The 576,716-nt window shown below is 36.2% G+C and overlaps 2 protein-coding genes and 1 long non-coding RNA gene across 3 annotated transcripts in view; 2 read left to right on the forward strand and 1 right to left on the reverse strand.

Moving 5' to 3' along the window:
• The first annotated feature begins 73,733 nt into the window (after positions 1-73,733).
• CACNA2D3 (calcium voltage-gated channel auxiliary subunit alpha2delta 3) lies at positions 73,734-469,304 on the forward strand. The gene is made up of 37 exons (XM_090148165.1): positions 73,734-74,664; positions 75,277-75,358; positions 160,111-160,227; positions 199,127-199,186; positions 232,750-232,912; positions 252,543-252,674; positions 253,984-254,044; positions 254,136-254,286; positions 262,570-262,644; positions 271,951-272,040; positions 275,990-276,103; positions 322,500-322,578; positions 329,694-329,827; positions 359,899-359,970; positions 360,756-360,836; positions 364,629-364,703; positions 377,049-377,132; positions 382,358-382,429; positions 382,690-382,751; positions 384,516-384,583; positions 386,315-386,360; positions 386,506-386,603; positions 387,387-387,480; positions 388,891-388,986; positions 390,260-390,381; positions 390,970-391,050; positions 423,653-423,714; positions 424,603-424,647; positions 430,408-430,470; positions 434,055-434,125; positions 443,292-443,367; positions 446,501-446,553; positions 448,121-448,176; positions 451,750-451,861; positions 467,124-467,236; positions 468,011-468,093; positions 468,950-469,304. Exons 1-37 carry the CDS (start codon positions 74,546-74,548, stop codon positions 469,040-469,042), a joined length of 3,255 nt encoding a protein of 1,084 aa, XP_090004291.1. The 5' UTR covers positions 73,734-74,545; the 3' UTR covers positions 469,043-469,304.
• On the reverse strand, positions 400,334-405,592 carry LRTM1 (leucine rich repeat transmembrane protein 1). Its single transcript, XM_090148169.1, has 3 exons — positions 405,048-405,592; positions 403,024-403,620; positions 400,334-400,844 (listed from the first exon to the last, which is right to left on the reverse strand). The coding sequence occupies exons 1-3, from the start codon at positions 405,052-405,054 to the stop codon at positions 400,411-400,413; spliced, it is 1,038 nt and encodes a 345-aa protein (XP_090004295.1). The 5' UTR covers positions 405,055-405,592; the 3' UTR covers positions 400,334-400,410.
• Positions 469,305-572,101: 102,797 nt separating the features above from the next.
• Positions 572,102-576,716, forward strand: part of LOC116239495 (uncharacterized) — an 8,871-nt gene continuing 4,256 nt past the window's right edge. Inside the window, exon 1 of the long non-coding RNA XR_004169133.2 lies at positions 572,102-572,184. This is a non-coding gene — a long non-coding RNA (uncharacterized LOC116239495). The remainder of the gene's footprint in view (positions 572,185-576,716) is intronic.

Raw genomic sequence — 576,716 nt, forward strand, 5'->3', positions numbered from 1 at the left:
CCAATCCTTTTCTTAATTAGGTATGCTTACAACATACATATTTTTTCAAATAATAGCAAATTTTCAGCTTAGAAACTGCAGAACAAAGTAAGAAGGTGTAGAAGAGCAGCAGAAATTCAGCCACTTCAGCATCGTTTTTCTGTCGGAGTGAATCCAGATAAATGGAAACACACAAAGCATGAAAAATGTGTTGGTGCACTTCTAATTTACAGAAGGCACTGCAGATTTGGTACCACGCGTTAGGGGATATTGTTGTGTGAATACTAAGTGTGTGTGGAAAGGGAACGCGTTACTTACAAAAAGATGTTGTCAAACGACCCTTAAATAACAGTTCTAAGGGAAGGTATGCGACAAATGCAGGCTCATTTGTTTACATACTAAAATGTGAAAATTATGTCATCTTCCTTTTCAGTGATTTTGTTTTCTTTTTCAACAGGCTTTGAAACAACTACCGAACTACCTTATGCTTAGAGGGCTGTTGCACAAGCTGTAGATACATTTGCCAAGAACACAAACACAGAGCTGATGGCGATGGGAACATAGAGGCAATATATTGTCATAAAGTAGGTATCGTAAATTTTATGATGTATTGAAAACACACACAAAATGACTCTTACCTCTGTAAAAACAAACGTAAAGTCCAAACTTTTCTCTGTAATTTAGACAAACATGGTAGCAAACATGAATAAGATCAAGTAATTATTCCACACGAATTTATACTCTTTATGTGGTTGATACTGTCCTGCACAAGCTCTTCTAACAACATTTTGAACAGCTTATTCCTACATTTTAAGTATTGAATATCAGAAGGAACATGTTAGTCCTGTGGAAAGGAACAATGTATTTTTTGTTTTTCAAATAACAAGGAAACAAACACAACAACAAAAAAATGGTTACGTACTTCAGTTATGTTTAAAAGATTAAATCACATGTGAGGTGGTCTTGGTTTATTTCATTAACTTTATCATCTCAGTGTCATAGATTTAGATAATTACAATACAAATGTTCTATGTGAAATGTATTTTTTGATGAATACGATATGTATCTATTAAAGAAATTTATTTTTTGAACTCAGATTACTTGTTTCTACAGTATTCCTACTGTAGATAGATTTTGTCAGCATATCCAGGTAATTAAGAGTGGTAAAAATAAATTACCACTACCTAAAATGATATGTGAAAATGTAAGCATTTGTAACAGTTTTTAATTGTTCAAAAATGCATTATTTTTTTAAATTTATGTACATCTTTGAGATTTAGACATGAAAATATGACATTTAAAAGGTAGGGTTAAAAATCAATTGTAGCATAGTGTTATTAAGCACTCTACCTGATGGTCTGATTTGGGTCAAGAATGGTCTAGAAAATAGGAATGTGAGGAATTGCTTGTGCCTTTAAGCTCCATGGTGCTGCCGATGAAGCATATGGGGACAAAAGCTCAGGTTGAAACTGTTGAATGGTGGCTGCCCTGCCCTACCACCTGCTCCCGGCAGCTTCTCCCTCCCAGGGTGGGCTCCGGGGGAATCTTTGTTACAACTGTTGCCATGCCTCTGATATTCTCTGACCCTCCCTTGTGCTTTTAGTCTGGGAGCCTGGTGCTGGGGAGTTCAGAGGACAGCAGCAGCACTCCTGCTCTTGAAACACAGCAGGAGGCATTTTTAAAGTTCTAAACAGAAATACAAAACTGCCGGATTGCCTTCCTGAATGCGAATACCCTGGGAAATGAAAACAGGCAGTTACTGCTCAGTTCTAAAAGTTAATATATGAGCAATGTGGAAACTGGAGAGATGTGATTATTTTTGGTAGTAAATAGCTGTACAGTGCTTTTGTTTCTGCTGGCCCATGGAATTTCTTCTCATCCCATAATTTAAAAGGAAACATGTAGTGTAAATGCTGAGTCACGGCCTCAACGAGTGATTGAGCACCTGGTGGGAAAGTAGGGCCAACCCAGGGGAGCTCAGGTGTATGCAATGCAATGCACCTGTGTAACTGGAAGGGATGGAGCCAGGATCCACCCCTTCTCAGATTTTATTTAAGGGTTGGCAGTGGAGGCAAGGGTATTTTGCTGGAGATTCCTGTATGCCTGAGGCATTCTGAAAGTAAGAGGCTGTTTTCCTTTGTTTTTCTGTCTACCGCTGCTGTATTTGAGTAAGTCCTCACTTGCTGTGCTCTAGGACTTTACAACTCTGCTGTCATTCCTGTCCTTTCAATTGTGTTTCAATGTGCAAAATTTAAGTTTGAATTCTTCACAGAAGAGCTGATTGTTTTGTAGTATTGCCTCGTGCATACACAGTCAATGCTTTATGTATTAAAGGAAGGTCTTCTGAACTCAAAACCAGATTACAAATGTGGAATGTTCCTTGTATCTTTAAAGATGAAATTCAGGTGATATATCATATTACTCTATTTTATTTAGTAGCTTTCATCAGATATATATATATATATTTTGTGGGTGTGTGTGAAAGAGCTAAAATTCTGTTCTCCTTAGAACAAAATAATGTTGATTTAAAGTCAAAATTTTAAATGTAGGTTACCTGTTTAGATAAGCTTCAGTTCTGAATAAATGATTAGAAAACTTTTTTTTTGTTGTCTGTTTGCCTTAGCCAAGTATATTCTTATTTGTACTGTGGGACTTTAGTTAAAGGAGAAGGTAACTCATGCAAATTTCATCTTGAAGATGTGTTTTGCAAAATCAGGAGCTCTAATCTAAGCACAAAACCAGGTCAAGAAAACAATCTCTGGATGCTAAGAACTGCTTTTCCTCCCACCTGGGTCAGAAGCCAGGTGTTCCAGTGAGAGCATGTGTGAGATCTGCTTTCATTATCCTATTTGTTAGTACCTGAGTGGCAAACATCATGAGGCTTTGGTGTAAGATTACTACGGTTACTGGTCTGAAAGCAAATATATTCTGAAGTAATGTCAAAAGATTTATGCTATTATCTAATTAGCAAAATAAACATATCTGTATGTATAGGAACACATAACATTATGTACTTCTCATGGTAACAAAGCCTTGAGCTCTGGGTAGCATGAAATCCTTGGTTTTGAAGTTATTTGAAATTCTAGGAAGAAGCTTCCATATTCCTTCACCCAGAGGGAACCGTGCTACGTGTTTTCTGCAGATGTATTCTGTAAGTGGCCAAACTACATGAGCAGTAGTGAAAAGAACACCCAATTCACTCAGGAGCATTGAGTTGTAGTGATACTTCGAATAGCCGTTAGGTGGCAGCGTGTTAAATAACACGAACTGCTTTCTTAAGTTACAGTGCAAATTTTCTACCAAGTTGGTCATATTATGTTTGCCTTCTGCCTTACATAAAAATTGCTGGTCTGCTAGAAACTTGTCATGTGCAAGTAGAAAGTTCTTACGAGATTAAGAAATAGTGTTGAATACATTGATAAATAACTTTGGGAGTCTGTTAGGAGGCTCACGTTGGTAGGGTCTTGAGTTAAGCTGGGGAACTTCTGTATATATCCTAGGTGACAAAGGGAAAGATACTGTGGAAACAGAGGGTTACATTTCTTTCTGGATGCATAATTAATTTCTAGTATAGCTTTTGATGTAGAAGACTTTTTGCTTATGCAGTATACTTGAATCATGTTTTCGAGTCGTATATTTTTGTGTATTTGTTTTTTTCTTTTTTCTTGTTTTATGTCAATTAGATGAGAGAGACCAAGAACTCTGCTGTGTGCTTGCAAACTCCTATTTTTGTTGTTACCTATGGCAATTTCAAACAAATGAAAAAATGTAACAGCAGTCGGATGGATGTAGATAATTAAAAAAACAAGGTAATGCACAAACATTTACAGAAGTATTTCGGTGTCCAAGAAAAAAAATAAATTAGAAGCATTACATAGATATGTTTAATATTTTTCTCTTGAAATACAGTGGATAGGAAAAATAAACATTGGATAGGTCTACGTAAATAAAACTCAAAGTTATTCAGCAAATGAATGACAAAGCCTGCAACAACTATTTTCATCATTAACAGAAGTTCCCATGTGCTATCTTGGGAGTGTTTGTCTAACTTCTTTCTTAGGAGGAGTAATGTAGGATTCAGTTCTAAGCAGCACTAGGCATCAGTTCAAATCAATCTTATGAATGAAGTCAAGTGCAGATGTGAAAATGTAAGCATTTTGAATTGTACCATGATTATCTTTCTTATTAGTTGGGATCAGCCTGCTTCTTCAATCAATCTATATTGATGCTGTCAGGATAGCCAGGCAACATAACCTATTAGAAATTCTCTAAATGATGTTGGATGTCATTTGTAAAGAGCTTTAGTTGGGTGTGACTCATGAAGAAAATATTCCTGAGCATTTCCCATCTGCAACAAGGCTCTAGGCGAGCCTTCACACAGTACTTTCCCTGACGTGTAAAAAAGGGAAGGTGATCAGTATTTGAATCTCCATACGGCTGCTAGAGTACAAAAACAAAAACCAAGAACCAAGGATGCCAGCCTGAGGTGCAGAAGATCCCTAGATGTGTGGCAGCAAGATAAGCAGGAGGCTGTTAGTTCTGTATTCTCTGGGGTGTTTCCTTAACATGAAAATCCTTACTGATCCCTTCAAACTGTCACAATTTTTGAATCCTTAAGAAGGAGAGAGAAAGGGTAAAGATATGATTCCTTTTTTTTCCTTTTAGTTCCACCTGGAATATTTTGGCTACCTGTTCTGCCTATTTCTCAGTTTTGAAAAGATTCATTCAGTCATCTTCATCCTTAATGTTAGAAGATTTTCTTCTAGGCTGTTAGCCAGGTACATGAATCACTGCTGTCCTGATCAGAGATATGAGAACTAAAATGGTATGAAGGAAGCTTCCAAATCATTGAATTTATAATAGATAACAATGCTTTATTAGGCTAATAGGCTTTAGAAAAATACTTGTTTACAGATTACAGATTCTCCTTTTGAAACATATATATATATATATATATATATATGCAAGTAGTTTTGGCCATCACTCACTGTTCTGCTGCAATGTGAGTGGCCCCATCTGACTTCACTTGTTTAATGCTGAAAGGTGTAATCTAAATTCTGGAACCAGTGAGCTATATTTTGTCAGGTTGCTTTCTTTTGTCAATTATAGCTGTGCCAGAGAGACAGAAACTTCAGTAATAGCTTCTTAATGTTCTTTCTGTTACTTTGGGTTTGTAGCTGTCTGTGCCTAGAAAGTGACACTGTTGCCTTCAACCTGCAGATGCGTTTCTTTGCTTGACAGCACTGTGTTGATTTGACTTCCTTTCTTTTTCTTTGCTTAAAGGCTTATTTCCTATAGATGTTTTTAAGATGACATCTGACAACACTACGCTTATTAAAATGAGATTTTAGTAGTAGCATGTGCAATCTACGATCTACACTTTTGCATGCAAGTTGTATCATTTGATACTAAACTAGCTAATTTATATAGCTAGTACATTCCTGCTATACTAATGAAAATCACACATACTTTGGGGGCACAACTATAAATGTGTCTTCATATACTTTTTTTTAACCAATAATGCAAAATCTGAAGACCTCTTTCATTGGGTAAATTGCTTGTGTTGTTCTGTAACTTTCCTGGGCGGTAGCTTGAGCAGAACCTCAAACACTTGCAAATCCTATATTAATAACGTATCCAGCATTTGGGTACCCACAAGGTAGTATTTCTGCAGAGAATGATCATTCACAGAGATCTATCTGTTCTTTAATAAAACTGACCTACAAGAAAAACTGGAAGGCAGGATTTTACTCTCCAAAACAACTGTTTGAGTCTCTTTATGCTGACCATATCTGCCTTTTTCTATCCACGATTCCCTTTTGATGATCTTGAGGCAGCTCTTCTCTCAATGTTTTCACAGGCAGAAGTGGTGATAGTGTACAGATTATCAGCACTTAAGATCCAGATTCCTGATTACAGCATCCTTCCCTCTCTTTCCATTAATTTTCTAATTAAGTTGGTATTGCACTTTTCATTTTTGTGGTCGTTGAAATGCTTATGGTCAGTTCAAGCTATGTATAAAATGAAGTTAGAATATCTAACCATGCTGTATATTACATTTTAAGGATGAAACTGAATAAACTTGATGCTTCTGGCAAAAACCCGTTTCCTTAATAAGAATAATCAATTACATTTTCCTCTCTGCCACATGGGCAGACATGCAGAGCATATCTTTCCACCTGAGTTTCTCTCATCATTTGAAAAACAAAATTAAAAGGGACAGAAGAGGGATTGCAGTCCTCTCTGTTTCATCATGCAAACTTTCCCTCTGTGCAGCTGGTTCTCTGATAACATAACAGCTTCTGAATAGACTCTATCTTCAGAATAGATGTGAGGGGAAGAAACTTTAATTTTGTACTGTGGTTTTTGTTGTAGAGACTTTGTATTGTTGGAACTGATAGTCATCTCAGCACTTCAGTATAAAACAAGATAAAATGAACTTCCTCACATCTTTCTGGAAACTGTGGGTTTTTTTTCCTGCCCTTCCTTAAATTCTGTCAATTGACTGTACAGTGTGGGTGTTCTTTGCAATGCGTTATCTGTAATAATAAATGCCCTCCAAATTATTCATTCTTTCAGTAACTTATGGCACCTGCATATAGCAACTGGCAAGAACGAAATAGTTGGGGTAAGAAATAAAACAGAAACAAGGCAGAATGAAAGCGCTTATGCAAAAGTGTTTGTTAATGTCTGGTACAGCTACTTATATCCTCTGCTGCTGTGAATGGCACTGAAGTCTCACCTCATGCGAAGTTATTCCTCTGAAGTCTCCTTTGAAGTAAATGTCTGTATGGCTCTTTAAGCCTCCACGAGTAACTGGAATGATTTCTGTGAGACAGTGTTGTGACTTTTACTGGCTAGTACAAGGAAAAGATAGATCTCTCTTGGCTGAAGAAGTTATTACACATTACACACAGTTTTCTCTATATTATGAAGTCAGCCTAATTGTTCTAATTCAGAATTCTTCAGGTAGGGTCTTTACAGAGCTCTTAAGCTTTGATCAATCTCTCATCAGAATGTGTTACTTCTCAAAATCGTGAGGGACTATGAACTCTTGGGCCTGCTGTGACTCTAAAATTCTATAGATTGGTGCCAGTGCTTTTGCAGCACCTTTCCTACTCTTTGCATATTGATGTATTGTGCTCATCTCACTTACAACAAAATGCTGCACTAGTTGTAAAATGTTGTTATAAATCAGCTTTATGTTTTCAAATGTCGTTGCAAGGTGGTGGAATGACTTAGCAGAAAATAGTGCACTTGCTGACAGCAGATTCTTTCCTTTAAGAGATAATGCTTGCAAAAACATAATATGATAGTGTAAGCAGAAAAAAATCTGGAAGATGTGTGGCCTACTTCAAGTCTGTGACCTTGGATACAATCAAAAGACTTCTCAAGCAATCCATAGGTAGTCTATATACAATCTTAACTGCCATTATGAGGAAAGGTAAAATAAAACAGAATCTGGAAACTTGACATGAAAGATAACTATATTGTGTTTTCTTCTCAGGTTTGGTTTTAGTTTTTAGTGTACCTTGAGGTCTAAACAAATACAAATTTCCTTTTTTAAATGTACCAACTCCATCTAATGCAGTGAATATGCTAAAGAGATCAGAAGTTTTTCTTTTCCAAGCAAACCTTTATCTAACTGAAAAGGCTAAAGTTTCCTCTTTATTCTCCAAAACTACCTAATTGTTACGTATGTTATTATTAGTATATGTCTGTCTTATCTTCATTTGAATCTGTTCATTTCGTCAAGGGAAATTTTATTCTAATCTTACCTCTCTTCATCCTGTGAAGGATCTTACTTTGTATACCTAAAGGCTGTGGTAACAGTCAGGTTATGTGAAGTCTCTTTCAGAATTTCCTAGCACATATCCTGATTGAGTAATCTTTATAATTACTAACTAAATGAGTTCTGAGCGCTGTCAGACATGATCTGTTTTTATTTCATGGTATTCTGATATAGCTCAGAACTACCAAGTCTTTTCCATGGTTGCATGGTGTTTAACAGGGCAGCACTATTATCATCTATATTTTTCTCATTAATCTCCTCATTCTTTTGTTTCTGGATCTCTGAAGGAATTATAGGAACTGTCATGTGGTGTTTGAAGTCTCAGGAGAGAGAGCTAGGTGGTCTTGGGGGTGGAGAAGATACAGGACTTTATTGAATTTATTGTTATACTTATTCTGAGACTATTAGAAAATATCAGGCTCTTCAGCTGGCTGTGAGCAGTGTGAGGCTGCAGTGTTAATCGTTAATAAGCTGCTCTAGAACCACAGTGTAACTGACAAAATCATCTTGAAACTTCACACTAAAAAAAGAACATGTGAAACTCCCAGACTGCTTTGACCGTGACAGAGCTGAGGTATGCATGTGGTTCCTTCCTCAGGAACGGCTGCTGGTGCATTCTGTCAAACCTAGCTCTTTTAGGATGACACTTCTGAGAAGAAGTACATGTATTTTAAGCAGAGTGCCAGCTATCCTAGAGCAGTAGCACTGGATGACATTTTCCTCTCCTTACCATCTTATCCCCTGTCAGTAATATTCTTGGGCCAGTACTGCTGTGATTAGGAAAGAGGCAGATTGCTTTTTAAGGATACTTTACTGAGTATTTAAAGACAAAATAGAGAAAGAGGACTATTCAGTTTAATAATTCACAGCTAGCTGATGTAGCAGGGCAAACTAAGTGGTCTTGAAGTTCTGGTTACCTGAAGATCATGAAAGTCACTGCATCTGTAAGATAACAGACAAGATGCTGTGTCAGGACATTCAGGGACAGTGTATTCACTGTTCTTCAGTTGTCCAATGTAGCAATTAACATGATTAAGCTAGTGTCAAATCTGTTTTAAATACTATTGCACTGGATCATTAACTTTAACACTGTCATCATGTTCTCCCTACTGCATTTACCTTATTTAGGGAAGATACTGATGCTTACCATTCACTTGAATCACAGAGTATATTAATGCTTCTTTAATTTTCAAGATATTACTCAGCTGTTTCTTGTACTAGGAACTGAGCCAGTAAGAGGAGGAAAAAAAAAAATCAATCTTATATCCCTTAGTCACTTATAACTCCTACTGAAATAGTAGCAAGAGTCCCTAGGTCTGTAATTTGCAAACCTGATGGTGGTTAGCCAGGTGTATGTGTGTTTGCAGGTGAAATTGATGTTTGTTTACTTTCCTGATGGATGTTCCTTTAGGTGACCTTTTAGTCTGTCTGAAATAAAAGAGAGAGCTGTCTATAGATCCCGTAAAGGATATATTTTAAGGTAATTCAGAAGACATCACCAAATAATTCTCAAAAGTTCTTATTCAAAAGATTACTCAAGGTTGGCTTTTTAGTGGGAACAATTGAGAATGGCTGAAAAAGGATATAAGGGGTACTTGAACATGCTCAGTGAGTCAACAGTAAGAACTAGATTTAGAAATATGCGAAACGTTTTTAAAGAAATAACTTAAATAGTGGCAGAGATTGTAGAGAAAATTAGTCTATTGTTGAAAACTAGATCTTGTTTAGAGATCTTCAGGTGATCCCTGCAAGTGGATTTCATTCTACAGGACCTGGGGAATGTTTCTGATGTCATTTACACAGTAATGAACCTACAGAAGCAGTTATTCAAGTAGCACTTGGTGTAGTGGTTTTTAATCTTATTTCAAGTATATTTGATAAAGGAAGTGGACTTATGTACAAAAATATCCTTATGCTAAGGGCTTGCTGTAAGGAAAGAAATGCATTTCTTCATTAACATAAGCATCAGTCAGGCACCACTCATCTTTCATATGTGAGAAGAAGAGTAAGAAATTGAATTGAAATCTTAGGTGCATATTTGAAACTATTTGCTCTTAGGAGAATAAGTACTTGGACTTCTGTTGAATTTAAGGTGGGGAGGATATGTATTGTATGTTTGAAATAATTCCTAAAAAATTCCACAAACATTGGATACACATTCCTGTTACTTTATTTAAAATCTTCCAACTGAGATCAGATACAAATATCTCAAGGGTTTAAGTCCACCCACCATGACATGTCTAAAAGTCTTTTAGGAACTAGAGTGGAAATTTAGTCTGTAAACCCATTTCTGCTAAGATTAGAATATATTCACTACTCTAAGGTGGGAGCTCTTAAATTAATGATGCACAAAAAAGCACAAGCTCCAAAAAAATTGTACTTCTCTCATCTGAAAGAAATAGAGAAATTAATAATAGGGTCAAAGGAATGGGCAAAAGGTTACTGTGGAGATCATGAGGTTCTCTTGTAATGTGAAGAGGATGAGAGCAGGGGAATTCAACAGGAATATAGGAAAGGACTCTCAAAGCTTTTACCATATGGGAGCACAGACAGTTTGCAGCTAGCAGATTGTGCATAGAGACCTTGAGGAGAGGGGAGCTGAAGGAAGTATGTAAGTAAGCCATAGTTTGTGCAGTTTGCTCTGCAGTACAACAAAATAGTACCTGAGTAATTAGGCCTGCAATGATTTTCAGGGGGGAATAATAGAGAAAACTTCTGGCTGTGAATTTTAGTGTGCTGACTTTCTATTAAAACCTTGTATGTATCTTCATAGAAATCAGAATAGGCTGATTGTTCATAGCAAATAGCAAAAAGAGTGCTCAAACAGAGCTAGAGTGGACTGGTGAATGCTCTATTAAGTCCTTGCCCAGTTTATGCTCCATGTGTAGAAAATCATGTAGATGTCTAATTATGCTGAATTCCACCCCTTCTGCCAACCCCTGTGGGGTCGGAATGAATTGGATACAAAACTGTTGCTGTACTAAGCAGTAGAAATATTGTATTAACTTCTTTCATAGCTGCTTCATTCCCTAGCATATACTTTGGAAAAATTATAGTAGTTTTAGATAGAGATCAGCTTCTTTTTCCACTTTCAACTCTGATGCACAGCATAAACTACGTTACCTTGATAAACTCTCTGCTCTAAACTTGATTTTTTTTTTTTGCTCTTGGAAGCCTTTGATAGCATATGTCTGTAGTAGTTTATATCTAGAAATAAACCAAAGAAAGAACTTTCACAGTTCAGTAGAATTATCTGACTTGATGCGAACTGAGGAAGAATGAGGTTTTTCTCATACGCTAGCCAGATGGGTTCCACAGATTCCATATTGTAAAGTCTAATCTATAGTTCTGGCAATAGTCATTTTCTGATGTGCAGCTTAGCTTCAGTTTTAAATTATGGATAGCCTTTACTTTTTAATTTTGTGATTTTTTTTTTTAAGTGTACTGTTCATCAGCTCTTTGTTTAATCCTGTAGCCATATAGTTCTCAAAATTCCTTCCCAACACATCTTCTTTGTGTTCTACGGTTTTGGAGAGTGGGAAGGAGGAAAATTTCTTATGCCTTGGACACTTAAAATTTTTACTGAATTGGAATCAAGAGTATACAGCGTTTAAAAATGCTTCCCTTTTAATGAATAGTAGTCCATTTCCTTGGCACAAAATTGGACCTGTTCTGGGCAAAATACTCCAGAGAATAGATTTTTGGTATATTTATTCTTCTATCTTTTGCATCTACTTCCAATACTAACCAAATCTGCCAAATTGCATGTTCTGTGGAATATATGCCACGTAGCAAATACTCTTTGGATGTTCCCTTTTCCTTGTAGTTAAATGGAGAAAAATGTACTTTTTATCTGAAATTCTAGGTGGTCATCGCTTCTGCAATATTTAATGAGCTGCAGCTACTTTCAGTTCAGTTCAAAGTATAGTAATCTGGGCAGTGAACACTGGTTACTGATTGCCTCCAGTGCATAGCAATCTAGTTTATTCAGATAATTGGTATTCAGATATTTCTGAAGCTTTATGATGCCTTGAAAGGAAACAGAGGCTTTCCCATGAAGCATCAATAGAAAGAGTTAGAAATGACTCAGCTCCTGCTTTTCCTGCGAAAATTAACTGAATTCTGACTTTCTATTTTTTTATGATGTACCTGTTGTGACTGATAGAGATGGAAGGTGGGCTGAGGCAAGTGGGGAGATACTTATCTACATAAGGGATCCTGTGAAATCTTCCACTGATGCAAGAGGAAAAAAGACTTCTGCAAAAGTACTGTGAGCTTCACTTTTGGGTAAAAGTAGAGGAATGATTTTAAAGCACACCTCTCTAAGATAAGGTGGTATCAACCTGCTTTGTGTTTACTCAAATATCTGTGATGTGTTATACAAATTCAGGGAGGTAAGAAGCATGATGCAGACAGCAGTGATCCCAAGGCCTTTAGATAGTATTTTCTTCAGCTTCAGTGAATAACTATCTGAATTTTGAGTATTATACATTTTCATAAATGAGCTGAAGTTCCTGAAGAAAAATAGAGCTCTCTGAGGATAAGAAACTTTAGGTCTTTGAATAGAAGAAAAATTACTTCTAACATAAAAATTTCAAATATTTCAGATGGAAGTCATGCGAACTGGGGGGGGGAAAATAAATTTGAAGTTTGGAAAAGATTGTTTTAAGGAGATAAGTACCCATATATAATAAATTGTGATTCTTAAACCAAGCTTTTCAAAATGTTGTTCTTAACACTGTTGCATTCATTATTTATAATACAGAATCTAAGAGTGTTTGTTGTCAACTTAGACAGTTTAAAGAGCAGTTAAGGTTATTTGCAGGCAGTCACTGTCATTTAATAACGAAGTCAGTGTGCCATGGCAAAGATTTTGTGGGCATCTATTGACTGATGCTAATTCACTACTGGGGCACTAATTTCCTTCATTGGACAAATATGAAGAACCTATAATCCAATTATAAATATGACACTAAAGGAAAACCTGAGTTTTACAAATTATGCAACAGTACTTTGGTTCTTGCTCCTATACATTGCTTATATTATCTTCTTAAAAAGAACGACTTCAAGCAGCTGCAGTTGAGGTGGAAGTAGGTTATAAGCAGAATAAAACAGTCATAATGTTTCAGAGTAGCAAACAATCACTGTACCTTAAAAATGAACAAAATATAAAATCTTACATAAGAGTACTATTTGCATTCATTTTTCCATCATCATGAAGACCATGTCTTAGGGAATTTGCTTGCTTTGCAGCTATTGTTAGCACTTTAAACTGCATTTTGTCTTAGATTATAAATATACTGGTATGTCTGGAGATTAATGGTTGTCATGCAAAATCTAGATTCAATAAATGGCATGAAAATACAGTATAAATATCATTATATATGTATAGATAACTAACATAATTATCAGTAACTGACATATATGTGAAATTATGGTGACTCTAGGCACTGCAAATAACCAGCTTTTTTGCTTCTCTTTGTGTTTATTCTTATGTGGAAACCATGGGTTCTTTTCCAGTATGTGCTATTACTTTCTGTGAAACACTCAGAGAAAAAAATCTGAGAAATAGACATTTCTCAAGCTTTCACTGATAATCCATATTTGACCTTTAGAGCAAGGAAGGAAAATTTATTATAGATCAGATAGTTTCAGGCAGGAAAAATAAAATAAAGCCAATGCAATGTCTGTTATGGGTTTCCAGCAAATTAGCAGGAGTGGTCTAGCGTGAAAAGAAAATCAAATATACCTTGTGATAGTTAGTTGCTTTTGCAGTTAATAAATTGATTTTTTTTAAAAAAAATTTCATTCATAGTGAAGACTTCTCCCATGGCATGGCTTGCCCAGCATGGATTTCAGTTGCATATTATTACATATAATGGATTTTGATGTGCTTCCTGGGACTTCAGAATTTTACGGAGCAACAGTATTTCATTGTTGCATTTTCCCTTGCATTGTTACAAAATTCATTAAAGAAGCACATGGAAGTCATCAGAAGACCCAAACCAACAAAAACTCACCACAACTGCTAAAATGAAGTATGAATTTATGTCAGTAATACTTATCTGCAAGTGTACGAATACAAAAGACCCTGGTAGTTGTGGGCTATATTTTAAAATTCCCATTACAGTGCAAATTATAGAATAATCAATGAGGTAGGATAAAAATGTCAGCCCTCAGTATTGTTTGAAAAGGCCCATTGTAATGATACTCTTATGAAAGCATTTTAGATGTAATATGAGTTTCTTACAGTATGTTAGATATACGTTTCAAACATGAATTACTTATTTTCACTGAAAAATGACCCTTTATATTATCCTCCTCTGCTAAAACAGATATACAAGCCACAATTTTTTGTTTATTTCAATCTATAGTTAATGTATATGCATTCACTGATTTGGCAGGTGCAGCTGCAGCTTATTTCATAATCTCAAGGATAGTGATTCAGTTATTTACTAAATGTGCAAGTCATCCATGGCATCATTTATCTAACTGTATCCTGGTGACTTTTGTACAACAGGTACACACTGCAGGAATCATTTCCAAATAGCTAATCAATAATTTGTGTGGAGTACATGCTATAATAGTTCTGTTACAGTATGCAGTGAAAAACTGCAGTTAGTGTTATCCCTTTTGCTGTGGAAGAGCTGACAATGGCATTATTATCACTTGTTTCAATTATTGGGTCATACTGATAGTTTATGGTTTCCTGCAGTTTCTCAAGGAGATGCAATGAACAGTTGGATAAAGATCTTTTGATAGCTGAACGTCTTGTGTAAGCTCTAGAGCTCCCAGCTTTAATTTACGTAAATATGCTAAATGTTCAATTCAAAAAGATGTCTAAAGAAATAATTTTTTTTTCCTTGCGTTAATTCCAAAACCTTTACTGCTTTACTACTGCAAGTGAATCTTACCTGCGAGTCTGTTTTTCAACTTTGAAGTGCACAGAGCGTAAATTGTTCACTGCTAAATCCAATCTAGAGCAGTAATGTGTGAGGGCTGGTCCAAAAGTAATGCCTTCTATGTTATTAGGTTGGCTCCCAACATCAGCGGTGGATGTTGGTGGTATGGCAGCAGAGGCTGAATTTTCCCACCAATATTTCATTACATTTTACTGTTGCAGAACAGATAGCAGTAGAGGGGCAGTCTCACAAAATGACATCGGACGTGGAAGTGTGTATGAATCAAATGAATGGAATTGATTTTCCTCCTTGTGGAAAAAAATGCTACCTATTGATATTCATTGATGCATGCTGAATGTTTATGGAGATCAAACAGTGGATGTGAGTACAGTGAGGTGGTAGGTGGTGCATCAATGGCAGCATCAGTGAGTAGCAATGATTTGTATCTACCATGGTGTGGGATGCATGCAAAAAGACACATGCCTGCTTTTTCTGCCATCTTAAGAGAAAAATGTATATTACATATTATTCTGGATTACTTTCTTATGGATTATATTCAATTTTGTCTTGTAACTTACCTTTCTAATTCAGCTTCTCAATTTTTTAAGTGGGAATATGAGGCTTTGCATGCTGATGGGGTAATAGAAAACGCTGTCTCCCACAGAATTTTTGGCAGTTAACAGTGTTCATGTTATAAATGAATTAAATTTTTGATTGGATGTCTCAGCCTCTTTTTCTCTTATCTTCTAGAAAATATCAGAATACTTTAAATATGACTTCTTGAAACTTTGCTAATGACCAGGCGTATTCTGAAAGCTACACAAGCATTTCTTTGGAGCACTTTAGTGTTTGTAATAACTTGAAGGTGGTGTAACCTGTAATCTCTCTACAGAAAATCAATTTGCTTAATTTCTATTGTGATACATTTCACCTTCTTACTGTAAGGGCAATAAGGCCTAATAGGCAAGTTCAGTCTTACTGAACATCTGTTAATGCTTCTTGTTATTGTGTTTTCTATAGGACATCTTTCCTATATCTTTGCAGTACTTCTAATGTTTTGGTTTCTTTAGTCATAAAGTTCTGTGAAGGACCATCACATTCATGACATCTCTTAGAGTCAGTGTATATTTATTTCCATGCTTTGTCTTCTTTCTATACATAATCACCAGCGTCTAGCTGGGCAAATGAACCAGCTGACAAAGTAACAATCTCCTTCTGAAGATACTTGCTGGTTTTGCTTCATTGTCAGCAAAAAATCAATCAGGATATTCACTATGTGAATTAATGGAGTAGCAAGTGACAGGTATACAGATATACAATTCAGTATATTCTTTGACCTGAATGCCATACTGTAAAGGACACAGTTCTAACTATTGCCTTGGGGTTATAGTAGGTAACTCTGTAAAAATACTGGCTTGAAGCTTGACAGTACTGGGGGGGGGGGGGGGGGAATGAAAAAGTTAGGGAAGTAACTGTTGAAGTTATTAGGCCTCTGAATGAAAGTACAATGTGCAGTTCAAGTTGTCCTATCTTCAAAATGATGTAGCATAATGAGACAGAAGATGATTTCAGTGATGTTTACAGGAATGGAAGTGGTTTTGTATAAGGAACAGCTACAGGACTCTTCAGCTTTGATAAGACAACTGAAGAGAGATGAGAGAGTTCAGTAGTGTGGAGAAGTCAACAAGGAACAAAGCTGTTTCTGTACTCCAAGAATTGTAAGCATATAATGAAGTAGCAAGTGACAGGTTTACGAAAAACAGTGTGTGACTTTTACCAAACTATTAGGCTGTGCAGTCCTTTTCCTGCTGTATTGTAGGTTTTCATGTGAATGAACGAAATAAGCTGTAAGTAATGATGATTTTTTTTCTGTGTGAGAAAGCATAAAGGAATCACTTCTGGATCAAGATGTCTGAGCTGCAAACTGGTGGAGTTTGAGAGAGCATTCTTAGGAAAAATCATTCCAAGCTATTATTTAGATCCACTCTTGGTATCTTTTAGAGGCAGGGTACTGAATTGGCTGCCTAGCTTAATGCAGAGATTTCTGTGCTATGGTCTTGACATTACTTAAAGGATTTCCACTAGAAAATTTGAAATAGTTTGCATACAAACTCTTGGGTGCTTCAGTACTTAGCAGACAGGTGATAGCCACTGAAGAGAGGGTAAATCTGTTTATATCTTCTTGATTCCAAGTGTCTTTGTTACTGTCCCTTTGTTGTTGAACAAACTGAAGTTTTTTAATATGGTCAGTGGTAATTCAATTGCAATCTAGTACGGAACGAGAAGTAAAATGAATTATTTCATTTATCAGGTGGAAAAGCCAAATAATTGTAGTACAGATGAAATTCAACTGTTTCATTCCATCTCCTTCCCTGTAGGTGCTTGGACTTGTGACAACATATTGCCTGATTTCATCAGTGTAACATCCAAAAAACTGTCAAGTTTGCATTATCGCTATCTCTTTGGTACATGTGGTAGATTTTCAGTAGATGATTCATGAGAAAGTGTTGTTGGAAAGGATTGCTCTGAAATGTGTGTGGCAGATGTCAAAGGAATATTATATATTTTAAGCTGCTTCCAATTGGGCATCTTTGAAGTGTAAATATCCTATAGCAATGAGAAATAAAGTCCTGTGCTCATCAAGTCGCTTTACAAATGGCTTTCTGGAGTCAGGTTGAGTGTTTGTTATGATACTGACTATAATCAGACCTTTTTCTGATAAGGGACAAACCTAGAATAATGACTGAAGCCATCCTTCTGAATGTGCTGCACATTGCTGCTCTTCTGTGCTACTTTGCAGCTTTTGCACAAAGGTTATGTCTTCACTGCCTTCAGTCATTACTTATTAAATGTGACAGTGTTTGGCTTGCAAAGACGTTTGTGTAAGATGGCCAGTGTTTCATAAGCAATTTATAGGTGACAAGAATAATATCAGATACAGGAGGCATAAAGTGGAGATACTATTGTATCAGCTGAATTTCCTTGTGCATATATATATGTGTATGTACATATATCTGTGTGAGCGTAACAGCTTGGAAAAGTTAATCATATGGAAATGTTGTCACTAATAGCAAGATTTAGTTAAGCCTTCCAAAATATTTGTTCCTTAACATGTCTTGTAGACTAAAGTATCACTGTGATGGAAGCTGTTTATAACAAACCGACAATGAAATCTTATCAAATATTTTAGAGGTTCCAGATGAGCCTCTAAGAGAGCAAGGAGGAAAACTATAGGCAAGTGCAAAGGGTTATGCATGCAAAATCTAGTGTGAGACCTTTTCTCTAGGGAGCATTCTTAAGAGCCATGAAATGGGAAGCAGAAGTGAATGAGTTGGACCAGAGAGAAAGTTGTGAGTGGCTGGAGACCATTATGTGTTGTCAAGAATTTTGCCAGGTAACTGAAAATAGTGACAATAGAAGGGAAAGAGTTATGGATACTCTGCCAAGACTGTGTGAATTAGTAGGTTCTTCATGTACTGAACTTGTGCAGCTTGATTTTGTTGGAAGGTATTCTTGCCAGATAACAGAGCTGAAATTTCTTTATTCTTAACAATATTTAGCAAGTGATGGGTCATTAATAGCACAGAAATGAAATCTTTTTGCTTTTCTGAGCCCAGTAAGCTTGTTATTTTTGCTGCAAAATAGCAAGAGAATCGAGCGGAGTAGAATTGCACTCAAAACCACAGTGATACTGAAAAGCAAATGTGAATAAAGAAGCATTAAAGTAGAAGTACACAAGATATCCAGATATTAGAAAAATGTCTAAAACACATTTTAAAAGAAGTATTTCTCCTGATCGTAATTCCATGCCAGTAGTTTGATAGACTTGCTCCTTCCTTCTACTTCAGATTTGTTTTAGGACAACCAGCAACATTAAATCTCCGTGGATTGGGTGTGAAAGAACTTCTCATAGTATAAAAATCTTTCTAATGTTCAGATATAGACTATCTGCTAATCTAAAAACATTCAATTCAAATATGATAAGAAATAATTAACATAAGCACTCAGTCTTTTTGTTTCAGACATCTTTCTACACTCTGGTAAGAAAAAATAAGTTTGTACAATGCATAAAAGTTAAAATTCTATCCAAGTTTGTGCAGCATGTACTCATGAGAATACAGTAAGTGCCAGAGTTAGAAAAGCTGCTACAATCAAGGCTGGTTCTAGCAGTGGCATAGCTGTTGAGCTGACTAAATATCTGCTTACCATGGATCCAGCTTACATCTGTTGGAGGCAGTCACTAAACTTTGATTCAAATCCCTTGCTGTTGTTTTTAACTAGAAAAATAAATAACACTTCATAAAATGCAAGGAGTCCTCTTCAGTTGATATGTACAGTATGTCAGCTTAGACACGTTTTGTAGTTAGGTTATGTACATTGTTGTAATGGGTGTGAGAGGAAACGCTGCTCCTTAAATAAACAAAATATACTGCTTATTGTAGTTTAATTAAGATGAAAGATTTTACATCTGGATCTTTGACATGGAATATGTGTCTGTGGCTACCATAGCAACAAATCTCTCCTTTTATTAGCCAAGAATTCATTAAGAAGTGAATTCCTTTTTGTATTTTTTTGTAAGTTGTCAAGTTTTGTGAGAATTCTAGTCATCATTGTTTCAGATTCCTCTTATTCATCAGAATGGTTCTAGATGCTGGGCAAAATCAAGTCTGATACATTATAATTCAATGAAGAATTCAGTGGTAAGATGACTGAGTAAAGGCAGTAATTTTAAAATATATTTTCACTCCCAGTCTTGCACTGGGACTTAAATGTATGAATGCGTTCTCAATAGTACCACCTTCAGTGATGGTCTCAGTACTGTTTTCCTCAGCAACAGGCTGTCTTTTAATTTCATCCAAGACTATCTAGTCTGCACTAGACAACTAAGACAAGTGTACTGGTTTGAAGTATACGTAGAGATGTCGTAAAGGTGGCTTTGTTGTCTAACCTTTGTCATCTTTGTACAATTATACAGGATATTAAAAAATATGCTAGGAATGTAATCATATTGAAAGAGAATAAAAATTGTTTACTAGAGAACTGAACTTCATATAATGGTCAGTGCTTTATTTATGAAGTGGTTAATGAAAGATAGGGCTGTTTCTTTAAGGAAAGGAATAAATGAGTGTGAGCATACTGTGCCTGCCTTAGGCTTACTAAGCACTGGTACCAGCTGAGGTATCTTTCAGCAGGCTGGGTGAAACCTGGGGGACAGTTAAATCTGTGAGTTTTTTTTATGTACCTTGTTATTTGCAGTGAAATGTGTCTTATGGAGGTCAGTAGCATGAGTTACTATACTGTGCACATTTTTATACCATACATATATTTCTATTTCTATTTAAGTCTTCTTGCAGTGTCTGACTATATAATGATGCGATTTCTGTGTTTTTATGCTGTGTAGGCTACGCTCCAAGTACTGGTCAGAGAAAGTCTTTCCTCTTGGTTTCTGTCTGCAAGTTCAAATGCGTTCTGTGATGTGACGCTGTCAGCTAGTTTTGTGCTTTCATGTATTTGCTCAAAAAGAAGCGCACTTTTGATGTTGTTCTACTTATGTCTCATCAAAGGTTTTGTGGCAGCTGCATTTCATGGTTCTCTGCAAAACCACCTGGAAAACATCCGTCCTCTGAAAGTGATATTCTTAAGAGGGCCTTGCAGACTCAGATTTGCAGGTTGCTGAATGCTGCTAAATTGAAAACGACCTTATTTGAAAGTAAATGGCTGCCGTCAATCCTTTAAGAATATCAAAAGCTACAGTACAAACAGCTCACAAAATGTAATGGGTGCCTGAAGAACCAGCTGTAAAGCTGCACTGCTAGTGTAATCTGTTGAATTTAGTCATATAGAAGATTTTGCACATCTCTTTCAAAATGATGTTACGCTGAATGCTTATTTTAAAACTTTACTGAATATGTAATTACTTGTGCTAATCGAAAGAGACAAGACCTACATTTAATGGAATTGTGGTTAAATACTCCCAGTACCCTCCTGTTTCCCCCCATGAAGTTGCCAAGGAAAAACCAGATACATTAAGTTTTAATTTGCTTTTCCCAAATGTGGCTAGGTTTAAAAGATAGCTGAAAAGGGTCATTATAATTTTCCAATGATGGTTTAAAAATAATTGATATACTTTTTAAAGAGGGATAATAAATTATGAATGTTCATGATAAAGTCACTCATGAAGTCTCACAGGGATCTGTCCATGGACTTATGTTGTTCTGTGTAATTCTGTACATTTCTGAATTACTCAGAAAAGGAGTAAATAATACACATCAGCAAATTTCACATCCTCAATTACTTTACATGGTTAAAACTTCATTTGTCTGTAGACAGTTACAGAGAGATTTTTAGTACCTTTTATTTTTTCATAAAGTGCTAAGTAGTATGAAGAGGAAAACCAAATACAATTCTGCACAGACTATGGTCCTCCAAAAATGCCAGCTGAATGTTCACACTTGATTAATCCTAGTGGATTTAGAGAACATGCTTTTTGATGAAACAAGTATCCTTTGGTAACAAATCAATTTTTGGAAGCAAAAAGGCAAACAAAAACCCTACCATCCTTCATTAAAACCATCTTCATATCCATCTTATTATTTTCAGCTAAATTACTCAAGGAAAATTAAGATGTAGACATATCAGAAATTAATGGAAAATGTGAAGTGTTCTGTTTCTTTTTGTGTTGTGTTAATTTGCTATGTATTTCCATCCATCATTTCTAGTGACACTTAATGTTGTGATTCATACCATTAATTTATTCAAAGCATTACACATACAGCATGTAATCATTATCCGTTACATCCTGTATTATTGGTTTCTCTAACGGCTGCATGAAAGGACAGATATCTCTGCACTGATCTGACATCTTTTACTCCTCAGGTGATGTAAAGGAGCCAGATGCCATCTGTAATTAATAAGCAGAGATTTTCTCTTGATGAAAAGCTCTCAGCTGGAATAAAGCACACAGAGCTGGCTTCTGCTTCACATGCTTGTGCTACTCTGACATCAGAAGAGGGGCAAAATTTTAATCCCTTAATCCTGCTGATGTGTAATGTCCTCTGAAAGACATGTGTTGCTAGGTCACTAGGGTGGTGTTGACATGCCCACGGAATCATGGAGCTGCAGTTATTTCCTTGTTTTTCATTTGTTCCATTGATGAGATGAAGAACGTAAGGGCGAATACAACAAACAGAAAGACTGCATTGTTTTTCTGAGTAATGCTGATCCAACTGGGGAAAACAGTAGTAAACAGTATAGGGGATATATGAAACTTGGTTTTCTAAAGTATTTTTTTTTACATCTACAAATATGTGTGATGATCTCACTAGTCATGAGATGTATAATAAAAGAGTACCTAATTTAAGAAAACTATTTCTTTAAAAATATTGTTTACATTTCTGCACAGAGAAGTATCTCCTAAGTTGCCCTTCTCTCTGGGTCTCTCAGGCCAGAAGTGTGCATATGTTTTCTGTTAAACTGCTTCCCTCTTTTTGCATTATTCTTGCTTGCTTTAACTTCTACTGTAAATTGGATGAGAAAGTAGAACAAAAATTAGAATCTTTATTCAAAATGTAAAAATAAAACATTCTGGGGAATTTTTTATGACTGTTGAGAATGCAAAAGCATCAGGTTTTCATTTATCTTTAGTTTTGTATAATCTATTCATTTCAAATCACAGAGAAAGGAATGTTTCTTCAAAGAAGTAATTGCTCTCAAGGTTGACATATGTCATTTATTTGAAGTATTGTTGAAGCCTTTTTAAACGAGTTTCTCAATCTCATGACTCATGGCCAAGTGGTAACTAAAATTTTTGGAAATAGCAGTGTAAGAAAAAATTTAAACTGTTATCCTAAAAAGCAGCTTCTTACCCTTTGGTTTCTGTGCTACCTGCTTTTTTTTCCACTGGGTGTCTCCACACTACATAGGAAGAATATGCAGTGTTTCTTTCAAAGGGGATTGCATGAAAAAAGAGAACATGAATGCAGAAAAAGATAGTTTGAAATACAATTCAACGGTAGGTTATAGAAAATGGGCTTATTTAAACTAATCCTATCTTTTCAGATTTGAAAACTTGATGGGCAGCTGACTTTTACCTTCATGTATACTGGTACAGATACTCTGTTGATCTCACTTCGAGAAAATGAGATCTGTCCTTAAGTATGTAAATTTTCTGAAAGTAGTGCCTCCTATTTATTTCCCTGGAAGATATAACAGGTACAAAGAGCACAATAATATTATTTAATATAACAAATTCTCAGCTTTGAAACTATTTTTCAATGAAGTCACCGTCATTAGCAATGCATTTTTTTGTCAACAATGAACGAGAGCCTTCATACCCCTTTCATAAACATGTGCACCACTGGAGGTGCCTTGCTGTTGTGGCTGCTGAAACACGCCACCAACCATCTCACCTTGCCAGCATCCACTGTTTGGTCTCCATAAACAGGCAGCAAGTATTGATGAATGTCAATAGGTGCCATTTTTTCTGCATGGAAGAATTCAAGTACATACTTTTGCTTCATCCATGCACTTTCATGTCAAATGCCTGGGGGTTAAACCATGGCTGCCAGATTGCTGATGTAGGCATTTTCCTCAACCCTGGCAGACCCATATCTCCAGTTTCCTTTCTAATGAAAGTGCGTTCAACTTCCAATTCAGATTCCTCTTCAGATTCTGCCACCTTTCTCCCTCTCTATTGCAAGTACATAGCTAAAGTATAGAGTTTTTCTGCCATTATAGTAGAAGCTGAAATGGAGTTAGTGTTAAGAAATGTGGTACTCTTTTATTTGTGTACTTCCTGTCTCTTTAATTGTTTATCTCTTGCAAGGATACCAAAACGTTTCTGAATAACTTGCTCAGCTTGAAGCTACTTCCCTATTGCTTTGGTTACCTTCTTGTCACTTCTGTTGTGCCAACTGGCAGACAGCATTGTCTTTTTTTTGTTGACTTAACCAATTAGGACACAGAATACAAAAAGTATTTTTGGTTATATAAACAAACATCTATATAAAAATTCTGTCTCAGCAATATTCATATTAAAAAATTTTCATGTATTTCATGCATATTCATGTAAGAAAAAGTAGTTTTCAGCTAAGGACAGTAATCATTTGCCCCCAAAATGTACAAACTGCACTCTTTAGATGACAAGGCACAACAGATGTCTGTTGGGAAGCCTTTAATGGTTGATTCTTTTCACTACGCACTATGAATTGATATGAGTGAGAACATTTATTAGTTTCAGTACAGTCTTTTTAACAGGAAGTTTCAGAGTGCAGTATCTAATTGCTAGATAGATTTATAGTGAGCGTGGTGCACTTGACATACAGCAGATATCTCATGCCTACTTTGACACAGATCTGCAGTTGTGTGCTGCCAGGTTTATTTTTCTAAACGATGGACACTGTCATCTGAGGTCTCTCTGCATGAATTAATAAGGAAACAAAATCTTGCTAATAGTCTTCTAACTCAGTTATAATTTCTGGCCCTTGTGTTCAGCTATACTAGAATAAATTGAGCGATATTTGTTTTTGCAAATTCTTTTTGTCTATATTCAGTTGAATATCCACTGAGATGTGCTTGATGTAAAAGCTGTCGGTTGTAACCATATTCTTATCTTAGCCATACCTAAGAGTACAGCATGTATTAAACTTAGTGTAGAACTTTATTATTTCACCAGCAGTGCACGACAGCATTTCACACACACAGCATTTTCCACTCAAAGCCACTCAAGGTCTTCTACCTATTACTATCTATTACAAAGGAAAATATTTTTAATGGAATGCATTCTGCATTATTTTGTTAGGTATCTTCATTTTTTAATGTTTATTTCTGTGACTGCATCATGGCGCTCATAAATAATTCTGTCAAAATACCCCTTCCCTTGGTTAAGGTTTGAGACATTTATCCTGGGCAGTCCACTCGTGTAAAGAGTCTACATCCACTCAAGAGGAGTACTATTGCAAATGTGGAGGCATGCAGGCTTATCTGGCTTTCTGTGTTTGCTTTCTTCTCAAGGCAAGTAGATGATCTGAGTTTGAATTCCACACTTTTGATTCTATAAAGCTTCTCAATTTAGCCTACTTCTGCTGTTCCCTGTTTCTGTCCTTGCTTCTTCTTGCCACGAGTACCAGATCCAAAATTAAAGTATTTACTCATTAAAACCTCACCTATGTATAGTATTAAATAAATTATTGTAATGTTAATAAACATAGAAAATTCTGTTATAAAATCCAGATCATGATGTGATGCAACGGAAACGTTAAATCAGGTTCAAGGAAAAATTATTCATGTCTGAAATGGGCACAAAACTAATTAATATATTTAAGGGTACAGTTCTAGCATTTCAAAGGAACAGTGGTCTACAAAAATGTGTTAGTATTAATAAGCCTACCACTACAAGAAACATTCCTGTCCAAGGTGTTAAAAATATGCTTCAAAAAAAGTTTTGCTGTTTGACAACCATCTTTATTCTGTGGTGCAGTTTTGCTTTAGTTCAAAAATTCCGTGTAAAATGGACTGTATTTCACTACTGATCCATGTGAAATGTTTGTATTACGATTTTGACAGCTGCTTCCTTCTTCCTATATCTTCCAAATAGTTGCAATGTTTTTATAAGGTCTTTGAGGTTAGAGGTGACTGTGTCATTAGATTTTGCATCTTCAAAGATGTGAAAATCTGTGATGTCAGCTGCTAGACTTCATTCATTGTTTCTATTTGCTCTTTCCTTGATATTTCAGCTTTGTCAGCCTGTAGTTCAAATGTCTGGGGAAGGCTGGATTCCAGCTCTAGCAAGTTCTTCAACAGCTGCTGCTGGTTAGTCAGCATTTTGTAGATGATTGTTATTGCATGATACAGCAGTAAGAACGCTGTGTTGAATAATGCCATATATTTAATAAGCGTAGAACTTCTGCAGGAAACATTTAAATGTTTTGTAAAATTGTAACAGATGAAATTTAGAAATTTTTTTGTACCTACAAAAGATATGCATAATGCTTTCTGAAGCATCCCTTAAAATTTTTTGTAGACTACATCCATAACCATAATGATTTCCAGTCCTGCTTTGCTGGATTATTCTGTGTTGAGGTGGGAATGCTTCATTAACTGCTTTTGTCATGGACAAAGCTTTTATTTCATGAGAAGGCTGTGTGTGTAGTTCTCTCACAACGAGCTGTGAAAGTAACTCTGTAATAGAGCACTTCCCAACCTTAGGATCAGAACTGACAACACCCTGGCTCTAGTCCTCAGCTGCACTGCAGGCTCTTTGCACCATGCCAGCAGCGCAAGGTGACTCTGAAGCCAATTTAATTGGCCATGGAGGGATCCTCTTAGCATAAGGGTTTTCCCTGGAGGCTCTACAGTGTGTGTGGTTGGGCCTTCCTTACAGAATTGCCAAGCTGGCTAGAGCAAAGCCTTTGGGAGCATTGGCAGCCAGTGTAAATCTGATTAGAATTTGGACAGCTATGATTTATGTGAAAAGACCGGGCCAATTAATGCATGGCCAGCCCACTCCTCAGCCAGTGTTTGCAGAGAAGTATTTACAGTGCACTCTGTGGTACACAGATTGTTTTGCATTTTTATTGTATGTGAAGTCCATACTATGTTTAATACATGATTGTTTCCATTAAAATTGTGGAAAAAATAATTTAATCAGCGAATTTCTATTATTTTGCTGTATAATTCTCATTGGAATAGAAATGTTCCAGTTTATGAATTTAACCTCTAAGTTATTCATGGCTCGGGTTAAATATAACCCAGTGTTGAGAGCTCCTTGTTCCACTGGAAGGAGTTAAGAGATGAAGAACAAGGGATGTGCAGTTAAGGTATTTGCATGAAATTGTTAGGAGAGTTGTGGGAAGCATTTTAATTTTATAATCTTTCATAAATTATTCATTTTTTTTAAATAGCATCACAAATTTGAACACAGCTAAAAGGTACCAGGCGTTAGAGTAAATCACAGCTTTTGCAGTCACAATGGGAAGTGTGCCCTTTCAGATTCTTATGTTTTCTCCAGCCATTTGTTCACAGAGAAGGAGTGAAGTAAAGAAAAAAAAAAACTCAAGCTTTTCCCTTTTCATTTCCTCCTCCTACCTAGAAAATTATGGCACTGAGTCAGAAGGATATTTCAGAATAAAAAGAATAGCTTTTGTTTACATTCTTTTACTAGTTTTCAGAGCTCTTTTTTATATTTCAAAATTATTTTTTTTTTCTGGTAGTTCTGAGACTGTATTTTTGCAGGCTACTCACACTGCATTTATTGATGACTCAAAACCATTTGCTTTTTGAGAGGTTAGGGTGTTTTTTTTTTCTTATTCCTTCAGTACATCTTAGATGATACTCGTTAACATGAGGAAACAATAATATAAAATCTTCTTGGGACTCTGTACAAGAAAACAGGGCTGCGTATACATGGGAAAGTCCATACACATGTTTTATGTGTACTGAAATGTAACTAGATGGAGAATCAACTGTTGGTTTCCCCACTACTGTTGAATGCAGTTGTTGGTATAATAATAGGATGCAGGGTTTGTCACTAATTCAATTGTTTTTACTGTGCCCTTAGCTGGACACAGTTGACTGCCACAAGAAAATGATGTTGGTGTTATTGTTCCAAACTGTGGCAATATATATCTTTTGGATTTCTAAACCTTCAGAATAGACGAGTTAAATGCTTATTTTAGCAGAAAGACCGGGGACTAATCAGTAACAGAGACAGTTGCATTCAGGCATTGAGTGAAGCATATCAAATCTAAGGCAGCTATGGCTGCTTCCTTATGTAGGACCTATCATCTTAATCGTGACTGTTAGTTTGCATTTTTCTCCATAAAATTCTTCTTGTGCAATGTAAATCCAGTTAATCTTTTTAAAAACATGTCTATTGTTGAGGAAAAAAAAAGGTATATATTTCTATTTGTGTACATAACCCAGCTGGAATTTTTGCTAATCATGACATAATCAGCATTTTATTTATCTTCTCAAATTAAGATGTGGAAAACTCCTCCTACAAGAGATACAAACAGACAAGGGATGGAGATGCAGGTCATGCTTAGATGTATGCTGATAAAGGAGGCTCTGAGAATAGCCTGTTTTAGTTGCAGAACATGATATCAAAATTTTCTGAGCAAAATGATACAGAACTTTGCCTTGACATTTTTTTTTATCAAAATCATTATTTTGGAACTCTGTTTCAGCAATATGTTTTGTGACTGTATTTTTCAGTTTTACAATTTGACAGAGTGTGAAATGTTATTTCTGTAATTGCACTCGTAGCACTATATTCCTTCGGTATTTCTGTTGTTGTAGTAACTTCTTAAAGCTGTATTTGTTTTGTTTTTTGTGTATGAAAACCTAGGACTGGAAATTTTGATGATGTATGTTAAACCACATATTTTTTTTCCTTTTTTCAATATGAATATACAGCGTAATTTGCCATTTTATTTTAGCTTTGACTTCCGTCCAAAATAGTGATGCAGGGGTTTTTATCATACATTTACCATGTGCCTTTTTTCACATTCCAATTCAGAAAAAAAATTTATCTCTTGGACATAAAATAAATGATGATAGCAATGGTGCAGTTAGCATTATGAGGGAATAAAAAAAGGTCTCTATTTTAACAAACAGCTTGGTTCACGTTTTTCCTCTGTTCTCAAATGCTAATTGTGACTTTCAGTTGGACCAAATAGTCCACAAAAGATGTAATATTACCTGAAAAATATACCTCTGCAACATTTCACGGTGGGGAACACAGTGGTATGTGAAATTAAAGGTATGTCACATACTGGCACATCAGGCTTAGTCACTTCACCCACTCTGTAGCATTGCAGACTTTAGGTGACATGCCACAGTTGAAAAGCCAGCATATGACAAGCTCTTCATTTAACTGAGTATGCCAGATGCTAGGAAATACTGCAGTCTCCACTCATGTTTTGTATAATCAGTTTTCCTGCCATTGTGCTCTTTCAAATCTGGTGTTTTGAAACACCCTTTAGGCAGAACAATGATTTTCTATACTTTAAGTATGCATCTGGAATAAAAAAATGAAAATAATCCTCTCCACAAATCTCTTGCCTCTACATCTGCAATCATTTAAACCTAACCATTTATTTCAGGACCCTACATTTGCCAATGAATGTCAGAAATCCACATGATGTCCCAAGTGCCAGATTTTGTATTTAGATCTCTGATTTAGATGAATAATGTGTAAAAGTTCATGAGGTGTGAAACTGCATATAGATAGTTCCTCACTCATTTATGCACATGAGGACATTAAGGTTTCTTCCAAGGTCAGTTTAATTTATGCTCACCAAATGCTATCAGAAATGTCACTTGCCTCAGAGATAGGAAATGACTAAGCATTTTGTTCATATTAATTTACTGTTCCACCATGCCCACTTTTGAACCCCTTTGGAAATACAAAGGATGTAAAGGCAAAGCTGTCATGATATGTTGTCATCGCAATTAAGAAATAAGACTGCTATCTATTGTGACAATCTTAATTTTCCATATGCTTAACAGTTATGAACTAGAGTTAATATTATAATTTAAACTATTTAAAAAATAGTCACAATTGTGGAAGGTATACCTATACAGCTTTTTACAGTTGTTTTAAACTTATTCAATTTTTAATTGGACTCATCCAGCCTATTATTTGGTTTACCATTTTTTTTTAACAAAATGTATTTTATTCTCTTGTGCAAAGCAATTAGTTAACAATGTAAACTGGCAAGTAAAATTTTCTCCCAAAAAACTTATTGCAATTGATATGATTGTTGGTCTTTGAGTACAGTTTATAACTGCAAGGTATTGGAGGTACTATAATATAGAACTCTTAAAATGCAGCTATACACTGAAGAACTCACTGAATGGATTTGACTAAATTGGTTTTGGTGTAAAAAAAAAAAAAAAAAAAAAAGCCTTTGGCTCACACAAGGTAGAAGCTGACCAAAGGGAGCAAGAAAATTAAGAAAATTAAGTGGTCATGAGCAACACGAGATAAAGGAAAATATTCATTGGTGGAGTACTAAGAGGAAAACTCATACCCTTTTGTTTAGTTTTTATTTATTTATTTACTGTGTTTAATTTTATAAATCACTGATTCTAATGTGTTACAGAAACAGATTATTATTCACATTTGAAAAATTCTAAACCTACTCTCGAGTTACCTGGCCATAATAGTTTCCATATCTAAGTTTTAGATCCCTTGCTCATGACTCATCAGATGTGCAAGGATTAGCAGAAATAATAAAGATTTATGTTTGCCTTCATCCATGAACGTTGTTATCTGGAAAAGGATAAAACATGTTGTGTCTTCCTTTCCAGCAAATCTGCATAGGGAAGCTGTTTCTTTGTAAATGATCAGGTATGTGTGTCACGAAATACAAATACTACCAGAACTTTAAGACTATGCGCTTTGTCTTTAGTCAGCATTCTTCTTTGTGCCTGCTGATAATGTGAGAAAATAAATGTTGCTCTTTGCTGGTCTTCTATTATTTCATAATCTGTGACAAGTTCTTGATGAGAACAAATGATTCTGAAATTCTGATTATAGATCTTTGTGACCAATCCTCTTTTGGAGAATGGGACATAAGGATTAAACCAGTAGCTAATACAATGACAGAAATGACTAAATGTGGCATTCTTTATGTCTCATGTAGTCTATCCTAGAATCACAGATTTTTCAAGTTTGGAATGGGACCTCTGGAGGGCATCTAGTCCAATCCCCCTGCTCAAGCATGGACGCACTGAGCAGGTTGTGCATGCCCATATCCAGGTACATTTTGAAGATCTCCAAGCAGGGAGAATCAACAAGCTATCTGGGCAACTTGTGACAGTATTCCATCATCTGCACATCACAGAACTGCTTCCTGATGTTTCAATGATGCCTCTTGTGTTCCATTTTGTATGTGCTGCCTCATGGCTTAACACCACCAAAAAGCCTGGCTCCATCCTCTCTGCATCCTCCACTTGGGTATTTATACACTTTGATAAGATCTTCCCTGAGTCTTCTCCAGGCTGAACAGTCTGAGCTCTCTCAGCCTCTCCTTTTTGGTGTCTCTTCATTGGACTCCTTCCAGTTGTTCATGTCTCTCTTGTCCATAACTCTGGACATTGCTGCCTTTGTGGCCTTACCAACAGTGAGTTGGCAGGAAGGATCACTTCTTTCCTACTTTTTCTCATGCAGATGAGAATACCATTAGCCTTCTTAGCAGCAGGAACTCTCTGCTGATTCATCCTCCCTGCTGTAAAGTTGTATATGTTTGTTACCTGGTGTTCTAATTACCTGATACTTCTTATACAGAGAAATAGATGAAAACAAGGGCAGAAGTTAGGAGAATTACTTGGGCAGCGCACCTGTCACTGTCACAGAGAAGAACCATGGTTCTCTGAGAAGTGGAGTGTGTTATAAAACAGATAGACATGGTTTAGTGGGGAAATATTGATAGCTGGTGAATGGTTGGACTGGATGACCTTGGAGGTCTTTTGCAACCTTGGTGATCCTATGATTCTGTGAAATATCTTGTGATGTCTACTGCTTAGGGGCATCTCCAGAGTATCCAGAATGCTATATGCTCGCAAACACTCATCTGAGATATGTTCATTTAGGATTATTAATCCAAACTTATTAATACAGATAACAATATATATGTTAACTCAGATGTAGCTTTTGCATGTAGACAACGTGTCGTGTATGCTTTGCCAGAAGTTAGAACATTGCTAACACAGTAGGACTAGTTTTTAAATTGGTCAGAGCCATAGCTGTAGTAAAATCATACATTTTTAATATATTGAGATATAAGCATACAGTCTATCTTATACTAAGCTTTTAGTGTTCATAATTACAGACTTCTGGAAAATAGAACTGTTGGCTTTCTGTGCAAATTTGTTTTTGGATTTATTCAGTTATGAGTATACGCTGAGAGTGCTATGCCACGTTAGCATTCTTATCATTCTGAATTTTGAAAGACTTGTACTTGAGCTACAGTGATGTGAACATGATGTGATGATTCAGTGTAGATGCAAGTTTCTCTAAATATAGGACATGTTTTACATCACTTTTCTTGGTTTCGTTTTGCTTTTGTTAAACACTTTTTTTTTCTTATTGCTATCTTTATTTTCAAAAATACTTGACCTATATATTTCAAACATGGAAGAATAAATAAAATATTGTTTTGATCAACACTAGAAGAGAAACCAAATTTCTATTATCTAGATTGCATTTTTGTTATACTTCTGGCTGAAAATATGTCCTTTAACAGTAAACGTGGACTGAAAGTTCAAGTTTCTCTAGCCATTTTCTTAGTTCCTCAGTATTCTGAGTGGTTTTTGAGTGGATTTCAGTGAGTACGAAGGAAAGAAATTGAATTCTGAAATTTGAAATCTGATTCAAAATCTGATTGGTATCTAAATATAATGCCATATTTTCAGAAGGTTGAATATCAGTATGTCATACTGATACATACATGGAGCGAACTATTCCTATGGTATAGACGTGGGTGTCTGAGCTTGTAAAGTCTACTCTGTTTAAATTCCATGTTTTTTTCCTTCTGGAACATCTACTTTTTTTCTGTTGAACTTTGTCAGATGTTGACAATGACAAGTTGTTAATGACCTTCTGAAGAGGCTTAAATTTGTCCAACTGAAATTAATATATTCAGTTGACAATGACTTTAAATCCAAATGCTTTGTCAGTGCCTCTTTACTAAATATTTATGAACTCAGAGATGTAAACTGACCTAAATGGAAAGACATCAGCTTGAGTTTGCACAGAAGTAGACCTGGGCAGGAATTATCTTATAAAACACCATTCTATTAGAAAAGGGTACATTGTTAAATCAATATTTTATGAAAACTTTTATTGTAGGCCTTTTCCCTCTGACTGTTCAGATTTGTCACAGAGTTGGAGACTGAGCAGATCCAAGACTTGTCCTCATCTATATCTTTCCATGGTTTCCCTTGAATCAGTGCTGATGATCATGTGGCCAAAGGGATAACATTTGCCAAAACAGCAAATTGATCTGACATGTCACGCAGCCACATAATAGCTAATATCTGAGCCAGGTAAAGAGATGGATTCATATGGCTATGAATAGTAATGAAGACTGCGCTTGCTCTTCTGGCTGTTTTCCAGAAGTTTTAATGGTGAAATGTTAGCTTAGGCTCCATAATTCACTACTTCATTAATATTAGTTACTGCACAGTTAAAATGTTAATCATTACAGTGGCTCTGTTTTAGAAAAAAACTTAATGCTACATTTAGTAAATTTTTTTCTAGTTTTGTTAACAAATATTTTGAAATCAGAATAAGACGATACACAGAAAATATTTTCTGAATTTTAGGTTAGAATCACAGAATGGCCCAGGTTCGCTTATAAGCTCTTGAAAGAAAGCTTTGAGAATACAAATAGAATCCTCACAGTGTGATGGCCATTTAAAAAGCTGACAACTAACGTAGTGATTATATATTTTTAAGGAAGTGATTTTTCCCAATAATCACAAAATTTATGATGAGCTTCTGAGCCACATCTAGAGTAGGAGTTCTAGGGACTGAGAACACGTTGCTTAGGATCAGATCATGAATGCTTTGTTCTTGTTGTTGTTTATTCCTATCATAGAATAACCAGGATTGGAAGGGGCCCCAAGGATCATGAATCTCCAACCCCCCCGCCACATGCAGGGCCACCAACCTCCCCATTCAACACTAGACCAGGCTGCCCAGGGCCCCACCCAGGTAGTCAAATTTCTTCTACACAGAGTATCAGCACTTGGCTGCATGTTAAACATTGCAAAAAGAATGATCTGAAAGAAGGCAGTAGCAGTCAGCACAGGACTCAGAAAATGACTCTTCCAATCCATGGTATAACTTTTAGATTGCTGACAGGGAGAAATGGGCAGAAGGGAAGGATCTGGGAAGAGTATAGTTCAGCAAGGCTACAAATCAATTATTACAGTACATGCAGTTTGCTTATTTGCTATTTGATTTGTCATGTTTCTCATTTTTAATTAAAATGTAAGCTGTCATTATTTTAGAGCGATATAAAGAGCAAAAGCATTAACAGTAAGTTCACAAAAAGTTGGTACGTTTTAAACTACAGGGGCATCTGTCATGTTTACATTTTTCCTAGGAATGATTTCATAGCAAGGAATAAATATATGATTTTTGGTTTTCTATAGCTGTTTCTTCAGCAGTATGTGTGAACTGAAAGGGTACTCATTTGATATACGTTTTTGGGTATATGAAGGCAGTTCTGTTTAAATTTGAAGAGAATGGGAGAATAGAAATAAAGAGGTTAAAAATACTGTGAGCACAAGAAGATTTCCTCTATTTTTCTCTAAATAAACATTTTTCTGTACAAGTTTTTTTAATACTTGAATACTTGAATCTTCAGTATTTGGCTTCATTTTTCTACTTGCAGTTGTGAAATTGCCTCATGTACTAAAACCTTGCCAAAAAGGATGTAGACATATCCTTCACATAAGTAACATATGTAGATGAATATAAATTCATTTTAATTGTATGAGAGTTAGTTGCCTTTTGGTGAGGCTTCCTCTGTAAACTTGCAGTGTATATTAATCACATTTCTTTGACTCTTCAGCAGTTAACCTGGTGTAATTCTCTCATATCTTTTGTGGTAAGCTTTTTTTTTTTTTTTTTTGGTCAGAAATAATTGCTCTTAAAATAATTTACTGCTCTAAAATATTCAGATCATCCAAGGTGAATTCTTTTGTGGTGATGCAACCTGATACTCTGATGAAAAACTGTAGATGTGGCATTTTATACATTAAGGAAAAACAGGCTGACTGTGTGAGAAAAGGAGTGGTGAGTCAGGAGAGGGAGAGATGAGTGACCTTTTCCTTTTTTGTTCATGTTCATCTCATACGTGGGAAACATAGTCATCATTTCAAGAGGATATAAAGTCACCTGCTAATTGATTCACTGTAATGAAGAAATGATTTCTGAAGTGAATAAATAGCATTTGAAAAAAATAATTGGGATATTAGAAATTTAACAACAGTGATTTGCACATTATCAACAAATAATATTCATGTGTCATGCCAACATTATTTTAAGAATCTACAGATCAATTATTTCAGAGTTTTCAGCCAAAAAGTTCTGCCTGCTCTTCTTTGATAAGGAGAAAATCAAAATGAATGCCAAGCGTGGGTCTGCATTTTCTTAAATTTTTTTTCAATGGAATAACTCTTTGCCCTCAACAAGATAATTATGATTCCCAGAATGGACTTAGTTGTGTAAAAAGAAAATCCAGTCAAACTAATTGTAAGAAAAGGCTGAAGCGATATTTTTTGTGATAATAGGTTTAAAAGCTGGTTTGTCTGAATGTGAACCAATCTTGAGAGTTTGACTGTGCAATGATCCTGCCCTAATTTGCAAACATCTGGAGTACCTGTGACAACAGAGATGGTTTACACTGGAAAATATTAGAAAGAAGCTATTTGGAACCACCTTTTACTTTCCAGGTTCATACAGAGTGATATCTTAATGCATGATGAATGATCCTAATGATTAGGAACGAGCGTCCTTTTTTCTTGCTGAAACTTCAAAAGAAAGACTGTGCTAGACTTGCATTAGATGTGGCCTCCAAAAATATTCATTAGGATTGTTTTCTCAATTGTTTAACCTTTGAGAGAGGATGTAATCTAAGTTCCTCATTTAATAATAAAATGTTATGGGAGACCTGTGTTAAAGTCTTAGACAAATAAAAATCTATCACGTTTACAATTCTCTCATATCTATCAAGTCACAGCTTTCCTACACAGGAGGAAGCATAATTACCCTGTGATTTTCTTGTGTCAAAGATGCTGTCAGCAAAGTAATTGTCTAATTCTGAGATTAATACATTCATCATGTTTGTTTATGCTAATTTCTATGTTCAGCCAAAAATAAGCCACTTGTCCTTTTTCAATAGATAAGCTCTGATTCCACCCCCATTGCACCTTATCTTTTGAGAACAGGACAGGATACTTCTCATATTTTTGTCAGATTAAAGTTATACAGAAGTATAAGTTATTAACACAAATTGTAGAAATGCCCCTATGACTTGCACTTATATAAATTATGTTCAAATATCAAATTCCTCTCTGTGATTAACATGTTGGGATGATTTAATTAGTTTTAGAGTCTGAGTTCCATGATGTTTTCAGTGGCATTTTCCTGTATAAGTTTTGCAGAGGCAACATCAGGGATGTTTTAAAGAAGGCATTTGGTGTGAGCAAGCCAATATTTAAAAAAAAATTGTGAAATATTTGAGGCATCAGAAACTTCAAGGTAAGTTCACAAAGCCTACTATCTTGGTATGTTTCATCATGATTCCAGAGCATAAGGTAGTATACATTAAATGACTTTTTGCCTTAATACAATTTAGAATCGTTACTCAAATCACTGTCAGTAAAACCTCCATTGTGTAACTGTAAATGTTTTGGCCATGGACTATTTTGCAATATCATCGCAGAATTGATTTAGGTTAGATATAAAGAAAAATTCTTTTATGCAGGGAGTGGTGAGGCACTGGAATAGGTTGCCCAGTGATGTGGTTGATGCCTTGTCTCTGAAGACTTTCAAGGCTGGTTAAGACCCTGGGCAACATCCTGTGGCGTTCCTGTTCATTACAGCAGGGGTGTTGGACTAGATGGCCTTCAGAGGTCCCTTCCAAATCTGCAAATTCTATGATTCTATATGTGAAAATCATTTGATACAAATTACAAAAAGAAATCCATAGACATGCTGATTTCCAAAAAAGTCTTGTAAACATGTATAGTTGAGTATGCTGGAAATTGAATTGGAACGTATGTGAACATGCTGGATTTTGGCTTATGTTCTGTTACTTGGGTTTGTGGTCACTGCTAGGCTTATGTAAAGGTTAGGTTAAATCTTGTTACAGTTCTGAAATCTACCTATGTAAAGTTAGAGTAGAAGTGAAGCATGGCTAAATGGCAGCACACGTGTCACTCTTGAATGATCTTATGAAAAAATGCTTATTCTGTTGGATATACATGCTCTGTTGGTAATGATCCTTTCTCCTCATGTGGATTTCTGATTTTACAGTAATGGAATACACTAAGAAAAGAAATACACCTAACCTGAACCTTTGCAAATAAAGCTTCAAGATATTTCAAATAAGTATTTTTTCCTTAATAGTTGCATCCTTCAAACAGTTGAAAATCTAGCTTAAAAGCAATTTGTAGTGATGCTCTCTGTTAAACAGTTTATACAAATTCCACTGATTCTTTTAAAAGGCTCCAAGAGGAGAAAGAAAATTGCTATCATAACGTTGCCTGTATTCTCTTAGTAGTTATTCTCAAGGTGCCATGAACGTGTATTGTTTGAAGAACTCCTGTGGGATTCAGAATTCTTGGAAAAGCCATTGATACACATAAGTATGTGTTTGTGTACCCATACACCTGCACACAATATGCACTGAGACATCCTAGGCATCTGAAATATGTCTGAGTAAGTTATTAGACCTTTCATACAGTATTAATCTGACTAGCTTGAATGCTTGATTTAGAAACAACTGATGAATTTATCATATTGATAAATGCATTTTCCTTTTATGTGGATGTTTTGTATCCATAGGGAAATACATGAGGTTGCCAGGGTAACCATGAATTTTTCTAAAGTTCTAGAAGGAGTAAATATTTCAATAACTTTATGGCTCTGTATGGAGTGAAAAGTATTCTATTTATGGTCATTTTGACAAATTCCAGGATAGAGGGCATCTAGTATTCCTTATAACTAGGTATATACTGACTGGGTCATAGAATCTCTATCAGACAGGTGATGGTTTTGCTCTGAAAGTTATTTAACAGACATATCTGATAGAGTCGGCCTGACTTCGCTTACCCTGAATGAGGTTAATTTGCTCCTAACTCAATGTATTGCAGCCAGCAGAAATGTGAGCAGAACCCAGAGCTGCTCTGGTGGTTTGCAAGAGTGCAGACTGGCTACAATGAGCAACTAGTGATTTGCCATCTTAAATTACACACAGAGAAACCACATTTATGTATTGAAGTATTTTACTGCTTTTGGAAAAAAGTAAAGAAAACACTGCAGGTGCCTAATGAGAAAGATTGAAAGCCAAAAAAAATGGTCAGCCTTAAATGCATCTTGTGATGGGATTGTCAGTCTCACAGCTCTGCTTGGCTGGGAATTAATGGCATAGCTTTTGCAGTGCAAACGTTCATGAATGTAGAGGCTAGCTGCTACCAATATCCATAATCAGAGCCACTGCTGTAGATCTCACTAATGTACTTAATTCTACAGAGGTAATTAAACTTTCCAGATTTCAAAATATTTTGTTTCCCAAAACCACGTAAGTAATAACCTTACAACATTTACATTTGGAAACATGAAGCAAGACAGAGGACATAACTGCATTTGCACGTTCAGTGTAAAAAGGTGAAATCTAGCAATCTTGAAGATGGAAGTTATGACATATCATCACTAACAGTTTCCATAGTAGTAAAAATTCAGGTTAAGGAAAACCAGACTTAATGTATTATAAATATTTGCCGTAAATTTTTGTGGTCTTTACAAAAAATATTGGTGTACTGCCCAAGTACATATACATTACTTTATACTGGTGAGACTTGCAAATGATTGACTGTGTTTTCGTTACCTTTGGTTGTAATGCAATGGTAGTGCAGTTTGGAGCTGTAGACCTAAAAGGGCTTTTTAAAATAGTAGTATTAGTTACTTTAAAAAAGTGATGCAACTCTAGTAAGAAGGGATTCAAAGCTGTCTGTCATTCTGATCTCTGAGATCTAAGCAAAGTTTAGAATTTTATTTTAGTGCATAATTTAGAAGCCTCTCTCTAGTGGAAGTGAATTCAGCTTTAAGATGTTTAAGATGTTTTAAAAGATTTAAAATGGTGGAGACTTTTGTTTAATTCTCTTTGGACAGCTCAGTTCTGCACAAATTAGAAATTAATTTAAAATATGTTTAAAACCTAAAACTCCATTGTAGATGCATCCTATATTCTTTTGCTTGATTTTATTTCTTTATTCCTCCTTCTGAGGAATGGAATCTTTTTTTAAATGCTGCTAAGCCATGAATGACTGATAAAATTTTGCTATTTTGGTGAAATACAATACGGCCAATTAGAATAAGGAATATTGCATGCAGGTTAAAATGCTCTGGGACAGAGAAGAAGGGGAAAGGAGAAAGGCTGGTTATTGAAGGACTATGGAAATGTTGTTTTCAGCTTTGTTTTAACGAAACCATAGTAAAATGATTTGCTAAGGTCAAATACTTCATTATAATACTACTTGAAATATTTCTAAAATACTTCAGTGAAGCTGTGTGCAAGTCTAAAAAAAACTTCACTCATCTAGTGAAAGTTTTACAGTGAAATAGAGGATGATAAATCCTTGAGAGAAAGCACATTACCAACAAATATCTATAGATCTTAATAATGTTTTTTTTTTTTTACTTATTCTACTAAGAACTAGAAAGACTTGATCAAAAGGGACTTTGTCAATAATTTTTTACAGTTTCCTAGCTGGATCTGTGATTGGTTGGCTATGACTTGTAATGATTTCAGATATTTCAGGATGGGAGCAGTCACTGAATGCTGTGGCAGGTATTCATGCATTTAATAGAGAAATTTACGAAGTACTGGGGGCTGATCTGAAAGTAATGTTATAATTTATGGCATTGGCCCACAACACCAGAGGCAGATATGGTGGTATGGCAGTAGAGGTTGAACCTTCCCACCAATATCCCACAATATGTTTTGTTGCTGTGTGACAGGGCATTCTCACAAAATGGTGTCAGTGGCATGGAAGTGTGTAGGAGCAAAGGTGTGAAACTGAATTCCTCCATGTGGAAAAAACAGCACCCATTCACATTCATTGGTGGCTGCTGAACATTTATGGTGACCAAAAGATAAATATTAGCACAGTGAGGTGGTGGCTGGTGCATTTTAGTAGCGGCTAGAACAACGTGAAAGACGAGCCACATTCTGAATGACCACGTGTGGCTGTCGCACCACGTAATGAAGAGTGTCTAGGACTGTCCTACCACACACATCTCACAGTCCAGACTTAGTACCTTCCAACTTCCATTTGTTTGGGCTGATGAGAGATGGACTGCAAGGGCAAGTTCTTCCTAGCAGTGATGCTGTTGTAGCAACTGTGATACAGTGGATCACCTCTGTCAGTATTTTTTCAAGCGTGGCATTCACATTCTTGTGCATTATCAGCAAAAATGCATAGCCAATGGTGATCATTATGGTGAGAAATCGCATTTTGTAGCTCAGAATTTGCTCTATCAAACTGTGTTATTGTGCTCTTTGTATCAGTTGTAGTTTCTGTTGAGATAAATAGGAGACTTTACTACATAATTACTTCATAACTCCCACCTGTGTCTGCTCCTGAGTCAGACCTTCTCTTTTTCTCTGCTTGCACAAAGTTTAGTGCTTTTCATTGCATGTGTTTTACTGTTGTATAAGCATTCAACGCTAAAGCATGTTGTACTTCTATAGGATCTTGCTCCCAAGAAATCTCATCATAGTGCACTATCATTAGAATTAAGGTACGTCTAAACAGAGCAGTAAGGTATCATGTGATGAGACCTGAGCAGGCTGATAATTCCTGATAAACCAGGAGAGAGTCATGGTTTAGCTTCCATTAATCATCTGATATCTCTTTATCAAGATCAACAAACTTGTGAGATGTCAATATAGCTGTGAGATTTGATAGAGAATGTCTTAGGTGACACTTTGGACTGTGAGTTGTATAAAATATTTTCCTACTGTATATTTAACAATCAATACGTGTTCTGTGCCAGTCATATGGAATACTTTTGACAAGTCTCAGCTGAATTGTCTAGAGTTCATAGAAACTGAAATCACTCATAAGTTCTCTTTGACTCCACTCTTCTTTATGTTATCATTTATTCTTTAGGATTTATGTTTTGTGTATAAATACAAATGCCTTTGCTGCTATGCCTAGACAGATGCAAAAGGCAAAGGAGAATTAAAACTCATTAGAACAGAATGGAGAATTTCCAGCATCTTCCCCAAAAAGAATTTTCTGAAGGGAATATATTAAAACCATTTATTTCTTCACTAATGTCTTTGTCTTCTCCCCTTTGCCATTTCACAGGTGTAGGTAGGCTCCTTGCACCCAGTCTGTGTTATCTTCCGATAAGTACTGAACCTTGTGCAAGAAGCTGACAGTGACACAGTGTAGGGTCTGCATTCCTTTCATCTGGCTCACATCAAACCATCACTTATCACTGAGTCTCTCTCTCTCTGCACTGGTCAAGTATTTTTTCAGTGTTTATATAAAGCATTTGAATATCATCATCATTTTATGAATATTTTCCAAATACATATTTAAAATATGGCTATTGATGCAAGTCTCTTGTGCTTTATGAAGTGGGTGAGAGTAACTGTGATTTAATCGCGTTTTCTTTTCCTAACGTGCATATTTCCCATCTGTGCATCTTTTTTTTTTTTTTTTTTTCACTCTAGGAATTTAGCAGGAGGCATAGTATACATTCAAACACTACTAGAGCCAAGTAGTTTAGTAATTTCTATTCTGGTCACATCATAAATAATCCTCTGAATGCTTGTTCCAACGCATACTAAAGGTGTTTGGGAACAATATGCACAACTGGTGATCTTGGAGATCTTTCTTTTCTAAATTCAGTTAGTGTACACGGTGGTGGTTTGTTGATGGTTGGACTTGATCTTAGAGGTCTTGGCCAGCCTTAATGTTTTTAGGATTCTATGAACTGTGTTGAATGGAATTGATTTGGAGTCACTAAAATACTATTAAGCCAGCATGCTCATAATTACTTCTCAAGCTTAAAATTTTGCTGTTATCTATAACCATATGGGTGAGAGAGATTTCTAAGGCTATCAGATGTACAATAATGAACAATAACACTGCACTGCACTTGAAAAGCCAATTCCTCTTATGGATCCCATAGAGGTAAATTAATCTTGCCTCATATCTCTCTGTGCTGTGTGCACATGCAGAAGTGATGAAATGAGACACCAAGCCAGAATTAAATACTTGAACACATTTAGAAAATATGAACACCTTGTTCATAACAAGAGCCAGAACCAAAGAGCAGAACTGTGTACATCTGAATACCTTTGAAAGCTGAGAGTATCAACAATACCTTTAAATTTCATAGATGTGGCGACTCTACCAGGGTATAACCTGTAAACAATAGTGTGTACCCTTCTTAAAATGGCAATTACTCCTATAAAAGCTGAAATAAATTTGAATTTTATTTGATTGGTTTGTGAAATAAAAGGAAAACAAGGAACATGAAGAATCTCAGACTTGTACAACTCTGAATGTATCTTGGAGATGTCAGTTAAAATATTCAAGTATACAATAAGATACTTTTTGATGTTTCCATTCTTGCTTTAATGATTGCAGCAGATTTGAGAATTTGCGAGAGTAAGCCTTATTTTCTAGGGGTTGTAATAGTGACTTTGGCTAAGGTGCTACCTCTTAGATTTCTTCTGCTTTAAAACTCTGAAAAAAATAGTAAAATATTTATGCTTTAATGAGACCAGCATTCACTGATACAATCAGGAAAGCTTGTTTCAGTGCAGACATCACATTATGAAAGATTTAGGGTAATGCACCCATTTAAGCTTATATCATAGAATCATAAGATGGCTTGGGTTGAAAAGACCTTAAAGCCCACCCAGTTCCAACGCCCTGCCATGGGCTGTGAAGGGCCTTATCCAACCTTGCATTAAAACCCACCTCCACAGATGGGGTATCCACAGCTTCTCTGGGCAACTTATCCCAGTGCTTTACCATGCTATAGGTAAAAAAATATCCTCCTAACATCTGAGTAGTTCTTGTACTTGAGCTACTAGTAAAGTTGCTTAATATGCATGTTGCACACAGAAACTAAAATCAGGAGATCTAAACACTGTTGAAATAATTGAAATATATGTATTAGATGTTAAGTCATAGATGTCAATGCTTGCATGCATGTATGATGTCTTCAGATATTTTAATTAGAATTAACTGAAATATATTTTTGATTTATTCAGTTTACTGAGTGCCAAATTATATATTTTATGCATTTTTGGTGTGCCCTATTTTCAGCAGCACTTTAAGATAACCCACATTCCTGAGTTCAGATTACTCATGTTCATTATAGTAGTGCCTAGGGACCAACATAATAGCAATGAAAATGGTAGAGATAATATATTTCGATATTTTATCACACACAGCAGTTGCCTGTCTCTGCCCTTAAGCTGGCTCTTCCGTTAGAGGGAAAGATTTTTTTCTGCCTTTAAAGACAGAGGACTCCCTTAATTTTTCAGGACATTCAAATTGCACCTTTTTAGAGAAGCAAGATAAATTACAATTAAAAACAAAATCTTCACCTGAAGGAAACAAAAAGGTTGCATCCTTTATTATCCACAGTGTTATGAAGTAGGCTTTTTAGTATATAGTATCTCAGCCCTCAGCATCCTGGCAGTACAAGTGGAACTACATAGCTAGCTCCCTGTGATCACATGTGTTGAACATCCCACCAAGAGCCAAAAATTGTCAGAAGTTTCAAGGGATATTTCTAAAATATTCATTAGTTTAGAACATACAATGCAACATTAACTTAATTATGAGAAACTTAAGTACAAGTTTACAAGATAACTGGCAGGGATAAAATCTGTAGTAAGTAACACTTAGAAAGGTACAAGTTAATAAAGGATCTTGTAATGAATTCTCAGTTCCAACTTAATAAATAAATAATAGGTGGGCATCGTTAAATTGAGTGCCTCATTATCTCTGTCATTTGGAGGCCAGAAGGTGCAGGTGCTCTGCAAGCAGTGCAGGTATCAGGAGATGTTGTGTGTAGAAGGAAAATACACTGGAACAGAAGTTGAAGAACAGAGACTATTGAGTGTAATAGGGCTGGCTGAGGTTTGTCTGCTTTAGTCTTCCTTATTGTAAGAAGGATGCTGTCTTGTGATATGTGAGAGGCCTGCCTTTAGGTTAGTACAGATTTTTATTATCTGCTGTGAGGGTGTATATTCTGTCTTGAATTATTTTGTTTTCATGGTGTCTAAGGGCATGTTTATGAAGCTCAATATGCTTCATGTGTATGTATGTATGTAGTTTTCCATTAGCATTCGTAGTACACACATATGCAGCTAGCCGTATATCTAGCAATACACCTCCTTTTTTTATTTAAATACAAGAAATACCCAGTGGTCATTCTGCAAGACATCTTGATTTTTTTCCCTACATGTCAATAATAAGTGCATAAACTTTGCCTGAAAACTAGTCTTCATATAAGGACTACTGGGAAATAGTGTATCTTCATGCTGGCAGTCTCCAGTTGGTACTTCAGGCAAACTTCATGTATCAAACTGTTGCTTTAGCTTATTGTTGGACAAGGTTAGCTTAAGCTGAATGTAAGAGACTGCATGTACCTTCAACCTTTAAAAATTAATCGTGCTTTTTGATTTTTTTCTTTTTCGCAAAGTGTTCCTTTAAAGCTGAACTCTGTAAAGCACCAATGCTGTCTACCTAGACTTCCTAGACCTTACTAGAAGGTTCTGCTGTAGCTTGAGCAAATTAGAAGTTGAAAATCTTTGCTTAGTGCCCTAGTATTTTGTTTCTGATGCAACAATCTAAGTTAAGCAGACTAGATGTCATTTTGTGATATAAGAAAATTTCAGTAATATATTATTAACTTCTAAGTGCTGTTTATAATGATAATTCTTTGCGTTTATGCAGAACAAAAGTCTAAAATTGCTGACAAGACCAGGCACAGGAAAATATTCTGAGGTAGCTTTGTCACTTAGGTGCAGGTCAGACATTACCCCAATAGCCAGTCTCTCCCTTCCTTGATATGTTTTGTTTTTGGATGAATATTGTGTTCAAGTCAAACCATCAGCCTCCAAAAGTAGGACTGTGCTTTGTGGTTGAAGTACAGTGCTGAGTGTCCCAGCCTGCTGTTACCCAAATCTTTATGGGGGGCACTAATATGCAGTGTATGCATATTAGTGCAGAGCTAAGTCTTGGCTAAGCACTTCCTCCCATAGTTTTTAGGCCTGTTTGGAGATGTTTCTTAGCCCAGTATACATTAACTGCCTATCTAGCTGGGCTGTGTTGGGCATTTCTTCATTGTGTCAATGCCTTATATGATTTAACTGTGGACATATGCTTCATATAAAACTTTTTCCACAGAGAATGAAGGTTGATGGCATGATCCTTCTCACATCTTTTAGTAACCATATCCTATCCACATCCCCTCAGTGCTAGCTCTACATGGAAAACAGACCTAATATCTTAGTTACACTTTGTACCTTATGTCATTATGCACTAGAATTGTGTATAGAACAGTGGTATTGGCAGGCAGTTAATGGGCAATTAAAAAGTAACTGAGGAAAATGTAGCAACTGTTAGTAGGCTTATATTTGCTGTATGGGGAATCTTTTGAATGCATCTGAAAGTCACTGATTTAGACCTGCACTAATGTGCACTCAGGTGCACTGATTTGCACCTGCAACAACTTCTTTCTTGCAGTCTTCTTAGCTGCTCAAAAGCCCTCTGGCTTAGGCCAGAATCCTGTAGGGAATATCTTCTTCCTTCCTCTAATAATGTAGTTATTCCCTTATAGTTTTGATATACAAAGCTTGTCTTGCCATTAGTTATAACCAATTTTAGTGTGCTGGAATGCATAACCCGATTTAAGAAGTAGAGTCAGTGTTCTGCTGTATGAAGGAATCTTATGTATGAATAAGGAGGTAATTTAAGTGTTTTGCTCTCATTCTGATAATGTTTCTTAAATTTGTGGTCTGCCATAGACATATCCAATTTTAAATCTAACGGAATTCAACTTGTACCTTTTAAAATCTTTTATAACAAGCCATCTGATTTAGTCTGAGTAGTAAACCACTTTCTCTTCTTCTCCTACCCCTCCCAGTGCTAATTATGTCTCCTAGAAAGATCTGTTTCAGTTTGTGTCCTACCGAGGAGGCAATTGCGGCTGCATTGTTCTGTTGTTATCCTCTAGCTGCTTGTACTGCTGAATCATCCTGTCTCATCTACTAGTGCCTTTGCTTGTGGTCAGGTGTTCCAGTGACCTTGGCACCTACAGGAATTTTGCTTTGGGTTGCTATGGGAAATACAAAGTTAAATAGAAGTTAAAGCTGCTTTGGTACAAAGATGTGATCCACATACTGGACGAAGAAAAGGATTTGAAGCCTAGGAAGCTGTAACAATACCTTGCTTATGCCTGGCATTTAGCTCCATTTCTTCTTACCTTTGGCATCTCATGCCCAGTTCCCCTGGGGACAAAATTACAATCTGCTAGCTGCAGGCTTTGACTCTGTTAGATTGCTGCAGCTGACAGCTGCAGAACTCAGGACTGGCCATTGAGCCAGCAGCAATGAGTTTGCAAACATACTTACACTCTGTATGTCTTAATTTTAACATAAAAAAAAAAAACCCATGGGCAGATAATACTTTTGGCATCAGTGATGGCTGAGTTTATCTGATGTAAGAAAAGTGGATATACTTGCATATGTATGCACATTTTTTCCCCCCATGGTGTTGATTTTATCTTGTGTTTTTGTTGTTGTTGTTTCCTTTTTCTTTCTTTTTTTTTTTTTTTCTTCAGAACCTAAGTTCTTGGACAGTCATCACTTTATTTACAGGTAAATGAAAGAATGACATGTGCAAGAATTGAGGGGAGATGGGGGAAGAGGACAGGCAAACTGGAAAAGCATGATTTCTTAAATTATGGAAGTGACATTAGGAGTGAGTACATGCCAGTATATGTCACTGTCTTAGCATCCACAAAGGAAATTTGAAAAGTACCATACATTACTTTGTATGAATAGAATTAAAAGCATGAATATTTAACTTATGAAAGAAGCTGACTGGTTCAACAATTAGGAAGTTTTGGATTGAAGATAATCTTCTCATATACCTTTACTGGCTACTGTGTACACATCCTAGTAAAATGTTATTTCACAATGTAACTTGTTTTTAATATAAATCATTATTTCATTATATCACTAGCTTTTTAAAATATTACTCTAATATATAGGGTTGGGCTTTTTTTTTTTTTTGCTTTATTACAATTAGTAGTAGTTTGAATTTTGACAAAAATGGGTGGCTAGGGTTCATCTAAAGATAGATACTTGAAAGCCTGTATTGTGTTTGTATAGGAGTTAAGTCATGGCCTGAACCAATGATTGAGCACCTGGTGAAGGGATACAACCAGCCCTGGGAGCACAGGTGAAAGCAATTCAGGTTCCACCCCTCCCTAAGCCTCATTTAAGGGCTGGCTGCCCCAAGGGAAGGATCTCTACTTGGAGATTCATCCCTTTGCAGTATTTGATGAGCCCTGATGCTTGGAATAGGTGAGCAAATCCTTCTTTCTTTAACTGGATTGTGACCATCGCCCTTTTTTTGGAGGGGGGTAATTAGAATTGGTTATCTGCTATCACATTTCCCTACAGTTTTCATCTGTCAGTATGGAAGTACTCATTCTTCTGAATCTGTCAGTATGCTAAGTGTGTTATGCTGAAATTACTCTGCTGTTTGGAATGTCCCAGAGTAGTGATCGCTGGCATTCTGTCTATGCTTGGACTTTTCTCTCCTGACCATGTGTGCACGCACTTACACCTTTAATTAAGATGAAACTAGTGGAATGTTACTATCTATTTAAAATACTTTCTTCCAGTCCTGGCTGAAAGGAAGCTGGTATAAGAACTTAAAGAAGCTAAACTGAGCAAGTTATTTGATCCATACAGCTTGTGGATTTGCTTTGATGCCTTTGAAAGTTCTTGTTGAACTCTTTCTAAAGCTGGTGAGCTTTGTCTCTCCAATATAACAGGGGAAATGAATTCATATTCTTCTGCCTGGAACACATACAGTGTAGTTACAGTCACCTACATGAAGAGTAGTAACAGCAGTAGAATGTGACCTGCAACTGTTGTCCCCTTAACTGGCTTCAACAGCCATTCCATTTAACAGCTGAAACAATGGTAATATTGAGACCAGGGCAATAGCAATAGAATTGCTATTCTCCATAGAGAAAGTACTCAAGGAGCTGAGGGCAGCTTTCTGGAACTTGAGAATATCTATTACTTTACTGAGGAAGGAAAAGCTGACTTCTGCACAACTTATAAAACAACACCTGAAAACCTTGCAATTAATATGATTCTGTATCTGCTTAATTTTCCTTTTAATAAGTACACTTCAAATCTGATTCCTTTCTTTTGTTGTTTTTGTCTTTGCAGTTTTCCTACTTTCCTTTTCAAAAGACCGCTTTAAAAAAAGAACTAGTTTAAAACAACAAAAAACCCTTCCAGTAGTGCCAAAATATGCATAAATTCCATTTAAATATTAAAGTTAAGACTTACATATTCATCATTCTATCTTTGCTGCATTTTTTTCTATCACTGCTGTATTTTGACCTAATATGAGAAATGGATCTGTCTCTCTTGATTTGATAGCTTTGTAGATGTTAGATAAGGAAAAAATCTTTTCAAATGCTTGTTTTTTTTTTAATCCTTGGTCAGTCTGCATGTATATTCTTCAAAGCTTTGTTCATTCTTTTAAATGACTGATACTGAACAGCAATGACATAGACATTTTACTACAAGATAATCAGTACTATTAAACTCTAGCTAGTATCTGATATTTGTCTTTTTATTCTAACTTTGAAAGCTGTATGCCTTTTGAAGGATGCTAGCTCTTCTTTAGTGCACTGACTCTCGTCCTATCTGTGGCTTTGCCATTTCCCTATCAGTTACACTACTTATATCAATGAATACTTTCTATCTTCATAAAAAACAAGTAATTTTCCTGTCTATTGGTTGTGTGTAAGTTTTTCTTGATTCTCTATGTAATATGTTGATATTATGTATTTAGTACTTAAATAATAGAAATAAGAAAGCATATTAACCATAAAAGCATTTCTAATAGAAAGTAAAAATTCTTTGTAGTGATCAGTGGAGTAGAAATGTGATGCTTATGTGTAGGAATACTAGATGCAGTTGTAGCACTTTGTCAACATTCTGGATGATTCTTTTTTTTTTTTTTTAATATCATATTCTCTTTTTGAAGTTCTAATATGCAGAAAAAATAAATATGTTGAAAACTTAGCCAGATGAAAATGATAGATAAAAGCTCATCTAGAGCACAAAAACCTATTCCAGGGAATAGACTTAACAACATGCTTCAAACCTATGGGTTTTCTTATGCCATCTCTAATGAAAAAAATATCAAGTCCCCTCTTTCCAAAAGTGATCTCTGGTACTTGAGATTCTGTAAACGGTTATAAACCACAGGTATCACTGACTTTTCAATTATGAAGCTGTAAGAACATTTTGTTCTCCTTTGAAGCTTGAATAGCTTTCTGTTGCTGAAAATAAAGTGAGTTGTCTTCTTAAACGTGTTTTGTTTTGTTTGGAAATAAAAGAGGAAATATTCAATAATAATTTGACAGGCTGAACCTTGATATTTTAAAAAGGACAGCAAGCCCTGTTGTAGTGGAACATTTAGCTAGCCTTTTATGAAACATCACATGCCATAGGGGATAAGGCTTTCCTAAAAATGGCTTGCTACTTTTATTCCGTTGCTTCCAATTTTTTGCTACCTGGAAAACATTTCAGTCTCTTACTCCTCTTTCTAATAAGCAAAGGTCTATGGGCCAACACTAACTAGAGCTGAAAGAATAAGATCTATTTTTTTTTCTTAAAGTGCAAGAAAGGAGAAATGTATAGCAGGCTGTAGTTTTTTTTGAAAAGTAGGTTAAAAAGGTTACAAAATGTTCTTTTACTGTCACTCAAAGCTAAGCTGTTTCTGTGAGTAATGTGGAAAATCATGGTTTAGTTTGGTAGACAGTATTATCAGTTTTCCTAGATACCACGTGTTTTTTCTGTATGATATTTAGTGTCTTGGAGGCTTCATACATAGCTGGCCTCATTTTTATTATAAATTAAAAAATAAGAACAAAAATGCTCTGTGATGCTAATAGCCTGCATAGCTGTAATTGGCCTGTCTGGGAGATATGGGGGGAAAAGGAGAGGAACACAGAAAACTTCAGTAGATGGATGTTTGTTCTACAGTACTCATGAGAAATATTGATATTGTGGAATTCTGGGTAAAAAAGAAAAAGGGGTGTTATGGTTTTAATTTCTTAGCAACAGATGTGGATTGTTTTGGTTTTTTTGAAAGGCCTACAATTAGTGTGGAGGAGGAAATGGTATGTTTCAAAATACTTTCTGGGGATTACTTTAAAGACTGGTAAGAGAAAATCAAGTACAATAAACAATAGCTTTTATACGCTCTTGGAACTAAAAGTGACTCCATAGGCATGTTTTCTGTTCAGTTAAGCAGTTGTACTTTACTGTAAAGAAGACAGCAATAGCCAATGATTGTAAAATATTATTTCAAAGGTCCTGCAACTGCTGATATTGATAACTTAAAATTTCTGCTTTATCTACAATGTTAAATTATTAACATTGTCTACTTAATACTTCCATTTATAGTTTGCAAGCCATATGGTATGATATGTAATAATAGGCTTGTGTCTCCTTGCAGAAAAACTGTGATTTAAAGTTTCACGTAATTCAAGTAATTAGTTAATGGGAACTATATTCGTATATCAAATTAAGATTTCCTAAGTTTAAAAAAAAAAAAAAAATCCATCAAATCAGACAAGATTAGATTTAAGGAAATGACAGTTGAAGATGAACGTTTTAAATGGCCAGCTGAAAGAAGCAAATGTAGGAGTATGTAATGTTAACTTCCTGGAAGTGATGATGGTGGAAACAACCTGCAGATTATCTTGGAATAGAAGAAAACAAATACTGAGCAATGCAGGTAAACAGAAGTAGCTTTTAAGTTCTTAAGCGTGAAGTGGGAGTCATTCGATGAAAATAAAAGAGCAGAAGCTAAGTATTTTTTGTTATTACAAAGAACTCATGTTTTAATTCTTGGTGAGTGCCACTAACTCACTTCTAAAAATAAATTTTAGTTGCAATTTAAATATTGGTAAGGTACACATAATCCTCAAATTAATGTTGTATCAATGAAACCTGAAGTTCAGATATTAGTGCATTAGTAGTGCTTGAAATCTTATAGTAGAGCAAAAAGTTTTACATTCTGAAAGCAACGCTGTATCCAAGTGCAGTATTGTTTAAAAGATGGCTTAGATCTATGTGTGTGGGAAAGAGACTAAGAAGAATGTCAAATGATCTGTGGCTAATGCACATATATTCCGTTCTTTGGTTCCATATGTTAGTAGGGAGCGTTTTGCACTTCTTTTTGCAGCAAGAAAAAGATGGAAAATCTGCCAGGCAACGTTTTAAAAATGTAGCTAAACCATAAAAAGATCCCTGACCTGTTTAAAGCATTTTCTTGTTTTGTGGTATTTCAGTGAGTCATGTAGGTCTTTTGGTGACTTTCTTTTGTATGAGGAAGTATACCTTTGTAAGGAGCAATCACCTACTCGTGTTTGACTTCTTGAAGCTTATATATCTTCAAGTCCTTCTTCAGATATTGAACATCCTCAATTTGTAGAATGTAACTCCTGTTTGAAAAGCATCTTTACAAAATAGTGCATTCTGACATATCAAATCAACCTCTGGAGTGATTTTGTAGAAGGTAATCACTGAGTGTAGTCGTTGTATTTATTCTTCATCTAGACTATTTTTATTTGTCTAAATATCTAACAACACTTTTTGGCTGCTTCTGCTATAGATCTCAGTAGTAATTCATTGAAGAAAGCTCGTGACTTCTATTAGCTGAGTTAAAAAGGCAAAATATATTTCTTATTATGTGAGTGTGTTTTCCTGCTTAGTTTAAGATTGGAAAGTTGTTTTTAAATTTTTGCAACTTGGTTATCCTAGATTTCTTTTTAGTTTATCTCCAAACAGTATAAGGCCAAGATTATTAAAGTGATGTATTTGGCCCATTACTTGTACCAAGAGAAATGAAGCTAGGGGAATTGGATGTTTGCCTTGCTATTTTCCAATAGCGGTTTCTAGTTCCTCTTATCCTATCCTTTATTTATCTTAATCTCTGTGGAGATTATTCTGAGATTAAATGAGATGGAGTTTAGAATAGAGCTTGTTTTTTTCCTTTCCAAAATGAGTATATTCTACAAACGAATGCACATAGTAAGCTTTATAAAAACTCTCTAACCTTGAAATCAAAGGTAAACGCTGTAATGCTGCACTCAATGTGGATGATTCCCCTGCAAACTTGAGTCTTATTTTTTCACATCTGGAAAAAATGTGAGAGTAACAGTGGGTGTAGGTTTGTTTTTTGGGCAATACTAGCTGTACTTCTTACATTCCGAGGTTTTCATTTTCTTTATGTTAACTGTATTTGTGATTTTTGGCAAATTACTATACCTCAATGTTGAGGTCAAGGAGACGGTTGTAAAGGTTTCTGCCTAATTAATGATAATTTAAATGCCTTTTTCCTAATCACTATATGGATGACTGCAATGGAAATGAATTAACTGTTTGTGATTGAAGTTATTATTTCAAACATCTAGAGATTTAACATCTCCAATTTCCTTTTGAGTGATTACTGAAACTGTATATTTTGATCTGAAATTAGTGGTTCTTAATTCAGGTGGCTCTTCAGTGATACCAGCTGAGGGAAGCAATTCAGGATGATAATCAATTCTCCTGAATTCAGAAAGGGACATCATGCCATCATTTGGATGGAGAAATGTTTAGTTATGTGATTGCTCTTCAATAACTAAATGCATGAGCTTTTTTTTCAAGAGTGAAGGGCTGCAACTTCTGCTTCTGTCTATGCTTTCACCTGCTTGTTCTGGTTCTTGACTGTTATGTGCTAACCAAGGGACATGGCAGTACTTGCTCTTGGTTTAGTACCCATTGGTTTGTTGTTTCTGTCTCTTGTATGCTTATTAAAACAAAGAAATAATCTGACCAAATTTTGAAACAAATGATAAATTATTTTATTTACATCCTTCTGAATCATCTTCGTTAGGGGAATGTTAAAATGTTAAAATCTTTACTGAGAAGCATGTTTTAACACAGTGGTTCACTAAGCTTGTAATAGTTGGTGAGTTTTCTAGCTCCTGCTGCTTTGGATGATTCCTGCTTTCTCTGTTGTTTGTTTTTTTTTTTAATCAAGGATCAGGAAAACGCTGTGTGCTCTTCTCTTGTGTTTCTGAAAAAATTTCCATATTTCTCGACTTCTGAAATTAAACCATTTTGAATTTGTTTTTCATCTTTACTTATTCAACTTCTTGCATATAGTAGCTTGAATTGCCATTAGAGAATAGAATCTCAGTAACAGACTTTCAACATTGCAGGGCTTGTGATGGAAACATTAACGGGGGCATTCTGATATGCTTCTTTCCATGATAGGCATAAGCTGTAGCCATGAATGGCTTTTCTTTTTTTGTTGTTTGTTTTAACTCTTGTCTTGAGTTTTTGTGTTTTTGATGAATGGATGCTGCCTTTGGATCATTTTAATATATACTGGACACATTAAAACATATTCCAGGTCTCTTAAGTGGAAAGAGGATAAAGCGCATAAATAAAGGGTAAAAAAAAGAAAAAATATATTTGTATATACATGTCCTTGCAGGGTAATGTTATGCTGTCTACAAGTATCACTGAAAATGTTTATTGGTTGCATCGCCATATGTACAATGCTGATACTTTTCAGTCAATGGAGGACCACCTTCATTTTTAAAATAAATTTTAATGTTTTGTGATAGAATGTTTAAAAAAAAAAATCTGTAAGAATAGTAAATTATCTAGCCATGTTTGCTAAGTGACTGATAGTTTCAAATCGCCTTTCAGAGCAAGTTTTTTCATCTATGAAACGTGTAATCACAGTAATCTTAGCAGAAATATTTATTCAAATATTGTGGGTCTCTTATGCATAGCTCTAACAACCGTGGTGAAAAATAAACCAGTTTGTGAATTTCAGCAAATATTTTCCTTCACACTTAAGCTTTGTGAATGAACCTTAAAAAACAAACAAACAAAAACACCACAAAGAAACCACAATACAAACAAATGAGAAAACCCAACCAGCCTGAAAACGAGATTGGACTTGGACATCTCAGACTGGTGTTTTAGATCCCCTACCGAACATCCAATATGCATAAAACTGAAGACATTAAAGAAGACAGAATGTGGAAACAACAGCATCTTTTGGTTGGTAGAGGATCCATTTCTGATGAGGCACTAGAAGCTTGCAGCTGGTAGGGGAGAGCAGTTGGTACAGAGCTGTCAGGAAAGAAGAACTGGCATTGAGCAAAGGGACTGCTTCCTCTTGCTGTGTTCAGGGAAACAAGACTTTATGCTGTCTCACTGAAGATGAACAGGATTGCATCAAGAAACATTTGGCTCTAACATCTGTTTTGCTTAAAAACAATCATCTCCAGCATTCTGTAGTTGCTATCTGGCCCAGGAAGTTGTTTCTGTTCTCTGGTGTTGTGATTGTGAGTTGCTTTTGAAGCCAAGCTTTGCAGCTGACCTCTCAAATTTGAAGTGTTGTCTTCTGTAGCAGGATGCAGTACTCCCTCTACTAAGTAATACTCGCACATTCAGGCCCTGCTTTTTCTGTTTTGGGTCTTTTCTAAACTTGTAGTCCACTGTAAAGAAAATAGAAAGAGAACAAAATAGTACAAAATACTTTTAAAGAATCAAACAGTGCTGTAAAATTATTTTTAAATTTTAGTTCCAGTTACAATTGTTTTTTCATTGTAGAATCCTTAGAGTTGGAAGTACCTTTAAATGTCATCTAGTCCAACACCCCTGCAATGAACAGGGGCATCACAGCTAGACCAGGTTGCTCAGAGCCTAATACGTTTCTTCTGAACCTGTAATAGTTAAGTTGGCTGCACTAATTCTGTACAGGTCAGTTGTATTGTGAAAATAGCTTGTCTAGAATTTGAATCTCATCTGACTTATTCCATTTAGTGAAAATGCTGACTAGAGCAGTAATTCTTCTGCTCTGCTACCTACACTTGGTAGTGACCAGTGGTAGATGTTTGAGGGAAAAAAAAAAGCATGACAAAATAAGAAAAACTATAGTAGGAATATTTAAAACAACTCTCTTTCTGGGGAATGTATTCTAGAATACGTGCTGATGTGGAAGGAAAAGAATGAAGACCGTAGGGCATTCAGTAGCCAAGACCTGTTCTTACTTTCTTGGCAAAGATTAAAACCATTGATTTTTTTTTTTGTTTGTTTAAGTTTTTTTTTATTAAAGTGAAATAATAGATCTTGTGAAAGGTGTACTTACTGGATTATTATAAATATGCTAGTTGGTAAGATTTACAAAGAAAACTGAGGTAAAAATTCAGGAGCCAAATCTGTATCACCTTCTCAGAGGTGGATCCTGGTGACGTACAGAGTTGACTTGCTGTAAATGAAGTTACTATTTTTGTTACTACTTGCTCTACAAACAGCTAATGAACTAGCTGAAACGTATTTGTGTAAGAGAAGTGTGAATAAATGTATTTTTCTGGGATATGTGGGTACAGGATGTGTGGAGCGAGCATACGTGTTGATGTTGGCTAGTACAGTATATAATTATTGCTATTCAAACATATTTTGCACATATATGGTATTAATGAAGGTGGCTAGCATTGTTTTTGAATAAGATATTGAGTTTACAGCCTGTTTCTATGTACCATTTAGATGAATAAGAATTACTACTCGGGGGGGGGGGGGAGATGCTGGCTGCTGTTTTATATGTGGAAAGCAATTGTAGTCAATTCTCACCTAGTACAGCATCTGAGCAGATAGATGCTTTTCAAATTCCTAGCAGATGCTTATCTCTATTTATAGGTGCTTGAACAACATTTCAGAATCTAGTCTCAAGTTAAAAAAGAAAAAACAAAAGCCAACTCTAAAAACATTAAAGGAATACTTAAATCCTGATTTGAAAATGGTGATTTGGCAGATACCTTGTCTTTTGTCTCCTTTGGTTTGAACTCCTTTCTAAAATGTGAAGGAAGATTTAGAAACAGAGTGGAAAATTTTTAGGCCTCTGTATGTGGTGACTCTGACCTCTACGATGAAATTGATTGATGTTCTGGGTAACACTGCCCAGAACTCTCTGCCAAGCAAATCTTGGCCATTGTTTTACAGGAAAGAAGGGGGAAAAAAAGGCTTGGGGGTTGTAGCCAAATAAGCTAACTTCTTGATTTTTCTTTTTTTTTCTTTTTCTTTTTTTTCCCCAATATTCTGCTGAGAGAATAACAAAATACACAGAGGTAAATCAGGTATCTTTTGAGGGGTGATGCCTTCAAGTGAGTTGCTGTTAAGTATCTGTTGATAGGTTGTCAGTTCACTATATGTTTCATCCTACCATTTTTGTTTGCCATGCAGACACTCTACTGTTACTTGACCTGCTTGTTCTTAGTAAAAATAAGTGGTTAACTAAATAAGTGAAACTAAATCCCAATGATCATTTTTTTCTTAATAGTTATGAATGGGTGAAGGGTAACAGTAGCTCAACAGTAAAACCGAGTTTTTATAGAAGAGAAAAAGACTAAATTTCCTGTGCAAGTCATAAAAATTAACCAGAGTTGAAGTACTAGTGGCATAATCAAGGTCTGCTTTGCAAGATGAACAACAACTGAGAATACTTGTATCTAATTTTTATGTGGCAACAGATGATAACTGTATGGGTTTTACGCAGTACTTAGCTCATCACTATCAAACCACATTTCATTAATATGACTAACTTCTATTTCCACCAAGTCTCCTGAAAAAAATTATAAGTTTCCTGCCTTGCTCAAAAGGAAGAACTTAGTTATTTGTTACTGTGGAAAAGGCATGAGAGATGAATTAGAGATTGCAGTTGTATATCAGTTCTGTGAAAATGAGTGAGGCTGGGGAGAGGAAGTCACTTAGTCCTGTGGCATATTCAATAAATGTGTACCTTCTTGCACAAAAGCTTACCTCACCTAGTATGAGACTAAAACTTCCATCTTGCTTTACTAGTGATAAAGTGAGGGGACTGTTGAGGCAGCATTCATAAAAATGGATTGAGATATAGTAGAGAAAAGCCCTAAAATTTGGTCAGCGCCATCTAGTAATGTGGAGCACATAGTTTACAGTACTGTTCTGGATATTTTAATAAAGCTTCTGTCATTATACTGCTTAATAAATTTAACTTAGAGTCTACAAAATGATAAGTTTTGGAATGAACACTATGTATAAATTTACATGGTGAATAACCTGGAAAACCAGACAGGCTATATCCTAAAGACCAAAATTTTTTTTATTTTTGAGTCTTTTTGTGTCACTTTGTGTCACTCCTGCCTTTGACTTCCTTGTTACATAGGAAGAATGTGATGACCAAGCTACACTTATTTCTAGCTGACTGGTAGAGGTCTTCGAATGGGATGACTTATGGTTAATGTTCTTAAGCCAAAGTCTATGACGAATCTTAATAGGATATTAAGTGATTAAATGTATGTAATGGATTTTACATTTTAATATTGTTCTTTGGAAAGATTTTTTTCCAATATGACATAAAATTTACAACTTGTTAGTTTAAAACTCTACAGGGAAGTCTGTTTGCTTTGTATGTTTCCTGTAGCTATAGTAAACAAGGAACTGAAACAGATAGAAATAGTAAGAAACATGGAAATTATAGAAGACTGGAACTTTAGCAAAATACTGTTGTTTTTCAGATATTACTTTTGCATATATCATTTGAGCAGAGAGTTTAAAAAAAAAAAAAAATCAGTAATGCCCACAATGTGAATATAGATGTGAAAGTAAACAGAAGATAAGAAGTTTAAGTAGGATGTAGGAAAGGTTATTCCATTAATGATGGGATGGAACAGACAAGATAAGATTCAAGCCCCCAAGCCAAATTGTCCTAGCTTAGTGAAGTGGATAACTGGGAACAATGAAATTTTAAGTCAGAAACAAGACTGCAAGCATGTCTCTTTTTCCCAATATGCTGGATCTGAATAAGGTACTGGCTTAAATTTACAAGGAAAGTTTAGAGATTAATGGTTTTTGCTTAATCTTTGGAACTACTGAAATAACTTCTCCTTGGTATTGACAGTTCTGCTTCTGTGCTTGCTAGGAGTTGTTCCATGGAAGCACTGAACTATGAATCTCTTCCACTGCTAATGGTTGCAATTTTGTTCCTTTAATGGAATCAGCGCTTCTTAATCTGCTCAGAATACACAAATGTTGGAGATTTCCACAAAAATAGACTAGACCAACTAGATTTGCCTTTTAAATAAAATTCCTACTTACAACACACGTAGAATACACTTGGTATGACTGCTGTGCTGCTTAATTGTTTAAAGAGCAAATTAATATCCTTGGGACTTGAATACCTTATCTCAAAGAGTTCATGTAGCATATTGCTTTTTTACTTCTGAAGAGCAGGAGATGACTGGGAACTGCAGCCTCCAGTGATTCCCTGAGACTGCGTGTGGCTTTTTCTCTTGACACATGGTAGGATGGATCCTTTTTTTTGAATGGACCTGTCCTTCTTGCATGTACATTGCATAGCACTTTCTTTTCTTCCTTTCTACCCCAGAAGAACTGTGAAAGCACAAAGCATCCATTTTCTTTCTGTCTTGAGTCTTTAGGCTCAAGAGAATTAGAAATAGCTCACAGGTGTTGTAAGAAAAGATTAAGTTGCCTTCCTAAGCAAGTCCATTGTGGCTGTAGTACTAAGGTTTAATAACCAAAAGTAAAAAAATATGAAATTCTTGAAAAGGACTGTAATTTTGTATTTAATATACTTTTTCACTTGGATTTATACTTTGTAATAGCAAGTTTTTTCAGAAGTAAATATTTTCATTGTTGGTTTCAACATCTTAAAAGTTTTCACTAGCATTTTATTTTTGCTGATACTGCAATTCTTTTTTTTTTCTTTTTTTCCTGTTTAAGCAGTAACATGTTTACCCTGATAGCTATTGATTGGGTTCTGGTACTCCTTCTAGCATCCTGGTTCACATATTTAGTGTGTAATTGGTAGATTATTCTGTATTTTGTATAGTGTCATTCTAGAATAATTTTCTCCTGAAGGAACTTGGCTGTCGAAATGAGAAGGTACTATGAATTTGCTAATAGTAAGTAATAGGCTTTTTTCAGTCTGAAGGTTTACTAGCCTGTTCCTTAGAGACTGACAGCTTTGATTGGTCTCCTGCAGGCACGTAACTATTACTAGCGTTGCTGTTTGCCACTTTACAATTTAATTAACACAAACTTGCCAAGTTTTTGAAGTAGCCTAAGGCTTCGGCTAAGAGGAAACATGCTAAATATGCTCTACTAATGCCACCTGCTGATGCTTAGAGTACATATCTGCTTGCAGTTTCATTTTATGTGAAGTTATATGCAATCCAGTATCCATTCAATGAATAACTTTTTGCATGCTGTCCTGGTGTTATTCTAGTTCCATAGTAATGAATTAGTTCCACTTCTTATTGTAGCTTGCAGTAATTTGGTTTTAGCTAGAGTACAGCTCCTGAATTATAATTCTAGCTGTTAAAAAAAAAAGTCCTTGTTCTTTCTCACTGTGTAGTAGCTGCATGCATTGTTAAACAGAAGAGTTACCTATCTTATGAAACTGTAAGGGATTGTTCATTGTATCTTACTATCTATCAAAGACTTTGTGTGTCTATGAGCGCAAGAACTTGCTTGAGGCTCTTGGGCTTGTATGCAATACTGCAGTAAAATGTTTTTGTGACTCAACATTTTGCTTTCTCTCTCCATAGCAGAGAGCACGTGTCTGATGTATCCCTGATGATTGATATCACAAGCACAGCATAAAATGATGATTTTTTGGGAAAAAAAGTGATAGGCTAAAATATGTTGTGCATGAACTTAAATTACTGCAAGAGAATCCACGCCACGTTAGCAAGAAAAAAAAAAATAATGTGAATAATGAAAGATGGAGCCAAGCAGGTGTTCTTGTTGTCATTGTTTGGATGGTTTTGTGTATCTGAAAAACAGTACTTTTTCTTAAGTATGCATTTTGGAAACTACTGGAAGTTACTCCATGTAAATGTACACTGAATCTAACGCTGTAAGGCTATCGCTTTTGGTACTTAATCTGCTCTCTGTTGGGATGGATACTGCATATTCCTGGATCTTCTAGTGGACTTGTTCCCTGAGGAACATGTAATCAGGTGGCTGCTCTAAGCAAATATTACAACTGATCTGTAAAGACAGAAGTGGATGTAAAAAGTGAAGTTAGAGATAGCTGGTAATGATATCGCAGTGCTGCTTTTTTAAGACATCCAGTTTCCCACAAATTTCACAAATTCTGTTCTTGTGAAATATTCTTGTCTACCATTTTTGATTGTTCTTGTTCTATGTGAAGTTTCTAGTAATCAAGAGACATATATCCAGATTTCTGAATTTTCCTGTGCTTTGTCTTGGAAACACATCTTGTGGCTTAAAGTACAAGAATGGGTCAGGACTTCTTGTGGGTACAGTACTAAATCCCTGTCAAACTGAATGGCTTCTTGTATTGGTCTTACTCTGGGGCAAGGTGAGTGTATTTAACAGGGATGTTGAACTTGTGCTATAATGCTTGCTCTCTGAATTTGAAAAACACTTCTGTTGTCAACAAAAATAATGATATGAGTTACACGTTTTTTTTTGTTACTTTAAAATTATAATTTACCTCTCCTTTTTTTGAGAAGAAAAGTTATTTTTTCTTAATAGAGCTAATTAGGATGAAAAATTAACTTTTACTTGGCAGATAATTGCTTATTTATAAGTTCAGCTGTAAATCCATCTCAATTTCTGAAAGAAAAGGGGCTGAGAGAAGGAGGGGAAACTGAATAGCCTGATTTCCTTGAAGTATCTTGAAGCTGTTTCTGGTTGCAGGTTCTGAATTTGAGAAGATGATTCTGCTGCCTTTTAATTTTGTGAAACCCCAGGCAAAATCAGGAGTAGTGCCTGCTTGTCCCCAGCTGTATTCCTTTCTTCTGCTTGATCACCTCTTTCTGTCTAAGAGTCTACTGCTAATCAATATCAGAATGCAGAAATTTTTTGGGAAGATTAACTATTCATCTGAATTTTAGACTAGATATCAGGAGAAATTATTTGCTGTGAGGATGGTGAGATACTGGCACAGGCTGCCCAGGAGGTTGTGAATGTCCCCTCCCTGGAAGCATTCAAGGACAACCAGGATGGGGCTGTGAGCAACCTGGTCTAGGGGGGAGGTGTCCCTGCGTTATGGTGAAGGGCTTGGAACTAGATGATCTTAAGGACGGTCTCTTCCAACACAAATCATTTTATGATTCTATTAATTCAGGACTGTTGTGGGAAGGGAACATATCACTGACTTGGAACCCTTTCATAGCAGTTCAGGAAAATATGGACTATGTGGTACAGTAAACTGACATTTCTATTAATGTCAGGTGGATATTTGAAGCTAACTTAAGGGCTTGATATAAAATATACCGAAATTCTTGAACTGGGGTAGCTGAAGATATAGGGTAGTAGAAGAAACAGATGGGTACAGTTTACCTGAAAGTGGAGTTTCTACCCTTGCTAATGAGAAGATCAAAGGAACTTGTAGCAGGGGAAAGACCTCCTTGTGATGCTACACTCAGAACCAACCCTGACAGCTGTCAGCTTAGTGAGGAACATGGAAAGGAAAATTAAAAGCAAATGGGAAGGATGGCAGCTGTAGTAGTATTTCTCTAGTTTAGTTTGTGTGTTGGGTAATGTGCATGTGTGGACCTGACAAGCATATGTTTGTGGTTTAGACATCCATGCCTACAGCTGCTCATGCTTCAGTTCACTCTGACCTGGAACATGTGCTTGCCTTCTGTATCTGTCTCTTCTCCCCTTCCCTGTCCCCCAGCATGACTGAGAGTCACTGTGCTGTGAAATGCTGTACTAGCAGTTAAATAATGTCGTTACAAGAAACGTGAGGAGAGGAACTTGCACTGACAAGCTGAGAAAGATTTTATGTGTTTAGAGACCTGCTGCACCCTCACAGGTACAGTGCAAAGATCAGGCTATTTTAAAACACCATCATAAGAGAAAATTGGTCCTGAATGATGAGCTCTGACTCTAAGAAATTCAAAACCAAAACTCTAGACATACACGATTCTTGCTTTGCAGCCTTATGATGGCTTGACTTTTTCCTCTATGTATCTCAGTCTTATTTTTCTTTGCCCTAACAGAACACACAAGTATGGTCTTATTCCAACAAGTAAAACAAAGGGGTATCATGTGAGTTTCTCTGTATTTTTTCAAGAGAAGGAGGAGAGACTCAGTGACGGGGTAAAAGGAAGTCACGTCTGATCTGCATGTGCTTCCTAGAGAATGATAGTTGGATTCTGAAGATACTGTTGGAAGTCCAAGGTAGAGTAAAGATGTGCATATTTAACTCGGAGGGTGCTCAGATGCATACAAAAAATTGAGCACACACCTAATCCAAAAAGATTAAGAGGCAGACTTTAAATATGCTAACAAAACACTTCACCTTACTTTGCCTGTGAACTTTTGAACTGAGTAGGAAGAGCAGACTTTCTACTGACATGTTTTCATTAAATTTTAAAATACATATGCAGGTTTGCGGTGTCAGCAAAGAAAACAATTTCTCCTAGCAGGATTCAGAGTCAGGACCTTGAGTTTTGGATAGGTAGATTGCTGCTCCTGTTGTCATGGTTGTGTTTTTATACAGCATTATACCTACTAGCTAGGAGCTGAGGGCTGCTCCAGTACAGGCATATTTACCACATACATGTAATCTTTGCAGTTCATGATGACTGTTGTCACAGTATTTTTACTGGAAAAGGTTTCCCTCTCCGCAACAAACAACTCACAAGCTCACTGCCCATCTCTTCTTAAACTCTTGCTGAGCCTTGGCAGCCTGGCCCAATGCAGATTCTGCAGCTGTTTTTCCTTAATGACCTGGAAATGGCATTATATGGGTGCAGACTTGGCGTTAACCCATGATTGATGTGTTATTTCACTAGGTAACTTCCTATGTGTGTGTATTAGTGCAGAACAGATATGTTTCACTGCACACAATGGGTTCATTCTTCACTAGATAAATATAATGTGAGTAATTGCAGTCCATTATGTAAATACCCCCATATGAGGTTTTTATGGAGTAAAAATGGATTTTGCAGAATATTTTCTCCTATAAAGGGTATGATTCCATTGATTTTTGTAAAACAATGTAACAGTGCCCATCAGGAGGAAGGTTTCCAAACCTGCTGCTTTCATTATAACTTGGTTTGACTTGATTTGAACTGAGGAGAACTGTTCTGTCTATTCAAACATCTAACCACCTACTATGTAAGGGGGTAAAGGAAAATGAGGCAGTCCTTTCTTCATGTGCTTCTCAGTTTTTCAAGAAACAGATCAGTGGTTCAATGGGGGAAAGAAATTAACAGAATTAGATGCTGCTTTTAAATTTTGGAAATAATACTGATTAAGCAGTGATTATTGGTTAAAAAGACCAAATGAAGGTCTGTTTGGTGTTGTAAAGACTGTTTGTTGTAGTTTTTTTGTTTTTTATTTATTTTTTAAGTACGTAGATCTTGGAAAGAAGAGAAACATTTCCCTAAGCAAAGAAAAACAGAGTTAAGAGAATGTGATAGAGAAGAAATTAAGGTCCAAAAGGTGCAACATCAAAAAGGGGTATTCTTTTTAATCTGAGATATTAAAAAATATATATATATATTTTTATACAGAATAATTTTAATTCCAATCTTCTCACATTTTCATTTCATTTAACTGCAGCTTTCTGGCTAGGTTTTGCTTGCTGACATGAAAAAAGAAGAACCACAACAAAAACCAGCCAAATGAATTGAAAATAAAAAAAAAATAATAAAAAAAAGAGGCCAAACACCCATTAAAACAAACAAACTAAAACAACAGAAAACCCCAAACAACAAAACAATGTGCTCCAAGCTTGCGTGTTCCTCCTTTAAAGTTCTTCTGCTTGTGTAATGTAGTAGCGTGTCCCTGGTTTCTTGGGCAATACAAACTAAATAAGTGAAAACTTACTTTAGCGTTGCTTGTATATTCCTTTGTTTTGTAAGCAGAAAAGTGTCTTTGTCCTTACACTTTCTGGTAATGGAAAGATGCACAAAGAATGCTGAAGTTGGTCAGCTCTGTGAAAGGGAAGGTTGCATGTTTTTTGAAGACAGGTTTTTGTTGTGTCTTGGAGAATCCCGGCCAATACCATCATGTATCTGGAGAGCTCTAACACATCTCTGAAACATCAGCACATACAAAATGGAAGCCTTTGTATGCTTTGCTAAATTCAAGTTACTTACATACTGAGCAAAATCTATAATGAGAAAAATAGTTCAAACTGACTTATAAAAACAGTTCAAGTCTATAATTGAATGAAGGGAGAAGCCAAATAGCACAGCTGCTTTATGTAATGGCTAGCCTGTCTTCAAACAACTCGGCTGTGAAATGATGCAAGCCTTGAGATTATTACTTGTCCCCACTGGCAATTTGTATTCTCAAAGTGTGTGTGCGCGTGCACTTCTGTATTTTGGCCTTGGGTGGGGGAGGCAGGATGCTGAGTCTTGCTTGCTGTGCCAGTTGTGGCAAATAAGGCTGGCTGGAACGCTTGAGATTTTCTAAATAAGTTTCCTAGTCACTTCATCTACTATTTTTAAAAAATGTAAAACTCTGATTCTCTTGGTAATACAGTTAGGGCAAGATGCCCAGGAAGATAACATATGTTGTCTTCAACTACTGCAGCTCTACATATTTCTCGAAGCAGCAACTGCTGCTCTAAGGAATGCTGCTTGAGTTGTGGAGCACTGCTCTGCGATGAGAGAAATGCGTTATCAGATGTTACCTAGGACAGTATGAGAGATGATTAACTTTGCTAAAGCATTGTACTGACCGTATGCATCAGTAGACTTAAGGCTGAACGCATGCTGATTACATCCATAATAACATAACCCATTGTCTCAGGGAACTGATAGCAGCTTTTCCTTTACCTGATTTTGGAGAACTTGTCTCTCCAGAACTTACTGTAGTATGTACAGTTTCTCAGCAGTATGGTGGCTACTTTTCCTTTCTTAAAGTCAGTTTGCTTGGTTAACCAACAGAGGTGAGAATAGATCCACTAGCACTAGATTGTAACAAATGCAATACCATAGGTTCTCCAGTTGTTCCTTTATTGATGTCAATAGCTTGGACTAAAGTAAATATTCAGAAAAAGCATTTTGTTGCAATGTTGGTTTTCCCCCAACATCAGTTGCAACTCAGTGTTTGTTTGCGTGCAATCACGTCTCCTTTGCTAAAACTTTTTGATCACTTAGCAGAGTAAGAGAAAGGATTAGAGAGTTAGTAATGCTAAGCATTGCCCACTCTCACATGAAGGGAGTGTGATTTTGATGGAGGCAAGCTGTCTTAGGAGTGCACTATTTGCATCAGGATTGAGCAGCCTGGAAGCTTGTTATCTGTAAGAGAACAACACAAACCTTGTAGGACGTGGTGTGCAGCATTCAGATAAAATGCACAAGCAAAAATGCAAACTTAGCAATGATTTGTGATGTTCAACTGTTATATAGATTTGTGTGTGCAGGGAGCTGGAAGAAAAACATTCTTGTCTCAAAGTCTGTTCAGTGGCACCCATCTGAGACGCATTCTGTTCAACAAGCCTTTGTGTTTTACTGTTACCAGGATCACAGTAGAAAGAGTAACATGTGGTTGAGTAACCAGAGGCTGTAGCTGCTTCTGGCCCTCCAGGTAATGACTTGTACCTGCAAGAGAGCCTGGAGGAGATAAGGATGAGGCTAGATAAGCTCAAAACTCTGACAGCTCCTCTTCTCTCTCTGATAAAAACTGAGTGTACATATGAAGAAGGTGAAGATTGATACTCTGATGTTAGGATCAAGGAAGTCCCTTCTTTGCCACCAAACTGGCCAAGCTAAAGAAGGATTGTGGTTGCACACCTAGGGAATCAGAGACAGAGAATGTATAGAGAGTCTCTCTTACCAGGGAAGACAAGACCCTGTTGACTGAAAAGGAAGTGGTGTGTTACTGGGGACCCAGGGTGTCTTTACTACTAGTAACCACTGTGCCCTCTAGTCCCTAACTCAGAGAGCTGCTTATTGGGCAGGTGGATTAAATCACCTGCAATGTGGAGACCCCCTCACTATTAATGGGACCATGGACTGACTAGTGGAAAGTGTCCAAAAGGCAGCCTGCCTTCAGATAGGGAACTCTGGACATATCAGGAATCCCCTGTGATTATGCCTGTGGATCCAGAGACCCATTTTATAAGGGGATTCTCAGAGTCATTAAAACCAACAGGCATACAATTACAGGGTAAAATACAAGTGATGTCCCAGGGAGAGAGGATGCCTCCCAGTTCACAGTGCCTAGTCAGGAAGGGATGGACACTGAGAGAGGTAGAGTAGGAATTGATCAATTATGGCTGAAAATACAGTTATTGTTTGAACAAAAAGGAGTAAGGAGAACTGTGACAGGGCACTCAACCAACCCTCCCGGATCACTAGGAAATGGGTCCCAAAATGTCTCATCTGCAGTGAAGCAGAGTGGCAGAAATATTGACCAAGTATGTATGTAATGGCCTTTGGACCTTGGGATGATAAAAGGGCATTCCCAGGGAAGTTTTTTCTTTTGTTTTACAGATGCTAATAGATGCTGTTCTCATCGCTGTGCTTTGCAAGTTCCCTTGTCACCCTACTCCTCTTCTTAGGATGCCTGTGGTGCTGCCAGCACCACTGTTTTGAGCAGGCATCTTCTTCAGGTTGATTTCTGTAGCTGCTCATTCTGACCCTGTTACACACACTGGGTGGCCATGATCCCGTGCTCATGTTAAGCACACTGGAAGTATGCGGCTGATTTCTAACAAAGGCTTTGACCCTCTCAACTGTGGTCATGCATGAAAATGAAATATACTTGGAAAATGAATGGAGCTGGGATAGTATTGACTGACTCTGCCATCTCCTGGGGAGAGCTGACTTCATGAAAATGGAGAGGGTCCTTTCAAGCAATGCATGAGATTTAGAGGGCTTGAGAATTGCACTTTTCTAGTGCATCTTTTTTTTTTTTTTGAGAGCTCCTTGGTGAGTGCCATATCTTATTAGCTAAATATCACCTTTGTGTTAAGGATAGTGTCACTGGCCTTTCATAGCTCTTAATAAAACATAATCACTTTCCTCACATATATCAAGTCTTTTATCTAAGTAGTAGTGCATTAGCCTTCACATTTTAAAAAAAATTGAAGATTAAATGACTTCTAATGACACTCAAAAAAAAAAAAAGGCAACTCAAAGCAGTGAGGTAGACTATCACTTTTAATGTTCAGAAAATTTGGCTCAGGGCTTTTTCTTGTTCTTTGCTATTGCCAGCTTTATACTGGTTGTTTACAATTAGAATCACAGTGGCAAAATGGCATTTGTTTTTTGCAGTCTTATGGAAGAAGGCCATATTATGACCTGAACTTGTTTATCGTATTGTTTAAACAGAGAGGCTAATTTAAAAGTGATGAGCATAGCAGCTTGAGTGTCTTTCTTGCAATGTTAGTGACATTATAATGCATTAACAGCCTGTAAAATAAAAATGTGTGTACTTGCAATTATTTTTTCCTTACACATACTTACGTATTAATTTTGCTTTTACTTTATAGCTTTTAAACAAACACCTGCTTTAATGTATTTTTCAAATCTAATAAACCTACTACTCTTAGGAAGTGAAGCCTGAACTTGACATGATATGCAATATTGAGCACAGAAGTAGAACTGGGCATCTAGACACAAGTCAGAATCTGAAACACCAAAGTGAGAGACTATACTGTAGTTTTTCCATGATAGGGTAGTGTTATTCTTTGTCATAACAGAGGGAATGGCCAAGTTTGGCATTTCTGCTGACTTAGGGTATTGGAGGAGTAGTATCCTACTAGATCTATTTCAATTGCTTAGAGGCAGCAAGGTTTCAGCTAATGTTCACTAGGACGTGTAGCCTCCTATATTGATGGGGAGGGGTGAGCCAACCTAAACTCAGTCTTTGCCCACGGTGACAGTAACTGCTGAAGATAGGAATCTTCAGCATAATAACTGATTCACATAAAGCAGTAAGTCTTAAATAGATTGTATCAGGTTGGTGCTGTGAACTTGAGACAACTAATGAATTGCCTATCCTATTTTATTCAACGATAAATAAATTATCTTAAATGCTTCGGAGTTAAGAAATGTATTTAGCACTTCCTAATATTATTTTAATGCAATTAGAACCTTTGCCTTTCGATAATTCTTTGTTGTCTTACTTTGCAACTGTGATCAGGTATTCAAGGAAATCTAATATTCTCACTTTATGGGGTTGTTTTGTTGACTTTTTTTGTAGTTAAGTCAGTGGGAATTCATTATAATAATGCTTGACTTCTAATGTATGCTATTTCCAATCGTATTTTAAGAGAACTTTAATTTTTCAGGATCAGTGTTAATGGTAAGTAAACAAGACATATCAGAATGACAGAGCAGAATGATATCACAGTTTACCAAGTGCTGCTGTAGAATTATACAAAACTCATTTTCTGTAATATTCATAAGCACTGCACTGAATAAAATACCAGTTCATTGATCTGATATTTAAGACTTCAGAAAAGTTACCTCAAATTCATCCTTGCAATTAATCAGAGTAGCAGAACTATAAGCCACTGAAGTTCTTACGGCTCTCTGCATGGTCACTTGGCATAGTGCTGTCTTATGGATAAAAGGCTGTTATATGTTTCAACTTTGTAGTAAGAAAAGCATTTTGAAAATAATGAAACATTAGCCTGACGTTTGCAGGTTGCATTCAGCTGGGTGGTTGGAAGCATACCCTGAAGATAACGGATCAATAGATGCCATTTCACCCATTGGTGCAAAAGAAGCTGTCTTTGAAAGAGGTTGCTCGGTATTGCTTTCCCCTGTTTCTGAGTAGGTTTCCAACCAATCATAATTTTTGGTACCCAGTGTCTGCGTCACTAATCCTGCAAAGACCTGAAGTAACAGCAATGATTTCCTTTACCTTTGAAGTCTGTGCTTTGGATTCAGAGCCAATCTTGGGGACCCTTTTCAGAGGAATTTGCAAGGTTTAGATGAACATTCACAGACCATTGTAGATGTAACTAAGGGTTTCATTCCAGTGTATAGATAGTAGTGGATTAGCACTGATATACATTTTGACCTTTGATCTCCATTTGTATCTTCGGAGAAAAATGCTGGGTTTGTTTTGTTTCCATAGTATTGTCTCTATTATGTTAGCACTCTCAATTACAGTTTCTCATTTTTAGGTTCTACCATCAGTTTTGAAGTATTTTGAATGCACTGAAAGCACTAACGTTTACAACCTAGCAGTAGCCTTGGGAGATAAAGGGTAATTTATTTGTGTAGAGAAGAGTTCATTTCCTAGACTGATGCTCAAAAGAAACCAAGTGCAGCCTTTGTCTTAATAGTTGCAAATTCAAAATAAAAAAGAAAGCTTGTGAAAAATGGCACAAACAGACTAGAGCTACAGTGGACTGCAGAAATTGGATTTGGTTAGCTATAAACATCATTAGCTTAAAGCATTCTAGCTTACCATGCGGTGTGAGCTCTCATAGGCTGGGATGTGATAATGCTTTGCTCTTTTACGTTTTAACTCCTTGTGGAGATGCTAAAAGCCAGCTGAATATAGGCTTTGTAGAAGCTAAATTAACCATGCATTCCCTGAGGGCTTATGGCAAACTGTGAGGTTTATTTGGTGGTGGAGCGTGCTGAAAATAACACAGCAGCAACCTAAAATGCTACTTATTAATTGTAATAGAATTTTGAGTCTTTTGAGGTTGTATTTATTTGTGTGTAGCAGATTTTGATTACCTGTAAACATGGGTTGCGTATCCTTTGCATTGTGAACTATTATTTTTTATTTGATGTAAATGGTATAAGCAAACTAGATGATGACATTATGAACTTGCTTACAAAACGCTGATGTGATTTAGAATTTTTGTACCATTTTTATTTTCCCAAGGCACTAGCTCATGCACATAATGTGGAATTGTGTTCATTTAATCCAGTGGGTAACGTTACTTGACCTCAATTTTTGTCGTAAGTGGGTTGGAAATAGTCAATAAGCAGGCATCCCCATACCAATGAAATACTTAAACTTATCCACATGGGACCTTCGTAAAATTCAAAGAGGACATGCACATCTGTGTAGTCTCTACAGAATAGGTCTAATAAGCAGGCTCTTGCTCTCTGTGTACAGCTCACTCAAAACCAGTAAACCTGCATTCTCACTGCATGCAAACACTACTTGATGAATGCCTCCACCATGAGGTTGTTTCCCAATCTGGAGCGTTCAGATTTTGCATTTTATCTGACGTTCTTGATGTGCTTTGTAAAGCTGAGATGTCCTTTGTTATTCCACTATGTCTCCTATCTTCATTTTTCTTTGTGTATAAAACATGCTAAGAAATAAGTGAAAAAGTGCATACAGGTTAAAGGCTGGAAGGATTTTCAGTCGAGAACTTATTAAATTGCTTATTGCATAGGTGGCTACTTCCTCCTTTTTTTTTCTCTCTCTCTCTTCTACTTTCTCTATTTAAAGGGTCAATATTTTTGAAAAACATTTCAAAGGTGTAATTTTAGGGCACGTTTTCAACTCTTATCTCAAACAAAAAAATGCACTGCAGTGAATAAGTCGGTAGACTTGAAGCTTGGTGTTTAGAACCACTGTGTAATACACCACAGAGCAACTAATAACACCATCATATGCTGTGTAGTTAGGACTTGTTTGTCTATTTTTTGCAGTAATTGAATTTTATGATAAATGTTGAAGATAGCAAAACTGATGCATTTCCTCCTCCCCACCCCTCCTTTTTATTAATAACTTTCAGTGGAGATCACTTGCATCTTCAATAAGACTTTCAGCACTTCTGCATTTATTTTCCTCTTTGGTTAAAATTCATTGTAGATAAGAAGAATCCAAAAAGAAATACAATAAACATTTGTGTTAATTATATCATTTCCTCCTACTCTTCTCCCCTGCAACATATGTTATCCTCTCTCAATGCCTCTCTATTGATTTTTTTTATTATTTTTATTAGTTCTTGCTACATGTCATATCAAATTATGCTCTGATGCTACAAATATGACCATATTCCTGCAACCTTTTATCAGCTTAAATATATCTAGATGTAGGCAGAGGAAGTTACTCCGTGCATCTAAATACAGGACTTTCATTTAGTCTGCATTCCCTACTTCAGTCCAAGTCAAATCTCATGTTACCCTTTGCACTGGACCTGTTTTGCAATTTTTTATTTAGTCCTCTGGTTATTTTTTGGAATGTGATCCACAGCAAAAGCTCTGGAGGTTCATCAGTGTTCTCTGACCATGCTTGTGACTTTCTATTACAACACTTGATATTTCATGCATCCGTGTTTTTTTTCTGCCTTCATGGAGAAAGCAGATTTCTCCATTTACTGAGATACTAATATAATGATACTTGATCATCAGAGAGAGTGTGAAATAAGGTGACATTTTCCCATTTTAAAAATGGGAGTGGGGGATGAGATTTATACATGGGGACCTCTGCTGCTTCTGAGATCACTGGCAACTAAACTTGCCTACATGCACTGCTAAAATGCCACTTCAATTTTGGTGGAATCATGTGTTTGATCAATTATCTATACATTACACCTTTGAAATGTTTTTGAAAAACATTGACCCTTTAACATTTTTTCTAGAGGGACCAGCACTTAACTGCTGAATCAGACAGAATATTTTCTCTAACCAAAGCATAAGCACATGAGAGAAATGCTATATTACTTCCAAAATGGAAATAAATTACTATACTTCTCCAAAACCCAGTTTTCTTCTGACTTTGTTCCATGATATCACAAGGCTCTACTTAATAACTGTTACAATCCCATTATAAAGAATTAAAAATCTTTCAGCATTAACTTACTATTTTTTCTCCCCTCCTATTTATATGCCTTGGTCCTCATGCGTACTTTAGGGGAAGTTTCTACATCTGACTCATGAGGACAATTCGGTGGAGGGGCAGGGTGTAACATCAGCTGTGAACCTGGTATTCTGGCTGCAGTGATCTGCATACCTGACGTAGTCAGTAGTAGTCAGGCCAGGATGCGATATGAGCCCTCTTCTTTTGTGACAGGAGATGTTGCCACTGCTGGAGGCTTATACATACATGTGTTAAACCACTGCTGTGGCATATGGTGGCTTTTCAGTCACTGAACTATTGAAAGGAACCAAATAACTGCCTGAACTTACTAGTGTGCGTCAATGAAAGATGCAGAAAGTTCTCCATGGTATAATGTGTACAAAAGCCTGTCAGTGCTACGTGTGGGGGCTGCTCTTATGCTGAATCGTATCAATGTATTTTTCAAGTGTTTTTTTTTTTCTCCTGAGATTAGTGATAGTAGAAAGAAGATTTCTAATATAAAGTATAGAAAGGAATGTAATTTACCAGTTATACATGGCAAACGTATAAACTGTGAATCTGATATGATATTGAATGTTCAATAAATGTAAATAGTCAAGGTTGGACAAGTGCCGGTTGTCTTTTGATGACAATAATTAGTGAGGGTTCTAATGCATGTTAAATCTCTCTGGCTATTGAACACAGATACACTGTATGTGCTTTCAGAAAGTTTCTAGGGCTTCCAATAATTCTTTGAAGTATGAAGTTAGCTCTTGCTTGTCATCAGTGAACTATATATTGACCTGAGGCAGATAAAGAGTTCTCCTAATGTAAAAGAGAAGTTGGAGTCTCACAAGTTAGCATTACACATTTCTTTCCTGGCATAGTTTTGAAAATACATTAAGAAAAAAAAAAAGCTGAACAGCACAAGTGGTGAGGCAGCCACTGCTCCTATTCCATCCTCCTTCTGAAAAGATAGTATCGCTTATATAACACGTTCAAAGGAGCACATAATTCATTATGTATGGTTAGTCAGCCATGTGCATTTTTACATTTCTGCCTGTAGGTAGGCTGAACACCTGGTGACATGGCAGCATATTTAAAACGCTGTTTAGAAAATCCACAGCACAGCTCTTAGCACTTTCAAAATGGTTGAAAAATAGACAAATAACCCCAGCATCCCTTCTGATAACTTCCTTCAAGGAAGGCAGTAGTATGGGGAGAAACAAATACTTTTTGTCCCTGAGAGATGGGCAGCGTGTGCTGAAAGCTGCGGCATGCTATCCGACTCTTGTTCTGTACAGCAGTTTACCTAAGATAGTCTTTCTGTCTTTAAACTTCCAGCTTCTTTTGAGAAAGCAGAAAGCTTTCATCAGCCAGATGCTGAACAGAGATTTTGATGTTTTAAAGCAAACTGTTCATTGCTCTTAAAAACGGTAACGTGGGGGAAAAATACAAGTACTACATATCTAAAGACAGAAAATGTTAAACGAGTACAGCACACAGAGGCAGAGTGGATATTTTGAGGAATACTCTAACAGGAGGGGGAAGAAACAAGAATCCTGGAGCGGATGCTGGAGCAACGGGTGATGTAAGGATGACTCAGCCCGCGTTCAGCTCATCTCCAGGTTTTGCCATGCTTATTTACATTAAAGTTCAATTGTGCTATTCTTAAGTCCGTGTGTTTAGTGGAGAGGAAGGTGAGAAAGAAGCAGTAAGAAGAGGGAGAGAAGCAGAAGAGAAAGGAGGGAGGGAAGGCTTTAAAACGCGACAACAACAAAAATACCTGGACCAATCCCTCCTGTTCCCCACGCCGCTCGCTCCGTGGAGGAGCTTGTCATCCTATGCTCGCTCTATCGAGGGGATTCTTCTGCGAGCGCAAATTAATAATTTATTCACAGGCTCGAGTCGGTTAGCCCGCATTGATTCACTTATGCTGCGTTTCTTTTCATTCACGAGCCTTCGCTAGTCCCCATCTCTCGGATAGTGCCTCGCTGCAGCGCTCCGGCGTGGGAGGAAGCAGCGAACGTGCCGCCGTGCACAAGGACGGGCCGTGCGGGACGCGGTTCCATGTGCGAGCCTAGCCTAGAGCCGGGGCCCGCCTCGCTCCGGCATCCCGCTGCCCGGCGGCACTGCCGTCTCGGCGGGGCTCGGCGCTCCGCTCCCGGCGGGGCGGGGGGTTTCAGCCCAGGGCTGGGCGGGGGCCGAGCACGGCCGTGCTGCCCGGCCTGCACCCGCCCGTCATGCGGCGCTGCCCCGCCTGAATTGGCCGCGTCCCCGCCGGGTGGGCACGGCCCCCCCTCCTCCCCTTTCCAGCCGCCCTGGCTCAGCCCCCGGCAACGTGCGGCGTTCTGCTCTCCTCTCCTCCCAGCGAGGGCTCAACTCCACTTTCAGCTCCTTCAGACTTTGGCTGCTCTTGCCATCCGGAGGCTCCCTCCCGCCGGTCCGGCTCCTCCTGTGCCTGCCTCTCTCCGCGCTATCCCGTTAAAAGGCTGCAGCTGCCGCTCGCTGAGCCAGTCGTTGGTTGACTCCGTCTGGGATGAAGGCTGGAGGTTACCGGCGAGGGAAAGGAGACCTCTAGGCAGCTTTCCATTTGCAAAGTGAGCGATAATTGCGAGGAGACAGCCTCCCCAGTTGGAATCAATAGTCTGCTTTCTTGCAGCTAAGGGCACTTTGGAGCAGTAGTAGGTCACTGAAGTAACTCCAGCACGCTGCTGACTGCGGAGTTGTAAAGAACTACGTGCAAGTGGCTGCAGGAGTGCTGGAAAACGCGTCCCTGTTGCCAGGGACAGAATAGTTCTCAAGTCATTAGAGCTTCTGGTCCTCTTCTTCCATTACACAGAGAGGGTCATTCCTGGGAGGGCTGAGGATGGAGCAGTGATTTCTCCAAGTGTCGCTCTCGTGGAGGGGGTGAGGGTGGCTTGAGAAGCCACCCCCTACTGCTACTAAATTCAGATTTACCTGAATTTCCCCAAACCTCTTCAAGCACAATGCTAGAAAATCTGAATCTTCTTCGGGCTTTTGGGGGTTTTTTCTTTATCTTCTGGACAGCTTTTAACACAGCCTTAGTGGATGTGGTTGGATCGGAGCAGCAGATCCCCCTGTCTGTGTAAGTGTTTTCATGGTATTTCTCTCAGGACTGTGCTCAAGGATGAGAGCTTGACTGCTCAAGTTCCTATTTCTTATTGCAGATATTTAGCTGCTCAAGGCACCTTTGCTCCTCTGTCATCTGTTTCTGAAATCCTGGTCTTTAAAACGCTTGGCACCACTTTAAATTTATTCTAGTGCATGTTGATGGAGTATATGGCAGTAGAGCTTTATTTTAAACGCTTCTATTTATTGAAGTTCATATTGTTATGTTAACTCATTGTTGTGTGAGAAGTTACCATTCAGAAACCGTTCTGCTGTTTTGTCTGCTCCTTTCATTTGCGTGTAAACACATTGTGCCTAAGTGTGTTTCTGGGCAAGCTGATTGTTTAAATTTTAAAAAGTGCAGGTTGGGTGGTTTGGAGTCAGAGGCCTCACCTTGGCAGAGCATCTAGCTTGTGCTTGTACTTGAACTGCTTTGCTAATCTTTTGCTGTGCCTAGGTTCCTTTGTGAGCTCCTCAATGCAAAATTGCTTGAATCCTTATGAGTGCAGCTGAAGCTGCTACAGTCTGTGTTGCTTGCTATGACATGTGTATTACATTTCTTCCTGCCTCTTTTTTTTTTCCCTCACAGTGTGAAGCTCTGGGCCTCAGCGTTTGGTGGGGAGATCAAATCTATTGCAGCCAAGTACTCGGGTTCCCAGCTCCTGCAGAAGGTAAGGATCTTTTTGCTTGTAATAAGGAAGGTTTTAAAAGGGAAAATGGAGGCAGATTTAATTTTTTAAATAGGAAAGCAGAGCAGTGCATCCTTTGGTCTAAGATCTATTTTTGTATTGCATACTGGTCCCTGATGACTCTTTGCATTGCACTGCACTGTTTGGAAACTCCCTGATTAAAACGAGTTGGTTTTGAGAGGTGTGGGTTTTTTTGCTTTCATTTGAAAGTAAACTCTGATGTGTTTTTTTTTTTTTGCTTGTAGTCTAGATTGCGGGTATTTTGTCTGGTTGCTGCATTGTGATGATCATGTTTCTGTGTAGAAACAGCTGCTGCTTATGAAAAACATTAACTTCATTCAAAGAGCAGAATTAGGGCATATTTTATTATTTTTGCCCTATGCTGTATGTATGCAATTGACTGTATCGGGAGAAGAAGGCTGCACTGTTGTTTGTCATCTCTGCAGTTTTTACAATCCCATTATTCCCCAATCATCTCAACCCAGTGCTGGGATGTATTACATCATTACAGATAAAAGGAATGAATGTGGTTATCTTCTTGCTCAGCTGCACAGCTGGGTAATAAGCTAGTGAAGTATTGCGAAAACTTGAGAAATTGGCATAAGTCTACATAATTTGGGCAGAGGGGGATGAGAAAGCGGATTTGAGTATTAGACATATATCAAAGACTGCATCTAGACTAATTTAAATATGCAGCCAATAATAAAGTTCTGTATTGTAGACCGCTCATTTTTACAGCAATTGCTGAAAAAGGCATTGTGAAAGACTGAGAGAAATATGCTGAAGTTTATAAGATTGTGATTTTCTGGCATTTATTGTGATCCTTAAAATGTGATGTGGAAATGGAAAAACGCTGAGATGCTCTCTGACTACAGAGTCCAGTCATTCAACCCATATGTTAAATTTCTGCTTGTTTTAGATGTGATTTCTGGTTTTGAGTAACACTTGTTTGTTTGTTTTTGTTTGCTTATGAAGGAAAAGCTTCAGCTTGTAGCACTTATTTTGAAAGGCTTGTATACTTGTAAGATTATGTAATGGACAGTAAAGGTAGCAGTTCAAATAAACAGCTTATACTGTCTGCAGAAAATGAAGCAACTAACTTAATACTTAAAGGCATGGGAGATCCTTAGTACTATGTCTTTTCACTGTTTTGTACCCAGGACTGTGAAACCTGTCCTTAACTATGGTGCAATACAGAACTATTCAGAACATGAATAGTTGAGGTCTTTCAATATGTTTCAAGGCCATTAAATAGCTTCTATTGAGGACATTTAAATCTAAAAATGAGGACATTTAATATTTATTGTATTTTTAGCTCATGTTCTTTAAAATCTTGGTGTAGTCTTTTATCTGCATAAACTCTTTAAGTTCATAATGCAGATGGACCTTTCAGTTTCAATTAGTATCTAATCAAGTATTATTAAAAAGCTTAAATTTTTTATCGGCCCTTAACAAGCAAGTACATTCATTTAACTGTGGAACAGCTCCATGTGCAGCCATTTTTTGAACTAAAATGACTTAAAACATTTTTGTCCATCAGGAAAATATGGAATATGCTGTGTTTGGTAATGGTGCTAAAATCCGCAAACAGTCGGTATAAGATCACGCTTCTCTTCCTCATAGTAGATACATTGTAGATATAGAATATACGGTTAATCATTTCTGTAACGTACTTTTCCCTTTGTAGTATCAACATTCCTACCTATAGGTTATTATAATTGTAGGCAATAGGAAGCTGTTCACGTAAGTTTTTATCAGCATTCTTTCTGTTTCAGTGATAAAACCCTATTCCTGTTTTTAAAGGTAGACAGTATTCATTTATTCCACATTATTTTGTTTTTGTCTCCTACATTTGTTATGGTATGTCATTACAGAATTAAAGGAGAAAGATGGAATGCAGATTTGAAGGTGTTTTGAGTTCATTTGTTCCTCTATTGCATCCTCTACTCTTTTTTTTTTTTTTTTTTTTTTCCTCTTTTCTTGCTTTCTGATTATAATACTTTGAGGAAAACTCTGGTACCTTTCGATTTCATTGAAAAATTCCATTAGTCTGTCCTTGTAAACTTGCCATTTCTTAGTGTTGGCCATGTCAGATGAGTCTGGATGACAGATGATTTTAGCATGAATCTTTTTATACTGTTGTGAAACACATTTATTTTGTAATCTTCTATGAATAAAAGCATATCAAACTTGAAGATTCACAAGCATTTTCATCATGTGAAGTCAATGGCAGAAGTTGTCATAACAATTCACCACAGTGATAGCACATTAGTGCTCTAAATCCAAGCATGGCTGGTTGTTGTTTTTTTTTTTTTTCAGCTGCCACTAGCCAGACATGCAGAATCCATTTGGTGTTTACTGTGTGCTGAGTGATTAGAATCAATGTCTTCTTAAAGGCAAGATTCCACTTGTAGAGGCAGCATGACTTCTAACGTTAAATGGATGAATCGATACTTTTTGATCATGAATTAAGCATTATTAGTAAATGAAGATATAAAAACCTGTATAATTACGTATTGGGCAGTATGGATTTATTAATTACCAACTGCTTTGCAGTGCCATTTAGTTTAATAAAAGCTTGATAAATGAAAAATGAATGTAAAGACTATTTGATTCACTTTGTTAGCATATATGATGAGTGCTACTTTTAAAGGAACGCGTGATAAACCAAGGTCCTATTGACACAATCTTTTATGCAAATGCTTTGCTCACTAAAATTCATGAGACCTGTCTTGAGTTTTCATTGAGAAAATGAAGTTATGTGACATCCTCAGTTAAAAAAAATTCTGTCAGATTGTAGCTCTGAGTATCGATACAGGTATTGCAAATCCTAAGCATCGCTGTGCTGTGAACATAAAGTGAATAACCAGCATTGCAGTCCTACTGAGTTTTGAAATGTATCAGAACGTTTTCATCACTATTCTTTTTTTTAAAAAAAAGCAACATTGTTTATCTCAACTGAGTGTTTTTATAATTTCATTCCGTTGTAATCATCTTATCTAAGTACGCCTTCTAACAGTATGTGGGACATACGACTTTTCCTGCAATTGGCTTTAGATAACATGCGGAGACTGTAAATAGTTCAGAGAATAATAATAATAGCTCAGTAAATATTTTAGAAATGAAGATGAGATTTGAAGCAAATTAAATGTTTCATTTTAATGCTCTCTTACTTTCGGAGTGAAGGAAGGCCGTTCTGTGTTCAAAACACCAAGCATAAGAAAATAGGGCAATATTATTCTTAAATTAGCTGGCTTATGAAGGTTTTACAGTTGTCATGTAGATTTGGCAGCATACACGATGCTGCTTGGTGCATGCTCTTCACCTAGCTAGAAAATACTTCTGGGGCCTAGAATCTATTCAAATTTTAATTGTTTCTTAGGTTACGTGTAGCACAGTATGACAGAATTTTTTCTCCTTGTACTTGGAAAAGGCATCTGCTTTATTTGAATCCTGACACATCTTTAAACTTTTTTTTTTTTTTTTTTTTTTTTTTAACACTGATCATTTTTTAGTTTTAATGTTAGTACAGCCTGGTGGCAAAGCCAGGCTTTTTAAGTGAAGGATGAAAGTGAGGGTTAGGTCTCAGGAATGGATTCATTTCACTCTATGATTATTCCTCCAAAATTCTGTGCTTAGGGAATGCTATTGTTCACGTTACAGTGTTCATGATAATGATGTGTTTTCAGTTCTATATGCTATTGCAAAGTAATAGTAGCAATAAAATGCAAGTGAAAAGTGGAGGTAATTTGCCTTCTGTTAACGTTAAAAATAATTGACATTTGCGCAGTAAATCTCTAATATCAAATAAGTCCAATTATTTCTATATGTGAGGTGGTTTGTGCTTTTAGATTTCTCTTGGAGAAAACTATGCATAATCTAAGAAATTCTTGATTTGGTCTTGAACAGTAAATAGTAATTTATTACTACTATACTATAGGAACACTTAATAACTGAATATGAACTTTTTTTGGAGGGTTCTACCTTTAAGGTTTCTTGCTGAAAACCAGCTTTTTAAAAGCCCTCATAGAATTTCCTTATGTAAGTTGCTTAACGGAGTCTTCAGTGTTATGTAAGCACTTACAGCCCTAATTTCAAGCAGTCTAAGTCTGCACATGCCCACTCATTTCAACATTATCTTCATTGTATGAAGAGTTCTCAAATCCATTGTACTTTCTCCAAGCAACTCTTTCCATCAGTACAGAATTCCTATTTATAAAGGTTCAAAATTACATTTTGTCTTACCACCTAGTGCTGTATCTTGTTTCTTACAACTGTGGAAATGTCAGTACAAAACTAATAGAACAGGGTGATTTAGATCAGTTTGCATTCAGCTGGCATATCTGATTCATGTGGTACAGTTATCTTTAGTTTTAATATGTATAATAGTGACTTTAATTCTCACAGAAGTTTAGTACCATCATCTTGACATTAATTGCTTTTATTCAGCCTGATGTTTTTTCTGGTCTTTCTAAGCTGTTTTTTTTTTTTTTTCTTTTTTTCTTTTGCTCAAGACACTTCAATTACTGCTGCCTTCTTTGAAGGAAGGGTCAGTAGGAGTGGGATGTGCACTTCAAGCTGCAGATATGGACTGTCTTTTTGATTATTAATTTAACTTTTGCCAGCTGAACTATTAATTTTAATCCTGCCAAAAAGTGATAGAAGAAAAATCACCTAATATATATATATGTGTGTGTATGTGTATTTATATAAACAATATAAAAAAAGCCCATCACCAAAACCCACAATAACCTGTAAGACGTCTGTGATTTTAAACAAACCAGAACAACAGAATCTAGCCAGGCAAATCGTAGTAAGCTTAATGAAAACTCTATTTACAGTTAATTCATTACATTCATACTCCTGAACTTTGGATTATGCAAAATGTCTCTTATCACTGAATTAAAATCAAGCATTAACCGATAAAAGAAATTTGCATCTTAAAACACTTAAATTCTGATGGTTAACACAATGCTATTTTGCAGCTTGCAGGACTTAAACCCTTTTCCTCTTCAATTTTTCCAGGCCATGTAAATAATGGAGTTATTTCCCACGTCAAACTAGTTGCTGAGTATGTCAGAGTGTTTTTGCTACACGCTTAGTATTATTATGTGAGGATATAGAGATAAATTATTTTGCATAAATATCTTATTTTTTTCTTCTTTTTCAAGAGGAAAAAATGTGCTACTATGCGGGGAAACCTGCTGGGTCCAATCCCGATTTTCAGTTAGTATATTGATCTGGAGAGAAAAACATCATAGTACAATCTAACTTTCAATAACATGGTTTCCTTTTCTCAATAAGTTAAATGCAGTTTTCCTTCTTTCTTGTGATGAAGTCCTGCCTTTTCTGAAAGCATTGGGTAATTTTGTTTTGCTTTTGAGTTGGAACAGCATCTTGTGTGTACTTACTCTCATCTCTTGTTCGAATGTTTTTTCAGGAGAATGAATTTCTTGGTATGCATTAAAGTACACGAATTATCAATCATCATTTTATTTATTAAGCAAAGCCCGGCTTAATGATGTGTAGAATTTGTGCTCTCCTGTTACCAGTACTCTGTGTTCTGTAGAATTTTTTGTCTTTCCAGGTTTTGCAAGTATAGCGTGATCCTCTTACTTGTATTATTAGAAGTAAATATTTTCTATTGCTGATGTATAACACAAATAGGAGATGACTTCTGTAAGTATAATACGTACCTTCCACTTTCAATCATGTTTTTTTAATATAGAAATTGAGCAGGCAATGCAACTGGAAAACATGAGATCTTGAAAAGAGATGAATGCTAATTTCTGTACTTAATGCTTTTAAGGTTGTTTGTTTTCTCATCCTGCGTTGGAAAGTGCTTGCGTTTCAAGGTTAAAAGTGCTGGTCTCCATGCAGATTGTTTTCACAGAGAAGGTATACTGCCATGAGTTGAAGCTGCATTCTAATGGTGATTCACTTTTGAGCAACTGCTAATCAATACTTTATACTTTCAAATGTCATTACTGTTCTGTAGGGTACAATTTTTTGTTGCTGGTAATAAATGGTTACATGTTGTACAACACAAATTATATATTAGTAGCATAGACAGTATTTTTTTTTTAGGTTGATGTAGGCACTTCAATAAGAGGTCTTCATGAAATACTTTCATATACTATTTTCATGAAATTCCCATTCTGCTTTTTCTATGTATAAACTTTTTTCCCCAACTGTGGGCATTTTTGTGACACTATTTAGCATCTTCCCAAAGATTAAGTACTTATTTTGTGAATGACAAAATCTTTACAATCTTTGCAGTTGAAAAACAAATATGTGCAATAAAGCTTTTTTAGAAATAACAGAGTTTGAGAAGGGTCTTGGATACCTTTCTAGAAATGATAAATTCCAGGGATAGATGCTTTCCTAAAATATCCTGCCTTCAGACTGTAAAGAACCAACAGAATGCACTGTCTGACTTTCTGAGGTGTGCTTGGCATATCTCAAATGCTTGCAGTGCAAGGCTATTGCCATGACAGCCAGCTGAAGGCTGATATCAGGAAGTATGATGAAGTATCATATCCTGCCCTCTCAAAAGAATAGTCCTCCTTCTTGCAAGAAAGTTTTAGCTACAAACTTATCTTTGATAAACTTGTTACTGTGAACTCAGTTGCTCGTGACCTTGGGGTGGTGTACCTGCAAACTTAGCAGGCATAAGGGGATGCCTGAGAGAGACCCTGGGAGATTGTTATCATCTTCATCTTCTTGGTGGCTATCATTACTATCTACTGGTTTGAGACTATGACCTCTGGACAAGTGTGCTTACCCCAAAGCCCTTCGCCAGTGCTGTAGGCCAACAATGGAACTCCTTGAAACAGGCCTTCTAAATAGACCAGTGATCAATCTTTTTCCTGTCCATTTTTCTGACTCTAATTCTTTCTCCATTTTTCTCAGTTTTCTTTTTGCTCTTTTTCTCTCATAAAATTATAAAGTAATTGCAGGACCTATTTTGGTTTCTTAAAACCCTTTTGTCTCATTCAGTTTAGTAGTAAAGTTGCAAGGCTTATTTCAGCTCCTTAGATTTACGTTGTTTAGCCACAAAGTTTAAGTTAGATTCTAAGTATTAGAGTGCCAGTATTTCGGGGATAATTGTGTGCCAGCATCTAGATTCTGTAGTATCTAGATTCTCATTAAAATTGATAATTACGTGTGGACTTCTGTATATGTGTATATGTATATATATTTTTACCTTAATCTAATTTGAGGTATTCGTGAATCTAGTCACCCCTTCACCCCTTTCCACTCCTTACGGACAGGATCTGACATAGAACTCTTAGAACTTTACAAAGGCACTTCTGTGTCTTGTAGCTCATGACTAGCACCTTGTTTCAAAGGATATAATATTATAAGGCATGAAGAGATTAGTCAAGAGTGACAAAGACTTGCTCACACAGGACTTCACAAATATTTCAATCAGTGTACCAAATTTAATCTGGAAATGAGTGGTAGAATCCAAAGCACAATCAGCATAAGACCCTCTTACATGAGGGTTGGCTTATTGCACTCTAACTAGATCTTAGCTGCAGCTACGAATCTCAGGTTTCTCTAACAATCTAGACTTGAATTTACCAAGATTAGCAACTAAAATAGAGAAAAATCTAGATAGGGATCTTAGAGCACCCAAATTAAAAATGAGAAAGATGTATAAACAAACTCTTCTTGAGCCCATTAAAAAACAAAACATGGTGACCTAATCTAGTTCATAAATTGGGGATATAGTATGATAAGTATGTGTATATAATTAAGTGTTTTAAGTGAAGCATGACAGATGCTGACCTGATTGCTTGGGTGTTTTTTTTTTGTGGTTTTGTGTTTTCTTTCTTTCTTTCTTTTTTTACAAAAACCTTTCTTGATTATATGTATGGTAGATAGCAATTTCTTTATCTAGACTTTGTTCCTGGTTTATAGGAGAGAATTGAAATGATCTTTGAGCTTCGAATAGCTCGGAATGTTTTCCTTTGGTGTACTCAAAATCTGGAACTGACAGACTTTCCTGAATTTTGTGCAGGTGACAGTTTGCGTTGATACTTCTAGAATTTGAAAATTGAGTAGATCACTGATTAATATTCCTCTGAATATGTTGATACTGAATTTAGTTCTTGGGCCTTCATGACTCTGCAAAACTGGTTCTGGAAAAAACAAAAACATTCAACAAAACCCCAAACCAAAAAACTCCTTAATCTTCCACTTTTAGGTATGAGAGCTATCTTCCTCTCTTCCACAATGGAACTCTGAATGTTTTTAATAATTTTTGGGGTCATGGAATAATTCTTTCTGGAAGAATGGTTTAGAAGGTCATTTAACACAACTTTCTGCTTAAAGTAGGGCCAGTGCTGGCTTGAGGGCACATTTCTCGGGGCTTTGAGTACAATGTCCAGAATCTTCAAAGATAGAGGTGTTGAAACCTCTTACTCCAAATTTTGACTCTTAGGATGGAAAATTATTTGCTTAAGTTGGAACCTCTCACTTGAATTCCTTACTGCTGCCCATCTCTTCTGTTGTGTTATGAGTTCTCCTCACAGCACCTCCTTACTACCCATCCCCTACCTTGAAGGGCTCTCTAAACTGTTATGCACAATCTTGATGGGTCTTATCCATCTTCATTTATAAAGGTCATTAATAAATATGTTAAAATCAGAATTCCACAGTATACACGCTTGAGGAGCTCTACTTGCAAATAGGCTTTGGGATCACTGTTAATGAGCATTACCTTTTGAGCCTGACTAGTTTTTCCATCCATCTAGCAGTTCTTTCACAGACCATAGTTGCCATAATTTGAATACTGTGATGCTATGGGAGACATCAAAAGACATTCTGAAATAAGGTAAATAACATCCACAGCTCCTTGCTCATTCACATGTACGTTCTTTTTGTTGTAGATGGAAGTCAGGCTGATTATGTGATTCTGTATCCTCCAATATTAATAGAAACATCTATTCAAGCAGTCTTAAGCAACTGTATTAAGATATCACTGTCTTGTTGCAAAAGCAGTTGCCTGTGTTTTATTCAAAGGCCAAATACATTCAATTTGAAATGTACTTGTTATTCTCTCTTATACCTTTTCCTCTTATATTGTCAGCCTGGAAGATCTATATGCTTTACATTATCTATAGTATATTGTACTATTGCCTTCCTTATTGTGAAATACCCATAAATTATAAGACCTAATAAAAATCACAAGAAGTGCTGTGGACTTCAGCTGAAAAATTCTCAACTGCAGTAAACAAATGGAAAACTTAGTGATTGAAATTTTGTTAAAAGTTTTTTTGATTGTTGATTGCCTATGTGTGTTTGGAAATAAATTTGATTTAGCGAAGGGAACTTGTATTGTCACCATTCTCTTCTCTCTATCAGATCTGCATGTATTTCAACAACTCAAAATTTTGACTCTTGAATTAAATCTCTCCACATAGCAAAAAATAAATGTTTGTCTGAAGCTTACTTTTTAGTAGACTTACAAGGGAATTCTCAATAGAATTTCAATTCTATCTCATTTGATATTTGTTTCTTCCAACAGTTGTCGGGGCAGGCCTCTATTAGGCCCCAGTCATAAACCATATTGTAAAATCTTTTAGACGTTTCAAATCTTTTAGATGTTTCAACAGATCTCACAATTTTATTTTCAAACTCATTCTTTCAAAATACTTGCATTAATATTACTAGTTCATTAATTGAACTCTCTTCGGTCTAATATTCAGGTGGACTTTCTTCCACAGATACTCCTCACAGTAAAGTATGTAACTCTTCTCATGGCTATGAAGCTTTGAGACTAGTCTCAAGTGACTTGATTGCAAGAACTGGAAAGCTTTTTTTTTTTTATAATTTGTCATGGTAACACGGGTACTTCCCTTGTAAGGCTAAACCAAATTCTAGCTCCTAGTTACCTCACTCCAGACGTTTTGTTTTACTAAGTTTATCAACCAGAGTACCTTAAATGAACTTAGTGTTGCACAGAAATAATTTGTCATCTGGTAGAACGTTTAATATCTCATATGTTTTTACTTCAGATTATTCTGCTGTAGCTGCAAGGAGCTTCTTCACGCTTATACACAAACAAGAATTTGACTTGCTTTCCTAAAAAGTAGGAACTGAGCTATGCATTCATAGTATTTCTAGCCTGCTAAATATAAGATACTGACAATGTTATTTGGAAGGTATTATAAAAAAAATTGGTCAGAACAACAGCACATACACTTCCTATTGTTCCTCTAGGTTGTATTTGAACACTTGTTTATTCAGTAAACTCCCAAGAGTTTATCAAGCTAAGCTGCTAATTTTCAAGACATAAGAAAAAGGTTTATGTACTATGGATATTAAAGTTTGATGTGTTGGGAACACATCGTTGGTCACAAAACCAGATAATTATCTTCTAAAGTGACAAAGCTTCAAAGATGAAAAGCAGGAATATTCAAACTTCAGCTTTACAGCTTTACCTTGAAGCAAAATGACTATCATTTTATGACAGCTGTGCCAAATCTGACTGCTGAGCTGTTTGTACATGATGCTATCATATTACATTAATAGAAATTTTCACTGATAATGAAAACTGTAGGAGGCTAAGAGTAAAGCTTTATGTTATGACTTGCAGCCATTGACTATCTGCATCCAACAGATTTATTACCCCCTACGCACATTGTGCCTTTTACAATATCTTCTGCAGTTTCTTCAGTGAAGTACAACAGAGAGATGATATTATAGATGGCTCCGTACAAGAAGTCTGAGTACTCACTTCATGTTTCAGATGTCCCCCTATCATTACAAACTGCAACATGATTTCACAGTACAAGTAGAGACGAGATCTGACATTCCTCTGGAACTTATCGTGCAAAATACTAAGCGAAAAAATAAAAAATACATGAGGATTTCTTTTGGCCACCTAAGCTTTAAATTTCCTGTTAAAATCAAAGTAGAAGGCTGAGATTTCATCTGGATGTCTTTTTATCCTAGGTCTATGATAACTTCCTTGATGGTTTGTTCAGGCAGTGAAGTGATCAAGCGTGGCATTAAAATACACCTACAATATCATACGTACGAAGTTCAGAACTTGTAGTAGTGATATAGTTTTTTTTCCAGAATGCTGTAGGCCTTCTATTGAGAGTTAGAACTGAGAGCAAGGTTTTCCACAGATCACTACCCCTGACCCAGTGCAATCTTTGCTGACTTAAATAGACCTGGCAATACTGTCCTTTGCCTCAAATTTGTAAATGTTAAAGATCCTTGGACTGGGAGCGAAGTGCTTTTTGTATGGGGAAATTTAGGTGGTAAAAAGGTAAGGCTGTGTGGAGTTGGTCACCTCTGAGAACTACAAAATGTTAATATGATAAAAGACTTTAAATAAAACTGCTTTCACTACTCAAAATATGCATGTCCTTGTGGCCGTAAATAACTACAAAATGCGCAAATCCACTTTTTTTACTTCTGCTGTTGATATTTAGTATCTGGACTTGAGAAATTACCCTTTGGCATTGAGCTGGCATGTGAAACAGAATGCTTACTTGTCATAAGATCTGTTCTTCCCATGCTTTCAATACCCAGTGATATGCTGTGCTGATATCAGAAACTAATTTTCAGTTCTGCAGTGTTTTCTTCTTTCTTTTATACTGTTCTATTCACTCTGGTATTTACTTTTAGTTGTTCCCATAACTACAGGTTTGTACTTTTTTTCAGTAGAGTCCAGACTGTCCTTTCCTAGTTTTCATATAAATAGGATCAAGAAGTTAAGACTTCAATGAAAGTCAAATTCATAAATGCCAAAACAATTAAGTTGTGAACCAGAAAACCTTATTTATCCATTTATAGATATCTGATTATATGTGTAATACTGACAATAGAAATACATTTTTATATATGATTTCTCACTCTTTCCTTCTCTGCGTTCTCACTTCTTTATAGTCTTTGCTTTTTCCTCTGGAATTTTTTAACCATTAATGTATTTCAGTGACTCGAGTAGGTGTAATTGTAATACTGCAGTGAGGATCTGGCCAGCTGGAGGAAAAGTGCAGAAATAGAATGAATAACACTTACAAACGAAAGGATGGGTGAAGGTTATTTAAATACAGGTATTGTCCTAAAAATGATCTTTTTTATTGGATTTATGTTTTACTTTTAGAAGAGAAGATACATTAGCATCTACCACTGCACATTATGTATTACAAATGCTACTGGAAGGAGGAGGCAGTTGTTTATCCATTAGCGGCCAGTATGCTTAGTTGTACCCTCGCTGGCATGTTGAGGAAGAAGGAAAAGAGACAAGATTCCTTCCATAATTAAATGGAAGTATTTTGTTGTAGCACAAGTAGATGGGTTTACAGCACTTTTCTGGTAGGACAAATTGCAGGGAGTACTCACTGTCAAGAAGTTAAAGCAGTCTGTGTAAAACAACTAAGGGTGACAACAGGAACACATGAACAAAAACAGAACGCATTTGAGGGGCAAAGGAGCAGAAAAGTATTTTCCTCTTCAATGCAACCAGAAAATACATTTGTGTGAAATTCAGTTAATGTCTTTATTCAGGTGGTTAGTGGTTATTTTTGACAAAAATGTTAAATGAACAATTTTCATATTAAGCAATTTTCATATTAAAAACATTTAAACCACAGTCAAAAATTTGTGTTTGTTATTTTTTCAAATAGGTGAATGCCATGCAATTTTAAAACTTTTGCAAGAGCTGGAGGGAAGAGGAGATTATGTGCAAATTTAGAAAAGGCATCTAAAGTTAAACTGAATGCTGAGTAAAGACTTAGATCTACTTTTTTTTTTTTTTTTTTTTAATTTAGCTTCCCAGATGCTTAAAATTTGAATGTTTTCAATTTTTTTTTTTTTTAATGCTTAGAATCTCCTCTGCTGAAGTTATTATCTGTACAGCTCCAGTGTAACAGGAGTTCAAGTGCGTACAAAATTTGGCACTAATCCTGTCCAGTCCACCTTAACACCTTAAGCATGTTATTAATACAAATATGTGTTTGCTGAATAGAATTTTCTCAGTATTACAAGATGTCTGGGGAGTTTCACATGAATGAGAGCTGTAGAAAAATGTCACTATAGGTCCCAGTATATGTGTTGGAATAATTCAGATGTTACTCTGTAGAATTATCTATGGCCATACTTCCATGATCGTGCTCTATTTTGGATTATAAACATGCAGGAGTCATGTAACTGAGAACTGTAATTGTTCTGAACATAATTTCTCAGACAAAAGCAGCTGCAAACTCAACTCTTCACAAAAATCTTCAGTAAAACTGATACTGAGAAGTGCAAAATTCCTGTTCTTCACACAGATCTTCAGTGACTATCAGATATTTTCCTCTCAGTAGTCTAATAAAATCCTGTGGCTTCTTGGTGTGAGCAGGAGAACAAGAAATCTGGGCAGATCGTATCGTGGTTCCTATTGCACGAACTTTACTCTTTTAATAGCACCATTTCCAGTACTGTCAGATAGCTCTTTAATTTGGCAGAGATAATACTTTTACGTTTTAGTTACTAGCATGAACGTTGATACGTTTGATGGCTAGCTGATGCAGTTGTTAAATGGAGTTAAATAATACTAGTTCTGCTTTGGAAATCCCCAAAGTCCTGGTTTTACCTCTGACCCATTGATTGACCATGTGCAAATCAGTTCTGATATATCCATCGCATTTGGGATGCAGAATTTTCTACATTGTTTTCTGTTTTAGTACGTTTTAATGTTTTTCTTTTTTAAAATTTAATATTTGGATGGCAACTTTATGTAAAATTCACTTCTTAAAGAAATTAAAGGACTTTCTAATTTGTATTGATTCCTTGATTGACTGAATAGGTCTATTTTCTGAACCATCCCATATAGTAATAGTCCAGACAAAAGCAGGCTTTAAAACTTGAATGAAAACAAAATGAATGTAAACTTAATGCTGTTATTTCAATTTAATTTAAGAATAAACTAATGATCAGAAAATTTAAATTCACATTAGTTCAGGAGTAATTGAGAAAAAGACAGATATTTGTTACTGTGAGTGGCACTTCTGCAGTAGTTTTGCACCCAAAATAAGGCTGTTCTTGGTAGAAGCATGGTACTGGCATAAAGTATTGAGTAGCACAAATATTGTAAAGGAAAAAAGATGATACTGCATTGACCATTGAGTGCTGTCATGATTGCTGTCATAGACAAGGGAACTGAGGAAAGGAATTTCTGCTGCACTGGCAGCTAGCTATGATACATTCAGGTAGGTCTGTATCTATTACAATTGCCTTTTTTCTAGCAAGCTTTGAAAACAGTTCTTAGAATGCTGACTATTGTGTAAATCCCAAAGTGATTTCTTTTATATTCACAATAGTCATACATAGTAATTAGACAGCTATCTGTAATGAGACTGTATTCTGTTGGAGAAGAGAAGCGTGTTTGAGGGTACGACGTTCTTCAGGCTGGAAAATGTTATAGTTTCAATATGAAGAGTAATTATAAATCTCCTTGATGGTTTCATATTAACTCAAGATGTAATTTTCTTTAACTGCAGAAGTGTACATTCTTCTCCAGCTTTTACTTCTTGGTGGATAGGAGGTTAGAATTCAAAGATTGCTTTTCTTTCCTTGCTTACTTGTCTAAAGAGAAGAATAACTATAATAGAATCGCATTTCTTATAGGTGAAGAGTAAAATAAAATTGTCACCTAGTGATTTCAGTATTAGGGTTCTCTGATTCTACTCCTCATTCCCATCCAAAGGAGCGTGAAATCACTTTGTGGCCTTAGCTCTTCTCCTTCATTATGACATGTATGAAGAATTGTGTTTTTCCTTTTTTTTTAAGAAGTGGCTTGATATATAACACATATTCCAGTTTGCGCTCGTTCTTTTCTTCTTTCTGATATTTTTTCATTTCCTTCTCCATCCACTGTCCCAACTTCAGGTTTCTGATATTGCGATAATTATTTTTTTTATAATGCAACTCTTAATTCCATTTTTACATTTACTCTTATGTTTTAACTTGTGTACATGCATACGTTTATATGTTATGTATTGTAAAGATATATTAATATGTCCTGTTTTACAGGAACAGTCTCAGTTCTTGAACATGTTCCAACAGTTATATTTTAAGAAATACAGTATCTAACCTTGATGTGCTTGGATCTCTGTATCCCTAGGAGTCATCTTTTGCCTCTCCCATGCCTGTTGCTTTGGACTAGAGTTAGTCTGCAACTTCTTTGCTGCAGAATACCATCTCCTTTTGGAAATGTAAATGATTCTCCATTTGTTCATAGTGATCTCTTTCACACTGCCACCCTAAATTAATTGTACAATATTTGATATGCCGCTGATATTTCCAGATAAAGGAAGTAATGAGAGATGTATTTTCATGTTTTACTATTTACTGTTCTGTAAGCTTTCTAAAGCTAGAAGAATTGCTCAGGATTTGGGGTGATGTGGGAGGTGGGATGAGAAGGAGAAACATGAATAAAAAGGAAGATTCTGAAAATATTTTGAAAGATATTCTCAACAGATAAAATATTCCCCAAATTTATCAAGGGCTTTTTTTTTTTTTCCTCCCCTTTCTCTCACTGCCAGCTTCTTAGTAGTAGCCTGTTAAATTTCTCGATTGATTTCTTGATTGCACTTGTCAGATCCAGGTTCTGTTAATGTGTCACTGGAACTGTTGGGTAAGCTTGAGCAAATGGCTTTTGTTCTTTAGACATCCTGTGTAGTAGTAGTAGCATCTGTGAGGCAGTCCAGTTCAGTTTGTGTAAAAATAGCTCTCTGCATCTACTGCACAGTTGTGAAGGTGTTGTGTCATCCAACCTTTGTTCTTTCCTTTGTGCCTACAGCTCTATTATTAGAGAGACTGCAGCCCAGTTCTCCAGCATGATTCATTCACTGTCTCTTGTCACCTGTTGCCAAACTTCTGAACCTTGAAATGATTCCAGCTTTGAATAAGGATTACAGGATACACTTGCTTTTGGAACTAGATAGCCAAGTTAGTACAGAAAAAAAAAAAAAACAGAAAAAAAAACCTGTAGAGCCTTCCCACCCTTCCATTAGAAATGCAAAGATTTCTGTACCTGTGAAGGGATAAAAACACCCAAGAAAGGTGTTGCTGTGTAGGTGAAATTCATATAGGCATGAAAGTATGTCCCTTACTCTGGCCTTCCTGAACTGTAGAGAAAGCATGCAGAAAGAACTGCTCTGTTTTACTAAACTATGAATTAATGGTAGTCTATTATAAAGTGTAGAAGTAACAGGGAAAAAAGGCAGTAGTGAAATTGGATACAGTGGGTCATTGTGCAAGAGGAGCCAAGTCTATTGTAGTCTGACCTTCAAAGAGCAGAATTGACTGATTGATTTGCTTTTATTTTAAGTTCCTTTGATCTTTCAAAAAAATTCCTTTGCATATTAAAAAAAAATTCGCTATTAATTCCCTTACCAAAATGGTGTTATATGCTTTTTAAAATAAAAAAAAATACAGACCATTATTGAGTTAAGCTCTTTTGAAAAATTGCTTTTCATACATCTGGAAAACTTTTCTTTTTGTTTCTTGACATATAAATTTTATAAAATTTTCCAGCAAAACTAGCTGTCATATGGTAAGCATTCAAGGTATTCAAATAGACTGATTTCTTTTGTAGTTTCTTTTAATCGACAGTGCAGGTATTTTGACTTTCTCTTAAAAGAAAGCTTTTGAATCCTTTTTTTAGTACTCTGTCTATTTTTTAGCTCATTCAAGATGATCCATTTGGGAGATAAGGTTAATTTCTTTTAATATGTATTATTTTAAACAGAAAGTAATGTTTAAAATTAATACTAATATTTCTGTTTAATTTTTTGTAAAAAGGTTTCTTAAGCAATTGAAAATAATAACGATTAGATACTTAGACCAGAACATCAAGCATCCTGTACTACAAGAAATGTCTTAGTGCTTAGCTTCTGTTCTAGGGAACTGCCTGGCCTGGAGCTGCACCTGTATGGCATGTTTAGGAGTGAACTGAAAATACTGCCCCTCCTCGGTAGTGCACTTTGGCAGAGTATAGGTAGGCAGTGTTCTCATTTTTTTTGGTACATGGTTCAAGCAAAAAGTCAAACAGGAAAAGAAAAAAGTAAATCAGACTTGGGGAATTACTGTCTTGCTGAGATTTGATGTGTAGCTGACCCCAGAGGGAAAGACTTCTCGGTTTGTAAGAATGGAAATGTAGCCAGGTGCATTTCTCCATAACTCTACTTGTGATGCTTCTGCATTTAGTTTTTGCCCCAAACGCTGTTGAATCTGAATGTACATATATGCTCAAAGGAAGCAATTTTATTTGATTAAAACTTTAATCAATTTAGTCAAAGGCTGATTATTAGTGACTAACTACATGTTCCTGATGTATTCTGTCCTACATGTAGATGGCAAATTTTAAAGACTACCGTTTGGGATTTTTCACTTCTTCATCTTTCCTATGCATCAGTTCTGAGACACTGAGAGTCTGCTGCTGTCACATTTCCATGCAGGCTTGGAGTCTAGCCTAGGAAAAAAAGGCTGTCTCATGCAGTTGCTAGAGTACCTGAAAGCTATAATGTGTTGGATTTTTTTGACCTTTTTTGGATCAAATGAAACCTTTGGACACTTAACATTCTTGACGCTGAGTTCTTTGCTCTTGAAGCTCACCTATTTGCAGGTCGCTTTCTGACCCTTACTTAGTTCACTTTATTCATGCTCAGTAAACTTGTAGCACAATCTCTTCTTTGTGGATTTTTTGTTTGTTTATTTCAGTCTCACCCTCACATTGCTCACTCTTCTGTAAGATGAGGCCTCTTTTAAAATTTGATTTCCTTACCAAAATATCTTGAAGGGACACAACAGCACAAAGAATAGGTTAAAAAAAACACACAATACTTGCAGCTTTCCAAAATTTTTGTTCTGGATAGATGAAAACCAACAAAAAATGTAAGTTTCAGAGAAACCAAATGATTGTAAAATGCTTTACTAACATTTGGTTTAAGAAATTTACAGATCTGTTGCTGCTGAAGGAAAATCACGCTTGTTTTTTCTCCGTAGAACTGCCATCCATCTCAGTGTTACTTGTCAGCAGCAACCTTTATACTGGTACCTGAAAGAAAAGTACTGGATTTTGTTTGAGGCCTTGACAACATAGTGGGAGAAGCAGAGAACTTTCCGTAGCTGTAGGTATCTGCCTTGCCATGGTCCTTTTTTCCTCTTGTAAAGAGTTGTCTGTTAATAAGCTGCTAATACTAGGAGGAAATGTGTGACTGTGCCAGAAAGCATTAAGTCACACTGGGAATCTTAGTTGCACTGACTGGTAAGACTGATAGTCCCCCTCAGTGAGTCCTTGGTGTCTGGCTCAGTCTAGTCCACGCTTGGTGTATGAGCAGATTTTTAAATAAATGCCATTAATTTTAAGTTCATGTACCTGGAATGAAAATGATGGCAAAAAAATTTAACCCCCTCCTGAGCTGCTAGAAAAATTTTTGCTTTCAGATTTTGCTGTTCTACATGTACTGAGCTCTTTCCCACCTCAGTGGAGTAGTAAGCAGTGATAATTATAAACCACACTTGTGAACAGGTTTAGGTATTTAGATATTTATTACAATTGACTTTTTCTTTTCTAATACTTTATTAATCTATTTGTATCATTCAGGCTAACTTACCTGGTTCCTATGAAGGGGCAGCAAATTTGCAAGCATCCTTTTCCATCTTTCAGAATGTTTTTCTTAACCGGTGCCATGTACAAGGCAGACTTTCTAGGTAACTCATCTTGTCCTACTTTCAAAAATAACCCCTTAATGTTTCTGCAGTTTCCTGAGCATCTTACTTCTGTGATTTGTGCTGCTTCTTTTTTTTCTTTTCCCCTCTCCTTTTTAGTCCTTGCTAGTAGCTCTGGAATTTGGCAGTTTCCATCTTCAGTACAAGTCAAAATACCTACAGACTTTTTCAGCCTGCTTTGACTCCACTAGGTTTACAGCCTTGTCTTTCTTCTCGAATAAGGTATAGACTCAATGACAGCCTTATAACAGGAAGCCCAAAGAGCGGCTGTGAGAGCAGCATGGCCTGCGATCTGTTCACTTTTCCATTTGTGTGCCTGCATTGGAAAGCAGCCTGCCTGCACCCTGCCAATTCAAAAATCCTGGGCAGTGCATGAAGGCACTGAGCTGTACTGTACCTGGAGCTGCCAGGTGGGGGATGTCCTCTGTGGTCCAAAGGGATTCTCAGCCATAACTTCAAGCTGGCTGTCCACAAATCTAGTCTGAGAGCTTCTCACCACACAGGATGTGCACAGTTGAATGGATGCATGCTTGCCGTTCTGCTTGTCCTCATGTTCCCTGATAAACCATTGCCTGTGTTTTATCTTATTTTTTTCCCCTCTAAGCTGTGATGTTATTTCAACCACTGAAGAATCTGAGGACTTAGCAGGATACAAACCAAGCCTGATATACAGTTTAATTCTCTTACCCCTTTTGTCCCTGTCATTTGGTCTCAGTATCACAGCTGATATGCTCATATTTGAAGGTAACCTACGTTGCTATCAAATGATGAAAATTCACAAACCCAGTGCTTTTTCAATACGGTGAAAAAATTACAACTCCAACCTTTATCGAACTTATTACTGCTACTTATTTATCTATTTATTTTTCTTTTCTTTCTTTTTTTTTTTTTTTTAAGAATGATCAGACTAATGTTTAGATTTCCCTTACAGCCTAGTTCCAATTTACATCTTTTCATGTCTGATGGGCGCTATTTCAGCATTTTTATTTTCTGACTCCAGGGTAATTTGAGTAAATGTCACCTGTTACATTGCTGCAGCAGACAGAAAGTACACTGGATCTCTAATGAGCTCTTATTAGCTTGACCTGTTTTGTATTATTATTTTTTTTGTTTTAGGGCAATTTCTGTAATGTCGTTTGAACACTGTTAAATGCTCTTTAAAGCATTGTGTTTTGAAGTTTCATGTTTGATGCAAGACTTTCTTCTGAGCTTTACAGCAAAAACCAACCCAACATTTCTTAAGTATCTTGATTCTTTTTTTCTCTCTTATGTGGAACTTTGTTCTTGCATATTGCATTTACTGTTCTTTGTCACAGGATGGCAGCATGAGTAAGATTCTAAGAAGGTATAGTGGTGAGGCCTTGTTTACATGCTATAAAGATTTGTACAGGGTTCACATGTTGCTTTTCAAGGTGAGGTGTCAGATGCATGTGGGTTGCTCTAAAAAGAATGCCTCCTATTTATTTCCATGGAAACTACAACAAAGACAAAGAGCAAAATAACACTCTTTGATAGAGCAAATTCTCAGCTGTAAAGCACTATTTGTCAACATAGCCACCGCCATTAGCTGTGTGGTCTCACCAGCCACAAATGAGCCCGCATGCCATGCTCCTACAGATCTGCACCAGTGGAAGTGTGACCCACTGTTGCCACTACTGAAATGCAGCACCCGCATAAAAACATACCTAACACAAATGCCTAGTTCCCTAAACTTCATAGAGGTTTGCAGGCTGGATCCATTCTGAAATAAGTGATTTGATCACTGCCTTAATCAGCTCCTGGAGAAAAGCTCTTGCAAAATACTATTTTGTGCAGGACAGCTGTTCTACTAGTTATGCCCATGTCAGTTGCAGTGATTGTATCTCAAAAACATACCGCATTTCTGAAAAAAATAATCTGTAAATCTACTCAGGTAGAAAAAAGGTACCTGTTTTTCTAATGAAGTCGCTCTTAAACACGTATTTATATTTTCAGATTCATACAGAATCACAGATCAAATTTTCTTGCCTTTGCCTTAATCCTTGAAACTGCTTGCTTAGAAACATTTGATATGAATAAAAGGAAGCCTTCTTTCACTTTATGACTTAGCACTATTTTTTTATTGTTGTTACTTAAATCTAAACTCTTCAAACTTAATAGCTTTAATTTCCTCTGAATTATATTCCCTGCTGTTTTTGTGTCCTGATTGACTGTTATATTTAGGAGCTTCCTAAGTGAAAATTCAGACTCTCAACACTTGTTCCAACTCAGAGATGTGAAGAAAAACATTTTCCTTATGCTTCCTGGAAGCTGTCTGGACTGCAGACTGAATATTTCTCCCCAATTCCACAGAAGAATTCAATAGAAAATCTTAGGATATGTCATTTTGTCACAGTGCTATGCCTTGCAGAGGACCCAGATGATATAGAGAGCAGTCTGGGTTCACCTGTGCTTTTAGAAAACAATTTGTCTGAAATAAGTGTTTGCTTTCATAGCTATGTGATTTCTAGAATAGCTGTGGCAGTTGTCTATTAACAAATGATAGTTTTCAGTGGTATGTCCACCAGTATGACAAAAGGACTTGTCTTCTTGTGAAATGTCTTTTCCTTTCCTATGATGTTTTCAACCAGAGATGAATGAAGCCATTTGTGTTGGGGAAAAAAAAAAAAGCTGCTCAAAATTTTTAAAGGGAGATAATGCAAGAAAATTTAAGCAAGATTTTGGTATATGATATGCAGTAATGACTCAGTTTATGTAGTTTCTAGTACTTATTTATTTACTCATGCAGAATAGCTGATTTTTGCAGATAAATATTAGCAGTGGAAAGATAATAGTGCAATAGGTGACAGTCTCTATTTTCTTTACTTTTTTCAGAGGAATAATGATTATAATTATAGGATATTTTCAATCAAGAGGGAGGAATTGGTAAGATGTTAGACTTCTCATGAGTTTTGGGTAATACATGTGCTAATACATCATTCAGTGTGATTCTGGCTGTGTGATCTCTCATCCCTTCCAGGCGTCTTTCATATCAGGTCTTCATTTGCCCCTGCAGACAGTTCTGCTGTAAAACACTTAGAGTAATATCTCACATAAAGCTAAATCAACCACAAAGCTAGCAGTGTCTTTGATCAGTTCTGTGATGTTTATTAGTCACTTTCCTTTTGGGAATTTCTGTGTCCCTTTGAAAGCATAAAAGAATTCTATGATAATATCCAATTCTGCATCCAACCGAGACATCACTTCTGCTGAAGAGGGAAAGGGCTGGAAGTTACCCTCCCTGCCCCCAAAGATGCCATCGGTGCTGGTCCTGAGTCTATGGGGGAGTTCAGCAAAAAGCAGTATGGAGTTTTTCTGCTGCTGCCCGGGATCTAAGCAAACTTGCTCTGTAGTGCTCCCAGCTGTCAGTAATTTTTAGACGCTTTAACTATATTGCTCACTATGCAGATTTACAGTTAGAAACTTTGTCCATTTTATTTTGAGAGTGGTTCATGTCCCTCCTATTCATTTTCTGTGTATTGAGTGTTATTTCAGCTCTAATTTGTTTGACGTTCTTGCTAGTAGTATATTTGTATTCACAGAAAAACATGTGAACAATTTCATCTATTGATGCTGTACAATGCTCCTATTAGATATACAAGTAGCATTTGAATATATCCCCCAACCATTGTTAGGCCTCTTCAAATGATAATGTGGCCGTGTTCCTCTATGAGGCTGATGCCGCATAAGAATGAGTCTGCAATCTTCAAGGACCTGTGTGTTGTGCTAGCAGTGACCAGAAATTGAAAGTAATTGCTTCCATTACTTACACAGAGAATAGCGCAGAATCTGTGGTTTCATTATGTTCATTAGTTTCACTTGTAGATCAAAGCTATTAGCAAATCATAGCATTTCAGTCCAACAGGCTGTGTTGGGGAGCTCATCATGTTTCCCATGATGGTATCACAAGCAGAAATAGAGCAAAAAATACTTAGCCATTCCCTAGGCGTTTCTACATGAAGAGATTTGGTATAAATCAGTATGAGTTTTAAATCCTCTAGTTGTTCTACACTAGCTCCACTAAAAATGACTTTGTGCAGTGCAACTTGTTATGCAGTGGTAATATATATATACAACTCTTCTTATTGGCTGCTTTTTTTTTTTTTTCTTTAACAGAGCTATTTCTGTCTGTTTGCGAAGAGGTAAAGGCATAAGGAGATTTATTTTCAATTACCCAGGGAAGAGAAATTATGCTTATTTTGTCCTTTTTGGTTAAAGGATCAAACAGTAATAAATTATCTTACATAAAGGCGATCTCATTGTAGCATAACTAGAGAGCAGCAAAGTTTGTGTATTAAGATCCCCTTGAAGGCAAGAGCTAGGAATGACAAAAAACACATTAACATTTATGTCCTGATCTGAATTTTAGGCATGTCTGCTTCCTTTATGGAAGTAACTGGCAAGTGCTCTGTATGGAACAGCCAGCATGTGGGAGTCTCAGCAGGATCACAGTGTGCTACCAGTAATCTCACTAAAAAAAATAGTAATGAAATAAGAAGGGAAGCAAGTATCTACTGGTAACATATATTCTAGTGAGTGAGTTATTTGATATAAATAGTTCAAAGGCATAACGGTTCCAAAATGGAACAAGATTAACTTAAATAGAATATTAACTAGGCATCTACTTTAGACTTGTGTAGCATCTTGCTTTTGAGGGAGAACTGTAGAATGCAGAGTTCTTGGGATGTTTGCCTTGATTCGATTCTGGCTCGATGAAGTCAAATCAATTACTGCAGAAACTCTTGAAGACGCTTTTAAATTTACCAGGTAAAAAGATACATGTTAAATAGAGAAGATAAACTTGGGGACTGTTGAATATTGAAATTAGTCATGCAATTTTGGCTACAAACAAAAAGTCAAACTGGTATTGCAAAACATCTGAATGTTGCACTTTTACTCAACAGGTGACGACTGTAGAACTCAAATTGCTAAGTTCTTTTGCTTATAGAGGAGTGTTGAGTTATAAAGTGGGCTGTGAGGTCAAGCAATAAAAATAACAGAATTTGCCTTCTCAACAAAAATCAATCATAATTTGTTTCCAGCAGTCTTCTCCAGAACCTTCCTTCCACAAACACTTTGACCAGAATGCCATTTTCAGATGTTCCCTGTGATTCCAAAGAAAATTAATAGCTATGAACTCGGAGCACAAAATTTGCCTTTTAATTAAAGGGGATGGACTCTGTAATATTTCATTTGCTGTGTAATCGGTGGTGCCTAACAAACGCTGCTGTTAGTTGGCAAGTGTGCAGAACAGACTTTATCCTTCTGCAACGAGAGATGGTGGAGTGTCACTTGTCTCCTGTCCAGTAAGGTGAATTAACTGTTCCTGGCTTGAGAACTGATATTTCCTAGTGAATCTGAAAAGTAAGGAAACAACAGACATAGCCTGTCAGACTTGTCAACTTTGTAGGGGGATACAGAAAACACATAGAAAAGGGGATTGGAGGGAAGAAGTAAAAAAAAAAAAAATGTGCAGAGGAAGTACAAGGACAACATACCATAGCAGTGTGCGCTGCATGTTTTGGGTATTGTTTGTTGGGTGGTGAGTGTGTGGGGAAGAAGTGATCTTATCTGGGAGGCCAGTTCTTTGATGTTCTGTCCTGTAAGTCCTCAAAGACCTCCAGCGCTCTCCTTCCTCTGCAAATATCTAGTGCCATTAGCTGCTTGTTTATCAGTGCAGATAAGTGACAAAGTGGAGGAGAGTAGATGTTGCACCTTGCTCACAGGTGATGACAAAACCAGCTGCTAAATGCTCTTCTAGTGTTTGCCCAAAGCTGATGTGAATAAAATATACCTTACCTGTGCTTTAATGTTTAGTTTTTATAAGAAAAGCCTGAAAACAGATTCCCCAGAGTACAGGGGAAAAAATGAAGCTCAATTCCTAGTGCAACTTATGAACAGGTTAACTTTAAAGATTTAAACTTTAAAGTAAATGAAGTAATTTAGAGGCGTCCTTTTCAGAGGCAGTAAGCTGCTATAAAATGAGTGATGCTCTTTTGATATGTATTTGTCTTCAGAGGTTGCATTGATTTCTGCACTACATTTATTAATGCACGTAGTGCACTTAATAACACTTCCTGAAATATATGAAAAATTATTTAATGTTAGAGAATTTATATCTTGTTATAAATTGGAAAATGGGATCATCTGTTCAGATTTCTCTTTTTAATCAGAGAATTCTTGCTGAAAGCTATGTGAAAAATGTATGCAAAACAGATTAAATGTATTACTATATCACTTTTCATATTGAAATGTATTAGAAGTGAAAATTGACACAGTTAAAACTAAATTTCTTTGCTTATTTCTACAAAAACAAGTGTTGAACTATATAGTATACATTAAAATTTTTTGTATAATCTGAAACCTATGAATGTTAATTCTAATAATTTTATTCCAAAAGGTAGTTTTATTTTTAGTAAAATCTATGATTTTACTTATTAGTGATTGGCTTTTTGTTTTCCTAAGAATATTTTCCTTTTAAAATATGTTTTTTTTGCAATCTCATGAGAAAAATAAATCACTTTCATAAATCTTGAAATATAAAATTCTCATATTCTTAATTAAATTTAAAGAATGTTCTGCAAGGGGAAAATTCTATTTCCTCAAGTACTGGAACAGTTGAATGAGAATGAAGAATTTAAACATTAGAATTTATTGCTGAATGTCACTAAAGATTAATATTCCACAGACTTTCATGTAAGCATGCTGTATTTTGTATGTAATTTATGTGTGTATTTAACTACTGAGCAGTAGAATAGACTCTATGACTTGAAGTACTGCACAAGTTTCAATGTTTGCACCTGATGCAGCAATGCCTTTTGTGAATAGTAAATGGAATAACATCCTTTGAAATCGTGCCCTCACCCAAGGGTACTAAAATCAGTAAATATCATGTGACTTTGCTGAACTTTACATCAGAGTCATAAACTGTCAAGCTCAAAATTTGCTTGATCTAAACATTATTTGATTTGAATTACAGAAATAGCATGCTTAGCTAGTAAAATATGCTTAAAAAGAAAAAGCCAGTGATGTGTTAGGAATGGTGAAGGTACTTTCATGTGCTCTTTAGGATACCAGTAGTGACTCTGAACGGTTGAGTCCCATTGTTGCTAACTGGTGGACAGATGATCTAAATTGCAGAAGCAAGTGCATGAATTTATTCTGTCCTGGGCATCTGTTATTCCAAAGGGCAAGCCCAAGGTTGAAAAAGTCACTTTCTCGTGCTGTTTGTGCGTGTTCTAAGGATCATTGGCAGATTTCTTTTATCATGTTCATTCATCCATATATTCTATGAAGGATTGCAGTGCTAAGTTGTTAGACTCTACACTCAATACCATTAATCTTGACTGAGTAATTTAACTTATTGTAGGTTATTAGCTGTTCACCTTGAAATTCTGTGAATAAAGAGAAAATTATCCCAATGTCTAGCATTATATATTAATTGAAAAAGTGGTGACTAAACTCAGTAATTGTCATTAACATCAGAGAGAAGACAATGTCATTCAAAGTATTGTTTTAGATTTCCTGTTACTTAGTAACTGAAGTAAATTATACAGCTCATATTTCGAAGGAGAATTTTCTCTCCTTGCTTGTCTCATCACAGGCACCACAATATTTCAGCGTTTATCTAAGAAGAGTTATCCGCGGCCCCCCCATCGCACCCTGTTCGTTTTGTAACAGTGCTCTGTGTTGCATTCTAGAAACTGAACTGCTTACTGAATTCATCAGACTTCTGGGAAAATAATTGTCAGCTCTTTTCTGTATTGCTTTCCTGTGTTCAAAGGAAGAATTTAGTTTCTACCATCATTCACTACCATCAACCATTCAGAATTTTCGTAAGAAATAATAAGTTATATACACAGGATAATGCCTATCGATTCAAAGTATGAAGGTAAACTTGTGAATTTATTAATATGACTGATAAATTAAAAAGAACTCTTCAGAAGAGAACAGGCATTGAAAAGGGTATTATTTAACTTACATTTTTAATTGTTAGTTAAATCTTTTCAAACTTTTTTCAAATGCCTTTTAAAACAATTCAAATTTGGTGACGTAATTATTCCAAATCTAAATGAAAATCTTGAATTAACTGGTCTTGCTTTTTCTTTGCATTTCAGTTTCTGCTTAAAAATGCAACGTCTTCCAGATACTTAAAATTCATGAGTTCTGATATTCGATCATACATGCTTTTCAGTTATAGAGTATGACACTGTATTATACTGCAGTTATCATATAATGGAATAGTAACTGACTTTACAGTCGTTATTTCAGTTGATAAGAGATAGGTAAGGTTTGCTTTGTTTTTTCCCCTTCTTTCCTCCCTCCTCGTCCTCTCAGGAGGAAAGTTAGGGCGTAGAAAATAACCATGGCCTGCTGCTGCTTCCCACATGGCATTTGCTTTCCTGACCTCTTCTTGTCATGAAGTGTTCTGTCTTGACAGAAAAAAGTTGAAAACCTCTTACATCTCTTGATGCTATAGCAATGATTGTAGTTATTGGATGACAGTTAGAACTAGAAGAATTTGATGTAAGTGATTTATTTCAGGTTACAAATTTTTCTCCTTACCTCTATTGTGATTATGGGCATATGAAAATTTGTAAAGATTTTTTTCCTGAGCGTTTGAAAAGTGTAAAGCATAGCCATTCTCTTGTTCTCTGCCATAGTCTTATATAGGAATTAACTTTAAGAGCAATTTTTAGGATCAGTTCAGAGAAAGCAGGGAAAGGTTTCAGATCACATAATGTTGTTCAAGATTTAGAAGAGGCTTCTCAAATCTATTGTATTTCCAAAGCTAAATCTAGTCATATTTGTTTGCAGTCTGTTGTACTAGGAAATCAAAGTTTTATTTCTGCTATATATAGTAGACATACTGTTCAATATTTTGGAAACTAGATAAGGTTCTGTTATCACTAATATCTAGAACTCAACTTATGTCAAACCATTATTCTCCAAAAATGCTGTTGTCTCTTGACTGACATTGTTCCAATTCTGTAAAGATTTTTAATATTTCTGAATCCATTGTGAGCTTTCCCTACGGAAAAGCCTGACCCAAAGCATGAGGAGGACCTCATGTTTACAAGGAGCAATCTTATTGTTGTTTTATCCTTTTTGGAAGGATGTATTTTGTTATTAGAGATGGGCAGTGAGTTTGCGGTGCTCCTACATGTTGTGAGCTAGAAGTCTTGGAAATCTGGGTTCCTGCAGTTTCTGTGGCATTTGTACAAAGAATCCACTTGTTTGATAACAAGAAAATATTTTCTTTCAGTGATGTTGAGACTGTTTGGGACCTAAGCTTTTTCCCATTGTGGTACACAGTAGGCAGTACTTTGTTTTGAAGATTTCACTACTACTAGGGTTTTGTCTTCCCCCCCAGATTAAATACACTATTCACCAGACTTCTAGGACAGCTCGACCTGTGGGTATCAGGTGTGATTTCAAGCTAAATTATTGATAGTGTGTGGTATCCAGGAAAGTAGCATTCTTGGTATTTTGTTCAGACTTGTTCTTTGTCAACAAGGATGGGAACTATGTTGTGGACAAACTATGCAGGTGCTTTTACTTCCTTGTACAAAGCACCTGTTTCTTTTCTGTAGTGCTCTCTCCATTGTGAATTGATTGCTGGCTAGATTGTCCCAGTGTACACTTGCTCTTTAGGTCAGATTTTCATTTGTCTGTTTTTCTTACATAGCGCAAAAATGGAAGGACAAACAATAAATGATTCTAAATGGGTACATAAAAGCTCTTGAAATTTACAGAAAATTGGAACTACTCATGGATTTGTTACATAATGTCATACTACATGGGAGTTATTTTAAAATTTCTTCTTTGTGTGTACACAAAAACACTGAGCTTTTGAAGGAAAAAAATAATTCCTTACTCAAATGAATTTTAAAATAAAATATCCAATTTACTATTTACAAGAGATTTCAGGAGTCTCTAATTAAAGATAAAAATTCTTGAAGTGAGTTGGCTAAACTGCAATATTAAGGGATAGTATAACGTTGTTGAAATATATATCTGATCATACAGGAAAGCTACTGAGTGAACTTTGATATTCTTTCCTCCTCTAAACTTAATGACTTTTAAAAAACAAAACCAAAACCAAAATCAAATAAAACAAAACAAACAAACAAAAACACACAAAAAATCCCAGCATATTTTCCCTGAAGCTTAAATATTCTGGAAACTCATTAGACAATGAAGCAGTGTTTAGATTTGGTAGTTTGTAACTCAGTATGTATCTGCAAAAAGCATTTGGCCTTCTTGTCTGATCTTATCCTGATTTGCAGAAATCCAATTATCTTACAAAAAGGCAGTAGTCATCAGTGAAATTCTACCTCTAGGAAAGAGTGATTTAAGACAACTTTGTGAATTACAGTTCAATTTCATGATAAATCATCATAATTAAAATCAGTTATTTACCATTTATTTCTAACGTTTTCTATGTTGATGTAATTGTCAGGATGTAGCTTGGATTCTCCTCTAAGATTACAAACCAGTTACTCAGGGATTCTGTCAGTACATCCAGACTCCTTCTTTAGATTTTTTGGAGTTTCAATTTTGATGCTAGCAGAGACATGGAAGAGCTGAAATGCATCAGCATGTTGCATGATCATCTTCTTACGGCAGAGCAGATTACTGTTCATGTATTAGAGAATTATTCTGTTTTATGTAGCAACTGTTTTCTATGGTCTAGCTGATAATGAAATATTTCCCCTTTTCTCCCCACATTTCCCTAATTTATGCCAGTCTAAAAGCTGGTGCTGACCATTTTAACTAAATGTTGTTGGTGTCAACTTCTTGGAAAAAATAAAAGAGCTGGTAGAGAATGAAAATCTACAAACACTTCTGCTTTAGGAAAGTGCTGGAAGTCTGATGTTAAATCAGACATCTTAATGTTTAAGCCATTTCTAATTCATTATTTTCTTAAGCTTTAAGCTCAGGGGCACTAATATGACAGGCAGAAATACAGTAAAAATTGATTATTTTAAAAAAATAATTTCTTAATAGTTGTAATCTTTCACTGTTCCTGGATTCAAAACATGTTTTTGTAGAAATGGAAATGAGACCTAGTGACTTAGTTGTATTGTGGACTGAGGTCCATCTGCTGCATGAATTAGTGAATGAAAAGGTGAACAAATTTTAAATGAGCTTAAAAATATCTCATTGTATTACTTCAGCCCTTCTAATTTTTTAAATGTTATATTTAAAAATTAAATGAAATGAGAACTCTTCCTTGGAATAACATATTTCATAAATCTGAAAAATTTAAAAAGAGGATGGTTTTCTTTCATGAGTTTAAGATTACTACTGAAAGCAATAACTCCTTCAGGGAATATTATATGGGATAATTTGAACGTGACCAAGAGCAATTCAGTGCAGTTCGTTACATAGCTTAGGATTGAAAAGTGATGTAGTATGTACATTTTGCAATTAGTATATCCTAACTTACTGAATGTGACCTAGTTCATGCATCTCCTTGTTCCTTAGATGGTTAGAGCTAAAGTTGGGTCAAAATCCACAGAAGTGAAGTGTTGCGCTACAATACAAATTCTGCGAAATTGCATTGACAGCATTGAGCCGATGCTAGCAGGTTTTGCAAGACTTGTGTCAGTTCAGTAAACAGGGCTGGTCTTGATCTCTGCCTTTTTATAATTCCATGCAGGTAGCTCACGGTGGGGAAAACTTATGTCTTTGAGGGAATACTGAGAAACTGCACGTTTGAAAAGAATGCATTACTATAAATGTAAAACAGAATGCAATATCTTCTCAAACTTCTGTTGTCTTTCTCATCCCCTTATTACCTATGAATTTATGGTGAGAGAGAATGATTGGTGGTCCAACTGAGACCTATAGAATCATGCTTTATGCAAACTAGAAGTCAAAATTAGCAAAGATTATGTTAGAGATCATTTTGACCGGGACAAAGAATGGAACAAATTCTCATGCTGTAATATTGATCTGTGTTGAGCTCAAATCTTGAACAACATGCAGTGCTGAATTTCTCTCTCAATAAGGATTCAGTAAAACGAGAAAAGATACAGAATCAAATCTGTAATCTGCTGGAAAGGGACAACTTTGCAGGAGGAGCTAAGGCTAGCAAGATGAATGTACAACAGAAATGAAAAGGGAGGAGTGGACGGCTTGAGAGCTGTGTACAGTCACTGTCAAGAAAGAAATGATCAAGAAATTACTCACTGTTTCTCTTAATAGAATAACTGAAGAGTGTTTAAACATGTTGTTTCCATTAGACATAGTTAATCTATGCAATGCCTTTTCATGAGATATTGCTAATGCCAAAGTATAAATAAGTTTGAAAAGCAATTATATAGCAGTACAAAGGAAAAGTTTACCAAAGAGTATTGAAAATTAAATAGATATAAAAGCTTGTTTTATCTTAAGCTCATAAATCACAGATTACTGCTGCTTAGGAGAATATATCAGAAGTATATTAATATATACTTGTTTTATCCTTATGGCATGTTTAATCATCTGCTGTGGGATGCGGTATTGGTGAACACTGCTTATCCAGTACAGTTATTTGTACGTTCATAAAGATCATTTCTTAGCTACGCAAAAAATGCCTTGTTTAATGCTAGAGGTGACAACACAAGTTGTGATTGTTTCAAGGCAATAAATCATGTGGCACAACTTCCTGGGCTGAACAGAAACAAATCCACAGTATGGATCTCTGATTTATAATTTGACTGCTTACCCTTTATTATAAGTGCTTGTGTGTTAGCTTATTGAGTGGAGGAAGCATGACTTCAGCATTGTGTTAAGTTTTGGTAACATACCAGTGTGAATAGTTTTTGATTGATGCACTCCTGGATAGAAGAATGATTTATTTGCATTTCTTTTCTCATGACTTGCATGTGGTATTTTTAACATGCATGAACATAAGGAAACTAAAACAGCTGCTTCTTCCAGTGATTTGCCATGTCATTGTGGTTTGTATTTGTGAGTTCAGCTAGATTTAAATTCCTTGATAAAGCTACTGGTTAGTCTGAGTTTTTGAAAAGGTGGATTAAAATCACTTAGCTGTAGAGAAATCAATTGACATCTGAAAAACTGTTTGAAGACACCCTTAAAGAAAAGTTTGAGTCAGTGACAAAGCTGAATATATACTTAGATTTGAAAATCTATCTGCAGGACCCTCCTCCTACCACAACATTGGATGGGAAATGCACTGCTTATCTGCTGGGCATGCTGATGCACTGGGAAGTGCAGCATGAGTGGAGAATTCCATATCTGAATGTTCAAACGTTTCTTCTGTTGTTTCATTGGAGTTCCTTACTATGTATTGCTTACAAGTAGTTTTTGGCTTTAAAAAAAAAAAAAAAAAAAGCTGTCATGGGGAGCCTCTGGTACATCATTAACATAATTTGCACTCTGTTGCTCTAAACAGTTTAAAGTCATGCCATTTTGCTGATTAGAGGTCAGTAGTTTCTTTACATTTCCCTTCCAACTTCTAGCTTAAATAGCAGAGCTGTGTACACATAATATTAATTAAAGAATAAAAAAGAAACAACTCTTCGCACTGTGTACACTTCAGCTCTTTTACAGTTTGTTAGTGGTGAAGAGTAGTAAATGGACTTGAAACTGGGCTGAACAACTGACACTTAAAATACTTACGCTGTGCTTATTGTGTGAGAAACTAACTGTAGCATCATTAATCAAGCTGTCAGGTACAATCCAAAAGTCCTGTATTTATTACATAAAGAGGAACTCCATAAAGAAATGGATTCCCTATGATGAATAGGCACTGGACACCAATTATTGTGGTGCTATTAATCATTATAACTATAGTTAACACAGACTGGAAGCTGTGCACTTAAACTTCTGTGGGGAAGAAATGTGAATGTTCACACACATATATACAATTTTGTGAGCTTTATAACCTTATGGTTCATTTGATGAGATGACAGCTAGAAGCAAATGTTGCCAGGCTAACTTAGAAACACTTTAATGGAAACTATGATGAATGAGAAATTTTCATGCCATATGTCCTCTGTGAACTACATGTATCACACTAACTTTGCCTTTCCCAGTCTTCTTTGTGAGTGCTAATTTTATATTTTAAGGACAGATTTCTAGTATTCATTCTTAAGAATGATTTTTTTTTTTTTTTGGTAGTTGAAAAATTCCTCAATGTATGCTTACAGTATGAAAAGAATATACTCCCAAATGACAGGAATGGGATGTAACGTATAATCATTTTCGTCCAGCTAATAAGTAAATCTGCAGATATTTTTAATGAAACTCTACAACATTAATTTGTAATGAATTTTCTTGTACAATAGCAATCATCATGGCTTGCAGTTTTTCTGGAATTTTCTGTAGATGGTTTGGCAGCAGATACTTTTCATGTCTTATTTCATTCTGTAATTTCTGGAGCTTGCCTGAGTAGTTTAGTAAATTTGAAAATAATTTGGAAAATAAAATAAATTTGAAACAAGTAAAAAACTGTAGAGGACAGTGTGCTTCTACTGCTGTGTAGTATCACTGCAAGGCAGTCACTATTGTCTAAGTGATGTGTAATGAGAAAAGTGTGCTTTCCACTGAAGCTGGGGGAAAAAAAACAGTATTCAAATAAACTGCAGATTTTCCAGAAAAAACCTTTGAAATGTTTATGACAATAAATGAAACAGCCTTTCCTCTTAAGCAGGAACTGTGCAAAATGGTTTCGATCGCTTAACAGAAGATCTGCATGAATTGTTTCAGCTCCAAAATATGTATTTTAGCCATGTATTTTGCTCCAACAATAGCTTTTGAAAGCCTTTTTCATATATTAGTTTTTGAATTATTCTTTCATTTGCGTAATAGTTGAAATATCAGAAATATAGGAATGTTGATGGCCACTGCCATAAACCAAATATTGAAGTTTAAGCTCTCTCCAATTTGACTGCTCATCCTTCTCTAATATTTTCACAAATAATTCTCTGAGCTGTGACAGAAATCTGGAGTTCAATTTTACTCTGATATACGCAGAACTATGCGTCAAGCATCCTCAATTTTTTTTTTTTATTTTTTTTTTAAATCAGGTTTTGAGTAGAAACTCTTTCTGCTGCATTGCCTGTGCTTTTCAAATTATTTCTTGAATCCCAAAGAGTTTTTAGGTTTTCAGGCTGCTGAAAGCAAATGTTGCCATCTGAATGTCTCGCTGCAGAGAGGAAGCCAATCGCACGAGGCCACTTTCTGAACAATCAGCCGCGGTGCATTCAGCCAGAGCTGAGCAAAGCCCCAGTCAGAATTAATTGCTAAAATTATATAATTACAGCTGCACTGAATGAGACTAGACCACAGCATCTGTTCCAGCCTCAACTACATTTATTCTGGCTTTTGGGGGAAAATTGCACATGAGGATATATTCTTCATTGTGCATTTTTTGTGAATTGCTAAATGAAATAGTGTTATATTTGACAGGGTATTCTTAAATAAAATAGGTATTTTTAAAACACTCTGTGGTGATAAGGTTACTGAGGAAAGAGAAAATTTATCATTTAAATCCTGAAGGGATTTTAGAATTTATTTTCTTTTCTTGTTACTCAATTTTCAGATTGCTTTTTGTAATTGGAGATTACTTTTATGTAATCATAAAATAAAATGGTGACTTAAAAATGAAGACTCCCTACATCCTGAGACCAGACGAAGCACTATTACTTATAAGCATGATAAATTGAAAGTTTAAATAGCAAGTGAAATAGAGCAGGATAGGATGCTTTTGAATATACAATGAGAATATGAAGAAACAACTAACCAGGTTGAGCTCATGCTGGACTTTAGCCTTTCTGAGTTTCTCCCTGCATATATGCCTGCAACTTCCTTGTACTCTGCGTGAGTTACCCAGTCCCTCTTCCACAGGAGGTCAACTCTCTTTTTCTCCCAGAGTCTCAGCAAAAGTTCCCTGTTCAGCCACACCGGTCTACTTCCCTGCTGGCTCATTTTCTGGCACAGAGGGACAGCCTGCTCCTGTGCATTTAAGACTTCCTTCTTAGGGAACAGCCAACCTTCCTGGACGCCTCTACCCTTCAGGACAGACTCCCAAGGGATTCTTCCTACCAGTGTTCTGAATAATTCAAAGTCTACCCTCAGGATAACCAAGGTAGCAGTTTTGTTGAACCCCCTCCTGACTTCACCAAGAATACTGAACTCTACCATTTCTTGGTCACTCTGTTTGAGACAGCTTTTGACCACCACATCTCCCACCAGTCCTTCTCCATTTTGAACAGCAGGTCTACTAGGGCACCTTCCGTGATGGTCTTTCTTACCAGCTGCATCAGGAAGTTCATCTTCCACTCACTCCAGGAACCTCCTAGACTGCTTTCTCTGGGATGTATTTTATTTCCAGTGTATCTCAGGGAACTTGAAGTCCTCCATGAGAGCAAGGGATAGTGATAATGCAACTTCTTCCAGCTGACTGCAGAATGCCTCATCCATCTCTTTATCCTGGTTTGACCGATCCCCACCAGTGTGTCCTCCTAGCTGACTTTCCCCTGATCTGTACTCATAGGAACTTGAACTTATCATTCTCAGCCTAGAGTTCTACAATGCTGAAACACTTTCTAACACAGAGCCATCCACCATCCTGCCTTTGCTGTCTATCCCTTCTGAAGAGCTTATAGCCATCCATTGCAACACTTCAGTTGTGGAAATGATCTCATCATGTAATGGTAGCTAAGTCATAGTTTGCCTGTTACACAGTGTCTTCCAGCTCCTCCTGCTACCCATGCTGTGTACATTCGCCTCACTTCCAATCCTGGCATCATTCACCCAGACTCAACTCAAATGGCATCAAACAGCTTGAGATTTGCAACGATGAATAAGAAAGCTTGGTGCACTTGGTTTAGTAGCATGTACTACTGAATCCCTGTTGATTCCCTTGCTATGCTAACACGACTAGTTTTGAGAATATTTTTTCACCTATTGGATTTGTTTATAGCCTGACCTTAATGTCTCAGAAACTAAACCAGGCAGAATGTGCGAGGCTCTCATTTATTGCAAGATATCAAGTAAGAACAGCAGCATTAGTTTTGTAATTTCATTTACTGCTCTTGCTAAGAAGGCAGTTTTTTATGGTTTACATGTATAATAAATGTTGACAGTATTTGTCAAAAACTTGTTATTAAATAGGACAAAGAGATAAAATTAGATTTCATAATAGAAAGAGGAATCAAACAATCTCATTTAGAATGTATAGTCTCTTTTGCACTGCCAATCTGCAGAGCTGTTTGAATGGTGATGAGTTCTGGTTACACGAACAAGGTATTTTACTGACTGAATTGTTAATATGCTTAATTTTCAGCATGCTTTGCAGGTGCAGGAATGCATGTTGTGGAGTTTCAGCTGTCAACTTGCACATTTGTGATACTTGATCTCAAATTCATTTTCTATTCTTATGTTAAGTTCTTTCTACAGAGATCACATTTCTCTATGACCTGCCATTTGTTATACAATGGTGAACATTTTAAACTGAAGTCAGAAAACAGTATTTAAAATGATAAATAAACAATAGCTTTAATGTCATAATAATATTTCTACAGCCTGTCATAATCTGTACACCTGAATATGTGCATATTTGGCATATGAAGATATGGATAGGGCAGGAGGAGAGGAGATCAGTATACTAGGTATAGGTGTTTACCTACATATTTGTTATAGTTTAGTAGTTCTTATGAAAATTCATTGTGTTTGTTATTGGGAAAAGACCACAGCCTTTTCTTCCTATTCCTGTCCAACTCTTGCTTTTTGTATTGCAGGGTTAAAGTCTGAGGTAAGAATTAGTGGGTCAGCTCACAGGAAAATGATAAAAGGTGAAGGAAAATGTGACACTCTTGAGATTAAACGTTTAGGACATTTGCATTTTCTTTGAAGCGTCTATGTCTATCTGTGTGTAACTGATCACATGTTCCACAGAGATCTTCAGTTCATACTTCAATCTGGTTTTTGCATAATGCTTTATATCTCTGGATTAATTGGCTTAAATGTATTCATTGCTTTCCAGCTGTAGTTATTTACAATAGAGTACTCAAAATTATTTTGATAATTAAGTAGATAGAGAACAGTTTTATCTGAATTCCAATTATGACATTAATATTAGTTTTAAATTGTCTGAAGAAAAATTGGCTAATGTGGCTGGACATCCAAGAGGATATCTAAGGCACAATATAGATATATAAGGCACAATAAAGGAGTTGGTTGTGGGCTGTCGTAGACATTGGTTAGAAAAGAAGTTGAGAGATTGGTTAAACATTGACTGGCCTTTGAATGTCAGTGCAGATTTGTAGATGTGTACTTCTTGAAGGAACTTAAACAGCCGAGAACTGCAGTTTGTCTAGGTGTGGCACGAGTATGCACTTCAAAGCAGCAGTGCAGTCAGTGCCTTGGAATGTTCCAAGGATTAAGTGAAAGGTGAAGTCTGAATGTTTTTTTTTTTTCTTTCTCTTTTTTTTCTTTCCTTCCATCTTCAGGATGCATGGCTTTATAACTCACATATTTTAGAATGCTTCCCCCTCTCACCCCTCCCCTCCCCAACACACACGTTTTCTGTTGCTACTGCTTTGTTTGTAACTGTGTTCTCAATTAGTGAGTTAGTGACTTCAGCTGTGTCCCTTAATGTTGTTGTTTTGCATAAATGGATAATGGGCATAATGGACATAATTTTTCTTTGACATATGTGATACTGTGCAAGTTTAAACAAGAGTCTGTAGTAGTTCCAATTACTGTCAAAATTCTTTTTTTCCTAAAAAAAAATAATAGAAACCAGTGCTTTCCCTAAAAAGAAATTTCAGAAGTACAATAAGCAATTTTGAGGCATTAGTCTTGCATTGTATAGGTATAATTGTATATTACAATTAGTATATGATTCAATCCTTAAGTGGAACATATCACTGTATGTGAATTAGGGATTTTTTTTTTTTCTGGCTTTCTTAGTTTTGAGTTGCCTTTTAGAACAAATTTTCACTGTATGACAGTGATGTACAAGGATTGGTGACCACCCTAGCAGGGGCAATTTCAGGAGTATGTTCCAATTAACAAAAAAGACACAAATAGATTTGTACCTGGAATTTGCAAGAAGCAGATGCTGTGTGTGGATTAACAGTTTGATTTATGAAATGTTGAAAAGGAAATCCCAAATTTATTGAAGCCATTTCTAAATTTTCTAGCTTGACTTTCCTGTAGTCATAAGGATTTGAAGGAAGATCAACTGCTCCGCGTCTTTATTTGATCTCTCCCTGCAGGAATATAAGCTCTTGCATTAAATTTTCTCTGTTTCTGTGAGGTAAAAGTATGTAGGATATCTAGAATTAGCAGTGTTACATTAATAGGTACATTCTCTGTGTGCTAAGGGTTAGGTTGGTTGTCACGTAATAAGAAGAGTCTAAAAATAATGTATAATAGAGTCACAAAATGAGCTCCTATCCATCCGCTGTATAAAATTAGCTAAACTACTTAAAGGCAGCTGTAAGGATAATAGTTATCTGTTCTTTAACTTTCACAGTTAACAGTAAAACTTTTTTAAAGATGCTTTTGGCCCTTGTAGATTCCAAGTGTTTCCATGATGGCTACTCTCTTTTTTATGAAAAATATCTCCCACATCCCAAATGACTTTTTGTTTGTAAAGATTCAAAAATCACATTGCAGCTACTTGACTATTATTGCATGGTCTGATGTTAATCTAATACCAGACTAATTAGTCTATACAGAAGTCAGATTTTTGCTGTAGAGCAAACTGTAAGGTATTCAGAAATGGTTCTGTAAGGCTGATTCCAGTCTCTATTGGTCGCTACGCTCTTGAAATTAATATCTAACTGTATAACTATGGTTAGTTCTGTCAAGAATGACAGTATAATATTCAAAATGACATACATTTTGTTTATTTGGCTTAGTTTAATTTTTCTTTTTTGATATTTAACCTTTGTGGAAAGGCAAATATTAGAATTGGCTTCATTCTAGTTTGCCTATAATGCCAAGTCAGTCATTTCCAGGCTTTGGCGATCACTTTATCACATATGACTGTGGAGCTCTGGAGCTCTAAGGCATGAGTAACAACTCGGTAATAGAAAAATCGTTCTGTGTGGAAAGTCTGGATCTGTTGCTGAGTTCTTTCCTCACCCTACCTCTCCCTTTTTGTATACCAGAACAGTGCTATGGAAGATTGATTTCCCTGTTTAGCCTTATGGCCAGAAAAGTCACATATCCATGCTCCTGGTCAATTCCATATCCTACTGTTTTTCACTTTCAGAGGTTTCAATACCCATATTTTAGTAGCTGGGAGTTATTGACAGAACTCCATGGTGGTGGAAAGTCAATTAGTGAAGGACCTTCTAACCACTAATTCTTCTATGTTCTCTTCAGACATCAGACTATTTGGCCTTTGTCTTTCAGTTTGAGAATATGGCAATAGTTCAGAGACAACAGCGGTCTACAGCATGAAGTTTTCACATACACGCTTATTTAGTGCCTGACATTTATCCTGACGGTGTAATTTTCTGTTGTTATGGTCCTGCTTTGTTTTTCCTTTTCTTCATACATTATGAAATTAGGTTTTATCTGAACTTGACAAATTGTCAGTAGGCATTTCTACTGTTAAAGTGATTCTTGTTTTGATCAGGAGTCTGGAGCTGGAGATAGGTCTTTGACATTTTATAATGTCATGATGAACAAATGTAATCTATATTCTATTTTGCATGTAATGATTTTATGTTTGCATTTTTATTTGATTCATACATTAATAGCTTCTGATGAAATATAGATGTTACAGTATTTTCTGCATTATTAATATTTAGAGGTTGAGCTTCACATGATATCTTCCAAATCAACGCTGACAATTAAAGGGAGATTAAATGAGTAAGAAATAGAAAACTGCTTTCAACTAATTGGGAGTTTTTTTGCTGGTTCAGATTCATGACTGAAAAATCTCTCGATGGAAGCCTTGTTATGACGTTATGTATGATTAAATTATATTGTGTCATCCAAACTGTATTGCCCTCATAATATATCTGTAAATTGCCTTTGTGCTTTTTGCTCTTTGAATCTTTGGAGTAAGGGCCCTTCTTTCATAATGAAGGTAGATCTCTACCCACGTAATAGTTAAAGCAGATACGATTCCAATCCAGATGCAGAAAGTTCATCTAATTTGCTCTACTGATTGTACTGATGAAGATGTATAATTCCATATAAAAAAATATAACTCTCTGATTTCTTTAGAGTCCTAAAAATTTTAGTTAGCAAGAGTAATTTTTTTTTTTTTTCTAATTAAAACTGATTTTCTGTAGTAGGAGGCTTCATTCAACATGCATCTCTCCATTGATGGTTATATTCTAGCATTCTGATGGCTTTCATTTAACTTGGTTTGAATCCATTTGTCACTGACTCGTTTCGGCCAAGTGAACATGTACTGGCTTTGGTCCCACACAACTTCCTTGACATCAAAAGGACAACTTTCCATTTGAATATTAGGCAACAGAAAATGGAAGGATAGTTATAAAGTTGCTGTCTTTCCCCACATCCTTTTTGTAATTTGACCAGGCTGAATCAATGAAAGCCTCCTCCATTCTGCCATGCTATTGCTCAGGCTTTTCCTTTTGTTGGGTTACTGGTGTATTTCATTAATGCTCTTGACATTCTCTTCTTTCAGAGGGAGTCATGTTTCCATCTAAGGTTGAAGAAACTGAGACACAGTTGGAAACTGGTCTCGCAGTAAATGTTCTTGTACAAAAATAAAAGGAAGTTATTCTGGCAACTTGTACTATCTTTCAAAATGAATCTCAGTGGTCTAGTCAAGTAAAATGATGTGAAAAAAATAGTTCTTGAAATATTTTTACATTTTCTATCCTCTAGAATGTCTTTAATGTATTCAAGGAGATAATTCATTTTTATAGGAGGTTAGGTGAAGTATGAAAAAGTGCTGTTATTCAGATGATGATGTACAACAAAAGGATGACAGAAGAATATATGTTGTAGCTATATGACTAGAGCCTAAGCCTAGTAGGTGAGTGGATTCCTTACATGTCTATAGTAATCAGACAAGCATGTAGAATAAGGGGAATCTAAGGAAATTAACACAAGTGCCCTTTAAAAACAAAGAAACTTCTGCTGACTGTGCTTCATGGCACGCTTTATGTAGGTTTCTAGGAGTCCTCAAAGATGGTGCTTGTCAAGTTCAGTGAACTTTCATTAGATCACTTAAATAGATGACACCAGGATGATAAACTATGTGACAAGGTATACTTTTGATTTCATTTAAGTTGTTCATATAAAATGTTATGTTTAGGCATATTTTTTTGGAATGTGAAAATTGTTCTAGCCATGGACAATACTAAATCCTATGGAGAAATAAAGTGTATCAAGTTTTTGAAGCTGTAATGTTTTGAATAACTGCCAAACACTTTTCAGAAAGTTGAAAAAAAAAACAAAAAAAAACAGGAGTGAGCTTCTAACAGAAGTCTTGTTTTATGTGCAAATTGAATCATCTGGAGATGTGATAAATTCCTTTTAATTTGAAAAAGTTAAATTGTTACATTCTAATGTAGATTAAATTAACTGCAGATTTATCAGGCAAAATTAAAAAAAAAGAAATAATCTAAGGAGAACATCAAGCATGTTCTGGGTTACATACCTGCTACCGTTTATTAGGAATTAGAACTGGTTAATAGAGATGAAACTAGCTGAGATAATGGTGTTTCAATGAAACAAACCAATCCACCCACAGTGAGTGCACGTTTGTCTTATGCTAGGATAGCTGCGGTGCCTTTCCTGTGATGGTAGGTGATTTCTTGAAAATGCTAGCAAAGACAAGGCTTTTGAGATGTTAATTTGCTCTTATGCAAATTAACCTGTCAGTAGTGCAGTGACTGTGGAAGACCCAACTCTTTTCCTAAAGTGGTTCCTATGGTTTCTGAGGTATGCTTTGTCAGTTTGGAAGATATGAATATTTATGGTATACAGAAAACCTCTCTATGCTGCAGTTTCGATAATATTTATTTAATTTTACATTAAAAGATGTCATTTCTATCCATTGCGTAGGTAAATGGTTTCATCAGCAATCATTTTATGCATGCAAGAGCTGGTCTGATTTACAGAACGCAAAACACAGATGGGTTTGTTCCTAATGCTTTCTAGTAGTTACTGTAGGAAATAGTGCACAGTATATGCCTAATACATTATTTACTGAAGATAAATGCCAGACATGATTATGGTAAATTAGACCTCTTGAATTATTTATGAGAGTCGGTGCTAAATGTTTTTCTCCTCCTTGTGTTACTATAAAAGCTGTTATATAATTGTTGGTAAACAGTTTTTTTTGGTTAATTATTCAAGATACAGGAAATAGAATGTTTGGTTAAGTGAACCTGTTATTCACTTACAGCCATCTGTTTTTGTTTTTGTTTTAAATGTTTCAACGTTTATCTCTGCTTTCTGAAGTAAAACATTAGTGTGTTAATAGATAACATTCCTTGTAGTCCTGTCATCACCTAGATGGAGAAACAGAACTGAAAAATAGCACTGTTTGGAAAATAGAAACAAAACAAAGCAACGCTTTTCTTCAATCATAATACTTTCAAATATTTTCATTACTCATACGTAGAAACATTTTCCATGTATGAGTGGTAATCCTTCACTGGGTGGATGCAGTTTGGTACTTCAGCTGGTGCCTGTCCTGCATGGCATTTGCCCTCCTTTCCACTGAAACATTTGTATGCTGGAGGAAAACAGGTCTGTGCAGTCCCAGCACAGCACTCCGTACACTGCACTCTCTAGCTGCCTCGATGGCTTCCAGTAAATCACCAAAGACAAATTCTGATCCTGAATTAAGTATTCTTTACAAGGTATTCCTCCTCCAGCCGTATTAATGTCTGTGGGTTTTTTTCTAATTATAGTTAGAAATAGAAATTCTAAGATGCCACCATTCCCTCAGGCCAAAAGCACGTAATCTATTTGACAGCAGACTGGCTTTTGGCAGCAAGGAGCACACTGACAATATGGGCATATACATCTTTTGTCAGTTTTTATTTACCATGCAAAATAGATTTCCAGTGCTCTGAGAATACTTCTGCAGCAGTCTTAAAGCTGTGCTACTGAGAATGTGTTCAAGTCTCATTGCACATTTTTCATGGAGAGCACACTCATTTATTTATTCAAGCTGAAGCATTTTTAAAGTTCTTCACAGTCATTCATGCACTTTTTAAATTCATTTTTCTCTATTTTTTCACTTGATTAAGACAGCAAAATTCACTTGTTTGTAGTTGTTTGTGCATCACATCTTAATCTACTATTAAAAGCTGCAATTCTGAGATGTGGCTTTGAGAAAATTAATTGTAGGAGAATTCTGCTTGTAATTAGGAGAACAAGATATTTTGCAAAGCTCACCAAAAGAAGTGTGAATGGAGAAATGCTCTATTTCAGCTATACTGAAGACTGTTTTGCAGCTTTGGTCCCATTTACATTCTCCACATTTTTGGCTGGTGGCTGGAAGGAAACCCATCTGAACTGATAAAAGGGGGGAAAAGTTGGGTTAGAAAATTGGAAGGATAAAACACTTCTGCCAAAGGTATTTATGATTCATCCTTCTTGTCAAATCAAGAACAACACAGCTTTCTTCCCCGCTAGGCTATTCAGGAAGGCTGCTACTCTTTCTTCTTTCTCTGTTTACTTTTCCTCTACTCTTCACTGAATTCAGAAAGGAAGAGTAAATTCCATGACAGCCTGCAGTTTTCTGATAAACAATTGGTGTAATGTTTTATCTTGTGGGAAAGCAAAAAAGCTTAGAAGGTATCTTAGGTGGAAAATTATTTTAAATGAAATTGTGAAGTAATGGACCCAAGGAGCATGTTGATTCAAAACTGCACCAAGCAATAGTTATGATATGGTTTGTAAATTGAAAAGCCATCAAAATTTACAGGTTCAGACAAGTGATAATTTATTGCATGTGTTTTAAGTTTGTTTGAAATAAGACAGATGAGGCTTTGTGGCTGAAAACAGGAATATCTGCAAGACTTGTGATATTTTCCTGTGCTATTTTTTTTTTTAAACATATTTTTCTGTATTAAAAGCAACAATCAGAAACAACAACAAAAACAAACCAGGAACTGCATGCAGGGAGATGCTGAGGATCACTTCTGAGTGGCTGATAACTTTCAACTTGCATTTACCTAAAAAATATGTTGGATGTACACAGCAAGAAGTGCGTTTGGAAAGAAGGTTGGACTGGATGATCTTGTAGGTCTTTTCCAACCTTGGTGTTTCTGTGATTCTGTGCAGTGTGTTAACAGCTAACAAAAAATACAAGAGAAACAAAAACAATCGTTGTAGCTTAGTGGTATAATTACATACTAGTAGTAATGCTTGTGGTTACCACAGGGTTAACTTTTCTCCTGCCCCCAGCAGTGCATTAATAATGCATTTAAAATTCCTTACTGGTAATTTTATCACTGCTGCTGTGTTGTAATGGAAGTGTTGATAAGAGTCTGTGCGGAGAGGATAACAGCCCTTTTCCTGGGTGTCTGAGCATGTGTGTGAGTGTGTTTGTGTGCACACACATCCCTGCACCATTTTGGGACCCATAGGTGGGTCAGACCCTGGTGCTACAGGGAGCAGTGGCAGCCCTCAACTTCAGCACTTCATCTAACTTCTGCAAAAGTTGTCTTCAGTGATGTTCTATGCAGATGACCAAAGTTGAGATAGTGAATGACTTTATAACAGCAGTATCTATTCCTCATGTTGTATGAACGCCAGTATTACACATTAGGTTTTTCCTACCATGTTCAGTAAGAAAATTCTTTTATTTCAGTAACAGTTTCATTATAGAGACAAGTAAGTATCTGTCCTTCAGCATGTTATATAAAGTGAGGAGACTTAAGTTCAGTTCAAAATGTAGGAAATTTAAAATCTTTACTTCTTTTTTTTTAAATTATTTTATTTTGCATCTCCTCAATTCATAAATTTTAATTTGAAATATTATTATAGTTGAGACTAACCATCAAAGTTTTGTCATTTCTTTTGGTAATTATGCATTTGGATAATTTAGTTTTTTTACACTTGAAAATGTAGATTTTCAAAATTTGTGCCTGTTATTTTCCTTTTATATGCTGAAATATTTGGAAGAGCGTGGATAAACAACCGTGGTGAGTAAACTAAAAATATGAGATATTTGCTTTCTCTCCTGGAATGAAGACAGCACTTAGCTATTTCTTCTGACTCTTCATCTCGTTGCATAGAAAATAGAGACATTCTAGAAAAGATGGATAATCTCTTGTAGACATTAGAATATTAGCAGTAAATTGTCAGGTGAAAAACTATTCCTAATGATGACAAGGGTTGACTTCCATGCAGTGCTAGATTAAACTGAGATTCGCTGTATGTGGATTGCCACCCTTGCCCTAAACTTTCCTTAGAAATTGCAGCTCCTGCAAAGAGACATAGAAAAAGTGAAGTAATACATAATTGCCTTTGTATAACTTTATAATTTGCCACCTACGTTAAAAACCTGACTGTGATTTGTGGTTGGGAAGGGTATTTGTGTGTCTCACCCAGCAATCACTATAGAGAACTGGGTGGGCAGCTGGAATCAAGCATCATTTCTCTCTCTACTTTACATTCTTGATTGCGGTACCAGCCTGAGTGTTGCATTTGGATGATGGTATGGAGGTGTTGTGTGTTAAAAGGTTGTTCTCTTTCAGAAACCTGAGAACTCAGCAGAGCTGAGTGTAACCTGGCTTCTACTATGCTAAATTCACGTTTGTAGCAGTCATTTTAGCTGCTTTCAGTCTGTTTCATAGGGTGATAGAAAGCCTGCACTGACTATTTTTAAAGGCTAAAATATTCTTGAGTGTATTAGAGTATAAATTGTATGTAAATGAAGTAATTGCATCTACTTTGATTAATTACATTTAGTGTTTTGAGTTCTAGTGTAAGTCCATCTTTACACTTGTTCTGAATCATTGCTACTTTAAATGAGAGGAAAACTGGGATGAAAACAGTCATAAAAATGCACAATTTTATAAACACAGTCTCATTGGCCCCAACAAAAATGTTTAAAGGCTTAGAGATTGAACAGATAAAGAGTGATGTAGTGTAAGGCTACAGTCACTATGTGATCTATAAAGCTCAGTTTCTGCTCCCAGTAAAGCTAGTAGAAGCATTGGCAGCTCTTACTAAAGCATCCGTATCTTTTAATTCCTAACCACTTGCAATATAAAACAAATCCTGAACTAACCTAAACCCAAAAATCTAAAATCCATGAAAAAAGAATCCTAATATTTGACACAGGACTTGCTCCAGGAACATGTATTAAATACTCAAGTTCAATATAGCTGAAAATCTGATACAGAAAATATGTGGGCAGTGTCAGAAGGAGAAGTAACATTGGTACGAGGAGACAAGATCACTTTGATTAGGTCTTGATTTTAACAAAATAAAACTGCTAAAGGATTGTCTTTAGTTTTTAGTAATTGTGTTTCCTATTTAAATATGGAAATCCAAAAAGTAAAGTGAAAAAAAAAAGAAAAAAAAAAGAAATGTGATAGAAACTGGATCTTGCTAGAAAGATCCATCTCAGACTTGCTAGTTTGCATCAGCATGTTCAACTTATAGAAAGTGTCCAGAGACCCCATAATGCAATCTAATAGAATCATAGCATCATTAAGGTTGCAAAAGACCATTAAGGTCATTTGCAAGTCCAACCATCAACCCATCCCTGCCACGCACACTGAACTGTGTCACTCAGTGCTACATCAGAAATTTTCCTGAAATCCAGCCCGAACCTCCCTGGTGTAACTTAAGGCCATTCCTTTTTGTTCTCTCACTACCTGGGAGAAGGGGCCAACCCACTTCACCACAACCAGGTCGTTATAGAGAATGATAAGGTCTGCACTGAGCCTCCTCTTCTCCAGGCTGAACAATCCCAGTTCCCTCAGGTGCAACTCATAGGATGTGTGCTCCAGGCACAGCTTTGTTGCCCTTCTGAACGTGCTCCAGGGCCTCAATGCCTTTCTTGTACTGAGGGGAAGGGCCCAAAACTGAACACAATACTCGAGCTGTGGCTTCACCTGGGTATTTGTTGTAGCACAGAGCCACAGAGCCAGAGACCTGAGTGCTTTGCATTGCACGTCTGCTATGTGACTGCAGAATGCTGCAACCAGCAGAAGGAAGCTGCTGTTGATTAACTGCCAAAGGCATGTGAGAAATTAGAATGGGCAGGATGCACTGTAATGTCCAATTTAAATACTTGCTCAAAATGAAACCCAACTTTTTAATTTTTTTTTTTTTTTTTTCCCCTCTGAAAAAATATCAATGTAATGAAATGGTAACGGATGATTTTTAAATTATGCTTGGTATTTTTAGTAATGTGTAGTGTTTCCCCTAATCCATTTTAATAGGATTTACAATCCTTTTGATCACAAGCTTCAAGCATTTCTGGGTCTTCACTAAAGCTACAGTTGTAGTAAAGCCAAAAAGGGTTCTATGAATTTGGTTCACAGTCTCTTGATAGAGATTGTGTACATTCTCACGAAGTGAGTTACCCTAGCACAACATTTCTGGTGTGGAACAATAGAACATACTTCTTTTTTTTTAAAAAAAAAAATTAATCGCTTATATTTAAATATGTTTGTGCATCCCTCTTAATTATTAGAAGGTTTTTGTGCTTAATGTAGTATTTCTGAGATTCATCAACATATTAAAATTCATTTCCAGGTCTCAAATGTCAAAACTGAGTCCTGTTCAGAGCATTTTACAATGAGTCTGTCTCAAAATCAGGGAGTGCCTCATGATAGGATGTTTCTTTTGCCATGGTTTTCTTTTTAACAGTTTTCTCCATTTTAACCTCTGTAATTAGATGTGAGCACACAGTCTCCAGGGGACTGGGCCAAATAGAGGCTTCTTCTATCAAGAAAATCAGCAATTGCACCAACATAAAATCTTTGACATGGATACATCTGGCCTAATGATTATGTTTGAACAGCGTGTAAACTCTCAGTAGCAATATGTATGTATGAGCCGAAGTATGTTCTTGATGTGATGTAACAGTCTTCCAGCAACCTGCATGAATGGCACATTCAAAACATTCCTTTTTACTGGGTTTGTTCAGCAGAGAAAATAGCTTTTAAAAACTGGCCTTGAAAAGATCTGTGAACACATAAATCTATTGTGATATGAAATATTTGACCAGACCCAGGTTCAAAACCTGTTACAATTATGAGGAGGAATCAGATAATTAGTCTAAAAGTTATGAAGTTAGTGCCATGTGACTTTTCACACCTTTTGACTGCATAAATTCTTTCTTTTATTTCTGCAGATGTTTTAAAATAGCTTTAAAACTATAAAACTGCCTCTAGCTTCATTCCACATAACAACCCTGAAGCACCATACAAAGCATGAAAGCACTACCATTCCATATTGAGTACAATGGACAGGAAAAATAGCTATTGCTCTTCTTTTCCAAACAGGAAAAGAAAAAAACTCAAATCTGGGTTCATTCTTCTGCAAATATTTGGTAAGAAAATGAGCCTTGCATCCTTCTATGAAACTCAGAGCTTCTAGCTACCGAGTGAGTCATTTCTGGGATGCTGGAAATGCCCTGGAAATGTCCTGTTATCAAATCTCAATGTTTATATCCTCCAAATGGTGTTAGCAACACCTTCCCTCTTTCAAGTTACTATAGTTACAGTGAGTGTAAATTCATGAGCTAAAGTGATGTTCACTTTGTAAGCATGTCAATTGCAACAGGCCTCACTGAGATACCAGCACAAGAGTCTGATTTTATTTAGACTGTGGGAAGAAGTAGTTGGAGTCTAGGCACTGCAGCATGCCAGCTAAGATTTGAGGTAAATCATGGGGTGGAGAGCATCCACACCATGGCTGGTGGTTTTGAGAACATTTGTGCTATTGATGTACACAATCAGAGGAGAGGAGAGATGGCAGCTTCTGAAAGAGAGCTTAGTGTATAGCTGCTGTAGGAAGGATCAAGGAATGGTCAGCCAGGGTAGGGATTTCTGCTGGCTGTCTTGTCCTGCCTTCAAAGGCAGGATTTTGTATCTTCTTCACTCACAAAGAGGATTATATTTAAGATACCTGACTTGACCAGATTTTCTTATTTAGAAAAATAAGCATTCTTTTCCTGAGATGTTGGGTGTGTGCCTTTGGCCCTTCATCTGTCTAGGACACCACTAGGAGAGATGGTGAGTTCCATAGGGTGTTGCAATGGAGTAGAGCCCTGTGTAATATTATATTTGTTTGCTTGTTTTCTGATGCTTAAACATTTTTACCCTGTTCTATCCAGGGTAAATACAAATTCCACTGCAACCGGACTTTCACTGCTGGCTGATTAAAATATTTGATATTTATTACTTACTGTAACAAAATTCCTCATTGGCAACTTCAGAATTGCAATGACAGAGGATTATGACTGTCTGCTTCCTTGGAAATGCTTTAACTAACAGAGACAGAGGCTTTGAAAGAGCAGTGCAAGAAAAAGATATGGTAATTTCAGTGGTGTTTTTTTTTTCTTTTTTAAAACCACCACCCCACTTTCTGTTATTTTAATCTACATGGGCACAAAAAGCACTGAGATGAATGTCATTATAGAACTGTATTCCCAGCTGTGCCAAGCGTTATTCTACAAATTCTTCTGTGCATTTGGAGAAGAATTTAGCCTGATATTGGATCCATTTTATAGAAAGAATGAACCAGAGGAACAAGTGGGAAAGTACTTTGGAAAAAATACTGCAAGCCAAGAAATATCGACAGCTTTTGAGGAATATTGGGATGAATACAAGATTACTACAACACTTGAAATAGAAAAGGTTCTAGTGTCTAATCTAAAATAGGGTTCTAGTCTATCCCCAGCATAATTTTCATTTCTTTTAGAGGAAAACTCTGTAGGTTGCTCTGACAGTAATGCCTCTTATTTATTTCCATGGAAACTACAACAGATACAAAGAGCTCAATAATGCTATTTGATAGAACAAACTCTCAGCTACTAAATGCTATTTTTAAACATATTCACTACTGATCATTTTTTTTGAGTAGCCCTTGCAAATAAGCTGTTGCTGGGAGAAGTTGTTTTGGAATCTATAATCTGCTAGTGAATTCTTTTATGTCAGGTCACCAGAGTAAATTAGAAATTCACTGTATCCTCTGTCATTAATTAATGAGCTTGACTTGCATGAACATTGTGTATATTACCTACTTTCCCATTTTAAGCAGCAAGTTCCATGATTACATATGGATACAAATGACTTCTGTTCCATGTTGAGGTCATTTTAGTCACAGTATATTGTGAAGGCACTTTAAAATCTCATATTTAGCTATGGGAGAGACTACACATCTGTGGTCTCATTAAGCACATATTTGTTCAGAGTATTTTTTTTTTTTCAAAGAAAGCCATTCTAGATTAATAATGTATGGCAGTTTCTAGATTTTACATTTATAACAGTGTGTATCAATTACTTTTAATGTGTAATTTATCCACTCTGTAGAATTCTATAGCTAAATGATTTAACTTGCGATCCTCTTTAAAAGTTATAAATTAAATAACTGCAGAATATATGCAAGTGTTGAACTATGGTCACTTTAAAAGGTTTGTCTCTAGCTGATGCTGTCAATGATTATTAAAAAGCATTTAAGAACATGGGAAGTTAAGTGCTGAGAAATCTGAAATTCTGAAACAAGATTTGAGTCACTGAACTGCTCATGGCTGCCCAGTCACAGAGCCTGAATAATGCTGCAGAAGTTCAGTTGAGAGATTCTATTGGGAAAGCAATTAATCCCTTGAGAAAGATCTATTAATATGCAAATGAGGTTCATGACATGGTCAGCATGTTTAAAAGGGTTGTGTGTCACTAGCAGACACTTCCATCAGACTGAAAAAAATCGAAAAATTTGCAGAAAAAAGGAGTTCTGAGGAAAGAAGTTTGTTGTGTAGAAGATGACACTTCCAGAAGTGCCCATTCTCTGCCTCTTTCTGACAGCCGTGACAACACGCGTATTGAGGCAGTGTGCACTTCTGGCATGAGTGCTGCCAGGTTGATGTAACTTATTCCTGTGGACGCTTTGGCAGCCAAAATATTTCTACTGACCAAGAGTCAGGCCAGACACTGTCGTACCCAGGCAGATTTTCTGGGATAGGATGGGACTTTGATGCATTAGCACACAACCAGAGACTTTAAGGATGGAAGAAAATTGTCTGTACTCATTTGAGAAGTCTTAACATAGAAAATGTGTGTGAAAGGAAGCACAGAGTTTTGGAATAAATCATATTTCATTTCCTTTTTAAACTTATTTTGTAATTATAGCTCTAAAACACTTCCTGGAAAAGAAGGGAAAAAAAACCTGTCTGTCTACAGTGGAGTAGGTATGAAAGACATTGCTTTTGGACAGAGAATCTCAGAGCTTCCAGTAAGCATGGTAGAGTGGGAAGCAATGATCTGAAGGATTGTATGTCAAGTGATTGAAGAAAATACCTATCTTGTGCTGTGATACAGAAATTGTTTTCCCATAACAAAACACTTCTGTTTTCAGTAGCACTGGAAGAAATTCAGTACATCTTACACTGCTCACGTAAAATGTCAAGAGGCTGGGAGAGAGTTGTTCACATTGTGCAACTTACCATGGGAAAATAGTTCCTCAACCTAATTTTATGGATACAGTATTTCAACTATGATTTTATGATAGACTTCAGCCTACATTAAATAAAAATTAAATAAATAAATAAATTAATTAAATAAAAATAAGGTCTTAAGAGAAAAGATACCAACACTTGTGTTTCTGCTTTCTGAAAGCAGCAGAATTTTTGCAGTAAAAATAAGGAAGGTGCTGAGTGGGTGGGAGATGCTGGATTGGGTATCCAAAATTGCTGTCTTTGAATTTGTATAAAATGAAGTGAGTAAATGGCTAATTCTCATTGGCAACAGTGGTTGACAATGTAGTGAATGTACATACTTCATAGGTAAGTCAGGAGGATTTGAAAGTAAATGTTGTAAGATGTTGCTTTTCAAAATGCTTTTTTCAAGTATCAGCATTTAAAATAGTGAACAAGAAGGATTAAGTTTGAGTTTTTTCTCCCTTAGAATACTTCTTTATTTTCTTCTAGTCTTGCTATACAAGTCATATTTTGATATGAAATGATTTTGTAACATAGCATACTTGAATAATATTCAGCCATATGTAGTTGTTGAATATTACTTCTTTAGTACATTATTTGATGAACATTGATGCTATTCCTATGCCTTATAAAAGGAGAAGAGGTATTCTAGTATATCAAACAATGAAAATGTAAGAAGGAAGAAAAAGTCATTTGAATTATAATGAAGTGGTATAGAATTCACAGTACATTAGTTTTCATCTGTGGGATCTTATAATGAGTATTATTCTGCCAGGCTAAAAATTAATGTTGTGAGGAACTCCCCTCAAGTGCTTTGTGGTGTTTCATATATTTTCACTGTGTTAACCATCATAGGGTTTGACCCCAAGTTTCCAAATGTATCTAATTAACACAGAGACTTTTTGCTTTAGTTTGTGTAATAAAATCACTGTAGATGATTGTTTGTGAGTTCAGCAGTAGAATAGAGATCTGGAAGTTTTCAAAATGTTACTTTATTTTATTAATAAAGAGTATCTTGAGAGCATCAATACTTGCTATTGTAACTTTGGTGATTTTGCCAGTAGTGGTGTACAAAATTTTAGGTTGCCTTCCCTGCATTTCTACTAGTACAGAACTGGGAGACAGCATCCTGAACCTGAGTCAGAATCTACTTACAGGTTGAGTATTTTCTTTCAAGAGCACAAAGCCACCTTTCAGTCATCTTTACATTCCCAAATTTCTTGTGTTGTCTTTGAAAGCTGAAGAATCAACCTAGTGATTCTGTGCAGGTTATAGAAGTTCTTTCTGTGAAAGTTATGCTAAATTGTGGAAGTTGATCTCAATGGGTAGAATCAAAACACTAAGCTTCTTTTGTGAACAAATAAGCAAAGGCTCAGCTTTAGCTTTTATTTACAGTAATTTTCAGCTGTTGGAATTAGTGTCTGATTTTCTGTGGTTCTGTTAATGATTCAGATCTATGTCTGGAGCTATGAAATGTTGCTGCTTCCAGAGAAATGCTTCCTTGATGCAAAACATTAGAATGGCATAGACATAAAAGTGTAATTAAATATAATAATTTAGCATAAAAAGCATCATTAGAATTGCAAAACTGTACATTTGAAACCTTAGTTTGTGAGATTCAGTACACAGGGTGGCCTCAAAGTCACTGATCTAAGGAAGAAACAGCACTTACAGCTTGCTTCATAAAGTATTTGCATTAGCAAGTGCAAATGCTTTTGCAGCTATAAATCAATCTTTTAGTTCACAAGTGGTCAGCTGAGTTGTTTTTTAATGTAGCTTGTTTGCTTCTTATTTCCCTGAGGGTTTTCATTCACGCTTTTTAATGGTAAAGCAAGACTCTTGTGTGTCCAGCTATAATTGCCCTTTGTGTGGATCAAAACAGTTGCTTCTGCTTGTGAGCACTCAATTTATAGGACTGATGGTATGGCAGACTTTGACTTGAGAAGGCACTCAGCCTAGGGAAGCAGACGGGCAGGAGCTGCGACCTGTGCACTAAGCTAGTGTGGCCGTGTGCTGGTCCCACCAGCTGACTTACCTTGGCTCTCTGTCCCTCTTGTAGAAGTCCTGGTCACTGCCAAATGTTCTCAAGCCCTCTGTGGTGGTGCTGGTAGTGGTGGGCTCAGCCAAGATCAAGAGTTTTTCATCTGTCAGTGTTGACAGACAGTAGCAGTTACAATGGCAAAGTTAATGAGTTTTATTTAAGGAGTCTGGAAATGTGTTTCTGTCTTTATTCTGCAGAGCTGGATTTAGTTCGTTTCCTTTATGTTCATGAGATTGCTAAGGCAACAGTGATATAGCATCCTTAAAAATGCTAAGTATTTAATTATTGCATTTCCAGGATGTTTTGGAAAAGTCAAAACCTTGTGTTTTAACATATCAGAAACTCAACCTTATAACTATCTTCACATATGCCCCACTTCTGTTTCAGAATTGACGTCTTTGTTTTCTTTTCAAAATAGAAGGAAAAGAAGGTGATAATGCAATTTGACACAAGATGAAGTATTTTATTTAATGACTGAAATGAGAAATATTATTTGTGCAACTTCCGCAAGGTGAATAACAGTACTGCTGACAAATTTGAGTCAATGCAAATGAAAATTTTTCATACAGTGTATATTTTATTAAATTATTCTAACTTGTTTTAGAGCATCTTGGAGTTTAGTTGTGTATAATTACCAGTGGGCAATGAGAAGACAGTTTTATCCCCTGAAGTCTGCAGTTTAAGTGTAATGTGAGAGAACAGCTGGACAGTGCAGCAACATGGGTGTTCTAGGAGAATGGAAGAGTTGAATTAAATGTAATAATCAGTGGTCACATCACACCATCTGTCTCACCAACATGAAGCAACTTTAAAATGGATTAGAAATTCATGAATTTAGCTTCTGTAGTTTACTGTCTTAAAGCTTACAATTGACTTTATTACTTGTCAGATAAGTAAATGAGAAATTATTAGTGGCTGAGATGATATGAGAATATATCTTGGCAGCATGTTAGAAAAGTCTGAAGATAAGAGGATGACAATAAACAAAGCTATTTGTGTCTTTAGAAAAAGAGATTCTCTGAATTAGCTGACTTAATCTGTACTGATGTGCACTTCATGGTAACACATGATATAAACTGGAATTGGAAATACTTTTATAAACATAGACTTAAATGTAATGGGATAGCTTATTTAACATAAGGCTCTATGTAAAGAAGGAGAAAAAAATAATTTGTGCAAAGCTTTGCTCTTCCATTAAGTGCTGCAGTTCACAGAACAATGGTTATAAATGCCTGGGTTGGCCGTGTTTAGCTATTGATGTTGGGGATTAAAAAAATGTCTTCCTTTCCTGGGATTCCTGAGGGCTAGTCTTAACATCACAGATTGAAGCAAAGGAGGCATTCAGAATGTCTGCCTTCTCAGCATCCCGTTACCAAGTCACCCACCTCATTTAGTAGGGGACCCACATTTTCCCTAGTCTTCCTTTCACTGTTGACATATTTAAAATAACCTTTCTTGTTATCCTTTACTTCCTTTGCAAGGTTTAATTCCAAGTGGGCCTTAGCCTTCCTTGTTGCATCCCTACAGGCCTTGACAACCTACCTATACTCTTCCCAGATGGACAGGAACTTTTTCCACATTTCATGGCTCTTCTTCTTTCCTTTCAGTTTATCCACGAGTTCCTTGCTCATCCACAGAGTTGTCTTGCCACCTTTCCCCGATTTTTTAATTACATTCTTAGGGATACACTGATCTTGAGCTTGGGACAAGTGGTGTTTAAATGCCAACTGGCTCTCATGGACCCCCTTACATTCAAACACTGCAACCCATGGGATACCTCCAAGTAGGTCTTCAAAGAAGTCAAAGTTTGCTCTCCTGACGTGAAGGACAGCAATTCTTATTGCTTTGCATCTTCTATACAAGATCTTGAAGTCCACTATCTTGTCATCACTGTATCCCAAGCCTCCCCCAACTGTCACATTCCTGACAGTAAGTGAAAACAAGGTCAAGTAGCATACCAGGAACTGCCTGGACCTTGTGTGCCTGGCCATGTTACTTATCCAATAAACATCAGGATGGTTGAAGTCCCCCATAAGAACCAGTGTTGGGGATCATGAGGCCACTTCCAGCTGTTTGTAGAAGGCCTCATCCACTTCCTCCTCTGTGCTGCATAACAGAATAATAGGATGGGAATGCAAATACAGTTCACAGTACATCCTTTTTTTTTTTTTTATCCTTCCTCAATGGTGCAAGAGACAGAAAAATCTCTGCTCCCTCGTTTTACTCTTTTCTTATGTCCCTCATGTCTTTTATACCACTTATCTTGGTGATCATATATGGAAATGACAGCGTGTGGACACTACCAAATGTGGATATGATGCTCACATAAGTATATGACCAAATATGGATGTGATGACCACATATGGATGTGACTAAATGTATTCTCTTTACTTATTGCAATGTCATATTGAAAAAGTACAAGATATTAAGATGAATATTCAAAGTCTGTATTTTGAAATGAAATTTTGCATGTCTAAATGTAAGTATAAAGTTACAAAGGTTTCATGTTGTTTTTGGGATGCAGAGCAGAGCATTTACATGCTGAAAAGAGTGGACCAAGGACTGTAAATTTTCACTGCAAATAAAAGCAAGAGGGACTGAATACCTCAGTGAAGTCTGAATGCCAGCGACCTACAGGTTCATCATGTCTCTCTCTCTCCTTTTCTCATGAGAAAACTGGAAACTTCATGGTGCAGTGCAGTGTCTTGGTGGATAAAATTTCTTATGTTGTTGTGATTGGCCTTAAGAAGTGGTTATCTTGCTTCAAATTATTTCCAAAAACTTCATTAAAAGGCCATTATCATTAATGCGGGACGTGAGAGTTTGAATGGTCATCTAAGAATACTGCTACCACAATTTCTGACAGTTTTTATGCTGATTGTGGCAAGAAAATGGTTGAAGATGATGAAAGTCTTGCACTGTAAATTTTTGAGGCATCTTCAATCTTAGCTTCACAATGGTTGGTGCTGTGTATGTAAAAAAAATTCAAAATGCTGAGGTTTTTCTGTAAGATATTTCAGAACAATTGGAGGAAGCTTGGGTTTATATTTGCGTTAAAAGGTAGCCCTCTTGAAAAATGCTGTTGCAATGTGACAGCTTTGAGATGTGATAATGCTTGGAAAGAATAAATAGACATAACTTTAAAATTAAAGATACACCAAAGAATTGAAACTTCCAAATGGCCATTGTATTGCCATGTGAAAATGGAGCATTGAGGTTGTATTGTGAGTTGTTTGTAAATAAGTTAACTTAAAGATTGTTTAGAATCTTTCTAAAGAAAAGGCTGTATGATCTCTATTTGTTAACACAAACGGCTGCCTTAGCTGAGAGTAATTAATAGAATAGGCAGGTTTGGCAAAGTGTGATTCATACTTAGTTGTTCCAGTGAGTTTGTATGAGTTGTACCTATCATCTTTGCTGGATGCTGAACTGATGAGAAAAAAAGGCCATCTCAGAAGGCAGATGAAGCAAAGCACGTGCTTTATAGTAGACATTGCATTAAAAAAATAATAAAAGTAATCAGTGCCAAACTTCTTTGGTACAGAAAAGCTGCTTCTCTTGTTTTGTATGTTGGTCTTAAAAGTGAAGGTTTCTGTAAGAATAAAACGTAACAAAAGAATTCAGAAGATAGCGTTTAACAAATTTCAAGGTCTAGTGAAATATCACACAACCTGAATGTGTTCCCACATAACTTTTAATAGCTTTTTGTCTTCTGAAACTCTGAGTGATATCTGAGAAAGTTATTTTCCATTCTTGCTTCTAGGTAATTTCCATACAGGGATGGGAATAAAATTAGCATGTCTTTTTACGTTCAGCAGGTTTTGTCAAGAAAGCTTGCTGCATGTTTGTGAATCACAGGCTGTATACGAAGGAAGAATCCTCAATGATCAAGCATTTCTAAGCATCTCTTGCTTTCCAATTTTTAATATACTTATATGTATTCTAACACATACTCACTTATCTGTGATATGTCTGCTAAAAGTGCTTAAATTTCATTGGAAGACTATGATAAGTCGCTACAGACCTTAACAGTAGTGTCAATATTTGGCTAATCAGGTGCACAACCTCAGCCCTTGGAATAGGCAAGAAAAGTTAACATGGTGGATGCAGCTATAGTAAGTAGGTTACTGTGCTCGTGCCCACTGCCTAAGATACACTAACACACACAGTGCTGCTATGCCTTTGGTCTCATCCTTTCTGATGGAGAGTTAACTGGTGGCAGTAACTGAAGTTATTTAAACTATGTGTCTGTTCTTCATATGCAGTACAGTTTGATGACTTTAATGGTTACTGTACTGCAAAATACTGATGTCTTTGCATCTCAACTTTGCATCTCAATTTAGATATTATTTGAATAACAAGTTATTAATATTCAGTTTTTATCTTTCCCAGTCATTGGAAGTATTGGTCGTTCACAGCATTTTTCTTACCTTCTTGACATTGCCCTGCGTACCTAGAGCTCTGAAGCCAGGACAGGGAAGGTATTTTCCGTTGGATATAGCAGTGTCATATCAGCTGTGCCAAGTGCTTAACGTTTTACCTCAGCCACGTTTTTGTATAAGTGATATTTTGTGCCCATCGTAGAACAGAGTAATCTTGCTCTCGTTTTCATAGAGGACAGTCAGATCTTAGTGTTTGCAGTTGTACTGCTGGCAAGTTTATCAATTTTTAAGGTTATTTATGCTGTGGCTGAGCAGAGACTTGTCAGATTTAACTCCTGCTGGCTTTTTGTAACAACATGATGTGTTCATTCCAAACCAAAAGGTTGTTACACATTTCAAGTCCCAGGGAAGCAAGTGGTTTCTACCAACTTCTTTACCATAGTGATGTGGATTTTATGTACTTAATGATCTATTGTTTAGTCAGCATTAAAATCAACTTGTCAATCAGCACAAGTGTGCACGCCTGTGCTGGAACTGTATTAGACAAAGGTTAAAGGAACAAACTGTTGTGGGAAGATAAAATTTTAGTTATTAAACAGTGTCACTATTCTCCAAAGCAATAGAATGAGACTGAATCTATAATATGAATTCTTGAGAAGCAGGGCAATTAATTGGAATAATAACCTGTCAACTAATTCTAAAGCTCTTAAATATTTCTGCGATTGTCACAATTTCTGCACAGATGTACACAGCCCATAGGTGGGCGCTCCTCAGCACAGACCCTTTCTACACCATGGCTTCAGGGATCTCTGCATCCTATGTTGGCTTGGATTGCTGTCAGCAAAACCTTGCTTTAGGAGAGCATACTTTGGGGGCTTGCAATCCGTTTACAAAGCTGAGTTGCAACTGTCTCCTCTGAAATGCAGTTGAGCGGAAGGTAGTAATGCTATGAAATTATCTTTAGGAATTAATTACCTCGAGAGAATTCTGGCCATTTGGAATGAACAGAAATGAAGGGCTGTGGCACAAAGAGCTGCTTCAGCTCTAGGGAAACTGAATTAATTTGCCATGTTTTAGTGAAGGTGGCTTTGCTCAGTAACAACCTGCGATGGTAGCAAAATACTCAAAGTACATCTCCGTGCTTAATAACGCTATTTGTCTTTATCAACATTAAATGCTGCTGTCAACACTTTTATTATGACTGTTAATGTTCAGTTTTAAATGATAGTGATATAAATTGCTCTTTTCATTTCTAGAGCATAATAAGGAAAAAAAAACATATATTACTCCGGCACACATATATTGTTTCCAAAGCGTGATTTGTTGAAATAGTGAACTAATTCTGCATTAGTGGTGGCACGCAGACACCTCGGGCATCTTTGGTTGTTTTTCTCTGTCAGCTATTTTGAGACGGCAAGGATTGCCTGACATTCATTCACCAGCTGTGCACAGCTTTTGCTTAAGGAAGGTTTTTTAATATTATGATGCATTAAAAGTGTAAATTATAAAGACATAAGGATGCATATCCTGAATGCAGTGCATGCATTTGATTTACAGAAAACCTGTCCCTGCATGAATTATCCTAGATTGTAAGAGTCCTATAATTTATATCCTATAGATTGTAAGTGTCCTATAATTTATAGCTGTCTCACAAGATTCTTTATTGTTGTATTTTGAAAGCTTTTTTTCTTAAGTTCTTACCAGAATTTACAGAATGAATGTTCTTACAGTTGCTTTTATTCCTGTTTGAAGACCCTGGGTTTATGGAAGCTGGTCTTGCACACTGAGGCACACTCTGTGCCCTTAGCACAGGATAAGCGTGTCTGCACGGCGAGCACTGCAGAAAATATTGCTTCTCTACAGTAGAGCTGCCATCTGTTCCATCTGATTCTGTGTTTGTGGTATCTGTAGGGTATGTTTTTCAACTTAGTTTTGTACACTTTAAGCATTCTGTTTAGAAAGGCTTTTCCAAAGCCTTTCTTTTTTGAAGGATGCGAGATGAGTGGAAACAGCACAAATTGCTGATCGTTCACCTTTGTGACTGTAGGTTTAAAAAATGTGATGGTGCTTGTTAGAAGGTCAGCATTTATCAGAACTGGTCTGGTAGTATCTGAATAATTATAGTTCTTTTCTGATTAAAATTTACAAAACTGTAACAGCAGCAATGTCTGGTGGCTTTTGAACAGAGATTTCGAGACGATTTTAGTATTGCACTGGATAGTCTTTCCCAGCTGTTAGATGCAGGAAATGATTAAAGCATCTTAGACAAATGTAGATCAACTTTCTTATGATATCATTAAGGTGGAAATGTAATCTGCTTGAGGAAAAAAAATCTAAGACAGCATTAGTAATATGGAACTAACAGGAGCATAGCGTAGAGGGTATAAATAAAGAAATAAGGAAAAATTGTTTAGCTAGATAACACTTAAAATATTTCCTATTCTTACTGTTCTGGTATTTATGAAGAGCTCTGTTTATAAGGCCTGATCCAAAATGTGTGAGAGAAAAAAAAAAACAACTCCTCCTGAATTCAGTGGGATCTGAAACAAGTCCTATGCAAACTCATTTTTTTCATCGTTACTAATGACAGAATAAGTGGAGGCTATTATTTGAGATAATAATTGCTCCTTACTGTTCTTGCTTTTCAAAATTTCGTTTATTTTAACCTAATCATCCATGCTTCAAAATGTTCCATATTATTAGCTGCAGTTCTAACACTTTTAATGGTTTGCTAAGGATGTCGGAAAGAAAAGAGTCGGAATTCAGCCATGCTGTTTGCAGTCGTTACCTTTTCACATTTCAGTTCACCTTTTCATGCCTGGAGATGCACAAGAATTTATGCTAACCTTGTTGGCAAAGTATTTTTTAAAAAGGTAATCTGGATTGCTGTCATTTCCCATGCTTTTGCTTTACCACTGAGAATATTGGAGTATTGAATTCAACCTCTGTATTTAGCCACTGCAAAACTGGAACATTTAAGGTCGGCTGCTGTTTGAGGTTCTGGGAAATCTATTATAAGGCAGAGCATTTCACGCTTCAGTAAGCTCCAAATTAATTACATTGATGGTACATGAATATCAAAAGAAAGTGAGCATAATTAATGCTACTTCAGCAAACATCAGAGGAAATATTAGTGATTTCCAATTGATGATAATGCTAATGTGTTATATAAAATATTTTATTAGAAATGGTATAATACTGTCTCTTGCTATGCCTGTGTAATGTGCTAGCTTATTAATTTAAAGATGTTTTTATTGGCAATTTAAGATTATATCAGCATGCAAATATATTTTAATATAGTCTTAATTAGCTGCTGTTCACGAGTAGGACAGTTTAGATGTGAGGACAGACAAATCTAAAATGAAACAGAAACATGTTATGAAGATGTCTTCCAGGGCTTATGGGGGCAGCAGTGGAAGCTGATACTACCCCAACACCATCTGTAATTTAGTGAGTGACACACAAAAATATCCCGTTAATGGCATTATGCCCTCTATTGTTTACAATTTGAACGTTAATGCATTCCACCCTACCTATTGTAGAGTGCTGTAAGAGCAGCCACTGTAAAATGAGCTGTCGGCATCCAGAATGCAGTTTCTCACCCAGAAACAATGTAATAAGAAATATAATTAGATTTTCTGATTAGCAGAACACAGTGAACTTATATAAGGTGTTTCTGAATTTTTTTTGCAGACGTTAGCACTTTATGGATTTGCATTGGAATCTTATTTCAGCCACTAAGACTGACTTTCAAGCAACAGTAAGCAGGGTATAGTTAACCACTGAAGCAGAAATCTAGAGTCAATGAGTAATTATTAAGAGCTTTCCAGAATATTAGCTGTTTCAGTTGCTGCAGTGATGGAATAGTCCATTAGATATTTGTTTCTGGCAACTCCTTAGAATTGATTCTGATACGAAACAACCAGCCATTTTGATCAATACTGTAATTACTCTTATTGATGGATTGTTTTACAATGATAGTCATCATTGCAGTATGTCTGCTCAGGAGGCATCAGGACTGTCCGCTACATGCAGTAATGCACCACAAATATCTGATTCAAATCAACACACTATTGAGACTGGGCTGACAAGCGTGAAATTAATTGTTCCACTTCATGTAAGACCTGCATTCTTCTTTTGAGAGAGTAATTTGTTGCTGTATGTAGCTTGGGAACAGTACAGCCTCAGTGCCGTGTTAGGTGTGGCTTTTTTGGTCTTTGTCTTTTTCCCACAAGATTGCTTCTTTCACCCTTTTAAGCATCATAAGTGAAGGAGTTCATGACTCAGGGGCTCTGACACAATTCATATCCTTTCTGGTTTTTGAGGGATGGATTGTGTATCTTGGTAAGAGAAAAGTAGGCTTTGTGATCCACGTTACTGAAAAGGTTTAAAATATAGAATTAACGCTGAGGCAAGAAAATCCCAAACTCTAGTACGTAATCATCTAGCAGAGCAAGGCAGTGTGTGGATGGATACTTTTTGTTTCATCTGAAGTGCTCCATTATTGCTAGGTTTTTTGTTTGCTTGTGTGTTTGTTTTTTGTGGATGTTTATACTGAAAATATTGTCTTCAAATTGCCTCAGTGGAAATACAGGGACTGCATTTAGCGAAATGGAATGCTTAGAAACAAAATAAATTGATGTACTGCATCATGCCATTGGTCTATCGGTTGTTGACTGGCCAAAAGGCTTATTAGGAAATGGAAACTAAGTCATCCAGTGTTTATTGTGATAATGTAGTGATGGTTAATAGCACATTTCACGAAATTATGTTCCCATTACCACCCTGTGTATTTCTGCTTTAAGAGTGTTTATGTTTAATCTTTGGGTTTAGCTAAAGAATATTCATACTCTTAAAATACCTGAATATAAATGTTTTTAACATTATTGTATTTTATTTTCTCATTTTATTCTTTTTTTATATGAGCTTTTGTGCCTCACTGGAATGGTGAGGGTTGTTTATAACAAACTAGCATAGTGTAAATGCATTTGTACAATTACTACATCACTTCTGTTTAATGTTTAACAAAACAAAATAGTCACTGGGCAAGAATGAACTATAGTTTTATTATGAAAAATTTATAAATAGCTATGGAAGTCAATGGCTAGTACTTTGTCTACCATCCTATTATTGCTGGTCTTTGAGGATGATGCTAGTATTGCCATTTTGGACACCTGGGAACAGCTCTCCTGCAGACATAGAAGGTCCAGCATACAGTCCCAGTTTATTTTCACAAAAAAAGTGAATGTCTGTTTCTTCACTCAAAAAAATCCTGTGGAAAGACACTGAATTCTCTCATTAGCTCAACAGAGGTTCGGTCTTTTTAAAATTCTGCTTATCTAGTTGATCTCAGTGTGTTCTATGTGATGATAAATTTGATGCTTAACAAGCTTTTACACATTTTTAAAAATAATTCTAAAATGACTTATTTATCTTGTTTTCATGTTAAAATTTTGTTGCTTTCTTACAGTATTTCCATGGACTCTTCAAGTGATATATCACTATCAACAAAGTTTTTATGTACCCTAAGCAGATGCGCATAGATTGTTTGTTTGCCAAGAATATCAGCTAACAGGTCTCACCCAGCAAAGCTTTTCAGAGACCTGAATGGTACTTAGTAGCTTCTATCATACAGATCTCATGAGGCCTCTTCTGTGCCCTGTGCCACGTGCTTCAACATCTGTCACGCCATATGTGTTGGTGATGGGTAGTGGTGTTGAAATGTAGCACAATCCTGATGCAGCAGCACTAATGCTGTTCAGTGCTGGTGATCTCATAGTATCTGCAATGTGTCCTGGCAGATTCCATAACTTCAACAAAGGATGTCATCTAATCTGGCCTTACTTTTTCCCATCCAACTCCTGTTCCCATTGTCTTTTGTAGGAAGCATTCAGGTCAGTGTACCCCTTGTTTTTGTTTCTTTCTTGTTTTTTTTTTTTTTTTTTTTTTTTTGTGAGACCAAACCTGTGTTCTGAGAGCAGGTGAGGTCCTGTGCTGCCCCAAGAGTGGCACCAAGCTGCTTATGGTTGGAATTATAAATTTGATTTTGTTATGTAATTTTAGTTTGTAGATCTATCAAAATTCATGCTTTCTTCTAAACAGACATGGATAAAAAGTAAGAAAATACTGTTGTGCTTCTGTAAATTAAGAAATTATAAAAACCAATCAAACTAACAAAAACAGCAAAAAAAAACCCCATACCTAATCAGTTTTCCTTTTTGAAGGTCATTGTTTTCAATTATGCTGAATTTCAAGGACTGTTTCCTTGAACCTGCTTTTTGCAAAGAACGCACTGAAATCTTGAACTCATCTGTAGGCTAAGTACACAATAAAGTTCTTTCCTCAAGATAGGTTATGCTGAGCTAACAAAAAATCAGACTGTTCTCTGGGTCAGAAACTGATAGCCCAGCTTCCTGATGACCATCCAAAGTACAGCAGGCATTCTATCGACCTCTCTGCTCCTTAATTACCATGATCCTGTCTTTGTTACTGTTGTGGTATGTGATGTGTGAGATCTCAGGTTTTATTTTATCTACTGTATAATGCACTCTCAGTTTCTTATAGTTCTAAGATTGTTTCTACATGTATTGATCTTTAGCTTGTTTTATTAAATGGTAAGGAGAAGAAATTCAAGAGTGTGTTTGATAAATGTCTTACAACTGCAGTTTCTTGTAAGAAAGAAATATTGGCTACACAAAGTAGGGAAAGGAAATCAAAGGATTGGTTTATCCTTAGTGGCCAGAGCAGAGGTGGTTGCAGGGCAGAATAATAGGCACGTTGAACCAAGCTTACTTCAGTAGATTGTTGCCCTAAAGATACAGATAATAACTATTTATCTTCACTCTGGACAGCTTCACCTGAGACGGAAAAAAAAAAAAAATCTGAGCAGAGATCATTTCCCCTGGTTGAATTTCAAGCAGTGTTTTTCATTTCTGAAAGGCAGAAACAATTTTTTCTGTTTAATGTCTTTGAAACATTTACTTCTGATAGTCATGTGTTTGAGCCATGTCGCATGGCTAGCGCACTGCTTCTAATTTCTCTTGTAGGTGGGGTTTCCTGACTGCTTGTATGTGTCACAGAATACCTCTGTTTTTCAGTTGGATACTCTTTTATAATACAGAATTGTTCACTACTTAATTTTGATATATACTGTTTAAGTGATCATTTGCTATGATACTTTAAGAACTGAAAGTCAAGACAAACTTAGGCATTTTAAAAGAATAATGGTAAGCTTTGTCTGTTATTATTACTTTTGCCATTATTATTACTATTTATTGCTTGAAATCAGTATTAAAACTTCCATTTAGTTAATGGCTATTTGTGTGTTAAAAAAAAAAATCCATTTGTAGCTAGTTTTAACAAAAATACTACCAAGACAACATTTATTTTTCATGTGGTAGAACACTCAGCTTGTCAGTATACATAGTCATTGATTCTTAATTTAATTAACTCTTCAGACCTCTGCTGCAGTGAAAGCTACATACTTATCTTTTAAAAACATGGTTGCAATGACGATAAAATGTGAAAATGAAATTGAGGTGCTGATTATTTTCTGTGATGTCCAGAGCAAACTGACAAATCAAGGAATTGTGTGAGAGCTAAGCAGGTGCGCCTTGGCTTTTTCCCTGCTATGGCAGTGCTGCAGTCCATTCTGCACTTTGATACACAGAGCGGAATGGAAGTGCCCCCTCCTTGCCTGCCTGGCTGCCTACTGCAGCGAGATGCTTTTAAAAAATAAAGGAAGGAAGCTGCTATATAGAAAAACGCAAAGCTGAGTACTGTTGAGTGGGAAACACTTTGACAGAGGGTTGTTTTTTTTTTTTGTGTGGTTATTGACAGTCTGGATCTGGTACTGTTATGAAACTTGAGTGTGTTATTAAAAACAAACCTAATGCTGTCTTTTAAACCAGAAATTTGTCTCCATCTGTATTTGAAATAGCGAGTGCTCTGTGCTTTGATCTGATTAGCAGATTTGAGGATTTTATTTGTCCATTTCTGAGATGGAAAGCACTTATTTTGAAACAAATAAATGAAAACCCTGCATACCTGTGTATATGTTAGTTTCTCAGAAATTTTAGTTTATTTCCTTACTCATGCTTTAATACAGGTGAGGCAGACATGCAGAATGCATAGAGAAAAGCAGGGGAGGGAAGGATTTTTTGAATTTGTCAAGCTGAAATACAGATAAATGTATATGCGTATGATGCATTATACAATTAAAACTTGTTTGAAATACGGCTCTGTATTCTGCTTTCATTGGCTCGATTCAGCTGTCATAACCCTCACAGGGGCACTGGTTACTCATCTGCCTTGGCCACAGGATATCCACTGTCAGCTGAGAATTGCTCGGCTGCATCAGTTCAGTGCATAAAGAAGATTAACGTTTCGTTTCTCTATACCTTTCTTCTTAGCACATTTTGGGAATAAAGCTAAGATGACTTAGGCTTGAAAAGCAGAGAAGCGTGCTGAAGTAGTTGAACATGCTAGTCTGCTATAATCCACTGGACTGCCTACACTAAGAATTTGAGTTGCTCCCCATTCTGTTCCAGAACATTATTTTTTTGGCTGTCTTAGTGAGCAACCAACTTGTTCCTTGCAGGATGAACTGTGGGCACTGGTTTGCTCTAGGATCCCATCAAGGGTTGCAGCGTGCTGTGCTATAATAGGAGGAGGTGCCTCCACTTCGTATGGCCCTTCATGGTATCCCAGCAGGTTACGTGTGCCTGGATGGTCCCATATGCTCAAAGGGAACACCTTCAGCTTGATGCTGGAAAACTGGTTTGTTTTCCTGCACAACAGTTAACAGACGGTTGATGATGTGTCAGGAGCTGAGAGCAGATGTAGGGTGAACAAAGCAATTTACCACTGCCTACTGCTGGATTTAATTGATCTGCATTTACCCCAGTGTTCTGCTCTTAAGTTGAGCAGAAATTTTGAATTCTTCAACATACTTTCTCCGAGCTGGAAATAGTGCAGCAGATTCTAAAATAGTAATGTATTATGTATCTGCAGTATTAAAAATGATCCAAACCCAAGACTTAAGCATTTCTCCTTTTTAGGAGTGGAAAACGTGAAGGCTTAGAGCATGATATGGACAATTTACACTGGAAATTTGAGGAAATGTATAAACAAACTAAATGTGGAAATGAACCTGGTTGTTATGTTTTGAAAAGAAGCCATTGTGCATGTGTGGGAACTTGTTTCCAACACAAATTTTTCAGTGGTAGATTTATTGAGCAGAGCACAGCACCAAACTGTCACAGTAAAATGCAGTCACTTATTTGGGTCTGGATCAATAATCCATATATGAAAATAGGTGATTGCCTATGTGCAGATGATTGAATTTTCAAGCTAGAATTATATGGAAGAATGAATCTGTCTTGTCAAAGGTTTTTCAAGCAAGAGACTGTTCTGATACATTTCATACCTGCAGTACCCAAATAATATTCAGTGAAATGGAGCCACAAGGAGGGAATTACACTATCAAGTTGTGGGGAAAAAAAGTTTCCTTCTTTATGGATTAGCTCTTAAAATAGTGCTAAAACTAATTCTGTTTTTGATTAAATAAAGTACAAGTTGTATATAAAAATGTAATTGGGGAATCCTACTGTGCTTTATTTTCAGATTAATAGAAATTGGTGGTAGTGATCATCAAGACACTATTTAGTACACCTTCAGCCTCAGCAGCAGAAGTACTGAATTCTCCTCTGGTTGTGCAATATGGGAAAATAATTGTAGGTTATTGCAGGCAAACGGAATCTTGAATCCTCTCATCTTTTCCATAGGCTGTAGTAGGTGAAGTCTTTGAATGTGGTAGATAAAATGTAAGTTTTTAGCAAATACGATCAAGATAAATGTTTCTGTTATCCCTCTGTCAAGTGCTGTTCTGCAGGTCTGGGGGTTTCCTTTCTTTAGTTACAGCAGTATTTTGCTCTTTGTATTATATTTGTATTGAATATAAGCCTGATACTCGCTATGTTTGAATTATGGGTTCTTGTATTTCATACTACTTTTACAGCTTTTCAGACTCCTTCTTTCATGCTGCTTATGTGTACTTTTAAACTGAAGCTCTGTGTGGCAGCCCCTGCTCCTGTGAGTGCTGTTAGCACGGGCAGGAGCTGCGCTGCTGCTTTGATCAAGGAGGTGAAGGAGGGTTTGCAGGAGTGTATCAGCTGCTGTATTCAAATCTCTTTGAGCTTAAAGTGATTTACAATTCTTACTTCTAATGCATTCAGCAATAAAATTTTCTTCACCTTAAGAAAAGGAAAGAAAAATACAGCCACAAAAACAGCTTCAATCTGCTCCTTAAATATTTTTTTAATTTCTTCCTCTTTCTCTTCTCATCATATGTTAGTATTATGAAGCTGGTAAAGTTGGGATTTTTTCTATCTATTTTAATAACATTAGCTTTACCTCTGTGCTTCTTTCTCACGGAGGATTTTATCTATGGTTAATAAAGGCACAGTCTCTTTAACACTGTGGATTATTTTTGAAAGAATAGATGAAGCTTTTGCCCTTATTTTTGGTTTACTCTTGTGATCATTTCCAAGAAATTGAGTGGAGCTGGACATTTTGTATTTCTAAGTGGGAAACTGTTGGAAAAGTGAACAGTTTGTGTAGAGCTTTCTATATTATTTTTGGACTGGAAAAATCTGACATACAAGAAAATTGCTTATGCAGTTAGATTTTGTTGTTTCTCTGTTACGATGGATTCCATAGTCCACTGTAGGAAAAAAAAAAAAAAAAAAAAAATGATTTATGCAAGTATATAATGGTCCGGGGTAACGAGTGCACAAGTACTTGTTCTGTGCAAATGAAATCCAGGCAACCATAATGTATAGAATAAATAGTGACAGTGCTGAATTACAGACTCATAATTCCATTGTGGACTTCTGTTGATGACATACCCTACAAATGTGAAGCTCGAGTGGTTTGCATTGCTCCATCACTGGAGCCAAGAAGAGGAATTAATTCCAGTGCAAGGTCAATAATTGCAAATTCAAGCGATTTTCTTTTGTTTCTCAACACGTGAATCTCACCTCCATTCCCACTGTCAATTGTCTCCCTATACATCTTTCTGTCTTACGGCAGTGCCCCACTTCTTCCCTCTCCCCATCTCTTTTTACCTTGTAACCTTATGGATAGGAACAGAAATGCCTCTCATTTTCAGTGTTCAAACTACTGCAAACTAAAATCTAAACTATAGCTGAAATGTTTTAAATGTGTTTTTAAATATCCAAAGTATGATTGCCTGTCAGTCAGCTTAAAGTCTTTTGACACTGTGCTTGATAAAAGCTTTTAGCTTGATATATTCTTGATTTTATAGAGTCTAAATAGAGAATAAGTGTTTTGTGATTCTAATTGCAATTAATTGAGCCTCTATGTCTTCTGCAGTTTTACAATAGTGGTTGGTATTTTCATGCTGTGCAATTGTTTCAAGTTCTTTCTTGGAGGGGAGTGAAAAAAAGATAGAGCATTTTTGTTTAAAATTGCTGTTTTTATTTTTAAGTGATATAAAGACCTTGTGACGCTTCATGATAGTTATTTACCATGTGCTTGAGGAGTGGATAATATTTTTACAAACTGAGTAATAGATTATGTGCATAAACATTTCATGGTAGATAAACACACAGAGCATTTCTCATATTTGTCTGAATGTATTGCCGTACTTCAGAATGACAGGTATTTTGTGCTATTGCTACTTAAGGAGTGTTGCTGTAAATCTTCCTTGCATGTAAATTGTGCAAAGTACATTTTATGCCATTCGTTTCAGCTTTTACCCAAAATTCCATATTTCTTTCACTTTTCAGATATATACACAGAGCTCTGAATATACACTAATGGATTTAAAATAACCACTATTTGTCTTTTGAATTTTTATGTTTGAAGATAACTAGGTAGGTTTTTAAGCAATTGCTTTAATAAACCTTTGCCTTTCGAGCACATACACTGTATACGACATAAACTTTATTGCAGGAATAGTGGTTAAGCTGCAGTGCAGTTGTTGACTGTATCTGTTACTGGAATTCCTAGGGTTTACGATGGTGTTTGAGATTACGCAGTGCAAACGAAGACTGCTGGCAAATCTTCAGAACAGAAACTAATTCCCAATCCTGACGCAAATTGTTCTTGGGACTGAAGTACTGGATTTTGTACAGATCTTGTTTTCTATCTGATCTGCAGGACTGATACCTGTAAAAGCAAGGTGGAAACTAACTATGGAAATATTATCAACCTTCTTTAATATCTTGAGAACATAGGAATTAAATGACCAGTTCAAGGTTATGCAGAACTCTGTGGCAGAGCTGGGATCTGAGCCCAATTCTTTTGAGCCCAAGGTTAATCTCTCAACCACCAGACCATTCTTTCTCTAAGAATATAGCCATTATTATAACTCCAAATTTCACTTATGCTAATTTTACTGCAAAACCCAAGTCCCTTTGACTTGAATTTTCCATCACTGCCCTCAAAAAAGAGGGGATTTGAAACTGCTTTTGGAAAGTCTGCTTGACAGTGAAGCAAAATAAGTGATTTTTGGTAAAATAACTGATTTTTTTTTTTTTTCAAAATGCCTTTAAATTTAACTAGTGAGATTTCTTATACTGTCAGTAAGATTTCCTTTCTTGTGTTCACTTATAGTACAGATCAATTTTTCACTCGTGGTAAACATTGCTTAAAACTATATAGATCTTGTTTTTCCCAGAACTGTTACAAAGTATAGTTTTGAAATAAATAGAATGAAGAAATATGTGTAAAATGAAGGCTGAATTAATAACATGGTAGTTCAGTATTGTAAAATTTAAAGCCTCTGTAGCAGAACAGTGAATGTCAGACTTGATTTGTATTGTAGACCTCATTTTAAAGAATTCAAAGCCCTGAATGAAGCATATGGATTTGCTGCCTGTCTAGAAGATGCTTTATTATAGTGCAAAATACTGACTTCCTTAAATTAAAACTGTGGAAAATAAATGTGGAATAATGTGAGATTTCTTTTTGTGGTTGTTTTTTTGTTTTTTTTTTTTGTTTTTTTGCAATTCAAGGTGACCAGTCAGAACTGATAAACAAAAGACCAGTAAATAATTAGGAGACTAAATATACCTGCTACAAACGATTGGGAGCAAAACAGAAATGTTAAGTCTAAAAGACTGTATACCTAATGATTATGTGTTGTTTAGAAAAAAAAATCTACTCTTTATTACCAAGGTGTTTTTGAAGGAACTTGATTTTCAGATATACCTACAAAGGTTCGGTCTGTCAGTTATACTGTTACAATATCCTACTGAGATAGAAATAAGTTCAACTTTTTGACTATTTATTCATATTCATATTTTCAGTTTATTTTTTTAATATATTCTAGCACTGGGTCATCTTAAACTGTTTCAGAAGGCATTAAGTTTAAATATCATCAGATCTTTGTAAATATTTTACTGAATGAATGAATAATATCTTTTAAATGTTTATACACCCTTTCAATACAAGAATGATAGTAATTTTGGCATCAAGCTATTCCTGTCAGACTGCTTTATTTTATGAATGAGGAAATGAAGATGGAAGTTAAAGTAATTCTGTGAGAAGAATGCTGCAGTGCTGGGAAGACTGCCGCAGTGCTTAGATGAGTTTTCTTCCCAATTGCCACTTAGCAAATGCTTCTTCTTTGTCTCTAAGAGAAATGTGCAAAACAGAGGACTCTTATTGTCCATATACATCCAACTAAAAGAACAACAAAACCACTCAAATGACTCCCAGTTTCTGGAACCAGAACAGCTCTTCACGGACTACCTGCAGAAGTTTGGCTCCAGGAATCGTGGGAAAGGGATTTCTTTTCTAAATTTACTCATCTTTTTGTGTGTAGTTATAGTAAAGTATCATTTGGGAACTGTGTTAGGGAAGAATTCCAGGCAAAGTCAAAGATGACGAGCTGATGGTGATCTTGACTCATTTGTTGTTATTAAATGTGTAAAATGTTTCTGCTTGTTAGTTAAACTATTATCTGGGAACAAAGACTTTTTCTGGGCAGGATTATAGCCACTGCATGCTAATTAATGGAACAAAGAGTCGAGGGTTACAGAAGCAATAACAGTAAAATATCCAGGAACAGTTGCTGGGGACATTATTTTCCTGTCAGCTGTGCTGCTGTGTGCTTTGGCATTTCTCTTGTCGTCCCACAGAAACCAGAGACTTCTGTGAGGGCCTCTCGGAAACATGCTGTGTTCTAGTCCTGTGGCTTTTCTTTTCCAGAGGGTAATCTTAGACACTGGGTCAGCAGAAGCAGATGGGGAGAAAATAATAGTTTAGTGCTGGTATTCTTAGTGGGAAGTTAATGGCTCACCAGAAGAGATAGAGGTTGGGTGATTTTGTAGCCACTAATTGAGGAATAAACAGTCTGTGGTGAAATGCGTCACTCTTCAGAAATATATACCTGGTGACTTTGGTATGCTCAGTCATTTTTTGGCAGAAGATCACAAAGTATAGTGGAGGATATTTTCCCAGCTATCAGAGTCATCAAAGAGTTGTAATTCATGTAACCAATAGTTACCTTTTACAGGAAAGCTTTAACATATGATAAAAAATTAGTTTGCTAAAAACTTGTGTTTTTATGTAATATTAACTACCAGAGTTTGAATGTTCAACATTGTCTTCCATTTCTGGTCCATCATCTTCAGTAACAATGGCTTTTTATTGGGGCTCTGTTGGCTTTTTGCAGATTCCATACTATTTCACATTTTGTGACACCTGAACAATTTCTACTTACTTAATCAAGTGGGTTCATTAAATTGCATACTTCTTGTTGCGAACAAACTTCCATCAACCATTTCTCCTCTAAGTCCATTGCCAAAACTTTTCATTTGAAGTAAAGATGTAAATTGGCTGGACTGAATAGAATATTTTCACGCTTTTTGAAGGATGCAGTATTGACAGAAAGCTGTAGAGCTTACAGGAATCAGCACCTTTAATGTAAGCTATTATTGCAAAATTATCTGATTTACTGCAATAAATGTACCCTCCCTCTTTGTCTCTCCTATAAATGTATAATTTTATTTTCCTGACTTTCAAGAAGCTAGTGATGAAGTGATTGGCAGTATTCTTGTGGTTTGACTCTTAATCTCCAGTTGGAACAGGAAAATTTTGAAGAATGAGCCAAAACCAAATTTCTTATTACAAATAGTGATTTTTATTTTGTCTGTTTTTGTTTGTTTTATTTTAAGACCAGAAAACATTCCAATTTTATCTACAGCATCTTTCAGCATAGCCTGCTCAGTGTGTTCTAGAGGCATCTAGAGACATAAGATGGCATCATTGGTACGTTTATGGTATTGATAACACTCAGGAATCCCTACAGGTTTTGTTGATGATTAACTGATAAAATAGTAGAGTACTGCATGCAGCCTTTGGCTGTTCCTGTAAAAGATCATTTTCCATTTAAAAAATCCCTTTAGATGTTTTCTGGTGTAGATTATAGATGAAAATGTTGTTTGTGTAAGCCTGTTCGGGGAGAAGAAACACACTGCTTGCACATTCCCAGTAACACTGAGACCAAGCACAGCTGTACAAAGTCTTCTCCCTATTCTTGTCTATAGCTCTCAGACATCATTGTCTCCTAATGTGCATCTCAGCAGTACCTGTGCATTTGTGACAGTAATCTAGAAGCTGTGTTAGCCCTGTTACCCTAGAAGGAAATATAGTGGGCAGGCCTTACTGCCTAGCCTATTTCAACTGTCTTTTCCTTCATCAATAACTGGAAGAGAGGAAAAGGCTCCTTTAGCTGATGGATAGAAATACTGCTCCATGTATGTGAAGTTTTGGATCTTACTCCTGGAATTAAGATCCATGAGCTATCGTGGTCTTGAAAACAGAATTGTGTTGCTAAAAAGAAATGTGAAAAATGAGAAATTTATTTTGAACAAATTAAAAGCAGCATTCTTTCAGTGCCTTTTTAAAAGCTGCTGAAGAATGATTCTTATTTTTTAACTCAAATGGAGCTCCTTGTTGATTTGGTTGGTGATGCCCAAAAGCAGTGGTGAGTCCAAGGTTGTCTTTATTGTGACATAAAAGTTGCATTTACAGAACCCTTTCCAACTGTGATACTGTCATAGTAACACAGGCTTTTTCAAAGGTAAGAATTTCAGTGCAAATATTGAAAGTTAATATACGGTACATGAATAGATTTTTAATAATGGAATGTGTTGTGACAGTACAAGATAGAATTTAGTGTAAGAAAAGTAGGTAGTCCAACCAATGGTTAAAATGGTGCTAGTGGATTGCTTTCAGTTTGCCTTGAAAAAAAAAAATAATGCTAGTGATCTTAGAAAGACTTAAAGATATCTTGTATCTTTGGGTATTGGCTATTATGCATTCAGGCACCTCTGGAACAAAGAAATGACAGTGAAATGGATGGCCTGGGTTTAACTAAGTAGGTGATGGTACAGATGAGGCCCGATAAGCTTAACACTTCATCTCTGTGCTGCCACTGCGGTTTGCAAGGAGATTAGAACTGTCTGACTGTGAGGAGGGCAAGCTCCACAAATTCACTCATACATGGCAGTTCTGTAATGAGGTGATACTTCATTCCTTAAACTACTGAACTAGAACTGCACAAACAGATGTATGCCTCTGGCAGTCCTGTGCACGCAGCACATGCTCTGCTCTACCTCCAAATGCAAACAGTGTCCAGTTGCCACAATTATATTTTATTGACGCACACTGTTCTATGTGCATTCATAGCAATAAGGGGAAAGCTGTATTTTTGTGAAAGAAAGAAACCTGCAAATCAGTTCACAATTTTTATATTGCAGCGCAGCATTTGACAGGAATTTAAATATTTTACTTTCTCATTAGTTAATATGATAAAATCTGATGTTGGAAATTAAGAGACGATTTTGCCCTTGGCTATATGCATTATGTTCTTAAACAGAAAAGCTATTTCAGAAAGCTGAAGACCCTCATTTATTAATCTTTTATGCAGTTGCTGGTAAACAACCAAAGGTCAAGCTAAGTCTTAAAGATTTTTTTTTTTTTTTTTTTTTTTTTTTTGAGCTTGATATTCCTTTAATAAAATTGCTGAGAGCCATAAATGACCACTGGCAACCTCAGTGATAAGTAGATGGCTTTAAGTACCTGGCTTGTTCTGCCTGCTTCAGTAGGAGCCCTGTGATTTTAACTTAAGCATATGTTAATTACTGCTGTCTAAGAGATGTGAATGTAGTTCACCAGGGTCAGTGCTTTGCGGTGAGCAGGGAGGAATTTGTCAATAGATTGACTAGCCAGCTCGTGCAGTTCAGGTGGTTTCCAAGTTCTGAGGGCTAGCCAGTTGTGGGAAAGGAATATTTCTATCAAGCAATGAAGTAGTAATGGATTGCTGATGGCAGTTTGCTGAATATTGTCATGGAGACGTATCTTAACAATGGAAATTTTAATTTCTTTGTCTTTATGAACACATTAATGGCAGTTTAAGTTTTAAAGTTTGGTTTGTGCAAAAATAATACTTAATGGAATTTAAACAAAATGGCTGTTAAAACTCTGCTCCTCAGAATATAATAACACTATTTTTAAAGCCAGAGAACAAGGAGTTTTATCTTGTTTGCTCCTGCAGAGGCTTGCCAGCCTAGGGCAAGTCTCTTGAAGTAACAGGACTGCCTCTTTCCTTGCAAGGAGAGATTGCCACTGCTAGATGCTGATCACTTAAACCTGTTCTTTTTAATTGCAAAATAGACATTATTTCATTAACCAGTGGAGCTGAATAGGACAAGCTAAGTCTCTATGTAAGTGAATATAATTTCTCAGTGCTAAGGCTTTCTGCTGCAGTATAATAAACCAAATTATGCTTAAAGTGTATCTATACATCTATTTCCAGTAGGATATTTGTTGCAGAAATGTGACTTTAGACATCATCACTTGTTTGTGATAATGAACATCCTAACTAGAACAAGATATTGTATTTAAGGAAACAAGCACTCAAGTGGTTGTACTGCAAAACATCACTCAGTATGGGCATATGTTCCTAAAACACAAGCTGTTTTCTGTAGATGTGTGCAAACAAAGTAATACTTTAAGTGCTTTAAGCATATGAACAGAAAATATACGGTAGGGAGATACCACTATGTGTTCTCTTTCTAATTAGAAACTTTAATGTGATTAAAACGTTCTTTTATTAGGTTTCTCCTGTGTATGAAGGGAGAAAAAGTAATTTAATTACCATCAGCCTGAAGGAGAGCACACTGTATTCTTTATGACTTCATAGTATTGATTTGGCTATTATTCATGGCTTCTGTTCTCTGCTATGCAAATTGATACATCTTTAATTTTTAGATACATTATCATCAATAGTGATCCAAGCAAAACAGAACTCTTGCTGGATACTTTTTAGTACAAAAACTCAACATCTTTTGATAAATGTTAGTTCATGCGTTCTATTACAGACTCTTGTGTTAAATGTTTTATTTCTGTACATTATGTCAATAACCTACATGTAATACACTTTGTATTTTTGGCAAGATGAACACTATCACTAATGCGTTCCTAAATTACAGGAACATTTTCTAGTTCTACAAGAACCACTCAAAAGCTGGGTAAGCATCTCCATGCTTGTGCTTGTAATATTGAATTAACTGTATGTAGAAACCACTGTAAATAGAAACCACCGTAAATAAAATGAATGTCCCTCACACTTCACGTGAGGTTCAACTTGGTTCAACAAGAACAAGTGCAGCATCCTGCACTTTACTCACAAGGAACCCATCCAGTGTGACAGGTTTGGGGCAGGGTGGTTGCCCAGGGAGGTGGCAGAGGAGTCACTGTCCTTGGAAGTGTTTGAGAAATGTGTAGATTTGACACTGAACAACATGGCTTAGTGGATACTGTGCTGATGGGTTGACAGTTGGACTAGATGATCTTAGAGGTCTTTTCCAGCCTTCATGATCCTACAAATATGTCAGATGCCAATTTAAGAAACAGTGGAATATAGCTGAATGGTCAAAGAGAATAAAGATGTGGGTAAGATCTGTTGTACAGGTTGACTAGTATCACATTACAGTCTTTAAAAGGTATTTATTATATGTTGGATTGGACATTCTTTAACAGTTGAACTCGAACTCCTCATTTTTCTTGCGTATTTATGTTTAGTTGTGGAGCTTTGAAAGAAATCATTGTGAATATGCCCCTCTACACTAAATATACAGAAAAGATACTCATGTTGTGCAGCTTCTTGGGAACTTTTACAAGTGACTGAAAATCACACAGGAAAGTGCAGAGCATCATTGTCATGCAGTGCTTGTGCTTTCACACTTTCAGGCAGTGCCAAATGCAATACTTTTGGTTTCCATATCCTTATTTTCTATGGTTAGCCTGATAAATTCTTTTCAGGACATCAGCAGAGTGGTGTCCTGAATGAGCAGGTGGTCAAATTTTCAGAGAGTCTGAGAACATACTGATATTGCTGGCTTTGATACAACAGAGAGGAGTTTAGATTTTTGCGAAGGAAATCATTTTTCATCTTCAGTAAATATAGTAAAGAATTAGAAGCCTAAATTTGGATACCAGGGTTCAGCTATTCAGAAGTTACTGTCTTTGTTGTAATTACGAGAGTCCACTTTGATGTATAGCGTTCCGGTATCTGTCTAAAAAACCAAAATCAATGTAAATACTTTTCTGTATCCACTTGATAAAAGTGCAATGATGAGATATAGCAGCAGCAATCAATGCCATGTCCTTCATAGGGACAATCAATGAATTAAAACCTGTTTAGAAGTTAATGTTGAAGGTACCACATAATACAAAGAGTAAAGGTTTACAAGTATTATCTGAGCAGATGAATGTTAGCTACAGGAAGCATTGCAAATCACGAGCAGATTTTCAGTTTCCCAAGGAGTTGAAATTGCATGGTTTTTTTTTGTTTTTTTTTTTCCCTTTCAAAGACTGGCACCTTTTCATCTTGCCATGAAGTGTGAGGTTTGTTATACAATATTTGTCTTTAGGGTGCATTTTGTTTTTCTCTTGACTCTACCTTCATGTCTTGCTTTCTTCCTTAGTCATTTTATTTTCTAACTAATTTAGGGGCAACTATGGAAGGTAAGGAGATGACTTTCTAACTTTTTTTTGGAGTGGAAAATAGGCATTGTCTAATAAAAGCATATGGGGATACTAATACCCAAAGCAGTGCCTGGGGATAAGACAGACATAGGTCTGCCAGTATGGAACAAAAAGAAGATGGACAGACACGGTGATAAAAGGAAGCACAATGAGAAAAATGCTATAAAGAAAGGCTGATTGAATGAATTACCTTGTAGATGTATCTTGTGACCTTTCAGCACAAAGCAAGCTATCTCTTTGGTTGTCCTTGTTTCCGGTAGCCATAAAGGTTTTCAGAGAAGGCTGATACAGTTTGGTGTGCAAAAGAAAATGTTGCAGTATGTTGTCCCAGCTGAGAAATGGATGTAAATAGTAGGTTACTAGGTTCCCTGCTTCTCAATCAGCAGTGACTCAGATCAGCTGTCCAGGATGAAAGGGCACATTCTCCCATTTCTTCAGACTTTTGTGAGGAGCAGGTGAGATGTACGTGCTCCTAATATTTGCTTTCACCTGAAAGTATAATGGTGGCTTTCCCTTGGATGACATATCCTCTGGGTCATACTGTGGTCCTTCAGATTTATACCTATGCTTTTTTTATTTTATTGTTTTTAAGTATTTCATGTGAAATGTGTTTTCAAGAACACATCTATGAAGAAAGAAATCTGTAAGACAGTTTCAGAATGTTCCTTTTTTGAGTTAAATGATGACTTGACATTCTCTTCTAAGACAAAAAAAAAAAAAGGTGTATATAATTACAAGAATAAGCTCTACAAGATAAATTTCTAAAGCAGTTTTTAATGATTGTTTTTAACTGGCTCTTAATAAAAAAAAAAACAAGAAAAACAATACCTACACTTGTCAAGTCTTCCGATGATAACAAATCTCCCAGGTAAGCTGATCTTTGGTTACTGTGTAAAAAGTATAACTCTGTGTAGCTGATTGTAGTAAAATAACATACAACAAATGTTTCCATACTTTGCATTTCAAAGTGTATATTATTTTATGAAGTGGCTAAACTGGAGTTTGAGGTAGCAGGAGTTCCTCAGCCACCATGTGACAAAGGTCGAACAAGATGGGCTGGTGTAGAGTTCCTTGGAGTCATTTGATGAAGTGAATAAAAATTTCCCTGTAGAAAAGGAGTGTGCCATCACACTGGTCATTGCTGATGGATTTCATCAACACAAAGAGGTTCAGTAAAGGTTAATAGGAGTGTGTAATGTGGTGTAACACAAACTTCCAATTATCAGGGAGTTCTTTAATGTCAAGGTGAGGAGAAATATGCCATTGTGACTCATATTTCCTTACAGATCAAGCTGGAATTATCAGTGTTGTCTGTGGTCTATCAGGCAGGGCACGGGAAGAGTAACCAAGAGAGCCTGTACTCTTTGTTGCTGTGAAGTGTTGTGGGACATTGGGCATGTCACTGAATTTATCTGTCTCAATATTTTCATATGCAGAATTGAGGTTCTTAGGACCTTTGTTTCTGTGATGACAAATCTTATACTGGCTTTAAACCAAAATGTTTTTGTTCATAATTTCTTACCAGGCATTGGCTGCAAAGTAAGGACAACTCTAATATTGCTGATTTTGTTAAGGCATTATATCTTGCTCCACCAAATTCATTTTAGAGTGAGGAGGAACAGGCAACAACGTAACAGTGATATTCTTATTTAAACAAAACCGGAAAAACAAACCCCCAAACCACCACCCTGAGGTTATTGTGATAATAGAGAAATACAGAAATCTTTTACTAAGGAGAGATTCACAGATGAGTCTATCAAAGAAGTGCACCATCTGTAGTTGATGTCTCTGCTGTGGTAGTGCCATCTGAGTACCCTTCTGCTCAGTGGAAATGCTCAGATTCCCACACTCACGCACATGTAATTCTGGAGACTGCTGTTTCATTGGCTTCAAATTCAGGTTTACTCGAACAGTACGTATTTAATTAGTGACCCCTCACTTGTAATGAAGGATTTAAAGACTGTGCTTTTTTATTATTATTTTTTTTATTTTTTAAATCATCTGCAGGAAATTGCTCTGCCAGTTCTTACATACAGAAGGGTTGTGTGCTAGTATGAAAGGGCACTGCAAGAGCTCAAGTGACAGAAGCTTAGAGCTTTCCTGAGCTCTCCAAGTTTGTGTCTCACCAATTTGAGATTTGCAGATGATCACTGTTTTAAAATTTTATTGTCTTGTAGCTTCTCCACATTGAGGACAAGTTATATTCTTAGTTTTGATTCAAAATCTAGGAAGCATATTTTGCTAATAGTAGAAAGCCTCACTTTGTTCATATCTCCTCTATCTTTCATAGAATTATTAATGGTGGAAGGCAGCACATAGTGCAACTACATTGTCAGTCTACTCCACACCAATGGTGGGGTTGGAGTTTTATGACTAAAAGCAAAATAACTAAAAAATGAGTAGGTGTTTTAAAGCACCCTGAATAAATGCCAAATTTTGTTCAGTAGAGCTAACAGCGTGCATTTCAAAAATTCATATATGAGGAAAACACTGAAAAATCAATGTGAGCTTTATGTGTGTGTTTCCATAATCTCATTTTACATTTGAAGCTTTGAGTCTTGAACATCTGAATGTGTTTTTGGTTTCTGTTTTTTATGAATGACATCGAATAAACATTTTTTTTTCATGGAAGCGATAGATTGAAATGGATAGTTCAACTTTCATTTGCATGTTGGTTCTGCTTTTCCTTTATAAAATAATAATGCACTCCTACACCAAACTGCAGTGTGTGAAAAAAACACTATCTCAAATAGCCACATTTATGATTATGTACAAATATGCGAGATGTAGTTATGAATACATCTCAGAGGCTTATATCCATTCCTAAATATGCAACACAGATTGCTTTTAAAGGCTTAGTATAGAGTTGCTGTTGAGTAAATATACTTCTTTAATCAGGATGGTGGTGATACTTGCTGCCTCTGAAGATCACTGGCAGTGGGAGGACTTTTCATCAGAGATGGTTCTGCCTGTGTTCAAAGCACCCACTTGTACAAAGAGTGATGCTGAGAACTGCTTACACGCTTGTTAGTAACTTGAAATGTTTTGGCATACAACACAATTATCTGGATTTTGATAAAAGTTTATAGGTAGGTACAAACAGGAACACAATTATCACATTTGTCCAAGAAGAAAATAATGCAAACTGTAGCTGATCTGTAGTATCTTTCTGAAGTTGTCTCTCTTCAAGAGAGTATTTCTTTTCCTCCTTATTCACTCAATCTACATGTTTTTTTTTTCCTTCATAATTAATGTTATTATTGTTTATTTGGTGTTTGTTTATACTTCAGTGCCAAATGCCTGGATTGCATTAAGTGATTCAGACTTGAGTTTTGTGTGAACTCCTTTACGATATGCTGATTTTAGATGAATGCTTACCATGCAAGTGGGGGAGGAAAACAAAACAAAAAAGACCCCTAAACTAAATCCATGAACAGCATTAAAAGTTCTGACAGTGAAATGCTGTCTGTCTTTGCCTGGCACTTATGTGAAATGATGTGACAAAACAGATATTGCAGAAATAACCTATTTTTTTGTCTGTTGTCTCAAATGATAAATGTTCATGTCTCTGTGGAGAATTTCTTAGCAAATGTGGATTTTGCTAACAAAAAGAAACAAACCAGAAGTTGCTTAGTTGTGTCTGCTCAGTCTTCTTGAAAAATGGAAGACCACTTATCAAAAGAAATGTCCAACCATGACTTTAACGTTTGATACATTTTTGTGGAAAAATCAGTTATTTACAGTTTACATTTTTGACAAAGGAGAGAAAATGCTGATTTAAAACATTGTTTGGAAGAGTTATTCAGAGTGGCTATATGAAGGTAGTTTGCAACTAAGCAGTATAAAGGATAGCCCAGGCCAAAAGCTCAGTATTTCCCACCAGCATTTTTCCAGTAATTGTTCCTTAGGACTGTGCCAGTAAGATTGCAATTGTTTTTTTTCGGGATTACATTAAAATAAAATAACTGTATTTTAAAATTTGTTCAAATTTATTTTGAGTGAACATCTGCGTTGTTTTAGCTAATTTATTTAAATTAAAAGCAAATGTATACTGTAAATTGTAGTGTCAGGAAAACGATGAAACCCTGGAGATCAGACAGCAGTAGGAGTGGTGGGAGGAAGAGAATCCATTATTAATGACTTTTTTTTTTTTGTCGCAGATTTATTGTGTGGTGGTTTTTTTCATATCTGCTTTGATTCAGATTTCTTGTGTTCGTACTTTTGTTGGTCAGCATTTTTCTAGACTCAAACAAAATTACCATCTTCCAGAACACTCAGTACTGAGAGGAGGTTCATGGATATGCACGGATGAAGCTGGCACCTCTCCCCTCCATGAACAATCGCTACAGCTGGTGTTCTTTATGGCCACATCATTTCTCTTGTCTTTGAACCTTCCACTGATGGCTGAATAAATAACAGAATTGTTTTTATGGCAATGAAATTCTGAATATAAAGTACATATTAAGTAAACACCTCAACTGCCAAAGTCTTGCAGATCAAGTAAATACTCCTGGCTTGCTGCAATTGCTCTTTAAGTTTTCCAACAATTGGCTGGATGAGCACTATGCAAGATGTGTGGTCTTCTGTTGTTATAATTTAAACAGTATCTTTTTCTTTCTTCCCATATATTTTTTCAATGCTGGAACTTTGGCTTTAAGTTAGGGAAAAATGAATCAATGTACTGAGTAGTATCTCACTCACATTTATTTTGAATGCAAACTACTTGTTAATTATCAAATAACAGAAGTTATTCAAAATTGAGAAATTTTGAGTTTTTAATATGTTTCCTCAGTAACCTAAGATACTATATGATGCAATTCTCTGTGGCTAGAAAATGTTGACTTTCATTCTAATATGCAATTTTCCAACAAATGCAGTGAATAATCTGATTTTCTTCACTTAATGGCAAAGCTTAAATCAATACATCTGGAGACCTGAAAACAGCCTCTTGAAGGGATGTATTTTAGAATACTTTCTAAGAATTCAAAGATCAATACTGCAGGGAGCAGTTTTTATCAGACTCTGATATGTTGAACATGACCTGTGCAGCTTGAAATAAATGAGTCAAATTTGTACTTAGTCCGTTGACATAATAAACATGATAGTTGTTCAGAGCAGTGCATTTTGTCACTTGTTTTGTATTCTCCAAAGCTTCTAATCCTGTGGGACATGAGCAGACTTTGAGATCATTAATTAACTGGGAGTGTTTTCAATTTACTGTTAAGCTGGTCCATTTTATCACATTTCATTACAGTAATATTTACCTCCCTGTTGTCTACTGCGTTCTTTTGTTTTCTCCAATAATCGCAAAGAAAGATTTATTTATTTTAGACAAATCACGATGCTGTCTTATCTCTCTCTCTATATTTTTCAGAATGGATAATAGAACTTGAGCCTGAGTTTAGTAGTGGACTTGCAGAGTTGAAATAAAAACGTTTTTGGGCATGTGGGAAAAAAAGGCTAAAAAGGGGGAAAAAAATCATCCTGCTTTCCTCCAAAGAACAAAATGCAGGCAGTCTGCTTGAGGCTTCATAAATATTACAAGATTAATATTAAAGTCTGAAATAAAATAATTTCATAGTAGGAAGCAATGTAAAAGTAAATAAATTAATTACTGGAATAGGAAAATTACAGAATACAAAAATTCAATATCCTAAATATTTTCTGATGACATTGTTAACCTTCTTATGGCATGGTCTGCAAATGATATTTTATCAAATTTTCCTATCAAAACATTAATGCAAGCTTTTACAGATAAATATTCAGATTAAAGCTGGTTCAAAGTGTCATTTGCCTTGAAAATTAGTTGAAAGAAATGAGAACAATATGCTCAGGAATTCTTACAGTAAATTCCTTTCTTCTGTCACCTGCCAGGACATGACTGGTCCTTATTCATTGTTTTGATCACTGTAATGTTCATCCTGGTGCTTTAAGCCATTTTTCTTTTATCTCCTTATTCTTCCTTCTTGCTAGAATTGCTTATGTTTTGGAGATAATCATTATTGCAAAGGCAAATGTTCTTCATGAATTTACTTAATATTTTTGAGTCGGCACTTAGAGTAAAAATACAGTGGAGTGACGTGAGTAGGAGAAGCAGTCCCTATATTAAATACTTTGAAATTTGGCTCCAAAGAATATTTCACTTTTTTTTTTTTTTTTTTTTTGTATATTCTTACAAGGTTCCCTTATAAACACTGATTAAAAAAATGGTTGTTATGCAGAAAATAAAGAGGATAAAAATTGAATGTATTTTCAGTCTAAGAGTTATGTTGTGAATGAGACTGTAAGTTAATGCTCGTCCATAGTGTGCAAATGATGCTTTGCATTCAGATAAGGGCACGTATTTCCATGGTTTCCTGAGGGTTTTCCTTGCAAGGAAAGTTAAGGACATGTAAATATGCTTATAATGTAAGTATTCCTAATCTAAGGATTTATTTTGTAAACCACGTAAAATAGATATTTGCAGGATCTTCATAGGTGAAGGAGGTTTCTAAATGGCTAAGGCATATATGTGTATCATTGGTTTAAAATACTTCTGAATGGAATAGAGATTTTTTTTTCTTCAATATTTTGATGTTTGTTACCCCTGATGCAGGGGTAATTTAACTGTTGTGAAGGAAAATCACTATATTCCTACTATGCATAGCATAAATATTTCTATTGTATTTTCTTAGCAGAGTTCTGGTACTAACCCCATTGTTTCTTCTGTATGTCAGTGTCTTGGTGCATAGCAGCCTTCTGTCAACAAACAAACATCAAATAAGTAGAGAATATCAGCAACAGTGTAAATAAAACCAATCATTAGTTGTCAAAATTTCAACTGCTGCCTTAATTCTTTTTTTTTTCTTTTCATTTCTTCCCTCAGAAATACAAAGAATATGAGAAAGACGTTGCAATAGAAGAAATCGATGGCCTTCAGCTTGTGAAAAAGTTAGCAAAGAATATGGAAGAAATGTTTCATAAAAAGTCTGAAGCTGTGCGGGTAAGCAGCAGAGCTGTCTGCTATTTCATTCTCTAATGTCAAACTAAGCATGGAACTTAGGCTCTGGAAGTTGTACAAGCTCTGGAAGATGTACAAGCAGTTGAAAATGAAATGGAAATACTGAAGTGTTTTTAGAAGTATTTTTAGTACAGAAGTATTTTTAGAATCAGTTCTCCAGAGAACATATATAAATAGCATCAATAGATAAACACAAAAGTGTGTAGCAAGGTTTGGATTACCTGTTTCCCATATGGATTGGTAAGCTATCACTTGTGTTTGGTAAAACATAGCTATTACGAATGGTTATGCATTGTTATATTAGAATTCACATCATCAAACCAAAGCAGACTTCATATTACTGCTTTCTAGTACAAAAATAGTACTGGGAGAAACTTCTGATGTCAATAGCTGTCAGATGATCAGGTCGAGAAAAAGTTGAAAATGCTTCATGTAGGAATGAACCCCAAACTCCTTTATTTGTGGTAAGTACTACATAGCTGTAAAGGCAACTTATCAACAATCTACAGTAGCCACCTACTTTTCATACTTCTGCAGGCCTGAGTGGTTTGTTGTTGTTTTTTAAACTCCATTCTGACACTTAATTTGTGCTCAGTTGTCTTATTAGATTTACCTTAGAAAAAGGTAAATCCTGACACCCGTGTTCTTCTGCATTAAGTAGGATTTTTTTTTGTAACACTCGTCCTAAAGAATATCAGGTATTCCTGTTCTACTTTTCATTTTACATTATTCTTTGAAATTTAGGTGGCTGCCTATAACTGTAGTTCCTGTTGTATCAGCAGTGTCAGTGAGCTGACAGTCTGCTGTGGTGATGCTCTGTGCTGTCATCTGCCTTGCTTTTGGTCATCTGTCTGTTCAGTTGAGATGGAGGTCTCAGCATCTCAAATGTGAAGCTGAAGGCATCACCCAAGGAAGGGAATTCCATTTGTGTAGCTGCAAATACAATTCAGCCTTTCATTTTTATTTTTAGTGCAAAAGGGAGGAAGGAATTTGGTGCTCTTTTAGAGGCTGAATTTTCTGGGTTGGCAGCAAAGTAAAACATATTTCAGCTTGTAAACTGAGCACACTTGGCAGGGAAGCAGAGAAAGACAACAAACATGGAAACTCCACAGTGCCATTTTAATGGTCTGTTTTTCAGAGAGAAAACTGCACTTGTAGGTACATGCAACAGCTTCCAGAAGCCTGCAAGTTGCCTGCAGAGGTACACTGATTCTGTAGGGATGGTTTTCCTTATTCTCTAGAGAAAACTACTGCCCTGATGTTGTAAAAATGTCCAAAAGCGTTCTCAGAGCAGTGATCTGCTAGAGCTAGAAGTGACAGCAAGCTGTGTACAGTGAAAGAGAACACCTTTTCTATAGGCATGGAGCACTGTTGGGGAAGAGCACTTGTAGTCTCAGTTATAGCTTTATAATGAATGTTTTCCAATGGTGATGAAGTGTATAGAGCTGCTTTGGCCTCCTCACATAGATGGAGTTTTTCCACTCCTCAGAGAGGAAAATAAGCAACCAAAGCTTCCTGCACCAGTATAGGCTACTGTGCTCTGTGTAAATCTTAAAGCACTTGTGTAGTGCTATCTGAAAGAACTTCAGTGCCAAAATAACCCGACTGACATCTAGAATGTTCTTTGGGCAGTTTCCATCTTTGGAAAAACAGTTAGAAGCTTGGTTTGAAGAGGGATGCTTCATTTTAAAGTTAATTTCTCTAATGTATCTTCCAGGAAAGTTACTTTTTGCAGAATTACAAGGTATGGCTCATCTGAGGTGGTTCCTTGTGGGAGTCAGAGATGGAATGGGTGACCGCCCATGCTTTGGTAATAAGTTCAAAACCTGCAAGAGTACCATTTGACAGTACAACTTGTGTTTTTTGTCCTGATATGTTTTGACCAGATTCTTTGGCACATTACAGTTCACTTTCTTACGCCTGTAGAAGTGAGAAGGGAATTGCAAAGCTGATATAGGACTAAGACCTATTCTACAACGAGACAAAGCTATGCTGAATCCTTCTGCCTCTAATACAATAGAGTATTGACCTAAACTTTGAATGGAAATGTTCTGAGCACTGAAACCTAGAGAATAGATTAATCTTTTAGATGATCAGGGGTTAATATCCAGTAAGTAGCAAATGAAGATCAACTCCTGCCCAAGGAGGCTGTGGATGCCCCATCTCTGGAGGCATTCGAGGCGAGACTGGATGTGGCTCTGGGCAGCCTGGTCTGCTGGTTGATGACCCTGCACATAACAGGGGGGTTGAAACTCAATGATCATTGTGATCCTTTTCAACCTAGGCCATTCTATGATTCTTAAATATTATCCAGCCTTAGAAATGTGGGGCAACGATTGAGAAGAAATATGTTTGTGCTGCTCCAAACTACTGGTTGAATTAGCTACAGATAGATCATAATCCGTAGTGTAGTGTAAAATACTTTTAAATGAAGCACTTTAATCAATGCACTTTCTCAGTTTTTAGCATATGCAGCAAAATCTGACAATTTTTCAGGAAGCCACAGTCATATAGAATGTTTGATTTACGGAAAGGCCAATAAGAAAGATGAGGAGATATAGAAATAGCATAGCATGGAAAGCTCTTTTTTTCTTCTTCTTCTTCTTCTTTTTGTTTTGTTTTGTTTTGTTTTTTTGTTTTCTGTTTTGTTTTGCTTTCTACTTGCAAACACATTAACTTGTTCTGAGGCTCTAATCACTACTGGACTCTCTTCTCCCTCCTACTCATTTATAGTCTGGTTGAATTTTTATCTTTGTCTCATCGCTTTTCATAGTGATTAGTTGGTTCAGTGTGATTTTTATCATATTCATCCCATTTGAATTACCCTTCACTATGCAATTATCCTATCACAGAATGTCCTATTTTCGTGCTGTCAGATACATAAAATAAATGGAAAACTGAAAGTGCTAAACCAATTATGTAACCTTTTGTCATCTACTTACTGATGGAAACCCTTGCAAGCAACTCCCCCTACTCCCAGTGTTCACTATTTACATAAGATTTATGTCAGATCAGGATATTCCTGTTAACTGTTTCTTCCCTAGCACTGCCCTACTTAACGAAATTTCAGACAGGCAACTTGCAAATCTTATTTTTAAATATTTGTGATGGGGTTTGTGTTAATACCATGGAAGAATGGTTTTAATTCCAGATTGTTAATACTTTGGTTATAACTGTGACAAATTCATAGGTAAAGCTATGGCATTCTGATTGGAAAAAAAGTCTTACTGTCTGTAAGGTGGGACAAGTGGAAATATTTCCTGAGTTGTTTGGCAGTAGGTTTAATTTTACAGCCAAACCCAAGTAATCAGTTGGAGAGCATTGACAGTCCACTGTCACTTGTGATATTACTTCAGCCACCTTTCCTGGACTGTTACTGACTTCAGTCACGGGAAATGGGCTTGCTCAGATTTAATGTAAAGTTAGCTGTGAGTTTTTTTTTTTATTTTAAGATTTTTAGGAGGTATCATGACTGTTTACTGTCTCCACTCATTGGAAAATGAAGAGAAAAGAGCACGATGGCATGGTGCTTACTGACAAAGGTCTATTTCAAGAAACTTAGTGGCAGAAAAGAGGTAGAATTAAAACTATTCATTTTTTCTAGTTAATGCTATCATAGGAAAAAAAAAGCAAAGAAAGGAGGGCAGTGAAAAATACTGGTGTGAAATATAAATTGTTAGGGATTTTTTTTTTTTTTTTAAGCCAAAATTAAAATATTAGCTAGGTAGTTAAGTTTCCATTTTCAATAGTATCAATCTTCAAGAAAACAGAATCATATAAAAATGGTTGTTGATTTACTTCTAAGATGGTGAATCAAATGTTAAGGATTATTTTTCTTTCAGGTAACTACCATTGCTACAGTGGAAAATGAAAATAAAAGAATTTTTTTATTAACTTTTCTACCATAGCTACCTGGTGTTCATTGTGGAGCTGATTCTCATTATAACTGTGCTGTGAAAAGTAATTGCTATTGTACAGTAATTCAATTTCAGTGCATTCATGCATCAGTAAGCCAGTGGGGTTTATCTCGAGAAACCCATGACTTTAAAGCTTTTTATCATGAAATTCCACATGCAGAGAAATGATCTTCCAAGGAGTGGAATATCATCATTAACATTTAACAAACATTTTAAATGAGGAAAAATAGATTTTTATTTTTCCCCACAGGTGTTTTTTACACCAGTCTTCAAACTTTTCATGTACTGTTAGAGCTGTATTGTTCATACATGGATTAAAAAAAAGTGTAAAGTGTGTTTGAAATGTTTATGCTTATTCATATACTGTCTGTTTGCACATTTGATTTTATGGATGTGTATGCAAGTGTGAGTACATACCTTTAAACACATTGAGGTTTACATATGTAATATTAACAGATGCAGTTCACTGATTTGCATGTGTGTGTGCATGAACTAAGTAAGCAATATATTAAACTCCACCAACACGTTGTCTGACAATTACTAATGAACTGGTACCCTGATCAATAAATCAATTTTGTTTTATATGTATATATATACACAAAGGCATTCATGCAAATTATAATTTATGTTGGGAGGGCAAAATGAGCTTGTTTGGATGAACACAGAGCTGTGAATATACATATCTTTAAGAAAACTAAAGTAATCATACTGAATGTAACTTACCTAATGCTTCCAAATGATGTCACTGAAATCATACAAAAACTAATGACTGAAAATTAAATACTAATAGAAAGTTAGAAAGTTACTATTATTTTACATTTGCTCATTAGTTTTGAATAAGAAGTTTTTAATATAAAGTTTTTGGAGCTTTTTTGGTTTTCTTATGGGTAGGTTGTTTTCAGTGTGTTCCTCACTTGAGATTTATTGACTACTTTTCCCACAGTTTGCATTTAAGTCTTCTGTCACTTTAGATAGATGTTAAATCCTTACAGGTGTTACAGAGTGTGGCCTTACTGATGAAAGTCAGAGAAAATTCAATCATAAGAAAGGTTTGGAGATTAGAGGGACCTAAATGTTTTTGTTTCGGGTAGCTAATTTAATTAATGATTAAACAAGAAGTAAAGGGTAAAAAGGGTAAAAACAAGAAGTATTATGATAAGACGCTGTATTGGAAATGGGTGCCTTCCTCAAGACAAAAATCCAAATAAAAATGATAGAAAGCAAAAATAGCAAGACCCAACAACCTTTTAAACCAGGGAAGCAGAAGATGTTCCTGTTATGTCAGTATGCCAATTCAGAGCATTTACTGAGGACAGGACATTCCTGCATGGTGCTGTTTTTCATCTAGATTGTATATTATTAACTTGCGGTTGAAACATATTGGCTTCCAACAATATCTAGAGAAAAAATTGAGGCAACTGTGAGGAATATTCCAGTTTTTGAACAGGTATTATTTTTATGAGACTGTTCCAAATGTGCACTTCCTACAGTGTCCACTGTGGGTTTTATTACTGTTATTTTTATTCTAATTTTCTATCACTTAGATCAAAGCTAGATTGAGAATGGCATTCTTGAGAAGGAAATGGTCGTCAATATTTCATATTCATATAATAGAAGATGAAAAGGTCCTAAGCTTCAAAGCTTATTACTTTACAGGCCTAGCTATATTAAAATGTATAATAAACACATTTCTACTGTCCATACTGTTCCCTCATCAAGCTAACTTGCATCTGTAGAATTACAAAGGAAAATGAATATCAACATACACTACTTAAAGCTGTGCTGCTTGATGGGTGCTATTTTGATCAAGAGATGAAAAAATATGTATATAAAAATTACTGAAGGAAAAAATTTATGAATTATTATGGGTGGAAGGAAATTATGGTGGATCATCCCAGTGTCACTATAGTTTCAAATAACAGAATAAAGACAGTGAATAAAAGGGAGATAGCTACAACCGTGTTAATTATTGGCAACAAATTAAAACTTTTCAGCAGTATTTTTGCACTCACATTTAGTGTTTTAACTTAATTGTTGCTAGTTACTTCTGCTATCATTTGAATTTTGCTCACAGTTTGACTGGTTCTTCATATATAAGTGTTGAATTTCTGTTCTGAAAGCATTAAGAGCTTTACTTAATTTTTAGCAAAGTAGACTACACTGGAAGATAATAAGATGGTTAATAATCCACTGACAGCCAGAGGATTATTTAGAAGCATAATATGTAGTAATCATAGTTTGAAGAATATTTAAAGACACATTGAATATTTTTCTTGTTTGCTACCATTCCATTTAACATTTTTTTTCTTGATGTGCAGAAACTGAGATCTTCAAGAAATACAGTATTAGCAAGCTTATTTTAGTTCAGTTCATCTAGATCACATAATGCTGCTTTGCTTTTGAATTCTCTGACTTTTCCAACAAGTATGTATATTTATAAACAGATATTGCTGTGTCTTCTGAGAGATAATAAAGAAATAAATAATGAAAATCATTGTTTCATTCTCACTGAACAGCCAGTAGGCTTCTCTTAGCCTACATTCCTGTTACGGAACTGCAGCCTGTCCTCCAGCACGTTGCTGGTGAATGAAGGGGAAAGCAGCAATCAGCTGATTGCACACCTGTGCTACCTGTGGGACAGAGCAGGTGGGTGCTGTAGGAGCTCTGTCTGAAGCACTGAATCAGAGCAGGGAGCTACAGGTGTTGATCAAATCTTCATCTAAATCTAAAATTTCTTAAAGCCCGGTTTAGTTGAGACTGCAGAAAACTGTTCTTTGACAGGAGGATGACAGGGAGAGAGAGACAAAACCTGGCTAACTCAGTTGTTTGCCTTTTCTCACACGTACAAAGCTTGAATGTTTAACTTCCGTAGAATGGAAAGAAATCCAACAAGAACTTCACTGAGATCCTTCTCTGCCTGCTTAGTCATTTATTTTTAATAGTTCAGGAATAGCTTCATTACAACAACTGGGAAAGTCAAAATAATTTTGTTTATCAACCTTTCTTCACTGGTCAGAAAGAATTTTCTACTTTCAGCTCTGAGTAGTGATCTGTATTAAAGGGATGAACTATTAATTTGGAAAATCCATTTTTAAGGAAAGGGCAGTAGTTTGTACTGATTATTTTTAGGAGATTTGAGGAATACATATCTCTTTAGATTTTTAGAGTCATGTACATAATCTGGCACATGGGGCCATCCAAGCATTACCTAAATACCAACTTGTTTGGTACTGCAGATCTGAAGCTCTCATTGTTTTGCTGCAGCTTGAAATAAGTACCCAAAGTAACTTAAACTGGGTTTGAGTTTTGTCTGGCTTTAAAACTCTAGGCAATTTGTCTGCTCAGTATAACCAATCTAACTAGTCCTAGAGAATTCAGTGAATTTCTTTTGGAAGTTTAAATTTAGGGGAAAAAAAGCATAAAAAAAGTCTTAAATACGAGGAAAGGGGGAAAATGAAGAGAAAACCTAAAAGCATTTTATGCTGGAAATGATTATGATAGTTTTATCCTTAGTGCTGAGAAAAGAAGTGAAAAGTATTTAAAGATAGTGCTTTCAAATCTAAAACACTTATCTGAAAATACAGGCAGAGAGAAAAATCAAACCAGACACTTCACAGAATAATTCATTTATTAAACTTCATTGCAAAAGTATATAACATTCACTGTTTGCCATCAACAACATAAAATAGCTTTTCTCACAGCAGGAACAAAAAAGTAAAGTAGTTTTGGAAGAATAAACTAGGAGAGATTGGCCTTGTGTGTCCTTCTCTTATCACTGTTTTGGAGAATTACCATATTTTAATATTTAACATTATTTTAACAAAAATAGTTGTATTTTCGACTTGATGTTTGCCATCTGAATTATACATATCACTTCAAATAGCAAAGTTTTATAGAGTGTGTTTAATTTCATTGGCATGTCACCTGTTCAATTATTTATAATTGTTATTTCATTTTTTTTAACGTACATATCATTAAATCTATTTTTTGGAATGATAAACACTATTCTCAGATGTTGTAAGCATGACATGACAATGTAATAAAAAAAAAAAACAAACAGGTTCAGCTCACTTAGGTTGTTTGCTGTTACTTATTATTAATTGACTACTTTAAATACTCTCTTGAGAGAATATCCCATGGCCTGCAATGCTGTTTGTATAGTATTAGCCTGTTTTCTGCAACATGACACACATTCAGTGTAATGCTTACATAATGAACAAAGGTAACTTGTTGGAGAGAACCCTCTGGGGCATGCCCTGTGCTTGTCACGGCACAGCTGCTTATGCTGCTGTTTTCTCTTACAAGATCTGGAAGCAAACTGGTAGCAAATTTTTGGTGATTGCAGTGTACATCCGTGTCCACCCAAAACTGTTGCAGGTGCTCCTCCACATTAGCACATTTCAATAAAACATGCTCTAAGGGGAATCTATTAGTGTTTTTTAAGGAAATTTACTCTTGGGTCTGCTCTTCCTTTATGCTTGTGTATGGGAACTGTTGAATCCTGGCCTGACCCACTGATTGAGCACCTGGGGAATGACCTGGTCAGCACTGGGTGCACAGGTGAAGGCAATTCTGCTGTGTGATGGAAGGGGTGGAGCCTAGCTGCACCTCTCTTAGACCTCATTTAAGGGCTGAGTGCCACTGGGGAAGGGTTTCTTCCTGGAGATCCCTTCCTTGTGGAATATTTCCAGCCTAGACCTTCAGAGATGGGTGAGCACTTTTTTTTTTTTTTTTTTTTTGTAAAACTTTTCCATTATGCTAGTTCTTTTGTTGTTACATCTCCTGTGTTACCATTCCACTGCATTGATCTTTCTGATTGTTCCAGCTTGCCATGCCAGATCAGCCAGGTGCTGTGGCTCAGCCCAGGAGGCTGCAGGAGCACCCCAGGAAGGGAACATCCTAAGAAAAGAGCTGAGGCAAATTGGTTTTGCAACTTCCAGTAGTTAAAACTAATCTTTGGCATATTGATGAATACTAAGAAAAAAAATTTTGTTCTATTTGTTTTGTTAACATTGAACTCTTTAATGATCCTAGCCTATGCTCGGATATGCTTGCAAATTGGTACTGGATTCTATGACTGAAGGATTATTCAGTACAATAACAAACTCCAAACCCTAAGCCAGTAACCTAAAAAAGTCTTTCTTTTCCTTAAATAAATTCAGATTTTGTTCGTTGCATGAGGTGAAAAGCCCATGTGAAAGGAAAGCAGAGGAGGGAGACAGGAGTGAGTCACATCAATTACATTTAACTTGGTTTTTAATTTCTTTATTCATGGTGGCTTGAAACTGCATCAGAATATCTTCTTATCTGGTTAGAGGTGTGTCAGGTACTCTGGCGAATGTTTAGGGAAATTTCTAATCACATGTGTGCAAATCAGTTGCTTCAAGCCTGATATTCCATATTGCATGCTGTACTGGCAGGTTAGCATCTTCTGTTCCAACTCATTTGTAGAGTATCAATTTCTTCTGTGTGGTAGCTTCGGAAAGTTGAACTCTTGATCTCAAGATGTCGATTTCTGATTAAAAGTCTTTTACGTTAAAAAAACAACAACAACAAAAAAAAAACTGAAATATCAGGGAAAAACCTTGAAATTCACTTTCTCTGAGAGCAAGGCAAAAGCTTACTCTCCTGCAGAATGAAACAACTTTCAGTCTTGAGGCTTCTGCTAGACAGATGGGCAATATCACCAGCGCAACATAAACCTGCTCAACCCTGAATCTCATAGCTATCAAATTCTGTTGGTACTTGAGCTTTGGACACTGGAGATAAAGCAGCTTTAGAGGCGATAGAAATGATGTAAAGAATCCTATTAAGAACCCAGAATTACTGTTGATTAATTGACTGATTAATTGAAGTATGCTTTAAAATAATCTGATAAGGATTTTAAATCACTTTCAAAGATGGTTTTTGAATGTGGAGTTTCATAAAAAATGTCCAAGCAATTCTTCTCCTGTAGACGAATGAAGATCTTAAAACATTTATGTTGTAGAATTAAGATCTGCAGAAAGAGCGGCTGAGGACAAGAGCTCTGCAAAGCTGTGCTGCAGCACACTGGTGTAAAAGCAGGTACAGAGAGCGACGTGTTTGGCATTGCTTTTCGGCTTTGAGATGATACCCAGAAAAGCAGAAATGGGATTTTGTTTTTGTGGCATTTGAAGTGTTTGAGGGAGAAAATTTCTGATCTTTTCTCTTTGAAGTATCTCCTTCTCAAGGGTTGTGTCATTTGGTGCTTTTGTCTTCGGTACTGTGGCAAGTCATTTATTTCAGGTAGCATCTCGATTTCAGTATCCCACTATATGATTATGGCTTGTTAGCAAATGTTTTAATATTAGCTACACATGAAAAAAGCCAACAATAAGTTATAGAGAAAACTATAACTTGTTTTACAGTCTGTAAAAATAGATACGGCCTTGTATTCCTGGATCAAATGTGTTTCTTTGTCCTTTAAGCTAGCAGAACATATCGTGGATGATTGCTTCTGGCAATGCTGTGTAAGTACTGCAGGAGGACAAACAGTCTGAGCAAAACATAACAGAGAAAGGTATTTTGTGGAAGAAATGAGCGGTTCCAAAGTGATACTGTAAATTGAAGTTTTATTGATGAAGCTGTTTTTTATTATAAAGGTTAAATTACAGGAATCAGTGGGACACGATGCACTACAGAAATATTGTGTTATAGTAAGTCTTGTGCCCTTCATTTCTGATTCCAGTAGGATGGAAAAATGCAGCCAGAACCAAATGTGCAAGGGAAAAGGAAATAACTGCTCGATACCTGTGGGTGTATTTGTTCTAAGAACAAGCTGGAATTGGAGAAGCAGATTGTACTGCAGCAAAATGCAATTAGACTGCACTTTTAGACCTCGTGCATTGTCACATCCCCTTTCCCAGATGTGTTCTAGAACCTCCCAAAATGATTGCAGCACAGTTTTTTGTACGTCAGAGCTCAGGGGGTCACCTGTGGTCAGTTTTTCATATAATTCTTATGTGTAAGGGTGAGACAGTTTAAAACCATTTTCTTCAGTTCATCTGAAATAGCTGGCAAATCTGTGTCACAGACAGAGGGCACTTTAAGGGAGAGCAGTGAAAGACTACTTCGCGTTTCAGTGTTTCAGCAGTGGATTGGGATTGTTGGGTTCTGATTCCCTTTGGGGGTTTTGTCCTCCTTCACACGCTCAGCAGATGAGAATAATATGTGTAATTAAACAGGGTTGGCTGATGTTGAACTTTTTCCTGACACTGAAAAAGGATTTTTGTTAAGAAAATCATTATTATCATTCATTTCCTGTATCTTGTGTTGAGATGGTAATTTAACACTTTTAAATCTGCCAGTAAATTAGTAATTCTAGAGTTATTAATTCTGAATTTATCTTAATTATCTTACTTTTATGGATATTTATGAAGTGTTATTTTTTTACACATGAAAAATTACTACTGTTATTCTTAAGATGCATCTAAGGGAACTAAATTATCTTATTTTAATGCAAATATTTCTGACATATAAAAATGGAAATACTGCCTTGGTTTTTGAATTAAGCAATTTTCATTTAAATGTCACTGAATCATTACAGAAATGGGAATAGTTATTTTCCTTTTGCTTTTAGATAATTCCATTCTCATGATCTCAAAATTAAATGACTAGCCTCTTGATCTTTATTTTTGACTGAAGTTCAATAAGGAATTAAATTAATGAAAGATAAGTCCACAGGTGGCTAATTAATATGCTGATGGACAATGTGTAGTTCAAGAAGTCCATTAAACACTGATTACGTCCCTTTTTTAAGTACATGTTGCTGACCACTGCTGGGGAGAGGCTTGGAGCTATGTATGAATGAGTCCTGCCTGCTGACATCGTGTGGTGTGGTGGCATACACTTGTTGCTGTGTTTCTATATGCCTCATGAAAAGCTGAAGTTAAAATTCATTAAATCTGAGGTATTTGTTTTTTTTTTCCCCCCCTTTGGCCATTGAAGCTTTATTCGATATGGAACAAAACGATTAATGCTGGATAAAAAGGATTTATACACTTACTGTAATGATCCAGTTTTGCTCACCTGTTTCAAACTGTTCTATATCTGTGAGAATGCAGGCAGTACTGTGCATTTCCATCCTGAATGCAGGTGATGACGGATTTGAACTTTTACCCAATGCACTGCTTGAAAACGCTATAGATTGATAGAAATACATTTCATTGCTCTATTTCTCTCCTGATGCCCATAATGCAGCATAATCACAAAAACGCTCTGCAGACTCCCTTGCTGTCTTTCATGACTAAGTAGGTGGAGTGTGTAGTGAAAGCTGGAGGGATGGAGATTAGTTAATTACTTCCAGCAATTCCATGTGACAGCCTGCACTGCAGGAATTAGCAATGCCTTGGTACACCTTACTTAAGCCAGAAGCTATTGTAATGCTCTGTTTTGGAGATTGACGGAAATTATTTAATTACCTTGGTTCTTCCCTCTTCTGTGTCCAAGTTCTCATTAAAAGATAGAAAAGAAAAAACTTATTGCTCTTTTGTGGCTTTTATACTAAACTTTGAGGCAATTACTGAACTTCTTCTGTGTTATATCAGTACTGTCCGCCACTACTTTCTTCCTAGTTTCCTTGTAGTCTGTCTGCCTCCTACCAGCATTCTTACTATTTTTTGAAGAAATTCTACTGCTTTTATTCTGTATGTGTGTGTGTGTGTGTGTGTGTGTATATATATATATATATATATATATTTTCTCCCTTGTTTTCTTGAGTCTTCTGAAAACTTTTAATCTTTATTAAGTCTACTTTGCGCTACTGGGTTACTCACCATGTGATGCCTCATCTTACCTTCTCATCAGTTTCTATTTGTACCTACTGGTCCTTAAGTGCTGTTAAACTGGGATGCTGTACTTTCTGCTTTCTTCCACAATTAAGGCAGTAATTTCTTTGCTGTTCAAAATGGAACAAAAGCAGATGCTTACCACGTATGGTTTTCATGACAGATACTTCCCCTGTGAGGGGAGAAAAAGATTTTGGATTGTTACAACTTTCCAGCTTTTCTTTTAGTCAATAACAGTGGAAGAGATGGAAAATTCGTGAGATTTTTTTTTTTGTAACAATATACATCTGTTTTTGAAAATATGGGTTTGAAACAAAGCTTCTGCCCTTTCAGGATGATGTAAATGATGATTGTAAAAAGACCATTTAAGCTAAATTATGTTAGTTGCAGTTGCTTTGATTTTTTTTTTTTTATATTTCCAGTGTGAAAAAATGCAAGCCACACTCATTTGATTTTTTTTGAAGAATCAGCTTTTTTAATTAGTGTAATCAGGGGAAGGGGGAGAGGAGGAAGGCACATATTAAAAAAAAAAAAAAAAAAATTGTGAATCTGGAAGAGGTTCCAGCCCCTGGATGATAATTATTTGATTTTGCACTTCTTGATTTTGCACATTTTTCAGTCACGTTGCAGGTCTGCTGCTATGTGCAGCATGCAAACTACTTATGAAAGGAACAATAAGAATTACAGTGGTCTAGGATTCAAAGGGAGATGAGAAGAGTTTGTTAGAATATTTTAGATTAGTTTTTTAATGACAGGATTTGAAAGTTGGTTATTATGCAAGTTTATACAGCCAGGTGATGGCATAGGAAAGAATGTGGGTTTTACTACATCATCAAGGTAGACAAGGATAATATAAAATATTTTATAAGTAAAGCCAAATCATGACTTAAATGTCACATTAAAATTTTTAATGTAACATATTGTTAGATTGGTCTGTAGGCATATACGTTTTTAATATATTTTGAGTGCACGGCTTGTATATGATCAACCTTACCATGCACAGATGCAAAATCATGAACATCCAGCTGGTCTTTCTGAGGATTATATTTATTAAAGGAGATAAGATGTAATCAATGTAAACTCCAGACTTTCTACATGAAATAGATAAAATATTTCATCTAAAATAAGTCAAAATTAGAAGTGTTTCATAACCTATACATGATTTAAAAGCAGTCTTAAATGGCACATTCCATAGCAGAAAAGTTGAGAATCAGGGCACAGAAGAGTGTGTCATGTCACAAAGATGAATTTTCTTACAATATTTTTATATTTTACACCTTATTTTCACACATCTTACAAGGCTCAAATCTTTGTGGGTACCAGTGTAGGAACAGAAAATATTCTTTATTTTTTCTTGCATGGTGTATAAATGTGAAGTGTGAAGACAAAAGTAGATGGGATATTAAAAATCATAAGTGCTAAGCTGTAGATTAATTTTAATTTGCTGGAGTAAAAGTTTTCAAAGGCAGCTGGAGCGTCAGGGATGTTGATGGATGTTTGTGGATTGTGATACTGTAAAAGCTGGTTGAAAGCTCCAGAACCTCTTGTGTCATATGAGATGTAACATTCAGGCTGCACGCAACAATTAGTGCTTATCGTGCTTCCTGGGAGACAAACAAGTGTAGCCTACTGGCATAAAAGCCTATAAAATTTTACAAAAACATAAAATGATTAATGTACCAACCTTGTGAGCTTTCTTTTTTATTGCTTTATTTTATTTCTATTTTCTGTTTAAAAGGACTTGTCAATCTCAGTATTTCAGCCATGCAGTTCTCTTTTGAAAATCCGACTCTCCTGTTCTACTTGTTAATTATTTCATATGGTATTTATTTATTAGGTGCTGCAAATACAAAATTAATGCATGAATTTTACTCCTTTATCTAGGTGTCATTGTGTTAAGTGCTTTAGTTATCTGATGTGATGAGGTAAATTTTATTAACGTTTTTTGTGCAGTAATCACAATAATATTAAAATAAAAAGGAATAATCCTTTTGATTTAGAACAAATAGAAGAAATCTAAGTTAATCATTTCTAGTTTGCTAGATTGTGTATTCACTTGGTTTCTCTCACTTTTGCATAGCTTAGGGTATCTTTTCAAATGTTTAACGTGTTAACATATCTGTGGTTAAAAGCTGCTAAATTGTTCCCCTTTACCTTTCTTTCTTTGGGGAATTCAAGTACTCTGAGCCAAAATTAGCACTCAGGTCATTACAAAGACATTGCTGATATTGTATTTCATACTTAATGAATCTTTATTGGCATCTGGGTCTAACCTTGACTCTGCTTAGTGAATCATAACTTGGCAGTAGGTGTGCCAATGTCCTATCTAATTCCTGGGGAAATAAACTCGTCTTTTCCAAGTATTGGCAATTTCATAATGAAATGCAATTTTGTGCTTCTTTTGAAGAAAAGCATATAGATCTATGCTTTATGAAAGCCTTGTACCAAAAGCAGTTGAACAGTGTTCTGGAGATGCAGTGTTGGCCTAGATGTGCTCCATACCCTGGGTGTTGCTGCCAGCTGTAGAGGGGCAGTATCAAGTTTTGCTCTAGGGTAGTTGCAGCCTAAAAAGCCTAGGCTTGGTTCCTTGCTAGCAAAGATCTAGATTTCTTTTCAGGAGTCTAATTTTAAAAATTCAGATCTCATAGATTTTTATTGCAGGGAAAAAAGGTAGAGCTTTTTCTTTTTTTTTTTTTTTAAGCTTTAAGGTCAGCTCTAAACTCTTTGAATAAGGAGTAAGTAGAAATCTTCACCTGAACACAGTTTCTCAGATATTTGAAAGAGAGCCCTCTCTATCTGCTCAGAGGTCTCTTTCCTTTTACTAGGATTGCTATTCTCTTCTTTGCATAAGGAATCTGCCAAGCTTTTGATCAACTTAAATAGAAGTCACCTTTGTCCTTTTTGTTTTTATTTTAAATCAATACTCTATTTTTAAATCTGGGGATTATTTCCTTTTCTGCAGTTCTGATGCATGTGCAGCTCATGTACTGATAGAAATTGGGGTTCTTAAAGGATGTTTTTGTTTTTTTTCCCCCCCAAGAAATATGCCTTTGTCAACTGCAAGAGAAACCATTGCAAAATGGTCCCCAGACAGTGTTTTGGATCTTTTCTCATTATACCAATTAATCCAACTTTTGCCATAGGGCGTAACTAATATTTGTGGCCTGTGAACGTTCCTGATATTTCAGAACTTGTCATCTGTGCCATGTAATATAGAAAGGAGATGTTGAGAGCAAAGGGTTTTGTGAGACTTATGGGAAATGTGGGATACTGCAATCAAGAGAGAATATTTAAATGTCTCGCTTTAACTGTCAGGCAAACTAGATATGCAGTGATGCATATGTTCTGAGAATATCAAATCTGCCGTATGGGGTATCTTCAAAGAGAGACTTTGAAATAGAAATTACAGCTAAAATGAATTCTGTATAGCACTTCCCTGTCTTCTGGAATTGACATCAAGCTTGCCTCAGAACATGATGACCAAAAAAGAAAAAAAAAATCCCACAAAAGCCACCTGGGAATATAGAGAGCTTCTAGAAATGTTAACATTATTACTGAAGTTGCAGAACAGCCAAACTAGCAATATAATTCACTGTATCCTTTAATTTTAATGCCTCAATCTACTCTATCTGGAAATAACTTAATTAAAAAAGAAAGAAGAGAATGCCTCCAATGCACTGATTACTTCTGGGGTAAGCTGTGTGAAATCTGTCGGAGTTCACAGTATTTCTGAGCTTGATTTTCTTTGGATTTGAAAATAAACCATAAACCTCAAGGATGAAATGCCACCATGGCTCATTTCATTACTCCAGGAAAATATTAAAACAGAATTAGCATTTTCTCCCTGTAGGCATGCTGTTATTCTTAGGTAGCTGTCTTCAATGAGGGCAGGGCTGGGAGCGGTGATCTCTTCCATCACTGCAGCTCTCTTCTCGCTGATATTAGCCCTCATTTATGTGGGATCTGCAGGTCTTTGTGCTGGCCCATGAGCACTGCTGGGTGCTGGAAATTCTGTGAGTGCAACTACAGAAGATGAACTGAGAATATTTCTTTATATTTTAACGAGTGGAGAGTACTATTCCTTACCTCCCACTCCCCTGCTTTGCAGAGTACCTGATCTTCTATGTGAAAGGGCAGCTTGTTTGGTTTGATTTTGCTTTCCTACATCCGCAGTCACAGACAGTAACCATTGTGTTTTCTTCCTTTCTAACTAAAGGACAGGATTAATTGGCTTTGAGGTATCCAAGCCTGTACTTTTCAAAGAGTAACTGTGGAGAGGAGCCTATGTCGGAGACAAATGGCTCTGAGGCAGAGGCTGTTTGTGTGGCCCAGAGGAGCTCTCTGAAGTTCTCCATGAAGTTCTTGCTTTGAAATTGAAAGGTAAATTGGAGCAATTTCTGTGCCTTTGACAGAGCTGGCTCCTCTCTGTGCTGCTACAGCATTCATACTGATAATTATTTTTATTCTAGTAGCTTGTAGGAAGTACTCAGAAATCTTTATGTACTGATTTCTTTCTTTGAGAACCAAAGCACATGAAGCTTTAGAAACAAAACAACTGAGGAAAAATGCAGTTCTCTTGAAAAGACTTAGCAATACACACATTCTGTGCACACTGATATCCACTGCAGGACATCAAAAATTTTTTTTTAATATGGAATGTTTCAGAATTGCCTGTATAGTCAGACAGTTGTGTGCTGACTTGCTCACATCCAGCAGTTGCACATCCCTGAGCTGCCTGCTTGTTGCTCAGGCAGGTTCCTTCATTCCATTCCTTGGAATTCTTCCAAAAATAGAAGATTTGCAGTCTTTTTCAAGAAAGTGACTTTCTTTATGGCTTTCCTTCATCAGGAGGCAATGTGAACAATGAGAAGTTCATTCTGGGATCTGACCCAAAACAAATTGAATTTCCAGAGATGGGGAAAATCACCCTCCTGAACCCAGAGTTCTTGAGGGTGCTGGGTGGTGTTCTGTTTGGTGCTTCCAAACTTTTGAATCTTGATTTGGACAAGAGAGAAGTCAAATTTTTGACTGAAAGTACATTGTAGCTGATCCTGACCCATTCCTTCTGCTGTGTGAACTCCTGGGATGGTCTGGTCCTGTCAGATAGAGTGGCAGTGAGTCCTCGAATGTGCACCTGATGTTAGGACTATGGAAAGACAGTTCTCAAATTAGTGTAGAGTTTGGAAAATGCAAATAAATATGTAATTCTGTTGAGGAAAGCATTATTAATGCTGTCATTTCTGTGATGCAGAGGACCTTTCCACAAAAAAGAAGCTGGTTGGTTTACCTTTCAGGAGGGAAGAATGACCTCGAACAGGAATACACTCAAGTTTTTCTTTAGAGAAAGTCTTAGAACAGCTTGGGGTGGAAGAGACATTGAAGGTCATCTAGTGTCAACCCACTGTCATGGGCAGGGCTTCCAACCACTAAATCAGGCACTAAGTTCTTTTGTCCATTCCAAATACAAAACACATTTGTTTGCCCTGGATTTCTCTACTGTAAGGAAAGTTAATGTGTACGTTAGGAAAAAACATGTGAATGACTGAAAAGTAACAGCTAGGAACCAACACCAACTTGGAGAACTTTCTGAAGTTGAAAAGAACCTGTCACATATGCATCATACTGTAGGAGGAGGAAAAGTGAATATTTGTGGCAAGTGGGAGGCTGGGATATTGCTGACATTTAATGTGCTGGCATCGCTTCTGAGTGGTGTCACTGGTAGCCTAATACCCTGATTAAAGTCTGAAACATGCTATTTGATCCTATTCATATCTTAAATTGTTATCATTCTCTCAATTTGTTTTCTGTCTTCCTTGAAACACAAATTGGTCACAGGTTTGCATGAATATATTAACATTTTTCTTGCAGTCATTCAAAATCTGGTATAATGTATTGCTTGAAAACACAGGGCTTTGCTGCATTAAATTCTTAGATAAAAGGTTCTTAAAACTTTTTCATACAATGATGTGCAAAGGCATGATAGACTGAATAAAATATGCTTTCTCATTGCAAACTATAAAATGCTGCTAAGAATATGTATAAAGGTGACAGTTGCAGGCTGGTGGGAATATTTATAATATTTGTTTTCTCTCTATCATGAAAAAATATGATAAACTGTGAAATTTTAGGCAATTTTAATTGAGGTGGAAAAAATGTGTGTAAAATCTGTTAAATGAACTGAAAAATGAATGAATCCTATGATGACTTCAAAGTACTTGGGGGATGTAAATAGTTAGACATCTCAGCAGAACAAACCACGCAATTTTTCAAGGTTTGATTTTCGTATATAAACAATACTTGAATATAACAATTGCCACTCAAACTCCAGGACTTAATACTGCAATTTGTTAAAGTGACTGAAAAGATACATATAGCATTATTAGTATACCTGCAGAAAATAATTAGCTGCCTTACAGTGCTAAGGTATCTTTCTTTATGAAGTTCCTTGTAGTTGTTGAAGCTGAAAAACAATACTATTCAATTTTCTGGAAGCGACACTTCCAAAAAAAATTTTAGCTCTGGGTCTATTAAGGCAAAGCAGAGCAAACCACCAAAATACGAGTGTTTTTTCACTTCTGTGACTGACTAATGTGATGCAAAAAAGAGTGGCTTTTCATGGTATTAGTGGTTGAGGGAAGCTGAGAGTGCTACCAGGGTTATTAGAGAATTGTTTCACCTGTGAAGTGTTATCTGTCACTGCCACTCTAGCTTATTTTTAGCACATCCTTTGATGCTTTTTCTCCTAATGTCGTGAAAACAAGGCAAAGTAGAAGTGGAAGTCATATAAACAGTATTGTTTATATGTTGGCATGGTGCGCTTTTGTTTTTCTACTGTCTTTTAAATGAGAAAATGATCTTTGAGGCAGTACAAACCTTTATCACAATGCATATGATTGAGCAAACTAGCCCAAGCAAGTATATTCTGCATAAATCCAGATGTTGTTTTTGAAACTGCCTATAGAAATGGAACTGAAAATGTTCAAAATTATTACATTGAAACTTCCTATTCAGCTCTAGCTCAACTATATTCCTCCTAAGTACTGTATTGAGTTGGATTGTTGCAATGATTCACTTTATCAGAACAAGGAAGTGAAATTAAAGATACATTTCTTGCCTGGTAAAATACTATGGACAATCTCTTTTTGACTTAAGAGACTATCAAGCAGATATCTGAATGATGACCTCCCAAAATGGCCTGGAGACAAACAGTTGGGGCTGCAGTTTTCCATGGTGTGTATTTTTGCAGCTGTTAGAATTTAATACATACAACGTTACACACACATGTAAAGTTTAATTAAGATATTATACTACTCTTCCACCTTGCTCGTTTCATCAGACAGTTAAGCATGATGGTGGTAGTGTAAACTTTGTATCCAAACGTGATTTGAATTCACGTATTTGCATTTATACCTGGGAGTGCTGTGCTATTCTGCTTACCAGCTCTGTACCGTTTTATTACTGGGTAAGGGTTTATGCATCGCCACTTTAATGTTTGACTGTGTAAGTGAGGAACTGAAATATATTGCTAGATATATCTGTGGAGATCTCTGGGATTCGGTGTCTCCTTTTGGATATCCCTGCTGAGTATCTGTAGAAGAGAGCAGTATCACAACTTCAAAAACCTGGGGATTTAATTACCGTTTATACGGTCTGTTGCACATTTGTGTAATAAAATTGACCTTGCAAGTTTTATTGGTTTGTGGCTTAGTCCACATTCCTACTTCTTAAAGATTCATGGGAAACACCTTATGTATTTTTATTTAAAAATAGTTTTCTAAATAGTCCAAACGCTGTGGGGGAGAGAAGGTAGGGACATTGTACCTAAGCAGCAGCACATAGAAAAAGTAAAATTAAAGAATGCTCAAACTGCCAATAAACTGATACTGTTCTATACTGCTATGCTTCATCTTTCTATGTTACAGACCTAAAATTTTTTCTCTTAACGTTCTCAGTCAGTTAAAAGCTATCCAGGGAAGGATATTAAAGACATAAAGCCTGACCAACAGGACATGGTTTGGAAAAGATTGTTTTCTTCAGCAAATGGTATAATATGTGCACTGGGAACATGACAGTCCCCATATGGAAGTCCTACTGATAGTAGCATAATACTTTTTAAGCAGTAGGTATCGCCATACTGCTCCAAAGACTGCAAATTTTGTGATGTGGAAAGCCTGTACCATATCCCTCCTCCATCTGTGCCAGAGGGATTTGGTGCCAGACAGGTAGTAGAGTTTGCTATGCTCTGCTACCCTACATCTGCTTTCATAAGTCCCACTAGTAAAAGCAGAATTATGCCATGAAAATTCAGTGAAATCAATGGAATTCCATATGGCATGAGGTTATTTACTTGTTTTCAACACAACTAACCCTTAAAGGAGGTTAACTGTAATTGTGATAATTGTGTAATTATTTAGATTCTTATGATCAGTGGGAAAGCTCTGTTAAAGTTTCTGATTTTAACGAATTATGGAGTTTTTGAATGTTTGTACAAGATACATCAGCATATTAAATTGTGTAACTGATTTCCAATAATAATACTTGAGCTTAAAGTTTTCAAATGCTGTTCTCCAGCATCAGATTGCTTCTGTGTAAATTGAATAGATTTTTGTATTTTTATTATTAAAACTGGCGTATCTCTTTTTTAATGCTTGAAAAATTAACTCAAACTCCAACTAACCAAATAGCCCTATAAAGAATTTGACTTCCTTTCCCTCTTGTTCTTGATAATTTGGTGGCAAGATTACTCACACCTGGTGCTTTTGTTATTCCTCAGTATTCTGATTGCCTCTTGAAGCTCTTCAGAATTTTATTCTTCTCCAAATGGCTCAGCTGTCTGGGTGGTTGTAGTTTGCTTTTGTGAATCTCAGCACTGAGAAGCTCAATAAAATAATCTTTTGATCTTCCCATAGTTGGGTTTGTTTTGAAGATAAGTGTCTGCAATTTTGTGTCCATTCTTTGACATGAATTCAGCATGTTTTGACATCCTCACAATTTAGTCTTGTATTATTAGTACTGTCTAAGTCTAACTTCTTTGCCACCCGGTGTATGCTCTGGCTTTTCATTCTTTCAAAAGTTTCCTCTGGCCCTCCTTGTCACTTGTTTTGGACCTTTTTTTGTTCTCTGTTTTTCTTACATCTTTTGGATCTCTCAGGGTATTTGGTATTACTATTTCCCAAAGACACTATAGGCTCTTCTGAAGATGCAACCTCTTTTCTAATTTTTGTCCTCGGAATTTTATGTCTAAGTTGTCTGTAAAGGAGGAATTCTATTCTAAAACTTTAACTGTGGTTTACATTTTCCAGACAGTATCTGAAGAACAAATAAATATTTGTCAATTTCTTTATTGTCGCAAGCCTTTCACATTGCTTTGTCAAGGTTATAGTCCTGAGTTTGATTTCAGATGTTCTTTTTTTTTTTTCCTGTGGTGATAAAGTAAATGTTTAGCTTTGGAACTAGTGGGATTTCTTGGTACATCTGGACATTCTGGGGCATTTCTTTAAGCCTGATGAAGCAATTCTAATGAGGATGTAGCATAAGTTCTTATTGTTCATCTGTCACAAGCAAATGATTAGGAAATCCACTAACTAGGAATTCCATTTTGTCCTCTTTCATCTTGGCTCAATCTTTTGCTGTTATAGTTACTTTGTTCCAGTGGCAAAATACTGATGTAAAGGTCTTTCTGTTGGACCATCCCAGTGTTAACTGTGCCAAATGATAGACGTTAATAGCTGACATAAAATGGGGTAAAAGCCATATATCCCAAATTCCTAAATTAAAAATTTAGTTTCCAAGGTGAAGCACTGAAAATAAGGGAAATAACAGAATTAGGGTTGGCAATAAATTATTTGCATGATGATACAATTGCTACTTATTTAATCACTTTCCTGACACTGTACATAGAGCAGAACTGCTTGTAGGTTAAATCAGTGCTGTGGGTAAAAGAAAATTTTGTACGTAAGAAAAATTGTTTTCCTTCTTTGTATTTTTAAAGAAATGAGATTTCCCTACACTATTCAGTGCTTTGTGTCAGACTGTCACAGAGGCCATCAAAAAAATATAGCTGTGTTTTGTCATCTTTATGTGAAGGTACATTGCACTGTATATAGCAGTTCTGATGGTACATTTTTCTCAGGTTGCCTTCTGCTGAATCTTATATTTTGTTCTTCAGCTCTTTATTGCTTAATATAAGTTTCTAAAATAATACAGTGTTTACTAAGGCATTAATTTGCGTAAGAAAACAGACTTTGTTACAGACTATTGCCAAAAGGTGGCAGCCTTTGTCCCCAAAATTCTGTGCTGTTTAATTTCTAGGAAACGTTACATATAACAACAGAATTTATTCCTACACTAAATTATAAAAAATATTTGATTAGTAGATAGGAGAAAAAAGCAACATGTTGGAAAGTTTAAGGGTGACATAGGTATAGTTACACTTTGTTTTGACAGAGGAATGTTAAATTATGAGTCTTGGGAGAGAGAACAGTGGTGGGGAAAGAGTACTTCACAAGTAGACTGCTAATGAGCATGAACTACTTATGTTTCAGATTCAGTGATTTAAGTATTTGGTTTTGGAGATATTATTTGAGTCTGGCATATCAGGTTGGTAGGTTGCTATGTTCATCAGTCAGCACAAGGAAGTGCATAGAATGCACCATACTGCAATATTTGATTTTTTCCTCTTCACACGTTCAGGTGGATCCCAGCAAAGCACAGCTTATTTTCTTATGAATTACTGTTAAAAAATGACTGAAGATAAATGATTGCCTTTGCTGAAGAAAACTTTGGATTTATATTTTGTGTTTTAAATAGTAGTTTTCTTTTTCAGATTGGAGAATCAGTAGAAATATTTTTATTTTAGGAAGTCTCCACATTTGCAATCATATTTAACTACCTTTATTCGTATGTATTTAGAAGGCTAAAATACTATATTAAACCACTGACTAGAAAGTAACCAAGAATGAAACTACTATTTACCATAAGAAATAAAACTTGCAGCTTATTTTTAGGGAGAGCCGAGCTGAGGATGGTGCTCTTACAATGCTGGAAACTTTGGTGTGACAATCCCTGCTGTGGACTTGTCTGTCCCCCTCCCTGGCTCCTCAGTGCCCAGGCATCTCATGCTTTGTGCAAGGACTGCACTGAACCCTGCTTCTTCCAGTCCCCCTCAGCAGCCCTGCTGTGAGGCAGTGACCGTGCAGCAAAACTTGGACAAATTTTCCATGCTCAGATGGCATTACACTGGAGCCTCCTAACAGAGAGTCCAGTGCTGAAAAGATGCCAGCCTGCTCTCTGCTCAGGAAGGTTACATGGGAAGGACGTATGTAGGTAAGGTTTTATCAGACCCAAGCAATTGCTTTTAGTTAGATCAGGGGATACCTGAGCAGCCTAGAAAACTTAGGGAAGTTAGCAGTGGAATGTCAGCATTTCCTGATGACTTTGTTACTGAGTTAGAAGTAAAGCAAGAAATTTACATACAAATTTAGCAATGCAATACTTCAATTTCAGCACTGTGGTAGGCAGATTACTCACAAGCAAGTTGAAGGTCATAGAGAATCATGGAAAGAAGAGTGGGAATTATGGTAAACTCACTGGTGAAAACCATATTTTTCTCTTGTAAATTAATGTATTATATATGCTGCCAGTATAGATGTGCAGTATACATGTCTTTATAAATTTTACAGTGTATACGTACAAGTCGTTCTTGAAACTCTTAGTAAATAATATACAAGAAGTGTCTTGAAAATGACGTTTCCTTTTGTTACAACTCATTGTCAGTTTTCCAGAATATAAAAGAACCTGAAAAAAAGATCTTTCATGTTAAAAATGATTTTGGAAAACAAATTTTTAAATGCCATAGCATTTAGAAAAAATATATATATAATATATAAATAAGATATTTGTTAAATTTTTATACAGTTACTGACTTGTTCCATGAAAGCAAGCTGTTAAAGATGCAGAATTATGTTATACAGTGTTGTAAATGTACTATTTGTTCATGTACCACTTGATTGCATCTGGTGGTAGTGCAGATGCAGAGGAAGAACTGTAGGACTGACTGTTACATGATGGTTGGTGTTCAGGTAGGTGGGCTTGTGTAATCAAGTGATTGAATTGTGTTCCTCCTTTTTTTTTTTTTTTTGGTACCTCTGAATTTAGGAAAAAATCCTGATACATGCTCTTAGTTAACAGTACTTTGAAATGAGAGATTGAAGCAAAGATTCCCATTTTATTCTTTTCCATAAATAGGAATCGATTATGTGGGGATGGTAAATTTCTAAAGTTGAAAAACATGCAAGTCTGGAGAAAATTGGGGAAAAAAAGCACAAGATTTTCTGTGTTGAAAACTTCCATGTGAAATGCTGTACAGGGGAAGTAAGCCAGAGGGCTCTTTTTAAAATCTAATCTCTCATTATTTTTATCAGTGATTATGATAAACTCCAAGATGGATGGTTGCGTGATGCAGCTCCTCATTTCAGGAGTTTGAGGCTGCTATAGGTGTTTGAGATGTGGTATAATTCAAGATTGCTACCCATGTGGCACATTGTAATGAGAGAATGAAGCAATTTTACCCAAGTAATGGAAGCAGTGCTTTGCTTATGGTTAGTTACCTGTGCGTATTCAGATTCTGGGAGACAAAGACATCTTACAAACAGAGGCAATTTATCGTATTGCTAGAAGTCAAGGCATCCCTAGAGTACTTAAGAGCAATGTTGAACCTTCATATGTTCTGATGAAGACTTTTAGAGAAGAACATGAACTATAATCTTTTTAAATTGAATTTTTCTAAAATGTGGTCTCGTTTGAGTGGGAGAAAACCTGCATCTCATTTCTGCAGCACTGCTTTCTCTTTCTAAAGGATGAGCTGAAGTTGAACTTTCAGTCACTCTTTCAATGTTTGCAAAGCGGTAAGAAAACGTGCGTGTTTAAATAGAGGTCATTTGTTCATGCTTGAGCAGTCTGGTTCATACCTGAACAGTCAGATGATAAAGACATTGCTAGCATACAACTTACAAACAGCTTTTTGATGAAAGCTTGCATTTCAAAATTCATTCTTGAAATGAACTTCTTGCATACGAGGATAAGACACAATATAAACTATGGCTGTCTTGCATGTGTTGCTCTGAATGTAAAAAGGAAATATCTCTTCTTAGAGACATTCTTTTATTGACAGTGGATATTGGATCATATTGGATAAACTACTAAAATCAATATGAATTATGGTCTTTTAACAACTCAAAAAGCCTCTGCTGGGTGAGTAATTTTACCACAATGGCATTATCATACTCATTTTTTTTTACTCACTGCACTGATATCTGTAAAGAGATTCAGGTACTGCTTGCAGAGTACTTTGAACATGAAAAAATAGCATTATTACACTGAATCATCCTCCCAAGGCTTCTCAATCAATTCTTATTTCATATCTCCTACTGATAGCTGTGGTAGAACACTGAGAAATTTGCTGATGCAAGAAGTCATTGCTCTGTATTTTTCCTTTTTTTTTGTAATTGTAATTACTGTTTATTACTATTGTTTATATGGATGGTCATGTATCAGAAACAGGAAAATTCCATCTGGCGAGAACTTATTCTGAAACATGGGAGTGTTCTTTATCATTTAATTGTTTATTTTTTTTTCTTAGCATCTATGATAAAAACCTAATTACTGAGCCAGACTTGAGTCATCTTTCTATCCGCATGTAGTAAAAACAGTGATTATTGTAGAAAATATTCATTTTAGTCTACATGTCAATGGTGACAGTTATTACAAATCACTTTTAAATTAAATTTATTATTCTTGAATAGATTACTACTGCTAAAAGGTCATGAAAGTCTTCTTAAAAGGCCAGTGTACTGCAGAAGTCTTCAAGAGTGATCGCCCAACAGATTTCATAACCAATGGGTGAGAAATTTCACAATCTGTCTCTGCACGAATATTTATCACAAAATCCCTTCCGATGATATCAGTGGGGTTACATAGAGGTGACATCTAAGGCTGGCCCTATGTGTTTGCCTAAGGCAGTCTTATTCTATCACCATACAAACCATAAACTGGAGGAAATGCAACCTGTTTCCATACCTGGCTCTGACCAAATTATTGCCAGTGTGAGGTATAGATTTATTACAGTGTAAGGATTTAACACATGGGAGATATACCTCTGTGTTGGGGGGAAAAAAGGTTAATTTGGTGTTTCCCCTCCTTTGTGTGTCTCATCTTTGTGGTTTAGACTGGAAAGGCAAAAAAAGAGTATGAGCACCTACAGGCCTTTGGGGCTTCATGTTTTATTGGGAGAAAAGGTGTTTTGTGCAGCTTACTCATGATCAGAAGTCATGGGAGTCTAAGCTACTTGTAGCAGCACTGATGATTTTGATATTTTTGTTCTTGTACAGAGTTTGAAGGTTGGAGCATAGTTGTTGGTTGTAGATGAAAGTGCGGCTGCCAACCTGTGCTGGTGTGAAGCTGTCCTTCAGCCAGTGGGGGGAACTTCCTCAGCAGTGCCAGACTGTGGTGTGCTCATGTAAACCAAATTAAATGGAAAATTAGTGTAATAATTTACTCACTACTTCTGCAAACATGATGTATTTGTCAGTTGGGTTACAGTTTTTGCTTGTCCCTTTTGAATCTGCAGGTGTTAGCTATGTGAACATTCATTCTGCTCCCCAGATGCACTTGAGAATATTTTGAGTATCAAGGAAAAATGGAGGAAAATGGTAACTTTCTATGAGTTTAGTTCCCTAGGTCACCAAGTAATTTAGAGACATGTTAGTGAAAATGACATGCTGTGTTGCATATTTTACTTCATTTTCCAAATAAAACGATGCATTAATTAAATGTTGAATGGCTGATAAAAACTAATTAAGACATGAAAGTATAGCAATCTTTTAGTTTCTAGGAGAATACAAGTTACAAGACGTAATAAAAGCAAGGAACCCGCTGGAATTGAACTCATTCTCTTTGCAAAGTAAAGCAGATAAGGTTCTGACTTTGCAACTCGGCATTTCCTTTGGGTTTGGAAACTTGCAAATGTTCATTTGATTACAAGTACAGTTTAATACAGTAAGAATGTAAGTTTAAATTAACTTTATTACATGAAGAAGTACAGACAGTTGGGGTACAGGTATTTGTGTGCGTGTGTAGAGATTATCTCTATATAAGCTTTATTTGAGGGAAGTTTTACTTTTTTTTTTTGAGACTTCAGCATTATTTTGTAATTTCATATGAGAAAATCTTTCTTAGTCAAAATACCAATGTCTAGTTACCAAGTGTGTGGACGTGAGATCTCAGGATTAATCAGCTAGATAAATTTGTGAATAGTGCTTTAGTGCAGCCTTTTTTCTTTTTCTTATTGAAGCTGAAGGAGCATACAAAATTATGAAAGACTAAATTATCTTCTAGTCTGAAGTAACATTTGTAATTAATACTAGAATCTTCACTTCATCAAGTCTTCGGAGTGATGAATTGTGGTCTTTAATCTCAAAAAAATAACTTGCTTTCAGGAGGTAAAAAAAAAAAAAAAAGCTTGGAATCTTATCTTTGCACTTCAGCTGTTTCCAGGAAAGAAGCTAGGCAAAACTACATCCGTTTACTCTTTTTAGAATAATTTTGATGTTCTTTTCATTAAGACTATAACACTCCTATACTTGAGAACTGACTCTGGAAATTGGCAGGGATATGGCCTTGACGCAAGGTTTTCTCTGAAAATCTGTTCCAGCTGGATCAGGTTATCATTTGGAAAATCTGCACATAGAGGCATATGGCCATTAGAAAACCATAGAACAAAACTATCTGTAAGTAAAATCACTGAAAACTCTTTACACTGTGATTTTTCAGTACGTAAGTGGACTTGAACATAGTTGAGCAATTGCACCATTAGTCCATCTTAGCTTGAATCAGCAGCAGGCACTGGTAATGAAGCCTTCACTGGAAGATTGTCAGTGTGTCCGTATGCCTACTAAGCACAGGAGAGATTAAGAAGGTTTAAGAAGAGAGATTTCTTATCCTGTCTGTCTCTGTGTTTGAGTGAGGGCACTAGAAAATGAGTCAGCAGCAGTAGAAGTTTGTCAGTGGCTCAGGAGAGGCTGAAGGCAAGAAGAACAGAGAATGATGAGATAGTTCCAGCATCTCTTTAAACTGGATTAGAATGCTCTGGGATTTATAAATATGGTATGAGATACTGTAGGTGTGACCAATGGGATTGTATACCCAGGAACAGGAAAAAATGGAAGTATATGTTGGCAGGGCTAGGGAGATATTGTCAATGGCCTGGGAATTACTGGTCATGAAGAGAATGTTTGGTAGCACAAGAGCTTGAGCTGGTATGTGAAGTGCCAGAGAAAGGTAGAGAATAGTATGAAAACGTTAGTCCTGGAGTTTGGGGAGAACATGTGAGCGTATGGAGCTCAGGATTTAGAGGGAGGGATAGAAAAGAAATATGAGTATGTCTAGACTGTAATCAAGTATGAAAGGAACAGAATTAAATCATGATTATGATTGAAGGCAGAAATGAGTACACTTAAGTATTGAAGTCTGCCAAGGAATCTGTGCCTGTATAACCTGAGATGAACACTGAATTTCTAAGTCTGAGATGAATGATTACATGGTCCAATTCTGGTTTGTATAAAATGGATATGTGCTGCCATTGCTCAGTGAGGACTGCAAATGTCTCAGCATTTATCAGTGTTTTAACCAAACAAAATCATATGGACAAAGTCATGCACTATCACATTGATGATGATAGTATATTATTACTGGGGTTGAAGTAGGCAGTTTCATTCTGATGTGTTCTGGTATTTATGAGTTTGGCTTTACATTCATAGCAGTGATTGAAGTTTCTAGCTTGATATTTTTGTTATAAAAGTATAGAATTGTAGCAGTGCTAACATTTCATTTGTTTAACTTCTCAGGTCAGTTAGGAAAGGTGAAATATTTGCTACAGTATCCTCACTGTGTCTGAATTTCAAATGAACTCCATCTGTTGAAGATATCCCCACCATCTTTCTTCATGAAATGCTTTTTTCTTTATCCCTTCCCAGTAATACTCTACTCACCTTAATATCTAGCTTAGAGCATTTTTATCACCTATTCCACTTGCAGCAGGGAGTTGGGTAGATCTTAGTAGAAAACTGTTTAAATTTGATTTCTTCTTTTTTTTTGAATTCTTTTTAAGTTTATTTTTAGTCTATTGGCAGTTGAAATCCTGACCCTGTGGAAAGTCAGTAACAGTGCAATTAACCTTGAGAAAGAGTGATACCTTCTGTTTTCAGAGCTTAGTTTGAGAGTAAAGACAAGTCTTTGTGTCTCATGATTGAATGCTGGGCTAGGGAATTGAAATAGGTCCTGCAGACTCTGAAACTGACCTTTTGTTTTGAGTGATAAATCTTGTGGACTTTTTGTTGTGTCATAGAATCTGGTAGGAAGCTAGAAGGAAGATACATCACTGCTGATTTTGCTGAAGTGGGCCACAGATTGCAAGCTGGACTTGAAATAACTTGAGGGAGGTGAGCTTTAGTGCAGAGATGAGGAGAGAAGCAGGAGAGGGAACAGAGCAAAACATTTGGATTCACTTAATGCTTCTACATAGAGCAGAAACACTTCAGCGTGGTGCCTAATCCCTGAGCTGCTATCAGGACAAAGTGTGACCTCAAGACTTCTTCCTCTGTTCAGTAAGCATGGGAGTATTTCCCCATTTCTTTAGCTCATTTATGTTGTACATATGGTGTGCGACTCACCTACCTTAACTTCAGTCATAAAAGTTAAAAATCTACTATAAAAAAAGAGTGAAGGGAAAAGCTCCCAGTGTCTTACTGTAGAAACTGGAATTTAGAATGGGATGAGCCACCCTTCAGAGTTTTGTCTCAACACATGGAGGATGTTTAGTTCTCTTTTGTATTGAGGCACTTAACTTTGAAAGAGCTGAGGTTAGGTGAGATGAATCCTACCAATAGAGTTTTGCCTTAAATGAACTCGAATAAAAACAATTATTCCAAATCTTCCTTCTTATCAGTGTCTAAAGGGAGACTATAAGAAGGAATGGACAAACTCTTTAGAACGGTCTGCTGTGATTAGACACAAGGATATATGGTTTCAAACTAAAAGAGGGCAGATTTAGATTGGATAGAAGGAAGATTTCTACAATAAGGCACTGACACAGATTGCCTGGAGAGTTGGTAGATACACAGACCCTATAGACACTCAATCCGGTGTCAGATTGGTCAGGCTGGGTGGGCTCTGAGCACCTAATGGAGCTGTAGGTGTCTCTGTTTGTTGCAGTGGACTTGGACTAGGTGGCCTCTAAATGTCCCTTCCAGCTCAAATGATTCTATGATTCTATACCTGTGGAACATCCAGCAGTGGTGCTAAAAGCTGTTGGAGTGGAAGGCAAGCTGTTTTTGCTCAGACATGGTGCAAGTCCTCACAGCACTCACCTACAGAAAGGCTGGCACCAGCCAAGTAGGAGCATGATGCTGAAGTCAGCAGAAGAGTGACCTGTGCTGGTTTAAATGTGTGAACTGGATTAATAAGTTGCACGTTTGAATTTAAGGATGTCAGTATAGGGGACAAGAATAAGAATCCTAATGATACTTGCAGGCAACTTCTTAGTATGTGTACGTGCAGAGATGCATATTTAAAGAGGTGTTTGGCAAAGCAATGTTATAGGTAAAATTTTAAAATTATATGGAAGAAAGCAATGTGACACAGATTTTTAACTGAAAGCAAGGCGTTGCAAATGGGGCTGCCTTATTGCAAGTGGAATTAAAAAAAAAAAATACATGCAAAGGCATTTCCAGAGATTGACCTAACTGTAGATAAATAGATGATGCGAAATGGTGAAGAATGTTTCCCTTGGCCCTGATATAGGAGAGGTGCCTGAAGTAACTGCTGGACTCAGGGCAGGCACATCATTTTGTAAATAGCCCTGAAGCAGCTCCAAGTTGCATCTGCAGTTGAACTGATTCTTAACAACTGGGAGTTATGGAATTAAAATAATAGAAGAAAACTATATTAGCCACACAATTCCTTTCTGCTCTGTTAGATATAATGTGATAGGAACAGATTTTGTAGTCTATATATTTTGTTTGATGTATTGTCTGGTACTGTGTTTTGCTGTGTAAAGCCAAATGTTTTACCTCTTCATCTGTGGTCTTCTTCCATGACAATCTCAGATGGCAGAAGTAAATATAGGGTTGACCTAGTAAAGTTAGAAATGCATCTAATCACTGTCCTAACCACTATTCTGGTACATGTGAGATTTATGTACTTTATCATAACTAATCCACTTACAGTTTTATTGCTGTTTGTCCAGCTCTTTGTCCAGCTGGGCTCTTTGTTGCTTTTGTTGCTTCAAAAAAACCTAGCTAACTCTCTAACATCAATCAACCTGAAAATCCTCCAGCCTTGAATGAATAAACGGTGATAATTTAAGTTATTTGCAGTAATTATATATTCTAAGCTTTTAACTTATTTTTCTTAACTTATAATTTGTATTTTGATTGTGCATTGATGCATCGCTCACTGTGACTGATCATTACCTAGTGAGTTGTTAGAATTGAAGTTGAAAGCCTTAGAGCAGTCTTTTTTTGATATGACATTATTTGCAGGATTGGTATCTGTCTCATGCCACAAGAACTGGAAGTTTGTCTAACATCAAGATAACAGGCTAAATAATTTCCAGGCTCTAAAGCTCAGCAGCAGTGATTTTAGTGATGGAATTTGATAGAAAATACTGTGTAACTGAGAAAAGCAGTGAAATAGCATCTCTTGCTGCACTTTCTGAAAAGAAACTTCTATTTGCTCCAGCTCCCTGCTCTAATTAATACAAGAAAAATCAAATCGTACGGCTGATGTTGTTAGCTTGTCTAAAGACTCATCTGTTTCTGTTGGTAACAAACATTCCTTCAAGGTCAGCATCAGTCTCTGCTTCCTACCCTGTATCACTGGCAATGGCAAGTGTATGCAATAAAGCAGGGAGGCTGAGAAGTCTGTTTGCAGATTGGTGCATTCATCAGCATGATATATGCTGTTGTTTTTGAGCAAAGAAAATAATAGAGTTACTGATGAGCACCACCAAATGTTCTCTGACATCTTCTTTGCCTTCCCCACTAGAAGAAACTAGAAAAGAAGCAAACTTCAGAACTCTGGAGGATGTAAGGAGGGTTTGCAGCAGAATTACCACCCACACCAAAACCACAGAATTGCAGGGTTTGGAAGGGTCCTCTGGAGGACATTGAGTCCAACTCCCACTAAAGTGGATTCCCTACAGCAAGTTGCACAGGAAAGTGAGTTTTAATATCTTCAGAGAAGAAGACTCCACTACCTCTGGACAGCCTGTTCCAGTGTGGTCACGCTCACAAAGAAGAGATTCTTTCTCACATTCTGGTTGAATTTCCTGTGTTCCAGTTCGTCTCCATTGCCCCTTGTTCTGTCACTGTCACTGGAAAAAGTCTGGCCTCATCTTCTTGACACCCACCCTTTAGATATTTATTTAATAAGATCTCATCTTCAGGCTGAACAGTCCCGAGTCTCTCAGCCTTTCCTCATAAGAGATATGCTCTAGGCCCTGGAATTATTACCTACGCTAATAGGTAATAGGTTATCGTGATAATAAATCTTGTTGTTTTCCAAAACCTTTTTCAGAAGTTATCAAAGTACCTGTACCTTCACAGGTTTCCTGGAAAGAAAGTCCATTTCCACTTCTGAAATGAACCCCAAGGTTGGGAATTCACAGGAAGGTAACTGGGTAGTGTTTAACAGTTTGGTAATCTATTTCTGAATGTTCCCACATGAACAACATAATCTTCTAATGAAGGAGCCAGTGAAGAAAATTGCTCTGATGATTGAAATGCGTGTTCTGATTTCTCTCTGAGGACTGTACTCAACTGTTGAACTGTGTTTTAAATAATTATCTAGCTGCACTTTAGGAAGTATTTTTGGCATGTTCACAGCTCAATTACTGTTAATTTTGATTAGAAATTTGATGTTCAAGTCAATAATAAGATTATTAAAGTTACACTCAGTATTCCACCTGAAAAAGGGTAGATATTAGTAGTTATCAGTGTTTTCCATTATAGAGGATTGCTGTTTTGGTGGGCTTTTTGCTTGTTTGTTTGGTAATGTAACAGAAGATTTCCTAGAAAATGTCGGGATTATTTTCTTGAAGAAAATGAGATTACTTCTCATTTTACTGTCTTCTGTCTTTATTTACAAAGCTTGTTTGCATTTGGTTGAGACAGAAACCCTTGTTACAATATTGTACAAAATCTGGGAGACAAGGTTTTGAGCTTAGATAAATTCCTGTTTTTTCCTACACGCAGATGTCTTTAAGCAGCATGAACTTAGTTACCTTCTTAGAATGTTCTTGAGTTTACGCTTTTTGTTGTGTTTTTTCTTCCCTTTTGTTTTCTTAATTAGAAAAGCTTTTAATTACTTTTCACCTCCAAAACATATCTTCAATACACTGTGAAGAATTACACAAGACTTCAGGGGAGGCTCAGGTTGGATGTTAGGAAGAATCTCTTCCTGGAAAAGAGTGGTCAGGCATTGGAACAGGCTGTCCACAGAGGTGTTTGAAAGGGTAGATGTGGTTCTTGGGGACATGGTTAATAAGCAATATTGGTGGTAGGTGGACAGTTGTACTAGATGATCTTAAAGGTCTTTTCCAACCTTAATGATTCTATGATTTGTGTAGATGATGAATATCAAACAGATGAAAAGACAAAAAAATATAATTATATTAGGTTGAGCCTTTTTTTTCTTTATCATGTTGTAATTGATATATTTGGATGCTAAAGTATAAGAACATCCTCCAAATTTATCCACACATTTATTTATTTATTTATTTTACTTTGATGTCTCACTTCTCAGAGCAGGGCCAAAATCAGTGTCCCTGGTTTAAAGTATCCTGCCTGGAATTCTTGCAAACTCTGCATTTTTTTACTGTGCGTCACAATGTGGAGGTAACAGCTCTAATTGACAACATACTGAAGGAGTTAAGAATAGGCTAGTGAATTTGGAAGAATGTCCTGGCAGAAGGTGTTTGACTTGATTTAACAGAAGAAATGATGCTGTGCTCCTTGGGTACTTTTTTAGCTGTGAGGCAAGGACTGAACAAAGGAGCATCTACCATGGAGTGGGTTGATCTTTCATATCCTGTGGCTTTGTGGTATTGTGTTTAAACATCATAATATAGTTTTTTTTTTTTTTTTTACTGTTTTGAAGTGGGTTTTTTATCTTAATGTTGTGGAATATAAACTATGAATGCTATGGACTAAAATAGTATCAGTACCAAAGTGATATTAGGAGTATGGTAGAGCAGTCTTCTGTTCTCCTTTGAAATTTGTGGCAGTTTGATTTGGAAAAGGAAGAAATTTTTAGCTGCATTTCTGGCTCTGTGTGTGGCAATTGGGTTACCTTAGAAAAAGAGAAAGGAATCAATCAAATAGAAATGTTTCTTCCAGTTTTGATAGCTGAAGAGAGAAAGGAATGTAATGTCAGGCAGCTTTTATGGGTAAGTTTAGTGCTCAGGAGTTAAAAACAGATACCCTACACTCTATTTTCTTTATTTTTCGTAAAAACTGTAATTTTCCTCTTTCTTAATGTATTTTCACCTTTTTCCTATCCTCTCCGTTTTACCCCAATTTCTGTTGGCTTCTATTTTTCTCCCTACCCATTCTGTCTCATTCACCTTTGTCAAGCAAACAATCCTGTTTGGAGATAGCCAGGAGAATTTTTTTTTAATGTTATTGAGGAAAAACAATTTTTTTCTGTCTGCTCTATATTATTTGTGATACAAGTACCACTAGAAATATCCAACTTTAACTTTGTAATTTGGTGAACATTTTGGTGTGTTTTAGGGGGTGCGATATTTCTTCCATTCTCTAGTTTGTGCCCCGTTCTTCTTATATGTGATGCATTTTGATATCTTAGGTGAGTTCATCTTTCTAAAATTCATGTACATGGAAATTATAAGAATCAGCTTTTTAACACGCAGTGCTTCAGATAAACTGTGCTATACAGTGTGAAAACTGCTCTTTAAGTATTATATGATAGATACCTTTGACTTTCATGTGCAGGATAACCTCAGCTTGGTGAGCATTTATTTGCACTTGCACTGATTTTAGAGCATGTTTACTTAAATGCCTATATGTTTTCATTAGTATTAAGAGTGTCATTATAAATTGTTAAGTTAAAATCTCTAATCGTGCAAAATGTTGAGCAGTCTTTGCTAAATAACTGTTCAGTCATGAAAATACTTCAAAAGGTTATCATTGGCCCTAGAAAAAGAATGTTTCAGCGTTAATTATATATATAATTTTATCACTCACTCAGATTTCTTAGTCTCCTTCGTGATGGTGCTGTGATATTTAAAGCAACCTTTGCAATTAAAGACTACTACATAGGAAAGGCAGTATATGCTTGTTGTCTACATTCAGTGTACCAAAATATAAGTTTTCTTGTTAGCTTTGTAAGGGTGAAGCTCATACTGTGTATGTATGTTTGTCTGTCTGTCCAAGGAAATGAGTCTGTAGTGTGAACATTTGTTTGCTCTGTTTCCTATGGAGAATGTTGTACTGAAAGAGTGCTGAGAGCTACGTAACTTTTTTTCAAAACAACAAATACAGCAACTAAAATTTAAATGAAAAATCAATAGAGTATCAATTGGTACTTACCATTTCTGTGCTGCCCTCCTTACCAGCTGCTTTTGCTATTACTTATGCTTCTCTAGCTGTTTCTTACATGTGGGTATAAATTCTAGTTTATATTTATTTCACTGTGACAAAAATGTAATTGAAACGCATTGGGATCAATTCAAATTATGTATGAAACCATGAATTATTTTTCTAGCCTACTAGGTAATGATATTTCATGAAATACTACCATAATTTTTCTTTTGTTGAGTGTGTGTTTCAGCACAGAAAAAGAAACATCCCTTTTTCCCCTGTATTCATTTCTGTATCAAGTTTTTTTGGCCTTTATTCCACTTTTTAGGTCTGTTGAGTTTAGAAAATATTCATCAGTGTATTACGTGTGCACAGAGTAGTAATGCAGCTCTTGGTCTTCTATGAAGCAGTGGATACCTGTGGAGTATTTATTTTACATAAAATGCCTTCCTTGTAATTAAGAAATGAAGACTAGATTTGTTAAATATCATCATCAGATCACTACCATGCAAAGATGGGCTTCTGAGGTCAATGAAATGCGTAAGCCTCAGTGCTCTGAGGCTTCCCTATCAAATGGTCAAATGACTGGGGTCTCTTCCAACCCAAGCCATTCTATGATTCCATTAAAAAAATAAAAAATAAATGGGCTACTTTTATTATGGAAAAAAAAAGCCACAACCGTGGGTCAAATTAATGTTTGTCAATTTTCCAAGTTACAGCGTGTGATTTTACTGTTTGTCATATGGCATGGAGCAACTGTGCCATAGGAGCAGTTGGAACACTTCCATAGAACTTGATGTTTTATTTGCAGAACTGTGTCGTGGCTTCCCCTCACGTTCTGTTGTGTTGCGTTGTTGTGTGTTGTGTTCTGCCTGGGGGAGGGTGAGCCAGTACACTTCTCAGTTTGTTTCTGGTTTGAATTTGCTGGCATTGGAACTGCTTCGACTCTGTTCTGGATTAGGCTAAAAGAGTTTAGTAAGAGCAGCTGGGTTTACATGAAATAGGACTTTTTACAGTCAAATGAAAGCTATTCATTGTGGGCTTTGTCTTTTGCTCTTCTATATCAACCTGGGCATCACTAGGGTTCAAATCTTCTATCTTCTCTCGGGACATATAACACTGCACTAAGGTAAAAGGTGTGAAAACCCCTCTGGGCAGAACACAGTTTGCAAGCTGTGAGATGAGACCCAGATGGGGAAGGCAAGGCTGTGACCTGTGCTGCATGCAAAATTAACCAACAAGGCTCTGCTTTAAACATACACTTTTTGTTGTAGAATTATTTATTCTGATTTGGAAACCAGAGCTATTTTTCTTACTTTTCATTATAGTTTAAATTGTATGGTAATTGATATGAATTCTGACTGCTTTTTGATTTATATCCAAAGATTTCGTAGAAGTATGTGCATAAAACTGGAAGCAGAAGGATGCACAGCTGTCCTTGAAGTGCCATGAACAGCAGCATCGAGCTGACTTGCCTTGTGATTAAAAATATGTATATATGAGAATAAATGTTCATGCTGGTACCTGATACATCAAAGAAAATAAAATTGGAGTATTCTTTGACAGATCACACTTTGATTAATATTGGGTTGTACATGGATGAATTTTTAGTTAACTGAAATAAAAAACAGAAAGATATAAAATACTAGAAGTAACCCTGGGTAGAACATCCTGGAAAGGGTATTATCTTTTTTCAGAACAGAATGTCTGCAGTAAACCCCTGTATGAATTAGTTTTCAAGTAGCTATGTTCTAATACAAACCTTATTTTGTCCTTCAAATAAAAGTAGTACGGAACACAGTAAAGAGTTCTGAGTATTGAGAGTAGAAAACAACTAAATTACTGTCATTCTGTAAACATTACATCCATAATAGAAAATTCTTGTTGTGATTATACACCATGTTAAAGTAGTATGTACAACACTTGAAATTTACTAAGTAGATGAGCCTCATCTCTATTTTTCTATTCTTCCATACTTGTGTTATTTTAAAATATTTTTTATTTCAGTTGCTTGTGATCAAGTACAGTATTAAAAAATACCTCCCACTTACTTTATAGATTTGAAAAAGGCTCCTACATGCAAAATTAAGTCCAGAGTGTAAAAGCACCTTTGTGGTTTTTTTTTTTAAAAACCGATACCAGAATGGAAGCTGCAGGATGCTGAGCAGCTGGGGGGTGGGGAGAGGGAAAATGACCAAATTACATTTATTTTTTTCTTTAATACTTAGTGGTTGAGCTCTTTTAAGAACTTTTACCACCAAACATGGATGCTGAAGGTTGAGAAAACCTGGTTTTTTTTTTTTTTAAGATCTGGTTCATCTATTTTTTTTTTTTATTATTCATTTTTCTGATTTTAATGAAGTACTATAGCAGATATCATATGGAGATGGGGAGTTACACAGTTCTCAAGCCCATTTTCTTGTCATACTGGAAGAAATGCTTTAGTTTAAGCATGTTATCAAGTATTCCAAAAATACACCTTTTTTTCCTTTTTTTTTCCCAGCGTCTTGTTGAGGCTGCAGAAGATGCTTACCTGAAACATGAGTTTGATGCTGATTTACAGGTAATTAATATTTGCTTTTTCAATATTTATCATGAGTATGCGATAAAAGTTCATACAATATCTCCTGTTAACTGAATTGCTGTAGAAAGACAAGTGTGTGCGTAATAGAAGGATGCTGATTAGAAGATGGAGCTAATGAAAGCTGGCTCAGTATTTTGATAGGTTACAGATTCAGGTTGTGTGTTGGGAGACCTAGCAGGTAGGTTTTACTCTGAGAGATTTCCTTTCTATTCTTTGTGTGCCTGCCTAGGTCAAGCTATTTCAACGCAGTAATTAGCAGCATGTTTCATCCTTGTAGCATACTGGCAAGGAACTGTTCAATAGGGAGCTGAAGTTGCAGATGAGGTGGGATCCACTGGGATGGGATTAACGTGACCTTGTTTATGCAATTGGTTTGTGGTTTGGATCTGTGTCTAAAACAGGCAACTTTCTTTTTCCTACCTGGAAGCCCTCAGAGCCAGACCACTGTCTCCAAATATTGCCTTTAGGATTAATATGGCAGGGAGAAGTGGTGGCAGCTCACAGTTGAAATTATTAGAAAGAAAAGCTTTTGCTTAAATAAAACAGTTGAAATGAGATTATTTTTAAAAAACCACATAATCTAACCTAGCAATGTGAAGTTTAATAGACAATGTTTCTCAAGAGTTATGAGTAATGGTTTTCCTACCTTTCATGAATTCCTACATCCTCTGTTTCTTGAATATCTTATGTTGGGTGGAGTTCTGTTTACTTTGATATTAGCTATCTCAATTCAATTTTAAAACTTTCTGTGAATATTAGCCACGTGTCTATTGAAATTCTGACCTTAAGCATGATGAGAAGCAGTTAGTTTTTGTAGGCTTTCCCATACGTTTAGCTAATTAATACACAAAGTCTGTAAGTTCTGTTTTCAGAAATTACCATGGTTGCATCCAATAATCACAAAATATTTTAATGAAAATATGATACAAGTAACTGTTTTCTGTGCAGAGAGGAAAAAAAACGAGTGAACTCTTTAGAGCTAGGGATAAAAAGTTGAGTTTAGCAGGCTGTGATGCTGAGACCTGTCACTGCATGTTGGAGTAAGGAGAAAATGAGGGCAATGAAAGTGATTATTCATATTATTGTTGTGTTCAGTGAATGCTGACTTCTGTATTCCAATACTTTAGAGATGTATTACATACCCTTTTAAAGGTGTGCTATTTTCTGGATAAATCAGAAACACACTTTATAGAAGACTCCTTTTTTTGAAGAGATCTCCAGTAAGTACTACTTCACTGCAAGATAGTTCTCACTTTGACAAAGTCCTTCATTTGCTGAGGCGCTGAAGATATTAACACTTTGAGGAAGCCAGTTAAAAGCCATTTGTGTCAGCAGCATTAATGGGACAATCAAATCTTTGTGTAGAGCTCTGTTGTTTATTACTGTCATGGTCCATTAAAGCTAATCAATTGCTAATCTTGGTTTCAGCGACCCCTTTGCAACCTTTGCTGAGTGATTGTTGTTCTTTATCAAGAATCTCATAATACCATCTGCTCAATATAAAACAATGGCCAGAATACTTCACTAGTCTACGTTCAAGTGGATGAGGATAGAGGGCTTAAATAGTACACATTCTGTATAATTCCACTATCAAAGAGGGACTTTTTAGTTTGTATTTAGTTTGTATTGCCTCAGCCAATTTGTGAAAGACAGGATTAAGTGTTTTGAATTAGTGATATGTGATGCAGCACCAGTGATGCAGTTGGTTCTGTGTGCTCAGATATTCTGAAAATTTGGGAAGGCACATAAAGGAAATGCTTTTGTGCCTTTTATTGGCCCAACATCACCTCCTACATCTTGAAGACAGTATAGTTAATATTGTGTCAGTACATAAAAATGATAGAGATGAGAAATAAAATTATATTAATATTTTTATTGACTCTGAAAAAAACACTAAAGAAAATAACAACTGGAAGAGTTCATCTTTAAGATTGCTTGTGTTGTATTCAGCAATGCTGAAGGCTAGACTTAGCCCCTTGTAGTATTGTTCTTAGGAAGAATTGGTTTTGTCCTTAGTTATTCTATAGGTATTGTAATTAATATGCTGTAAAATTGTCTAAACTTAGAACTATCTGCTCCACTCCTGAATCTATTGACACAACAGCAACAACACAAAAACAACCCTGTAGTAAACAAAACAACAAACAACACCCAGTGAATTGAATAATATAAATCAAAGTAGGCGATGTGACTCTAACTCATCAACATTATATATTGAATGTTTGAGAAATGACTGAACTAGATTAGTAAGAGCTGGCTCTAAAGCATCAACCTGCAGTGTTTCACATTCAGAATTTCTTTTCCCCTTTTAGGGAATCAAACTAAGATCTGTACTGGTAACAAGTTGTGAGGAAATGATGCTCTAAGTGTCACTTATTTCAGCCTTTAATGCATACAAGGGTTTTCCTCACTGTTGGCTGTGGTATCGAGCTATTTTGTATCATTAAAGACTGTGCAAATGGCAACTAAGTGAAATAAATGTCTTTTCGTGTTAAATCATGTGTTTGTTGATGTAAAATATATTATCATCTGTATTGCTAAAGTAAGTTGCCTGGTCACAAAGTTTATACAGCTTTTAAGAATCGCTCATCTTGCTTATACAGGGACATTGTCTCTGGCCTTGCCTTGTGTAAAGTGCAGTAAAGTATGCATCATTCATCCTGAGTCTTGTCTTTAACATGATGAAAAAAGAAATACAGGATCTGACTGCCAGGCACTGTAGCACTGGATGTTTTAAGTTTTGAAGGGATTAGTTTTGTTGATGTATTCTATGTCAGAGAAATATTTTGGGGACCAAAACAGAGCATAATATACTTTTTTGACTGAATTGGTCTATTAGAAATAAATTTCTAATAATTTATAATCATTGTTAAGAAAAAATTTGCTTCCTTTACTTGTCCTGAACTTGAGCGTGTGCAACAGAAGATATAATCATTCTTGTTGGGATTCAGTGGAACACCATTGTGAAGTTAATTGCCAGACCAAAGGAGAAGGTTTTGAAGTGCAACGCTTTTCCCTGGTGCTGTCATATACAAAGGAATTTGCTTTATTTGCAGCTGATAAACACATTTTGTATATTGTTGTGTAAAAATACACTAATGTGATGCCAAGCTGACGTAGTTAGGCAGTTACTGATGAGGTGCTAAAGCACACTTGAATTGAAGTCCTGTGGTTTGTGATGGCACCAACATCCTTTACGGTATTCTCCTATTTATATGATAATATCTGAGCTATTTCTCAGGATGTTAGAAGGTGTTTCTGTTTGAACAAAGCAAGGATAAGATCTGCTATGGTCCTGTATTATTTCAGCGTTTTAAAAACTTCGAGAATGCTTAGGAAGAGAGCTGATACTGAATTGTTCAATAGAGCCCTAAAAGTAACTTTTATTTTGTTTCTTATGAACTTGTAAGAATTTTCCTGAGCAAAAAAAAAATTAGAATATTCTTCCAATACATGATTCCTCATCAGTTTTTATACCTCTGATATCAATTACAAGAGAAAGTTATAACATGTTTCATCGTGACTACTGGTTCATTTTTTAATTGGTTTCATTACACATACTTGCAGGGCAATTCTTTTATTTTCCATGTTAATTAACAGCATCAGTTGCAATACATTCCAGTTGAGTTTTCAGTCTGTGTGCGATGTGACAATACAAATGCAAGCTTACTACTTCTTAGTGGAATCAAGGCTATTCTGTGATTGGCATCACCTGAAGTACTAGACATTTTTTTTCAGATTGTTGTAATTTTACTTCCTCGATAATATAGGACAGTTTGGTGCCAGTGCATTAAGATGTTTGACATTCTAATTTTATGTCACAGGGCTAGAAGATGGTTAAGCAATTAGATTTTTTTAATAAAAGGTTACCTTTTAGAATACACTTAAAGTTAATTTAGTGGGATAAAAAGAGGAATAATGGCATGAAGCTGCTTTTTATTATTTCTTTCTTAAATCTGTAATGTATGACAAAGTCCTAAAGACTCAAGTTTTAAGCAGTACACAGACCAGTTAGGTCCTTTCCTGCATGATTTTGACGGACCAATTAGGTCCTTCTGTGTGATTTTTTTTTTGCCTGCTGTTAGCTCCTAACAGGGACCATTAACAGTCATCTAGTCCAACTCCCCTGCAATGAACAGGGACACCCACATCTAGATCAGGTGCTCAGAGCCCTGTCCAGCATGGCCTTGAAAGTTTCTAGAGATGTGGAATCCACCACCAACCTGTTCCAGTGCCTCACCAGTCTAATTGTAAAAGACTTTTCTTCTTACAAAGAAGGTAGATTTAGGCTGGATATGTTTTAAACCATTTCCCCTTGTGCTGTCACTGCAGTCCCTGCTAAAGAGTCTGTCCCCTTCTTTCTTAACAGCCCCTTTTTAGATACTCAAAGGCTGCAATCAGGTCATCTTGGAGCCTTCTCTTCTTCAAGCCCAACTCTTAGCCTGTACTTGTAGGAGTGGTATTCCATCCCTTGGATCATTTTTGTGGCCCTCCTCTGGAGATGCTTCAGTAGGTCCATGTCTTTCACCTCGAGTACTGTGTTCAGTTTTGGGCACCTCAGTACGGAAAGGACATGGAGGTGCTGGAGCAGGTCCAAGGAAGGGCAACAAGGCTTGAAGAATATGCCCTGTGAGGAGCGACTGAAAGATCTTTTAGTTTTAAGAATTACAATGCGGTCTGAGGGCTTAAGATGAAGGAATAAGTGAACAAAAGCACAAGTATCTAGTGTCAGTGAATTACAGTGCATAAGAGGATGCTGTTAAGTGATATAAAACATTCTTTAGTAGTTTTTTATTCACTTGTAGCATTTTCTTTGTTTAATAATCTTTTATCTGGAAAGTGCTTCAGTACTTCTTACTGAAAGGAGGCAAACAGTAAAGAAGAAAAACTCTAATTCCTAGTTCTGGTTCCTGGTTTTGCTTTACTCCTGTTGGTTTCTGTGTGCTCAAAGCAATGTATTCTCAACTGTTATAATACTCGAGATGCAACAAACCGTGTTCCAGACTCATAGCTCTAAGGATAAGTATTTGCAGTGTAGAGCAATTCTAGATGACTAGAATGCAAACCACAGACTGTAGTTCCTTTTACCTAGCTACAATTGTTAGTGCTATTCTCTTTTATTTCTGTTTTGTACCAAAATGAGTATAATTGTGTGTTCATCAGTTCAGTCTTACTCTTCAATTACAAACACAGTACTGTTGCCTGTTCATATCTGTGTTATGTAACAGGCAAAATTTGAACTCTAGTATTGATTTAGAACTGTATGACTGAGCAGTTAGTTTCATCTGCCTGACATTTTTCTATCTGTAATTTTGTCCCTTTACTATGTTTGCTTGCTTGCTACCCAAAATGAGGACAAAATATCTTTCTCATCCCCAGAGCATTTTCAAAATTTGAAGTTCTCCAATTAAACAGTGAGCCATCCCAAAGCTTTTCAGAGCAACAGAAACCTCAACCTGAGAACAACTTATAATCAGATAGGTGGGGCTCTCAGTGAGGAAACGAGACCTGTTCAAGCTCCTTCTCTAGTGAATAGTAAATTATGTATATGACATGAAATAATTGCAAGAGAAGATTGTGAGACACTCAACTTGGAAGACCCTGAAGGATAGGCCAGTCACTTTAGTTCTCAAAGGTCCTCATCTGAATCTCTTTTGCTTGGTCCACATCATGGTTCTGAGTTGCAGCATAAATCTTTTCCCCTCTGGTGCAATTCTGCAAAACCTTCCAGTACTAGGAAGAATCACAGGTCAGACCTAACAGCAATAACAAGATGGAACAGAAAGTATTTACACATGTATAACACATACACACTGATCCTTTCCCATACTCAAATTATTAACTGTTTTCAGGTTGCTTTTTATGCTTTCTGTAAGCATCTCTAAGAATTAGAGTTGTGTTTAAGAGAAATAAATGCTGCAGTTCTTGCATGTTCACATAAATTCACCTATTGAGTTTTTAAGTGAAACAGAAGTTTTCATTAGAATGTTGCTATAACTCACTGTTTGCAGCACTGAATTTTCTCTTTTATTGTTTTTGCAAGGCAAGTCTTTATCATATTCCAATAGAGCAATGACCTAATGTTCTTCAGATGAAAAGATAATACGTGCTAGAAACAGTCAATCAAATTAAGCAGATTGTTTGCTTCCACAAGAGGGGGAAAAAAATCAGCAATAATACTTTATGCTGCGTTCCTAACATGGTGATGTTGTTAGCCCTAAAATCAGGCTGAAATTTGTTGCATCAGGGAAGGAGTTGGGGTAAACTCACAATTCCTGCAGCCTCAGAAAGTTTCCTCTTTCAAAATGCCCAGCATTCTTTCTAAAAGTGTCCAAACAGCTTCTGCCAGTGTGACTGCCAGAGTGGGGATACATGTGCTCTCCCTGCCTTTGGAGGCACCTACACAGCCCTAGCTCTGTGGGTCTGTATGGGGAACGAAGAGCAGAAGGGAAAGGAGAAGAAAACAAGGTTTGTGGGGTAGGGACAAGGGATGCTGCAGGAGAATGCAGCATCCACGGAGTAAAAGAAATAGGTGTCAAAAGATTGTCAAGTGTAGGAAAGAAGGCTGTAGAAGGAGAAAAAAGTAAGTACTGTGTAAAGGCAAAGCAGTTAAGCGTTAATTGCTTTGTGTTTTAAGAGTACTGACAGTAATCTTTTTGTAAGTCTCTCAAAAACCATTACCTTTCCTCGTAGTGGGGCTGAAATGGAGAAATCGTTTTCAGCTCTTTTTTTTGTTTTAACAAAACTTTTTTCCACCCTCTTCAGTGTCAGGCAAGGCAATTATGTAAACAGCGAGGAGCTGTCTGCCACGAGCTTCATTAAAACACAAAAGAAACCCTCAGAGCATAAGTAGGTAAGGTTCAAATACAATTTAAAAACGAGCTTGGGAGAACTTTGGCAGAATAAGTATGTACTGCATGAGGGATGAACGCTGCATCGAAATGAGGGAGCCTACCACAGTGCTCCTGGAGACTGCCACAGACCTCTGGGTAACTTCTTGTCACCACAGACAGAGCTGGCGTGTTTAAATGTCTTTAGCTTATTGATTTCCAATTCTGACACATCAGGAAGACAGGTAAAGAGCCAGAGAAAAGGAGGGATGACTGTGTGAAGTGAAATTAAACGTGCCAAAAGTTGGTGATTGGCGTGTTGGTGACAGGAAGCAGGAATCTGGATTAAAATATCTTTTAGTCGTAATCATTCAGATTAGCTGTCAAGACTTGCATCTTAGCAACTGGATTGAGTTAGTGATACTTTTTTCCTTAGAAAAAAGAGCTGAGCCCTGTGCTGCTGCTGGGCCCTGCAGCCCCTGAGAGCATCGGGCACAGTACTGTGCTCCTATCAGGGTTCACTTCGAGAAATGCAGCTCTGGTTTAGCATTCCTTTATCTGGGGATGTCTAGCTCATATCAGCTGGTGCAAGCAGGAGGTGATGTGCAGTGTTGTTCCCTCGTTTGCTGAGACTTCTGCACAGAAAATGCTCAGCCGTATCTGTAATCAAAGCTGTGTATTTGCTGTCTGGATTTTGCTAGAATGGTGTGCTTTCTGAGCTTTCCTGGTAAATGTAGTTTAAAGAAGTTATTTGAAACATGTTTAATGCTGTATGTCCTTGCATTATTTTGCACGTGCGTTTAGATTCTGCTGTGCTGTGAGGCAAGATGCGAAGGTGCTCAGAGGAGCAGCAGTGCTGGAGTTAATGTTTGTATTTATAAGGCTCATTGGTCAGTGATACTGAGCTCTCCTGCAGGAAAAAGTTCCTCAATTCACTCTCGCAAAATTCAATGCCCTATTGTTCTCACTTTTCTGAAGTCACTGTTTATAACATTTCTCTCCTTTCTCCTCTGAGGAATAATATAATTTATTGGAGCAGTTCATTCATAGACTATGTGATATCTATCTTCTGGGACAGAGATACCTTCTGCATGATGTATGCACTGTTAGCTTCAAACTCTTCCTGTTTGCTCTTTGTGAAAAGGTTTGTAATCAGGAATATTTATGCATCCTGGTACCCAATTGTGCTGTGCTTGCTGTTTTCTGCTCTTCATAGAAAATTAAACTTTTTTTTTTCTTTTTGGCTTACACCTACCTGAAAAGAAAAAGATTTTAGAATATTACCCTATGGATTTATGATTACCAGGCAGATAGCCAATAATAAGCAGTGATATCTGATACTACAGCCCAGACATACTCTGCCTTTTTCCACCTTTTTTCTATTATCTTTAGGTTTAATAAACTATAAATGGAAGAAATAAATGGCAGACCATCTTTTCTTTTTGTCGTTTTTTTTTTTTTCTTCCTTGGAGGTGCTTGGTGATGAGATTAAGCTAAAGGTCATATATTCTTCTAACATGGTATTTAGGAATAGGCAAATTATTGAAAAGGGTGGAAGTAATCTAGGGTTATTCATTTTTGTGGGAGAACATTTTTTTTACTACACAACCATCATTTTCAGTGGAAATAGCAGTATTATAGATAAAGATTTAATGAATATATATGAGAAAAGCAAGTCAATAAGCCGTTCATAGCTGTAGGTGAGGTCACGTTTCTGGCTTGTGTAGTATGAAAGTGAGTAAATCTTAGAAGATCATAGTGGAAATATTTCCAAGATACTGCTTATTGTAGGAAAAGTTATTTTCTTGCCTTTGGCTTATAGGAAGGATATTGTCTAGATTTGTGCCTTAACATTACAACCATATGTATTGTTTCTTTGTTTCTGAATCTCCTATAATTACTGATTGCAAAATTAAAATACCAATCTCATTATTTCAATCATAAGATACAACTTGCTTTAGTCACATGTTTTGTCTGTAATTGGAGTGTCTGTGTGTTGAGCTTCATTAACTTGAAACAGAAGGAACCCCTGCTTTTGTGTTGAAGTTAATTAAAGCTGGTAATGATTATTGTCTGAAAATTTTCTGGATTCGGGGAGGTTATTCTGCCTCTACCTCTGTTTTCACACATCATTTCATTGATCATGCGGTTGGTCGATTCATAATACATAGGATTTGTCTGAATTCAGTGAACAATGTTTTTTTTTTACTATAAAAATACACTTGCATGTTTGTTTAACAGTTAATTGAAAGCTTCTGCTTATAAAATAGTCACTGATGACTTTTAAACTCCTTTTTTGAGAAAATTATTTGCAAAAGAAAAAATGATCATCTTTCCAGGACTAATGAGTAATAGCACAAAACAGAATGGGCAGAGCAATGTCAAAGGCTGTCAAGGCTTTTAATATAAAAATGAAAAATTCAAAATATGATTGTTCTCTGATAATTTGTAAAAACATCGAAGTACAGTCTCCTAATCTGTGCTCCACATACCTAGTGCAGTTTTGACCATGACAGTAGTATAAAATATTTAGATGTATGCATGCACAGTTTAGCATTTGTTTTGATCCATTTCTGTAAAGCTCTGCTTTTCAGCCTTATGTGTATTGTCTGATGAGCAAATCTTTATCCCTAGCATTGTAGGTTGTGTTGTCGGATGAGTTCTGTCTGAAAAAAAAACAATAGCAAAAGTGAGCAGATGAAACAGCAGAATTATACTCACAGGGGAGAAAAGGTTAAAAAAAAAAAAACACAACCTAACTGTATATTCACAATAAAAATCACAGAGGATAAGTTTCAATAAGTGCTTCGCTTTTTTTTTTTTTTTAAATACAATACAATAGTTTGATTTAATGTTACATTTTATATATTTCAGATTGAAACTAACAGCCGATACCTAAAGCTTTCAGGCCATCCAATTTTGTTTGTTGGAAAAAAAATAAAAATAAAAAGGACTTGAGATCGTATTCTGGGATTCTGGGTCCAGTTAGCTGTTGGAAATGAGGAGCATGTGTTCAGAGAAATATTATCGTGGACTGAACGTTCCAATCAAGGATACTAATGGTATTTTTAATGGCTGTTCTGTGACTGTGCGAAGCTCCTGCTGACAAAGTCAGCTCAACAGATTCCAGCATCGTATGCAAAACTGAATTTTGCAGCAAAGTAGGGTCAAGCTTGGGGGAGAAGGTTTGTTGGAAGGCTCAGTAGAGGTTTTGGGTATGTAGCTGGTGAAGGCCAGCTGGTTGGCAGCTGGCAGTGAGGAAGAGATCTGGAAGATTACCTGAGTTTTGTGAAAGGCATTGGAGGATTTGGAGAGTTCGCACGCTTCGAGAACTTTTTCCCCAGCCCACTAGGAGACTTTGCCACCCTGGCAGAGTTCTAAACTGCCCTGTCTCTGCTGGTCTCCTCCATTCCTGCCACACTTCTCATTGCGGTGCTCAACTCAGCTCCCTTTCCCCAGAGGGCTGTGCAGGCAGACTGGGGTCTGCTCTTGGAAAGCTGTGTACTACCTGAACTCATCTTCACCCCTGTGCTATTGGTGATATAGACAGAATGCTGCCCTGGATGACTTATATTTTGCACGGTGGCTGGCTGTTGATCATATCTTGAACAAATATCTCTCATAGCGAGCTCTGTACTATTTCTCACAATGCTGTATACCACTTCAGATCCATTTAAGTTTTATCCCAACATAAACATCGTGTTGTCTTGTGCATTATGTGATAGTCTGGGATCCAGCTGTTTCCTGCAGACTATTTAGTAGTCCCATGGAGTTTAGTGTCACTGGTAGAGGCAGGGGTGTTCAAAGTTGAGCTCACCTCTTATTGAAGAGGTAAATCCTGTATTGCCTCTAGGAAATTGTCATGGATTTTATTAAAGTTCCTGTACAGGTAAATGGCTATTGAGGTAGCTCTATAGAGGTCAAGGAATCATTGTTCTCCTAGACAGACTCAGATTCCTGTTCTTCAATGACCTGTAAAATGTCAATGAGATGAAAAGACGTAGTAAGAATGAGAAATATAAGATGTTCTGAAAAACTTCTTCATTTTCTATACCTGTTCCCCTATATACCTCAAGAAATTTACAGTAGATTGTAGTTTTGGGCTGTATATTCATTGGGATCTACTATAGGTTATTGAATAGAAAACGTCTTGAAGATTATTTTCAATTTTTTAAAAAAACGTATAATATGTTCTATAAAACATGTGAGTCTCAAAACATTTGTCATTTTTGTCCAAACTCTATACTAAATTGCACAAAACATTAAAAAAAAAAGCAGCTCAGTTAGTGTCCACCGTTATCCCTACAGTTACATAACTTTTTAAAATTCCTTGTGGTCTGTTGGTAAGTATCTTGCTATATGTTTTCTCTAAGTAATGTGTCAGTCCTTGACCTTTTTTGCACCAGTGGGCAGTACTAGTGCTCCTCTTGAGCAGGAATTGCGAAGCTTGTAGAGAAATGAAACAGTAATGAGGGAGATTTTGCTGAGAGAAAGCACTGGAGACAGCAAAATCAAACTAAGACCCTTTGCAGCCTGCTGTGAAGGCTGGTGGTAATGCAGGTTTTACATTTTCTCATTCACTTTAATCAGATGGTGATATTCTCAGTAGAAATTGGGAGTGGATGGAGCAAAACCTGTGCAGCCCTCTGTAGTTTTTTTCCCATCGAATGGTGAGAGATTTGTCGCTTTGTTTGATTTTTAGTTTTTTTTTTTTTTCTTTAAACAAATATTTTGAGAACTGCTCCTTTCCTTCATCCTCTTCCAGCACAAGTTTTCTTCTCATCTCCATGTTTCATGTCTGTCTGAGAATACAAAACCGGAAAGGAAGGATGTCATTGAGTCTGGAGGACTTTAGCTGATGTGGCTACATCTTTTATGGGTGAATGACACCTGCAGTGCTTGTGTGCTGTGAGCCACGGGTAACTCCAGTGTAGCAGGGTCAACCTGGACACAGAGACAAGAGAACTGGACAGCGTAAGAGCTTTGTTGTTTGAATGAGACCTTATAGTGCCATAGAACAGTGACATCATTGTATATACATACAAATATATAATGATGAATGCAGCAAATACGCTCTTAAGTGTTGGCTGGAAAATGTGTGCTCTAGGCCCAGATTTAATATGAACTTTCATATTCCATTCTTAGAGCATTAAAAAGAAAAAAAAGCATTTTTGTCTATTTCAACTTCTGCAATAATAAAATGAGGTCAGGAAATCTGCTAAAGTTTATCTTTAAAAATGTTTTCAACTCAATCACATTATTTTAAAAAATCATTTCCGTTTGTTATCTTCACATTTAAGTAGACTGTTTTCTCATGATGGATTCTCTGAAGGAAAGCATTAACAGATTCCTGTAATTGATTATACTTTAATGATACTTAATGGCAAGTTCTGTTTTCCATTATTGTTACCCTACACAGTGAACTGTAACAGCCTTGATACCAGAATGTACATTGATGCACAGTTGATTTAGTAACTTTTTACCAGTTGAACTGCCTTGCATGAACTAAAAACATGTCTGCCTGTCTGCAGCACTATTGGTCATTCCCGTGTTCAGGGCAGACATCCCTCATATCTCTGCAGGCAATCTGATCTGTACCTTCAGCATGCAGGAGTTGGTAAAGGACAACACTTCTGTTACAGCCATTGTTTCTGGGTTTCATAGATGACTACAGATGGGGTTTTTAGTTCTTACAGTGTTAATTACTTCAATTGCACATATTCTTCTTGACTTTGTTTTTTTCAACAAATGATCCTTTGCTGTTTCCACCCCAACCACTCCCAGATCACTGCTGGCAAACAAGGTGGTGGATGGTGTCATAGTGTCAGCATTGCTTATCGTTGTGCCAGACATTATGCAGTTATTTACTGATGTCCCCTGTCCTTTCCTGTAAATTTCTCTCCTTGTATTTGGACTGAAATCCCTACAGCAGGGATAACTTTGCATGCACGCATGTGTTCATGTGTGTGTTTGCAATAGCAATTAGCACATTTGAGTCCTGCCCTGTGTCTCAAGCCCTTATGTTCTCTTTCTGATGAACAAACAGTGCAGTTCAATTGCTGCTTAGCTGTGCTTTAGCTCTTGAACACACTTCTTGTCCTAATGATGAGCTCACAGGGCAGGACCAATGAGTGATGTTGTGTGCATGGTTGGCATGCATGGGGAAACCGTGTAATGCTAATTTAAAGTCTGAGTCTTGTGGATGTGTCAGAAAGGCATACAGCTGTTGTCTTCTGATACTCATAGGAAAAACACAGGAACCTTAATAGCTGGAATGCCATAATGATCTAAAATTAATGGTTATTAGAAGTAGATGTACTGACTAAGGTTTCCACAGCTGTCTATGTTTTAAACCTTATTTACTGGGAGTAGGATAGTGCTTAAAGCATTTGATTCTGGCAAGTTGTGGCAATAAAATTTATTTGTTGTACTGTATTGTAAGTCAGCAGCACTGTTACTGAGATGGAGGAAAATAGAAAGGGATTTCATGGTCCTCATTTTCTGTATTTTCAGAATTATTTCCTTATTTTCCAGAGAGATTTAACTTTAGGCTTTTATGCTATTAGCCAGAATAATGGTGTGAGCTTTCTTAACTAATAATTTAGGGAAAAAATTAATGCTATTTGGACTTAATGAATGTCAGTGGTTGTCAGAATCAAGGTCCTTGCTAAATTTTTTCAGTAATTGTTTATTTCTGTTTTAAAGCTACAAATGAGCAGGCTTCTGAGTCTGAGGTGTCTATGTGCTTTGGTAAACTGAGCTCTAAAACAAGAAATTACCACCAGATACAGATCTTTGTATTTTGTTCCATGTTGCATTCTCTTTTAATATTTTAAATTGTTGTTTATAACTGTATTAGCACTGAACACATTAATTCTGTAACTATAGGTTAATTATAAGTATTATTTTAACAGCTTTTTGTATGACATTGATTGTAATTCAAATCTTCTTGGCATGCTGTTCTTAACTGCTGATCATAATAGTACTTGTAACGTTTGCTTTCTTTGTTATCCTAGTTGTAAACAGTAATATCAATTAATAGGTGCTTACATTTGTGTGATTGTGTTGGCCAGTGGTGGTTAGAACTTAATTTTTGCTGTCAGAGAACAGCTTCAGAAAGGTAGGCACTGCAAATACAAAACAGAAAGTTATTTAGATGGCCTTTTCAGCAGCAATATATGAAAAATCAGGAATGCCTGTAGTATCTCCCATTCATTTTAGAAAATAATACACAATTTCTTTTCTTCATTTGCTGCTCTAGATAAGCAGCTTCTGGACTGTGAAGTAGAATTTCACTTCTAGTATTATGTATTCTTAGCTCAATCCCAAATCCCAAAAGCAACTGCTACATGTTTCTTTAATTTAGAAAATGTAAGTTCCTTCCTAATTAGGTACACAGAGACTTTGTTAGATTTTTTTCCAACTGCAAAATGATTAATAATGTGTAATTAAAAGTGAACCTGGATCAAGAGCTCATCAAGTCTCCCTAATACTCTATTACCATACCCTTTCCTCAGCAAGCAAAGTGATGTTGCCCCAGGGGAAATGAAAGACTCTCACATCTTGGGAGGAATTTCCAAAATTCTCAGTTGGGGAACTTTTCCAATACTGTCACAGTAAAAACAAGCCATTCATGAAAGTGTATAAGTGAATTTTCAAAAATGTAACCAAACATATTTGATGTATGAAAGTACTGTGTTACTATTCTCTATAGTTGAAAGTGCTGACCAGACATCTACGTATGGAAAGAACAGACCACTATTAGTCAACAGCTGTACTAAACTCAGTGCAATTTCTTCTTTCCTGGTTTAAAAAGTATTTTCCCATCAAGTTGCTTCTAGGCTAAGTTACAAACAAAGTGCAGATAAGCAGAGAATAATACCTCTGTATTTATTCCTTTATATGTTAATTTTTTTTTTGTCCAAATTTTGCTAGCAAGATACTCACCAGATACTCGATTACAGTCCAGACGAGTGTAATGAATACTGTAGAAAAGCAGGTCTGGAACATATCCCAGCTGTTCAATGGGAATAAGTATCATAACACTGTGAGCCACTAGATGCCACTCTTGTTTCATCCCAATACAACCCTGAGAGTATTTATGATTGTTTAAAAAACCTAACTATGCTCTTCCACCCCAAAGCCCCCTGTAAAGATGTTCCTTTAGTATTTTAACTACTTTGTACTTTCTAAATTTACAATATTACCCTACTGTTTATAATATTCCTCCCCTCTTTAATGATGCTATAGTTGTTTATAACTATCTCAGTTATCTCTAGACAACCTCTTGTCGTGTCGTGGGCCTCTTGCGTAGCTATGTTGTGCTATGTCTCTCTGGGTGGAATTCACAAACTTGTGGCGTGTGTATCCGTCTGGTTTTCCAATTGATTTCACAGGCACTTATCATGCAAGAAAGCTCCAAGTGGAATTTTTTAAATTCTACTAAGTGTTTAGTCTTTGCATTTTTTTCTCTAGTAGATTCAGGAGGAAGGTCTTGAACTTCTTGTAGGTTCAAACTTTACCACTGGTGACATTTGGCACGTGACTAGCATGAAAGCTGCCCATCCATAGATCCCTATCTTTTAATACACATCTTTCAATTGTTTCCTGGACAGGTAGTTTATGAAGCATAAATGTAGAAATGATGAAGCTGTTTGAGACAATGCAGGAAAAGCTCTTAAAAATAAATAAGTAATTTTTCCAGCAACATTTAGTGTAACAAAACTCGATGTTCTAATTCTCTGCACAAGACATAATACAGACCTGGTCCTCAATATAGTACATCTGAATTTTTGTTCAATCTCATAAAAGAAAGCCTTGAACCTCAGGTGGAGACGCAGTTAAAACAGTAAGTTTTTCTTCTGAGTTCCTCTGTTTTATAAAGAAAATACAGTAGAAATCTGACTATTTGTAAAAGATTTTTTTGTATCTTAAAAAATGTGTGGAATATAATGGTCAGCTGCTTCTACAGACGCATTTTCTAAGTCAATTGTTTTACAACTATGACTCAAAATTTAGTAAGCATATTTATCTTGTAAACTTGCTGTCTCCCAAGGAAAGGAGAACTAAAATGAGTTTGTTATAAAGTGAGTAATGGTGGACAAATGAACCCTCAGGTTGAAAAGCTCAAAGGTAAGGTTAAGTATGTTTTCTTTGGTAGGATATATTTCTCAGGAGAACAAAAATCTGTTCTCTAGTTTGTGTTAAATATTATATAATCTTTAATTATGTAATTTTATACTGTTTTATGTATAACATCAGATATTTTTATTGCTGCTTTAAATATGAGATAGCTCCAAGTACAGCGCACTACATGCGTGCCAGCCGGAGTCAATGCAAGTCATCTACTTGAAAAATACAGTGTGTATTTTGTACATAACCTGCATCAGCCTGTGTATAACCAGACAAAGCAGTGATGAAGGATTATATGTATATAAAGACCTACTGTGCATTAAATTAAGTTAGATTTAGATTTGAGTATTTTCTGGGGTATATGGAAGGATTGATAGCAAAAAGCAGAGGGATGCATCCATTGCAAAAGCCCTTTATCCCACTGTTATGTTCCTAGATGTGAACATTGCCAGTGGGGCGCTGCATAGAGAAATGTGATTGGAATGTCAGCATGGCTAAATATAGGCAAAGGATCTTTGTGCATAAAAATGAGTTTATAAGAAGACTGTGTTATTTAAATTAAAATAGAGCTTTCTACAGAGTTTGAAGACTTTGTGCAGATAAAAAAGTATTATTTTTCTCTTTTTAGTTAAAAAAAAAAAAAAAATTAGTGATTTATAGCAGCCACACTACATGTTGAGAAAAATTCAGAGCTGAGGATGCATGTGGAACCTTAACTTTATTGCTTCCATATCGCTGAATAACAACTGCAACTTGAAAGCTCCTTTTTGCCATTTGTGAAGGAACGATTTAATGTATTTAAGTTTCTGTGATGAACACTTAATGTCTTACACATGTAGGGCAGGGGATAGTTTGTGACTGAGCGCTCAAGCCTTGTAACAGTTTGACTGCAGCGAGGAAGCTGTCTGTGGTCATTAGCCAGTGCTGACCTCTCAGTTTGTATGCATGGTCTTGGCCATGCAGCCGGGGAAGGGCAAGTGAAGGGAATGCACTTTTATTAACTCATGTGGAACCATTGCAGTTATTTATTGAAGGTCACTGTAGCTCTTTTCTCCCCTGCAGTCAGACCTTCCATTTTTAATCTGTTCTGAATGGACTCTCCATTACTTCCCCTTTTCTTTGAATACTGAAGGAAATGTGATGAAAAAGAGTCTTTGTATCAGTCTTTTTAAAATACTTCTTTGCATAGCAAATCCATTGCCTTGATCCAGCAGCTTCCAGTCCTATACCCGCACAGAAGAGGTGGTGGGCATCCACTAGGGCTGGAGTGTTCCTTATGCAACACTTGGGCAGAGTGTTCTGGTTGCTCCAGGCTGTGAGAAGACTTGCTGTGCATGGTTAAAGGGAAGTCTCTTGTCAAAGAGGGGGTTGTGCACATATTTCTGCCCCTAATTAAGTAGCTTTTTTCCCCCTCTCCTCACAATATTAAGTTAGAAAGTTCTCCTCAGATGTAAAAAGGCAGACACTTTGATGGAAATTAATTGTAATCTAATAAAGCCTTAGAATTTGCAGTAAGCATAAACTTTTACAATAGTCAAAAGCAATACAGTGTAATGAGTTTTGTGAAGTGGGAGAATAAATGGACAAATGTTTTTGTGGGTCTTTTTTTTTTTGTTCTTTTGAATAAATGCTGTGACAGGGAGCTTTCTTCCACACCAGTGCAGGTATAGAAGAGGGAGGTGGGTGAGTCCCAGATAGATGTGGGCTACAAAATACAAACAAATATGGCTAAGAGCCAGATTTTATTTTCAGAGTTTTAATACTCTTTAATATGTAGAACCTGGTTAAAAATGCTTATTAGGTAGTTTGTCATTATATTGTTTTCACGTGTATATAACCAATAATCGATGTGCTTTTTAGCGAAAAATTTGGATATTAGAAAATTGGGGATCATTTTTTATATCAAGTTTGAAATAATAATGCTTATTATTTATATTATAATATTTCAGGCTAAGGAATTGTGTTTACAAATCAGGATCATGTTGTAAAATAACATCCAGCATTATTATGTGCCATTGAGTCAACTGTAAGTATTTTTTCCCTCCGAAGATGCCAATGTATGGAATGATGACTTCTTAGGGAGCCAAACAGCAATAGCAATAGAGCCTGCAAGGAAAAATGTCAGCTGAGGGTGGTTGGGTTAAGCATTAGAAACACCTATGTCCAGTTTTTCTCAACCATCATTGTTGCATGCAATGTAAGATGCTGGTCTGTCAACACGACCAAATGCTGTGCAATCAGAGGACTGTCTCCTCTACTCTGGAAAGCAGGAGGCCTGTCTGTATGAAGCTGCTCCCTATATGGGAGGCACTTTTCTAAATAAAGCTAAAGAAGCGGGGTGTAGTGCTGTGGCTCACTTGTCTGAATTGAGAGTTTCTGCCCTGGGCTGTATTGTATGCCATAGTTATCCTTCAGCACAGCAGATTTTCGCACCAAGTCTAAAGCCAAATGCAACATTTGAGAATGAAATTTAAATAGGTAAGTCACTTGGGAATATACTTGTTCCATTTTCAGATGGCATGTGCAATGTGGGGCAGAGTAGGACAAAGGTCTTTGTTTCTATTCTCAAGCATTCCTTGATTTTTGTCTTCCTGTTTTCACTTAATTTTAGTGCAGTGAAATACACACCAAATTCAGTAACAGTGTACATGTGGGAATGTGTTTACCTGAAATAAGGTAACGCTAGTAAAAGTATGTGCTTGTCAAAACTTTGCAAACCTTATGTTAAACTTGCACAACCATGCCAAGCATTGATGGACTTCAGTTATAGTGGAGAACTAAACTTCCATGGGAGTTTTTCTAAGCTTCACAGAACTCTTCAAGCAAACTTGAGCCCTGTTGCTCTAATCTTGGTTTATTGTTCTGTACCCATTTCCAAGATTTGGTCTCATCTGTTCACTGTTACAAGTACATTTCAAAGATTCTGACACACATCTCAGAGCAGAATCCAAGGTGAACCAGAGTAGAAATCCCAAACTTTTTCTTCTCAGACCACTCTGATGGAACCTGTAGCTTTTCCCTAGAAGTCTGTATTGTGTGCCTTTGAAAGGACTAATAATATTTCCTGTTTATTTTACAAAATAGGCAAATAAGACTTGGCAAACAGGCTTATGAGAAAGCAATGAAGAATAGAATGAAGGAAAATACTTACAAGGAACCTGTGAGCCAGCCAGCTCAGAACTGTACTGCGAAATGATATGGCTAAAATATGTGCATGGTAAATAGTGTGACACTGAAAAATGAAACATTACATACCACAGCCAGAGGAGAAAAAAGCCAGTTGCTAAAATTGAGTTCTGGCAATGTGTTCAGAAAGTTGAATAGGCATCTGCTTGATTGCAGTTTGGGTGGAGAAAAAGGATGAGATCTGCAGAGGACTATTTCAGTTTTCTTTTATATTTTCCCATAGTATGAATTAATCACGTTTAATGCTAACTATATACTTGCTATGGTCTAAATTCCTGCATAAACTGTGGAAAAACATGGAGACATTTCCAAGTCTGGAGTAGCTTTGACAATGAGTCTGTAGATGTGCTTTTGCAATTGTTTGCTGTGCGTCACATCCAAACACAGCTATGTTCTGCAGATTTACACTTGTGTACTTTGATGGTGATTTACACTCCTAGGGAAGCAGTTGGGTGAAACCATGTCTCAGAAATGTGGAAGCTTAATATAAATAAATTAAACACAGACGCTTGATTTCAGTGAATTGCTGCCATTTGACATTTACAATTTCAAGACATTATTGTCACCAGCAAATCAAACTCTGTGCCTCATGGTTGTGCTTAAGCTGTTAGCTTGGTAGAAAATGTAAGAAGTGTTTTTTAGCTATTCTAGGATGTCTTCTGGCCTGAATCTGTGCCGTTGAGATTAATTCATAGATGTGAACGACATATTAGGAAACTGCGTTGTAACTTTTCTTTCTGATTTAATAATCAGCTCATCTGTAAGTAAGTATATTACCTTCAGAGTTTCTTCTGTGCTTTGCAAAGCTGATTGGGAAGTATTTTGTTCCTGCTAAAAATACAACCAACAACTGGCTGGAGAAATGATTATTTCAACAGGTAAATCTGTTGCTTTTGCCTGGGATTAGGCAATGTTAACCATGTTACTGTGTGAAGATTTCATTCAAAGAGAAGTTGTTAGAAAATTGAGTTTACATGATCATGAAATTTAGGTTTGAGAACCGTTCAGAATATTATTTTAAGTGCTCAGATGGGGAATGGAATCTGGAGTGTTGCTCTGAATTATGGCAGCATATATTAGAAGATTTGTTAATATAGAAATAACAGTAATGCTATGGAGTATTCTTCATCTGTCAGTTTCAAACTTGCAAAAATCAAATCATGTGTGATTGTTCCCATTTTACAGGTAGGGAAACAAGACTGATCTCTCCCCTAGGAAATGCAAAGTGTTGACTCCTTTCTGCTCGTTTGAGCAAGATGCTTAAAAATCATTATCTACTGAAAAATAAAATAAAATAAAAAAGCAAAACACTTTTGCAAGATTTCATTATGGAAGCATATAGATATGCTTGATTGTTTTCTAAATCAAAGTAAAATAATTTGCTGTCGTGTTGGAGTGGAAAAGAAAACTTAAAGTTTCAGAAATAGTATTTTAGAATTTGATGATTCTTTCTTGAAGTGCGTTGACCTTCTGATTTGTAGTTAGTAGCAAAGCCTCAAGTGCTGAGTAAGCAGTAAGATGGATATAAAGAAAAAGTTTCTAATTTTATCTGACTTGCCCAAGGTTTTACTTCTGGCATTGTGGTAATAGATGTATTTGCTGCTTCAGATAGATCTGTGTTTTATCTAAACTAAATTTGGGAAGAATAGCCACAGGAAAGAAACAAGTGCTTGATACTCTTCACCATTTGTCACCTAATATGCCTTAAGCAGGTCTACTGAAATACTGAGCAACAGCGTAATGAGGAGCATAAGTACTGCTATAGGAAATACCAATGTTTGAGAAATGCAAGTATTGGAGCTAACAAGAAAAAAGTTGGTGAGGTGATCTTTCTTTATTGCTTTCTGTGGAAATCTTCAAAGGGCTGTCTTTTCCCATTAGTCAATATTTGACTCACGAAGGCCTAGCCTTCGGTAATTACTGGGAGGCTCAGAAATCCCAACTTCAAGCTTGAACTTTGACGGCAAGGTGTTGGTGCTGTGTGTTATATTGAGCAGCAAGCACAGAAAAATGTATTGAATATATGACTCTCAAATCATCCTGTTCTCTTTCTAGATGTCCTTAGTGGAGGCCAGGAATGCAGTTTGCTCTTTGGCTACTGCAAACACTCGAAATGCCTGGAAAATGTTAGAACTACTGCAGCACAGAAGCACTGAGCATAAAAATCGTTTCACCTTCCAGGCACCCTCATACAGAGGATTTGGGGGTGGTGTGGGGTTAAAAAATGCAGTTGGAAATCCTCTTAGTTCTTCTGTCCATCAAAATTGCATATCAGATCAACTCCTTAGTCCCATACATGTATTGAGATCATAGAATAGGAGGCTCAGGTTGGTAGGGACATCAGAGATCATCTAGTTTAAGTCCCCAGCTGTGGGCAGGGTTGCCAGCCACTAAATCAGGCATTATATCAGCCTGCTCCAGACCCCATCCAGCTTGATCTTAAACAGTTCTAGGGATGGCAGCGGCTATTGTTTTTAGCTGCTGCAACCACTGTCTCAGTGATTTTGAAGTTTCTGCATGGCTGTAACAGAGACAATATGTGTTCTTGCTGTTTCTTTTTCTTCTTTTTTAATAATGTTTCATTTCCTAAAAGCATTTATGGTTTGTCACTATCTAACTGAAGCCAAGATGCTGACAAATACACATGTCAATTGTAAAGTTAAAATACAGGATGTCTCTACTTACAGATATTTAAGTAGAGACTTTCCTCTGATTAGAAAATAATCCTGTATTAATAATAAGTCTTCCTGTTGTAAAACTCTTTCTAAATACAGTAATATTCAAAATGGGAATTGGTGAGATTGCAGAGATGCTGTTTCATTATTCTCAATCAGCTTTACTGTAAACGATCCCTGCACGTTTTCAGCCTCGGCATAGAGCATGAGCTCAGATAAACCTAAGCTCAGATTTGTGCTCTAAGTACCTGAATGTTTGCTGAAAAGTTATCCATGGTATATTTCTGACTTAAGATATGTGCTATGTTGGGCATCTGAATGGTATCCATTAGTATAAATCCTTCTGCTTTTAAAAATATATTTTGTCACCAAAGTTTATAAGTCTGGTTTAGGTCTCTGTTTGTTTAAACTTCAGATCAGCAAACGGTTGAGATGCGTATTACATTTCAGGGCTTTTTCATGATACGTTGTATGTATTGTTCAAACCCCTGTGTGGTCTAGTCAGTCCATATATTATGTCAGTGAAAAAGCTGACAAGCTGGTTGCTAACCGAAGTGCTTTCATAGCACCTTATGGAGGAGGGAGGATCTTTTTTCTGGCAGTTGGTGGAGAGCATAACAGTATTTAGTCTAATTTCTCCGTTGCAATCTGTATGTAGCATGTCATCTGCGTAGTAAACTGAAGTATGGGAAAACTGAATTAATGATCTCTGAGTCAGCCTTATGAACTTTTCATTATTTAAATACTTTCTCCAATTGGTTGCACCTTTTTTAGATGACACTGAATTGAAATGGCTGTAACCTGTCTTTTTCAGGGAAGGCTATTAATGCTGCACGTCATTATTGACATAGATGTAAAATCAAGAAAGCATGGGAGTAATTACCCATTAGAAGAACCATTTAGAACATTAAGTACAATTATATTTCTAAGAATATCGGTTTAGCTTTGACAACGAGCTCAGAGCCAACACATGCAAAACTGTGGGATCATTTTTATAAGCATATGCATTTACAGTAATCTTTGTTTCTACAGCAAAAGTTGAAAGGAAATACAGGATTGGAACAGGCTGCTCAAGGAAGCGGTGGAGTCACTGCCCCTGGAGCTTTTCAAGAGAAGACTAGATGTTGCTCTGAAAGATGTGGTCTAGAGTGGTCACATGCATAGGTTGATGGTTGGACTAGATCTTAGTGGTCTTTCCAACCTCAGTGATTCCATGATTCTGTGATTTTCTGTAAATCATAATTAAGAAATTGTATGGTCTTTTTACATTCAGTTCTTCTCCATCGATGTAGTCAAACACAGAGGAATTTATGTATCTGTACAATGTAGAAGGGTAGTAACAAGTGAGGGGAAAAAACTGTGTGCGTGTCCTTAAACATTGCTCTTCGTATGATGTCCTGGTAACAAAAGAAATGGAGCCTTAGATAAACATCTGGTAAGAATAAGGGACTCATATTTTTTTGTGTTTCTTTTTTTCTCAAGATGAGCATTTTAGACTCACTTGTGTCTGAGCAACATATTCCCTCTCATATCTTGTTTTCAATTTATTTATTTTTTTTATAAGAGACAGGAAGAGAGCAGTAAAATAGGAAATTGGGATGTTTAGAAAGAGTATCCAAGGATTGCTACAAACTAGTTTTTAATTTGTTTAGATGGCTGAGGGGCTGCTATGCGTGTGATCTATCCTGTCCAGCTGAAGGAAATGCACAGATGCTATACAGCCTTCCAGGGCTGCCCCTGCCCGCTGCTGCTTTGAAAACCTCCGTTGATCACTTCATGTAAGACCCTTCCCACGGATGTTTCCTTCACAGTCTTTGGAAGATGTTATCTCTTATCTTTTAGCTTGCACTTCCTACACCTGTAAACAACCTGGGAAATGTGCTGGACTGTGGGATAGGTGATTTGCAAAACTGCCATTTGCCCTATCATCCAGATGCTTTTGTTTGCTTCGTTCTACCTGACCAACTTTTTTTTAAAAGTGTTAATCCATTTTAATTCAGAACAGATAAAAATGCCTCACAGATTTCAGCTGGATCATGGAAAATGGTAATGGTTCTGAAAATCTGAACAGTCTTTGCAATTGCTTTCACAGAGCCTTGCACTGTGCTGTGGTTTGCCTGTTCCTCTGAAGTTTTGTATAAGAGTACAACAGCAACAATCTGCAGTTCCAGTAGCTTACCCGTAAATTGTTCCATGAATACCTCAGATTTTAATATAGAGGAGAAACAATAGTACAGATTCCAGCTAGCTTTGTGATATTGCTCTGACAAGCTCAATTTATGTAATGCATTTCATTATTTCTGCTGTTATATTTATCATTATTAGCCTGCCTTTGGCTGATGTGAAAAATGGTTAAAAGCTGAAAATACAAAGATCTATATTTCATGATCTTAGGCCTTGGACTGTACCACTCCGTTATCTGCACAAATTAGGGAAATGAGTAGTACGTTGCTGTTTGTTTTACCCTGCAATATTTTGCAATACCCAAATTGTTAGTGTACTCCCACTCTTTTCCACCAGCAGTTCTATCCTAGCTTATTTCACAGGCTAATATAAAATGTCATTTTATGGTTTGTATAGTCCTGTTTCTCTAACTAGAACTCATGCTTGTTGAATGAAGTCAAGAAAAAGCTTTGAGTATGACATGTAAAAGTATTTTGTTCATGTATCTTTGTAAATTTGATTAATGCGGTCAATGTAAACCAGTACTGTAAGGAAGGGGAGAAGTGTTATTTGCACTTCAGTAGTAACCCCATCACTGTTCTTAGTGTGGCCTGCAAGTTTGAGGAGTTCTCATAACACCACCTGAAATTTGTGATACTCTGATGTATTTGCACATAGGAGGAAATTTTGCAAACTGTAACTAGGCTTAGTTTATTCTTTTTTTTTCTGCTTGTGGAACAATTATTTTATTGACTAAGTTTTTCTTCATGACATTTTTTTTAAATGCTTAAAGTTCTCATTATAAACAAAATAGATGCCACTCTTCCCTCCCTCCGCCTCCCCCACCATCTCCTTGAGAACTCTGTGACTCTGGAGACGTGTGTTTCTTTTATTAAATTAACTCATCAACATGGTCTTGTTATTTCAACTGCGGGCTTAGCTGACCAAATTTCTATTTTGCATGAGAGAGTCATTAATCATTTGAAGAGGATTTGTATACATTCATTTGTTCAACATCTCATCTCTCACTTTACTCCCAAATAAATTCAGTAATGTTGCACGTGTTCTTTTGCTTTCCTTTGTGTAGTCAATAATATTAATTTAATCTCCTGCGTGTATGGTAGGTGGTTGGGAGTAGCAAAACAAACCTTAGATTGCAGTGAGCCCCATGAAAATTTGTTCTGTTCTAGTTCTTTGGTATCTAATTATTTGGATTATCCCCTGTTGGTATGAAAAAAAATGTGGTGAGGTACAAGATTTAATTCAGCCTGAGCTGCAGTTCATGTTCAAATGTTGTAGACTGCTGTGTGTAAACTGCCTGTTACTTTCTGTTTTGTTAGGAATAGTCATTAACCTCCTACTTAACACTGTATATAGGCTGTGTACTATCCCTGAGCGTGGCTTCAGGAGACAGTACAGCTCTCACTGAGAGCAGCTTTACATGCATGCCTTAGACTAGGAAGGTTCTGAGTTCAAGTTGATTCTCATGCAAGATAGAGAAGATGCAGAGCTTGAGAAATATTTTTTCTTCCTGCTTGGAAGTTGGAATGAGGCACTTAAAGTGTGTGATTGCAGAAAGGCACACAGAAGTCAGATATGTCCCTGCTGATAATTAGAAGCAGCCTTGAGGTTGTCATCAGCCTGCCCGTGTCAGATGAGCTGAACATGCACAGAACTACACTGATTTCACTTTAAACTTTTCACCTTATATCTTGTGAAATAGTTTGCTTTAAAAAGAAAAAGAGAAAATCTGTGGCATATTCTAAATTGTTTGGAATTTTTTTTTAATGTCACGCATTAACGAGGTATCTTATGATAAGCTGGAAACCATTACTGCAAACATTACTGCACTGATTTTGAAGCAATTCTGCCATTATTCTATTCTTTTTTGGAATATCCTTTTAGTGAATTATTTTATAGAAGTGGTTGATTCTTGCCTGTTCACTAGCTTGATATAATATGATACTACGGGGAGTTCAAGAGAAATGGAGGAGGCCTGTGGTTCTAGGTAGTAAAGAAAACTGTATTAAGTCTGGGAATTGGGTTTGGTCTTGTGGTTTTGTTTTTGTTTTAATCTTCCAAGATGCACAAATAGTGTAACTTGTGTAAAGAGGTTAGTCCCATACAACTGATTTCAGGAATATTTGAGTTAGAAGACTTTAGAGAAGAGAAATCCGTTGACAATTGGTTTGCTCTGTGCAATGCAAGCTTTTTTCAGAATTGGATTCTGAGGGCAAATATAACAAACTCTAAATTGTACTTCATGCACTTTTAAAATGTGCCAACAATCTTCAAAATAATGTTCAAGTCTATAACATGCATAACCTAATACCCTAAGCATGGCCAGAAGAAGCCAGAAGTTAATCCTGTTGTAAGAATTGCTCAGGATTCATTTTTACTTTTTCTTATTCCCTAGTTGCTGACCAAGAATTGAATGCTGCTCCTTACCACCACCTTTTTAAAAATAAGTATAGAAAAGCAGAGATTTTATGGCAACCTCCTCCCTAGGCATCCCAGCAATGTGGCAGGATGCCATGCTTTGAACCTGCATTTTGGTCTCACTCTCATCAAAGGGGTGGTACTTTTAATCTCAAAATGAAATAGGACATAGTGAAGGGGGGTTCTGATGTTCTGAAGTACACTATTAATGTACTCAGGGTTTACTGTGTCATTTGTATCACTGTTTTCCAAAGTTGCAAAGGGGAGATCACCACTACTGTAGGGGTGGAAGTAACGGCAAGCTTGATACAAATGGTTCAGCATCCTCAAGTGAAACATTCTACTGTATTTTTCTTTGCTCTTACACAAGCCTTGTCCTTTGGAAAAGATTGTTCCTTCTTCCAAAGTGTGGCTTAAATTATGCCTGGCATTGCTCGTGTTTATTAGCAATAAAAATGAGCCTCTGCTATCTGTGTATTTCTGAGCTGGAGGCACTGAGAGGAGCTCCCCATGGCCCTCTGCAGTGGGATGTGCTGCGGTTCCTCCCAGCAGTGCAGAGCCAGAGCAGCAGAGTTGGAGGGGGAGCATGTCAGGTGTGCCCCAGCCCCAGAAGGATTCCCGTCATTCTCACTCAGCAATATGTGCCACATGATAAGCCTTATCAAACAGAGCCACGCTGCTGTACTGGAGGATTTTCCAGGTTGGAGAATTTTGCCCTGTTACTGTTTCATGGTATTAAAGTATAAGCTCGTTGGCAGGGAATAAGGCTTTCTGCAATCTGTGGTAATTATGCGGTTCTGAAACACTCAGCCCTCACAAATGCACAGAATTGGCCATTTTAATATTCTGGTTATAAGATGGTTGCAAGTCATGAAATTTTTACTTAAAATTGCTCTAGAAATGTCCAGGTAATTGCTTCCATGGTTCACTCTGACTCTGTCCAAGCATGATAACCAGCCCTGAAATTACTCATCTGTGTAACTGCTGTCTTTTAACACACAGCCATGGATTTGGGAGAGAAGTTGACACAGTGGATATTTGTTGTGCTGTATAGAAGAAAATATTCCCTGGGAGGCTTTTATGCATATGAAAATTAACACTGAATGCTCCTAGAGAGAGTAAAAGCATTGGATCTCCTGTAAGTCTTGTGATGCAAAGGTTGCGAGTTTCAAACTGAAAGTCCAAAGAAGGACGTAAAGCCTTTCATCCTTCTTGTGTTTATTAGCTTCAAGAGTGATCAATGAGTTTTTGCTGTCTTGTGACAAAAAGTCTTGATCTTTGAAGGAAAGGAGACTTACCATCTGAATCATACAGTCACAGTGACTCTCTTGAACTTCAGCAGATCATTTGAAATAGCCATTATAATTACTTGCTATTTGCCATTTTCAGTGAATCAGTTAATTTTTGTAAGACCTCTGAAACCTTGTTGCATTATCAGTTTGCGTGCTGGTATAATTGATTTTTTACTGTAATAAAATGTTAATTATTTATCCCATTTTAATGCAATTTTAATGGCGTAATTGTGCTGGGGAGGAATGGACAGCCTGGGGAAAGGTCATCTTAATCTGATTGTGTAGGAAAGTAAGCCAGTTGTTTTTGTGAGGATCCAAGTAACACTTCTGTATTCCTGCAATTAGAGAGAATGCTCTGGTTGAAGCATTTCAAATCTCAGGTGGTTTCTGAGCTTTGATGTTGGATAAAGACATTAAAAAGAATAAATAGGCATTGGAAGTCCCTGCAGAGAAGCAAGCAAGAGCTTCCAGGGAATAATCAGAAATTACAAAGATTGTAACTTCCAGCAAATGAAGGAGATGCCAGTTCTCTCAATTTTAAAAGCTTTTTAAAATTCAGAGCGGATTTTATCACATGAGGCAGTTTGTTTCTGTGACCTTTTATGCTTTTTTGATAAACATCAGACTGAGAACTTGAATACAGGAGCTTTGATCACATGCTTTAAAACAGAAATTCTCCATACAGGACAACTGTCAAAAGAGACTTTTTGAGCTCTGGAAGTTAATGCGCACTGAGACACACGTTGAGTGGAGACTGCTGTCAGTGTGTTCTGTAGTAGAAAGTCCCCCTCAGAAAGAATGACTCGCTTCATTTTTTATTTTTGTTTTGCATATCTGCCCTTTCAGAAAGTGCTTCTGCTTGTCAGTCTTGAGAAAAGGAATCTTTCATCCTTTAAACTTATGATAGTACCTGTTGTGTTGAAAGTCTCATAGATATTCAAATGTTCATGCAATTTAATGCTAATTTTCTTCTTCAGTTTCCTTAACGTTTGTTCCTTTTTCACTTTCTCTGCTACAATTTGAGGTTCATGTAAATGCCATAACTGTTTCTTGATTTAGTATCTTCCAGAGACCTCCATCTTTGGCTTTACCTGAATGATAAGTTTGCAGAAATGCTGTGAAAAGGATTCTTGCATAGTTAAAAATTATTAGCATAACCCCAGTATTGCTATAGTTTTGAACCATCCGTGCAAATCATTTCTCGTAGCATTCTCACACCTTCCTCACTGCTCTGTGAAGAGGATTTTATGCTGTCTTGCAATAATAATTTCTGTATTATAGGAAAAAAATACATCAATCTAAAATTATAAAATGCGTTGTTTCACACCAATAAAAGCAAATTCATTTTCTTGTTAAGAGGACCACCTGAAAAGTGTTTATTGTTGTGTGCCAGGTATTCTCTGATTCACAAAGGCAATTTGCATCATAATGTGTCTTTTAAATGAAACAGTAAAGATTTAAAGAAATACATCCTCTGTACAATCTTAAGTGTTCAACTAATAACATAAGCATCATGAGGTACTGATTTACAATAAGATAAATATAATTGGAAGTAGGGAATGTCAGTCTTTTAAATGTTTGTAACCGATCTACATTTATGTATGACAATACATTGTTTTTTTGGTTTTATACCTAAATTACTCATGTATTGTCTCAGCAAAATATCCATTACAATCAAGGTGCTTATTTAGTTATTAGGCTGAACTAAGTGGCTAAATTGAAGCAACTGCCAAGTTTGCTTATTGCTTTACTGATCAATTCTCCCCTGCAGCCTAACCCTGAGGTTCTCTTTGCTTGCTGAAACTCTTGCACTTCCACTTCTGATAGCTTTTGCAGGAGTTAATTTTTGTCATCCTTATCCTCAGTCTGTAACAGCTATCCTCAGAAAACAGGCTGCACGTATCTTTGTATTGTGGCTGTCATGTGGTGATTTAAAACAAAGCTTGCCTTTTCCAGTAATTCTGAATGAATCTGTAAAATAATTTTCTGATCAACCTCCTAACAGCCCCCCGGGTGTCTGCCTCCTATTATTATTTCACTATATCAGAGCAGCCAGTGTTCTGCAGTCTGTGTCAGCAGTATGATTCTTTGTGGTGTCTCTCAAATACACCCAGCCCCTTGCTGAGGAAGAGTAATCCAGATGCTTGCTTTGAGCACTGGTGAGCACTATTGATCAGTGTAGATTGGCTTGCATGGGGAGACTTCCTTCGCATGGGTAAAAGAATAGTGGCACATGGGAACTGAGATTCCCATTTCTCCCTAATTTTACAGCCTTTACAGATCTAAGTCTTGTTCATTACACTATCAGGGGATTTTAAAATGTTTGACAAAACATTTAGAGTGATGGTGATGCTGACAAGGACAGTGCTTGTAAAAATAAACAGAACAACGGAACCCAGGTAAATATATGTAAGTGTTCATATTCAGATCTTGAGATGTGTGTGCTATATTATGTGAATGAAATTTTCTTTGAGCGCTTTTTCTTCAGTTCACTGCTCACCACCCAAGTCTGTGCATACAGTTAGTGTAAGCTCATCTGTTGGCCAAGTCACAGTGAAGCCAGGATGTGCTCCTAACCTAGATAATTGTTTTGTTATTTATTAGACTAATATCTTCTTGGCATGTAATACTGTGCACACTCAGAACTCACCGAGTTAAGGTTACATCAAAGATTGACCTCAATTGACAAGATTAAATTGAAGTCATTTTCTTTTAGAGCTTAGCAGGTAGAGTATTTGTGTTGTCAGCAAACAGGACTTTATCCTCTTTCCCTTGGGCATTATCTTAAATGCGGTGTCAGAATGCCGGATGGATTTGCTTCACTACTTTTTCTCCAATTTTTATTTTTAATTTTCCTTCTACTGCCTTTCAGCTGTCACATTCAATAGTTTCCTTGGAAGTAAAATATGCACTATAAGCCACTGTATAACAGCTCTGCCTACGTGCTGAACTTTTTTCAAAAGAGATATTTTTTAGCTGTGTATGTTACCAAGTGTTTCAGAACTTTCAGGACTGTCTGAAATTTGTTATTTTGGGGCAAAAGGGAGGGGATTATAATATTTTCCTGGTTTCTCATCCTTTGTTATAAAATTAGGATGATTTTGTGCCACGATTTACTTTAAAAAAGTATATAGATACTCAGATAATATAATTCTGCATATGTTTAGAGAGTTGAAAAGAGATAATACAGTTTTGGGCCAATAAATTGGTGAATACTGTATCAATTAAAGTAACAATCAATTCTGAATGCCCTTAATTGTGAAATGATTGATTTAATTTATTTAAAATATAACAATTTTTAATACTTGGTTAGCCTTGCCTCTTACAGAAAATGATGAAGGAAAATGTCTACTAATTAATTCCTTTGGAAAAGGAGATAACCAATGGAATGCAAGGAAATAATGTTCTTTTAGAGATTATTGCTATGCTTTGCATGTCAAATATACTCTGACATTCTTATTTGAAATTATCGCTGTACTCCCTGAGCCAGCTTTTCCTCCAGACTTACTGTACCATCTACTATAATATGGAAAAGCTTTGTGGCTTACTTCCTTGCTTAGTATTGGATTGTTGGTTTTGTTTGTTTTTTTTTTTTTTACAGCAGTCATTAGTGCATGGCTTAATGTTGAAACTAATATTCTATTTCTTAGTGAGGTTGGAAATCTGAATTGGGCTTTCAAGTTTTCTGCCAACTGTCTCTGGCTTTTGCAGAAAGGGAAATTGAAACAGCTCCTGTCACATGTGGGCAGCATGCATACAGTGTGATTAATCATCCCTAGTAAACTTGGGTAGGAAACACAGGTGGAGAAGGCTTCTCCCAGACAGAATAAGAACTGTATTTCTTGTACATTATCATATTTCTTCATCCTTTTGCTGTGGGAAGAACTAAATGTATAAATCTGACATCTTCCCAGTGGTGTTAAGTGGGTTTGGGATAATTCTCCTAATGAATGCATTAATTCCCAAGGTTAATGAAAAGACAGCTTTAAGCAAATTATATCTACAGTCTTTTCTTTATCAGTACTTCCAGAATTGCAGGGCAGGGGCAAGAGTAGGACAACAACAACAGTAACAACAAACAAATAAACAAAATACTGAAACTAAATTTTTCTGGTGTTTCCCCCCCCCCTCCCCAGGAATTTAAGTTTCAGTAGTTGTGTATATTTATGGTATATATGCAGCAGGCTGTTATTTGGTTCATCTCAGAATAAAGCACTTAAAGTAAAATAAGTTCAATTGTGACAGATTTTTTTCATTAAGATTGATTTTCAAATATTGATACATTCTGTCCATTTTATATGATTAGAGATGAGGGAATATCAAGCTTGTCTGCATATTTCTCTTTCACAGGCACTTAATATCTAGCTATAGGATTTCTTTTTTTATTCTGCTTACATCTAAAGTACCAACTATGTCCCTGGATGCGTTTGAAAACCATTTGATGTGGTGCTCAGGGACATGATTTACCGGAGGGTTGTCAGAGTTAGGGTAGTTTGGTTAGGTTGCAGTTGGACTTAATGATCTTTAATGTTTTTTCCAACCTGAGCAATCCTATGATTCTATATATTGAACATTGAAAATAAAACTGAAAGAGATACGGAAATTTTGCCATAAAAGCCTCCGTGTATTTAATGGAAACATACTGATTTTAAGATTTTTCGTAATTTTTGTTCAGTAAAATAAATTGCAAATCACACTGAGAAGCAGTGCTCATTAAATGCCTTTGAAGTTTCTGTACTTGCTGATCTGTTCTAGCTCTGTAAATGGTATTGTATATTTATCCTTGTAAAAGTTTTGTAGGTTATATGCAATCTATGATTTTATAGATTCATATTGTTTACATTGATTTCCAGTCAAATGGGTAGTTAAGGCAGACACTGGGATTTAAGTTAATGAGATTCTTCAAAGATGCTATCCTTTGGTCTGTTTCAATTAAGAAATAGATCATGAAAAATGTTGCCTAGGGGTTTAAGGACATTTGGGAGGTTAAAAAGTACTCTTCTCTGTTTGTTGCCTTCAAAGCTTGATAGAATTTTTGTAAATCTAGGTCATAAAAAAAAAATCAATAATTTTATCTAAATTGCTTTTGCTTATCTAGTTACAATTCAGTACAAAATAGGCCAAATACTCTCCAGGAATCTGTAAACAGTCAAACAATAATTTCGTGTTCAAAATAAGACACTGCTAAGTTTATGCACCCATGTTAGAGTACGCATGACTTTACAAAACCTACAGTGATGTGCATATGTAAGGTTCAGCACACAGTGAATGTTTTCCATTAGGAAACGTCAGTCAGTACACATTGGGTAAGCAGCAACAGCTTGAGGAGACAAAGGCCTATGAAAATTTGTTATCACTGGTTTAGTTAATATTCTTGTGAAGTAGAAATGCTTTTAGCCTGTCAAGGCCCAAGTTCTGCTCTGATAGTGGTTCTTGAAATGATGAAAATAAGCTAAACATGGATAGCTATCCAGCAAATAATTTAAGTGTAGAATACTTTGAGTTAAAAATAATGCATACATCATCTATGTTCAAGGTGTTAACTAGGCTGCTTATAACATTTTCAGGACAGGCAGAGATCTGAGGTAATTATGGGGTTTCCATGAGATATATTGATAAATCTCTAATTGGTTTTGGAAATATACCTGTATGAGGAGTATAGAGGGAATCTGAGAGGTAATAAAAATATCTGGGTTTTCAATTCTAAATAGAGATATGCTTAAACATTAATCAATGGATTAATACATACATTAAAGTATTTGAGCTTCCTTATATTTTTATATTGATTGCAAATTCAGAATTCTGAATGTGGGTTTCTGTTGCAGTATGAGTACTTCAATGCTGTGCTTATAAATGAAAGAGATGAAGAAGGGAACTATCTGGAGCTGGGAAAGGAGTTCATTCTAGTGCCAAATGACCACTTCAATAACTTGCCTGTAAATATCAGTCTGAGTGACGTCCAAGTACCAACCAATATGTATAATAAAGGTAAGATGAGAGTTTTTTTTATTTTATTGTTCCTGTGGCCAACCATAAATTAGGAACTTCTTTTGTTTATAAACTGAAACTTTTAATGGGCAGTGTACTCTGTTCATTTTATGGTTTGCAGTTGTTCTGAAATCTTAGCAGAAGAATATTAAAAGCATGCCATGGAACAAAAAAGTTTACAAAACTGTCAAAGTCATTAGCAATTTAATATGGCCAAGAGTTTATATATTAGACTTGCATGAATTCTCCCATACAATATGGCAGAATGTTATTACAAATTACTTTTTGTTTTCTTCATATCATTTGAGTGGCTCTCACATCAGTGCTTACCAGTTGCATTCTCTTTCCTGTGAGCTAGAATATCTTTTTAGCATTTTGCTTTCAAGCAAGTGGGAATAATTCTGTCTGTATTTGACTGTATGCAATAGTTGATGTGAGTTTTCAGTTCGTATTTAGGAATAATAAGCTATGCTGAAATTTCTACTACTCTGGCTACTTGTTATAGGTGCTGTATAGCACATGGTACTAACAAAAAAACTGCATTCAGTGGTTTTAGGAATGATGGACTTTAGGCCTGAAATTGGGAAAAGAAATTAAACTCTGATACGTATGTGCTCATTTTCTTTTTGCCACTTCCTTTAGATCAGGAAACAAAATTTTGTAATTTTATGGCACTTACGCAGCACTTGTCTATTTTCTGCAATGCACACAATAATAAAGAAAAAGTGAAGCACAGATGTTTCTAAATCATGTCTGCAGAGTATTTGTCATTAGTCGTAGAGAGCTGCCTAATCTCATTATCTGGTTCCTCTTCCTTCTTTTAACTATGCTAAAATACATCTAAAAATATATTAAATGCTTTCCTTGTAATTCAGTCCAGGCTAGCAATTGTATTAATTCATGCAAGGACATTGTGTATCACAAATAGAATGGTAGTAGTTAGGTAGGTTGGTCTTGCAGAAGTGATTAAAATGGCAATTTGTCTTCTAAATTATGAATCTCAACAAGCCAAAAATTGTGCAAGTCTTCAAAAGAATGCCTTAAAGTAGAGATTTCCAAATAACAAAGCTTCCTAGTGAGCTTTAGAAAGTCTATGAAATTATTAATATGGAATATTTTTGAAAGATTTAGAAAATTTTTAAAGGTTCTAAAACTACCAAGTTGTTTGTGTTGTGAAAGCACTATTATTAGCTTAATAGACGTTGTCTATAAATTAATCCATTCTAGAATTTTTTATTTATATGTATTAGCATCCTTACTAAACAAAATCAAAAAGGAAAAAAGAAAAAAATGGTTGCAAGAGGGTGTGTGTGTGTGTGTGTATATATGCAGTCATACTCTGGAGAAGCAAACTAGCCTGATGCTATGTATAGAATCCATTTTTATATGCTGATTAATTGCAGATAAGGGCAAAGTCAGAGGGCTTGTTGCATCTTGTTTTGGCCTCTAATGTAGGGACTGCCTTCAGAGATGTGGGAGATAGAGCTCTGTGATGATTCCTTTTTTCACTTCATCTAATTCAAACCAGCCGTAATCGTTACTTCAAGCAGCTGCAGAAACACATTTTTTATCATTTAAACATATTCCAACTGCTGAAATCTGGTCTCTTGCTGACATTTTCCATACATATGGACATGATGGTCCCAGTTTGGAGACTGAAAATGTCTGGAAACGTTGGCCTTATTATGAAGAAGAGGGCTGTATACTTACATTTTTCATTGTCCATTTCTCAAGTTCTGTAATGCAGTGGTATGATAACAATTTAATCAAATCCTAGCCGTAGGGTACAGGAGGTAGATATTGATAGATTTACAGCTATGTATCTGAATATCACTCTAGAAAATGTCTGTTGTTTGTATCCAAGTTATGTTCTATGTTAGGTAATTAATAGGCAAAACCACAGCCAAAGCTTATAGTTTAAAGCAGTGTGACCCTTGAATTTTTAAACATGGTATTCTCAAGTCAGCCTAGGAAAATGAATTTTATATGTCAGCTAATTCTAAACTTTGTTGCTTTTCTTTTGTGTTTTGCTTTGTGTTCAGAGGATAGTCAGAGGACTCACCACAGAGTTGAAGAATATGTCTTACTCCAAAAGACTTCTAGAGCTCAGTTATTTTAACTTAGACAAAAGATAATTAGAGGATTAAGTAGTTGATTTCTAATAAAATGTAAATGTGGTTGCCACCATTTTAAAAAATGAAATTGGACTCAGTTGAACTATGGAGGCATATTTTTTGTTATTGTTTTTATGAAGATAGTTAATCATTTAAGCAATTTGCAGTGGTCTATGAGAAGATTGTTTTTTTTCTTCTGTCTGGAAGATCTTAATCAAGACCAGATTCTTTTTGTTTATTATTTAAATAATACATTGTCTAGAATTAGTTTAGGGAAAAACTTTGGCCTGGTCAGCTTGCGTGATCATGATGATCCTTTCCAGCTGTAGAATCGCTAAACTGAATGTTCACAGTCCCTGACTAAGCTCTAAATGAGATTGGCTTAAAACCATGGGACATAAATACAATTGCTCTTATTTAAATATCTTCTGACTCTTCTAGTATCTGCATAGAATAGATTAAAAATATGAATAGTAACAAAACAAACAATTCCCATTCTAAGGAAGCAATCAACATTAAGCTCTGAAAACATAAAGAAAAAAACAAATTTCATGACATGATGATGAAATCAAGAAAGTTCAAATGCTGTAAATATCACAGCCATGAAATTAAAATTTAACATGGGCTTTTTGAAGGGAAAAATGAGCTGAAACAAAAGACTGCCAACTTGATTTGTCATTGTATTAATAACTTTGGTGCCATCTTTGAGTACAGATTGCATGGGCCTACTATAGGCTGAGAAGAAAAACTAAATCACTCAATTTTGCTTTTCAGTACTTTTGAGTTTGACGTGACTGTAAAATGTGAAGAGTTGATCTGATTATTGATGTGTTTTTGTATGGTCTTATTCTGTTTGATTCTCTCTCCTGTAAAGGCATGAGGCTCAGAAAAAATAACTTTGACATTTCCACAATGATGGTATACTGAAGGAGTTCAGGGGGCAAAAAAAAAAAGTTGTATGATTATGCTTTACAGATGAGTATCCCTTATCCCAACATGGAGAGACCCCTCTTGGCTCAAAGCTGTTTCACAGCACAGCTGAAGGTTCATTCAAATTGAACATTTTAATGAAATTCACCACCTTCTTTTTTCCTGAAAATGACTGCTTCTGATAATATTTTTTCTTTTGAAATACTAAAATACTGGGATTCTAAATCTATCAGTACATTCAGTTTTTCCACTTTAAGCATCAGTGTATTAATTGCCTGTAGGCATAGGATTTGCAAGGCAGTATTCTTTCAAACAATGAATAAGTAACTAAGATTAAGAAGTTCTGTGATAAATCTCTTAGCAAACAGTAAGTCCTACTTCCATCCTGCAATTTGGTAAACATCAATTATCAGCTGTGTATAGATTTCTGACAAAGCAAGGATAAAAGTTCTTCAGTGAATTAATCAGCTATATCGTATAGCGTTCATAGATGGAGGAGGAAGGAAGGAAAATTTAAAAGAAAAATTTTCAGTTTTGGAAATGTACAGTCAATCTGAATCCCATTTGGACAACGCCTTACCAAGTGAAAAAGCCAGGCGTGAGCACAACTGCGTATACTGGGCTGCCTAATTCAGTTGCTGAGTTTTTTAATTACTACTAATATTATTTAATAAAGTTTTTTATGTAGGTTATATATTTGGTATCAAAGCAAGTTTTCATCTCTTACATTCATTGTTTAACACTCAGGTATTAATTTAGAATGTATATGAATATAATTGATTATCTTTGGAAGTATGTATTTTTACATATCAATTGATGTATTTTAAACTGCAATTAGGAAAAAAATTAATAAAAATTATTAGTGATTTTAAGTTTACATATTTTCAACATTGCTTGATTACTTTCTGAGATGCTAGCAGTGTGTTTAGAAGAACATGGGAATGTAATATATATACATATAAAATTAAAAAATAGACAGTTGGAATGTGGGCTAGGCTTTCTGGCATCCATCCATGAAGAACATAGCTTCTGGCAATAGGGTTGCCACTAGCAAAGGAGTGGGATTCTGTAATGGATTTATGTATGCAAGGAGATGATAAAGAAAAGCTTTGGAAACTCAAATCTGATATTACATTGTGAATATATGAATATAGAGGAAAAATATATCAGAATCTTATCTTTTGTTAGTATAAGAATGCAGATAGAAAGTAGAATTTTAAGTGAAGACTTTGTCCAAAGTGTATGCAGTATCTGAGCTGAAGAATATATTCATTTTTTATTTTTCTAAGTCTAGGTCACGACATATTATTTCCTTAAAGTTGTACTCAGTAATTGCATAGTTTCTTCTATTGAGTTTATGCTCAGCATGCTCAGAATTTTTTCCAGCTCTTGGAATAGGTTTATAAGCACCTGGCTAAATAATGTGATACTGTTCCAACTATTTTCCCCAATCTTTTGGATTGCAGAAGAATGCAGATGAAAACCAAAGCCAGAGTGGATGTATCCTGATGACACATGCTTAGAAAATTCTAAAATATGGGACCTGTTGAAAAGTGAAGCATAGCACTCAGGTTACACTCAGCAGGATTTCAGATGCTCATGTATTGCATAAAATCTGCGACATTCAGGAGGATGTTGATAAATATATTATCTCAATATCAGCTGAAATCAGCTCCCTAGGAATGCTAGAGGAGACTAGCTAGACATATCAGAACAGACACGTATTTGCCTGGAAGACTTGTTAATATTTTTCCATTTCTGGGGAATTTCTCCAGTGGTCCTTGAATGTTTCTGAGATTTGAAATTGCAGAACATTATTAGAGTAACTCTATAGTGTAATAATTATTACTGTTTTATAAGGACAGTGGATGCATTATGTTTTCTTAGGTGTGTGTTTGTTTTGTTTTTAAACCATCTTTACTTATTATTATAACTTGGATTTTAGATCTTAAGAACTTCAGTGTTTCCAGCCACTGGTTAGGAATGACAGATGGTATGAGTCTTAGGTGCATACCTCTCTAATTTGATTGCATTGACTAGTTTGTTTTTTTAAATTGGTAAACAGGAGCTGACTCAGATCTCTAGATACAAATGAACACAATGAAATGTGAAGTGATGCACGCAGGCCTTTCACAGTGGAAATAGAATAACAAAACTAAATGTTTTATCACAGTTGGATAGAAAAAATTGTTCTGTCTTTGCTGAATGTCTGTTTAGTGTGTATGTATTCAGTATTATCGTTTCTTCACTGAAATTTAGACCTAGGGAGAGACTTCTGTGCTTGAGGTTTTCCAACTATAAAAATACTTATATAAAAATAAAATATTTATTTCTAAATATGTCACATCATAAAATGTTCACAGTAGGTCTGCCTCTGAATGTAATCTAGACTAAGATATCTCTCTGAAAGGAAAAAAACCTTTGTCTTCTTGGGAAGAGGAAAAACAACATTTTTAGATGAAATCTGTTTCACTTTTCTGGTTGGGTATCTACTACCTCAGTTTCCCATGTTTTTCTCCTCAAGATGACACAGAGATTGAACAACATTCTCCAGGCCTACTATTGTACTAACGAAGTGACGTTGCATAATTGTAGTTTCCTCTTCATATAGATCTTTTCATTTGTTCTCTAAAAGGGAACAATTTTTTTCCTGCCTCCAGGAAAACCTGTTTTCTACCCTGAAATTTCATCTTCATTTTCAATTGGAACTAAGTCTAGCTTGAGCTTCTCTATATTACAGGCTATGTGAAAGCTTTCTTTATTTTTATTTGTATTTTTTGAAGATGAATAACTATAATGAATTATCAAGAGTCTCAAGGTACAGATGGATGTTTGGTGTCAGCTGCAGCTTAATGGGGATAAGAAATTCCTGCCCTCTGCTACTTGTCCTTCCTGGGTATTACTGCCCTGGTTCAGACCAGCTGTCATGAGCTGCTCTGTAAGCTTTTCCCAAAGCTGGTTTAATTAGTCGGATCAGCATTTTTTTCCTAGAAGAGTGAAATTAGAAGCATTTTGACAGAACTAGTGTGGGGGTGATTGTGTGACTTTATTGCCTACCTTTGGACAGTAATTTTTGGGAGATGGGAGAGGAGATGGATGTGCCAATGGAGGTAAGCTAGGGAAAGCAGTGCTCTTCTGGGATCAGATGCATCTTGAGCAGCACGTCTAACTTTGCGCTAAAGAGAAACAAGAGAAGACAAATAATTACTTTTGGCAGTAGAGAGGAAGTAGGCTTACATAAGCTGATTTAAGCTAATGGCAGTTTTTCCTTTGTACTCATTTCTGGTTTACAGTATATAATCTTGTTTAGCTCACTAAATTTTATAATGGAGGAATACTTCCTAGAAGATAAACCTTCACTCTATTAACACAGCTGACAGGGGAATTAAATGCATTCTAGAGCTTTGCAAGAAGGAAGAGTCCAAACTTACTATCTAGATAAGCAACACATTTCCAACTTCTAAGAGCTCCTAATAATTTTTAATATACCTTTGTGTACATCACTACCCACTGTCAGAGGAAATGACATAGGTACATCTGTGCTACATGGTGATAAGTTGTGTAGTCTGTTAGCACAATGGATCTTGGCACATATGCTTAATTCATTGGAGTATTGCATGGAAATATGAACAAATATGGTTATATGAGCATGGTTCTGCAAAAAAGTTACCAAGACTGACCCTCAATAGTTGTAATTTATTAAGGTACAGCACAAGGTTAATGTCTCTATTTTGCTTCACATCCAGAGACAGCTAGATTGCAGCTCTGCACTGTCCTCTTTTTGTACAGTGCATGACATATAGCTTTCAAGAGACATATTTTTGTACGCTAATATTATAGTGCTTGCTTGTTTTCCCATAGTTTGCTTCCAGTGAGATTCCATCACATAGCCTGAGGCACAATTTCTCATGTTAAACTCTGTGACCCTTGCAACAGTTTTAGATGAGACTCGGTAGTCTGGGACTCTTCAGCACAGCACCTCCCCACAAACAGTTATGTTCCATTGATTTCCAGGGTCTTAAAATCTAATGCTTGCTAAACTACTGTGCTATGTGTGGGGAGATGGAAGGCTATGCTTAAAAGTTTTGTGGAACTGCCATCTACATTTTTAGCTTGGGCTTTTCATATTTTACTCCTACCAAACTCCTGGGGTGAATGTTGCATGAATACTTAAATGCTAGTTTATCTCAATGCACACAAGCTGAAATATCTTAGCTGTACAAATGAATAAGTTTGTTCTGAACAGATTCAGTCTTGGAAAATTTTCTTCCTTGTTTGATTTATAATGATATCTGTTCAGATTAATTTGCTCCGTAAAATGTCCGCTCTTAGCTTGAAATAATTAATTCCTAAGACTCTGGGAAGAGAATTGATTGCTGTCTTTGAAGTGCCCCAGGTGAAATGATGATTGGCATGTGGAAAAGCAGGATGTAGGGGGAATGCACAAAAGGGGCATATTAACATGACTGTGTACAGTAAAGTCTACAGTAATTATTTTCTGAATGGCTTTCTGATCCAAGAAGGTACGTAAAAGAACCTTCCTACTTGTTGCTCAAGCTGTAATAAAGTGTCAGTACATGGACATGAGCAGATAGTCATTTAAATTTTTCCTTCTGTAGAGACTTGATATCAATAACTGCCCTAAGTAAGAGGCAAAGGATTCTGCTTGAGGGAGAAAGTGTGCTTTGTGCAGGAAGAAGGAAATGTGTTAGAATCAATTACTGATTTTAGTAATGATACGTCAAATGAAAATATAAAGTATCCTCAGAAGTGTGAGGTCTGGAAAGTTACTCTCTAGCTTTCGTTGCTTTCATTTAGAACAGAGAATGGGATTTACACTATTACACTGTTTCAACTTTTTCCTTATAGAGTGTAATTTAATTTAAGGAGGTTACATGAACTTCTAGCACACTCCTTACCATTGCTTCCTTTTAATGTTGACATTATTTATTTTGAGTAGATTTTTCTTGACATTTTTGTACAACTTGGTCTGATATTTCATTACCATCTTCCAGTGTAAAAAAAAAAAAAAAGATTTTTCTGACATAGTGGGCCAACATCATAAAATAGGAAGGAGCTACTTAAGTGTGACCAAGTCATCTGCACAAATAGCTAACGGTTGTGATTCTGTTGAAAAACAGTATTTTGCAGCTGAGAGTTTTCTCTTTCAAATAGTGTTATTGTGCTTTTTGTATCTGTTGTAGTTTCCAAGTAAATCAGTAGGAGAAGATACTTTTGTAGCTATCCACATACTTCATCACTGTTTCATGGTTAGATGAGGAAATGTATTTTAAGGGATGAACTTTTTAGGGAAACTGGGAAACAGCATGGACATGAACATGTAAAATACTCATTTCTTGAGTCCTGGTTGTTTAAGGTATTTAAAAATCATACAAAAATATAAATAAAATGATGACCTTGGATTGTAGGTGGTTGAATATCTACCCAGCCGTGTTTAGATCTTGCATTAGCCTTAGTGCAAGATGATGCTGTGTCTTCACTCACAGAGTCTAAGAACAACAACAAAATAATAACAAATTGTGAATTTTTGTAAGTTATACACAATCCAAGAGATAATCTACTTTGAAAAATAAAAGCAGTACATTTTAACCTAGAGAAGTCTGTATGTCTGTCTTCTGTCTGTTGGACTTTCCATCCTCATCCTGTGATATAGCTGCTGTTTTTCTCTTTTTCAAATAATAGGAAGGGATTTTATTAGTGCTTTCCATAACTGCAGAGTTCTGATGGATGCTGTAGACTATGAATATTTTTAAGCATTTCTGTCAACATGGGATATGGTTTATGCCAACTAACAAACATGCAGCACGTAAATTGCTGCTGTGAGTTGCAAGCTGTGTTGTCAGCACATAAAAAAAAAATAAAGATTCATGAATATAAATTACAATTAGAAGTTCAACAGTATGTGAACAATGACCAAAAAATAAATAAATAAATAAATCCTTACCTTACTTAATGTAGCCAAAATGTTTTTTTTCCTGTAATTAATATCTGACTGAGAATAATTCTATGCCACTGGAATTGAAATACATTTAATTATTAGTAACCCTTCTGAGTCTAACAGTAATCAGTCCTAACTAGTATGGGTTTATTAAAGAGATTAAAAAATGTCTTACATGACCTGAAATATTTTTGGGCTTCGCTCATTTTAGAGACAAGACTAAATATCCTATATTTTTCTATGTACACCTAGTCAATTTTTATTATTGTTCTCATTATTTTCACAGTTCAGGTGCTTTCCTCCAGGAGAGCCTAGATTTAGCATTCTTCCATGATTAAGTACATTTACTTATTTAATGTATTTTTTTCACACTGGCTCTTGATACACTTCTGCAAAAATAGGCTTTATCTCTTTCTCTCAGAGCTTTGAGCATGACACAATTATTTGTAAGATGTCTTCCTGTCTTTTGTGCCTTTCTTTGCCCCTCTCATCCCCTATGATTTTATGGCTGTTGAAATTAGAGGTTGTATCATGTGACTTAAGCCTTTGTTTAAAAGCTTTGTGCTTGATGATGATTATTATAGAAAACAGAGAAGCAATTATTTGTATGCTCTCATATTATTTTCTGGGTTGTACATGTTTTCTTCTTGCAGTTATTTCTTTATTTCTGTCTTGCAATCTTTATACTTAATTGCATCACAAATACTTAAATGATTTACAGAATGTATGAATGCAATGCAACTTTGAATAATTCTGAACTCAGTATCTGTAGTAACAAAAGCATCACGTGCAGTCTGTGCTTCTCTGCTTTCCATTTTTACTTCTTAATACTAGAAGCACTGCAAAAGTAGATTGCAAACTCAGGCTTCACAAATTTTCTTCAAGTTTTGCTTGATCACTTTAAAGACTGGTAAAGAATATCATCTGTGTCAAATGGCATTTCCATTGCATGATTTTCGCTGCGTGTCAAAGGATGAGTTTAGGCACTACAAGTCAATAAATGCAGGCTGTTACCAAAAGTTTTGATTGCATAGGGAAAAAATCTACTGCATGTAATAGAGCCTTTCCTAGAAGATATTGAAACATGATGAACCACAACCATTTTTGATTAAGAGACTTTTTCAATTTGCTACTTAAAAAGAGCTATGAATATTGCTCAGTCATACTTTCCTATCAGCTCCTTCCAAGAGGCTGTCAAAATCAAAATTACCTATTATCTAGAATATTAGAACCAAAAAAAATTCATTTCTCAACTGATGCAGAAAGGCTATAATCTGCAACTAGCAGATACATAAAACCACTTTCCTGCAAGGTGTGAAATTAAGAAATAAAATCTTGTCTGTCACTGTCGTATATGATTTTATGGACTATGCTTCTGAAAATTCAACATCCTGGAACTGTTATTTAAACAGTGATAGCCACATATTGTCCTGGGCCACTATATTTATGTTTTGAAATCCTTCCCTTAAATTGTTTGTCTTCACGTTTTAAGATCTTTAGGACAATGTTTGCACTGTCTTCCTAACTTTGGTCATTGTTTAATTTAAAAGGAATTTAGTTAGTCTGCTTTAGTCAAGGTTGCAGAGAATTTCCTATCTTCCCATATTTCTTTGTTTTAACTCTTACTGGCTATTGGACAAAGATACACAGACTTCTCTACTTGTTCCGTCTGGTTTTGCTCAAAATCTGCCTCAGATCCAATTCCCAGAGTCTCCTTGGGCTGCTGCTTTGTTCTTGCAAAAGGCTTTTGCTTCACAGATACAGTTTTTTAATTCTCTGTACTGAACAACAAGCCTTTTGGAAATGCTGGCATCACTGTACAAGATCTGTATTGTGCTTTATCTTTCTTGTATCCTAGTCTGTGTCTCTGGCTGTGGATCTAATCTATACATTTCTAGTACATCCACATCACCATGGCAACTAGATGTCAGATACAAGCTACACGGTAACATTAGGTTTTTATATTAAAAGCCCTATTCTCTACCACTCCTTATTCAGCAGCTGTTGCTTAGTTACTTGGGGTTGGGCTTTGTCTTTTGACAAATGTGAGTCTGTGAAGATTTGCTAATGTGCACTATCTTAGATATAGTTTTAAGAGACTTTTTGACCTGAGAAACCTCTATTAATCATGATGTCTTCCATACGTCCTTGTTACTTCCTGAAGCAAGACAGTAATAACAATTTGCCATTGATCTATAATGGTAGAAAATTACTTGGTCTTCTTTCATCTTTCCATTTTCTTTATTACACTTTTTTTCTGATGAGTATTAGCTTGTCTGATGGTTGGATGGAAGCTGTGGAGTCAGCATTTCACCTCCCGTGGTAAAGAGATGAAAGCAGCAGCTACTTAATGCTGCTCCTACCATTCATTTGGGTCTGTGTTAACCCATATATGTGTAACACATATATATAATGGCACATCCACAACATGCATTGGACCTCAACTGAGAGCAAGGCTCCTGCAGATAATGAATTCTGTTACAATGATCCTTGTTTGCTTATGCTCTGCCATGCTAGTTCAGCTCATTGACTTCCAGCACCAGAACGGGTACCCTGATATTGCTGTGCACGGCACATACCTGGATATATTGCATGAATAAGCTAAGTGTGAGCACAGGGATCTCTGTTGCCTCAGTGTCCATGACCATGAACTCACGCTGGGTTCTGCTGATTTACCTCTGCATGAAGTATCTCAGATTTGTATGTTCAAACTGAATTTTTCCCACACTTTTGCAACTAATCTGGTTTACATCGAGATAATGTTGTATTGGAATGACCAATGACAGAAATGGAACATTAACCTTTTGCAGGCCAAGAGTGTTGAATTACAATATAATTTTTTTTTTCCCAAGAATAAAGTAAATGAATCTCAAAAGTAAAAGTAACTGATGATTGGATGAGAATGGATGGATAAGAAGCAAGGTGTTGGCAATATCTCTTTGAATCAATGGTCTAACTGATGTTGCAGAACTAACTGAAGAAAGATGTGATCGGTTGAGACTTTTAAAATAGTTTTTAACTCAAGCAATATTACTCTCCATAGTCTCAACATCTCTGATTTGGAGGCATGACGCGTTTGGGATGCTAATTGCAAGTGAGTTGGATAAGTTACTTCAGCTTCACTTTTGATTATCTTGGAAATTACCCATTTTACCCAAGCATGCCTCAAGTGAGACAAGTTCTCTCCTGGCCTGTTTACAATCAGCATCACTGAATGAAAAGCATCTTAAACATCTCACCACTCATTTTGTGAGACAGAAGTGTTCTGTTTTTTTGTTGCCTTATACATGAGTTTCACGCCCGAAGCAGAAGTTAGTGCTAAAGCCAGGCATTCTTTATTTAATGAATCTGTTTGCAGAAAGACACAGAATTCTTTTTCCATCATTAGCAATAGGAATAAATTCCACCCAAGCAACTTTTGGAAACTTCAGCAAAGGTGCTATTGTCTCGCCCTAGAAGCAGTTACTTTGTCTTTCTATGAAGAATCCCTTGAAGGCTTTCATTCTTCAGTAGCTTTCAGTGTGGAAACTGATTCCCTCTCTTTTCTTGAGCAATATGCTTTAAAAAAAAAAAAATACACTGAAAATGAATTATAACAGATTTGTTCTCCTTCAGAGCTCTAAGTTTTCTTACTTGTAAACACAAGTTTTTTATTATTTTAATGAGAATAAGCAATCAGAATATGTTCTGTTATTGACTTAAAATAACAACCAGAAAATTTACTGAAGATAGCTTTCAGTGTGGAGTATATTAATGAAAAAAATTCTCATGATTCAATACATTCAATGGACACATTCAATACAACTCAGTGGATTGTGTTTACCTGCTATAAATACATTGGGGAGTTTATTTTTCAGTTTGTTTTCTTTACTTAAAGATTTTTCAAGACTTTATTTCACCCATGAACTATGTTGAGAGAACATTTTTATCTTTACACTTAAAAGTAATTGACTAATAGGCCTGGGTTCCTGAAAACCTTTACTACTGAATATTAGAAAACATTTGATTAAACGGTTGTAAAGGAAATGGAAAAATTGTAGCTTTTTTTCAATATGGAGTAGAGAAGATTGACATTTACAGAATCATAGAAGTCTCTCCAAAGATGCATTTTATTCATTTTGTCTAGTATTTTATAATAGAGTAAATATTTCCCCTCTATCCTGCTACATAACACAGATTCACCTTAGATTTTTCTTGGATCTGTTTTGTGTGAAGAGGAGAAAAGGAGGCCTGCTCTTCTGGTCAAGTATTAGTATGCTTGGCTAGAATGTAAACTGTTTCAGAATACCATTTGGCTAAAATCCTACAAAGATATTTTTACACTGTACTTTATTTATCTAGGTGTCTTTCAGGCAGCTGTTATTTGGCACATTCCTAAAGGAGCAAATAATGTTAAGAATCCATAAGTGTTTTTGTAATGTATTTGTCCCGAGATACATTTGTTCATCTGCTCAGTGTTTTCAGTATGTCAGCTTCAGAGGTATTGAACCAAACTTTCTCATATCAGTGAGGCTTTTTCCAACTTTTTGAGTAGAACTTCCATTCTTCTCAAATGGTCCAGATGTTCTTTTGTGCAAGAAGAAAGAATGACAAAAGACTCTTAAAGCAGCATTAGGAGAAGATTGACTTGGGAGTGTGAAATGCAATTATTTGTCATAATAATAGATAAGTGCTCTTGTTGGTGGTAATTAACACGTTCATATTGTGTTGATACTCTCAGGAATGTATCAATAGATGTTTAAATTGTTTAGTATGTGGTTGTAATTTTACAGACTACAGCATTACTCTCTGAAGGTTTTCATGCCTTTGTTGTACACAACAGGCATGTTCTGGTGGAAGGACTTTGACAAGGACTTTAATGTCTCCCATTCAAATTATTATTATGGGACCTCTTTGCATTGTGTGGTGTAACTAAGTTAGCCTGTTTCTGTAGTTCTATGTCTCTCTCTGGTTATCAAAAATAGGAATTTTACATTCATTGTAAATTTACAGTTTGTATGGCTGATTTTTAAACAGTTTTAGTAAAATTTTGTGAGGAGGTCTGTCCTTGGAAAGTTTCTGCAAGGATGACTTCTATTTCAAAGGCTGTACCTTGGCTTTGTCATATATCACTTTGACAACAGCTCTGCTACAGTTGCTTCTTCTGGTATGTTGTGCATTAAACATCTTACAGCACAGTTGGCTTCATTTAGCAGCAGTCATGTTTGCTTTCTTTTCCTGTAATTTGCAATATGTTCCACTGGCTTCCTGTGTTGTTTGTCCTGATGCTTTTTCCTGCCCTGCCACTTGTATGGATTTAGATTTCCTGGTCACTGTTCCATCAGCTTGTTCATAAATTTCTTCTTGCCATCTGTCAGAACTGGCTGTTTTTTCAGTCTTTAATTTTGTTTCTGCAATTAAATTGTTGTATCTAGAGGGTCTCCATTTGATTTAATTCCCATGATCTGAGCAATTGTCTTCTCTTTCCTACCTGGAAAATTTATTTCTAATGGCATTTTTTTGTATGTTTCACTTTTTCTCAGTCATACTATGGCATCCTCCAGCTCTGCCAAGTGTTATTTTCTTAGCTGTCTTTCAGTTTTCATAGTTTTCAATTAGTATCCTGCAATAATGTGGAAAGGGGTACGTTCTTTTAAAAATACAGAAGTACCCTGTTTCCTGTGGTCACATCAATTTATGGTTTGATTCTCTCATCACTATGGGGCTTTGAATTGAATTCTCCTTAGCTTTTATGGCTTTTTATTAAATTAAACTGTATTAGTAATAGCTGTAATTGCCCTATGCACTCAACTTGTGGGACGGCAGCACTTACAGGAAAATCTTGGTAGTTCATCTGGGGATGGATAACATGTGACTTCTGCTCCAAACTCCTCCTTCAATTAAAAATAAATCAGTAATAGTAGTAATTGTTCACTTTAAACATGTACCTTACTACTGATTGCTTTTAGCTGTTATATCTGTTTTAAGTTAAGCAGGGCCAAGCCAGGTCAGTTACTGAATGGGTATCCTCAAAGGATACCAAAGGATACCTCAAAGGTTTTGCTGCAGGAAGTTTCTTATAATTCAGTAGGCAACCATCTATTTTAAGCGAGGACTGAAACTCTCCCCCCAAAATTTAGTTGGTGTTAGGGAGGACTTTACCACTGTACTCCTGTATTGCAAGTGGACTAAAACAGAATCTCAGATCATCTTGTTCACTCAATAAATAAATTTAAAAAACCCCACAACTGAACATCCACCATGAAACTCAGTGTGAGAATAAACACATCTGGCAATATTCCAATTCTTTTACTGCCATTTCAAAATAGGCAGGAAGTGTTATTAGAGAAATGTTGGAAGCTGAAACAATTACATAGCTACCACTGTGTCTCTATGCAATCATGCACTTGAAGTCTTTACCATCCCAGGTATGTATGAAAAGGGAGTGTGATTTTTGACGTCATTGGTTCGTGGATCTTAGCACATGAAAGAAAATAGGCAATCACTTTCTTTTTGTCTATAGATGCTTTGATGTGTGATTTGATGCATCCACAATACCCAGTAGAAAGGGAGGCTGGGGAAGAATGAATAAAGCAAAGGCATTTGCCAAAATTGGCATCCAGCCCCAGCTCTTGAATATTGGACCACCCTGAAAAGCATTCATATTAGCATTGAGTAGTATAATTATTAGATTGTTGGTGTATGTCCCAGTAAAGTATGTGATTTTGTTATTCTTTAAAATATGACCAGACTAAATATGTTGTCAGTGTCATCAAAACTAAGCTAATATTGTCGCAATCTTTGAGCCAAAAGAGTGCTGGATTTTGCATTCTTTTCCAGTGCTTGTTCCTATAGGCTCTGCTTGTACTGCTTCATTGTATGACAGCACTGCTCTGCAATGTTAGGGGCTGTCCTTAAGGTCAGATGCTGCAAAGAAGAACACCATTTTGGATGCCAGAATCTTTGACAGCATTCCCTGAGAAATTAATGATCACATTACAAAGGCAATATGCTAGAGAAAAAAAGCAAAGAACTACTGGTAACAATTTTCCTTGGTAATAAAGCAGACGATGGAAAGGGTAGTATTCTGTGTTTTCTTCATAGTAACTGAATTCCTCAGCAGGTCTTCCTTATTTTTCTATACAGGAAAAACTAAAGAGCAAAAGGCACTGAGTATGTATTATTTTATTTATGTAGCCTTATCTCACTGTAGATATTTTTACAAATTCTGTGTATTAAAATACTTTCTGTTGTAGCGTTAACCTCTGTCATGCTGTTGTACATCTTTCAGTCTGCACACCTTGGTTGCCTTTGTTGAGTCTTCAGTCCTGTTTCTTAGGGTCAGCAGTATCTGTGACAGCAGTTTAATTGTTACACGCAGTAATACTGTTATTTCACCTTTATATTTCACGTTCCTGTCAATGTTCCTATTTTCTTGAGGCTAGTTTTTATTAGATATCTACACAAGGAGCAGTGGAACAAAACACCACATAATTGCAAGCAAGCCCATCTAACAGGCCGGGGGAAAAAAAAAAATACCTGAATTGTATTTACCTGTTATTGCCAGGAAGCACAAACAGAAATTGTGTTTCAAGATGTGTGACAGAAACTGTTTGCACTTATTGTCTTTGAACATCTCTGTCTCTCTAACATCACAGAAATGATTTTGCATTTGTATTAAATTCTTTTTTTTTTTTTTTAATTCCCTCCCCAGATTCCTAAATATTCACAAGCACTTAGTTCCATGCCAATACTGGTAATAATTTTGGGGATACAGATGACATTCACCTGCAATATGAAAACAATGCTTTTTCCAAATGAAGTAGTTGGGGCAATGTCAGTAGAATTACTAAAAACTAAGAATTACTAAAACTAAGAACTGCCCAGAACCACATAATATAATAACGTATCTGTTATTAGAAACAGGTAATATGTTAATGAGGCTATAAATTGAGAGCTCAGATGCATTTTGGATTGTACAAATCCAAAGAGTTGCATTCATCAGACATAACCAAATTTACAACAAGGAATTTGGTTTGGAGATCATTCTACCTACAGATTCAGTATCCAGAGAGAGATGATTTCCACTTCTGGGCTATCTGCCTGCAGTTGGTGCTGTGGATAAATTTTTTTTCCCTGCTCTATTCTTTCTCCAGTATAATAAGGATTAAACTGTGACCTAATTTACTTTAAAAAAAAAAAAAAAAAAAGTTTGATGCATAGAATTGATTTACAGATTGCTCTTGGCATACTGTAGAAATAACAGCCAGTGTAATAGATATGCAGGTTGTAGGAAGGTAGTGAATTGCCACCAGGATTAATTTTAAAGGAATCTGGTCATCACAGATTGCATTTTTAATTGTACTCTCTTGTTTAATATGCTTGCTTAATGCTCCTTTCAGTACCCCCCCCCCCAAAAAAAAAAAAAGAAAATCCTATTAGTTTCAGTGTCATTGAATTAATATTTTAGGTGATCAGCAAGCATTTGGATGATTAGTGCTTAGAGCTGTCAACATAATGCAGAATATAGACTCAAATAATCATGTTCAAGGAAAAATTTGTACAGATGTATTTCACTGGAGTTCTCTAATTCGTAATATATATAAGCACAGTAAGCAGCACCTCATGGATGCGCTAATAAAAGTAATCTACTACCATATGTAGTAGATATGGGTAATTTAATATTAATTCATTTTAAAAATAGCTTTATATATGTATTTATTATATAAATATGTATTTTAAATGCCAGTAGGTGGATATTAGATTTAGTTGAAAGCTTAACAGCATGGACAGCTAAGGCTTGTCTCAAGATCTGATGGAGATGATGTGTACATGGAATCCCAAGGAAATAATCTTTGCATGGGGAGTCAAAGTGAAGGTTCTGCTTAGCTGAGGGCACTGTGGCAGAGATCACCTAGGAAAGGGCATTAATGCTTAGCCTCTGAGGAATGCAGGATAGAAGATACCTGATCTGCTCAATATTGCAAAGAAACACTAGAGATTATTTTAAATATAAGTTAAAGTGTAATTATTCCATTTAGGATCAGTTTGGCTTTTCAGTCACACTGGTAACTGAAGGGTGTACGAAGAACTTAATGCCCTATTGATTCTGAGAACAGCTTCTAGTTCCTACATCTAGTTCCTACAGGAAGACTTTCCTAGAAACACCTCAGTGATTCAATTTCTCCGTCAGAAGATGTGAATAAGATTGCAGTGGACTGAGAAAGGGATTCTCACTTCAGTACATCACTTCTCATTTAATGTTTAAATGCTGAACAGTGGATCTCAGCCCAATCAGTATTTTGAGGTGCTGAAATATTTCTGAAAACTGATGACAGATCACAGGATAGCAGTCTTGACAGTTGATTCCTGATGTCTCAATCACAGCTTGTTATTGGAGACTTGGAAATACCCAGACAATGGTTCTTGCCAGCTAGACAGAATTGAAGAAGTACATTGGACTGGTGACATTTGATGCATTTGATTGGATTTTAAATGTGTATTTCATCTTCTAGAGAAACAAATAACTATACCAGACATGTTTTAAAAACAAAATCTGTTTTCTTGACCTTTTCTTGACCAAAATATTTAGATGAAAGTAATACTTAAAGATATGTAGCTCAGACGTTTCACTTTTTGTACTGTTTTTCTTGACGAGTGTAAGGAAAGATAACAATTTACCTTTACTCCATTCCACTAAAATCACATTCTGATCAGTCTTTTCAAATGAGTAAAGTACCATTATTTCATAAGTTAATGAAAGCTTTATTGCAAATGTTTGAACAAATGTTAGTGTGCGTGTACACTTCTACAAATGAAATAATACATCTGTACTTTTAATTCTGTTTATTGCTTTCTCACTGATTTCATTTACAGATTGAATTGGGAATGCAATATATCCTAATTGCTTCTCATCTGTCAACTACATTTGACATCACAGTTTGAAGTTGAGTAACTTTTTTAGATGTGTTTGTTTACTCCTGAAAACCGACTGCAACATAAAAATGTACGTGAGCAGTCTGGGATTGCAGGAATTGCTGCCTGGGGGAGTTACTAGGATGTAATAAGCAGAGATAACTTATTTTCAACATCAAGGATATGTTTTGTACTTCTCGTTCTCTCTTTCCTTCTCTCTCTGGGGGTCAAAAATAACAGGATGTTGTTGTGAAATCTGGGTCCAGTGCTTTCCGAATACGATTATTGTTATATGCTATAAGATTTTGTGTTTGGTGTATGCCATTAATTCACCCAAGTATGAAATAAGAAGTATTTTATGTTCTCGCAAGTGAACTTCCAAACAGAGCAATACTGACCTTACAAAATTGAAGATTAAAATAAATGTATAAAATGTTGCTATAAGACATTCTAAGTATTTAGGGAAAATAATTAAATAATCAATCATTAGGTTTACTCATTTATGTTCTCCACAAAAAGTGATATAGGAACTCCAAGTAAATGGCCTTCTTAGCAAGTTTAAGTAAGTTATCTACAAAATGTACATGGTTTCTATTTGTAATTTTAACCATACTTCCATTATGTAAGTATTTTGAATCTCTTAATTGACGCAGGAAACTGCAATACTTTGCATTTACTGGATTTTAGAGTAATGAATAAGCTGAAGATGATAACAGTTTTTTTCTCTCCTTAGATCCAGCCATTGTAAATGGAGTTTATTGGTCAGAATCCTTAAATAAGGTGTTTGTTGATAATTTTGATCGTGACCCTTCTCTCATCTGGCAGTACTTTGGAAGTGCAAAAGGATTTTTCAGACAGTATCCAGGTAAGAATAATAGAGGTTACAGAGAAACAATAAAGAATACTATGGCTGCACATTTCTATGGAACACTATCACAAATCTGTACTTTCACAGATACTTGGAGGCTCAATTTTACTTACCTAGTTTTCAGAGAGAGATTCCTAATCAACATTTTAATGTTCTGAGTTTTTGCTAATTTTCATTTGAAAATGTAGCCCCTAAGATAACTCTTGCATTTTCTTTATTCACATATACACAGGTGAATGACTTCTAAACTGACTGTAGAGAACAAAATAGACCCTTCATATAGCACTGGACATATATATAACATTCTCTGTCAAGACATACAATACAATTTAATTGCAATTTATTCTGTTCTTGCATAGATAAATGTTGTCTTGCATTTAAAGATTTCAGAAAGTTTGTTTTAAAGGCACTTTTACACAAGTTGTAATAAAACATGACAAGGCAACTTATATTATTTCTATGCAGTAAATAAAATGAATATTGAATATTGTGTTTATATATAACTGTATCAAACTTGCTACATGCTAAATACAATAAAATGCTAAATAAACTGATCCTCAACTTCTGCAGCTTTAGGTCAGGCTCATAGATGGAACTATTCTTTTAGCTGACAGTTTAGCAACCACTACCGGTTGGTTGGTTGGTTTGGTTTTAGACCTGAAATCTCAAGTTTAATTTGAGCCATACTATACTATAAGCCTGTATGTCTCAAAGTGGCTGAGTTCTCAAGTTGTATGATACTGAAGAATAGTAAATGTCTTTATTTTAGAGGCTGTAACTTCTTTAAAAAAAAAAAAGAAATTGGAGTTGTTTTTACTATATTTTGCTTGACTCACAGCCTGGAGGTAATAGACACAGTGACTGGTCAAAACACAAAATGTGCAGCTTGTGAGTGCAGCTGCAAGCAAGTACAAGCTATTATGAAGTTAGCAAGTATAGCTGTATAGCAATACCTGCTGAGATCAGCCATGAACTGTAAGTACTCATGGCTTGAAAGGAACTTGGCCAGCCTGTATAGAATCTGGACAGCACTGGAGACACCAGGTACAATATTACTTTAGTGACAAATATGATGAGCATGGAAGGATTGAAGAGGTTTTCACCTTGCACTAGGCTAAAAAGGAGTGAGGAAGCCACATCGTTTCTGGCAGTCTTATTTCATTATTGTTTTCCAGTATTTGCTATATTATAATAGCATTGACTGTGAGATTGGTTGAAGTATGAAACTGTTAAATGCTGCTTTGCAACAATATCACAGAGGTGCAAAATGTTGTAATTTAATCTTTTCATCTCTTTGTCTAAACAGGAATTAAATGGGAACCTGATGAGAATGGAGTTATTGCATTTGACTGCAGAAATAGAAAATGGTAGGCAATGGATGTATATTATGCTTAAAAAATGGGGAATTAAAAAAAAATCATTATTTTAAGGAACAAGATGTTTTGTATTTCATATTAGGTACATCCAAGCAGCAACTTCTCCAAAAGATGTGGTAATTTTAGTAGATGTCAGTGGCAGTATGAAAGGACTTCGCTTGACTATCGCTAAACAGACAGTTTCATCTATTTTGGATACCCTTGGGGATGACGACTTCTTCAATATAATTGCTGTGAGTGTCTCAGATTTTTCTTCCATTATTTTCTTCCATTTTTTGTTGCTATCCATTATATTTTACATCACACAGTAAACTTGAAAAATGCTGCAGGCAAGTGATTGTTATAATATGGTATTTGTAGCTACTGGACAAACTGATTTTCTGATGCAAGCCTCTTCAAGTAATGACAGTGTTTTCAAACTCTTGTTTTTTAGGAGTTGCAATCCAAAGCCCCTTAAGCTGTCATAAGATTGGGAGCTGCAAAGAATAGCAATCTGTTTTGTAGTTTGTTTGCACTTTTTACATTACCTTACTTTTTGATTTGGGGATTTCTTCCTCTTTATCTCCACTGTTTCTATCTTGCAGATTCTTCAGTAAAGTGCAATATACAAAATGGTGATTGTGTAAAAATTAATAGAATTAGATGTTGGCTCTTGCTGAGGCTTGCATGGCAAGATAAAATGTCAATTTACCTCCCAATTTTTTTTTTTCTCAGTGTGAATTTAAAATGTGTTGTATGTGTACCGAGTTAATTGAGTTTTAGAAATGTGAGATGCTCATGAACCGCAACTCTAAAGCATGCTAATGAATATAAGAACTCACTGCATGCCACCGTTTTGCTGACCTATTTTAAATCTACCATTTTTATTTCTAATATTCACGTTATTCTTCTAATTACAACACGGCACTTAATATTGATAATTCAGTCAATCCACATGCTACTGTCCAAAAGTGAAGTTTAATCGTCTATAAAATTGTGTGAAAGCGGTGCCTGATGTTTGGCTTTAAAGATTCATTAAGTTCTAAGACATTTTTTCTGTGTTGATGCTATGATATGACATTTTGCAAATAACAGCAAGGGTTTTTTGAAGCTTTATGGGGAGGTATTACTGCTGCTTGCTTACAGTGATAATTTAGATCATAAGTAGTACATAATGTTTTGACGTATCAGATAGTATTCATATTTTTAAATAAATAACAAGGGACTGGTTTTACAGCTATTTAAGCATAATGAGAATAATGTGGGTAAGGATGGTTTGACCATGGCCTAAACTGACATCACAACTGTGATTTGGCAGGGGAGCAATTGATGGTTTAATAATTTTCCCTTTGTGGGTATTGTTTTGCTTATAAGTAATAAGATAAAACAATTTATTAGTACGTGGTTTTCTCATGCATCTAAATCCTAAGAATGTTTTTAAACTATCAAATGCAAGGATTTTGGCTTTCCCTTGATGCAAGGGAAGCATCCTTTACATTCTAAAGTGAATGATACCATTAATATGAATGCAAATCATTGAGACTGTCCTCCAACACAACTGTGATTAGTGTTAATTTAAAAAGCCACCATAATAAGTAGTAAAAACATGTCAACTAAGTTACTAATTACTAAGACATTTGACTTGCCATTTTTAGTGTATAATCTCCGATTTTTTTAGAACTCATATCAGTTATTGTAAGCGATGCAGAAAGACTATGAAATGTCTTTCAGTATGTATTTCAGTACGCTTAAGTATGAAGTAATGTCATATCTTTAAAACTGTAATTAAAAATAAACAGAGCTGTGCTTAAAAATGTACAGAGCAGCTCATGGCCCCCTTCCACATCTCCTAACACTGCAGCTCCTCTTGCTTGGTAGGATAGGAAAATCTTATAATAAGATGTAATTACTATGATAATTATAGCATGTGTACTAGGTGATTTCTTCATCTAATGGTTTTTTTTTTCCTATTCTGTAGCCCCTTTCAGGGTGACTATGGGTTTATTTGTTGAAATAAGCAGGTGTACTGACTGAGAGTGCAATTTTATTCTTATCAGCCCTGAAGTTCAGTTTTGGTAGGACACTTGTGGTATGGTTGCTGTGCAAATATGGCCCTGCAACTATTCACTGAAAGAGGTACTGCAGAGATGCAGGAGGCTCTGACAGGATTGGCAGTGAGTAGGAGAGGTGTTATTTTGCCATATGGAAGAAGGGTTTTAAGGAGTTGTTTTGAACTAAATATCACAAAATAATCCTCGCTGTCTCCTCATAAGGCAAAAGTGATAATTTAAAGAGAGCACACAATTTGTTTGCTTGAAAATGTTAACAGCAATGCCTTGGAGAAGGCAGCCGACCTTTCTGTGAGGAATGGCGTAGGTAGGCTGGCACTGCGTTACAGACTCCTTTTAAAATGTGATGTGTTAGAGGAAGGTAGACTGAGGGTCTGCAGTAAAGCCAGGGGTACTGTGACTAATGCTCAGCAGAAATGACTTCTGAAGCACTGATAACAGCCAATACCTGAAATGCCAGTTCAGATGGCTGCTCTGTGAGACAAAAAATGTAGTATTTCCTTCTCTTCCCAGTTCAAATTGTGAGGCAGAATAGGAGCTATATGTGGGAACTCTGGACAAGCAATATGTGTGTAAGATTAAGTGAAAGTTTTGAACCTGAACAATTGTATGGCTTTACTACGCACAGTGATTAATGGAGGACTCTTATGAGGAAGTGTCAGGAATTAGGAGTCAGATAGATTAAGGAGTTCACTCACCCTAAAGCCTGCGTTTTGAAGGAAAAGAAGGAAATAAAGGGAAAATAGTGTTGAAAGATGTGACAGAGGACTTAAAGATAATCAGGCAAAAACAGGGAAAATGCAGCTAGCAGAAGGTTTACACAAACAGATGAGAAACTTCTGTGTTTGTTACAGGAAAGAAGGAAGAACACTTTTAAGTTTACCAAAAGAGAAGATGAGATTAGAGAAAGGCAAGATGTTTTATAATTTATCTGTTGAAAGAAGGCAGGCCTTGTTTAAAAAGTGTCAGGGTTGATAAGTGAGAAAACAGAGCAGCATTGTGGGAACAGGAGTAAGTTGCTTTGTAAAAGGCAATCAGATGGGAAAGATCACCCATCTTGAATCTTTGTTCTGTGCACAAATTGGACTGCTGTAAGCCAGGGTCAAGTTTGGGAAGAAATTGAGCATTGAAGAAATAGTTATATATATCAGTAGAAGAATGGGGAGCGGAGCTTAGTAGATGAAGTGTGAAAAGCATTTTTGCAAAATTTGTGGTCATCAAATCTGTTAGTTTTTTATTCTCCCTTTACAATATTTCACTGTACAAAAAGTTTCTGAAAAGAATTTCAGTTTGCTTTTTGTGTTGTCATACATTCCCGTATTCTATACACACCAAAAAAATTGGGAATTCTCATTAATGATAATGGGAGTTACGATCAGCACACACTAACATCATTAAAAATTCAGTAACACTTAAAAATATTCAGTAAAATAGAGAAACAAAACAAAACCTGCTGATCCTGAAAGTTACTAGCTATACATTAACTGGGTTGATTCATAACCACCATGTCCATTTGATTTTTTACTAAAATACCTGTCTAACTTTATAAGTAGAAGAAAGCAGAACTCAGTGCAAGTCTTTCCAGAGAGTAAACACAAAAAACATAATGTTAAAAATCATTTCAGTTTTCATGTTCAGTTTGGAAAATCTATCTGAAACTGATGGACTGGATGACTGAATTGCAAAACAACCTGTTGAAACACAAGACAAATTTTGTGCTGCCTTTGTTAAAATTTAAGGTCGGTTTACTGGCACATGAAAGAGATGCTGGCAACAAGAGAAAAGGCATATTTTTCCAATTCACTTTGAAGCTTAACTCCAAGTCATGCATTAAATTAACAATATTATCATAAAAGAAGTACTAATTCTGTTCAGTGTTCAAATTTTTCAAATGCTTTTACAAAAAATGTAAACTCTACATTAAAAGAATAAAATATTAACTGAGCTGAGAATGCCAAATCAATTTTAATGCTGTTGTCACGCCATATTAGGAAAATATATTAGAGGAATATTATTTGTTCATTCAGGGCACAGTAGCGTAGTTCCTGGTTTCAATTTGCTGAATTTTCCATTATAAGTATTTTCTCTGTCGTCCTGTTTTAAGTCCTTGTATTCATTCAGAATGTTTAAACCTATTTTTTAACTGACCTGAGTAATCAGATTCTGTGTAGGTAACATAGCAAGAGACTGAGCAAGGGGAAGGCAGCCAATTGTCAATCTCCATATAACTGCTCCAAGCCATGGGCTGTGCTTGTATGTGTGTGGGAATGCTAGGACAAGCTTGGAAATACCTGAACAAGAATTAAAGGAATTGGTTTGGCTTCATTGTTGGGTCTTAGGGTGGGCTGAAATGGATATCTTGAGTTGTGTGAAATCTTTTATCTGTGTTGTTGCGCAACACAATATGAAAGTTATTTGTTTCTATGGGTCTTGTTCCAGACTGCTGAAATACAGCAAAGAATAAATATGCAAAATGCTGAAGTAAATGTAAACGACTTGCATAGGTTTAGAGCCACATCTCCTCATATTTTCAGAGTATGGGTAGTATCTGATTATACAAGATAAATCAGCAGCTATCTGTGATTCTTCTTAGTTCAGATTTTGGCCCACTTATTTTATGCTGTGCAAAGAAACAACTAGATTGCCAAAATAATGTAAAACAATAAAGCAAATAAATGCAAATAAATAATACTACTAATAAAGTAATAATAAATGTGTCCTCAAGTGTTTAAATTATAAGAATACTTAAAGCAGGCTAGGGTTTTAAGAGGAGATCGTAAACCATGTTAATTCTTTTCTTCTTTCTTCAGTGAAGCACGGGCTATCCACAGATTTAACCCTCTGCTATAGCATTGCAGATATCACATCTGCAGTGTGATAATGATTTCCTATGGTTGCATGTATGGATATGGTACTGTGTAACATTAAGAAATATCAGAAAAGCTGAATGTAGTCTTCTACTCAAGTAGATGAATTTTGTAGTAGGTTATATAAAAATTGAGTACTCACAGCTTTGAACTAAAGGAGAAATCTGTATTTCAAAAATCTCCTTGTCCAGGGAATAACATCTGTATCAGGTATTGCTGGCAAAGCCAGCAGTAAGTAACAAGCCTTTTTATTGAAGATGAAGAAACAATTTCATTTAAATATGAAATTCTACATGTCCTAGAAAAACTGCAGAACTGAGTTCAAATTGCTGTGAAAGTTTGTGAGAAGTATGTGGAGGTTTCCTCCAGATTGAGAAAATTCTGGAATGCCTTTTTTTTCCTTCTACTCTGAAAGAAAGTTTGATAAGTTTTAAAAAAAATATCACTAATAAAACCACAATATAGTCTACAAAAAGGCCAAAAGCATCTAACATATGCTTGAAGCACAAGCTGAGTGTTTTACTGAAGCTGACAGTTGTACTAGAAGTCTTACCAACCAGATGTGCCAGTTTAAGCAGTATATTCTGCTTGAATGGCTTCACATGTTGTGTCAGCCTTTTTTTCAGTTTTCACTGAGTTAGGAAGATGTTTGCTGTTTTGGGAATTCCTTTGGGAACTGAAATGATTTTGTTCAGTAAATTTTTCTATTTAGTAGTATTTTTTTTTTTTATATAAGGGAAAAGAAAGTATATAAGCAGCAGATAGCATTTTTCTTATTGTGCTTTTATTCATGTCTGTACGATTAGGGGAAGAAGCACTGACAAATGGAGCACGTCAGGGTTATTCTTGTTATCCACAGAACATTGCTACATAAAATACTAATTTCTGCATAATCCTTTTTTTTTTTCCCCATAAATAGCAGATTACTTAAAATACTCTACAGTGATATTTGCAAGGTGAATTAGATGCTACGAATGCAAATAGTGTCACAGTTTGGCAGGGTTTCAGAAGGATGAGTATAACGAGGAAAGCTGTGGCCACGTGCTTTCTGTGCAATTGTACTGCTTATGTGAGAATGAACGTTTTTCTTCCTCTTGATTCTGTAGAATGGGACTTCTAAGGGACTTGAAACATGTTTTTGTGGCAGTATGAGCATCCTTTATACTATGCAACATAATAATGATAAAGACTGGGTGAGGATACTGGGCGTCTGTCTGGTTTGTGATGCCAGCTGTATGTCTGTAGAGATAGCCTGATGCTGTAAGTTACCCAAATACTATTTAAAGAAGTCTGGACTATTTAATTATAATATTAAAGTAATTTAATTAAAAATAACATAATTACTATTTAATAGAAATTGGGCAGAATGAAATTGTGCTGCTTAAATGCAAGCTCTGATAGAGTAGGAACTTGTGATTCATCTGTTTGCTGCTGATGATAGATCTGGAAAAAAAGAGCAGCATTAATACAGCATTTAGAAGTACATATTTTGCTGGTATATATGGGATATTTGAAATGATCATGACTGAGAAAAAGACAGCATAATTCTTTATTGCATGTTGGCTGACTACAGACTGTGCTTGATATCATATAAAGAAAAGTATGCCTTTGTTCTAGCTTCTAAAAACAGCCACCGAAATCATTCTAAAAGGCCAGACTTGATCAGGAATTACACTGATTGAAGAAAATCAGTGCTAAAAAAAAAAATGGTGTGAAAGCAAGAGGAAGCTTGGGAGCAGCGATTGGTGTGCCAGTGTCCATTACAGGTTTTCAGCGTGTGGTGTAGTGGGATATTTTTTTGTATTTCAGTAGTATAGGTATGTATTTCAATAGGAAGGCAGTTCTTACTTTGGTCTGTAAGAGTTGCTTTCCAGATTTTGCATTACTATTTTGCCGTGGCTGTCAGGAGATGGACTGGAAAGCAGTCTGAAGAGAAACCGCAGCAAAAAGGACATCATTTAGTAGTCAAATGAATGGCTATGATGCTGGGATGCATGGAGGACATTCCCAGTGACTCTCAGTGTTTCAGTTGTCAGTGCCTTGCGTTAGCTTTAGAGCAATAGATATGTCTGCAGGCTCTCTTATATTGGAATAACACTGATGGGAATAAAATAACTGGAAAAGCCTTCAAGTTTGCTAAAGAAATTTTGCATAAATCCCTTTCTAGAATTTTGGTTTGTTTTTAAACATTTAACCAGCTACTTTGTCTATATTGGTGTAAATGTTCTATATATCCAGCAGTAGGAAATAGAGTTTCTCTGGGTATATACTTCGTTAGCTAGGGACTGAGTCTGACACAGGACCTCAAGAATAACTTGATGAAATTCTAATTAAAAGCTCTTCCCTTTGCAGCAGTAATTATGTAATTAATTAATTAGTGTGGCAAGTAGTGTGTTGTTCACATGAATGGTGATGACAGATGTCCGTTGTGGAACAGGTTGCAGCTATGTGTGTTTATGCATATGTTGTACAGACAAAGGAATGGTGTTAAATTGAAGAGGGAGTTGATCAAATTCAGAGCCACAGCAGAAATGAGGTCTTGCAGTGACCAAGAACCTTGTGTAAACAACAGTCAGAAATGAATTGTTGGGAGACTTTTTTTTAATTCTTATTGAGATGGAGGAGCAAGTGAGTAAATGCATGTGTTAATCATTGGAAATGCTATTCCTGATTGTTTTTAGCTTAACTTTATATGTTGTCTGCTATGGATTTTTGATTCACTTAATGTCTGGGAAAGAGTGAAAACAAGTGGAGCTTAAATGCAAAGGCTCTTTGATCTGTGGTAACCTCCAGATTAGATCAAATTTATAAGAATTAAATGAAGATCACATCTTTACAAGGGATATCATAGAGTTTTTGAAGGCATCTATTAATCTGACCTGCATTGAAAGGTTTAAGATTTAAACAAGTTGATTTTCAATCAAGTCACTCGAGTACCAATAGTTCTGTTAGATCTACTGAATGCAAATGAGACTGTTCACTTAAATTCTTAAGATGTTTCTGAAAATGAATCTGGACCATCTAACTTCAACCTTGAAAGATAAGCATAGAATTCTTTCAGGATCAGTCACAGCTTCACGTATCATTGTGCAATGAGTTATTTTGCTTGACTTAAATTCTGACTCTTAAATCCTGATGTATTCGGGATTGATTCAAGCTCACAGACTTTTTAGCATAGTTATTTTGTTATTAATCTTCCAAAATGTGTTAGCCAATGCTTCAATTATTTGTCAAGTTTTTTATTTAATATGTAACAAAGAATTGGGAGTTGTGACTGAGATGCATTGAATCTGAACTCTTAATCTCTTAACATTATCCAGATTTCAGCTTGAAGGGTATTTATGCCAGCTAGTGTGTATGGTACACATTACTTCACCTGAATTGGCATCTATTCCACTGAACGCTCCTTTTAAAAATTCTAAACCTCTGAGATATTAAGAAGCATGAGAAAGAAAAAATGTCTATGGTCAGTTCTTAAAAATGAACTGAATCCAATTGTTCTTGCTTTATATGCATGCTTCCCTCCAGTTCTAAATCATTAAATTGTATCTTTCAAAGTTTTTAATTAAATTTTCATCATGCTTTTTATTTTTCTGATTAGTATAATGAAGAACTTCACTATGTAGAACCGTGTCTGAATGGAACATTGGTTCAAGCAGACAGAACCAACAAAGAGGTAAGGAATGAAAGGAACAAAACTAGAGAGAAGCTGCATTGCCTAAAATGTGCTGTGATGACCTTTTCCTAGTATAATGGATGATGTTATTGCAATTAATAAATTAATTATTCTACTTTTGACATTTCTAAGGAATTGTATGTAACTCAGTATGAAGAAAAATATCTTTCTAGCTATTTAGATTGATTAATCTTAATTGAAAAATACAGAAATTACTGAAAACACACTTTAAAAAGAAAGACTGAGGAATAGATTGCGTTCTTAAGTCAACTAATACTAAAGTTGAAACATTATTCTATATAAATTGGAAGTGTGACTATTCCAAACAGACATGTCAAAAGAATAATGTATTAATCCAAGAAAATTCAATGTGTGTGCAAACGCGTTATATACTGCTGACATTTTTTTTTGAAATAAAAATACACTGTTCATTGAAAGTGTTCTTTGAAGGGCTATCACAGAATGAATCTACATTTTAAAGCTTGATTTATTGCCTGCCATTGAAGTGCAGTTGCTCTGTAGAAGCAATACTGCATCGCACATCTTAGAAGGTTAAGATAGGATGGTTTATGCCAAATAAAATTATTAAATTCTGGGTTTAATAAGATAGTTGAAAAGTTCTTGTATATTGAAAGGCTGTTAAAGCCATACCTGTACTACAGAACTTATCTGGTAATAGGTCTTGCTTTTGCCTAGATGATACAAAACTGCTGCCGTGTCTTAAAGGTTTGTCTGTGTCTTTTCTACTAAAGACAGACCAGAAGGGTTTCAGCTCAGCACTGAATTGCACTTAGAGTTCAGCATGACAGTTCATTTTTACTAAAACAGTCAATGAGGCACTGCAGGAAGTAGCAAATATAGCTATGAAACACATTTCTAAGTGTGTCTATCTTAGATCTTCTCACGTATGCCAAGATGAAATTAATTTAATTTGGTCCTGCTAAACTTTATTGTATTACTCACATGGGTCCTTCTTATTTCACCTAAATATACACCAACATTCCACAGAATTATTCTTGATGGCTACTTCCTTAATATGTTTGATGTTCTTCACTATTGATTTTTAGGATATCTACGTAGCGTTTGGTTGCTATGTGGAGCAGTGTGAATTGTTTCTAATCATTTTCTGTTGAAGACCCCTATTTGTGAACTGTCATGTAGTTTTCTAAAGCAGCACTTTATTGGATGAATCAAATGAGCCATATGAAAGCTGTGTGAGTTCTAGACTAAAAGCTAAAGATTTAAATATATTCCCAAGATGTACTGTCTGTAATTAATCCAAATACTGATCTTTCCTTCATTCTGCAACTGATCAGAATGCTGATTAATATATGCCCGTATGTTACTTAATGGCAGATTTATTTTAATTTAAGTAAACAAAAAGTTTGTGCCACTTAGATGATGCTCAGATTTTATGAACGCTGCTGTTACTCAAAACAGCTAAGTACAATTTCATGTTCTTCAGAGTAAGCTTCAACATCCTTTCCAGTTAAGTACTATTATTTTTTTTTTAATCTGATGTCAGTTTGTGTTTTGCTTTGCCTTTAAGTTGAATAATATATTCAAGGGTTTGGAGAATAACTAAGTGTCATCTTTTTCCATCTTTTTATATTTGTGAGATGGTTATTGATATCTTTCCCTTGAAAATAAACTTGAGATAGATAGCAGGTCATAGTTGCGTGTATTTTTCCCTTCCCTTCCCTCTTTTCTTTTCCCACAGCCATTTTAATGAGTTAAGGTGACAAGTTGAGTTTACTCACTTACTGATTTATGTAATATAGGAGCCCAGAAGAGTATTTCTGAACCTGAATTGTTTTATTACATGAGCAAAGTAGCAACAAAGCAAAAGCATGAGTAATATACCTTTGTAACATTCAGTGTAACCAAATAAATATTTTGAAAAGACACACAATTTTCATGATAGTTGGGGTAATGAAAGTAGGAGATATTTTTTTTAATGCCTCATCACACTTGTGAGAGTGACTTGATGAAGATCACTCCTTGATTACAGCACTATTATTAATCTGCTGCACTGCAATAGATTTTTAAAGAGCATAAAGTAATTTGGATATATCATTAAATATTACATAATATAAATATATAATAAATAATTTTAAAATTTAAGATATTAATGCTTTTTTACTATGGAAGAGGAAGGAGAGCTGCATAATAAATAGGTTTTCACCTGAATTTCCAACATGTTAATAATGAAATCTTAAAAAAATGTTTTCTTTTAATAAGGAGTGAAGATACATTGATAAAAGTGATGATTCTAAGCACCTAAATCTGTTTCCTGCCAGCTTCAAGAACTGCACATACTGCAGTTTTGAGTTGTAAATCTTTGTGTAACAACTTCACTTTTTTAAGGTTGGCTTTTTTTAATGCTGTCAACAATCAACGTGGAAAACTTACTTTTGTTTAGAAACATCCACTGGTCTTGATCAAGTTTTTTTTGTTGTTTTTTTTTTCCCCAAAAAATCTTTGATTATATGAAAGCTTATGTTACATACAGCTTTCTAAGCAGAGTGGATATAATCGAATTTCTGTCAGCTACAACTTCTGAAAGCATGCTCCTTTTGAGAAGCCTGACTGAATCAAGTCAATTTTTGTATATTTAGAAAAGGCAAACTTATAACTTCATGTATAACTGTGATGTGAGTGGCATTAATATATATACACCACAAGTTCTACCAAGATACAAAGCAGACATCCTAGTCCAAAGCTTCTTTCAACATATAGTGTTTCTGCTTTCATTTTTACAATGAAAGACTATAGTAATTCAATTTTGAATTATAATTTACAGGTGATATGGCAGGCATCTGCTTCTTTCAAAATGTTTTTTTCAAAGCACAGCACTATTTTTTGTGAAAAAAGTATACCTGCCTTGGACATTCTGTCTGGAGGTGTGGAGATGTACTTTCAGAATTTTGTAAACTATTCTTGATTTGCAGAACTTTCTTCAAGTTCTCCTCATCACAAAGATTAAATCTGTAAGTACACTGGGTAGCATAAATGAGGTAGAAATGAATCTGTGACCCTAAAAGTGGCTTAGTAACATAAAGCATGTAATATGAATTTGAATTTTACTGGACTAATTTATAATTTGGCATTAGCATTAAGCAGCTGCTACCTTGAAGTGTATCAATTTGCTATACACATATTTAAAAAAAGAGTGGGAAATAGTTCAGACACTGTTCTGTCACCGTCTGCACTTTCTCCACAAATTACAAACATGTGGAACTGCCTATTTTAATACTGGTTTTCTTGGGCCAAGAGGTTTTCATCTTTGAGAAACTCCATGTTACAATTTACCTACCCCAAAGGAATCGGATGACAATCTGATTTAGTGTAACTCCAGATTTAAAGTAACAATATTACAATATGCATTCCTTTTTTATATGTTTTTTTAATATGCTATATATGGGTTGAGGACATTTCTCTATAAGCGTTTCCATATGAAATATATCATCTTCTAGATGTACACATAGGCACAATAACTCCAAACTAAGTTGAGAACTTACCCAACCATTGGGGTACGCATTTACCATTGCGTAAATTGGAAGACAAAAATAGATAGATGTTGCACATCCACAACACCAAAAATGGAAAGGCTCACTGAAATCTATTTTAATTTTTTTAACAGATGACTAGCCATTCTGGACCCTCATAACTAGCATCAGACCGCTGAAAGTGGCTCTGAAGTTTTCTATTGCAGCTCCAGGCAACTAATTTGTTTAACAGGGAGCTTGTTTGTAATTTGCTATATATTGAATCTTGAGTTCTTTGATCAACAAATCAGCTTCTGGCTTCTCATATCTGGTGTTTGTTTATCTGAAAAAAAAAATTCAGCCTACCAACACAACGTGCTAAGGAAAATGAGTGATTGGATAATCATCAACAACTAACCTGGAATTGCGCTAGCAACTAATGCTAAATAAGATGCTTATATGCATTTTACAGATGTTAATGCAGATTTATCGACTGTTAATGTGTGCGGGTAAACTTTCCTGTGAGGTACCAGTAAAAGTCACTGTCTTACCTGACAGGTTCCTGATTGTTTTTTTTTTTCACTGTTTTATATATTGATGCAGTTCCTCCTCACAAATCTGAGTATATCTCAAATATTAGCATACATGGATGAAGATGGGAAATAATAGTTTTAGTGCAAATCATTGCAACAATTAGTGACACAAAATCTGGAGAAATCTTTAACTCATTAACAATATTTTTTTCTCAGAAGTTCACCTTTGTATTGTAGTTAGCTGACGTACATCTATAAATTTACTGCATGTATCAGATGTGAACCCTTCCTGTGGGAAATCTGTAGAAAATACTTTATTCATGTATGCTTAGACTTTTAGACTAAATATTGTTGCAACATCATCTAATTAGGGCATTCTAACCAATGGTAAATTATTTCTAGTAAACTCAAATCAGATTGATTAAAAGATATCTATATAGTGGACTGCAAATATTGAGTAGCATCTTGTCACAACGATAGGTTTTAATTAAAATGCTGAAAACTTTGTATAATTGGGAATTTAAGCATAACTCAAGTTACTGATGCAGAAGCCCTACAATTGAGAAAAAATAAGACTGCTTTAACAAGGTAAACAGGAAGGTAGAAGGTGGATGGGGAATTAATTTGTTCAGATGCATACAACAGTAAACTTACCAATACTCCTGACTGAACCCTCATAGATACATGGAAGGACCTTATCTGGGCTGATAGATATGAGTGGATTTTTCTTCATTCTCTCTCGGTTATCTTAGAACCCCAGAATAGCTCAGGTTGGAAAGGACCTTAAAGATCGCCGAGACCCAACCCCCTGCCATGGGCTGATTGCCACACACCAGCTCAGACTGCCCAAGTCTTCATCCAGCCTGGCCTTGAACAACTGCACAATTCTGGGCAGCTGTGCCAGTGCCTCATCATCCTATGAGGAAAGAATTTTTTTCTGAAATCTAAGCTAAATTTCTCTTCTTTTAGTTTAAAGCCATTCCCCCTTGTCCTGTCACTATTACACCACGTAAAAAGTCGGTCCCCCTCCAAGTATTGGAAGGCTGCAATGAAGTTTACCCAGAGCCTTTTCTTCTCCAAGATATGTATTTCAACTACTTCTAAAATGATTGTAGATACCTCTACAGCTGAACACATCCATGCTTCTTTACTGTAACAAGACACATCTTCTTCTGTTGAGCTCTGGCCCTATAATTTTGTAATCAGACATCAGAGTCTGATTGTCATAATTGTGTGCCTAATTTGCATTTAGAATTACCAAGATTATGCATGTCAATTAGATATTTGAGTCCACAATTAGATATTGCACATTATGGTAATTGCACATGGAAATTATACATACAGTTGCATGCAAATGCTTGTGCACACTGTTAGTTGAGATAGCAAGTTCAAGCTTTAGGTAATTCAAATATAAAGTCTCCAGTATGACAGTAAAGAGAAACCGAGATGGACTAATATTATTGCTTATGCAGTTTGGTACTAAGTGAGCTTTTTAAAATGAAAAGATTAAATTCAAACATGGTGTAATGTCTTCCTGAGTTTTTATGGGCAAGCAATCCTGCTTTCTGGGATCTGTTTCATTTATGGAACTTACTGAAGGTAAAATTGAGGTGTTTGTTATCTCATTCCAAAGTTATGTATTACTCTTTAAAGTGATGATTCAATGGTTAAGCCCCTGTCCTGGCGTTTTTTGCAGTAGTACATGGTTGAATTATAGCTATTATAGCCATCTTGCAAGGCATTTGTAAGTTACCAAATTACTGGATGGCAGTTGCAGATACCTGTCAGAAAAAAAAAATACCTATCCAGAAATTGTGACAGGCATACCAGGTTGAAAATTTGGTGTTCTCATATTGAAACAGTACAATGCTTTAAAAATGCGTTGGCTTTCTAATAATAAAAGGAGCACTACAGCATGGCTGGTAAGCGTGCAGCAGTCTGCATGTGTGGAAATGCACTAGTCCATTTTCACTGTTTACAGTGAAACAGCCTGAGCTAGATAAAGTGTGGACAGTCTGAGGAAGTTACTCTTAGTGTTGCCAGTAAAATGAAACATGATGTCTTTCGGTGTGGTTTCAATTAATGCCACACACTCAGTGTCTGGTGTGATAAAGAAGGAAACAAATGTTAATTGGAATGTTATGCAATTTTTTAGTGGACATACACAGTGCTGAAACTCTTGGGGGGAAAAAAAAAAAGATTTTTAACACTTCAAAGATAGAGAATGGAGTCAATAAACACACACATTCATTTTAGTCACCAGATCCTTCTGCAGAATCACCTTGTCTAGCATTCGTCTGTTCAGAAGCCTGGGGGCAGCAAACAATTATTTGTTAAAATTCATGCTGCATGAAATGGATTTCTAACATTTTTACAATTTTTTTTAATTAAACAAACATTACTATTACATTTTCAGAATGTGTCTGTGTATATATTTGTAAAGAGAGAGAGCACTGTAGCAAGAGAAAATATTTATTCTTCCGACATATCATGTGAACTGACTGATACACTGGAGAGTTTGGTATTAATGAGTGGTTTTTGGTAATCTGTTTATTCTGTATGTTCATACTTGATAATGTATATGCATTGTCAAAAGTGTTCCACAGTGCGTGCTCCTGAAATACTCAGATTTCACACACAAGTCTAATTTTTAATAGCAAAGAAATTCTCATTTAATTATGAAGCAGTAAAGTATTTCTGGAGAAACGTGATTTGTGATAATTATTTAACATGCTGGATTTACGAAAAGATAAGATTGGAAACTTTTATTTCTATGACAAGATTTGGTGATTTTCAGTTTTCTGAAAGCTCTGTTTTGGGGTGAATCATTGTGTTATTGGAAGCGTCTGTGACAACTGTAAACTGATCTTAGTCTCATGGATCTTTGAGAGACAGGCTGTAAGCATAAGCTGCTCCCACAGCTTGAGAACTTCTGGTCAATGCTTACACTGGGTGTTTTGAAATAGTTTTGGACATCAGTGGAACAGAAGTGAACTGCTTGTTTTCAACATTTAGCAGCAAACTACATTTTCTGGTTTAAAACTATCAACTATATGTGAAATTTGTTTTTGATAGGATGTTTCCTGGAGAATTTTATAAATGTATTTTAGTTTTTGAAGAATTTCTGTGAACAATTTTTAAAATAATGTATTTTTAATTTAAAAAGATATGTGCATTTTCTAAGTTTCTGTAAAGCTTCATCTGCTGGAAGAGTCCTATTTCTGTCTGTATGTGTAGAAGTCAGTGGTCTTTGAGACTTGGTACAGGTCAGTTGTGTTTTGAAGTAGTGATGGAATGTGCACTGTGTTGTTCTGCTGACAGCTGACGTAGCCCTTGTCTGGGAAACTCCTTTCTGCATTGCCTCTCTCAATTTCCAGTCTGTGTTATCTGAAGTCAAGAATATGCCCATATTTTGTGTGAGCTTATACCTAACTTTCAGAGGTATTTTGAAGTAGGATACAGAATAACAAGATGTCAATGCATTTCTCGAACATTCGGATATTTTACAGTCATTTGTGTTGTTATTATTGTTTGTAAAAATATGAAGGGCATGATAGAAGGGACAATAGGATTTTAATTCTTTTTGCAAACATAATTAGTTTTCTTGGATATATATTAATGTTTTGACATGGCTAATGAAGTGACAGAAATTTTCCTCTTATTATCTTATTGAACCGACCTTTTTATCCATCTTTGGGATCTTAAAAAGTGCTTCACATTTCCTCCTTTGTTTTTTTTTTCCCCACTTTATGTATCTTCATTTTCTTATTCCAAATTGTTATATTTATAAATTATTCTTAAAACTGTGATTTTGTATTAATATGCAATAGTGATAGAGTTTACTTAAGTTAGCTGTGTTTAAGTTGGCAAAAAAACTCGTTTTGCAATTTAGGTATGTAGAGATTAATGCTATTGCTGTTTATTTAGACAAACAAGACTGTGCCTTTTGGCTGTTCAAAGCATTGAGCTGCAGTGAACTACATTTACTAGGTCACTGTGGACTAATTGTTTTGAAAAAGCAGCCTGTTTTTGTGGCAGTAGTGTATGCTTCAAAATCGCCTAGAGCTAGGATGTAAATTTTCCTCATTTTGACAGACTGAAATTTATTAATGAAAGGCCTCTGCCTTCCGATATGCAGAATAATATCTTTTTATCCTACAAAGGAAGTAGATATGTATCTATCAGATAAAATCAGAGGTGTTACACTTGCTAGTTGATATTTCATTCAGTGTCCTTCTTTTTATGTCAGCATGGCTCATGACACTGAATTTTATCATGTGTAATTCCTTAAAAACCCAAGAGACTTTATTTCTTCTCTGAACATATTATTTGCAAAAATAAGTGCTACCATACTTCTGAAAATGTGCTTACTTAATCTAAAAATTAAAACTACAATTTAATATTCGTATTATATAGAGTATAGAGTATATCTATATTACATAGAATATAGCTCTTTATTTTTTTGCTGAGTGTAAAATTTGTGAAACTGTTCAAATTTCTGCTATATATGGAGAAATAAAATATGTGACAGAGGGGTTGGAACTGGATGATTTGGAGCCCCTTCCAGCCCAAGACATTCCATGATTATGATTCTCTGTTTAGTATGAGAGGAATAGAGGATGAATGCTGACGTGTGTCAGAATTGCTTGCCAGAAGATTTTACCAATGCTCATGGACAAGCAAGTATAGCAACGCATAATTGATGAAACATTTAGAACTGCAAAAATTAGGCTTATGGCTGTGCAACACAAACATGAAGATAATTGCCAATAGCTAGCAAGACCTGTTCTCTAAATATTATGCTGACACTGATAAACAACTTGACTGGCAATGGGCTGAACAGCTAAACAAAACAATAGGATCTATCAATTTTTGAGGAGAGATAACACAAAATAGGACATGAAAACTAAATTTCAGTGAATAATTATTAAGTAGTATTTCCTGAGAGCTAGAAGTTGAATAACTAGAAATAAAGTAAAAAATATTATATGAAGATATGTATATCTGTATGTAGCAAAACAAACTAAAAGGCAAATAAAAAATAGTTTGACTGAATAACTGGTCAAAAAAAGTCTTGACATTTTTACGTTGTTATTATTCTAATATGCCCATACTTTGGTCTGACTTTGTCAAAAATGTTAAGGAGGAATTACTATGGTTTATGAATTAGTGTATACAGTCGTGTTAACTAAAGAGGTAAGTCTCAAGAAGAAAACTTTAATAATTATAAAAATATACATGTTATAAGAATAATCTGACAAATAAAACATTCTTGTTCATTTCAGCATTTTAGGGAACACCTTGACAAGCTTTTTGCAAAAGGAATTGGAATGCTGGACATTGCTTTAAATGAAGCTTTCAACATGCTCAATGAAGTAAGTTAATGCTTTTCAGGTTTGCAGTGCTGATGTTTTTCCAGCATTTTAGCAATTACTGTCAATTTTAAGGTAATAAATTAGAACTCACTCGAAAACTGTCATGACAGTAAAATATTGTCCACAGAACAAGCAATGTTTATATTCTATGTTGGGAAAGATCTTTATATTTACTAACTTAATAATTACGGTGGGTTTTTTTGTTGTTGTTTTTTGTTTGTTTTGTGTGTGTATACACATCATACACCTCAGTACTGAAATAAGTTTATTTCAGTAGCTGCTGTAGGTGTTAAAATATTAGGCTAATATGCAAATTTCACGGTTTTGATTATTCTTTTTTTTTTTTTTCTTTGGAAGGGTTAACGTTTTAGGTATACAAGACTTTTTGTATAAGCATTTTTCATAAGCATTTTTTCATAAGCATTTTGAGGATACACATTTACTGGAATCACAAAATAGGGACTCACTGGTTTGATTTGAGGCATGTTGATTAACGTGTCTTATAGCTAATATAAAGGAAGATATTTGAATAATTTTGTGTTTGGTTTTATGTAACTTGAAGAGCTTCAGCAGCTTGGAGATGCTAATATTTAGTAAGTGGATAATGAGGTGATTTGATCCTTTTTTGGAATCCTTGTGTAAGGAGGAAGGCTTTCAGATGAAAGAAAGAGGGATTACTAGAAAGACAAAGCAATATGAAATGACTGGTAGGTGAGTGTGGATGTGGACTTCTAATGGTTAAGTAACTATTAAAATAAATTATTTGATATTTGTTAGATATGTTAACTTTTTCAAATGAGATTATTGAAAGTCTTTTAAAAACTTTTCCAAAGGAACAAAAATGGGATATAGCAATACAATACAAATAGAAAACAGTGATTTGATGACAAATTATTAGTTTGAGCTATGTTTTATAGATCATTGTTTTCTCCTACTAAACTTTCAATGTCACTGTGATAATAATGTAGTTCTGTGTGTATTTAGGCATTCTAGTTGGTTTACAGACACAGACTGCAAACTTACAGTTATCCTGGTGACAGTCCAGCTGACAGTACTTAATATTGTGTAACGTTAAGACACTGATGGACATGTCCAAGAAACTGCATTTCTTTTATACATAGCTTGTCCTTGAGTGAGAGTCACACTTTGTATCTAGAAAAGCATGATGGATCATGCTTACAGGTGTGTTCAGCTCTCATAAAGCTGAGAAAATTTGCAAGAGAGACCATAACAGGATCCAGCTTTCTTTCATATGCATACTTTCAGAATTCACACTTCTGCTTTCTGCAGGCACATCAGCAAAGTCTCTGAGAGCTCCTGTTATACATCCTATGCCAGGAAAAACAATCAAAAAACAACTATCCTTAAAAGAATACTGCTAACCATTTTACACTTTGTCTACAGCATGTGACCTTCATATGCCAGAAATCTGTTCACGTGAACTTCATCTTAGTTAAGGATATTGGGGTTACGTTTAAAAAAGAAAGTTGGAGGGGAGGCTTCATCTTACACTGATAGTCTTATTGAGAATCTAGCTGGGTTTTCAGAATGGTTCACGATTTACAGTAATTAAACTCATTTAATTTTGTCTTGCAATTACCTGCATTTCAATTTCTGTATTTGCCTGGGTTATTAAGATCTGAAGATGTTGATAACGAACATCTTTGAAATGCATGTTTAAAATCCACTTTCAAATTCTTTCCAACCACTGATTTAAGCAGTGTTCGTTAGTTGCTGTAAGAATACAGAAGTAGTTGGTAGAGCAGTTAGGCACCTACGTTGTCATGTGACAACTGCAATTATCTCTTTTGGCGACACATGTGGTCTTTGCAGTGATTACCTTTTTAAAAAAATCAAAGCCAATTAAATAAAATTCTGTGACATTTCAAAGACTGCTAATCACAACCAAATGCTCTGAATGTCAGGATGCATTGAAATTTCTGCTGCTTACTGATGAATCACTGAGTTAATTGTAGTTCATCATAAGTCCCTTGTCATTGTTATTATCATGGAAAACACTTTCATCACTCTTGCTATTCAATAAAATTAAAATTCTAGACAAATATGTGAAGATATTACTCATCAAAGCATTTGAATTTCATCTCATTCTTAAAAATATTTAAACAACCATGTAGAATAATGCATATGCACACATATTAATATTTTAAAATGGATATATGAAGGCATTCCCCCTTCATTAATTTCCCTTTTACTATAACTTGTGCATTTCAAAGTGTGTTGTTCATATGAATGGAGAGGGACTATTTTATCATGGGTGTTGTGAACGAAGGATATTGGCTTTAAAGTAGAAGAGAAGAGGGTAGGTAGATTTATAATGATTTAGATACTAGAGGAAATTCTTTACAGTGAAAGTGGTGAGGTATTGGAATATGTTGCTCAGAGAAACTGTAGATGTCCCATTCCAGGAAGTGTTGCAAGGGCAGATTTAATGAGGCCCTGGACAACCTGGTCTAACAGGAAATCTCCCAGCCCATGTCAGGGGGTTTGGAGCTGGGTGATATCTCTTCCAACTCAAGCTTGTGCATTTCAATGAATATCTTTCACCTTCATTTCTTCTTCATTTTTTGATGAAATTCTTTTATCCTCATGAAGAAATATTACATCCAGGATCATATTAATGAAGGAATTCAACTTTAATAGCTCTGTATATGGATAAGACTGGAAAAATGGACAAGATTGGAAAAAATGGTTAAGGATAAGTTAACTTGCAGGTATCACAGATAATAGCTTCTATACAGCAGGGATGAATATTTTCTAATCCACAGTACATTAGTTTCCTTTTAGGTAATGTGTTTCCACAGCCAGTGCATGATAGCTGAGATTCCTATTTGATCAAAGGAAATTGAGTTGGAGGAGAGCTGAAGATGTATAGATCATTATAGAATATTGAATGATATCTGTGGGGGTGACTGCTTGTATATGGAAAATATGGAAGAAAAGAGGACTGTAACTGCTGTAACCCACCACACACCTTTTTATACTGTAAGCATGTTGTCTTGTTTATAAAGATGGGATTTTTGTAAGTTAAGAGAACTTATAGGGTTCTGAGAAGATGGGCAAATAAGTGAGGGTAAGGTGACCGCAGAAATCTCAAAGACAGAGTTGTTGCTAACCCAAATCAAAATAGAGTATTCTGAAAACATATTGAATCCAGACATTTGGGTATTTTGGGGCTGCTACTCTGCACAGATATGCTGATAATGTGAGACATGGTAGACAGGTAAAATTAGTATTTGGCTTTCTCAGTACCAAGAAAAGAATGGTAGGATAAGGAGTTATCTAATTTGATAATGTATCTGAAATTTAGATAGGAATAGAACAAAAAGAGATTGTTTGTTAGCATGTATTTAAAACTTTGCACAACCTATAGAAATAGAATTGTGTGCAATGCTACAAGTTATTGGCCTTTTCAAGTGTTGTGTTTCATACAGAGTAACTGGAAATGAAACAATCTGCCAACTTTGTATTTTGTTTCTAACACCAGATCATCTAAGTTCCTTGAATGCATAAAATAATATACGAACAATAAAGAACTTAAGGAATAAATTAAAGAAAGGTGGATTCAAAATCAAGACACAAGCTACAGAATCAAAAAGATCAAGTCACATTACTTAGCTCAATTGACAGGCTCTTTTAGCAGGAGAAAAATCCTCCTTCTGTGCAGTGGTGAAACTTGCATGCTTCAAGTATATGTTGGTGTCTGTCTACCTGTACTGTAGTACTGCTGTTCAGCAGCATATGTATATTCATTTTGTGAGAATTTGAGAATATGGGAAACTTCGTCCTCCCAGATGAACATTTTTTGAAAAATATCATATGGTATGTAATATGGAGTGGATACAAATGCCATACAAATAGCGTGTCTGTAAATGGTGTATCTTCTGTATCTAACAATGTGTTGTATTTAAATGAACTTTTCCTTTCGCAGTTCAATCACACAGGACAAGGAAGCATTTGCAGCCAAGCCATAATGTTGATTACTGATGGAGCTGTGGACACATATGACACAATATTTGCAAAATATAATTGGCCAGACAGAAAAGTAAGTATTTTCTCACCTGCATTTAACGGAAAAACTAAACTATCTTATCCAGTATGAAGTATATGTCCATTAAAAAGTCAGTAGTAATCCTTCTATTCATCTAAAAATGATTTTGGTTAACTGGATGTTTCATTAGTGACAAAAATAATGCTTGTGTGATATTGCTTGAGGATAGACACAGCCTTTTAATGTAGTAATGAACTTGGATAATAAGATATTATGGAAATATTAACCTTCAAGGTACATTCTTGGCTATTATATAATGCTCAAAATTATGTTCCAGGCTGTTTCCTTGATAGAAGGAACGCTGTCATTCTACTCTATTTTATGAATCTCTGTCTCCATCACAAAAAAAAAAAAAATCAATTCACTGTATTGTGTTAATACTTTCTACTATTTAAAAGGCAAGTTAGTAGATTTGTTTGTATACTTTGTTTGTATGACTAAAGCATGAAGCTTTTGCAGCTCTGTAATATCTCTTTGATGCCCGTTGGAACACTCATGTTTTTACTCCTTAATATTGCTTCTGATAATATGTTCAAATACACTAGAAAGTAAGCAAAGTCCTTCACTTACGTATTTCAATAGATACTTTTAATTTAAAATCATGCTAAGACTTTTTTGTGGTTTCTTTTTTTGTTTGCTTTTGTTTTATTGTTGTAACTGTTTTTGTGGAGGGCAGGGGATCAGGGAGGAAGAAGATACCAACCCTTCAGGTTTGCTCCCAGAAAGTGTCAGAATTATAGAACATCCTGGGTTGGAAGGTGCCTTAAATATCATTCATTTCTATTTCTGCTTGTATTTGGTATAACTCTGAAGGAATCCAATAACATACCAGTCCAATTTGCCATCAGTAAACTTTTCCTGCAGTACTTAAAACCAAAATGTGGGGAGATTTTTTTTTGTGAAGTTAAGGGTCATTGAATCTTATCTTTCAGAGTGTAAGTGGGTTGCCAAAGGAAGGATTATTGCCTCTCATACACACTGTTACATGATTGGCTAGAATCATGTTCTGACTGATGCTTTCTGAATGTTCTAGGAATTTTGGTTGAGATGATCATTTAAACAGAACGTAAATGTATATCCATAGTGCCATTACCCTGGTAACATTTGTCATATAATCAGGGCAAGATACAAAAGCAAATTAACTATACGTCATATAGAATAACTAATAAACAATGCACAATCAAAGTGGAGAATAGTACACAATCTGAAATAGGTTGTCTAAAGTATTTTTCAGGAACTCATGGTACCAATGACACAAAAATCATAGATTCTGATTGTTAAAAAAAAAAAAAAAAAAAAAAAAAAAAAAAAAAAAAAAAAAACAGAGAAAAAAGATTTTTAAAGCTTAAATAGTGCATTTTGGAGACATAAAGAAAGCATTCCAAAATGTAAGATAAAATGTGCGTGCATAAGACATACTTAGATGAGTACAAATAATTGCCATTTGCATCTGACATAAACTGCACATCACTGAAATATGTGGCTGAAAGCCACTATTAACAAGAGAGTCTGAAGTATTAGAAGTAAATCTCATAATAAGAACCTGTTATCTTTGGATTCTGTTTACTAATCCACAAAATGAATATAATAAACCTGACCTGAATCCATCAGAGGTATTTATTTATTTATTCATTTATTTCGGTGTAGTTATGCCAGGAGCATGACTATGAAAAAAGGCATAGTAATTGCACAACTGTATTTCATTTGATGGACTGTGTCTGTTTCTCAGGTAGTGGTTTGTTGTTTTTTTTTTTTGTGAAGGATTATATCATCCAGTTAAGGAAACAGTGAGATCATCTATGTCTTGAAGTTCTTCAACAGAGTGATAAAAACTGCAGTTTAGTTTGTATGATTTAAGTTGAACAATGCTGCAATTATACTGAAAGCCAGTGCTTGTTTTCAGTTACTTCTCTTTATAATATGCATCTTCTTACCTAAATGAGATCAACAGGAAAGAGATGGTTGAGTTGTTCTGTTTTAAACAAGTATCTGCAATCTCTGCAAAATGTAAAGAGTGCACAGTATTAATTCTTCACCAGCAAAAACAGTGATCATAATTGCAAGTGAAGCCCATTTGTTTGCTTTTGATAAAAAAAATAAAAAGATAATACAGTATTCCAATTAATTAATTTGGATTAGTAAATAAAAGTACAGATAGTAAGAAACTGAAGTTGGACTAAATGTCTTCATTATTTGCTCCTGGAACTAGTTGAAATCATCAGAATCTATATTAAAGGTCCTGTTTCAGAGGAAACTGTAGGTGAAAAATGTGATTAAAATGACAAAACTTGAGTTACTCTCAGTCATCTCTGTTTGTCACAATAAGGATATAGCAGAACTACAAACCTGCTTCCTTTAAAGATACTTTTTGTTTGTTGCAGCAAAAGACTAAGTGAAAACTTCTGATTGTGCACTGATTTTACAGACGAGGAAGAGTGAAAACTTAATCTGTGGTTATTCTCAAAGTCTGTCTTAGGCCTCCTTTATAGCCTTTGGAATGTACCGTAATAAAATTTCAAATTTCTATTTTTTTTTTTTTTAGAATGCAAATTAAGCCAGAACCAAACAAAATGTTGTATAGTGGACAAGTATTTATAGGGTTTAAGATTGTTTATGTCTGACAAGAATGTTTACAGTTACATGTGGTAACACAAGCAGAGGAGAGAGTCCAAACATGAGGCTTAAATAAGAAAAAGATTTATTGCATATTTTCCTAACCAATTGGTCAGATACAATGCTGGTCTGATGAGGTATGGCAATTCCAGTAGCCTATGAGTAATTGTTAATTACCCTGGAAAACTAGAGACTAGCACAAAGAAATAATTGTTTTCAGACTTTTGCATCTGGATGCTGAAAGTATTTCTACCTAGTTTGCATGATCCGCTCTTAGTTCATTCCTGGATCACTTTTCTTTTAACGACATCCTCACATAATTCTATTTTATATAATCCTTACCGAATTAAAATAAGCCATCATGTGTTGTTTCGTTACATACTGAGGCTTTAAGTGAAATTCTGCTGGGTATTTACATTGAGTTGAGAAGGTTGGTAAATTGCATGTTTAAATATCGAATCTCAAGAGATGTTTGGAAAGGGAATGTTACAAAGGGAGGAAGTTAAATGTTTGGTATAGTATTCTCTTGCTGGCATCTTATTACATATTGTGAATGGTATTTCTTGCTCATTTTGCTCTGAGAGGCCAAATTCTGCTGGTTTGAAACTATAACAGACATTGTTTATATATGAAATTGTTATTCATACATACCATTTTGCCAGAGAACCTCTGTTAGCCTTCGTGGTGTCTGGCTATATAATAATCCAACAATACATGCACATATATCAAGATGGTGTGGAAGATTCATTACATGCAGGAGATCATAAATGTGTAGTTTAGTATTCATTTCAGCAAAGCGTTTACATATGTGAATTATTACATCTCAGCTAACCAAAGCAAGGGATTCAGGCATACATTAAAGTGCTTTACTGAATTAAGAACTAAACAAGTTATTCCAAACAATCCCCTCTTTAGAACTCTGTTGTGGGTCTACTGAGCCCTTCTGAGTAGTTGAATCTTGAGCTGTTAGTGAATCTGCATTTTATAGAATATCCATTTAGAGCATGCTTTGTTCATCTCTCTCTATCTATCTATTTAAAATGACATAACAACATTACCTAAAATCTGAGACTTCTGAAGAATGTGGTTGTCTCTGTCAGCATAACTTTTGTGTTCTGTTCCCATGTGCAGACATTTGCTGCAATACTGATAAAAACCTATTCTTCTCTGTGAAGTTCCAAATATCATCATCTTGTAATCCTCTCTACTATCCCTATTGTAATTTTCTCAGTGCAAAACTGACAGATTTGTATGTCTGAATGAATATGTTCTGTTTTAATGGGATAACATTTGTGCATTGACTTCTGTTAAGACTTAAGCTCAGTCACAGACATTTGTGCAAAGCAGCTGAAATCTTTTTTAAGGAATTTTAACAGTGGAGTTCAACTTAGTGCATTGATAGATGCCCTAGAAAACTCAAGTTCTTATTCTGCCATCTTACATCACTAGACATTCAAATCTTGAAAAGCCATGTAGGATTTTAAATCTTTTGGGACTAGTTATTGAACTTGTATTGTGACAGTAAAACATATATCCCAATAGTTGCTGGTCAGCAATCCATTATGAAAATAGAAGCAGCTGTATACTGCAGAATAATTTGATTTTTTTTACTGACTTCTCTATGCAAATCAAGACAGTGTCCCTTACACTCTCAAGTACACAAAGTACTTATCATGCAGTGCTGAGTTATATGTAGGGTGTCACTTATTCAAGATTCCAGTGTGCCTTTTCTGAAGTGCATGCCTCCCCCCAATTTTGCATTGTCAAAAAAATCCCAAACCAAAACAAAAAACTTGACCAGCCTGAAAATGACTTAATTGCAATTGCCCTGAAGTAGGCGTGCAGTTGTTTTCAATTATTTTTACAAATAAATGGAAAAATCCCTAGGCAGTTCATCTACTCTATTAACTTAATCTCCAAGAATTAAATTAACCGAGTATACATTTATTAGTTTTGCTCTCACTGTGAAAAATAAATGGCAGAATTTTCCATAAAAGAAGAGTTTTGTCTAAATACTGCTTGCTGAAACATCTGTGATAGAGATAGGTGAGCACTAAACATTTGCCTTGGGTAAGCTTATATCAAACTTAAGGTTTGATTTTCATCATTTACTCATGCTATCAAGTCTTATAGGCACAAATATTCATGGAAGATGAATTTAATCCTGTGTGCAAACATGGCCTTGGTTAAATTATCTTTCTATCCTGCCATTTCTTGTCATTTGCAATTGAAAAAGCATTTCTCATCCCACCGATCTGTGGGAGCACCATCAATGTGGCATTCTTGTGGCTGTACTGCTAGGAATTTCAATTAGGGACCATAGAATCTGACTAGAGAGTATCAACAGTTGTAGATTTCTGCTACTTTCTTGAGTGTAATTTGAACCTGACTTTACGGTTTATATTCCAGTGAAAAAGAAAAATCAAACTACCATCCAGAAATGTATTTAGAATTTTATTGATTGCAAGTTTTATTCCCTATTTCCCCCGCATCTCCTGTTGTGGATGCCCTGTCCCTGGAGGTGTTTAAGGCCAGGTTGGATGGGACCCTGGGCAATCAGATTTAGTTCTAGATCTAGTGACCGGCAACCCTGAGTGTGGCCGGGGCGTTGGAACTTGATGATCCTTGAGATCTCTTGCAACCCAAGCCATTCTATGATTCATACACTGTAGTGTCTGTACTGCTTGCATTTTTTTCCATGCAGAGTTGGTAATACATTGGTAGCATCATGCCATTGTGTGGAAAGTAGAGATCAGTGAGGTCTAAAATCTCTCTTCTTAGGTTTAATAGGGACCACATTTACCTTTAAAAGGGTTCAGACTTATAGTGCACTTCAGAATTTCTGCCTCTGCTGAGTCTATACTGGGGACATCCAGTATCCAGTAGCTGAGTTTATCTTGTTTTAATAGAAAATCTGTGTTCTCGGCAGTGCTGTTCCTGAGTGTCTGGGATGTGGGCAGCACACACAACCCACCAGAGATCTATCCAGTGTAACAATACTTTCTTCATCCTATCTGCCAAAAGAGTTTCTTTAGAAAATCGCTCTATTTCAGAGAGCACTAGGAATTCCCTTTTCTTTGTTTCCTACATGAGCAGAATATTTGCCAAGAATAAAGGGACCCGTTAGCTGCTTTGTGAAATCATTTTTTCCTTTTGTTATATAAAATCTGTTTATACCATCTTGCATGTTTTTCAGTGGAATTCCATCAAAATGAGTGTTATCTGCTCTTCTTGGGCTATGTATCTAAGTTATCATGAATTTCATGCTGAGAAGTACATGGCATCCATAAAGAGATTGAGACTGTTCAGAATAATAAAAATAAAAAATGGGTGACAGAACTCATTCTATAAAAAGCACGATGGAAACTTAGCAGTATTATCATTATTATGATTGCAATAACCATGATAGTATTTTTTCAGTATTTTGATTTGTTTGAGTAACCAGAACCAAATTTGTGCAAAATATTCATATACTTATACTAACAGCATGAGAAATTTGTGACTACAGAGATATTAGCACCGTATCTGATAATACTGAGTTTTCGGCTAAAAACAATTCTGGCTGGCTAAGTACATTTTGACATATGGCACCCCATTTTGAAAGAAACTGTTTTATTTAGGCTGACTTAAATTCTCCTTAAAAGGTTATGTATGGAAGCTAGAGATGAGCCAAACATCTGACGATGCCTTTGTGGTACGTCATGTTTGTGCAATTTCAGCCAGAAAAAAATGCATTTGGCTCTACATTTGCAGCAAGAGTGATATCTAATAAGCCATTAGATCAATGTCCTATGAATATATGTTAAATACAATATACAGTTATTCTGAAACATGAAACTCAGAACTTTCTTTGTGTGTGTTCTACTTGCATAAAAAATAGGAAATACTAATCAATTTTCAAAATTGTTTTGTTCACAACAGAATCCTCACATACTTTCCCCATATTAGCAGACATGACTAATTTGAAGTTACTCCATTTTTGGTCACATAGAAGCAAGCATGTAGAAAATGTTTCTCCTCTCTTCATAGCTTTCACAGAAGTTGCTCAATATTGTGTCCCCTTTCCCTGAAGGGAGCTGGTAGTCGTTAATTAGTGCCAACCAGCCAGGGCAAGCATTTCAGTTGAAAAGTACTGAAACTTTAGGAAAATAGCGAATTTCTTTCCTACAAAAGTGAATCCCTCCATCAGCGTCCTCAGTTCAGCTAAGGAACTCTGGTAAGTACTGTGCCTCTCTACTCCAGAGCAACTCTTAGATGTCCTCTTTGTTGCCAGTTATTCAATTCCATAAATACAGTGTATTAACAGTAGGAACAGCTGTCTAAGAGAGGGGTGTTCAGGAGCCCACTCGGGACTCTTAGGAAAAGGATAGGAGTACACCAGGCAAGTCCTTCACTCCAGTGCTCACATTTCTTGCAAGTAACTACTGTCCAGATTATTACATTAGGAAAATGTAATAAATGTTTCAGTATTCAGTGTTACTATATTGTGAGCAATCTAGATAACTTTACAGTATTTAGTGAGAAATAGATGGGAAAACACTTGGTTTAGTTCACAGTTTTTTTAAATATCAGAACATTTAATAGCCATAAGGGAATAGTAATGTAAAACAAGCCACACAAGTAGGTTAAAAACTCAACCAATGAACTATTTTTTTTTCTTCTAATGAATGGATTTAGACTTCCCAAAAGAAAGTAGCTCAACAAAACATTTGTCTTTTCCTCCTTCCTCCAGAGTGGCTTATTAATGGGTTGTTGAGTGGCAAGAGAACCTGGCCTTCATTCCTACATTTATATTTAATCAAGTGCTAACAGTATCTACAAGACCCAGAACTACTCACAGGAACTGTGTCAGTTCAGAGTGTACTTACCCTCTGAATGAGGCTGGATTATTAAATTAGAACCACAGGCCAAGTTATGATGCCATCATAAGCAGATACTCTTGTATTTTAATTTGCTTAATTAATTTTGCTTCTATTCTAAAAGCAAAATGTCTTATGCTGGTTAGATCTTTTGAGCATGACTGCTTGCATTGTGATATACTTTCCCGTTAGGAAGAATCTTTCAATGCAAGAAAACTTCCTGCAAGAAGTTTTCTGAAACAACATTCTGAGATTAGATTATTAAAAATTCATCTATCCTGTATATCTGAATTTTGGAAAAGGTACATGACAAAATTATTTGATGAGATTGCAGGAAGGAACTTTTGTGTCATTCTTATTTAGATGTGTAGATTTTTAATTACTTGTTTACATTTTTCCTATGATACATTAATTGAGTGTGAAAATTATTTGTTGCTTCCTTCCTGAAAGTGCAGAAGACAGTTGACAGGTTGCAGATTTGGATTCAGTTTCAGTTTTAAAACGTGTAGCTTGAAGGTAGTGCCAGCAAACTGAACCAGTGTGGCCATATATAAGCATCTCCATGGCCACACTAGAAGTCAGTGTAAAATTATTCCTGTATTGCTGGAGTGTTCTTTATCCTTCTTAATATGGATGAAGTAGCTGGTGTATTGTATTCAAGTAATATATAAAATTCATGACAGACACAAAAAAGCTGTTTCAATGCTTCATTAATACTTGTTTTTCATCATAACTGGTTGTAATGTTTTAGGAGCTTTCCACTGCATTAACTGGAAACACAGGCAAGGTCTGTGATGTGAGAAAAAGGCATACGAAAATCTGGGCCAACCAACAAAATGTAGAGCTTAAAAAATAACAACAACAACAACAACAACAAAACTATCTAGACTATTCTGGAATGGAACAGTAAATTTCTCCTTGAAAGATAACTTAAGACTTAATTTTTTGTATCCTGCAATGTAGTAGTCTGGATTGTAATCTCATTATTAATAAGAATTTGAAAGACACTAATATTTTAGTGTATTTAGAAATTCCATTGCATTTCACCTGTCTGCACTGTACAAATTTCAAAAAAGTGAAGGAAGTGGTTTTATGTAAATGTGTCATTGGCTAATCTGCTACATTATCCCCCAGAGCTGCTGCAATCCCTGCTGCTGGTGTGATTTTCTGTGATAGCGCTGTTAATAAATTAGGCCCATTGCCTCTTGATGGCAGTGTATTTCCTTCTCAAGTTCATAGGCCTTACAGAACATTTATGTCTCATTACAGCCAGTGCAGCAGTTTGTGCCCTAATAAATCAGAGGAGCTTTGCAGAGATGATCTTGACAGTAATGAATCTTTCTGTTGGCATTTTCACTTCACAGACACAAATAATGAAGCAAAACTGCCCCATCTGGCCACTCAGTAAGAGTCAAATCACAGCGGGAAGCTGTTTTCTCAAGCATGACAAAGGTCATTGTGTGCAGCAGGAGTGAGCGATGGAGGGTTGTGCTGTGAGTGACAGTGTAGAATGAAGCCATTTATGAGCTTTTATCATTATAATTACAATTATTAGCTGTGCAGCCAAGGTTCTCCCCGCCCTTCTACCAGCTCTGTGTTCTGTTACATCAAGAGGCTACCTTAACTGATTTCTGCAGATTTACTGGGAGAGATGTTGGTTGGTTGTTGCAAAAGAATTGATTCAATCAACTCAGTCAACCATTAAAGTGGTATTATTAAGGTCTCTCTTAGAATTTCTTTTTAAATGAATCTCTGCAAATTTACTTCCTTGAAACTGCAGATGCTGGCAAAAGTTGTTGTATACCATTTATAAGCAAATAGATAAAGCGAGTTCACTCAGTTTTAGGAACATATGGCAGAAATACAGAATATGTCATCTCCGATTGGCCAGTGGGTCCATCAAACCTACTGCTTAGCCTTTGGCAGAATGCAGGTGATCATTCCACCTGCTCTAAAATCCTTAGTTCTTAGGTCTGACTTCGTTGTCATACTATTTATTTATCAGTGGATACACACGAAGTATCATGTTTTTCTGAGTGCCCTTTGCAGAGGTCTGCCCGTGTTGTAGACTAGCTCTAATTCAACAAAATGTCACATAGCATTCTTTAAACTTTATAGTATATTTCTTGTATTCTTACTTTCACCTACTTGATATCACGTTTGTTTCTGATTTCTTGCTTTTCTAAGATGAAGTATTTTCTCCCAGTTTAGTTTACTGAGTGGAGTTTCTCCATTGCATCAGACAGTAGTCCTGGAAAAAGGCTTTCTTCTACTGGAGAGAGGTTCAGGATAGCTTTTTCTTTTTCTTTTTCTTTTTTTTTTTTTTTTTTCCATCTTTTCAGTGCTCTTTTCAGTAGAAATCCAGTCCTGAAAAAATGATATGGTAAGTAAAAGTAATTGCAGCAGAGAGACCTCATCTAGCTGACGTTTCTAACAGCTCTACCAGGTGACGTTAAGCAGATGTCACCCAGATCCCCTCAGTGGCACGCTGCTCTTCTTTTGTTCTTCCATGCAATATTTTGAAATGTTTGTTAGTGTCTATGTTCACTGTTCTGCCTAGGTTGTTTTCCCTCTAATTCTGAAATGCTGTTGTTCCAGTAGTCACAACTCAGCAGGAAATTCAAAAGCTATCAAGAAGAAAGTTAGTTAATGATAATTTCTGATGTGGGGCAAACTTTGTACTAATTCTTCCTTCACCTAGAGTATGCATTTCTATCTTCTATTTACATAATGATTTTCATCCAGGAAAGTTCACTTTTAGTTTACGAATTATATATTTAGGGTACATTTATCATCACAGAAATGTAGATATTCTTTCTATGCCAGCACTACAGAACAGATTTTTTTTTTTAAAGACACAGTCCAAAAATGATTTTTTCAGTTGAAATTTTACAAGGGTAATTTCACACCCTTTCCCCAAGAGAGAATGCAATTGTCTCAGTACAAATCTTTCTACAATATGGACACAGTAACTGCTTGTTGAAAGTACCAAATGATCCAGAATAACCACAGATAAGTAGAGATTCAGTTTTATTTTCCTAACCTTCATAGTTTTACATAATGGTATTATTATTAACAACCCAAAGGCCCAGACCAGTGCTATCAAAACTGAACTCATACCCTGTACTACTTATCCTTAGAAAGAGTTGTTTTTTTTTCTTATTATCTGTGGTATTCCTTTTTTTCTGACTTGCAAGCGTAATGAAAACATATATTTGATCCTAAAATAGGAATGAAGGTCTAGAAGGAGCAGTTTGTGTCAAGTGTTGCTAAGATTAATAAATTCTTCTGGATTTGCTGGACTGACTTGGCAGCCAGAGCCTGTAGAGGAAGGGAGAGGAACAAAGAACATCCAGGTCAATAGAGGCAACGGTAGTAAGAGGAAAGGGGAAGGAGCCTCAAGAAGCAGTTTCAAGTAAGATGAAAGGTTAAGAAAAGTGAAACTTTGAGAATGGTGGAAAGGAGCAGTCAGTGAGTCTGGCTGTAAAAAAAAAAGTGTTCAGAAGAATGTACAAGAACATGCACTTTGAAACTTTCCCTACACAGATTCACAGATCTGTGTAATAACGTGACAAATACATAGGTTTGCTATGAAATATCAGAATGCTTTGAAATGCTCCTGTGTAATAGGAGACAGCTTTATTTTAGAGTTCCAGCTATAGAACAAGGCTGTTTGAAAATGTCTACATGACCCTAGGAATGGGTCTGTGCAGTGTGCTGTGGAGGAGGGCAGCAATTCCCTTTTGGTCCTTTCGGATCTGATGTGAGTAAATCCTCATGTTTGGCTGAAACACCTTAGCTAAACCTTGTGTGTTTGTTTTTTTTTCTGTCCTGTCAGAAGTACCCTGTAGAGTACACTGTACTCTATTCCAGTCTCTCACTGATAGCTATGGGCTGCTACTGAAGCTTGAGTGATAAAGCAGAAGTCATTTTCTTTCCCAGTACGCAGCCAGCAGGATCTGACATTAACATTGCCATATTTTCATATTAAAAGAAACACATCTAATTTTCCATTCAGCTAGTGTTGTGATATCTGCCTTTTCTAAAAGCTAAATTATCGCTCTGCTGGCTGCTAGTGTTAATTATACTGTTAGTGGGTCATAGTTTTATGCCTTACCAAAAAACAAAAAGAAGTTGTAGCAGTGTTGAGGCAATAATGTGCACGCATTAATCTTACCAAATGAGAAGACAAAATAGTCAAAGCACAGGATGGAACAAGGAGGTTCATTATTTCTATAAGTTCTTATGCTGCTGATATCTCTCAGTTTAGTCAATGCTGCAATCAATAGCCAAATAAGCAATCAATTCATAGGCTAGCTCAGCAACAGTCAAACCAGACAGGCTACCTAAAAAAAGTGTTGCTTAGAGAATTGTTCTGAATGAAAGCATGAGAAATAACCACAATAAGTAAATAAATAAAATAAGAAAAAAAAAAACAACATTCATCACACTATCAAAAGATGAGGGAGACAGACTGTGAGAAGGCCCTGAGTACTAGCTAATGTCTTGATATAGAAAGCTTATAAGAAAATAGTGGAAAGAATAAAATTGTAAAATTTTACTTATGAAAATAAAATGCCTTGGAGATCATTTGCATAAAACTGCAATCCTCTTGCTGATCGTTCTTCTTGAACCACCTCCATTCCAGTTGGCTATCTTGATGAAGAAGAAGAGAAATATTAAATGACTGAACTGAAAATGTAGCCCTGGTGGTGTAATTGGTGAAGTGCATTAATAGTACATGCTAAAGAAGCAATGCGTTTCAGTGAGATTGAGGTGCAGGTGGATGGCATCTATGAAAAGTAACATCTAAGAATGAGGGAGTGCTGTTCAGAGAGGAAAATGGAAATTTCATTACAGAAAAAAATATGAAACTTTAATGGAAAAATTGTTTTTATTCAGTTGAGATGGTAAGCGCTTTGCTTCTCAACCTGCTGCAGGAAACCTACAGGGGGAGTTGAACTTGATCTCCAGAAGTCCCTTCCAACCTCTATGATTCTATGACTGTGTGAATGAGCTTGATGAGTATGGTGGAAGCATTATGTGCACATAATATCAATTTTAGTTCTTAAATATTACTTTTCCCAAAGTATTTTAAATCAAAGCAATTCTCATTTCTTTCGTCTTCATTGTTACATGTTGTATCTCATAGTATAGGCTAAGTCAGATATTTCTCTTGCAAGTTACTGATCTTTGGTCACAGATGAACATATGGATGTGGAAAGAATAAATTTGAGCTCTGCTGGTTGCCTTGCCGTTAGTTTTAAGTCTGCTTTTTCTGTGCTTAGAAATTTTGCCAACTTGACTGTGCTTCACAGATGTAATAAGGATCTCTGTAGCTACCACTTCATTAACATCTTAAACAAATCTGTGGCTGCAGTGCCATTATAATACTTGATAACACCTACAGTCATGTTTGCTATAAAGTGGCACTGTATGCTTGTATCATCTCCATTTCACTGCCACTAGTTTTTTGAGTTGACAACAGTAAAAACGTCCCTAAGAAAAAGAAAGATGGCAAGAACATAAGAGCATAGCACCATGGTTTAAATTGTCTTAAGCTCATTGTGATATCATTCTGGATGAGCTTTCATTAGACTAATGGTCCAATCTGGCTGTGTCAGTGAAGTGAGGATTTCCAGGAGCGAGGAAGGTGGAGTTGATTTCTAATTTGTGTCTTCTGTCTTGCTCTAGCAGCACAGGCTAGAGGCAGATGAAGGTGTGCTAAACCATGAGGGTCCAGGTGCTTCTGGATCCTGGTGAGCAGTGATACCAGCAGTGGCACAAGCAGGAAGTGGTAGATGTCTGTGCATCTCAACACAGAAGCTGCTGCTGCTGCTGAAAGAACATCTCTTCCTGTTCTCCTTTCCCGGTCAAGTTCTTCTAAGCTCACTGTGAGCTTGCAGACAGTTCAGATGTCTGAGCAGACAGATAATTAACCTGGCAAAAAGAAAAATACTTCAGCTTCTAGGTCAGAACAGGAGTGGGAGGGAAGAGAGGGAGAACCCTTGTCATTGGAAAGCTTTCTTGTTCAGTAGCAAAAACCTCCCTTTGTTTGGGTAGAATGTTCCACCAGTAAGAGTGATGTTATTCCTGGTAAAATTCATTGTGCTTGTTGGGAAGTTTTTCTATAATACAGGGAAACCCCTATATAATGCAAAGGCAAATTATGAGTATTCAAATCAGTATTATAAAAGAGAAGTTTTGGATAACCTTTCAGATAATTTTTGTTTTAAAGTAACATTGACAAAGGGAAGGATATTAATTTAGGAAAAGAAAGGCAGAAAAAAAAAAAGGAAGGGTGGGGCAGCATGGTTTAGGTTGTGTAATAAGAAACAAAATGATTTCATTATACATAAATTAATTCATTACCGCATATTTTTCATCTTTGTTTCCGTGTTGATTGCTTATATTATTTTTAGTTTCTTGAATGAAATACATATGTAAGAAACTATACAGCTTGGCAGCATTAAATGAAGTGAATTAAAGCCATGTCATTGAATGGTGCTATTAATTGGGTGGAGATTTTTCTAGAGGAAATCATATTGATTCTAAACTTAATCTTGCTCTCACTTGCCTTAACAGCCACATTCCTTAGCAGTCACATTTGGCACCCAAATTTAACCATCCATAAATTTTGATTAATGAGTACACTTGCATCTTAGGAAGGAACATATTTTTTAAATGGAAGTTTGAAAAAAAAAAAAAGCAGATGAAAAACATCTTAGACTCAGGTATGGATAATGCATAATAACTGGGGAGTCCTTCTCACGTGTAACGGATGTCCTTCAGCTTGAGTGCATTGCCAAGCTTGGCAGTCTGTGGTTTTAAAGAGGAGTCATCTGCTGATAAGGCTAGCAATGTCCGTGTTGACTTAAGAAAGTTTTATGTGCCTCTGTTGCATTAAGATGTTCTGTGCTGCGAGACCTGAAAGTAAAATTAGGATCTGTCAAATCTTTTGACGATGGATAAATATATTTTCTCCTAAATTTAAGCACACTTTGAACACCTGTTTGGGAATTTCATCATTAAGAAATTAAGAAATGGTAAATAAAAATTAGTCAAAGCTGCAACCATTTGCAGGGATGTATGAAAATGACCTGTAAGAGAAATGCTGATTTAATTTAGAGGACCTGCTATTTTTGTGACTGTTTTTTGTACTATGTGTTTTGAACTGAAAGGTCTCAGATTTATACCAGGTATAGCACAAAGGGGGTGTGTATGTATAAAGGCTAAGTGGTGAAACTTATCTTTTCTGCTCATTTGTTGTATCATATGTGACCCATTTATATTACTGTAACTGCTAAAAGGCAACAGGCTTTAGAATTGCTTAGTTTTGACTAAATGTCGATCCAGAGGCTACAACCTTTGCTCATAATTAGAACATGGCCTTTTAGCAGTCAGCCAAAGCACTGCATTTTGCACTTAACATCATCACTAAAAGCACAGAATATAGAAAGTTTCTCCCCAGGGGTTTCTAAAGAGGCAAAAAGTGCTGAATGAAAGGTTTAATGTTAAATGGGGGGTCATAACCCTAACTATCTGTTAGCTCCTATGCTCCAAAATGAGCTAGTGTTAGTTGGCATAGCTAAAGAGCATCAGATCTTTAGCTGCCAGCCAGGTGTTCCATGCATAGATGTTTTAACCACAGATTGTGTGCCTGCACTAGATATATCCTGATTAACTCCTGTTAACTCAATTCCTGTAGAAACTCATTTAACTTAATAAACTTCTTAAGGTGCTCTAATTATAAGTGTATATTATGTGTGTAGGTCACTTGGAAAGGGATAGCTCCTATTTATTTCCATGGAAATTACAGCAGATACAAAGAGCGCAGTTGCACTATTTCACACAGCAAATACTCAGCTCTACAAAACACTGTTTTTGAACGTGGTCACTATTAGCTATACATTTTCACCAATGATGAACAAAAGCCTGCATGCCACACCCATAAATCTTTGCATGACCATCTGGAATGTAGCTTGTCTTTCAGTTGCTGTCACACTGCTGAAACGCATCGCCCACCAGCTCACTGTGCCAGCATCCATTCTTTGGTGGGAAGCTTCAAGTTCTGCTGCTGTAACACCAACGTGTGGCTCTGGTGTTGTGGGCCAACTTAATAAAATAGGAAGCATTACTTTCAGAGCAGCATTTGTGCTTAATTGTTTATATAATATGTTATGCATTTCTATATTAAAAAATGTACATATTAACTATATAAGTACTATTATATATAGAAAAATAAATCCTGATCCTATCATACTGCCAAGATTTTCTCTACTAGTGTTCCACAGCTCTGACTGTTTTTAACCCTTTGAGTTATCTTTGTGTAAAGATAAATTCCAGGTAACTTCCTTGCCTGCTTTTCATTTGATTTCCCTTCTTCTGATAACGCATACAATTCTTGCATATTTGAGTTTTGGAGGCAATCCGCTCTTTCTTCGCTGAGATGCACAACCTGCTGCCAAAGTTCAGCTTAGCATGAAGGCTGCCAACTTCAGAGGGACATTTACATTTACAAAATTCCCCTTGACAGATAAATAAGTTTTTCCACAGCTGACTAAAAGTTGTCCTTAGACACAGAAAAAAGTGTCTTTAGATAAAGAAATCATTGATGATGAATGTTAGAGTAAAAGAATTAAACTGAGAAATAAACAAGCCAGTGTATTTGGTTTGGTTATTAATAGTAATGTAACTCATGCCATCCTTTAATCTTCATTAGCCTTCCTTTTCTGTAACCTTCAAATTGGTGCTTTTCTTGGAACAGAAATGCAAATGATGGAGCCAGGGCATGTCCTCTGAAGAGCACAGAAGTTTCTGCCATAGCAGAGTTCAGCTGTTCATTGGAAGCATTATTGAATTGCTTCCTATTAAGGAAGCCTGCCTTCATTTTACTTGTTAGCTCAGGTGATGAACTTTAATGTTTTTTCCAACCCAAGCCATTCTAGGATTCTATGATAGTGTGATAGTACTTCGTAGAGAGCATCCAGCCAGTCCTTCTCTTTTCAAATGATATACTTGCATGGTATACAAGTTGGGGAAAGTTATGCTCTCAGAAAGTCTTGCATTTCAGTCAGTTTTTGTTATAAATCAGTGATTTGGCTTCTATTTCTTTTGGATTATATACTCAGTGAGAAACACATTTAATTTAACACTGGGACTGGCTGTAGTCATAAAGCAAAATCGAGAAGGAACCAATGCCAGGGGTTTCAGATTTAATACACTGACTGTCAAATAATACATATGAATATGGCATAGCCACATAAGAGCTATGCTGTTTTATCTTCCATCGGTAAGGCTTATTGAAGATTTGCCTAAATAGGGAAGTCCTCAAACTTTTTCCATTTTCCTCAGTTTTTGGAACTGAGGTTACTGAGAAGTTTTAACAGACTTAGAGATGTCAGCGTGCTCAAGTGCCACTGTGCAGTGTGAGAATGTTAAATATGGCTGTAGAACACATTTCTACAAGAGCAGTGCTATGCAGTACACGTCTGGAAGTCTAGGAAACGAGCATGACAGGTTGCTAGTTCCCAGTATGTAATTTTTTCTTACATTTTGAACTGATTTCTGTTGCGTTTGGCAAGTACTTTGCTTTTGAGTATGGAGTACAGGTTTCAGCTACAGTGCATTTCCAATGTGTAAGTCTTCAAGCAAAATGAATAATAGAATCATGTATTCTTTGTTGTATTCACTAACCTTCATGTCAAGCTGCAGAATGCTCTGTGATAGCACTGTAATGTTATGGAGATGTCAGCAGCTGCATCTTACTGCTTTAAGTTGCAGTCAGTCCTTTAAAATAGTTTGGACATTTCGGTGCCTGCTTAAGATGAGAAGATAGAAATACACCAAACAGGGCCATTGAGATGGTGTTAATTTAATCCTGTCTCTTTTTCCTAATTAAGCTTATTTCTCTCTGGTTTAGCAGAAGAAAGATAGCAACAGAAACTATTGTTTGTTCTGTCAGAACTGTGGGCTAAGCAGCCTATAATGATCTTTCCTGGGAGTGCTATGCAGAGCATCTATGGTGTTACAGAGAATACAGTTTTCAGCAATTACGAATGCTGCATGTGTTCATAATTCTGTACAGTGTCTAATTAGTGCCCTAATGTGCATTTAGTCACATTTTCAAAAACTCTCAGGTGTTTTATACAGTTAATGTTATTTTTGAAAATCACAAGTCATCTGGTACCTTTAAAAATTGGTTTTTAATTCAGAATTGGAAATCTTAACATTCTCTCATTTTTTTTTTTTTCTTGGAACTTAAATTGAAAAAAAAACAAAACAAAACCACCCTTTACTTTCCTTCCATAGGATTAAGGCACTGATGTATTTTTAACTGTGCAAATGTTTTGAGTTTCTGCAACATACTTTAAAATGTTGTTGGAACATAATGTATTAATTGACAGCAGTATATTTCTTTTCCTTTTGAAAAAGTATCATACCATAGAGAAAAAAACCTATACCTCATCACATGCTGTTCTAATAATATGCATGTGTTTGAGTATTTAAGGTTTCTTTGACTTGTGGTCTGGCATGGGGTATATCTCAGTCTACTGTGTAAGAAGCAAGGTATTAAAATAAACAGTCAATATATGCATGTCATTAAACATGCTAGAAAATGACAGGGAGTGGCTGCACAAAAGTTGAAAGAGAAGTACTGAAATGGGAAAAGGAGAGACCGGAATCCAAAAAAGGGAATGAAATGACTGTCATGACAATAAGAAGGACTGAACACATAGTCATCACTTTCTTGATGATGAGAGATCCAGGAATGAATTCCACTCAAGCTGTCACATCTGTGCAGTATTAGCAAGAGAAGGAAGAAACCTGAAGGAAGATGCATTAAGAAAGGGGCTTTTATTTCTACTTACTCATGTATGTTTCTCTGAAAATTGGTGCACTGTATCCTCCTGGCTTGGACTCTCTGGACAGCCGCTGCACTGAGTCCAGCAGTGAAAGTGATGGCTGAAAATAACTTCTTTTGTCACTTTCCAACTGAAACAAAGTACAAGCGGAAGGGAAAATAAAAGGAAGTCATATAAAATCTTCAGAGTTCGGTGAAAGGGTTGTGATAGAGTATAGTTCCTTTTCATGCACTTCTTAACAAGCGTGAGGTTTTGCAACAGTAATATAATTAGTGCAACTTAAAATAGCTCCCTTCTGTCTATTCTTGATTTTACTATAGCCAGACTTCAATTAATCCTGATAAAAATGGCTGTAGCTGGCCTTTGCTATGTTACCATTTTTAGGAATTTGTTTGAATCTCTAGGTAGTAATTGTTTGTACTTATAACAGTTAGTAGTTAACAATTAGTTAATCAAAAACAACTGTGAGCAGGTTGATAATACGTAAGGGATTTATTCTGTGCGCAGCAAAATTTGTAGCTTTGCTAAGAGAATCTAGCCACAACAATAATTAATTCTACCTTTGTACAATCATAGCTAAGATCTATTCTCCAGTATATAGAGACTGGCTATGTATTTTGTCTTATGCTACTAATTTAAATTGAGTTTTAAAAGCCAGGGATTTGCTCATTTAGAACAATGAGACATAGTTTGTGGAAGGGAGAATTTTTCTGATGTTATTTTTGTGCCCATGTTAAATTTAATAAGAACTTTAAATTAGCGAAATAAATTTTGTAGAGGATTACGGTAGAGGTTTGTCGTTACCAACTTTAGGTGATGGGTAACAGTCACCTGGTATACAATTGAAATGGCCAATTTTTCTGCGCAGATGATGACTTTGGCCTGCTGAGTATCTCCTAAAATAGTTTGGAGTCAGTCTAAGAACGTATAGTCTGAGTCTGTGTGTATGTGTGTTTGCTCTTGGTTTCAAGAATAGAAATAGAACAGGCTTTACACATTTTTCATATGTTCTAACAACAAATGCGCTTATGCCAATTAATTTTGAATGTGAGACTTATTCAATTTCCTTCAAGTGACATATTTTAAAAGATACCAGAACTACCCCTGGGAGACAAGAAGATAGAGGATATTTTCTTAAATGCTCCATATAAATTGAAGATAATTTGTAGGTGCATGTATCTTTATATTCATAGCCAATGATTTTTCTAACAGATAAAAGAATGTGAGTGAATAGAGGAAAAACATTTTACAGTGTTGGCAAATCCTATTTTTTCATTGATGAAGGAATCGACTATTTCTGGATTATGGATATAATAGCATAGTTTTCCATGCAGTGCTATGCTACAGCAATCAATCAGAATTGTATTTGCAGAACTTCCTTTAAATTACATTTATTTTGATGTTGTCATGTTTCACTGCTTAATTTATATATTAACAGTTACAATCTGTAAAATATTACTATTCATTTGCCATCTACTGAAACTCTTCATCTCCTCACTGAAGTGGAGGTATGAGCTAAATAAGGAATTACAAGAAAAACTCAACAAATGGAGCACTGGAGTAAATATCTAAATTTTCAGTAGCTTCTTAGATTAGAAATTCATAAAGGAAGATATGAAGTTCTGACACACAGGAGCTGTGGGATGTTGGGGTAGAAGTAAGAATGAGCCTTAACTTGCCTTTGGAGACATTGAAGAGAATGGCTACCTGACAAAAAGAAATAGAATGCATCAGTAGGCATCTGGTTTCATGATTTTTCCATCCACTTTGATAAGTTTCTTGGAAAAAAAAGTTGGGCAGGAGTCTGCAAACCCTTTCAGCAGTATGTTGAAGATTCTGCTTAGAATAATCTAATGTTCAGTGTCATGTGTCCTCCCTGCCGCTCCACTGTAGAGTTTGAACATGCACAAGAAAAACTAAACTTGCTGTAGGAAAAACATTTAAAAAATCATATTTTCTCATTATTATATTTTTAAAGAAAAGAAAAGGATTTAGAAGAGAAATGGAAAGTAGGAGAAAAGGTGAGATAGTTGACAGGAACGGTTCTCTGAAGACAAATACCAAAGAAAATCTTGAGATGTATCTTTCTATGCCACTGCAGATGTACTGTAAATTCTGGCCAGAAGTTTTCTCAGCTGCAGCTTCAGTTCTAACTAACTTACAGTTCATGACTATGAACTGCTTCAGTCCAGTGTGAGTTGAATAGTCAAGCAGGTAAAACTCGATGATCAGTGAAGCAATACCTTTTAATGTTCTCTATTTTAACATGTTGTATTTCTTGAGAAGCCTTGAGCCCACCAGCTGTCAAGATATAGATTGGATAGTTTCCACTAGCTACTGTAAATGCTATTATATTGCTCCATATAATTTTCAGCTTCTGTTTTTTTTGTCATCTTTTAGATAAATTCATATAGTTCAGATTGAGATTTTACATTCCATTGTCCCCCTTGCAAAGTTTATTTCTCTTTCGATAGAGAAAACCTTTGAAAATGTTTGTAATCTAAGAATTGTATATATGATGTATAGCAATTATGCTGTCACAATAAATGAAAAATTGATAGGGGTTATCCTCGTTCATTATGAATAAAGTAATAATGTAGACTGTTGAACAGAGTAGAGAAAAGGAAATTGCTCAAACTGATACTATAATACATTGAAACATTTTTCAGTGGTACCTCCAACGTAGAGTTCAAACTTTGCATCAATTGTTTGGCACTTTGAAGGACTAGGAGGGGAAAAAAAAAGTGGCTGTGTTAGTACTTACTCTTGTAACTAAGGTTTTATTCTACATCTGTTTTCATAAAGCCTTCTAAGATATAACTTGTTAGTTAAATGCTGTGGGACAGAGGGAGCGCTGCATTTTTCTAGTGGCTGCCTCTAAATAAACAGTGCCCTTTCTGCCTAAAGTCTTCAAATACACAAGATGTACGTGATAATTTATTATATACATATACATTGATTACGTTACAATATAGGTAACAGGAGATTTTCTCTAAGCAGTGTTCTTGTAATTGAATACAAAGTGATTTTACTTATTTTTTTATTCTTTATATTGGTCATGAAGTAAACGTTGTCTGTGAAACAGGTTGTGTTTTGTAGCATTGTCAGTATGAAAGGAAGACATGAAGGGAATTTACAGAATAGCAAACAGTGTATTAAACCTTAAAGGCAGGTCATTTTTTGATGTTTCTGGATTGAACTTGTGCTAGTAGGCACTAAATCTTTCCTCAATCTCTGATTTCGTTCTTTTTTTTTTATTGCTTACTGGAAATCTTTCTCCTCTAGAATGGGGGGAAAAAAAAAATGGTGGCTCTGACTTTCATATGACTTTAACATGGTCGTTCTTTAAAAGTTTTTTCTTCATACCAGTTACTGATAATACTTATGTCTCTATTATTTATGTATCCAATTTGATTTAAAGGCATGATTCATAAATATACTGTTCAATGACATGCTATGGTGGATGCCATTAAAATGCATGGATCACTAATCCAAAATGCAGTGAAAATATATCTTAAAAAATACTACTAAATTGCTGCGGTTAATGGAATATTACCCAGTGTTGAGGGATTAAGTCCACTGTAAATTCAATTAATTAGCAAGTAATTTGGAGAGAAACACAATTAGTGTTCCTTTTTTAGTCATCATTATTAACAACCGTGGTGAGGCACATCATAACTGCAAAATAAAGTACAATTGTTGTAGTTCCAACTTGTTTTGAATTCTCTTAACTTTTGGCATTGTCTTCTGTTTTCTTCAAAATGCAGCTGTGATCATGAAAGACTTAAGTATGTGCTTCACTTTGGGCTAAGAAAAATCTGAGAATGTTGTCTTAAAAAAAAAAAAAAAAGAATTTGCGATTTTGTCTATATGCTTGTACTTGAATTTTCCACTTCCACAAGCAGACCTCTTCAAGACTTGAGACCTTATAACCTTACCATGCCTGTAGATGACTAGAAGGCAAATATGGCTTCAAATACTGAGTGATTGGAGAATAGTGAAGTGTGAAGGCACTTGAGTCTTCCACATAAATAAAAATAAATTTTATGACATAAACCTTTTGGACAATGAAGTTGCGTAATAGGAGACTATGAATTTAGACTAAGGTCTGCCTAGTTCCGCCTGCAGTGTGGGCAGTGTTTTGTCAAGTCTCAGCGAGTTTTAGAAACCACCCATTGGCATAAGAAGTACATGGGGCACGCCGAAATGTCACTACAAAAAGGATAATTCACATGTTTCAGACTTCCTGAAAAACTTCTAAGTGGTCAGATAAGTAATACTGGGTGGTGAGTACATGTTTCTCCCACGTAGGCAGTGGGAGATTTTCAGGAAATTAAGTATTTGTCTGTATCTGTTCAGGAAATCAGGGCATGAGTTTTAGAAATTCATGTATATAAAGCTTCATTCAGTTGCCTCTAAAGCATGTTTTACTGTCAGTCTTTATTTATAATAATGATTGAATAGTATTCACGTAGTTGCTATCTTTGCTTTTTAGAAAGTTTCTCAGTTTTCGTTGTGCTCTAACAACGTGTATCCTGAAAAATCCTAGACAGAGATTGATCTACTTAGTTTCATAAACTTTATTCAGGAGCCAGAAACCACAACCTATAGATTTTTTTTAAAGATAATTCACATTAAAGTTCTCCTTTGTTACATCATTACTGTGAAGTATCTTAAAAACTGGAGTAAAAATTACCTGGAAAATTTGTTTTGAAAATTTGATTTTGTTTTTTTTTCTATAGCTTGATCCAGATATTTTCTATTGCAGCATAGTTTTTCACATGTGAATTGCTCTTTGTATCCTTCATATATGTTTTACCTATGAAATCTGTTCTACACTTAAATTATTATATTTGGTGAAAAAAAAGCAATGAATGTCATGGATCAAAAATAAGATGGTGTGAATTCTCCCCTTTCTAGTTTAAAGGACAGAAGGTTATTCTACTTAGTCCCCTGGAAATTTTGCATGTCTTGGCTCTTTTAAGTGGGAAGGTGAATAAACCCACCAAACTTCTGTTGTTTTTTTTGAGAATTCTACCTGTATACGTTCATTCTGTTAATTGCTTTGTATCCCATTTGAATGGGAAATATCTGGAGGGTCTTGTTTTAAATACAATAGTATATACAGTCTATTTCAGTCTATTTCAGGCCAGTCAAAGTTAGACCTTCAAGTTTTAATAAGGAAATGCATAGATAGCTGTAGAGTTAATTTAGTGCTCCATTTGATTCTGAATTATCTGCAACTTCCAAAGACAAAAATGACAAAAATGATCCCCCCTTATCTCCCCCCCCTGAAAAAAAAAAAAAAAAAAAAAAAAAAAAAAAAAAAAGCAAAAATAAACCTGTGTCTGAATGGATAAACCTGAACAAAATCTCTTTGATTGGGGCATTTGGGATAGCTGCCAGGCTGGACTTTGAGTTGTTTATAATAGGCTATGCGTTGATTGAGGAGAGGGGCATGAAAGGTACAGTTTTAGCACCCTTAACCTCTGCCAAAATATGCAGGAAAGTGAAGACTGCTTTTTGGACAGGGAACAGATCAATTAAATATTTTAGGACAGGATGCTTTAAAATGCATGTTTGTAAGTTAAGACATAACCTAAACATTTAAATCACAAGAGATTCTGCAGTTTTATCCACCTACTGAGTTCTTGGTGGGGAATCAACATTTAAACAGGCTCTCATAGGCCTTCAGCAATACATTTCTGTTCAACTATAGATTTTGAACTGATGAACATTTAATTCATTCTTGTCCTCTTCTAATTATAGACTGTAAGGAGATGTGGTGATGCAGCTTTTCTTTCAGTTTCAGATCAGACAGTTCAAGTTTGATTTACTCAACTTTTGAATCCTTTTAATGTAATAAGTATATTTTGGCAAAATGTCATTGTTGCATTGTAATTTTAAGTAGAAATACGTTTTTTTACTTTTTGATTCCCGAAATCCTAAACAAAATTGTCAGTAAAAATGGCTGATTATTAAAGAAAGAGACAAGACACTAACAAAGGTAAAAAGCAAGGATAGTTACCATTATTTTCTCTGGCCCTCACAGATCTACAGTTCCCATGTTTTGGTTGTTTTATCAACTTTAAAACCTGGGTTGAAAATCAGCTGTTACACTTATTGTATAAAGCAGGTCTGGAGTTACTAAATGAAAGCATGATAACATGTTAGTGAATTAAAGTTTTACCATAGGAATTTTTGGTATGGAAATAATGTACATTGCAGTAGATGGAAGAAGTTAGTTGTTTGGAATAGTAGCAATACTTGTAATTTAGAAGACATAAAATAAAATTTGACACAAGAAAAAATATTGCCTGCACTGTTTTATGCTATCAGCACTGTTTTCCTTTCAGTAATCTTGTTTCAGGCTACCTTTTGGAATTTAAAGTAATTTTCGAGAATTATAATTTTGACCATGCATTTTATTTTTAAAGCTCCTTAGGATATTTGTCCAGTTTTTGTGCCCTGTTCTTTCATCCAGTTCAGGAAAGAAGTGCTTAAGCAGATAAGCTTAAGGCAAAGTGCAGAGTTTTGCACTTGGGCCAGAGGAATCCCAGGCATCCATACAGACTGGAAGCAGCGGTCCTTGAGAGCAGCCCTGTGGAGAAGGACCTGGGGGTCTTGATAGATGAAAAACTTAACATGAGCCAGCAGCGTGCCCTTGCGGCTCGGAAGGCAAACGGTATCCTGGGCTCCATCAAAAGAGGGGTGGCCAGAAGGGACAGAGAGGTGATTGTTCCCCTCTACTCTGCTCTTGTGAGGCCCCATCTGGAATACTGCGTCCAAGTGTGGAGCCCCCAGTACAAGAAAGACAGGGAGCTGTTGGAGAGGGTCCAGAGGAGGGCCACAAAGATGATCAGGGCATGGAGCACCTCCCCTACATAGGCTGAGGGAGCTGGGCTTGTTCAGCCTGGAGAAAAGGCGGCTGCGGGGTGACCTCATTGCAGCCTTTCAGTACCTACAGAAGGGAGCCTACAGAGGGGAGGTGAATCAACTCTTTGAAAGGGTTGATAACTGCAGAACGAGGGGAAATGGTTTTAAGTTGAGGGAGGGGAGATTTAGGTTGGAAGTCGGGGAAATTCTTTGCAGAGAGAGTGGTGAGGTGCTGGAACAGGCTGCCCAGAGAGGTTGTGGATGCCCCGTCCCTGGAGGTGTTCAAAGCCAGATTGGATGGGGCCCTGGGCAGCCTGGTCTAGCATTAAATGAGGAGGTTGGTGGCCCTGCGTGTGGCAGGGGGGTTGGAGATTCACGATCCTTGAGGTCCCTTCCAACCCTGGCCATTCTGTGATTCTGAGATAAGTAGTCCCTACTATGAGTGCTCATCAAGAGAATTTGTTGATGAGATGATTGTTTGTGAATAAGGGGTCTCAATAAGCAACAGATCTAGAGCAAAAATATAAATGAGGCAAATGGCCTGTCCAGATAAAAGCAGCACTCGATAAAGAAGTATATCAATTTTAACAGTCCTTCTTTGTTGGTAAAATTAAATGTAGTAGATTATGTAGAATGAATTGGACAGAATCCTAGAATCCAAGGTCTGCTATGAGATTCTAGAAATGAATGAAGGCTGAAGACTGTGAGAAAAATCAAATGAAATAAGCAGTTCTTTTTAAAAATATCAAAGTTACCTACAAACAGACAGCAAGCTCAATTGCTTCATTAGCTACCTTAAAGGTTAAGGAAACCGTATTAAATTCAGTGGAAATCAAATTTTAAAAATAAATTACTGATTGGTACTGTAGCAAATGTCAATAAGTGAATAGAATCCATGACTGCATAGAATACCTGGCAAAGTATTAAAAGAGAATGTTTTTTTTTTCCTAGACCCATCTAGATCTAATCAGTCTAAACTTCAAACTCTGAAGTGCTTTTATCTTTAGGCTATTGTAATTTAATGGAATTCCTACAAGTAAAATGTTGTTCTTATGAAGAATTTAAAAAAAAAGAAGTGTTATTTACAAACTTAGTTATTAGTTTGGATGTATTTAGTGTGCATGAAAGCAGGGCAGTAATGGCATGAGGTAAGCCAGAAATGACACCAAGTGTTTCTTGTAATGCATCCTTCTGCTGTAATATCCAACTGGTGTATGATTTAGTAGTAACATCTTGTGGTGGTGGTCACAAAACGTTCCCAGTACAGGTTCATAAACTCTAGTTTGTTCCTGTTAGTATTTTTCCTTCGTGTTAATCACTTTGTGTATGCATAGGAAAAGACAGTCTTAAACTGGAAAATTTGCTCTTCAGTTACTGCAGTTAGACTGCAAGTGAGATAGTGAGCAGACACAGATGGACATATTTTCTGTATGTTACCAACACAGGAAGTAATGGATTTCAGGTCTTTGAATGCCAGATCCTTGCATTATTCTCTACTGTCTTGGTGGCAGCCACAAACAGTTTCCTAAGTGACTGAAAGCTAAACCAGCGTCTCCTGCAGCAAAATGTTAATGAATTTACCTATCCAATTATTGGGCCTTCTGTAAATTCAGTCTTGCCTTTTTATTATATAGATAACAGTAAAATGCCTTGGGCAACTTTGCACAAAATAGCTACATCAGTGTTACAGCAGAAAAACTCTTTTGTTGTCTGGATGGGTTTGTTGAGGAACTTTACTTGTTCCAAGTCCCCACAAAAAGACAGTTCTTGTACAATATTTTTATGAAGATCAGTGCTTATGGACAGTTTCAGTGTGATGGAGTCTGTTCCCAAACAAAGTGTTTCTAATAGAAAATACTTCATTGCCATCCTGTTTTAAATTAAAGGCAAGGCAGCTTTCAATAGTTTTAGGAGAGCAATCTAGGTGAAATATTGTTCAAATTATTTTTGATAGATTCAACCTTCATGATAAGGGTAATATAGGAATTATATCTGTACGGGCTTATATTTCTAAATTGAATCAAGATATATATATATATATTTTTTTTTGGAATATGTCGCCGTATTTTGATGTTCAGGGGAAAAAAAAAATTGATCATAGAAAGGATGACATAAAATAAGAGATTGCAGTTCTTTGATTCATTGCCCAAAGCTTTTCTGGGCTCAGCTGCTGGCTCCAGAGCAGCTGGGGCACTTTATGCAGCGCCTGTGTTGGTAATGTGCATAACAAATGGTAGTGAATACAAGCTATATAAAAAGGAAAGATATCATTTTCACTATAATAGCTCACTTCCTTAGGTATACTGGCATCGTTTGAGATTTCTCCTGATTCAACATCAGCCAGCTAATTGTCAGCCTTATCCTAATCTCCCTCTGACAGTGGCCCAGGCCATCAATAGCACTGTCTGGATGAACAAAGACTGAGATCACTGTAGACCAGATCTTCTCATAAACTCTCACAGTAAATTGTTATGCAAAAGAAGGGAAAACAAAAGAAAGACTTTGGAAGTCTGCATGATAGTGCAGCTTCTCACATCTGAGGTATAAACATTTTCTGGACAGTTGGAGATCTTTTGAATTGTTAATTATTCAAGAAATACATTGAATTACATTTTACAGTTATATATGCTAACTACTTCTGATGATACTGTAAAGAAAAACCCTGGTACAATTTATCACTCTGCATACAGTGACATTTTACTTAAGGAAGTATGCTGCTATGGGAAATTGCATAGTGCCAAAAAACTTCCCTAATTAAAAAAAAAAGCTGATATTTGGCAGTGAAGACAAAATGCAATGAACATCATTGCGAGATAAGTTCAGAGACAGGAACAGAAATGCTGTAGGAGAAGAAAGCTGGGAGTAAAAGCTCATGAAGAGTTTTTCAGGAAAAAGGGGCTGTGGAAAGAGCTTGCATACTTGTGTGGTGCCTGTATTTGCAGTAGGTGCTGCTTAAATAGGCTGGCTTCATGTCCATTCGAAACTACATCTGTGAGGCCATTGGATTGATCAAAGAATGAAATCTGAAGTGGCAGAGTTGACAGCTAGAAAGTGAGGTGATGTTTTGTGTGTGTCGTTTCTTTAAGATGAATGTACTGTGAATTGGAAGTTATTCTGTTTTATTATTCAGAATCTGAATCTCATTCTTTTTTTGTTTCAGAATGGTGGACCTCCTTGTATGTAGTTTTCATAAATATAAAATTTTATTGCTGTGTGCAATCTTCAAATAGATTTTTCCAGTTTGACTAAATGGAAATTAATTTTCTAGAAGTAAAGGTCTGTTCAGCTGGATGCAAGAACAGGAAGGGAGTGATGGACAGGTGGACAAGTTTGCTTAGTGAAACTACAAATTCCTTCTGTCATCTGCCAGGATTCCTGGAGTTTCATCGCCCCCAGCTGGCCAGTGCTCCTCCTCTGGTACCCACCTGCACTTCGTCTTCTCCCAGTCAGACATAGAGCACAAGGAATCAGCCCTGGGGTCTGTACCCTTGCACTGTGACAGCTGTTCCAACTGCAGGACCCATGGGATTGCCAGACCCTCAGGCTCAGCTGAGCAGGGATTTAATTCCATGTGTCAAATGTTGTCTGACTTAATTAACCTTCTTCTACCTTTTGACTGAATAACAGCCTTTTCTTTTTTGACTGTCTTCATTAAAAGGTTGAGTAAAATCTGTCTTAATTTGCTGGACATAAGATTTCCCTTTCCCAAGGCATATTTTTTAGAGCGAATTTGACTTACGCTCACACATGCACACGTTCTTTCCCCTATCTCTTCTGTATTTTTTGTGTGCTCTGCTGTCTTCTTGCTCTCTTTTTTTCAGTACAGCCATGTGTTTCTTTTTGCTAGAACATAAAGTGCAATGGGCTTGTATCTTGACTTTATGGTATTATTAGTTTCTCTTGTTTCTTCACTGGGTGTTTTTTTCCCTCTCTTACCTGATATTGCATTAAAGGTATTTATTCTAATTCATGCAGCTAGTCTTCAGCATAGTTTGTTGGTTTGTTATTGCCTCTTTTCTGAAAACTCCTGTTTGTGCTGCTAAGAAAACTCTTCCCTTTGTAGTTCTCAGAAATGCTGTCTTCCCTCTATTTTAAACTACTCATTTCTTCAAAGCTATTTTAATTTTCTTCCAAATCTTTTTTTTATTCACACTTTTACTTGACAATGAGAATACATACTTTATACTCTTCTGTCTTAAACTTTTTATTGTAATAACCTTTTATTTTTCTGTTCATTTTCTTGTTTCTGAAGTATCTTTTTTCTATAATTGCAGTGATACTAAGTGCTCACTGCTTATTTTATACTAAACTGAAGATAATTGATTACAGGGACAAATCTGTGATCTCCTGACATCCGTCTCACCAAAAAGGCACTCATGATTCCTCTGGAGACAACAGGATTGTGGGTGGTTTATTCTAGCTCATTTGCAATGATCAGCTGAAAATAACTTAATTAAGGAAATCATGAAAGATATTAGGTGCCTGGCTTTACATTTCACATGCTGAAATGTTAATTGAAATTCAGTAGTCCTTCCTTTATCCGTTGCTGATGCTACCCTGCCATGTAGAATTGATACTAACATTCAGGGCATGTGAATTCATTGTTTCCTAAGAAGTCTTAATCTTTTTCTTCTGTTCTGCACTGTGGTAAAGAAGATGCTGTCTCCTGCAATGTAATGCCATACAGGGGAGCCAGACCTTGTGAATAACCATGTTTTTCTGTGTCTGATCCTACTTAAATACAGACCTGAATTTGGGAAGATTTTTTAATCTTTTGCTGTGTTGTCAAACCACCCTCAGATACATTTATTATTGCTCCTTTGTGGTGTTATCATTATGTGCTAAAGGGATAGTGGCTTTCTGATAATATTTTCACTTGTACATGCCCTTATGATTCTACTTGTAAAATATTTTTGTTGATTGGGCCCCAAAGATAGCACCAAGCAGCTGTATTCAAAAAATCCTGAAGGTTTTCTAGATATTTAAAACAGTGCTACATATTAAAAATATCATAGAGTTCTGATTTATTGCTCTCATTTTGAATCTGTTAATTGATGGTAGTGGGAAAGGCAACAAATAGTCATAAAAGGTGTTCTTTGAATAGATTCAATTATTTCCTGAGAAAGATTGCCACAAGGAAAAAAAAAAAAGGATGCACTGATGTAGTATTGAAAACTTTTCAAACAAATGAGTTGCTTAGTGTCAAAACTCCTCAAGGAAAATGAGTTATTCTTTTCTCCTGACTTTGGGGTTCTCCATGTTTCACTGCTAACTCTGCTTTCCTGTATTTCTTGATGTCAGATGTAAGCCTGCTGATGCTCAGTGTGTTCTTTTTTTTTTTTTTTTTTTTTTTTAACCCAGTTCCTCTAAAAAGAGGAGGAAGCTCTTTATTTAGACTACATGTTCTAGGAGCGAAGTGTGTTTATAAAGTATTCATCTGTTTTTCTTGCCCATGATACATACGGTGACATCACTGCATGCTTTTATATGATTTGGACAATGCAAAACCAGCAGTGAAAAAGGGAAAGAGCAAACAAGTATGTTTGTTATAATTAAGTACAGAACTTAGAGCATAGTTTGTGAGTCATGTTTAAAAAAAAAACCTAGGCTCACTGTGAAATCAAAGAATGAACTTCCCTGAGCTGTTTTCATTTAGCGTCCAAAGGAGTTCTGCTCCTCATTCTTCATTCTTTCTAGTACCAGGTTTAAAATATGTAATCGTAGTAGTTATTTCCAAACACTTCAACTGCTGTCGTTGATATTAATCAAGTGTTGAAACATGAGTGAATGCAAATTGACAGATAAAAAACCTGATGTTTCGTCAATATTGTAACAGAGCTAGTATGAAGACAGATATCTGCAGCTTGGTAACCATAGTACCTGGTATCAGTCACAGATAAAATCACTGAATGACTGATTCAGGATGCAGTCAGTAAAGAATTAACTAAACTGAAAGAAATCTATTTTTTGTTTTTAATATTTTATTAACTATGGTGACCAATATGTTATAATGTACATAGGCTTGTCTGCTATATGCTCTAATACTGGATAGCATCCTGCTTTATAGAGCTGAGATTAGCCTGGATAGCTAATGAGAATTTAAAAAAAAATATTCTGGAGATGCAGCATTCCAGCTTTATCAAAGACCTTTCTAACAGCCTCAACCTCAGCACTCTACTGCATAGTCTAGCTAAAGTTTTTTTTAATTTTTCTTTTCCATTGCTAGAGCTGAATAATGCTCTTTGTCTTGCATTGATGTCAAGTTCATATTGCTGATTCTGGCAGACACATAATGGTTGATACTTTTTTTTTTCCAGTAACTTCATTTTGATCCATAATGTATTTGTGGCACTTTCTAAAATCTAAACGTTTATCTGGTGCTCCACTAGCAATTTTCTCAACTTTTGTCAATACATTAAAAATTTCCATCCTAATTATGTATTAATTTGAGCTGGATTTAGTCCTGTTTATTACAGACTATGTCTTTCACAAAAATGTTCTTTTGACTTCTGCACTGCAATGTGCGTAGAACACCTTTCAGCTTTGCATCATCTGACAAACTTTTGTGTCCTCTCTAGACAGTCATCTAATTGCTGAATTGAATTCTTACGTTACACTCAATTCAGGCCAGATCACTCCCTGCCCTGTAGAAACTCTCTTTGTAATATTCATATCTTCATAATCTTCATATATCTACTTTGAGAGCACAGCTGCCTGAAAAGTGTATTCACCTTATGCTGATTTCATTAGGCTAGTAATCCTTACAGATGCACAATATCCTTGAGCAGATAACATACTGAGGCTTGCTTTTCTGTCAGTCCCAATAAAATGCTTCTGTTTTACTATGGAAACGAACGATATTGAAAGCTCTCATGGATATTATGCTGCCCATGTGTCACTGATTGGTGGTGATGAACATGCTTCTCAGAAAAATACTCACAGAATCTAACAAAGGAGTATCTCTCTTTTCTCTTGTAGTGTACAGAGGATACTTGTCATAAAAGGAAATTAGATTGGCTTGACAGAAAGGCTCTTGGTTTGATGCTGACATTTTCTTTCCATCTTATTTTGTTGTACATGCTTTTGAACTGTTTGTTAAATCACTTAATAGTGTCTTTCTATGTAGTAAGATCTAGGAAATAGTTCTACAGTTTTTTTTTTTGTTTGTTTTTGGAAGTCTTTGTAGTCCTTCTCTAGTCCTGAAGGACCAAGCAAATCTTGGGGGAAAAAAAATCACTGATGGTTTAAAGATTGGTTTGATTAGATCCTTGAATACTGTATGGGAAATTTGGTCAGGCTTTATTGGTTTGAACACATCTAATTTATCTGTTGCCTTCTTCCAAATATGATCTCAGCTCCTAATCCCTTTGTTAAAAATACTTGTGTCAAGTGACTGACCAGAAAGCTTAGTTGTGAGCAAGATTAAAATAAATAAACCATTGACTACTCAAACCTTTTCCAGGTCCCAGTTATTTCAATGGCTCTGCAACAAACACAGTAATTTTCAGGTCAGTTGGATAACAGTAACATTTTATAAAACATTTCAAGAATGTGGTCTATGAAAGCCAGCATCATGATTTTTTTTTTTTTTTTGGAAGGCAGTTAACTTTACGGAAACATTCCTATACTGAATAGCATTAAGCTAATATTACCTAATATTTTCAATTTAATGCAGAAGTGAGTTTGCATGCTCTGTATGTTAAGGCATGGAAATGTAATAGTTTTCTGTTGTTCTCGCTCTACAAGTTTCTCTGTTAAACAACAGCAAAGTATCATTTTCAGAAGTTCTGCTGTCCGGAAGATAATGCTTATCATCACTGCTCACGTTTGGAGAGCAGGAAAGGAAGCAAAAATTTTCGTTTGTATTTTTCCCATAGTAAAGTCCTGACAAATCAGCTGCCCTTTCTGAGACATGAATTGCAGTGTTTAGTGTGATTCCTCTGATTGCAGAATTTACCAGTTCTGCAAAAGAAAATTAAAAACTTTCCAAGATTAGACAAATAAGGAGATATAAATCAAAAGGTGAAAAGGCCATGCTTTTACATCCAGCCTATAAACAACTGCAAATTTTTGTGACCTGGTCTAATGAAAGGGTTAAATAAAGTATTATAAACTGTTTGCTGTCTTTAGGCATTTGTTCTGTATCCATGGACTTATTTTAATGTAAATAGGCACCTCAACAGCTGTGTCCCCTTAAGCACATTTTATTTAGCAGCTGGGTTATACACGTCACTTGGCAGCCATGGATTTTCAATTTTTCTCTGTGCCAAGGGGGCAGCTGGAATAATTTGAGTGCTCATTAATTTGGGAGAAATATGAGCTGTGCAAGTCAGACAACACGAGTCTTCTGTATGGTGTTGTACAAGGATAACCGGATCAGGGTAGAAGCAATTTGCCCTGTCCCAAGGGGGCCTTCATTTTTTAATAAGCTGGTTATGAAAATTCTATTTCTTTGCAGTTTGAAGAGTCTAATTAGAGCCTGTAATTTCTCTCATATAACTGAAGTGGATGAAGGTTAACTTTAGGCCTCCAGAGTCTTTTCACATTCATTTACAGACTTAAATCAGGTAATAGTTTGTAGCTAATTAGAATAGTGTATTAAATATTTAGTTTGACTTGAATTTAACTGCAAGAACACATGAATGCTGTAGGGCTACAAAAAATGACAAAGTAGAGCTAAATTTAATTTTTAATCTAAGATAAAGGTAGTACAGTAATTTTAGTACTGACTGGTGTACTATCATAGTAAGAACAGCAATTGCCTCCAGTTGGTTGAAATGTCAAGTTAAAGGAGCAAGATGTCTATTTAATGTCTTTACTATAATGCTGCAGTTCAAACAATTCATGGTGAATGTGCACAGTGTCTAAAGAACTAAAAGTGTTTCAGCATAACGTACAGCTTTTATCTAAAATCTCATTTATTTCTTCATTCACCAACTCAGAAATTTCAGAAATTCTTTCAGAAATCAGGGTGTTTCTTGATGCAGAAGTGTCTGATTACCCAGAAAGCTCAACAATAAGCACATATTCCTACTGGAATTTGCCAAACAGTGAGTCTGCTTTTCTATCAGAACAATATCTGTATTTTGAACTTTTGTTGATTTTTTTTGTTTGTTTGTTTTTTGTTTCAGTGAATTAGTAAGATAATCCTAGAATTCCATGAGTAATTCTTAATTGTTGCTGTTCCTGTAAACAAAGCCTTCACGTTTATACCACTATGCTTGTAATTTTCAAAATGCGTAACATTCAGTAATTAGAGTTTAGTTTTCTATGCTAGATTACAAAACTCCCATTGCTGGTTGGATTGCTAGTATTTGAGCCTTTTTCCACTGAAGGTAATATAAAGCTCATGAAATTCTGTTGTGCAGAACCAAACATGGACTTTGAAATTGGACTCAGTACCAAACTAGCTTATATTAAAATGTTTAGCTCAAAGCCCGTGCAGTGATTTGCATCTACATGTTGTGAAGGAGAGCTTGCTCAAGTTAAATCTCCCTTTGAAGAAGACAGATAGACATATTCTGAGTCATGAAATACAGAAGCTCACTTCAACGCAGTTCTGTAAAACTTCCATGAAATAAATAGTTTATTCAACAGGGTGTTCTTGGTAGTGCCTTTTGATCAGAGCAGCACTGGCTATGGTTATCATTCTTTTTGTCTTTGTTTCATAGAATGAAACATAATGGAAACGAAGAAAGAAAATCAGTACAATGTTTTTTGTTAATTAAATAGATAGTTTTTGACTTCTACTGCTATCATGGTATATCAAATGGTATTGCACAAGTATCTGTGCTGTGATCCTGTCAGAAAGCATAGGAGGACCTTGTTTGTGATGACCTTTCCAATTATCTTTTTACAGTTTCAAGTCTTCCAAATCATTATGCCTTATGTGATAGAACTTAGTTCTCAGACAACCATAATATTATTATATTTTTTATTATATTATATTTATTATATTATTGTAGGTGGTGGGGATTTTAAAGACTTCTTACAAATGTATAGAACAGATTCTTATTTCCGATGAGAATTGTGCTTATTAATTTATTTTGGCTATGAGTACTTTGGTACTATTGTGTGTCTGCTCATATGTTAATGCTATTGTAGTCACACTGGAGTCACAGCGGCTCTTCTCCTTTGTAACCAATCCCATAGTTTCAGTGAACTGATTTCCCATGAACTGAGTACAGCTCCCTTATATCCCCAGCATTTGCTCCTGTGAAGGTCCTTCTTCATGAATGAACAAGTCTGTGGATCTAAAATACATCAACATGAAAGGGGAAGGATGCTGATAAAGAGATTATTTAGTAATTGAGACAAAATAAAGATGAAATGTACTGTTTGTTTAACAACAACAAAGACCAAAAAAAAAGCATCTGTAACCTCAAAATAGTCAAATGCTTCTAGCTGTAAGCTTATTCAGTCCTCAGATTCTTGGCTCATAATCTGTAGTTTTAATCTCAAATTTCCTCTCCAGCATTTTTTGGATGCTAGAAACTCCATTACAGATGGGTAGAAAATCTGTGATAAAACTTCTAAACATCACCTTATTTTGTTACACTGGTTTCTCAGTTGTCAATTTTTATGAGATGGTTTATGAATGTAATAATCCATTCAAAATCAGCTGTTATGGGAGATAATAGCCAGTTGTCAGAGCATTAACCACCCTTGACTTCACTTTGGACTATTACGTAGCAAAAGAATGAATTGGTGGTAAGGTTGCCAGGTGTATTAAATTATATGATGAATTATAGAGATTCTGTAATGGGGATTAGTGTCCAAAAGAGACTAGTGGAGATTGCCAAACCCATTATCTGATAGGACTGTAGACTGGACAGAATCCCAAGGGTGAAAGGCCGGCGCTTTATCCATTATGTCATCCTCTAATCTGCGTCTGCGCCATGCACAGTGAAGTACATGGTAAATGAGTTGCCATTGTTCAGTGCTTCATCCTGTAACTATATAATAACAGAAGTGGAGTAGTTGGCAGTACTTGGTTACTTAGAATTTAGTCTGATTTTGATCTTCTCTCATGGACTCTTCCAAAATAAATGATATACAAGAAAGCTAAATGGTATACTAGCAGAAATTGTATGAGCCTGTTTTTTCCAAAGAAGCCTCAGCTAGATCCAAGAAAGTTAGTTATGTCATGGTTTCTGCTCTAATCTCTTCTCATTCTCTCCATTCAGACAAATTAATTTGTTTAGGCTGCTATTTTGTGTTATAGTAAAACAACTGCTGTTCTAGATTTCACCAAATTTACTTACACGTTGAAGAATGAAAATATATAATTCATTAAGGGATAGCTGAATTAACTGCTAGTAGATCATCTAGGCTTGGCTGTTAACTGTTTGTAATGACATAGAATCTCGCATATCATGGACTGGAAACAAAGATTTCTTTAGTTTCTGAGATGAGAGCACAGAGCTTATTCCTGGCTCCTATAAATAACACCACATTTAATTTTGAAATGGTAATGTTATAATAATAGAAAACCCTTATCACATAATTTTTTGAAGTTATAAATGTGTGAGTTAAAACTTTCCTATCCCTCTATATCCCATTTAGTTCATCTCTCATACTACGGCTGTAAATATCTTTACCTGTGGAAAGATATTTAAAAAACAAAACAAAACAAAAAAACAAATCAACTACGTCTTCAGTAAAACTGTGCAGTAAACACACAACATTTGGAGATGCTCTGTGAAGATTTTATTGGCATATATCTAACATGACATGTAAACTATTTGTCTTAAAGTGATTTGCAAAGGCAAGAGAACTATAAGAGCTTTTATTAAGAATTAAAACTACAGCAAAGGTAAGGAATTGATTGTTGGTAATCTCCCTTTTTTCAGATAATCAGAACCTTTTATATAGGAGTCTTTGAGTTGAAATTTTCCAGTCATTGTTTTAGTCCTGAAGATTGATGTTCCCAAAATCTGGAAATTTGCTGTTGATTTAACTGTTAAACTTCTAAGAAGGATTTAATATATTCAAGGCCTATTTTGTGTTTTGCTGTTAAATGCCAAATCTTAACTGCTTTTTTAATGCAAACTATTTGCTCTGCCAAGTCTCTCTATATAATTCATCGGCAATGTAAGCCCTTGCTGCTGAGCTGTTCAATCCTCATCTGTCTGTGAGGGAACTGGTCTTGCCCAGTTCTCTGTGACCAATACTTCAGTATGTGCAATCCAGCTAGAACTTTTGTCCCATAAGAGGCCTAAGACATTTTGTCCCTTTCAAAACTGCCAAGTATTAAACTCCTTGAAGGAAGCAATAAATCTTGTGCTAATTAGAAAGAACACTTTGTAATCACCTGATCTATCCTTGTGCAGTGAAAATAGCAAAATCCCATATTTCTCTTCTAACACCATCTCTGTTTTATTGGGGAAATTTGTACAGTGGGAAATTATTCTTTATTAATCTTGAGTTGCCTTTTAATCTACGAAGGATGTAAATACTTTACCTCTGCTAGAGGTCTTGGTAGCTTTTTGTAGATCTTCCATTTCTGTGAAGTTTTTTGTCTTCGTTTAGTTTATAACAAAGAAAACAAACTAAAAAACCTCACCACGTTGTATTTTGTTTGAATTTTCTAAAAGTGACCCTCAACAATCCCAGACCTAGAGGGTGGGTGGATATGCTTCTCGCAGGTGAGTGTAACACAGTAATCTTGTTCCCTGACCACAGGGGATTAACTGTAGCATCAATTTCCTTTTTTCCTGCACGTAATTTCTGAGGTAGGTCTATACAAATAGCTGTTGGGGAGGCAGATGTTTGGGAAAACAGGGCTCAGCTGCTTGAAGATCCCCAGACAGATTAAATGTTTGTCTTTGTTACTGTTTTTGCTTACGGAATCTTATTTTCCAGCTAAATAGGCCGGTTAATTTGGGGTGGGGGATGGGGAGATTTTTTTTCTCTTACTGTTCAATGGCTACTTAGGGTACAATGCAGAGTGTTTAGGACATCATTATAATAGAAGACACTGTTATAAAATTGGATACAGCATGCAAATACAGGAAACAAAAAATATGAGGAAATGCATAAATATAAGCTTTTTCAAAAAAGATATTTGAAATATTGAAGGAGATAAATCAAAGAACCTTTTACTAAGTTACTTTTAAAGATTTGGCCTAATGAGGTAATGGTTTCAATTTCATGGCTTCTTCTCACTGAGCGTGGTGTAAGTTGAGTCTTTCAGTACCTTACAGGGTTCTCTAACAGGATAGAAGATACTGGAGCAGCACTGTGGGCTTTGTGGCCCTATTCAGTAGAATTTTATTTGCTTATTTGAAATGTTCCCTTAGAGTTTCCCGTTGGTATATCAGTGCAAGCAGTTCCTTTACTCCTATTTTCAACACTTCATAATAGAAAAAATGAAAATAAATAAAACCCAGCAAAGGCAGAGACAAAGATGATGTTTCTTGACTGAATCATTCTAGAATAATTCTTTTTTTCTGCTGTTTTTCCATGCCTGTTCATTGACCTACAAGTGATGTTCTTTGCAACAAGATATACTGGAGTACAGACTTGGAATGCGGTATTATTTTGGGATAGGTTTCTGTGTATGCATTTGCAGAATAAAATAATATGTTATGCTAAATCTCAAAATTTGATACGTTTTACAAACGCATCATCTTTTCCTTTTCAAATTTGAAGAAGTTCCTTGTCATGGCCTGTTCAAATTTTCTTCCTTTTATTTAAATGTCTATGTCAGTGGTCTTTGTGAGTAGATCTAATGTGACTCCCAAAAATCTTCGACTGTATTTGGATTGTTTCTTAAAGGCAAACCTACTGCATCATGCATTTTTCCTTTTTCCCCTTAATGTCTTCTGAGGTAGAGCTGCATTAAAGGACTGTCAGAGAGAGGAACAGGAGGATGGGACTATGCAGTTATAGGAGAGCAGCAGCAGGAGCACAAATAAAACCTCAAGTTCTTTCTAAATTGAAAGTATGTTTAGGCTACTTTGGGAATTTGAACCTAAAAAAAAGGTCAGAAATTATAAAATAGCAGGACCCTAAGGAAGAGAAGCCAGTTCTGAGCACTTAAAGGATGAAAAGCTGGAGTTTATGCAGTGTAACTAATTTTAAGAGCACTACAGCCAAGCATAAGAAGAAATGTGCGTGAAAAATTCCTAATCAACAATAAGAGGAACTGGTTACAAAGAGACAAGTAATTTATAACATAAAACTGAAATTACAGAAAAACAGAATCAAAAGTTAACCCTGGCAAATAAAGATATGATATAATTGTTAATTCTGCCACCAGAAACACACCTTCTAAACTTCTGCTTATTTTTGTTTCAGTTTTTCTGTTTATTTAATACTCGGTAAGCTTTCTAAAGAATAGACAACCTCCCCAAAGCAATTATTCTGAATAGAAAAATAGATCTGTCTGGAAGGAGCGCACTTGAAAATTTCAAAGTGGATATTTTTCTTTTCAGCTTAAGGTCTTACTTTACCGTGTATTCTTCCCATGTGCTTTCTTAGTCATACTCAAAAATAAGGATGCATCAGATTTACTTTTTGTCAGCACCAAACATTGAGAATGTAGTTCTCAGGGTTGTACTTACAGACATGGCACCAGACCACCTCTCAATGAAAATTATTAATCATTCTTCTGTGCTTTTAATCAAAGATACACAAACACTTCAATATGGATTTAATATAACAAACTGCTTAAATGTCCAATGCCTTTTAAGTAACACATGAATAAGCTTAGGTAGAGTAGGAAAATAAAGGTCAGTACAAAAATCAGTTGTCTTTTTTCTGGATGTCCTTCTCTTTTCAGATGACAGTATGCAGCAAATGATAAAGTAAGTTATGGATGACCACTGGTTTTTCTTTTTGAAAAGTTTTATTACGAAGTACATGTAAATGGCAGCTTTTTGAACTATTAGGCTCACAAAATTCAGGCAATTCAAGAATTGCTTTTGTGAATCTTGAAGTTAGAGCATATGAACCAAATTAAACCATCTCTGGTTTCATGTGCTCCAACTGCCATTTTGTTGATCAAATGAAAACTTAAGTCCTTTTATCAGTTCACCATTGAGACCAAAACGTTAAGTCATGTTTGTGAGGGGTCTTTGGATAAATTAATGCTGTATTTGGGAATCAAGTATGTTGAATAGGATGCTCCCTTGCTGTCTAGATAAGGACAAAGGTATTTGCAACAGTGTATTCAGTTGTAATGGGCGATAAATGTGCAAGTATCCTTTCAGTTCTACAGCAATAACTGCCTGATGTAGTCTCTGGGTTGTCCAGATTCTCCAATCAAGTGGTTAATCAGTGCTTTCAAATTCAGAAATAGTGCCTATCTGGAGGTGTGGTCATAGCATGAATTGCCTGGAGAAATGTCCCAGACTGCTCTCAACTGCAGAACTGGAGAGAATCACAGAATCACAGAATTGCCAGGGTTGGAAGGGACCTCAAGGATCATGAATCTCCAACCCCCTGCCACACGCAGGGCCACCAACCATCCCTCCTAATGCTAGACCAGGCTGCCCAGGGCCCTATCCAATCTGGCCTTGAACACCTCCAGGGATGGGGCATCTACAACCTCTCTGGGCAGCCTGAGAGTTGCCGTAATAAGCCAGTTCTTTATAGTAAAGCTTTCTAGGAGTTCGGGTAGTCATTCAGTCTCACAGTTCTTCCAAATCAATTCATTTTGTCATTTACAGAGAGGCTTCCTGGAGTATTCCTGGACCATCATAACTTATATAGATAAAGTTCAAGTTTTCATAGTTATATCCTGCATATGACTTAAATTTCATAGCTCTTTCCACAAGGCTATTGCTGTTTCTTGCTAAGCTGGAAAGGAAAGGCTGTTTCTCTGAAGGTGTCCATGAAGTAGTTTGCAGCTGCAAACATATGTCTCCACTGTTATCTGCAAGCAGAAGTCCCATTTCTCCTCTCACATTGTATTTTAAGTCTCTGGAAAGACTATTTTTCAGTCTGTTTGGCATGAAGGTACAACTTCACAGTTCGAGTGTGTAGAATTTTGCAGATCAACTTTTCTCACTTAACACAGACAGAAGACTTCTGTTCTCTGTGCTGCTAGTTAAATGACGTTTCTGAGGTGAGGACAGTTCATCGACTGCAGACTAGTCTATTCATAATGTATGAAACTGTTAAGTGAATATTTCAGATCAAGTGGTTAGCACTGAAATACCTGTCACTTAAATTGTCATTCTTCATTTTCCTTACTAATGGTTGAGTGTATGCATCTCTGAGATTATTATATAATCTATCTGTTCGGAGTCTAAAGGTTGAAACTTCAGAATATTCCATCACTGTAACAGCAAGAAACTTATTCACAGTATTGTCTTATTTTTCAATTTGACGTATCTAATAGATATATCAAAAAATAAACTGCAAACCATCCGTGTAATCCAAACCATGATCGGTGCCTACGTAAGGCAAAAAGGGTGTAAAACATACTGAAAACCAGAAAGAAAATAGATAAAAAGTAATGGTAACTTATACAGTTAAATGTTTAAATGTTTCCTATTAATCTAGGTATTTTTATCTTTCTGAGATTGGTGCTCAATTTTGTCAGCTGAACTACTGAGTTTTGCAGTTCAATCTCGTAGTATGCTGTTGTGTCATGTAGTTACCAGCGTAATTTGTGACAACTGTTGATATGCTGTGCTTCTTCTCTCTAGCTCAGTGTAAGTTAGTGGTTTGGACCAGAATCTGTGGTGTTGCGCATAGAAGCTGACTGTCATAAAATGCACTGTTGGAATTGGTCTGTTTCTTAATAGGCATATAATTCTATGGTTCAGAATCATTTGAGCTTGTGCAGCAATCTTTTAGTAAGAATAGTAGCTGAATGGAGTACTCTTTCCCAGAAGTGAGCCTTCTGAGTCAGAAAGTTATTATGTCTGTGGCATAATAAGAAGGTAATATATGGGAGATTTCTACAACTGCTTTTTAAAGATAATTAAAATACATCAATCTCAAATTGTTTTATTTGCCATTTAATGTTTGCTTTAAAAAAATATAGAAAAATATGAATTGAGAAAGTCAAAAGTCCATGTCTGTCCAGTTCCATGTATTTCTGTTTTTGAAGGCTCTCAGCCTGGACACAGTTCTCGTACAACCAGTTCTTTATCCACTGAATAGTAGAGCATTCAAATCCATATGTCTTCAACTTAGAGATAGGGATGTAATGTTGGACCATGTCAAAGGCCTTGCGTAAGTCCAGATAGACAACATCAGTTGCCTTTGTTCACCAATGCTATCACTGCATCATAGAAGGTCACCAGATTTCTCAGCCACAATCAGCCCTTGGTGATGCTGTGCTGGTTGTCTTGGATCACCTCCTTGTCTTGTATGTGCCTTAACATGGCTTCCAGGAGGGTCTGCTTCATTATCTTCCCAGGTACGGAGGTGAAGCTCACTCGTCTGTAGTTCCCCATGTTTTCTTTTCTTCCTTTCTTAAAAATAGGAATGATGTTTCCCTTTTTCCCATCACTGGGGAATTTACCTTACAGCCATGACTTTTCAAACATGATGGAGAGTTTCTTGACAATCACATTAGCCAGTTCCTTCAAGACCCAAAATGATATTTTTTCTTTTGGAATAAGCTTTACTTTTCATTCAGTGGATCTGCTACCATCTTCAATTTTTAGTTTTGTAGATAGGATATAACAATACAAAATCAGTATTTTTATCGGAAAACATTTACTTTCTTCACACCTGATAGTTAAGCTTGGAGATGTTTCATTTCATATGTTGAAGTTCAGAAGTTGGAAATACTTTGATTCGGGTATCTCTCTTTTAAACATCTTACGAAGATTTTCAAATTTTCCAGAACTGAAAGTTTGTCCTTCTGTCATGGGCTTTTTGCCTGAGAGGTACTTCATATCCATCCAATGAAGATTTCTTCTCAGATGAAAAAGGTTACTTGATTCAGTCAAAGCTCTTGGATATTGAAAGGTGTTTTTCTTATTTTCTTTATGACTTTTTTTCAGTCAGCCTTGATTAAAACAATGTGTATCCATAACAAATTTTTAGTGTTGTATTGTACCAGAAGATACTGAAATAAGAGTATCAGTATATATGTGTGTATATAGTATATATACTTTCTAAAGCTCATTGTTTCCACTGTTTTATTTTCTGCAAAGTTCAGTACAAAACCATAGGAGACACACTTTATCCTTACTCTTCCATTATAAGTTATAGAGATTTCAGTCTGATATCTCTACTGTAAATATTTATCAGCAGACTATACTGTATCATTGTTACCTCTGGATTGTTTGAATAAAATTTCATGGAATTATTTTTCAGAGCAGAAGTGCTCTGACACTCAGAACTGCTCTTCATTCAGTAACTTCAGATACACAAATAAGAGAATCCAATGGTCACTCCTAATAGTTTTTACCTAAAAACATTTATCTTACTGGTATCTGTGAATACGGTTGGATATTAAATCTGGCACCTACTGTCTACTCTGTTTGCAATAACATTTTTTATGGTAACTATAACAAAGAGTCTGGTTTTGCAACACATATAAGCCTATCACTGCTCAGGTCTTGTCCACATAAAGTAGAAGTAATTTGAACTTATCTCGCAGAATTAATAGGATACTTCTGTACTGTTGGCTTGTTTATAGGTTTATGTAGATGCAGAAAACCATGGTTGCTTTTTCCCTGCTTATTGTTATCACACTGTGGATGATGCCTGCGCATCTGGAATTGTTACATAAAGTTTAACCTTACGCCTGTCTTGAAGAGTTAAAATGAGTGTAGAAGAGATATTTAGATGCAAGTTCATTCTGAAAAATGAAATTAAGGTTGTAGGCTTATTCATGCAACTTTCAGTTCTAGCTTTATTGTTACCAGAGTCACTGCTGGGATCTCTGACAACAGAAATTGATGTTGCAAGCATTTGTTTTGTAGAACTGATTCCAGACTGAATGGTTAGGGATTCACGAGTGCTTCCTACTGCAAGCGCACATACATTACGTTTCAGCTGCTGGATTCAAAAAACTGATCAATGACTTTTTGAAGTACTACAATAAGAATCATTTGCTATAGGAGCTGACTCTGAGAATTTTTCTCACTATCCTGAATACAATATTAAACAATATCCATAAAAACTGTTAATGTATCTTTAAAATTAATGACAAACAAAGAAATCTTCAATGTCTCAGTGGATTTTTTTTGTTTTTGTTGTTTTCTTTAATTAACTAAAATTCGTTTCTGTGACTTTACATGGTTACTTTCTTATCAAGCTGCTATGAGTAAGTCATTCTATTAAGTAATGAACAGTACAGAAATGGTATTTTACAAACATTGCTTACCTCAGATTTCTTTTTATAAAATATTTCGTACCTTATGATAAAGCTAATAAACATCATTTTTATGATGTGTGCAGTGAGAAGTGCAGAGATTAATATGCAACTCATTATGACAATGAAGGATAACAGCATTTAATGAACTGATAATTTATCTTCAGTGCTAGCTGACTACTTTGTAGGTTTTATTTTTACTGCTAATACCAACCAAATAGCAGTACTTTTGATGATGCTTAAAATACCTTGCAGAGAAACAGTAGATATAAAGTGAATAAAATACATATTTAAAATGCACTCAGAAAAATCACTAAAATCCTTGAAATAGTATTGCAGAAGTCGTCCGTTCTTCATGATGATCTATGAACCCTATGTGCTGAAATTTTATTATTTGTAGGCTTAATGCAGTTTCGTTGCTGCCTGGGCTTAGAATCATGCTTATTGCTCATTCTTTCAGATAAAGCTGGTCTCCTTCTATTAGGAACACAGTGTAGTTTGATTTTGTTTAGATTAAAGAAGATGGTTAGATATAAATCTCTCAGATGTATTCAGTCTCATCATGGGCTGTATTCTAGCATTGTTTTCAGAAAGATAAACTGTGACAGTGATTCATGCTATATTTTCAGAGTATAAATCATACTGTGCCCTTTCACTTGTGCCTAGAGAATAAAGATATGTACATTTTTTAATTAATGTTTTTTTGTAGCTATCAGTAAAGCATGCATTCTTTAGACTCTTGATGGTCTTGATGCATATTATTTGATTTAAACTAATTGATAATATGGCACAATTAGTGTATATATTTTTAAATTATGTAAATCATGATTGAAATTTATATACATTTTACCTTTTAAAGACTACAGAAGAGTTTGTGATCAAAATATTATCTCTATATTATCTTTAGGCATGACAAATCAGGCTGTTCAAGAGTTTGTCTCTTAGGATGAAGGTTCTGCAGCTTCTCTGGGCAATGATTTTTATATTTCATTGCCCTCATGATAAAAAGGGGTTTCCTTACAGCTAATCAGAATTGCCATTGTTCTGAGTTTTTTCTCTTGTCTTCTTGTCCTCTTACGGTCTATCTTCAAAAAGAAACTGGCTTCTTCATTATGTCAGTGTCTGTCGTATAAGTGAGCTGAGAACTCAGGGTCAGTACTTCAGATATGGTCTTAGAGTGGAACGGAGAGGAATAATGATGCTTGTTTACACCTCACTAATACAGTTGGCACCCTTTGACTCAAGGGCCCACTTATTGTTCCCCAGGGCTTCACCTTCTGCAGAGCTGCTTCCTAGCCAGCTCCTCTTACCTGTGTTACTGCATGGAGCTTTTCTATATCTGATACAAGACATTTTTATATACTTTTGTTGGACCTCAGGAAGTTCCTGTCAGCCCATGACTAGAGCAAGTTGAGCTGCCACTGAAGGGTGATATGCCCCATGACCCTGTGGTGTGTGTTTTCTGCTCCAGGGTGTTTGGGAAGACTTCAATTTTTCTTTAACACAGTATTTTTGCTAATGATAATAAGTAGATAACCTTCTTCCTACTTTCAGGCAATTTGTGAATAGCTTATTCTTGTAATGAATAACTCTAGAAGGATATTCTGATGTTATGTAAGCTGTCTGCTACTGCACCTTTGAGAAGTGTGCATGCAGTTGTGTGTGTGTGAAAGCACTTTAGTTAAATGTTAGATATTAAAAACATCCCAAAAGACAAGCCTTTACGTTACATCGAGCAAAAGCCATATTTTGTCATGAAGTCACTACTGGCTGTAATACTTTATTAAAAAACTATCCATACGAATTGCATATCTGTATCTGAAATTCCACTGTGTAGGTTTTAAATGACTGCAGTCTTAATTGAGTTGATCTCTTCATTGTACTTTCAGGTTCGTATTTTTACCTATCTGATTGGAAGAGAAGCTGCTTTTGCTGATAACTTGAAGTGGATGGCCTGTGCTAACAAAGGTTAGTTAACTTTTTACTGTAAAAACGTTGCTTTCAAAACTATATTACTGATTCTGCCTGCATACCTGGTTGTATCTGCATACAGATATTGTACCAATGATGTCTAGTCAAAGAGGGTGTTTATTTTTTTCAAGGAAAAAGCTTATTTATCTGTAACATACAAATTAAAATTTCTGAAGCTTCTTAATGGTCTATTCTTAAAATTTAGTTCAGAGAACAAAGCTTGGATTCAAAGCATTTGTCCCATTATTGTTGTTATTACTCAGTCATAGTTAGTTTGTCACCTAAGAATGTTGTGTGTGAGCACTGTTGAGTCAGTCATGGTATGTAAAACACCAGACATCCTGTCCCTCGAGGAACTGACAGTGTAATTGAAAAAACAGATTTATTCTGTGAGGAAAGAACATTAAAACAAATAAGATGCTGAGATGCTACAGTAAAAGGACTGACTAATGTAAGAACGATTCAGGAAAAAAAAAAGAAACCAAAATTAATTAGTCTTCAGGTTTTCCTTTTCTCTTGGAAAAAGTTCTTTTTTCCTTTGTGCCACATTATATTATGATGAATTGCATCAGGTGCTATCCATTTAGTCATTATTTCTTTAACTACTGTTATGTCCAGCTGATGGAAATTACTTAGTTTGAAGTCTTGTCTTAATCAGCTAATATTACGCCATAATTTAGTTTAAGTAATAGTATAAGAATCCTTTGAAGCATCTTTTTGAAGACAGTTTAATCAACAAAATATTTTAGCCCCGCTCTTCAGATTCATAAAGATCTAAGTATAGCAACTCAGAAAACAGGACCAGGCAGTAGAGACTGCCTCACTAGATCATCTGGTCCATGTCTTTATTCTCTGAGGGGTCACCTTTGTCATTTTTCAGGACTGCTTTGTTCTTTTCAGAGCCATGTTGCTTTGAGTCACAATCTTACTCATATGAATCAACTCAACAGTTTAATGACTGCTTCTTCTATACATTTTTTTTTTTTACACTCTGCTGAGTGGATACAATTTCTGATAGCTTACAATGCAAAAAAATAAAAAATAAAAATATATATATATAAAAAAAGAATCTTTTACCTCTAATTAGAAAATAAATAGCTTTTTATAACTTTGAAAATCATAACTGGAAGCAGCATCAGTCATCATGTCAGGCAGTATGGATTTAGAGTTTTTCTGTTACAGTTTTCAGCTACAGCTCACCCATTTTCTTATAGTGAGAGGAAGGATTACAGCACAGACAGATGAGCAGTGTAGGACAGCCGGTCTAAACATTGCCTGAATGGCTGGACTGAAGTTTACTGCTTTCCTGGGTGGGCCAAAGAATGTTGTTGTCACTGAGGGTCAATGGCTCTAAAATCAATTTTCCTAGCAGTGATTTTTGCCTTGGAATCACAACACAGAGGAAAGGTGTTTGGTGGGTTTCCAGCTGACTAGACTGTAGACAGCAGTCCTTTCCATCTGAACGGATCACAGGGGAAATTCATACCACCTTGCAAAACGTATTTAGCTTCCAGATTCCGATGATGAATCCTTGAACGACACCCTCCCCCCGCCTTCATTTTCTGTTTCATTTCTGTGTATAAGTAGGGCATATCTAGCGGGAGTTGGCTTAATGAAGCAAAACACCAAACCATTTTAAATGCATTAAAACATTCAAGAACCCCAGTGTCCCTCTAGAGCAGTTTGTGAACTTTGCGATGATTTACTCATCTATACCATAAGACAGTGCACATGAAGGAAAAGAATTAAGATTTACTAACATCCTCAATTGCGTGAAGGTAAAAGTTTCCTAATGCTCAGTGTGTCTGTGCCAGATTTTAAAATAAGCAGGCACTGCCTTTTCCTCAGCAGTCACTTCCAACAGAATGCTGTAAAATAAAGATGGGAGTTAATGTGTTACTGACTATCAAAGCATACAGTAGTAGACTTATTATTATTTTTTTTCCAGCAAAATACTGTGTTAGCAATTTGACAGTCTCTGTTTTGGATGCTTATTAATTAGCCAGGATCACTGTGGTTAGCATATTGGAAAATGGACAAAGAGGAGGATTCATCAGTACAAAGGAGCAGAAGCTGGGAAAGCAGTGAAGAGCAAATGCTTTGCATATCAGAGGTCTGATAGCGGCTATCTAAGTGCCAGCAGAGGACAGATTAGCCCTGAGGCAAACTGTGCCCCAGCTGGAGCAGTTTATAGTCCATTGTATTAGCAGGGAAGCCTTGTGCACAGGAAGCCTTAGTCACATCCATTCCCATTAATAGCATGACCCCAGCACCTCCTGCACTGTGGGCTATTGTGGGGAGTGGCAGGCAGCCAGTTACAGGCTGTTCACCTGCTTGAGAGGCCTCTTAGGAGGAGGGGATGCATTCTCTGTGTGAGCTTTACAGCTGTGGCAAAACAATGAATTCCCTCCTTAGCCCCTACCTGAAGAGGAATTTTTTAATTCTGGGTATTTTATTAGTTGCAGTAATAGTGCACCTACTTTACATGTCTCCAGAAAATGAAAAACGTCACACTCTATTTAAAAGTGTATTTGGGGGCGTTTTTTAAAAGTTCCAAGTCTGGTGTTGGACAACGTAGAGAAAAACAAGCTATCCAGAAACATTGCAACACGCTGTGTAATTATGGAAAGGCAGAGCATAAATGTCTGTGTTTAACCATATGATTATTCATATCTCATGCTTGTCATTACCAAATCCTACCCGTTTCTTACACAATTTTTTCCCTGCTGAGGAGAAGAAAGTAGCACTAAGCGTAAGGAGCTCTGGGGTGGCATAGCTCACACACCAGGGAGAGGAGAAGCATGTGTTAGAATGCAAAATGTTAAGCACAGGTTTGCTGCCGTTGGTTACACGGCCTCAGCAACTGTGCTCAGAACTTCAGAGCGTGTCTTTATGTGACGATTAAACCTCGCTACAGGAAAGGTAAGATTTTAAACCCACGGGACACCTCTGATCTCTGGGAAGGAGAGTTTAACTTAACAGTGAAGGAAGTTAATTCTTATGAGGTTTGACATTAGTCACACATAGCTGCAAACACATGAATCATCAAAAGGTCTAAATATGGAGAGAAAATGAACTGAGAATGTTGCCAAATGCTGTTCCTACCTATACTACAGCAATTTTTTTTGTAGAGTTTTTCCTATAGGAGAAATTCTAAAAATGGATGTAAGAACAGACATCAAAAATGTAGGAAAAGTAATTTGCATAGCTATTTTCTTTGCTATAATGGAAACTAGAACTTAAGGAAAAACCTTTATAGAAAAAAATAAATAGATGAACCATACATTCACAGAAAACAGTTCACATTAAACAAATCATGGAAACTATGAAATCTTTGTACATTTTTCTAACGTGAAAATACAAAACATACAAAAGCACACTAACCATATTTATGAGGACACAGATCATGTTTAAGCAGACAATGCTGAATGCAAGAAGTGAACTTTTCCCACAGAATTGTAAATGAAACCCACTCGACTCCATCATCACGTCATGTCTCTTACATATCATTCGCAGCAATTTTTGTATTTCTTTAAATTCAGTTCATTGTAACTACCCAGTTATAAGGAATAAAGTCCCTAACATACTCTTTCTTTCAACTTTTCTTCTTTTGCAGCCTGATGTGTGAATACATCTGTGAAATATTTTTTTTTTAATTTTCTTTTTTCCATACTGAGCTCGTTTTTCTTCACTTGCTGACCTTGACTTCTCTAGCTGTGATGTTCACCAGGCTAGGAGCACTGCATAGCTAGCCTGTAACTACATGTATGCCTGCATACATGTGCACATTTACCATCTGGCTCCTTCCAAACAAGAGGCTCAAAATCACTTCTTTCAATCTGAGTGTAGCCACAACTTTTCATTTGTCTTAGAGACTTTCATTTCTTTGCTAAGTTTGTTTGAAATGTATTCAGAATAAGCAATAGGCTTACTCATTGCCTCTTTTAGTCTTAGGAAATTGAGCTAAAGACTGTTTGCTCTACTGTACAGCATAAGGATAATTTGGTTTGCAAGTACTACAAAAAATGAATACAGTTTGCATACTACCTGGAGACTTATGATGTATTATTTAAAGTGTTATGTGAGATATTAAAATAAGCGATCATAAAAATACTACAAAGAGAAGATTTTAATATAGTACACAACCATGCTCATGATAGTTATGAATAATCTGCTCAGGTTGGCTGTACCTGATCCATATTGGTCTCATCTAAATGAAAACAAAACAGTGTTCATCATCATCAGTGTCTTGCAACATGTATCAACATGTATGGCACAAACATTCAGGTGTTAAACAGCTAATTTTTTTCACTTGAAAAATGGATATAAAATCTTCTCAGGAGGCAATCAGAATAAATGATTATTTTCCAAAAAGGCTTTTTTTCTATCTGAAAGGTAATTTACATTCTGTGATTAAATAATTTTCCAGGCAAAGACATCTAAGAGCTTCTTAAATGAGCCTTTAACATTTTGACTTTAATTGAAGCATTACATTAAAAAGTATTAGCTAACTGTGATTTCAACCTGTATGGATATGATAGTAATGTTTGATTAAAACCATCTTGTGACATTTTATCAAACTGTTCATCTGTTCTAACATTTTAGACATAATACATATTAAATATTGTTAATGTATAAAACCTGTAAGTACAGCATTGGTCCTTTGTTCACGGTACAACACTTAGTGATTTCCATCTCTAAATTTGCAGACTGCTATGAGAGAAGTATTGGCATTATATGCAGTGAAATTTTCATGAGCTCAGCAGAAAGAATATTGGGGTGATGATATAAAATCGCACGGAAAACACTGAAATAAAACAATGCTTAAGTCTGTTATTTAAGGCCAATTAAAGACTTGTCCATGGGATCAATTGGAAGTATTTGCTTGGTGCAGGAGAACAGAGTTAGGTGAGCATAGTTGGAGGTCTCCTGCTGCAAATCTCTCACAAAGAAATGAGCAGTGTCTTGTGTGCTCTTCACTTTTAGTGGTTTGAGTCCTGGCTGAGCCCTTGCACACTAGGCTAAGTTGCAAGAAGCAAGGCAAAAGGCTTGGTAGTCTGTCTATGCTTCTGCTTGATTTTTCTGAATTTCTATGAGTAGCTGAGGATGAAATTTGAGGCATGTGAACAGTGCTGAACAAATGACCTCCAAATATTAATTCTCTTTTCTGCTTTCTGAAGTGAGTTATACTAGAACTCAGACACTTAGAACTGCTTTAGGAAAAAACATAGATTATCTCCTGTACAATAAGAGGTCCACACAGCTTGGAAGTATGTGGAATCGTTGTTTAAAAGATTTATAAGCTGCTGTGTGTAAATACTTATATGTGTTTGTGTATTTATAGATTCAAAATTTGTGAAGTTATTGACAAATAATCATATTTTGATTAAGTAGTGACATTCATACCAAATGCAGAGGACCAGAGAGTGAAATATATTCTAACACTCACAGGAGAGGATAATCTCACGTTTTGACTTTGGAAATCCAGCAGTCACAGAATTGGAGCAGGCAGCTTATCAGAAAGAGAAATAAGCATACTGATTTTTCCTGTAACTGTTCTAAGCCAATAATTAATGTAAACTCAGTATAGAAATTTATTTCTTTTTCAATATTTGCATAAAATTCTGCTTTCTCAAGTACAAATTCCTGTATTAAACTTACAACAATCATTTTATTCTGAGAAAAAAAAAAACTTTAAAAACCTTAGGAAAAAAAAATATATACACACCTGTCTTGAAGCAACAGTTAAGCCTTGATGGTATATGTAGCTGTCAGCCTTCTCACAAATACTGGACTGAAGGAATTTCATTGAATTTCTTTTTTTTTTTTTATTACAAAGAATACTGAATATATGAGCAGTGTGAATACTATACTATGAATATTAACACAGTACTACTATACTAGGAATATTTGAGTTCACAGTATAGTCAAATTGATTTCTACTTAGTGCAAGTATACATTAAACAACTACTATGAATTGTCATTTGGCCATAAAGGCTGTCTTCATGTTGTCTTAATTCTTGCATATGAATCTATTGCTGGTGTCAGGTAGAATGTATGTAGACACATCAGTTTTGTACTGCACAGATTATTGGCAGGTGTGTTAAAGCAGAGTTCCAGCTTTCAGACAATAGAGCAACCTTACAACCTTGCCAGGCTTTACCCTGCCTATAATAAACACCGCCCAAAAGTTCTTTCCAGCTGCAATGTTTTCTGTGGAAGTTTCATTTAGCAGCTGCATGGAAGATGTGATCATATCAAAAGACTAAAATTGCAGTGAGACCTCCTTCATGAAAATGCTATATTGTTCTTTTTCAGTAAAGAAATGAATTTACATGAAGGACAATTGATGCATTTAAGTAATGCCTGGTGAAACTATAGCCTTGAAATTTGTCAGTCCTTTGTCACCCTTGCATGATGTGGGCTCCAGAAGCCAAGGTGATGACGTATAAATATACTTGACATGCAAGGAATGAAGAGGAAGTGGTGACAGCTCAAATAGCTGTGGCCTCTGTTGTTCTCAGTGCTGTCAGGTTGTAGGTGAAGTTTTAAAGGATTAACAAAGCTGTGATCGCTTAGAAAACCAATTCCTATCTGAGTCTCCATTCTCACTGACCTGACATTTGAAAATAATATGTTGCTGTTGTTATCAGAGATTTAGTCACATTCTACAAGGACGAACGCTTTAGAATGTTTGCAACTGCTGTTTTGTGACTCGTTCTAATCATTAATGCTTATTGACACTGGACAAACGTAAGGTGAGATGTTTTTGTACAAACTTAATGGTTACCACCATTCAAAAAAACAAAATAATGTTTAGTTGCCATCAAACAACAAGAGTTTTCTGGAAATAGAGAGTTTGGGATGTGTGATCCAGAAATTCATAGCAGTCTTGGGAACCCAGACCTTCAAGAATGGCCAACAGTTTTACTGACTACTGACTTCTTCCAGTTATTACTCTTTGAGGCTGCTTCTCATCAAATGTTCCTTCTTTGCATTTTTCCTTTGGAAGTAAACAAGCAGTAAACACAACTGATGTAACACATCATACTCTTTGAAATCCTTAATTTGTTTTGCATGATTTATAACTTCAAATTGTCTGTTTTTTACAGGGTTTTTTACTCAGATCTCTACCTTAGCTGATGTTCAAGAAAATGTCATGGAATACCTCCATGTTCTTAGCCGACCAAAAGTTATTGACCAAGAGCATGACGTGGTATGGACAGAAGCATATATTGACAGCACTGTAAGTCTGCATGAGAAGTCATTTAATGTAAGCTAACTATACTTGATGAGGAATTTATAGAAAAACTGTTGTTAAAAAACACTAGTTGTGCATTTCTGTCACTGGAATGCTCCCATTCAATGTGAAAATCAGATTTTGACATCTTTGTTACAAGCAAGTAGTTTGAGATTACTGAACTTAAGCAGGCATTTATATATTATAAATCACACAGAAAATAACAAAACAAATGTGAGTGATAGCATTGTGTTTGAATTTGACCTCTAAATACACGTTTTTCTTAATCAGCATGGACATTGAGTAGAAATTGGTTGGATTGAATAAACGCTTTTTCTATATGGTTTCAGACATAGAATATGAGTACGTCAGTGTAAAAGTGCAGACTGACAAGAATCAATATTTTTAGTATAGAGATGCTGATCAACAGCTAAGTGACAATTATGCTGTCCTAGTGGGGAAAAGACCAAACAGATTCTGCCTTTTAATGTAGATAGAATAGGTGATCTGATAACAAAATTGTCATAACTATTCAATTTTAACTTGACATCCTTGTAAAACATTAGAGTTTAAAGAGATTTTTCTGTAATGCAGTGACTGAATGTGCTGTTTTTTTAGTGTCATTTGTGGTAAATCCTTAGATTTGCAGATAAAAGTTGTTCATTTTCATGGATTGATCTAAAATAGTTTTCCATCTATTTTCTTTGTTGTGATTCTTTTTATGCAATTAAAATATTTTGGTCTCTAAGTTATCCATAGATCAAGAGTTTGCCACAAATATCTGGCCTTTAGTACAAGGGATGCCAAGTTTTTAATCCAATGAATTAAACATCACAGATTACTAATAGCAGTTTTTTTCATGTTTTTGTTACATTTTCCCCTTCATGAAAATAGGACAAAATAGAAAATCTTACCAGTTTCCCCTTGTGCTTTGTTGTTATTGTTTTTTAAGGGATTTTGTTTACTTATTTGGAGAGTTTTTAATGCTTCTAGGAGGTTTGGCTTTAAATAAGCAGAAAAATCTTAAAAAAAGAAAATGCGGTGAAGAGTTTTGCTTTCTTTTCATGTTTGCTTAAGTCTCTTTTATTCTTCAGCTGAGTGATGTAAAATAAATACTAAAACTGTAGTTACCAAGAAAAAAAGATTTCTTAGAAATGTTATTTTAAAGTGGTTTAATTATCTCAATTCTTTCTTATTTACTTATTTTCAAGAATGTGTTATTCCAGATTCCCCTTTGTTCTCATTCTGTTAGTGGAACACAATGGTGAGAAGAAAACGACATCTTATCACAGTCCATTCAGGGCATCCCACAACATGGGGAGATGACTAGGGAAATCTAGTTCTCATTCACCTCTTGCTTTTTATGTGCTTGAAGTAATCAATGTGCATGTATGTTGAAGGAAGTTAGTTTGCTAGGGAGAGTAGCAGGAAGAGATCCATGTACTTATTGTTTTAGTGCAACCTTGTTCTTAGCCTCTGAATCTCAGATTAAAAGTGTTGTTGTAGATGAAGTATTTCTCAACATCCAAGTCCTCACCTTTTCCTACTATCCAAGTACAAAATGCTGCTTCAGAATTAATTTTATACTTTACTTCCTCCTTTGTTCTTTTAGTCTGTATTTCTTCGATCACTGCAGGGAGGGATATGTTTAAAAAAGTTATGCTAACTTTTGGTAATTCTTCCATTTGTTATGGAAAGTCTAAGGAAAATGAACAGCTTAGTATAGTGTGAAATTCTAGCTGAATACAGCAGGGGTGTTTAGATGCAAGTGCATACTTACGAATTCTAGAGGGGTATAAACACATACTTCTATGCACACACGTTTTTATGAATGTCTGAAAGCTCCACTTAAGAGCCTTAATACTATAATAACTATTAAAACAAAAAGATTTAAGACTAGAATGCAGTGTTCATCTTAGTTGCAAAGTACTTTTCTCCTCCCTTCTTCTACTTATTCCCATAAAACAAAGCGAAGCATAAAACTCATAAACAAAGAACAGGATAAATTAGAGCGTTCATACACAAAACTTTGGAAACAGCCATGAAAGGAATCTACCTCTGTTAAGATGTCTGGCAGCTGTTTTCAGAAGCTGATTCATTGGCCATTTTGTTTTGGATTTAGAAGTGCCACCCAAATGATCCTCTCCATTTTCACAGGCAGTTTGTGTCCCTGCACCTCCATGGCTTCTGTTTAGAACTTGTTAGCTAAGAAATGGGAGTGTGCTGTCAGAAAATTTAAATGTTCTTGTCATCCAGTTGTGTCAAAACAGCCGTGGCTAGATTGTCAGGACCACACATATGGGTGTAATACATGTCACTTAATAACATATCTCTCCTACACACTCACCAAAATCAAGAATTAACAAACTCTGCTGTTTTAGAACAAGCAAAAAAATGCTGGAGCACACTAGGATCCAGACAGAAACATTATCAATCACTGTAAGTCTTCTGGCAAAGGAGTGCTGTGATCTTAAGAGGTGTCATTGACTCTCAGAAGAATTTAACAGATTTCTGAAATCCTTTTAAGTTAGGTTGCTGCAGAATTGTATTTATTCATCATTGCTCTCTGTTCATTAATTTACTTGAAAAACAGTGCTTGAAGACTATCTTGAGCTGATTCCAAAATCAGCTTCACAATAGTTGAAGTGCTGTTTTAGTAATAGGTTAGTAGTTTAGCTTCTACCAATGCAATTAGACTAAGATCTTGAGATTTTGGAATATGTGATATAAGTCCTTCTGTATGTAGTGTCCTGATCCAGTCCTGTGGTTGCATATTCCACACCTTTCCTAGGTTATTTTAGTATAAATTCCTTTGTGGCCAGCATCTATTAACCTCCCATAATTAATAGGGTTTGATTGGGGTGTGTCATCAGCCTCTTTTCCATTTGCACCTCTTTACTCAGCAGTTTGATACATGCTGGAGGTGAGTAAGCATTGTTGGATCTTTGCAGGTCTGTGGGAAAGTGAATTTGGGTTATCAAGAGTAATGTGTCAGGCAGATATTTCTTGATTATGAAGTCTAATAGGAGAAGAGATCATCCTGCTCCATGGTGTACAGTTGTGTAGAGGCACTAAAAGAGTTGCAGATAGGACATCTGGTTGATGGGCCCTAGGTGATGGTGTCTGGATATCATTCCACTACACCAGTCTCAGTATAATTTTTCTGCTACTTTAACATCACTAGGGCCTACGAGTCCTTAATGCCTCAGAAAACAGAATAACTTAATGGGTCCTTAAAAATAGAGTTGGATTTCTAAATGAAAGTTTCTAATGATACTCTTTCTAGAGTAGATAATGACTATAAATATGAATTTTTTTCAGGAAAATAACAATATTGAATTGATCAGTCACTGCTTTTAAGCGTATGTGCAGCCATAGCAGGCCAAGACAGGTGAATATACCGAGGGAAAATGAAAAAGTGCCTGGGCACTGGGGTGTTTCAGTAATCTGTTGTATAGAGCTGGTATCTGGGGGAGATGGATAATTATCTATAAGGTACAGAAGCCCTTAATTCATTCTCTCGATAACATCTGGAATGGGGGAAACATTACTTTTATTTTTCTGTAGGAAATGGAAAAAGAAAGACTGGACTGGCACCTGAATTCCCGCTGTTTAAATGCTTACAATTGAGAATTTGTTTATTGAAGCGTGTAACTTGACTTACTTGAACCTTTTCTAACTCTTTCTCGGGAAATTTGTTTCTCATAAGTATACCTTAGGATATTCTCTGGTTCTAATGCACCGTTGAGTTCATCTCCTTCAGGCTATTAGTTTCAAGCTGTGAGCACATTCAGACGTGCATTACCATATTGGCCCTGTTCAGTTTCCAACTGGAGGATTGCTTTTCATAAAAAGGGCAAATTATTACTTCATTTAATATTTTGAGTTGTCTAGTGCCTTGGAAGCTAAGAGTTCATTAAAAAACAAAAAGCATTGAGACAGATCATGACTAAGTATTTATGAAATGCTAACAGTGAATATTGTAATTACGTTATTACATGTATGATTCATCAATTTCAATTTAGTTCTCCTCATCCTTATAAAATGTATACTGTAAGTGTACTCTTGCAGGTTCTTTGTGTAAACGTGGTAGGGAGTATAGGAAGCTAACACTTCAAAGATATGTCATATCAGTTTCCAAATATTTTTAACTGTGGAAACTGAGATTCTGGAATACAACTCTTTATCAGTGGTGCATTCTGAGCCAGTTTCAGAGAAGCAACAGAGCTGTGCATGAGATTCTGTGTATAATGTGATGTGCAGATATAAAAAGCTCCTACAGATTCAAAGCTTTTATACTGGCATTTTTTCCATTTAGGAGTTTTGGGTAAGGTATTGTGCTGTTTAGTTTTTCTCCCATGCATTCAATTTTATTTCTGCTCAATGCACAGAAGAGCTTTTATGAAGTAACAAAAATAAAATACTATCCCATTTCCACTAGCTTCTGTTCCCAGAGATATCTTCAAACGCTTTTGGTAGCACAAGTTAATTGTGCTATTATAATAAGTAGATGTAATTAGCATTTTTATATGGTAAATGTTCCCTGGGCCACCATTTCAAAAGTAACTTATAGATTGTAGTATTGGAATGCATTAAAGTGCATCAGGGCATTCAGAATTCTCCTGTATGTCTACGGCAAGTAAATATTGCTAATCACTGCAGAACTGAATGTCAGGAAATGTCGTTAATCAGCAGCTGCTAAAAGAAAATTTACACAGAGGCAGTAAATGATTTTTTTTTTAATGCCAGTTTTAAAAATTAGAGATCTTTGATGTTGTTGTGTAGTAGTTTTTTTGTTTGTTTGTTAGCTTTGTTTTGTTTTTCCTGATTCTGTGTAGGAATTTATTATATGATCTTACTCTTCCTTTGTGTCCAGCATCTCTTAACCTCCCATAATTAATAGGGTTTTAGCAGGTTAAGTAATAAACACTAACTGGTTCTGATGTTCCCATGAAAATTTCCTTTTCTTGCTTTCACATTTATTTATGTGAATACACTTAGGGGATAATAAGCCATGCTTGAATATTAGGCCTTCCACCATTTTAAAATAAGGTTCTTCAAACGTTGATTTGCCCACTGTGGACCTGTAGGTGATCTTCTAACAGCAGAGATATGAGAGCAAAATTAGAAGGTAGCCCAAGGACTGCCTTGTCATCAACTCTCTGCCCAAATTATTTTTCCTGCAAAAATACAATAACTCCAACTATTTCATCTTTTCCAAAATTTCTGTAGGAGAATGATTACATTTTGAGGATTCAGACCATCTGCTCCAGCAATGATGGTTTGCTGTATTTGCACTGGAATCTTACAGATAGTGCTTGAAAAATGGCAAGGGTGATCAATACAAGAAATGTACACACAATAAATAATAATTAAAAAAAAAGCATGTATTTATATGTAGGTGCAACATCCCTTTAGGCTGATGATTTTGGGGTGTCTGGCAATCCAATAAGAAAGTCTGCAAATCATGACTTTATAATTTCTCTGCTCAAAAATTTTCAGTCACAGTAATTAAGCATTCCCATTTTTTTTTAACTGAACAGCTCTAATCTGTTTGTTTTACTGCTGAATCTAGAATAAATGAATTATCATTAACAACATTAACTACTTCATATTCAGCTAGTTCTGTGTCAACTGTCAAAACCTAATGAGTGCTCAAGAAAGTAAATGAATAAACCTCTCAACTGGATAGAATTAATGCATATTCATTATCTTTTAAGATGCAACTCCAGAGAACAATGGATGTTGTTTCTTTTTGTTAGCAAATGCACATCCGATTTACTTATGTTAGGCAGCAGGGTGCAAATCAGTACAAAGAGGCTGTGCTGCTTTAATTTGAGTTTAGAGCCCTTGCTCACACACCAGCAGTGCAACAAACATGGCACAGTGTGTCTCAATAAAACACAAGTTGGGAACCACTCCCCTCCCCAAAATGAAACGGGGACATGCACAGGAAAAAATAATTCATATTGACCTGATAGGAATATGGATACTTTAAGAGTACACTTACAGTCTGTGCATACAAATTAGGACATGCCATGCACACGCTTGTATGTATGTGTATACTTTGCATTTTTTGAAGTAAACTACTTCGATAAATTATGTGCTTGCAGTACACTTCCAGCTAATGCTGGAAGTTATGCTATTGGGGCAATTATCAGTGATTGCATTAAGCATAGAGTATTACTACAGAGAATTAATTGCTGGTTTTCAAAACCACTAGGAAAAAATGTTGTAAAGAAATGGCAATATTTATTTTAATGAATTAAGACTTTTCATGTGTATATATATATATATATATATATATATATATGTATATATATATATATATATATATATATATATATATATATATATATATAGTATTTACACTATAAAATGCTATATGCTGTACATCAAAAAGATGTTTGAAACATCAAAAACACAAGCAAAAACAAAAGTCCTGCACTTAAAGAGGAACATAAAATTTCCTGCTGGGGATGTGGAACATGGAATGCCATCTGTATTATATGGCACTGAGAAAACTGATTACGTTTGGACCTCTATTTCATAGCAGATGGGTTCATTAAATTTAATAGCCTCCAGAGCCTTTAGGAACAGTGTTAAAAACATGTGGAACATGCTGAGACACTTCACTTCTCGCCCCACAGTCATTATAACTCTGGCTCAGACTATAAATATTACAGTACTTTATTCCATTGAAACGGATTACTATTATAATTATTTTTCCTAGTGTATATTTGCATGAGAAATGAAGAATACAAATCCTACTTTTTCAAACTTCGAGCTATGCAGTTGATTTCTTTATATGCATTTTACAGTTCTTTATACTTTGGAGGCTTTAACTTTTGATTTTTCTGCGACATCGGCAAGCAGCTGTAAAGTCGCAACAAAACTAAGTATTAAGAAGCTCTGCACCAAATAAGACAAGCATTGTATTAAAGAATAGAAAAGAGATCAAAGTACCACTACATCTTGGCTTTTAGCTGTATGTTGGCTCTCTTTTCTAGTATTTTATATGATAGGATAACTTTGGCCTTTGTTCATCTTTCAGCATTAGCGCATTATAGACGTTACATATCCAATTCCAAGATGGGATTTTGCAGGTCCTGCAAAAGAGTTTATTTAAACAGGTTTTAAAAAATATTTTCAGAATTTGATAGCTAAGGGAATACTTTGGAGCTATTTAGTCTTTTATTTTAAATTGCTTCAAATGAGAAGATGGAAATTTTACCATTATAGATGTTTAAGGGCTAAGACAACCGTCTAATATTTTTCTACCCCTGCATTTAGAAGCTGTAGTGTTTAAACTAATATATATATATATTACAAAATTTGTAAAATTTGTTCGTGATTTCTTTTTCCAGGAAATACAGCAGTGTCACAGTAACCATATCATATCTCCTACGATGTGGTTCTCAATAATCCTGTTTTCTTTCCTACTGGATGATGTGGCCATCCACAGTATCTTCTGCTGCTTTCTGAGATCATCTTTAATTTGTGCTAAACATTTTAATGAAAATTTCCCCCTTCACATCACTGATGCCAGTTTTGCTGATATGACCATTGCTGATATGATTGCCACTAACATCCTACAAGGGTAGATGATGTATAATAAGGTTAAATGAGGATACCTCCTTACTATAATTTATGTACATGCAAAGTATTAGGTAAGACTCACTAATTGTTTAGAAGGAGCAGAGATGGTGGTGTAAAGACAGTGCAGGTCAACACTATAAGCAGTGGTCTGTTTATGAGATCTTAAGTGTTCAGGGTAGTATATGAAAATATGCACAAATGCATGTTCAAATCTTTCTTGGAATTATGTGGACAGTGTGGTATTTACAGCTCTTAAAATGTTTCAAAGAAGTTTTGATCCTCAACGCACATTCTGTAATGAAATTTTGGAAATAAAGAAACATTAATATTTAAACATGAACATGGTTTTCTGTTTTGAAAGCTGTAAGATGTAAACATCACATTGCCATTAATAGTTAAAGGATTTTTTTTTGCCACTTATGCTGTAAATATCATGTATCTTGTCCTTCAGTTACTTTGCCTCAAATTACTGTTTCTTCTTAGAAGAAAACTGATTTGGATGTATGTTAAAAAGAATCCATAGAATTACACGTATCTGTAGGGTTCACCTGCTGGATGTTCTCTCACCAGTTACTGTAGCTTCTTTTCAGAGAATTGCTCAGCTACTGAACGTGATTAACAGGCATATTCATGCCAAAAGGGGTATTGGTCTCATTTGCAGACACCTGCATACTAGTGATAAAGCAGTTTGGGCCCGTTTCCAGCTGTGGTCTACCAATGACAATACAGTGCCTCTAGGTGAGGAGACAGAAAATGCTTTTTATTTCCAGTGTTTCACAGATAATTTTCTGTTTTATTATGAGAGAAATGAAAATCAAAAGGTGACAAGTCAGTAACTAGAGGGAGAATTTTTTTTCTAGGTCTCCATACGTTATGTTGAATACTACATTTAGGAGGATGTTTCTATTCTTAATGAATTTAACTACCTAAAGACATTTGCAGCCAAAACTGTTTGGCTGTCTTTGATCTTAATACCTCTACTCTGAGTGAAACGTAACTTATTACAGGGAAATTGTATCTGTTTGGTCAGATATGTTACCTTATTTTTTTCTCTGGGTATATGCCTTCAGTTTTTATGTAATAGATTATCTAAGGTAAGTGATAAAGTAGGAAATCAATGAATTTAGCATAATGTACTCTGATCTTATGTATGCCATTCTTTGACTAACTGGAAGAAAGAGGGCAGTGAAGATGTTATATACTTTATCTTCACTGCTGGAGTAAAACCTGAAATAATAAGAAAAGACTCATTAAATAATTGCTGCCATTTAAGTTTTTCTGCAGTGGCGGAATTCAGAGCATAAATGAAAAGAAGAAAGAATAAAAGGAAGAAGTTTTTCTCTTTTGTCTATTATTCTGCAGATACTGAAGCTGTTATTTATAGCTCCGATATTGTTGAACAATCAAGAGATTTCATACAACTCATTCATACATATAATATGGTATCCACATGAAAGTTATGTTTGCCACAGTCATCGTGATTAAGGTTTACTTTGAACTTAGTAATTTCTGAAGGAACTGTTCAGAAATGCACTTTATTCTACACGGAATAGGATGTTTCCTAATGATGTCCTTGCTGCCTGACAGCAAGGTGTTGGACCTTTCTCCACATCATTGGAGAAATATTTTGTCAGATCAGATCTTTCCCAGCAAGCATTTCCATTAACAATTAATTCAAAGATGATCTATCTAGTAGGTAAATGTCTGCTCAGCAATGTGAGTATCAGGAGAAAGCTTAGAGCATTTATGCATTTTCTTTCGGATGCAGAACCACTTCACCTGCACTGATGTCAGATTTTTCAAGAGGAATATGTAATCACTCTAAAATTTACATTGCCTACTTCTTGGTAATGTATTAAAATCCATAAGTATTGTAAGTATTCTGATCTCTAAGATTCTGTAGTAAGATTTGACATAAAAGGTCTCCATTCCATTTAAGGGCTTTTTTTTACATAATATCAATAATTTTTAAATAACTTTTCAATGGAGTTTATTTATTAGCAGAAAATAATATTGGGGGATTTATGCTGGAAATGATACACCAGTGTCAAGGAGCTGCCTTACTTAGTGAGAAAACACCTAAACAAAAAAGTGTTTAAGTCAGCTGTAAACTTACATTCCACATGGGCTACATTTTTTGATAATTCCTATTAAATTTACTCTGTGTACTCTCTATTTATGTACCTTAAGTTACACTGATTTAAACAGAGGACACATTCGATATTTTAAAACTCAGTTAAAGGTTTGGTTTGTACTTCTGTAGGCTGATGGAATAATTCTAACATTTTCTTTGTCGGATTAAATCCTTAAAATTCAAGATTTTCAGTGAAGATAAAGTTGTCCTTTTATAGAAGAGAGAAATTTAGTTTTTCTTCTCTCCATTCCTTTATCTTCTTTTTGCTACAGTTTAGTTTAAGAATATGGACATACAGCCCATTTTTCACATGCTGATTATTTAAAGTTTTTGCAGTGTAGCTAAATCCAAGATGGTGATTTGCCACATTTTAGGTCCTGACATGCCTAAATATGACCTTAGCATTTGCAAACAGTTCTAACTCAGAGATAGCTGAAAGAATTTTGACTCCATATCTAACTCTCCATTCAAGTGAAGGAACAAAGTGGGGTATTTTTTTTTTTTTTTAACCTTCTAGATGATATAATAAGGGGAAAACAGCAAAAGACAATGAGGAAATTTGCCACAAGCTGAAAGCATTCCTTGGTCTAGATTTCATAAGCATCATATTAAATAATGACAAACTGCATATCTGAAATTAACTCAGATCATCTAGAAATGCTCTCAATTTTTTTCTTCTTCCAGCATAACAGTCTTACCTTTTGTCCATCAGGTCAAGGTGGCCCTTAGAAAGCATTGAAATTTCAGGTTGTGAAGAGTACAAACAGAAAGCTTCTTGCAAATTAAAATAGCACAAGAAATGTAACTCTTTCTACAAAGTGAGTGGATCTTTATATAGCCTGATGAATTCAACTTGCAGTGTGAAAAGTCCATAAAATGCTCCATGGCTTTCTCAGTAAAGTGTAGCTATAAAATCTCAGTGTAAAACTAGAATGGTGAGATTCATTACCCACATTTTGATTAAAAGGATATGGAAGCAGTAACTGTTCCTCAGAACAGAGCTAATGGATAGGGAGCAGCATTGATTAGAACGCTTTATCTCAGCACCACACGGATCTATGATACCAATCTTTCCACAGGCTGCTAAAATATACTGTTTTTAAATATCTGTTGATAGACATGGACTTTATCTAAGAGATCTCATAGTGTTAAATTATGTAATCTTATTAAAGGTTATTATTTTTTTTAATTCTTCATTTCATGATATATTTTGAAACTAATGCTTCTAACAATTAGTGACTTAAACACTTGCTGTCTGATCTTGTGCATCTCTATTAGCAGCTGCTTTGTGCTCATGCATAAAGACCTGAAAAACATGTTTCTGATTTGGAGGTGCACAATGGCCACCTTGCTGTCAGTGAGTTTTAGCAATTGCTGTTTTCTAAATAAACATTGAACATTTGCTTCTTAAATGCTTATAGCAAGCCTGGACACCTGCACAGAGTATACCACCTTTACCTACAAAGCAAAAAAGCACGTTCTCACATATATGAGCTTCATTCTTGGGTTTCTAAGTGCAGCATTTATGCATTATTTTTACACACAATTTGTTTCTTGTCATTTGTGTATGCTTCCTCTGAAGTAGTGCAGATGTTTCTGAAGATAAAGCAGTTTGTGTTTGCAAGTTGTTAAGAGAGAAAAGATGATTCCCTTCATAAAGCTGTTTGAAGCTTTTAATTTATTAGCTTTGCAGCTCATGCACTTCCTACTGCTTTCTAGAGCTCTCGATCTGTATCTGTGGATTTTTTTCTCATGAAATGAAACAGTGATAAGGCTCACTTTAGAGCCTTCTTACATTTGAAATGTATCCCCTATCACTTATCTGCTCAAGTAATCTTTTGAGCATATAGTATGTACCTCATTATGCCCTCCAGCATACTTCCTCATTCAGAGCTGTTCTGGACCATTGGCTTACTGACATAATCTTCAAGGTATTTTGTGGTAGCTAAATAAGAGTTTGTATAATAGCTTTGTATTTTTAAAAGCGATAACTGAGGAAAAAAGAACAAAACGTAATACTGTATCGTAACGCGTGGTGCCCAGCATTGCTATGATTTTAAAGTAAGATTAAAGGGCAGATTATCATTTGTATCACTTGTATCTTTTAGGTAACTAACATGGCAGATTTTTCCTTGTATAAAAATGTTCAATATTTTATTTCTAAGTGAGATTAGTTCTAGCACTTAGGCATGTCCTGATTCCTGCCTTTGCTTCAGATTTCTAGAATCAGCTGGTAGATTGCCAAATACTTCTATAACAACAGAACAAAGAGTACCTAAGATAAGGATAATGGAGAGCAAAATAGCGTTAAATCTTAAGTATTGTGAGTGGGTTTAGACTATGGATTTCAGAGCAAGTTTTTTGCAGAATACAATTTTTCAGTATCAATTCAGATTCTTTGACACATAATGATGCATAAATCTTTTAACAGATGAGTTTCACCTTCATACTTGTAGTAACATAACAATCACATAACAAAATACAAATAACAAAATGTTGACTTTGCAGGAAACTGCTTGTAGTTTAGAATCTCTCTCCATTGCATGTTTTGCACTCCCACTCCAAACTGTACTGATCTTGACGTGATGCTCTTTGCATGTAATAAATTCTTATTAAATGTACATGCCACAAGGTTGTATGGACTACCTGATATGAATCGTGCATAATGCAAACTTTCAAACTAGATCCTAACAAACTTTCATCATGGTATATAGTAAAATACCATTAGTGATAGTACAGCTGTATGAAAAAAGGTGGTAAAAAGAGTGCTTTGGCATATTTCACGTGTTCTTCCTGCAACTGTTCTCTTTTAAGATATGCTGAGTGATTACAAAACATACTACAGAAATATGCCTGTCTTAGAAGTTCAAGGCAATCACAGTAATAAACTAAAAATCATAGACACAATTAGTAAATGTAAGTTTTAGAAGAAATTCTGATTTGCTTTACACATTCATTAAGTTAAATACACTTTCATCTTTCCCTAGAAAGTGGTTATTCTTCAGATGTTGGTCTTGCATTGATACATGGAGCAAATAAGATCTAATACAGAGCAAGATCAAAAGCGTATTGAACTCACTGAGAGATTCTCATTGACTCTGATAGTATTGGATAAGATCATTTCATTTTGCATCGAGGTCAGAATGGACTTTATGGTGAGAGAAAGAGGATATGTGTCTTGCTTCTAAGAGGATTTGTGATCTAGGTTATTTTTGTCATTTTTAGAAGGACTGTCAAAGATGGAAGAGCATGTATGTGAGAGGAGTTGAATGAGTATGTACCATGAACCTAACTTCTGATGTTGGTTCTTTTCTTCCTTCTCTCTCTTTCTCTCTCCTTGGTAATTCAGAAAAAATCTTTACAATACAATGACCTTTCTTTCTGCACAAGATGGAGAGAGCAGTTATAGACAGGTGCAACTTAAACATTTTAGCATTTGAGCATATTTAGATGTGTTTTTTTTAATGATTCTCTTTTTAGCAGTAAGATTGTTAGACAGTGGATTAGAAAATATTTGAAAATATTTACATTTTAAGATTGTATTTCAGAAAGTGCTTTAAGTCTTTGAAGGGTAGCACCATTTTTTACAAATGTTTGGGATGTATGTGTAATTTTTTAGTGTGTTCTACTATTTGTTAATTACAATCTGATATTCTAATCTGATATCTAGTCTGAAAGATATACTGTTTTCTCTTTTGCATATTCACAAGAGCTAGCATCTTTTCTTTCTGTCTTTATAGAATTATTTGTAAAGAAAGAGCTAGGATGATAGTTTTCATGTATATTTTATGACTCTCTTCTCCATAGCAACATTTACATTTCCTCTGTCTGGAATACTTTGTATGCAGTGCAGTCTATCCTTGACTGAACTGCTGTAGTTACTGCAAAATATGTGATGGCATAGTAAAACAATTATGTGAACAGAGAAAGATTTGTTATTGAATCCCTCGAAATATCGAATGCATTTTGCCTTACAGATGTTGGCCCAGTGAGCTGCAGGTTATCATCACTCTTAGTGCTTATACTGAAGTCTTAACAACAGGAACATCTCAGTAGGAGGCTGAATTTTATGTCTTCCTGTATGCACATAATTACCTGTGATGCCACTAGTTCTTACAGGCATCACAGAAGAGACTAAATGCATGGATTGTAAAAGAAAAATTGCCCAAATTGCAAGATTTAAATGCTGCATCTGATGGCAAGTAGAATCATTGAATCATATTTAAAGTAGAAAAACAACACTTTCTGCTAAAAACTGAAAGAGTTTGAATGTTCTTTCTCTCTGTGCTCCCCCCAAATTTTTGCCATTTTAGGAAAGATCTGTGGAAGCCTACCTAGCAATGCGGGATGTGCATTGCATCTCTTTTTGCAAACGTGTAAACTGTTATTCACCCCTACAATGAATGATGCCATAAAACATGGCCCGTATTATAAAGTATCTGGCACATATATGCACTATCATCTGTTTTTGTCTTCACCTTCTCTGATGAGCTTTACCAGAGTTTCTTTTTTCTGTGGTGCTAACTATAGTATCTACATGCTTACCACAATATTTCACTTTCCTGGAAAGGTATTTCTAAAAATTTAAAGTTCTGATGGACACATTCACTGTTAAAGTCAGAGTATGTGAAATGTATAGAATGAGTCAGAATACTGCTGTCAAAGTACCATAAACTTAGCTATCTTTTGAATGGTCTGAAAGATTTCACTGAGCAGCTCACTTCCAGTAACAGAGTCATTCTTATTTCATTGTATTTTCTGTGGACTCTGTCAAAAATAATAAGCAATCACATAAATGAAAAAAAATAAGTAAAATGAACAAATCAAATGTATGCAACTGAATTCACAGAAAACTTTTATTATGTAAACATTAATTGATCACATACTATTTTAAATTGGATATTAAGAGGGGGATATTGAGGAAATTCTCAATCAATCAGTATTTATACTAATTGAAGTAAAACATTTTTAATTCTAAATCCTTTATTGACCATGTGGCAATCTGAAAACATATAAATATCAGAGGCATGTTGTCTCTTTATCTGGTTTGACCAGTCAAACTTATTTTTATTTTTTTTATTCTTTAAATAGAAAAGCATAGACCAAATAGAATTTAGAATCAAAGCAATGAAAGTAGGAACCTTTGGTGAAGTGGTGGATCTGGACAGATTGCCCACTGAGTCTTTGAGCTTATTTTTCAGAATGACTGACAGCTTGCTGTTTAATGCATCTGATCATATTTTCACTTTCTGCTTTGTTGCCCATGTTGATGAAGGATGCATAGTAACCCAAAAGTGAAGATCGTAATGGTGCATGAGTTTTAAATGTGCTTTTTACTTGGAAACACATGTAACCATTAGTCTGGCTCAGGTTACGGTCACATAAGTAGCTAGTTACAAACTGATTCACTGAAGGCATGCTGGACTAACAGAAGCCATTCTGCAATAGAAAACATGAGTAAGCATGAGTCTGGTGCAGTGTACCTGGCTGAAATCTCAAGCATGTTAAATGATTTCACTCTGTAGAGAAGCCTTCCATAAAGTAAAAACAGTAATATCTGTTTGGGGTATTAATTAGCTTTTGTGATCAATGTCATTTACTGGATTACCTACAAAAACCTTCAGTTGTAAAGTCAGTGAATGTTTACACTACAAATACGTAATTCATTTCATTTTTTACATGAGTACACCTGAGTTGAAAATACATTTAGCAGTTGAATCAAGAGAAAATCTACTTGACTGTTCTTAAACGTTACCTTAAAATATTGATGAACTTTTGGAATCAATGTAAAAACCAATCTCTTTTGCAATTGCAAATGTCATCACTGTCCCTAATAGCCTATAAATAAATTTATTTGGGAATATGTTTTTTTTTTAATTATGTTTAGAAGTTTGAAATCCCTCTGTAAAAGTATTTAGTCTGTTTGTAATATATTGTGGGAAACAGCAGCCTGAAACAAAGGGTCATCTCTGATTGCTATTCCTGATGGGAATGTCGTACTGTATTCAATACTTTGCTTACTCAATCCCCTGCTTTCTTTCTTACTCTGATTCACCTGTGCTGTCTTGCCACTTGGGGCTTAGGTGTTTTTGTTTTGGCTGCAAGCATCATAAACCAAAGGGTTTTATTTTCCATAACTGTAAGGAAGTGTTAGTGGAGATCCTAGTCAATTCTTGATGATTTGATTATAAATAAAAAAGTACTTTGTCACGTTTTGAGACAGCTTGATAAAAACACACACAGATATACAGATACATGTCATGCAGGTACACTTAACTGTTCTTTATTTAGTATTTTAATAAAAAGAATTTTCTTTAAAAATTTTTAAGTAAAATATTGAACTCAAAGTCATGCTATATTATTTGGGACACAAAGAAACTTCTTAGAAGAAACATAGCTGACTTTGCTCCAGTGCAGCTAGTAGTTGTTGCCACTGCTTCATCACAAATGTCTTCAGAACTTCTTGCCTCAAGCTGGCATGCTACTGGGTAGAAACATTAGAAGTTTGTTAATAACTGAGAAATTATTTTCCTTTCCATATATATGTTACAAGATCTGGGAAATTAAAACCAGTCTTCCACAGATTCTCAGCTTTGTAGACTTGGATCCAGATTCCTGCTGCTCATTTTTCTTAACACATACACAAATCCCTTCGTAAAATAGAAGTTCTTTCAAGTGTTTTACAAGTGTGATGCTGAACGAAGCTGCTACAACTCTTTGCTCCCTGACTTTCTGAACTTCTTTTGTTAGGGATGAGAGAGTTCTTTGAGGCATGGCATGAAGGAGTAGTACAGTAGAACTACTGGTCTGCTAACATATGCCTTCTGCATCTGAAGACAGTATTTCAAATCTGTCTAACTTTTCTATTTCTTCTACTTACGCTGACCTCATAGTTATCTGATCCAAGAAATAGTTGACTTCCTTCGCCTGTCTTGACTTCTTTTATCACTTCAGTAGTGCCTGTGACTTTTTTTTTTTTTTTTTTTTTTTTAATAATACCAAATGCATTTCCATGAAGGACTCAAAATAATACTGGACTATTTGCAAACATGGGAAGTGTGACACTGTGTGCAGTAGCAGTATTGAAAAACCTTGAACAATTACTTGTTCTGTTGGCTTGTGACAGGATCCTAAGATTATATGAACTAAGAGGAGGAATTCTTATTGTCTTCCTGGAATACTGAGGGTTTGAGGTCTCTGACAGGTATATTTTTGTAGCATAAAATAGAATATGAAAAATTCTTTGGTTAAAACAAAAAAAAAGGGAGGGGGTCTTCTGGGAAAGATAGTTTGAAATGAAAGGATCTGAAGGCAAATTCCCCTCTTTTCTTCACTGTGTTCTTGCAAGGTCCTGCACACTAAGCTTGCTCTTTATCGGGTTTTTTTTGGTTGCAGCAAGATTTACAGAGTTCCATTGGGATCATTAACAAAGTCTGTGTTTCTCTGTTTAAAAATCCTCTCAGGTTTCCCCTGGTACTTCTGTGTCTGCATGCTCCTGACCCTGCCACACCTGTAGTAGGAGGAAGGTAAACTTCCCCATCCCCCAAACACCAGAAGACAGTAAATGGCCACACCTCTTCCTTGCACCTCAGCCACAGTTGTTTTAAAAGAATTGGTTGACTAGGAGCAAGTCAAACATATATATGTCCAATCACTTGTCTTTTATTGTTGATCATCAGAAAAAGGAAGACGCACAACAGAAAAACACATAGAAACTGTGGGCACTTTGGCATGGTTGTGCCTGAGAAAGCTCCCAAAATAACATAGTTTACCATAGGTGCAAGTAGAATAAAAAATTCTGCTTCTGAGTTTTTTAAGGGTCAGGAAGAGATCACATAATTTACTGCAAAAGTGCTTCTTGGCAGGGTATAAGGCAAACCCCAGGAAGCAGAGGTACCCACTGGGTTTTACACAGACAGGCAATTTTTAGGCTATGCAATAAAGGGACAGACCAGAGAGCAATTACTGTTATTGTTAGGAAAATTATTTGTTTCCTATGGCCTCCCAGAAGGGGTAATGTCAGACAAACTTCCATGGTTTATTTGAAAGGAATTTGTAGCAATTATGAAAGTGAATTGCTGGCATATAGATCCCGTAACAGACAAGTTTCAAATAGAAAACAGAATTAAGATTTATCTAGCTTTAGAAAAGACAGATTTTTGGAAGAAAAGATTGTGAACCTAGATTCTGAAGCTTAGATGAAAGGAGATGAGAATTCTTATCCAGAAAAAAAGCCTAGTGCAATGTAAATCTAATCTGCTGTCCCTATTATTCTTAATCAAGGCTTGACGACTAATCTTTCAGAGCAAAGAAATATTTTTGATTTTTATAAAAGGCTATAAATGGGACTGGCATACTCCATTCAGCATCAAATAGCATGGAGCTGTTTTGCCAACTCTTATTAATGTTCTCATGAGAATGATCTTGGTAAAGGCAAGAGGACTGATTTCTTAAATGAAAGTATAGAGCATCTAGTTTGCGTAATAATTATCAAAAGGAAATCCTCACTTGTGTTTCATTTCACTGTAACTCCATAAAATGGCAAAACCTGCCCAAACCATATGTTACTGAAGAGATGTGCTCTAACAGGAGTAAATTCGAGTTCTGAAAATGATTGATAAAAATTATATTGAGCATACTAGTATTTGTATGAGAGTTCAACTTACAAAGTCATACCAGAGCATTGTCTATGTGCATACATTTGTGGTTCCTATTTTTGATGAGGCTATTGATTTCCCACTACTACCCTAAACATATCTGTACTGTATATGGATTTGAAGTTTTCTAATTTACTTTGAATGTTATCTGGAAATAACAATTTCTACAGCGATATTTCAGAACCTAATATGCATATGTTGCCTCATATACATTTACTGTATTTTAAGCACTGTTTTGTAGAATATGATGTACAAATTACCTGATTAACAACCCCTGAGTTTGTTATGTGTGCTAGCTTAAGCAAACTATGGAGTTCTTTGAAATTTATTCTGAAGGTGGAGATTTGGATATTGTTCTTTATTGCAGTTGTCTTTACGTAGATTCTGATGAAAGAATCTCATGATTTTAACGTGTTATATGAGAAGACAGTTTTTAAAAAAAAAGAAAGAAAAAAAAAAGAGGGAGAGAGAAATGTCTGTTGGAAAATCACTAGAGATCCTGAAGGTCTTTTGGCATTTGATATTAACTCACCTGCCTGTTCTGTGTTCAGCTGATGCCTGTAAAGAAACAATTTGTGTGGGAAAATGGGAATTTTTGAGGTGGATTTAGCACAAGGCTAAATTGCTGTGTGTACTGAAATTCTCTGAGACTGAAAGTAAAAGGAGAGGAATTTTAGAAAAATATAAACAGATTGTGATGATAATAGTTTATTTTTCTAAGTTCCTCTCCATTATCTGCAATGAGTTTCTTTTTCCTTAAGTGGAAACAGAACTCATTTTCAACTCTGATAAATAAGGTGTTTGGATGTAATGGAGTCAAATGCCTGCTCTCCATACTTTCTTATGTGAGTTGTTTTTGTAAATACTTTGCATAGAACCAGTTATGGGTAATCTTGCTTAAGAACATGTGTCATGAGAATAGTCATATATGCAGAAACATCTTGTGTTTCATATATGTGTGTCTAATCATACTCGTTACACTACAGACATGTTCTTCTATGCATACGTTGTTGTATTGTATGCATAAATGATAGAATATTTGCAGAAACAGACACTACTATCATTTTGTTTTTCTTTCCTGAGAATTCAGCCTACTTTAATGCAACAAACTTCTCCTAATGTCCACTTTATTCTTAATAACTATAGATTTAGATCTTTACAAACAAAAAATGTCTGGTTTTAAATTGAAACTATCTTTATGTCGAATTATATTTGTGTACAGCAAGATGAAACTGCTTCACAATTCAAGTGTGATACCATATCTGATGAAAAAATAATCTGTTTCTTAGTAGCATGGTATTTAACAAGTTGATGGTACTTTTGTGATACCTAGCAGAGAAGCTGTCAGATAATGAACTAAGTTAGTATAAGCCCTCAGCGTAAAGTTAGTTTCCTTGGATTTTTTCTTTCATATTTTATTATATTTGTGATTTTATGAATACAACAGCTGAAGTAGCTGTTCAAATTTATTTAATGTGTAATGATTGCTTGTTCTGTTTTGTTGTTTTCCAGCTCCCTCAGGCTCAAAAGGTAAAATATTTTACTCAGATCTTAGTTATTCAAAGTAATCACCAGTCCTTCATGTTTCCATGGTGTCGTGAGTTTGGTACAGTAGTGATCAGTGAAACAGTTCACTGTATTGGGGCCCTGGACATCAAAGCAATGCATTGTGGCCTGCTAAGAGGAGCTCTTCAAACACATGAGCTATTTGAACACAATAGGCATATAGCAGCCTACAACTTGAAAACAGCAGGGAAGTTATTTTATCAACAATTTGAATAATGAGAAAAAAATGAACTCACCCCATTACTGTATGTGAAACATCTCTAGATCATTTTTATTTCTATTATGGAGACAGCAGAACTCATGTTATAGCTGGTACCCTTTCACTGCTCCCCACTGTATCTATCAACACCTCTTTGAATTCATCCAACATTTGACTTCTCTAATAGGTTGCAAGCAGTTTTTATATAATATGCTTTTTAAACAACAACTGCATCGATATGGTATGTTACCAGTCACTTCTGCACATCATGAAAGCACAATGATTGCAGCAAAATCTAAGAATTGCTTGATGTTTGTTCCCTCATTCTTGTATATTTCACAAATATAATCAAAGCTTCTCGAAAACAGAAAACCTAGATGCTGTTTTGCGGGTTGTGATTTGAAGTACTGAAATGAAAAAATTAATTGAATATATTGGGGAATAGCAACACCTACTTATTCAATTAATTCTCATTCTAGATAAAGCAATTTTAATATGGAATGTCATAGAAATCTAAATGCATTATTTTTAATAGCTTTTGAATTATGATAAATGTTGAATTTTTAGTGGAAACTATAGATCAAGTGATTATCAGTGAATAGCTTTTGTGGAATGGTTAGGGCAATCCATGGACCTCAAAACTTTAGAATGGTTCATTAGTGTATGCAGTGCACTTTTTAATTTAAAAAGCAAGAAATCTGATCATGGAAACTTGTAGCTTTATACTGTGATGTATATTTGAGATTTTCTTGCTCATGGATCTCAGAAAATCCTGTTTTAAATCTGGAGGTAGTATGGTAGTCTAGCACTCTGGACTATGTCCATAGTTTGTTCTTGTGTGCTCTGGAGCCTAGCAAACGTGACATGATGGTAAGAAGAGTTGTTGCTGCTGTTATTTTTTTCTTCTGGAAATAGGTGGATTAAAAATCTTTTGTTTACAGCTTCCTGGACAAGTAGAAGTGCTAAAAGACTGACTAACCTTGACTTATTCATGTTAACCTACTTGTTTATGCCAAATACTTCTAACAGTTTGCAGAAAGAAGAAACAGGCTGAGATTAAAATGTGCTGTTGGGGAAATTTATATCAGGCTGCTTACTAGTGTCACATGATACTGTATTTTAGATTGTAATGTCTACATTTCTGAACTATTAAATAATATTCTGATACAAATTATTCAAGTGTGCAACACTCAAGCAAATCAATGCAAATCTGTAGCCACATACTTTGTATGTGTGTGCCATAATATATACCTTCATGTAGAGAAAGAGGAGAGGGATGGAAAGTAATGAATGAAGGGGGACAGATAAAAGTAGTCTCTGAGGCTTTTCGATAACTTCAGGTAAGAATGAACCATTTCTTAAACATGGCCTGCTTGTTATGTAAAGATAGTAGACTTTAGGCAGGAAATGCTGATTGATATTTCTTACTGACAGGTTTATTTTGCTCCTAGCAGATTGATCTTTATGAGGCTACTTCATAAGAGATTATGAAAACCTTTCTACTTTAGGAGTTTTCTTCCTGTCCCTCGATCCTACCTTATTTGAATCTGTATGTTCTCTTGGATTCCCTTGCAGAGCATCACAGTGGCAGTGTGCTAATGAAAACCAGTGTTTTAGATCAAAATCTAAATTCTCTCCTCTCTGCTCTTCAACCAACTAAACCTGAGCAAATGCTTCATAGCTGTATTTTTCTCATATCCCTGTCTGAGTTCATTATGACACCATTCAAACCTTAAAGTTCAGTTGAGTACATTGAGATTTCCAGATAAAGGGGCTTGCTGTTCTTGACCAGTCTTAAACTGTCAAGAGTTTGCCACAGTTATACATGAAGCAACGAAAATTCTAATTGTCAGTTATTAGAAGCCAAAATTTTCTCCCATTGGGTGTCACACAAAAATATTGCTTAATATCCAAGTTTTCTTCCAGCAAGCCAGAATGTGGCAAACACAACACAAACACCAAGCCAAAGAATCTCTATCTCCGTATCTGCAAGGTGAAGGGAAGCAACACAGGACTGATATACATTTGCCTGTATGAATGACTTAGTCACCAATGTACATGTTTTGCCATATGGTGTATGAACTTGCACTGTATTTTTGTTGGATTCTATGTATCATATTGCAAATGTTTTCTCTATAAACATTTCAAACAGTCATGTCTCTCTAAACATATTCACTTTAATCTTCTAGCGATCTGAAAGAAAAATGTGGCATTCGAAGTTTACCTTTACTATTTTATATCCATTATAAATACTTGGTCATCTTGATGAAATGTTATGTCTTTTATATGAAACACTTGGATACAGTCTTCCCAGTGTTTAGTCAATGTTCTATGGTAATTAGCTATCAATTTTGAAGACCACGGGTTCTAGTCTGTCTTTGACAGTTAAATAACAAATTGTTGAAAATGCAGATTTGGAGTGCAGATGTAATGAAGTATGAGGAGTTTAAGTTGGATGTCTGTTGAAGCATGATATTTGACCTGGAAGGAGCTTTGCAGTATTCCCTATAATTAAAATAGATAATGCCACAAATTAAAAATATTAAAATTACTAATGATGATAATGATAAAAAGTTCACCATAATTTCAGGTGATAAAGGTGCTGATTTAATACGATCATGTAGCTTTCATTAGAAAATGTGTCTAGGAACACCCAGTGAGTCTAAAGGAGAGCTGCTATCCCGAAAAATAAACGAATATGAATATCTTATATCAACTATATCGTTTTTCTGCATCTTTTTAGATTATCATTCTTCATAACTGTGAAAATGAAAATAATAATAATGAACTCATAACTCAAATTTAGCAATTTTCTGATTTTCTCACTTTGGCTTCCAAAATGACCTTTATTATTGAAACACATTTGAAAAGCAGTTTTTGTATTCATGGATGAACAAAAGCTATTCCTTTTTAATAGCTCAAAAAGGTGTTTGGTTTCCTAGCAGGGAAGCTTTCCTTGCTTTCTTGAACAAACACAGCGGGATTCAAATCTGTTGTCCTTCTCCTGCTGTGATGTTTTGTTCTACTTAGTTTTTATGAACAGGTAGAATTGAATAAATTAGGCACATAAATCAGGAACAGATAGTTGTGTTTAGGAACATAGGAAAAAATTTTATTGGTTCTCTCATGAATAGAATCGTATTTCCTCCATATAGAAATGTTTTGATGATGTTTGTTGCCCAAAAGTTCCTGACAGCTTTCTTCTCTCTTTCTGTGTTATCCCTTAACTTCTGTAAGTAGTGCTTTGCCCTCCTTTTATCTTGATGCTATCATCTTTCAGCCATTTGGAAACATCATTTATCATTCCCTGCATCATTTAGCTTCCTATACTTTGAAGTGTTGAATTGACTGTCACTGGGAATAGAAAATAAAAAATTTGCAATGCTGCTGATTCACTGAAGTGCATGGCTAGTAATTTTAGCATTTTTATAAATTTACAGATGCTAAATTGAATCTAATGAGATATAAAATAATCATGTAGTAAACGTTTTGACCCTGATTTATTATTCTTTGTTTCTGTTTCTGGATGAGGTGCTATTATCTTTCAATTTTATAATGTATGTTGAGTGACCCATCCAGAAAATTGCTTTAAGATTTCTGCATACATGTTAAACAGGATCTTAAATTTAGTCTCCAGGTGTTTTCCTCACACTCCTCAACAAGTGACTTGATATTCAATAGCAGTGAGTAAACAATTTGCCAATTTTAACTGAGTAAGCATTTTAAACTGATGGTTTTTGGTGTTTCACTTTTGTGTGGCTAAACATAGACATATCCCTGTAACTTTTAACACTCACACAGTTTCCTGTATGGTCCCAGGCCATAATTTATATCTAAGCTAAAATAATAGCTATCCTTCATTCCAGTATTCTATATGAAACAATTAAATGGTCAAATTCCAATTTTCTGATGCTACCTGCCTGTCTCATGACTGCTCAGAACACAGAAGTACAGTAGTTGGAGGGGAATACGGCACCAGGTGAAACAAGGCTAATCCTGAGTGGAGAAAGGAAGGAGAGAGGTGGACTGGGAGTGTGATAGAGTTATTCGAGGTACTGAAATAAAAACAAATCCTCAGCATGAAACTCATATTTTAAGTACGTCCCTATGGAACTGCTGCCTGCTATGGATAAAGATTTCTAAACTCTGGCAGCCAGTTTCAGCATTGATGCCTTGTCACAGAATTTTCAGTGTTCCCATGCCCCAAATTTTCACCCAATTTTCAATCCCTTTGAATGTAGCAATGTTCTTCTCCACTTTTCAGCTTTTGCACAGGGCATATGGCTGTGTAGGCCAACAGACCTTCACTTTGACCTATTTCTTTGCCCTATTCTCTTAAGTCCTATTTCCTTTCAGGCCCACAGACCAATGCTTTGTAGGTCAGCATAGCTACACAACTCTCTTCAAATACTTGCTCAGATGCCTCTGTTCAGCCTCCTAAGCTTCATATCATTTTTTAATTGTGAATTTTAACTCTAAATTTAAAATCTGCCCTGTAAATAGGAGAGCCTGTGGAATTTTTCTGCAATTCAGGCACTGTAAGTCAGTTGAGTTTTGTGGAAATCAAAGCTGCTACTGTGGGATGGTGAAAAATCTAGGAGGAACAACACAGATCTAGGGAGATTAGAAATCAAAGGAATGTTATTGGGTTAAGATTAATCTACAAATAAATTTGGTCATTGTTGTGGTTATTTCGTATTTGCCATGAATCAGAATTGGTGAGAAATGGGTAAATCTGACTTTACTTGACAGTGTTCAGTGAAAGAGATGTCCTGTTCAGAAGAACTGCCCTACTGTTGTTACACTCTAATGTTAATGCAGAAACAAGGAATATGTTAAGAAAAAAAAAAAAAAAAACAAGAAAAATTCTCATTTTATGGATCTAGATATTGCATAAATCAGGAAATGTTGGCTGGAAAGAATTAACATTATGAATTCACTTCGGAGCTGAACAGGCCTGCTAGGATCTCATGATGTAAATCATAGACGTAATAAATTTTGTAAAAATAGATTTTTTGAAGTTTCAGATCTAGTATTTTCTTGGGTAATTGTCTTTTTAATACAGTGTCAAATTCTAGAAACTCTGGTATGCTCTGTGATTATCTAAAATACAAAATCTAAACTCTGAAAGATACCAAACAACTACAAGTTTACAAACTCAGAATTTGTTTCCTTTCTGTGGCTAACCGTATTTCAAAAATTAGCAACGAAATACAGAATTGCCCCTTCAAAGTAATTAAAAAATTAATTTATATATTGTTTAGTTGGCATCTTTCATTTAGCAGTAACAATTAGAGAATACTCTTATTTAACAGGATTTTAAAGCGTCACTTAAGAGCCAGCTAAAGTGAAACAATGCTGCATATTTTCTTTGAAGGATCTGAAATAATATCTAAAAAAGGGTATGGGCTCTGGTACTTTTACTTGTTCTTCTGTCTCAGGAGACAGTGACTGCTTCCTCACTAGCAGAGCCTGGCTTCATTATAATCACTGCACAATATATAAACACAAAATAACAGTAATAGACATTAGATAATAGATAATGTAGTAATAGAACACTACTATCATTGTCTTTGAAAATCTGGGCAGCTTGCTGTAACTTCTCTTGCCTGTATACTAAATGGGAGATGTTGATTACCGCACTCATTAGCTGCAGGTTTCAATCAAAATGCAACAGTCAGAAAATGGCAAGAAGAAAGTGAACTGAACGTTAAGTGACTTCTTTTGTTCTCTATACGACCACTCTGTTTTATGGGGCAGCCTATTTCTCCATATTTTTTTTCTCCATGCTTGCAAATTATGGAAAAACTTTCTTGAAGAAAATGTCTGTGGAATTCCTGTGTGATAAGGTAAACCTGGGGGTTTGTTTTGTAATGTGTAAGGCCCATACTAAATTGGTCTTTGGAAAAGTAGAAACTCCTAACTATTTAGTGGGAAATAAATATCTAACAGATTAAGGGGCATTTGAAAGGACAAGTATACTTAGTGCCATGCTGCATGTAATCAGAGCATTAAGCATGAAGATGACTCCGCACTCCAAGAGTTATTAAATAACCACTTGAAAGTAATCAAGGTGTAGTAACTGATATGCTGCTAACTAAGTAAGAGCTGGGTTTTGATGTCTGCCAGAACCTGGGTGTGTTAATGAATGTGATGTCCCAGGTAAAGAATAACTAAGACACTTACTACGCATTGAAGAAACAGAAAGAAACTTGATTTATCAATACTATGAAGTGTAAAAAACCACACGTTATTAAACATTGGAAAAAACAGTACAGTAGTAGAAGAGAATAAAAAAAAAAATAGGATTCTCAATGTGCTGGAAGAAATCAGAGCTATTAGTGGCTCTGCGTATTAATTTAGATGATGTTCTGGCATTTGGGTCAAAATTCATCCTTAATTGTGAACAAAATGAATCCACCAGCAGCATCTTGTTTCAGTACAAACACAGTATTGTGCAAATATACATTTGTCATACCTGACATGATTCTTGTGAACGCTACCATCCTGTAGAATCTGTTGAGTTTGGTAAGGATGAACCATGTAAACTCAGAACATAGTTTTCAATTTTCAGAAGGATGAAATATGCCAAATTAAGCATGTCTTCATAGAAGTAGCAGTGACTGTTAGTAGTAGTTTGTTCTAAAAGATTGAATAAGGTAAAGCCTAGTTAGAAATTCAGATTAAAAGTGTGTTGCTTCAGGTTTCAGTTATTCCCTAGGGTTCTCTACTGTATGTAACTCTTAACCACCCAGTTATGAGATTATTGCATTATATTCAAATGAATATTGTTCTGTGTATTTGCCCACAACAGTAAAAATCCCCATTCTTGTGTGTGAATGAGTTGATGAGTTGTTACCTGTTTAGAAGTGGGCACGTTGTGCTTATAGGTTAAAAAAAATCATACCTTAAGAGGTTTTCTGTAAGAAATATTTGGTTACAGTATTTTCTTTTGCGTGTCCCTACATGATTGTTTTCTGAAACTATGACTTTGCCCAGTAGATACGTTTGGAAATGAAAAGGATTGTCTACATGTTGGTATGGGGAGAAGAATAGTAAATAAGTAACTGAAGAGTGTATTACTCTTACTAATTGTTGCACAATAATATGAAATTCTGAAATAAGAACAGCCACTCAGAAACCTTATGATTATAAATTGTTATTCTGAATTTGTGATATCTAATATTTTTCTTTAAACATTAACTTCTAATTATTTGCTGATGATGCAAAAAAAGTAAAAAATAATAATAATCCCAGTAAGTCCCATAATATTAGTAATACATGATTGTTGTTGATATAAGCAATTTGGGAGGTTTTAGCAGTGATTAGAATGTTTCTGTTTGTTTGTTTCCCAGAATTACTGTTTTTTGAACATTTGCATAAGCTGTCACAGAGTTCTGCTGTATGTAAGAAATTGTCAGACTTAAAAAGAAGAATGCAGAATTCCTAGATCATGGCTTCCTTTGCAGTTTGTTCACGGACTCGAGCTTTAATTGTCCTAGCAATGATACCCAGTGGCTACTATTCTACTATTTCAAAGTACTTCTGTCAAAATGTCATTGCCCAGGGAATAAAGTTGCCCTCCCTTGGAGATAACTCCTCACAATCTCACAGAAGTGAATATTGAAGCATAAGTTGGTAACTCGATGAAACATCCCAAACACAAGTCATCGATCATCCAGTTATTTTCTGTCTCCCCTTACAGAAGCAGCCAACAACCTGCCCATCTACCAAAAAAGAAAAAAAAAGTCAAAAACCCATCAAAAAATAAAATTGCACTTCCATGAAAAATGATTGCATTAGCAATTGCAGATACTTGCAGATATCACAATTACAGGGCAGTAATTATCTGCATGCTTCCATAGATGCTTTTGAGACTTCACGATGAGTTCTCTTAGAATTTCCCAGGAACTCCATACTATTCTTTTTCCCCCATTTAAAGAATTTCAAACACCCTAAAACGTTACTGACAAGTCCCTTGGCTGGCATCCTATCTGAGAAATTGTTTCTAGTAATCCCTTGAGAGAAAGTAGGCTCACTGTAAAATAATACCATAATGATACTTGACAAATTCATAATGTCAGAGATGAACAACCCTGGGCAATCATATAAAATCTCTAAACGCTCCAAGATGTCACCCCATAATCAGCAGAACGCTTTTTCAGTTCCTGGTGTACATGTGTTCAGGACTATTGAACATCAATACCACAGCAAGCTCCTCTCCATACAAATCATGTCAGTGTGCTTAACTGTACTACTCTAGCCAAAGAGGGTACATTCCTGGGCTAGTTCAGCTGCTTTTAGTGCAACCCCTGGACTCAGTGTTTTGTTGGGTTGGTATTTCTTTTGTTTGTTTCTTAATAATTTACTATTGTTTAATAGATCAAGGATCGTATCAGGACTGGAAATTAGGTATTTATTAAAAGGGAAGACAAAACAAATAATAGAACACGATTGTGAGCTGGTTCCACCTCATGTCCCTGTTGATTCCTTATCAGATGTAAACCTTGATCCTAAAATTCATTTGTCTGATGTCCTCAAACATTCTTCCTCACCATAAGATAGTGCCATGCTTCAGTTGGGAAAACTGAAACCCTCCTGAAACAGACGGGGAGCTGCAAGCCATGTAACGTTCTAGATTTTCCTTGTCTAATTTATTAATGTGAAATGTGATTGATAAAATATTGTTGTAACAATATATAGGCTTTGTGTTCTGAAAATTTAAAGAGTTGATAGCTATTTCATTGTTGAAAAAAAAAAGAAGTATTATTAGGAAAAAAAATTGCATAGATTCTCAAAAATAAGTGTTTAAAATACTGCCTGAGTTCAGAAAATATGATACTGATGGAGCAGCAGTAAGAGAATATCACTGTTGCAATTGGTATGACTCTTACCTCCAAATTTTTCAGTAAGATTGTCTCTCCTTGTGAATTTGGCTAAACACAGATACAATTTAGCAGAACTTAATTGTCCTTAGAAATGATGAATCACAATAAAGTTGTGATTATAACTGGATATGTCATACTTTTAAAAAAGGATAAGCATTTTAAACTTTAAATGTCTTCCAAAATTATAGGGGCAGAAAGTGTTTAACAGTAACCCTCAACTTCCTCCTTGCATTATCTTTCATATGTAGATGATGGAGATTCACAAGCACACAGAACAGTGCTTGTTGCTTGAGCACTACAGCTAACACTTGCCTTATGGCAGAGATACAATGAGAGATATAGCCAGAGAGCACAGAGACAATAGTCTGAGCAAAGCCACTCTGCTGTGGTCAATGATAAGCATGTTTCTCTTGAATGGAACCAAGGTCAGGAGATCTGTTTTCTTACTAAATTGAAGAAATATGTTGCAACCTGAAGTGCAGCATCAGCTAATGCTTCATGCCACCACTTAGTCCAGCAAACTGAAACCGGATGGAGCAAAGATGCTCCTGGGATCCTTACTGGCTGTCATCCTTTCTGCTGCAGTGCTAGCTGATGAGATCTCAATCTGAACCAGAAACAAAGTGCATGCAACTCATGACCTCTTGTTCCTAGCTGGGAGAAAACAACCCAAGGCAATCTTGGCATAGCTGACACTGGGAAAGATGTGGAACAGAGCTCCAGCTGCTTTGCTACTGCACATGCTGCTTCCACAGTCCACATTCCAGCCCCTTTGCGTCTCTCACGGGAAATTGCAGTAGGAAAGAAGAAGAGGCATCTTTCCTGCCAGTCCAGATGGTGGGGTGGGCAGAGCTGCTATAGTTGAAATGGAGCAGGGTGGGGCTGGGCTGGACTAACTGCAATTCTAAATTGATAAGCATCATTTAGATAAATTGCCTTCTCTCACTTTAACGAAGAAAATGTAATTGAAAAATGCAGTCACGCCTGTAATTATTCCTTGGTTCTTAGAGATAATATTTCTTTTTTAAATATAGCTTGCTGACGATCAGGGATTGGTGTTGATGACAACTGTTGCCATGCCGGTATTTAGTAAGCAAAATGAGACTGTAAGTACTCAGACTGTTTCTGCTGTGTGATCATAGAGTGGCTGCTGGGAAGTTGCTTTTAAGAGCCTAACAATGTTTTAGCCTGCTCTGTAAATTTTTATTCTTCTTATTTAGTCTACAGTCATTAACCCTGTGCTGGCATAAAAACGTGAACAAATAATCCCAAATATCTATACCCTAGACACCATAATAAAATAATAAAACCCTGTGTCTAAGAGAAAAACTCAGGCAACAGCACTTTCTTTTATGTTCTCTTCTTACAGCAGATGAAATCCATATATTTTTCTTCTTTGTACTGGTAGGCTTCTATTGTGTAGATCCAGAATTTAATTACTTGTGCATATATCATATACGTATATGTTTACTTTTGTTAATTTAAGACTTTATTAAAGAAAATTATGCATACTTTTTCCTTCATGCTTAGTTCTTCTCTTTTGCCTACTGAATGGCAGGATAAATTTTGAATGAAGGGAGTAACACATTTCAGCTGTATTTTTTTCATTTGGAAACTATTTTGCATGGAGAAAATTTTCTGTAGAGGGACTCAGTGACGATTGAAAGTTTGAATACCTTTTCTATCTGAATTGCAGATATAGTAGAAGGGAGAACCATTATTGACTAAATGACTGCTTGATTGGATTAACAGTACCAGCCTCTTCTTTCCCTACCTTTTAAATGATCTCTCTGATATCTATTCACTTCTCTAGAGTAGCTACAATGTTAAATTAGTGGTGAGAATGTTCATTACCATTGTGTTTCTCAGTACGTCTTACTGTTCTTTACAGAGATCAAAAGGGATTCTCCTGGGAGTAGTTGGCACAGATGTCCCAGTTAAAGAACTTCTAAAAGCTATTCCAAAATACAAGGTAATTCACAAATGTTGATATGTTGTTTTTACTCAGTGTAAGTGATACAATATTATTTATTTGGCATTTATTTATGTAAAATGAAAACTAGAGGGTAATTCTATGTTTATACTGACTTAGCTCCATTGTGTCACCCATTTTCCTCAGGAGTTTTACCTTTGCATAGCCAATTTTTCCTGCCAAAATTAATGTATGGCTTCATCTTCGAATTTCTGCACATCTCAGTATGCTCTAGAAGGTCACCTTTAATAAAATAAATGAGGCCATTCAACCACCCAATAGAAGCAGAAGGCCGCACAAAATAACAAGAAATTAATGCAGAAGATTTGAGTAATTTTGTATAAAAAGCAAAAATCTTGCCTTCGGGATTCCTGCCTATGTATCTTTCCTGTTCCAAACTGAATTAGGGCAGGCAGTGCATTTCAGCGAATGCCCAACCAGACCAGTGGTTCTTTCCCTCCTATCTAGTCTTCATAAAATATTTTCACTCTATGTAGTTTTTCAAAGTCAGCAAAAATTCTACTTTAAATATTTTTTAAAACAGAATTTGCAAAACATCAGCACTTATTTAAACAAAAAAGTAAAACTAAAAAAAAATAAAAGTTTCAAGTCCTTTCTAATTTTAATACACTGGCAATTAGCGAATGATTTTGTAGATCAACATGCCACAGGTGGGTGGTTTAAATTAAAGGAGAATTTGATTTAAAGAAAAGATACATAAAATAATGAAAATTATATTGATAAGGTGTATGGCAATAATTTCTTGGAACTTGCATTCCACTGGGATAGACACTATGCAAATGCAGAACAGAAAGGCTGTCCTAACTGGAAAGAAATTTGCAGAGTGTGAGAAGAGGCAGCAGATGAACCTTGGGAGCAGGACTTAATGAAGAGAGACATTCCAGGTCAGGATAAATAACAGTACGGTCTCAATACAGGAACCACTGAAGTTAATTAACCAAAATTTAGATTATACCATTTGTGTATGCAGAATCACTAGAAGGTGGCAGAGGAAAGGATTGCATATGCTAAATCTGGAGCTATGAAAATCTTTGTTGTCACCTTCCCATAACCTAAGAGTAGAACAAATTTCATTTGCAATGAAAAGGATGAACAGTGTTGTAGTAACTGAAGGTAGGTGAAAGTCTGGCTGTTCGTGGCTATATAAATAATGGCCAAATCATAGAGATATTATTCAGAAGGCTTCTGTAAGATATAGACATATTCTGAATACACAAAGTATAGAGTGTGGACCCTGAATGACAGGTACTGCAGCAGATTTATTCAAAGTGATTCAGAAAAGGAGAAGATAGGCAGGGAGATTAAAATTTCTGGTTTATTCATAAGATATAACATTTTTGAAGACTTAGTTTTCTGAGGAAGTAATATACAATCCTGTTTCTGAATACAAGACTATTTGAAAGTACATTTTATACTGCAGGATGTAATGCAAGAGAAGATTATTACAAGAGGCATCAATATCATGCAATACAATTACGTTAGTGAAATCATTTGAGTTATAACTTCCAGTCTCACATACCATAAACATTTCTGAACAGTAAAAAGACCATGCAATTGCAAGAGCATAATCGCCCCTGGGACCCATTCCTGTAGAGGCAGTATGTGAAATAAAATTCACACAGGGATATAAAATGATTGGTTGGAAATAGAATTCTGCTGACCTGGAATTCTCTCAGCTTGGATGAGATGGGTTTTATGCAGAGGAAGATGAATAATAACAATGAGCTATTTTCAGCAGTCATTTTCCAGACTAAACTTCCCCAGATGTCAGTGGGAGTTTGTTCTTAATAAGGTAGGGTTGGATTTACTTTTCATGTGCCATTTTACTGTTACAAAATTTTTTTCGTTTCTCAATCAGTTTGTCATTTAGAGAGTTCAAGCTTAAAAGTGGCAACACAGCTGTAAGCAATACTCTCTCTCAAACCAAAGCATTTTATGTGCAAAGTATACAGACTCATGTATTGCAGAACACACAACAAATACTACCCTCGCTGTGCTGGTATACTTCAAATTGGCAAATGCTTTTTATGCTGTGAAGTGTACCACCCACATTTGTTTTGTTACCTGACATCCATTGCTTGGACATCATTCTGCAGTTATCAACACAGGCAGTTATATTCAAGATCTGATATTTAGCCAACAGCTAGTTCACTTGTCATACTATAATAGGTAAAATATGTCCACTGTTATTATTTTGGTTCTCCTTCCTTTATGAAGAGATGCCAAGAACATATCACCTTCCATTACTTTTGTAGAAGTTTATTGCTTTAGGAAAACTGCTAATTTATGAAACAATCTTCTCTATAGCAGATACAGTTGACCATATACAATCATTCACAGACAGATATGGTATAAATCTACCTGGCATGTTTTCTCTATGACCTTGCCATAATGTAATACCCCGTTATATATTCCCAGAAAATAACAGAAGCCCACAGAGTTGCTAACCTATTTATCTCTTAGAAATGATTCTAGCTTGTCGACCTTTCTCACATTGCTTCATGCCAGACAAAGTCCCGAGGACCCACTTCAGCAAAGCATTTAAGAATGGACTAAAGTTTGAGGAAATAAAATTAAAAAAAAGCTTGAATTGAATTTAAACATCTTGGTAAGGCATATTGCTGAATGAGGACAGTTTTCTCTTTGCTCAACCAGATCGTTCATAGGGAACAAAGGAAATATTATGTTTTCAAAAGTTTGTCTGTTAGCAGGGAGAAACATGGAGCAAACACCAAAGCAAAATACTTCTGGGTTGTCGGTTTTCCTTTGTTTTGTTTTGATACCTCACCAAATCAGGATGCTTACATAAAGATATGACTATTGAAACTGAATCACATTCACATTGAGCAGTTTCATAGCTATATGGAATGCCATATTATTTGGCTTCATGACTGGAAAGCACTGAGTGAGGATGCATTGCAAGCATGCCCTCAGCATGGCAGAAGGCAGTTACACACTGAAGCTGCAGAAGGATACTATATTAGCATCACAGTTATGCTAAGAAGGGATGTTGGAATGACCACATGAATGATTTGCAGGTATATTTGGTCACTCAGTAGGTGCAGTCAGCTGTGTAATGGTCGTATTGTTAAAAGAGTAGTATTGCTATTTAAATAAGTTCAGTGTTAAATTTGATTGTGTATCCTGTTAGGCTTCATAAAGCATTTCATTGCTCTTGTATGATGTCCCATAATTCCACTTGGTACAAACATGTAAATTAAATGAATTTCTTATAGGCCCATGCCTTCTTCTGTGTCTCCCAGTGAATCTGAATTAACAGAGAGCTAAATGTAAATATAATCTATGGCAGGTCACTGCTCGATCAGTGTAACTGTACTTCCAGTATCATTGATTTAAGTGCTTCTTTTACAACATCACTTGAACAAGCGAGGCAAAACAAACCTAGCTGCTCCAGGGAATGTGTGAAGGTGTCAGCATACCTTTGACTTGATACACTTTGTATGGGACGTGCTACGTACAAGTATATATCTAATTCACTCCAAGGTACATAGTAGTGAGTGTCTTAGATAACAAAATATGTCTGTGACATTTTAAAGTTGTGCTATATGCTGAATTCATCACAATGGCAGGTTCTCATTTGCAAAAATGTCAGGGATCAAAGCTCTGCATATATTATAGTGAAATACTGTGTGGGTGAGTGTTTTGAATACCATCTTTAAGCCCTGGATAACTGAATGTTTGCCTGCTTTTTGTTTAAGAATTTACTGTAGGCCATGCTAATTAGTATTTCTTTCTCATTTACTCTTACAGTTAGGTATTCACGGATATGCTTTTGCAATTACAAACAATGGATATATTTTGACCCATCCAGAACTTAGGCCTTTGGTAAGAATACTATTTACTGGTTTATTTTATCTAGATATATACATTGCGCTTGTTTATCTTTTAATGTGAAGAAGATATTCATTTTTTAAAAGAAGCATCAGATGATGTACTTTATAATGCTTTATAGCACTTTATAATGCTTGATAAATTTACCTCTGGAAACAAAGATTATCATAAAAAACATCATGGAAAATAAATATACTAGTTTCTTTAAGGGATGCAGGTCTCCACTGCTGCAAAATGGCAAAGCCAAAAATTGCTGTAATTACGTTCATTTTATATTGAAATGGAATGCCAGAGTGCTCTATTGCTGCGTAATAACCCTTATTTGTCATGTTAAAGTGTTAAAGCTAATTTAATATGTGTACAGAAATTTCAGTAAAGCATACTTTTAAGCAAAATAAGGGCACTAGGGATATTCATACTAAAAGAGGACTAGCAGCAAATTCTGCCTTTAGTTTCCCTTATCATTGTCTTTTCAGTAATCACGGTAAGAAAAATAGAAGTGCCTGTTACGCAAATGTTTATAAGCTTAACACCCATGAGAACTGGTACATTCTTGATTGCATCATTGTTTAGTAACAGCACGTGCAAGTGTTCCATCACTATCAACTCTTAGTAAAGCATTGGTATTAATGATTCCACTGCTGTGTACACATGGACGCCATATGTGTCATTATAATTTTTCTTCAATCAAGAATATCGCTCATGGTTCTGTTAGAATTTCTCACAGACACGGAAAGGAAGACAGTATGTGCTTAGGATATGTCAAATTACTGACCAATAAGCAACATAATTCTCATAAATGACTTCTGCAAATTAACCCACTGTCAAATCCCAGTCAGTTAAAATAGCACGCTTCAGTGACTATTTTTTGCTGAAATATTTTTTTTACCTTCATGTTCCCTGCAGATGATTCCAGTGAAGATGAGTTTTTATCCTATTGCTCTAAGGGGAACAGGGCCTCTGCCATCCAAATATATAATGGTTAGGGAATAAAAAACTTCCAGCCTCAGTAGAAGCAGTTTACTCTTAAGGAAGACAGCAAGCTCTGAATCAATCCCTAAGCATTTCCTCTCTTAATGCATTTTGTCTCTACAAGACAGTGCATACATCTCAAGTATATACTAAAAGAATCTTCTGAATCCAATTAGCAGCAGTGTCCAGCATGAGACTGCTCCTGAGGAAGATGCAGGAACTGAGTAAGAGGATGTAGGAAAGACTCACAGTAGTTAGCATAACTCTTTAGCTTCAGATAGGCTTCTGCTCGGAAACATTTGGTTCTCATTTTTAAACATTAAGGCCTGTTAGAGTGGATACTTCTGTTATCCATACTAACGTACTCATTTTTGCAGTCAGCATAACTTCTCATGTAATGATTTTTCCATACTGTAACTGTTTTATGCAGAGGCTTTATTTTTAATTCCGGTTTTAAATTTCATTAGAAGTAGCTTTCACGAACATGGAAAGCAGAAGCTCCTAATTTTTCTTTTCTTTTCCATTTCTTACTTTGTGTAGTGATTTGTAATGGATATCTCATTGAAACATCTCACCATAATAAACATCCAGTATTTTAAGTATTGCTGTAATATTTTTCTGTACTTGCTTTTCTACACAGTGTTGATGTATTCTCTCTATCTTTCTGACCTCTTATTTGTCCTTCCTCCATGTTCTTTGCTTTCTTGACTGCTGAGCTCTGTTTGGTAACCATAGCTGAGCAGAAGCAGCAATAGAGGCTGCACTAACCTCCTTAGAGCACCTGGATGATATACAGAGATTTGTAGTGCACCTTCAGGTTTCTTCTGCTGCATCTTCACTGCTTTGTTACCTTACCCATGTCAGGTGGCTGTTAGTGTAATTTTACTTTTAGCTCACATACAGCTGTATCAAATACATAAGCTAAGAATTGCTTAAAAGAACCAAAGTTAGGGGCACGTGAACTAGATGAGATGTGACTGTACTAACATTCTGTATGTATTGCTAACCTTCTTACTTGAAATTTTTTTAACCTTATGATGCTAATTGTCCTCAGTGATTAAAAGAATGAAATAGATGCTGTTTTGCTACTGCATAAGCTTTTTATATGAACTTTTCTCTGTGCGTGAAATACTATTGCATAGAGAAGTTGTCTTCAAAGTTTTGTAGCTGTTGTAAAGGAAAATGTGATGGGATTGGTTTTACTTCATGATTGGCCACCACTACACGCAATTTTTTTTTCTTATCTCTGCATGCATTAAAAGTATTCATAGGGTTTTTGGCTGTTTGGTTGATTTTTGTTACTGGATTTTTCCTAATTGGGGGGGTGAATCCCATTTTAAAGTAGCATTCTAAAGTAGATACAAAGGCATTAGGGTTTTTTTGATTGGTTGGTTTTTTTGTTTGTTTTGTTTTTATAACATTTTGTAGTATTAAGATCATGACCTTGTCTTGATTTCTAAAAATGTAAAGGCTTTTTGAAACCTTCAGGCATGACAGGTACATCTAGCAGCCTATATTTGCAAATCTCTAGGTATATGTATTTGAAATCTCCCTGTTTACATTACAAGAATTAGACAACATGCAATTGCTGTATTGTGCCTTTTTCTTCTGGCAAATTACTTCAAGGATTGTTCCAAAAATAATAGTATGTATTCTCTATAGAATAGAGATTTTAATATACAGAAGGTAATAAAATCCAGGAATAGTGGATAGTTTCAATTATACTGACAAAGACTGCTGTCTGATTTCCTTATTTCTGTTGTGGTGGCATGTTTTTATGAGGCAGAAGTTGGTTTTCTGTTACTAGCCCTAGCCCTAGCATACATCTTGAAGGCACTTATTTCATTACCTTATACAAGAGTCTCTCTTTTCAAAATCAGAACATTGGGCAGTCGCCCATAAGCTGTCAACTTTAGGGAAGTCATTGTGATATATATTCATGGTCTGTTCATTTTATTTTTTGGAAGACTCATTTTTACCTCTGGGTTCTGTCAGTAGTGTATAATGGGAGTCTTTTTTTTTAACTTCAGTGGAGTTTTTGAGAGTGAAGTGATTGCTGGCCTGAGCCCTTAGATTAATATTTCAGGACAAATCCTGATACCGTTGTAACACTGGCAAAACACTCCGTGAATGTTGTGACAATAAGTATGTGAAAATAGGCAAATAAAAATAAAACTGGATAGCTGACAAAAGAGCTATCCCGAAATACAAGGGCTGCTCTGAAAGTAATGCCTCCTATTTTATGACGTTGGCCCACTACGTCAGAGGTGGATGTTGGTGGGATAGCAGTAGAGGTTGAACCTTTCCACCAACATTCCATTATGTTTTGTTGCCATGTGGCAGATGGCAGCACAGGGGGCAGTCTGACAAAACGGCGTCTGATATGGAAGTGCATATGAAGCAAAGGTGTGTCACTGAATTCTTCCATGCAGGAAAAAAAAGCACCCACTGATCATTCATCGATGCTTGCTGAAAATTTATGGAGACCAAACAGTGGATGTGAGCACAGTGGTGCATCTCAGCAGTGCTAACTGTGACAGTGGGTCATCTTTGCTGGCGCAGATCTTTTGATAACAGCATGCAGGCTCTTGTTTCATGCTGGTGAAAATGCATAGTTTATGGTGGTGACTATGTTGAAAAATAGCGTTTTGTAGCTGAGAATAGCGTTATTGTGTTCTTTGTATCTGATGTAGTTTCTGTGGAATTAAATAGGAGGACTCATGTATATAAAATCATTTTGGATGGGTTGGAGTTTATGTTCAAGGACAGATTACTGACTTCATCCAAGCTGGCTTACATGCTGATATATTTTCATATGATGATATAAAGCTAGAACATGGCTAGACTGCTGAGCTGCTAACCCCAGTGGCTGTATCTGTTAGTTCTGAAGCTGACATGTTGCTTCTTAAGAAACTGTCTTATGGGGCGCTGAGCAGACGAACAAGATAGGAGACACTGGGGAAGACTGTTTCCTGTTGGACAAGATTTTCATCTTAGACTAACCAGTATATTTAATCTTTAAGCTAGCTACATTTCTTTGCTGGGTTTGTTTTAACACGTTTTTCTTGGCCATTTCCTCACCTATTTCTCCTGTTTCTTCTCCTGTTTTTTTTTTTTTTTCCTTTTGGTGTGTGTGTGTGTATTTTTTTTTTTTTTTTTTTTAATAAAATTGGCTTTCAGATAGGATGTATGGTTGCATAGACATGGTCAGATGATGGGACTAATCGCATTTTGGAGGTTGAGGTGGAAAGTACTTTCCAAGGGTAACATACTTGTAAAGATTGGTGACAGTTGTAGTCTTCCAAGTCAGTGCTAGATGGAAGTTTTCATGAGCAGCTGTGAACAGAAAAGGAATTTCAGTTGCAGTCTTCTCTCAAAGCCATCACTAGAGAGATGAGTCTTGACAAACAACTTATTAGATCATAGAATCACAGAATGGCTTCGTCTAGATGTTAGGTTCCTAAATTTCCTCTCCTTTACTTTAAGGCCATTTCCCCTTGTCCTATCACTATGAGGCAGTGGAAAAATTCAGTCCCCACCCTGCTTATAAGCTCCCTTCAAATACTGGAAGGCTGCAATGAGGACACTCAGGACCCTTCTCCAACCTAAACAAGCCCAACTTCCTCAGCCCTTCTGCATAGGAGAGGTGCTCCAGCCCTTTGATCTTTCATGGCCTTCCTCTGGACCCATTCCAACTGCTCCTTGTCTTTCTTGCGTTGGGGGCACCAGGCCTGGGCACAGTACTTATTCAACCAATTACTTATACACCAAATATACGGATTTGAAGGGTGGCCTCTCTTAGAGATAAGGATGTAATATGGGGCCATGACAAAGGCCTTGCACAAGTCCAGGAAGACAACATCAGTAACCCTTCCTTTGCCCAATCATGTCATCGCTGCGTCATAGAAGGCTGTTGCAAACAGCTCTTTCCTGTGCTAGGGGCCTGGATCCAGGTTATGATAACTAGGGAATAAGGTATCCATGGAAATTCCTAAAAAAAAAAAACAACCAAACACCAAACCAAACAACAACAACAACAAAAACTCAAACCTTGTGAGGTCTCTTTTGTTCTACGATTGACCGCACATTACCCTTATGCTTCATTTGCACAGAAACATGGTTTCTTACCCCTTTTTCTGCCCATTTCTTCCCTAACACCCCTCAACCTGCGCCACCCCACCCTTCCGACGTCCTTCCGAGCCGCCTCCCCACCGCGCTGCCCGCGGCCTTGCCCTCCCCGCTGCACCGCCGTTCCGCAGCCTGCCGCCATCCCTCCCCTCCCGCGGGGCTGCACTGCCGGGCAGCGGCCATGAGGTGGCGCCCCAGCACCGCCCGGCGGGGCGGCTTGAGAGACTTGTGGCTGCTGCTGGAGGACGGGAAAGCACTGAAAACTGCCCTTATCCCCGGTCTGCTCTATCTCAAAGCTCTTTCTTATTACTGTCGTTTTTAATTTTGTTTTTAATTGCAGAACAGTTGAGTAAGTTTAGTTTTTACTTTCTAACGTTATTTTTCGTTTCGTGTTTCGTTTCAAAACTGACAAGTCCTTTTTTTCTTCTTCTCCTTCCCTTCCCCTCTTTTTCATGGTAATTCCAGAAACTATAGCTGAAGGTCGTGTTTTTTTTTCAAAAACAAACGCCAATAATGCCATATCAAAATGCTCCCAGAATGCTGTATTTTAATTACAAGTCATTATTTTCTACAGAGAAATTACAGGGGGATGGGAGAGGGGAATGTTCTTAATTATTTTCCATGAGATAATTCTTCAAATCTTATGATAGAAATTGAAATTTTCAATGAAACTTAAAATGATATTTTCTCAAGGAAAGAAAAGAATTGTTTGGGAGTTTAAGAGTGAATTTCTGAGGTTTTGAAGGCAGTGACTTGGTTTGGAAAGGTCTCTGCACATGCTTTAAATGTGCACGAGGACACTTTTTTCTCAGTAACAGTTATGCCAGCTTTCATTGCCTATTTTTTGATATTCTGCTCACACTTCCAGTGGTACTCCATAAGCAGTTAAGATGCAAAATTTATCATGTTACAGATTGTCAATGAAATGAGTGCATTGAAGGCAAAGGAAGGATAACAAACAGATGCTGCAGACTTTTTACATATACTTAAAAACAACTGCTGTGTTAGTTGTGGCTGATTGGTCCTTACAAAGCTGTCACTGCAGTTTGTTAAATGGAGGTGCTGGAGGAAAACTGCCGTCTGATGAAGGCGTGGTGGGGTTACAGGGAAGTTAAAGAATGCCATTGAATGAGCAGCGCCTGCCGTAGTCGCAGAGGGACACCTTTGTGAATCTGATCTCGTTATGGGGGCTTTTACTTTTGCTCCACCGTCGTAATGTTTGTGTGGTTTTCAACGAAGAATAGCAGGACTGCTAGTAGCTTTTGTGAAGTCTGCAGCTTTAGTGATTCGGAGCTGGCAGTAGGAGCTGTATTCCTGTTCAGGGAATAAAGAGGAATTTCATTTTCAGTAATTATCAGGTTCATTTAAGGTAGAATGCTCAGAGTTCCCAGCCAAGAAGCTCGGGTTCCTGACTAAAGAAAATGCACATTTAAAGAAATATATCTGTTACAGAATCAAATCGCTTATTTTATTCACATTCTACCATTCTTTTCATAAAAGGAAAATGAGGACTGTTTTACCAATTACATGAGTCGATTATGATATCCCTTTCCTTAATCCAATAACGTCGGTGATGACTGAGGATTTTATAATGTTTCTGAATTGAAATTAAAGCTTTGTGTCCCCCCAAGGAAACTAAGGCAGATATTCCTAACGAGCATAAGCTCTGGAAGACAAGTAGTGGTAATTTTCGAATGGCTGTATGTGAATGCACTTTTTATCTCTATAAACCAATTGACAAATTGTTTCCTTTAAAATGATGCACATCTTTATTTGCTTCTGATCACTATTAATTGGGAGCGTTACAAGTAGAAATCAAAGCCCTGGAATATATTGTAATACCTTCAGTGGAATACATAGGCGGTTTAGCTGCCTGAATAATTTGCCATTTAAAACTTGTTGACTATCATGATATATTGCATTTAGCTGAAGGACTTGGGTGTATTTAAAGATCGCTAGACCAATATTAAGTCTTTTGTAGCTGTAAATTCTGGGAAAATTTGTTTCTCCTAATATAGAAAAACAGAGAAACGCAAGTCTCAGGGGAAACATTAATGCCCCACTTAAGCAGTGTTAGCCTTTCATAAGCAGCAAATCTCATTTCTCTCTGGGGAGTCCCGCCTGGAACGTAAGATAACCTACACTTACCCTTGCTTTATTCAGTGACTCCATAAAACTCTACAGCTGTAGCTGACAGCAGAATATTTAAATGATTTGAACAGTGTAAATGCCTCACGTTCATTTAAATAACTGAAGAATTCAATCACTTGAATGCCAATGATTATTCCTATTGGAGTTTACATTTTAAAAAAGACAGCCCATCTGAATCCCTGTGAGAGCATTAAATTGCTGTCTAATTAGAAGTGCAAAATTACATATATTTAAAAGATAATTAAGGGTTTGAAGGCTGTTGAATAACTGGTTGTACATATAAATGAATCACTGAAAATTTGTTAGCAATATGTGAAGCTTTCTTTTATTCTTTGCTTTCAGCTTTGAAGTTAGGTATAACTGAGCTCATGGGTTAAAGTCTGGTAGTATTAAGATAAAGGCAGATGTTTTTAATTATTTCTACTCAAATCCCAAATAATTATAAGCAGCTGCCAGTTTTACATAATCCTGAATGATAAGGTCCTGAGAATGCAAATAAAATCCTAAATAGGGAGGTTGTTTTTTTTTTTTTTTTTCAGCTTAGTAAATTGCATACATGCTGCATTGCTAGTCAACTGCAATCCACCTGAAAATGCGAGCTCAGCCAATGTACTCTTTGTCCAGTCTGTAGATGTGTGACTTAGAGCTATTTTCTCTTCCCTTGCTTTTTACCTCCTGCTATGTATTTCCATATGTTGTTTCATCGATTCAACCATTTCTGCAGTATCTGTAATGCAAACACATATGTTATGGTTGTAAATAGAGTAATACAAATACATGTGGCACAAGATTTTTATTTTTTTTTTATTTTGCTAGAAGGTTCTTCTATGTATGTGGTACATTTGATTGCTCCTGCTTTTCCTCTTCCTGGAAAATTCAAATTGTGTTATTCTCTTTACCCCAATGAATGATATGGCTCCTGTTGTCAGCTTTTCTGTGCAGTGTTTCTGGAAATTTTATAGTGTGGCAGTTTTTCACTACTATCTGGCATGAAAAATGAGTCCAAAATAACTGTTTTTCACTGCCAACCATAACCTAGAAACTTCAGGATTAATGGCTTAAATAATAGGCTTATCGTGAAAGTCTCCCTTTGGAAAGAAAAGTTCTTTTCCTAAGGAAATCATAACGTTACTTAAAATTATATATTTTAAAAGGACCTTTGTACAGCAAGCAACTTTGTTTCTGACTTGATACCCATAACTGTTCTACAGATTTAAGCTTTTGGTTGTCATATTACTTTCTCGCTATCATATTTTCTCCCAGATGATTCCACAAATGGGGCTAGGCAAGTTCACTGAAGTTTAGTGATGCTTTCAAGGCAACCTGAAGTTGCCCTGATGCTATCAGAGCAACTCTCGTACCTCCCAGTTATCCAGATGGAGCACTTCTGAGAAACTGCAATCACCTTAGACCCAAGGCTTGCAGCTGTTAAGATGTAGCTTGCTCCTTCTGTGATCAGATGGCTATACTTTGACTTAATAAGCACGTGGCCGTATTTAGTGCAGATGGTTTGGGACTGCTTGTGTTAAAAAAAAAGAAAAAAAAAAATCAAAGCAAAGAGCTTAAGAATGGCACATGTAAATGGTTGTATGGGAGGTGGTGAAAAAATGTGATTCAGTCCTTAAACTGTATACATTGCACATTGTTTGAATCACCCAGTGCTATAACAGTTTGGCCAAGCCTCAAATAAAAGACAGTCAGTAAGATAAAGCTCGTTCTGATTACCAAATAAAATCATTTCCCTGTTCTTCCCACAAACAAAAGACTATTGGAGTTAGCACTGAATTCTGAGCAGACTAAAAGATTCTTTATTTGCAGTCCAGGTATTTAAAAAAATTCACTGGCTATCATATCTTACCAGGTTTTAACTGCTCTATAATATCACCGCACAATTTATGCTGGCCTAAGTAGATTAACATCACCCAGTCTAAATCTAGCTCTTTTCCTCATGCACTTAAATCAGTGCAATTTGGTAGAGCTCCTAGTTTCTATCTTTCCCAATGGGTTCCTTACTAATTTGTTTCAGTGCTTTATAGTAATCTTGCGAATGGGATTGGCTTCAGTCTTCAATCAGTATTTTATACTTCACCCAGGAGTCTCAGACAGAGATAAAAGTGAAGCTAGATTCAGCATACTACCCAAGAAAATGGCATAGATGAATGTCATTCTTAAAAGCTGGTGAATTGCTTCTATGCCCATGAATAACTTTTACTGAGAAATTAGTTTAGCAGTAAAAGTAGAATGAAACTAGAGAAGAATGAATTGTAGTTGCATGAAATACTTGACATTTGATCTCCTTGCATTTATGTTTTAGGTCATAGTTACATATGAATATGTAAATTTATGTGTAACGACTAATCTTCTCAAAAAAAAACCAGATATGTAAGTAAAGACACCCAGATATAGAAATAACTGCTACTTTTGTTATCAGAACAAAATCCTCTCCTTGCTGGAAATTGAATTTTTATTTTCTCTGCCATTCTTTCCTGAACTGTATCATAAACGTATTCTTCACATATTGAACTCCTGTGTAGGAATTAACACTAGTCCCCTAAAGTGTAATAACAGATTGAGAGGTTAGACTTCTCAGTACTTTATTACTTCCTGTCCTAAATATGGTTTAAGATCTGCACTTTTAGTTTATTCGAGTGTGTATGGAGTCTTCTGCTTGCTTAAACACTGGGATTTTGGCTTGCTTTCTACTTATGTGAATTTTTAAGACGTGGATACTTCCATTTCTGGCTTTGCTGCAAAACTTTGAATGTTTTATGCAGCACTTCATTTGGTTGCTTTTGGATTTTGTTTTTGCTTTTTGCATGCACAATATGGAATCTATATAATTGAAATAAATAAAGCCCCCATAATCAATATGATACAAACAATTTATTATATACTCGAAGCCCACTTCTGCTGTCAGACACTTAAGATCAACTCCTATTGTCATAAGTAAGGACTTGCACATGTGTCTGAGAATGCAGTATAGCCCAGAAGCCCTTCAACATCTGTGAGTAAGGATGTAATTAAGCATTGGACACAGTACAGGAGTTGTTTCACATTTGTTCTACTCAAATGATCCCAGTTAATTTCTATGTAACACTTTTCAGCTCTCAGTATTTTGGATCTCTACTTCCACAATTCCTATGCTGGTGTAAATAAATAAGACCAAAGCTCTGCTTGGTTAATTGATGCAGCCACGGAGAATAGGCATAGTTAGTCCTTGTAACGATTAAAGATAATATTGATATAGCTGCAGCCACAATTAGAGGTTTGCAAAGCACAGAAAGCTACCAAAATGAAGTCCTGTTCATGAAGCAGATGTTATCCTCTCCTTTATATCCTTGTGAGATTTAACTATAGCGGCTTCCAAGTTTTGTACTTCTGTACTTGTGTATGGTTGTATAAGCTATCAGAGCTTAGTTGTGGAGCAAGAATTAATTGCAGCCCTGAGATGCTTGAATTCACAATCTGGCATATGGACATGGACTGAAATGGGGAAATCTTTATATCTCTGAATATCCCATCTGTTGAATAGCATCAGCCCAGAAGAGGACACCCTGCTTGTTCTGAGAATGCAAACTTCTAGCAAAGGGGCAGTAAAAACGCGTGAAATTATTCTTCTGTTACATTCGTATGAACTGTCCTAAGTCAGTCTGAGAGCTGCACCAACAGAGTAGCTAGGATTTTTTTATGAATGAGATTTTTTTTATGAGAATGAGAATTGACTCAGGATTTTATCCCACATATATTCCCAAAAGACTGATCTGTAAAAATAACTGTTTCCAAGTTCTTTTGAGGGAAATAATTTTGTACTAGCAGAAACATTAATGTTCTTCCAATATCTCAAAACCTGTGATTACAATTCAGCAGCTTTGTCATGCTTGTTTTTAAATACTGCTACCCTACAAAATCAGTGGTGAGATTCACATGACAATAATTTAGAAAGGAAATTATCAGGATGGGGGAGCAGCCTTTCAAATGCTCAGAGAACAGGTTTTCTCCGTGGCCTCTCTGTGATGTGTAGACCAGGACTGCAAGTTCCTGCTGCAATGACCCCAGTGATAAACAGCACTGAGCACTTAGAGGTTTGATTGGTGGTATGGTTGGTCCTGCCCTGAGGGAGGAGAGTCAGACGCATATTGTTCCTTACTGGTGCAATCTCCATCCTATCGTTCTGTTTCTGAGGAGTTGCAGAATTGGAGTAATTCTCGCAGTTCTCAGCATCTCTCATCATAACTCATAGAAAAACTTGTGGTGGTCCTCCCCCTTGTTTGCATAATAAAAGATAAATGGTCATTATTTCACATTGCAAAGATCTGCTCCCATTTTTAAACGTTTCAGATAGATTCTCATATCTTTTCTTAACTGTTCACAGACCTTCCTAAAATACTTTCCTTCTTCCACTGATCAGGGCTTTTGTTACACTAGTGGGCTCTCATTTGAATGTTCAGCAGAGGGCAGAATTTCCTATATTATAAATTCCCCAGTGTCAAATCAATTTGTCACTAGAATGTTTATTTAAAATGTGAGATTTACAGGGTAACAGTGACTAGTGATAAAAAAACCTATAAATTATTAGTATATTACTTTTTTCCCATGAAGTTGTAGATAAAATGTAGTATCAGCAAATGTTAACACCACACTTCCCAAGACTTGCATCTTATCTTGTTTAAAGAGAAACGTGTAAACATTTTCTTGATAAGATTATGGCAAATATAACTTCCTGTACAGCTGAGATTGTTAGTTTGAGACGTTTAACATAAACTGTAAGAGGAAGGTCTCATGTAGGGTTCCATATGAGAAGAAAAGGTTCAACTGCTGAGTTTGACTTCTCTGTGTGTCCTTCAAGAACAGCATCATATCATGGCAACAGATCATGCAAATAATCATGTATGAAGTATTTTTTTAGTGCACAGAGTATATTTTTCCAGCAGTTGTTCATTATCTATCAATTAAGCTGCCTACTCTGTTAGGCATAGCATTTCCAAATAAAATCAGCATACATCCAAGTTAAAACAAACAAACAAACAATTTTCTGTTACAAAATTTGTGTACAGGATGTGCTAAACATTTTGTTCTTTTTTATGCCAGTATGAAGAAGGGAAGAAACGAAGAAAGCCCAACTACAGTAGTGTGGATCTTTCTGAAGTTGAGTGGGAAGACAGAGATGATGTGGTAAGCGATGTGTTTTAAAACCCTATCAGAAAGACTGTGCGTGGAAATTGTTCAAGTAGTTATCAGAGCAGCTACTTGACTGCTCTCAGAAAAGGAAAAACGATAGTCCACTTTACCTGGTTCAGAATTTCATAACTTTTTTTTTTTTTTAATATTGGTTCTCACTTATATGTAAATGCACATGCACCACTAACACACACTCCTTGTATGTTTGGTAAAACTCATCACCCAACTTGCATGCTCCACACATCCTGTTGTATATTTTTACTGGATAGCAAGAGAAAGAGAATATCTCTCTTGGGCCCATCCAGACAACTGCTGAAGCTCAGAAATGAAGGAAAGTCTCTAACTTCTCTTTAGGAGATCCCGCTTTCCTTAGTGAAATAATGAGAACTTTTTTTATTTAAAGTACAAAATCCACATGAATAAGCAAATTGGATTCTCTGTTCAGAACAGTCATAAAAGATTCTCTCAAAACTCCTAATTTCAGGCACATGAGAAGCTGCAGAACCATTCATTCCTTGTCTATCAGCTGTTATGCACACAATTCAATCTGGCAAACTTATTTTTCAGTGCTCTACCTACTCTGCGATTCACTCTTATTCTTTCTTATCTTGAAGACTTAGCTTTTTCTTCAATACTGTATCAAAAGCTTTCCTTCTGTCCATGGCTTAACTTTTGCCTGGTCTTTCTGTTATTTCCTCAATAAATCAGATTTGTTAGGCATGATTTGTTTTGTGTGAATCCATGCTGACTGTCCTTAATTAAATCATAGCTTTCCAGGTGTTCCCCTTTCTGTCCTGTAATTTAGGGTTGTTTCTTTTTTTCCCATTAGTTCCCTACTACCAATGTCAAAACTGCATGTCTGTGTTTTTCATAGATGTTTCTCTCTCTCAACCCTCTTTGTGAATAGTGAAACAGTTCATTTATGTTTTTAGCAATGGCTGTTTCATCAGGTGATAGATTGTCCTCATCCTTTCCTAGAAGGCCATCTTACTCCTTACATTGGGTTGTTTTTTGTAGTTTTGCGTGGTTTTCTGTGCATACATTACTTAAGACTTTCTCATTAGATGTTCACGTTCTGTACCAGCCTTCTGTAATCTTGGCAATCAGGCTGACTTCATACCTTACCTTTTATCTTTGACAGCATATTACTCAATCAGTTCCTCTGCAAATGACCTTTTTAAAGTTTCTTCTCTCCTTTCAAATGTTATTGCAGTAGTTAAGTATGGCTTTTAAACCTTCATGAATTTGTTTTTCTTCGTTTCTCTTTGTTTTTATTCCTTTTTACTTCTTCAATAATTTATCTGTTTAATTTCTACAGTTTTAATCATTCGTTATTTATGATCTCTTAGTAGAAATTCAGTGGTTTGGTTAAAGTAACATTGAAGCATTTATCAGACATTGAAAATCATGTTTTATTTACAATTGTGATTTGTTCTGAGTGCACATGAAAACAAGAAATCCAGATTCAGCTCTAAGTGTTTCCCTCGAGGCCCCCAGGCTCTGCCAGATTTTTTGAAAATTTCTAACAAAAGTTGAATTTTTCAAATCTGGAAACCTAAAGAAAGTTAAATTTGACATTCTGATGTAAGGTATGTACATAAAATTTATCTTTCCCTCTAACATAAAAAAGTTAAAACTTGATTTTTAATTTTGACATAGAAAGAAAAGCATGTCCTAATATTTCATCCATTGAATGAGAAAAATATTTATCTACACTGCAAATAAACTAAATTGAGCATTGCATTTGTAGAAGGGACCTGCTCCAGTGTCCAGTAATTAATTGTACAAAAAAAAGAAAAAAAAAATATTTTTGAGAAATATTTAATACATAACAGAAAACAACTAGATATTGCAGCATTGGACAACAGTAGTTTTGTAAAAGCATATACATTTACTGACGTATTGATGGTCAGTGGCAAGGTGTTTTCTGTAAAAACGTGTTGAGTATAGTAGAAAAAAATCTTAGCATTCTTCAGGTTTTCCTAATATTTTAGCAATGCCACACACAAGTGGGCACTTGATGTAATTATCTAAACAGGAAAAAAAAACAGAAGTCATATTTTTACAGTTATTTTTAAAAGCTTGCCTGGTATCATTACACGTGTTTTGTGTTCATGAAATAACATACAAGTCAGTCATTTATACCATGTTTCTAAGGCCATTGGAGAGACTTACTGTCTGAAACACTAACAGCAGAATAAATGACAAAGAAGAGTGAAATGAAAGAATATCAGAGCTACAGAGTCTTTAGACATTAGATCTAAAGAGAGACATTGTTCTTGTTTTTTTCCAAGCTTTAGTAGTAAACCATTGTTTGTTCTACTGTAGAGGGAAAGCATGTATTCATAGAGCTGCCTTTAGCAACATAGAAAACTATTGGTATATTTGTCTCCCATTAAACACTCATGTGGAGGCTGATTAGGTTGCTTACTTTTTACTACATTAATTCAATGGTTGCATAATTTTCTAAGTATATAGAATGATCTCATACTATAGCAGTGAAACTAGATTGTTAGCAATCGATTGGAAGACGTTTAGTTGAAATAGTAGTAATACTTGTCACAATAAAGAGGTGAATAAATAAGTTTTCTCCAGAGATTCAATAAGGAAAAAGTGGCAGAAGTAAGTTTAGAAATTTTTTTGCAATGAAATAGAGTTGGTGCAGGTATATATTCATCTATTACTTTTCCAGGTTGAAGTATCTGCCATCTTGCTTTTACTTCATTTTATTATATACTATATATATTAATATTATATATATAATATATATATAATCTTATACTAATATATACTATTATATACTATTTATTATATACTATGATTTCTAGCTGAATGAAGGTTTGTTTTTGTTGTTGTGAGGACTCTTTGTTTTGTTTTTGTTGTTGTTTTGTTTTATTTGCTTGTTTTTAATAAAACACTATGAATGACTCTTAGGGGCTCGAAGCCAATTGAGGCATTACTTATTTTATGCACTTGAGAAGGAAGATGGGACTGCAGAAGAGCTGAGAAACCAGATTACAAAGCCAAGAAATGTAATCATGACAAGCAAAAAAACAAAGGAAAGTCAAAGTCTAAGTTCCACATGCAGACTTGATCTTAAACACTACTGAGAGGTGGAGGCCCTTTTCATAAATCTACGACTTGCCTGAGGCTTGCGAGAGGAATGGGTCTCAGACAACTGCAGGCACCAATAGGAGAAAAATGAAAACCATGTTAAAGATAAATGGAACTGTTCTGTAAATGTTAGAAAGTAGATGGTTAATTAAGACCAGCTCTCCAAGTACAAAACCACAAAAGTTAAAATGGGAAAATATTTCCAGAATTGCCTATTATGTATTGTTAAAAAATCTGCAGTAAAATATATGCTTTATTTTATACATGCCCCCAGCTAAAATTATCCCTTTACACTCATTGTCAGAAGAGTAAGCCTGTTAATTCAAATGTAGATGCTCCAGAATTAAATTTAAAGAGCGGCAAAGTTTGCAGTTTTAGATAGGTCAGCCATACACAACTTCATCATGAAAATAAAACCAGATATTTCCCTGGCAATTTTGTGCGTTCTCTTTTCACTCCATACTAACTTAAAAAGTCTTCAGAGTGCATTGACGTGACTATCTTCACAAATTTTGATTAAAATCTGACTGAATTGCCCAGTCTGACAATGAATGGCATGAAGTACAGGAAAACAAGAAATATTTATTTTGCAAGAACACTATGTCCAAAATTGTGTTCAGACAGATAAGCAGTAGAAGAGAGATAAAAAAAAAGCTTGTTTTACTGATATTATTTTGCATTTTCAAAAGCTCTAACAAGGCGGTGGGAATTTACTAGCAGTATTGAGGGGTTCCTGTTGTCATGAAAATTGTTGTTCTGGAAGATTTAATTTATAGATGTTTCTTACCACAAGAAGTGCCTCACAAGTATGGCAATGTCACTTTGTAATCGAAGGTCCTTTAAAAAGCACCTTAAACTTTCTGCTTCTTTCACCCGTAAATCTGAGAGCATGAAATCCTTTCATGTTTCTGTGGTCTAACTGCTAAGTAGTAAGTTTCTAATTTCTTCCCTAAAGGAAGAACAGGAAGGTGGACAAATTCAGAATACAAAGGCTGAGAATTTCTCAGAAACCAGGTCTTGTCATAGTTCAGTTTCAGCCCAACATCCCCATTCTCAGATGGGCTATGGCAGTGTAGCCTGTGCACCTTGCTAGGCACACCTCATGATTTTGGTGCACGGTCCTGATGAACAGCCATGGCATGTTCCCCTGAAAGAGAGACTGTGCCAACTGACGTCCTCTGAGAGGAATTCTCTCCTTTTCTGGGGAACAAATAGGTATGCTAAGAAAAGGTATTGTAGACGTGATGTGTAAGGGATTTGCAGCACAAAACCTGGAACTCATGCAGAAGCTGGCATAATGTTACTGAAGGGTACAGGGAGAAGCCTTTCAGGCCTCAGACAGCACAGGAAGACACCTTGGAATCACAAGTGACTGGACATTTATGGCAGTCCAAATAGGAACAAATTTAACCAGCAGAGTAGGAGGTAAATCATTCTGTATGAACACTTTGAGTATATTTTGCTTTCCATAGCAACTTTGAGTTTTCTCTCTTTGGAAACTAATTGTGAGAAGACCATAGTGCCCTGGAGCTGTGTGTTCCCATTGCAACAGGTTACTGCTCAGCTGGGCTGTCGTGCTTCTACTGCTTGCAATTTTTGAGGCAGCTGGGATGTCGTTTCTCGTGCTGGTTTGGGATGCAACCAAATGTAGAGAGTAAAGCTGAAGCAGACTGAATAATGAGGTCATAAGTGGGCTTTTCTGTTTTTCTTTTGGTATTTTATATATGACTACAAAGTATTCTAAAATGAGCCCTGGTCTAACTCCAAGCTCCAAGTCTAGTGCTTAACCTCTTCTATAGTAACTGCATAATAGTTTTCAGTTAAATGTTTATCCTGTGTAAAATCCAGATTACTACAGGAAGGGCTGTTTTACCGTTAAGGATGCTGAGAACTGCTTTCACACCTCCAGTTTGCCTGAAGTTCTGTGGCAGGAGCGTTGGCCTAAACAGACTAACATAAAATCTGTAAGGGGTTTGTTTCATATGTAGTAGAACTACTTATAAATGAAGAGAGAGTACTGCTTAGGTCAAAATGAGCATAGCAAAGAGCTCAAAGAATTGCAGAATTTATAAATAAAGCATTTGATATATACTTCCTTCTTTTAGCTTCGAAATGCAATGGTGAATCGTAAAACAGGAAAATTCTCCATGGAAGTGAAGAAGACGGTGGACAAAGGGGTAATGTTTGAAATATCTTTCCAACTAGTTATAAAGCAAGCCGTTTGGTGTTTTTTGTTTGTTTGTTTGTTTGTTTTTTAATTTTTGCAACTTTCAAGATAGATTACTATAAACGTTATTCACCATGGTATACTTTTTCACTCCCTGAATGTGTACATTGTTTGTAATTTTTATCACTGACTAACTGCTTGATTTTTTTATACTTATGGCAAACTAACTGTTTTCCCCCTTCCTTTCTGACTTTCTTGTTCTGAATCTAGAAACGGGTATTGGTGATGACAAATGACTACTATTATACAGACATCAAGGGTACTCCATTCAGGTAGAGCCGACCATAATAAATGGCCATTTCATCAGACTCATTGGACTTGCATTTGTACAGAGCTTGTGAACTCATTAAAAGCTCATCAGCAAAAGCTGACAATAAAATATCCCTGGACAATGCTGGAAATAGCAAGGGAAAGGAGTTAACTAGCATTCCTTTCAGCTTTTCCAGGGATGGAAAGTTTGTGCAAGCTCACACAGGCAAACTTTTAGTGTTTGTCATGGCTTACGTTTCATTAAAAAAATATTCAGTTGAGGTTTACGTTGAACGAAAGGCTTTCGCAAGTACGTAAAGAGCTATAAATACTGTAATCCATTTAAGTAATTACAAATTGAGCCTTATTTTGATTTTTTTCAACAACAAAATGTAATGTAAAATGAGATAGTATTTCACTTCTATTCTGAGGTTTGGATATTTTGTTTCTCTGAACTACCTAGAGTGTATTTGTGTAAATAAAACTGAGTGAGGCGGCCATGTTATTTTGCCACGCTTCTTAGCAAAAACAAAAAAAGGCAAGAAGTCACTTTATAAATGCTTATATTTGAGTTAGAAATAATCCATTAATAAAATAATGTTGACTGAACATTATACTTAAAGCAGGAGACTGATAGCTGTAATACTCAACTGAAATTTTCTTCAATGGAACTGCATCACAGAACTCAAGCTGAGTTTTTACACAGAGAAAATATAGGCACATTTCTCATCTCTGATGCATGTGTTTATTCTTCTTAAAATCCACACATGTGTTGTTAAACTCAGTGTAATTTTTGTGGAATGTCATTCTTACTCTATTTAGTAAACAGATGTGTGACTACATATATGCGTGCAGTGTGGCTTCTAATCCTTAGGACAGAAATAATAGTAGTAAAACTCTCCTTTTTCAAAATGATCTGTATGTAGTTATGATGGGATGAGAACATAGCTTCAGGAAGACAGCAGGGGCAACATTTATTAAAATATAGACTGAAATGTCAAAGATGTTTACTTTCTGCCTATTTCCAGATTGAGCTTTTGATTGCATCATATGTGCTCTTGGATTTGGTGCCTCTACATATCCTTAAAGGATGAACCCATGCTTTTCAGTTGTAATGATTACAGACAGGATCCTAACCTGAGATACTTTCTGGAATTCATTCATTTAAGGCAGTTACCCTGTGTATGTATTCCATATGAAGATCCATGTATCCTCCATCTGGTTCATTAAATTTGAATTCTGTTAATGGTAGATGAAAAGCAACACAAAACAAAGCACTTAACTGTAAAAGTTTATGAGGCTAAAGTTATTGCAAAAATATTAAACTAGCGAAAAATATGAATAGCAGAATAATCCAAGAAGAATCGTGCTGCAGTTGCTGCATATGAAACTATTTTCTTCCCAGTAGCTCCAGTGATTCCAACAATTACGAGTTTCTAAACATCTTAGTCTTGTTTCCTTCAGTGTAAGGCCATAGGTATGTTTAAGGTTCAGCTGAAGATGTGTCGTGCTGGGTAAGCTTAGAGGGGCATGTTTATTAGTTTGCTAGATAATAATGATGTACTGCACCTCTAAACGCACATAATAAAGGCAGTTGTAGGCTCGTCAGAACAGATCCATCAGATGCTACAGAAGCAGCTAGTTGAACAATGTGATCAGTGAGGCCTTGGAAACAGCTTTTTAAAGTTAGTAAGCATACACAAGCTGGAAATGTTAGAATTGAAAATATCTCTGAATGTCTGTTTTTGTGTCACAGATTTCAAGGTCTGCTCTATTTCTCTGCACAGTTTAGGTGTGGCTCTCTCTAGAGGACATGGAAAATATTTCTTCAGAGGGAATGTAACTGTGGAAGAAGGTAAGATACTCTCTACCTTCTCGTGTTCCTTACACAGTAGTTGAATTGTTCACCCGGTAGACCTAAAGCTTGTATGTTTCTCTGCAGATTCCATGAGGGAATTAGATTTTATTTTTTAAGATTTTCTACTTCATGGGATTTTTTTTCTCATTTACATTACTCATAGTGAGGCCTTGAATTTTCTTTAGGTGGGCATCATCTCCCCTCCTCCTCCCTCAGTGTTTCAGAAACTTCTTGAACACCTCCAGGGATGATGACTCCATCACCTCCCTGGGCAGTGTGTTCCAATACCTCACCATTCTTTTTCAGAGAAGAAATTATTCCTAACATCCAACACGAACTTCCCTTGGTGCGAAACTTGAGGCCATCACCTCTCCTCCTATCATTGGTACTGAGAAGAGATCGACCCTCACCTCATTACAACCTTCTTTCATGGAGTGCAGAAAGCAATAAGTTTTCCTTGAGCATCCTGTACATGGTGTACCTCTCCAGTGGAGGAGCTTTATACTGTTAGGTGGTGAGGTTCTGGCAGTTCCTGACAAAATGAGTCTTACAGGAGAGGAAATTTTTCTTATTTTATTCCAAAATCTTTCTTTCCAATTCTGCTTCTTAATTCACTGGTGATTTTAATATAGTTTCTTCAGGTCTTTGTTCCTTGGCTTTGTTGGGTAAAAAAAAAAAAAAGTTCATGTTTCTAGAAGGTATATAAAAAGAAAAGTTTGAAAGTTTATGAATCACAAAAATATATATGGAAATGAAAAAAATAAATAAATCTGGATATAAAGAGAGCACAGCAGGAAACTTGGAGCTTACTGTCCAAACTGTTCCCAACCTACCTCTCACAATTATCCATCTCAGCCAGCCATTCTGATACTTCCTTTCAGATGCATCACCCGCTAACAAAGCCATAACCAACCATTCCTTTTCTCTCATTCTTTTCTGTCTTTCTGACTGTTTCTCTGTCACTGGCACATCCCTGTCCTGTCTGAGTAATACAATTAGTGTTCTTGTTTTGAATTCCCTCTTTGCCCTTATTCACCATGGCTCTGTCTTTATGTGGCATGCGCTCTGGGGGTTAAACCCAAAGCCTGCCTTCTGAACCATATTTGCTTATTGTCTATTGATGCTTTAAGAGTTTTGAAAATTGCCAAAGTACATTTTTATTGTGCTATAATGATATAGTTCTTATTTACAAGCATCTGCGTGGCCAATTAGAACAATAAACCTTTTCTGAACAATCCTTTAAATTGCTATTTGTGCTCATAGAGAGTGTGCTTAGATTTTGGGATTTGTTCCTTTTAAAGAAATATTATTTAAAAGAGAAAGAGAAAAACTCCCATAAAATGAGAAGTATGCACTTTTAGCATAAAGAACTTCACTTGTCAGAAAGAACAAGGGAATATGAATAGGAGTTTGTTTTTTTTTACCATTGTGCATTGCTCTGTTCAGGTTTTCTTCTCAACTTCAAGTACATCACATGAACAGTTTGTATGAGTTAAACATGTCAATGCAAAAACATTTTTTCCTTCCTTTTCATTTTTAGATCTGATTTAGTTGGGTTTTGCCAGTCTGTTAGACTCTAAAATGTATTTGAATAGTTTACTATGATTTATTATATTGTGGTAATAATGCACTTTCCAAGAAGGAAGGGTTTATGTTATGGAGTGTATGTTAATAACCATCTGTTACCCAGACTGCTCCCTAAATAAACCATTATTATTCCTGTTACAGGTTTACATGATTTAGAACACCCTGATGTATCTTTAGCAGATGAATGGTAAGCCTTAAACAAAGCATGAAATTGGTGTGTTACCCTTCTTGGCTTCATGTTGTTTGTGCTTTCTGAAACCAATTCTTTATGTTCAAAGAGAGATCATGCTTATGCATATTAACATTTTAATGTTTTGACAATATGTTCTCAGGTCCTATTGCAACACTGACTTGCATCCTGAACACCGCCAAATGACACAGTTAGAAGCAATTAAACGCTACCTCACAGGAAAAGAGCCATTGCTCCAATGCAAGTATTTTGTTAAGTATACACGTAGTAGACTTTTTCCCAGCTAAAAACTGCTATACTGTACTTTCTATACAGAAAGCAAAGCTACGTAGTTTGATAACTTGAGATTGGATTGCATGGCTGATATCACTTTCAAATTTCATTTGCTTTTGAGCTTTTTCCTGAGGATCTGTAAAAATTCATGTGATACAGAATTCAGGGTTTTATGGTAAACAGTGTGCCTGAACCAAATATTCAAATTTCTACTCAGATGGTATAGCTATACCATGCAGTATTATCATCTTGTTTCGTAAGTTAAACAGTTATTCTGAATCAATCACTTCTCTAAAAAATGTACCAGATATTTCCAGAGTGCCTTAGGGGCAATGTGTATGAAGTTAGCATTTCTGGACTGCAAAACAGAATTAAAAAATCATATAGATAAGTGCATATTTTCTCCGAGATCTTTTCATGAACTTAAAACTTTTGTGAATTAGTGGATAGAATGGTTTTAACCTCATTTTATATGAAAATGCAAGCATGAGATATGTACAGGAATGTGTTACGTAGAGTGGAAAATGCATTTTTTGTTTCCCTTATAGTAATATAGTAATTGTTCATGCATTGAAATAACATAAGAAAAACTACAGTGCAGTTACATATCATGTAATATTACATAGTAAATGCTTTATACTGCAAAAGGCTTGAACAAAATACAGTAGAGTCTAAAAAAACCATTGTTTAGTCATCTAACAGCAACAAACATTATCTGCATGTGTTTACTGATTTAATATAACATTATAGGTGATAAAGAATTGATCCAGGAAGTTCTGTTTGATGCAGTGGTGAGTGCACCAATTGAAGCTTATTGGACCAGTTTAGCACTAAATAAATCAGAGTAAGTAAGCTTTGAATCAGTCATTATTATCATGATTGACATGTAATAGCAATGTGTAAAAACTGGTAAAATGCTTTGCAAATCCTGAAGTTTTGTCAGATTATCAAGATTTATTTGAATCATATTTTTCATTCCTTTCAGTTTACTTACTCAGGAATTTTAATTTTTCAACTACATGAAAAAGAATTAAAAGAGCATATTAATCAGCCTATCTTAAATACAACCAATTTTCAATTCAGTATTAAGCATTTATGTTGCACTGTACATGATGATTAGTAGCATAAGGTTACTCAAATTTTACAATACATCTAATGAGATTGTACATGAAGCACAGTATGCAGTTGAGACTATTTCTAACAACTGTTTAGAATAATTGAGGAATTTAATGCATAATTTACCAAAACTGTTTATTGAACTGGTAATTTGTCTCAGAACAAATTATATACAATTACATACAAAATTTATTTTATTTTATTTTATTTTATTTTATTTTATTTTATTTTGTTTTATTTTATTTTATTTTATTTTATTTATTTCCAGAGCCAAGTGTTAAGCACAAGATATATATGTTAGGGAGAGCAGATGTTAAGATTAGCAGTTTGCGTGAGATACTGCTGATAAAAGGCAATTCTGGGAGTTATCCTGATTAGCTTTTGTTAAATTTGCATCATGTTTAAAAGTTGCAAGAAAAAGATATTGCTGGAAACACATACTGAATAAGTAAAATAAAATTCAATGAGACCTAATTCAGCGGGCTGATTACCAGTGTTCTCTTTGAAGATAAAGATAGGAAAATATTGCATGCTAGTATGCTGTAGGCATCAGTTAATGTATATAAGAAGTATAAGGCTTTTAGGAATCCTCCTACACAATGAATTAACAACAGGTCCAGTAAAAACAAGGTCGATAACCTCAGAGACATACTAGTCGGAGACTTGATCCCCTTTCATATTCTCATTTACACTAATAAGATAGGACATTTTGGAACAAAGCATGTGAGGCTCTTCGAGTCATACAACTGCTACTTTGGTCCTGATAGAAGTGCAGAAAGAGCATTTGGCCTGAACTACCTGCTGCATTTTTTCCTAAGGTCTAGCAGCAGATAGAAGTCCTGATGGCAGCTACATTTGATTCTGAGCTAGCTGTTTAAATCTAGCTAAGTTGTTGATGCCGGAACAGCAGCCACAGCTATGGCTTAAAGTGTAGATGTACCATCTAAATAACATTTCTACACTGTATGTTTGCCACAACCTAAACTTTAACTAAAAAATAAGAAATAAAAAAGCAACTGTACTTAATATTATCTTACTCAAAAACTTGTATGCTTGTATTTTCAGTGACCAGTAACATAGCTTTATCTGTTTACTGTCTGGAAACGTTGTCTCCTGTTTGTGTTCTGCTCTATTTCAGAAATTCTGACAAAGGAGTAGAAGTTGCCTTCCTTGGAACGCGGACTGGACTATCTCGTATCAACCTGTTTGTGGGTCCAGAACAGCTTACCAATCAGTAAGTAACAAGCCTATGCTTGGCAACTATGTGTGAAAATGAGAAAAATCGTTTATTTTTAGAAAGCATTCCTATTGTCGCTTCCAGGCTTTTGCATTTGTGCACTGAAATGCATAGGACAAATTAGGAAGATTGAATAGAATTCTTTCCTCAGTTGGAACATCTGGAACAATGAGCTGTTGTATACATACAGCCATAGATTTTGTTTTCCCAAATTTTTCAAGTTAGCTTTATACCTTTTCTATTCAAAAGGGAGTTCAGAATATGCTACATCTGTAGGAAATATATATAAATATATTTAATATCTCCTCTGAAAAAATATCATATACTTTTTAGAGTTTGTATCTTATTGCTGTAGATTCTTTTTTAAAATTTAAACAAAGCTAACAGAAGAGGACTAGGTGAAAGGGTCATCAGGAAAAAGATTCCTTTTTTTTTTCTTTTTTCCTCTTTTTTTTTTTTTTTTCATTTTTGAAGATGTGATGTAGTGCAGGTACAGGTTTCTTAAAATGGAGAGCCATAAAATAAGGTCTGATAATTAATGACTTTTTAATCCGCACTTTAGTAATGTCAGGCAAATATAGGCATTATATATGTAAAAAAAACGCTGCACTTTATGATAAATTAAGTTTATTGAATGTAAAATTGTATGATGCCTATCTGACCACAAACTATTGTAGTGTAAGTAGTCCAAGAGATGAGATCAATAGCACTACAATTTCTTACTGTCAGACAACAAACCAGAACAACAGCATGGAGACCATACTTGCTATTTATTCTCAGAGAAATTTTCCTCTGTCAACATTCCATGAAATCATTGATGAATTAAGTGTGCAGTTTTCCGCTACCTTTCCTTCCCTATAATTTGGAAAGTAGGCTGTTAATTAGTTTGTTAGGGTTTGTATTTTTTTTTTTTTTCTTAAAAATAGATACCAATGGCAGCAAACTATCAAACCTTCCGTGACTTTTTCATTCTACAATTCTTGTGTTCTGCTGTTAAATGATTCCAAATGAGCAATTTTATTTTATATCAGTAGAGGTGTATTTAGTACTACTTCGTTTATGAAGTTTTCCAATTGCAAATCTGTTACGAATAAGTACTAGGGGCTTAAGTTAACCCTCTCTTGTACAAATGATATTAGAATAACTGTCCAAAGTCATTTTATTTCCTAAAACATTGAGCTTTGTCTTTTTTTTCTCTTGTCTTTCAAATCTAGACATTACTGTGTGACATACAACAAACAAGTATTTTCTTTCTCTCTTCTTTCTCAAGAGATTTCCTGACAGCTGAAGACAAGGAAAACATTTTTAATGCTGATCATTTTCCACTCTGGTACAGAAGAGCTGCTGAGCAAATACCCGGGAGCTTTGTCTATTCAATCCCATTTAGTACAGGTCTATAATTTTGTCATTATCTATGTTCTGAACCATAAATGTTACCAAAAGGATAGCAAATTTTTCAGCACACGAAGGCTGTGTAGTTAAGTTGAAATGTTAATATTAAAATACTAAAATATGCATTGAAATCTGCAGCTAGTTTAGTGGTCCTCTGACCTGATACATCTTTTACAGAGCTCCAAGTGAAAACCCAAGATACTGTGTAACTTGGATGTTGTTGAATATTTGCCTGAATTTAATTTACAGCTTCATATTTTAAGCAAGAAAAGTTCCAAAATTACAACTACCCACATCTCTGAGAAGCCCAACCAGTTATCATCTTTGTTGCCATTCTTATCAGAAAAGGCGAGAATTGAGTACTAATGTCTGTGATTTAACACAGGAATTTTGAAACATCAGTGCTTGTGTGTTCAGTTCATACATACACCATGAGATCTGCTATCTTTTAGCATATTTCCCGAGCACTGCATTCACTAAATTATTTTGAACTATAGGGAAAAAAAAAGAAAAAAAAAAAGGTGAATTTCCTTATTCTGAGATATGTTTTTTGCTTTTTTTTTTTTTTTTCCTTATTATACCTTGTAGAAACAGCAAACAAAAGCAATGTAGTGACAGCCAGTACTGCCATTCAGCTTTTGGATGACAGAAAATCTCCAGTCGTTGCAGGTAAAATTCTTATAGTTTATTTGTTTTGTTCATTTTTTAAAAGCGGTGTTTGAGTTCCTCACTTTTTATTTTAGTTTGGCAATCATATTATGTAGGAATATAATATTTTGAGAAGAGAGGAGGGAAAGCTGCAGTTGTATGAGAAATAATTGAATCCCTTAAAGTAGAGAACACTTAATGATTCCTTTGCCAAAGAACTTGATCTTTTATTCATTGACTATCCAAGGTCTCTATGAGCAATGGAGTTTAATAGAAATAACAGTGATTACCAATGAAGCATTTTTTTTTTTAATGCAATTCCACATAATCATAAAACAGAATCATAGATTCGTATATTCTACTGCATCATAAAACAGAATATCTTACATTAAGCAAAAGGAGATGTAAGTAATGACTGTCTGGTGTGTAAGGATTTCACATAATCTTCAGGTTTGAAAGTCCTTTTCTGTAATAAATACTGTGAAGCAGTCAGTTTGCTTAGGTTGTGCAAGGTGTTATTTGACCATAAAATATTAACTGGAAAACAAAACTACCATTTATCAGCCAAGATTATAATCTATTAAATTATAATCATAAGGATTATATTAGATAGATAGATTATATATAATAGCCTATTAGAGTATAATGCTAAAATTATAATTTTAAAGGCTAAAAAGTATAGTTTGGCAACTGTAGACTAGATGTAAAACATACAGATTGAAAAATGAATTAATTTTTAATTGTTGGATATTGCTCACTTATTTTCAGATGCTTTTTCTGCTCAGTTTTCTCAACATATCTATTACTGAACCTGAAGTGGGAATTAAATTAAAGAAACTTCATGGCTTTTTCCAGAAATCAAGCCATTTTAGAAAAAATTAGATAGCTACCACATGAAACAAGATTCTACTCTTCTCATATAGATTTTTTTTTTACTTCTCCCTTATATGTTTTTCATTAGGGGTGAAGGTCCTTTTGAGATCTATACAAACCATTTTACATGAAAGTATCAGTCAGCCACAGCCAGTACGAGACAAATAAGTACATGCATTATTTTTGTCCTCTTTCAGATGAAGATCATAAGTGTACTTTGACATTTGTGTTTTTTTCCATCAGCAACTTTCATCAAAGTACCCAGTGTCTGGCCCAAATTTTAGATTTGATTATAGGGTCGACGTTGGTCCTTTTAAGCAAATGTGTCTAGGACAGAAGCTGTAGCAGAGGTAAACGGTCAAAGTTTGAAGGTTTTGTTTGCCAGACTTGAGAGACTGAAGTAAGATATATTTTCAAATGCTTACGTTCAGGTTCAGATTTGGCCAAAATGTCTCATTTGAATTTGTGTGAACTAACTGTTCCTCATTTCCATTTGGTCTAAGTGGATTACAGAAAGCAGAATCCTGATACGCACATTTCATGTAAAATCATTGTGTTCCCAAGAGGGATTTGACTGAAAGTAAAGCTGTGCCAGAATATTGTTTATTGCAGATAACTACAAGAGTTTAAGACAGGCAAAGAGAAAGTAGAGCATAGCTATAAAATGGAAACGTGAGTTAGAGCTGCCCACAAGAATGGAGAAAAAAAAGAAAACTACTGCACATTCTGCACCCCTGTTTTCTTAATCATTTTTGTTTGATTCTATACTTGTAGATAATCAGTTATAACACATTTAATATGCAAACTTTGACAAGGCTCATTGGAAGTAGGACGACTCAATCGCGTAATATTGGCACTAGTTCCTAGTATTAGTGAGTCTCCAGACTGTTACTACAGGAGACTTGAAGTGATTTGTTTTCTAAAATCCCTCCTGTCTCTTTCAGCTGACATAGTTGTTTTTTTATTTCCTGAGTGCAAGTTTCTAATGGCAGGTGTGAAAGGAGATAAGTCTTTAATGTATTTGAGGTAACAGCATGCTTATTACTCTTTGCACAGAGTTCAATTTAATTGCAGGAGAGACAAGGAAAGCAGGTTTTTTTGCATTTAAAACATGTTTATGCTCAAATTTCTTTGTCTTAGCATTCTCTGTTATCATGCCTCCTATGTTTAGTTTACATTATAATGATCAGTTTTTTCATACTGCCCATATTACAAAGCTAAGGAGAACAACAGATGGTAAAATTTTGTTTTGTTCTTCCAAGTATGATCCAAAAGTTGTAGAATTATCCTAGAAAAGACTAGGCTGGAATAGACCTCAGAGATCACCTGGTCCAACCTTTCATGTCAAAAGCAGGGCCTAGACAAGGTTGTAATACACCTTCTCTAGCTGAACCTTAAAAGTCTCCAGTGTTGGAATGTAATATAAGATGCTGTATAAGGGCAATGTTGCTTTCATTGGCCAAGATGACAGCAGTCTATATGGGATTTCTCAATCTAGTTATTATAAGTGGAGCAAATTGACTGAATTATATCTTCCGATGTTCATTTGAAAGGTAGTATGTTTATGTGTAATGTTGATAGCATTCAGCACAAGAGTTTTGTATTCTGTGATATTGCATGATGGTTTCATCACCATAATTTTGTTTAAAATCAATTTCTAAAGATATAGACTGGTTATATACATGAATTCCTTATACAGATGACCAAAAGTTCAGCCTCTGTCAGTGTCTTATTGACTGAAAATCTATTTTAATGTTTCTGCCAAGTGAATAGCAGTTATGCTTTACATGTAGTCCTTTCAAGTAGGAATACCTTTACTGTTACTTTTCAGGATGATTAAAAATGGCCTTTTTTTTTTTTTCTTTTTCTTTTTTCTTTTCTTTTCTTTTTTTTTTTTTTTTTTTCTCACAGCCCTTATTTTTTGCTGGCAAGCAATTGCAAGATAAGAAGAAAACAGGAGAAACTTTTTAACAATGACAATTGATATTTTTACTTAAAGTCTTATCTATCTTTAGTTATTTGATACATAAAGTTCTGGCGAAGCTGTCCTTCAGATACATCTCAGGTACATTCAATTCCATGGTACATGGTGCAAAAGGACACAGTAGCCATTAGACTACTCCCTTGTTCTCTGCCACAAAGTGACGCTGTGAGACCAATAGAAATAATTTATCACAGGAAACATTTATTAGGAAGAAATTTGATTCAACTTCCATGAATGGAAGGAATAGCTTTTAAAACTGTGCTGCTGATTTCTGCTAAAAAGGCAGATCATACCTGTTTCTTAATGTTTATGTATCACTTACATTTAAAATTACGTCAGAGTATATTTGTAAAAATATATCTTAAGCAGTTCTTTGTAATTAGAAGCAGGAGGCCACCTCCTCTGTGGACACTCAATTTGTGGATCATCAGTAGTTGATTTTTAAATAATTTTACCAAAAATACCAAAAATCTGTGCAAACATAGAATATTACATTTTACACCCATAAATAGATTGCCCAAGGTAAAATTAGGCTCATTTTGCTTTCCAGTGTTTAACTATTCAGAATGGATTCTTTCTAGAGTCCATATAAAGGTTCAACGTTTTTGTCTCCAAATGGGAAATTCTATTATTCTGTGTTTAATATTCCCAATAGAGATGATAAAATTCTTCAGATATTTTGAATGATATGATTTGAAAATTTAGGTCCTCCTTTTTGTTACCCCATCCATAAAAAATGTGAAATTTTTACCATATCTTCTTTCAGCACTAATTTGTTAAAAATGACATGTGATTTTGAATGCCACAGTAAAGTGACCCTGAAAATCCTGCTGTTTAAGCTATTTCAGTCCGTGCCTTGAAAAAAAAAAAAAGAATGACCTAAACTCTCACGTTACTCTTAAAATACAAGTATGTCTGTTTTAGGCTGGTCACACTTCAGTTTTTTTTATCTTTCTGTTTGAATCAGCTTCTGCAGTGCAGCAGTTTGAAAGGAGAATCAGTAAGCATACCAGTTTTCCAGTAACTGAGACTTAGTTATGTAGGCTCTAAGTAAGCAAGATCTTTTTATATTTTTATGGAGGAAAATGTGAGCATTGTATGGCAGACTAGCTGTCTTTATATGACAAAACTTATGATCTTCATCCTTTTTCTTGTGTGTGTGCTAGCAATTGTATAAATGCTACTTTGAATCCAGCACATGTTTTGAAGAAGTGACTCCCATTAATTTAATTAAAACTAGCTTGAACTACTTATATTTCTAGGAGTGGCAGGTATTGTAAATGTCTCACAAATAGTTAAGTCAGCTATTGTTACAACAGCACAACAGAATTGTATCTATTTTAAACCTCTCAGTTCTGCTTGCATTTTTTTCCCCTTTTTGCAACGTGAATTGCTTTGGTATTGCTATATTAAAAACATGCGTGCAAATGTCACTGTCATACACAGTCCTTAAAATTTATGGCACCATCCATAAAACTGCCTTTTAGTATGAAGGCTTAAGGGAAAATGAATATGTCATCAGAATGACACACCAACCAAATTGTTGAATCGTTCTAAAATAGATGTTTTCCTTGTCAGGCAAGACAGTGATTTACTTAATCTTTACTCCACATTGTAAGCCACAGAAGATTATATTCAGCAGTAGTGTTTAGTAAATCCCTCAAAATGCTTTGCATGCTTTGGTGGAAAACCACTCTTTTATTTTTTTTTCTGGAGCTTCTTGTTCATTTTGAATATTATCTGTGCACTCATAAATGTAATATTAGTCTATAGACTAGTGTTTTCAGCTTCAGGAAAATTGGAATGTATATTTGTACAGTCTAGCATTAAACAGCTGAAGGACTTAGGATAAAAGCCATGGCTTGCTTAGGAAATGTACTCTGTAGGTAATGCATGAAGACATGCAAATGCCCTACTGAGTGCTTCAGAACAAGCAGTTCAATTCTGCCTCTCACCACTGCTCGAGCAGTGAATCTGAAGTTAGATGGTATATTCAGAATTCACACATTTGCATTCATTTCTATTTGTTCTCAATTCATTTTACTGTACAGAATTAGTATTTGGATTAATCAAATAACATGGCTCTTTAAGATATTTCTTTGCTAGTATTTGCTTCAGAATATAAACCCTGTTTAATTCTTGGGCTCTCCTTAGCAGTTCTCTGGTGGATGAATTAGATCAATTTCCCAACATGTATAATAGAATGGATACAGAGTAAATTCCACAGGGCATTCTCCACTTCTGCACTTCTCCTTTGCTTCTGGGGGGTTTGTTTGTTCATTCGATTTTGAGTACTGTGCAATTTTGGCAGAGTGGAAGAGCTTAAGTAGAAGAATGAATCTTGTGATCTAATAGCAATCTGATTCTAAATAATTCCGAATAATTCTTCTGGCACAATAAATCCTTGATTGTGGTGTGACAGAAAAGACATCAGATCCTTTTAAAGAATTCAAATAATACAGCACAAGGATGAAACTCAAAAGCGCTTTGAGTGATTCTCTGCCGTTATGTAGTATATGAATACATTAACTCCAATTAAGTACTGGGGATCAATTAATTCATTTCCCACTGTAAAAATATTTGAAAACACTAGCAGTTTTACTGTGTGTTTGTTGTGTCTTGAAGTGAGGTGGTAGTCTTGCACAAAAATTCATACCTACATTGTATATAGCTGTGGGGTATCCCTCAGTAATCAGAGATAACTGTGCCTTTCACTGGTTTGTTTATTATGGGTTTCCAGTTCCTACTCCTTCTCCCCTGTTGTGGCTTACTGCCATATCCAGATGACTGATGTTGATGCCTGTCTCATGTACAGTCAAATTTCAGATGACATAAGCCCAGGAAGTATCGAGATCTTTTGTGATTGTTAGTACTGTAGCATTTTTCAACCACGTTCAAAGATCAAAGTTGTAAAATTCAGCATGCTTTCTGTAAGCTTAACTAAAGCCTGCATGTCTTTGTCTTTGGGCCAGCAAAGATAAATGGTTATTAGTAGGCAACAGTTGGTCGTTTATTCTTAATGCTGTTAATGATAGATAAGCTATGTGTAATGTCATTCAACTCTACTTTGATATTCAAGAAGAGCAATCCTGATTTTGGTAGGACATGGGAAGACTTATTTTTTTGCAAGTTTTGAGTGGAAAGGCACATATGGCAAAGAAATATGTTTCAATTTAAGCTTTGTTTCTTTTGATATAGTTTTTAAGGACAATTCCTGTAAATAATACTGCCATATTGTAATTTCTAAACTCTTCTAAATTGACATTTTAGAAGGCCAGCTTTTCAGAAAGCATAGTAATATTGTTAATCTCTATATAAAATTCAGGAATAAAACAATGTTTTTACTTTACCTTTGCAAATACTGCGGCAAATAATGTATTCTCATTTTTTTTTTAATTTTATTTTGTTGAAAGAAGATTAGGGAAAAAAAAAATACTGTGCTTACTATAATACCACTTACTAGATTGCTGGAAAAATAACAAAGCTTTCTCAGCAACCTTTATCTGAAATATAAAGCTGTGCAGACAGCTTACTTCAGCAGCAGATGTCCACTGCTAAGCTTTACAAATTAAGGATGCTTCTGTGGGGAATCCCTAGATCCAGTCTACTACATTACAGTCAACAGTTGTAATGGACAATTTGTTACAGGCAACAAAATTGCACCTTTATATCTATTTTTTCATTTGTTTCTTCTACTAAAAAATAAATAACTTTACATTTATTAATTCAAGCAATTAAATCAGTACTTTTCTCTTTTGTCTGTCTGTTTTTTGCATAAATAATTGGAATTTGATAACTGCAGGCAGTTCTAAATTTATATAGCCTTGCCAGAGTTAAATGAGACATTTCCTGGGTTGTTTATTATTATTATTATTATTATTATTAAAGAACATTTATTTTGAAAGTATAAATCAGGTTCTGCATGGATTGGCATGCTGTACTCCCATAGCAGAGTGAACAAACAGAACTACAAAATACTTTGCTTTCTGGCAGAACTCCATATCAACTCACAGCCTTATTTGTGCATAAAAATCCCCAAAGGATTTTAAATTTTGACTTGGAAAGTGTTCCTTTAAATGTTGTTGTACCCTTCATTGCCTCTTCCTCTCACTTTTCTTTTTCTTTTTCTTTTTATTTCTTACAGTAAGAAAAACCTAAAAGGTTTTTGTTAATATTTTTTAAAGTCAAAGATGTTGTTCTGTTTTTTTCTGGCAGGGAAATATTAAATCCTTCTTTTGTTTGAATACGTCAGAGGTGTAAACTTATTTGTAATGGGAGTTGCATTGCTGTTAAAAACACTGTCGCTGAAATCTCCATGGAGGTCAGAGGTTTATTAGCTTTCATTTTAGGATCTGCTGTCTGAATGCAAGTGTACTCATTTCAGGTGGTCACCGTAGGAAAGCACTGTTATTTGGCTTGGCTCTGAACTAATTTTTTGGCCCATAGGCAGTAAAATACTTCCCTGAGTTATTTCTCTATCTGAAAAGTTATGTTTTCCTTTGAAAAATAATATCCCGCTAAATTGATAAAAAGAGTAATAAATGTTGATCTCCACACTAGAATGACTTTGCTCTGAAAACAGATTGTTCATTAAACTTCAGAAAATATATCAACTGAAAAAAAAAAAAGAAGCACATTCACTTTGGAATTACATCATCAAGAGATCAGATTTAAAGAGCCCGAATATAAATATTCCAAGAGATTCTGTGCCGATAATGTCTCAGCTGTAGTCCAAAGCACCACATTAAAAAAAAATGAAATGTAGAAAAACTGAAAAGGTTCCAGAGAATGGAGGAGAAAAAGTTTTGGAAGATGTGTTCTTATGGGAAATTTTGAAACAGCTTGATTTATTTAGTCCAGAACAGGCTAACTATAATGTGAAGGGTGTAGTAGTAGTAACCACACACACACACACACACACACACACACAAAAGTAATTGATTGTTTTCATTGTGTGCTAGATTTACATTAAAACTCAGATGCTTAATTTCTCCTAGACGTGAAAGCAACTGCAGATGCAGGAATGAGCTTTAAAATTTACATTTCAATTATTACTAAGTAGATAAGAGCAAGGGTTATGTGACTCCTGCCATATAGCTCATTATTCAGTTGAGGCTGTAATTGGAATGGCTGTAGCTGCTCTAATAAGACTTGGTCTGGGAATCTGTCTGTTGAAAGAAGATTGGAGGTCTCTGAATGCCATGGCACAGCTTCGTTTTATTCTTATTGGAGAGACAGCTGCTGTCCTCAAGACTTCTTGCCATTAAAATACACTAGCAAATATTTTTAGCAAAGCAGGTTTAGGGCAGATACTAAGAAAAAATCTGCAGACTATAAGCAAAGTCAATTGCTGCATCCACTTCCTAGGCAGATTGTTAATCCATGTCACTGTAAAGGTTTAAAAACACCTTAGACAAACATCTGTCACAAATAGACTGGACGTTACTCCATCTAGTCTCAGAAAGAGTAGATGAAGTAGCTGATCTCTTTGGTTGTTTTGAGACTGTCATTTCTACGAATTATTTGAAAAATACTACTGAACATTCAAAATATTCTCTGTGTTCTAAATTGGTTTCTGTGGTTTTTGCTGGAGCAAAACAGGGCTGCAAAAAGGGCAGACCCTTGAATTAATTCAGCTGGATGCTTTCTCTTTGAGAATGTGCCAACATGCAGCTAGGTGATCCTCCCTACTGAAGGGCAGCACACTGATCTGGACTCCATCTGTAGCCCTGATGTTGTGTGGATTTTGGATTAAGGAGTTTCCGAAATGTCTTTAGCAAGCATGTATCCCACTAGGATAACAGGTAGTGTCTCTTATATGCAGTGTATGCTTATCTCAGTGCCTGAAACATAGTGTAGCATTACTTCCTCCTCCTATGGTTTCTCAGCTCTCTTCCTTGTCCTTGCAAGTACAAGATGAAATGTGATAGATAACAAGATACTTCCTGTTTTCTAAACTCCGTAATGGGGGCAAATTAGGAGGTGGGAAATAGTATTTGGAAACGTTGCAACAATTTTGTAAGTTATCAGCATATAGACTGGCCAGTTCTAAAACTGATTATAAATTATATTTCTGAATACATATCAGATATTTTAAATTCTCATCATTTGTGTTTTTCTTTGCAAAAAACTCTCATGTTGAGTGCTAAGTGTAGGCACACCATTACTTGTATATTGTACTAATATTACATCAAAAGCTAGGAATGAAGAATGGAATACTTGGAAAAGACTGTTAAAATTTCATTCTCTCACACATTCAGCCTTAGATTTTGGCTTCAGAATATATAACACAAAATATAAGTACAGATATATGCAATAAGTTGCATTCTGCTACATAAATATATCTTAATGCATAGTTCAAGGAACATATATATATATATATATATGTATACACACAGAGAATTCCTTTAATGTGAAAAAATAAAATAAAAGCAATCATAACTAAAACCAATCTTATTTAGGTTCCAAGCTTTTAAACTGAGGTAACGGCTCTTTATTTTAAAGGAACCAGAGACAAAAGTAACTCAAGCCAAGGAGCTATCAAATGGCTCTTTTTCCTCAGGAGTCCCATGCTGTCTTGCAGGGGCCAAATGTTCTCTGTGGTATTTAGCAGTAATTGCAGCATAGGCACAACCATAAACAGCAGCTGCCAACATCATTAGACACACAATTCCACAGACAACTCCAGTTATTACTACAGTGGCAATTGCATGACGCAAATTAACAGGCCTCGGCTTTGGTTTGGGTTCACAGCTTAGCCTGCTGTTTTCCCCGTGTTCGTTGTGGTGAGAGTGCTTCAGAGAACTCCTGTGCTCAAAGCTGTGGTGATGAGTGGTGGCCAGATGAGTGTGAGCTGTCGTAAGTGGGCATGCCCCAAACAGTTCATAAGGAACTTTGAGGAGGTCCTTGCCCTTCCGAATCCCTGGTGTTGCACAGATGATGCCATCGCTTATTCCTCCTGAAAAGAAAAATTAAAGAAACCCAACAGATTATGATCTTAATATTTTGTGGTTTCTTCATGTAGAGATACCGAAATTACATTTATAGTCAGTGTTGACTTTATACTTTTAAAGATGTCTAGCTATATCTAGAAAAAGGGCAGCAAGGCAGGTGAAGGGCGGTCAAGTCAATGTAAGCAAGAAATGTCATAAATAAAAATAAGAGAGATTGCTAACAGCAAATTCATTGTATTCAAATTTGTGTTATTACTTCTTTTTCTAAAGAAAAAAATAATATATTGGTAAACATATCTCACTTGATTGAAATAACCCATGAAATAATCATTCTTCACACATCATGCATTAATTATAATGAAATAAAGAGAAAGTGTAGTAAGTTGAGTACATGAACAATGTTTTCAAGGTTTGTGGTAAGAAAATATTCAGAGTTCTAAAGAAGTTAAGATTAATCAATCTATTACTTGTTCAAGTGGTAAACTTCATAATTGCTCACAGCCAGCTTCTGTAGCCTCTCAAAGTATGTTTTTAGTATAAACGGGAAATGAAGTAGGAAGCCTCAGTCTTGGTAAATCACGCCGTTGTTCCTAAGCATGTAGAGCAACACGCACAGGGAGTTGCTTTCAGGGTTCTAATTAGGCCATACATCACAGTCCTAGGAGTATGGTGTGCTGAGGAGTCAACAAGGCTAAAACCAATGTTTACATATTTAAAAAGTTTAACTTAATCAAGTTAGTTGAATTTTCTCCCACTTCTCTATCTGAAATAATCCACCTTTTAGTTAAATCAAGGCACAGAAATTTTTATCCTTAAAAGATTTTATTTGAGAAAGTAGTGAATAAAAATGGACTCAGATGAAAATCTAGAGTCTACTTCACCAAAAGTATTGATGATACTCCAAGATAGAGATGCGCATAGCAGCTTGTGCTGCTGAAAACTCCCGCTAAAATTTCTTTCAGGAAACAGTTCCTGCATAATGCAACTTTAAGCCCTGGGACAGTGTAATGTCTTATCATCCAGAATATTAAGACGAGAGGAGTTTAGGCTTTTGTCTGTTCTAAAAGATTACTTCTGGAAGTGGTTTTACCTCCCCAAGAAGACTTTTTCTATGTCACTTTGTTGACAGTAGAGTTTTCTAACTGGTCTGCAGCCTTCTGATTGGAGATGGCAGTATATGACAGGCAACATGGACCATCTTCTCCCGCTCCATGACACCTTCATGTATAGATAGTTCATCACATTCAAGCATCAAAGCTTGATTTAGAGAAAAGTAAATTGGACAGCAGGTTTGAATTTTCAGAGTCTGAACATACCTCCCAGGAGAAAGAAATTTGCTTTAATGCTTAAAGTCTTTCCTGCATTCATTGTATGTAAAATGGGTATGAATAAAAATGCTTTGAGATGATGAAAGCTTGTTTTTTTTAATATTATAAAGTTTCTCTGAGCTCTGGAAGCAAAACAAATTCTTAAATACGTAGAATTAGATCATGATCTTTTTTTATAAAGCATAACTCTAGAACATATTTAAAAGCAAGCGTGAATAAAATGTGAAGGTATTTTACATATAAAATTTCTCAGGTGATGGTATTTCATATATCAGTCAGGATATTACTAGTAAATTTAGTACTACAACAAATTAGAAAGTAATATCAGACAAGAGTAGCTTCTATAAGGGGAAACATGTTTTTATGTAAGTATTTTATAAGGAAATACCAAGTTGTAATTTAAAGAGAAATTAGAATCCTGAGTTCTCTGAAGTGGTACTGATACTTGTGTTGATGCTTAGTCTCATGCATCAGGTAAAAAGCTTCTGCATGTTAGGTTGATTTCTAACAAAAGCATTTTGGTAGTATTAAGACAAGTACATGTGCTCAAGTTATGCTTGCTTTATATGTAGATACAAATATGGATGTAACAACAGATACGTATTTCTAGAATGTATGTATGCAGACTGTAGTCTCTCTCTCTCAATGTAAATGATCCTCTATGATTCCAGTTGGCCACCTGTAATTACGAGCACACCTATATTCTGGGCTATGCATAGGAATGTATGTTAGTATGTTTATTTGATAGCGTGATGCAGGGTGTGAGGTAAATTGGTACGTGAACTAAAGATCAGTTAGCTGCATTTGGAAGGTTGTGTTATCATGTGCATCATATGTAATGAGGAGAATTCCTTACCTCTGTATAAAAAACTCTCCAACCACAGCTTCAGGCCAAAGACATTGCAATTACATAGCCAGGGATTATCCTTGAAAAGAACAACTTTCAGGTTTGGAAGTGACTCCAGCAGAACTCTTTCCATTTTCTGAAGCTTGTTATGCTTCACTGACAGTAATGTTATATTCCCTGTGCTGTTTCCAAAAGTCTCAGGCAAACGTACAATGCTGTTGGATGACAAGTCCAGTTCTTTGAGGTGTGGGAGGAAACTGAAGGTCTTGTTTTCTATATAATGAATCAAATTTCTAGTTAGGTTTAGAACCTGTAGGTACCGTAATTTTTGTAAAGAACCTGGTGCAAAACTTGAGAGAGAATTATTAGACAAGTCTAAGATTTTCAGCAGTGGTGTTCCAGTGAATGCATTTTGGTTGATTCTCCAAATGCGGTTATTCTGTAACAGCAGTATCTGAGTTTCAGGTGGTAAGTGGGCAGGAATTTCAGTAAAACCTCTATTCTTGCAGTCTGCGGTCTTTGAAGCCATATGGCATAGGCATTTTTGAGGACACCCATGAGCCATGTGTACTGTGAAGACAATGCTCAGCACCAGAAGCCAGTTACCTGTACCACAAATGAAAGAAGCAATAATGCTTTGAAATTATTATAAAATATTTCTCTTTTGACAATACAGAAGTCCAGAACAAAATAAAAGCATATACAGCACAGTCGTAAGTCATAATGTAGATAGCATAAACATAGTTCAGAATTTTAACAGTGCATGAATAAATCACAGATATTATTGAAATACTTTTATACGATGGAGTGAAATAAGTGCTCTCAGCATCTTAAAGTGAAGTACTGCTCATGGCTTTATCTTAAGTATAAATCGTTTTCAGGAGATTTTGCTATCAGCAAAGATGTAATTGAGGGGAATTGTGTGACGTTTCTAAAATTACTAAATTGTAATGTTCCTCTGTACGCAGTAGTAATAACTTTCAGCTGTCTTATGTCAGAAGAGTCACTTTTATTTTTATTTTTAAAGTTTTACTACCTAAAAAGAATTAAGTTAATGTACTATCAAAAGAGTAACAAGCTTTAAAGGCATTTCCATAAAAACAGTTACCAGTACTTTTTCAGCAATCTTTACATTTGTTCTTTAAAATATCTATGTTTACACTTGCTTGGATTCCAGCTGTACTTCTCATAGATACATGTTTCTACTCACTCAGCAAACATTTGTCAAGAAACTATTATAAAGATAAATGAGGTCACAGGAGTACTTAACACTATTTAGTATTTATCATTTATAATTATCATCTGTTTCCTGATGTTCAGGTCAGCCTTAACTGAAAAAAAATACATCATTTTTATCTTTCATATATTGCTAGTGATCTTCCATTGTATAGGAACATGCAATTTTATGCAAAGCATGAAGTTAAGATAAATAATCAAATGATGTGAGGTGATGTGAGTTTCTCTGAATAAAGAGAGTCAGTGATAAATTCTTTTCTCATGTTGGTTTTGAGACGCCTCAAACCATTTTTACTACTTGCTATTTCAGAATGAAAAATATTTTGGTCAGTTACTATTTGAAGTCTTTAGAAATTGAAGGACACATTGGCTTACAAAGATCAAATATTAATTAGTAACAGGAAATACTATATTGAAGGAACAAATATGTGATTCAAACACTGAATATAAAAAACATACACACGAAAATAGGAATGAAAGTTTTACTTTGAGGCTACAGTTTAACTGATAATTCCTCATTAATTTTCCCTGTAAAATGAAATTGTATTCCCATTAAAATTTTAAATAATCTCCTGCCATCCCTGAATTCTGTATTGTAAAATGCATTAGAAAAAAACAAGAAAGCATACCTGTAAATAAGGTAAGCAATACATTCAGTTCATTACATTGTTCTGCAACAGTTGGTTTCAGAAACTGACATACAGCTTCCAACATGGAATTAAAAATAAACATGAGTGAAGGAAATGCCTAGAGAACAGAACAGCTTCATTATTAGTCTGAATGCATCAGTATCTCACCTGTCATTCTGCTTTGCTTGTCTCCCACCTTGAAGAAGTCTCAGTCCAGTTTTCTGAGGTAGAACAGTAAAGGTGCACTTTGTTCTGGTTCCTCCTTCAAATCTGTAACATGCTCATCCAATTTCTTCTGTTTGTTTTGTTGTTGTTGCGGTTTTTTGTTGTTGTTGTTTGTTTTTTGTTGTTGTTTTAAGATTGTATCTGTGGCTTGAGTAGAAGTGCTACAATTTCTAGTGAGTTAATCCATCAGCCTTTGTTTTTTTTTTCTTTATCGCAATCTTTTTTTCCCCTCAGTGTCCATTTCTGACTCTCAGAGTCTTACCCTGCCTCTTTTAATCTGTCAGCAGGCCATGCAAAGAGTGTCTGTCAACTCTAACTGGACAGCTGTAACATACAAATCATGACCTGATAGCCCCGTCTTTTTGATTATTTAATCTGCCTCACATGGAAGGCAGGAAAATAAAGCTGCCTTTTAAAATCCAGTGTACTTTCTGAATTGTGGTGGATTATTAGCTATGCTGTGTCAATTTTTGCAAGATCAGATGACTCTGAACAAAGATTCTGATTATCCTGAGCTGTGACTGGAGGCAGTGGAGTGTGTAATATTGCCACGAATAGTCATGTGGGTTGATGATATGGTTTTGACAGTGCACTTGTTTGCTCTTCTAAGCTTATTCATCTGACATCCATTAGTTGTGCTGACAGGCTTTTCTTGCATGGGAACACAGAACTGGTGTCTCATTCTATAAAAATGGCAATGGACACCAAGAATACTGAAGAAATTTATTTCCAAACATTATTTGAAAGAAAGGAATGTGTTTTTACAGTGCTTTGATTTGCCTCCTTGATACTACTACTCATTCATACTGTACCAGCTATAACAACAACGAAAAGGGATTGATGATTTGTGACTATGAAATAACTCAAAGGTGTTTCAAGGAATTAATGATCTGGTATAACAGAGTCTTTCATGATCATATGATCACTCTATCATCCATTACCTTTCTTGTTAGTGGAGAAGTAGTGCAATCAAAAGCTTTCAGGACAGTTCAGATATGTAGCATAGCTAACTTTGGTCCAAATTCTTATTTTATGTGATTTTGAGAAAGTCTAACAGTACTCATTTTCTACTGCAGAATAGAAGGAATTGTACACAACTGGAGGTTGAAAAGCACATCTAGAAAACATCTGGTTCAAACTGTTGTTGAAAGCAAGGCCTTACATGAGGTTACCCAGGTCCTTGTCAAGCTGAGACTTACATGCTTCTAGGAAAGCATCTCCAAAGCAGCTCTAAAGTCTGCTACTTTCCAGCAGCCTTAGTCCTGTCTCTGACTTCCAGATCAGCCTTTGTATCCCTAACCTTATGCCTTACATGCATTTTTTTTCATGCTACTCATCTCATATGCCTGCCTGATCAGTGTTTTGTTTGTGTGTTTGTTCTTATCCCATTGGTTCTGCATTCCTCTCAGTCCTTCATGTCTCCTCTGTCTCTCAAGCCACTCTCATCCTCTGCAGTGGCATCTTTAATCCTCTTTTCTTGGTCTTAGGAAGAGATTTGATTTGCTACTGTAAAGGAAACTGCATATAAAACAGTAATGATTATTATTGCATGCTTTGCTGAATTGATTCTGAGACTGTTCAGGGTACCGAAAGAAACAATGAGTATTGTGAAATGGTGACAAAGAAAGTGGAACAAGTGGCATTCTGTAAATAGATGTGACTGTTCATCTCAAAGACACTAGGATCGTTGCTGTGAATGGTAGGTTTTATTGCCTTTAACTCACATGAACATTGACACATCATCCTGATTCAGCCCGAAAGATTTCAGACTAGCACAGAGAAAATCCGTAGATGTAGTTTGCCAGGTAGCAGCCATAGTAAATAGCTTCAACTTTCCAAAGGGAGAGGAAGATGAATGTCGGGTTAAAGAAAAACACTTCTCTAATCTTTGTTGCAAATCATATTTTTCTACACATATTTTCCCAACTCATGTATATGCACACACACATTGAAGATAGACAGAAACAGACCTATCTGAAACAGTCGCATTGAATCATTTTAAGGAAGACAGAACTAAATGTAAGAAGGGCAATTATTAAGTACAGTAATGCTTAGAAATTGTAGCCTTTGTAGTTGCAGATGCTCTGCTTTGTTCTTTAAAAGAAGGAATTTAGCTCAGGTGCTGGTTGCTACAGGCAGTTTCCCTCTGTCCTTGACATAATCCATATCTTGTAACAATAGTAGCCCTTCTCATGACTGTTTATTATATTACAGAAGGTATTAGCTATGCTGCTGTTGTGTTATGATAGCACTTTTTCATACTTTCAAGATCTCTTCAGAATCAACATTTTTTATTTTTGCTCATGAATTTCCAGATCCACAGAACTGTGGGGGTTGAAATGGACCTTTGGGGATCATCAGATCCAAACCCCTGCTAAAGCAAAGAGTTCAAAGAGTTTAATTCAAAATTTCTTTTTAACTAGTTCCTCTTTAACTAACATTTGCTGACCAGGTAGGATTGCAAGCTCCCACAACACTTTGTATCGTCTAATGGAAGCCTTAAAGAACGTCTCTTAACTGCCCCTCTTATTTTAGGTAAGCGTTTGCTGCTATAATTGTATTATTTTTAGCACTTGCAGTATTAAAGAGATGTTCATAGGACAAGGTCACACAAAGTTAAGCGCTGTGGGAGGTTCAGTTCCAACAATAATGCAGAGGTTGTTTTATGTATTCTGAATTGTGGTATAAGAAGTTATTACTCTTTTTTAAAAAATCTTCATGCTGGATTCAGATTTGGAAACATATGATTAAATCTGTCAATTTGCTTTTCGTGTAGATGTGGCCATTTTGTCTTCACATTGAGAACTCTGAATACACATATTTTGTAAACAGAATTTTCCCTAACCTATAATCCGTTTCGTATTCCCATTTATTAGTAATAATACTTTGGTTACGACAGAGAAGTTTGATGTGGTGAAAATTATAGCTGTGAAACAGGTAGATTTGCCAGAAACAGAATAACTCATGAAATCTACTCTACTTCTGGGCTTTTGAACAACCAGCATGATTCTTTTCAGTTGTCTGATGTGGTGCAGCAACTGTGTTATTGTGACTGCTTAAATTAACTGTAACAAGATACGTTTCCCTTTGCCCATGGCAAGCTAGCCTGGTAAACTCATGTCCTGTCCATGTGTGCTGGTGGGGCATTTCACTGTCAGATTGCCAGAACATGCTTTGTTACAGAAGTTTATTGCTTTCTGCTTCAAAGGAATGTACAAGAATCATCTCTTCCTGCAGAAGAACGCTGTATGAATTAGACTCTAGCAGAGAGGGAAAAAAAATTAGTACATGTATCAAATACTTAAAGTCTATGGAATTCTGACTACGCATCTAGTCCAGACAGACATGATTATATGAAAAAAAAAAAAAAAAAAAAAAAGCATTCCTAAAACCATGACAGAAAATTCCTGTACATTCTCTCATTCTCTCCATTACACTTATTTTCCTTCTACTTTTGGATGGGGAGATACAATTTTACAGGGAAAATGGCATGAGCTTTCTCCTCTGAAGGAGGAACAACTAAACTCAAGGCAATGGATTGGGATACAAAGCAATCCTTATCATGGAGTAATCATGGAGTACTGTACCTTCAATTCCTCATGTATTTCTCTCTACAAAGGCAATCTCTGCATCCAGAGAGCTCAGGACCCTCTCAACTATGGCTGTCAAGATTTTCAAAAGTAGACAAAAAGTAGAGGAAGGCATTGATTCCTATTCCAGACCACCTTTCATAAGAGAAGTGTAAGCCAGCAAATCAAATCAAATTTGGCTTGAAGAACTTTATAGCCTTAAAATGTTGGCCATAATTCACAGAAGATGTCTGTGTAGATTTCTTCAGACATCTTATTAGTTAGGCAGGACAAGGGAAGGCTAATAACAGTCAGAGTTTAATGACGTTTAATCACAACAGAGGCACCATTATTACATTGTTGTAATAGTTGCTTGTGCCTGCTCATTATGAGTTGTTTGTCAGTAACTCTGAAGGTGAGAAACAACATTTTGTAACACCAAAAATAGAGAAACCAGTAGACAGTTGTGATTTTGTTTTTTGGATCACTGAATTGAGGGAAAGAGCCCCATTTTCTTTTCAGTGGCTTGTTTCACCATACATAGATACATCTGGTACATGTGTATAAAATACATAATTAATTTGTGAAACACAGTGCTGGAAGTTATCCTTGGGCCAAAAATTAGTAGGATTCATACATAATCTGGAGCCATAGTTACCTCGTGGGACAAAAAAAGAAATCATTTAGAAGAGATATAAACTTTCACTCTTAAGGGCTTTAATCAACGACTAATGACACAAGTTATGGAGAAAAACCTTTCCCTGTGGGCAAGGTTTTTCATTTTTTTTTTCCTTCTTTCCATAATTATTATTTACGGGAATTTTTACACCTTCCTCTGACACCTCTAGTTGAGGCCAGCACATGAGATACAATAATGGACTAGATGAGCTGAAACACTGCATTCAAGGTGCAAATTTACAGTGGGGGAAAGAAACAGGATAGTTCAGAAGGACTTACAGACTGCTATTTCCAACAACCTGCAAACCAGCATAGCATCTGCCACTGTGTCAGATGGTGTCATTTATCATTGTAGGTGCCTGGGTGAGGTCAGGACTGCATTCATCCCCAAACCGTTATTTTGGTTCGGATGGAAAAAAATCTTTCAATATTGATATCCAGGTAATCTGGTGACAGCTGTTTGGCTCAATCCTTTTCAGATTTTTCACTTTTTTTTACTTCACTGAGGGCATGTAAGACTTTCAATCCAGCAATCTGTAGTGATATTATAACTGTAACATAATTAGTTTGTTGTCCATTTGGCTTATACTTCTTTCCTCATAACTAAATAAGCAGTATTTGAAGGTGGAAAAGGGTTTCCTCAAGAATACCTGAGCACCAGCCTTATAATATGCTTTATGGTAGAAAGTTCATTGCATGGGATGCAAGACCTTCAGAATGAGAAGTGCAAAGAAGAGAAATGCAAAGTTACTTTTCCTTATGCAAGCTACATTAAGTCATATTTAAAGGCAGATTATGTGTCAGTATTTATTCTGTCACAGGTAGGAGGAGGGAGGAGAAAACTGTTCAGACATTTTCTGATGAATGAGTGCTGCCTGTTATTACATGCTGAGATTCTCTATGTGGAGCTAGGAGATATTACTGACATGATTAATTAATTAATGGATTCATTTGCTACTACTGTAAGGAGAAATGTATGCTGCTTGACATGAAGGTAACAGAAATAAAAGGAATAGAACTAGGACAAAGGTAAAGTAAATATAAAAATAAGGGCAAGCATACATTCTGTTTAATCTTGACATTTTAGATCCGTTTTGTCCTCACTTAAACATGTTAAAATTGAAGTCACTTTCACTATCATTCTAGGTTATCCTTCTTACACTGAAGACAAAGTTATTTTCTAAACTTTTCCTTAGGTGTTTTTTTGATTGGTTGTTCAGTGTTTGAAAAGAATTTCTATTTATAGTCATACCTCATCTTGAATTCAATCTTAAGGGAGAAAAGAGTAAATTTTCTGCACTTCCTGAACAGTTAGAAATCAGGATGTTTTTTTGAACAAACTTGTGTAAAAGTGTTTTGAAATATTCTCAGTGTAGGAAGAAAGATTTTAAATGCGGCAAATATTTCTGTTTCTTAAGCTGCTGTGGTGAGCAGTTAAAAAATAGAATTCATACTTCATAAATCATTTTCATGCTTTTATGGCAGGACACTATTATTTGAATAAAATTCACTGATGAATGTTGGGATTTCTCATCCTTCAAGTTTATCCAGTTGTACTGTTTGCAGTCATGATAAAGTCTTGGGAAAATTCGTATGAAGGATCCTGATGTGTCTGTTCAGAATTTGTGAAAAGGCCAGTAGGAAATCTTTTTTCTCTAAAAAGAAAGGGAAAAAAAAATGTATGGAGAAGAAATGTCTTCCTACAGAGTGCATTTTATTAATGAGAATTACAATACTGGAAAATCTGGTGTAGATTAGCAAAGAACAGTAACAACAGGAACAGTGTATCCAAATGGAACTGGTTGGATAATTAAATTCCTTTAATAGGTACTGAAACTTAAACCTCTTGATCCCTCTGGATCCCTCTGACGTAAGCCATACTCTTAAAAGACATGGAACTTGATTCTAAAAGCATAATGTGGGAGAAAAATATTGGGATGATGATTAAGGATTTCAGATACCCTGGGAAGGACATTTATGCAGGAATAAAACAATCTACATTTAAATAAAGTAACAGAAAAGCAACCAAACAGCAACAAAAACCCCATGGCTGTGAAATATAAAAAGAAGCTTTAATAAAAGCCCTTTTATAGATGCGTGCAGTTTATACCAGCAATAATGAAGCAATTTTATTGGGATAACCCAATGGCAAGTAAAGGAAACTGAAGATTGAAATCTTTAAGGAAAACCCCTTTTTCTCTCTTTTTTTTTTTTTTTCTCTTTCTTTCTTTTTGCTTTGTTTTGTTTGGTTTGCTTTGGTTTACTATTTTCATACCCAGAATCACAAAAGGGCCTTGTTCTGTGGTTTCTTTTCTCATCACTAGAGTAAAATTTATTCAATAGTAATTTCAATTTAAAAATTTGTATCAAAAGGGAAAAATATTGTCCTTTTCTTAACCTGGTAAAAATGCAAATAATTTACTGAGATTTACTTTAATACAATTATTAGAAGTATCGAGCCAAATAGCTGACATGCTGCTTGCTAGGTAAGGAGGAAAAATGTATTAATAATTTTGTCATAAATGTCAAAGTCCTGCCAGTCGTAAAACTGAGCCATGTCTGCTGGCTTAGGTTGCTTTGTTTGTTTTATTTTGTTTTTGTACTAACCAAAGTTATCTGCAAGCTTGTTACTATGGTTTCTATTTTACTGTCCCTTACGGTGCTGAAGGATTAATTTTCTGGGTCAAGTAAACGCATTAGTTATTAGGTTAACAATATTATAACAGCACTTGAAAAGCCTGTGGGCAAGTATAAAGGAAAAAAGTACAGTGTAAAAGTAAGTCATTACTTCTGAAGCTGAGGAAACATTTAAATGTTAGTCTCATCTTTTTATCTTCAGTGTTAGCATATGACTTCCATTTCACTGAGTAAGATTATAAGTACTCAGCCGGTACACATCATCATTTAATGCAATACAGCAGATCTCTTTTTATGTAAAGATACTTTTATTTTATTACCATTTAATTTAGGACATGATCTCAAAGTTCCCAGCCTCATTGATCCTCCTCTGTCCAAACAGCTATGGCTATCTTGGTCAACGTGAGCATATTTTGACCTTTATTTGCTTTCATTCTGCTCTGAAGTAAGTTATTTTTCAACATAATGGCAGGGCTGACCTTGATTACTCATGTTTTGGCTGAAACTTTTCATTTTATTCCCTTCACAAAATGACAGTACGTTTCTCAGCATCCGTTTTCTCTCTGTCTCTGTTTCAGCAGAGTTAGATAAGTTCAAAGAACAATATTACTGCCTTCTCTGCTTCTGAAAGTAGTCATTGGGAGAAAGTAAGCTACCATTTTTAGAAACCGAAGAAGTTAAGCATTACGTGCCTGGTTTAGAGAACTAATCATTTCCATACCTCTCTTTTAGTGTCTGTAAGATCTTAGGTTTACATTAGTTACTGCTACTAACTGTCTCTAAATTCTATAGGAATAGGAAAAAGCAGAGGATTCTCTCTGTAATTGTTTTTGATAATTTGGGGGTTCTAATGATCCAAACGTAGGCTTTGATGAGCATTTGTATTTTGTGCAACTGAAAGGAGCTGTAATGTCCAATATAGGCTTGTGCATGGGAAGTAAACACCTTGTCTCCTCTACAATATGTCCTTGGTCACGTTTTACATACTGACACTTTTCAACTTAGGATTTAAAGGGATACCTAGTTTTGTAGCCTGCAGTTTCTTGAGTTGGGTACCTGAAAGCAGATTTGTAAAATAAGCAGACACCAGTATGCCAGAAGGAGTCACGCAATGCATGATTCTCCATCACTTTGATTGAAACCTGGCTAAAATCAGTAATGCAGAACAACATTCCAGTTTCATCATGGTGCAGTGCAGGTCTACATTGCAAAAGATAAAAATCTATTTATCTCCAAACCTCTTCGAAAGTATTTCATTATTGTTGCTAAGGCATGTTTTTCAGTTTTACATAATCAAGAGTTTGGGCCTGGTTGTTATGTACGTTTACAGATCACACCCTAATGTACAAGTATTTGTAATACTTAGCTGTTACTGCTTTCATTCATTATATTATAATTACTTCTTATAGAAAGTAAAGTGTCCTTTGTCCCATTTCACTAACAAGGAAGTGGAGCACAGCACAGAAAGTGTAATTTACTCAAAGGCTGAACTGCAGGCAAACTGCAGAGCAAGGAATAGAACAATCTTCAGAGTCTCAGTTCTTAAGCCACTGGACCACCCAGTCTTCATAGATGTGTGTTCTCTGATGGAAGTTCCTCAGAAACTTAGATGCTGTAGGATAATGTCCTTATGTACAAAGAATGTAACACATGAACAATGTTTTCATTTAATAAGAGATTGTTTTATAAGACCAGTTAACATGTCTTGAGTGTGATAAGCAATGATAATACTGATGCTTTCCATTTTTCAGAGATTAAGATGGGTTGAATGATGGAGGGTTTCCCATGCTAAAAAGTCCTGCTGTAAATGTTTCTCCTGCTAATATAATTAGGAAATACTGGCCTTGGTTAATGTAACTTAAAGAAAACATGTTGTCTTCATCAAACTTTTTCAAGTTGTTAAACAGGCATCGCCTTGTCTAGAAAGAAAACGGGAGCATATAGAGTTTCCATGGAAACTCAGTTAAAATGCTGATTTGTGGAAATGGTCATAATCAGTACCATAATCTAATCTTATTGAATTAAATAGAAAAAAAATCTTAGTTAATAAGTACTGAAGAACAGTATAAGTATCTCTATGCATGCAGAAATCGTACCCTTCTGCCGCTACAGATACTTTCTAAGTGCAATTAAAATAATGGAATAAAGCAGGGAAATTTCTGGTAGCATTCTCATTTTCCTTTTATGGATAGTTTTACTATTTTTTTAAATATAACATACGAATACAAATATATGTAAACGTATTTTACTTAAGTTGGTAAAAAATGCATTTCTAGTATGTGTGTTAGATGTTTTCTTTAATGAAAGGAAGGTGGGCTTTTCCCTTGGAGTAGGGCATACCTGCTCTTTTTCACTCTGTAAAGTGAAAAAAATCGAGATGATCTTTGCTTCCCTCACAGACATACTGAAAGCATCCTTGCTGATAAAATGCAGGGCTGATTAATTTGACAGTATTAGAAAATGAAATGTTCTAGTAAATACATTGTGGCAACATATTCTAGAGAGCTTCTGTAGTTTAAGGTGCCTACTTTTTGAAAATTGGTAATTCAAAGCTATTCTGTTGCCTACTAGTGTTGGAAGGAATGCAGTAGAGACTTTGGAAGAATTCCCATACATACACTGATTGCAATGTGAGATAAGAGCTTCTGCAAATCCCAGTAGTATTTGTCTGTCCTTATAGACGTATATGTTCTAATTGCCAATTTAAGAAACTGCTATAAAATTTTGGCCTTTGGAAGACTGTTTTTCATTCTAAGTCAGTACTATCTGAACCTCTATACAACAACATCATTTCTGGAAATTCTTATCAAAAGTATTCTCTGAATGGATATTTAAGGGCTTTTTCTATTCCTATCATATGCTGAGCATCCCTTAACTTTCACAGACTGCAGTGAGCAGTAGCAATGCTCAACACCTTTTAGGCATAAGCCCCAGTTGAATTTGCACAGATCTCACAACTTAGTAGAGATAGCAGCTATTTTGTGTGATAGTTAATCAGTTTAATAGATAGTTAATCATTAGTTTAATGAAATGTCAAAGACAGCTGCCTTTCAGCAAAAGCTCCTGATTTATTTCAAAGCTATTCCTTTAGAAAGGATTAGAGCTGGTATCTGTGATATTGATTTATCTAAAAAATATGAATTTATGCTCTTAAAATATACTTTACTTCTCTATTGAAAGCTAAATCCTACACATTATTAGGAAATAAATTGATACTTCTTGTTGAAGCATCTGTATAATAGATTTTGTAAAGTATATTGCATTTACACTGTTACTGTGGAAAACATGCCAGCACTTATTCTATTTTCAGAGCTCAATAACTCACAGATAAGTTCAAGAATAGTCATAACTTGGTGCACAGATCTCTCGACGATGAAATGTTATCAAGAAATTTTAAAAATCTATCAGTGCCTTTTGATTTTATTGGTTTTAATGTTTTTGACACTTAACTTTTAATGTTTGTTTTCTTGGAATATCCTTTAAAAGCATTAATTAAATGTGTATTTGGACATAGATAAGTCAGTAGAATTCTCTTTGTATTTTGTAACACCAGGGAGTTGCAAAATGCTTCATTTATCTAATGAAGTAAATCAGCTCTTGGCTACTTTTTAGCAGTGTGAAAATCTCTCTCAATTCATGAATATTCAGATAAGCCCTAAGCAAATATTTCTGCTGAAGGTTACCTAAGTTTATCTAGAAATTCTGCAGATACTTTTTCTTTTTCCCAAAATGTGATAAGACAGAAAAATGGAAAGTTGCTATTTCTATCCCTCAGTGCCTGACCTGTTTGTTGCACTGTTCTCCAGTTCACACACTTAAATAAAAGAAAATACAAATTTCTTTCTCCAATAAAGGTAATTTCTAAAAGGGATAATTAATGTATCTTGACAGAGTTTTGTAATACTAGAATTTCTACAAATGTAATATAAATAATAAAGCTAACTAAATGTGAAAGTATTCAGATCATTGCCAATCTTAATCCATTTCTAGAAATTGAATATATTTTCATGGGAAAGTATGCTGTCTGTAGGCTTTACCATCACTGCCTTTTATAGTTGTTCAGTAAAGACACAAACATAATATAGGGGGTTTGCAATAACACTATTACTGTTTTCTTTATACTTTCAAATATAGAATCCATAATAGAAATATTTCTAATGTGTTACTTTAAGTCTTACAGCAATTCTAAGTAATTTGATAATCACAGTAGAGTGCAATTTTGTAGAGAATGTCACATTATAACTCAGATATGAAGGAATTCAAGTCTTATTTTTAGTGATATGATGATTTTGATAAAATGTTGGTGTTTTCTTACTGAATATACTGCCTGTTTGCCCAATTAGATTTTGTATATTCTCAGTAGCCATTCTGAAATGCTGGAATTCCAATTTGAGAGGGATAGACCTCTTTTGTAATAAGAACAATAAACATTTTTCCCATTTCTAAAATGAGTCTAAAATTTGTTGATAAGAACTTTGAGTTAGGTAGTAGCCAGGATCAAATCTGAAAAAATGAAATGCTATCAAAGTTTCACCACAGTGTATTTTAGTTAAAGCAGAAGCTGAGAGCCTGACATCTCCTAAGAGAATCTGGTCACAGCCTCCAAGAGTTCAGATAAAGATCCTAATTTCTGGATGTTTTTCTGAACTCCAAATCTCTTGAGGTTCATTAACTGCAAACTTGAAACCACAGCTTGTTGGCTGAGATGTGAAAGAAAAACTAGCTAAGCCACACTAACTAGTAAGATTAGGGCTTCAGCTATAAGGAAGTAAAAATACTCAATATGCTTTTTTTGCCTTTTCCTTTTTTCTCTCTTTCTCTTTCTCTCTTTCTCTCTTTCTCTTCCCTTTTCTTTTTCTCTTTTCCACTTCTCTTTTCTGTCCCTAATGCAATGAAACAGGTGTCAGTAGGTGTCAGATATATTCTAAAAATCACAGTAAAGGACTCTCTAGACACCAGACAGGGCTTAACCATGCTCTACTTCACTCTCTTTAAATTGTACAGTTTAAACCACTTTTATACTATCAATGTTCTCCTTGTACTTCTCGGGAACAAGGTATATATATTTCCAGCAAAGTGCACTTACTGTGATCTTGCATGCCAAGTAGTTACCTCCCTCCAGGAATATGAAAGATTTTTTTTTTCCTGGAAAAATTACAAACACATTCCCAAGTAGCTCCCTAGAGCTGTACTCTGGGTGCACAGAGTTTATCATGGGGTAAAATAGTAGATTTTTTGTGGGAGCCCTTTGTTACAGTGCTGGCAGTACATCTACTGTCTTGTAAAGTTTGAAATATGGCATAACTGTCTGAATGATAATTTACAGATAACCTGTTTTCCTCCAAGCTCCTCAGTGAAGCCTCCTGAAAAGTCAAAAGACTTTCAGTCAACAATGTCTATATTTTTTTATGTTTCCACTCAATTTATATCCTTCCTCTGCTTCCTTTTGCTCCTGCTGCTACTTCATTAGTCCTCCAGAAGGAAGATATGTGTCCGGGAGTCAAAGGGAGTCTGGTTTATGATGATGTTCACAGACTGCCCTCCACAGTTCTGTTTTTCGGGGATTGGCTGCAAACCAAGCCCTTCAGCTTTCCCCCGTGGTTTGAGTTTGTATGAACTTCGGCATCCCAGCAGTCATCATCCTGCTCCCCTTTCAGCTTGGCCTCACATCAAGTTCCCAATATCTCCTCCCTTTCTGCTTAAGCTTGGCCTCCAGGAAATACCAGTTGCCACTGCCTTTGCTGCATCTTGGGAGTTCCCATCCAGACAGCTAGTTCCACCACTAATTCTAAACATATTCTGGGAGAAAATAGTAGGTTTAAGATCAGTCAGTAAAGAGGGACATCTTCAACTTTCTGTTCTCCATTTAAGAAGAATGCATATGTTTACATGTTGCATCTCAGTACACCTGCTGGAGTATTCTATGCGTTAGCTAAGACCTTATGACATGTTATGAAAACTGTACTGTCTCTCATAACAAAGCTCTGACACTGATAAATTCTTAGATGGTACTTAGAAATGTATGTGTATGTGTGCAATCATCCCACTTATCTGAAGCTAAGAAGATAAAGATATAATATCCATAATAACGCTGATATTTTTTTTCTAAACATTAGTTAGAGTCCAAAAAAATTCCAATTGTGATTTTTTTTCTATTTCATATTGTATCTAGGTTAATAAAATACTTGTCTGTGGGAAAATCTAGTGGTAAGTTTAAATAAGGCGCTAGCTCAAATTCTGGTGCAAAAGTATGTGTGCATTTACATGGATTTTGAATGAACATAGCACTAAAGCGTTTAAAAATAATTTTAGAATATTATTAGGATAACTTAAGAGTAAAGAAATATGCAGTAGATACAAGTGATAGGTCTGTTATTTTTTGCTGGTTTGCTTGCCCAGTATTTTTTGTTTTGAGCCAATAGAGAGATTGACAGCCTCTTTTCAGCTGTGAAATGTTATTTCTTGTCATTTTTCGATTGTGGAAAAAAACTCATACCATTTATCAGTGAAAAATGACTGCAGTACAGTATGAAAAGTTTCAAAGAAACACTGATGAATTTCTCCTTAATATTGTTTCTTGTTGTCCTTTTTGCAGTTGGTATACTTTTGCCAAGCATTTTTAAGCAATGGTTTGTATTGTTCTTTGAATTTCTTTTGTAATATAGGCTTTTCAGACACATACACTTATTAAACGTTAAAGTTTGTTAGAGTGATTATGTTTTCATAGTAAGTAATATTCTTGCAAGGGAATTGCATGCTGTGATTTATGCCTTTTTATGATATTGTGATGGTTGGCTGAGATCACCTATGGAATGACATTAGTACAAGACAGTAATTGAAACTCCCCACATTATGGAGTCCATCGTGTTGGAGAAGCTACCAGAAAAGTAATAGAGAACATTAAAAATCTTCATTGTTTAATAAAAAATAATTTAAAAAAAAACACAAAAAAACAACAGTAATTTTTTTAAAAAAGTAAATGACAAATAAATATATATATATACATATAAAAATGACACTAACTCCTACTCTACCCTGCTTAAAGAAAAAACAATTCAAACAAACAAAAAAAAAATCAAACAACAAATAACCAACACGTTGCAGAGGGTATTTCATGAATTGTATCACAATCCACATATCCAAATGTGTGATATTTAATTTTCCTTGGGTAAGAACTGTCCATTATTGTAAAAAAAAAACAGAAGGAAGCACACAATTACTTAATATTTTAGCCCAGCTTTTTTCTAATTAAAACTTAATGTCCAGTATTCCTGAAAAAAAAAAAAAAGAATGCATTTTCATGTTAAATTTCTGGCCATCTTTTTTTTTTTTTTAATAAAAGAAATGAAAATGATAGATAGGTATAGATTGAATTGAAACGATCACTGAGATCAAGAAGAATACTGAATGAAGTGTGAAGTTTGGAAGACTGAAACTGGATTTTACTATGCTAGTAAACTGTAACTGGGAGTAGAAGCAGTCTGAGAAGTACACATTCAGTGAGTGCTAATTCATTTCTTGTTTAATGTAACCTGAAAGAACCTAAAGTACCTAAAGTATTACTGAGAATATAACCATAATTATATTACTACATATTACTATATTCTGTATACCTTTAATTTATTAGCTAACCCTTTTTGTATTGAGAAAACAACTGAATATTTTCTTTTTAATTATAATACCTAAAATGTCTTGTACAGAACCTAACATAAATATCTTACAGATATTTATAAATATTTAGAAAAGCATCAGATTTGGGTGTGAGACACTTCAGTTAATCTCTAACAGAGGTACTTTTGGCAGTTATGCTGTTTATTGCTCAGTATTGCACCATGGAGTGTAATGTTCTGCCTCTTAAGCTTTGGATAAGCCAAAATTGAAGGCAGAACGATTTTGAACTGAATCAAAGAATTGGATTATAGTCAGAAGAAATGCAGTCAATTTTTTTTGTAAGTAGTCAAATCTGTTCTAGAATATTTCACATTTACTTATTTAGGTATTTTAATAGATATTAAGAGATAATAGAAGTAGTTGGAAAGAAACAAATCTTAAGGAGTCTCAGCTTAATGCACAAAGGTGATACAGGTGAAGAAAAATAATCCTGCTACAAGTCTGTCTCCAAGATTTATTATTTTGAAAGCAAATTAAGCCTCCCTTAAGATAATTTCATCAGAAAAAGGATGTCCAATTATCCTTAAACTGTTGAGCATCTTTTATGTATGATAAATTACCTTAGACTATCTATATTCTACTTTCTGTGGAAAAAGGGAATAGATACTTTACGATATTTCTTTAATCTTGCTAATCTTCTGCTTTTGTATAGTGTTAAGTTCTATGGATTTTCTACAGAATGGAAACTCTGTTACATTTTACTGCTTTTTCCTTCAATCTGTGGATTTGATTATCTCTCCCAGGTTTATAGGGAGTTTCATCTCCTCTCATGCTTGAAATAAATCAGTCTGCTCTGTTTTCCTCTCCCACTTTAAGTAGGAGTTGGGCCTTTTTACATAGAGCATAAGAGCTCTTATAATTCTCTACACTGAACAAGACTAATTTATTGAGGGAGGATTTCCTTATCATTCTGTCCATTTGCTTAACCTTGGAGATTTTGAGATGAATACAAGCAATTTTGATCTATTCAAATAATTTATTTGTTTTCTTACATTTTTTCCTTGATACTAAACGGGCCTGAGTTCTGTAGAAGTTGAGCCCTTCCCAATAATGTTATCCTGACAGCATCCCACAAAATACAATGAATTATTACCTTCAGCCTTGAAATAAATGCATAAGGAAATGGAAATGGATTATTTAAAAATTATGGAGCCAAGAAATTAAATTGGTCTTTCTTAAACTTCTTATTTCATAGAGTATGTGCTACAGAATACCAATCACTGTATTTAACAGAGGAAAGAAATGTTGAAGAGTTCATGTCTGCTATCCATGCACAGCATTAAAACTGTTTATTGAAGTTGCCTAAGTAAATTTGATAGTGTGGTTGATTACTTGGATTTGCAGTATTCATCTGAAATGATACATTTTGTGTTACAGAAAATGACAGGTATGTGAAGAAAGAGCCTTAATGCCTCTCTTGTAGCTCCCATTAGCTGAACGTGTAGCCAGCTTGTAAAACATAAATTTAAATACAAAAAATAATTGCCAGCAGAAGTATTTTGTTCTGAAGCTGTGAATGCTGATGAACTAGAGATTATTCATAAGAACATATTGGTTCTGAAAGCAAAAATATCTTGCACTGGTTACAGTGTTCTTGAAAAGCTCAGGGAAAAGCACGTAAAGATGCTTTAGTATCACCTCAGGAATTTTAAAAAATGTATCATTCCATACAATAGAGATATTAATTCTTTTAAATAAAGGTGAAGTCCTGTATTTATTAGCTGAATTATAGAAAACTTTCATAAATGTCATTTATTATATCTCACATAAGATACATAGAAGTTATTCAGTGACATGAAAGTTGTGATGTCACATTTTTCATGAAGGGAAAAAAAAGTAAAACAATGGTGAGATGAAAATCTCACAGGAAGATGCCCCTCTTCGAATGCCTATTGCTGTTTTCACTGTACAGTATATATGGGAGATATGTTTTCTCCTCCAATCTTGAAACATAGGTATAAATCATGTAGCTCTTCATTTAAAAACAAAACAAAACAAACAAACAGACAAACGAAAAACCCGATTATAAGGATTGCAAATCCTTGTATGGGAAATACATATTTTGTTGTGTGTTATACTCAGAAAGTTGCCACTGTGACTGAATAACCTTAAGCAGAGCAGGCAAAAGTTTAAATTCTGAAGTTTACCTCATTCAGTGGTATTGTACCTGAGAGATAAATGTTATAGCTCTCCTAGAAGTTAGGTAGGGAAATAAATGGAATCGTTCTTGAAAAAGGAAGGAAGGCAGTAACTGGTAAAGTCTGGTCCCTTAGTTTCTACAATAACTACATTACTCCTGAGAGTGTGTTTGCTTGAGAGAGAACAAGTTCAATATTCATCCCTGGTCTTTTATATCCCATCATAGCTTCCCTAAGTATCAAAATTCATAGAGCTAATTCCATGAAAATAAAGCTGTAGCTGCCTGTGTCCTCTCATTCTCATGAAGAAGCATGCTCTACATTTCACAGAAATTAGTCCCAGGATTTCAGTTGTCTTTATGCTACAGCATTCCATCATGCAACTGATTAAAACATTCACATGGAATGTTTTACAGATGAGCTTTCTTGTAAATATCTTGTTTCTTTTCAGAGTCTGTCTCGTGGTATGAAATTTATACTGGTCACTGGAAGACTTTCAGTATACGTTTGTTTTCTTTTATTTAGGAGTCTAGACTATATAGTTAGCTTTTCTCTTCACATTTTAGACTTTATTCGGAGAATCATAAAATAGTTCAGATTGGGAGGATTCTCCTGAGGTCATCTAGACCAAACTCCTGCATAAAGTTACGTATACATACAATTTAATTATATGAGAAATGAGATTTTAATGATTTCTTTACAAGTTTGAGGCTTAGACTGCTAAACGTAAGTCTAGGCTTTGAATCTGCATGATACCTACTTGTGTATCTGTTGATCATGCAGTTTCTTCAGTGATTCGAAAAGAAATGTTCACGTGTGTAAAACAAAACATAGACTGTGCTTGATGAAATCTAGGAAGTACAAGCTGGTATAAGTGTTTACATTAACTCACAGATGCTGAAATGGATGACTACAAATGTAACGTGAGATTGAAATTTCAAATACTGGTATAGCAGATATTTCTGTGTTTGAAATTTCTTTGTGGAAACTTCCTGAGAATATGCGTTTCCTCCATTTCAGAAAAAGGAATGAGATGTGCAGATCACCTGCATACTAGGAGTAAACCTAAAGGCAAAGAACAGATGTAGAAAACATGTGTTTCATGGCTGTCAGACAGCATCTCCTCATTGACTGTAAAATAAATTACTAGACAATAAAATGCAGTTGGAGGGAGTTTCCTCTGGATTTCATTCTAAAGAAGAGATGGATTTCTGTCTTTACTCTCTTAAGCAAAAATGTCAATGAGTTATCGATAGTAAAAAACTATTTATAACCCTCTGTGTACATACCTTTTCCTGCCTGCTAATACAGAAGAAAAATATGTTCATGACATCAGCATGTTTATATTTGCAAAAAACAATTACCGATGATAAAAAGGTAAATATGCTTTCATATGATTCTTAGTGTTATTCCAACAAAAAAAATGAGAAAATGAAATTTTGTTCAAGTTTCCCATATATGATCACTTGAAATATTAACCAACAGCCTCCTGTTGTTTCAGCACACGCTCATGTGTTTCAGCACATAGAGCATAGAGTGTGTTCATGCAGCTATTGTATTATTATCAGTAGAATATTAATTTGAGACAGGTTTGAACATAAATACGTTCAGCTTGTGCTTCTTTTGAGTAATATGGAGATGTCTGTAATTTCAGTGTTTTCCTTGTGTATTTGTCACATTGTATTAGTAATATTTGAAATATAATTAAATGCTCTCCTATTTAATTACCAGTGTCTTTTTATTATGGGACTATCTTTCCCTCTTTATTATAGAACTATTTCTGCTTTTGATTTATTTCAAACCGTAGTGTTGAAGCAATTATATAACATACTGTTTTTATTTATGTATTTCCCAGCTGTAGGTATCCAGATGAAACTTGAATTTTTCCAGCGTAAATTCTGGACAGCAAGCAGACAGGTATGTTTTAAATAGGAATTTTCCTTGTCATTGAATTCACATCTTTCTAACTGTGCAGTTGATCCACAATTACTTTGTCAAAAAATTACTGTAAAGAAGCATTTTATTTGAAATGTACCTCACATAAGTTGTTACATTATATTATAACCTTCCAGTTAATTGTTAGATGAAAAGGATGTTCAGTGTGTTGATTCCATATTTATGGAAGCAAAGAAAAAAGTTGTTATATATAAGGAGTTGCTTTGTTGATCTGATACATATTAATTTCCTCCTTCAGATAAAAGGAAAACAGCAGACCATGCTGTGATATGTATTCATTTTCAGTAATAGCAGAATTGAACCTTCTTGCAAACCTAGTACCTTTCTTCTGACATTCGTTTAATTGCAGCATCACCTAAATCAATCAATTAAATGATGTGACTGAATTATGCTTGGCATCTATAGTATTTGATAAACTATTGCTAAAATGTTTAGGATATATAGCATGTGCATTCAGTGAAGGGAGTAAACATACACAATCATACACTTCCTGAGGATTCCAAAGCACATCTAAAATGCATGTCCAACTCCTCCCCTCCCCCTTTCACCCCCCAATTAGAAAATCTTGTATTCTTGTTAATGAACAATTTCCAAACTTCTAACAAAAAGGAGATGATGATGTTTAAAACACTTGAAAGTGATACAGTGTGAGTGCAGACAGGAGCAAAAAAAGATTGGTGAACAGATATAACACTTCCCTTCTCTTGCTTTTAGAACAACTGCTGCCTTTGATAAAAAATGTAATCTATTTCAAATCATTATAATCGCACTCACCTTGATTCTGAAACTGTCATTTTTCATAATCATCAAGCTGGAATTGAAAATATTTATTTTTGATATTGTCTCTAGTGTGCATCTCTTGATGGCAGGTGTGCAATAAGTTGTGATGATGAAGTAAGTATTTAACGCTCTTTATTTTCCATTTATGTTTCCATTGCAGTAGAACATGAAGTTGATTATAATGTGAGAGGTTCAGACAGTCTCTGATGTAATTAGGAATTGCCTTCTAATTATTATGCAATTTATGTAGTGAAACTCATTTTATAATTTCTTGTGAACATCCATTTATTTATGAGATTGACAGCGATACCTGAAATTTGCATTGCAATAGATTTTACTCAGGAATCTAGTTTTGGAAGTCACATGAAGATGCTCAAAGGTGTATTTTTATCTTCTTTATTGTTCACCTGAGATAGAAGCTAATCTAATATTCACACCAGTATAAAACATGAACTTTAAATTGAGCCTATGGATACATAAATAGCACTTCAGAAATAGGAAAGTAGTCTGAGTCTGTAGTTCTTAATTAATGCACCAAAGTGGCTATCTAAGTAAAGTTCTTTTTGGTAAATGAAAATAATATATTAGGTATCTTATGCATAGATTTTTGCAAAGCATATGATATCCAACTATATGATCTTTTAAGCAATTTATCATAAGTTAAATGAATCAAAAGGAGGTTAACGAAGCACAAGCTGCATTTATATGTGTGGAGGAGTTCGATGCATGAGATCATAGGAAATCAGGGTTGCATTTTTGTTATTGTATCATATATAGTTCTTACTGGTATTTTGATATTTTGGAAGAAAACAAACATTTACTGATGACATTTCTGTGTGATCTCCAAACTAAGCAAGTGGGAGGAGACTGGGATCACCAGATAACTGTGCTAGAACAAAATACATTTATTTAGGTATGATGAAACCTTAATTCATAGGACTAGAAATAAAAACTGCAGGCTGTAGTTGTATAACTCAGAAGCACTATCCTGAAAAACGATGATTCTAGTAATTCTAGAACCACAGGAGATAATCAGATGAATAAGAGATCCTCTTTTTATATAGTGCCCTAAAGAACTATTGCAAAACACATGTGAAAAGCAAGCGTCTGTTTGCCTCTGTAATTTGTGTTGATGTAATATTTTTTACAATCTTTTTTAACATAGAATAACATTTTTTATGCAACTGTAAAGTTTTTATACAGTTTTATTCTGTTTTATTTTGTTTTATACATGCTCAGTTGTTTTCAGGCCAGCTGCTCTTAGTATCACCAGATGTGAGCAGTCAGTGCAGCCTCAGTTTCTGCTGCCATTTACACCCTTTTCAGCAAAATGCTACATAGAGTACGCATGCAGCAAACTGAAATACTGCAGAGTTCTGCAAACTGTGATGCTTAAACAGTCCCTTCTCATCTCTTCTCTCTAAGCTCTTTCTTCCAAAGATCTTGAAGTTCTCACAAGTTTCTGTCACTAATTTTTAAAATAGGTACCACAATGTATTATTTGAATTCTTCCATAAGTCTTTATTTTCTGCTTCTCTCTGCTGTCGCTTCTTATCTGACTTCTAGTCTCTATGTAACAGTCTCTTTCTGATTATTTTAGCATTTGAATGAGACTCCCCATTCTTTCTGCAGAGATGCTGCATGTCCTATATTAATGTATTTTCCCCGAAATCTCATTTTCCACCTCTACCGCTGTCTTGACTGCATTCCTACCTATTCCATAGTAGATTCATTGGGAGTATGTAGTGTAGCACTAAATTTACTCATGGCTGTTCAGCACATTAAAAAAAATTAGTGATGACGAATATAGTTACATAAAGTGAAATAACTCGTACGGTCACAAATGTTCACAAATGTATTTGAGGAATGCTTTCTAACATTTGCTATTATTACATTATCTATCTATCTATCTATCTATCTATCTATCTATCTATCCCTCTCTCTGTATATAAGGCAAACAATTTGATTTTAATTTTTGGATTCATTTGATGTAAATCCGTGTATAAAAAGTTTAAATGATGCATAAACAGTCTTAGAAATTTCACTGGTAGGATTCTACTTCATAACTCCAAACACTCTGATGCTGAAATGTGTTTTATTGAAAAATGAGTCCAGGACATAGATTCGTAAATTCAGTTTCCTTGGAGACTTTCAAGGCAAGGCTGGATAAGGCCCTGAATATCCTGATCTAGCTGTGGTGTCCCTGTTCATTGCATAGGAGTTGGACTAGATGCCCTCAGAGGTCCCTTCCAACTCTAAGAATTCTGTGATGCTATGATATGAAATTCACAAAAACCATTGAAGGTGAAACTTGAAGGTGAAACTTGAGACATCAGCAATTACAAAAGTTGAGCACTGACTTCTTCAGCAGATCAAATCAGCAAAACTTACTACCTCATATACCAGAACCTCTGAGTATAACAGTTGGAAGACAGAAATAGCAAGAAATAATTGGAAAATTTTGCAGAAAGCCAAAACACAGAACTATGATGATCGTGCCATCTTCGGCATGAAACAGACCTTAGTCCATGTGTACTGCAGTAATGGTACACACTTTCTTGTGTAAAGCATTCTCTCTGCAACGAGTTATCTGCTTCATTAAAACAAGAACTTAAGGATATTATCATGACTGGAGAAGTACTTTTAGTATGTCATGGCAAAGAACCAAGTATAAAGTAAAAAAGATTCCAACATTCTAAAAATAATCCACTTTTTTCTACTTATTCCTTTGTCTAGTTAGTAAAAATAGGCATACGCTTTGCTGAGTATTCATGCAAAACTTCCTTTGGTATTGCATTCATATGCAAAGAAAGCACAGTCCCTTTAAAAGTTATTCAGCTACTTTCACTTGACACCAGCAGGAGCCACATAAGCACAGGGAGAAGTTCAGTAATAGCGTGAACCTGGGTAATGTAGATGTTCCAAGATTTTTATTTTATTTTATTTTATTGTATTTTATTTTATTTTATTTTATTTTATTTTATTTTTGTAATGACGAAACATACTATCTATTAATTTGACTCAGTCAAATACTATAGGTATTCTTTAATATTTCAAAGCTGCCTTATCTCAACAGTAAGAAAATCTCTGCAATTACTATACAAATTAAAGCATTTAAAAGTATCCAGAAATGAAATTAATAGAAATAGATAGGCACAATATTCACACGGAACAAGTTAACGAGTCCTTGTAATAATTTTGATTCTAAATTACAGTAGCATGACAGATTTGCAATTCCTCAGAAATATTTTTTTTTTCCTATTCTTTTACAGCTTTGGATTTACTTTTTTTTTTTTTTTTTTTTTTCTTGTTATCCAAGTGCTTCACATTTTATTTTAGTTTTTTTGTTTTCTTTCTTTTTCATATTTGGTTTCGTAACCCATATAACATTCCATTACTGTTATATATTGGAGCTGTGACAAATACATAGAGGACTTGAACTTGATCAAAGTTACTGTGCTCCAAATGTGTTCTCAGACCTCAGTCAACATTCTTGGTGTGTTTATTCTGGACTTCATGCCTGCTGTATTTTACAAGCTCAGGGACTCTCTACCTACGGAACATTCCCTTGAAATCTCAAGTTCACTGAACTTGAACCTTTGGGCAAACCTGTGCATAGTTCACTTCCAACACCTGTGAGCCATTGTGAATTAAACCTTTTTCATACAGCTGTAGTCTATGCAAATGTTATTATCCTATGCATTAATTTTGCATTTGACATTTTCTGTTTGAGATTTGCTGATATAGCAGACAAGTAAATGCACCCTACTATGCTTTGTCAGTGCTAAGTTTCATCTGAGAATGATTCTTTAATGCAGTACTGGATAGCAGAAGTTATTTATCTTGCTGGTGGGTAGATGAATGAATGGCCTAAATTTCTCAGTTTCTAAAATGGGTAGAAGTAGAAACCCTATTATCTTCACACAGCAAAATGCAAATTCTTCCAACTGCCCATATGAAATACCAATCCTAAGTTGTTAATATAATTTTAAATTTTGAAAAATACCAATTGCATGACTGTGGCATAGAGATTCAATATATGATTACTAATTTTTTTGTCAGGACAATGGTTTTCCGACTGGATATAATCCATGAGCTATGAAATGATGCCCACACTCTCTTGTCCAGTGTAACTACTCTTCAACATTTTCCATGCTGTAGAGAAATACTATTTCTAATGCTCTGTCTTTAGATTAATCTTTCATGCAGGATGACTGCAAATATGTATCCTTGAAAGAGGTCTTTGTTGTCTTAGCTCTTCTCCTATAAAGTTCGTGGGAGGTTTATGGTTTACTTAGGGGATAGAAGTGTTCTGGAGTTACAGTCTACTTCTGAAATTCCACTCTTCACACACCACTGAGGTTAAGTAGTTGCCTCTTCTGAATGCATTAGCTCTACTCAGATCTTTGCCAGCATCATCAGCTTTTCACGTTGCGTTTGCCAATTTTTGGTTTCCTGGCAGATCAAAGGTTGGAAATTAGTTGTTTCAGACTTCCTTTTTGACAGGTTTTCTGCCACTGGGGTGGCTTGCAGCTTAGGTTCCCCTATTAGAACGCATATCCTACACTTGTGTTAGGGAATTATATTCTTTTCAAACTTTTGCCTGATTTGAGTTTCTTTAACTTTTTTTTCCCTTTAAAACAAAAACAACAAAAACAAAACAACAAAAACAAACAACAACAAAAAAAACCAGCTTAAATTCCTGCCAACATTTCTGTAAATCCCTCTTCTTCTGAAGTCCCACAGAACAGAAATAATACATGGACAGAGTCAGAGTCAGACTCACCCAGAAATCTTGAAAAATCAAACTGTGCAAGTGCTGCTGCAGGATCACCCATGCTTTCCTTTCTAAAACAGCAGTGAGGTTTTACTGCACGCACAGAGATTAGCAGAAGGCACATTTCGCCATCTTTCTGTTCAGCCTCTTCACAGCAGGAAAGGTTCTGAATTAAAAGCAAAGCCATGATGATTTCTGTATTGGAAGCCATCCTACTCTTTTTTTTATTATTATTATTATTTTTTTTAACAAAGATGTCACTAGAAACATTAGCTGATTTAGACCAATGATAGAAATATGTTATAGATTTAACACTGAGGTAGGTTTTTGGCATTGATGAAGAGAAACTGAGTTATATCATGGTTTGAGTTGTACCTTATGCTTAAACTCTGAAGCACAGTAATTAAAACTTTGCCTGTAGCAAATAACTCACTTGAGGTTAAAATAGAGTATGAATGTATAGAGGGAAGCACTGATTTCAGTTTATCTTGCTTTATACAAGTTATAAGTCTGACCTACGAAAAGCTAACAGTCTTACCTCTGGATCCAGTTCCCAATTAAAAACACAATTTGAAAAGCTTTAGGAGACCTGTGGGGCCTCTTATGCAGAAGTTTCTGGTTCCCTCCCCCACTGACCAAATTAAAAAATATTACCTGGTCCCCTGTTAGTCCTCCAGGCAGACACTGTGTTTTCATTAATACATCATTAGGGTAATGACATTGTGCTGATGTTTTTCTCCCAACACAGGATAAGCCATCAGGAGTAGCAGCTCTGTGCCTTTGCAACTTTGTTACAAGGAAATATTTTAAAGCATGAATTAAAAAAAAAACACTGACCCTGTTCTTTTTCATATTTGTTTACAGTTTATCTTACATCCTCTTTTTCTATATACATCTTTTTGTTTTGCATGAACTATATGCATAAAAGTCTAAATCAGATAACATCCCATTGGTGGAGACAACACTTAGAAGTTAGGTTAGCCATTAGAAGAATCTGATGGCTTTATTCATTTAGAATGTCATTTGGAGGTAAATGAAATAACATTACTGCATCCTAAAACTAAAGTTAGAATTGTACGTTCGTATTACTTTTTCAGGCAATCAACTGTTACCTAATAGACAACAATGGATTTATCCTAGTGTCTGAAGACTATGGGCAGGTAAGTGAAAGATTTTTATTCAGCCCTCTCATGTAGCACATTTATGCAGTTGTTATTCTTAAATAGGTCGCTGTCTTAAAATGTTAAGTAACTAGTAGCATAACACTGAAAACTTCCATCAATAAAATGTGACAGAAGCTCAGTTTCTATCTCCCACTGGTGTGAGTTCTGCTCTTAAACTCCTAAACATTCCTTCAGAGGGCTTTTTTTTTGCTGCAAGAAGGTTTTCCTTCCACAAGACCTTTTTACCCCCAGAAGAAAGAGTCTCTGTAGAATTTTGCCACCAGTAAAGTATGAGAAGAGAATGAGGAGGCTGGGGATGTAGAACTCTTATATTTAAACTTCAGATAATGAAATGATATGCAGCTGTTTGTTGAATTTACTTTCTGAGTACATTACAGTTACTGGTGGATAAAAACTAAGCACCACAATATGTAGGACAAGGATCGTGATTCATGGAGAACATTCAAAACATTGATTTGCTCTGCTTCTTGGAAAATGACTGAAGAGTGTATTGCAGTTCAATTCTGTGAGCCTTTTGAAGAACCCACCACTATCCTCATTAACTTTGCCTGGAAACAGTTGGGATGGTGCCCCAATTATGCCAGAGTTGTCTGAAGTTGAATTTCTTTTATGTGTTGGTACTGTGAATAGGATTTACACATGTTCTTACTTAGCTCTTAGGTGAATTAAATTTGTTGTGACGAGGTTGGTTACTGAGAAACATAGCTATCATAAAGAGCTCTGGATGACTTAGAAGAGTGACTTGAGAGGAGAGCTACAAAAAAAAACAAACCTCTAAGTGGACGGTGAAAAAGAAGCCAAACTGAGCATTTTGCCTTTAGATTTAAAACATGAAATACATCAACTTTAAATCTAACACTTCTGAAAGTTAAAAGGTACAGATGTTTTTTTCATGGCTCTGAAGTAGATGGATAACATTTCCTCACTGTCCTCTGTACCTTGTTCCATTTTGGTTGACACTTTGAAAAGTCTGTTAGCAAGTAGTAAACAAGAGAAGCAAACTTTTTCTGAAACTGTTGTCCTTCCTATACTACACCAGAGCATTAACTGCTCAACAGATAATGTGCTGTGCTTTGAAGTAATCATTCTTCACAATATGTTGTCTTCATGCAAAACCAAGGACTGAAATTTAATATTTTGTTTTACTTTATTACATACATTGCTTTATCCTTTTGGAATGTCAAGCATGTTGTGAATATAATTCCAAGATGGACCCATAAAATTACATGAACCAAAAATATGATGTTATTTAAATATGTTATGTTAGAAACAGTGTTTTTTGTTTTTTTTCCCTCTACTATTAAGTACGTATTTTTACTTAGTTGAGCCAAAGAGTAGCACTCATTGTAGAATAATCTTGATGCACTGAAAACTTTTTATCTGGTTATTCTCCCAGATTATTGTGTGCAAGTGTGTATACAATTGCATACAGTATTTTTGCAGCTCATTTGCTAGCTGGCAGTTGGCTACAGCCAATAAATATGATTAGGAAGACATTTTTCCTTTGGTAGGTCATCTGATACTAGCTGGTACATATTCCTTTGAAGAACCTATTATGGACAGATGCTGGACAAACATTAGGCTAGATATGTATAATGACTTAGATTTCAAGTTGCTACTGGTAAAGCATCAGAAATGTATGTGAGTCTAAAAGCCAAACTAACATATCTCTTTTCTGGGAAAGAAGGAAAGTATCCACGAATCATGCACTGCTGACAGAATGTCAGGAAACAGGTGATAAAATTCAGATTTTTCAAGAACCTTACTGGCAAGATTTATGGAATCTTGTTCCTATGTCACTGCTCCTTATGTACATATACAGGGAGAAAACCTTTCTGCCGTGTCATGGCATAAGGTGCTAATTCCTGTTCTGCCATATCCAGCACTGGTAGCTCCTTCAAAATATTTAGCTGGTTAACTGCTGTTACACTCAACCATTAGTTAGGAGAGATCCAAGCCACAGATGGTCAGTTTTGTTGATGTAACACTAAAGTAATAGTATGATAATTACAGTCTATGCTTTTTACACACATCTATCTATCTATCTATATATGTATACGCTCTTTCTTTGTTGGGGGAGGAAGGAATAGGGACGTGGGATGATGCCTTTTCAGTTACTCACCTTTCTGGGCTTATTTCAGTGCTGTTTTTCTTTGGACTTTCCAGAAATGGCCTGAACCACTCTAAAAGTCTTGTCCTGGGGCACTGTAATTCTTCATCTGAGTTACCACTAAATCCAAATATATTAAAAAATAACAATTGTTTGGGTGTTACTACTTTGGGGAGAACTAGCATTTACAAACGGAGCTTTTGTGGAAAGAACTGTCACTGAAATGTCTTCATAAGACTGAAGTATAACTTAATAAATCATGTTTATTGCTATCTAAGGTTATACTAGTCATTTATGGTTTGGGCTTTTTGACATTAGCTGACTGCCTCTCCCATAGTTAGGATAATCTTTCTTCATCAGTCAACTAGCGCTATTGAAGCTGGTATTTTTAGTCATATAAACTACAAATGTTCCTCTTGTTTCTAGGAGATTTTGCACACCCATATGTTTTGGAAAATGTTCCAAGTTTCCCCTGAGTTTAAAAAAAGAAAAAAAGGCAATACTTGCTTTTTAGGTAGAGGAATGCATTTTCTTGGCTTGGACTGTAACTTCTCTGCCTGCAAACTCCCAGGTGCATACTTGAGGTCAAGTAAGTTCCTTGTAATGGAATTGGCGTTTAGTTCATACAAAACCTATGGAATTCGTGCAATTTGAGAGTGTAGTGCCCTTTCCACCAATAAATTGTGGGATTTCTCCCTTTAAACGCGATGGAGAACATATCTTGATCCTTATGGGAGTTGAGGTCCTCAGATGAGAAAATGTCTTCCCAACCTAGAAAAAAAATGCTGTACGTACAAGATTTTTGAATTCCATATGAATGGCTACAGAAAATGGAGTCACTTCCATGTTGCATACCAAATTCATAATGTGAATGTTTGCTTTCTCAAAAGAGATTTATTTTTATTAGTCCACATCTACTGAACAAGGACAAAATGAGTAATTCATCAGGCCGAGTGGTTTTAAGTATAAAATGACTTTGAATGAAGTTAAAATTTCTAGGACTGATGAAATGTACTGTCCTGGTTCCTTAAACAGGTCATGCAGGAATTATAAACAATGCTTTTTTATGACCGCTTATGAAATCCTCTCACAACCTGTTTATATCTTTCTGAGTAAAATTTTAATCACAAGGGTTTGTGATCAGATTAATGTGGTTCCTTTGCAAGCTTTAGGTTGGGATGACTTTTATTTCTGGTATTAGATGTTATATAATGTCCCTCAATCTATTGTATAAGCTCTCACATCTGCTCAGGGGTAATAATTTAGTCTGTGTAACTTGCCATGACTATGAAGTCCTCTTCAGTTTTTATGTAGCAATAGTCATGAAAACCTATCTATGTAGCTGTCAAACCAACTCTTGTCAGATCATAGAATATGCCAGTTTAAATTATATCCATTTTTGTTTTGCATTTTTCTACATCTGGTAATTTTTTGTATTTTTCCCTTGCAGACTGGTAACTTTTTTGGGGAGATTGAAGGGGCTGTGATGAACAAATTACTAACAATGGGTTCCTTTAAGAGGTAAGAATTACATCAGTGTTTTATCTTTTACAAAATGTTTAAAATAATAAATAAAAATAAATAAAACAAAACCGAAGTCATATAAAGAAAGGCCAAAATTGACAGCTGGATTGATTCTCATTATGCCTTTTTTTTCTGTATTCTGTATGATAATTTGATACCATGCACATTTCATTAAACGTTTTGGAGACAGTCAACAGGGAGTTCCTTTTTTATTGGACTGTGTTGCTAAAACCTTGTGCCTCTCCTGTTCCCACTGTGCTCAAGTGGAAATGAGATTAGGCTGTATCTACTACTGAACAGTTCTAAATGGCTGTAGAGCAAATCACTGGTGAAGCATTAAACATCTTGACCTGTAAAAACTTGGAGATTGCTCAAATCACAGAGGGAACGATGCCCTATTGTTCTAAAAGTGTTCTGCCAGTAATTCTTTCGCCTCATATGTTAACTGACCTTTGAACATTTCTGTGACTATTGACTTAATCTTGCTATCATCATGACAACATCACTAATGGTGATTTGATTGTGTGATTTGAAATAAATTAAGCATCCTGGAAAAGAAAACTTCTCCCTGTAACTCAGCACTGAAGTCTTCATGGCTTTCACACATCCTGAGAACTGTTCCTTATCCCTTTGTCCCCTTCCAACTCGTGCAAGAGCATGAGAGAAGTGCAGTCCGTGTGCATAGCACTTTTCACTTTTATCTTCCTGCGCATTTCTAGCATAAAAAAATGACACATCGCTGTTCCCATCAACCACTGAATTTAGTTACTGCACGCAGGGTGTACGCAGAGGCTTTCAGAACAGATGGCTTTTGTGTTTCCTGGGTAAAGCAGCTCTCTTAAAGGCAGAAAGCTTTCCATGTGTATTATAGGCAGAAAGCTTTTACTCTGTGCATTATAGCTGAATACCACTCGCAGTAAATGACTGACCTGAAATAGAAAGATCTAGCGCTCACTAAATCATCCCACATCCTCATTCTTTGAGGGTGGCAACCTTTATGTGTTTAGCATTACATTCTTAACATGTGCTATAAAAGGAAGTGAAGTAATACCTATTTATAGAATGAGCTCTACAATGGAAAGATCTGTTTATACAAGAGCTGAAGAATTTTATTTAATGCAAACAAAAAAAAAAGTGCAGCTAAAATCAAAGGATAAAGCTTTAATTTGTCCCCCCCCCCCTTTTTTTTTTTTTTTTTTTTTTTTTTTTTTTTTTTTGTCCTGGCTAGAAAAGCTTTCAGTGTATCTACTGAACAATTGATGGTGGTGAGCACCTCAATTGAGAAAACAAAGGCTGCGCTTCTTGAGTATTCCACCTAAGCTGCGGTGGGCACCAATTTGACGTGGATCATTGGCTCAGGATATTTCTGGTCTGTAGCTATGAGGGAGTTACAGATAATGAAACGTCTAGCTCCATGAAACAGAGCTGCAAGCTAAAGAAATGAAAACACGATGAGCCAATTATTTAAGAACAATAAACTGGTCATTGCCAATCAGTTAAAAATGGGAGAGAATCAACGTGGTGTAATTGCTCTAAATGAGCCACCTGCTTTTCCTGCTGTACAGCAGATAGCTCAGTGCAGCAGCAGAAAACAAACTGTCTTCGAGCTGCGCTGGATGAGACCTTTAAAATAAATTATTCCACTAACTTGAATAAAAAAATCTTTGCTGCCTCTAATGAACAACTCAGGCACATGTACTGTATTTTTAAGGTTATTAATTGAGGGAAGTTGTTTTTCCAATATTTATTTATCTTACGGAATAAGAGAAGAGAAAAAAATAGAATGGCGCAGTGGCAAAATACATTATCTTGAGGGCACAGGAAGATACACACTGCATTTCCTGTGTCGTTGCTGCTCTTAGCATGAAGGCAAAATGAGAGACCAAGCTCTGATCTTAGCCATTCATTCCAGAGCCCATCCTTCCTTGCAACTTAGTTCTAATACGAAATCTACCAACCAACACCTGAAATAAACCTAACATTGCCCTCTCAGGTCTCGTCTTGCTCCTTTTTCATTTCTTTTAGAGGTAGAAGGTTCCACAGTGCCTGATCTTCTCTGCAGAAGAGTTTCCTGACATGCCCCATAACTGTGGGGATGGGAGCCCTCTTCCTTTGCTACCAATAACCTGAGTAGGAGTGCAGATACGTGCTGCTGCCTCGCAGATTCATACCGGCTTTCAGGCTCTCTGGCCACAAAAGGAATGAAATAACCCTTTGTGAGTTCACTCAACTACCACTCATTTGGAGGGATAGAGAAGTTCTTTTCAGGATTGAGCTGGAGGTGTTAAACAAAAGGGGGTTGTTTGCTCCTGACTATGTTTCTTTTCAACCTGCAGCAGGATGAAATTCAATTTTTGTGTTAGCTGTTTATTTTTTAAAGTGAACTTAAATACCTCCTTCCCTCCCTAATTTCTTTAAACTCAGTACTTCTTTTGAATTCTATTTATGTATATACGTGTGTATATTTTCTTAGTTTATGGATTTTATATTTAGAGGAAAAAATGGTATCAGTGTCTCCACAGCAATGTGACGTTCTGTGATTTCTTTTAGGAAAATAATGTTTACCTTATACCCTGAATATTGCATACAATTAAATAGTTAAAACATAATTTAAATTCATTATTAAATGAATTAAGATGTGCTTATGGAAAAGTATCTGCTTCACATAACAGAAAAAAAAATATGTCTTTATTGATTCCTCAATACTCTGCTTATGTAAAAACAGTGGGGGGAAAAAATGATGGCTCGAAGCATGAAAATATAAAGAAAAATAATAACATTCAGAAAATCAAGATCCATCAAAGTAATGAGATGCCCAAATAAATGAGTTTAATAAATCTGTTACAGAAAATTGAATCTCTTGACTTGAAAACGGCTTGGTACTTTCCAGTACAGGGAATGCTAAGCAATTCCATAAGACAAATATGGAAGCAGCATCATTTCCTCTTAACAGTTTTGCTTCCACCAGACAGGCTCTTGGTTTCTGAGGAGAAACCTGTGTTTTGGTATCTCATGGTGTTGTTAGGATAGTTGACTGAAATAGTGCATCCTCAAGTTCCAGCTTTTCCAGATGCTAAGACTCACTCTAGTAAGCTCTTGTTGCTTTGAGAGCTTCCTTGGTTTCTTCCTTTTTCATCCTTTGTTCCTTTGTCTTTACTCACATGTTTCCTAGCGAATAATGCATACTGTTTATGCCCTTATGGCACAGTGCAGTCCAAATCCTTCACGTGTGTTCTCTAAATGCACTCACAAAGGGGCCGACTGTCATCTCCCAGACTTGACTCACTTCGTACTCCAAACTTAACAAGTGTTTTGCCTCCGGGTTATAAGATCATACAAAAATTCAAAACCCTTTGCTAAGCCACTCCAAGAGAGCAAAACATTTCTAAAGCCGAATTATGAAAGTAGTAACTGTTTGATCAGGTTGCTAATTCCCACTGAGGCAGCGCAGCCTCCAAATGAAGGATATTCTTCTGTTTAGCTTAGGCTACTTTGTCTTGTTTAAGCATTTGATTCAATTAAATATTCTTGAAATTGTGTGAATATGAGACTGCTATATTTATAAATAGTATTTATTTTCATGTGTACTTCTGCAGTCATTGATTTAACCTTTAAAAATATAATGGCATTCATTTTGTGTTTATTTGGAAGCGTTTCTAAATGTAGATCTATACTTTGGAGAAGATCAGTAGTACGGTAAACGAACAATTCCAGAAGGGTTTACTGAATCTGTTATTGGATAAATGATTATAAAGATTCTATCTTCAGTAGTGATTTATTTTGTAAAAGTGAGCTCAAGACATACCCCATGTTTAGGGCATAAATACACAGAATCACAGAATGATTTAGATTGAAAGAAACCTTTGAAGCTCTTGTAGTGCTACCCTTCTGACATGGGTGCAGACATCTTTTCTCTAGGTCAGATTGCTCAAAGACCATCCCACCCAACTTTGAACATTTCCAGTGATAAGACACCCACAGCTTCTCTGAGTGACCTGTTCCTGTGTCTCAGCTCACTCATCATGAAAAATTTCTTCTTTATATGCAATTTAGTTCTACTCTCTTACAGCTTAAAACTGTTGTTTCACTATATGTCCTAGTAAAAAAAACTAATGAGCTTCGCAATTTATTTCAGTTCAAACATTATTATCATCTCCTATTAACTGTCATCTTCACTACAGAGTATTTATTAAGCATACACACTGATTCTTCAATTTCTAGATGAATAATATGTAATTATCCTGCTCTGAAGAGTGACTTTCCATTTTCATCAATGAAATAGCTGTCAAAGAGAATAATATAGCAGACTGTGTAGTGCAGGGTTACAAACAGACCTTGTTCCAAGCTGTATGCTGCTTGCAGGTACAAAATAACATACTTCACTGCCCTCTTGTCATCACCAGTGGCAAGGAACTAGACCTGATTTTTTTCACATTTGCCAGATGTACATCTTGTACTCATGCTCTGAAACTCTCTTCTTGCTGTGTGGATGTTTTCTACTCCTATCTTGTCCTTGTGACATATAAAATTAATGTCTCAAAACAGCTTGGGTGTAATTTGAATTTACATCTCTGTAAACATTGCTACGAATTTCATGGAGAGAATTAGTATTTTGGGATCCTTTTACCCACCTAAGGAGAAACTCAGACATGTGCAGTGTAAATGAATTGTCATTCTGTAAGCTGAAAATGCAGACTGAGTTGTGGGTTTTACATATTTTTGCTCTGGAGCACTTTGGCAACTAGGAATAGCTGAATTCAAAGCAAAGGTATGTGATGACAAGTTCGTTTTCTCAAAATGCTCTGATTTATTTTTAAGCTTTTTTTTTTTTTTTTTTCATTTCCTTGGTGATGAAAAATATTGGTTTGACTGCTTCTGGGTATTGATGATTTGTAAATGAAAGGAGAGCCAGAAAAGAAACAGTATATAACTTCATACACTGTGCTGCTATCTCCCAGCAGGGACCCTCTCTAGACGTAAGACACAGACTTATTCTTCAGAACATTCAGTACTGTCCCTCCTCCTCCTCCTTGCAAGAGTATGAGGCAGGCTGAACACATCTTCTGTCTGAGTTAATGAACACCTTGCCACCAGAAGTAAGCTTTAGTCACTGTTAATTCTCACGTGGACCACTGGGAAACAGCAACATCAAAAAATTAGGTCTTCCTTTATCATTGGCTTCCTATGCTTCATTTCTTATGTTTATTCCATTATAAGTGTATTATTCTTATAAATTATTTGAAAATCCCCAACTATCTTGAACTGATGACAAGGTATATGAAATGTTATGCCTTGAAAATTCTTCAGCTGTTATCAGTGATGATATTTCACACTGCCACCTAGAAATCCATATGTATGCTGACAATCAAGCTGGAAGCAATAGAATACATCTGTTGGTATAGCCTGTACTGCTGGCAGGTCTTAATTTTCTTGAACTAGATTTGCACTTTCTTGTTGCAGAGTATAAGGCTGGAATTTGCTGTATCTGGAAGTTAACACTGAAATGTTTTTTGCTGAAATCTATTTGTCTCCTGAAGTTGCACACCTCATTTAATTTTGAGAAAGTTACCTTCCACTAGGCTCAAGACAGTTGCACACAGCTTGGGTTTCTCCTATGTCTGACGTTGAAACCAATTCCTGCGCAGACTTCAGTGATGAGGTGTGGGAATGGGGGCAGTTAGCAGCATGGGTATGTTAGAAAGCCCCAGTCATGTTGTCTTTAGCAAAGCTCTCCTGTGGAGTGCTGTAATACACAGAATAGAATTGGGCATCTAGATGGGTTTAAAATTAGATTGTGGGAAGCAGGCAATTATGTTCGCTAAGTATAGTCAGTCGAAAAGGATACGGGTAGCTGCAAACAGTTATTTAAAACTGTAACACAATCACTTCAAAAAGGGTAATCTGGAAGCCTTTCTTTCTGCAACAGTGAGTTAAGTCTGCCTGAATGAGGGAAAGATTATTCGGTAAAATCTCAAAGACATTAGCAATAAAATAACACTTGAGAAATGACACCTGAACACAGAAGCACTACAGTGTCTTAGAGTACTGTTTTGACTACCAGTGCTGTAGTAGCCTTTGCAAGGAATAAGGCTGGAAGGCTCTTACTGTTACATTTACAAGTATAAAAACAAAACAAAGCAAAACTGTATTTGAATTTGTTAATGCCTTGGAACTCGTTTATACTGAGCTTCAATACCATTCATAGAGACAGAGAGTCTAGAATTGATTCAATATGTTGTAGTGTTCAGATTTCAACATGGCTATGGGCTTCATCCACAGATCTTTGAAGTGTAGTGCAAAATTCCTTTTTGTTTTTAGCACGAAAGAATCAGGTCTTTGTAAGATCATTTGGCAATAGTGTTTTGGCAGGTATATTTTGTACATTATGTATTACAGTAGTTTGAGTAGTCTTTAGAAACTTTCAGATAGGTGTCGAACCTGCGCACTCTGAAAGTCACTGACATGGGAATACTTGGTTAAAAACTAGAACTCTTTCCAACTCTTCCAGGCTTTTTTTTTTTTTTACATCTGGCATGCACTTTTCTAAAGATTGGCCCTTTTAAAATTTTTCTCTCTTTTTTTTAAATTTTTTTTGCAAACTTGTTCCTGAACCAGAATCTTCACAGTGGCAGCACCTTCAAATGTATTTACTACAGCTAAGCTTGTTTTATCATCCATAGATGATATTCAAGCATTTCTAAACAACAACTTTATAGTGTTCCATACTGATGTTGACATTTTTCTTACAACTGTTCTTCTTCTCCATCACTTAAAACTTTAATATTTTTTCCCTTGTAAGTGAGGTGCTATTTAACTACACAAATTTTAACATCTTTATTCTAGTTACTCATAATACAGCTCTAGATTTTTGTCTATTCCATGCAGTACAGTACAATAATACACAAATCTAGCGTGTTGTGGCACAATATCAGTTATATTTCTGATTATTTGTGTGAGCACAAACTACAGTCTTTTATGTTTGAGCATTTGAAGAAACTGTTCTGTCTATCTTAACTGTAATACTAGCAGGCATAAATACTGGGGGAGGGGAGAAGGCTTTTTTCTAAATGTTTCATATTGGTGCACAATAATAGCATTTGGTTAACAGTTCTTAACAGGATAACAAAGTTCACAGATTGACCAAGTGGTTTTAGTTTGATCTAATTTTTGGCATGATCTGAAAGTTGAGAAAATGATTGCATTTTCCAGTACCAAATAAAGGGTCACCAAAATTTATTATGAAGCCTTTTACAAAGAATGAAGACAAAGTTGAGTGCTATTCAACTTGTTGCACTCAAGATTAATGAGACCATATCATCCAAGTATAATTCTTTGACTGCTTTGCAGAGAGCACGTTAAAATCCTTAAATTGTCTTGTATGTGCACGTATCTCTTTGCCACCATCACTAGCACATCCATGTGGACATACAGTAGAGTTCTTAACAGTAGAGGAATAAAATAGTCAAGTCAATCAGGACTGGAAAGGCAAGCTGTAGAGATTACCTTACGGGGGTTTTATTCTGACCATGGCTAAAGGGGAAAAAAATAAAAGAATGCTAGGGAAAGTGGTGTATTACTGCATGCCATACAGGCAGCACAGCTTACACCATGTACTGCTCTGTTTGTCTTGGCAGATCTGTGTGCGCGGATCTGGCTGTGGGCGTGATTCTGCCAAAGATGGTCAGTGTTCAACTTACACCCATGTTTAGGTCTCTAGTTATGCGTTTGTCTACCATGTGCCTCTCTCTGCCAGTCCACAAAACAATGGCTTCCTAGCCATTTCTATTCTGAAAATAAGATGAAATGAATGATGTAAGCTCTATGACCAAGTACTAAATGTTTAGCTGAAGCTGCAAGATCCAATATATTTAGATATTTTGCCTGTAAGCCAAAAAGAAAATATAGTGCATAGTAAAGAAGATTTTAGTGATGGTTACTGTCACAAAATTAGATCAGAAGAAATTGTATACAGTTTCTACCATAATAGTTTAAAATGTTTTGTCGGTACAGGTTGCTATGTTTCATGGCATGCAGTGCAGAATGCCTTATGGTGGTACTGAATGCATTTCATGACCTGGTTTTGGCAGCTTCTGGGACATCCCTTCCATAGCTGAACTTGTGTGCGCTCCTTTCCACTTCACTTAGAAGCAAGGCACACATTGCAAAATGTTGAAGTCCCATCTCATACATCTTTAAGACATATATGTCCAATTGTATTCTCTTGTCCCTCTGGTGATGCGAAAGTAAAATGGATATATTCAAATAAAGCTAGTAACATTCATGTATCTACATTCATTGTAACTTATCAGCTACAGATTCTTTGCATCTGCTACCAATGTTAACTTCTTTTTATGTATGGATGTAATCTGTTAATTGTTCTATGGACGGACAGATTTAGAGAAATAATCACAACTCCATATACTATCTCTGAGTTCTGGATTTTACATTTAGATCTCTGAAGTGTGTCAATGAGTAAAAGCATAAGCAGAAAGAAACTGCCATTTATTATGCATCTGAGGAGGCTTCTAGCGTGTGTTGATTGCAACACGTACCTGACATGAAATACTTGCCCTCGTGAAAAGATGCAAAAGGAAACCCAACCTGCCTCAATTGTCTGTTCCATGAATACATTGAAATATCACTTCTCTCTTTGGAAGCAACACTGTTATTTCAAGTTCGTTATGTTAGAGATGTTAAAATCTGCAGAAGTGACATTTTGTCTTTTCTGGAGTTTGAATGGTCTGTTGTGAGAAGCCCCTCAAATGCATAGGTTCTTTCACTTCCTGGGGCTAAATGTGCTGATCTCAGTCCAGAACCAATTGTTTAAGCATTGTGTTGAATGTGTATTCTTCTCTTCCTCACATTGTTTATCTCATTGTGTGTTACACTGTATATGTATCTTCCCTTTTTTCTCACAGTTACGCTTTTGTTTTGTTCTGCAGTCTGATAAAATCCTTACCAAGTTTTCACATAGTTTCTCACCTTTATTCTCCTTTGTGCAACATGTATTTTAATAATCCCTTTCCGTCTTTTCCCTGCTGCCTTTCCTTTTTTTTCCCCTTTTTTTTCCTGTCTACTTTGCGAGCAGACTGTTTCATATCACCACGTTTACTCCACTGTGTTTTCTCCTTTTAGTCAAGCAGTTTTCTGTTCTTCTCTGTAGAATTACACTTTATGACTACCAGGCCATGTGTAGAACAAACAAAGAGAGTAGCGACAGTGCCCATAGCTTACTGGACGTAAGTACAGTGAATTTTATGAGCACCTTTCCATGCACTCATCAAAGAAAATTGTTGCAAATATCTCATGGCCATTCTAAGCCCATTATTTTAATTTGGAATGCTTAAAACTCTTGCGTTTATCATAGTGCATACAAGGAATGGTTCATTATAAACCAAAGGGAAGTGTTAAGCATTTTTAAGTTCAAATCCTTGTGCAGTCATTCTTACACTGGAGTTCCATTTCTGTCTGACATTCCGTCAGATTGTCCATTGCACCATGTGAGTCCACCTCAGGACTTTTTGAAACAGTGCTTTCTTTAGGGGGCTAGAATCACACATGCCTTTCTGTGTGTAAACACATACAAACAAGCAATGATGGAATTGAAATTTAAAATTTATTTATGTATATTTATTTATTTATATGAAAGAATTGGTTCATCGGTGAAGTATACAACTGAATGATTTTAACATATTTTTTTTTTTACAGTATTTGAAGGAGATATCTTTTTTAAAATAAAATGTCAGTGATGATTTGAACCCTTCTCTAGCAATCAGCTCTGGATACAAACCCTGTCTTTTTGCAAGGCCTGACTAGCATAAAGCCAGGCCTAGCAAGGATGACACATCTTTCTTCCCAAATCATGTCTAATTAATAATCCAAAGGTATTTTAGAATCATTTATATATGTTACTGATTACTTACACAAGTCTACCAGTTAGAACTGCCAAAGCAGTAGCTAAACTGTAGATCTTGCATATTAAACAGGAATTTTTTTAATGGCAGTTTGATCATGAAAAATGTAAAAGCATAATATGAATCAAAATACTGCTGCAATTTTACCAGTCTAGAAAAGTTATCTGGTATTATTTTTAAATAAAGAGGGATCCAGCTTGGAAAAAAATAGCCTGCCTACTTAAACTCTTGAGGAAATATCAAAGTTCTGGCAACTTCCAAATATTTATAAATATATAGCATCTATGATTTGTTTAATAATTTTAGATGACCCCATGGTTTTTAAACACCTGGAAATGTGGGTTTACTGCACTTTCCAGACTTATTCACTAATGCCTGAATCTGAAATAAGATTGGTATATCATGAAGTACTGGGGTGTGCAATGAGACTTACACTATTGGTGAAATAGTGCAGGACACTGTGATTCACATTTGCACAAAAAAAATTAAAATATATTAACACTTTTAGCAACAACCTTCCATCCTGGGACTTGGGGCTTCAGCTAAGTGTGCACAAGTACTCACAGCATGTCCTTTTCTTATTTTATTAAAGATATGAAAACTCTTCTTTCAATCCTCAAGTGGGTTTATGTCAAGTTCAGCAAGAAAGATGGGCAGAGCTTTGGATAGTTGCCTATTTTTCCGTTGATTCTGTCACTTCTAATAACTGTGTCTACAGAGGAAGTACAAAGAGAGCTTGTAAAACAAACAAACAAAAACAACAACAACAACAACAACAAAGCAGATAGAACCAGACTCCCCCAAAGTTTTTTTTTTCTTTCTTTTTTACTCCCACAGTTTTGCACACATAGATTAGATTATAGGGCAGCATTCCATACACATAAACAATGTACTTGTTCCCAAATATTTATAATTCCACTTGAGAATTACCATTGTATAAGTATGTAAGTACAGTACTAGATATAGAGACTGAGAAAATCTTTAAAAAGTTCAAAAACGGATATTAATGCTTTAAACAGCAGAGAAGTGGAATATAAGTATGGAAGACCATGTGTCAGCTGTCCCACAGCATTCTGCCACAGTTGTGGAAAGCAAGTCAGGGGCTGGACCCCGGTGTCTGGTGCCAGTGTTCAGGCTGTGGAACTAAAACAATAAATTAGAGATGGACAAGATTTACAGATCGTTTGTTCATTTTCTTTACCAATATAGGATTACTTCTTAAAAGGCAATAGCAGTTTGCTATTTAGCATATTTTCTTGTTTCAAATTGTTTAAGTCCCATAGAAGCCTCCACAGAACCATTTGGTTGCAAGGAGATCAGTGCCATGGAATCACCCAGCTCAACCTTGCTCTCAGTGATAGCTGAGATACATACAGAGAAAAAAGCTGGTTGCAGTTGTTGAGGGAAACAGTCTTCGAGTGTGAAAGGCTGCCTTGATAAAATCCCATATCATGAGAACACATTTCTAGCTATGTAATGAATTCTTTTCTGCTAAAATTCCAACACATTTTTCTGATTTTGTAGTCATGATTTTTTCTATTATATAATTTGGTATTATCTAAGCGAAAGTGTACAACAAAATATTTAAATACTTGTATAGGAAATGTCAAGTTCTCTGATTGAGAATTAAAATAAAAAGGATGTTCCACAGGGCTGAAATTTTTGTTTGTCTTTATCCATAGGTAATACTTACAGCTGTTTTATCTTCTCTTGTCAGACAGTACTTAATTGCAGAAAACCTTGACAGTCCTGGGCTGCATTCTGCTGGCTTGTTATTTCAGAGTTTCATGCCAGTGAACAGTACACTTTCATAAATCAATAATCTTATGGATATTCTGTTTTAAAAAATAAACCAAAATTTTATTGTTTATTTGTATTATTCATAGTACTGTAAACACAGGATTTTAAAATTATTTGCTTTGTTGTAAGTGTTATAATCCAGCAAAGTAAAAGAGGTGGGGAAGGATCTCAGAAATTACATTCAGTGCTTAAAAGTGAGCCTTCACTATGAAGATGACTTTGTTTAGGTAATTTCAAATGACAGAAGCATTTCCTAGTCTCATTAGATGGAGATAATAGAGATTTACATTATAGAGTGGCAAGTCTGTGAGTTGCAGCCTAAGAAAAGCCCCATATTTTCTGACAGAGCTGTTCCTCCAGCATTAGTCTGGGAAATAGGAACCCCTAGAGGTTAAATATTTAAGAATAGTTTGCAAAACTTTCCTTTTCCGGCTGATAATCTGTGTGTCCAACCAACCACATTAAAAGAAAATTTCATTACTGTATATTTTACTATTCAGCAGAATGGTATATTTTCTTTCATAACAAAATTATTGTTCTTTTTCTCATGCTTCCCATACATTTTAATATCCATAACATTGTCTTTCCATGAAGAATTCAGTTAAGATATAAATACTTCATGTTTTGCCCTTTTATTAAATGAGTTGCTTCTCTTCAGCCTTATAATGCCTTCTTTGCTGCAGTAAAATGGATTATGACAGAGCTTGTCTTGTAAGTAATTTTTTTCAAGAGTTTAATGGATATTTATACAAATTAATGAGTATTTGTATTTTTTAATGCTTAATGAACATTTGTACTTTTTGTCATTTATGTATGTTGTATTATTTTTATTTTATTATTTTAAATTTGGTAATAGTTCTCCATTTTTTCAAACTGTTAAAATCTGAAAAAATCCCAGCTATGTGAAGGCACAGTTGTACTTCTATTACATTATTCATGGTCGTCACTTCTATCTCTATGTCTTTGCTTAGTAAGTCTAGCATATTGTAATATACGAACCAAATTTATGATTGCGGTTAAATTGAACAGTGAATGTTGTGTTTAACACGAGTGTCTGGTTGTAATGCTGCTTGGGCAGGCTGTTGTGAGTACAGCAAACTGTTCGAGTGATTCATTGTGGACTTTCTCATTTCCTAAATTTTTGTTAGATGGACCCTTTACAGCATATGCCAGATAAGGCGTACTCTGTAGACTGTATTCAGTTTCCACCTCGTCTAATTTTTCTAACAATTGAAGTTAATATAAAATGAGCACTGCCCTTAAGAAAGTTTGTCAGTGAATTCACAGAGAAATACTGTATGAAGAGGAAGCCTATAGGTTTATTGAATTTGTTTTACTGTGTTTATCAGAGAGCAGGCTTGCAGGTCGAACTAATTTTATCTCCCTTGAAATAGAATTAATCTTTTTTCTTGTAGTCCGTTTGTTTTAATTGCAAATTATATGAACTTCCCAGAGAATTTGGGATAAAAGGTAAGGAAAATCAACTGGGTGGCTATTGCCAGAGGGCAGAGATTGATCTTCATAGCAGTGCTTAAAGTAAATATCAGGAAAATAAATCGCGTTAAAATATGACTTTGATGCAAACCATAATAACTTCAAAAAATTAAGGAACTTTCTGTGGTTAGAAACATTGTAGTTTCATGTTCCTATGATAAAATGGATATTGGTTTTACATTCCACACTTACACTAACTGATAGACAGATATATTTCAGTCCATTCTTCAGAGCAGATCGAAGTATATTTTAGAGGGGAAAATGCATTCACTAGATGTCTATTCAGAGCCGATTAGACACCGGTTAATCAGTCTTTGCTGCTCCTAGAAATAAAATAATTTTTATTATTTTAAATCCTGAAGTAATTGTGCGAATTATTTTATTTCTTCTCCTTGTGGTAGTGAGGGCAGTTATCAATCTTATGACATTTTACTAGAGAATCAAAATGCATTACATGATGAAGGAGAGCTTTCAGTAACGTTCACCAATAAAAATACTGTGTGCTGCCATGCACTGGGAGTTTTTAGGGGCACCAGATAAGAATAAGAATGTAGTTCAGCGGTAGGGGAATCTATGATTTATTAATAGGGCTTATTTTGGAATAAATTCCTGGTGGTAAGATACAACAGAAGCAGAAGTTGATAACCCCAGACTTACGTTAGCCACATGAATTTCAGTTCTGCATTAGCTTCTATTTAAAGTGGGATTAATGGTATCGAACTGCAGTCAGTGTAGTGTACTGAAAACATTCTGTGGGATAATTTGAAAAATCTAATTTCTTTAGGTTCCTTGTGGAGTTTAATCTATGCAGTTGGTGGCACTCTGATCTAACAGCAAAAGGTAAGTGTAAATTCTGTTTTACTTTCTTTTTAAATTTAAATGTACATTAAAAATTTTGATTAAATAGTAGACTTCTGAATAAATGAATTTGCCTTTTGTTTCAGCATTCTCTTCTCTTTTAATATTTCCTAAAATAAAAAGGAGCATTGAGATCTTCTTTGAATAACCAGAGTATTCGTGTGCTCTAACAATGCAGTGTGCTGCTATAATGGAAAAGTTAAAATAGTAGAGAATGGAATGGTAGATTTTCTTTTTCCTCTAAAATATTTCTCTTCATTCTAAGATGACCTATGAGTTAAACAGTTACACTGCCTTTCTCTCCTTACTGCGTTTCTTCTGGAGCTCTTATAATGTGTATGGGGTGATTGTGCTTCAAAATGCCATTTCAACTTAGTTCCAAAGGAAAATGATAATCTCAATATAATTTCATATGGAAATAAATTTTAAATGCTAAGATACTAAATTTTATGCTTTTACCTTTAAACAATACAAGCTAAAATATATTTTGTTTTATTTTACTATTCAAAATTCTTCTGAAATAACAGTAAAATTTTAAGAATCCCTAAGAACTGTAAATTTTGAATTTGTTATCTCATGTTTTCACAGATTTTTTTAACGACATTTTAGAAGTGCTGCTCAGAATTAAAGAGCTAATTTGCTTCAGTGCTAGTCAGTGGGCTATTTCAGAAGCCAATTGTGAAGCACAGCATTTACTGTTACAGTGATTTAAAGTGATTCTTTCAGCCTCAGCTTTGCAGTTTTCTATACTCCTCAGCAAAGCAGAGATCAAACGTGTTGCTTTATATTTTAATTCCTATTTGCATTGGTACTGCATTGTCTTTATGCCAAAATAAGATCCTGGCTGAAAGTAGAGCACTGGGAAAATTGAACACCTTGATGCCCTGGAGTATTCCAGTGTCCTCTATCAGTTAGCAACTGGGCATCATAGCAGTAAATGGCAAAGCATTTGTCAGCTTCGACCTCATGTACGTACTGAGCAGAGAGAAAAGAACACTGATATGGATGTCTGCTGGAGATGAAAATTTCTAAACATCAGCTTAGAGCAGCATTTCCCGTACTGATGGAAACTATATTTTTATTGCAACACTGCAGCCAATTTTTCTGTTGTGTGAACAATGAGCTTAGTGTAAACTGAATGCACATACAGAAACAGATCTCCATGAGAACCAGCTGTTTCATTATCAGCAGTTTCTGTATGGGTCATCTGAAAACCACAACTCGCTTTCCAGTGATGTCCTTAACCATGATGGAAATGGATGACTGTGTAGGACAGCGGGGTTTGCTGTGCTAGTCCCAGGAAAGGCAAATCTATTCCTATTTGAAGAAGAATGGTGGGTATGCCAGCCATCAAAATTACTGTTTGTAGAACAGCACAAAGCAGCCTGAGTAGGGAATAGTTACTTTCTTCGGTGTGTTTATGTCCCATTATGAAGTATCCAGTGACACTTGAATTGTGTCTTAGGGGAAATATCCTCCAAGGGCAGCATCTCGCCTCATCTCTTTAAAATAAATGTCTGTTTTGGTTTTTACACACGCTAACTACAAAAGGCAGCAATTAATAACTAGCAAACTTTCATTTCCTGAGGACATCACTTTGTGTCATTTTAAATCAGCAGAGTGATTGAAGGATTTTCATTCATGTTTTAGTTGAAAGTGAATTTTTTGCTACACAATTCCCATGGTCCATTTCTTTGATGAGTAAGGGTATCCAAAATACCCTCTCATCACACTCACTGGAATATCATGGTTTTATAGCACTGCTTGGCCAGATCAGATGTGATGAGGCAGGAAGTGATAGTTTGGAAATCAACAAGTATTAGCAAAGCGAAAGGAAAGGAGATTTTACAGACAAAATTTAGCAGGCAAGAAAGCATGTACTTAGGTTTGTTCTTCTGTAGATGCTACATTGCCACTGCGAGTCGTAATGAGTATGATTTCAAATCATGAAAATAAAACCAGTGAACTCACAGATTCAGTTATTTTTACTTAATGGTGCTTAATAAAGCGCAGCAAAATTTCAAGTCTTTTAATGGGGCAATTGCTTCCTGTAATGATTATGACATTAATTGCTGTCATGACATGTTAAAATCCTAGACCTTCCTCACACACCTGTCAGTTTATGAAGCCACGGTAGGAAGAATATTCTTGCACATGGTCTTGTAATGTTAATCATACTTGTAAATGTGAGAGAAGAAACTGATGTCCTGAATCTTGGGCAACTCCACTATCTTCTGCACTCTTAAGATGGCCTGAGAGGCTGTCTTTGGCAGCCTCCATTACAAGACCCTTGTATTGATGTAAGTGAGGGCAAACACAAAATTACAGGTGAGATAAATTTCAGTCATTCTTAACAACAGTCAAGGAGAAAAGAAGAGAAAGAGAGAAGGTTCAGTAGAGCTATTCAGATAAATTTTAAGAACATTCTAAGTTGTTAAATTGGTGATGTCCATAATGGAAGCATCAGAAACAACAAATTTTTCTTCACCAGTTTTATACCGTTCTTGAGGTACTCTTTGGGTGAATGTTTATTCTAATTAAATACGTTTCAGAAACACGCAGGATTGCAAATGCAGTTTTGTTCATTCCACTGTCAGTGTGTAATAGATACACCACTGGCTCTGAAACAGATTGTCCTGAATGGAAGATCTGTGGAGTCCAAGAGCCTGTTTAGTGTGATCTATTTTTGTCATACTTGGTCTTGTTTTCTCACTTAGCAATTAGTTTAAGATAGGCTTAACATTTGTGCTGATGTGCAAGTGTATCTCTGTGTTAAGGAAGAATGAAGGGGTGTAGAGGAAAAGGAAGGAATGAAGGAGAGACATTGTCCAACAGATGCATCAGCATGAGAGTCAGCTGCCTGCAGTTCCCAGCCCTGCTGCTGTCCTGTCATTTGATCTTGAACACTCACATTTTCTTGTGCCTTCATTTCCCCACCTTTAAGTTATAAATAATGTCCCCTTCTTGACCCTTGTGCTAGTGAAAGTTGTTACGGTGTTTTTATGATTACAGATTTGGGAAGCAGATTACAAGCATTAGTTCTAGGCAAGGTAATGCTTCTGTCCCCTACCCACAGAGTTATTTTTACTGCTGAAACTCTCTAGAGATCCCCAAGTCTTAACTCAAAAAAAGTATTTTTGGCATCAGTAAAATCTATCAAAATTTAGTTATCAGAAACATGGAAGCACCCATACTTAATGAGCTAGTGATGCACAGCATCACTGAAATAAAAACAACAGCAACTCCATCCCAATTCCATGGAGAAAAATAACGAATTGTCCGTAAATATAAACAAGTTTGGCAAAGTCTAAACCATGAATAACTACTTTAACAGTTATATGTTAGAAAATGTCATTCCATGGATAGATTTCTTTTCTTTTTTTCTTTAATTGAAAAAATAGTGTTATGCACTGCCTAGGAAATCTCACAGGGTGGCAGAAGCTGAGTAACATTTCCATTCTCTGTGCTCTGTAATACAGCTTCTCATTTTGTTCAGAGTTCTGTCTGCTGTTCTTCCCATGTTAACATCAAGATATGTTTTTGCTGTGCCTATAGCGCAGAGGTTGAAACAAACCCTAGAGCCCTGTGATACTGAATATCCAGCTTTTGTTTCCGAACGCACTATAAAGGAGACCACGGGGAATATTGCTTGCGATGACTGTTTCAAGTAAGCCCTTTTGATTTTTTTTTTTAATACAATTTTGTGGCAAAGCAGTAAAACTGAATTATTCAAGGTTATGTTGAAGAACGTAAAAGTCTGTATGTTTTATCTTAGATAACGACCGCTGTCTCTTATTCCAGGGGTCATTTACAAGTTTAATACTCTTAAATTAAAGCAGTGCCTATTATTTTCTTTTTTTAAAAAATGTAAAACCAGTAGGAACTTTTATTAATTTCAAAGAATACTGAAGTCTTCTCCTGGGAATGGGCAGCACTCTAAGGGCAAATTTTGCGAAGATTTGGATGCACAGAAGTTAGTACTGTTAGTGCTTCTACAGAGGAATGGAACTCTACTGGGTAGGTTACAAATTCCCTTGTGCTATGGTGAGATCTGGTTGTTTTACTTGTATGCCAAATGTTTCCTGCTTAGAACTGTTAGGCTGAAAAGAGTGGGAGAAGGTTAAACCTATCCTTCAAACTTTCAGTGCTAGGAAGCTGAGTTAGTAGTAACACAACTCTCATGTCAGTGCTGTAACCTTGTCAGTTCTGCTGGTGCTACTGTAAAGCTGCCCATCATATGGTTAAAAGAAGAGGATGACTTTCTTCCTTCATACTGAAAATGTCTCTTCTGTATTTCATGCCTTTGTACAATAACACTTGTACTGCAGTTATGCTGCACTCTAATTGGAGAATTGTGTAGGTATTGAACATGAATATTGTTTATGCAAATTTCTGTACTTCAATAAGTCTCTTTTAATTAGATTTCCTTTTTGCTGAGAGGTCATAATCACAATGGAGATACATTGCAATAATTTGTCTAACAATATAAATGTCAAGAAATTATAAATCAAACAAAACTTGTTACAGCTGTCCCCTTCTGGAATAAATCAATGTGGAGATAGAAAAAAAGGTGAAAACATCTTTTTGAAGTTCATAGGATTGGCTGCTAAATTTTCTCCTCAATGTATTCACTGTTTTAGAATAGAGAATAAGAGTAAGTGCACTGGAGATATCATAAACTTTTTATTTGCTGTTGACCAACTTTTAATTATATGGAAATTATTGAAATCTAGTGTGAATAATTGTTGTTACATGGCTTTGTAGGATAGAAATACAAAAGTTCTTCGTAAGTTGATCCGAGGGAACACTTTAAGTGTCTAAGTGTTCAGTCCCACTGACTGAAAAGAACAAATACAACAAAATCAAGCTATGGCTTTTCCACTTGACGTGTCAAATACAATGTACATTGCACTGCTCTGGGTGCTTGGTGCCAACTCTGTAGAGTTCAAGCAGTTCTGTGCTCATTTAGCAGAATAGTACTGAAAAGCTGTGTAACACTTATCTTGTGCTTAAATATTTCAAATAGGCACGTTTCTATCAAGAGAAGATTAATCTAACAGGACCAGGTTTTCTCAGAGGAATGCAGATTTCAGTCTGTCTTTCTTAGGTAACTTCAGGTCATAGGAAATAACTTTCAAAAATAACACAATTCTGCAATGCTTGGACAGCAATGAGTTGGAAACTGCGTTGAGTGAAAATTATAGTATTTCAAAAATAATGCGCTAAGATCTTTTTCATAGAAAAACATTTTGTGTTCCACAGTGGAACAAAAAGAAAAAAAAAAGAAAGAGAAAAAGAAAAGAAAATGCTGTAAGTTACAAACTGATCTCAAGGCACCCATTATTCTTCTCCACAAGCAATGACAAAACCTAAAGAAATAATCCAGAAGAACTGTTAGATTCTCATGGGAAAGTTCTTCATTATACCATTTACCCACTGTCATTAACAATCTACAAATTGCATCTAAGATTGCAGACTACATTAGATTCCAAATATTTTTGTTATAACCCCAGACACTTTCCCGCAGGACAGCTAAGGAATTTGACCCAAAGTCCTTTGTAGACCTACATCTTCTGACCCAGTTTTCTGTTTCGTGGTCTCAGTATCAATAAATATTTTTACTAGCAAGTGTATTGCTTAACACTTGTAATTTAAGAATGGTGACCTCAATCACTCAAAATTAGGGTTCAGCCTTATATGCAGTGAGATGTGAACTGATGCTTTGCTCCATGAACACATCTGAACAACGTCTGTTGTATACGTGGGGCTCAAATCACCTCCCTTTGAGACAGTGGAATATTTCTACATGCCCACCTTGGATTGTGTTACAGTTTAATCTATTTGTGATGTATTGTTGCCAACATTTATTACAATTAGAAGAAGAGGTATGTAAATATTTAGCTGAATATTCATCCACGCTAATATTGTAGGATAACTACTTCCTCTCAAGTACACTTTGTAAAAAGTCAGTATACTGTAAACTGGCTTGCAGCTAGAAGTTGTGCAGTACTCTGCTGCAATGAAATTTTTGTCATAGGTTACTTATTCAAGTCACTGTCTTTCTTTCCTATAGTGTCAGGCACAAGAGAGCCCTTGTCTGAAAAAGGAGAATAAAGACAGTTCTAGAGCAGAAGTAAAAATGATGACTGTTGTTAATTGAAATCATAGAGTGTTACTTAGATAAGACATTTTGGAGTACAAATATTGTGCTATTGCTAACAAAGTCAAAGCCATCATGAAGAGGGTCATGTGGTGGGAGCCAAGGTCTCAGTTTAACTCAAAACTGAATTTGCTATTACTGGTCTTGGAATACTCAGCACTTCACAGTGCTTAATCAAAGGGAAACAGTTACCAGCTGTAGTTAGGAAAACTAAGTCTTGCTCTTATAAATACTCTTCATGATGGATGCTTAAACTTAAAGTGTCCTCACAAATAAATCACACTCCGTGGTTTATGCTAATTACTTCATTAATGGCTGGATTACCTTTGCAAGTCATCTCTCAAAACTTATTCTAGAAATGGAAATGCACCTATAGACTGAAATGGCCGTGAGTCAGGCACTGAGTGTATAAAGATATATAAAGTATACTCTCTACATGTAAACTTATCTCTTACTAGAAAAAATAAATGCTACTTTGAGATAATTTGCAGTGTTTAAAACTGATCTTCAAAAATATAGGTTTTATTAAGAAAGCAGGAACCTAAAAGAAAATAAGAATTAACGTAAGAATGTAATTAGGGTCAGGGTTTGGCAATCCACCCCCATAATTTTTTGTTATTCAATATCTCGGCAATTATTAAATTAATCTGTTATTTAAAGAACAATCAAGAATACGTCAACCCACATTTTCTATGTGCTGTCAACAAAAGAGAAAAAAATGGGATTTTTAAAAAATATGAATTGCTTTCATATTTTCCAGTAAGCTAATCCGTTCTATAGCAAAAAAAAAAAAAAAAAAAAAAAAAAGAAAGGAAAAGAAAAGAAAAAGCAAAAAGGAAATAAAAATAAAGAGAAATGGAAAAGGAAAGAGAAAAAAGAGAGAAAGAGAAAAAGAAAGAGAGAAAGAAAGGCAGTACATCCGAAAAGTGAGATGATGGACTGATAAATGTTCCATGGCAGCTTTAATTGCTAAAGAGTCAGAAATACACTTTGGCTAATGTAACATCTCAGTGCTTTTGCAGTTTTATGAGGTATTGCTGCAATATGTTAGCCAATTTTTAATGCAAGTATGTCAACTAAAGTTCTCCAGCAATTCTCACTAGATACATGACCAGTTTTTGCTTTCTGCAGCTCTTTGCATTACAGAGCTTAATTGCTGATATTCAAGACCACTAAGAATTATGATTTTTATTATAAATTAGCAAGGATTATCGTCTTTCTGACCAAAATCAGTTACCTGATGTTTTTAATGTATCCACTCGTCAATTTTTAGAACAAACAGAAAAAAAAGTTTTTTTCTAATTGCATATCTAATTTTTGGAGAATTCCAATATTTTCATTTAGTTTCAATTGGGAAAGCACCATTAATTGTATTGTTAACTCATGAATGTAGATATAAATATTCTTTTGTAGGTCCAGCAACTTACTAAATAAAATAATACATTAAGTATGGGTATTAGAATTGCAAGGAGTCATTTGAGTTCATGCTTTTTGCATGTGCATGAATTTGCATGTGCGTCCCTAGAAGCTATGAATGTATAAATCAGACAGCAGTCCCACAGTCAAATGTTTTAAAATCTGTCCTTCTAACTTCTCATGTTCTTGTGTGATGACACGCTGGACTTGAATGCAGATCAAAAATCTGGCCTTAGTACCAGTGACCCAAAAGGCAAAGTGCCCTTCTGTTCGAACTGACATATTTATAGCTCCACTAGCTCGATACCATAAACGTAAATAAATGTTTTGCTTTTTTCTTCCAATTGATTTTTTTTCCAATTGATTGTTTGCACATTAACTTAAGACATAAAATAGAAATAAAAGTAAAAATCAGAGTATATCCTCAGTATAGAAATAAGGAAATATATAGCTACAATCATCCTAACCTGAGGAAAGACTTCTGCACTAGGTTTATTTATACAAGATGAAATGTGAGCATTCTCTTTACTTTGCTGTGTATCACATGCAAATTAACTGTTAAATTCACAGGAATTGCTGAATTAATTAAATACTGCCCTAGGTATTGCAGATTTAGCTGAGCATTGTGTTCTGTTCATTGTCAATTAAAAGAGGTCAGTCATGATGGAATTGTTGATCAGGATGATGCTAAACCCTTTGTGTGAATGTCAAGTGGGAAATTTAAGATTTGTCCACTGACTGCATTTATTTGGCAGTAAAAGATAAATAACAATACAAATTAGATTCAGACTGTTTAAGGCATGAGTATATTGGTGACAGGAATGGTGCAATCTGTAGACATTAAAATGGTAATGGTTTTTAAAAACCGCTTAATCTTGAGCTATGCCATCATTTGCTAAAATGTTTCTGCATTTGTTCCTCAGTAGAAGCTTGCCAAACTGCTGTACTTGATCGTGTTTAAAATGTGTAAATAAATATGCAGTTCAATTTCCCATGAAATAAATAATCATTTGCCTTTTCAGATGTAGCTAGTTTACTTCTAAACAAATCAGCTTGCCACATAAAACAAGCAAAGCATCAAGAGCCTATTTCTTCTCATTTGGAGCTCTGTATACATACATCAGAATACTCCTGCAGATTTCCTGGAGTAGTTTGGGCAGTAAATTATAATCAGTCTTCTCGAAGACATTTTATGTTGTATTCATTTTACTGTATCCATCTTATATGACCCTGAAGGAAAGCAAATGTTCTCTGTATTTCACTGTACTTTATGTTTAGACTGTATGTTTTTATATGGCTGTTTTTGGTAACTGTGCCAAGTACGCATGATACCATGCATGTAAATGGCTTTGACCTATGCCCATTTGGAGTCAAAGGTGTGCTGTAGTTACACTGACCTTGGCAATGGTGGACAGATCTTAATCTCTGAGTTTTGTTTAGATGTTTGTTGAAGTCAAGGAGCATCTACAAAGAAAAGTCAACATTTCACATACCTCTGTAGTTAGTTGTTGAAGTCTCAAGTGCACCTCTGAAAATGGGACCTTCCAGACTTGCAGAATATTCGTGTGTTAAGAGGTCTCTGGTGTAAGATCAGCTTTTGAAGAACCCTGTGGTAACTAAAACCCTCAAAATTTAGAAGACCCCCAAAGACTTTTTTTTTTTTTGCTTTCTTTGCGAAAAGTATCAAATTATGCAATCTAGACTGGTAGAATTCTTTATTAAAGGTCTGTATACGGAGTGTAAACTCCTATATCATGTTACCAACGTTCAACAATTGTGTGTTGTGTAAGTTCCTCTTCACTCCAAAAGCAACAGTGATTACAATGTTTGGCATGCAGGTGCAATTTAAAGCCACTGTGTGGGTAATTTTATCTCTACCCCTCGATAATATATATTTTTAATGACCAGTTTAGGAAACACTGTAAATTACTATTTTCTTTTAAGAAACTGGATATAGTTATTCATTATTATTCTTGTTTTTTATTTGTGTCAAAGCTTTCCAAAAGGAACAAATACCTTGGAGTTTGATTATGTAGTTGACAAAGCTATGCACGTCTCTATTTGCTAATTCAGTTTCTCTCTTGCAATTTATTTGGCACTATAGCAGTTGTGAAAAGGATAAAGAATAAAAAATCACTGTGGATCAAAACTTAAAGTAAAAAATAAGTCTGACCACAGTAATCTGCTTTTTCAAAGGATGTTTTTAATGACAAGGAATATGTATTGAGTATAATGAGGACTCCATAGAAGAAAGGGAAAAATGAGGAAACGTTCAGGGGTCTTTTCTTGCAGTTATATGAAGCGTTTTCATTGGGGAACTTCATAGCACTGGACACATGGTCCATCTGTAAGTACTTTAAAACCCTGGAGATGCATGGGGTGACTTCTATCAATTCCATCCATTGATGTTATTAGTATCAGTGTCTTTTTCTTTTTTTTTTTCCCCTGACAAGTAGGATGAGATGTGCTCCACCTCTTAGCTCTTCAGTTCCATACTTATATCTTCCAAATACCCCACAGCTGAACTGCTTGAGATGTTTACATATAAAGCTTATGTGTGAGAAGGTGGTGATCTCCCCCGTTCGGTGTTCGTAGTTAAGCTCAGTAGTGCTATAAAATGTAAATATTACCACTGCTTAAAAGTAACATAATTTTACACTTTAAACAAGCAGTAATAAATATTAAACAAATGATAGATAGAAGCTGACACAGTGAAAGGATGCTTTGTAATGACAGGAGATTTAAAAGGTTGTATGAATGTCATAATACATTCAGCTGAGTAGTAATATACATATCAAAGACGATTTGGAAGAGGAAAACTTATTAAAATTGGAAAACACTGCTGTGAGTTTTTAAAGCCAGGTACACTTGTGAAGAATTGCTAATATTAGGAAACTCATGTCAGTTTATAATATATTTACAATATAACACAGCTTGATTGATGAAAAATTATACAAACACAGCTTAGGCATCTTCTCATTAACACTTCTCTTCATACTGAACTTTGGAATGAAGACAACACGATTTAACTGACATTGCTGTTATTACATTCTGTATTCCTAGAATTCAATTCTCCCAGTAGCTAAACATCAATGGCATTGAGGCAGGTGGTTTATTTATACTGGAAAAATAGTCTTCAGTATAAATTGTTTCTTCGCAGCTTGGTAGTGTGTTCTAGACATAAAGCTGTGGAAAAGAATCGTTAGCACACTTGCAATACAACAGTGACTTTTACAATATTGTACTATTTATAAGCCTTCATAAGTCACAGGAAATCAACTAAGTCTTCAATCTTTATATTTGGAATTCAGCTTAGATGTTATCTAACATTTTAAAATATCTGAGATGTTTTTCAATACAAACCGCAGCTACTTGAGGGTGGCTCAAGAGCTCTACTGAAAAACACACATTGGCTAACACAGAAATTATATTATCTCATCTTCTCGCTAACTGTCAAAAAGCAATACCTGAGTTATAAGAACCCTCTGATATCATTTGTTTTATGGCCATTGTTTTAAACAGTTATCACAAAATGGGGTACCTACTCTGCCTCTGGATTCACTGTTATTCCACCTTCAAAAGTGAGCTCAGATTTATCCAGACATCAGCTTTGACTAATATTTAAAGTTTGTGAAATTCTGAGCTTGATATCTTCACAAAAGTTTTGCAGTTCACTTTAATCCTAGTAATCTGAAATTCTACATTATCACACATTGTCACAAATGTGGGCAGCTAGAATAGAAAGCTGAGGGTTGTCAAATTCATTGTTATACAAAGTCCTTTTGTAAATTTCAAATTCTATCTATTCCAAACTTTTGAATGTTTGCAAAGTTTCTGGTGTGGAATTGGTAAGATACTGTTTTTCAAGCTGTAGTTATTTATGAGAAACCATTTCCTGATAATGTGAGATGAATGGCCTTTCTGGAGTTTCCTGTCTGAAAGGGCTGACAGTTGGACTAGATGAACTTAGTGGTCTTTTTCAACCTTAATGATCCTGCGGTTCTGTGAAACAGAGTAGATACCAATGATGCAACAACCTTCTGGTGTTCTAAGCCTACAGCAACAGTGAGAATGATACTGTTCATTTTCCTTCTTCATTCTGAACTTTGCTTTGATTAGGTATGTTTGTACTGACACCAAGTGAGTAAGGCTATATGTAGTAGTAGCAATATTTTAGCTTGGGCTCAGGTTACAGGCCTGAGCCAGAGAGCTTATCTGTCTCTTTTTATATGATAGAATGACTAGGTCTTTTTCATATAGTTTAACTGCTCTCAGAAATGTTATTATTGGCATACGTATTATTTTTATAAGTTACATTAAAGATGCTCCATTCTCTAACACCATTTATTTTTGGTGGAAAAAAAGCAACAACAACAAAAAACAAGTAGCCCAATGTATGAGTGTGATATAAACATTTCATTCATTCATTTAAAAAATGTGATAAGTGAGAGAAATGTGGGTTGGAAATGTGGCCAGCAGCCTGGAAAGCACATGATAGTAGTTGGGCACATATCTGCATTTCAGTTGAATGGTTAAAGTTTGTTCCAGGCCATTAGGGTTGAACATTTGCAACCAATAGTTATGTGAGTAACAGATATTTGAGTGCAGAATGCACAACATTTTCCACTTACTCTACCCTGGTGCTAGTATGTTTTTTCTTTCTCTAAAAAAATAGGAATGATCAAATTTGACATATATGAAATGTAATCCCAAAGTAACAACTAATCTTGATCCAAAACATACAAACTTCTATAGTGCTGGTCTGCGCTGAAAAAAATACACTGAAAGGCCTGGAGGGAAATGGCTGAATTTACAGAGATGCTCAAGCTCCCATTTGGGGCTGAGTTGAATACCATGGAAATTCAGAATATTTTTTCAAGTCTTTGTGCATGCATTTAAGTTGCCAATTTGAAAATATTGCCCTAATTGCTTTCAGTTCAAACAATCATAGTGAAATTCTTCCAGGCTTTGTAGGCTTCTTCTTCTTGGCCAAAACGACTGCTAGCTAAAATATCTTTTTTACTACCTCCTAAAAATGATTGATATGATCGTGTATTGGCAGGAAAGATATGCTAACACAACAATGGGATTTTATTCCAATCATAACTTGACTGTAAGTCCCACAGTCATCACTGTGACATTAAGCAATAGTATTAGAATTCTTGCCATCATTACAGGAAAATAATTTAAAAAAAAAAAAAAGAAAAACCTAAAGGATTTTTTTTCCTTGAATCAGGCTGTTAAAGATGACTATCATGGAATTACATATGAATCCAAACAGCCATTTAAATGTTTATAGGATTAAAATCCCACCTAAGCCATATGCTTATTGCGATCATGTACTTGACTCCTAGCATCTGTCATCATAAGCATGGGCATAATAGCAGCAAAAAAAAAAAGAAATTAAAAAAATTGAAATTGATTGTAAAATATGCCATATAGATCAATAATTTTAGATCTGAAAGTATGTGGCCTAAAACAAAGCAAAACAGTGCAGTATTTCTATGATAAATTAAGTTTTAATTGGAAACATGCAGTACTGTATTTAAATAAATTGAATTGTGTTTAATGTTATTGCCATACTCAAATTATCTCAAAATTTCAATTCCATACTGCAGAATAAGGAATAGACCTTTTCTACTTTTTTGTTTCCTCAAACATAGTCTTGTCCTGTATCATTATAGTCCTCTGTTCCTTGTCATTCATTTTGTTCCCTTGAACATTTTTTCAGTCTTTGTTGTCTGAAGAGCAAAAGAGAAAACTGATCTGAAAATCAGAGATTGCTGAATGCTACTTAAGATATTTATTATCTCTTAGTCATTGAAACAAGTCCTGTAGCAGTGTCACTAGCCATCTAATAATTGCAGCACGGTTCTAAGCCAGGAAATGAAAAATAGTTCAGCCAGTGATGGCATTTGGGATGCCAGTGGACAAAGAAACAGATTGGCTCTCCTGCTTGGAAATACAGAGACTAAGCCAGTTTAGAGTGATATTGATTTCCTTTAATAGTGGATGTTACAGTCAAACAGTGGAGAGTGAACAAACATTAAGTTAGCTTAGCTGAATAAGACATATTTGAAATTGTATTACCTTAGCTTTGCCTGTTATGGGTGCACTTATGTTAGGAAAATGCTTCTGGTTGAAGCCAGCCTAAGAGAGAAGATGTTAAGCCTATGATACGCAGAGCTTTGTACTTCAGGTGGTCATAAAGCAACGTCCTGCCTTAAACAGTGATGGCAGTAAGTGGCTTACTGAAGAGAGTGAATTTCAGGTTGACCAGAAAATGTCTTCTTACTTAAAGATGGGTTGTTCTGTAATCCCTTTCGTCCAACTCTGAACATCTCCCTCCTTTCCAAGTCAGTTTGTCTTTCAGTTCCTTATCAATATGCCACCTGAAGGATTTGGAGTCTCAAGAAAAAATAGGATAAGAAAGAAGCACTTGGTGTGGAAAGAGGGTTGTGCAGCAAGGGTGGTGGTCACTCAGTCCCTACTCCACTACCTTGAGTGTATTTTCTAATTATTCCTCTCTAAAGGAGAAAGTAACTCTTATATGAAGAAATAGAGTTGCCTTTTATGAAATGAGTTGATTAAATAAATAAAACAACAACAACAAAAAACAAACAACAGTTTTTTTAAGAAACAATATTATATGCAGTAAATATAACTGTATGAAAGTTCTCATATGTACAAGCAAAAGGAAGAGATTCAAATGTAAAAGAAAATCAGGTTTTAATACACTTTGTTAGATGTTTCAGAACAAGTGCTGTGGTCTGCATTTTGCTTTAGGCATCACATTTCACCAAGTTCAGCTTGCTCTTCTTTATAAGGTCACTATTTTGCCATTAAAGAGGGAGAAAGACTGAAAGGCAAGGATAATCAGATCACCAAAGCGAAGTTCCTGGTCTGAATTATCCTTGGCTTGTTTCTGTGTCTGCACTTACTCTGTTCAGATTGGAGACAATTAGTGTTCTAACATAGGCACCTAAGTCACACAAGCACTCAGCATGACTGCTCTCCAAGTTGTGTGTTACAGTTCTTCTACGACGCTTTAAAAATTCCAGGCCATCTTAAGAAATTATAACTCACTTCTTAAAAGCATGCTTTGTCATGCCTTCATAAGTACAACTTTAATTAAATTAATATATACTTTCATACTTGAGAAATAAATTACTATTTCTAGGTAAAGCATGGAGTTAATTTTATCTTTCAGTTCATTTTGTATGATATTTGTGCAGATGCTCTGTACGAACTGATACAGAAATAGGTTAGAAAGGAAAAGATAAAATGTGTGTGAATGTGAAAAGTGTTTTCTAATGCTCTGACTTAAAATTCAGACTTTCTTGCAGGTTTCCTCTCTACTCTTAGTTTTTCTTCATTAATAAGATATTTTGGTATGAATAGGGCTTTTTCCCTACTCCATTCAGGTATCAAATTTCTTTGTTCCTTACCTTCCCCTTGAAAGCACAGTGAAGAAGCTGCTTGTGTTTGAGTCTATTTTGAACCTCTGGACTGGCACTTTAAATAAACCAAGCCAGTTCCTCAGTGGATGAAAGATGGAGCAAAAATTATTAATAAGGTTCTTATGACTCAGCGTGGCTTCAACATAACAGGAACCACAACAGCTAATTACATTTCATATATGGAGACTTATGCAAGGTTTTTGCTATGCAGTGACTGTCAAACGATGATGATGATACTGTTGTAAAGGGAAAAGGCTCAGACCAAAAGATTTACTTAACTTAAAAAGAGCTTTACCCTTTAAACAAAACATTCTCCATAAACATTAAATATAGGCATTAAACATAGACTTCCTTTTATTTGTTAATGCAGCAATAAAGTTCAAGAGGAGTCCTTAGCCTATTACTGCTTGTTTACTCCCATATTACCAGAGACACAAAGGACAATCTCAGCCAGCAGGTGTTCAGAAATGCTTATTATAATATTAACTTAAGAGACTCCACTTTAATAAATGGAACTTATTAAAGGACAAAACCCCTTTCATTACTTTGTCAGTAGCGCTATTTTCCACTGCAGTCATGGAGGCTGTACACAGTGACACATTTTGGTGGAATATTTCAGTATTTAAAAGAAAGATTTTCTTCTGACTGTGTATGCACACATTTTATTTTCTGTGAATGTTCAGTTCCTGAGACTTACTGGCATGTTCATTCTCTCGAAATGAATTTCAAATATGCAAGTGCATGCCAGCATGGGAGCTGAATGTTGAACACCAAAAGAAGACGCTGCTGGGATGATGGCAGGCATGGAAACAGTGTCATGTGAATTATCCAAATAGTTACAAAGCAAATGGAGAGTCTAATGATTGGAAGGAACTTCTTTGCCCATGATCTAGTGAGGGTAATATCTCGTTCTGTGAAATGATCATAAATTAAGTATAATTTGCTCATGCTCACTCTATTACTAGAAAAGAAAGCTAAATTAGACTTTTTTTTCCCCTAATTATTTCTCAACTCAATCTCTGTCTTCAGTCCTCTGTCTTCACTTTGTGATATCTAAATCCTTTGCCAGTGACCTCACAGTCAATGACTAGTGAGGATATGCACTTGGCTTCACAACTTCATTGAAAGATTAGATTCGATAGTTGTGAAAGGGAAAAACATTCATTTACTTCTTGTGAAAGTTAAAGTTTTCTTTTGAATTTGTCTCTAGCATGGTCAAGGAGATGTTCCAGAAAAAATATTTGTTTAGATTTTATTACGTGCTGTGGAAAAAAAATATTTCAGTGAGCCAAAAGTTTCATATTTTTATAGTTCTTTAGATGACAATCACATGTTCTTTGGCAGTTACGATAAATGTCTGTAATAGGACTATAGATACATATAGATATGCAAAAGAAATATATAAAAATATAATAGACCATAGATTTGTAAAAATATCCAATGTTTGGTAAAATGAACCAGTGTAAATTGTAGATAAATATCTTTTACAATTTCAATATTAGAAAGGTTTATTTTTTTTTTTTACTTAACCTGATAAATCTAATCCTTGCAGTTTCTTTAATTTTTAATTTCTATAAATCCATACAAATACACCCAAATAAGTGTTTCCAGCAAAACTTACTGTAGAATATAATTCCTACCTTTATAGCTTCTGACCATTTTGTCAGGGAACCCATGTAGTAATCTACTCAGCATCATAATTCTGTAGTGAAAACTTTCTTCTGAATCACAATGCTTTCTCCTTTTCATTCCAGCTTGGTGCATTGATAGAAATATCAATATCTTTTTTATTTTTTCTCCTCTCTTTTATGTGGAAGATGTACCCTATACTGTACAGGTCATATGCCACCCTGGTCATGTGAATGATAGAAAAAATGAAATGCGAAATTGGGAATGTCTACCCCTTTTATTAAATGACAACATTCAGGCTAGCTGTATAGTGCACACTTCCTGACATGCTTCAGTACTTACCTAAGGGCAACAAATGGAGTTGATAGAAAAGGTCATTGAGCCAGTCACACGTTGGGTACAACAGAATAGTAGTTACTCCAGAGTTCTCAGAGAGGAGTGAATCATTTAGCAGTTAATTGTGATGACTCTTTGTGACTTTCATCTCCTTTTCTGAGCTAGTTTAAAAGATTGGATAAACAGTATAAATATTTCTAAATGCACAATATAAAATTGAGCGAGATTGGGAATAAATTCAAATTAGGTTTCTTTGTTGTTGTTTTTTTTTCTTCCTGTCTTTTGAGGTTTCAATTATTCATAATAGTTTTGAGAAATTCATTCAGTACAATTCAGAGGTTGTTCCCTGTTAAGAATTTTCCCTCCGTTCCTTTTATTGGCCCCATTTCTCCCACACACAAATCCACAGAGCCACAGATGCTCCAGTACAATGATGTCAGTCTTGCTACATGCTCCAGCTGTTTCGTAGGTGCATTTATAAAGTTCAACCTTTTACATATGCCATAAATGTATATTTCATGTATAAACATAAAGCTAACACACTGCAGATCACTCTAAGTGTAATTTTAATGGAGGTTTAGTAAGTTTAAAAAATACTGAAAAGTGTTTAATCTTTCTCTTGGCAACATTTTTATAGCAGGTTTTCCAATTTTTTTTCTTTCTTTCTGGAGCTAAGTTCAAATATTCCCCACCCCTTCCACAATTTCATTTTATGTGATTTTTGGAAGATACAGGGAGTTATTTTAGTAAGACAATATGTATTTTACATAAAAATATCTGAGGAAAAATGTTTTTCTCTGCATCATCTTGGTTCTCAAACCCTCAGTTAAGATTCTGTTCATTTAGCAGTATACCACACTGAAAAACACCTAATTCCTGGAACTTTAAGATTTTACACATTCTTGAGTATTGGCAGAAATTGTAATATTGCATATAAATTCTGATCTAGAGTTTTAACAAATTATGAAAAATTTTCTCTGAACGTTAAAGCTTTCCTTATTCTTGTGTTCTGAATTTCAAAGAAAGGGTTAAACAATGCCTCTTTGGCCCTTCAACCATCCTCTTTTCTCTTTGTGAGTGCTGAAGAATTTGGCTCATTGCAGCTTTGCGGACCATTAAACTGTGCCCACAGGTTCCTTCCCTGGTTTCCCCTGGGTGCTTTCCTTCTTACAAGCAATATCTTTATTTCTCTCTCTCTCCCTTTCAGTTGCATACTTTTTCTTAATTTGATTGTAGCGCTGAGTTATCACCATATTTGTACCATATAATTGGTATTATTCTAAAATAAATCTCCCCACTTATGAAGATTTTGAGGTTTAATCTCTGTTTTATTGGCCTAGAAATAAAATGAGTCTCAGGAGGCCAGATGAAAGCTGTTTCAGCAATTCATGTTGCTTCATGCCATGCGGGATCCAGAGTGAATAAAGCCCCTGACGTGATTCTAGAGGCGATAAGTGGGACTTGGAGCTATTACCATCTGGCTGCAGAAGAACCTGCTTTATTTTTGCTGATTGGTTTCATGTGTACTTGAAAAATCCAGATCATATATACATAGCTAGTTTTTAATTATGGAGAAAATCAAAGTATCAAAGGAAAGAAAAAGAAGATAAGTTCCTTGGCAATTCAACTGTGTTCTAATTCAAGGTGACAGGCATTAACACAGCAGCAGAATTAACCTATCTGTTCCATTCCACCTGTGTACCAGCCATTATATGTGTTTCAAAATGTGTGAGTGTATTCTATCAGCTGAGCAAAGCACTGCCCAAGACCCTCTTCTACAAAGTTTAGAGATTTAGTACAATATATGAAGTCAGTGAGATTTGTAACTGTAACACAGGTGTTGTTGACAGGCTCGAAATACCTTAACAAAACCTGTTGCTAAGAAATATAGAAAATGTTACCATTAATTATTTTCTTTTAATTTGCAGGTCCTTTGTAATTCAGCAAATCCCAAGCAGCAATCTCTTTATGGTGGTAGTAGATAACGAATGCTTCTGTGATTCTGTCCCACCGATTACCATGGCGCCTATAGAAATAAGATATATCCTTTTATTTGCATAGTTGTCAAGAAGAGATTCAAGATGTAAGCACAGAAAATGTTCTTCTTACATAAAGTGACTTAAGAACTTCAAAGAATGCATCACAGCTGGGGCTGGTTGAAATTAAGCCAGCTGAGAATGCATTCTTACTTACTTTCAAGGAGAATTCACATGTTTAGGTATTTAGGACAGCCAATAAAATTTAAGCAAACACATTTACATGCATTTTTAAGTATCGCAAGGTCACAGTCTCTATTTTTAGGCAGTGGGACTTCCTTCGCTTTATGAACTAAGTTCCTTCTGAGGGTAGAAATTCTGATATGGGAACTTCTGAAATCCCCAATTGTATGAGCATTTTAAGACTGGTCTGGAGCATTGAAGCCATTTCAGAATTTTGCTTTCCAAACATATGAAAAAAATAGCAAACTAAAGATAGCAATTGATTTTTAGCTGTCATGCCTTTTATTTTGTGCTGGATTCAGGATTTGTTTTCTCTAATGAGTTGGAATTTCAAAAGCAGTGTGCTTTTATTACAGATGTTATTTAAAGACAGGTTAATAGTGTTGCTGCAAATGATACCGTCTGAACAACTGAGGAGAAAGCCATAGAATTACATTATTATTCTTGTGTTGAGCACACACCTCACATAGGATCTTTGAATGAAAGGAAAAACTGAGGAGTTGAAAGATTTTCACTGCATGCATTTCAAAGCACTCAAATGAACTCAGGATATTTAAATGCAATGTTCAGAAGATCTGTCCTTAACTACATCGTACATAATGAATCCCTTAAGTGTGAACGTTTAAAATCTCAGAAGATAAGAAGACGCCCAGAATCTTGCCATGGATTTCACCCTGAAGTAAGTTACTACTTATTATTATTTTAGTCTCTAGTAGAAGCTGTATTCCTTTTAAAAAAGGCAAATAGGAAAGCTGTCTTATATGATGACACTCATCAGAAAATATTCAGAGGACTCAGAATACTTTACTAAGGGAAGCAAGTGGCATTGTAGGCACAGAAAAAAATTTTAGTACTCCTGTAGACAGTGTTTCGTCTTGTTACTTTTCTAGTCTGTTTTATGTCATGTAATAGAATGTGGTAGGACGTGAGCACAGATTGGTAGCCAGGAATATGGCAGCTCATTTTGCCTGAGCGCTCACTGCAGGATTCATCATTAGAGATAGCTGGGAACTTTGGGCTGTTAGTATTTTTTTATTTCGGAAACTAACTCCACAATATCAGCTGTGATGGCATATTCATCATATTTACACATAGTATTTCTTGGGACAGGTCACTACACATATTTACTACCCTGTATTCTCCACAGCACTGATGGACAGTAGGGAGATCTGATAGAGAACCCGACACAATTACATTGCAGTGGTTTCTGCAGTAGATAAGACACCCGTGTTATACGAGTATGTTTTTAGTGCCTCTGGTTCTGTAAAGGAATGTAGAATGAGACCTAGAATGTTGCATGGAGGACACTGTATGATTCTTGTTGATCCTGCTTGCTTTTAGTCTGCAGATTAACTTGCTGAAATGAAAATTAATACCTGCGTTATTTTCTAAGTGTGTTTATTTCACGGCTTTTGTGGTTTGTATCAATTGTCTTCTGCGTATGCAGTTTGATAAATTCTCATATATCAGAATTGGAAGTCTTGGCTTGTATTTATCTTTTTTGTTTGTTTTTTCTTTTCTTTTTTCCTCTTCAGGAAAATGCAAGAGAATGTGGTGGTGTCCCAGGTCTTAGCGCTAAGCCTCCTTTTGTTCTTCTTCCTCTGCTATTGACAATTTTCTCAAGGTGACATTGACTGATGTGTTCAATTGGCATGCTAATACGTGGATAAACTGTGAACTGGGAAATGGTGCAACATAGAGGATATGAAATACAGTCAGAGCATCAGCATTTCATGATTTTAAACTGTTGGTGATATAAATTCTTAAAGATGTGTTGAAAAAAAAAAAAAGATTTATCTTTTTACTTTGCTAGTCATGCAGATGTGAATTTGGCATATGGTAGTTATGATTCATCAAGAAAGGACTTGGTAGATAGAGATGATCATTGCTTTGTCCCATTGAAAATAATTTAAAATGGTGTACTTTTTCAATAAAGTATATTAAAATCACAGTTTCAGAGTGCATTTTAAGTCCAATAATATATTTGTTCAATTAATCGATAATGGGAAGGGAATAAACTAAGCCAAATATGTTTTTCTTATGCTCTTAGCCTGTTTCTGAAAAGATAACAAAAAGAAAATGTGGAGTTAGCTTTTATAATAAGGCAGAATAGGTTTTATTAAGTCAAGGAAACACATGTGCGTATATGAAGCTGAGCAGGTAATACACTGTGTTGATTTATAGCGAAGTTTTGCTTTCTGGAAATAGCTATAAAACATCTTAGTCACATTTTAGAGAGTGAGCCAAAGCCCGATTAAAGCCTTTTCCCTAACTTGGGCAAGCTTTACATCAGATCATTTGATTTGGTTGCATATGGCAAAATTAAATACTTTCATCTGTTACAATTTGTAATGTGTATAAAAGGATGATACTGTTCTGTTAGTATTCTGCCCTACAGAGAGCGACTCAGCTAGGACTTGCTGGCAATTCATAAGCAGAGAAAGTTTGACTTGCAACATATCTGTGTCAGCAGAAATTGTTATGGTTTTCACTGAGAATCCATTGAGGCTTACCCTCACTGGGCAAAGATCAAGACCAATCTTTCTTAATTCTAGGCCTTATGTTCTTCTACATAAGGGAAATAAGAAGATAAAGGAAACAAGTTCTTGCTGTCTTTAAAAGCCCTGCACAAAGACTGCTACTTATCCTACCCATCATGTAATGAATTTTTTCTTGCAGTTGGTAGTAATGTCCCTATTATGGATGTGTTTGTTGAGGATCTTGATCTTTGAGGTATGTTAATCTCTGGTTTATGTTCGGATTTTTATCTGAGGTAGAGTTCTGTCAAGAGAATGACCCTGCTCAGCCATCAGCTTCTAACAGTGCAATGCATTAGATACAAAATAAAATGATGCTGTTCTAAATCTGATCTAGAAGACTGCAGTTTCCTAACTGGAAGTAAGAATGCTTTTAACATTAAGCTATGTATCCTAGGTGAGAGTAGGAGACAAATGTTGCTGGGAGAGAGACTTTATCTTAAACATAACCACGTTGCTAGTAGGAGGAAGACTAGCAAAATAGAATTTGCACTGAATGCTTCAATGGGTTCAAATACACTGGTACTTCATTGATCCGCAAAGATCAAGGCATTTTCTACACTTGAATTGACACAGATACTGTGCAGTTCTTTGTTGTGTTTTTTATCATCCTCCATTATTCCCTCAAAAATTAATCTCAGTACTTTATTAATAGTATTTCAGTTTCTGATCTTCCCTCTGAGTTTCCACAATGCGCGATGCTGCATCCTTGTAATGTTTTTGTATGTCTGATGCTTGTTTTTTCTCAGCACGAGTTAAATGGGTAATGCTTATGTACCAAGTGATTATTCCTTTTTAGTAAAAGTAGACAAGAAATCTATCTTCATAGAGACATTGAAACATTCTGCACAAAAAATTCGGACTGATGTGCAAATCATCATTGCTTACAGAGAAAAGAAAGCTATTGTAGGAGAAATTTTATTTCTACTGTACCAAGATGGAAATGCCTAATAATATTTCATTCCTTAATTTCAGAAAGGGGAGGTAGTTTTCTAACTAGGAAGGAGCAAGAGAGTAACAGAAGAGATTAAGATGTGACAATGTAAAACAGTGTTATTAAAGAGATGAAAATATGAGTGTGTAAACGAACATTGCTCAGAAAAACTGTGACAGTTTATAAATTTCTTCATGAGAATATAGACAGAATGTACTGGTGTACAGAAGCGGGCTAGTGTTTAAACAATGATGCAGAAAAGTTGGTAAGTGTAAAGTCATATTTCATTAGTTGCCATTTCTTTGTTAATGAAGACATCTTTTTAATTTTGAATTAATTCTCATCAAACTTTATGAACCTGAATTTACCACGCATCAGAAAGTCAGTGGTTAAAGAAGATTTTGAAGGGTTCAGATCTCTGGATCCTCGCATGTCCCTCTATTCAGCTGAGCAGGACTGGTCAATAACATCTAGGTTTATTTTTGCATTGCCACCGTCAGTCATGAGTGCATGGAAACAGGCCAACAGAAGTATGGTGATAATGCTGTCAGATCTCTTAATTATTTGATCTAATTGGCTGCATCTGTGGTAGTATTAATATAATACTAGAGATGTCTCAGCCTTCAGATCAGAGCAGCTTCCATACAAACTGCCTGTGTCCAAACACAGAAACAATAATGAGTTTTCTGGGATAGAACTAGCTGACACAGGCTGAAAGCATGCCACAGGCTATTTGAATCAGGTTTACAGAGAAGCTGATCTCATTTTAATGCACAGGAATGTTCCTGTCTGTTGAGCTTACCCTTCTGTACGTCATCATTAGCTCTGAAACCTGGAGAAAGTGTGAAGATGTGGTGAAGTGGTTCTGTGCTGTCATACCATTGCTTATAGCAGGTCATAGAAGGTGGAATTAAATTTCATAACCTCACTAATCCTAAATGCTGCTACTTTCGAATTCTAAAAATGTCATGCAAGGTCTGATCCAAAGCTCAGTGCAGTGAACAAAAAACAGATGTATAGCTATGCATATATACAGCTGCATATATGAAACTATATGCATTTTTTAATAAACAGGAAATTCAGACATCATCCATAGTTTTTATCTCCCTAAATCTGAAGTCAAACCCAAACAGAACCAGGAGAACTGTACAGTGTGTTTCTACACAGCAAGAGGCATAGTTGAAAGTTTTGGCTTCTGCGGAGGTTGAATTCATTTTTTTTCTTTTCTGCTCTCTTTGGTAATGGCATTGATTTTCAACTTATTAACCCCAGCTGCCTCATCTTCCTTTAATCTTGATACAACAAAAGATGTTTGGGAGCTCAGGACCAGCCATGGATACACCATTTTCAAATGGCTTTCTATGGGAAAACTGACTGCCCATAACTGTCAGTGCTGCAAACACACCTCTAAAATCCTGTAAGCCAGAGAGCCTCAGGCAGGTTTCTGCAGCTGTGCTATCTCTCCTCATTGTCTCCGTGACACTGAGACAGCCTGACCCACTGCATTTTGCTGCCAGGGCTGATTCTGCAATATATATGCTCTGCAAAGCAGGTGATTGCCTAAGGCAGGAAGATATTGAAAGCAGTGGTGATTTCTTCCCCCCTCCCCCCATTGTGTAAATGGCTTCAAGAGACTGCTTTGGTTTTCTTCTGATAGCAAAAGCCCCAGAACAAGGCACTGGTCTGTTTATCCCTTTGGGTGCAGAAGGCAAGTTTGGCTCAGAAAGTCTGAGGCTAGAATAAGGCAGTTATTTCCATTTGCCTGTGGCCTCCAAGGACTTTTACATCCTGGCACTTTCTGTGCCTCACAAATTCCCACTCATGCAACTTTAATGTAAATAGGCATTCACAATTGGAAAGTTTTCCACTGAAGAGTGCTTCATAATCTTGCAACTGTGGAAAATATTAAGATTACTTTATTTTTCTGCATGATTATTCTGTTCCCTGAGCTGTCCAAGATCCTTCCACTAGTATGTTTTTTTCTTCTTGTCCAAATTCTTCCCCATGGTTCTGAACTTTTCAAGTATGTATTTAGCTGACTTGCTATTTATCTGGTTTACAACAATGCACTCTCTGACAGGCTCAGCTCCCATGTATGTACTTAGCATGAGAGATATGGTTCCCATATATAGCATCTACACAAGATCTCACTGGAGTTTATCACTTACAGTCCAGTCTGAAGGCAGTTTTCTCTCATCATTAGCTTTTGGCCATTAGGCTCAGATCCTATTTCTGCCAATATAATATTTTTTTTTTCCTGTAGCTCCTTGGGAGAATTTACATCATCTTCAAGAGTCAGCTCTTTGTTTCTTCCCAGTGGTATTCTTGAAGCTGGATGTTATAACTTGGATATACTGAATTATACTGTAATTTTGTGATGCTCTGAGTGAAAGGGTATGTTTCCAGTTATTTCAGACTTTTTTCCTCCTCCTTCCCGTAGTGACTCGTCAAAGAATTAAATGTTATTATTATTGTTTGTATTTCCAGTAAAAGTTATTTTAAATCTCCATAGCCCTGACTAGCAGATATTTTGAAGAATTTCAAAGCCCACTGTCTACAAGAAACCACTGACTTTCCCATTGATATTTTTTCTATCAAGGTGGAGCAAGTGGCACTTCTGCATTATACTTCACTTAGATCTAGGTGAAAGACAGGAAAACCAAGCTATGTTGCCTTTCCATAACAAGTATAATAAAATATATGCAGTATATTTTAAAAATTATACTATTCATAATATTTGTTCAAAGCTAGATGACTTCCAATAATCAGTTTTAAGAACGTGAAACTTCACTTCCAGGATTAGATGTAATTGAAGCTGAAATTAGAGTAAGCATGGTATGTTCTTTCACCGTGAAGGTTATTATATTTATCTATATAGGTATTTTACTTATCTGATCACTTCTTTAGTTGTTTTTTTTTTTTTTCCCCAAGACATCTTTAAACAGAGAAAAATAATTAGAGGGTGGTATCTAAATCTTAAATGATTTTCTGCAAAGTCTAAAGGTGGCCATATTTATGACTAGCCAATAGAGATTTGAGCTGATCCGGCCATCCAAGGTATGGGATGTTGAAATCTTAAGACTTTCTCCATTTCCATGCTGTTAACAGATTTGGTCATTGTTTTGGCAGATAGAGCCAAGTAATTGTGTTTATGCCAAGCTGCTGTACAACACCTCACCAAGTGTCAAAAGCTCACTTGTTCTCTGCTCTGCTGCTGAGAGTTCCTGGCATCGTAAAGGCATGCTTTGTGCACAGATTTGTAGCTACTTCACCCCCCAAATTAACAAAAAAGCATTAAACAAAAATCAGTGCAGGATCAAGATAAGTGACGTGAAAGCTGCTGTATTTCTTGTGATAATAGTAATTGTGTTATATTTACATTAATTGAAATTGAGGCTAAATTTCTAGTTATGTCAGAGCAGTTTAGAATCCTCACTGCTTATTGAGGAGTTCATTCAGGAATGGTTATCTCTTACTGAATTCTTTTACAAAGGGTTATAAGGAGTTGACAGCTATTAGGGTCTCTGTAAGATCAAGCTCCAAAGCTGGCAACTTTTTTGCTCCAAATGTGATCTTGAACTGCACTTACACATGTTTAAAACAGCCTTGTAAGAAGGGGTTACTGTTGACAATTCCAAGTCAAATTTGAACCTTAACACCAGAAGTTCAAGTGGTTAATGCTGGGTTTGTTTGACTATGTTAGGATTTAGTTTGCTGCTTTAACATGCTGCATATTTCACTTACAGAAGAAGGGGAAGATCAGATTTCAGTTCATAGCAAGAAGTGTTTTGAATCAGTTATTTAAATGTCTTAGAAAAAGTGCTAAATGTTTGATAAAGAATGACTAATTGGGGCTAGCTGGGATAGCTGAATTAATCAAGAATGCTTTTGGCAGACATGCAAATGTGCAGATGGCTCCCGAGACAGGAAATAAAGAATTGTTTTCTTTCATTTCTTTCTTAGTGTTCTGGCACTGATCAGTTTGGTTTAACTGGAAAATGAGTTTTTTTCATTTGCTTGTGTTATTTTGGGGGGGGGGAGGAAGAATTAATTTGTAAGCATCCAGCTGTGTTGTTAGATCTCCTTATACCATTTCTGAGAAATTACTGTGATATGTACAATAGGTAAGATAGAATCTCAAGTTCTTGTTAATATCCTATTATCGGCTATATCTAATGAAGCAGTTTAGGTACATCTGTCTTCTGTGTACACATGAAAGCAAAATAATTTGGTGAAAATGAAACCTGCTTATATTGCTTCTTTCTAAACATCAAAACTGAAATGAAGTCACAGTTAGTTTTGTGATTTCATTTTCTCTGACAGATTTAAAAAGCAGGACACAAAAGCTAGTGATTAACATACTAATGGAGACTTGTGATTTCCCATCATTAGAACTCTGTGGTTTTCAGAAAGATGTTTTGGTTTAAAGCAGACATTCTTCCTGCTTTTTCTTCTTTGCTCTTCCAAAGTTCAATAGATAATTTCAAGAGCTCCAAGAAAAGTCTATCATCTAGAGAAACTGTGAAGAAAAGTTTTGAATTCCGCTTAAAACCTTAAGTTAATGTGATACACTAAAATTCATACAAGTATGGATTCAATAAGGGGTATTTAATTATTATCCTTTATGTCCCCATCATTATATGAGCAGAGATCTCAGAAGGAGAATTGCTATTTTTCACTGATAAAACATTTCTTGGCAGAAATCTTCCAGATTTTGTTTAAAAGAAAAAAAACTTTTAAAAACTTGTGTTTATGAGGACTTAGGGAGGCATTGTTTAAGTCTACTTTTTAACCATGAAATCCTTTTGTCATGTGGCAGTCATTATTTACATCTGTCTATCTTGAAAGATTTCTAATGGAAGATACTTAGAAGTTTCACATTTAAGGTATCTTTCAATAATCACTTGAGAACTTCTTAACAGTAAACAATGGTCTTAAATGGCCTTGCCAAGCAAGTAAATAATCTACAATCCTAATGCACCAAAGATTTTTTTGCATATTTTTAACTCTGCATTTGGGACCTCTAGGCAATGCTGTTTCAGATTAGGGCAAACCATGAATTTCTTAACTGTTTCACTTGAGAGAAGGCTTTATCCTTGTAATATTCATGGCAGAAAACCTGGAAATTTGTCCTGCTCATTCCTTTCCAAATACAGCAACCCTATCTTCATTAGCATCTGACAGATTTAAAAGTAGTAAAGGATACCCTAAGCAAAAAAAATGAAATATGTTTGTGTAAAATAAACATGAAAGAAACCTTTATGGTTTATCCACCTTTTCCTGCCTTTTAGTCTTTGTCTGAGTCTTGCACAAAAAGCAATCTCCCTTGTAACACAGTTGATTTAAGGAGGATTATGATCTTTTGAAAGAGAAGAATGACATGTCAGAGACAGCAGAAATGTCCATGCTACATTCTTCGAAATATCCTTGCTATTATATAGACCTACTGGTAAAACTACCAATGAGCAGATAGGGCGTGTAAGATTCAGCCTATAAGAACCCCCAGTTTCTCTTACAGTTCTTGAAGTGTATCTCACCTGAAGCGTAATATCTAAAAGCTCACTTCCTAGAAGAAGAGCATATTAAGCTATGATAAAAGCCTGAATTTTGTAAGTAGCTTTGTAACATTACTAAGTATTGCCAACAAGCTTTTTGGTCCATTTGTTAATGAACTTCTAGAAACGTGGATTTCTGTTACCTACACTGTATTCTGGAAGATATTTGTCTCTCACATAAACAAAAGAGAACAGGTGCTTCTCAATCGGGCAGCACTCTGGCATATCAGTAGATCATGTTTTTTAGTAGTCAAATAGTCATTGAAGAAACACAATCATAGCATTCATGAAGAGAAAAGAGAAAGCAAATGGATATAAAACTGACATAATATTCTTTATTCCTGTCTTTAGAGACTATCATGCTCCACATCTGTTTCTTCTCCTTGGTTTTATCATAATGGATCTTTCTGCTATGGCTTGCAGGTCCTTTTAAATTCTCGCATTTTGTGTTTCTGTCCTTACTTTTAACCACAAGTTTTCAAAACAAATACAAAACAAACAGAACACCAAGCAAACAACCAAACCCTAGTATCGGATCCAAGAAGATTAAAAAAAAAAAAAAAAAACCTTCATGAATTTCTATGGGAATTTTACATCTGATACTGCTATTAGATCTAAAAAGATCAGTTTCACAGTATATGAGGATATATATGTCTGTGTGTATGTATCCCTATACATATATATATTTATATATGTACTTTAATTCTGGAAAAAGTCACGTTATAAAGAGCTTACACAGATATTGATAAGCAGCATGTCATCCTAGAACATCCTTACATTCTGGTTCTGATTACACCTTCTTAACCTTGTCTATATCTATGCACTGGAGTGCAATAATTCATGAAATATTATGGACCATGTATATTTCAAGTTGGCCTCTCAAGTGACAGCATAGCTCTTTCACAGTCTCCTGGACCAATCTTGAGAATGTAAATCCTTGTCTTTTTTCTCTCCCTGATGAATATGAAGAGCGCAGCAGCATTCTCTCTATCCATGTAGAGCACAACTAGGTTCCCTACACTTCATTGCATCTATCCTCCCTAGATGGACTGCCTCTAAGATGTATAATGTATGGGCTGGGGGAGAATTGTTAAGAAAGAGCATCTATTGAGAAACCAGATGACAGTAGTTTTTCCAGTTCTGTTTAACCTTTCTAGGATGTCTTGGAAGGATTGAGCTTCAGGTCTGCTATGAACTTTCATGTCATGAGCTCCTTAACACTGAAACCATTTTGTGCTCCATTTGAAGTAGCTTGACAGGACTGTTTAAAGGTAATTGAATTCTGTGGTGTACTTGAAAACTGTGCTCATAAACGCTGAATAGAGTATAGTGCTTTAAGATCTACCTGCCAATTCATCTTTCCTTTAGTTTCAGGGGAGTAAAAGAAATCAGATTTATCTCTTAATGCTTTTTTTCCCTTACTGGAGGATGCATCAGAAAGGACCAATGACACCTACTTATACCAATTTCTTATGGCAAAAGAGTATATATGGGTCTGACTCCATATTTCACAGCAAATAGTGGCTGTTTGAGTTGGCCACTGAATGTAGAGCTGAAACATCACTGCTACTGAGATTTCTGCAATTTACAGCTTGTTTTTCTTAGCAGAGTTTAAATTACATGTTATCCTCCTGGTTGCTCTTAAGATCTGCTGATTCACGTTCAATCTTGTGATAACTTTTTCAACTGCAGTAAATTTAGCTTCTTGGTTAACACAACTGGAATAAATTCTATTTGTATCTGTGGTGCTGCTATGTTGTCCCATTTTTCTTTCACCTTAAACTGATCTCAAAAAAGTTTTTAATAGAGGTTGGAGACCATGATTGTTTGTTTTTTTTTTATATAATTCAGTTGTCTCAAGATAATATATGACCTTTTACCTTTACTGAGGAATTTCCCCATATGTCTGCTCAAAGAATTTCCTTGAATGATTCTCTGTGGATTTCCTTCCATGTTTTGTGGAAGTGAATTATGATTGGATTAGAAAGGCATAAATCTTCCTGAGTTTTCAGGAGATGATTTCCTGGATTTCCAAAGTTAGCAATATGTCATTCTATCTTCACCCATGCCATGAGCAGTCTACCCGTGTTCCAGGTGGAATTGGTTTCTGGCTGGTTGAAATTCATTTGGTTTACGTTGGAGTTCTTAAATTTTAACAATCAAAAACAACTGAGATCATGCAAACATCACCAAGTTGTTTTTGAACAGAACAGCTGAAGTTACTCAGAAAGTCTACTGCTGAGGAAATATAGCCCAGATAATTTTCTTTCTGTAGAAGGCAGCTTTCTACCTGGTGAGATCTTTTTGGTACAATGGATTAAACAATGGAAAATGGTACAATGGAAATTCAAGAGCTACAACTGTATTAGTAATAGACAACAAATGACATCCTAAACAAGTTTCTAACTTTATGAGAGGTCTACAAGGTATTACGTATTACCAGATTTAACAATTGGCTCTAAAGACAAATGTATATTCTTTAGAATTCTGTTTCAGCATCTGTTGAGAAATATGTTACTGGAAAACACACAGTAGCATATTAGTCTACACATATGAAAATTTTGAGTCACATTTCTAATTTTATTAAGTTTGTCAGCATTATATCAACTTAAACAGATTCCAGTTTTTGTGCAACTCTGCCAATATGATGAAAAACAACATTGATGATAAATGGGGAGTCATGTCTGTACGTAAGAATCTGGCATTCTAGGAGCTTAAAGAGGAAGTAAACAAGTAAACTAATAATAGAGTTGTTCAGTTCACACTATATGTTTCCTAACAAGAGAAAATAGTGTATTAGAATAGCTTCCTAAGTACAGCATGTAACCATTATTTTTGCATGAGGAGCACTGAGCAACTGGAACGCTTCTCTGCTCTGAGCCAGTGCTGGTAAGCTATTACAAGTGCTACTGTTTCACTAAGGAGTGAGTTGCGTTCCTGATGACTTTTGATTATTAAATGCTGGCATTTTGCGCAGGTCTCATTGCCAATTCAGAATATTTGTGGCTGACACTACTGATGCTACATCTATCACCCACTGTAATTTTAAATATTATCTTAAGTGTCAGTATTTGTCTCTGCTTGCACAATCTCAGTAAGTGATGAAGGGCATTTGTTCCCAAGGAAACTGGCAGGTGGGACTCCCCAGGCTTCTTTCTGCTTTCTCTTCCTCTTAACAAATGCATGGTTATGTGAGGAAGGACTGTCAGCAGGGGAAAATTCACTGGCTTGGTTACAGTGGTATAATTACACCAGTTACAGTTGTAATTACACCAGTTTGGTCAGTGTAACTCCTCCTTTGGATATATTTAGTATGGAATTAAGATATCTTTTTCTACTTGTACAGTTTTCAAAGTGACATAAGCACTCGTATTCCTTATATGAATGTCCAAACAGAGAGTTATATTTATAACTAAATTATAACAGTTATAATTAAGCCAATAAAACTATACTGGTAAATTTCCCAGTGTAGACATGCCTTTACTTAGGAGGTATAATCTGAAAGACTTTCAGTTGGGTAATGCCACCCAGCTTTAAAACAACACTGTCCAATTCAGCTAGTAGCACTTTGTGGGGTAAGCCTGAGGTCAGAAGGAGACCTTTACTGGCTGAAACCTGTTCCTAACATAACAGAAAGTGTACCTGTAGCAGGAGAAAAATAATAATAAATGTATGGCCAGCCTGGTGTTTCCCACCTTTTTTAAAGATGCTTGGTCAGGATTCCTCTTTGGGTCAAATTTGTACCAGGCAAAGAGATTAACTCTTTCTTTCTGATCTGGACTAGGAGCCTTTGCCATTTCTGTCTGAGGCTGCTGCAAGCGCACCTTTGACTAGACCATAACTCTAGCAGAGTGAACTGATAAGGAATGCTGGCACCTACTTAGTAGGTGATGTTGTTAATGCACAAAGTCTTCCTGCTTTGTCACTTACAGATATTAGATCCTAGACTGAACACCAGCTCTGAATTAGAGAGATCAAACTATCCCAGAGGATAAAATGACTTCCTAGTACCATACTTTTATAATTAAAATGGACGAAGGCATCCCCTTTTGCTTTGAAGAAAGGAAACATGTATCTATAAGTTCTTTGGCAACGTCATCTCTTATTAAGGAAGCTTTAGTGTTCTAATCTTCTGGGTACAGATGAATCATTAGATTCTTAATTAGAATCATTAAGGTTGGAAGAGATGACTAAAATCAACCATCAACTAAAGTCCAACCATCAACCCGTCTCCACCATGTCCACTAAACTATGCTACTCAGTGCCGTGTCTACACAGTTCCTGAACAATTCCACAGTCCAGGGACAGTGACTCCACAGCTTCCTTTGGCAGCCTATTCCAGTTCCCGAGCACTGTTACTGAGAAGAAATTTTTTCTGCTGCAAGATATATCCTTTTCTATGAATTTTGAAGCATGTGTTCTTTGATAGAAATTGGCACTTGTTGAAGAATAGAAAAGGAATGAGTTTTGCACAGGGTTAATCCTTGTGGTTGTTAAGGCAGGTTGTGGATATTACAATCTTGTTTGGGTAGTTTAAAAGGTACAGAAAGATGTTGGGTGAGTGCTCATTCCTTAGTTGTGACAGTTTCTACAAATATTTAAACATATGTTGTGAGATGTACTGATAACCTTTCACCTCAAAACTGGTTGTATTTCAGTTGCAGGTAGGGAGAGATTATTTACACCTAAAAAACTGTTATGAGAAGCACCTTTAGATTTTTGAAAAATATTTCATAGTTACAAATCAATCTGTGTTCAGGAACAAACATGTACAAAGCATGGGAAAATAGCTAGAGGGCATATATATTTTTGGACTGCTAACCCTAGCTTACTAATACTAGATTTTGGCCGTTAAGCAATAGTACAGAGTATCAATAGAGATTCTCAACTTTCAGAAAGAGAGACGCAAAAAGTGAATAAATCATCTGCATACATATTCAGGAAAGAAGCGCATCTAATTGCAGTCAGCTAGTGCTGCAGACAGTAAGTAATGAATGGGGAAATCAGATAAAAACTGTAGCAACATTTCTAGATAAGATCTAGAGCTGATAAATTGGGCCAATATCTTCTACTCATTCAAAGACAGGAGAAGTGCACAGTTGATGAATTACAGAAATCAGTGCTAATGGTTTAATTCAACTCCCTCTCACTTTTCTTAGTGACACTTGAAATGAGAAATGCCTGGTAGGTGATGATCAGTGCCTGAGTGCCATTTCTACAGTGAGATTTACCACTACTGACAGACCTGCGTGTGATGCACAACTGAGCTCAGAGGTGTTTTTTGTGGGGAGCATTTTTTAAATTCTGCAGCTGCAGTTTGAGTTAATTACTTACGTTCATCTTTCCTCACACGTTTGCCGGGGCTAATTCTAACTGCCTTTGCACAGGTGAAATCTCCAGCTGAAGGTAAGAGGAATTTGGCTAACACAAGACTAATGAAGTTAGTCTTATAGCTTGGTAAAGTGCTTCAGGATCATTTGGGATGGGCTGCACTATGTAACTTTCAGTTGTTTTGTTTTAAACTGTCCATCTTAAAATGCCTGCTTAGATTTTTGGTGCTCAGAGCAGGACTTCTCAAATCCAAGTTGGAGGCGCATGCAACAGCAATAGCAAGCATCTTTAATGGAGTTCTCCCATGGTTCTACAGCTTAGGTGTGCACTGCCTGGATGCTGTTTTTTTGTTTTTTTCTTGCAAACTCATGCAGCTCTAGTAATATGGTTTGAAATGAAAATAAAATATAGAAGCTTAGTTAATACATGCCACTTAGCGGTGCTTGCAACAAAAACTGAGGCCTGAACTTATTTGGTCATTTTGATAATTGATCAATTATGTATAACGCACTGTATGCTTTGGTTTCTTATTTCCTGTTTAGCTTTGAAGTACAATTACAGTACCTCTCTAGGAAAGTGTTGTAGTCTCTTCTACTGTCACGGCATACTAAAGGTGCGTGTGTTTTGGCAGTTGTCACTGCACATTACTTCTTAAAAAGTTATGCGAGTTGCAGATAAAAAGCACAACAGAGTTTGAGGATGGCCTGTTTGCCACAGAAGTAACATTGATGGCAGTTTGTACAACACTGCAGGTAGTACAACACTGCAGGTAGGTATTATGTTGTATTAAGTTGAGGTCAGCGTTTTTGGACAGAATATTTTAGTGTGGTTTTGTTGTAACTTCTTTCCCACCATGGAAAATATTACTTCCTTAGGGGTAAAAAGCAATTTTTTCTTAGCAAAAATAAATACCGTTGCTCCAACCCAAATCATTACTTTAAAGTGATATGTTGACTTCCTGGATTTTTTTGTTGTTTTTTGTTTCAAACTGACAACTGTAAAGCTGCATAATTTTTAAGGTCATATAAATAGCAACATGCTTTAATACGGAAATATAAGTCAGATCTGTCTGATTAGTCACTTTGAGAAAAGCAGATGAAGAAAGAGATACTTTCTTTTAAAAAAGCTGTTTCTATTCAATAAGTTTTTAACCTTCATATTGCATTATGACAGTCGGTGGCCTTGATCCAACATACAGTAAACTGGAAGGCTTGTTCAGATTCATACACATCTCCCTCAGAGTTCATAGAACAGCTTTTTTGCTAAAAAAATAAGCATGTGTATGTGTGTCTGCTGGAGCAGACTTTTCCCCTTGAAGCATAGTGCTTCACAACTCCAGTTCAGTGAGATTATATACACAATATGTTCCAGAGCCATGCTCAGCATCTGATGTGTCATTTGACTTCAATATGTGCTCATTTTAGATTCTTTGCAAAATGTGCATTTGAATACAAATGAGTCTGAACACAAGCCAACAGAGGGACCTCTTTCTGTCTTAAGCTATTAAATGCCTAAGCATCTTCAATTAAAAATGAACAAACAAACAAAGAACCTGACAATAACTGTCCTGAGCAGTAACAGCCGTGCCTATGTGGTTTCATTATTTTTTTCTCATGTGTGTAATTGAACTCTACCAAGGCGAGCCCACAATAAATCACAACAAAACTTCAGCATTAACATCTGGTTGCCCCATGTTATTGAATGGAAGCAGAAAAGTCATTTTTTAAACTGGTATCTCTTGCACTCTCCCTTTACTATAAGGGAAGTAAGTGAGCATGCAGCAGCCTTTGCCCATTGTACTGCTGGTTCAGGTAGGAAACTAAGTGCTGGTGCTGGGACTGTGCTTCCAGAGGTGCTCAGACACCCTCATGACCTGTGTATCTGATCCTGAATTGAAGATCAAAGGAAAATGAAGACTGATAATCTCAAAGCATAGCTCCCAGACTGTGAAACAGCACCTTTAGCTGCAACCATGAGAGGACTCTGTAATAAATACTGTTGTGGCACCAGAGTAAGGTAGGTGAAAGCCTCCCACTGCATTTGACTTGTAGCTTTGATTTTGGCTTTTACAAACTTGTTCTCTATCCATTTTCATTTTTTAAGATACTCTGGAGGTTTCCATTATGGTGCCATGCTGTACAGTAGTTCAAGAGCAGCAACTTGCATGATTTTTGCTAGGAGATAAGTTTTGAAGAAATGCACTTTTATGTCAGAGGATTGACAGGCATTGGTGGCAGCAGACTTATTTCCCATCCAAGGTCTGCTGTGCTGTTTAGATCTTATGTTTGGTCCAAAACCTTGGCAAACTACAGGTAAGTTGCAAAGCACTCAATAATTAGGATTAGGTAATAAAATTGGAATGGTTTATGAGACCTCTGCTGGTCCTGGGCATGGAGACAAATTTCCCTCACGATTTCCATTGAATAAAAGTATTTGGGGATAGAGGTAGAATGCCTGAGTGTGGAGAAAGCAGTCAATGGTGGCCTGAGAGGCATTGCACAGTGAACCTATTCTGTCACATGGTACTGCAATAGGCATGATGCTGAAGCCTTTCCTCAGAAACTGGTGATTCTGGCTACAAAAAAATCAGCATCCTGTAGGAGGAAGGTATCAGCTTACTGTGCTAAATGCTTCATCAAGGTTGCAAGAAGCAGGAGCAGAAGAGGAAGAGAGTGCAGTTAACTGCTCCATACTCTGCCCTGCTTAAAATCCTACAGGACTTTTGCCTAGAATAAAGAATTGCTTAGATTGGCAATTTGGGGAGGATGAGGAGATATCCGACCAAACAAGAAAGCATTTTGCCTCTATTGTCTGCCACACTTCTTGGTTCTTTGGTCAAAGTCCTTTCAGCTTTGCATGAGGCACAGGCAGGGATGGGTAGTTGGCCACCCACAGCCCTGCACTGAGTGGATGAAGTAGTTGCCTGCAGCCTTGGACAGACTCTGGTGTTTTAGAGGCTTTGTTGATTGTGTACATCTTCTGTAATCCCAGATGAAGCAGAACTAGAAATGAATCCAATTGAAAAAAAAAATCCACCCTAACGCAAGAAGCTGTTGTGGTGAGCTCCAAACCATTTCAGTGATGCTTCAGATCAGAAGCTGTTGTGGAAAGAACTCTGTGGGGTTGGGTCCTTTCAGAAAAGAAATGTGTAAAGATAATTCTTGCAGTAATCACTATGCTGAAGTGACTGGTTAAATGGTGGAAACAGATAAGCTTTTGTTCTGGGAGGTTTGTGATAGATAATACTCAAATGATTAATAAGTTACAGCAGAACGAGTAGAGCCCTAACTATTAATCTATATGGCATCCATGAACTCCATAAGCATAGCTATTCAGCTGGAGAAAAGCTCAGAAGTCAGAACTTTGAAAATCTTAAGCACATAAGAAAAGTTACACTGTTTGGTTCCTCCGGAAAGTGTAATACTGTGAAATATCCACTACAAGTTTTGATTTTGTAGGATTACTTTATACGTGTGTGCATGTATTTATAGACAGAGAAAAAAGTAAAATGATGTGGTATCAGTATTTTTAAAGTGTTTTGTAGATATTCAGTTGTAATTTTGAATATCCAGAATAAGAGAAATGAACACCTAATATTACTTCCAAAATTTAAGTAAATCAGATTGTCAGATACCATGGTGCTCAAAAAAACTCAGTCTGCAAGAACTGATGGAGGTGATGGACCATGAAAGCCAAGAAATGGGATCTGAAAATAAACTTGATTAAGAAGATAATGCTCAAGATGTACAAAGGAAGACTGATTAGCATAGATGAGAACATCCATGAACAAGCAGAGAAATAAATCTAATGTAGACAGCTGCTCAGATCAGACTGGAACACATTTAAAAGATGAAAGACAACATAAGGAGCAATTTCTCATTTAGACTGGAGAGGAAGGCCTCCAGCTGATGTATTCCTTCTATGAATGGCTTTTGGCCAGCACGTAAAGTTTTGTCCACAAGAAAATGTGGTAGTTGGTTTGCTTTTATCTTGACAGTCTGTAGGAGGACCATGACAGGAATTCCATTATGAGAAAGGGACCCAGAATCATGAATAAAATAAACTTAATCAGCAATTACACTTAAAGGCAGAAAAGCTAGTAGACCAGGGACAGAACAAAGTTCTGGCTGATAGCCTTGCACATGTGAAGTAACTGTAGTTGTGGTATGTTTATTGATTTTATTAATTGGTCTTCACCTGAGTCAAATGGTGAAAGCATTACTAGTGTGCAGGTTGCCAGCTGTTTGATAATTATCAAGGCAAGGGCTGAAGAGTAAGTTTCTAGATGATGTACCATTCTGTGGAAACCTGAAATACATCATCTATGCCCCGAAAAACAAAAAACCAGAAGGGTATCAGATACACATGCACGTACTCTGAAAGCTAATATATGATACAGATTGGAACACACCCTTAAAGGAAGGGAATAGAAAGAAGACCTGTATTTGTCACCTGTGGCTTACTGAGGAAAAGTAATAAGAAATCTTTCTGTTTAGAGACAAAAGAATAAGGAGAGACAGGAAACCTAACTTGTCTAATGCTTTGTTATCGTTGCTGAACAGCTCTTTGTGAGGGTAATTCAGAATTGACATTATGATGCGTAGTAGCCTCACCAGCTCGATGCGTCTGGAAGCACACAGAGTTGGGTATTTTCTGCCAGGCACAGGCAGTCACGGATGTTCCTATTTTTGTGCTGACTCCTCTCTAATCACTCAACACATTTTCAAACAAGATATAATGATAGGCTATGTTGCCAAGACAGGAAAATCAACAAAGTATCCAAGGGAATATGAAAAGAAATAGAAACTCAACATGTATTATAGGAAAAGAGACTTAACGGACAAAAATCTTTTGATAAAGGTTGTTTCCATAAAGTTGGCAATGTCTTTGCTGTAAGTAAATATGACTGTCTGCCTACCTTGCTTTATGTTCAGTACGCCCAAAATTGGGAGTACAGGGAGGGAAATACAAGGAAGTCTGTTCTCTTGATATAGCCAGCTGGGTTTTCAGGTCTAATCTGTTCTGAAATTAAAATTAACTCAAATAGTTGGATTCCACCAGGAAATTCAAAATGGAGAATTTCCTTCATAAATATGAATAAGAAGGAGACAACTTTTTGGATGTTCTATACAGTGACTTCTATGAGGGAAAAAAAATACCTTTTCCCACCAGTTAAGCAATGCTATCTCTGAATTTCATATATTATCTTTTAATAATCTTAGAAGTCCCAAATTCCAGTTACTGTTTATGAAGTATTTGTGGGTTTGTAATGATATTTTTAATGGTTGTCATTGAATCAGCTTACAGGGATCCCTAGGACTAAGTTCCATCAGTTTCAGCACTGTGAATCAGGCATGAAAAGCTGTAAAAACACTTTGATTTAAATGAGTTAGGAAACACCACAGTTTTGCTCTCCCCTCCTCAGCAATAAAAGTCCCAATCCAAAACAAACTGACATAACTAGAGCAAATTTTGTTTCTCATTTCAAAATATTTTGGTTGCAACCACAAATCATGGTGAATTAGTCATAATCTAATTAAGCTTCTCCTTCCTTCATTGTAATACTCTTTTTTCTATCACCATTTTTTTTCGGTTGGTTGGTTGTTTTTTTTTTTTAATTTGTTTTTGGTAAATGGTATTATTTAAAATATCTAAAATGTTTTCTGGCAAACATTGGACAAATAAATTCCTGTATAATTAAGGCATTGTAATGACAAAAACAGTAGTTCTGCTACTGAATCAAGTACTCCATTTATCAAGCACTGTAGCGTAACCTTTGCCAGCTGAAATATGTGACTTTCTGGAAACGGATCACCGGTAATTAGTGAAAGTATATCATTTATGTTTTCAAAACATATACTGCATCTACATCAGCAAGCCTTGTGCTCAGCAGGAGAGTCTGTAACATGACACAGTTGGCGCACAGGATTTGACATCCCAAAGCATAAAGTCAGGGGTTTAAGTCCGGTTGTGATCTGCCCCAAGTCCTTGGATGAATCTCCCATTATCAGCTGGGACACTTCATTGTGGGTTCTGAAATGCATCGTCCTGTTTAGCTCCATCTAGATCATGGGTTGCTCCAGGGCTTCATGGTGTGAACACACCATGTCACAGGATGGAAGGAGTTCTTTCAAAGGTATGTATCTGATCCTTCTAAAATTATGATGTGGATGCACACAAAAGATTTTTTTGTGGCCTTTGCTTTAATATATTCTATAATAGTTTTTCAACTCAAAAGTCAATTTGTAACTACAAATATATTTTAAACAAAAAAGAAAGAATTATGACCAACAAAACTGACTAGAAGGGCTATAAGTCAACATGATAGTTGCTTAATTCTACACAAGCTTTTAAAACTGATATATTCTGGTTTTGGTTTTTTTATTTTTAAATTTATTTATGTATCATAGCCAGTGAAACACTGGCACAGTTTGCTGAGAGAGGTGGTGATGCCCTGTCCCTGGAGAAATTCAAGGTCAGGCTGGATGGGCTCTGAGCATCTGATGGAGCTGTAGGTGTACCTGTACACTGCAGCAGAGTTGGACTATATGGCCTTTAAGGGTCTCTTCCAATTCAAACAGTTCTATGATTCTATGATATAACTGATTGAATCTCAGACTTGGAGTTTTCATATAGTGATGTTGTTGTATGCTCTTCTGGGCACTCAAAAAAAAACCCAACTCAGCAAAATACATTAAAATATTCACCCTAAAATTAGCCAAATTTGACTTTTTAGAACTACCTGAATAAATCAGGTAAATTATGCTTTTCATTGCTTTGTTAATGCAGGAGTAAAATTTTGGGGTGTACATTCAGCGTCCTTCCCTGCTGCAGGAACTGCAGCAGCCACTTGTTCACCTTTGAATATTCTTTTTTTTTTTAAAGTTTATCTGGTTCATCATTTTACCAAATAAGATTTGTCTCTTATGTTTCCCAGAATGAAAGCAAACTTGCTGCTGTGTGCATAAAGTATTTTAGCATGCTAATACTTTTTCAGTTCTGCACTTCTGTGGGTTTTTTTTTTTGTTTTGTTTCTTCTTTTTGTCTTTCAGAGACAGCAGAACAGGTAATCCCAAACTGCCAATCTTTCTTGGTTCCCTACTTGCTTGCATCATACAATCTCTACGTGTTGCCCACATACCTGCCCAAGCCGTGTGCCTAGGCAAGAAAACCGGGTTGTCCCCACATCTGGAGTAGGGACACAGACAGAAACACTCCTGAGGTCAGGACTCACTCTGCTGGCAACCATTAATTATCAAGCCAAATGCTGCTCAGATTGACAAACTCCTGTTGGCTTTAGTGCAACTTATATCTGAATCCAATGGATGGAGATCAGGTTTGGTTACCTCTGTAAATATTAAGAGTATGACAGGCATTGATATTTGACCTTGAGTCAGTTTGGGCTGTTGATGTAGTTATTGCATAATCATGGAAGACAAATGAAAGCTGATCAGGTGATCACATAATGACTTTTTTGTCATTATTCTGCAATTTGCAATGTCAAAATTCTGCAGTGTGCAGAACAGCCTGTTTTAGTAGCTAGAGAGCCTCTTAATTCTTGGACTTAAATCCTAAAAATCTTTTAAAATACTTGTTTAGCATCTACACTGCAAATACCACGTGTGTATCATGAAGCTGTAATGCCCACTATCACCACAGCAGTATTAGAAAACAACACTACTCTTTAGCAATGCTGTTAAGAGTGAACTCAAGTAAATATTTTACTTTGTTAATGGTGCCATACCTCTTTCCACTAAATAGCTACAGGATGGAACAAGAGTGATCTTCTATACCAACATTTATATTGTGATTTTTTTATGTGTGTTTTAGCTTGGGTACACAATATTGAGATACTTGTCATCATCTGACGGTGATAAAATAAAATGGACACACACACAAGAGTTTTATAGGGTGGAACAAGAGTGCCTGATTGATCCCAATGCCTGGGTAAGGACCCACCAATGCAACCACCCAGTAATGGGACACTAAGTGTAAGTTATGAGGCTTCTGGAGATCTTACAGGTAAGGGAGACTAATGAGCTGAAAAACTTAAAGTCAAATACCCCCTACCCAAAAGTGAGATTTATAAGAGTATTCACTGTGTTTGCTTCTTAATTCTTGATTTTGTGCTTCACTTCCCTATCTAAATTGATTTTTAAGATGTCGTGTTAAAATGTTTTCGTTCTGCCAAGTGTAAGGGAAATATTTGTTAGATTAATGTCTGTAAGCGCTTAATATGCTTGTTGCAGCTTGAAACAAACAAACAAAAAAACTAACTGGCTAAAATTCCACTAGCTAGCATACACCTATATCTTCTTATGCAAAGTCACCCTCAGGTAATGCCTATGCCCATATAAAATAGTAAAAGTTAAAGCAAAAAGGAAAAGAGTATATAAAACAGCAACAGCATGTGATACCAATTATGTCACAGCCAAAAATAATACTTCTTGGCATGTTATGCTTAAACTATGTTCTGTTAACGTTACTTAGATATAGGCAGTTTTCAATGTACACTTAGAAATATTTCTGTTTGAGAACTATTAGGAAAATATTTTGAAATTACAATGTTTGAGCATGTGGAATGAGTTATCTCCCACAATTATGTGAACTACTGTATTGCAGAGCCACATTAGCTTCCCTGTAACTAATGAACCATGTCATTAATTACAGACATCAAAAAAAAAACAAAAAAAAAAAACAAAAAAAAAAAACAAAAAAAACTCCAAGGCAAGCCAAATATTTACTATAAATAAAAAGGTCAAGAACTACAAAGTAGCAGTTTCATTCTAAAACAATTGTGTTTTAATTTTTAGCTTCTTTCTCCTCAAATTTAATTTTAAGGAGATTAACTTGGTGATTTCATGTGTCAGATTTGACAGCTGTAGGTGTGCTTCGAATGAGACTTCTGCTGGGGCTTGGATCATGGGGAGATTTTCAGTAAAAGGGTTAACTGCTTTAAGGATGTGTTTATTAAACTCACGTGGCTTGTTCTTGGGGCATGTTTCTCCTGGATATGGCTAAGAAACACATTTTTGCAGGCTCCCCTTTGACTGTCTCGCTATCAAAACTGACTTCAGCTTTCCGTCATGTCCTCAGAGCAGTAAGTGGCTGCAGTCTGTCAACTCAGAGATGCTCTGTGATCAGGGGCAGGACCAGAGGTTGCCCCAGGGGCTGCCAGCCAGAGCTCACCAAGTCAGAGTGTTAAAAGAGATGCCCCAAACCACCTTTATTCCTCCTCAGAGCTGGACTGAGTGGGATCTGTTGGGTGCTGCCAACATTCCGACATCTGTGTAAGGATGTTCCTCAGCTTTCGCTAGAAACCAACATCCCACAAGATTCTTTAGAGTTGAACCAATGTTGTAGTGTTAAGATACAGCAAATGTAATGCAGGTCCTAGAAATTCACATTCATCTGCTGCTGCTGTGTTTGATTTAAGGTGCTGAAGTAGATAATACCATGAAAGCTCTCGCTGGTGCATTAGACATGTCTTGGTGCTGACTGATGCAGTTGCTTAAAAGCCATAGTAGCCAGTCTGCCTTCAGGAAACATAAAACACGTTTCCTTTCTTCTTTATTTCATCAGTCTCTTTACTCCCCTACTGCGTCCTGGCTCAGAGGCATAGTGGGCCAAATGATTGTTGTTTCCTCATTAACCTTTCTGTGGAGGATAATCTGGCTGTAAGACAGCTTCACCCATCACACCCTCATGTAGGAAGGACAACAAGGACTGTCCCTGCTGAGGGCATTGCATGCTTGTGTTGCATGAAATACACATTATCCTCAGGACCATAATTTCTTCATTGCTATCATCTGAATATGTGGCTTGTACATTCTCTTTTCTGCCTCAGGTTATTTTTGCTTGATTTGGGAGGCTGTGTAATTTTTTTCTTGCAATGTGCAGTTCTGAAAATATAATAGCACTTTGTTCTGTAAATTCATTATACTGGCTTGTGTATACATGGCATGTGAAACATTTCATAACTCCAAGTTGCACTGTTGAATATTTTATATTTTTCTGATTTTTCTGATTTGAACCTCATAAATTCCTTTCCAAAAGTAAGGCAACATAAGGCTAGGCAGATACACTGACAATATAGATAGCAAGAAAGAACTTTCCCCAGTGAAACAACCACATAAAAGTTCCTCAAGCATCTACCCTTGTTTGTAGCTTAAGTGTTTGGGGTAGTGAAGATAACAGCAGTAGATAAGTAGTTTATCTAAATGTATTGCCAAGGACAAAGGCAGACAACATGTTGAAGTATTGCTGCTATCAGGAAGCCAGAAAGTGCCATGGTTCAACAAGATTCTGTATTCTTTTCAGTTAGTTTCAATTCTGTTCATCATGATTTTGGCAAAAGTGAAAAGAACAAGAGGAATTGAGGGGAAGCAAGCAGCTCAAGTAGGCTTTGTTGGAATGTGGGAAAGTTGCTAAAAGTCATATTAAAATCAATAAGACTATTCAATGTATGTCTTGGAGAAAGAAATTGTGTTTAAGGAAAGAATAGGTCAGCTGTTAAAAAAAAAAAAATTGAGCAATATGAAAATAACAAATTCTTTCATCAAGGATTGCAGGAGGGTGTACAAACTTCAAAGTGACAACTTTTACAGCTAAATGATGCCTTCGCAATGAAATCCTGGCTCCACTCAAATCAGTGGCAAAATTCCCATCCACTTCAATGGAGCTGGGATTTCATGTATATCATTCTTGCTTTGTATCTATATCACAGCTCTCTGGCAGGCTATTGTCTGAACAAGTCAGCTTTCTATTCACATCTGTCAGGGTTACTGTCTCTTTTCTGACCAAAAAAAAAAAAAAAAAAAAAGGTGAAAAAGTGTTGTACATACTTCTAGTGTTGTATCATTTAATTCATTGATTAACGAGAAAAGAATTGTCTGCTGAATCTAGTAGGAGAAGGCCAGAAGCACAAGCCAAAAGGCTTACTGCTGTCTGTGTGCAATTCTTAACTTCAAGGCTTTCAAAGAGCTCTTATTCTCAGCTCTAAATGTAATAAGTTTCAGATACGGGTGTCACGGGATTTAAATTGGGGCAGAATTACTTCAGTGCTGTCTCCTCTTAAAAATGCTTCCTGAATGTGGAAAAGTATTGCATGGGCAGGAAGGAAAGTGACTTTCATCAAACAAATCTGTCATGCAGTGAGACTATTTAACTCATCAAACAAACCTTGGCATCAGTGCCTCTGAATATAAGCATTAGCCTAGAAAAATGAGAGAGGTTAATGAAAATTCAAATTGGGAGAATAAAATTAAGAGATAAACTACTACTTTGCAGATGAATGATTTGTTTTAAAGGCTAAATACACAGAGCTATGCACATAGCTTGTCAAAATGCACAAAGAAGTGCCCTGGTAAGTGAGAAATGACACAGAGAAGGTAATAAATGTGAATGAGGGACTTTGTGTTCCCCCGGTGCACTGTTTGTACACTACAAAAGCTTTAAAAGAGTTGTAATCCTATACTCGCTGTTGCTTATCTTTGAGGAAAGTACATGCAGTCTGCAAAGTGGCTATTGCTATTCTGTTTTTAGAGCCCATCTGAGAGAACACGGATGCTACAAACCAAAATGTTTCACATCCATAAGGAGGGAGGCAGGGTGGGTTGGGTGCCCAGAAAAGTAAAGGAACTTTCAGACAAGTGAAAATCCTGTAGGCAAAGAAGAGTAGAAAAGAAGACTTGATTTTATGGATGTTATCAGTTTGGATAAAAACAATGCCCCTGGTATATAAAATATACAATGTAGTACATGTATATACACACTAAAGACAAAGTAATATGCCAGTAGTGAACTGAATCTCAGATAAGCAAGTAATATTCACAGTATTGATCTTCAGAAAGATTTCAGCTTTAGGCTGTATACAGAGCTTTTCCTTACATGCAGACTGATATAACTGACCTAGACAAACTCCTCTCACTGGCAAAAACACAAGCACCTCCAAGGAAATTAAGATAGGAACTTATCATGAAGCTAATGTGTTTCTTCCATTTTAGTATGCCTGATAAACTGAACTTGAGGATCAGGAAGTGCCATCCTCTGCTGCCTGTGCTTTGCCCTGGCTTCCTGCAGTGGAGCTCATGAAATGTTGTTCAACTTTCCCAAATTCCATCCAGATGTGAGCCCTTTAAAGAAAAGGGATGGCCTCATCTTAAGGCACTTGTTCATAGCAAATCTGAAGAATAGGAAAATACTTGAGTCGTAGGATGAAAATATTAAAGACACTCTGAAATACTGAGAATTTAAAGAAATTTAAGATGAGTTCAGAAGGCTGAGAGAATGCTGGTTTATTGGATCTGGATTTCTTTTAATTCTGGGATCAAACAAAGATTAATGACACTGTTTGGTGAAAAGGAAGTCGAGTTTGATTTTCCACAGTGATCTGATAAGACAGCACTGTATAGGACATGAAAGGGACCTAGAGCTCCAGTGAAAGCAAAAAAAAAAAAAAAAAATCTTGAAAATGGTAGGGAATCTTAAAGGATACAAATTGGTATCTATGATTTCTGACGCTGAGTAGATCTTGTACTACTTTGTGAAGTCAATTATCTACGTTTTTGTCTCTTCTCAGATGTGCCTGAAAAGAACTGTTGAGTCTGTGTTTTGAACAAGGACCACTGGGTATTCATTAGGTAGTGTAAGGCTAGATTAGCCAGGTTCTGAGACATGGGTCAGCAAGCAGATGACAAGTCCCTTTTCCCAAGGGGACAGCAGAGTACCTGTGTGAAGGATACTTGCCAGGAGTAAGAAAGGAATAGGCATCACTGTAGCCAGTACACACAATACACAATACAAGGGAGTAGTTTAGAGACTGTCTAATGGTACAGCCTCATGAGGATTATTCCTATTCTAACATCTCTGAATTTACTGAATATGATTAGATTTATAAAAGGAAGCATATGCTTTCCTGCCTCACTGGCTGAATAAGGGCCAGAATATCTGAAGCAGTAAGTTATGAGAGAAAAGCTGACTATTTCTTTTCTTTTTATTATACCTACTCCTAGATACCATTTATTAACCCCTGCAATTAACTACAGATGAGAATTAAAAAGAAGTCACACCTACCAGAAGAAAATATTTCTCCTTCTTACTCTAAGTATTAAAGCTTTCTGGCAAGGAATTCCAGCTTTCTGCTCTTCCAGCAGATTGTTTGAAACTGAGGAGCTACATTAGCATTTGTGGAGCAAGGAACAAGAGGAGCTGAGAGCATGGAAAATCACTGGGGAGGCCTTTTTTCTTGAGACATTTAAAAATGAAATGAATGAAGCTTTTAGAAACATAGTGTGGAAGATCAACACTCAATGGAAAGATAAATAAAACAGATTGCTTAGGTGTCATTTTTGAGTAATAAAGTTCTGTCATTATCCGGTGCTTGCTGGAAGATTTGGCTGAGTTGTTCCCAGGTAAATAACTCTATACTTGTTCCCACAGCAGGCTCCAAGGAAGAAGTAAGAGGAAAAGGAGGTAAACAAAAGCTGATAGAGGTCATAACTCCCTAACGGAAGCAGCTCAGTTTCTGGGGTGAGTGAGAAGTGGAGAGTAGCAATTAAAGGGTGCAACTGGGCTTTGATCACCTACGTATCTGTAGTAGCAGAAGTCAAAAGAGGCCAACTTTGATAAATATGGAACATCTTTTTTTTATTTTTCCATCTTAGCAGAGAAGAGAAAGAAAGCTAAAGTACATGCTTAATATACCTAAGTGTAGAAGGAGTCAGTCTGTTGAGAGCCTCTGGGGTCAAGCAGGTTGATGCAGCCCACAGGGTGAAAGCCAAGGACCAGGCTTCTGCAGCTGCTGCTGGTCCACAAGGAGCTGGTGGGCTTTGGAGGTGAAGTTTCATTTGAAGACAGTGAAGATCTTCAGACACATCAGCTTAATTGATTTACATTTCTAAAATTATCATTTAGAAGTTCTGTTTTTTTCTTATAACCATATGGACATGGGCACTGTTCATTACAATTATATATGTAAGAGCAACGAGTAAAGCTTTGCCCTGCTATTTCGCTACATCTGCTGTGTCTTGCTATATCTTGTCGATGCATCTGAGCCAACAATAAGGGAACTTTGTTTTCTCCTTAAGGATGTGTTTTCTCCTTTCAGTACTTAAGACCACCTTTTGACTTGGGTTTGAATTTCTGGTCCTGTTGAAATTGGTGGAAATTTTGGCAGAGATTTCAGTAAAGCAAGCATTTTGTTCCAGGTGTTTTGCTCAATAGAACATATAAAATTACAAACTACAAGCATTTCCACCTCAACTTTTCAGTCATCCTGCATATCACTAAGTGATAAACACAAAAATCTTGAGGAAACAAATGGCATCTTAAAAAGGGATTCTACGTGAATTATTAAAATACCTGTAAAATATATAATAGGTACACATATGCACACACACATATAAGTTGTCAATGGGATCAAAGCTTTTCTCCAGCACTTTAATAAGTGGCGTGCACCCTCACATATCTGCTAGAATCAAAACTTGTACATGCACGTGCAGGTATTTTTTCATGTAACTGGCAAAGAGCCACATAGTAGAGCCATACACCTTCATTTTTTAATAAATCCATGTTTTCTCAGGTGTTCACTTATCTCTGTGAAGAAGTTTCTTGGACCTGTAACCTCAAGTTTACTATGCTAGTAGAAAGAGGTGTTTTGCTGCATATAAGTCCTTAGTCTGTATTAGATGTTAGAATAGAACCACAGAATTTTATGTTATTTTATATATATATATACTTTTAATATATTAATATTATATTATTAGTATAGTCTTTGCAAACGTAGAGATTATGCACAAATAGTAAAAATTGGCATTTGGAAGGACTAGCAAAAGATATGGTAAGTTTTCTACCATTCTGATTTTTACTGCCAAAGAAGGTTAGCTTTCTAAAAGATAAATTTATATTTCCTCTCTAAGATCCTGGCCTAGAAACACGTACTACTGTGTGAAATGTATGAGCTGTGTTATAAAATATAAAGGAAATTATTGTAATTTCAATAATGAAGCAGAACTAAGTTGTTGCTGTAGGTGTATATTACTGTCCATGAGATTGATAAAAACCCTCTTCTCAAGTGGAACAGTCTTCTAATTCACTTTACAGAGTGGATTGATTGGAGAATTTTTCAGGATTTCAAAGAGTTCTGAGTTTATGATGAATACATTTCTGGCAATTTAGGAAGTGACTCAGTTCTTACCCCATTACAATTGTGATTTTTCTAAAGGAAACATCATCAGATCCTATTTCTCTTAATACTTCGCATTTTGACAACAGTACAATCTAGAAGTCAAATTAATGTTTTTCCATTGTATGAGGGGCATTTGTTTTTCTGCAGTTGTCTACTTCAAGCATTCATTTCTTCTTATTTGCGGTCTGTAGGGTTTTATTATTGCCTCTGACAGGGACAGGGCTCTGGTCTCCCATTTGTGCACTTATTTGATTCAAAGATCTGTTATCTAGAGAGGAAGTCACTTTCTTATCCCTTAGTCAGTTCACGTTAAAGATCAGAAGTTTGAGAGATTTGTTGATGATTCTAATCTCACAGCATTTTTCTTTATTTACTGTATTTGGAAATCTGAAAAACTTGTTTTCAATGTCAACATCCAAGTACTTCCCACAAATAAAATAGCTGTAGCTGCTTAAAATAGTTTCAGTAACTTCCCCACACAGTGTCAAATGGTTTCCTGGTATTAAACTATGTTTTTATTTTACATTGTCATATTATGCTGCCACTTGGTTTTCTTAGTTTTATAATAACACTAATGAAACACATAAGGTTGTAAAGGAAATATATACTTAAAAAATACTAAAACTTTTTAAATTCTGCTTGCTTTTACACGTACTCTGTGCTGTTTTCACATCTTATCAGGATCAAAACTCCTACTTGTTCTGTCCTTAGCAAGAGAAAGCAAGAAAAACATAGATTACTTAAGGCTGTATTTTTTCAAGTATTAAAATGATAACATCTTTCAGAGTCTGTTACTGAAGGATGTATGACAGGAGCAGGATTTTGGGAAGAAAGACAGTGAGCAGGAATATTGAGGTACCCAGGAATAGCCCAGCATTCTGCAGACAGGTTAATATCCCACTTGTCCACTATATGGAGCAGTAAGAGCCATCAGAAATATTTTCAGGAAACACTGGAACTCCCCAGCATCAGCTAATATGGTCATGCAGCTCAGTGGGTCATGTTAATTACGTGGAGGTAACAGAGAATAATTATGGATAAATGTATTGGTAAAAAAGGCTAATTTTGACTAGGAAACTGTATGCTATCCAAGAAAGGGGCTATGACTGTTATCAAAGCAAGGCCTAGTTTCAATATTTTGTGAATTCTGATACACAAAAGATTAATTTGTACAGAAGAATTTGCATACAATCCTCTTCAACTTCTACTTAATTTTTCTTTCAAGACCATCTATTTGGGATTTTCAGTTAGTGCCTTTCGAACATGCTTTATTCTCTCACTGATGTATGTCCCTCCTCAGTAAAAACCACAAAGCAAACAGAGTAGATTTCAAAATGGATGTCCTCCTAAGCACTTTCCTAGTAATTTTGCTGAGCTTAAATGTCTTCACTGTGTGTGAGAATGTAAATATACATGTAACAAAAAGTTCTTCCTTCTCTGGGTAAGAATGTTATATAACAGAGGAAATATTATTCTTGGCATGATAATTAAAAAGAAATAACATATCTGAATAGTACTAGCCCACAGTATGTGGAGTTTACAGCTGGCAAGCCATATATCTTTATTCCATGATGATCTTTTTCCTCCCAGGAGCTAGGAGTTATATGGGTGATATGTCAGGAGCCTTTGGCTTTTGTTAGTTTTTGTAGTAACGGTAAAATAACTGAAACCATAAAATTTTATTTTACGTACTAATTTTACAGAAGTCATTTTCTTCTCATTTCAACTGTACAGTGTTATATGAATTCCATACATACTGAATCCAGGACTGCTTCATTTTCATAATTTTCCTATGGGATTTCTTTGAACAGCCCCATAATATTAGAGGTTTTATACTTACGGGTTCTGCCTTTCCTCCTACCACTTTCTCATTCTTGGGCTGGGCTAAGACTCCTGCAGTCTAGGCTCCTGCTCTCCTCCCAGCTCATCTCCAGTCAGTGTGACCCTGCCCTGAGATATGATTCTGAAGCATCTACTACTTTTAGGGGTAATTTGCACTTTTATTAAAGGTCCATAGGCAAGTACACCTGTGGCACTCCGCTGGTCAGGCACAGTGTCTTGGGGATGATGTGAAGCTATGAAACCAAATGCTACTTTTTTTCTTTTTCCTGGAATACAATGATCTCAACACTGAATGACAGGTAAGCACCAATATTTTGCTTGAAACAGCTATATTCTTTGAGTGCACAGTCAGTACTGAGGACCTTATACCGGGGGATCTGTTGAGAACATAGTTTCATAGAATCAAAGAATCATTAAGGTTGGACAGACCAATATGGTCATCTAGTCCAACCAGCAGCCCATTCCTGTGACAGCTCTAGACTATGTCGCTCAGTGCAGTATCTACTCTTTTCTTGAATGCCTCCAGGGTTGGTGACTCCACCACTTCCCTGTTCAGCCTGTCCCAATGCCTCACCCTCTTTCTTGGAAGAAATTTTTTCTAACATTTAACCTGAACCTCCCCTGGCACAACTTAAGACCATTAATTCTTGTCCTATTGCTACTCACATGGGAAAAGAGGCTGACTCCCACCTTGCCACAACCTCCTTTCAGGCATTAGTAGAGTGATAAGGTCTTCCCTGAGCCTACACCAGACTGATCAATCCCAGTTCCCTCTGGTGCTCCTCTTAAGATTTGTGCTCCAGACCCTTCACAGCTTTACTCCCCTTCTCTGGATGCTGTCCAGGCCCTCACTGTCTTTCCAACTCATGCCATTCTATGATTCTTATAGTGGGGGGCCCCAAGCTGAACACAGTACTTGAGGTACAACCTCACCAGTGCAGAGTACAGAGAGACAATCACCTCCTGAGTCATGCAATGACAGAGAGAGCCAAGGATGTTCTGGGATCTGTCTTTTTTCCCAATATCATGTTCTCATGTCACCTCAGCGTAGACGTAGTGACAGTATCCCACCAAGAAAACACATCCAACAGAATGGGGAGGAAAAAAACATCAAACCCATTAATTTCAGTTCTTGATGCTATATGCCATCTGTAGCTGTATGCTTACTTATTGGTAAGTCATGGGAAACAATGTTTTTTTTAGTGGCTTTCAGGCCAATTGTCCGTCGCATCTTCTAAGGAAGTGTCAAGGGAGAGTGAGGGCCACACTTGCCATCACAGGAGGGAACTGTACCTCTGGCCTGTTAGAAAGACAGGGGCTCTTCATGCATTATATTGTCATTATATCTTCCTCCAACACGCTTTATTGTGACAACTCTCTAAAAGAGGAAGGCTGATATTAAGCCTTCCTGATGGGATAAAAATCTCAATCCATACCTCATGGTAAGGGTATTCCTGTGTGCATTTGCTGGTAGAGACACCAACAGTCATTTTGAGATTGCAGTGTGTTTGAGAGGGTTTGCTTTTGTTATCATGTCGGCCAAAGCAGTTGGAGCCCAGTCATGCACTCAAGAACACATTGGGAAACCACACGATGCAGTTGTGCTGTGTGGCAATAATCTGCAGGGAGCCCGGATAGCTGTAATGTTACATCGCTGCTCGTTCTGCGTCTAGCTTCACATTAACTCTTCAGTTTGCTTACTTTGGCTTCCCTGACTGTGAAATACTTGCACATGGGATCACACTGACACAGGAGAAAGCCAGCTGTCATGGTCGGCTCCTCTGAGTGCCAATGCTGCTCCTGTGAGGTGCGGCCTGCTCGGGATGAATGCCACCACCCTGCTCACAGCCCACGCTGGGCCTCGCGGTAATGCGTGAGGGATTTTCACCCAAGTAAAATTTACTATTAAATTTGCAAGGACTGCTTTTAACTGTTATCAAATGCCAAACGGTTTTGAAAGGAGCTCTCTGTCTACCACTCCTGCCTTTGCTTTGCCAGCCCCACTAAGTATAGGGCAGATGGCTTTTTAACCCCTTTTTACAGTTAAAACAGTTACAGCTCTCAGATCTCCTAATCCAGAAGTTTTACCATTTTCACCAGGCTTGGGATTTTCTATTCCCATTTTCTCTAGTGCTTCTCTACTTTGATCATTTAGATTTAAAGAGACTGGTTCAAAAACATAGATGCTTGAGCATCCCAAACTTCCCTTGGGGCAGGGATTGTTGTCTCCTCTCCCCACAAATCAGGTCAGTGCTCTCAGAACTGAAGCCCTGTTTCCTCCCCCATACACAATGCGGTCACAAAACATGGTCTCTCAGGACTAAGAGATGCAAAATGCTTTCACAGACCTGAGAACTGAGATCCCCATGAATTTATGGGCAGGGAGGAAATTTTGAGTATTTTTTGCTAAATCTCGTCTTTGTTAGTATTTGCTGATGCTTTTATTGAAGCATATTTGCTTTAAATACATGACATTTCTTTCTGGTTGCAGCTAGTAGAAACAGACAAAACAATGTTTGAAAAATAGACTGTTATTTTAAATACATTTCTCATGAATGGCTAAATCAAAAGTAAATAAAATTTTAAAAAGAAAACCAACACATATCTTTCCATACTGAATCCAGCAAACCCCAGATTTACACTGTCTGTGACTTTAAAATTAGATTGAAGGTACAGGCAAACAATAATGAAAAATTAAGAAGAGGAAAAAAAAAAAGACACTGTCTGACAAAGAATATAACAGATGCCATCCTATCTAATTTGCGCTATCAACTTGACTCATAAAATAAGAACTGGCCTTGGAGCTAGGTAAACTGCAGAAATAGATGCAGCTTAGAAAAAAAATAATAATAAATAAATCAGAGCAGCTATGTAGCTACATATACTAGAAAATATTTGGCTTGGCTGGAGTGCCAGTTTAATGTTTAAGCAGTTCTTGCTTTTTTCAAGGTGGTTTATGCATCATTAATAAGGACTGAACTATAGTTAACTCAGTCACACAGTAGTTGCTCCCAGGATCTCAGGATCTTGGGCTATGGTAACTGAATGAGTCATAATAAATATACAATATTTCTAATTCATACTTAGAATGAATAATGCTGCATTGTCAAATCTCAATTAGCTATGATCGCTTATTTGGTCTAAGGATTATCTTCACCATGGACCTTGAGCACTTGAACCTGGCAGATTTCTTAGCAGAGATAAGGCATTGTGTAAAAAGGGCTCATCCACCCCCAGGACCAGCTCTGCACTGGCACCCCAATCCTCATTGCAGCACCTCCAAGACTTCTGATCCACATGAAACCAGTTGCGTCAGACCCCTGGCTACATCAGCATCCCCCCACTGTGTCCTTAGCCCACAAGGGCTCTCAGCACTGCTGTGGTGGGGACAAATTCACAGCTTGCTCTTGTAGGGCATCTTGTTAGTCTTTGCTTTGCCCCACATCCCAGCAAGGTTTTGAGTTTAGCCCAGTGAATTGATTTGGGAAGTATTGGTATATCCATGTCAGGTTAGCCCCAGCTCCTGCCAGGGATGTCTTCTTTGTATTTTTTGCAATATTGGGTTGGATTTTTTGTCAGTTTTATTCCTGATTTTCTGCCTATTCTTTATGGAAAACCCATTAAGGACAAAATAACAATTTGCAATTATTCTTTTATTACCAGAGAAAGAAATAATTTGGCTTACGAATTAACCTGTTGGATTAATTACCAGACAGGTGGCTATCATCTTTGTCATCAGTGCCTTTTTGGTAGGGATGATAGTGCCATGGCAAGGGTAGATGAGCCTGCTCAGGTGATGCATAGATAAATTCATAGCCCTCTGGAAGGCATTATGCTATATTTGGATATGGTCCAACCTGTTGGTACTCACAGAGCAGTGAGTAGGAAGGCTTGCATATGAAAGATGCGTGAAAACATGTATTTGAAGTTTGTGGCATAGCACAGGGAAGACAAAAGATTTTATCATGTAAATAGAAACTTGAATAAGAAGTACAAAATGGCTTCTGTAAATAATGTAAAACCAATCCAACAGTAATTATTTTACTCCAGATAATGCAGATGACTTAAGACTGATAAAAAATAACAATGATGACAGAACAAAAAAACACATTTTAAAAAGCCCTTTCTAGAATTTTGTAGTTTGATTTAATACTAAATGATGTTCCTGCAAAGAGAAGGATTTAAACTGGCTCAGCTCGGATAATATCTTCCAGAGAGTTATGCAAGGAAACTATAAATGTGAATACAGAAAAACTGAGCATTTTTTTACATAGCAGATCTTTTCCTCAAGCATAATCTTGGTCTGTTTTTTGTGGGTATTTTTTGTTTTTGTCTTTTTTTTTTTTTTTTTTGAGATTAATTCTATATCAGTACCAGACCAGTGGCTAGAATTTCTTTTTGCAAAGGAAACCTTGTAAATGCTTTTTCTCTTAAGCCAAACGTTCATCACTTTCACTAAAACTTCAGTGAATATAGCAAACAACAAACTTTACACAAAGTTCACATTACATAATATTAAAAAAAAATGCTATAAGTCTATTTTGTGTGTAAATATTTTGCAGTTTTTATAAGTCCCTTCTTTGAAGATTAAACCTAAATCCAATTGAATTAAATGGAAGTTAGGATTCTAAGGTTTTGCATTTAAAAAAAAATAATAATTATAATTAATTTTAGTGTTTCTTAATAATTTTAAAATTTCTTCAATTTTTTTCTCTAAAAAAAATATATATATAGATATGTGATCATATTCCTCAAAGAACATGATGTGTGAAAACCTATCCACTAAAATTCTATTAAAAGTAAAAAACGCATTTCCAGTATATATAATATATAAGGACATATTACAGTACTTTTAGAAGATGATTTTAAACCAGCTCTAAACTATAATCTACACATAAAAATAAGAAAATATATAAATATTAATTCTGTTTGCTCTGCATATTTCCAATTTGCTTGTTTGAGTATGCTAAGCTTAATATAAAGAGTTTTAGGATATTCTTTGCCTTTTCCTATGACAAGTAACATAAAAAATAAAAGATTTCCCCATATAACAGTAGCTGCTGGTGTCCTGTGTCAGGGTATTAACCTTTTTAACCCTGTCAGTTGAGAGAGGCCAGGAAATATAGACTAGTCTTTTACTGCTCTTCTGTGTGTCACAACTTTATTACACATCACGTTTTTACTCTTCTGAAGTGTCTTTAGTACTAAAAAAAAAATAGTCTTGTAAAGAGAATGCAGTGTTACATGGCTGAAAAGGTATGTAGACGGAATACCATATATTTTATGTCCTTCATCCAAAGTGCATTATTGTTGCTCTGTAAAATCTTAACATCAAAGAAAGTCTCAAGGCTCTGTTTCATATTTTGTAAAGGTGATCTCTGAGCATTTCTAGAGGAATTATTCAATAGTTGGCTTTATATCATTTTGCTGATGACAGGAAAACTGTCTCATACATTTAGTGGTGCCTATACAAAATTGGCTTGTCTTTTAAGTTAGTATAAAACCTTATATAGTTGATTAGCAATAAATATTTCAGTTGCTATTAAAGAAATGTTGGTTCATACAGGCAATAATATTATCTGTTACTTATACATATAATACTGTTGTTTTCTAAGAGAGCTTGTGTACCTCCTCCATTTAGAAGAGTAATGAGAATTGTACAAGCACTTAAAATCTCTTCCATTAAGATGGCATCATATTACAAGGAGAATCAAAGACACTCTTTAATTAATGGAAAAGCATTGCTATATCATTTAATTATGAATTTAAAAAGATTTGCACATCTAGATAATGACCCCTGGTAGAGGAATGTGATATTCCAGAAAGTATCATTTTGATAAACACATGGCCACTTTGGGCTTTGCAAGACAAGCTGCATCTGATTCTCTTCTCTTCCAGGGTCCTATGCAGTAGCCTCGCTTCTTGCTCCTCACCCTAATGTCTATTTCTTCCAGATGGTCACCCATAATTTGCCATTAATGTTTGCACAAAAGGTTTGCCTCCAACCACAACTTCTGGCAACCAGGATAGCAAGTGTTTAAAATGGGTTGAAGCATCCTCAAATCATAGGTTACCCACCTGCCAGTGGCAGGCACATTGCAGGAACATGAGCTGTTTCTCCTTTGTCTGTTCTTGGAACCATGAACATGCAAAATCTGATGTGAAGTTTATGCCCTTTAGGGAGGAATCTGCCCAGCCCTGCAGGGCAGCAGATGGACTCCCATCATATTCCAGTTCACAGCACAGCCACTACTACCTTGAACGCTTCCAAGTTCTTGCTTTTCTCCTTTTGCATCTGTGTTTCATTTGGTTCGTACCTCAGCAGCCTCCTTGGATTGAACTTCTAGCCATCAAGCAGCATAATATCACACAGATAACAAGAGCAAACACTTGACATTTATTTCCCATAACTCTGTCATCCTCCACAGCAGGGTGTTACTTTGGGCAAACAAATATGATCCAGAGAATGTTGCAATGAGACTTCATTGCAGTGACACTTCATTGCAACTAGATGGAATTTGGTCCCCAACATTTCAGTCCTTTAGAAACACTAACAAAAACGGTGGTAAACACTCTTTGTCAGGAGATTTTTGTGCTACAGTGGGATTTCAGCTTGTACCCAATCCCTCTGGGCACCTTCAGCTGCCTTTGGTAGCCAGCATTCTGGGAGATGGATGTTTAGGGGATGAATTCAATCAGGAGAGCAGTAAAAATTAAGGGGAGGGGAAGTTTCCCCATTTGGTGAGATAATGCAACACTGCAATAATCTGAATATAGGTGGACCGAGTAAACTTTTACTTGACTGTTTTATAAGTGGAGTAGATAAAGTAAAGGAGAATATATTTTAAATAATAATACTATCTCAGACTTCTCATCTGAAAGTGGTTTGAGCTGATCATAATTCAGTTTCCATTTCCAGTATTGAAAATGTTCAATTCTTAACAAACATTAACTCGTTCTGACTGGGACTAATGAAGCATTTTTGAAATTTGACACAGAATCAGAATTCTGGGTAAAAGTGTATTTTCCCAACATTTGTATTGCAGAATTAGAAAAGTGTTCCCAATTCTTAGACACATTTACAATTTTCTAACATATTTGTTGTTGTAAAATAGCTTCATCCCTCAGCAATTTGTGGTATGTCAGTAACTGTAGTTAATTGGTAAAATAATAATCATACGATCTATTCATTTTTAATTAAGGAGAACTGCTCGTCTGATTAAAATGATCTTCTCTTCATCTGCAGGGATTGTATCTTAACTGCTCCTGACAGCATTTTATAGCATCAGAAGGAACTCTATACTGACTGGGATGTCTGTATGGTCCAGAGCAGAGTGATGCTGAGAGGTTAATTAGAGGTCCTGAACTCAACAGAGCTGTGCTGGAAAAGATAGAGAGTGCTAAATGTGGCACGAGATAATGGATTTGCTCCACTTTATCATCTTTTGTAGTAGTCTAAAGACTCCTGAAGAGACTAGTGGAATTCAGGTTCATGTCTCTCTTTTCATTCTTGACATTAGTGCATCATATTTCACACTAAGGAGCTAAGGAGGTGCAAGCTATTGCAATTATTTTCGGTCATGTTAGCATTGGTACTCTTGCACTCTGTGCACTTCTGCTGACTTGCCAGAAACTAAAAACTGAGCAATGTTCATTACACAAACCTCTGTCTGAAAATTTGAGGTTATAATTTAAAAGTTCTGGGGCTAAAAATATCCCAGGGAAAGTGTGTTCCTTTCAAAATATATTTCTTGATAAATTTTCACCCAAACTTGTACAACTTTTTCAAACAAGATTATGGAGAAAGAATATTTAACTAAAATCTCCAAGCTTCTCCATATATATGTGTGTGTGTGTATATATAAATATATATTTAGACAAATATACTTTGTCTATCCCCATATATAGATATGGATATACATACAAAAATTTATTGAGGTATAGATCTATATAGATACACATATCTATGTAGATACATATGGAAATAGACCAGGTATATATGATCTAAACAAATTGCAAATTGAGGTGCAATTTAACTGAAATTTCTGGCCTAAGGAGTACTCCTTATTAATTAATTTGGTGAGAAGAACAATTTGTAACTCTTCTTTATTTTCTGTATCTCAGAGCTTATTTACCTGTGGAATATGCTTTATATTTTCATTTTATGTTTTCCTTTCCACTGTATTTACTCTTTCAAACATTATACATTCTATATAAATATATATTGTCCTGGCTTTAGAATGACTATCAATTTTACCCATGACAAAAACAGTATTTCCTGTTATGCATTCAAAGCTGATTTTTTTTTTTTTTTTTTTTTTTTCTGAAGTTCAGACTCTCATTTTTAAACCAAGAGGGTATTTTGGTAAGGGTAATTAAAATTGGGAGACATCTGGTTCCAGCAGTCTGTTGGGATACATTTCATGCAATGTACTCCCCTGCTTTTACTAGCCTTGCCTTTCCCTACCTCCCCTTTCCCTACTGCCTTTTTAGAGCACAAGAAATACGATTATAGCAAATATCACTTATGACTTTTTTTTTTGTTTTTTTTTTACCCTTTGGGGCATATTTTTCTCATTTCTAATATTAGTCTATATTCATTGTATTCCTATTGCTGGAACAAGTAAGAGTTTGGAACTTGTTTTTAGAATTTTGTCTATACGCTATTAAATGCAATCAACTCCCATTAATAAGGTTTTGGTCACTTAGTTCAAAATGCTGACATAACATAACCTGTTTTAGGGTTTTAGTTTTTCTTCAAAATGTTAATATGGTGTTCATTATCAAAGGACAAAGGGCACTTTGAATAGTAATAAGGACTTTCTGGTTTTAAATTCCATTACTTGCATTAAAGCCACTTACTGCCACTAAGAAAAATGAGTATAACTTTGTGCAGTTTGTGGCAAATAAGCAGTCTTTTGATATCATATAGCAGAATGTTTCACTTAATAGTCATCTCCTTGAAAGTCCCCTTTCACACCAATGGTTGCAAAAGTGCATTCTGCGTTTTTGTGTAAGTCTGACATCCATGAAAAGACAACCAAGATCTGTTTCTTATTGTGCATTAAAGAGGATTCTTTGGAAATTGCTGAATAACTTAGCAATATGTTCTGTATCATTTTTACTGACGACAAGAGAGATGTCATCTCTGGTGCATCTGTATAAAGTATCCTCTTGGATGACATCTGTGCATTGCAATCTGCTTCACTTCTTCAAACAGGAAGCTGTTTCAAAAACCCAGCTAATTGGCAAATACAAAAAAATGTCACTTATTTGTAAGTAACAGAAATAGCGCATGCCTACTCTTGGGTATCAGTGTAGTAACTGTTCCATTAAAAAGAAAAAAATAAAATGCACCTTATCTAAGAGCAGGGCTATTTTTTTCAAGTGATATGCTGTATTGTTTCAGCCATTCTGGTCTTTGCCTCAGTATGTTTAATAAGCACAGCTGTATCCAGTTGGTTTATCTTCCAGGAAAGGTCAGGACAGCTCATCAGACCCAGAGACAGACTTTTATAGTATTTTGGTGTTTAGATTCATTTTATTCTGTTTATCACTTTTGTACTTGGAAGAAGAAAGGGTTCCTTTTCAAATAAATCCCATTTGAATTTTGATGTAGGCTACCTCTCCTGATGGGAGGGGACACCATTTCAGCAAGCTTCATCTGCAGGACTCAGCAAATCCAATGAGCAGTCCTGCCCTGGCTGTACTGGATTAGCCCCATAGGTGCTTGGTGCAGGCATCAGCAGCAGCTTGAAAACACACTGAGTGCCTATGGGCATAACTCCATGCACAGCACTTGCAGGACAAGGCTGGAGGTTTCATCATCTCTCTCACAGAGAAAAATGCGTCTGCCATAGGCCCAGAGAGGTGGTGGAAGCCCCATCTCTGAAGATGTTTAAGGTCAGACTGGTCCAGGCTCTGAGCAACCTGACTGAGTTGTTCACTGAAGGGGAGCTGGACTAGATGACCCTTAAGGAACCGTTCTGACTTAAAAGATTCTATGACTCTATGAAAACATATCTCAATAGAGCTTAGGACAAAACCTAAAATGAATGAATGCTGCAGCTGCCTGCTGGTACACTTGATGTAGGATCACTATTAAAAAAAGTGGGAATCACTCCGCAAAACAAAACTGAATAGTTCCTTAATAGAATATATATTTCTTGTAGATATTCCCCCTTTTTAACAAAAGTACAGAGGAATGGAGCAGGAAAGGACAACAAGCAAACAAGGCACACCTGCAAGCATAGGCTGCTGCAGCTGTGTCTCATTCCAGACTTCTAATGAGATGGGCTCAGCAGCTCACACGGGTTTTAAATTCTGAAGGGACAGGCATATGGTAGGCAGTGGTAAGAAGCAACCTGCCATGGCCAGGGAAATGTTCTGTTCCGTTCCGTTCCAGAAATGAAGCAATTTTCACATTTTGCTCAGTGGTGTTAGTCAATGATCATACGTTAACACATTTCTGTTGTTTTAAAGCTTTTAAATATCTGGACTGCCCATTACATGTATGAATGGAGACCCTTTCTTTCTAAATCCACAAGGCTCGGTTTTAGGGTATCCCTATTACATCTAAATGGGGTTGTTCCTGGAAGCTTCTCTTGCACTACACTTAAACGAGCCTCTTTTCACTGCAGCTGTGGTTTGGGCTCATGCCACAAAACTTCATCCCTGGGAAAGTTGCTCAGGATTTGTCACATTACTGTAACTGCACTTTGGTAATTAGTATTCCTAGACCGGGTGTTTTTCTAAAACCCCAGGGGTTTTGATTTAGCATATTGTGTCAGGTCATCATAGATACAGTGAGTCGGCATTTGTCTTCAAATCTGGATCAAAACCTACCCATAATTTGTTGTTGTCATACTCAGCAATTCTGTGATCCCCTCACTGCCACCTGCTGCAGATTGCCAAGAAATTAGTAACATTTAATTGTAAAATCCTCCCGAAAAGAACAAACATTGTTTAGTGAGATGTGAAGAACCTTACCATTATTACTACCTTTGTGGCTTATTCCATATCCCTCTTTCTTCCAAAATAAAATGTAAACATTAGGAAAATGTTACCATTTAAAACTATGAAGTTGGGCTTTTCACTACACGCATATACTTTTTTTCTTTTTAAACAATGGCAGTTCAGGCATCCAACTGACTTACACTGTGATTTTAAGATGTCATCAGAAATATTTCTTTTACTGACTGCCAATCATTAATTGCTTCTCCTGTATGCCTCCATAAACATTACAGATAGATATATTAGTATATAATATTCTTGCGTTTTATGTTTGTATAAACTTACTGCTAATACTGTGTTCCTCCAATAGAGTTGTCCATAAATCCAGACCTCCAGAGATACCTTATAATGACTTAAACATTACACCAAACAAGAGATTCCAAGGGGACATGATCAGGATGTAATAATGGGCCAATGTCAAAAAGGATTTATGATTATTATTCATATGACTCAACCATATGCTCCAGCTACTGCTGTAGTCTTGCTAGTCTTGGTTTGACATCTGTAGTGATAATGAGTAAAATTGCATTACGCCACAGAAAAAAATCAAGACACTTAAAAAATAACTAGTACGCTGCCAGGAGAAACATTGACCTCCTTTGTGGGGTCAAGAGATGGTTTTAAAATATGCTGGATGCTCCTGACATAGTTGAAGCACTCCAACGATCTGGCAACCAGCTGTTCTAGCTTTATTAGAGAAGAACTTAAATATAATTGAATACCTAAACCATATGTACGTATCACTGCAGTTGAATAGCATACATGATCCTATCAAGTTGACTTTAAAAAAGGGAAGTTACCTATTTTCTGTTATATAGTAGGACAACTGGTAGCTGTTCTAAATAATTCGAGGTTGGGGAAAGTTCATAACTAACAGGTATTTTCAGGATCATCTAAGCAGTCATATTATCTGTCTGTCTGTCCTGGTTAAGCATTAAACTTCCAAGTGACTACAATGAAAAGACATATTTCTGTTTTTTTTCCCTCTAACAGTCTTTTGTCTATATGGTCTCCTATGCAGCAATACTCAGCTCTCTTGGAAACAGGACCTGACTCCTGCTGGGAAAAACCAGCTCATCTATGCCATTTCCAGGCTTCACCATTCTGTGGGAAATTAGTAAAGAGGTAAATACCTTCTGGACCAATATGAAGACACCGAGAATTCCTTCCTCCTTCTGAAGGAACATGCAGTGTTGTGCAAGGTTAATTTCTGAACGTGGACTTCCTTAGTTTCTGTCACAGTCCATTAGCATTTCATTTCTGACTGTAGCACTTAGGTGGGAGGTGAAAACTTTTGTTTCTCACTGAGAAAGTGAAAACTGAGGTTAAACGGTCTGATGTCAGCCCTGCTAATCCTGCATTGGTGGTTAGTAGAAGGGCAGCAGGCGAAAGTCAAAGGAGCTCATGCATAAAGTGCGCTAAGTCACAAACCACCAAAGTTGCTATAAAATCGTGGCCAAACATAGCAGTAAAGGACAAATATTTGGGCAGTGTCAGTCAGTCAACTAATGTATGTATCAGCATATTAGTGAGGAAATCCCCAGAACCTCTGTGGGAGGTTGTCCTTTTGATCTGCCACCACCTGCCAAGCTGCTGGCATCGCTTCTGCAGCCACCAGGCAGGCACGAGCAGTTCCTTTGGGATCAGAACAAGTTGCTCCTTAAGGCAAATATCCACTTCATTAATTCAAAGGCACGCTGGGCAACTGGCAGCAGGTGAGGAGCAAAAGACAGGGAAGCAGACTAGATGAGTATATCAAATGTTTATTGGTGGGGAGGCAAGCTTGTCTGCCTGCTTGTACAAGATTTTGGTGCCTCTCTTCATCCTCCTGAGTTCCTTGGCCAAGACACATTCAACATCTGCAAAGCCTGCAGCCTTGGCTTGCAGGAACACAAGTGCTGGTAGACTCAAGATGTTGTTTTAAGTACCTGACATTCTCCATCTATCTTTCTTATTTTTAATTATTTCAGCTCTGTGGAGTGACCTAATCAAATAAGCTCCCGTTAGATGTCAAGGTTCTTTCTTTGCTTTAATCTCTTCACATTTCTATATAATTTCTTTTCCTCTGGATCTATCAAAGTATTTTCTTCAACAAGCACATCAACGAAAAACAAAGTCTGCATTCTTGAATTCTAAGTCACATATAAATCTTAAAAATACTGTTTGCTTGGTGTTGACAGAAGCAGTCGTCTGCCCTAATTTACCTTCATTGTATGTTTTTATTAGAGCTGTGAGAGCATGCATAAACTCACCAGGGGAACATGCATGCTACAGGGCTCGTTTCTTAAACCCTCTAATAAGAACACATTGGCAAAAGCAGTGCCCTGAATTGGGACAGTAGTACCTCTGAAAGATACTGTTGTTTCAGTATCACAAAAATTGTCTCAGAGATTATTCACTCCCTTAAAGACACTTCAACAGGCATGAAGGAATGGCCTTTGTGAAGCAGTCTCAAGGAATTGTCCCTCTTTGTGGGCATTCTTCTGGGCTGTCCAACTAAAGAGCTTAGTAATGCTTTACCTCTGTCTCAGGCGACAAGCCTCGTATCTCAAATCTAACTCAATTATTTTTCAGGTGTATATGGGGAATGATTGATACGGTTCGCTAATGAGTCTTCAATAGCAACTAATGTTTATAAGCTCACAATTTCTAAACAGGATTTTTAAGTTTACTGAGAAATTTTTGAGGTCCTGCATATTGACCAATGTTAAATATGGATGTGTGTATCCAATCGCATAAAAATAAAAGACAGAAAATTTGAGCTCAATGGTAAAAGAATTATCATTGTGGCTGATTGGAGTGCTTCACGTTTAACTTACAGAAATCACTTAGATTAGAGAAAGGTGTTATTTGATCTTCCATTTTTTTCCACAGATGCTGCCAAATAGTTTTCTAAATCAGTCCCAAATGTGGCCAGGCCTCCATGTTGGGCCAGTGTGAGTACAGTGGTGGTTTTGTTCCTTCTTGCTACTATTTCTTCTCCCTCCACATTTCCTCCCAGATTTGGGGTGAGAACACCAAGCCCCAGAATATCTCATACCTTAGACAAAACAAAGTTCTAAAGTGTGCTAGATGTAATAACCTGCAATGTCTCCCTGTCATCCCAAATTACTGGAATGTGCTGTGTTTCAGCCCTGCCACCTACATGCCTTCTTGCTACAGAATGATGCCTGCTCCTCATCAACCAGGATGGTGCAGGGTCCAGTGTCAGCTCCCCCTTGCTGAACTGTGCCCACACTGCTTTCTACTTGTCTCTGATTCTGTGGGCACACAGTGCGTAGGTTGGTCTCCTGCAGGTTTTCACATGTGGTTCCTCAGAATTGGTTTGGGGTTTGCTGACTGTCCCCAGGAGAACAGGGGAGATTTATCACAGCCAGCAAGCAAGTCAGGCACAGGAGTTTCCCTATCACCTGGCAGATGCCTTCAGCAGTTGCATAAACCAGCCTCTACATTTGGATTTAGGAGGGGGGGAATTTTTCCATCCATGTCAGGGCTGCAAGGCTGCACATATGGGAGGTATGCTTTTTCTTAAAAAATAAAATAAAATCTATGACATGGCAGGCAATATATTTCTAAAGCAATCCTGTGTCTCTACCATAGAGACACAGATCTTTGGTGTTGTCACTAATTGCTTGTTTTCTTAATGAAGTTCATTATAATTACGGTCTTTTAACTTTACTCCTGGGTATTGAGAAACCACTGCAAGCCACAGTGAGTGGGCTGTGTAGACAAATACCACGTACTCTGAGCTGCACTCTCAGGTGACTTAGCTTTAAGACTTAATGTCCTGTGTCAACTTGATGTTCTTACAGTCCTAAATATACAGTCCTAAAGTGCACCAGGTCTATTGAAACAGTTTATGTCTAAAGACTGAAAATTCATCTAAACCAAGCAGAAGCAGGTTAGAAAACCTTGTTATGCAAGAGCTACCAGCCAACAGATCACAAGCACTTGAAGGCAGCAGATGCTTCCATTGACTTAGAGTCCAGAAGATTATGTTTTCCTGAGCAGCACAGTGAGGGAATCTACAATAACCACTTCAAGGCAGTTCAGTGTGCCTTAGAAGAGTGTTGAGGCTACACAGTGACCCATCTGCAAGCTTTCCTAGTGTACTTATCACAGTTGAAAGACAAAGGAGTAAAACTAATATTTCAGATAAATCAATAGGAATATGGCAAAAAGTGGTAAAATAGATGTTTTCCCATAAATGAGTGAATCATGACATAGTCTAGATATTTTTCTCCCCTCCCCACTGTAAATAGTTGCCATGTTCAGCAGAGAACCAAGGCCCCGAATAGCTCTGAGATTGCATATATTCTTGCAGGCAATAATTTTAATCACTGATAGGGACTTTGTATCTGCGTTACTTTCTGCTGCTTTATGTACAGTCTTCTTCATTTCTTTAGAAAAATTAATGATGGAGAGGAGTTTGGTTATTTTGCAGAATGCTGTTTGCTCATGCCTTCCACGTACTTTTCTTCTATTTACCTGAAAAAGAAAACAGCAAGCACTGCAGAATCTGGTGTGCGTGGCCTGGCACTGTGCCAGTGAAAACCCCACCCATCTAGCAAATTAGATTTTTTTACAGTACTTTCTTGAAGCGTGAGTATAAGGATTTATAGAAAACATTGTGAGAAGAGCTCAAAGGGATCGAAAAGGCTTGTTTGGGTTTTATTTGGTTTGCACAGTGTAATTCTTGCTTACAGCGACGTTATTTAATGATGATCATGGCAGAAATAATTCCTAGTGTCAAATAGATTGTTGCTATTGAAGTCCTGTTTAATCTTGCACTTATTTTCAAACATTTTTTAAAAAGAGCATCAGAGGAGCACTGAGTACTCAAGAGAACAACAGGAATGGCAAAGCCCAGGGCATCACATTCAGCTCTATTCCACTTTCAGATGTGAGTTGGATAACGTGACTAAAGGACACAAGGAACATGTGCTATTCTCTACCTATGAGTACTCAAGGTAAGGTACGGGCAGTTCTAAGAGGATGAGCATCTTTTAACACACACCTGTAGGGGAGTAGGTAGGAAAAGCAAAATCTAATAGTTGCAATGGTTTATGTAAAGATGTACTGTTGCATATTTTGCCAAGCAGAAAGGATATCTGATAGCTAATCAGGTCACAGCTGTCCAAATGGAAAAGAATAATTCAGTAACACAGCAAGCCCAGGGTTCTTCATCTTCAGCCTCACTGACATCTTTCGTAGTACCTGTCTCTGATGTTGGAAAAGGGCCTTATCTGCTCTCCAGGTAACTACTTGATACAAACACTATACAGGCTGATAGTGAAAAGCTGCTCCTCCTTCACTGACCACAGCTCAGGTCACATTAGAAGAGCTGTGCAGATGGGGTATGTTGGGGCATAACTGAAGAAAAATCCACGCCAAGCCTTTTTATCAGACCCTCTGCAAGTATAAAGCAGTGTGGCTTTCCTTATTCAGAAACCTGTGCTGACAGCAAGTCTGAAACAATACAGAAAAAAGCCACCAGCAAACCAAAATATTAGACAGCGTTATAGCCTGATCTTCAGGATATTAACCAGCTCTAAGGTACTCTGCTGGGCCTGAAAGTGTGTAGGAATGCTTGAGTTCTCAAAGGTGATGGAAAAAGAAATATAAGCGTGTTTGCATACTGTTAACAAAGGTCTTTTGGTAGGCTGCAACCTGTATTTCTGCTAATCTACCAAAGATGTCATTCCAGGAGCACAGTGTCCAAAATCAACCCAGGGAAATTTCCTCCCAATAGTCGCAGTGTGAGAATAATCACTGCCACCTTTGTATCATAGGGATTTCATATCTTTCAACAGACTTTTCTATCATCCTTGCAGTAGTGGTTTGCAAAACGAATGAAGTCCCATAAGTGAAAACATAAGTAGAGTAAGTGACCTTCATACGTAGAGGTATAAAATAACAAATCAAGCATCGCAACAAGCCAACAGCACAGTGTGCACAGATGGAGGCAGGCAAAATAAATTAAACCAATACTGATATCTGCTCTATTCCCCAGTATCTCAGAGGCACTGAAAAGCTGTTCAGGTAGTTTTTTGTTTTTTTGTTGTTTATATTCAGAATTTTAAAAGCCCAGAAGTTGCTTTATGGATATCTTACCTGTCATTTAATGATAAATTAAGGGAAGAACTACTATAAATTCAGTAACTAATTGGGCTGGTAATTTAATCATAAGTTAGATGCCAATTTAAGTATACTTTTTTTAAAATTTTGAATAGTAACATTCATTCTTCTTGTTGCTCTGTAATTTAGATTAAAACTACTGCTTTAAAACCACCATCTTAAAATCAGAAAGAAAAAAAAAAAAAACTTAAAAAAAGGAAGTAGCTGAATGCTAGTTTCAGGATGTTTTTATTAGAATACTTTTAGAAGAAATGGTTGGTGAAATATTGTTCTTGTAGCTCGGTTTTCCTTACTGCTGAGGAAAATCAGAAGCAGAAAAGGAGGTGGTTTCTGGTCACACCGCAAGTCTAGAGAATTAGGGCTCAGTCTCTGCTTACTGTTTAAACTCATAAAATGTGTAGGCTCATCGTTCAGCTCCATAGTGTTGCTCTGAGTCGCTGGAAGCCATGCCAGCCCATTCAGGCAGATTGCTAACTAACACATCCTGCATTTCCATACCTGTCTCCTTAGTCCCAAAAGGAAGAAGATGCATCCTTTTGTAACAGAATATGGCCAAGCCAGACTGCTGTGCCAGAAAAGATTTCTTTGGTTTGATGTTTTTTAAATGGTACCTCAAATGCCTTTCCATGCAAATTACACCTGCGACGCACTGAGCTCCACCAATGTACACCAGGAAAGAAGTGGAACAATACATCTACAGTAGGAAAATCAAAATCAGAAGAAATTGGATGTTTTTCGCTGTTTGGATTCTTACAGATTTAATTTCTCTATTTTAGATGCTGAATACCCTCAGTCTGAGGGAGTTTGCATGTCTTTTCTGGGGGAAAAAGCCCCAGCAGAGGCAAATACTGGTCAGTTTGGGGTACCCGGTACCATGCTTTCATCTATCTAATTCGTGAATGCCATTTCACATTTAGGTAACTATACTCAGCTACACTTTGCATGCAGCACTGCATAAACATTTTTGCTCTCTGTTTATCCATGCTTTCTACACCCTTCTGTTGCCTGGCAGGCTTAAAACAAAGGTGTGTGGTTTTGTTTTGTTTTGTTTTGTTTTGTTTTGTTTTGTTTTGTTTTGTTTTGTTTTTAAGGCACTACAGTTGCATACATATAGCTCAAAAACAGAAAAAAAAAAAAAACATAAGGTTACTGCCCTAACCATTCGACCAGTTGAAACATTGCTCCCTTTAATAAAACGTGCCCGTGTCGCTATCACATTTAAACAAATAGCTTTATAGGCAGCTCAGTCCAAGGGTGAGTACCCAATATCAGCAAATCCTGCTTTCCAGTCTTTCTCGTGAGGCTGCTCACAGCGCCGGAGCTCGGGCTGCGAGACCCCCGGCTCAGCGCTGCGGGGTGCGGGAGTGTCCCCTGGCGGCGGGTCCCGCAGGCAAAGAGCTGTTCTGAGCACCGGCAGCTCGGGGCTCCACGGCCACGGGGAGTGTGTTTCATTTCCACCGTTCTCTGCTGCAGAGCCTTTCCCTAAGCACCACCCGACCTTCCCCGGACGCAGCGCCACGCCGTTCCCTCGGGCACAGAGAGCAGAGCTGAGCTCCGCTTCCTGTGAGGAGCTGCAGAGCCGTGAGGCTTCACCTCAGCCCCCTCTGCTCAGGGACCTCAGCAGCTCCTCAAACATCTTGTCCTCCGGACCCTTTCCCCATCTTTTTAGCCCTCTTTTGGAATCATTAATAGTTTGATGCCCTTCTTATGCTGTGGTAACTAAAACTGCATCCAGTGCTTGAGGTGAGGCCACACCAGCAAAGAGCAGAGTGGGACAGTCCCCCTCCTCACCCATCTGGCAGTGCCTAACTTAATGCACCTAGGGTATGGTTGGTTTCCATTGCGCACTGCTGACTACTTAACTTTATTTTGTGAGGTAGATGGGCTGCAAATTCTTGAAAAACCCTGTGAAACCACTGTGGAAGGTTACAGGAAGAGTTAAGCGACTTTTGCCACGAGATTTTTTGTAACAATAAGCTGCATCCGTGGAGGCTTGTAACTCAGCTTGCATGCGCCCACATCACACGGCCCTGTGGGAGCAGCTTTTGCCATGAGAGCTAAGATTACAGAGCAGCTTCCATCCCAGCGCCGTGGTTCCCCACGCACAGCACACATGCATATTTCCAAAATACTCCATTCAGGGCAACGAGTGTTTTTTATGGAGTTGCCCCATGCCAGAACATTCTGCAAAATCTCTTGAGCTTTTGGGGAGTTATGAGAGGATAGCAAGAACGCTCTTCCTATCAATCAAAAATCCCAACCACTGCTTATTTCAGTGAGAAACAAATAAAGCTACTGTGAGTCCCGAGGTATGCCTCCTCACATGCTTTCTCTTCCAGTCATTTTCCTCTTCCCAGACTGCTTTCACTTTCCCCACCGGAGAAATTGAAACCTATCTCCACTTTGCTCTCTCTTCCCTCCATTCTGTTCTTTCTTTCCCTAGAAAATCTTTGCCTCTCATTTTCTTCCCTTTATTCCTTCTTTATACCAGATGCTCCCCCCTTGTACTGTGCTTCTTCGTTCTCTGGAACGGAAGAGCTCATATCATCATCCATCATTAAGAACAAAAATGGGTGGAATGTGATCCCATTGTCCACTTGGACACTATCTTAGATTTAGTATTCAGAGGAGTGCCCCTGGGAGGATTTCAATGCAAAAAGTATGTTTTATTTTCTCCCGTGCCATTTTAAGCAAACAGCTGGCTTACCTTGTCACAACAGCATCTGAGCCCCACTGATCCAATGGTTTCAAGTTGGATGGAAGATTCCTGTGCTAAAGCTCCTGCACTGATTTTTATTTTCTGCCATAAGCATGATGCTGTCATTTGGAGGAGTCAAACTCACCCTCTGCATTCTGCCTGCCCCTCAGAGGAGTGGAATTTACTCACCTGGACATCAGAGCAGGATCTGGCCCTGTTACTTTTTTGTGTCTTTCCTTGTTTATAAATTCTGTCTTCTGTAACTGAGCCCACATGAGATGTTGGCATCTGACCACCAATCTCTCAGTAGTATCTTGAAATTAAATTGTTACTTGTTCGTTTGTTATATCTTTAGTATCATCTACTGTGGATCTACAAGCCCCATGTCCTTTTGGAAAAAAAAAATGTGACTGACAGCAGACGTTACACAAAGAAGCTGAAGCAAACCATGCCTCGGTGGATTTTCTGTTAGGATTCATAATAGCATGGAGTTAAAAGAGAGAAAATAGGTGCTTTGGAGCATAAGATCGTAAAATGCTAATTCCAGTGACAAAGTGGTGGACTGAGTAAATATAGAAAGGATTTATTATGAAGTTCTTTAGTGTTGTTGGCAGTAGGAGCAAATTGCTGGGCAACATTATATCACCAAAATCCAGGAAATAGCACAAACATTGAACCACTGTATTTTCAGTGACAATAATGAGAGAAGCTTTGGTGTTGGTTGGCATCCCCACAAAAGGCACATGTTGGCATGTTCAGGAATGTAAATGATAGATCTGCTGCTTGAAGTTTATAATTATTTAATCAAATCCAGACTGCAGAACCTGGAGGGACAGCGTTTATCCTTAAAGTGGAAGAAAGAGGGAGAAAGCAGGGAAAAAAAAGAAAAAAAAAGAAAGCCACGCATTGCGAATGATGGAAGGTATCAGTCCCCTGGGTGTGCCTACCACATATTTGTGATCGCTGCAGAATTTGTGGGTGATCTTTTCTGCTCAGTACGTCACCGTATATTTAAGTAGCCCTGCAGAAAACAAATTGCCAACAGTCTCTTTTATGTGCTGATGGAAGTCAGATCAATTATTTCCATTTCCTTTCATGGAAGAAAGTAAATCTACAGATCAGGACAGGAAACCACGCATTTGATAAACTATTTCTGAACTACTGTACACACACACAATCTCCCCCTTCTCTCCTACAAACAGATATTGCTACACACACATTGCTACAAAACCTCTCTCTCCTGGACACACAGAGAGGCACATTATTTTCAGCTCACATTTCACATTTAGATTACTATTATGGCATTTCAAGAAGACTTATTTTGTTTCCATTTTTGAAGGGGAAAAAAAAAGAAAAAACGAAAAGATAATGAACATTCCGTTTTTCAGAAATAAATCTCCCAGCACTGTATGTTCTGGCTTGTTACAGACGGAGTAGCAGAGGTCTGCTACATTCCCAGCCTAGGTTTTGCTACCGACTCAACTTTCAATTTAGTCCAAGCATGTTGGAAAAAGAAGAAAAGTCTTTTGAGAGCAGTAATTGTGTGTTTCTGGGGAGAAAGAACAAATTACTAAATCAAATTAGCATTACGTTTCATTCCTAGGCCCTAGGAGATTCAAGGATTTACATAGGATACTTTCTTAAATTATGTTGCTAGCATAAACAGTAAGATTCTGCACAAAATCCCTGAGAAGTGCTGTGTCTTTAGGTGATGTCATCATACAATTCTTACAGAATAATGAAGTAAGAAATGCTTTAACTACACTTATCAACACATGAGTTTACTGTATTTTGAAAGAAAAATGCAGGATTTCATTATATTCTGGAGGATCTAGTATTACTAATATTCTTACTATGAATACTAGGAATGTTTGGATCATTGTTTTTTTTTTCTCTGCAGTATTGCTTATCTTTTCTTTCTCTCCTCACTGACAAAAATATTTGCTATAGGATATTCAGGATTGTAGAAGATTAAACAAGGCCCCACACAAGACAGTGGAAGAGTTACCATGGATTTCTAGATTTCTATGCAGCAATTACTTGATTCAGAGAGTCTAAATCAAGATCCTCATTATTTCTTTTTATAGTGATCTCTTCTTTCTTTGTATCACTAAGTTCTTTGTAATTCTATTACAGTTTTTGGTTTTTTTTTTCCCCTACTTTTGTATTTGGAAAACTGGTGAAGAGTAGTTTCCATGTGAGCAAATTCCACAGCTCATTACATGAGTGTCCCTGCACTTCCAGTCCTTCTCCATGCCACATTAATAAGAATGTAATTCTACTGTTAATATTTTGAGTTTCAGGTCCTCCTTTTAACTAGAAATGGTGCCAGGAGAAACGAAATTAAATTGTATTTGTGTCTCAGGACCTATAAGGGACAGTCAGTGTTACTGTGCTTGTCGAGACAGAACTGCCTCATCTGGGGAGCTAAATCACAAAAGCACAGGGAAATATGGAACTTAGGTTTAATTATCTTAATTTAAAGATGAGTTTGAAAGCTGTAGAAAAGAAGGACAATATGAAAACATATCTGAGTCAAAAAAGCTTCATAAATGTAAAAAATATATATTTTTTATTTTAAAATAGGTGTGAAAATTACTATTTATTGTGGAATGTTTTCTATTTTTCAGACAAAAAATGCTCCCCACAAATTTATGCAAGAATATGTAATGTATTCATGAAACCCTATTACTGAGGCAATTTATGTTTGGAAAGTTATCTCTAAAGCCAGAGGGATAGAAACATTTTTTATAATGAGAATTTGTATCCCACACATAATTCCTTTTATTTAATCTACCTATTCTTAGAAACTTATTATTAAAAAAAATAGGTAGAATAAATTTTGGATGGAAGACACAAGAAAATATATGCAAATTATGACATAAACATTTAGAAATGCAGACGTTCTTGTGCTTTTGTATTGAAATATACATATACGCTTCCACTTTAAATGCATCACTCTTACAAATACACTATTCATATAATATTGGGAAAAAAATACTCAGTGATCCCTTTTTCTGATATTTTTGTTTGTTTGTTTCCTTTTCTTGATAAGGAATGTGGACATTTAAATTTTTGATTTTAGTCTGTTTGTCAGCAGTAAGCCCATCTGTGTGATTTGTATTTTTGCATTCAGTGCTTTTCTGAAACAGAAGAAGAATCTCTCTCGTTTTAGCTCTCCTTTGGAAGTCTCCATATTGATTATATCCAGTATTGATAACAGAGTTTATGTAAGATCTGTGATTAAGGAAAGATATGAATAGGTTTTACAAAGTACTTATTAATTACGTATACATGAATCGAAAACAAACTGGACCACTCAGGAAAGCCTCCACTCATTGATCTCTAAGAATCATCCAGAGAGGGGAAGGAATATCTACAATTATCTAATTATCTAATTATCTAATTATCTAATAAATATCTAATTATTTTCATTTGAAAAACATAACCCATGCAGAATTTTTTTTTCTTTGTATTCCAAACAGCTTCATTTCCAGCTAAAGTATCTGGGTGTACTGCTTAGCTGCTGGTCTGTCTTGAAGGCTGCAATTTCAAATGAGGCAAATCCATTATCCAGATACATATGTACTCTGCAGATGATCCCGAATCCAGCAAAATCAAGGGCAGACCACACGTGAAGATCAGGCACACCAGCTGTTTCATGCAGGCACCACTTTGTTGAGTGAGACCACATAACTACACTACTTCACACCAGGAGAAACAATGTACTGAAGTTGATTTTAACTGATCTCTTAAAACTAGCTCAATCTCTCAGTTCACAGTAGTCCAAGTACTTGAAACATATCAATAGATCCATGCTAATAATATGTTAAATTGTGCTCCCAGGTGTGTTGAAGGAACTTCTGCTAATATGACTAGGAGTAATGAACTAGCATAGAGAGAATTGATTTTAAGAGAACTTACTTATGCCCTAAAAATATGTTACCATCTTCTCAAAGCTTTGTTTTTGCTTTCTGGTCATAGACATTTTCTATTTTCCTTCAATTATTTCCCAAACTGCATACAAGCATTTTAAGCCCTTGTGCAACTTGGAGTTTTAACACACTTTTGCCTAATTTTAAGAATTATGGATACTGCTTGCCGTACATATGATTTTTGTTAGAGCTATCCTGTTGAAAACACACATGCTGATCTTCATCCCTTTTGTTACAAAATACAATCAATGCAGTGTGTATGTATTTATCTATACATCACACTCTCCAGTCTGTGTGACATATTTGTGGTCCGTTTTTCTAAAATCATAATTGTGACTATGTAAGCTTTTCAATCCTGCACTTGGAAGGTCTCCTTAATTTCTTCCTGATTCTTATAGAGAACTTGTGTGCACCAGCAGAATTTGAGAATTAAAAAAAAAAAAAAAAAAAAAAAAAAAGTTTAATTATGTGCTTAGCTATCTAATGTCACTAAATCAGGTGCTGATAAGCAGCTGCCAATTTTTAGCCCTGTATTCTTGGTTTTCTCCAGCACTGGGAGCTTTGCATGTGTCAGAGGGATTACTGGCACTTTCCCAGGGAGGTGCCAGCTGTGCTTGAACCGGCTGTGCTTCTCACTTCTGCCTCTGTATCACTGCCTGTGTCATTAGGCACAGTTGTTGATGGTGTATATGTGCTTTAATTTGAACTTTGGCAGTTTAAGTTAAATTATGGCTCTACTTACTTTTGACATTTAGGACAAAATCATTTCTTGAAAAGTTGCTGGTTGGTTAAAGTGTTTGTGTACAATGCTTTTTTCTTACAACTTATTTTCTTGAGTGACACTTACAGAACAAATGATATTTAAGCATGGTGTGTTTATACTAGGAATGTACATAGTAATACATTCTTATATCTGTGTATCATATAGCTTTGTGCACAATTTAAATAGAACATATTTTCTAAACAATGCTCATGCTTCAACAGCCTAAATCTCCATTCATCCCACAAATAAATTTCTCCAAACCTTCAACCCAGAAAGCTAAACACTTGGTTGAAGTGGTGAACCCCTAACTTAATGACATGGTCTGTGCTGACGTCACTGCATATGACAGTAATTCCACAGCATAAAACACAGCCAACATAATATCACCACATCAAGTCTTAAGATAAAGGTTAAACTAAACACATTTCCATTAAAAAAAAAAAAAATCTGTTTTCATAGTTGGAGTATTTTGCAGAAATTTGTTTATATAAACAAAACTATCAAGTGAGAAAAACCTACACTGTTCATTATATTTCTTTTTAATATGACATATTTCAATAAAAGATATTTCATCATTATAATTATTGTTATTTGACTTTTAATCCATATTAATGATTATACCTTTTTTAACACTGTACTATACTATGACAAAGGACGTTGAAATAGCAAAGTTCATTGGGTTAAAGTGACAGCACTTTCTAGCTTTCTGTCTAATGTTGACAACAAAGTTCCATTTTAGTTTTCCCACTTTCAATATTTTATTTTATTTTTTTTTTTATTTCAGAATAACCAATGAATTTTAAATTCTGATTTCTGTTCAGGAGGGAATCTGAAGAATTTATATTTATTTATATACTTTCTTTGTGCCTCAGTTTCTCTTGTCGCATAAAGGAAAAAGATGGACCTTCTATTGTAAAGTACCTTGATATTTACTTATGAAAAATAGGTTATGTAAAATTTATTTGGTCTTGTTTATCATGTCTTATTCCTTTTGACCATGTCCTCTAAGGACCAGATTCTCAGGAGCGTGATACTACCCAAAAACAAACTGGAGAATCACGGAGCTGTGGGGTTGGTGCAAGTGCTTTCAGCCCATCCTCAGCTTTTGCCTTTCTGCCTTTAGCTGGTGTCCAACCCATGGCAAGTGACGAAAGAAGTCTACAGTCTTGTGTGTCTGATTTCCCTTTTAGGAGAAGGAGCAGGAAAGAGGAAGCCTTAAATATAATGATCTCTTGCATTTTAATGTTTCAGTGACTTGCCATGTTATGTTTAAAAACCAGACCACAACCCTGCAGTGGCCATGTCTTTGTTACTGCTCTCAAGGCAATGGAGTCATCACTGGGATCTCAGTTGAGTCCTGTCCTGTCGTGGAACAGCTGTCTTGAATTAAAAAGAGTGACTCAGATCAGGAAATTGGTAAGGAAAATATTTCTGTAGTAAGTCTAGTTTTGAAATGCTAATACTTCTGTTTGAAATGAGTTTAATACATTTTTAAGCTAAAAAATGCCATACTAATATAGTGGAATTTACTTGAATATATTTATTAGCATCCAGGTAGAGTTATGTAGCTCTCTAAAAGATAATCTTTAGTATGAGCCTGGCGATGCGGATCATTTGTGGTTTATCCTCTTCCAAATTCTGCAAAAAGTTCACATTACTATTTTAAGTAGCGTGTTCATATTTAGACCAGAGTATGACAAGGACCTGATGGGAGGAGGGGTGGAAAGGATTTCTAACTGCATGTATCCTGCTTGGACCCACCTGACTGCACTCCTCCAGACAGGGCTGTATGTACCCCCATGGACTGGAGCAAGAAGCAGGGCATGAGCTGGCTTTGTTCTTTCCCAAATAAGTCCAGGGCAGAAAAGTGCAGGATCATGGGACATATTTTGAAAGGAAATGGCTCTTGGCTGTGCACAATGAGAAGTAGCTGCTAGTAGCAAAAGTGTGAGAATTGTGTAGAGAAAATGCCCTCCCTTACTTGAGCAAAACCACATAGGTGCAAGTAACATTACCTTTTGAACTCTCTGGAATTCATAGCAGAAACTAACTGTGCAGTGTACAAGTCTGATTGTGCATAGACGATAGGAAATACTTTTCTACTTGCTTAAATATTCTCTGTAGATAAATTGGATGCTATTGAGTGAGTAAGATCCTATAAAAAGCACAGGATATATTGGCTGTCCTCTTGCTCCATAAGATAGCTTTGTACAGCTATGAGCAGAAGACACAACCCTAGTGCCAAGGATATCTCACAAGTAACATCCAAAACCTTGGGAGAACAGGATGTGCAAGGCATTTAAAAGTCTTATAAGGTTTCTGTTAAGGCTAGAAAAATTGCAAAATTGCTGTTCAAGTCCTATTTAAATTCAACTTCCCACTGTTTTCCATTATGTTTGAAAACGTAGTAACAGTTAGTTCAGCAGCCTGTCAAAAAAGGGAAAAAAAAAGAAAAAAGATTACTTTTCAGTAAGTGGGAGGGCTGATAAAATTACAGCAGTTGGGTGTCTATTCCTGCAAGCTTCATTGTGCAGAGCTACAGTGGATCTTCCTACAGAAAACTAATCAAGGTGGAAGAGAAAAATTGGGTTCATTAGCAATCCCCATCATTGAAATGTCAAATAACTTTTCACTCTTCAGTTGAGTCCAATTACAAAGACATTACTAGAAGTTCTTTTTCTGTGACAGTACTTTGGTGGTGTTTTTTCTTTTTTGGCACTTTGCTTATTGTGCACTCCCATTGCTCCCATCAGTGAGTGTAGATTAACACCTGTTACTGTTTTTACAGAAAATGATGAATGGTGCCATTACTGGCACAGCTTTACCTGAGCAAAATTAAACTTGCGCATTTTAACTTCTGCAGTTACAGTAATTACCACAATTACTTTCAAATTATGGTTTGCACAGACCTGCACCAAAGCTGAACAATTGAAAACAACCATCCACCCTCTTTCTTGGAGAGGGCTGTAGGCAAAATGCAAACTACAGGCTTGCTTCATGTGTCTCTGAGATGAGGAAAAGTTATAAGGCACTCCGTCATTTTGCCCTTTTATCTGGCCATTTTCATAACGCTGCAACATACATATGAGAATCTCACATTTCACTTTACAGCTATTTTTGATTCAAATATGAAACAGATAGTTATAAAGCTTGAATCAAATCAAATCTCAAGTGCTTATCTGGATTTTTGAAGTCTGACACATGTGACTAAATTAATGGGCACAGGTGTACTTAGGCATTAACTATGTGTATCGGTTGCACCAGTCATTATAGTTCATCTCACCTGGTGTTGACTGTCAAATACTTGAGTTCTTGTCTAAGATGCTCATCAAGCACACTGGGGATCAAGAGGCATCAGTGCACCAAAGATAAATATGTGGTATGAGAACAGCTGCCCTCCAGAAGTGCCTTTTTCTTTACTTTGACTATAGAGGGAGCCAAGACAACTTGGCTTGGACCAGAAGCCCTCTAGCTGAGCTGCAGTAAAATTACCATCATCAGCTAGTCATCTGCTTCCCTCTTGCCAGTCAAGCTGCTGTCTGTCACACAGTAGCACGTACTTTTGGGTAAAATCCTCTATTAAAATAGAGATGTCTCTGAATGCAAATCTTCTGTTTCTTTTTTTTGTCAGGCTTTGGTCCTTACAGGGATGTGTACATAATTCATAGCCCATACTTTCTGAAATGCAATAATATGTAGATATTAAGAGATCTAATAATCTTTTAGATCGTTAAACCTATGACTAATGAAAACATGAATGATCTTTTTTATTCTTTTTATTTTCTGGAGCAAACCATGAGACTCAGCATCCCTTCCTTGTTTTGTGGTGAGACGAGAAAACGTATCTTTGTGATTCAATCTGATACAAATTTTTCTCTAAAATACTTTGCATAAAAATTGTTTCTTCAAAGAAATATATTTTCATGAAGAAAAAAAAAAAAGCAGCAAACAATTCCCATATCATGTTTCTTGAAACTAACCATCTCCATTCATACAAACCAACCATTATATCTTCCTGTTGACAGCACTGTGTTTTCTTTTCTTTTTCTTTTTTCCTAGTACATTTCTAGCATGTGGATCAAAGGTTTATAGATTCTTGTCTTTTCTTGAGCCCACAAGCAAAGTAGCAACACAGCCAAGTTTTGAAAGTTTGCAAATCATTAAGAAACAAAGCAGACAAAACATACAGTGTTCCCAAGAGACTTGAGACATGAAAGCATCTGTGTTGTGATCTACATACACAAAATCTGTTGGGACTAGACTTAGTCGCTCAGTAGGACTTTGGAATGCACTGTGATTCAAATCTTCTGTTGTAACTTTAAAGAATCAGTCCATATATTTTGCCTCAAATCCCCCCAAATACTATGTAAATGAGTTGAACCTGTCCATTACTCTGGACCAAACATCAGATTTTAGGACACTCTGATCTTCATCCAAATTTTAAGTACATGTCCCATAATACACATTTTCTTTGAATGCTAACTGTAGAAGTTTCCTAGATCTTGCTTTCTTTACAAATCTGATAAGAACAACTATCTCTATTGAAGTTAGAGGCTCTGTCACTACCTGCAACATTTCATCCCTGTTTCTTGTTGGTTTCTTGCCATGTTCCCCAGTAATAGCTTATAGCTCATCTCCTTTCTTGGTAATAGCTTATAGCTGGTCTCCTTTCCTGGTAATCGCTTATAGCTGGTCTCCTTTTCCACTTGCTTCACCTGACAATGTTTAGCCTGACTCCACCCAGTCAGCAAGGACAGTATCAGGCAGGAAAATGGCGCATGCAGGTATTACCCTCATTTTTCTCTCTGTTCATAGGCTATTTTATTTATGCTAGAGCTTTATTAAGGTTATAGTTAGGTACGAAGTCAAATGCTTTACATAAGTTGTATATCTGTGCTGTTACATTCATCAAATTGTTTGACAAGACTTACATTTTCATAAAGTCCTCTTGTCTGGCACCAATTATACTGTCATCCTTTAATTTTCTACTAATTGAATCCCTTATCAGCTTTTCCATTACTTTGCTTGGGACTGCTGCCAGACTAACTGACCTGTAATTACTGTGATCATTCTGCTTCCTCTCTTTGGCTTTTGGCAACATTGTGTATTTCTACTGTTCTCTAGCAACCTTAGGATTTATAGTGCATGAGCTCTCTGATTTAAAAATACTCATCTCTAATAAAAGGGCTTTAACAGTGACTTTTCTGGGATATGTGATGCAAGACAGTTTATTAACATTGTGTCATAGGAATGTATCATCTTTCTTTTTCATCAAAGACTAAACAATAGAGTGTGTGTGCCTGCATGTGTCTGTATACTACATATGATTATTTCTTATCTGCTCTACTAATAACAGAGTTGATTTAAGCAATTCAGTAATATGTCCATACCATTTTAAGGAATTGTAGGAGAGTTAGTATACTCCTTAAACACATTCTTATTCTTTTTAGCAACAAATATGTACATACAAGCAAGGGAAGGTCTTCTATGTTATGCAGCAGTGTAATGTTCTGGTGTTTTCTGTCCAAAAGAAAAAAAAAAGAGAGAGAGGAAGAGAGTTGTAATCACAAAAATTGTTCAGATGTAATAAAAAAATCAGAAAAGATCATTTTACAGTTTAGAGTTTGATACCCTCAACTCAGACTCCTCTTTGCTTGCTTTTCTGTTGTCCTTTTTTTTCCTTTGTTTAAATATGAGTTATTTGGAAATTCTTCTTTTTCCCCTAAACAGAATCACTTTTCCCTCAAATGGTGAGTACAGTTATGTCACTGTACCAATTCATACCAGCAGAGCAGTTTGAATTTTACCATTTTGACTACTGAAGCCTACATTTTCAGTTTACTGGGTTCTGTACCTGTCCTGTTTACTGCTGCTTCACAAGAGAATGAAATGTTATAAATACCTAGTAATTTAGTTTAAATAAGGAGCTAGAGTATTAACAAAGGAGTGCTTTTTTAAGGCTTGGCATTCAGATATAAAACAGATGTTTATTGTGCTTTTTAAGCATCCAGAAGATCTTGTCAAAAGTGTCTGGCATGTACAGTTATTTTTATGTTATATGGAACTGTATATTATTCTTCATTTTCATGTATTAACTCATGTATATTATTTCATAAATGAATTTGGTTTTCTTATTATGAAATAATACTTTTAGTAATTATCTACAGCTCTGCATATAAATGTACTCTACAAAGGTGTTTGGATTAAAGATGTCTGGCTACAGCTTTATTAAATAAACTGCTAATTAATCTCAAATACTATCTAGCATGCCAAAGGCATTCCTTTTGTAGACACTGTGAGTTTATCTCTTCTCCAGTCACTTGGGCTTTCTTTCCTCTAGTATGCCAAACCTGTTTTAATCGTTTCCCCATACAAAGCATAGGGTGTAATAATACAACTGCACCCAAGAACTGAAGTCTTGATATGCAGCTTACATTGGCGAATTGTATTAGCTGTCCTGTTGTCCTCATGTTGTGGTATGCAGATCTTACCTTTAAAGTTGCATCTAAGAAAACCAAAACAAGATCACCTTGTTAATGACAATTTTTCTTGAGACATCAATCCTTTCCAAGTATCAATCTTAAAAGAGAACCTTCTTTGTTAAAAAGGTAAAGCTCCAGGAGTAGCAGCCATTCCCACCAAAATGTTCCTAATAGGTTCTGCAGTCCACCAGTTCCTGAGCTTGTCTCAGCTCTTCTGAATAAGGACTGACAAAAACAAGAGGACTTAATGTTTAAAATTAAAAACACAAAATTTATGACCAGGCTAATCATTTTGTATGCTAGTCACAATCTTAGTCAAATTTTGCCCTTGTTTATATTAGTTTGGATCTAAGGCAAGACTGTTAATAACTTAATAATGTTGACTTCAACAACAAATAAGGAAATAAAATTCTGAATTTTGACCTATTTTACTTTATGACACCATTTCTTTCCTCTTTAATCTTACCTGTTTTGTCTAGATCCTCTCCTTTTTTATCAGCCAGCTAGTCCCCTCTGCAGCTCCTTTCTCCTTTTTTTCAGTTTTTGTTTTCCTCTGATCTTTTCCTCGTTCTTCTAATGAAAATGGTCTTAGCCAAAAGTAGTGAAAAAGTGTTTTTCCTGGACTAAGATTTACATATGAGAGATAGAATACTTCTCTCTGTGTATTCTGATTCCAAAGAAAAGAATTCTAATTATAGAGTGGTTAATTAAGCAAAAGGAACAATTATAAATGAGCCTAAATTTAGAATTATGAGTTTGAAGTCAAAGCCCACTGAAGACCATGAGAATACTTCCACTGACTTCAAAAGGGATCTGAAGCATGCTCAGTCTTACCTTTCTGTTTAGCACAACTTTAGGCTAAGGCTACATTAACAACCTAATGAAATTGCCTTGAAGGTTAAGCCAGCCTTTATTTTCAAAGGGAAGCTTGACAAATTTTGCCAGACTCTGAAGCTTTTAATTGAAACACTGGGAAATTTCAAAGTGACAACTACTTTAAGACTTCTTTTATTTCTATTTTTCTTCTTGGGCAGATCAAGTAAAAGAAAAAAGAACAAATCTGCAAGCTTTTCTTTCATTCATGTATTCATCCAAACTCCTTTCACAGAGAGAAAATTAGTTTGACCACCTTTCTATCTTATGCAGGAACAAAGTTATCTTGTTCTTAGTGTAATAACACTTGCCATCTTTAAAAAATGATTGCCAGTTATATTCTCCCTGTGATTATTTTGTGTATCAGAAATATATTCAGGAATACCTTTAAAAGAACTAAAAATCAGTCTGTAATTACAATATTTTGAACTAATTTATTGAAGAAAATTTCGCTCTGATTTGCTATAGTTTTCAGGCCTAGGCATGTTCCTCTTTTGACTCATTTGGTGTACCACGCATATGGCAGTTTGCTGCTTGCAAAAAATACCTAGTTTTTAAATTTTTTTTTTTTTTTTTTTTTTACTTTGGGCTTTGTGCTCCAGAGGAGTCAGCATTTTTCAATGCTTCACACGGAACAGACATTGTGAAAAAATACTGGCTTGAAGCAATACCATATTGTACTGCCAAAGTACAATTGACTGAGATTCCAGAAGGTGCTGAATGTTGCCTATTTTTTTCTCTGCCATAAACAGATTTCCTCTCCAGGGTTATGTCTGTGTGTGTGGTGTGCATGCTGTTCTTTAAAAAAGCTGTGGTAGGCCTCCTAAGAAATTATGGGGATTTTTATCCTCCTGCTTCTTCTTCCTTCAGCAATCAGCATGAGATGGTGGTCTACATGTCTTTGAAGTTTGTTGTAAGATATGTATATGTATCTCATATATGCAAATATATGTAAATATTTTAAGATTTCTATGCAGTAAAAAGTACTGGTGTTTATATACATAAAATTATGTATATTTTTACCTATTTTCTTGCTTAGATCAGGATTTAAAAACTTTTCTTTCTTTGTATTCTTTTCACCCTATGTTCAGATTCACTATTTTCTTAAATCCAGAAGCAAAACTGTGAGTTTTTTTTTCTCATCCCAATTTACAGCATCTGGTACAATGTAGGTTTCTTCTCCAGAAAAATTGCACAAAAATTCAGTGCTTTGCCAGAATCTCTAGAGCGCCTGCTAAATACTTAACAAAAGACTTGTTTTGACAAAGGAATATCACCCCTAATCGTCAAATTCATTCCCCCCGCTCAAAAAAAAAAAAAAAAAAAAAAAAAAAAAAAAACAACTGGGAAAAGATGACTGGGTAATATTTTCAGCCAGCAGTCAGGCCTTTGAAAACTTAATTGTGGGCAGTTAGAGCTAAATGCTGCATTTTTGTCTTATCAGTCACCGTTTCATGGATTTCATTATTTTCCAGAGTTGCTAGCTTTCAGTACTTTAAACATAATTTTTGACATGTGGGGAAGATGGACGTGACAGCACAGTGTTTGGAAAGAAAACTGCTGAGCTGATTTCCTCATGGTGTGTGCTGGTATGTGAAGGCCCAGGCTGCCCCACCAGCAGTGTGCTTGCTGGGAAGGCCTAGGCCTAGAAGCTCAGATACCACAAGGTTCCTTGGGTGCTTTTGGAATAACATCTGTTGAGAAAGAACTGAGTTTCTCTTCCATTTCTCACAGTCCCACAAGGATAACATCTTATGGGCACTGTCTTGGCTCCTTTTCACTTTGTTTTATAATCCCTTTGAGGGCTGTTCTCCACCCTTGCTTCTTCTACTGTGTTGCTTAGAGGTATTGTTGTCTTCCTTCCTCCAAAGTTTTTACACTTTTAGCTGGAATTAAAGACCTTTGAGTCAGACAGAAAAGAAAAAAACTGGATCCTTCCAGTTTTGGGACAAACTTTGTTGGCTTTGTAGAAGGACCAGCACTAGCACTTGTTGAGTCAGGGAAACTGAACACTCATCTCTGCTCATATATATTAAAGGCTTTATTTTCAAAGAGGCCTCTTTTTCTGGACAAAAGCAAAGCCATGGAATACGCTTACAAGGCAAATAATTTCTAAAGCCATGACAGATCCTCAGCTCTTTCCTGTGGCCCAGCACTGAGAAGCAATCAAGCTGCCTGCAGAGGACATCTGGTGATTCTGTGTTACAGAGGAGTTATCAGATTGCTCAGCCGCTTCAGGACATCTGCTCTTATTAGCCTTTGGAGAGTGATAAGATACAGCCAGAATTTGCAGTTTTTCCAAATAGATCTGTCAGCAGAACTGTCCCTGGGCAGTTTTATCCCTGCTGGTATAATTTCAGGTTGATTCCCTCTTTGCTGTCTCCAAACCAACCAGAAAAGATTCAGTACACCTCCAGAATAGAATTCAGAATGGTATTTTAGAGTAGTTTTAGGAACATCTGTGGAATCTTCCCAAAAAGTAGTATTCCTGACAGTAGATATCTGTTCTGAACACTGAAGAGAAGCTTATGGAGATACACAGGTCACTCTGAAAGTAATGCCTCCAATTTATTTCCATGAGAATTACAACAAATAGAAAGGGAAACAGTAACATTATTCGATGGAGCAACTTCACAGCTAGGAAACAGTATTTTGCAACACATTCACCAACAATAAATTAGAGCCTGTATGCCACGTTCATAAAAATCTTCACCGTTGGACATGGCCCACTGTCACCACTATGTGCACCCACATACACGACCTGTTACCTCACTGTGCTGACTGTTTTGTCTCTGGAAACATTCAGCAAGCTTTGACGTGCATCAGTTGCTGCCATTTTTTCACATGAAGGAATTCAGTTCCACCCCTTTGCTCCATATACATTTCCATGGCAGACACTATTTTTGTCAGACTGCCTCTCTGCTGCCCTCTGTCACACGGCAACAAAATGTAATGGAATATTGGTGGGAAGGTTCTGCCTCTACTGCCATCCAACCAATTTCCAGCTCTGACTCTATGGGCCAGCATCATTAAATGAGAGGCATTACTTTCATTTCTCAGCTATTAATAAAGACAAGGAGTGTGTAACCTTGTAGAGTCAGCAGAATCAGGTGTTTGGGATCATATTTAGCTGTCAAGAGCATGAGGTAATAAATGCATCTCTGAACTTTGCAGAGTGCATCCTTGATGTGAAACAATCACAAGTGCTTGCTGAAGTGGTGATGTTCTTATATACCAGGAATGCTGAAGCTCCAACAGTCACTGCTACCTACCGTCTCTTCATCATTTTGTACCATCTCCCCCTCTGCTATTCTCGGATTCAAAACATGAAAGAACAAATGGTAGAATAAATCATCCAGACATCTATCTCAACAGAAAGAGCAAGTCTAAGATGTAAATCTGCTTAAAATTTGTGGGTGGATCATGGATTAGTAAATTCCTACTCTCTGCTGCTCAATTTTTGGGTAAAAAGATGGCCCAACATGTATCGAGAGAAAATGAGGAAAAAAATAAACTAATTTGGTATGAACACAAAGAGGGTGATATGTAAATTTCCACCTTCTCCCACGCTACTGTTAACCGAATGAATAATTATGTAGCTTGTTCTTTCAGATTTCTAACATTTTATTATTTATTTTATAAAGCAAGTTTCTTGAATGCCTGTAATGTAATGTGTTTATCTGAATTGATCCTTTGAAAAGGTTGATGCTTTTGAATTCTAGACGAATAAGTACACAAGAAATAGGCACCATGAGTTCTGTGTAGACAAGACAGACTAGGACTTGTGGAATTAATTGAATCATCCTTCTTATCAGAAAGATGAGCTGGTATATACTGGATTATTTTTATTCTTTAAACACTAGATGCTCTTCTTTCGTATCTCTAGTTTGAAAGCTATGCATAAGCAAAACTATAGCCTAGACTGACAACAACAGAGACCTAGAGATCTTTACAAGCACTGTGTCTGCTGTAAAAACTATCATGATTGGCACAGAAATTTTTAACTCTCTCCTGAACAGATACAAATTACATATTTAATAAAATAGAAATTTATTATGAGGAATGAGTAAATTATTCCAGTTAGGCACCAAGCCTATTTGAATTGGTGAAAGTAAGATATTAAAATTGCAAGAAGCTTCAGTTTTTGTGTAAACATGAATTGTTCTTCAAGCATCTTTAGCAGTGAAAGCTAAATTGAGCAATGGTATTAGTAGGTGTACACCCCATTGCTTTCAAAAAAAGATTTGCATGATATATGCCATCACAGAATTCAGTGCAGTCATTTAATTGAGTAGATCTTATCTCCTGAAATCATCTTTGAGATCGAAGCCAGTTCCCCAGGTTTCTAGAGAGAAGTATGTTTTCTTAGAAACTTTCTTAGGAACTACATAACTTTAATCATTTTTAAGACTCTTGGCACCAGTGATATGTATAATTCACAAGTTTCAAACTGCAGACATATTAAGGCAAATGTAGCTACTTACTGTGTGCACACAAATACATAAATAAATATGTATTATTCAGTAACCTTATTTAAATTCCAAGAAGTCTGAAGACCGTACCTCTTGCTTTGTGTTGCCCAAAGCCTGCTCTTCATCTGCTGTGACATTTCAATGCGTTACTGGTGGTGACTGACTTTTCCATTCATTTCCAGGCATAACTCTTTTCTCATTCTTTAGCAATGCCTTCAGATGTTTGTCTCAGTTAAGCTTTGTGACTTTTGGCATTAATTTTACTAGCTCCGAGGAGGAAGAGAATGGTGGGCATTTTTTCTAAACCAACTCAGGTCATTCTTCTATTCCTACTTCCTTCTGCTCTCCTGGTCTAAGTTGATTGGAAAAATTTACCTCTTGCACCTGACTTTCTGTAGCCTTATTAATACCTTTTTAGACTCATTATTTCTGATCTTTTTTTGACTCTCTTCCTTTAATGAAGGAGGTGGTAGAAGACGAGAAAGACTGCCTTCAATCCTCCTGCTGGAGCTGATGGTGGGTAAGCTTTGAATTTCAGCTACCAGTGTCATGAGAGGGGTGCAGGGAGCATGCAGATTTCATGTCATGATCATAAAACTATGAATGATGGCTGTAAAGTATCTGTCATTCTGGTGTTACTTCAATTGCTGGAGCTCACTTTCTATAATGCTCAGGTGGGGAACAAATTATGCTCAAAGGGGAATAATTGTTCCCTTTGGTTCTTTTCATTCATACCAGCTGTAATTTAAAGCTCTGTCAAACATAGGAGATTCACTTATAGTTGATTAAAGTTATGTAGTCTTGAGATATGGCTTTTTTCCAGTTTGGAATAACGCTCTAAAATTTCCAAATATTCATTGAAGGAAGATGTTCAAGAAAAAAAATCACCCTGGGTTAGCTGAATCTATTTATTTTGTCAAAAGTGAAGTTTTATTTTGGCTTTGATAGCATTCTAGTTTTTGTTATGATGTATCTAAACTGATGCAAAATAAAATACCTCATTCAAAAGCTATTTTTCAAACCTACCATTTAAATTCAACAATACCAGAAAAGGACCCTCTGCTGGGTTTACCTCTTTGGAAGTAGTTACCAAATTTTTCACAGATGCATATTTTGACTGTTTGTTTGTAATTCCTTGTTTGGATTTCTTTACAACCACTTATTCAACAGTGTTGAATGAGTCAGTCATCATAGTAATGCCAAGAAAGAGGGAGTCTGTCTGACATACACTGAAGTCTTCATTGTCCCTACCTGCAGCCCCTAGTCTAGTCCATATAGAATAGTGGCTTATCACAGTTTAGGATGCCTCTGGCTGACTGTAGTCAACTGCTTTTTTGATCCACAACCTTTTTTATGCTTTATGATGGATTGCCCTGGTAGATAACATTAATCTCTGTCATGATTTTAGTACAGACAGACTGCAGTTTGGATTCCCATGATATTGGAAGACACTTCCATGAATTACCTTGATGTGAGATTCTCAGTCCCAATATCAGCAGGTATGTCCAGGCCAAACATGTGGGTTTTAAGTGCTCTAGAATAGCCATTGACCATAATTAAATATTTAATAACTGAGTTATCCTTTTTAAAATATTATTTCCTCTACCTGGCCACATATGAAATCAACATGAGAGTGTCACTGTAAATAGATGTTTTGAAATTATTGAAGTCAACACTGTGCAAACAGCTATCCTGATGCATCTCATTTTATGAGCTGCCCAGGTGTTGATCCTGTAGGGTTTGTTTTTATTTCTTTAGTAATCTTCTTTTATTTCTTTAGTAATTCTTTAGTGATGGCCTTTTTAGTCATTGTTTAATCATCAGAGCGTAAGATGATCAGATGAGGCCATGACACACACATAGCTCCATCACTCTTCTTTCCTACTGACTATAGAAGGCATGATCACAGCAGAAGGGAGGGCGCGTTCATCCCTAGCTTCATGTTGCACTGGCAGCTTGATCACCACAGTCTAACAACTGGTATAGAGCAATGTATGTCCTTAAACTACCATATTTCTCAGAATAATTTGTTGATAGAGAGTGGAACTTTGAAATGTACAGCATTAGTTTAGAGACAATTAATAAAATCATAAAATCATAGAATGATCCAGGTTGAAAAGGACCACAGTGATCATCTAGTTTCAACTCCCCTGCTATGTGCAGGGTCACCAACCACCAGACCAGGCTGTCCAGAGCCACATCCAGCCTGGCCTTGAATGCCTCCAGGGATGGGGCATCCACAACCTCCATGGGCAACCTGTTCCAGTGTGTCACCACCCTCTGTGGAAAAACTTCCTAATATCCTAAACCTAAACCTCCTGTCTCAGTTTAAAACCATTCCCCCTTGTCCTATCACTGTCCACCCTCATAAACAGCCATTCCCCCTCCTGTTTATACGCTCCCTCCAAGTACTGGAAGGCTGCAATGAGGTCTCCCCAGAGCCTTTTCTTCTCTAAGCTAAACAAATCCAGTTCCCTCAACCTTTCCTCATAGGAGAGGTGCTCCAGCCCTCTGATCATCTTAGTGGCCCTCCTCTGGACCTACTCCAAGAGCTCCATGTCCTTTCTGTACTGGGGGCTCCAGGCCTGGCACTGATGCAGTGAAACTCTGGTCATAGATAATTATCATTAACAAGAGCATGTGTTAGCTTAAGGAGTCTAATAGTCAATCACAAATTTTCTGCCCTTGTTTTGTGGCGTAGCATTTCATCACTTGATGCAGTATGAAACATTACAATTCTTTACACAAGACTGTTAACAGAATATTTATTTGAAGAGATTTCAATGTAAACAAAGATTTTCTACATGTGTTTCAAAAAAAAAAAATTTTTTTTTATTCCAACTATATGCTTTCTTGTGGAAAAAAGTAGTGTGAAAAATAATCCATAAGTGTGAATGGCACGAAAGTGGAATTATCCATCAAATGGAAGGAGTGATCCCTCCAAGTCAGGTATGTAAGTTTGGGTGGGGTACAGCAAATGGCTTCATAATTTTGAGGGATTTCTCTCCCTGTCCTTCTTCTCTCATGACTGAAGATCATTTATCCTTTGTGAAAAAAAAGAAGGCTGGTATAAATTAGGAATGGTAATGTAAAAGCTTATACCCACTGCATATAAGTCTTTCAAATTAATACAAGCATTAAATTGCCAAAGCTTTTTCCATATACTGCAAATATTAAACATGACATGCCTGCTAGGGTTGGTATAAAGTTTTGTCAACATTTTTGGCATACAATTTCTCAGCCTGGGGTCAATATTTTCTTGACCAAACTTTGTTGTTTCAGTTGTCTTTTGCTCATATACTGTAACTCAAACATTTCCCCAAAAAAGAAATTTGGCATACTATTAGTCCATAATGTGGTCTAATGCCTTTGGGTATTTTTTTTTTTAATGTAAATCATTGAGATATTTAAGGTTTAAGGTTTAAGAACTGTACACAAACTTTAACAACTTCTTTTAAAAATATTTAGTATGCATATTTACTACATATGTATCTTATAGAGGCTAGAGATTAAACTGGAGATTATTTGCTAAAATATGCAAACTGCTGTCCATGAATAAACATCCTCATGAACTCCTATTGAAAGTCTCTTATTTAAAAAATGTTGTTTAAAATTACAATAAAAGCAAAGGGAAGTAAGATGGGAAGAGGAAAAAAGCAATGTTTAAGTAACTTGAATGGTTTAACTTGGCTACAGAAAGTAAAGAAGTTCATTTTCTTTCTCCTGGGATCTCATCCAAAGCCCACTAAGGTCAAAAGAAGGCTTTCCACCTATTCTCATTAATGCTGCACTCAGATGGTGCTCTGTTGCTATGCTGATGTCATGTAGCAATAGATCCTCCAACACAGCACCCACCTATCTGCCATGTGCATTACATAGGTTTCAAGGTAAATTACTTGAGGGAAAGAACCTCTCCTCTGGATCATCCTTCCTGTATCTGCAAAGTTCAGTGAGTTTTCCACTTTTGCCTTGATATATCTGTTGTTATTCACTATAGCTCTCAACGAGGAAAATTTTAGAATCCTGCAAATGTACAAATGTCTCACCATGTATGCACACGTAACAGTTCTATGTATCAAACAGCATCCACCAGTCTGAGAGTTATCCTATTTATAACATCATTTCAACTTTCATTGTGACATAAGTCCAGGAACACATTTTGTAGTTTTAGTTATGACTGACAGGATTTGTGTAATCAATGAACTCTGGCACAATACCATGCAATATTCTTTAGAATACAATTCCTGCAGCTTGTAGACAATCTGTTCCTTATGGTGATTTCTGGGAGCTTGTAAACTCTCACTAAGATGCTGGCAACATCCACCAAACATCTCAGACACATTGTCTTTGTGAACCTGAACTTTTAAAATAGTGGTTAAACATGTTGTCTGCTTTAGTTTCCTGTCTATCTTCATCATAAGTCAGCACCTGTTTCCAATAAATTATATGCAGAGCTGTATCAGCAACACCTTGGCAGCAGCTGCCACCCCAAAAAGCAGAATGCCCTTGAGGACAATACACCTGTGAACACATGAAGTGTTTATTTAACTGAAAGCCAAAACGTTAAGTTACATAAAGCAATTATCCAAAGCCTAATATATGCTCATTATTAATACAAAATAACTTTGTTCTTTAAAAAGAATGATAATCTCTTTAAAGGATTTTTTCCAAAACCCAGGGAAACGTACTGGCACTGTGGATCTGCTATTAGCCTAGGACTTGAAAGTCTGATGGTGGGAAGACACGGGGAGACTGCCTGTGCAGAGTAACAAAGTATTAGGGCACAGATTTGGAATTCATTATACCCAGAGATGATAGAAAGAGCCAAGTCATTTTCAGAGAGGCTGTTGAACAACACGTTTTTTCTTTTTGGTTCTGCATTATAAAGTAGCATTTTGTTGCTGAAGCATAGAACTACTGTGTTTAAGATGGTGTTTGATCTTACCATCACTGTGAGACAGAAGGAAAAAATGGTCCTGGGAAAAAGGTCTTCTTATAACTAGAGCAAACCTTTCATATCTGGTTTACGACCAGTGGTGCCCTTTTATGTAACAGTGAGCCTATTTTAGCAGCAGTAAGTAAAGATAGTTGTTTTCAGCAGATCACAGGAAAATACAAACAAAAAAAGCTAATGATTAAAATAGAACAGAAATTGAGATAAGCTCTCTAGTTTTGGTAAACAAGAAATAACACAAGTAACTCTGTAGTTCAAGTAATCTATAAAATACATTTTCATTTCAGTATGAATACTTTTCAAATTATTTGAAGAATCAATCTTACAAATCACATAAATGGAAAGATATTTTCTAATTAATGTTTACAAAATTAACACTGAACATGAAAAATATGTGTGTGCATATAGATATATATTTCTGTATAAATGCTCATGCAATGGTCACATTTTTAACTCATATTTACAATACATTAATTCTCTGTCTGATGCATTCTGATGCCATTTAAGAGAAATACTTTCAGATGAGAATGTATATTAATACTTGTGTTTGTTGAGACCAGAAAGCTGTGGAAGGATTTGCTAATGACTATTACAACTTTCTTAGATGTCACTTCCTTAAACACTTATAACACTGAATGCAAATATGTGTAGAGTGATGCCAGCATGTAAATATTCTCCCATCAATTATTTTGTACAGTTAGATCCAGTGGGTTACTTTATGTGCAAAATAAAACTCTAAGAGAATAACATTAGCATAACTTCATGATACATGCCTTTTCTTTCAAATAGGATTCCACATGTAGCTAATGGAAGTAACTTATTTTGTTTCATATTTTATTATCAGATAGTTCAAAGTTTAACATAGCAATATTTTTTCCAGTTGAGTTTCTTAAAACTGCTCTATTTTCATCTGTAAATGAGCACGGTACATTTTAGAGATTGTAGCTAAAACATATTGATTAAGTCAATGAATCCATTTCTAAACCTCCAAATAACTGTTCTGATTACTCATGCAAATCTGTATTTATGCCAAGATTTCTCATGTCTTTAATACATAGGCCATTCCAAAAGTCACATCTCCTATTTTTTTCCATGGATATTACAACAGATACAGAGAGCACAATAACACTCAGCTACAATATTTTTTAGCATAGACACCACCATTAGTTTTGCATTTTAACCAGCCATGAACAAGAGCCTGCATGCCATGCTTGGAAAGATCTGCACCAGTGGAGATGGCAGATGGCCCATTGTCAGCACTGCTGAAACACACCACTATCCACCTCACTTTGTTCACATCCACTGTTAGGTCTCCAGAAACATTCAGCAAGCACTGACATATGTTGAAATCGGTTGGTGCCATTTTTAACTCATGGAGGAATTAAATTCCAGTGCTTTGCTTCAGACACATTTCTGTGTCAGATACCATTTTGTTAGGCTACCTCTCTGCTGCCATCTGTCACACAGCAACAGTGTGTAACAATATTGGTGGGAAGTTCTGCCTCCACTGCCATCCCACTTACATCAGCCTCTGATGCTGTGGGCCAATATCATAAAACAGGAGGCATTACTTTTGGAGCAGCCCTCCAAGTAAATTTAAGACGAGTGCATTTTCTTCTCCTGATGTGTATGATAACATAACAGAATGATTGATGTCATGTATAGATACAGACCTACTTTGATTTCAATTTTCTTGGCTGTGTTTGATTATAATTTGATATAAATGCTCTAAGCATGCAGCTAGGATTCCAACTAAAAGGAAATTCAGTGACAGCAATAATAATAATAATAATAATAACACTATTTATTTTCCCCCGGAGTGTTTAGCTATTATTAAATGTCAACAAATCTAAAGACGCACTTTGCTAATCTATGTTGTGTATGGGAAGTAAGTTACAAGCACAAGTTACTGAAGATAATGTTTGCTTTGTTTTAGATAGACAGGATCCAGAGAACTGAGATCTCTCACGAGCATTTAAGACCTACCGCTTGTTTTCCTTTAACATTTGTCAGATCTCCCACTGGTGATCAAAGAACGCCAAACTGAGATATAACATGGGGGCTGAAAGCAGACCTATATTTGTGATTGTTTGCTACCCTCTGCAATAAGTTTATCTGTCAGTTTCTTTCCTGTTGACTTTCATGTGCACTATCACCCCAGGATGTTATATTTTTTCAAACAGAAAATGGAATTACAAGTGGAAGATGCCACTGCATGGAAGGCCTGCTGCTGTGCTGTGCTGCCTGTTGAAGACTTGCCTTGGGGTGAGGGCTACAGACTCAAAAATAGCTTGGCACTGGGAGCTCCACCTTGCTGTGGCATAAGCTGGCTTCCTGCTGACCTCACATCTGCCTTCACACAGTTTGCGCTGAGTCTGAGATGGTGGAGTGGAGGCAAGTACTGTGCACTGTAGAAATGTGTTGGTCATAAAGGAGAATGCATAGCAGCCATGCTTTGTCTGGCACAGCATTTTGTAGAGTTAAAAGGGAGTGTAGGACCATGCCAGCCAGTTTAGTCTCACCCAAGACATCCCAGATTTGGTTCAATGTGATGAGACTGCTGAGGCTTTATAAACCCTGATTTAATAAGGAGGAATTGACAGAGCAAACTATTACTAGGGTTTGTCACAGCAAACTGTATGTACAAAATGGAAGTGCTAAGCCAACAATAGGAAGAGGGTAGAGCTGTGGATCCCTATTTGCCTTTCAACAACAACCTTGTTGCAGTTCAGTTTCTTCTATACATTTGGAATCATCTCTGGTTTCTCATGATACAATATTTGGCCCAGTTAATGCAAGGCTTGTTTTTGGTCTCTATTCAGATGGTACCTAAAAATAAGCAAAAAAAAAAAAATCCACCTCTTATTAAAAAGTCAAGAAGAAGAAAGCACAGACAAAAAATACAGTTTAGGCGCCATAGAGAAACCATCACCAAAAAGGCTGGGCATGTGTCAGATCACCTTTTTGCAGAATGTTTCTTCTCAGATATAAGAAGGTGGGAAGAAAGCCATTGGTAGAATTTCCCCTATTGCAATGCCTCTTTATTATTTCATTAAAATCCTTGTAATGCACAAAACAATAAAAGAAAGCAATGTGAAAGTTCACAATATACAAGATTCATCTTGCATTCATAGAATGTGTGTAACCCATTTTATACTGATGCTTGCTTGCTTAAGAATGCACACCTGCACATTACTACTTGTGGAAAATAAGTTTATTAGCCAAGGAATGTCTGGACTCTTACTGGAAATCCCATGTAAATGCAGTTATGCTTTCTGTTAAGACTCCTCTTCAGTAAAAAATTTGCTCCCACTGCCATATTCCAGGGGCAAAAGAAGCAGCAAATGATATACAGGAAAGATGCAGGTAGAAGTATTCAGAGATTAGAAACGCTCCATGCCTGATCCTGATGATTCAGTGCATCTTTCCCTGTTGAAAGTAAGTATCCTGTTTCGTACTATATTTATGTCTGATCAAATACTCTACTCAGAAGCTGGGACTTTATTAATGCCTCATTTGTATTTGTTTTTACTTTGAATCAAAACATAAAGGTGGTGACAGAAAAAATTCTGATGCTTTGCATAGGATTAATAATTGAGAGCCATTCAGCTTTGTTAATCATCCATTTGAAGGGAATTTCCTTATGCAAAGAGATTGCTCCACTTAGGACAAAACCATTTTTTTTTTTCCATCTCTGAACTCCAAATGAGCAGGAGAGTGGAAAGAGCAAGGGGAGGCAAGGAGCAAAGTGGGAAGCTTTGATCGTTTCACGGGGAGACTGAGGCAGTTTGAAATGAAAGAATCTCTCACCACATTAAAAAAAAAAAAAAAAAAAAAAAAAAAAAAAAAAAGGGGGAGAAGAGGAAGAAAGGAGAAAAAAAGAAAAAGAAGGAGAAACAGAGAGCACAGTGTGACAGAAACAAAATGTGAAGCAGGAGCCAAAGCCTCACAGGAAGGGTTATTGCCAGGCTCTACAGAAGCTTTTTTGCAGAGTAGAGAAGGAGCATCTTAGTTTCTTTAACAGATTCCCTAAAACCAATGAATTTCCAAGAAAAGCAAAGAAATCACAGGAAGAAAATGCATTCAGGTGACTTTTCACTTTGCCTTGCTTTTGTGCCATCTAGATGATAAAATAATTGTGCTATAATGAGTCTGATTAACCTGGAGCCATGGAAAAGCCTGTGTCAAAGCTATCAGGCAAGCTGCAAGAGGAGCACTGGCTCCAAAGTCTTAAGCAGTAGGCCTGAGTGATCCTATTTCTCAATGGAGAGCCATATCCTGGGTGTGTTCCAGACTTTGGAACCTGCTTCATTCAGGGTGAACTTAACAGAAAAGGCATCAAATAGAAGCTGGTTCACTCATGTGGAGCTGGTCTGCTAATGCTGTGTCTCCATTCTGAAATGAGCAGAAAATTAATAACTATAATCTTCGGATGTAATTTTGTCATTACCAGTTTGACTGGTACTTTATTCCAGCCCAGCTAAATGAATAGGACTTTCTGCTGGTTGAAGTGCTATTACACTTGTGGCGGGATCTACTGCCCTTACGCAGCCTAGTTTTCTTTTCTTTAATCTTTTAAGTTATAATGCCTACAACACCTGCTAGTAAGCACCCTATTGGCAGGCCAACAAATAGAGGTGGATATACAAGAAAGCAAGTCTATCTGTGCCTGAACTGTTGACAGATCCTAATGGATTATGAGTGTACAACCCAAACACACTAGTAAGTGAGCATTTTCCCATGTATTTAAACATGAAAAATCTGTGATTTGCTGAAGGTCAGTAAAACAAGATACCTTAGCCCTTCTTAATTTGCAGAAAGATTGTTTTTTTGCGAAATAATTATTACTACATATGTGATGCTTAGTATGCTTTTATTTTTGCTAGAGTAGGCATAGCATGATGGAAACCTCGACTGTGATAATTTCTGTTTAAAGAACTGCAGCATATAAGTTATTATAAACAGTGTATAAATTCAATGCCTGAATAACTGTCATCTCTTTTTCCCACCAACAGCAGTCACTATTCAGACATTTGAATGATAGAAACAGAACCACACCTATCCACTGTAATTTATTTCAGTGATTTTCAACGAGATGTTCTCTAAAAAAAAAATTCCTTGAAAAATCCACATCAATCCTTCATCTCTCCTCTCCTCTGAGGAATGTGTATTTATATTATTCTTGAGCCAAGAATGGATCATCATTCACATATGCAAAAGAAATAGTAAATTACTTCTAGAATTTGCTCATTCTTACTCTGTTCTCTTTACTTCGCTTTTGTGCAGCAATGTACATTAAACCATTTATTCTGTTGAGTACAATAGCACTAATTGGAAATTTACATAGAAATGAGTGCTATGAGACTGAATGAATATTGCTGATTAGTATTGAAAGAATCTGCTTTTTTTTAAAAAAGAAATGGCACAAGAACAGTCCTTGGCAAGCTACGGGAAGATGCTGATCTTCTGAATGCTTTTGGAAACACTACTTACATATCAGTCCTTTTCTTTGTCTTGTGCACTGTCCATGCTCAAAGAGAACAGTATTTTACATCAATTTAGTTCTACATGTTTGCAAAATTCTCAAAGCATCAAAAGGCTTGTATATATGAGGTATTTGAAGAAAGCAGACACAGGCACACCAGATCAAAGGTACAGAAAACATTCTGATTAAACTAATTTTTTAAAAATGCATCTGAAGAAAATCTCTTTGATTCAGAGAACATGAACACCAAATAGCCTTTGAACAAAAAGTTCGAATGAAATCCAATATTTTTTATAATTTAAGAAATTCAGGGTTTTTAATGTTTCTTTGCTTTTGTCTTTTTATACATCAGTTAGATAAGGACAGAGCTATTGTATGAAATATACATGGGGTTAAAGCCTAATGCAGAACCATCAGTAATGTCTGTAAAACATGTGAGTTTTCTTTGAATTTCATCATACTTTAGGAAAAACATGTTAGCAAAAGTCTCAACAAGTTTTCAGTTTTTTATTAAAAATAGAGAACAACTTTTGAAAAGTAAACTGTAAGTATATTTACAGCTATTCCTGTTAATGCATTTGGAGACTTCTTTTCAGCATTTACCATTTAGTTATCACAATGACATCCTGCCAGTTTCATAAGTAGTAAACTTCCCTCATATCAAGGACATGAGAAACATGACAGGAAAATATAGGATCCCTACCTTTTCATTATTTTGGATGATTTGTTCACCATCCAACATGCTGCTGTATGTTCTTAGACTTTTTTAACTGAGAAAAATGAAGAATCATTTCTCTGAAGATCTAAAGGTTTGGGATTTTTCTATTCATATTGACAAGAATTTCTACAGCAAATGGCATACATCTGAATGTAAGCAGCCCTCACAAGCTTTCTTCCTGAGCTCTGCCAACAGCAGAATACTCTTGGTCATGGTTTCATTTGCCTGCAAATGGGAGAATCTCCATGAATAACTAGTTTCTAGTCACGATTTGCAACCAGTCTGGAAAGTAAGTGCCATCCTCTTAGCTTGTCATTTTCCCCATTTTTTTACAAGAAATTGCCTGCACGCTGTATTTTTCCCATCAGTATGGGTTTTCTGATACCTGGTTGGGATTTTTTGTCTTCTTTTTACACTGTTCAGTTATCCTCCTTCTCAATTCCACAACTTATAAACTTTCATCTCCAATCTGTCCTTCAGAAATTCCTGAACACTCTTGTCCCAAACAGATCAGTATTTTTAATTGCATTTTCATTTTCCTGAATATAACTCTTGCCAGGCAGGGAAAGCATCTTCTATAGAACTCTGCTTCTTTACAATGAGTTTGGTATCTGTTGGAAGAATTGCCTACAAGGTCACCAGTTCTATGTATTTTCTGACTTTCAAAGGATTCATAAACCTTGTTTTGAAAACCATTTGGCAGAAGTAGACTGTAAAATGTTCCTAGTAGCAAGTAAACTTTACTGTCAGTGATCGTAAAGTTGCAATAACTATAATCAATATGATGGCTGTAAGCCTTCAGCAAGGGCAGGAACAAAAATTTCAGATAAATGGGCACCAGTAACTGCTCGTGTATTCCTAGCATAATGGCAGAAATAACAAAAATGTCTATTTAAAAGTGTATTTTACTTATTTGATACATGCCTCATAAGAGCCACCTTCACCATCAGTTACCCAGTTCTTACCAATTGCAGGATATAAATGCAAATGAAGTCTCTGATACTGTGATTGTAATAAGCATAAACCTAAAGTCTCATCAAGCAATTGAGTGCAAAGAAATTGAAGAAGCTGTCAGACATTCTTATGTGTTGTCTGTGCTATAATTGTTTCCAGTGGTCAGCAAAAAAAACGAAATAGAACCATAAGGTTTTAAAGATTAGGCTTCATGTCTCCCGCGAAGTCTAATACATGATATGGCCCTTTCCTGGAACTCTGAATACATTGAAAGAGAATGATGAAGCAGAAGAATGGGCACTATGCCATTGCATCAGATGAAAGGGACGTTGGTGGATATTTGCCATGGGAATTCTTGACTGTTAAGCACTTGATCTACTGTCTGTTAGCTCATGGGAATGGAACTAGTAAACTTGGGAAACCTCAAATAAATTCCCATTGTATATATAATATAATCCAAAACAGAATTTTCTTGGGAACAATTGCTAATGATACTGGAAGTCATCCTTGTTGAATGGAAGAAGAGACAATTTTCTGTGATCCATCTCAGTACAGACGCTGAAGATATTTAGCCAATAGTTACAAGATGCATAGTCTATCATTAGTTAAATCTCTATTTTAAGCATCAGCCTATTCAGGTACTATAAAGAACGTTTTTTTAAAGTCTGCATCTGCCACCCTTACAATGACATGAGGAACCTTTAAAATTACCTAGGTGATAAATTGCTGTTTCAGAAGAATTCTTGAATGAGCTCATCTTTGTACTCTATCCACTATAGTCATGGTTTCTGTTATAAACCAGATGAGCTGAACGTTTACCTTAGATCTTTTTTTCTAATTTATGAAACAAGTATGTAACAAAGACAAAGTCACTTTCCCATACAAACAATTTCATTACCATATAAAACAATCCAATCACTTTGTCACTGCGTGGTTGGGGATAAAACTATTTTTCAATTCTTCCGCAGCCCAAAACTGCCAAAATTTGAAGACACCTCACACTGAATAAGTCATGCATTTCTAACTGGTTTCCCGATAGGGGTTTTATTCATTATTTAATGGAAACCATTAAACCATTGAAATCAGAATACACAACTAACATATTAACATGCCCAAAAGAGAATAACTGAATCCTCTAAAGAACTGCTCTTAATTAAGAATGCACCTCAAAGAATAAGCCAGCACAGACTAATGAATGACATATCAAATATGCCAGCTTTATGGGGCATATATAAATACTGAAACAGTGTGGCATTAGAGCTAGGGACTTGAAATATAATGAAATCTTTGGATATCTTCTTTTAGAAAATAGATTTACTAGAGTCAATTTAATGACAGTTACGACATTGTCAGGCCTTTTATATTTCTAATTTTAAGTCTTCTTCTCTAACTCATGAAAGCATGTTTCTGTGTCTATTTTCTCAGTTCTAATGTATCTAATCACAGAATCACAGAATCACAGAATTGCCAGGGTTGGAAGGGACCTCAAGGATCATGAATCTCCAACCCCCCTGCCACATGCAGGGCCACCACCATTCCACCTAATGCTAGACCAGACTGCCCAGGGCCCCATCCAATCTGGCTTTGAACACCTCCAGGGACGGGGCATCCACAACCTCTCTGGGCAGCCTGTTCCAGTACCTCACCACTCTCTCCGTAAAGAATTTCCCCCTGACATCCAACCTATATTTCCCTTCCCTCAGCTTAAAACCATTTCCCCTTGTCCTGCTGTCACTCACCCTTTCAAAGAGTTGATTCCCCTCCTCTTTGTAGGCTCCCTTTAGGTACTGAAAGGGCTGCAATGAGGTCACCCCGCAGCCTTCTTTTCTCCAGGCTGAACAAGCCCAGCTCCCTCAGCCTGTCCTCATAGGGGAGGTGCTCCAGTCCCCTGATCATCTTCGTGGCCCTCCTCTGGACCCTCTCCAACAGCTCCCTGTCTTTCTTGTACTGGGGGCTCCAGACCTGGACGCAGTACTCCAGATGGGGCCTCACAAGAGCAGAGTAGAGGGGAACAATCACCTCTCTGTCCCTGCTGGCCACCCCTCTTCTGATGGAGCCCAGGATCCCATTTGCCTTCCGAGCCGCAAGGGCACACTGCTGGCTCATGTTAAGTTTTTCGTCTACCAAGACCCCTATTCAAATTTTGCCTCAGAACTTCTTACTTGCCTATTTTCATTTTCACAAGACATAGAGCATAATGCATGTCAGCTGACACACAGTACATTCTACCATAAGAATACACCCAAATTTGTCCCACAGAACAATACCCCACAGTAAATAAAAACCTTAACTTCAGTTGCCAGAAGGGTATCTGGCAAGCTCTAAATTAAACATCTTTTCAGTCAAGTCTAGCTACTCTGTTACTCCATCACCTTCCCATGGCCCTTCACCATAGCCATGGTACTTTTTAAAAAAAGATCATTTGTTGGAAAGACATGTCTTTTCACAATTACTCCAGGTGCAAGTGAAACTTGGTTTTCCTATTTAAATTGTGCTCAGTTTTCATTCCCCCCTTTATCTATGTTTCACTTCCTCTCCTCCTCTATTTCTGACTATATTTATGAATGGATTTAAATTAAATTAAATTAAATTCATTAGGAAAAAAAAAGGGGGGAGGAAAAGAGACATATACACTCATCTATCTTCTCAGCTGTTTTTTTAAACTCTCACAGCTCTAGTAAAAATACTACATACATAGGCATTGCAAACCAACATTATTTTTGCTGTAAAAACACAACATGCACGTTCTTAGCCATGAGTCCTCTGTGCAAGATCTTTTCACACATGCAAAAACAGACGACATTTCGTCACTTTCCTGCAGGGATAAATAAAATAATTGTGGAAAAGAAATCCGCTGCAGCTTCTGTCTATTTGTTTAGTTACAGATGCCACTTTCTCAGCATCAGGACTGTGCATGTTGATATTAATTATGAAAGTCATTTCCCTATATACTGTCTACTGTAAGTGGCTGCTACTGCAGTTGAAATTATTTCAGTGTGCCCTGAAGTTGTCACAAACTCATTACATATTAAGAAACAAAACAAAACAAAAAAATTCCCTGCACTGCTGTCCTGCTGAACCTTCGTACTAATTTAATGATCCTATTTCAGAGAATCCCAGACCTGCTGATGTTGGAAGGCACTCTAGAGATCATCGAGTCAAGTCTCCTTTTGCTCATGCAAGGCTTTCTAGAACCCATTGCTCAGCATGTGTCCAGGCAGCTTTTGAATGTCTTCAAGGATGCAGACTCTACAAATTCTCTGGGCAACCTCCTTCATTGCTCAGTCATTCCCACAGTAAAGAAGGGTTTCCTTATCATAGAATCATAGAAGGGACCTCAAAAATCACCTAGTTCCAACCTCCCTGCTGTGGGCAGGGTTATATTCAGATACAACTTCTGTGTTTCAACTTATGTGTGTTATCTCTTATATCATCAGTGGGCACCACGAAAAAGAGCCTGGCTCCATCTTTTTCAGATATTTATATATAAAAGATATGATCTCTCCAGAACCTTCCCTTTTTTGAGGGAAACGGTTCCCAGCTCTCTCAGCCTTTCCTCATTTGAGATGCTCCATTCCCTTAATCATATTTGTGACTCTTCATTGGACACCTTCCAGTATGTTCACTATTTACAAGTAAGGGAGGATTTAAAGCAAAGCAGAGCCTGAGCTAAACATACTGGAGCAAAGTAGCAACACTGTCCGTGAAACAAAAGATATGAAAACACTAGAAAAACTGACCAAATAAATAAATCAGAAGAATTAGAAGGGACTGAGCAAGGGATATTTAGACATAATATGGATGGATGGATGCCTATGTCTGTGTGTCTGACTGTGTGCATACCTACCGACAGTGGTCTGCTGCTGCTAAGGCACTGTAAGCTGATGCAAACTGTTTCATATGTTAAAAAGCTGTATTAATAAAAAGATCTTTTCAGAAGTAGACAGACATTATGTCTATGCCAAAAAATGACATTACAAAGGGATTAACTGTTTAAGTGGTCAAATTAAACCAGACAGAAACAGTTAGCTTCCCTTGGTCCATAGCTTCTCTGCATGAGGCAGCGTGACTAGAGTTGCCAATACCTCTTTGCTCCTAAGGCAAAGAGACAGTAACATTAGGAACTGGGACACTTCCCAGACTGTTGCTGTCTGACCTTATGTTTTGCAGTTTTATCTGTGCTAGAGCAGGATCTCCCAGTTTCCCTGTGATAAACGTGGGCCATAGCAGAGAACTTTTTTGGAGTAGCTATTTCTAGTAAGCTGCTCTAGCACATGGTGTAGACATGTTTATTCTGGCAGAATTTCATTTTTGCTGCGTAATATGGGTGAAATAAATGACCCTGGTAAATGCGCAGTTTTGTCGTAACTAAATCCACAGAGTGGATTTTTGTTGACAAAATAAGGGATAAAACTCTGATTGATATCATAGTCTATAGTGGAAGCCTGATCAAAGTTACGGGGACCTGTAACTTGCTTGTCATTCTTCTCATTTAGCAGTCTTACTGAGATGCTTAGGGCCCTGGTTTGATACTTGCTTTGGGGAATTAGGAGTAGCAGTGTGCATATGTGCATATAGGAGAAAACCCATGTGTGTGCAGAGGTGCTTCAGCCTCACCAAGGACTATTCCAACACAACTCTGGTGTTTCTTGCACTCAGCTTTACTTCGTCAGAGCAAGCTCAGCAGTCTTTGGACACCATTATGTTCTGCAATAAGACTATAACATCTCTTAAGTAAAAGAGTATTAGCTTGTATGATTAGCAGTTGTCTTTTTCTTCTGTTTTATTTTCCTAAGATAGAGGAAAAAATAGTCTTTGAGTACCTATTTAATTGTTTCTTTTAATCTCAAGTTCAATTGTGAAGTAAGCAAGCTATGCTTTAGTCCTGTGTCAGCAATATCCATTTACTGTAGGAAAAGAAAAGTAGCAGCTCTCAGACTCAGCCTAGTTCTTCCAAACACTGCTCCTGATTCCTTCTGCACCTCCGTCCCCCTTGCACAACCACTACATTTTCCCAAACCACGTGCACAAATCAATGCATGGCCTCTTCCCCCAGGCTTAGCAATTGCCCACGCTGGAGTTATTCCCTTTAAAATTAGATAATGTCTCTAAAGCAAACCTGAACTGAGCTGCACATTGCCTTGGCTGCTTCTACCAGAACTTGATGCCATGAATTTTATACCATATTGCAAGTATATCCTGGCATAGCTATTGGAGCATATTCAGTTAGGATATTCAACCTGAGTGGCTTAAAACCACAAAGACTTCAAAATCATGGCAAAAAGCAACCTTTTCCTTTCTTCCTCCATCTCATTTCATGTCCCAGTCACGGTGATACATTATAGAGCCATAGGATTTTGGGATAGGTAAGGACAGTCCCCACATAGCTCCCTTAGTTCTCACACAAGGCATCCTTGGTGGGTCACTGCCTTACCATGTATTATTATCATGTCAGAGAGACCAAGTTAAAACCTACCAGACTATTACCAAAGCATAAAAAGCAGATTCCACAAGTCTCTTGCAAACATTAAACAAAGTTCCAAAGATTTTTGAAAGCCCTAGAGAAAATTTGATTTGCAATGATTGTTATTTGGAAAAAGCCCTGCAAAGCAGAAGGCACAGAAGGATGGACTGGATAGGGCATAACCTCTTTACTGTCAGACATATCAAAGATAGAACTCGGCTATCAATAGATCTCTGGTCAGCCTCTGCCAGTTTTAACAAGCTAATCCTTCATGGGGTTAGATCATCATGCTCTTGAATAGCTGGAAGAAAACAGGCCAAGTAGGGAGAAGAAAAGCAAGAGGAAATGTCGGCAATCTCTGAAAGGGCCAGTCAACACAGCTGGAAGAAATGTTCTGGATAAATAATTGTGGCAAGAAGAAGTGGTGAGGTGCAGTTAGATTTAACTAGAACAGTTCTGAACCGTCATCAAAAACATGCTTCCACTAATAGTATCTTCAGTACCACTCACAAAGCTACTACTGTCAGTGAAGCTGACTTTATCTAAAATAATTATACTTTTCTACTCTCAAGTGATCTCTGGATTTATAAAAATAGCAAAAGCTCCAATTTTCTAACACATCTGTCTGGAAGTCAGCAAGACATACAGAATGGGATGCATCCCCACAATCACCAGAGCTGTGTGCCCAGGCTGGTGAGCTACAGCGACTGCAGCAGCTGCAGGGCATCAAGTGATGCAGGGCCTGCCCTGGATGTCAGAAGACCAAAGTCCTAATATTGAAAATTGCTGAAAAAATGCTGAGTACAGTACATTGTTGATTCTGTATTAGTTGTCCTACATTTCTCATTTATTGTGTCATGTCTGACTATTGCTATGGCTTTGACCAGAGAGGGACCTGGCAAGGACCATTCTAACTATTCTTTACATTTTTCTTTCCAGCCTCAGTGTGCTCAGTATCTCTCCGTGCAGGTTGCCTGTTTGCTACATTATCCTTATATATACAGACATATGTACATACCGATTAATAAGTTAAGTTAATTTAGCACAAGAATTCGATGGTGAGACAGAAGATCCCAAGAGAAAAGTTCTTTCCTGTTGAGATAAAGCAGCAACTCTGTTAGCTTAAGCCAACACAGACTTTTTTTAAGTTACCCAGAATTCCTTAGACTGAGATTTTCTGAACATCTATGCATTTGAAAAAGACTAAACTATTTGAAAGGAGCTATTAGCATGCATGCTTTAACTTCACTTCTTTTTCATGTTTAGCTCTTAGAGAAAAAATACCAGATTTTGATATGAACATCTGTTTCATGTTTTTCTAAATGTAAGCTTAGTATGAAAATTAACCCCATAGTTTTCAGTTTGAGTAGCCATCTAGCTGTTCAGTATGCATTCGGGAGATTTGTCTTCCCAGTATTGCTCAGGACCCAGATCAGTCTGTGGCTGTTTTGTCCTCTGGAAATAACAGGTCAACACTGTATATGTTCACATGTTTAACGAAGACATTATTCACACAGTCGCCATTAACAGTTGTCACTGCTTTGTGCTTAGGCATGCCAATAGATGTAACTCAACTTTCAGTCTCGTGCAATGTCATTCAACTTTTATCCCCAAAACTGAAGGGAAATAACATTCATATTTGCTCTTTCCAGAAATGCGTTTTAGTTACTAACAGGCCAGCAGATGTTCAGCAATGCTGAAATCATGATACAGAGCACAGGTCTGAGCTTGATTTAGAGGGGAGTTTCTTCTCCTTCATCAGAAAATGAACTCTTTAAGCACTGATAAATTTTTACCTATCAAAACAAAAGTGATTTTGCTTCCTGTCAGATTAGATTACTTTAGCTGAAGGTAGCAACTGCTAGCAGACTCCCCAAATGCAGAGCTTCCTTTCAGCATGGCTGAGTTCCCAAAGTGCCAGAGGATTTTCTGTTTCCCATACTCCTAAGCCACGAGACGAGACCTTCAGTACCTCCAGCTTCAGACTGGTTCATGTATTGCACCAATGATCCTGCTTTTTGACTGTTTGGCAAATCCCATCACAGTTTGTAGAGTCATAGAATCGTTTGATTTGGAAGGAACTGTTGAAGACAATCTGGTTCGACTCCTCTGCAATGAACAGGGTCACCTACAGCTCCATCAGATGCTCAGAGCCCCATCCAGCCTGACATTGGGTGTCTGCAGGGACAGGGCACCCATCATCTCTCTAGGCAATATGTGCCAGTGCTTCATCTCCCTTAGTATAAAAAACTTCTTCCTTATATCCAATCTAAATCTCATTTAAAGGGGGACAATATGAAGAGGGAGAACAGAACTAAATAACAAAATAAAAACAAGACTCTGTATTTTAAAGTCTTCAGAAAGTTTACCTGGAGGAGTTTCTCTTCTAATACAGGTAATCTTTTACCAGTTTGGCTATCTGAACATAACAAGGCCCTGCATCAGCTTATGGAAGCAGTAGGTATTCTGGACTGTTACCATGTAAAGAAACCACTGCTTCTTCTACCACAGAAAGATTTGCACATATTTCCATTGAGAACTTCAATACTTCAGCAGTAAAATCTTTCACAGCTAAAAAGACACTGTTAATCACCCCTTCAAATATATGGGTGATGCATAGGGTTTTGTTTTATTTTTATTTCATTTTGTTTATTAAAAACCTGTTTGTATTTACATACTAGCATTGTAATTCTGAGGCCATCAGTGACATCCAGTGGCCAACTAGATTAAGCCTAGACATACTTCATAGACATCTGTCTCCTGCTTTCCTTACTTAAAAAAAAAAATTCAATAAAAATGTTAATTATGCAGTTGACTTGTTCAGCCTAATCCTCTCTCATTGTGAGCAGAATCTCCCCAGAGAAAAGGCTGCAGGGTTAAGCCTTGTGCTATTCTCTCCCTTTGAGCTGGCAAAACCCAGAATTTTGCAGGAGGCACAAGGATGTGATTTCGGCTCTGCATTCTGTGTCGGTATCACTGAGCTGAGACAAAACTGAAGCTGCAATCTCTTGGCATTTGAACTGGTACGAAACTGTAACTATTTTTGTGTGTGATGCAAGACATGACTGTCAGTATGAGCATGCCCTGCCCTTTCCATTTCATTCGTACAAATTCATTCAATCCCCGGGCCCCCAAAGAGCTCAAAGTCAGCTCACTGCCTCACTGACCACAGGTATATATTTCATATATGGGGAAGGTGAACGGGGTGAAGCTTGTCCTCATGTCATTAGTCCATACAAAGTAAAAAATGACCCCGTTTTTGCTCATAAACGAAATCCTGAAATAGAAGGTACATGAAAGTAATAGATGTTAGAGACCAAAGCCCTTTGTGTACAGTTCCCAGGGCATAGGGCCTTCAGGCTCTGACTTAGTGTGACGAAGTGTGGGCAATAGCACTGGTGGCAGCAGAGTAGGCCTCGCGCTGCTCCACTTCTGTTTGTGGTACCTCTCATATTTTACTAGAGAGTAAAGTTTCCTGTGACCTGTGCCAATGAAGAATTACGTCTGCACTTTGCAAGAAACTGAAGAGCTAAATGGAGTACATTGGAAAAGGCAACTCATGCCAGCATTGTCATACTTGTGATTTATTTTTCCCCCATTATACTTACTCCATAGCTGGCACAAACTAAAGAAACAGTGCTGCTTATGAAACATAGTTGTGGTCATCAGAAATGAGAAGAAAAAATAATAAATTCCAGAACTCCAGTTTAGAATAAAGTATTTTACCAACAGGGAACATAGTATAAGTATGAAGTAGCAGTGAACAAGAACGAAATGCCTGTTGTCCATTAGCCCAACAGATAATGAATTAGCAATACTTCATGGATTATAGAATGTAAAGATGGAATCTGTACACACGTAAGCTGTTGACAAGAGAAAGAGCATCTGAGGCTCTCTGCTACTGAGACTTACTGCACATTCAGACTGTTACAGCCAGAGAAGGAACTGTCCCTTTGTTTACAGTATTTTATATTCCGTTAAATACATCAATAGTATATATTTAACTGGTCAAGAGGGGCCACAACCAAACTCTGAGTTTCATAAGCTTACATATCTGATACACTCTACAGAGGCTTTAAATTAAAAGGTGACGGATGTCTGCTAAGCTTTCTTAGTTCTTGCCAAGGACAGAATGACTTACAGGGCAGACATCTGTAGCAAATATGTTGTCTCTTCACTGAAGGCAGAAATTTGTCATCGTCTCTTGATACAAGCACAGTACCACTTTTGTACATTGAGTTTCACAGTAGCCAGCAGCCACTTAAATGCTAGCCTATTGCACCAGGCAACCAGAAACCAATGGTGTGGGACTGCAAATATGTACGTATCAATTCTTGCAAAGAGTTACACATAGACACATAAATGCAATTGTATATGTGTATTTACCTTCAAACACTGTCCAGAAACCATACTTAGGGAGTCTGAGGAAGGTGCCATTAGGAATATCAGTGCTCATATTCAGACCATAGGTGTCTACATTTTGTTCAGGGTGAGAAAATCAGTTTTCTCTGCTTTCAGAGCAAAGACAAAAAGTGAAGCTGGCAGAACTGATACAAATGAAGTATAAGAAGTTGTTGCTGATCATTTCTGTAGTAATTCTCCCTGAAAGCCAGCAATGCATTTAGAAACTAGCAATTATACGTGCAAGGCCTTGCTACTGGCAAGCAGCACTGCAATAACAGGCTGTGCAGTTGGTATTGTGGTTACTGATGTTTTGCTCTATGGTTTCCTTTCTACGTATCATATAAAGATATTTTGATGATGTTTCACCACTCTAATATACAAATACCATTTTCTATGAGGCAGAAAATTAAAATCCGAAGTAGACACCCGAAGGCAGTTATTTAAAGACTCTTGCAGGAGACCGAGCATAACTAAAGGAATAGTGCTCCTTTGGACAGGATAGTCAAGCTCAAGGTCTTCAGCTCAGCCTCAGCTGCACATTCAGCTCACTGCCTGGAGCTTTTGTCATACTTTCCCTGCACTGTGTTATTAACACAGAGTTTGAAAACTCCACCCATAGGTTTACAAATATCCCACCATGAGCAGGTGTGTAGGGTTGGTTATGGAGCTGGTAAACAAGAACTGCCCTGTGTGTGTGGTCTGACAGCATTCCTACATGAGAGCATCGCACAGTCTGAACACAGACTGGGGAAGGGACAACCTCACTGATGCTGCTCATTTAAATGAGAGGCCACCTTCAGGCCTGTGCAAGAGACTATGGGTGTCATAGCTAGGATCTGCATTTTATGGCGATGAGAAGCACTTGTGCAGCTGAATCAGAAACCATGCACAACCCACCCGCTGATGTCGGCCCAACATTTGGCAGAAATGTCTAAGAAAAAGAAAAAATACGGAGAAAATACATCTGTTTCTTGGAGTGTCTGTGTCTAGAGGAAGTTCAGACTCAGTTGAAAGACTGGCAACATCCAAGCCGTCTCTGTGAAGTAAGCATCTAGGTAGAGACTATGGAAAGAAGATGTTCATATGCTTTTGTGGACTTCCAGATGCAATGGATGAGCAAGAGCTTTTCCCAAAGGGAAGAGAGCTGAGTGTGCACCTCTGCCTTTCATGACTTCTTTCCTCAGATTGGAGCATGTGCTAACTTTTGCAGAGAAACAGACCATATTTGCATTTTGGGAATATATTGCTTTTAAAAGGCCCCCCGCTGCATGTCTAATGACAGGGTTCAGGTTTGCTGAGCTCTTTCCTGATCTTGCTGAACCTATTTCATTAGTGTTTCTGGCTCCACAGACAGTTGATCATAGCACTGGCAGCACTGTGTTTCCGTTTAAGGTTTGTCTCAGCTTTGGTCTAGGTTAAAGCAATTATGGAATTAATTATTGGCTGTACAGCTGTTCTCCCCTACACCCTGCCAAAAGTCAGCTTAGCACACATTCTTCCCTGCACAAAATGCTAGTGACACAAAGCAAATCTGGTGTACTTAGTGAAGTATAGAAATAGCAATTCCCACCGTATAGCCAAATCAGCAGATTACAAACAAATGCTTGCCAGGAGCACTGCCATGCATCTGGTGTGCCTCTTTCTGCAGCCTCTGGGCAGGTGTTGTGAACATGCATCTGGGATCTGTAACACTCTCTTTAAAAAGAATATATAAAAACCAGAGATACCGAATAGTTTGCTCTTTAAAAGCATTTTCCCCCTGCTTATAATTCCAAATTCTTCACCAACTGTACACATACTGACTCTGTTTCACCAGTTGTAGTGTTTTTCAAGAACTTTTTTGCACTGATTGTTCCTTACATGGTCCTGTGCATTGCAGCATGCCATTATGATTGGTCTGTTTCTTTTATTGACACAATCTCTTCTTTTCTCCAAGAACTAAAGGAAAAATCAGCAATCATCAGCACATCCCGTTTAGTGGGTGAGATAGATCCTAGACTTATTTCCCTATGTACAGGCCAGCCTCCATTCACAGAAACCTCTCCTGCATATTTCAGAAGAGAGCAGATTACTGCTATAAAAGATCTTGTTTAAAAAGCCCACAGAATTATGTGTGGCCTTGAAAGGTACACCCTTCTCTCCAGCACATCTTCATTTCATAGTGAGGACTGGGGCTCGGCAGCTGATCTCAGAGCCACTCCTCACTGCACCCCAGCACAGAGATGGAACTTAAGTGATTGTCTCAGCTCATGCAATAGTTCCCACTGTATCAGCAGAAAAGCATATATCCTCCCAGTGTGCTGTGTGCCATTATCATCACTGAAGGCATACAGGGAGGCAGACTTTCCAAGCTAGAGCTAATTCTCCATTGCTGTGTCTGCAATTTGCAATCCATTGCATTACATAAATCAGCTGATCAGCAACCAGGAACAATACCACGTTGCTTCAGAAACTAACCACACTGAGACTTCTGACATTTGAATAGCGAGCCTTCAGATGTGTCATCTGCATACTATTCAAAAAGCAAAAAAATATTTTAAAGAATCTGGCAGGTGATCTTGAGCAAGTAGGCCACTTATCTTAAAGAAATACATGCGAACCAAAGAAAAGCACCTGTAAGTAAATTTTGTTAATTTTAGTTTAACAGCACCATTAACCCCCCCAGACATGAAGCCCATCATCTGATGTTTGCATGCTATCCTCACCACAGTGTAACTCAACAGCTACAATGGAACCGTTATTTAGTTGATTGGGTTTTCTTTTGAAGATTATTTTCATGTGGAAAAATTATATTATATATTCTGGAACAAGATGATATATGGATCTTAATGGACAAAGATATTTATTTTTTAATGAAGTATGTTAATGTCACCTACTTTTTCCTCCCTGAGCAAAATCTGAATTGACTCTGATATCTCCATAAAATTCTGTTTCAGTGTCTGCTTCCCACATTGCTGTTAACATTTGCTGACTTTAAATAAGTTGTCCAGTGGCTCTCTGACAAACTGAAAGCCTCTGTAAATACAAAGCAACTCTCTGGGGGTCATTTTGGAAGAACAAATGCTTTTGGTTTCAGTAACAGACACGGCAGAATCTAAAAAAAAAAAAAATTGAGATATTTATTTATGCAATACAACTCAGCATATCATGCTGTTGGAATCCTAATCCCCAAACTGCAGCTTATTCAGAACTTATTTCCCCCCTACAGTGAAGCCTGAGTGTTGCAAAAGCAGGAAGAAACAAGTGAGATTTTTCTAAAATGGCAAGAAAATTATCAATAACCATGAGATCAAATTTCCCCCCTCCAGTACACACAGATCTGAAGTGAACTGGATAGTTTCAGATTAGTCATTTCCATTGCATCAACACCAGAATTTTGCTTTTTGGCAATACCTGTCAGGTGTTTTCTCTAGCTGTGCTGGTCATTTCGGGCATGGAGACAAGACCACATAATACCCGCAACCTGAGCACATGTTGGCTGCTGTCATGCAAAACACAGGAAACATTTAAATAAATATATGCTCAAGTCTGTTTGTCATCTAGCACGCACTGCAGCAGCCCAGAGGCAAGGTGAGGTCTGTAGGTGCTCATACCTCTGTTTAGTGTGTGTGGTTGGGGCTTCACAGCCAAATAGATAACATGGGGAAAAGACTGGTGTTGCCGGTGGTAAGTTGTTGGTTTTTTTCATCTCTCTGAAAAATACCAAAGATTTGTAAAGTCAAACTGATGAGACAGTTTGTTGGTAAAATAGGAAAATAATGAGATTGAGGTGACCCCATTCGGCTGGCCCAAAACAAGCAACGAATAATTTGGAATAAACACTTTCTGTGGGGTCAGAGAAATATTTCATTCCAACTGGAGTATTTATAAATGAGTTTCTTCTTTTCGAAGTGACTTTTTCGTGGGAGGAGGGAGAATGTAAAAACCTGTCCAAAAACTTCATCCGTATCAGTCAAAAAGGTCACTTCTACAAAGAACTGCTCAGTGCAACACAGTGGAATCTCATCTAGATTTTCTCCTCACCAATCCAAGAGATACAATGGAACATACCATTTTCAGGACAGGAATAGTAGTCAGTAGAGTTATGTTTATCTTGGAAATCTCCTGTGGACTTACAATGAAGAGGAGGTTGTTGTGCATTAAGGTCTCTGCCAGGACAATCATACCAAGAAAGACTTGGGTTGGCACGGCTTTCTCCTTCACTCAGAACCCCAGTCAGCTCCAAGCACTGGAAGGGACTTCCACAGACACCCATGTCCACATCTTGGCTGGGCTACCAACTGAAGAATGTACTGGATGATCTGTTTGAGTTTGCTCCCAGTGCTGGCTTCAGGAGAAGCCATTTCAATTCATCAACCAGAAACAGTATGCGAGGGCAACTGAATTGGAATGTTTTACAGTCTCAGAGAGATCTGAAATCACATACAAATGCAGATGTTCCCTCCAATGACATTCTGTAGTAAGTGATGGCTGCCTTGTAAATTTTAACATGTAAGTCCCAGCATGGGCCACATAATGATGTTGTCTGCACAACAAGAAACTGAGATGTCTTTCCAGAAATGCATTTTTCTTTATAATACTAATCAAGGATATGTTAGCAAATACTGCTAACTACAGGGAGATTCATTAAAATTTGTCAACTGTCACAAACAAGAAGACTTTTAATTACATTTCCATTTCCCACTTCATTCCGATATTGAGAGGAAAAGACAAATGAAGCATGACTGATAAATAACCCTAGGAGTTTCCAACTTCGTTACACTGGCTTCTACTCAGTGAAACGAGGATACATCTCCATGACATACAGCAGTTAAACAAATTTAAAACAAAAAAATTTGCCAGTTTGGTGAATATCAGAATTGCCTAAACCATGTCCAGCACAGAAGTGAGACAACTTTGTTTGGCTGAATTTACACTCAAATACATCAGCACTTAGGAACTACAGTGGGACTAATCAAAGAAGAAAGCAGTGGGAACAGATTAAAGATGGTGCCCAAATGCATGTAGTAACGCTTCCACAGCATCAGAAATTAAGCCTCTTCTTCATTTCTAATGAAAACTGAACCCTACTCAAACCCCATCAAAGGAGAATGACTTTACCTTAGTGGTGATTCTTTTTGCTTTGCACCCCGAAATGATTGCAAAGGCACTGATGGTAATAAAATAATTATCAGCTGTCTTGCTACACCATGCCAGCTCACACATGTATTTTTAAAGACTAGTAATTAAAGCCTCCAAAGATTGTTAGATTAGATTAGCAACAATACAGCTGCAAAACAAAGTAGAAAAGAATTTAACTACCGGGCTAATTTTCTCCTGGTATTTGGAATAATTTTTGTGCTCCTATAATTACTTGCTTCGCACATTAAACCTAGCTAATACTACCATTTAAGTTACTACAGCTTTTTAAATGATGAAAACTATTGCAGTTGTGAAATATCATGCTGAAGTGGTGAATATTATGTAGCTCTGGGATTTCAAAAGTGAAAAATCTTTCATCTTTTTCAGGGGAAATAAAACTGGAACTGCTAAGCACTAGGGAGAATACAAAGATAGCTGCCCAAAATATGAGCTCTCTTCTATCAAAACCTCTAAATTTTAATAATTGACTTGTTTTGGTCAAGGAAATAATTCTGTGAAAAATCTGGGGATTTTTTCATTCAGCAATTAGCACTTTAACATTGATTATGAAAGCAGTTCTACTAACAAAAGAGAAGATAGACTGAGTGGCATATTCTCCCAGAAAATGCTCAAACTTTGCCCAAACCCCTGAAGTTACTGATAGCTCCACTCAACAGAAAAACAAAAAGCAGAGCTAGCCACTGAGACCTGTGTGATTTCTGTCAGACACACTCTGACACTGAAAACCCACAGGCACCTTCACTTTCAGTTTCAAAATATCAAGGTTAAAGAAGTGCACGAAGAGAAGGTCTGTGTTCCAGACTGCTGACTGCTTCTATTATCATAAAGAAACATAAAATTAATGTTGTAATTGTTTCCGGAAATCCAGCAGCAGTTAGCAGTTATAACCAGAGAATCATAGAATGTCTTGAGTTGGAAGGGATCCTTGAAGGCCATTTAGTCCAATTTCCCTGTGATGAACAGAGATACCTACAGCTCCATCAGATGCTCAGAGCCTGTCTAGCCTGACCCTGCGTGTCTAAAGGGGCAGAGCATTCACCACCTCTCTGGGCATCCGGTGCCAGCGCTTCATTAGCCTTATCACAAAATATTGTTTTCTTAATCCAATCAATATCTCCCCTCTTTTAGTTTGAAATCATTTCCACTTGTCCTGTCACAACAGACCATGCTAAAGAGTCTGTCCCCTTTTTTCTTACAGCCCTCTTTCAGATACTGAAAGGCTGCTAGTAGGTCTCCTGAGAGCCTCCTCTTCCCCAGGCTTACCAGCCTCAGCTATATCAGCCTGTCCTCATATCAAGCAAGGTGACACCTCCTTGACTGGACAGTGAATGTTTTGGGTTGTTCCTGTCCAGGGATGCTCACTGCCCCAGAGCCCGAGGGCTGAAGGCTGATACAGAAGGACTGGGAGTCCACTGCTGGCAGTGGTGTCCTGGTGGGGCCCATATCTCTCCTAGAAGTTTGCTGGAGCTGTGCAGCACCCCTGCCTCCCCTGTACCCCATTAGCTCATCCCCGCTCCCTGTAGAGGGGATAATGTGATGGAAGACTGGAAAGCACCATGGCTCTGGCATCACAGAAGACATCAACTCAGCCCCCTTAGAAGACACCGTCCCATTTAGACATCAGAAATATCCATAATTCTTTTAGAGCACATTTCTCTCTTCAATTTTTTCTTCCTTTTTTCAGAGGTCAATTTTCATGCCTTTTGGTAAATCTATCATGACCTTTGATAGCAACAACTGTCACTTTTTTTCCAGCTGGGAATATCCACACTAGCTGATATTTCTTTACTTAGCAGCAAAGAGCAGTGCAATATGAGCCTTCAGGAAACACACTTTACCCTCAGATGTTCATGGACAAGTCTTGTTAACCCCGGGGCATAATTTCACCTTATAAATTGTTTTTATCAGCAGCTTAATGTTTCTCTATAAACAGTTCAGGATTGCTAGAGCAAATGTAAAGTGTTATTTCTGAACAGTAAAGCTGTTTTCCCCCCAGAAGTAGAATATGCATCTATTTTTGGCACGAAACTTGCTCTCTACTCTGGGATAGCTTGAGTGAGTAAAAGGAACAAACGACTATGAACTGAATACTTTAAAAAGAAATACAGAAAGAAAGAAAAATCTCCTCCTGCTTGCAAATAGCTGAGCGGTTCATTTGCGCATACTGTGTAAAACTTGCCACAGAGTCCTTTGTGTCATCGGCATGAAAAGAGTCCTTTGCCCAGGCAGCAGATTAGGGTGGCCAGCGGGAATCCCTGCACCCGAAATTCAGATCAGAATGGGTAAGTTCATGGGAAGTTGGGATTTTAAAGGGATTGTTCTGATGATGCCAAAAAAGCAACAGGAATGACAGCCAACCGCGTGAGCCCATCCAAATTTCTGTTTTCTCTCTCAGCAAAGGGATGGAGCACACGGAGCTGCCTGTGCTCACCTTTGGGGATGCAATGTGGGAGCAAGCCGCAAAGTGAGAACAGGTCCGCTGGGCACCCCAAGCGCAATCCTTTGCACCAGCAGGCTCCTGGGGATCAAGGCTGGCATTAAAACCCTGAGAGAAGGCGGGAGCTAAACAGCTCGGCCTCCCGCAGCACAATCAGCGCATCAATCTTCCTTACCCCGCATCTTGCCTTGGCTCGCGGAGCCGCGGGCAGCTCCAGCAGGGAGCAGGGCTGGGGCGCAGCGGGGCCGGGGACACAGCTGCCACCCCCTGCGCCCCATTGTGCCCCTGCACCGCTGAGGGGCTGCGGCCTCCACCTTCTCACGAGAAAATAGAGCACAGCCCCATAGAAAAGCAGGGGATTCAGAGACTTTCCGCGGGATTAGTCCATTAGGGCAAGAAGGAGAAAGAGTTTTTTTGTTGTTCGGCAAAATATAAGTGATTACAGGATTTACAGCAGGGATAAAAATTGTCTGTGTGTAGCAGGGAATACCAGCACTGGAACAATGCGTGTCTGGTGATCTGCCTGAGGCCTTGTGCTGCTTTCCATGTATCTCCATCCTACACGAATAACATGGTCTGGTGTGGTCCTGCTCCCTGCTTGCTCCTAGGGGACAAGGTGTGTGTGTGAGATTCAGGCCAGGTTGGAAAGGACCTCCTCAGGGAGAGGGGAAGGTAGTTCTGAGATTTTATACAAGAAGGAAAAAAAGACCAAAAAGACCCTAATGGGGATTTTTTCCTTTTTTTTTTTTTTTTTTGTGTGTGTGTGGGTGGGTGGGTGTGGGTGGGTGTGGGTGGGTGTCTGGTGGCCTTTTCATTTCCTCCCATATTTGAATGTCTCCTCATCAATTATTTCTCCCATTAACAGCCAAAGTGCTCCCAGCACAATTGACCCAGGGAGAAAAATAAAATAAAAGCCTGTGGATTGCAATACACAGTGCTCTCCAGTCATCCCAGAGACAGAAAGCTTTTAAATATTTTTTAATACCATATCCATACAGATCTGCTAATTTACACAATATTTATTTAAATCCCAGTGATTTTAGAGGCATTTCATAGAATCATAGAATAGTTTAGATTGGAGAGGACCTTAAAGATCATCCAGTTCTAACCTCCTGTCGTGGGCTGGTTGCCCTCCACAAGCTCAGGAAGCCCAGGGTCTCATCTATGGCCTAGATCACCTCCAGGGATGGGGCATCACAGCTCTGGGCAGCCATTCCAGTGCCTCCCCACCCTCTGAGTACATAATTTTTTCCTAAGATCTAACCTAGATTTCCCCTCTTTTAGTTTATTTCCAGTTTGTTTGTTTATCTCCAGTTTAGTGATAAATTGAAATCTTTTAAATGAGATTTTTTCCAAATGTTGGAGACTAGCACACACCTACCATGAGACTCATTCTCTATACACTGTCTTTCAAGCTGGAGGAGAACATGATGTGAGCTCTTCTGCTACAGTTCAGCATACAGGCTTAAAAGCAGCTCACGGTTTCTGCAGGCCACAGAGTAACTGAAGGTAAAATGCTTTGCAAACTGCAGATCATGCAATCCTTATGTCAAAACTATTCAGTGCAGAACTTATGATCCAACTTTCAAATAGATTCTGATCTTTGTTTAGAAACCATCTGGACAAAGAAAAATAGCCAACTGTTTCATCTCTCTCTTCTTTTTTTCTTTTTCACTCCATCTCAAAAATACATTTTCCAATCAGCATTCCATTTTTCAGACCTTTTGTCAAGTGTGATAAAGGATTTTGAGATATCCAGTGCACGCTGGTTACGCATAACAAAGTTTGTGCAATCACATGCTTGTGGCATTAAAATCCCATGTTCCTTCCCCTTACAGATGGGGAATTGTAATTAACTCTCTGAAAATAGCTCAGGGTGTGGAAAAGATACACGAGGCTTGCACGCAGGCTAGCCCACCCTTCTACAGATTTCCAAATGTAACCAGTTTTTGGTCATATGGTCACATTAAAATTCCCCTTTTGCAACACTTTATGCAAAAAACAAACACCTGGATTCAGAGTTTCCAGAAGGAGTCATCCAAAAATAGGTACTTTCTGCCAAAATGTCATGAAGATTTATGTGCTTACATTCACAGATTAAATTGAGGACAGGTGGGAGAATGTTCAAGTATGAGAAGAAATGATAGCGATTTTATATGTAAAAACAGGGGGGCAGGGGATGGTAGTTAATAAACAATTTCTGGTAGTTTAGATAAAGCACACATAGATTTTGTAAAAGGGAAGGTACGGTGCCTGAGAAGCAATCCTTTATCAATGAAATTATTATCTATCTGAAAGATTGGATGCCCTTAAATAAAAAATAGAAGCATTTGGAATTCAAAACATGGGATGGTGCCCAACTGCAGAACTGGGCACTGGGAATTGTCCTGAGGACACCCGCACCCACCACAACCAGGGGACAGTGATGGCTAGAGCACAGCATAGGTGACAACCCTGGTGCGGCCCTATGTCAGGATGAGAGGGGAATCAAACCAACAAGAGGAATTGAAAGAAAAAAGGATTCAAAAATGTATGTGGGAATTTGGTTTTAAGTCTGATTTCTGTTTAAAAAACTTTTTTTTTTTTTTTTTTTTTTTTTTTTTACGCCTAGATAACCTGAAATTATGAGATATAAGACATAAGTCATAGATGCTGGAGTCTGACCAATGTCTTCTTTTCTGGATGGTGGTGGGATATTCCATTAGAAGTCCTGCTATATCCAGACTCTATATAAGACACTCTCAAACAAAATGTTACACTGAAGAAAAACTGTGATACCAAAATAGTCAGCCAAGGTGGCTGTAGCTTTAGCCTCCATACCACCCATTATCAGCATCCTTAGCTGATACATTGCAAATCAAGCTGTTCAGCAGGCACTGCATTCCTTTAGGACTCACATTAACATTATTATAATCCATGCATGAAGAGTTGGCTGTGTATACACTCTGGTTCCTTGAAAACAGAGCTGCAACGAAGGTCAATATATTCCCAGCTTTTATATCAGAAAAGAAAATTATGCTGAGGAAAATTAAAACTGAAGCACATCGACAACCTTCCCGCATGGAATTGGAAATGACTGCAGAGATAGGCGGGCTAGTGTTTCACAGGAGTTCTGTGTTTTAAGTAAATAAATACATAACTAGGAACAGCCACGGAGGTTAAAGGACATCTGTAAAGAGAAAGCAATGTTTCCCAAACTCTTTGTTAAGTTTATTTAGTAGAGGGACCAGAGAAAGTCTCAAATTGAGTTGTAAGGTGCTAACAGTCCGACTAGATAAATGTTAGCTTCCCCATTCTCTGTGCCAGAAGAAACTGTAACATGGCTGAGAACTGACACAAAATTCTTCTATCCAAGAAAAACAAGTTATTCTGCACAAAAAAATTAGGGTATAGACTATTACATCTCAGTGAAACATTAATGTATTATTATTCTTTTTCAGACTGCAGCCTTCAGGACAAAATAATGTTATGTATTTATATTAACCCTCCCATGCATAAATTTATTTTTTAAATTGTTAAGTGGAAATCATCAACCTGTTTTCGTGATTTTAAAATTATTTTTATTCACTGTTGCTTATAATAACTTTAGAGAAACTTGAAGCTGAAATTGGCTTCCTCTCTACATTTATTTTCATATATCAGATGTGTAAAGATTTATCAACACAGGCCATTTTCATGAATTCTAAGCCACTGGAATTTCTGCTTTGTCCAGACCTGAATTAAATGAGTTTCACAGGTATAATGACTTCTGGAACAAGCCTTACGGCAATATTTTTGCAAGCAAAACGGACATAATTCAACAAGTTCAGCATTAATTGCCATTAAGAGCAACCTGTTGGGTGAGCACATTGCAATTAATTTAATGATGTGCATCAGGTAATGCCCCAGCACAGCAGCATTTTGAACTGCTCAGTTGCCCTTTTCCTACAGAGCTGATTCCTGGCCGTGCTCAGACTAAGGAATGTTAGGAGGGCAAAGCCAGACCGTCTCACCTGTATGTTGTTGCTGATATTTGAAAGGAAAGTTGTTTTTCCAACTACATCTGGTCAAATCATTCTGTCAGGTACAACCAAAACCTCCAGGAAGTAATCCCTCACATAGCACAGGGCTTCCTGACTAAGGTTACCAGTGTAACACAACCTAATATGGCACAGCTATGTTTGAAAAGTGGCGGATTCAAAGCATCATGTCCACCCACAAGGACACAATGGAAATAGGCAAATGAAAGTAAATAGAAATTAAGGTCATTGTTTCCTTTTCTCTTAAAGATAAGATTTCACATAGCAATGCCCTCTGGGAAATGATCTGTTTTGGACCAAATTAGTCCCAGTGGTAATGTTGATTTTTAACAACTGAGATACACTAGGAATACATATAATCCCACTGTTCTTTGTTATTCTCATTAATAAGCCACATTATGTCACTCAGACTGCATGCAAAAATATCATTACCATTATTTAATTACTTTGTTTTTGTAAAAAAATCTAACAGATCTGTTGTGTATAGCCAGTAAATGTGGCCAAATCAAAGTTGTGCACTCCAACCCAAATATTTTTTACGTTGTTTCTGCACATCTAATTGCATGTAATTTATAGTTGTGTACAGAATTTTTATGATAAAGCTTCATTAATCACAAATTCATCAGCGCAACAAAAATATATCCGAGTGAACATGGTGTAATATTGCAAACACAAGACATGCTTCAGGATGGAAAGAGGCCAGGATCCCCATCTTCATCTATCCCCTAATGTTACAGAAATGATTAAGTCATCATATCAGTGGTTTTCACATGGAAATATAAACACCACTGAGATTCCATACAGTATAAATGACAATGACTCTAGAATGCTTGGAATCACTCAGAAACCCTGTAAGAGCAGAGTATGCAGTAAGCTGCTCACAGTCAGGCAGTGCCAGCAGTGGGGAGCAGCAGCCATGAGGCATTCCACGCCACCAGGCTCCTGGGGCATCACCACCTCCCCTATGCCCTCATACATACTTCAGGTCTCATTGTTCCCTCCACCTCCTAAAGTGGATTTTGTTACACTTTATTCATTCTGATTAGCTAGCTTTGAAGGGCCAGCGTGCATGTGCACAGGCCCTGGGAGAACATGGTCTTAAGCTTCTTCGGGCTGCTCAAGTGCAAGTACTGCACTTGGCTAAAATGAATCTCTCATGCAGGGAAGTGTGGACACTGCCTTATTGCAGTAGGGTCATTCCTAACCTATATCAGCATCCAGAGGAGAAAAAACATTGTTGCTTTGGTGTTTCTGCACCTGAACCAAAGCCCAGCTCTATTCTGATTTAATCACAGCCTGTGCATCAGCAGCTCATCCTCAGCTCAGCGTCTTAATAGCTTCAATGTCTCAAGAAGACAATTCATAGACAATAGGTGGCTGTGAAATGCAGCCAAGCGAGACATTCCTCTGATTTCAAGGCAGAATTACACTCTGTATTGATGGCACTACTGTCTCATATATCATATTTACATTCTGGTTTTTAATGACTTGCAGTTAGGAATCAGAGAAACTGATCCGTAGGTGGTCTAAATTATATCCTATGTGCATGCTGCATGCTGAGAAGAATCTGCTGATCTAACAGATGATAAAAGACAAAGTAATCACCCACTGTAAGTCCAAATCTTTACCCTGGCAAATGTTACACTGATTTTTTCACAGAGTTACGCCTGCATAATGGATGTTGGATTTCTCCAGTTTTGACCACACCAGTGATTAATGGTCCAGCATCAGGACTTCATCATTCTGGTTCATTTTATTATTCAAAAATCATTCTTATTATAGTAACAATCAAAAAAATGAGAAGGCTCTAGTCTATTTAACTTCACAACTCTCCGTGATTAAGATATTTTCTCCACTTAACAGAGAGCTAGTATATCGTTTTTTATACATTCTGTTATCTAAAATTCTGTATAGATGTCTCATGGGATTTTCAGGAGTTCCTTTCTCACTAAAATCAATGAGAATTAAGTTCTTAATGTCTTTAATGAGTCATACCAAAGTGACAGATGAGAAAAATCACATTAGACAGCTGTGACAAGCAGATTTACTCTGCCACCCATAAGCCAAACCACTACTTCAATCCCTGCACTTGACTTCTGCTAAGACCGTCATCTTTCTTTCACTTCATTTCATGTTGTTTAACAAAGGCAGTTCTAAGAGCTGACCTGGTCTTTCAATCTGCACATAACCCAGCAGTGATGGTCTTAATCCTGTCCAAGATGGACTTAATGACCTGAAATGATTTAACTCAAATAAAAGGTATAAGCTGGAAACTTTATTAGCTACCACTTTCCATTTTTGTTTTCAATTTCATACATAGGAATAGAAATGCTCACAGAAGTGCTCTCATTCTTTGTTGTTTTTTTTTTTTTTTTTTTTTTTCCAGGAGTGGGGTGAGAGGTTAACATTAACCATCAACTCTACAACAAGCACTTTAATGGTAGTGATGAACTGTGGGGCAGTCCTGGGGCACAGGTTCATCACTGCTGCCAGCATCATGGGAGGTGTTTTGGAGTGCACTTCTCAGGAGTCTGTGCTCTGAAATTCTTCAGCCAGTAAGAACAATGGGGGGATTTACCACCTGACCCAAAGGAAAATGAGACGTTGTGTACAGGTAAGATTAAAATGATTAATCTCAGGTGATTGCAGGAGAAACAGCTGTCCTTTGTGTTACTTTCTCACAATCATCCAAAAAACCCTGGAAAAAGGCAAATTTCGGTTTCCTTCAACACCTGCTAGAATATTTGATATGTACATTGTAACGTTTATTCCTCCTTCCCGTATCTTGTTGGACTTTGGCTTTTGGTGAAGAGATTTCTTTAGTTCCATTCTGAAAGTGCCCATAGCATCTCAGCTCTCCATCAAGTATAGACACAGTTTAAATAACAGTTTATCAGAGAAGACTCTTGCTTGCTTCACATCTTGGGGAATCAGTAAATAGCAGAGAATAGAATATTTGGGCTTTCTCTTCAATCCCCAAAAAACACCACCAAATCTATGAATAACTATAGATGGCTAGGAGGAAATTTTCCAGCAAGCTCAGACCTGCTGTCAGCACTTTACTTCAAGGAAGAGAAGAGAGCTAGTGAATCCTGCACATGAATCCACAGCCCTGGGCAGAGCATAGGTAGCAACAGCAAAACCTGGATTGGTAGGTTTGCCTGTGAGAGCCAGGCTCATAGGCAGGCTGAGCTCCTGCATCTTCTTGTAGTGATGTAGTGGAAATGCTGAGTCACAGTGATTGAGCACCTGGTGGGAAGGCAAAGTCAACCCAGGGGAGCTCAGGTGCATGCAATGCAATGGAATGCAATACACCTGAGTGATCAGAAGGGGTGGAACCAGGATCCACCCCTTCCCAGGCCTCATTTAAAGATTGACAGTGGAGGAAAGACTATCTTGCTGGGGATCTCTGCCTACCTGAGGTCTTCTGAAGGTAAGCAGTTTTTTTTTTTTCTTCTTTGTTTTTGTTTCTTCTGCTGTTGTGTTTGAATGTATCTTCACTTGCAGCTCTCCTATCATTGCTGTATTTTCCATTATGTTTTTCCATTGTGTTGCAGCATTTCAGGTTGTTGTTTGCATATTATTATTAGAGTATTAATCATTTAGTAATATTTTCATCCTTATGCATGAGAGAAATATATTTTTCTTGTTGCTTTGTATGAGCAACATACAAAATCTCATTAGTGGTGGATTCATCTCAGAGCAGGAAGAGAAGCATCCCTGGAGTTTCTTATTACAGAAGCAATATCCTCATCTTCACACCTCATGCAAAAGATGAAAAAGCACAGCTCTTTGTGGCTGTGCTCTGCTCAAACAAATTGTCCTCTTCCCTGCACCCCATGTGAGAAGAACAGTGGAATAGACAGGCAGGCTTCTAGTAGGTACACACCTATGTTTTGTCTGCTGTATTAGCTCTCTTGAACTCCTTTGCTTTCTCATAGATAGTTACAATAAGGCTACAAATAACTTCCTCTATTTTGTTTTTTTTAAAGAAAATGCATTTCAATTTTAGATTTAAGTGACATTTAGTTATCTTAAGAAACGTAGTCAAAAAGTTACGCTAAGCTATTTAGTGAAGTTATTTTAGTTTCATTCATCTCAATTTCTTTAAATGAAATCTAATCTCTCTGGGATCAAGATGCTCTCTGCAACTCAGGGAAAGAATCTTTCCCATAGCACCTTAGGTGGAAAAGACTATTTAGTATTACTGAGGTAGCACTATCCACGGTCATTGCATTTATCATCCCAAAGGATAAAAAGTAGAAGTCTTTCTGATCCACTTCTATATTGTTTTGCATATTTACTTCATACTGTAGCATATTTATAGCTCTCTTTCATCAGCTAACTTACTAGATCCTGATGGGATAATTTCAGGCAGCCTACAGCTATGTTCCTCCCTGCTTATGCTGACTATGTTTTGAGCAACAGGATATCAATTCCATGTTAATATAAGAAAAGTAAGAACAAGTTTTCACTGCAGTAAGTTCATCTTTTAACTCATTCAAACTTTCAGGGAGGAGAGATGAGAATGTTTCTTGTATTATAAAAGCATGTTATAGTTTGCTCTTTTCTTAGGTTTGTCATATCCTATTAGCAGTAATCTAGTAACTCATCATTACTAGTACCATATGAATGCCTACTCATGTTAACCTACAAACTGGGGTTCAAACAGCTATAAAGGTATACTATAGAGATAAGATAAAATTGCTAAAGCTTTTAGACTTTCATATTCCCAGTACAAGTGAAGGAATAATGTTTTATTCTATAGGGACTGTATCTATGTTTGTGTACAATAGATAAAAGGCATCATCACAAGTGCTTTCACCACATCTGCACACTTTATATTCCTTTAGCTCCACAAAAATTCCTTGAAGTGTATGTATTTCATGGCCACAGTGTATGCTGCAGTGCAGGTGAGAAAATGCTGTTCCTTAAGACACCTAATAACATCACATTTATTCACCTGTGAAATTAGTTCATTTAATTATAAAAACCTCTATGCCTAGTCATTATAAGAAATTACTATTGCATATTCCTATAAATACTTGTTCACTTTTAAGGATAAATTGAGTAGGAATTTGCTTCCAAAGCATTTTCATCAGTATACTGTCAGCTTACTGCTGATACCTTTTAATTATATGAGGTTTTCTTCTGGAGATTTATCCTTAAATCTCCTGATAATCCCAGCAAAGTCTTGATGTCAAGTAATGGACTGCTCCCCTTACAGTGCAATTACATCAAGAAAAGAGTAGGATCTAAATAGTTCCTTTTTTTCCTCATTTTAATAACATAAAATTGTTAAATGGGCATAGAACTTAGGAAATGTCAGTCCAAAAAAACAAGGTTCCCAGGAGAAGATCCTGTGCTACACATTTTCTTCTGAAAAGAAAAAAATGGACGGCAGCTCCGTGGCATGCAATTTCATCTTTCAGGAATTTTATTTAGACTCACTAATGAATACACGTTATTCTGCTTTTGTCCACAAGTGAAAAACCAAGGCCAGCTACCCCTTCCTGAGCTCAAAACAAAGAAGAGAGAGATGCAAAAGACCAGCTTGAGTTTGCTTGGATTTTGAGTACAATTTAGATGTTAGGTGACTTAACTATTTGAGGTATAATGGCAGTTGCAAATATTCCGGGGTTACTCAGTTAAATTGAGTAAATAAATAAATAACTGGGTGTGAACACACAGCTGATCTGGGCATTCGGCGAAGTGCCATCTCCCAAAGACCTGCAGAGGCTTTGTGCACATTTCTCCTGATTGAATGCTGTTCCTTCAGTCAGGACGTGGGACGAGTTGCCAGAAATCATTCATCAGCCCCTCGCAGAAAGGGCTGTCAGCTCGGGCTGCAGGCCTAGCGCCAGGCTGTCAGGCGTTGGGCTCACAGCCAGTCTGTCATGGTTTGGGGCTAGTAGCCAAGCAGTAACTTTGATGTTGAAGGGGTTAGCCAACTGGTATGTGAGGGTGGCCTATCAGCTCAGAAATAATATACTGCGCTCAAAGGTCATGAGTTCTGAAACTAATCTGGCTGTTATAATATTTCTAATAAAAACTGAGGTAGACATTTTATACTGTAAAAAAGTGTTCAAATTATTTCAGTATTTGTTTTGATTAAAATTTCCATTACACGTGCTTTTCATTATGCAACTCAATTAGTATATAAAAGATTTTCTGTTTAAAATGTTCAAATGAGCATAATTGTTCAATTTGGAAAGATTACAATGCTTTTATTTAATTAACACTGCAATAAATACTTCATTTTGTAATGAACCCCATACTTTTGGGCCATTAACTATTCAATAAATTTACAGTATGGAAGGTTCTTTATGGGGAAGAAGATAAATAAAGCTATTTAAATGAATGTGCAACAGTTATGATGCTAAGAAGCAAATTATAGCTTTTCCTTTCCCATCCACTTGAGTTGTACCTCAATTACAAACATATGGGACTGTAATAAACACTATACATTTCAATTACTATTCTGAACATGAGTTACACAACACTCTTGGAAATTTGTTACGTAAAAATGCAGTCTATGTTCATGGTATCCCTTCAGAAAAGGAAGCTGAAATAACATGAATTCTGCCTTTTGCTGCCTTCTCCCACCCTGTCTGCAGCATCTTTGGTTCTGCAATCCTAAGGACCAACCTGAGATCTAGATTTGTTGGTTCTTCATGAGGGAAAAGGAATAAGACTCTTGGCTAATAATAGTTTATTTACCATGGTGTTATAGTAAAGGAACTGCCCCTGGAAGCAGTGTAGCGTAGTGCACTCCTGTATACTTAACAAATTGAAATAATGGGGGAATACAGGCTCTAACAGAGTAATGGAAATATAATTAATACATGATCCTGCTGGAGCACTATAAAGACTATCTTGAGGACTACAACATGTGTCTAAATATATGAACCAAAAGAGGCTCTTTTAGTAGCAGAAGCAGTGTTCACAGTCAGGTGGGAGGCAAAGTCTGGAGTCCCATAAGTGACCTGAAGATGATGTGATTGGCTGCTAGGTGCCAAATGCCTACAGATCCTAACAAAGCCAATAGCACTGGGAGCTCCCAGCACTTGCAGGAGCAGTTCAGCTTCATTTCAAACCAAGCTGCCTGGGAACCAAGCAAAGAAATCTAAAATGCCTGTCCCAAGTGCCACTGGCAAGTTGACTGTTCATATGCCACTGTAGGGGTCATGAAAAAAAAAAAAGGGTCATTGATCTTAATATTCCGTGTCTTTTCATGGTTATGTGCAAGGCTGCAAAATGGAAGGGCAAAGATATTTCATATTTGCAGAAGGGCTCAGCCAACAAAGTTCACTAAACTAACTTGCCAAAAAATGGCAACGCAACCAGTAACAAAATTAAATGCGTGAACTTCACATGGTTAAAAAAAGTCTCTGTAAAATTGTGATTCTTTATTAACTTTGACCACTGAACAAACTACTTGAAAAGCTTTGCCACATGCCGTATTAAATGTTATTTAATTTTTTTCCTAAACTGAATGTAATACATAAGCTCCTGAGACAAAAAAAAATAAAATGTAGAGGCCAGTTAAATATAGGTGAGAAGAAAAAATACCATTGAAACTTGACTCAATAGCTAGTTTTTTGTAAGAGCATATAAAATTCCTAAGAATATCTTTTAAAGCAAGTAAACACTTAAAACACTTTTTTCTCAGGAAGTTTTGCCACCTGTTTTTGTGTACTTTATGAAACAGGAAAGAGACACCTGTTGAGCAAGAATAAATTGTGCAGTTTGTGGTAACTTTATTAAAGATTAATAATTTTTCTAACTGGAAGTGAGACAAAAACGTTTAACAGAAGAGACTCTTTCTAGTGGAAGTTTCCATAAGGAAATGGTATTTGAGACTGTAGAATTACAGGGAGAAAAGCAACAAAATATTTTGAAATATTAACTGCATAGTCTGGTTAGTGAAAGTGTTAAAATCAGTTTGAAAACTCAACAAGCCTT

Source organism: Phasianus colchicus, chromosome 11 (assembly GCF_987193195.1).
Source record: "Phasianus colchicus chromosome 11, bPhaCol1.hap1.1, whole genome shotgun sequence".
NCBI lineage: Eukaryota > Metazoa > Chordata > Aves > Galliformes > Phasianidae > Phasianus > Phasianus colchicus.

Bases quoted from the DNA above. Each gene is read 5' to 3' on its own strand.
- CACNA2D3 (XM_090148165.1), top strand. From the start codon at position 74,546: ATGCTAGAAAATCTGAATCTTCTTCGGGCTTTTGGGGGTTTTTTCTTT. The intron at 160,228-199,126 runs GTAAGCAGCAGA...TTTTTTTCCCAG, and splicing joins AAAAGTCTGAAGCTGTGCGG to CGTCTTGTTGAGGCTGCAGA. The intron at 252,675-253,983 runs GTAAGAATAATA...TTGTCTAAACAG, and splicing joins ATTTTTCAGACAGTATCCAG to GAATTAAATGGGAACCTGAT.
- LRTM1 (XM_090148169.1), bottom strand. The intron at 400,845-403,023 runs GTAAGGAATTCT...TTTTCTTTTCAG, and splicing joins GGAGAGTTTTTTATACAGAG to GAGGAATAAGCGATGGCATC.